The sequence below is a fragment of the Thermobia domestica genome, chromosome 4, assembly GCF_964235325.1.
Source record: "Thermobia domestica chromosome 4, izTheDome1.hap1.1, whole genome shotgun sequence".
NCBI classification, from domain to species: Eukaryota; Metazoa; Arthropoda; class Insecta; order Zygentoma; family Lepismatidae; genus Thermobia; species Thermobia domestica.
The window spans coordinates 118,701,810-119,278,525 of NC_137457.1; the positions used below are offsets into that span (position 1 = coordinate 118,701,810).

Consider the following 576,716-nt stretch of genomic DNA (forward strand, 5'->3'; position numbering starts at 1 on the left):
GTACGTTTTATTTTGTTTTCCTCCAAGTACTTTTGTATTGTTTTATTAGTAAACTCATTTCCTTTATCTGTTCAGGATGAAATTTAGTAATATGAAAATCTAACTTCTAGCGCACTTTTCCCCCTCCCAATACTTTGATTGGTACAGAAGTAATAGTATTTTGACAAATATTATTTAACACAGAAGGATAGTGCAAAGTTAAACCCACTGCAAACGATGGTATTGAAAAGTTAAACCCTGTACAAATAACAGTGCACATTTTATAATTATTTTTTATCAGCACGGAAGGAATAATACTTTGACCAAGATTATTTAACACAGAAAGATAGCGCAAAGTAATTACAGATGGAACTTTATAATCTCCCCCAATTACACATCAAAAGGAGCAGTGTTCTGCACATAAGCCTTTATGACATATAGAACCATAAAATACTTACATCAAAGAACTTATAACTAAATTTACATTTTAAAAATAAAAAGCAGCAAAACATGTGCACATTTGGACCTGAGAGTACTTATGCCCTTCTCTTATTTCTTTGTTTGGTCTTGCTTTTGGCTGCTCCTTTTTTCTCATTGGTTCTCTTTCAGTTGCTTCTGCTGCTATTGTCGCTCTGTTGTGCCTTTGTTTTTTTCCCCGACTAGGGCTAGTCTCCATTCACATCAACTCCCTCTGATTTGTTGGCTTGTAGAGAAGAGAGTGAAAATCCTTCTTCTAGCTTGCAGGCGATTCCAACCTGCGACGTTGACCACGCCGATAACTACTCACAGCTGGCCAGACCATGCGCGAGCACACTCGGCTAACACGTACTCAAAGAAATCGGGTGAAAACCAGTCCTTATACATGAACAAATACTTCTACAAGAAACATGTATTAGCAGTGTGATAAACTGAAATAATATGTAACACCATCTATTGAGTAAGTAACTGCTTGAATATGTTCAGCTAGCAGGCAAATTCAAAACAAAAAATATGAAAATTTCGGATATCTTGGTTCCTGTAAGACATAGATAACTGATATTTAATTTTTGACAATTAGTCTTTAGCTGACACGTAAGTGTAGCCAAACAATAAAATTAAAAAATCACTAAGTCTAATAAATATTCGATTCTAAGTTTGCAACATTGCAAAATCATAAAATTGAGATATTTGAAAAACAAAAATATTAGTATAAGCTACATAAAATTTACGGAGTTTTCTACAGAGTAACATTTTAAAGAAAACTCAAACGTAAACCCGTAAAAAATTCCAGAAATTGTTAATTTGTTATACCTTCGCTAAATATGCATTGCTTTAGAATATTTAAACAAAAAATAATAGAGAAATAAATTAACTATATTTTGTATGTTTTGTAAGCTGCATAACTCTAAGGATATTATTAGAAAAACTTAAATATCTCATATTTATATATGGGTTTATAAAATTCAAATGGCATTTTAAAATATAACCATTTTCACAATATCAGGAGCGTTTGGAAAACTTTTTCTTTTATCTCGTCTACATTTAACCATCTTAATCCCTTATACGGTAGATATAGATTCACAGTTCAGCCCTAAAGGTTATTGTAATCTAGATACATAACGTAAGACCCTTTTTTTATTTCGATCGTAATCTTCCATATACAGCGAAACCTGCCTATGTTGGCCACCATCAGTTCCATTGAAAAGTGGCCAAATTAGACAGGTGGCCAACTTACAGAAAATAAGTGTGGTTGTTGTATTTTTAGAATAGGATTCTAGTAATACTTGATTATAAAATTTTAATAAGCAATGGAACAACAGATACTTTTAAATAATGTATATAGAGTAATCATAACAATATACAGTACTAGAAAAAATAACTACAGTATGTTTACTATATGTACTAGTCTGGTAGACTGAAATATTCGTATTGAAAACATATTAAGACAAACAGCCATAAAATATAAACTGTACGCAGTTTACTAAAATTGATGTTGTAGCACACAAGTTAAGTAAAATTATAAATTGGATAATTTATATGCAGTTTATACGACTTCTTCCCCGACAGTGACAAATATTTTCTGTAAATACGTTTTGCAAAAATAGCAAATCATTCATTACACAAATTTATTCATGGTGGTTCCTTCTAAAAGTACCTCTTTTATTCTTTTCGGCATATGCACATTCTAATTTTGTAGTTAGCTACGGCTCGTTAATGAGCTACAAGTGTTTCCCTCGAAAAAATATGATTTGAGAAGGATGTAAGGGAATTCATATCTCAAAATCTCCGCTACCTTTCGACAAGACGCAGGTGTCAATACTTGACAATTGACATGGTTAGCTTAACCTTGAGACCTTTCCAGAATTACTAAAGCTTTCCACTGATAAAAGGGGCCGATATAGCTAATGGTTTCAACAAAACAGACAGGGTAAAGAAATACGTACAACCATTTCCTGAATTCCTGTACGTGCTTTTTCTTATTCACATCTTTCTTCACCACTCCTTTATCAGGGTAGCGTTCTGGTCATTGACCTCTATGGACAATTCATGGTAATCCATGCTTCTTGTCTCCAGTAACAAATACAGAACATCTGCCTCTCATAAGAGTATACGATAGAGTTAAGAAATATAACAAAACGGTATTTTGTGTTGCCAAGATACGGAGGTAAATTTATTATTATCATCATAGGGTAAACATTGCTTCAATGCGCCCAACTTCCAAGATAGACAGGTGGCCAACTTACAGAGTAAAAAGTAACGAATGTCTTATGGGGAAATGCAGGTTCAATACGAACCAGGCCAAGATAAGCAAGTGGCAAACTTAGAGAGGTGGCCAAGTTCACAGGTTTTACTGTACTTATTGTTGGCTTTTACATACCTTCCCGAGCATTGTGAGATTCCGCCTCTTCTACCTTTCTCTATTATCAAGGCCATATTGTAATCTGTTAGTAACTCTAGTTTTATATCTGTCACCTTTAACATTGCATCGCAAGCTAAACCTTGTGCTGTCGTAAACGAAGCTGGATCAAAACCATAAGCTTTAAGACGTGTTTCTGTAAAGTTCTCAAATATATCTGCTATCAACACATCAATTTTTAGCTATAGGTCATGATACTGTTCGAGATGATTAACTTGAAATGATTTCCATACTTTCTTTACATGAGCATAATCATAATCACTTATATGTTTGTCGTAAGCTTGTTGTAGAATGCTTCCTTTCGTAGTAATTGTCTTTGTTTAAACTTATTCCAGTCACTAACATAATCGTACGGGTAAAAACCTTTTGTGATTACAAGTTTGAATTCCTTTTTGTTAGGATAGAAGTGTTGTGTGCTAGTTATTTTTTCTCTCGTTAGGTTTGATGATAATTTGTTTAAACTACATGCCATAAATCTAAATGAATCTACGAATTTTAATTTGATAGTTCCAACCGTTTTTACTGAATGATATGTAACGTTTTTCGTTATTAGGTATTAACTTTAGTTTCTCTTTATTACATCCTAGTAATTTTATAAACAGGTTTGAATGATATCCTGATAAGTTATGTCTAATCACTAGTAGAAACTTAGGTACTCTAACATTTAGATTCAAATTATTACATAATACAGCTATAAAAACACCAGTTATTTGGTCTTGATGTTTAACTATATGTTTTTTGGAGTATGTTTTACTTTACAGTAAGAGCGACATTCAGATTTGTTGAACTCTTTTTATATCTTTATGTGTTAAAGGTAATTCACTTTTTTGTCTATATAAGTTCGATATTTGTGTGGCTTCTTTCCTTAACACTCTTATGAACTTCTTAGCTGCATCTTTACCTCTATACAGAACTCGATCTATTTTACTTGCATCACTTTTTACATTATAGAACAAAACCCAGATGGCTTATGCTGTTGATATTTATTGGTGTATGATTTATCTTCTGGATAACATTCTTCACATCCCATAACCTTGTGAAATTTAACGTATGTATTTTCTGGTGGCATTTCTATCTTAATAGCATCGTGAGAAGAACAATCTTTCTCATGTTTATCTAATACATTTTGTGAATAAAAGTATAACAAAAATCTATCACATAAGCATTTTACAGCATTCCATTTAGTTATTTGAGTACTAACTAATCTACTTAGGTCTTTAATCCAACAATAGTGTGTTTTGTTTTTTTCTTTTACATATAATATATTCACATGGGCAACGTTTTGGTTTCAGTATGATAAAAAACGTACACAATGTATTTTTCGTTGTATGTGTAAACGTTGAACGACATATCGAGTCGTCTTTCAATTTTCGGGATGCCACTAAACTTTACAGGATAATAGGAAACTTTTAATTTTTCTTCTAAGTCTTCAATAACAAGCTTGTACTTTGATTTCCATTGTGAATTTTTTGCAGGATGTAATGCAGAAGCAATTGAATACAACAAACATTTTTCGCCTTTCTTCTTTATATTGATAACAGCCTTTTTCCGGAGTTTATTTATTAAGAGCTAGCTCCATGTAGCTTATATTCGTGAAAGCCCATCCAGAGCCTCTAGATTTTAATTCATCCATACTTCTTCTTAATATTAATTCAGCATCGCTTGTGAACTGTATTAGATTGGTTAATTGGAATACATCTTTCTTGTTAGTGTTGAAGTAAAAGGTTTGAATTTATTTACCTTTCTCATATTGACAGTTTATCAAGAGATTAGCCTTTAAAGCACCATGTTTCTCTAACCTGGTGTTTAGTCTATTTATTAAAGCCTTTAATGTTGAAGAGATATATTGTTCTAGAGAATCATGTCTTTCGTAATATGTTTTGAATCTCCGTGTTTCTTATCATGATGTAAATGCTGAATCTTGGAACCTTACATCAATTGATAGTGATTTAGGATTTACTCTTGGTTCATCAAATATCTCTTCTTTAAATGGAAAGAGTTTTAACGCTGTCTTTCTACCTAATCTCTTAGGTTTTAGTTTTACAAATATTTCTTTTTTGAATGGAAATATTCGGCTAAAGTTTAATCTGTTTTTTTTTATCTTAATGTTCTTTCATACGAGGGCTATATAGAAAGTAGATTACGTTTTCATCTGTGTCCGCTAGGGGCGGGGCTAGCGCGGCCATCTTGGGGTCAGAGCGTTGCGCAGCTCAGTCGGCATCTAGCCGTGCTAGTGAGAGGTTCGTGCTGTGCTCCGTTAAGATACTGTGACGGTTAGAAATGTCTGCGTTAATTGAAAATCCCGCGAGCTGCGAGGTGCGTGCAGTAATAAGGTTTCTGACAGCAAAAAACTGTAAACCGATAGAAATCTATCGGCAGCTGTATGAAGTGTATGGGGACAACATTATCACTGAAGGTGGAGTGCGACAGTGGGTCATAAGATTTAAGAATGGCCGAACCAATGTTCACGACGAAGATCGAAGTGGGAGACCCAGCAAAGTGACTGCCGAACTTGTCGAAAAAGTCGATGTTAAAGTCCGTGAAAATCGAAAGTTCACAATAACGGAACTTTCTTTGAGTTTTCCACAAATTTCGCGAAGTTTGTTGCACGAAATCATCAGCGAAAAGCTTGGTTACCACAAGTTTTGTGCAAGATGGATTCCAAAAATCTTGACAGAGGACCACAAAAATCAGCGAATGGCTGCAGCGTTGCACTTTTTGGACGCCTACAATAAGGATGGTGACTCTTTACTCGATCGCATCGTTACTGGTGACGAAACATGGGTGAAACACGTGAACTGTGAAACGAAATTGCAATCAATGCAGTGGGGGCACACAGGTTCTCCCCAAAAACCCAAGAAATGCATGCAAACAATGTCGGCAAGGAAGATGATGGCGACTGTTTTTTGGGACAGAAAAGGTGTGATTTTGGTGGACTTCCTGGAAAGAGGCACTACAATAAACGCTCAAAGGTATTGCCAAACTCTGCAAAACCTCAGAAGAGCAATTCAAAACAAGCGCAGCGGAATGTTGAGCTCTAAGATCTTGTTGATTCACGACAACGCCCGGCCCCACACGGCAAATGTCACGCGTGAAGTTCTTGAATCTTTTCAGTGGGAGTTGTTTCCTCATCCGTCGTACAGTCCCGACCTGGCACCGAGCGACTTCCACCTATTCCCAGCAATGAAGAAGTGGCTGGCTATGCAGCGTTTTGATGACGACGAACAGCTGCAAGAAGAGGTAACGAAGTGGTTGAAGTCGCAGGCGGCCGAATTTTTCGACGAAGGAATTTCCAAGCTCGTACATCGCTACGATAAATGCCTTAATTTGAATGGTGACTATGTCGAAAAGTAGTATTTGTGTGTGGCTTTCATCTGTATATAATAAAATTTGTTTCCTATACTTTGTTGATTTTTTATTCCAAAACGTAATCTACTTTCTGGATAGTCCTCGTATGATCTATCAGTTCTGCTTTTCTTATTCGGGAATAACCTTTTATCCACTTTTCTTTACAAAAGACCCAGCTAATACTCATGTGAGGTAGGAAATCTTAATGTTTATTAGTCTACTGTATTAGGACAGGGCTTTAATGGGAATAACCTATCGAAGTCACAAATAATAAAGTACAAATAATTCGTTTTGCTATTTTTATTACAAAATTACCTCATAATGATCATTACTATCATTTGTAGACTCAAGCTCTTTATCACTATCCCATTTTGATTCTGATGTATGTCTTTCTATTGCTGATTTCTCTTTTTTTAAATAACATTTTTTTAATAATATTTGATTTTCTAGTAGTGCCGTTTGTTACACAGTTGTGCCTCGTAGTCCTAACCCGGACTCACATTATGGGCGAGACGCCCGCGCTTTTCAAATTGTATGTGTAGTAAGGAAAAGAGAGATAGGGAGAGCGGAGTCAGTTGAGGTTTAAATTGGTTTAGCAACCTGATGCCTCATTGACACCAATCCACACGCATGTATTAGTGGTATGACCCTAGCTTTGATTTTACTCAGATCACAGAGCTGGGTCCTAGAGGCAATAGTTAGGGAATACCACGAGAGCAATTAATATATGAAATCTATTATGTAGTTAGAACCAGGTATAAAACAAAAACTGTAAAAAGAAATGTAAAATATGAATTTCAATCCCGGCGTGATAGAGAAAAAGTCATAGAAATACTAGAAGCCTTAACCACTATTGAGCATGCGCGTGAAGAAGTCTCTCCCATGCTCGATGAGGCTCGTGACGTCGCCTTCGAGCTACGTCAGAAAAGGCAGAAATGCGTGGGACGAAGCGCCTTTATAAACGAGGCTTGTCTGCCGCACCGGTTGATTCTACGGACGGACGGCTAACAGTGAACTTCGCTCTGGTTAGGGACGCTCTTCAGAAAAATCAGGTATGTGCTAATTTTTTCTAAGTTCCCCCTCCACACGGGATGAGCACTTTGAGATTGTTTAGTGATTAATATGAGTTTTATTTTCAAGTCCCATCAATCTGAGACCACATTCCCTCTTCGAGACTTAACATTTTTTTCCTTTCGGGCCAATGCAAGTTGCGATGTACAAAGTTCATACTTTACTATTTTCAATAACTCGCGGTTTAGCATAAAAACCTTCTAGCACCCATTGAGTATTATAGGGTTGTGCTCCCACTTGAATAATGTAGAAAAACTTCCAAGTTGTAACTCCAAGTAACCGATTTTGTTAAATTCATCTGTATTCTTATTTTTATTTTTTTTTAATAAAAAGTAAAGTGAAATGGTCTCTTTGATTCAGTCAAGCTATCCCACCTAGTTAGATTCAACTCACAGTCTTCAAGTGTTACCTGGGTTTCGATTTCCAGTACCAAGCTCTACCACTGTTAGTGCACTTTCTCATCATCTTCGAACCAGTAGGCTAAAGACGTTTTTCAAAACCGAGGCTATTAGGGAGTTGGACTCCGAACCAACTTCGTCGTACTGGGTGAAGAGTGAAAAAGTGATCTCAATTACGATTTCACAAAGGAAAGTGTACACAATTGCTACGCCAATCTCTGAACAAAAACAAAAACATCATCATATATAACATTTTATGGTGTTCTGTGTTCGCCGGGTAACCAACTGTGTGTTCTTGAATCTCTAAACAACTCTCTGGTGCTCATTCACTTTATAGGGGAACCAAATATCTCAATTGCCTGAAACGCGATTTTTGCAAATCGGGAGTGATTTTTTTTTTATCGAAAGAGTTTCCAATAGATAAAAGTGAAACGTATACGCGAAGTTTTCTTTTGACTAGTCAAGTGGTGTATCAGTACTATGTAAAGTCAGTACAGTTCAGTGGCGTACTTGGACTAGGCGGTGTTCAGCCTATGACTCTGATATACAAGTATAATTTTTCGGCTCTAAATAGTGCGTTTCACAAGTAGTGAAGTGGCGACGAATTTTTTTTTATTCTCAACTTCTCTCGCTTTAAGTTGTTATAAGTCAGCAGAAAAGTTGCTAGGTTCCGCAGAACAAGACTCAGTTTACCTCACGACGTTTTCTTGTGTAGTAAGGGAAATGGAAAAATCGGGACGCGAGTGTTAAAAAAATGAATTCAGCTCTTGTCTCATGTACTTGCAAAACTTTAAGTTAGCTTATGCTTCTGCTCGCTTTGGTGGGGTCACAGTCAGTTTTATCTCTGGTCAACAGAACCTCCCGTTTTACGGGATGAAAGTTCGACTAGTTTGTCCGGCGATAAGTGGCTAATATCTTTACCACTTATTTGGGGAGGATCACAGGCAGTTTATCTCTAGACAGTAGAACCGCCCGTTTTACGGAATGAAAGTTCGACTAGTCTGTCCGGCGATAAGTGTCTAAAATCCATTCCCATGCAAAGCTTGGGGGTCACAGGTATCTTATTCTCTACGTCCAGCAGGGCCCCTCTGTAATAGGGGTGCAAGCCCGACGGCTGCCTGGGAATAACTGCCTAAAACTCACCTTTATGCAAATGCAATACCTAAAATTAAAATGCAGGTACATGAACCAATGGTTGGATGATCGAAGTCCCCCTAGTGAATTCAAAAGCAAAATAGTTAAAAAAAACAAATGAAGTTTAAAAAAAAGTTAAAGAATAGAAGTAAAAAGTAAAACTTCTCATAAGTGAACAAATAGGTATTATCTGTTATAAACAGCTGTCTAGTCACTTTCCGTTTCCCGTTCTAAAAAGTAAAGCAAAATTTATAAAGAAAGGGAAGTTGAGTATTCAAGTTCAAAGGAAGTTAAATGAAGATATTGAAATAATAATAAGTCTCATAATACGTAACAATTTGACGTAGTATTTCCGAGGGAAGTAGCTATCAGTGATTAAATTCTTACCATATCAGAGGAAATAGGTTGATTACCCACTGCCCTGGTTTGAGAGGCCACTGACTTGCGAAAAACAGATTTATTGTCAAAATGAGTTTCGCGCAGAAAATAAAAGAAAAGCTATTAGATTTAGGGCAATCTCATTGTCCTAAGACGCCCACGGGCAAGCACCGTTATATTTTAGATCGGTGGAATAATTACTATTGTATTGAGTGCAATAAAATAAAAGTACACGGGCATTCTCCTCCTGAATTTGGCCGTTGGAAAAAGAATCCATTACCGAGATACTTGGATACCTGGTGTCAGCCCAGATATCGTGAAGCAACGACCGCTAGTCCGCAAACTCCAGAAGCTCCGGCGAGTGGCTGCGATCTAACGCCGCTGGCCGCGTCTAGCCCTATCCCGACTAGAAATGATATAGAAATACAAAGTGCTAGTTCAAGTGAAAAACCAATGCCAGCTCCTAAGACGATATATGTAAATTCAGATACGGACGAGACCCCACCGGGGGTAGATCCGAAAACTCTAGTGAATGATGTAAATTTAAAAGATGAACTAGAGATAGCCGAACTAATAACTGCAGGTCAGGAATGGCCTCAGGCAACAATTGAGATAGAAACAACAGCAGGTGTAATACCTGATGTCCCCTCGAACCAAAGTCCCTTAGATAATAATAAGTTAGCTGATAAGGAAAATAGATTAAGTGACTTAGTGTTAAGTTCAGAAAATAAAGACATTGGTGTATCAAAAGGACCAGATAGCCCGGTAGCGCTATATTTTCCTATTAAATACGAACTGTCAGATCCTAGAACGCCGTTAGAAATGCAAAGACCCACCTTTCAATCTTTTTACGCTGGTAGTAGTGATGAAACTGTTTATGCTGAGATCGGTCCTAGAACTATGTATGCTAACTTAGATACTGAATCACAAACCTCAGTGAGTAAAGAGCCAATTTACGAAAATATTGGCCTCGAACCCAAGGCAATCACGAATAAAGAGCCAATTTATGCAAATATAGGAACCGAACCAAGGGAAACGAAAATTGAGACCCCTGACGAAAATAATGAAAATGAATTGCGCTCTCTGACACAACCTAACGAAGAAGAGTTAATAGACCAGATTAAGCATTCATTACAAACAGAGCTGTCCCCAGCAGTAGGAAACTTAATTCGACCTTTAACTAAACAACTACGAAACAAGAAAGTACAGGTCACAGTTGTTCGTCGCCAAGGTGACGAAGAAGAGAAATTAGGTATTTTATTTCAAGCGGACCCCTCAGCCCCCTTTGAAGATTTATTACCTGAGGAAAATGTAGTTGGCAATTTTGATATGGAAATACAGACCGACGTTTTTCAAAAGAAAGATGTTAGCGTTCAGACCGAATATAAGTTTCCTAAAATGATCCGAATTGATACAGATCGTGAACTTAAGGTTCTTCGGACAACAGCTACCCAAACCAACCCTGTCATGTTTGAAGATAACCTTACCCTCCAAGAGAAACTGCAATATTTGGACAGTATAGATAACATACTCAGTGTAGTTAGTAAGGTTAGGTGGTCAAACGGAGATATTAGTAGTGCAGATTCAGATGGGGGTGAATCGTTGAAAGACGATTGGTTAGGATACGAACTACAGAAATTACAAAACGAAGAAATAGCGAAATTACAAGACGACAACCCGGAGTCTCCTCCTGTGCCATCCCTGGAGGATGAGTCAAAACCTTCGTGGAACTTCGAGGAAGAACTCCGATATGACCATTGGGATCCTCCCACGGTCTCTACTCCCCGAGCAGCGAACCAAGACCCTCCCTCAGAGCACGCTGACCAGAGAAATGACCTCGTCGCCCCTGCTCCAGTTGAGAGGAGGTTAGGCGAAGAGAAGAAAAGTGATGATGATTTTCCCTCAGTTTGCTCTGACCACCAGAAGCAAATTGAGAAAGAAGAAAAAGAAAATAACGATTCCTGGTCTGAGAGTAGAATAAACGAAAACATTGGTAAAATCTTTGATTACGCGGAGTTTGGTGCGTCTGTAATTTGTTTAAACGAAGTAGAAAATAGAGACGATCCCTCAACCTCTCCAACCCAATGTGAGTCTAACAAACTAACTGATAGTGATAAGAATAGTGGTTTACAACCGTCAGCTAGTACTAGTTCTAAATTGAGTTCCTATAATGAACCTAGTGAATCACCTGCGACTAAAGAAATGAAAAAGTACCAACAAGAGGAAAAGTTAAATCCCTTACAGATAGTGTTTATTTCGCCACCTAGTAGCGTAGTTACACCCATGGCCCCCATGGAGAAATTAGAGTTTAGCGAAGGGGAAAAGACAGAAAAATCAGCATTCAGCGAACAAGATAGATCTTATACCTCAGAATTTAGCCCAGAACAAACCTCTGAGTTTGAAAATAGAAGCGTAACTGATACCGACTATAGGTCCGTTTCTGAAAATTTCAACACCTCGGTTTCGTTAGACAGGTCCTTAGATCTGAAAGATGAGCCCGTCTCACACTCATCCAGTGAAGATAAGACCTCTAATAAGCAAAAATCAAATTTTTCGTCCTTTTTAAAAGTAGATCCTGAGGATAAGCCTCGCATAAATTTAAAATCTGAGCAAGAAATTAAAACTAGTCCGGTTACCGAGCCATCTATACCATATAGTTTTGAGAAACCTAAATTTACGGATACAGTAGTAACAGGCAAAGTTAGCAACCCTCCTCCCGAGGGTGACAATCAAAATTCTACTATTGGTGCTAAACCACAAGCCTTTAAGATTTATCCAAATGTTGAAATTCCCTCCTTCTCTGGTAAAAGACATGAGTGTGTGGAACTTTTCCTGCAAGAATATGAATTAGTGGCTAACATATACGAATGGTCAACCTTAGAAATAGTAAATTATCTTCCTTACTGTCTAAAAGGGGAAGCTTTCTCCTTTTATTTAGTAGACCTAGCAAACCGTTTACCTTTAAACTATAGCGAGATGAAGGAAAAACTTAAAAAGGCTTTTCCTAGTATTGAGTATACTGCAAGATTAGAATATGACGTTGATACAAGAAAACAACAACCCAATGAAAGCACTTTAGCATTCATTTATAAGTTAATAAAAGATTTGAAATTCTTGCGAGGTTGGGTCAATGAAAGTGAATTGATGATTAAACTTAGAATGAGTTTGTTGCCAGACATCCTAAATAAGCTGATGCTTGAAGTGAACAGATTATTTACCTAATAAGGATATTTCTCCAAAATTGACACCCAAGTTTATGGGACCGTATTACCTAAGGAGTATTTCTCCCACAAATGCTTGTAAAATCGAATTAGTAGCAAACCCTAACCACACTCAGATTGTAACTATTGAAAGATTGAAGAAGTATTTCCCCCGAGACAACTGACGCGAGCTGGAAAATTCTAGCGATAGTGAGGACGATGAATGTTAAACGTGAAGTACACGTTGATCATGAGGCCTCGCCGCCTCAATTTAGACGAATTTATTAAAAAAAAAAGAGAAAACAAGAAAACTTGGCGTATATTCATTAGTGAGTGTGTCGATTCTCGCCTACATCACATAGACCACTCAAAAGTGGAGTACCTGTAGTTATGCAAGACCTCTGGCATACCGGAACACTTGCATACAGGGCTATAGATAGAGCCTGAAAAGAATACATTGTAAAATTAAAAACAAACAAAAAGTTATAATATCCTCTTCATCAATCTAAAAACAATAAATTACTTCCTGGAATCCATTCTCCTCTCCATTCGATGCTGTAGACGGCATTAAACACCCATGGCCTACTATGGAAATAGGCAGTCATCCTAGTGGGCGGCGCTAATACGTGGTCTGGGGAGCAAATAAGTCATTTTTAAAATTAGGGCCCTACCACATCTACCAAACCTTCCATAACTACAATACCAAGGAAAAGTTTGACGCGTCACAGAAAAGTTATGTCGGATTAATACCAAAATAAATGTTTTGCCAACATATTGGGATGAATAATTTTTTTTTTTGTTCTTTGTGTGAATGTGCCCGGGCACGAATGTGTTACCCTTCTTCTTCTCCTATAGGACTCCCAATATGCTTCCAAACACAGAGAACCTATAAGGAAAATAAGTGTTGACATAGCTGAAAAGTAAAATATTATTAGTAGCTACTAACGTTAATACGTACAGGTATAACGCCTTGAATATGTAACTCCGACTTTTAGCATACGTCGTTGCAGATGCAAACTCTTCAGTCACAGTATAGGATTCCATCCGTAGCCGCAGCCTGACTATTTCATTTCTCTCTTGCGAGACACTCGCCGCTCTCCCTCGTTGTGTCTCGGACTGCATTAACCTGGAAATTAAAGCAGAGTCAATATTGCCCGCTCTGGGTTGTTCCGCTACAAACTTATGCCTACTTATGATACACGCGTGTTTACGGGTTGCTTTCTTGTGAAAAAAAAAGGGAGAAAAAGGGAAGCTGGATTCCCCCCACCAGACATTTACATAGGTTACTCCACACCATGCTTACCCCATTTGCTTTTCCTTGGGCATTTATCATTTTTATTTTTTTTCGCGTAGTTCGGGCGGGAAGCATATTGGTTAAAGTAAAAAAAAAAATAAAATAAAATAAAAATACACTAAAATACAATAAAGTAGAACACGAAATATGGAGAAATACGCCTTAGTCGCTGACATGTTGTTCTCTGCTGCTGTTATTACTGCTGCTATTCATAGATAAGAGTGAAATTTTTCTGCGACCCCTTCTGGGTGAACACAAGTGACCTTATGCTGTAGTAAAAAATGGCCAATCTCTTAGCAAGGATGGCCAATCTATTGGCAAACTACGGCAATGTACGAGCATACTGCGCATATTGTACATAATGTAACATTATGTCTTCCATTTTCTTAAAAGAATGTAAATAGCTACTTGTGTACTATACTTGCTACATTTAGTCAGTAAGATTACATTACCTTTAAGTTATGCTCAGTTAATGTTGAATTATGATCAAGTATTAACAGTGATGCTCATTTTAGAATAATGTTTTCAGTTATGTTTATCAAAATACTAGATAGTATCATATTGTATCATTATTTCATTGTGGTAAGATAAGCTTAAGTTAGTGTTAAGGCTACCATATGTATTTCGTAAGAATATTGGGGGTAGATTGATCCCCCCCCCATTTTTTTTTCTGTCCCGCTCATTGTACCTAACTTGATTATATTACTATCGCCATGTATGTAAAGTCACGGTTACAAAATGGACACCATTGTGGTCTATAGTAACATTCAAGATGTTGTCCTACCACTACACCACTATACTCGTGTTTCTCAATCATCCGTGTGTAACTGCCTTCATTCAAGTTAAAATCTTGGCTTGAATTGAATTAAAAGGCACACCACGCTGATAGTACCATGCAGAGTGGTATTAAATCACGTTATCATTGGTACATTAAAATAATAATAATGATAATAATAATAATAATAATAATAATAATAATAATAATAATAACACCAATAATAATAATAAACATAATAAAACATTGGAAGCGAATCAGTACGTGTACATCATTTCGTAATTGGGTTCGATACTCGAATAATAGAGATTTCCATAAATTAAAGGACACATATTAAGGATATTCGAGCTCTGTCAACTTGTTTTTAATGAATCTAGTATAAAATAACTTAATTCTGTTTAGAATTACACTTATGATTATGCCCGCCAAAAGGTTTAAACCTACAATTCAGGAGACTTTCAAAATTCGGTGGCCCCCTTCATAAGCGGCCCTGTCTAATAGGTGGAAAAAGCACTGCTTCACAACAGCGCATGGCGCACACGAACTTTAGGATATAATATATGAACGTGACAGTAGTTAAAATTTTAAGTGAAATAAATTGTGAAAATAAACAAACATAAGGGTAATCTTTAAAAATTAAAAGTTAATCGAATAGCATTTTGTTTGGATGCAAATATTTATAATGTTCACGGATACTTTCTCAACACTTGTCTTTCATTCTGCCTTAAAACTAAAAGCAAATCACCTCTTATCGGGTGACGGAAGTGAGTCCAGCTGTTAACGAGGACTCAGGATGTTGTTGCGTGTAGCTTCTATACACACCAACATTTCTAACGGGAAAATAGATAAGTAAGAAAATAGGGAAATGACGTCACAACGAAATGAATAATAATAATAAGGTTGCCTCATAAATCATCACGATTGGGATATACCATAGACTCAGATAAGCAATTGATCCTTAACGACCTCTGGTTCGATCCCCCGATGGACCATTTCTGTTATCTCTACATTTTAATTAGCTCTCCTCACGAGCTCAAGTTATACTTAAATTGGATATGTGGAAGTAAGGGGAATCAAATACTTTCAATAGACACTTAGTTTCCCACATATCATCATTATCTACACTAGGGGTCCCGAGTTCGAGACCCGAAATAGTCCTGTCAAATTTAATATCGTTGCAACAATTGTAGCTAACGAAACAGATAAATCGAAAATCGAGTCCCGACTCACGCACTTTTTGTAAGAGTGACACACACTAAACAAAGTTTAATTTTTTTTTTCTTAGGGAAACACTTAATATATTCACAGGTAATGCAAACCGCACTTCGTATGATCACTGTTACATTGTAACTTTGGTCACTCTCTTTCATGGTGTTTATTTTTTTTCACTTAATTCAGTAATAATAAAAATCGGTATGGGATACTCCCGGGATATGAACTGCGAATTCGTTGCACTCGAGTTAGCACTCAACTATGTAACACTCACTAGTAAAACCAATTGGTAGCTTGACATGAAGAAATTGAAATGCATGCTTCAAAGATAACACACTAACAATTCAAGGAGTTAGTACTTACCCTGTACCAAGAAACCTCCCCTATTGTCTCTGGAGACGTGAGTCTTCCCTTCTCCTTCTTTTACGTTCACCGAGCAACAGATGATACGAATACTCCAACAAGCTGAAAAAATATGAACCACAAAGTTAAGATCTTATTTAAACTCGTTGATTATCATACTTAATAAATTAACACAGTGCAATAATTGGCATCATACTTAATAGTTAGAAATTAAACAAAGGAAACTACTAGGTAAATCTAGTCACGCCCTAACTGCCAAGTTCGTTAATTGTCGGCTCATAAGAAACCGGGACACTACACTCAACTTCAGGTCCCCGCGTCCAATCTATAATGCTATGTGTGGGTGTGAGAATTTTTTGTTTCAGGTTTTTCCTTTCAGAAGCCTAAAAGCAGAACCTGCCCAGGTAAAAGCAGTAACAGGACCTACGCCTCGGAAATAACTGAGTATTCATTTTCCTTTTTATATTTTTGTTAAAAGATAGTTATTTTTAATCACTTGATTGTCAATTCACTTTGACAAGGGAATTTGACATTTTTCTTTATTATTCTTACTAAGCTACCTACAAAGGGTTGCAAATATAATGAACAAATCACAATGTGCACAAGATAAGACTGCCTCCTCTGAGAGCCTCAATTGTCAATAATTAACGTTATAGAGCTCAAAACCCTACAATATTATTTCAAGAAATCTGTAACAATTGAGACAACACATTATCAAAGATTTAGCGAGACACTACAATTGTAAAAAAAAAAAAATATATATGCACGTTAACTGAGCATTTATCAAGTGCTAGATTGCCCTATGGTGAGATACGTCTTGTCTTGAACACTATGAGTACATAAGGTGTAATAAAGTGTAAACCTAGGAATGCAGTTCAATTATGAAATCTTGCATGTTTAAGTTATATCAGTTTTTCTTGAGTGTGTTTTAGTTCAATTAGTTGCCAGAAACCTCTATCAGTCTGCTTTAGATAAGTTACAATTTTTGTTTTTAGTTAAATTCATTAACAAATTTTGATGATACTTTGCAACTAATTTTCTTAACTAGCATATTTGCAATGGTATAATTAAATTTAATTAAATCTTGTTGAATCTAAACTCTGATCATTAGGTCTGTGGTTTACGAAGTAACCTAAATTCAAATCTCATAATTTTGTTAAAGTTTAATATTAACATTTCAAGGTATGAAAGATTGTCTACAACAGCTTTATTGTACTCATGCATAGAAATCCGAACGACTGACCACTTCCTCTCCTCTAAATTAGAGAAAACAATGCAAATATACTTATCTGACAAGGCTGAGATGTCGCTGGTCGGAAGCCGGCCTCTGTAACAGCATACTAGATGAATTCTCTCAGTGGCGATGTGCAAGCCCCCTTGTTCCCTCTCTCCAAACATTCGTCAGCTGAGCTGATAATTTGCAAGCCACTTATCATTATACCAGCTCATTTCCGCCACGCTGGCTAAATTCAAACTTCCTTTTAACACTCTAGTTCTCAACCTGACTACATCTGAAAACAAAATATACGGCAAATGTATGCCAATATGGCAATTACGCCCTGACGTTTTCATAACAAACCAGGTATTGCCCATCTTGTAAAGTACCTTGGATTTACTCACCCTATGATTCATCACCCATTAATCATTACAGTAAATGGAAAGGATAATTAATAATTCAGCCTCCTCCATCATTATCATTCCACTCACAAGGAAACACACCGAGTTAGGTACATCAATTAATTTGAGAAGAACTTGACTTACCGTGACGTTGCTTGAGCTTCATCCACAGTCACGACTTGAACACAAGAGGCATTCTAACAATAATGTGTGGTCAGCGCACATACACTATTTTCTAGGCTTTCGGTTTAGTTGTTCATGATACAAAATTGACTCTTGTGAAATTACTACAACCACATACCATATTTAAACAAGTTTCTATATCTAGACTTTGACGATGTGTGGACAGCACCCCCAAGACATCTGAATGAGCAACATTTGGTATGCAATTCTCATTTTCGAATAGCCTCACTTTTGGTAACCTTCGTAGGTTCCATCGATCACTAAACCTTTCTTCAAATTGATGTGTGGTCAGCTCCGTTTTAAAAATATATATATATATATATATATTGAACAATTACAAAAAGGAATCAGTGGACTTCTTATATAAACAAATACTCTGCATAAGCCAAGATTAATATGTAACACATTAATGATAATGTAAGCTAATAGTCTCTTTGATTCCAGATCTATACCCATTGCCTTCCCAGTGTGATGTCTAGAGTAAGGCCCCCCCCCCGACCTGGTTCTGGAGGCATCCAAGGATCCAGATCACCGCATGTCGGCCCCATCCAGGGCTGACCCAGAGGGATGATATGGTAATCGATTACTGTTATTGATCGATCCATCACTGTTTAGTAATGGGCAACAGTGATCTAAAATCTGAATTTCCATCCGGATCCAGAACTTTCTTTGTGCTACAAAATTTTATAAAATCCTGCAGTGACCAGGAAATCTCGTTTATCTACGGACAGACTTCCATTGACTTACCTCAGTTCTTTGCTTACAGGTGAAAAACTCTTCTCGTAGCAGTACAAACACAAAATTTGGACAAGTGATAAGACTCAAAATTAAAAGGAATAAAAACTCCTTCAAATCAGCGTTGTGAAAAATCATAGAAAGATTGTAAGCAATGTGAAGAGACTTTAAAACTTTCTCAATATATGAAACAACTCAATCTCATTGTACTAACCACGATCTACCATATATATAAAAAAAAACATGGAAAGTTATTGTCTAAATGTAAAAATTAAATTTCTATTGATTGGTCAAGTAAAAGCACAAGTTTGTTTTTCAGACATTTAAGAAGCCTATATGTAAGTATGGTAATCGAGTTTATACATTTTCATTCCACCATGTTAAGGACCGTAGGTGTTGGAACCCTCTGTATAGTTATCTCTTGGCAAATACCGAAGCGAAAAAGACAAGGAAGTAATTTATTAAATTATCCATTGCACATTGTAGTTAACTGTTGCTCAACAACAGGTCACCGTGTTGTCTCCATATAGAATTATTCTCCGCATAACTAAAATCACTTACACTAGGTATTTAAGATTAAAAAAAAAAAACAAAAAAAAAAGTTCACCACGACGGAAACCGAGGCTGGTTATCAGTCAAGGCTAGTAGATTTAAAGACGAACGGAACATACTTCCGGTGTGTTTTAAAAACATATCAACCATTGCTTAGGTTGTGGTTAACTTTTGCGTTTAAAATCTATTCTATAAATCAACATAATCCACTAACATTATGAAACATGATGTAACTTGACTTCGTAGATTTCCTTTGTAACCACAAAGAAATCCCTCTCGATTGCCTGATGTAGTTTAAAAAAAAAAAGAGACATGAAATACGGATGTTGATACCAATACTGGTGTTAATAATTATAGGAATAGGAATATTAACAATACTAACCTATAAACCCCCCCTAATAATCCCCCTAATTATAAAGAAACGTTATGCAAGAAAACATGTCCCCTGGTATAGCAAATGTATCTACATCCCTGGTTATTAGATTTTGTATCTGATATTACCATAGGCCATTAGGGCATAAGCTAACACACTAACCATAGGGTCAGTATTTTAACCATTCAGACTCCCTCTTTGCTAACAGAACCACTCATGGAAAAAGAAAGCTAAAGTAATGGCATATAAATATCTAGGTACGCTAAATCGCACAAATCATTTGTAATGTCTATATATTGTCAGTATACATAAAAGTAATCAATGTGTATAGTATATTGCATACCACACAGGATGAGAGACACCAAATCGAGGTCGAAATAGCAATCAAGCTGAGTAGAAGTTTAGAAAAACACATGTACATACTATGATTACCCTGTATAGAACAAACCTATACAGTAAGTTTGTAATATATTACATTTATTGCCTTATCAATGTAAAGAGCAATAACTAATAATGTGAGATTCGTTCTTCGATAACATTAAAATGAGTTTTAATATATTATGCGTAAAGACGCACTTAAAACCTTTATTAAGCATTAAGCCACTGTTTTAATCGCTACTTGTTAATTACTCAAGTTATTTTACCTATGCGATTTAATCATTTAATATGCAATCGCTTCTATGTTGCAAATAAATATATTACCAGATATGTAATGGAGTACTCAATTACTTTCAATATATTACAGGTTATAAAATCTTCACTTGATTCTGGAAAGTAGAGTATAGCCCATGATTTATGAAGTATCACTGGTATATTGACCCAACATAAGAAATGTTGTTCACAAACTGTAAGGCACAACCCCGCAATAATTTAAAATTGGTTTCAGGCAACACAATTGAGTGTCCTAGTCTTGATCATTGCATGTTTTTCCCATTTGGCTTATACTATAAATAATGAGAACTACTCTTGTAATTTTATCATTCATCACAGTCAAACTTTAAAGCGCTTCACGCTATTCTTGTTTAAGTGTATTTAATGTTAAATTTCTTTCATTTATAGTTGAATAAAATTATTAGCCTGAGACCATCACATTTGACACGTATATCTATAATTGTACTCAGTACGGCAAAGACAATTGTACTTAAAAAAAATCAGTAAACTCACAAAATATTAATTTTCTTTATAATACTAGAAGTTGTACTCATAATCGGTTCGAAGTCATGCTTAATAATATGGTTAGGAATTGGTTTAAAAAAAATCTTATTGTGAGTTCACACGAAACCTTTTGATAATTATACGCTAGAAGGCTTCCAAGATTGTAAGGTTTCATTTTACATATTTTAATCTACTATTTTGTTAATGGAATTGAGTAACATTTAACCGTAATATAGTTAGTTATGACACATGAAATCTTACAATCACGCTCTCTTGCAGTTTAGTCGTGCATAATCTCCAATCCCTCAAGAAAGTTTTGTTTTTAGTTTTCTAGCGCCTGACGTAAGGCCAGTTCTATATTAACCCCTTTAACTCCCAGCAACTTGCCTTGGACGACCGTTTCTGTAATTGAATATAAATGCCAGAAAGATAACTTTCGACATTTTTTTTGTTTATTTTTTTTACCGAGGTCGGCGGATAACTGTTACACAGTTGTGCCTCGTAGTCCTAAGCCGGACTCACATTATGGGCGAGACGCCCACGCTTTTCAAATTGTATGTGTAGTAAGGAAAAGAGAGATAGGGAGAGCGGAGTCAGTTGAGGTTTAAATTGGTTTAGCAACCTGATGCCTCATTGACACCAATCCACACGCATGTATTAGTGGTATGACCCTAGCTTTGATTTTACTCAGATCACAGAGCTGGGTCCTAGAGGCAATAGTTAGGGAATACCACGAGAGCAATAAATATATGAAATCTATTATGTAGTTAGAACCAGGTATAAAACAAAAACTGTAAAAAGAAATGTAAAATAGGAATTTCAATCCCGGCGTGATAGAGAAAAAATCATAGAAATACTAGAAGTCTTAACCACTATTGAGCATGCGCGTGAAGAAGTCTCTCCCATGCTCGATGAGGCTCGTGACGTCGCCTTCGAGCTACGTCAGAAAAGGCAGAAATGCGTGGGACGAAGCGCCTTTATAAACGAGGCTTGTCTGCCGCACCGGTTGATTCTACGGACGGACGGCTAACAGTGAACTTCGCTCTGGTTAGGGACGCTCTTCAGAAAAATCAGGTATGTGCTAATTTTTTCTAAGTTCCCCCTCCACACGGGATGAGCACTTTGAGATTGTTTAGTGATCAATATGAGTTGTATTTTCAAGTCCCATCAATCTGAGACCACATTCCCTCTTCGAGACAACATTTTTTTTCCTTTCGGGCCAATGCAAGTTGCGATGTACAAAGTTCACACTTTACTATTTTCAATAACTCGCGGTTTAGCATAAAAACCTTCTAGCACCCATTGAGTATTATAGGGTTGTGCTCCCACTTGAATAATGTAGAAAAACTTCCAAGTTGTAACTCCAAGTAACCGATTTTGTTAAATTCATCTGTATTCTTATTTTTATTTTTTTTAATAAAAAGTAAAGTGAAATGGTCTCTTTGATTCAGTCAAGCTATCCCACCTAGTTAGATTCAACTCACAGTCTTCAAGTGTTACCTGGGTTTCGATTTCCAGTACCAAGCTCTACCACTGTTAGTGCACTTTCTCATCATCTTCGAACCAGTAGGCTAAAGACGTTTTTCAAAACCGAGGCTATTAGGGAGTTGGACTCCGAACCAACTTCGTCGTACTGGGTGAAGAGTGAAAAAGTGATCTCAATTACGATTTCACAAAGGAAAGTGTACACAATTGCTACGCCAATCTCTGAACAAAAACAAAAACATCATCATATATAACACGTTATAGGTTTGATTTTCATTAAAAAGGTTAAGTTTATTATGTGTCAAGTCACATTGCTATCCATATTTAATATATATATATTAAATATATAATTTAAAAAAATAATATGTTTTTATCATTATAATAAACGATGTTGAGCAAAACTATTCCTCAATTTAAACAATACTGTAGTGTGATCGGAATATATGGTTATTCAAACCTTAGGAAAGGAGAAGTAATAACATTAATCAACGAACACAAAAATAAGTATAATTAACTACTACTGCAAAGAATTTACAACAATCAAGTTTGCAAGATAAACCAATGATGAATAAATATGAACTTGTGAAAGACATGATTCAATAATTAAATCCTTAACACATTGTAAACTACTTTCAAAAACCACTTTGTGGAAATATAGTTATAGATGCACTTAATTGTCGAAAATTCAAAAACGGAAAGATATTTCAGAAATGAAGAACTTATTTGATGACTTTCTACACACCTTCGAAAACAAGATACATTGGTGTTCAGTTACATCAAACCATAAAATATCATTTTGTTTTATTGAACGTTATGAACAACGTCGATTGGGTCAGATTATCAAAAAGAAAACTCTTACTTTAACACGAAAACTTAATTAATAACTATGCTAATAAACTTTCTGGTTTACGGTGTTATAATTATATAAAGCCAGAATTCGTACTAAACCATAAAGAACACACAAGACAACATACTCATTGGGAAGATTACCCGTATGAATACGCTCAACAAATGACTGAAGATTTTCTTAATGAGCTTAGAGAAGAAGTTGATTGCTCGTGTTCAGTGAAGAAAATAACTCGAGAAAGCATTCACAGAAAGAAGCTATTGAAGTTTGACACATTTCAAAGAATATTTACATTTCGACACACTCTCTTCTAAAACAGACTTACTCAAATTTACGTTCCTAAAAACCTTTAAAGACAAACTCTATTGGGATACAGTTTCTAATAGTTGCCGCATCTCAGGAAAAGAACTAACAGCCTTCTTGAGAGAATTTGATTCTGTTATCGATTGGCAAGCTATTAGACCACTGATAGATGAAACACACGTGAGAAAATATCAAAATTAACTTTATTGGCCAAAAGATAAAAGCAAAAACTCATTCTCGAGGTCGAAAGCAAGGGTTTAGAATTAAACAGGAAAATACACATTTGTTGCGATAGGAAGTTATCTGAAGAATTTCTAATAAAAATCACAAGGAAGATCAATATGGTTGAATTCCTAGGAGTAAATCACGATTCCCTCGAAAACAAACTAATGCTACTCTCAACAGGTCTACTACTGCTAATGCTACTTAAAAGAAAACTCTGAAGAATGCCTCAATATGTAAAGAAAAAAATGAATTTTGTAAAACGACGTGTTCTTTGTTGATTGTATGCTTACGTGGTTTAGAGATAACAACACTTGTCCTTTGTGTTGTTATTAGACTTAACAACAATAAGACTAGTAGTGAATATCCTGTAGAATATTTTGATTTTGATAAACTGGTTGTTTTTGATTACAGTGAAGAATAATAAGAAGAAGAACAAGAAGAAGAAGAACAGAATTAGTACACTACATTGGAACTAGTAACAGTGAAGATTTATGTTGAGTACCTTGTTTTAAGTTTAAATTTGTTAAAATACTTTTATGAAATCCATCGTGATATATCGAGAATTTATTCTTTTGTTACATAAGTTCCTCTAACGTCATTCCTTATTTCTCCTTTACCACCTATTACTTTTTCGATAATTTCATCGGTCGGAATTCCGGCTCTGGAAATATACGCTATGAGTTCTTTTGATTGATTATTTTCTAACCACTTTGACTCTTAAAAGTTAAACAACCGTAAAAAAGGATTAAGAACACGATTAACAAGATACAAAACTCATAATATTTTTCTCTAATATTTAAAAACAAATCGATAATAAACTCATCATGTCCCTCCTCATCAATATTCTTTAAGTCTATATGACAACCTTGCGAAATAACACAATATACTTTTCTTTTACTTTATTCAGAAGGTTAACCGAGTTTGGGTCTTTGGTTTTAGACAACATAGTCATATTGGGATATTTTTCTTGGAGGCATTGTAATCTTGTTTTTATACTACACTCTTGAATTCATCCAACCCAATATTTGTAAGTCTCGTAGATCTGTACTGCTTCGCTTTTATCTTTGTCGTAGTTTTCTAATATCTTTTGCAGTAGTATATAAGAGACAGACTTTCTAATAATAACAAGTTTATTTACTTTTCTTGCATCTTCTATATATTCTGCAGCTATTGATTTTAGCTTTGTGTTTTCAATCTTAAATCTTTCTTTTAATTCCTTCATTTCTTATATTTTTTAATTTCAACTGTTCGTGCTCTCCCCGGCATCGTCTATAGTCTTGAATAAAGAAGTCTTCTATAATTACAGAACATTTTTATAAAAGTAAAGCGATATCCAAAAAGCAATAGATAGAAATATCCTTTCATATACGCAAGTGCCAGAAATTAAATTTGCAACATCTGATCTTCCAGTTGGTTCTTCATAATACAATGGATTTTTGCAGCCTCCTGGAAAGCTGGGAAGCTAGTTTTATTTGATGATAATCTAATAATTCTTTTGAGTGTTTGTTTTCTAGCCAGGAATCAAATCTTTTCCCACATTCTTTACATAACTTAGTAGCGTTAAAGTATCCCGTTTCCTTATCCACAATCAGTTTAAAATCTCCAAAAATATTATACCAATAATTGTCTTTAATCTGTTCGTATCATATATCATTCAAACTTTTATCCATACTAGCCACATTTATTAATTTAAAAAAATAAATTACTTTTTCCTAACCTTTTATGGGTATTGTTCCATAAAAGACAACATTTACTACACATACACATACACTACAACATTACTTTTATCTATGCAATTATTATGGGAATCATAAAATCCTAACAATTTAACGTATACTTTATCACCTTTCTTTCTTAACACCTTCTTCACCAATTATTCATCTCTATGTTTCGTGTCTAATAATTCTGTATCGCAATATCTGCCTTGCATGTCTTCATCTTCTAATTCTTTAATTCCATACGTAGGTGGACTAGATGGAATAACTTAGCTAATGCCAGAAATATCTGTTGACCAATTAGGTGTGTATCCTTTCTCAAATAACTCTTTTGATTTACTTGTACGAACATAATCACCAATCTTATACTTAGGCTTAACATGCTTATATTCTTTCTCATACATTTTATGCAATATTGTTTGCTCATTCTTTCTATTAACTTCTATAGGATTTAAACCAATTGTTCTATGCACACGATTGTTCTACTCGTTAACCAGTGTTAGTAATGTATCTATCCATTTATAATTTCCATGTGTTCTAAATTTCTTCCACATATTTTCTTTCAGAGTACTATTTAATCTCTCAACAACAGACGTTATTATACAATTATAGGTTATTGTAAAACTCTTTGCCTTGATCAGTTTGTAAGTTACTGGGTTTTCTAAATTTTTATATTGATTCAAATGCTTGTATAACATTCTTACCGCTCTTATCTTAAACAGGAACAGCAAAAGCATACTTCGAAAACACATCAATAATGGTTAGCATATACTTATAGCCTTTGATTAACTTCAAGATGCCTTTTAATACACCACTAACCATTTCCACACGATGAGCTTGCCATAAAACATCTATAACTTTATCAATAACATTTAACCTGGGATAGTTCTTTCTGCAAGGTTTGTGAATTTTTTCTTTAATGTCTTCTCTAACACTTTTACCTTCATACAGTCAATCTTTCCCTTTAACGAATTGAGATTTAGTAACATTACATACAGTAGAAATACCTTTCTTAATATATCTTCCATTCTTTGTTCTATTCTAATTATATCTTTCTTGAAATACTACATTAGATTCAACTACTATTTGTGTATATTTTTAGATCATCTTATTTATAGTTTTTTTGGATTGTGTTTTGTTAGTAATTCCCATAAACCTTCTGTGCCTGAATAATGTCGATTATTAATTGCTAAATCATATTCTTGAATTGTAACTTCTGTATCCCCTATCATATGTATGATTTTCCCTTCTTCATCATATGGTTGTATCCAAAAACTTTTCTCATCTCAAGTTTCAAAATATCTTGAGTCTTTCTTTAGCATGTGAGTAGTTGCTAAAGATTCTATTCCTTCTACTTTATACTTAATTTGTTTTTTCATATGTTTTATTTCTTCCGTTATAGGCGTATTACTTTCACTTATTGAACTCTGATACATAGGAGGTGTCACTAATTAGCTTCAATTTACTTTCGTACTTTTATGTTCAACTGGGACTAACTTTTGAATTAGAGTTTCAATTCGTTCTGCTTCTTTTGATATATCTTGTCCGAAATTTTTAATTGCATCGATAACAGGCTGATCTTGTTCATAATCTTTCTCATATTTACCTTGATTAGCTTGTTTAATTTTCTTATATCTTTTAGTAAGTTATTCTTCTAAATTTATATATATCTTAGCTTTATTAAACTCCTTTTTTTATATAAAGAAAAAAACAAAAAACACAACACAACGTAAGACAAACATAACATAACACATCATACACGTTCATCTACGTTCACCTACGTATAGGTATTTTCCATTGAGGTCACGTACGTTCGTTTGCATTTGTTTACATTTAAGTTTTAACCCGTTTGATTTGACTTCATAATGAGATAGTACGCTCGAGGTTGGTTAATAAAAACTGTATGAGGATTGACGTTTGCCGAAGCAACGGGGCATTTCATCCCCCTTTGATTCATTACGCTTTTCAAAAGTAATTTATTTTATTTCTATATTTCCCATTATTCGCTTTTCTAGTCATATCTATCGTTAAGAAACCATGCTCTTCTACCCAACACTTGTTGCACAAAGATTGTAATTTTTCAAACGACATATTAGATCCAACAAATTCCTAATATATGAGCTTTAAATTTACATTGTCCTGTCTAAAGATACCAAGAAAGTTTATGTTATATCTAATTAATTGTTTTGGTACTTTAGAATTGGTTTGTCGTAGATAGAAACAGTTTAAACCCTTATGGTGACCTCGAGTAAGATATTCTCTAAAGTGATTTTGTTGAACTAAAATGAAATTGTCAAACACTACAACAGCATCGTCCTCACAGTTATCTAACGGAATAATCCCTTCGTTGTTTCCTTTTAATACTGCAATTGTATATTTAATATCTCGTTCTATGTCTTGGAAAAGTTGTATAGGCTGTTGGTATTTAGGTTTATGTAAGGTTTTAGAATAGATATAAACATTAGCATATTTTAACCATTCAGGTGCTAACAAGAAATTATCAATTAGTAACGTTGTTTCTCCGGACCCACTAGTTCCAACTAATTAACATCTTATATCATCAGATAACAACACACCGTTCCTCTTTTTCTTCGTGGCTTTTTCTCTTAACCTTATTTTAATATCCCAATTATCCATCTTTTATTTATTATATAATAAATGAAAGTATATAATTTAAATGGTTATTCACCTGTATTAAACATATCTTTGCATTACCCATTTGAAAACCACTTGCAAATAGCTTATGCAGGATTTTACGCAAGATATTTAACACGAAATATTACAGAAAGAAATAATAAATTAACATTTTGTAGTAATTTTTAAACTTTCGCAACAACTCATATTTCAACCTGGACAATATAATTTAAAAATTTTAGAAGAATGTATTAAATCAAATCTTCCATACCCCACCAATACTCTTAAAAGTATTAAATTTACTGAGTACAGAAGAAAAATAATTAAAATATTTAATGAGAATTGAGACAATCTTAGATAGTATTAATACTTTATTAGGTTATAGTGAGATGAACTTCGCTAGAAGCAGAACATTTCGGAGATAAGGTACCAAGGTCTCATCCATTTGACACTACAAATATTCACTGAAATAGCAGAAGGTATGGTTTTGAAACATAAAAATACAACACATAACTAAACAGATTTAATCGCAACATTTAGAACTAATGCAGAATTTAGAGAACCAATTGTATGTGAGCCTAGAGAAAAGATATTTTTCCCAATACATCACAAAAAATTTAATAATTTCAAAGTTTCAATACGAGATGGAAATAGCGACTTGTTTGATTTTGGTAAAGCTCGTATAAGTATTGTTCTCGCTGCCAAATAGTTAAAATTTTATATAATAAATGATGGATATATTTGGTAATGTTAAAAGTGGGTAAGTTGTATTAATATTAGTAAAGAGAAATTAAAACTATTAGAGAATTTAAATAATATGTTTAGCGTAAAACCACTTAAATCATTTTAGAAGCCCATATTAATAGTCAATTAGAGAACGATAGAAAGCGATTTCAAGATGTATTAGAAACGTTACAAGACACATCCATCACGAATGATGCGATTCACGCTAAAATGTTGCTAGAAATGAAGACTTTCAAATGGTGAAGAAAGTCACCAAAAAATTAACAATGCAAAAAGAAACTATACCCATACTAAGTCCATTGAGAGCTAAAAATGTTAAGGAGCCTACCTTTAGAATATTTGATCATTCTAATGGTTATAAATTCCTCTATAATGGGAAAATACTGAACTTGGTATTAAGCTTTGATACATATTATCTAGATATATATTTTGGCGATACTTTGGTTGAAGAGTTACATTTTGGCTTTAACAAGAACGATATAATTACGGTGAAACTAAATAAAAATTCTGCTTTGGAAGGCCAGTCATTATTTGTTGTAACGTATATAGAAAGAGAGCTTTCGTAAAAAAAAGTTTGGAAAAGAATAAATATGGGTATTTTTGTAACATTAAAAGTATGGGAAGTAGTAAATTGCTATTTCAAACGTTTGTTAAGAAAGAAGAGCTTTGAGAATATAAAATAAAAATAAAAGTTTTTACGTCAAATTATGCATCCTGGGTTGAATTTAAGATAAAAATATTGGTCAATGTAAATGCTATCGATAAACAAAAAGCTGTAAAATTAGAACAGGTTGAATCAGCAACAGAAAAGTTTAATTTACTTACACAAAAAGAAACTGTAGAATTACCATGCCGATTGGTAGAAGAAGATCTCCAGAAACCAGTATTTTGTGTATATAATTTAGCTGCCGACTACAAATTTATTTATAGAGGAATAAATATAGAATCAGGTAATGCATATAGATTCAAGTATCAATTTATATTTTATAGACATATGTTTAAATAACGCTCTAGTCGAAAGTTTTCCATTACACTTTAACATAAATGTTGAGTTAACAATTAGACTATCCAAAGACTCTGATCTAAAACAAGGCAAATTATTATTACTTACTATGTGTATAGAAAGAGAAGATGAAGATGGAAACAAATCAAGTGATGATGATAATATTAGCTGTGTAGTATTTGGTAGTTATGAATTTTAATTTTCTATATATAAAACAGAATATATTGTGTTAAGTGTAAAAAATCAACAGATATTAATAATGGAGGTTTTATATTTACTATTCCAAATATTTTAGCTATAATAGGTGCTCTAAGTTCTGCTGCTACTGGAGCTGCTGCTATAGTCAAAACGGTAGAAGATGCAGAGAAGAATAAAAAGGAATTAGAAGAAAAAAAAGACATTTCTTACCAATGGAAGAGAAACATTGCTAACATGAAATTCCTCTTCATAATGAATATTGTCTTTAGTTTTCATTTCTTTGTTTATTTTCTACACTTGTGGTATTGAAGGAGATAACTGCATTCCTCTGCCTTCTTTAATCTTCTTAGCTGTATCATTTAACTGTTTTTTTTTTGTTAAAATGTGATCGATACTTAATTTCTTAAGTTCCTCGTTAGATATCGCAAAAGTAAAACTAATTAACTTCATACTTATATTTATTATAAAACTTTTATGGAAAACCCCTAAAAAACACAATACTTATAAATCTAAACCAAACCTTACATTTGTACTCATAGCCAAAGCAGTTCCTAAAGCTGGTAATCGTTCTGCTATGAAGTCTCCATCTTCAGAAAAACTTCTTTCCCTTGGTTTATTTTCTAATTCTTTGCCTGTAATACGTCTAGAAGTTGTATCTTTTTTATCTCTGTAGTAAATAATTTTGTCTTTACAGGCTTCATCTAGCGGGTTAATACATTTATCTCCTCTTTCTAACCTTTCTTTTAGCTTTGTGTAAGGTCCGTAGTAACTATATCCTGGTATATGTAACTCTGGCATTCCCTCCATGTTTAAAATTCTATTCATTAGTCCCTTTTCATATTTTTGATTATTCTAAAATTTTGGTGGCAATGTATTTTATATCTTTATCAAATAATTTATACCCTTTGGATCATTAGGAATTAATTGTGAGAGATTAGAATTAATCATATCCATTTTGCCCACTTTCTCATTATAAAAGTTATCATTTCCAGATTTTTTCTCTGACAATAACTAATAATGGATATATTAACTGTCTCGCATCGTCAATCCATATATATTTTTGGTAATTCGTTATATATTTTGATTCCCTCACCTGTTTGCTTTCTTGTTTGGGTTGGACCCAAAGTTGGTTTTATATATCAATCCCAAATATGTTTCATAATTTCTTTATATCTTTCGCTTTTACTAGGTCGTTGTTTTCCTGTATTTGGATAATTGTTATGAAATTCTACACTACAATCAATGACTATTTGTTTATATTTTTATAGATCATCTTCATTATAGATTTTTGGATCTAGTATTGTTAGTAATTCTTATAAACCTTCAATTCCTGAATAATGTTGATTATTAATAACTAAATCATCAACATGAATTTTTATTTTCGTATCCCTTATCATATATCTGATATTCCCTTCCTCATCATATTGTTGAATCCAAAAACTTTTATCATCTATTGTTTCATAACATCTTGAGGCGTTCTTGCCAAAATGAATAATTGCTAAAGATTCTATTCCTTCAACTTTATACTTAATTTGCTTTTTCATATATTTGTTTCTTCTCTCATACATAGGATTTGTCACTAATTAGCTAAAATCTAATGTCGCACTTTTATGTTCAACTGGAACTAAATTTTGAATTAGAGTTTCAACTTGTTCTGCTTCTATTGATATATCTTGTCCGAAACTTTTAATTGCATCAATAACAACCTGATCTTGTTCATAATCATTCTCATATTTATCTTGATTGGCTTGTTTACTTTCCTTATATCTTTTAGCAAGTTATTCTTCTAACTTTATATATTTTTAGCTTTATAAAAACCCATTTATTATATAAAGGAAAAAAAAGAAAACACAAAACATCGCAACACAAACCTAACATAACACATCATACACGTTCATCTACGTTCACCTACGTATGGGTGTTTTCCATTGAGGTCACATACGTTCGTTTGCATTTGTTTACGTTTAAGGCTTACCCCGTTTCAGTTTGACTTCATAATGAGATAGTACGTTCGAAGTTCGTTAATAAAAACTGTGAGAGGGTGCAAGTTTCACAAGTTGGGGCATTTTACCCCCCTTTGATTCACTATATTTTTAAAAGTAATTAATTTTTTTCTTTATTTCCCTTATTCGCTTTTCTAGTCATATCTATTGTTAAGAAACCATGCTATTCTTCCCAACACTTATTGCATAAAGATTGTTATTTTTCAAATGACATATAAGATCCAACCAGTTCATAATATGTGTGCTTTAAATTCACATTGTTCTGTCTAAAGATACAATGAAAGTTTATGTTATCTCTAATTAATTGTTTTGGTACTTTAGAATTGGTTTGCCTAGATAGAAACAATTTAAACCCTTACGACGACCTCGAGTAAAGTGTTCTCTAACGTGGTTTTGTTGATCTAAACTGACATTATCAAACACAAAAACAGAATTGTTCTCACAGTCATTTAACGTAATAATCTCTAAAACCCTTATGGTGACCACGAGTAAAATATTCTCTAACGTGGTTTTGTTGAACTAAAATGAAATCATCAAACACTACAGCAGAATCGTCTTCACAGTTATCTAACGGAATAATCTCTTCGTTGTTTCCTTTTAATACTGCAATTGTATCTTTAATATCTCGTTCTATGTCTTGGAAAAGTTGTATAGGCTGTTGGTATTTAGGTTGATGTAGGGTTTTAGGATAGACATTAGCCGTCGCCAATTCAAAACCTGCTATGTGCATTTTTCAGGAGAAGCGAAAAACAGTATCCTGGTTAGATTTTTCGCTTTATAAAAGTGATGTTATAAGTAATATTTGATGCTGCAAGTAACTTGATACCTTCTCAAGTAATAATAAATTAGAGAGTCTAAAAGAATCTAAAAGCCTGCTCCAGATAGTACTATTATCTCTAAATGGTCGAAAATATCACATAGCAGGTTTTGAATTGCCTACGACGCCATTCAGGTGCTAACAAGAAATTATCAATCAGCAACGTTGTTTTTCCACACCCACTAGTTCCAACTATTAAACATCTTATATCATCAGGTAACAACACAGCGTACCTCTTTTTCTTCGAGGCTTTTTCTCTTAACCTTACTTTAATATCGCAGTTATCTATTTTTTATTTAATATATAATAAATGAAAGTATTTAATTTAAATGTTTATTCATCTGCATTAAACATGTTTTTCCTTTACCCATTTGAAAAATCTTGAAAATAGCTGTTGCAGGTTTTTACGCAAGATACTTAACTCGAAATATTACAGAAAGAAATAATAAATTAACATTTTTTGTAATTTTTTCAAATTTTCACAACAACTCATAGTTAAAACTGGACAATATAATTTAAAAGAATTAGAAGAATATATTAAATCAAATCTTCCATACACCACTGATACATTTAAAAATATTAAATTTAATGAGGACAGAAGAAAAATAGAATTAAAATATTTAATGAGAATTTTGACAATATTACATACCATTAATACTTTATTAGGGTATAGTGAGAAGAACTTGAATAGAAACATAGAACATTTCGGAGATAAGGTACCAAAGTTTCATCCACTCGATACTACAAATATTCACTGATTTAACAGAAGGTATGATTTTAAAACATAATGATACAACACATAACTAAACATATTTAATCGCAACATTTAGAACTAATGGAGAATTCAGAGAACCAATTATATATGAGCCTAGAGTAAAGATATTTTTCCCAATACATCACAAAAAATATAATAATTTCAGTTTCAATTCGAGATGAGAATGGCGACTTGATTTATTTTGGTAAAGCTCGTATAACTGTTCTTCTCGCTGTTAAATAGTTAAAATTTTTATATAATAAATAATAGATATATTTGGTAATGTTAAAAGTGGGTAAGTGTATTAATATTAGCTAACAATAGAAGGACCAAATTTTTTACCTCCCTAGAAGTACCGAGCCGTCATTTTGACGGCTATTTAATTGCAAGAAATATATATCATTTTTCTTTATATTTTTCTTATTTTAGCTTTAATTAATATGTTTAATGGACTAACTTATGTTTTATGCAAGTTTTTCTCGGGATATAATACAGGGTGATCCACTAAATTCCGTCAACACATTAAATATAATATTAATATCGGAAGTTTGTTCGCAGGACAGTGGCGTAAAAAATTAAAATAAAAGAATAATACGTACCTTCCTACGTATGAAATCCCTTTTACTAATTACGTGATCACACTACCTGCCCTGTAGACATTGACTGAGCTGTTTTTCTTTAGCACAAACCCAGTGTATAATACACAAAAATCATTATATTTATTTCAAACTTTTTTATTACATGAAGGTGAATTTACATTTTCAATACATTTTTATTTTAACTTGTATGAACTGAACTCAAGAGGGAAACACTTTTCTCGCATTTACACTTGTGTACTGTGAGTGGATTTTCTGATTGATATCCATAAACGTTTGTAGTGAACATATTCTTTTCTTTCTGATTCAAGCAGATTTTGGGAAGTTCTCTTCTATTTGGACGCATACTACTAATCAAGGCCAACTGTTTCTTTTTCAAAGATTCGGCTAATTTTTAATTTGTAAGAAAAGTTATCGCATGTAACATTCAGTCCTCTGTTGAGAAAAGAATCCATCGTCTTCAGAACAATATATTCTTCTAACTGTAAGTCCCGACGTCGTTCTTAGTCGTTTCCCAGGTAGGGAATGCCTTTTAGTTGATACTGTGACTTTACAACTGCAAGCAGCCACATTCGAATCCAAATTTGTCAGGCTTGTTTGTCACATATTATATGTATTTGCATGTCATCTTATCAGAGGGTAACTGTTCATCCACATAAACATTGTCGTGGGTTTTATAGTGCCTGATACAATTCTCAATGACTAAGTTCTACACAGATGATACCAAAGGAAGCTTGTTTGCTTTCAGCCTTGAAGAGTTAGAGCACTTTTCATCAAATCGAAGATACTTCATTATTTCAGGAAATAACTTTCTTTCCATAATCTTTCTGTAAAACATTAGTCCACAGCTTACGTTCTATAGTTCCTTTACTGGTATATCTGAAGCGACACGAAATATCAATATTGATAAAAATGAAAGTGTTCTGCAATTGACAGTGGCCAAAGAGAATCTTGACGATGTCTGAGCTTCAATAACGGTGCATTTCAGAATGTTTCTCAACATTGTCTCGTCTATGAACAAGCGAAAAGCACTACCAAAATCACCATCTTCAATATGATGTAACGCATAATATAACGAACAGGTTTTTCGCGAAGGATGTCGTGTGAGGTAGTACATCCAGCATTGTTCTGTCTGTCCATTTTACTCCAACGTGTCCCATGACCTGCTATAAAGACATTTGATTGATTACTTCCGGAAATTTCTGTATCTGTTTCCGTCCTCTTATCCGAAAAAGTAGCTTTAGGCACGGCATTCTAGCTACTACTGCTGGCTTCATCGAAATAATCTCCCTGTTGTTCTCCCAAGCGAAATTCATTTTCACTCAAATCTTAGAAAACACGTAACATTTTATCAGGTCTCATGTTGCTTTTGTAATTATTCATATGTACCTTCAAGAAAACATTTATTTCTAAAGAGGACATGTTACCAACAAGATACAAACATAATTCAAGAAGAAACCAATCAAAGAAAAACCAAATATTTTACCTTTACAGCAATGAAAAGCAGAAATAAAACATATATCAAATAGCAAACTCGTTGGAAAAATAATGTAAAATATTTCAAAATGTATTGTTTCTAACAGAAATATTAAATTTATTATTACCATATAGGGTACAACCTATAAAACAGTAAACATCAACAACAAAATATAGATTTTTAAATGAGGCAGTCAAATTGACGGTTTGTTCCTTCTAGGGGTATACAACAAAAATACGTATTTATTTAAAAGAGACACACAATGTTTATATGCTATATCAAACCTCTCCTGAAAATAATAAAAGTCCTAAAGTATGGTTGCATAACTCAAAGAAATGTATGAGATATAGAAAATTGTTTTAGGTGATGCCGTCAAAATGACGGCTTGGTCCTTCTAGTGTTAAATTAAAACTACTAGAAAATTTAAATAATGTTGTTAACGTAAAACAACTTAAATCATTAGAAGCCCATATTAATAGTCAATTAGAGAACAATAGAAATGATTTCTACATGTATTAGAAACGTTGCAACACACACCCATCACGAAAAATGCGATTGATTCTAAAATGTTGCTAGAAAAGGAGACTTTCAAATGTTGAAGAAAGGCACCGAAAAGTAATAATGCAGAAAGAAATTATAGACTTACTCTGTCGATTGAGAGCTAAAAAGGTTAGGGAGCCTATCTTTAGAATATTTGATCATTTTATATTAGTTATAAATTCCTCCATAGTGGTAAAATAGTGTACATGAAATTAAGCTTTGATACATATTATCTAAATATCTATTTTGACAATACTTTGAATGAAGATTTGCATTTTGGCTTTAACAAGAACGATATAATTGCGATGAAACTAAATACAAACTCTGTTATGGAAGAAGGACAGTTATTATTTGTTGTAATGTACATAGAAAGAGAGCTTTCGTAAAAAAATATTTGACATAGAATAAATATGGGCATTATTGGTAACATTAAAAGTATGGAAAACAGTAAGATGCTATTTCAAACGTTTGTTAAGAAAGAAGAGCTTTGAGAATATAAAATAAAAATAGAGGAAATTTTTACATCAAATCGTACATCTCGGGTTAATATTAAGATTAAAAGATTTGTTAATGTATCTAATGCTATCAATAAACAAAAAGCTGTAACATTAGAACAGGTTGAATCAGCAACATAAGAATTTAATTTACTTACACGAAAAGATACTAGAATTACCATGTCGATTGGTAGAGGAAGATCTCCAGAAACCAGTATTTTGTGTGTATAATTTAGCTGCCGCCTAGAAATTTATTTATAGAGGTATGACTATACTGTCTGAAACGAAAGACCCAAACTCGATTAACCTTCTGAATAAAGTAAAATAAAGTATGTGTTGTTTCGCAAAGTTGTCATGTATACTTAAAGAATATTGATGAGAAAGGGTATGATAAGTTTATTATCGATTTGTTATTAAGTATTAGAGAAAAAATTATGAGTTTTGTGTTTGTTAATCGTGTTCATAATATTTTTTAAGGTTGATTAATTTTAAAGAGTAAAAGTTGTTAGAAAATAATCAATCAAAAGAACTCATAGCATATATTTCCAGAGCCAGAATTCTGGCCGATGAAATTATCGAAAAAGTAATAGGTGGTAAAGGAGAAATATGGAATGAAGTTAGAGGAACTTATGTAACAAAAGAATCAATTCTCAACATATCACGATGGATTTCTCCTGAGTTTTATCTTAAGTGCAACGAAATTGTTACTAGCTACTTTTGCCAAGATTTTCAACAATATCACAACAACAACTAATTACTCCAAATACGGATACAAGATATAGAAAAACAGATGAAAAGTTACGTCTTAAAAAGGAGGGAATAAAGGAAATAGCAGCACCATATACAGATGATATTTGAAAAGATAATTTTCTAATCATATATAAGAAGAAGAAACTAAATGACCCTCTCCCTTATTACGATATCAGATGTCAAAAGAGAAGTTTATATGAACCTCTGAATGAAGCAGAAGAAAAATATCCAGATCATGAGATAATACACCAAGAGTTTAGAGATTCTAACAGTATTAAGTTTTTCAACTTGATGCAACAAGAACTAGATATTTGTAAAGTAAAGGTAATGAGATTTGGACATCCCTATCATAAGAAGATTTGGTTAAAGAAATTATTTTCTATATGATCGGTTGATATCTAATCCCATGTAGAAATTTTTAATATAACTTATATGATTATTATTTCATAAAAGTATTTTAAAAATTTTAAACCTAAAACACGTTACCCAATATCAATCTTTACTGTTGCTAGTTCCATGTACTGTTCTAACTCTATTCTTCTTCTTCTTCAGTGTAATTAAAAACAATCGTGTTATCAAAATCAATAAATTTTTCAGGATATTCATTACTATTCTTATTGTTGTTAAGTCTAATAACTGTTCTACACAAAGGACAAGCGTTGTTATCTCTTAACCAGGTAAGCATACAATCAACACAGAACACGTCGTTTTACAAAATTGAGTTTTTTCTTTACATATTGGGACATTCTTCTGAGTTTTCTTTTAAGCGTAAACCTGTTGAGAGTAGCATTAGTTTGCTTTTTGAGGGAATCGTTATTATGCTTATTTACTCTTAAGAATTCAACCATATTGATCTTGCTTGTGATTTTTATTAGAAAGTCTTTAGAGAACTTCCTATCGCAACAAGTGTGTATTTTCCTGTTCAATTCTAAACCTTTCCTTTCGAACTCGAGAATGAATTTTTTCTTTTATTGTGTAAAGTATCTTTTGGAAAATAAACTATATTTTGATATTTTCTCACGTGTGTTTTATTTAGCAGTGGTCTAATAGGTTGCCAATATATAACACAATCAAATTCTCTCAAGAAGGCTGTTAGTTCTTTTCCTGAGTTGCGACAACTAATAGAAACTATATCCCAATAGACTTTGTCTTTAAAGGTTTTTAGGAACGTAAATTTGAGAAAATCTGTTTTAGAAGAGAGTGTACCGAAATTTAAATATTCTTTGAATTGTGTACAAATTTCAATAGCTTGTTTCTGTGATTACTTTCTCGTGTTAGTTTCCTTATTGAACACAAGCAATCAACTTCTTCTTTAAACTCGTTAAGAAAATTTTCAGTCATTTTTTGTGCATATTCAAACGGGCAGTCTTCCCAATGAATATGCTGTCTTGATGTTCTTTGTGGTTTAGTACGAATTCTGGTTTTAATGATAATAATACCATGAACTATACCTTCGTTCGCACAATTTGTCCCAAGAAAGTTCATACTTATTAAGTATCACCATACTTATTAATTATGTCTTCGTGTTTAACTGTTTTCTGTTTGATAATCTGACCCTATGGATGTGTTGTTCATAATGTTCAATAAAAGAAAGTGTTAGTTTATTGTTTGATATAACAGAACACCAATGTGTCTTGTTTTCGGAGGTATGTAAAAAATCATCAAATAAGTTATTCCTTTCTGAAATATGTTTCCATTCTTTGAATTTTCGACAATTAAGTTCATCAATAATTATATTTCCACAAAGAGGATTTTGAAAGTAGTTTACAATATCTTCAGGATTTAATTATTGAATCATGTCTTTTATAAGTTCATCTTTATTCGTCATTGTTTTGTCTTGTTTACTTGGTTGTTGTGAATTTGCAGCTGCTGTGGCTAAAGAGTTATTTTTGTGCTTGTTGATTAAGATTATTATTTCTGCTTTCCTAAGGTTTCAATAATCATGTGTTTCGTTCTCTCTACAGTATTGTTTAAGTTGAGGAATAGTTTTCTTTTCCATAACATCGTTTAATTTAATAAAAAAATAATATTCATTCTTGGTAAATTTTATATATAATAATAATGAATAAGCTATGTGATTTGATACATGATAAACTTAACCTTATTCATGAACATCTTAAACTCATAACGGCACTACTAAAAATCTAATATTATTGAAAGAAAAATAAATGTTATTAAAAGAATAATAGAAATCAGCAATAGAAAGATATATATCAGAATCAAATGGGATAGTGACAAAGAGCTTGAGCCTACAAATGATAGTAATGATCACGATGAGGTAGTTTTGTAAAAAAATACCAAAAATTAATTATTTTCTATTTTATTATTAGTGACTTCGATGGGTTATTGCCATTAAAGCCCTGTCCTAATACAGTAGACTAATAAACATTAAGATTTTCTACGTCGCATGACCATTAGCTGGGACTTATGTAAAGAAAACGGGAGAGAAAATTATTCCGGAACAAGAAAAGCAGAGCTGATAGATGTTATTAAAGAACATGAAGATTAAGAATACAGATTGAATTTTAGCCGAATATTTCCATTCAAAAAAGAAATATTTGTAAAACTAAAACTTAAGAGATTAGGTAGAAAGACAGCGTTAAAACTCTTTCCATTAAAAGAAGAGATATTTGATGAACCAAGAGTAAATCCTAAATCACTATCAATTAATGTAAGGTTCCAAGATTCAGCATTTAAATAACGATTAGAAACATGGAGATTCAAAACAGATTACAAAGAACATGATCCTCTAGAACAATATATCACTTCAGCATCAAATAGACTAAACATCAGCTTAAAAAATGGTTCGATAAAGACTAATCTCTTGATAAGCTGTCAATATAAGAAAGGTAAAGAAATTCAAAACTTTTACTTCAACACTAACAAGAAAGAGGTATTCCAATCAACCAGTCTAATAGAGTTCATAAGCGATGCTAAAGAAGTATTAAGAAAAGGAATTGGATGAATTAAAATCTAGAAGTTCTGTATGGGCTCTCATGAATATAAACTACATAGAGTTAGCTCTTAATAAATATACTCCGGAAAAAGGCTGTTATCAATATAAAGAAGAAAGGCGAAAAATGTTGGTTGTATTCAATTTCTGCAGCATTAAATCCTGTTGAAAAAGATTCAGAATGAAAATCAAAGTACAAGATTGTTATTGAAGACTTAGAAGAAGAATTAAAAGTTACCTATTATCCTGTAAAGTTTAGTGACATCTCGAAAATTGAAAGACAAGTACAAGATTGTTATTGAAGACTTAGAAGAAGAATTAAAAGTTGCCTATTATCCTGTAAAGTTTAATGACATCTCGAAAATTGAAAGACGACTCGATATATCGTTCAACTTTTTTTTTACATACAACGAAAAATATATGGTGTACGTTTTATATCATACTAAAACCAAAAGGACACCCATGTGAATTTATTATATGTAAAATAAAAAAAAATAAAAAAACACCATTGTTGGATTAAATAATTAAGTAGATTAATTAGTACTCAGATAACTAAATGTAGAGCTCTAAACTACCTATGTGATAGATGTTTGTTATATTTTTATTCAAACATGCATTGGATAAGCATGAGAAAATGGTTCTTCTCACGAAACTATTAATATAACAATGCCACCAGAAGATACATACTTTAAATTTCAGAACTACCAATATACGATGAAGATGCCAATTGTGATTTGCGCTGATTTCGTATGTCTATTGCATAAGGTTATCGATGTGAAGAATGTTATCAGGATAAAAATCATATACCAATAAATATCAACAGCATAAGCCATCTGGGTTATCTATATATATAAAAGAGAACGCACAAATCCTTTGTTCCCTCATCACGGTAATACGGCTGAACCAATTTCTTTCATTTTTGGGGGGTTATTAGGATTTGGACCCTAGATGGTTTTTATCATATCACTTTAATTTTTAATTACCAGTGTCTTGAGATAATTGACCATTCAAGTGTCCATAACGTACAAATCCTTTGTTAGTTCATCATAGGTATAAAAATAAACGTATTTATATGCAACCCGCATGACCGTGTCACTCGGCGGGTTAACATAAATGACAGGCGATATAATGTTAACATTTACTGCAATCTACTATGGTTTTTATCATATCACTTGAAAGCGAAAAAGTAAAAATTATCTAAGTAACAAAGTTTATTGCGTTCCGGGGTGACCGCAGCGAAGCGGGGCGGGTTAACATAAATGACAGGCGATATAATGTTAACATTTACTGCAATCTTCTATGGTTTTTATCATATCACTTGAAAGCGAAAAAGTAAAAATTATCTAAGTAACAACGTTTATTGCGTTCCGGGGCGACCGCAGCGAAGCGGGGTGAACGCTGCTAGTGTTACTATATTGTAAAAGTGATGCAAGTAAAGTAGATCCTCTTCTGATTAAAGGTAAAAATGCAGCTAAGAAGTTCGTAAGAACATTAATGAAAGGAGCCAACAAATGTCGAACATATATAGACAAATAAAGAATTGCCTTTAACACATAACAGAAAGGAAGAGAAAAAGGAGTTCAACAAATCTGAATGCTGCACTTACTTTAAAATAAAATTTACTCCAAAAAAACATAAAGTTAAACATCAAGACCATGTAACTGGAGATTTTATAGCTGTGTTATGTAACAATTGGAATCTAAAAGTTAGAGTACCTAAGTTTTTACGAGAGATTATACATAAGTTATCAGGATATGATTCACACTTGTTTATAAAAGAACTAGGATGTAATAAAGAGCAACTAAAATTAATACCTAATAAGGAACAACGTTACCTATCATTTGGTAAAAATGCTAGAACTATCAAATTAAAATTCGTAGACTCATTTAGATTTATGGCATGTGGTTTAGAGAAATTATCATCAAACCTAGCGAGAGAAAAAGGACCACACAACACTTCTATCCTAACGAAAAGGAATTCAAGCTTGTAATCAGCAAAGGTGTTTACCCGTACGATTATGTTAGTGACTGGAATAAGTTTAGACAGTGACAGTGACAGCAACACTCATATACTTGATTAGGATAATGGGCAATCAAAGATAGTGGGAAAAACATTTGAAGCTAATAATCTCGGATAGTATCATGACCTATACCTAAACATTGATGTATTGATATTAGTAGATGCGATTGAGAACTTTAGAGAAGCATATCTTAAAGGTTAAGGTCTTGATCGAGCTTGGTATATGACAGCACCAGATTTAGCTTCTTATGCAATGTTAAAGATGACAGATATAAAACTAGAGTTACTAACAGATTACAATATGGTCTTGATGATAGAGAAAGGTAGAAGAGGCGGAATCTCACAGTGCTCGAGAAGATATGTACAAGCAAACAATAAGTAAATGCAAAATTACGATGAAAATAAAGGAGATTCTTACATTATGTACTTAGATGTCAATAACCTCTACGGCTGCGATATGTGTCAATATCTACCGTATAAGGGAGTTAGTTGGTTAAATTTAGACGAGATAAAAGAAACAGATTTTCCAAATGTTCCTGATATTTGTAAAAATGGTTACATTTTAGAAGTTGATCTTGAATATCCTAAAGAATACCATTACTATCACAAAGAGTACCCATTAGCATCTCAAAACATGTGCCCGCCTGGTTTTAACAACTTTATATGATAAAAAAAAATATGTAATTCACTATCGAAACTTTAAACAATGTTTATTACTTGGATTAGAACTTAAGAAAATTCATTGAGAAATAGAGTTTGAACAATCAGATTGGTTAAAGAATTACATAGATTTAGAACCACAGATGAGAACTACAGCAACAAATGTCTTTGAGAAAGACTTTTATAAGCTAATGAGCAATTCAGTTTGTGGAAAAACTATGGAAAATATTAGAAAGAGGTGCAAAAATATAAAAATAGAATGTGAATCAGCAAGAATATTAAAGCTAATTCCTAAACCAAACTTTAAAGATAGAATTATTTATAATGAGAATCTCTGCAATCATGATGAATACAACTAAATAACCTTTTAATAAAGCAATATATGTTGGAAGGAGCATCTTAGATCTAACAAAATATTTAATGTACGATTTCCATTACAATGTGATGAAGCCAAAGTACCAAGAAAAAATAGAAGTATGTTACACAGATATCGATAGCTATATATAAAATATTCAAACAGAAGTTGTGTACGAGGAAATGAAAAATTATATATCCTACTTCGACACGAGTGATTACTCCAAAATTAACAGGTATAAGATAAATCAGATCAATAAGAAAATACTTGGTAAGATGAAAGATGGACTTAAAAGGACAACCATAGAAGGATTTGTTGGTTTAGGATCAAAAATGTATTCAATCAAGTTCGAAAAAGATAAATGTTGTATAAAAGCAAAAGGAGTTCAAAATGCTACAAGAACTTTCATTTATCTATTATAAACACTGTTTATTTATTTAAAAAGAATATTGCAAAAAGACGAAATTAATCAGACGTTTTAAGCATGATTAGTACAGTATAGAAGTAAATAAGTTAGTTTTATGTTATGTAGATGATAACATATATTTTCTAAAAGATGGAATACAGTACCTGCCATGGGGCATTAAAGATAGAAGAGTTGTAGTTTTAGTTCTAAATTATTAGATGTCAGTATTTTATGGTTGTATATGTCATAAAAGCCTATGGGCAGAGCACTGCTTTTTTGTATTTGTAAAGGAGGAAATAATAAAGTTCTTTCTGTAAATACTTTGCTCTATCCTGCTGTGTTAAATAGTTTTGGTCAAAATACTGTTCCTTTTGTGCTGATCAAAAATATTTGCAAAATGATTACTGTCGTTTGTACAAAGTTTAACTTTTCAATATCCTCGTTTGTACTGGGTTTAACTTTGCGCTATCCTTCTGTGTTAAATAATATTGGTGAAAGTACTATTCCTTCTGTGTTGATCAATGTACTGGTAGGGGGAAAGGTGCGATAGAAGTTAGGTTTGATACTACTTAATTGGTTTGTGTTTTTGAAAAAAAATATGCTTCTAAGATATAATTTGTACTATTAGATTTTAATGGCAGCTCCCAGTCATATCGAGTGAACAAATCTATCACTGTAAGAACATAACGATATCCGTCATTAAATTTATGAAGTGCCTGAAGATCATAAATATCACCTTCCCAATGATCATCAACGTTACTCACACAATTTAAAACTCTTAAGAAAACGATGTACTTGTTTGTGTAACGTATATGTTGATTGCTTCAGTAACCAGCGTATAAGAATTTTCTTCCTTGTATGCACAATTTTTTTAGCAGTTGTAAACGAAGCAGGATGTGTAGCCAATTGGAACAAGTTACGGGCTCTAATAAATTATTTGTTTCGTAAATGGACCAAGGTGATTACTTAGGAATGACAATCAAGAATAAATGAAAAGAACATCACCCTTTTTAGTTATCATTCAGAGAAACAACAAATCTATCAGAGGAGGTTCTATGGACGAGTTATGAAAAAGTACTGCAACTAACGCGGCTTTTCTTATGAATGAAGACTGCATAGTGAACTTTCATCATGTACACATGCCAAGAGGACGAGGAAGACTTTGAGACATCATGTTATGAATACCAGTGAATATGTAAAGGCAAAGCGGGATATTATCACAATTACGAATAGAGGTGCAAGATGTTAAGTACATGCAATCGCTGATGCCATAGGATGAAAAATACAAGGGTAGGAATCAAACAAAGTACAGTAGATATAAGAAGCTAAGTAATAATTAAATAGAAAAGGAAGCAGAAGACCTGAGCTGTTTATGTAGATCTCAGTCATGGGGTTGGAATTCCTGAAGTTCGTGAATTTCAAAAACATTTAACGGATTATAAAGTTTCAGTGTATAGGGGCTTTTTAGGAGGTGATGTTATCTTTGAAGCACCACCAAGCGATAACGAGAAAATATCTTTAAATTTACTTTTCATAGATAATCATTACTACGTCATAGAAAGCCTGAATGCTTGTTCTAACTGTAGTTATTGTTGCGAAGGCTGTCGTAAGTAATATGAAAACAAACATTTTTATTTGAAACATTCTACAGCTGTAGTTATTATTGCGAAAGCTGTCATAAGTAATATTAAAACAAACATTTTTATTTGAAACATTCTACAGCTGTATGTTATCGCTGTCATCAGAAGCCACCATGTGATTTTAAAGAAGCCCATATTACTTACAATCATTGTAATCGAGAATTTTGTAGTTATTCATGCTATGAATATCGCAAGTCAGCTCCTTATCAAAATGGAAAGCTTTTATATTCAATTCTAAAATTTGTGCCCAATGTTTGAAATTTTATGTAGTGAAAGAAATAGGGTCTCACGTATGTGGAGAAACGTATTGCAATATTTTCTATACTATAGTACCACCTAATTACGAATCTCACATAAAAGTCAATGAAAGAAGATCAAAAAAGCCAAAGATTATTATGGAGAAGAAATCTAAGATTGTGTGGTATGATATTAAATGAATAGAAGATAAAAAAATGGAAGATGAGGACGCAAACATATATGAAGATATACCTAATGTCTTGGTAAGTTACCATGAAGATGAAAATAGGTTTCACGTTGAACCAGCAGTCATGGCGGATCTTCGGAAAGTGTCCAAGTTACATGAAACAAATTCGGGACCTGCCCGAAATCCCATTTATATAGTTACCATTGTAAATGATGCACGGGATTCAATCCCAGAACGTTTCGCTCTCACTGCCATCGAATTCCGCCGCTAATGCTAGTGTGCTAAAACCCCCATCCCTACTTAAGGAAGTTAACGACCAAAAGAACCAGAATATGCATAATACCACCAGCGACGGTCGCACCCACGACCTTCGTGATGGAAGCCTATACCCTACTTCTAATTTGCTTCCAGAACAGATGACCGTCGCGCTAACGGATGAGCATGATGTTAACACAGATCTGTCGTCTCTCTCCTCCCTCTCCTCTCCTCCTTCCTGTGACGTGGCTAGTGCCTTACATAGCGTTTCTCCAATAATATCCGCAAAACACGTTTAAACAGGAAAAGTAAAAGAACACAAGTCTCATGGTCACATTCAAAATTTTGATTGTGAGAATATGGTGAACACAAGTTGTGTCTAGAGCAGCTACCTACACAGCAAGAAAAGGAATCCAAGGTGTTTGTGATTATAACGTGCACCTGATTTTGGCCCACTTTAGCAAACAGTATTATTATTATTATTATTATTATTATTATTATTATTATTATTATTATTATTATTATTATTATTATTATTATTATTATTATTATTGGAGTTAGTGTTATGGTAGGTACATGGTCAGCGGCATGCACTCCCGAACAATATTTCTTTCCTTGTTCACACATATACACAGGTGAGTTACGATTGTGTTGTTTAGTATTAATCGTCTCCAGTTACTGCGGTTGTACGTTTTGCTGCTATGTCTATACAAGGGTCACGGACTTGGTTATGTGTTTTGTAACACTTTTTTGTTTATGTAATATGTGTTTATAAGATGATAGACAGTGTTAACGGACGTTCATATATGACTTTGAAAATAATTCTATTAGTAGCACGGCCAATAAACAAGTGTTGGTACAGTTTTTACTCGAGCAAGATTGTGACATATATTGCCTACACGAACTGACCTTCAGTGATCTCTCATTTATTTAAAATTATACAGTGATAACGAACGTAGTACCCAACGTGTTAGGTACAACTAGTAGCTTCACACATGTAACTCTCCTCGTCTTGTAGAGCGATTAGTTGTGCCATAGAAAACTTATGTATCCTCTGTGTTTACGGGCGTTCTAGAACAGCACAACGTGTGGCCAGCGAGCGCTTTTATGCAGAAGAGGTTGTTCTACTGTTACCCCCACGCATTACCCGCACATTCTTCTCCGGACACAACCCGTATTATGTCCCCCCAAAACACAATTGGTGTTTCTAATCCATGTTTAGCTTTTCAAAAGTTCGTAACCGAACTAGGTCTCACAGATATTTGGCTACATTCTCATCATAATCACCAATCCACTATAACTCTGCGCATGTTCAGTCTCGCTTAGATATGTGTTTTATATCAAACGAATATCTCCTTAGTGTCTTTGACATTCAAGATTTACCTTTGAGCTTTTCGGATCACTCACCATCATAGCTCATATTAAGATTTCCTCAGAACATTCCCAGCTTTTATGGCCGTACTTTTTGGAAATTAAATAGTCAGCTTTTAGCTGATGACAAATACAACAACTCTTTTCCGATAGATGGGAACAGTGGATACGTGCACGTTTATCCGAATATAAATGTGTGGTGGTGTTATTTTTTCAAACACCAAATTCGTTTGTTTTTCCAAGGAATGGGGAAACAAATACGTCAGAAAAATAGAGAAATTTTGAATTCCTCTATGCCACTTTATCTCTGGAAACAAAAAAGTAGTATTTCAAATATGGTCACCATCATGCGAGTGAAAAAGGTTTATTAAGTTGCGATTTTCACAAAGCTATTTAGGTAGGGTCTTTCAAGGATACAATTTTCCTGCCAAATTATATCTGTAATTCGTCACTTATAAGCTTCAGCGACCTCCCAGTTTCAAATAAATGGGCATTTTCTTCCACATTTTGATATCCTCTGAGAAGTTCTTCAAGGATGCAGGATTACAGGTCTTCTGTTTTGTCTTGCCCTCGAGCTTTTACTCCATTGAGTGTTGACGCTTAATGCGGGCGACACTCCTCCATTTCGAGAATTAACAGCCATTGCCTTCATGGATGATCTGACTCTTTCTTTCTCAATCCCTAGACAACTCGTGTGTGCGTCACATAAAGTGGAGCTGTTCTCTCGCGCAAGCCTTCATCTCAATATGAGGAAAACAACGATCCTTTCTGTAAACAGTTTTCCTGCTTTATTATCAGAACATTTGTCACAGGCATTTGTTCACACCACTAATAAGACTATTTTAGGTTTTTTTGGTGTTTCTTTCAGAGCTGACCCGACCCCTTCTTACTATCACATATGAAGCCCATCAATTCGAACTTTGCGTAATAATCTGGCAGATACTCGCCTGCCTCTCTCATGCTTGCTCAGAAAATTCAATATTTAAATGTGTATATCAGCCCTATGTTATTTTTCAGTGCCCGAAATTGATTCACTCTATGGATGGTTCATTTGAAAACTTACATGTTTCGTGTGAAAAGGCACGTGCTCTATCTTCAACGTAATCAAGGATTTGGTCTTTTTAGTGTCCGTCACAATTGTCTAGCATTATATATGGCTACAGCCTAGATGCATATGGACAATGAACTATTATTATTGTTGGCGCAGTAGTTTTATTGTTGGGTGCTCACCTTTGGCCTAACAATAATCCCACATATATTCGCTTTCCAAATGTGTGTCCTTTGTATATTATACAGTTAACGATCGCATGGTCCACAGTGCCTTTTGAGGATATGCCGGAACATTGGACACCAAAACTATCTATACTGTGTTACTTGCGCAGACTCTTAAAAGTGTCATACCCCTATGCCAGCAACAAACACCCGATCGTAATTGGACGATAATTTGGAAAAAAATTCATGCACTATACCTCATGAAACGAACCACGGAAGTTTGGTATATCGTTGTGAATTATCTAGTAGTTACCAACGTACGACTTGCTAAAAATAGGCCGGAGTACATCCGAACTTTGTGACTTATGTTCGCACATAGATACTCTCGAGCACCACTATACTTCCTGTGTTGACACTCAGCATGTATGGCAGAGTCTGTGCATCTTTCTCTGACTAATTTGCCGCTTTCCAGTGTCCGCCTTTACATCTACTATACTCTTCTTCCTTGACTTTCGGTATTATCCTCTTATGAAACGGCAGCAATAGTTTGGTTAATTGGTACTACGATTCTTTTCATAGACCAATACAGACCTTATTGTGATCCTCGCCTATATGTAGAGTATGTAAACGGGGTAAGAATAAAGGTTTTCACTCAACTTCAAAACCACAAATCTTCGCTCGCTTTTTACAGCTAATATTTGAAATTTCCAATTTTCTTTGTACTTCTACTGTTCCATTCCGTTTTCTTTGTTAATTGACATTGTTCAGTGACAACACCACGTCTACCAAACATCAGTGTGCTGTTAAAGTCGGAAGGGCACGAATCTAGTATTTCAAAGGTTGGTGGTTCGCGCCTGCTGTGAGGTACATTTTTTTTTGCTTGTTAAAGTGTTTTTAGACTCACCTTGATGTAAACTCATTACACATGTAGGGGATTCAAAATATTTAGGGGAAGTAATTTTGTATTTCATTGACGCTTACGAAATGGGGAATATACGTAGAACATATTAGGCACGTTCCCCAGGTACATGTCAGGCATGTGCCTAGGGGCAGACTAGACTGTAACTATCATTTGCCACGTATGTGATTTCTCTCTGAGAGGAACATAAGGCAGATATTGGACATTTCTGATGTACCTGAGGGAACATGATAGTCATGCGCCTGCTATGTAATTGTGCTGTTAAGGTATTTGGCGTTTCATATCTTTTCAAATTGGCTTAGAAAGAAATGCTTTATAAATTACAAATCTAAAATAAACTAGATGGAACCAGATATTACTATTAGTTCAAAAAGCACACGAGAAGCATGGTGTGGTCAAAAGAACTGTTGTTAGCGTTTGCCAAACGATCAAACGAAGGTATCAAAATGAAATGGAATATTTAAGTTTTACGACCCATGGTTATGTAGGGTAGGCTGAAAGAAATGATGATGATGAGAGAATAATGGAATAGTGATATGAAATTGCAGTAGTAGTCTTAGATCAGTTTTCAAAGCAGAAATTACTGGAAGAGCTACTGGGTTTTTTGGAGCTCTAATGGTCAGTGTCCCTAGAGAACTCCCCGGCTGTTTCTATCTAGTTATAACACTGCAGGGCCCTTCGCACACTATCACATTTAGTGTGTCGAAGACGGGCGATAATTCTTTTTGACAGGCTCGTTGCGGGGTAATGAATTCCTATTAGTTACCGTGGGTGTGGCCACGGCTCTCCACACACTACCATACAAACATTACAATGTCGCATGCTTCTCGCGGGAACCTGCTATCTGGTACAACATAAGACCTTCCAATAATACACAACTTCGTGGGTCGGAAATACATTTTATCTTTTCAGCATTCAGATACTCATTCTGAAAGATTAACGTAATGGAAGCTTTTCATACAGACGCATTCATTGCCGAAATTCAGGTACAACATAGTATATGGAACTCCTGCAGTGTTTCCTATAGAAAGAGAATTGAAGCGCGTTGCCATTGTGTTCTTTCTGAAATGTTCCAAATTTGGTACCAAGCCAATGAATTGTTTTGTGGAAATTGCAACAGAAATCTCCATTGTTTATTGCCTCACTTTACTGTTTCAAATTAGATTGTAAAAATATCACAAGTCATAAGATATTCTCAAATGTATCATATTCACAAAGTGCAATCCCTCAGACCAGTGGTTCTCAACTTAATTCCTATCACGATCTCCATTTTATCACATCCTCTTGTCAGCGACCTTTTTATTATTTCTGGTTTTTAATAAGGTTATGTGAGATTTCTAATATACCTATTGTGGAGACCTCACGATATCCATCGATTTCTATAACAGTAGAATCCATTTCTTGTATATGGTGGATACATTAAAAGTAATATATTCCCTACGATAAAAGTGCTGTTCAAGATAGATATCAAACCCCTTTATTAAATAGGTCATCAAAGTAGCTGCTCTAAGCCACAACTTCTTGACCAACTAATAGAATTATCGTGTGAAAAGTCCTTGCAACTGTTTTTTCTGTAACAAACACATGGACAGGTTCTGTCTAAAGAGAAGAGAAGAATAAATCAAGGATCTTTAACATGGGCTGTCTAACAATGGGAATAATAGTGAAATATAATATTTGGGTTGCTTTTTGGTCTGTTATCTACTGATTTGAGTGTAATAATTCGGTACACCGTACTTGTCCGAACGTGTTTTATTTCTTCCGTGGTAAACAATAAAACAAAAATAAGAAATTGCTTATCAGTTGATGACTTGATAATGTGCGTCAGAAAGTTTGAACCAGATATTGCCGCACTAGTGAAATCACACAATGCTCAAGCATCTCATTAGCTTTTATTTTTAATTGTATATCAATATTCAGTTTTGTTGCATTTGTATTCTTCTGGTACTTCAGTATTCAGTTTTTCTAGTTGCATACCGTACCTCTTCTATTTAAATTGAATTTTTAACAACCCATCATCTGGTGAAAATGGTTAGCAGAATTTTTGATGCTAACAGTGTGTGTAAAACTAAAAATATACCTATGAGAATAAAATTGAATTTCTGGTATTATTTTCTTCTTATGTTTCTTTCTTCCGCTTATTTTAAAGACCACCCAGGTTCAGAAATCCTGCCCCAGACTAACAGGCCCGTTTCCAAACTGTCCCAGTAACATTTCGTTACTTTTTATATGTTCTGTGCATTTAATACGTATACTGTACGAAAATATAAAAAATAATGTTTTATAAGCACTTGGGCATAACTCTGATGCCTCGTGGCACTCCATAATGAAATTTATAAAGAGAGGATGCGAGGTAAGAAGATAATATCTCTTGTAGTCAATTTGCAATTTAGCAATATACTGACTATGCCCCGGATACACTCCGCGGCTCAAGGGAAACATCCAACTCCAGGCTATATAGTGCTCCTTATCAGTGGCGTAAGTAGCTTTAGTGCTCCCTGGATCCATCGATATACTCATTCCCGCCCCCTTCCCCTAGCTTTTCAGCTGCTGCGTTCTATACAGGGGGTTTCAAAAGAACACCAATAATGTTCGGGAGGTGAATCCTGATACCTAGGTAAGACAAACAGAACAGAGCAATCTGGGTGCACAAATGTTTCCTTTCGGAGTGATAGACTGCCAAATACATGAAAAAGTAACTTTAAAGGTCCATAGATTCAATATTATGGGAACTACGATAGTCCAGTCAAGAGTTTACTTCTGAAATAGTATATGCCCTACCCAAATATGCGTGTTTCAGAATCCTGTTGTACTCCACCACAATTTCTATACAGGTGGATGGAGTGTACTTCAAATTATATGCCCGTTTCCAAACTGCCTCTCTAAAAATTATTGCTTTAATAGCTTACGATTCTGAAACAAGGGATTTTCGGTACCACACATTTTGGTTCCTAAGTGGTCTTAACCCAACTAGGTTAAGTCCCATAGTTTTTAGCTATGGACCTTCAAATTCATTTTTTTGAAGCTATCGGCAGCCTGTTGGTCCGAAAGGAAACATTTGTGCACCCAAGTTTGTCTACACTTTTCGCCTTATCTTGGTATCAGGGATCACCTCCCAAATGTTGTCGGTGTTGTTTCGAAACACTCTGTATATAAAATATGAATCAAATCTTTCTGAAGATAATTTTTCATTTGTTATTTAAGTTTCAACTAGGTTTAAAACACGTCCAACTTTACTTTGAATCCCCGGTGGGGGTGGCATCTTCGAGGGGACGCGGCGCGCTGATTGCAATGGCTTATTATGCTAAAGTTTCACTAGGCAGCTAGTTAGATAAACATTGCAGGGACGATTATCCTGGTATGCTTCAGTGGTTAACAAGAGAGGGGCGCGGGGATTCCGCTCCCAACCATGAGGAGTAAAATATATAAATTATTCCCTAATGAAGCGCATGTTCAAAGGCTGTTGCTTAGATGATACTGTCGCAAACGAAGAAAGGATTAGGAACAGGGAAATCGTAAAATACTGTAATGAAAACGCCGAAAAGATTAACCCGTCTCGTTACTTGATTGATGTCTCGACTGCAAAAGAAACCGAGCTTCCAAATTCTGATCGGGAATGAGGGTAATGTACGCCAAAGAATCGAGGCCAAATATCTCGGGTGGACATATCTGACCTCGAAGGTAATGAAAAGAATGGGGATCATATCGATCATTTTTCAACTAATTTGAATCGTGACCAGACAGAAAAGCCAAAGGAAGGAGTGCCATTTGGCGGGTTTAATATGTCTCTTCTATTACAGCAGATGACGCAAATTAATCAAAGTATAATACAACCGATTTTACAACGGATGTTTGACAATTTGAGAAAAGGAATGAAAGAATGGACCGTAATAATGAAAGGCTTAACAGCATGGAACAGAGTAATACTGAAACGAGTTGCGACATGAACGCAAATTCAGTAAAACGGATCGCGATAATGCAGAAATGAGGCAGGATATGAATAAAAATGTAGCAGTATGCAACAAAGGCTAGATACACCGAAGTGACAAACCGATGCTAGATTCGAGGTATTGAGCAACAACATTGACGACATGAGCTTGGACTTTGCTTACTCAATAAAGAAATTGAGGGAGCAAATGTCTGTAGACATTAATCGGGAGGGATACGAGGCCCAACAATCCATAGAAAACGTAGAACAAGAAACAAAAACTTAATTGACCACCATTGGTATAAAATTCGATAAAATAGATAATAAATTCCAGCAGGTAGAATTAGAATAATAGCACGCTGAAATTGATAAGTTAAATTTAACGTTGGCTGTTTTATCAATGGAAACAAAATTAGAAACGGTAAATAAAAAGTCAGTGAAATCCAGGAGGAAGTAACTCATCTTCAACATCAAGTAAGGAAATCTAGTCGTGATAAGTTAGAAATATCCTATCCCTTCCCTGGTAGCGGCTCACCAGAAATAACACCCAAGCAAGAAAAAAAAATTGATAAAGAGAATCAGTGTTGGCTGATGCACGGGATATGGCAACGCATTATCCCATGCAACAGTAAAGTTCGAAACCATAGTTGAGTTGCTTAAAAAAGCTTACCCAGTCAAATGTTGTGACTACAACGGTCACAAGTGTTAATACTGTATCCTTATTTTGTGGTATCCAATCACATGGTGTGTTGCCGGGCGAGGGGGGAGGATATCGTGCTGAACCATCGGTCGTAGGTGCGGTTGATCCAAGGGTGTAACATAACATTGCTGACATGACTTGCAGAGTCCCTCCTGTTTATCTGCTGACTTTAGGTACATATACTACGTCATACATGGCAAACCCTGTGACGACTCCTCTTATTCAGAATAAAGCTCCGGTCTCTTTGAGCTCCTTTCATGCTCCTATAAGCCCAGAGGCGGACTGTGCCACCCGGATACCCGGAATATTCCGAGTGCGCTTTGCCCTGTGCAAAATCAGTTAACATATTGCTCGATAAGTCATAACCAATTCAGAACTCTGTTCTCTTTCATAGCATCCGTGGTGTAACTAACGGCCCGCAGTGCTAGTGAGGGGGAAGGGGCACTAAGGGAAAGGAGCCCTTGCCTAACCCATCGTCTTGTTTGCTAAAAAGTCAATAAGACAATAAAAAGTCTCAAAACGCATGTAAGTTATTAACTAGGAAATGTAATCTCGTCCTAATTTATGTATTGAATAATGTGATGTGCAATCGATAACATATAACGAGCATGTAGGTGATTTTGCTGCGGTAAGGAAATCGTGTTAGACATGGAGTTAATAAACACGAGGTGTGTCGACAAATAATAGTCCGCTGAGAACAGCGGTAATGTCAAGAAACGGTCTCGGATGCCCAGAAATCTGGCCACGAAGTTTCAAGAATTGGTCCCTCCTATTAACCAATGATATATCTAATTCTTGGACGTGGAAGGTGGCAATGGGAAGGTTGTGGTACCCTGAGCACAGCGGTGATGTTACAAATCGAGCACGGGGCCTGATGTCCCCAGATATTGGGCCCCGTAAGTATAGGGTAGGGTTCCTTCTAGTCGGAATGAAGCATGGAGTTTCTGGACGTGGGTGGTTGATTTGGAAATGATCAGTTTCCTCTTAGCACATCAGTGATGTCGTAAATCTGACCAAAGAAATCGGGCTCAAAAAGATGTTCATGCCACATTCACCATGCTTTTCCTGGCTGAATGTTATTAAGCCGAACATTGAAAGACAATATTTTGATGCTGCATTCAGTAAGGGAGAGTGCAATATATTTGATATCGAAGAGCAGGAACCCGAGTCCAAAGATGTGGGGCCTGAATTCTTGGGTTTAGGGCTACTGGGCCGATATCTAACATTACTACTGTGCTCAGGGAACCTGGTTCTTTCCAACGCCAGAACTCGAGTTTCCAATTCCATGTTAAACACGGTTTCCATACTGTAGCAGGTTTTTCTTTCAATATTTCCCTTGTTCTTATCCAAGAGTAATATAGATATTACAAAGTTGTGGGAATTAACAGGTCATTAGATTGGTACAATTACTTTGTATCGTATATATAAAGTACACGAGAAATAGTGAGCTCGAGTGCAAATGTTCAGGGCTAGTTTAACCTTTCTGGATGTGGCCATAGGAAAAATATGTGGCCCCTGCTGATTTCAGCTAACACATTTCTGTGAAAATACATTAGGAAAGTTGGGTAAAATGTGTTTCATATTTTTGGTCATATTTTATTTTATGATTGTGATTGTGTGTTCATGATTCTTTTTAGATAGCCAGTTGATATTTTGATCAGAGTAGAGACCCCTGTCCACTTGGAGGCACGGGGAATAAGCCCCTATAAGATTTACTGATTTACTAAATGAGAGTATTCCAGAAGGTGTTTTGCAGGAAATAGCTGAAAAATGTTTAGTTATGTGTGAAAATTTGAAATCTAAATTATTAAATTTTAAATTGTTGTATGTTTGAAAAACTCCAGAAACCACCGCCAGACTACTGTGAAAAAGCAAATAATAAAGACAGTACTAACATACAATCCGACGTAGGTATTGCAGAAGGCGATAGTTCTACTGAGTGTAATGACCCGGAGGGCGAACGTGAATCTTAGGAATGCAGTGCCTCTTTTTCAGAAGGCCAGGCTTATAAGCTGTGTAACGAAAATCAATCGTGTAAGCGGTGTTACTGTTGATCGTGTAGGTGGCTACTAAGACATAACACGCATGTCTCCACTTTCCAAATACTGTTTACTGTAATGTTTCAGTTACTCAAGTATCGCGTGAGTGAGCATTCAATTATCTGAAATTATTAAAAAGTCCTACGCGTTCGTCTTTGTCAAAGCGTTTTCTCGAATCATTTATGTTTACGGAAATTGAACGGGATTTTGTGTAAAAAAAAAAAAAAATCTCTAGTGATGAAATTATCGGTGGAATTAGGAAATCTTCTCCTCCCATTAAAAAAATGTTGCTCTTAAAATTCATTTCATAAATGAACTTCATTACTCACGTATTTTATAAGAGTTGGAGAACGCATCAAGAATATGACTGAAAAATGCGTTATCACACCTCTTGTAGTCAATAAGTATGCAAACTTTTATGGTACATCAGAAGTTCGTGCTGTTCGTTCGTTAACCGGTCAAAACCCCCACAGCCAAAACCCCCACACTCAAGAAATGTCAAAACGCCCACACGATCGGTCATAACCCCCACACAAATGGACAAATCCCCCAAACGCACGAACGGTCAACCAAACGCACGAACGGTCAAAACCCCCACAGCCAAAACCCCCACACTCAAGAAATGTCAAAACGCCCACACGATCGGTCATAACCCCCACACAAATGGACAAATCCCCCAAACGCACGAATGGTCAAAACCCCCACAGCCAAAACCCCCACACTCAAGAAATGTCAAAACGCCCACACGATCGGTCAAAACCCCCACACAAATGGACAAAACAGCCACACATAGCAACGGTCACAATCCCCACATAAATGGACAAAACCCCCACACAAATGGACAAAACTCCCACACAATCGGTCAAATCTCCCACACTCTAAAATGATCCTGGTTGTATGTCTTGCCCTTGTACTTTTTAATAACATTTTTTATTCCACTTAAACCGATGTTGCAACTATTCTTCTTGCACTGTTTTGTAATGACAGAAACACTAAGGTGGGCTTAGTAAAGAGCCGCAACAAAGACGTGCAATCACGGTATTTTCAGTGTGTGGGGGATTTGTCCGATTGTGTCGGGGTTTTGTCCATTTGTGTGGGGGTTTTGTCCATTTATGTGGAGATTGTGACCGTTGCTATGTGTGGGAGTTTTGTCCATTTGTGTGGGGGTTTTGACCGATCGTGTGGGCGTTTTGACATTTCTTGAGTGTGGGGGTTTTGGCTGTGGGGGTTTTGACCGTTCGTGCGTTTGGGGGATTTGTCCATTTGTGTGGGGGTTATGACCGATCGTGTGGGCGTTTTTGACATTTCTTGAGTGTGGGGGTTTTGGCTGTGGGGGTTTTGACCGTTCGTGAGTTTGGGGGATTTGTCCATTTGTGTGGGGGTTATGACCGATCGTGTGGGCGTTTTGACATTTCTTGAGTGTGGGGGTTTTGGCTGTGGGGGTTTTGACCTAGACCCGTTCGTTCCGCCTTACTTTCTTGTTTGGAAGGGAGATTTCTAACTGTTGTTAGTAGAAAAAATAGGCTATAATGCTAATATATTGTAGTAATGTTCTAATTTAATTAATGTGTCAGAAGTCAACACGAAGTTTTTTTTCTTTTCAAATTCAGTGTACTTTATCACAAACGTTTTAAAACCGTTTCTCTAAAACTTGCTGTGTTTTGAAATTGTTAATTACACTTTCCTTTCCTCCGTAATCGACATGTTACTCAATGTTCTTCATTATATATCATGGTAAACAAACCTCCAAAGATAGGCTATTATTTTATGCAACAAAATTAAGTTTATTATAATGTATTCACTCATTTGCATGTATTATTCATAAACATATATTCCTCATAATTTTGAAGATGGAATCGTATCATATTCAGATCTCTTTCAATATGAACAGTCGCTGCTTTGAAGGCACATGTAGGATTCATTGTAAAGATTTTCAGACTATAGAAAAGAAAGTGAAATAATACTTGACTATAGATACGCATACACTACTTTAGAATTTGTAGGAGCGGAGATTTAGCCATCCAAGTCTCCCGCTAAGGATTCATTCCTGAAAGGGCAGTTCAGCCTCCAGACCAACTCGATATTGAAGGCCCTTAAGTATCATTCTCCGGGTGGGCTTTTGTACTCACAGTCAGACTCTGTATAAGCATGTGCTTTAAAATCACTGCGAGTCATTGAACGTTTCCCAACTTTTTATGGGAATATTACAAATGGATCACTCCGTGTCTTCCAACGAAGACTACGACAGTATTTGTATATGTACCAGCTGACTGACGGCGAAAGTCTTCAAATTGTAGAAAACTGTTTGGTTGCTGCCTCTGGCGCACGGCTTGCCTCAGTCAAATACAGGATTCAGATTTACAGCGCTTTTCTGATGCTATTCAAGGAGGAATATTCTAATGAACACATTTAAGGGCTCCACAAATGTAATCTTCAGTAGTAGACCTTTATGGACTAGGATTGGAAAATAATCGAATTGTATTACCAAATAGCAGAAAATCCTTCACAGGCAGAATTAGTAAACATCATGATGAATGCTCTTCCACCTGATGATTCACGAGCGATAGCATGCCATCTGTGTCAGACCGTGCGAGAAGTCATTTCGCGACTCTCTGCCCTATTTGGGAAGGGAGTGTGCGGTCCTGCAAAAAGGTATTTTACCCGGCAAGCCAAAATTATTAAACCTGCGAAAAATAAAGTAGTGGCAACTTGCGAAAGAAACTTTTTGAGCTATATCCAGGATGGATCAGGGTATCCTAGTGGGTACAGCTCAGAAAATAACAATAACAATGGCCGGCGATTATATTGGAATCGACCCATGTGTAATAATTGCCGGGGTTATTTTCACTATAATCGTACTAATGAGGAATCGATCCCAAATAAGGGTGATAACAGACGGAGAAGCTTTAATAGGTTGAAGGCCGGGAGAAGAGAGAACGGTAATGGCCAAGGCGGTAATAATATCAATATCACAAATAGCCCTAGAGTTCAATCCCGTCGCAAGTGAAAAATAATGGTGAAAATAGATTTATGAAGCCACGAATCCAAAAATCACTATAATACTTTCTCCTTTTAAGTTATGTAAGTGCGCAGCATCATAAGATTATTTGATTGAGGTTTGTCAACTCAAAATTAAATTATTTTAATAAATTAAAGATTATTTTTAAACTAAATTCATCTACTATTCACTTCCCTTATCAGGATGCCGTGGTCGGCAAGAGGGATTTCCGCCGTCGACGGTGGCAGGCCGCCGGTAGGCAGCCGGCACCCGTCCGCGGAGGCACGACGATCTACTTGTTCAAAATTGCCGGCCTTCTGCCGAGACGGTAAGCGGTCGAAAATCGTAAAAAAATGCCCTTCGCGGACTCTTTGCCGACTGTTGCCGACCGTAAGAGTCGGCAAAACAGTAAGAAAGACCTCTTTGTGACCCTCTGTCGACTCCTTATGCCGGCCTCTTTTACTGCACCTTTACGGCTGTTTCCGACTGCTCGGCAAGGCAACTTTCCGACGGCGGCGCTGGCGCATTTAATGCTCATTTCCGCCTGTTTGCCGACTGCTCGGTAAAGCAACTATTCGACGGCGGCGCCGGCGCATTTTATACACCTTCAAGCTGTTTGCCGACTGCTGGAAAGGACCTCTTTTTGACGTCGGCTTCCTGATTCTCCCACAGGCGACATCCGACTTCTTGCCGCCATCGAAAAGTTGCCTTTTGCCGACTGGAAATCAACGCTACCAGTTGTTATATACTATATACATATACATATCAAAGATAAAATTCTTTGCTTAAAGCTTTTCGTCTTCATTCAGGAAAATTGAGTGCTGCAGGAATATAGCAAATTGGTGCTAGAAGGAAATCTGACTCTATTAGATGCAACTATCAGAAAGTTCCCTAAGCGTTTCTAAGGGCAAACAGCACAGTTTCGTTAATTAAATAGTATGTATTATTCATGTAACAGAGAACTTAAAAGGGTTTTCAAATTTGAAACTGAAACGAATCAAAAATTGAATTAAAATAGTGTGGTGAGATTTAACAAAGATTACCACCAAGTACCTTTAATTGTTGACTAAATGTGATAATACCATAAGTTATCTGTGTAACCTTAGCATAGAAAGATAACACTTTATACTCAATTTTCTATTTTGATGAAAAAGGTATATTTCACAAGTATATATACAACCTGTTTCAAAAAGTATATACGTATTTCGAATGAATATATTTATTAAATTTAAGACATAAGATTATGAAATTTTACACACATAATTCTAAACATTTCAAGTTCAAATTATATTTCAAAGTTCAAATTAGAGAGACCAATATGCCCTCCATTAGATACACGAACAATATATCATCGATACTCAAATTCCTCTCATTCTCGGCAAGCATGTCCTGGGGCACTGATGTTATGGCAGTACGGATCCGGTTCTTCAAATCTTCCAGGTTATGTGAGAGTGCTGGTATATAAACGCTGTCTTTAACGAAATCCCACAGGAAGAAGTCACAGGATGACAAATCCGATGACCGTGGAGGCCAGCTGAGACATGCTAACTCGCCAGTTCCTTGACTACTAAACCAACGGTTCTGTAGAGTTTCATTCAGATATTCACGCACTTGGCGACTTCACAGAGGGGGTGCCCGTCTTGTTGAAAAATGAAGTTGTCTTCGTGCAGCCTCGGAAATATCCAGTTTTGTAACAGCGAGATACTGCTGACTGTTAACCGTGTTTCCATTAAAGAAGAATAGGCCCTAAACAGATGATCAGGATATCGCAAAACACATTGACTTTGAGCGAATCTCGTACATGTTCAATGACTGCATGTGGGTTCTGTAGGCCCCAAATTCGAACCTTTTGCTTGTTTACCTGACCACTAACGCGGAAAGTCGCTTCATCACTGAACACAATGCGTTGTGTAAAAGTTTTGTCATTGTCAATAACATTCAGAATCTCGTTACAAGATGCTACACGTTTGCGTTTGTTAACAGATCGCAGACCTTGTTGCAGCTGTAACTGGTATACATTTCCTCTAGCGTTAGTGTGATTTACTTCTTCTTTAGCGAAGACTAATCGAACTCCTTTGAATTTGCTGAAGGGGAACCAGAGGCTTCATAACCAACCAACGTCTGAAAAGTGGTTGTGCTTGTTGTAGGCACTTGTAACTCCCGACTGGCAAAACGAGTTTATTTTGAAGGACTACGTTGGAAAGCAGTTTGAATTCGAGCAACATGTTCTTTAGGAACACGAGGGCGCCCAGGACTCTTTTTTTTCAGATACACATTCTGTATCTACAAACTATTGATACCATCTGCGAATGTTCCACCCACTCTTATGATCAATTTAGTACCTCAACCTGAAACGTCTTTCCACTGTAACCACGGAATTACTCTTCTCAAACTCGAGACCACAAAATGATTTCTGCTGCGGAGAAGCAATTTTAATCATATGACGGTTACCAAGCAAAACAGAAGACAACTGACATCTAGCGGCTATTAATATAAACTGGACTATGTATTTGTTTCTCCAGTTGCCGAGCCGAGGCGCAGCGATAGATAGTTTGGACAAAATAATTATTCGTAATACGTATATTCTTTTTGAAACGGGGTATATATATATATATATATATATATATATATATATATATATATATATATATATGGAATATAACTTTTATTATAATAAAATGTATATACTACTTTCAACATTTTGCAATAATAATAATAATAATAATAATAATAATAATAATGCAGTATATCCCACTAATGAGAAATGACAGCCATCTTGTATCTAAGAGAAAAGTGGAAAATATTTTAGTTCAACTCGTGTTTTTTATGTAGCGTTTGCTTCATAAGAAAAACCTTTGATTCTCAGTTCAATAAACTCCGTAAATTCTTATATTAATTTCCGTATTATGAAGAAAATGCGATATAGATTGCAAATGGGAGGGATTCAGGTCTATGAAGATAATGGATTTAACAAGTCCATTTATGAATGGATAAACTAGTCTAATGTCAATGTTTGTCGAATATCATTCCTTTTAATACGCGAACACTTCATTGTTGTTTAACTGAGGGAAAAATATAACAAGATTTTTCCCTATTTTCTTAAACCAGAAAGGCATTCTTTATCAAATAACATCGCATTTAACATATGTTTTCACAGCTTCTAATATGAACTTTGATAAGTAGATTGTCGGAGTTCCAATAGATAGTTTCGGAATTTTATGTCAGGAAACTATGTATATGAGTTATTAGAAGAATATTATTTAATTTTCTTTTATGTATTTGCAATGTTGATAATTACAGTTTGTCCTGGATGTATTACATCCATTGGAAAAGTTATATGTAATTTTCAATGTTTCTTCTGTAAATCAATCGTGAATTATTAATTTTTTAAGGGATATGGACAAAATCTCGCGGCCGAAACATCGCCTCCCAAAATCTCGCGGGACAAAATCTCGCCGAGCCAAAACCTCGCGTGGTCAAAACCTCGCCACCCAAAACCTCGCGTGGCCAAAACCTCGCGTGGCCAAAACCTCGCCGCTCAAAACCTCGCGGGACAAAATCTCGCCGGGCCAAAACCACGCCGCCCAAAATCTCGCCGGTCCAAAACCTCGCCACCCAAAACCTCGCCGCGAATGAAACTTTTCTTTAAAATTTACCAAATTCTTAATATGCAATTCCACATTACAAATAATAATAATAATAATAATAATAATAATAATAATAATAATAATAATAATAATATACAAAACATCGTGTGCGTGGACTCTCTCGGGTTATTCCTGTTTCCTCCAACTTTCTTTATTTGATCATTTCCTTCATCCTAGTCATCTACGTCTCCTTTAACCTAACGGACATAATCAAGGGACGTCGTAAAAACTCATATATTACTTCATTTTTTAATAAATATTATTAGATTTTTGTTAAAATTTTAAGTTTTTGGATGTTCCAAAGTTCACGGAACTAACCCCGTTAGTTGTCATTATTTTCCTTATGCAGACTTTCTTTACATATGGACTTTCTTTACTTAAAACCATCCTGTCGCCCTGCTTTCACATTGAAATCCTCAAATACAGAAATAGAATTTTCATCTAGTATCGCGGAACTTGGTCAAATACCCGTGATACTTCTTCTGAAAAAGCCTTTTTTATACCGTCATTCTTATTATCTGTTGGAACATTTACATTTTGGACAGGCGAGATTTTGGGTATTGCGAGATTTTGTCCCACAAGGTTTTGGCCAGGCGAGATTTTGGGCGGCGAGGTTTTGTCCAGGCGAGGTTTCGGCCCGACGAGATTTTGTGCCGCGAGGTTTTGGGAGGCGAGGTTTTGGCCAGGCGACGTTTTGGTCCGCGAGGTTGTCGCCGCGAGGTTCTGGCCGCGAGGTTTTGTACCCAAACAATTTTTAAACCTATTTTTATGATTGGGTTTTAATGATATTTCAATAATTTAATACGTTTATACTCCTGTTAGCACTAAATATATTCTAGATAGCTTTCTTAATTTTTTGTTAATTCCAAGGGAGAAGGTGATTGAGTTTACTCACATAGATTGATGGCTATAAATATATGTTGCTTATTTAATAGTAAGGTTTTTGAGGGCATTCTTTTCGCTGGACTAATTAACATAAATTGTTTGCAAGGGGCTTATTTCATTACTACTTTATAGAAAATATCAAACAATATGAAGTTATTCAAAATAACTTGAATATTTACACTGCGTTAATAGGGAATCATATTTCCGTTAGAAATGTATATCATAAATAAATTAAACCTACAACCGGATGGTATGAATGTTATGGTTTGCTTGTAGTGTGCAACTCTTGGATTTCTTGGAAACGATTAGTTTATAGAACGTTATCATTATATAATCGAGCAAAATACTTGAATACATTTTGTATGGGGAAAAACGTCCATTAAAAATTTCAATTCCAATCTACAATCTGTAGTTACGGTGATGACGTTGAGTAAACGGTGTTCAAATCTGGATTTGGTTTGCGGAGATCTTTCATTCAATCCTTTTAATGATTCTAATATAAACGAAAGTAATAAAAATATGTGCAAATTTATCTTAAGATTAAATCAAAGACCTGTCTTAAATTGATTCCAATTTGTTTCTGGATATATATTGGGACAAATCATCTTTGGCCAGCTGGATTCATGTAGTATACTTTACGTGTTGAATAAGAAAAAGCTTTATGAATTTGTAAACGTAAGCTGTATATATGAACTGTATATATGAAATGATTAAGCTTTAGAGTAGTTATAGAGCAGAAGTTAGATAGTGATGTATTTGTACCCTTGAATTTTCGGAGTCCTTTTTTAAAATGTCCTTAATGTTCTGAAGTTTCATTAATGTAGCACCTGAAACAGATGTGTGTTATTGAGTGAATGAGTTAAAATCCACCAAAGCTAATATTTAATTAAATATAAATTTACTAAGAGTGGAATTCGAAACGCTTGTGGCGCATTCAACCTTTCAAAATTCTTCCCCTCTTTCTTCTAAGAGTGATACACAGCGTATATATAGTATCAAATGAAAACGATATCTCAAGTTTGTAAACTGTACAGCGATCATCAATGCTCATATAACTATGATACAAAATGTTCATTCATGTATACAGACTTCGAGTAAAGATGAAGCAGAATCTTGTACATTACTCGATCCAAGTTTTTCGTTACATAATTCCACCTCGCAAGGCCATGTAGAGAGATTATTGAAATGTTATCCAGATTTATTTTATAATAATGAAAGTGATTATAAAGGTGATCAAGAAAGTTCTGTCGTTTTGTGGGGGGTCTGTGTTCCATTTTCCCTTACACCTTGAGTTGAATGAGAATGGAGATACGATGCGATACACATTGAAGAGAATGCCATTGGACCTCCCAGAGCACCATAAAAGCGTTTACGAGTTCAAACTGCGGTCAAAGGACACTGCAGCAGGGCTTAAACTATGCCAATCTTTTGGTATGGGTGTCGTGATTACGCGGACAGTGCAGCTGCAGTTTCATAAATTTAAGGACGGTGACGAAGCACCCAAAGACGCACCACGTGTCGGAACGAACACATGTACAAAACGGAAATCTCCCTTCACCAATTGAGGTAAACAGTTTCTAGGCATGTGAGGAATGGAAATACAGTTCAGTGTGAGTAGAGAAACCATTCAGTAGCAGCTCCATCAACAAAGAAAGCATCACAATTTGTCTTGATGTTTCTCATATGATTTCAGTCCAGGCCAGCAGACAACTGTCATTCTTTGCTGTCACGTCTGAGGAAGGAAACATATCTGGGCAGAGGTTCGACCTAATATGGGAAGTGGGTCCTGTACGAACATCTACGATGCCGTCACCATTGGTTAGCGTCATTCTAACCGGTTGCAAAATAGACGAAATCAACACTGCACGAGACGAAGTTCCTCAGGTGTGTTTAGTGGAACACTCGCGCTACCATGCATCATGAACTGCTACTTGCTGTTCAGAAAATGATTACAACTGTGCACTGTCAACAGTTGAGCTGCGTGAAAGAAGAACTCTAAACTTTCAAACCAACACTTCTGTATCGCAAAGTGTTCTTACCCTTACAGGACAAAGCCGAGCCCCACGTACCTAGGATGAACTAGAACATCATTCTATAATGCCTTGGATGTGAATCAATATTGCATCCGCCATATTTTATGCATAATGCTGTGTCCAAGTATAAAATGTTACATTCTTTGAACAAACACTTTAGAGGACGCCAGTTCAAATCCTTAATAGTGGTGCAGCATGCACTTAACACTCTCTTGAATTCACTACGCACCAAGTTCTACCCCGATGGAATCCATGGCTTTCTGAAGCGTTGCTAATGGGATTTATTTTTGATCTTTGGTACGTCTTAGGTGACATATCAATGTTCGAATATTGTAAGCGAAAAAGGGACAAAACTTTCTTCATAACTTTTATATTATATCATCTCCCTACATCTCCACGTTTCCTCCTAGGGGGTGCGTCGTCTAAAGGTCCAAGGAGCTATGAGGGAGATAGCCTCGCAATCAGAGCACTTCAAATGAGGACAGGTCTTTACGGGTAGAAGCCATACGAAGAGAGATGTTATGGTGGAGGGCAGCAGCTCTATCAATACCACTGAATCTGAAGACAATTGACATCAGGAAGGCTCAGATATGGACAGAAAGAGGTAGGGGAAGGATGTCTGATATGGCTGTTTCAGTGGGAGGTGGAAGGACGTGGGTCAACACCATCTTTCTCAGTACTTAGAAAACCAAGTCTAAAGAAAAATAACAAAATGTAATATTAGTGAATACGACATTGCATTCTCACAGGGGATCCTGCCCGCAATGGAGGGAACAAGCATGACCTTCTTGGTCGTCATCAAACGAAGCAACTACAGGATAGGAACTTTCAATATGTGATCTCTGTAACAGTGTGTAATACTGGAAAACCTGGATAAATAAATGGAACACATAAAAATAGTTATATTGAGAATCAGCGAAGTTAGGTGGCCTGATGGAGGAGTGGAGTTGAGAGTTCAGAATGATTTAGTCGGGAGCAGTAAAAGGTACAACATAAGACTCTTTTGTCTTGAATAAGAAGATAGGATGGAAAGTGTAATGCAGCAGGAGGTACAACGAAATGAAAGTAGTGTTGAAGATAGCAACCGAACAAATGAGTATGACAATAACGCAAGAATATAAACTACATCAAGTTACATAGATGAAGAAGTACAAGAGACCGATCCACAAGTAAGAAAAAGGTATTGATGAATATCCAAGACCAAGGCAATTTTACTATCATGGGTAACTAAAAGCAGTCGACAGCGAAATCGAAGAACAGAATGTAACTGCGAAATTTGGCCTAGAAGATGTGAGAAGCTTATGAGTAGTTGACTTCAGCCAAAGCCATATTCTTACGGTAACAAACACTCTTTTAGAACAACCATTAAGAAGAAAATGGACGTGGTCATGTAATGGAACATTACAATTTAATGTAATGATATTTTTGATGGGAGGGTTCCAAAATTTGTTACAGCGACTGTACTTCCTATTTAGCACAAAATTCCTTTCAATCCATATAAGTTATTTAATTGTTCGTTATTTTATTCCAAATTAACATGGAAGACGGTAAAAAAATCTTTAGGAATCATATTTTTGGGGATTCATATCTTTATTTATATATTAATTAATTGTAAATCTCATATATGCATATTTTAAATGGACGATTACAAATCTTACGGTGTCAGTGCTATTCGGAAATATAGACCCACCATTGGATGGAAGTTTTGGTATAATTAACCAATCTAAAGTTTGGCACAATATTTTAGACTCTCCTGACCTCTCTTTTGGTACCAATGTTCATCTAAAGATCTGGTTCAATCCAGATTTTACCATTTTTTTATTCGTTTTAAATACTCCACCGCCAAAAAAGCTTTACTTTGATTAGTGCAGTTACCCACGCTACATACCAAGGCGCGATCGTCTTCACTCTACATCGACGACCGAAAAGAAAGCTGTGTGTTTGATCGGCTAGCAGATTTGAAGAAATTTTGACAGCATAGCCGAGTAAAACAGGTAAATTGTATATCCACGTCAAAACTACATTACCCGTAAGCACAGGAGCTAAAATTTAGAAAATATCAATATTGAAAACAGACTAAAATTTCAGTGAAATGTAGCCGGATACACAGGACGCCATGCTGGACGTAAACAATTAGTGTGGACAGGTTCGACATTAAGTGCATTTAATTTGGTGTGATAAACTCTTCATTTGCTTTGATTCAGAAATTTCAGTACAGTGATTATCCTTTTCACCCCTCCCAATATCATATACAGTCAAGACCTGTCCGTGTAGTAACTTATTAATATAGATAGTAAGTGATTTTTCTTACTGACTCACATGGCGGTATTTTGAGTTTCGCAATCTTTGTAACATTAGAATGATCGCTTAGGTTAACTTTAAGGGCTCCTGTTTTCATCCCGAATTGGGATAGCTTCCAGTAAGGATGGGTTAAATATTTAATTATCTATTTTTCCTTCCCTTTTAGAGAAGGGAACCTCTAAATTAATAGCTTTAGTATGTCCCCCTGGAAGACGTTTTGACCAGTAGCTTATAGAATATCATCAGTTAATCAGGACCAATTGGTTCAGTTTTCACTGTCCATTTCCTTCCTCTACATCAACTAGAGCCGATTTGAACAAAAATGGTAAACTCGAATGAGTTCTATGTGTGTTATATAGATAACAAAATTAATGTAGTGATGATTAGTATGTATTAGCAAGTAATATGTCTTGTAGTTTAAGTAGTATGTGTGTATTCGTAATGTAGTAAACATTTTCTTGTAGGAGTAATTGTGGTAGTGAGTGATTGGGAGCGTGAGATAATTAAATATGGACAGTGTGGTATTTACTATTCGATTTTCGTATTACGTTTTTAAGTGAACTTATAATCTATATCTGAAAGTGAACGTAATATGGTACAATAATTCCGTGTACAAGGTCACATTTCGTGGTTTACAGTTCGATCAAATAGTTACTAGCGCCCTTGTGTCGAAATTCAGTACTATCGGTCGTGCATATTTTACCATTGAACCCAGTTAGTGATTTAGATTTCACAAAATTGACCTTTGTTTTTGAATTAAAACCTAGTAAACATAATTTCCGGCCCATTGGATAACGTGATTTGACACTTTAATATTCTGAAAACTGCAACATTCTGTGTAATCCAGTAATGAAAATATTTAAGTAAATAAACTATGCATAGATTTTTAACCAAAGTCAGCCAATGTGATGCTATTTCCGTTCTGAAATTATGATATTGACTTCTAAATTTTTCTTGTAGTTGCAGAATAATTTTCATTGTTGCTGTCAGAATGCTATCACATTCAGCAATATTATCGCGCATATTTTATTTTTTGTGAATATTTCTATATAGAGATTTCTTTTAAAACAGCTGCGAAGTAAGATATAGGATGGTTTGTGTGGCAAAGAAGTCTTGGGTTCGAGTAATGTTCCTTGCGTGTTGGTCGGGACGCGATTTATAGATTTTTAAAATATATGATGAAATGAATGTATAGTTCGGGCATAGATAGAAGAAACAGGGTGTCTAAAAAGAATACTGCGTTGTCAGAAATTAATAAATATATGGATAAAATGTAATATAAGTGAGAAATAAATGTAGTGTAGTAAAAAAGAATAGATGATAGGACACCCGTATAGTGTATACATGGGCCCAGTGTATTTTAGCCATATGTTGATATATAGATGAAACGTAAATGTGTGGTGAGAATCGTTTCGAGTTCTGACCTCCACGCCGAGACATCACTCGACAAGGTAGGCGAGTTATATATCAGAATGTATTATTACTTCGTAGTTGAGTATGCCATAACAGTAGTATTTATTTATAACAATCTCGTCTGACAGAAGGGTAGGGATAGCATCATGTAATGGCTAACTAAATGTAATTGTTCATCGATCATGATACCAAATAGTTGGTGTTGGGCTGTTGTAAATTATGTTTACAGTCGGATATAAAGAGAAGATCCTATGACTCTGAGATTTGTTTTCTTCATATTACGCTACCATACAGTGTTTGTAGACTGAATAGGACAGACGGGGCAAATCAAATTAATATCTAGGTCATTCCCGTACCCGGGCATCGACCCCTCCCCCCTTGAATATTTTCGTTTTCTTTTCTTAGTTTTCAAACTAGATAGTGATGGAAATTAATCGATGCCTCAGAATTTAGCGCATTCTGCGAAGGGGAGCTATCGGTGAAGTTTGGCAATGGAAATCACCGATCCAAAAATAAGTTTATTTAATACTTTTTTTACTAATTACTAATTACTAGATTACTAATTAGGGACATCTTAGCTATTTTTTTCCCTCTAATTTCATTACTATTCTGGATTCTTTTACTTTCCAAGAGGTCAGATGATTTTTTTTCCTTTTTGAAATTCTAAATTAACGCCTTCTCTAACCTTCCGGTGGATTTCCGGGATCTCCAAGGACTCAACCGGATACAGCGAGGAGGGGAATTTCCTTAAAGCTTTCGTCTTTCTGAAAATTCCCTTGCAGGCACAGACTAGTTGTGTGTTTGGAGATAACTTTTGAGTTTACGTATTTAAGTAAACCACCCCCTTTTGGCATAAAAGAGAATATTTGGTTATAGTATGTTGTACACGTAAATTCGACCACTTATCTTTCGTAGTTGTAGTGTTCTGTCTCCACTCTTTTACCTATTCTTTCTACTCCTTCTCTAAAGTTTTTTTAATTTTCAACCTTCCCCCCGATTTTGAAAATATAATATATGAATGAATTAATGTATATATATATTTTTTTTAACCGAAATGACCAGCTGAGACATCTCGAGATACGATTCGTTTGATGAAATAGTTAGGAACTGGGTTTACATTATATTTGACCCATCGCCGAAGTGAGTAACGATTCGGTATACCGTAATTTTCCACTTTCATTCCTTCACCATTGTCCGTCTGGGATTCTTTTTTGATCCAGTGGTCACTTTCCATTTATTTTATTTCCGTGAATGTTCTTGTAATATTTGGCCCAAAGTTAAGATAAAAATTGTTTTGTTTATACATGTTCATGTATTTAAGAATGTTCTGTGTTACGTGCCTGCCTCACAATTTTTTCTTTCTTTGATCTACTCTCCAATTGAATATGTGAGAATTTAAAATTAATAGACGCGCGGTATAAAGGAAAATGATATTTTATGATGATATGCCGGAAGTTTTGTTTCTTGGTGTAATGTTGCAACCTTCTTGGACAAATTATTGTTGGGGTTATGTAATTAAATTTGTGCGCGTGTATTAAATATATATATATATATATATATATATATATATATATATATATATATATATATATATATATATAGAGAGAGAGAGAGAGAGAGAGAGAGAGAGAGAGAGACGTCGAAATGTAAATATGTATGAAATATAGAATATTAAAGTGAAATGTAAAATGTTAAATTTATAATATGGATATATGTAAGAGCACCGCATCTGCCCCATACGTTTATTGGTTGCCATGGGTTTTTAAGTAATGTTTTCCGACGAATGGAATGATGTAGCCTAATTTTCTTTTTAAGAATACCGCCGCGAACTTAAATAATTTTCTTGTTCTGAATAAATGTAATTAGTGATCAGTAATGTAAACAGTTTCAATGGCATGCATTTCAAAATAACGGCAGGTCTAAAACGTAATCCAATCCCTCAACAAATATTATCCTTTAGTGATCAACCAGAACTTTCTTTATTGGAAAGTGTACCTAGAATCCCCCCTGTTTTCCAGTGTGTATTCTATGACTTAACCTGTGTTTGCCTCGATATAAATCACCATAATCCTCCCAACTATTGAAGATCTTCTCAAATATGAATACTATGAGTAAAAGTTATAAGTAATTCACGAATAAAGTGTTATGATGTGCCCCAGTGATGAATGACTAACTAGTAACCTGGAGTTATTAAATAATGAATTCAAAAATGGACTGAACCGAGAGGAGAATTCTCCTCTGACCAAATGTCCCTAGATGGGTGGAATTTTCAGTATGCAAATACAGCTACAAACTGGTAGTTCGTGTATACTGGACAAATGGTTATTATAAAGCAATATATATGTGTATAAACATAAACTAAATTAAATCGAGCGAAATGTGTTGGACACTACCTTTAGTGCATTAACAGTGATCTCGAATGCTCGAGTTTGATATACGCTACAGGACGTATAAGAATACTTTTTTTTAAATGTCTCGACATGAGATAGAGACTCATAAAGATTTTCATTATATATAAAAGTTTTTTTTTTTTCTTTCCTCTTTGTTCATTTTTTTTTTAAATTTAAATATGAATGTCTTCTTCGTTTATGTTGTGAAGTATAAATTTGATTTAGCATGCCTAAAACGTGGTATATGTAATTATATTAACTTTTTTTTCCTTTCTTTCGTCAATGTAAATTAAATATATGAAGCTAAATTCCAAGAAATGACTTATGAAGGTATAACTTTATGTATTGCATTGACACATAATTAAGAAATTGTTTTAATTATGACACATAATTAAGATTTAGTTTAAGTTATACTGTCTTGTCGTATTAACATTTATAACATATGTGTCATGATTTAATGTGTGTGTTAAGGTAAATAACCGATGTCATGAAAGACCGCTACTAACAAATTTAAAGTCGGCTCTAGGAGTGAAACCAAAATAACAGAATGAGCCAGAAAACGACATTTTTCTTTCAGAGAAATTGAAACTTTTATTGATGCAATATATATACATATATTGAGTTGATATTTTTTTTTTTCGGCTAATTCATATGTGGGGTCGATCTCAGATCATGGAGTTCAGATACTGGATAGTTATCAATTATTGTTTGAGATTAAATGACAAAGAATTAAATTCCATTTTTCTCCACACCTGGACTGGGTTTGGGCAACCTATCGGAGCGGTTGCTTGGATCCAGGTCGGGGTTGTATGTATGAACATGTGTCTCTTCCAAATCACTTCAAAATTGATTCTCCACTAAAAGTATTTGGAATGATTTACCGGATAACAACCATTCGAGTTCATTACTATATCTCCTAAATCATCCAGTAATCCATTCTCCTTTAAAATCCTCAATCTTTCCTTTTCCTTTTCTTTTGTTTTCTTCTTCTTCCTATTTCCTTCCCCTCCTTTTCCTTCTCACTCTTTCTTTTCTTATTTCTAACAAAACTGAAAACGGGGTCGTGATTGGGAGTAGTCGCTATCAGCACGGTCAATAAATTTGTTTCGATAAGTTTCTTCGGAAGTCCGATTTAGGATAATTACCTCTAAAATGAATATATACAGAGAGACTAAGAAAAATAATATAATTTATTCAAAATTTACTTTACTAGAAAATATTTATAGTTTCAATTAGTAGTAGATATTCCATTATCACTCTTTTGTTAAGTTCAGGCGACTCCTCCTTCAACCACGATGTTAGTTATCATGCCCAAAAGCCCGTTTTTAGTCAAAATCAGTAGACTGAGAAAGTTAACAAATAGACTATATACTGGTCCGACAAGCATTTAAAAATCAAGTGAAAACTGTTAGAGTTTCCCAAGCGCAAACGTTGAGGCCGACCATAATTTAGTTACGACTGGAGAGCAAACTATTATTAAAGTTGAAAAGACTGGTTGCATCAAACAAAAGATGGAAGAAAATGAAGCTAAGAAGATATGAAAACACTAAAAAGGAATTTTGAAATAAATTTTACAATGGAAATTTGGCAATGCTTTGGAGAAAATACAGCGCGGTGAAGCCTCTGGAGTAGACCAGGAAACAACGGAAGAGATTAAGAATCTCGGAATAGTATCAATGAAGGAAATACTTAATGTTATTAAAGAAATAAAAATCTCGGGTAAAGTACCAAGATACTTCTAGAAAAGTATATTGGTCCCTATCCCGAAAAGAAAGGGCAAAACTAAAATGGAAAGCGAACAGAAAGTTAAGTTGGCTCTCCCATGCATCAAAAAATACTGTGCAAAATTATGGCACAAAGAATAGAAATGCAAATTGATGAACGACTATCGGAGGACCCGTTTGGACTCATGAGAAAAAGAGGAACAATCAAAGCAGCACTGAATCTCTAGTTGATCCTGGAATAGCACATCGTTAGAAACAAACCAATTGTGATAGCATTTGCAAATATAGAAAAAGTTTATGACAACGTAGTTTGGAATATCATATTCACAGCGTGGAAGAATTTGGAAGTGGATTACAGAGACAAAAGAATAATATACTAACTCTACAGAAACCGGGGAGCTGTTATAGGAAGAGATTAAAAGGAAGCGAGAGTAAGTAAAGGAGTAGGCAAGGAGGTGAACATTAACCTCACCTGTTCAACATCTATATAGAAGAGGCTATCAAAGAATTCTCTTCTAAAAACGAGAAAATCGTAAAAGTAAATGGTCAGTATTTCAGCACAAAAAGATTTACTTAGAAGAGCAGAGAACGAAAAGAACTTACAGGGACCACCTTTATACTTTAACGGCGAACGGGAAAGAAGTATTCGAAATGAAGACACATAAGAAGATAAATAAAGAAATAGAATGCACAAGAACAGGCAAGGAAAGACCAAACGTATAGCTAGATGGAGAGAAAATCGAAAACGTTAAAACGTTCCCCTATTTAAGAAGTCTAATAACCCCGGACGGAAAAATTGAGAAAGACCTAAGTTAAAGAATAACGCGTGCTAAACAAGTCTTAAACAGGAAATAGGACAGCTAACATCAAGACATATGCCGTTTTATTTGTTTCCATTTAAGTGGGTATTCATGCAGCAAGGTTTGTTGATGAATGTACGTAATGCCATGTAAATTTTTCGGTATAGCCCATCTTCTTAAATTAGATTTAATACTACACAGTAAAAACACAGTAACAAAGTGTAATGTATCTCAACTCAAATTCCGTTTATTGCCTTCCCGTACACTGGCAAACTTAAGAATGTTTTAATGTTCTGCTTACATTTGTATTCAGATTCAATATTGCGTATCATTCTGTAGTAGCTAAGTGATTAACGTACACGCCTTTGGCGTGGGTGAATCGGGCTAGATACTGGATGGGAGTTAATGTGATTCGGATTACACGTTAAGACAAGGTCTCTGTCTCATGTAGCCTCGCTGCTGGAACTGATGTTAGATTAAAATCATATAAATGGAAGCAATCTTGTTGGTCTTGTCAATTTCATGGAAGCTGGTTGATCTCATAAGGTCTAAGTTACAATCCCGTGTAAGTTTTTCAGTGCCTAGTCCTAAGGCAGTATTCACTATATATCATTTCGGTAATGTAGCTGAATGTACCAAGGTAGAGTGAAAATGCTTCACAACTATTTTTACATATCAGCAACCTAATATGAATTGGATAATCATATCTTGTTGTTCAGCTAACAATATTCCAGGATGAAATAAAGTTCAGTTTCAAATAAAATGAAGAGTACAATGTGTTCGTAACAATTGGCTAATTTGGAAATCATAAATAAATAAACCAACATAGGCAACAAAATGATCATTAAATAAATTTACTGTATACAATTTTATAATCATAATAATATTATGTTTACGAACATCCACATTCATGTACTTATCTTGCCTTTAATTACCTTTCAATATCTAACAACATACTATATTTTTGGAAATTACAATGAACTAGAAAATTAAATGCAATTCCGGTAAACAATTATAAATATGTAACTATCTTCTACATTACTAGAAAGTAATACAATGAAATATTTTTCTTCTAATTACACACTTTCCACGATATCGGATTTGCATTTGCAAAATCTTCCTAACAATTATTATCATCAATAGCTTCACGTAGTTACTCTTGGTTTTTAAAGACTGTTTATTAAATACTAAATTGTTTTTGTCCATCCACACTTACATGCTATAAAAGTTTATATTCAATCGCATAATAACAATAAAACTGAATGATGTTTATCTTTGGATTTTATGAACACAATAAGTGAAGCAAATTATGTTTGTAATCACCTCCTTGCTTTCAAATTCAGGAAAGGAAAATGATAAGATAAATAGATTGGTTAGTTGTTCGCCATATATATAGTTTTGGAATTCGTACGGCTGTTATCTGGAAAGTAGATATACTGTATTTTGTGAGTATGATAACGGATTACTTTATATTTCATGATATGATCTTTTAATTAATTCAAATAACAAGAGTCTAAAATGTGCAAGCATATTAATATGGATATTTCGGTACACCCATTACCAGTAACCTTACACATTTTGAAACATAAAATCATACTTTATGTTAATTCAAAAGAGAAAATCTTGTTAGCTAAACTGTATATTTAAAAAATCTATTAGAATAGGTTCCAATACACATCGTTTATTAATTCTGCATAACACATTCATTCCTTAATACATTTAAACAATCATGTCTTCACAACATTCTTTCACACAATTTGTCCCTCCGCCGATTCACTTGAAACATGTTAATCCTAAAATTATTCTTTTAACTACCCATGCGCATATTTGCGGATCCCAAACGTTTCAGCATATCCTCTGATCTGATTAGTCGATACAGATGCGATATCACAAGACATGATCTACATATAGAACAAAGTAAGCGAGAATTCTTGTCGGCTCTGGTAGCCGAGATGCTCATAACGAAAATGTGTTGGCGAGGGTTCGAATCCTGCCTACGGACAGTTTATTTTACTACTTTTAAAAATGTTTATAACACTTCTTTCGTTAAAATAAGATTAAAAATAATATTCAAAAAGTGATTTAACGATCATTTAAAAAAAAATCATTAAAATAAGTTTGCCCTTGTACTATATAGATCCACAGCAAATGTAGTAGTAGTAGTAGTACGTTTGCCCTTGTACTATATAGATCCACAGCTAATGTAGTAGTAGTTGTAGTAGTAGTAGTAGTAGTAGTAGTAGTAGGAACGAGTTAGAAGCCCGGCAGGGGTTGTTTGGATTATGTTCTCGACATCAAATTGGCAAGAATGCTGAAACGTTTGGGATCGGTAAAAATGCTACCCATGCGAGGTTTCTCTGTATACCGATCACCATATTTTCCTAACAACAAACTTTCATTTTCTTCTAGGGTACAAAATTACTTGGCATCACCAAACGTGCTTATACCATCCACCCTACACTTTATTTATCTTAGCGGTGAAATCGAAAATTTCCTGACACCAGTGTTATACTTCTATTAATATACAATTTTTATTGAATTTTCTGTTAGTCTGAATATGTCGCAAATGAGAAAGTATTATTATTATTATTATTATTATTATTATTATTATTATTATTATTATTATTATTATTATTATTATTATTATTATTATTATTATTATTATTATTATCCAAGTAAAATATATGTGATAAACTTTTAAATGGGTAATCAGTGTAAATCACAGATAGTAACTTGAAACACTTTTAATTCATTATGTAATGCATAGCATATCCATTATTGCTGAATAACAGACCAATGTAGAAATAAAAAAAATGATTATAAAATAATAATAAGAAAAATATGTTTGCGTTTTAAGCTTAAAACCATACTTCGACAGTAAAATACATCCAGAACTTAAACTTTATTTATGTACGATGAGAAATTAGAAAGGTTCTTTTAAGAAAATCAAAACAAAATTACTACAAAAGGGTAATAGTCCAACAAAGTTAGCTTCAAATTAGGTTAAAGGTGGACATTTGAACTAACGAGCTGAAAGTTTCACCATCAATTTTACTATGTGTTTATATGAACATTCTGAAAGTCCCAAGGAGTCCCATTTGAGGAAACAGAGATATGACGTCACCATATGGCTACCAGCTGAACTCGACTTCCAAATTTTAATTATTATAATTATAGGTAATTCTAATATAAGAACTTTGTTCATGCATCATTTATGAGCAAACACATTGGAAAATATTTTCTAGGATAGTTTTTATTTGTTGCGCCGGCCATGAAGTGAAGAAATGGAACATTCTAAATTCTGCTTTGATACTTAAGGTCAAATATCTTCGTAACCGCAACGAATTCCAAGAAACACCTGAAACAATCATTATTGGGTACTTCAAGGTTTTTGCAATGAGATATATATCATTGATGTATATTTCACCCTAGAACGCATATGTTGGGTCCGACAGAGCCCATAGGGGTAATTAAAGTGCATTGGGGTATAATGAATTTTTTATCAAATCTTCATATTTTGTGAAGTCTTATATCTAAATGTGTTTTTGTATCTTACGCAATTTTAGCCTTCTGCAAACAACAAGTTCCGAGATTTCTGGTATTTTGTATCGCTTTCCATACCTCGGGTCTCGCAGACCCCATCAAAATGCTACACATGGACATTGTTAGATAAGTGTCTTTTATTACCATATAAATACAGACTTAAGTTTTTACAGGTGTTTCATGAGTTTGATTGATGCATTGACTTCATTTTAGATCATTATACTCGTGTATCAAATTAAAACTCATCTATCTACTTGAAAATAAAAAAAGCTAATTGTATTTGTTTTGTCATTTTTTCTGTGTAGCCCTTTTGCTTTAACCCAGTTATGCCTGAAAATATTTTCTACTCTTAATTACCTTAATCTTTTTTATTTTGGCTCATAGTACGGCCTTATGATGAAAAAGGCAAAAAAGATGATCCCCCACCTCCCGTTTCACCGCGAGGGGGTGTCCTTTTAAAAGGACAGTGGACACATGCACGTATAAAAATAAAATATTTTTAAAAACTAAACTTTTGTCAACTATTTGGATACGTTATCTACAAAGAAAGGAAGAATGCTAATAAAGTAACGAAGAACCCAACTATATTTGCAGTTGCTATTAATATATTTATTCATTACAGATCTTTCTTTTCATACTCTAGAAACAAACTACATATTATTCTTCAAAATACACACTTTTAGTGTTATCAAAATGCACATTTTTCAGTCGTATCCCTTTCCTTGCACCTCTGTTTTCATTTTGGCGTGTGGTACTAATCAAAACATACACCAGATTGTAAGGTTACACCACACTTTTTTTTAACAATTTCTTGTGGCACACGCGGCACCTTGTCTGCTTTCCCTGAGACACCAGCTTATGATCGAATCAATCAAATCGCGAGTCTGCATTTTCAGGACTGGACGGGCGCGAGCGTTTATTTCTCCGTCTGGATTTGTTGGATTCCTAAAGTGCCAGTGCAATTCTTCTCCGAAGTATCAGTTGAAAAATGTTTTCCTCCTTGTTCTCTGTGCAAATGCCATGAGTTTTGAGTTGCAGCGTGTAGTAGAAAAATAATCAATGGGAAGCACCACTTTTCCCCTCGAATTGTAGTGCGAGACAAACTGGTATTTTGATCGAAACGATCAACACCCCCCATTCCTGTGTTGTAGACATATACGTTATGAGGCTGTTGGATTGTAATATTCGCCTTCTCCTTTTGATAAAATCTGGAAGCAATATGCATGGGAGTTGCTGGTATGGCATTTGAAGCCACAGCTACAATGCTCTTGTCATAGATAAATAGGCATATGATGTAAGGAATATGTTTAATAACATTTTGTGTTTTGTACACTATAAAATAAAATTTGATTATTCAACATCTAAATTAAAATTTCTTAGGGAATGTTAGGTTAGTTTGCGATAGAATAATACTGATAAAGAGTTAATTATGTTGTGAGGAGTATAATTGAATAATACTCCTTGAATGAATAATAATTTGGCCTTGTACTTCAAAGTATGATCCTGACTGCTGAAGAGAACACTAATCATCTTATTTAAAAAAAATATTTCATATTGCACATTATGCAGTTAAATGTTATGTAAATATAGTAGCAGAAATGAAAATTGTATAAAAACAACACGAAGTACAATACATTTGATTTTCGTAATTTTTTAACTCTTATGTTCCTACTGTCCTTTTGAAAGGACACTGAGAATTCAAATTGAATTACAAGAACGTTTAAAGCAAAATTAAATAAATATCATTACGGACATTATACCTCATCTCTATTCAAGAAACGCAAACACTCAACAATGAAATAGATTCAATAGTATTTATAAAATCTTTCCTTTCAAATCGACATCTGTTCTTCCCTGCCATTCCTTTAACCACAAGTGAAAATACGCGACCACCACGACACATATATTTAAAACAAAAGAAAGCGAAAGCGCCCAAGTGATTTCTTGAACATTCTCGTAAACAAAAAGGCCAGTAGAAAGCACATTGGATTGATAGATCGTAGACGAGGGCGCCTTAAAGTCAGTGTTGCAGAGTGTCCTTCTAAAAGGACGGTATGAATATCAGGGTTAAGATTCTAAAATGATGAACATATTTATGAACCCTCTTGCTAATAGTAAACTTCATTTATTCATAGTGCGTGGCAAGTTAGTATTACATTATTACTAACCATATTACTACGTAAGTGTAATTTGGTACTAGTTTCAAAATACGCCGGCTAACCAGTGAACATGAGTTCAAAAAAAGGAAGATGAAAGGTTCAGTAAGTCCAGAAGATATTAACTTTAGAGAAATTCTGTCTGAGTGGCTTAAAGGAAAAAGAGCTTTATCTTTGAAGTAAAGCCCTGAAGATAGTCATGAAGTGCGCGATGCAGGATCGGTGATGAAAAGTTTCCGGAAGATATTCCGATTCATAAAAACATACTCCACTTATTCCTACATCGTTGTTTAACCGTGATGTGAGGTGGAAAGTTTTCTTCTATATTTTTCCAGAAAATTTTCCATTCTTAACAAATATGTGATCATGTAACAATTCCTCAGTATTCATTAAAATTAATTGAATTCCTGTATAGAAATATTAAAAAAGTTAAGGATCTTTTAAAGAATCTGAAAACTTTCATTTCTCAGACTATTTTCCGTACTATGCAGGAACAAGTGAAACAATTTTTCATTTCTGTCCTGTACTGTGATGAAAATTTTCCGGAAAATTTTGCAACAGAAAATTTTCCGATTCATAAAAGCATACTCCACTTATTCCTACATGGTTGTTTAGAAGTGATGTGAGGTGGAAAATTTTATTCTATATTTTTTCGGAATATTTTCCGTTCTTAGCAAATATCAGTGATCAAGTAACATTCCTCGGTATTCTTAAAATTGATGGAATTCATGAATAGAAATGTTAAATAAATGAAAGATTATTTAAAGAATCTTAAAATTTTTATGGCAAAGACAATTTTCAGTACTATGTAGGAACAAGTGAAACAATTTTTCATAAATCTAAAAATTGTCTGTTTTGTACTGTGATTAAAATGTCCGGAAAATTTTGAAACGAAAAATTTTTCGATTCACAAAAATATACTTTACTTATTTTTACATCGTTTTTTAGTCGTGATGTCAGGTGGACAGTTTTTTTTCTATATTTTTCCGGAAAATTTTCCTTTCTTAACAAATATCAGTGATCAAGTAACAATTCCTCAGTATTCATAAAATTGATTGAAATCATGTATAGAAATGTTAGAAAGTGAAAGATCGTATAAATAATCTGAAAATTTTCATGGCTGAGACAATTTTCAGTACTATGTAAAAACATGTGAAACAATTTTTCATGAATCAAAATATTTTCTGTCTTATATGGAGAAATTTAAATCTTTTTATGAGTCGAAAATTTTCATCATTTTGAAGCAAAAAGTAAAACAACCTTTTGTGGATTGGAAAGTTTTATTGCTCTGTAGAAATAAGTGAAAGGAATTTTCATGAATCGGAAAGTTTTCATCACGATGTAGAAACAAGTGAAAAATCTTTCATAATCAGGACAATTTTTTATACGGGTGTTAGGTGGAAACATTTCCACTATATTTAGCTGCACTCAGAGCTATTTTTCTTTTATTATTTTATTGGAAGAATAACTACACAAATCAGCTTACTTATTAGCTATATTTCACTTTCTCTTCTGAATGAATATATGAGAAATAAATTTTTATTCCCAGAAAATAGTCAGCATTTGCTTTCATGAGTTACTTAAACTCAAATTTTGGGTAGTCAAAAATTTACAGTAGGCACTTTATATTATATCTACTTATTTATAAATGTTGCAGCATGTAAATCTATAAAAGTAGTAAAGCTATAAGAAAACCCTTTTTACGCGTATTAAACTGACGAAATCTAACATTGTAAGATTAAAGATGGAATATGAGGGAAGAACGCATTTAAGTTTTTGAAACATTCTTGAAATGAAGAAACGTTAGATTTTCACTTCATGAAAATTTTAAACACAATATTTATTACGAATAAATTTTACGACTAAACAACGATGTAGGAAGAGCGGAGTATGTTTTTATGAATCGTAAAATATTTATGACTTTTAATTAATTGAAATTTTAAATAATAGAATGGGATATTTGTAGTCTACTAACTCGGTGTATGTTCTCTGCACTTTGCATACATACACACACAAACTAAAACACACACACCGAGAGAGAGAGAGAGAGAGAGAGGAGTTGAATTGAGTTGATTTGAGTTTAACGTCCCTTTCAGCAGCGAGATTATATAAGACCGTACCAACTGATTAACGTGGAATTCGAACTACGTGTGCTCCCACTGGGAACCGAAGCCAGGTCTTCCATGCCAAAGTCGCGTATTCTAACTGCTTAGCAACGAATTAGCTCGCAGACGAAGAGAGAAAAAGAGAAACATTGTGAAAAATTTTACTTCCCAACTTGTAATATTAGAAAATTTTCCGGCTTCCGAAAGCTAATTGGAAAATTATAATTTGTTGCTGACTAACTTTCCTCTACAGAAATGCAATTTTGTAGCTCTATATGCAGTTAAATATAGTGTTTCCACCTAACATCACTATACCTAATATTCAAAATTGTCCGGCTTATGAAAAATTTCTTCCACATTTTTACATCGTGGTAAAAATTTTCCTGATCTATGAAAATTATTTACACTTTTTTCTACAGAGCAACAAATCTTTCCAATTCACAAAAAGTTGTTTTACTTTTTGCTTCAAAATTATGAAAATATTCCGACCCATAAAAAATTCTTCAATTTTTCCATATAAGACAGAAAATTTTCGATTTATGAAAAATTGTTTCACTTGTTTCTACATAGTACTAAAAATTGTCTGTGCCATGAACATTTTTAGATTCCTTAAACGACCTTTCACCTTTTAACATTTCTGTACATGAATTCAACCAATTTTATGATTGCTGAGGAATTGTTACTTGATTTATTGCTGAGGAATTGTTTCTAGAACAATTTTCCACCTCACATCACTATGCAGGATAATTCGGAAACGCACATAATACATAATCCATAACAAATAGTTCAAGTGAAATCGAATTTTCAAATGCCAAAGAAACTTGTTTTCGGATTGAGAAGCGGCGAATACGGCATTTTAACAGAAGGAAATTGTACAGTATAATTTTCTACTTCAAAACATATTACAGTCTAACTCGTCTACACAGTGAGCTTCACTCACACCAGGACCAGTACCCAGCCTCAAAATAACTGCTCCACAGATCGCATTGGAGTATTTTATTAAACAAGATATTTTTGATGAAATTGTGACATTTGACAAGGTATGTTTGATATTTCACAAACATTGAAGGGAAAAACATAACTTCATTCAAAGGAAAAAAATATGGTAAAATATTACTCTTATGGAGGTACATGTAAATAGGTAAGTGAATTTTATACTTTATACAATAAAATATCAAAATTTGGTTGCGGAAGTTAGTGTAGCTATGCGAAAATAACATCAGAACTAGTAGCACATAATGCAGTTCTGTTGTAATAATCGAAACATAAAATTATAATTACTTTCACTGAGATACCCGGATGGAGTCTATTATGCCCCACCTATGTAAAAGTGTAAAGATTTTTGAGTATGAGTTCTAGGGTTAAAACTAACTCAGCTAATTGATTTTATACAATGGAAGATTTATAATTTTCCGCGAAAAATTGTAGTGACATCATCAGGTTCAATAACTTTAAGAAATTCTTAAGAGATTTTATATATTTTAGCTATGAATATGTTTTCGGGGTACAGTTTGGGATATATAAGTGTTAAATGAGTAATGAAAGGATGCACCTTCCGGTAGATACGTACAATTTAACATGCACGAGCTATAGAAACCGTAATGGAAGAATGAAGACTAGTAGAGGAACTTTGGTGTTGAGTGTATGCAAATAATAGAGTTCTCATAAGAAAACAGGTTATGTCTTTCTTTTCTTGCTCATATTCTTAACTTAGACTGACATAACATATAATTCAATGATTTCAGATTTATATTGTGCTATGAAGGGTATCTCATCAAAGAGAGTGAATAACTCTTTAGTGAGTAATGAACCTGATATTTGAACTCCTGTGTGTAGGCTGAGGCGAACCATTTTTTTTTTAAGATTGTTTGGGACAAAGAAAAATGGATTCTTCTTAAAAACAAAAAAGAAAAAGAAAAAAGTAAAATGTTTGTAAAAGAGAGTTGGAAACCATGTATATAGTGTATGGAATGCTGGAATGTTAATTAACGTTTTCGACAAAAATATGTATTTAATAATAGTCTATCTATATTTGTTAGATTACTGATCTAGTTGTTTTCTAGAATGTTTATTTCTTGTGAAAAAAAGGAAAGAAAAAAGATTAGTTCTGTTACTGGACGCAAGGTAGGGGAGGTAATTCGTTTGCTATCGCCGGAGGGCGTTGCTATCGCCGATCAAGTGTACGAGGATAGTGAACTCGTTGTGAAGCTCACTGTACTTGTTTTTTTTTTTATCAGGGTACATTTGCTTCGACGTGTTCTCGTATCAGATTTATTTCAATGCGGGGCTTTATGTTGCTTTGCATAAGCCTTACTGTTCCAACGAGGAACTACTCTTGTTTTTCGTTAAGTGATCATACAAGTTTGGTTATATTTCCCGAAGTATATTAACCTTTTGTCACTCGCGCCAAATTTGTAACATAAATACTCGCGCGTTTGCTTTTTTCCAACATTGACATTTTGAGATACAAACAATACATTTAGTAGCATTTATTTGAAGTAATTCATGCAATTGTTGAGTAAATTATTTAGAACATTTCGAATTGGTGCAATAGTGCTGTCAAAATGTCTTGATCCGTGGCAAAAACGCGAACTAAAGCTCAAACCATCGACACACCCACGCGTTGAGCCAATAAGAGTTCAGCTGTTGCTATACGAGAGAGCCTTGGAGAAAGGGAGTGTATTCCTTCAGCCGATAGCAGCGCTTGGAACAGAAGACTAAGTGCTAAGTCAATGTAGTAAATCTATAGCTTGTCAATATCTCTTCTCTGAGGTCGGGTTTCGATATCATCGAATCTAATGGCTTTGAGTAGCAGTAAAAACATCGTGTAACGTATTACTGCTCTTACGATTGGAATTTCTGTTCCATCACATGCCCACAGAGATCTTACATCATCATGTGCTTTCTTCTTTGTGGCAATCAAATTAAGAAGTCAAAATGAAGCCATTAATTCCGCTCCTGAAATTGCTGTACAGTTGCGTTCTTCGTCAAACGTGTTCATAATTTGTCCAAATACTTGTTAGTACATTTTACAATTTCATCAATCACGGGTAGGTATATCGATAAATTTCAAAGAAAACATCAATTTACTCAGTGATACCCCTAGCAGTAAGTTTCGGTCACAATGTTTTTACAATGTTTTTACAGATTGTGTTTGCCGATGCTGCCAGGTACTTCTTCAATTTTGTTTTTCTGTCTTTCCCAATGAAACAATCTTCACTATTTTCACTGTAACTGTAACTCACGTCCATACCGTTTACATCTGTGTCTGCATCTACACTGTTCTTATCTGCTTCACTATCATGATCAATATTATCTTCATTCAGTTTTTCATTACCTAAATCCGCATCACTTTCAGCAGCCACTAATTTTCGATAGTTAAGGTGAATCACTACCCGGAAGTCTGTATAAGCATTAGTTCATTGCCTTAACCAATGCGTAACGAAGTGGCACATATTATAAGTATTGTAAGTATTATAAATATTATAAGTATATAAAATAGAGTTATGCGTTAGCTACAATGTAAGATAGTATTTCCTGTGCTTTTGCATTCTGTTACCTAAAAAAGTAACATATAAGAGGAAGACTTGATGAGTTTTAAGATGAGTACGCAAGATGGCGCTTCCTGGTAGATCTTGCTACTCCTGTGCTCAGTTTTATGAAATTTTTTACTTATAAGCATAAATTATTTTACAAGTACTTATCTCTTTACGGGATATGAATATTATATGAAAGTTTTTTGTGTTATGTTTTACATTTTATCCAAATGGTATTCTAAGTTTAAGGAAATAGTTTTAGCGGCTAAATCTCATGCTTGCGCAGCACGCCATAATGCTTCGTTGCCAAACTTGTGTGTGTGCTGTTGCAGTCACAGTAGTAAGGCAATTCCTTGTTAGCGTTTGAAGTCCAGAAGCGGAACCTGTGAATTGTGACAAAACTATTATAATTAACAGAAATTTAAAATGAAGAAACGGGAGGAATCATATATATATATATATATAAAAGAATCCAACTCAAAGTAGAAGATCGAAGAGCTAAAGGAAGCGAAGAGAAAGGGAGATTAATTTTAAGAAACAGATAAGCGCTTTTCAATTTTTAACTGTTTGTTGCCTCGTAAATATTATACACACTTATAATATATAGTTTATTTTCACTATAATTTTGAACGTTAAATATGTAATATGTGTACTTTCCTATTTTTTTTCTTTTCTTTCTTTCTTTATTTTTTATGAAATTTAATTTGCTTAGGGAAAATATTATATCTTCTTGAAAATAATTTATTTATGTTTTTGAGCTTTCGTGTGCACAAGAGTAGCTGCCTGAACCCGTTAGTGGATATAATTCATTTCGCTTACTAAGGAAGGTCGTGGAATGTTATTCTGACTTCATATTGATCCTATGCTCAGTCGACTCCTTTTTACATATGAAACAATTAGACAACCTGAGAAATTCTCAATAGCAAGCGTGTTCGAATTATAAGCGTTAAAAGTTCAAAATCGAACAGTTCTGAAAAAGATTGAAGTAATCATTTTTTGTGATACACGCTTTATTTTTAAAAACTGTTCGGCACACCGAGTCAGTAGGCTAATAAAAATTATTTGCCACTCCTATTCTACTCTATTGTCATTTGAATGACCACTTTCCTGTGTGGCCAACTTAACATTGAACAATGACATATGTCTTCGAAACGCTTTGCTGCGGAACTAACGTGAACGGGAACCATTGTGTATTATGGGAAAAATGAAATTTTTCAGTTTAGCATTCAATGAGTATGCCCTTTAGGCTAAGGAACATTCTATGATGATGAGACAGCGAACGCCGATTTGAATGTCGAGAAATAAGTAAATTAATTCCTCCCTCCTTCTGCTTAAAAGGAGAATTTCGTAAACTCTGAAATACGTATTCCATTCTTTTTAGTTGAGAGTTGGTATACGAAATTTCACATTTCGAATTTAAGCGAATTTCACATTTCATGACATTTTCTGAATAAATAGTGATAAATTTTAATAATATAGAAATCGTCTCTTTTCTCCATCTTTAAGAGGGGAATTTCCGGAAACATACGTTCAATTGTTTTTAGTTAAGAAATCAAAGCCAAATTTCACACCTCAAACGTAAGCAAATGCAGAAATTTTAATAGGTAGACACTATCCTCCATTCTCATCTTAGGACAGAATTTTCGGAAAAGCTAAACGTATATTGGTTTGTTTTTAATTGAGTTTAATTTTGAAATTTCACGTCTCCTATATACAGAATTCTTACATTTATCATTTTCTAAAAATAAATGAAATAAAATACAGTTGAAAAATTAATGTTATACGAATTACTCCTTTCTTTTTTAGGTGCGGAATTTTCAGAAACTGTGAGAAACATGTTTAGTTATTTTTAATGGTTAGTTTATATGCCTAGTTTCATCTTCCTTACCTCAGGGATTAGCAAGATACACAATTCTATTTACGCCACTAAGGATACATATTTCCAAAAATCCTTCTTTATCCATTGTTTTCGTCAAAAAGAGTATTTTTGCTAATTATAGCATTATGGCTTGATCGATAATGAGTAACTCACTTATATTGTCTTATATATAGTATAGATTATTAAAATTATTGTTATTATTTTTCTTGCTATTACTGATGATTTGAGAATACAATGCTACAACTAACATTGCAGAAACGGTCACACACATGCGCGAATGATGTAGGCGTGAAGTATGTAGGGTTTAAGAATGTGGGCGCTTGTTAAAAATGTTGGAGCAATTGCCCTAGAGGATCCCAAAACTTTAATTTAGAAAACACAGCGTCTTGTATCATTTCCTACTTTATAACACTACAACGAATAATTTATAAGAACATTGTACTTCTGTTAAATTACCTCGCTCAACAGTACTAAATGATCACCGAAGGCTAACATGAAATGGAGGTTTCATACAACTAGATCCGCTTTTTCTTTAGTTAGATAAACATTAAGTATAATACCGAAGTACCATTATAGATAGAGTGAGACTGTAGAAAAGATGAACCTTTCCTCTAACAGTTAAAAGAATAACAGAACATGGACGCATTATTATTATTATTATTATTATTATTATTATTATTATTATTATTATTATTATTATTATTATTATTATTATTAATAATAATAATAATAATAATTCAATTTCTTAAAAATAGTATTCAAAAAGAGAGAGAGGAAACTGCAGTCTGGTAATAATTATAACGAACCAGATTAAAACGTATTAGCCACTTCTCAACCCACTGAGGAAGGGAAAAGTTGAAAGTAAGACATGAAAGGCAAGAAAGGAATGGTAACAAGAAGAATGCAGTTGGTCGATGATTTGAAAAATGGAATCAAATATTGGGAATTAAAAGAGGAATCTGAAGATCGAGAAAGATGAAAGAAGAATTTCCAGACCAGAACCTAAGAAAACACACAATCACACTCACATCTCCCACTACTACCAGTACCTGCCAACAGGTAGAATACGTAATAATAATAATAATAATAATAATAATAATAATAATAATAATAATAATAATAATAATAATAATAATAATAGACCACGATAGCTGCTGCGACTAAGTTACTGCGCACGATAGCTCTTGAAAGAAAGCAAATTTTTTATTTTATTTTATTTTATTTTATTTCATTTATTTATTTATTTATTTATTTATTATTTTTTTGCAAACTATGGGTAGAGTAATTATTTCGGAGGAACTAGTTAATTGAAGTGATCCATAAACCGAAAGTGGTAGAAATAAGCCATTTCCGGTTTTACGTTGAACACTATAAAGCAAACTCGATAAATAGGGACGAGCGGCTTTCTGTAATGGCAAATCCTTTTGATTGCATCTGGCAAGAGATTACCGAGAAATAAATTACCACACGCAAATCAAGCCCAAAACTTTGCCAAGCTTGGCCAGCAAATGTAGAGATCTTAATTAGGTTGAGGGCTGCCCACCCCCGAATTTTGTTCCGATTCGGCCAATAGTTATAAAGAAAATGCTGCTGGCTAATTAAGTAGTTATCGAGAAATAAGGTATGCAGTGCAAGCCGCCTCCACCCTGTTCTTGGCCGAGTTTGACCACAGAATGTACCAGTACTTATTCCTTAGGGAATGGGCGAGTAGCTCAAAAAATTTAGTAAACATCCGGCTTGTGTTTAATTTAAAAATAAACTCTAGTAAAAACCGTAAAGAGCATGACGTAATATGTTCTCAATTAATACGGATACTGAAATTTGTATCATATTTCTTTCACTTCTGGTATTAATAGAGAGATTACTATCGAGATGGAATACACACTTGGGGTACTTAATGAATGATATAAAATCCCTTCTAGCTCTTCAATCTATAACACTCAATTTATAACCGGAAGTGATTGAATATGCCACTTCTGCTTTTAGTATAAAGGTTAGAGTCGAGATAGAACATATTCTTGGGACACTAAATGATTATAGAAAACCGCTTCTCCTTCTCCTTTTTCTTTTCTAATCTATTGCGATCAACACTAAAACCGAAAGTAGTTGGATTTTGCTACTTCCGGTTTGGAGTTTAAGAGAGATAAACACTTACCTGTTTCCACAACGTTAAATTGATTCCATAAAACTGCTTCTCCCTATATCTTATAGTTTATGCTCTATGTAAATTAAATTGAAACCGGAAGTTATAGGTGATTTCTACACTTCCTTTTTACTAGGGTGTTAAGCATGAAGATGAAAGTTACTCCTGGAACGCTTTATCGATTGCCGAAAGCTGCTTCTTACAATCTATTATCGTTTTCGCTCTATAGTTATCAACGTTGAAACAGGAAATTGCTCAATTCGGTTACTTTCAGAATTTACTATCTTGTTAAATGTGAAGAAGGTTATCCTTGAAAAATTTAATTGATCGCCAAAAACATCTCGTTATTTATTATCGTTTTTGCTCTATAGTAATGAATGTATAGCAATGAATGACTCATTTCTACCATTTCCAGTTCTACTAGAATGTTAAGAATAAGATGAGAGATTCCCTTGAAACGTATAATCGATTGCCGAGAAACGCTTTTAGCTATCCATTATCGTTTTTGTTTTATGCTGATCAACGTTAAAACCTGAAATAACTCATTTCTACCATTTTGCTTGTCGAATCACTTCTATTAACGAACTCTCTCGAGAAAATCACACTATCTACTTATTGCAAACAATAAATAAATAAATAAATAAATAAATAAATAAATAAATAAATAAAATAAAAATATATAAAAAGTAACCGAATTAGTGGAATTTGCATCCTTTCAAATGTTATCGTTCGAAGTAACGAACGTATGTAAATACGTACGTACTAACATTACGATATTATAAGTTCCACTACGTGATCCTAATAATAATAAAATCTTAAAGATGATCATGTTATATTTTCTGAAGTAGTTTGGGAACCAGAAGCTCTAGTATATTTATTTCACTTCGGATTTGAGTACAGGGATCACTGCCGAGATGGAATATAATCTTGGAGCACTTAATGAATTACCTAAAAAAAGCCTTCTCGCTATCCATTCTATAACGTTCAATGTTATAACGGTAGAAGCGATTGATTTCTACCACTTCGGGTTTTAGTAGAAACATTAGAGTCGAGATAGAACATAGTCTTGGGACACTTAACAGATTTCAGAAAACTTCTTCTCGCTATTTAGTATCGTTTTAATTTATTTTAATCAACACTAAAATGGAAAGTACTTGAGCTTTGCTACTTCCGACTTGATCAGAAGTTTAAGAGAGAGGAAGATATTTATTACCACAACGCTATATTAATTCCTAAAACAGCTTCTTCCTATCCCACTATGTAGATTAATTGGAAGCCAGAAGTCATAGTTATATTAATTTCTATCTTTTCCGGTTTTACGAGGATGTTAAGGATGAAGCTGAAAGTTATCCTTGATACCCTTTATAGATTGCTGAAAACTGCTTCTTAATATTTATTACCATTTCCACTCTATAGTGATCAACGTTAAAATCGGAAACGACCCATTTCTACCACTTCAAGTTGGCGAATCACCTCCATTAAGGAATTCCCTCGAGAGGAATCACTCTACTTATTTATTGCAAAAAGCAGAATTCAAAAATTCGCATTCGTCCAAAGTTATCGTGTGAAGTAACGGCCGCACGTATGTACGTACTAATATCGATAAGTTCCACTACGCGATCCCAATTAATACTTCATATACCCCCGCCACACACACACGGAAGTATACTTGGTAGTATCCACATGCTTACGCCGCAAACTAGAAACACACACACAGACAGAGAGAGAGAGAGAGAGAGATATATATATTGTTGTACCTTTATACTAAATGCACCATTACTCACAAAATCAATTAAAAAAGAAAAAAAGAAAAAAAGTTGTAAATGAAACTTTCAAAGATTCGTACCACTGCTGCGTGTAACACATGAAATTGTTCCATAATGATTGTTTCTTAATATGATGTATATGGGTTTCTTAATGGTAGTATAACAAAATGCCTTCAAATTGACCACTAAATAAAAAGTGAAATTTATTTCCCAAATTTGGTAAAATCGAAGTCGGTGGGCATTATGGGAACAGTCTACTTTAACAATATATTCAAATAAATATTAATATACTTCACGTTTTCCAGTGGGTGCAAGAAAGCTTCGAATAGTCTTTGGTGTCATAAACATTAGCGTATGTAAATATATATATATATAGATGTACATAGATATACATTTCAGATGTAAATATATAAACTATATCGAGAAAGTGTGCGACCAAGGCATTACCATGATATAAAGCATGCCTCTTCCACATTTCAAAAGCATATCAGAGTATTCAACTGAAACCTTATGTAAAGGCTCTAAGGAAATTTCAGTCTAATGGTGACCTTTGGCGATCGGGTCTTGTGAATGGTTTGGTGCTATTGATTAGTTTGTCGGGAAACAAAGTTCGAATTTGGATATTCTCTATTTACATTCTCTCTTTATGCTTCGGATATTTCAAGAACTAAAATGACATGGTGTAATGAGAATGTTGAGAAGTAGCCTCTATATGATAAATGACTGCAAATAAATAGGCCGGCTAACTTATGTATTGCCATTGTACGAGTTCCTTTGTTTCTATTTAATATCCTCATATATAATACCGACTTGATGAGAACACCTATCTCAGATGTTATATCATACATAATAATTACTTATCTTGTCCAATGATTATGTGAATATATATACAACTAATGTATGTTAATGTAATTATCTCGTACAGTTTTTCATAGAATTTTGTATTGTCGTAGATGGGAATCGATGCTATTGAATTAGCTATCACGACCACTTTAGACTACGCCGTTCCACCGAAACATTACTTGCTTTAAGGACAATACATTCATATCCATTGCAGAAGCTGTTTTTGATCTACTTTGTTCTTGTTTTAGTTAGATGCATTTTCTTTTACTTTTCTTTTATATACTGAGAGATTTCTTTATAATTTCAAGTAAATGTTCTTTTACTTGTGGAAACCTAAATTACAAACAAACATGTGCTACCATTAATACAAGATTTATAAATATTGTATCATTAACACGGAAGTACTCTCACTATTTTTATAACACCAGAACTTGCACCGGTCTTTTAAACCGATCCTGATAAAAATGTTGTACTGTAACAGATAGAAAATGCTTCAAAAGAGTACACATAAGATTTTGTATTTAAGGTATTGATATGAAAGTATTTAATACTTTTTTTCTTGCGGAGAATACCAACGGGAGTTAAATTGTGATATATTAGAAGCGCTTCTGCAATCGGTATGGACGTGTAACAATGTGGGTGGTTATGTTACATCCAGTACTAGAAATATGCTGGAACAGTCTTTCAAATATACTCTTGGTATTGATATGAAAACAGAAAGAGCCATTTGGCTACTTACCATTGTACAATTCCATATTGCATGAGTAAAACGCAAAAGAGTCTGGTAGCAGGAATAATTTCAATCTATAATTGGCGGACTTGTTTGTAATATATTGCCTAAAACTTCATTTCCCACGAAAGACTTCCAAGGATTCATCAATATTAGACATTCACTTGGTGCATATTTTACCTTGCACCTTTCTACAACTCCGTCACATGAACATCGTCAAACATCACTCCAAAATGGCCGTTAAATTGTGCAAACTCTTCGTTTAGTCAGGGTTTGTGACATCATCAAAGTGTAATGCTCGCAACAGAAATTGAAACCTGTTCAGGGACATGGTCAGTTTAACCTTTCTACTAGTTTCCCCTCATTTGCCCATAGGTCCCTTACATTTCAGAAGACCAGATAAATAAAGAAGACCAATGAGAGCATTAAGCTCTGACAAATCTGGATCTCTAGCATTTCGTTCTCTAGAAAATTCTTTTCTATGCCCATTAATCAAATTTTGGTATAGTGTACTATCTTCGCAATAACATCATCTGAAAAAAATATGTTCCATGATCCAATGGAGTCTCAATATTACGAGTTAGATTAATTTGTCTCAGTAAACATATTAAAATGTTTTACAGAAGCAGGAAAAGTCTGTACAATATTGTGACTTGAGAACTAGCACTGTGGCGGAACTACCAAAAACAAACAATACAGCTCTCTAATTGTCGTAGAGGCAGTGAACAATGTGTACTTGATAATGGGGTAGTTGGGGAGGGTGCCAACAACAAAGTCACGGCTGGACATGAACCTGTGTCGTATTTCCGAAAAGTGGTACCAAATTAAACATACCTTCGTTCTTTACCCCGCTACGCGAGTCAGCGCGGGTTAAATATTTCAATCTGTATTGATTTTTCTAAACTTGATAACAAGTCAAATTATATTTAAAAGAAGAAAAGCACATATGAACATTTTTCCCATTGCAAAGTTTGGTTTGGAGATTTGAACCTGGTTTATATTTTTTTCAATCAGGAGTAATAAAAAATGCGGTCACTCTTTATGAAGCAGTACACACATAATTTCCTTTACTACTAAACGGATTAATACAACGGCATTTTTCACCTTTAAATTATTGGTTTTATTTTTAGTTATACACTCTGAGTACAACGTAATCATTTAAAAGTATTCTTCGCGCGTGAACATTGATTTCTTTACAAAACTGGATGATTTCCTTCAGTGTAGATTTGCACCTTCAGAGCTGTACGGATTTTCTGCAAAACCAAGGATAGAACATAAAAATTACATTTCAGTACCACATACGTCAAAACATGGCGTAGTTTCGTTTTCAATTTCCTTTGCTGAAATCATTTTTCAGTCATTTCCGAGTGTTAATTTTCATGCATAGCAGAGAAATATACTCACTTACTTAAGTCATATATTATTCTTTAAAATCAAAACTAATAAATAAATAGAGGAAATCCTGGTTATATCTAAATCGAACCCTCAATGTGTTTGGGTGTATTGAATATATATTTCCAGATATACATCATTAGTTACTGATCTAGACTACAAATCGTATAATATGTTTTAGCCTACAGAATTACGTTAAGCCTGTATCTTAGTGTTTCCATGTGATTGTAAGATAAATTTAAAAAATCAAAAGTCCTTTTCAGCCAGTAGTAGTTACTAACTTCTCCGATCACCGATCTGTTACTCAGCTTTCCAATGCTCTCCAGATCAAATTATGTTACAAATTAACAGATTAGTTGACCATAACTTCCTCAGAGTTCAGCAGAAATGTTGCTTGCCATTTAAGGAATGAAGAAATGAAGTATCGGTGTGGGATTTGTGTACTGCATTTCGAATAAAAATCTTGTAAATATTATGCGATTAGATCTATTCTAACACTCAGAGGAAGACTATGGAGATCAGTGCTCAATTGGAATTCCTCTACCCGAATCACTGCAGCACATCATTGTACTTCAAAATAAGAGTAATGCATTTGCATAATATGCCATTGCCGACTGGAAGACGGACAACACTAATGCGTATGTGTATATAAAACAATGAGGTAAGGAATATTATATACTCTCCTGATGTTGGCCGTAAACAAACTCAGAATATGGATAACAATGAGAAGGTTTCTTAAACCACCATATAACCAGTACTGACCAATACACGTCCCCCTTTTCTTGTGTTTATCATGTATCATCCATATTCTCAACCGATTGTCGATGAGAGTTAAAAAAGTAATGTGATTCTTAATACCATGAAATTTCATTGCCCACCACGGGATTTCAATGGTTTTAACCTACTCAGTCATAAGTATCTACCGTACAGGTAACATTCATACAGTTGTTGAACATGAACTACGAAGAACTATTTGGAATATACTATGTGGAGACACTATATCATGCCTTGGAGACTATTATATGTTTTTGCCAGTTGAATCACAGCATGTGCCTTATTCCGTTCCACAAGACCCCAGAAGACATTCCATAACTTCACTCAAAATTTTTGTCTCAATACTAGTCATCTCTTGCCTGTTTCAATATTTTCTTTCCACCTTTGAAAGATTGTCAACATTATTAAAGCGAAACGTGATATACTCTTCGATATACTCTTACCTTTCAATATGTTAATTAATTTTTAAGCCCTATCCAGATCTCATATTCGTAGCATTGCTTATTCTATACAACAATGTCACACAAACTGAACAATTTAGATATCTGTTACCCTCTGCTGCTAATTCTCTAGTGTTCCTGAATGTGACGGCAATTCGAATACTTTCTTCAATCTTTTGCATTTTGTTAAAACACTTTGGCTGTTGAGTGAACATACTGATAGTGGTTGGCACTTATTTGACTGTAGCAGAAACTGAATTTATGTCAATTAGTTGTCTTTCATGATTGTGTTTGGTAGTGGACAGAGGAAATGAGAACTCGCTTTTAATTGCAACAGTATTTATTATACATTCACTCTTGCTCCAAATCTAAGCCACATAATATATATGAAAATTATTTATATTACATAAATTTTGTATATAAATACAATGAACACACTATTTTTTAATGAAGTGCACTTTTATAAAGTAGCCACTTATTAATTAGTTCTCGGCGTGCAATGCAATATTATATTATATTTAATCACAATTGTTTTCTATTATTTTGAAATTACATTTGAAATTACAATATAAAGTATATTCTAATATTATACACCTAATTACGTTTCATAAGAGACTTGGCGCTAGTTGCGATCCCAATTGCAGTTAATTTGTGGTTTGTATGAATATGTTTGGGATGCTTATTAGAAACATGTATAAACTAAGTGCCGCTAATTTGGTTGTCTATACAACTATACCTAATGAAGGGAGATAGGATAGGATAATGCTATTTCACATTAAACATAACAAGAAACTAACATATTAATAATTAATACATATAAATTAGAAATTAGAAACTAAATAGAAATTAGTATTAAATGAAACGTAATTATCCCCTTGTTTAGGATACAATTGTGTTTCCCCTTCAAACAAAATTCTATCCTATACAGGTATAATTACTATATCCTCACACATATGCTGTAAAAACTAGTACTTATTGGCTACGTTGAACATATTAATATTCCTCTAACTTTATCTCATTCTAATTAGGAAAAAATAATTGATTATTATTATTAAACATATAATTTCTAAACTTCTTTAGGTAAATGCAATCCTCAGTATAAAAAACTCAGCATAACACTATAAATAACATTTAAATAAGATGTCTGATTAAAGGATTGTCTTGCTAGGATAAATCAAGTTTTCAAAGTACTACTATTACATCTAACGAATTAAACTTTCACCTCTGAAATCAAAAATCAATGTGCGCCATACACCAAGATGTAGAAAGATAAGCTAAGATAAGCTAGTGGGCTCATACACAGCACATGAAGATTTTCTCTTCTTTTTCTAATACTCACTCATCCTAAAACCCTATTATTCTCTACAACACTGATTCTAGGAGCCCTCATCAAACGATACCTCCTTATCATGATTCGGCACTTGAATTAGTATTAAAGTTAATCTAATATCATTTATCCCCGTAATTTGAAAGACTAATAATAACCAACGTTGCATCGAATGTGCTTTAACATACTTCCTCTTTCAAGGCGTCGCAAGTTCATTACTCATAATGGCGATTATTTAACTCAACATGGGCCTACAAACTGCTTATTTTTAAACCATTTTCTATTCGCTAATCATCCGTAAGCTATGAAGAAGAGATATCCTCGTCACAATGTACCATACCGAACATTATATCTGACTGCTTTCACAGTAAAGAGTGTTCCTCTACCTAATGTACGTATGGTGTAAAGAGTGTTCACCTGTCGAAGCGTTCGAGGCAACATGTAGGAGAACCATACAGACATGAACGCATAAGAGCAATGAACCCAGTAGAATAGTGACCCCATCTGTGTTGCATCAAGGTCGGCAGTTAATCCTTCCGTGTATCGTGTTACCGGTTTCGTAGCGAGACACATTACTCCCATTGTTAAAGCAATCGTGTGATAATGAATCCTGTAATTATACTGAGCATTATTGTTAGCCTCTACAAACACAAGAGAAGACCCACAGAAATTACAGTAAAGGAGACAAATGCAGTTGAATTCATAATCAATGTGATAATTGAAAAGGTGGCAACCAATGGTAATAATACACATAATGAAAATACAATAAACGATAATGAAGAATATTAATACGCAAGAGATGACTTGCCTGATTGTGAAAAACTTCTAGATGACCCAGAACCTGAATGCAAAGGCAAAGAACATAACTACATTGCAGGGCTCTGGGAAAATTAACGATTAAGCTTCATGCAGTATAAAGCAATATTGTATGGTGAAGATATACATCATTTGCGATACTTACGTCACTTGGTAGAGAGAGAGGAGCCAGGCCAAAATTCAAAACAGCAGTTCAGGGCGATTATGTAGCTCAAATATTCAGGTTAGCGAGTACTTTTCTAGTCGCTAATTTTCACGACACCAATATTCTTGAGATGTCGCGTAATAATGAAAGAAACGTAGGCCAAAGTTTGGTTGTAGACCGGAACATTGTTCGCTATTACAGCAGGTCAATTCGTGATGGAAGCATAGTCAGTCAATACTGTACGTCAATGAATACCTAAACGAATCTCGTCTTACGTGCCTCAGTTGGTAATTCCAGTTCAAAATTGTATGATTATCGGTTGGAAACGTTTAAGACTTGGGGGAGGTTAAAATTTTTAAAAAAAATCTTGAAGATGAGAATAGAGAGATAGCGGAAGGAGAAAGACAGTTGCGCGCCAAAAGAAAATAAGTTAAGACACTAAAATTACGAAGGTAAGTTGTCGAATTTCCACATACATTTCAGAGCAAAATATATGCCCAAAAAAGTGGCCTACTCAAATGCGTGGGCCAAAAGGGTCTCTGAGTGCCTAAGTACGAGCTCGTGCCTTCTATGCAACAATATCACAACAAATAAGCCATGTGAAATGATTGACTATAAACTGTTTCCGGTACCAATTAACTCAAATTACGGCCGGGTCAGCCGGAAGTGTCAGTGTGCTCTCTAATTTGGGAGTTCTAAAGAAATTATTCGACACATCAGAAACTAAGAATTCCGAGGACAGTATGCAAAACTAGAGTAAAGTCGATAAAGTATATAAATCCTAACTGGGGATTTGCTAAAGTAAAAAAAAATAATTAATTAAAATTTTATACTGTTGATTTGTTTGCCAGTGGCTCCCACATTCACAAGAACGCCACGTCTTTAGGTGTCAATTAATTTCAAAAGCTACCTAATTTGAACCTAAGGAAGGAAATTAAAAATATTTGAAGTGGAGAGAGGGTCGAAGCCTTGGTACGAAAGTACGAGAGTTTATCAATTTTTCAGATGGATACTATATTCCATGATCAATTGAAATATATCTCAGATTGTTTGCTATATGAAGCTATCCACTTTTTCAGAGTAGATTCTCAACATGTAGAGTGAGTGCGAATTATTACTATTGAAGTGCGAATATAGTCCGTTAATTACACACACACACACACACACAAATCCTTGTGCGAAGTTTTAGTGTAAAGGTCAGCACTCGAAATACTTATTATTATTATACATAAACACCCAATACTTTCACTTGTGGCGCCAATATATTAAGTATAAACATCTAGGGATGTCGTATTATTTATTCACATTTTAATATATATATATATATATATATATATATATATATATATATATCTTTTATTTATCTTTGTAACACTCTATGACGTAAATTTACTATTGGACACCCTATACTTTAAATATATCGAAGACTGTTCGAAGCTGTCATATCCCATACTCACAACCTATACGACACTACAGTAAATAATCACATACTGAACCATATACGAAACCTTACATGAACCCAGTACTTCTTACTACAGAACAACTATATTCCACTTCACAGTTTAAGATTTTCATATATATTCAACAAAAAACAAAATTATCAACGATAATTTATTTAAACACGTTTATTCTGATTAAAACAATGAGGTTTATTATCGTCAGCAATGGATAGGAAGGAAATTGACATTGCAGTCTGGCAGCGGAAAAAAGCATTATATAGGCCAACTTCTTCATAAGCAACTACGCAAAGTTTATTTTTGTTCAGATTTCAATTACTAAACTATGTAGAACATTGTGATTTTCAGGAACGCTAGATCTAGAATCAATGTAACTAGATATTTGTTTATATGGATCAGAAATAATATTTACGCATAGTTAATCGTAAAAGAAGGATCAATTTCGTATAAACTACACCACTAAGTATTTGCATAATGTTACATCAGCAACGAATGATTCCAAAGTTGGTGTGTGATGGCGCTGGTAGTCTAAAACAGCCTGTGCACAACAGAATAAACTTTGCGCTTTTAAAATAACGATACGGAATAACTGTGAAATTTTGTTATGAATTAAAGTATTTTTTAATACGGATTTGAGATGAAGAATTAAAAAGAAATGCACAGTCCATACATAAATATATCCTACTTTTCACTCGCACACTACTTCTACCGTTAGAGTACTACATTACTCACATATACTGTTACATTCCACATAACCTAAGTACACAAAGGTCAATACATGTAACTATACACATTAATCAACATTAAATTAAACAATACCCAAATGGCCCTTCTACCAATTAACTCATGGTTCTTTAAGTTATTTTCAAAGCGAAGCACATACTAAATTATCAAATAAAGAGGTACATTTCCTGAAGGGAAATTAACTCCTATGAATATTTGTTCATCCCATTGTTGGAACCCGTGGATTTTACGATTAAATGAGAGTCCCTTGTCCAAACTTCCACTGACATTCTGATAATAAATTTAAGTACACGAAACTAAACTACTGCCGCAATGTAAAAAAAATCACATGAACTACACACAAAAAAACTATACATGACATCCCTATCGTAACATAATAGGAACTTCAAAGTTAAAGGGGAGATTTTTAGTGTCAAACTTATTTCAACAGTTCTCTTCAAATAAAAAAAAAAATGGATGCACTGCAGTATGATTCCTGTCCTAGGCTATCTGTATTCCCCAAGTTGCGATCCTGATACTTAAACTGAATATCCATATTTTGCCGATTTCCGTCTATTTTCCACTGAGATTTCAGTGCTTTCGCAACGCTGAACATTTACTGGATGGTTTTTGTTTTAATAGAAACTACTATTACCATGATAATGAGGCTTTTAGTCCAAATTGCGATATATATATATATTTATGCAGCAAACCAGCAGGATGTTGCTCGGTGTGTTTAGTAGCACGCTGTAATACCATAGCGTCGGAAAAGACTTCAATCAGAACTAAGGGTTTTGGCGGTGGGAAGTATTTCAAAAGAATAGAAAATGGTAAAAACTGGATAAAATCGGATCCTGGGAGGATATTGGTATCTCAGAAGGAGGAAGGAAATTATTTTGCCGAAAATCATGTTGGTGGTTAATTCCGAGAATTTCTGCCTAATAGCAGGCTTATGATTTTGTGTAGCATTAAGATGATGGTTTCAATATTTGACCATTTCAAATACCCATATACAAGATATTGTCATGTAGTAATGTACAGATAAAGATACTATTCCCCAAAAATTTACTAAATTATTCCAAGCTTCCACATTAATTTTGAGTATAATAATAATCATCAAATGGTTAAAATATATGATCCGAAACATATTTTGGAAGAATTGCCATTGTATAGTACGTGAGAAGATTAGTGGACCCCTCCCTAAGAGATTTCATTACATACATTCTAATGGTACATTACACATTTCAATTTCGTCAATGATTTTTCTCACTAAGGTTAAGATCAGATTGGTATAGTGGCTATTGCACATCAAGTGACTAGTACTGCATTAGGGAAACCCCTGCAACTGATCGCATTTCCTTGTTTCATAAGAAAAATGTAACTCGCACAAGTTTTATACTTTCCTCTGGTTGAAAGAGGTCGTAACTCTGAAAACAGACATGTAAACTTCCGTTACAGATAAGTATTTAGAAGTATATTCCAGTGCTATTTGATACCCCACATGATCCCATTGCTATTTGTCACATTTGGCTCCGGTTCAATATTGCGCCTTTTAAGACAGCGATCATGCACTGGAAGTACTCCCGCATATAGATATTTCATGTCAGTTTACAATGGTGAAGTTAGATCTACAAAGAGCTTTTCATTTGTGTGACAACGTGTATTCTTGAACATTGCCTACTGGATTTCAAGATTGCGTCTGTGTAGCAGCTCAACGTAGCATTTGCGCATCAAGTGACTATTGCTACGTTACTTAGTAGCTCAAACTGAATCTTGTCGCTAAATTTTCATCAAAATACAATTCTCACTATTTGTGGAACTTCCTACTGAGCCCACATATCAAGTTTGTTTTTATTTGAATTGATCTTTTGCCACGTAAAAGGTAGTGATTGCTGTTTAACTTATACCAAGTACTATATTATAATGTTATCGAGTTGACATTATAATTATTGTTATTATTATCATTATTATTTCTTTATTATTATTACTGTCTGTTTGTAAAAGTAGACTCGATTCCACAAAAATAATCATGATTGTTACAGCATTCTCAATTACATAATGGACACTCAATTGAATTGATGGGTTCGAAACCTAGCCATCTCCACATTTTTACCAAATTAAGATTGTTGCTCTTTCCAACTCAACTGGTATGAACTCACATTTAAGCTGAAAACAAAACATTTACCCGGTCTGGCTATAGGTAATATTGTACGTTCAATATCTATTTAGCATGAAAACATGCAATGTCCTAACGATGACTTGTTTTCGAAATAAACTTGAAACTTTTTGAAGGAATTTATTTGTGGTCCACCATAGATTATCATGATCCAGAAGAGGATTTCTAAATCTACACTCTTAGTGCATTACCCGGTATATTTCATGATTCGAGAGGTTGTCTGTACTTATAGACTTGGTTTAGCTTTCCGTTAATTGTTCACAGGTATACTATTGCAGTGACACACATAACCATATCCATTCAATCTGTGGCATATATAATACATTTCGTTCAAGCTGTAAATGAAAGATAAATAATATTTTTATTTTTCTAACATAATGTAAAGTATATCTTTATTTATTTAACATAATATAAAGTATATTTTCCTGTTTTGTACGAAAGCAAGTCATATCCATTTCTTAAATGAAATACAACGGTTACTATCACATGAAAGTGATGAAATCGTGTGTAAACAGTCATATTCTAGGGTCAAAAAATGAAAACAGTCCTATATGTCAGACACATATTGACTAATTTATTTTTAACTCTCCTGTAAAATTAGATTCGATGGTGATGGCTGGCTTTCGAACTCAATAGTTCAATTAAATGTTGTTCCCAACCCATCATACAAAATGGACTTGTCAATATGCATGACCAAGAAAGAGAAGGAGAAAAACGATCTGATATTGGATGCCTCAACTAGAAGGATATCACTTCAGGTCTAATGCTATTGTAAGAATTTGAGTTTCAGATATCTAAAAGGTCAGACGTGCTTGGTTTCTGAACTTCGGTGCGCTATACCTTCAATAATACTGAACTAGAAAATGTTGATGTCTTGCAGAATCAAAACATTTGGTGTGCTATAGATATTATGGACATTTTGTATGAGAACTTGCAACATCCTCTGAGGAAGCCTTGAAGATAGAAATGTGTGGCGGATCATGCGGAAAATATTGACAAGGTAGATTCCCAAGTCGAAATGCTGAATGCAGTCAGCAGCGAGTTCAATGTTTGTTGTAGGTGTACTTTTCTTCTCGAAGTTCAAACTTCATCCTTCTGAGGACCTAACAAAAACCGAATAATGTCCCAGTATAGAATTATCTCATTTTGATATCTCTGCAGAAAACATATTTTATGGCAAAATGTGAAATGGTGCTCACTTTCAACACATAATTTGTATTTATGCAGAGCAAAAAATTAAATTTTAGTAAAGAATCGTAATTCAATTTATGGTTTATATACACTACTTTCTAATGATATCCACCAGCTGTGTTCTAGTCCTTAGCCACCAGCTCAGCTGGAGCTCCGGCTTGGCTCCGCTCGGCTCTTTTCAACTGAGCCAACAGCTCTAGCCGGTTCGATTGGAATGAGCTATTGGCTCGTTTCGTTTCATTTCCGCTTAGGTGAGGCATCGGCACGAGCAGACTTGGTTGTGATGAGCTACCAGCTACGTAGGGCTAATGTGGATTCATTAAAGCAAAATTATAAAATTGTTCCTTAATGTAAAAATATAATTTCACAAAAAACTGAAGTATCTTGTTTAGAGTTCAAACTGTTGGTGAAGTTACTTTTAAAATTAACGCGTTACTTTGTCACCAACGTTTTCTTATATACGGTATATGACACAAGTTACACTTGGAGATCGTTATTATTGATATAACTCATACTCGGTTGGGAAGTAGCGCGCTGTTTGTAGCGAAGCTACAATAACTAGAGACGAATGTTGTAGCTTTACCTGTAGCGACGCTATAAATCTAAACCTGTAGCTTGTAGCTGTAGCTGAGATACATATATATTAGTGTTTGTAGCAAACATTGCCCTGCGGCTACAAATAAATCTTTTCCAGGATGCATAAATATTTTGTAACTCCAACTTTTCCTCACAATTTTTAGTACATTTTTATATAACGATACGGAGAACATACGATTGTTTGCATGTTATAATATTACAAGAACATTTTCTGAAATAAATTGCGTGTTGAGGAAGACTACGTAGAATAAGATTGATTATAGGTCAAAATTATAGTAATTATCTGAAAATTGACATACAGGTCATTTTAGCAGCGAAAGCATATATAATTTTTTGGAGGAGGGAATATATATATACTTTACAAAGAACAGACAAAAACGCATAAATTACTGTGAAATGCATATTGACAGACAAAGCTTTTATGTATGTCTATGTGGTAGCCCCCCCACCATGTCCAAGTGAATCACAAATTGTCGCAACTGTTTGTACTTCGTTTGTATAGAAATGTGCAGGCGAAATGTATGTTCGCACGCAATTAGGGGCGAAGCCAGACCGAAAACAATTGGGGCTGTCTAAATGGTAGCCTCAACCAACATGACGTATTCAATCACAAATTGTCGCAATCGTTTATACTTCGTTTGTACAAAAATGTGCATGCGAAATTTTTTTGTACACAATTAAGGGCGCTGCCAGAACAGAAAAAAAATGGGTCTATCTAAGTGGTAGCTCCCCACCATGTCCCATTGAATCACAAATTATCGCAATCGTTTGTACATTGTTTGTACAGAAATGTGCAGGCCCAATTTTTGTTTGTACACTATTACGGGCGCCGCCAGAACGAAAACAATTTGGGGGCTGTCTAACTGGTAGACCCAACCAACATGTCCTATTCAAATCGCAATCGTTTGTACTTCGTTTGAACAGAAATGTGCAGGCGAAATTTTCCTTTGTACACAATTAGGGGAGTCGCCAGAACAGAAAAAATGGGAGTTGTCTAACTGGTAGCCCCACACCATGTCCAATTGAAGCACAAAATATCGGAATTGTTTGTCCATCGTTTGTACAGAAATATGCAGGCGAAATCTATGTTCGCACGCAATTACGGGCGCCGCCAGAACGAAAAAAATATTGTGGTCTGTCTAACTGGTAGCCCCCCACCAACATGTCCTATTCAATCAAATTGTCGCAATCGTTTATACTTCGTTTTTACAAAAAGGTGCAGGCAAAATTTTCATTTGCACACAATTAAGGGCGCCGCCAGAACACAAAAAAATGAAGGCTGTCTAAGTGGTAGCACCCCACCACACTGAGAAAAATCTATTATCCGGACAGCGGTATATTGTACAAATACAAGGATTCGTTATGTTTACTAAGGAAATCTGTACGGAGCGTACTTTATCCATATACTACAGAGGTATTCCCTTTTACCCGCTTAGATGTTACATCATGTCGCTGCAGGATGTCTGACATCTAACAATCTTCCGTATTTTACATACGTATACGTATGTTAAATACTTCAGCTATACGTTATATACGTCCATCTGTGTGTAAGATCCAGACCGCCTATAGACACTCTTTCTTTCGAAATGGCTGACGTCATTGAACTACCGTCTTTTGCTTGCGAAACGAGGTTGTTTACAAACGGAAAAGAAGAGAGGAAGGAAACAAAAGCCTGGGTAAGTACAATAGTTAACTATTACTTTAGTTAAATATTCCATTAATTATATATTCTTTTAGTGTAACTTGCTTTAATATAGTACTAAGTAAGTAATGTAGTTTATGACTACAATTCTTACTATTGTAACTCGTAAATGATTGAGGAGAATGGAATGGGTGAATCTGAATTTTGAAAAAACTTTGAATATTAATGTTTTGAAACATTTTATGTTTCAAGGTAGCAAAATGAATGTTGTGTGTTTATTCATTCCATTTTATATGTGACGATTTATTACTTGGTGCAGATTTACTACAGAAAACTGCTAAACATAATTGCTAAGAAACCGTTTTTAGCGCGAAAATTTCCTTGTGTAGTGAAGATTTAGGATTTAGATTTCTGGGCTTTCGTCATCAATGGCCTTGTTATCCCGTCACATATGAGGGATGACGTCCCTCGGTGAGCACACTATCCGGGGAAAGGAAGAGAAGAAAGGATTGGGAAAGGAAGAAAACGGCTTGGGATCTTTATGTTAGGTACCACTCAGGCAATTGCCTGCTGTGAATGAGGAAAACACAAGGAAACCTCATTCAGGATTGCTGGACTTAAAATCTTTTTATAATTTTTCGACCGAGTTCCTAACCGGGATCGAACCTGGGACCGTTCGCACCGAAGGCGAGAGCATTAGCGACTTCGCTACGCGGGCCCACTTGTGTAGTCTAGAAAACTCATTTTACTAGGATATTTACAAGATTTTTTTTTTTTGCTTTTAGTTTAACGCCCCATGATTGTACATCAATGTAAGTGAGAAGGTGACGATGAGATACATGATAATGGTGGAATCAAGAAAATGTAAGGAAACTGGAAAGTCTTAAGAATAACCACACCTACAGTGTTTACCAAAAGCCTATTTGTCGGAAGCAGGAATCGAACCAGGGACCTAACGGGTCAGAGGGAAGCGCTCTACTACAGAGCTTTCCTTTGTTTAAAGAACTTGTTTACATAGAAACATATATATATTACGAAGATATTGACATATTTAACAGCCTCACTGAAATTTAAAAAAAAAGCAGTCATGGAGAGCTTACTTGTCAGCTTTTTATTTTTTTAATTTAATTTAATCTTATTTTTATTTATTTATTTATTTTTGCTTGTTATGTTCCCTAGTTAATTAATGTTTGGGTTACTGAGAATTAAAACATTTTTAGTATTATTGTTATGTCATCACTTTGGAACCAAAAAAGGTAGAATTTTTTTCTTGTGTTTTCATATAGGAAGTTGGTGAGTTTGTGCCTTAGCATTGGTTTGGTTTCTAGAACGTAATTGAAGGTCATGTTCAGTTGAGTGTTGGCGTGTTTGAGTTTGTGAAGTGTCAGGCACTGCTTGTGCCCCTAGCTTCTGTCTGTGATGCTTCCTGGCTTTGGGCTGTGACGTATTTATGTTGAGGAGTACCAACGCAGGCCGTACCTACAACAAACCTTCAACAGGTACGAGTGCCAGGTGTTTGAATTTCTGCTTTCGTTACGGCGTGACTAATGCAGTATAGTACTAGGTTCAAATTCTATGGCTAGTAAAAACGGTATATTACTTTCGTGGTGTGGTAAGAAATACAACGTAATAGTTATTAGTTTAATTAGTGTTTCTTCATAGTATTGTTTCACTATTTCTAGAAGGAATTAAGTATTAACAAAGTAATGAATAAGCAAAAGCACATTGACGTTTACTATTTCTCATACTCCATTGAGGGGGGCGCGGTGGCTCAGTGGTAGAGCCTTCACCTCTGGTGCTTGGGGTCCCGGGTTCGATCCCAGCCCCCGCCAAGTGAACTTTGTGGTGGACAAACACCGTGCTCGTGGGTTTTATCGGGGTTCTCCCGTTTCCTCCTACTTTCTTCATTCCACTCATCTATCATCATCACCGTCTCCTTTAGCCTAACCGGCATATCCGTGGGACGTAAAACTTAAAGATTTCATTTCATTTCATTTCATACTCCATTGAGAATGTTTTGATCCTCAGTTCCGCAAACATCCAGTGTGCTTTTTTTTTTGCTTACACTGCCTTACAGATGAGCTCCCTTGTGGGGCGTGGGACGCCCGTGTTCGATTCCCGGCCGGACCGTATGTTGTTCGGATTCCACGTTAATCTGTAGGTCCCATGTCTCATACAGCCTTGCTGCTGAAAGGGACGTTAAAAGCAACTCAGCACTGCTTTACAGATGCAATTGTTAGATTCCGAGTTCGAATGAAGCTTTCTACGGGCAGGGGGCGACTTTTATATATACAATCCAAGCATTTTATTTATCAGTCAGTGATGCAATATATATATATATTACAAAATTGAAAGTGACTATGTTTGTGACTCTTCATCTCTTAAGGGCCGCGGTGGCTCAGTGGTAGAGCGTTCACCTCTGCTGCTTGGGGTCCCGGGTTCGATCCCAGCCCACGCCAAGTGAACTTTGTGGTGGACAAACACCGTGTGTGTGGGTTTCCTCGGAGTTCTCCCGTTTACTCCCACTTTCTTCATTCCACCATTTCATTCATTGCTCATCATCACCGTCCCCTTTAGCCTAACCGGCATAACCGTGGGACGTAGTAAAATTCAAAGGTTTCATTTCATTTTTAATTAATCACTTGAATCGCCAGACCGATCTCGATCAAATTTCCAACGTAGATGCGGTTCTGGCCTGGGAGTGTTTTTAGCTATTTACTTTGACAGTAGAACTTAGGGGAGGGGGAGTAGGGGGACAGAAAAATAAATAAGACTTAATTTACTTTGAAGTGTAAAAGTGCGGGCGTTTTCTTCTTTCTTTCTCTCTCTCTCTCTCTCTCTCTCTCTCTCTCTCTCTCTCTCTCTCTCTCTCTTCACTCCTCCAGTCTCCTCTCACTTTGATTTCATGATTTCGCACTCTGATGAAAAGTATTAAATACCGCCAGGAAAAGTACTAATATATAACCTCTCTTTTAGGCGCCCCTCCAATCACGTGCCCGGGGCACGTGCTTTGCTTGCTCGCCCATAGCTGCGGCTCTGTGAGCTACATAAGTAACATACAATGCTTACGTAATACTTTGAGTTATAAATACTATTAAGAAAGGAAGAATTGCATTTTTTTAACTTTTCAAAAGAAGCTACTATGGGATTAAAGATAACGTAGGAAAGGCACCACATTTACATGCAAATGAAGTGAAACACATTCCGGTCTATGCTTTCATCCAGCAGACATATTGTTTGGAACCAAAAAAAAATGTGACTTTTGGAATCTTGTACTTAGGTTCACAGAAATAACGAAGCGACGAAATAACTTGACTCATCCATTGTAGATCTCCCCGCAACCAGTGTTGCCAAAATGTTGATAATAAGTTTGCGAAACGAGAGGTGACAACTCAAATTTTGGGTGAAAAGTTGCTATAAAAAATAACCGAGAAATTCATTGCCTATAAGCATTGTTTTAAAGTTGTAGATGTAAACTAAACAATATGTTCTACTCACTGGCGCAAATCTCGGGGGGGATGACGGATACCTTTCCCCTCCAATCTTGGAACTGAGGGGGACTTCTCCCCAGTAATCCGATTTGAAATGTGTTTTTTGGGATAAATTTGATTTTTGTCCGATTGCTACAAAGGAACGTGAGATAAAACAGACGTCCCCCAGAATAAGCCTCAAATCTGCAGCCTCCCAACGCTGAAGACAACTCTGATCCTCCAGAACATTGTTTTTCAACTTCATAAGTATTTTTGAAATCGCAAAATAAATAAATAAATAAATAAGTATGGTAACGGTCTTACCCGTCCCCCCAATGTTGAAGACAAATTTGCGCCGCTGGTTCTACTCACATCTTTGTAAACAGGGCGCAAACAATCCTTTAATTCAGGGATCATTTCAGATTGTTTCGGGTATTTTTGTTCATATTGTGGAGTCAAAATAGTTCCGAAATAATTAACACTACAGTACTTACATTTAGCAATTTTTTGTAAAAGAAAAAGTGCAGAATAATTAAAAGACACCAAAGGACAAATATAACAAACACCCACTTCGCCTTTATTCACGCATATATAGCTAATCTTGTTGCTATCGGTAATGATGTATTACGTGTATCTCTCAACGAAAACTCTGCGAACTAAATAAAGAACATCAAGTTTGTAATTGTTCTTCGTTAGAGGGCAAGGGTAACATAATGCAGGAATGTGGGGCAGTGAGTACGCTGCATTTCCAAACTCTTCATCACTTGCGCTGACGAAAAAAAAAGACTGTAAAAACTATTTTGAACTAATAATGCTTCTCTACAGATGAACGTTTTGTTTGCAGCAAAAAGTCGCTAAATTTGTAAGGAGCTAAATCGTCATTTAAAAATCACCCAAAAAAGTCTCCAACCGGAAAAAATATTTTTTGTCGCTATCGTAGGGTGACCATACGTCCCGTTTTGACTGGGACAGTCCCGTTTTAGGGGCGTGTCCCGGCCGTCCCGTCAGTAGATGGAAAAAAGTAGTATTCGTCCCGTTTAATGTAAATGAAGGAAGTAAATAACAAACCCAGTACCTTTACTCCTTTTAAAAGTATTAATAATAACAAAGAGGCAAAAATTGAACTGAAATTCCATATATTAAACATACTCTATAGTTCGCAGTACTGCTCGAAAGGCAGCAGAGGTTTCAGCAGGTGGTTTTATGTTGAACAAACTTCAACGTGTCTTTCCTTTTTCATAAGTACCCGCTCTGTAACAAAGAGAGAGAGGGGGAATACTGATATCAAGGCACTGATAAGAACAAAGGTAGATCTAAAAGTCTAGGGTTGCCAGAACCTGTCCCGTAATTAACTGAAAATTTTATGGTCACCCTATGCTATCGTTGAGGTCGAATTCCCCTGATTTAGTGACTTTTCCCAAAATTGACAACATTGACCCCCACCGAACAACACCCCATCATCTTTAGCCTAGCCAGCATAATAGTGGGACGTAAAACAAAAATTTCATTTCATTTCGATCAACACCCCCAGAAACCTACTGATATGCCATTCCCAAAACACCCTTTTGTACAGTTCTCCCTATTCGAAAAAAATTGTAAATAGCAGGGTTCATACATAAATATGGAACTCAATTTCCCTGAATTTTCCAGGTTTTCCACGTATTAATTTTGCAATTTCCAGGTCTAGTGGAAGAAACTAATAATACGAGAACACACAAATTTTAAGAGTACTATATTTTTATATTTGAGAATGGCCACCCTTCTCCCCAATGCAATTAAATATTGAGTCACAAGAAAATAAATAATTAAAATAAATAAAATTTAAGTTGAAAAGTATTAAGTTGTGAAGCCTACTAAGGGAATTAATTAAATACTTTTGTTCCATACTTGAATACATTCAAAATATACAAAAATATTGGGTTGGGGAAGAAAAAAAGGGCCCGCGAGATTTTAACTGATTCTTGTAGTATTCGTCGAGAGAAATTAATTAGTGAAGGAATTTTCAAAATCAGCGCAGGCAAACATGGAGAAAATCTCATTTTCATGTTCCGGTTCAAAGTGGGAAAGAAAAAAGGCCCGCGAGATTTTCACTGATTCTTGTAGTACTCGTCGAGAGAAATCGATTAGTGAAGGAATTTTCAAAATCGGCGCAGGTAAACATGGAGAAAATCTCATTTTCATGTTCCGGTTCAAAATGGGGAAGAAAAACGGGCCCGCGAGATTTTAACTGATTCTTGTAGTACTCGTCGAGAGAAATCGGTTAGTGAAGGAATTTTCAAAATCGGCGGAGGCTAGCATGCAGAAAATCCCATTTTCATGTACCGGTTCAAAATGGGGAAGAAAAAAGGACCGCAAGATTTTAACTGATTCTTTTAGTACTCGTCGAGAGAAATCGATTAGTGAAGGAATTTTCAAAATTGGCGCAGGCAAACATGGAGAAAATCTCATTTTCATGTTCCGGTTCAAATTGGCGAAGAAAAAAGAACCGCGAGATTTTAACTGATTCTTGTAGTACTCCTCGAGAGAAATCGATTAGTGAAGCAATTTTCAAAATCGGCGGAGGCAAACATGGAGAAAATCTCATTTTCATGTTCCGGTTCAAAATGGGGAAGGAAAAAGGGCCAGCGAGATTTTAAATGATTCTTGTAGTACTCGTCGAGAGAAATCGATTAGTGAAGGAATTTTCAAAATCGGCGCAGGCAATCATGAAGAAAATCGCATTTTCATGTACCGGTTCAAAGTGGGGAAGAAAAAAGGGCCCGCGAGATTTTAACTGATTCTTGTAGTACTCGTCGAGGGAAATCGATTAGTGAAGGAATTTTCAAAATCGGCGCAGGCAAACATGGAGAAAATGACATTTTCATGTACCGGTTCAAAATGGGGAAGGAAAAAGATCCCGCGAGTTTGAACCGCTACGATGTATGTTCACGAATGTGCCCGTCTTTTCAAATTTAGTTAATTACTGTGACACCGAAACATGTGACACAGAGTCACATTGTGGATTACTTTGCAATCGGCAACCACTGCACATATACTCCTCCCGCGCCACAGTTTCATTATTTCGATCCATTCCTCACGTGCTAACGGCATGGTTCAACATCTGCAAAAAACAGGTAAATGTAACGTTCAATTGGCAATAGCTTTTCACCAAATTATGCTGCATGAAATCTGATTGCATATTTGACATACTGAGAAAATTCTAGCCCGTGGCCATATGTATCACATATCCCACCAGTTCATAATAAAAATTTTGAACACAAAATTACGGTCGTCCGTATGACGTACTCCCAAAAGGCCTCATGTGTATCATCCACCTCACATTCAATGAAACCACATCCGTGTAGAATTTAGAAAGGAACTTCTTATGATGTATACAGGATGTCTCAAAAATTCCCTGACATAGGGTAACTCTGTTATTATCAGAGTTACAACAAAATGTAAGAGGAAAAACATCTCGAAATATGACGTTTTCAATCTAAAGTGAACACTTTTTAAAAAATCGGACGAAATGTTTGTGCTGTATACTCTTTATGCACCCAATTTTAAATGAAAATGCAACGTTGTCATTTACCTGGACCCACAATATAAGTGAATGAAGTTACTGTTTGAAACGGGGGCTGGCCATCGACATGTTAGCGTAAAAGACAGCAACTTCACTCACTTATGTTGTGGGTCCAGGTAAATGGCAACGTTGCATTTTCATTTCACATTGGGCGCATAAAGAGTGTACAGCGCAAACGAGTCACCCGATTTTAAAAATTCCTTCACTTTAGATTGAAAACATCATATTTGGATATGCTTTCCCGTCCTACATTTTGTTGTAACTCTGATAATAACAGAGTTACCCCATGTCAGGAGACTTTTGAGACACCCTGTATATCTTATTTAATGTATGTTTGATGTCACTATAACTGTAGTATAATTTAGTTTGTTTAAATTTACAATTTAATACAAGTAGATTCGGATTTACATGCGTAGGATTTTGTATGCATCTAACTAATGAATTCTTTTATTTTCATGCTTAACTTAGTGACTTGGCTTTGGACTGCAACTGATTATTGTAACATATTATTGCTTGAGAAGAAACGAGATATCCGAATCTTCATTTGGAGAAATCAAAGGTCTATTGGAAAGCTGGGGATTACAACCATTAATTTCTACATTTCAAGGTGCGTAAATTATATATTCTGTGTTTATTGTTAAATTACTATTACTATTATTGGGTTTAGAATCAATCGAGCACTTCATGATATTTTATGGGGATCAAGATGGGTGCCGGATAGATAAGTATTTGCGCGTCAGGCTCTTATTTCTTTTCAATTTAATATTTAATCCATGATTATTTTTCTCCCTCATTATTCCACCAAATCGTATCCCAAGATCATCAATTTTCATTACTCATTTGTAACCGTCAGCCTACATAGCATATTCGTAGGACGTAAAACAAAGATTTCCTGTTATTTTTTGTTTCTATCTCTTTTCTCCATAGCTGTGAAAAATAACGCCTTCAGCATCATAAATTTGTATGTTACTAGCCTGCTTTCACCTTCAGTCGTCTACTCTTCGGACATCACGAAGCAAAGCAGGTACTTTGCAGTTGGCATAGTTTTGAAACGATGGACATAACATAATGATATTGGTGTTGCGATGTGCAGTACCATAGATAATTAAACAATGTTCGTAAACAAATCGAGTAGCAATTGTATTTTTTTTAGCATACATGCCTTTCAGACCGGACATTTTTTACGACATATTGTTATTTCTACTCTATATGAAATATATTCTGAGGTTGTGTTTTGGGGGACGTGGTAGCTCAGTTGTGGAGTGTTCACCTCTCCTGCTTGAAGTTCCTGGATCGATCCCAGCACTTGCTAAATGGGCTTTGTGTTGGAGAAACGCTGTGTGGTTTTTATAGAGGTTTTCCCGTTTTCGCACACATTTTTCATTCTACTATTCCATTCATTCTCATCATCGTCTCCTTTAGCATACCCGGCATAATCGTGGGACGTAAAACTCAAAGATTTCATTTCATATAAACTTTGTTGCAAAGTAACCTAATAGCTGAAGATACTTTGCAACACATACAAAAAAAAAGTATTTTCAACATACGAACATAATGTGAAATGAAATCTTTGAGTTTTACGTCCCACGGCTAAAGGAGACGGTTAGGCTAAAGGAGACGGTGATGATGAGTAATGAATGAAATGGTGGAATGAAGAAAGTGGGAGGAAACGGGAGAACCCACGCACACGGTGTTTGTCCACCACAAAGTTCACTTGGCGGGGCTCGGATCGAACCCGGGACCCCAAGCACCAGAGGTGAACGCTCTACCACTGAGCCACCGCGGCCCCCACGAACATAATGTTTCTGTGCAATGTTTTCTCTCCTCTATTTATACATTTCACTTCCTACACAATACTGCATGCAGTCTACAAATATTGAGGTTGGACTTACGGTACCGGTGTCAGTGCTTAGTACGAATTATCGATATTTGTAAAGAAAATTATGTATTTTCTAGTACCGACATAGGAACCACATTCTGATAGTTTAGTGTGTCCCACAAAAATGGCAACTCAAGAACAGCAAAAATCTCCGAGATCTGATTTGCCTTGGTTGCTCTTTATATCCAAGAATATCATCCCAAATGTAATCAGTGGAAGATTTACGGGATTTGGAGCTTTCAGGCAGAAACCCACCCAAATTGCAGAATTTCTTTTTAAAAAATCTAATGTTAGTCATTCCTGTGTGTCTACGCTTCAAACCCTTCAAATAGTCTAGTCATTTCTAAATAAAGGAAATCTTTCTGTGTGAAGTCCCTCTCAAACTATTTTCCTGAATCCGCCGCTGTTCGTAATTTATTTTCCAACAATAAATCCATTCCGACATCTACCTGAATAGGAAATTTTTCTAAAGTTAGACGGCAGGAGGTACCAGTAATAATAATTTCCTATCTGAGGGGTTACGTTTGATCGGTGCAAAGTAGCCCCGATTGGAGGCTAAAACAGCCTTCTCCCAGTTTTATTTTTCTATGACTTTCAAACGTTTCACACTTCAATTTCAACTATTGTTTCAAAGTCCCATTATACACAGAGTATTCTACGAAACTGACTTGACTTTGACAAAAATTCTTGTAGGTGATATCTTTCAAATTTTGTCGACCTTTACAGTTACTGCTTTCCATACCTCTACAACAACAAACCCTTCACTTAATTAGAACTGACGTTAACCGCCAACATTATAGTCAAAATCCAGTTAGACATTCTATCTTACGGTGGCAGTTGAAACTTTCTCTTTTGTCCATCATTTTACCGACAGAGGACTGTGAAACTTTTGTCGTATTTTGTGCAAAGTTAATCCGGAAGTGCAAAATAATCCCGTCTTACGGTACTTACAGAAGATGAGTCAGCAATTTACACATTAATGTTGAAGGTGGCAACAGTTGGAGCCTAGGGCTGTGTGATATTTAGATCGAATGATTTATATTTTCAAATATCAAAACATCGATATCGAAATTTTTGATCGATATATCCATATTTTTGATCTCTTTCATATTTCTATATTTTCGATATTTGATATTGTTTATATTTCGATATTGCTGTATTTTTCGACATTTCGAACAAGTTTCGATAGTTTGTCGATATCGATTATCTATATCTAAATTCGGATATCGCAAAGCCCTATCGAACCCCTTCGGAAATGAAGTTTTTGACTATGGACCTGATTAGGGATGCACACGAGACAAGACGAGACAGAATTTTTGTTACGAAATTCGAGACGACATAGAGCTCTTCCAATAGAAACGGATCCAGTTTTCGAGACGATACCTAACTTTCGCGGCACCTTTTCGAGAGGAGACAATCTCAAATCTTTTCTCTTGCGCATCCCTAGACTTGAATTTAGTTAACTTATTTTGTTTCTCAGATTGTTTTTAAAATGTATGTACAAACGTTTATTTTCACTCTTGAGTGTTTAAAGTGACGTATAGTTATTAAACATAGTATTTAATATTGTACTCTTAACGTGAAAGTGATATACAGTTAACTTTTGAATTCAGTTAACATTTTTCTTTCTGAAATTGCTTTAAAAAGTATGTAAAAACGTTTTTATTTTCTTTCTTGAGTACTAAAAGTGATGCAAAGTTATTAAGCTTACTACTTTATATTGTATTCTTAACCCTAAACCGATACACAGTGCGTTTTGGAATCAATTATGTCAAGTTATTTATGACCAACACTGGTAGAAAATCCTGAATGGAACATTTTGATTTTAAGGTGACGACTACTGGTGCAAGGATTTTAAAATATTGTTTTTCCTTGAACGACTACTCCTTTTTGAATTCTGGCTACATGGTAATCATAGGAAGGATCAGTGAGTCTTTCCAACTATTGTACAGCTCCGATAGATTCACAATGCTCAGAGAAGAGACAAAATAGTATGTTTTCAACCTTAACGTGAGAACCACTGGCGTTTTTACCCTGCTATGCAAAAGTAAGTGAGTGCTCCAATGGGGTTCCAATGGGGTCCCTAATTTCTGCATTTTAGATATATGGAAATACATGTCTCTAAAATGTAAAGAACTGATTTTTTTTAACTGAAAACTGCAATTCGGTAAGCCTTATGGATACCGAGATATGGGAAAATAAAGAGAGATACTATAGGTATGTGGGTCTTGCATACTTGACGCTACAATTCGGAAAATGAATTAAAATATGACTAACGGCCATCAAGATGATGTCAAATAAAGGGGGACCAACACAGTTAAGAGGTTTTCGTGTTAGATTTCGCTAAAATTTCCGAAATCGGTCATGGAAAGTTAAACACCAGTAGCAATTTCATCTTAAAGTAATTAGATATCTTCATGGGGTGTTAGAACATCATGGAGTCTACCAAAATTAAATTTTAAAAACTTTTGAAAATATAATGTGACATTTGTAAACAGTATTTGAAATATGTGTTTACCCAAAACTTCCAGCTAGTACATCTAACATCTGGAGAAACACTGTGAAATAAAAGTGTATGAGATCCTGAAATTTCAGAAACAATTTTTGGTCGGAACAAAATTAAATAAGATGGTACTTCTATGGGTTAAATGAGTACCTCAGTACAATTTCGATCGAAAGATTAGTTCAGTCCTAGGTATTCTTCAGGCAATTCCAAGGGTTCACCGAGCTGTACAAAAGAATGAAAATTCGCTGTCAATATCTAAGATAGTAACCAAGATATAAGGAATTATATATTTTATGACGTAAAAATAGAGATCTTTATATATTTGTACTTTTGGGTCTTTCCTAAAAGAAAAAACATTCAGAAAACTACTGTATATACCTTAATAGACAATTCAATGGGCGGGGACACAGTAGCTTAGTGGTAGGGTGTTTAACTAACCTTTTTTTTGCAGAAACTATTAGAGTATTCACTTAACCCATAGAGATACGATCGTACTTAACTCCCTGTTTAGTTTTAAATTAAATAAAAGGAAATATTTCAGTGTAGCGACCCACGATTATGCATTTCAGTCTCAGAGAGATTTTGATTAAAGCAAGTGAATGTTGTTGACAGAATTGATGGACTGCAAAGGTGGGAGGAAAGAGAGAACCCCGAGAAAACCCACGAATCCGATGTCCACTACAAACTGACTTGGCCGCGGATCGAACCAAGAACCCAACACACCAGGGGTAGGCACTCTACCAGTAAGCCACTGTGCCCCCGCCAATTTAATTGTCTATTAAGGTATATACGGTTGTTTTCTGAAATTTCTTCTTCTTACAGCAAAGACTCAAAAGTACAAATCCATGTGGGTCTCTATTATTACGACGTCATAAAATACACAATTCCTTATATCTCGCTTGCTATATTAGATATTGACAAAAAATGTTCACTTTATTTCAGAGCCCGATGAACGCTTGGAATTGTCCAAAGAAAATTTAGACCTGAATTAACCTTTCGATCGAAATTGTACTGACGAGTCTGAGGTACTCACTTAACCCATAGAAGTACCATCTTATTTAACTTTTGTTAGGATCAATAATTGTTTTCTGAAATTTCAAGATCTAATACGCTTTTATTGTATGGTGTCTCTAGCTGCTAGATGTACTAGCTGGAAGTTTTAGGTAAATACATATTTCTAATACTCGTTATAAATGTCAAAATATATTTTCCAAAGCTTTTAAAATGTAATCTTGGTAGATCTCATGATGTTCTTAAACTCCATGGAAATACCTAATTACTTTAAGATGAAATTGCTACTGATGCTTATTAATTTTCCATGGCCGGTTTCGGAAATTTTACCACCTAACACGAACACCCCATAACTGTATGGATCCTCCCTTTATTTGACAATATCTTGATAGTCATATTTTAATTAATTTTCTAAATTGTACTGTCTAATATGCAAGCTCCACGTACCTATGGTGTCACTTTTTATTTCATCATATTTCGGTAACTGTTAGGCGTACCGACTTGCGGTTTCGGTAAACACACACCTCTAAGGTTCTTTAAAGCGTTATTAAGACATATTTTAGAATGTTTAGAAATGAGAGTTCTGCGAATATCATGGTACCCGAAAACCCCCATCAGGGCGTGTGTGTATTGTATTTAATTGAAACTACTTTTGAGGTGGTTTTAAGCTCTCGTAATTACGTTTCCGAAACTGCCCATCTAGTACGCAAACCCCACATTTCTATGCTGTCGTTCTTTATTTTCCCGTATCTCGATATCCATAAGGCTTACCGAGTTGAGGTTTTCGGTAAACAGATGTCAGTTCCTTACATTTTAGAGACATACATTTCCATATATCTCAAAAATACAGACATTAGGTACCCCATGGTACCCGAACACCATTGGGGTACCCACTTTCTTTTGAATGGTAATACATTTTGAGTTGTTGTTCAGCATCAATAAACACCTCATAGTTTTTATAGGTGCAACCCAAAAGTCCATACCTGACCGAACAGATTTTTTCCATTTAATCTCAAAAAGGTTAAGATATTTTGTATTGTTAAGTACAACCAAATTAAGCACACTGAATGTAACATTTTAAATATTTTCTGATTTTTGTTGCAGGTATTTCGTGCTTCAAACCAGGATTCTGCTTGAAAGACAGTCAAAAGAAGCAGTGTAGGTTGTGGCTAAAAGTACGTCCTTTCTGAAGACAGACCCAATTGTACTTACATTCTTTTGTACGAATATATAACCCTAATAAAGATACTGTACTACAAATTATTTCTTTCTTCCATAAATTATAATAAAATATTATCTCTGCTTAAAGAAAATGATTGTTAATGTTAAGTCATTTCAACTCTTTTTCTCTGTAATAAGAACATTATCCCTCGCAATATTTTTTATCTTTGTGCTATTGCGATTGGATGAAGTAAAATTCTATACGAAGCACTATTATTTCAGACATGCATTAATAACTAATGTATTGTTCTGTATGTAAGACAATGTGTATACTGAACATGTCTAGCGAAGGTGTTGTTTTAATACAGAATCTATAACTAAGCTTTTCAGTAGTCAACTTTATGGGGAATCCGAAGAAAGGAGTAAAAAAAATAAAAATAAAAATAAATAAATAAATAAATAAAAATAAAATAAAATAATGTTGGACTTACCAGCGTGTGTGTGTTCGAATTCTGGACTAATCCAAATTATCCAGAGAAATCATTATATATTTCTTTGTTGCTTTTTCAGATGTATCTTTTATCCCAGTCGTATGAAACGGAGACTTCATACATCGCTATACTTTGTATGAACTATGTTCCGTATTTACTTAATCACTTTGTAACTTTCTCTAGTGTTGACAAGGCTGCAGGTGTCAATCGAATAGTTTAGTGTTTCACTCGTGTCACCTTGTGACTAAGGTACGTCCTGTCGGTATATATATGGTACTGGGTTCAATTAGCGATAAAATACAGCGTTAAACAAATGCAAAAATCTACACGAAATGAGATACCGTGATCTCTGACTTACGGATAACACCAAGCAACTAATGGTACTGAGTGTGATTGAGTTTACTAATTACTATTTGGCTAAAATCAGTGTTCCTTTATCTATAGTTCTTTTCGTGCTTTGAATTGCAAAGTTTGAAATAACCGTTTTAAATTATTGTGTATATATATCTTCCGAGTAATTCTGAGAATCATTGCTCTTTCTTTAAGCAATGTATGAGACTGTTAAATTGCTCGTTGCTTAAAATGTTGCACTAAGAAGGATGCATCCAGGAAAGTCCAAATTTGCAGAATGTCTAGAGCAGGGAAGAATAAATATGTTTAGTCGATGGCTGCACAACGCCTCCGCTGTCACCACGTTGTCACACAGCGAATACAGCGAACGTTTAAGAGTATTCTGCACTTACTATTAGGTATCGGCCTGGGAACTTTGGCGCATCTAGCCAGTCTCCTTCTTGGTGTTGCATTTTTAATGGCGAGTACTGAGTAGGAATCATCTTGTGAGCGAATACGTTTTCGGCTGACACCACACTTTTAATTATTGCGACATTAAAAAAAAGACATAACTTACCTGATAATTAAAATGTACAGAGAAGTTATTTCTGGAAAATTCTATTCAGGTCTCTTGTGGTAACAACTGCACTTTAGAAGAAGATACTATTAAGGAAAATAATGAGGTAAACTAATCTTTATATCGTACAAGCAATGGATGATAACAGCTTAATAAATGATTGTAGAAATACGTAAATCTTGTTTGAGTTTGAATATAGGATTGTATAAGGCTGTGCATTTTGCATTATTATTGAAGTGCTGCAACTAACTAACTGCAAACCATATGATAAATTCTTACAGTAATATATCACATATTGATTTACTCTGTATGGAAACGAAAATAGTTTAATATATGGTTAACCTCCTTTGTGCCCATAATTTTAAAATTAACACTTGTGTCACTTTCCAACACTTGGCTTTGCAGTAGCTTTCCAACGAATTAGCAGGAAGCCCAAACTTATAGGACACCCTGCAGGTAAATACATTTCTTTGGACAGTTTCACGGCTCCAAACTAAGATTTGAAAAGTGTAGTATTGTTAATTTTATTATTATTGGCACAAAGAAGATCAACCATATTTTAAGCTATTTTTGTTTTCATACAGAGTAAAAGAATATTTGACAACATTACAGTAAGAATGTATCATGCACTTTGCAGTATTTTGCAGCACTTTAATAATGGTGCACTATACGTACACTCTAGATCCTGCATATGTCCGATCCATACATTACAAGAAGGCAATACGTATTCGATACAGGTAAAATCTGTATATTTCATATGGACAACCTATTAGCTATATACATCCAATCTATAAATTACATATGGCCAACCTGTACGCGACATACGTATAATCTATATGCTGCATGCAGACAGTCTGTAAGCTACATATATGCACTCTGTATGGTGCATACGGATATTCTGTATGCTGTATCTGGACAAGCTGTGTGCGACATAAGGACAATCTGTATAATACATACGTACAATACGTATACTGTATCTAGTCGTACGTATGGGGCACAAGTACAATATAGATGCTGTCGCGGGGTTGAACGCAAGAAACATACGTACAGAACGTATATTGCATAGTTCTTGAAATCATGCTCCGTCCTGATAGTCAGTGTATGTTGTCATTATTAACCCACATGCTACATACGACCCTGACGTCACAAAGCTAGATATTACCTCCGTATATACTTGTTACTGCAGATGACGTCACACGAATGACGTCATTGCACTTATGCAGAGAGTACGTATAATACATACTTTTTCAGCTATACGTTCGCTGCAGGATGTTATATACGGTTGTACGTTAGGTCCAGAAACTACAGGAATTACGAATGTAACCTACGTTTTTAAGTATGCCACCTACATTTTTTTTCTCAGTGCATGTCCAATTCAATCACAAGTTATTGCATTCGTTTGTGCAAAGTTTGTATTGAAATGTGCAGGCGAAACGTATGTTTGAACAAACTTAGCGGCGCTGCCAGAACGAAAAGAATGTGGGTGGCTGTCTAAATGGTAGCCCCCCATGTCCAATTGAATCAAAAATTGTCGCAATTGTTTGTGCATCATTTGTACAGAAATGTGCAGGCGAAATGTATGTTTGCACGCAATTTGGGGCGCCGCCAAAACGAAAATAATATTGGGGTCTCTTTAACTTGTAGCCAGCCACCAACATGTCCTATTCAATCACAAATTGACGCAATCGTTTATACTTCGTTTGTACAAAAATATGCAGGCGAAATTTTCGTTTGTACACAATTAAGCCCGCCGACAAAACAGAAAAAGGGGGGCTGTCTATGTGGTAGCCCCCTACATGTCCAATTCAATCACATGTTGTCGCATTCGTTTGTGCATCGTTTGTACAGAAATATGCAGGTAAAATGTTTGTTTGAACCAACTTAGCGGCGCCGCCAGGACGAAAACAAAGTGGGGGATGTCTAAGTGGTAGCCCCTACCATGTCCAATTGAATCACAAATTATCGCAATCGTTTGTACATTGTTTGTACAGAAACGTGCAGGCCAAATTTTCGTTTGAACACAATTAGGGGCGTCGCCAGAAAAGAAAGAATGGGTGCTGTCTAAGTGGTAGCCCCCAAATGTCCAATTAAACCTCAAATTGTAGCAATCGTTTGTGCAACGTTTGTAAAGAAATCTGCAGGCCACATTTTCGTTTGTGCACTACTAGGGGCGTAGTCAGAAGGAAAACAAATTGGGGGCTAGCTATTTGGTAGCCCCCACCAACATTTCCTATTCAAACACAAAATAACACAATCGATTGTGCTTCGTTTGTACAAAAATGTGCAGGCGAAATTTTCGTTTGTACACAAGTAGGGGCGTCGCCAGAACAGAAAACATTGGGGGCTGTGTAAGTGTTAGCCCCCACAATTTCCAATTGAATGACAAATTGTTGCAATTGTATGTATTTCGTTTGTACAGAAATGTGCAGGCGAAATGCATATACGCACGCAATTAGGGGTGCCGCCAGGACGAAAAAAATTGGAGGATCTCTAAGCGGTTGCCCCCACCAACATGTTTTATTCAATCACAAATTGTCGCAATCGTTTGTACTTCGTTTGTACAGAAATATGCAGGCGAAATTTTCGTTTGTACACAATTAGGGGCGCCGCCAGAACAGAAAAAAATGGGGCTGTCTAAGTTGTAGCCTCCCACCATGTCCAATTCAATCACAAGTTGTGTCACTCGTTTGTGCATCGTTTGTACAGAAATGTGCAGCGAAAATGTTTGTCTGAACAAACTCAGGAACGCCGGCAGAACGAAAAGAATATGGGGGGCTGTCTAATTGTTAGTCCCCCCAGCATGTTCAATTGAATCACAAATTGTCGCAATCGATTGTACTTTGTTTGTACAAAAATGTGCAGGCAAAAGTTTTTTGTTTACAATTAACGGCGCCGCCAGAACGAAAAAAAGTATATCGGTCTGTCTAACCAGTAGCCCTCCACCAACATGTCCTATTGAATCACAAATTGTGTCAATTGTTTATACTTCGTTTGTACAAAAATGTGCAGGCGAAATTTTCGCTTGTACACAATTAAGGGCGCCGCCAGAGCAGAAAAAAATTGGGGGCTGTCTAAATGGTAGCCCCCCCACCATGTACAATTCAATCACAAGTTGTAGCATTCGTTTGTGCATCGGTTGTATAGAAATGTGCAGGCGAAATGTATGTTTGAACAAACATAGCGGCGATGCCAGAAGGAAAACAAGGTGGGGGGCTTTGTAAGTTGTAGCCTCCCACCATGACCATTGAATCAGAAATTGTCGCAATTGTTTTTGCATCGTTTGTACAAAAATGTGTAGTCGAAATATATGTTCGCACGCAAATACGGGCGCCGCCAGAACGTAAAAAAATATTGGAGTTTGTCTAAATTTTAGCCCTCCAACAACATGTCCTATCGAATCACAAATTGTCGGAACGTTTTTACTTTTTTTCTACAAAAATGTGCAGGCTAAATTTTCGTTTGTACACAATTAAGGACGCCGCTAGAACAGAAAATACGGAGGCTGTCTAAGTGGTAGCCCCCCACGTCCAATTCAATCACAAGTTGTCGCATTTCTTTGCGCATCGTTTGTACAAAAATGTGCTGGCAAACTATTTGTTTGAACAAACTTAGCGGCGAAACGAAAAAGAAACCGACAGAACGAAAAGAAAGTGGGTGGCTGTCTAAGTGGTAGCCCCCCATGTCCAATTGAATCACAAATTGTCGCAATTTTTTATGGATCGTTTGTACAGAAATGTGCATGCGAAATGTATGTTTGCACGCAATTAGGGGCGTCGCCAGAACGAAAATGATATTGGGGGTCTCTCTAACTGGTAGCCCCCCCACCAACATGTCCTATTCAATCACAAATTGACGCAATCGTTTATACTTCGTTTGTACAAAAATGTGCAAGCGAAATTTTCGTTTGTACACAATTAAGGCCGCCGCCAGAACAGAAAAAAATGAGGACTGTCTATGTGGTAGCCACCCACATGTCCAATTCAATCATAAGTTGTCGCATTCGTTTGTGCATCGTTTGTACAGTAATATGCAGGCAAAATGTTTGTTTGAACCAACTTAGCGGCGCCGCCAGGACGAAAACAAAGTGGGAGGATGTCTAAGTGGTAGCCTTCCCACCATGTCCAATTGAATCACAAATGTTCCCAATCGTTTGTACATTGTTTGTACAGAAATGTGCAGGCGAAATTTTCGTTTGTACATTTATTAGGGGCGTAGCCAGAAGGAAAACAATTTGGGGCTGTCTAACTGGTAGCCCCCACCAACATGTCTTATTCAAACACAAAATAACGCACTCTTTTGTGCTTCGTTTGTACAAAAATGTGCAGGCGAAATTTTCGTTTGAACACAATTAGGGGCGTCGCCAGAACAGAAAAAATTGGGGCTGTATAAGCTTTAGCCCACCCCAATTTCCAATTGAATGTCAAATTGTTGCAAATGTATGTACTTCGTTTGTACAGAAACGTGCAGGCGAAATGCATATACGCACGCAAATAGGGGTGCCGCCAGAACAGAAAAAGTGGGGGCTCTCTAATTGGTAGGCCCCCCCACCATGTCCAATTCAATCCATAGTTGTCGCATTCGTTTGTGCATGGTTTGTATAGAAATATGCAGGCGAAATCTATGTTTGAACAAAATTAGCGGCGCCGCCAGAACGAAAACAAAGTGGGGGATGTCTAAGTGGTAGCCTCCCACCATGCAAAATTGAATTCCAATTTATCGCAATAATTTATATTTCGTTTGTACAAAAATGTGCAGGCGAAATTTTCGTTTGTACACAATTAATGGCGCCGCCAGAACAAAAAATGGAAGCTGTCTGAGCGGTAGCCCCCACCATGACCAATTCAAGCATATTTGTTCGCATTCGTTTGTGCATCGTTTGTACAGAAATGTGCAGGCGAAATGTTCGTTTGAACAATCATAGCGGCGCCAAGGAACGAAAACAAAGTATGGGGCTTTTTAAGTGGTAGCCCGCCACCATGTCCAATTGAATCACAAATTGTCGCAATTGTCTGTGCATCGTTTGTACAGTAATGAGCAGGCGAAATGTATGTTCGCACGCAATTACGGGCTCCGCCATAACGAAAAAAATATTGGGGTCTGTCTAACTGTTAATCCCCCAACAACATGTCCTATTCAATCACAAATTGTCGCAATCGTTTATACTTCGTTTGTGCAAAAATGAGCAGGCGAAATTTTCGTTTGTACACAATTAAGGGAGCTTCTAGAACAGAAAAAATGAAAGCTGTCTAAGTGATAACCCCCCACCAATACCACCATGTCCAATTCAATCACAAATGTCGCAATCGTTTTTACTTCCTTTGTACAAAAATGTGCAGGCGAAATTTTCGTTTGAAGACAATTAAGGGCGCGCAAAGAAAAAGTGGGGCTGTCTAAGTGGTAGCCCTCCACCATATCCAATTCAATCACAAGTTGTCGCATTCATTTGTGCATCGCTTGTACAGAAATATTCAGGCAAAATGTTTGTTTGAACTAACTTAGCGGCACTGTGATAACGAAAGCAAAGTGGGGGATGTTTAAATGATAGCCCCCACCCCCATGTCCAATTGAATCACGAATTATCGCAATAATTCGTACCTCGTTTGTACAGAAATGTGCAGGCGAAATTTTCGTTTGTACACAATTAGGGGCGTCGCCAGAACAGAAAGAATGGGTGCTGTCTAAGTGGTAGCCCCTCCCTCCATGTCCAATTGAATCACAAATTGTCGCAATTGTTTGTGGATCGTTCGTACAGAAATGAGCAGGCGAAATGTATGTTCGCACGCAATTAGGGGCGCCGCCAGAACGAAAAAAATTGGGCTTTCTAAATGGTAGCCCCCACCAACATGTCCTATTCAGTCATAAATTGTCGCAAACGTTTGTACTTCGTTTGTACAGAAATGTGCAGGTGAAATTTTCGTTTGTACACAATTAGGGGCGTCGCCAGAACAGAAAAAATGGGGCTGTCTAGGTTGTAGCCTTCCCACCATGTCCAATTGAATCACAAATTGTCCCAATTGTTTGTACTTCGTTTGCATAGAAATGTGCATGCGAGATGTATGTTCGCACGGAACTAGCGGCGCCGCCAGAACGAAAAAAAGGGGGTAGATTTTTAATTGGTAGCCCCCCACCATGTCCAATTGAATCACAAGTGGTCGCAATTTTTTGTGCATCGTTTGTACAGAAATGTGCAGGCGAAATGTATCTTCGCACGCAATTACGGGTACCGCCAGGATTAAAAGAAATTGTGGGCTGTCTTATTGGCAGCCTCCGCCATGTCTAAATCAATCACAAATTACATCCATCGTTTGTTCACAGTTTGTACAGAAATTTGCATGCCAAATTTTCGTTTGTACACTATTAGGGGCGCCGCCAAAACGAAAATAAATTGTGGGCTGTCTAAGTAATAACACCCCACCATGTCCAATTTAAACACAATTTTTCGCAATCATTTCTACAATGTTTGTCCAAAAATGTTAAAGCGAAATATTTCTTCGGGCAAAATTAAGGACGACGCTAGAACGAAAACAAAGTGGGTGACTGTCGACGATTGCGCACCACCATGTCGCAATGGTTTGTACTTCGTTTGTACAGAAATGTGCAGGCGAAATTTTCGTGTGTACACAATTAGGGGCGCCGCCAGAACAGAAAAAAAGGACTGTCTAAGTGGTACCCTCCAAATGTCCAATTCAATCACAAGTAGTAGCATTCGTTTGTCCATCGTTTGTACAGAAATGTGCAGGCAAAATGTTAGTTTGAACAAACTTAGGAGCGCCGCTAGAACGAAAAGAATGTGGGGGGCTTTCTAAGTGTTAGTCCCCCCATAATGTTCAATTGAATCAAAAATTGTCTCAATCGATTGTACTTCGTTTGTACAAAATGTGCAGGCAAAATTTTTTGTACACAATTAGGAGCGCTGCCAAAACGAAAAGATTGTGCATTCTGTCTAACCGGTAGCCCTCAACAAACATGTCCTATTGAATCACAAATTGTCGCAATATTTTATACTTCGTTTGTACAAAAATGTAGAGGCGAAATTTTCGTTCTACACAATTAAGGGCGCCGCCAGAACAGAAAAAAAATGGAGGCTGTCTAAGTGGTAGCCCTCCCACCATGTCCAATTCAAACATAAGTGTTCGCATTCGTTTGTTCATCGTTTGTACAAAAATGTGGAGGCGAAATGTTTGTCTGAAAAAACATAGCGGCGCCACCAGAACGAAAACAAAGTGGGGGGCTTTCTAAGTGGTAGCCCCCCACCATGTCCAATTGAATCACAAATGGTCGAAATTGTTTGTGTATCGTTTGTAAAGAAATGTGCATGCGAAATGTTTGTTTGAACAAAATTAGCGGCGCCGCGAGAACGAAAACAAAGTGGAGGGGGATGTCTAAGTGACAGCCCCACCACCACCATGTCCAATTCAATCAGAAATTATCGCAATCGTTTGTACATTGTTTGTACAGAAATATGCAGGCGAAAGTTTCGTTTGTGCACAATTTAGTTCGTCGCCATAACAGACCAAATGGGGTCAGTCTAAGTATTAGTTCCCACCATGTCCAATTGAAACACAAATTGTCGCAATTGTTTGTACTTCGTTTGTATAGAAATTTGCAGGCGAGATGTACGTTCGCACGCAACTAGGGGTGCCGCCTGAACGAAAAAAATTTGTGCTGTCTAAGTGGTAGCCCCCATCAACATCTCCTATTCAATCACAAATTTTCGCAATCGTTTATACTTCGTTTGAACAGAAATGTGCAGGCGAAATTTTGGTTTGTACTCAATTAGGGGCACCGCCCTAACAGAAAAAAATGGAGGCTGTCTAAGTGGTAGCTCTCACAATGTCAATTCAAGGACAGATTTTTGCAATCGTTTGTACTTCGTTTGTACAGAAATGTGCAGGCGAATGTTAATTTGTACACAATTATGGGCGCCGGGAGAACGAAAACAATGTGGTATGCTCTCTAAATGGAACCCCCTACCATGCCTAATTCAATCACAAATTGTCGCAATCCTATGTACGTCTTTCGTACAGAAATGTGCAGTAAATTTTTCGTTTGTAGACAATTAGGGGCACCGCCAGAACGAAAACAAAGTGGGGGCTGTCTAAGTGGTAGCCCACCACCATGTCCAATTTAAGCACACATTATCGCAATCTATTCTACATCGTTTGTACAGAAATGTGCAGGCAAAATTATCGTTTGCCCACAATTAGGGGCGCTGCCAGAACAAAAAGAAATTGTGGGCTGTCTTATTGGTAGCTTCCACCATGTCCAAATCAATCACAAATTACTTCAATCGTTTGTTCAAAGTTTGTACAGAAATTTGCATGCCAAATTTTCTTTTGTGCGCTATTAGGGGCGCCGCCAAAATGAAAACAAGTTGGGGGCTGTCTAAGTGGTAACACCCCACCATATCCAATTAAACACAATTTTTCGCAATCGTTTCTACACTGTTTGTCCAGGAATGTTAAAGCGAAATGTTTGTTTGGGCAAAATTAAGGACGACGCCAGACGAAAACAAAGTGGGTGGCTGTCTAAGTGTTATTCCCCCTCATAATGTTCAATTGAATCACAAATTGTCGCAATCGATTGTACTTAGTTTGTACAAAATGTGCTGGCAATTTTTTTTGTACACAATTAGTAGCGCCGCCAGAACGAAAACAATGTGCAGTCTGTCTAACCGGTAGCCCTCCACAAACATGTCCTATTGAATCACAAATTGTCGCAATCTTTTATACTTCATTTGTACAAAAATGTGCAGGCGAAATTTTCCTTTCTACACAATTAAGGGCGCCGCCAGAACAGAAAAAATGGAGATTGTCTAAGTGGTAGCCCCCCACCATGTCCAATTCAATCATAAGTGTTCGCATTCGTTTCTTCATCGTTTGTACAAAACTGTGCAGGCGAAATGTTTGTATGAACAAACATAGCGGCGCCGCCAGAACGAAAAAAAGTGGGGGCTTTCTAATTGGTAGCCCCCACCATGCCCAATTGAATCACAAATGGCCGCAATTTTTTGTGCATCGTTTGTACAGAAATGTGCAGGCGAAATGTTTGTTTGAACAAACATAGCGGCTCCGCGAGAACGAAAACAAAGTAGGGGATGTCTAAGTGGTAGCTCCCACCATGTCCAATTGAATCACAAATTGTCGCATTCGTTTGTACATCGTTTGTACAGAGATGTGCAGGCGAAATGTTTGTTTGAACAAACATAGCGGCTCCGCGAGAACGAAAACAAAGTAGGGGATGTCTAAGTGGTAGCTCCCACCATGTCCAATTGAATCACAAATTGTCGCATTCGTTTGTACATTGTTTGTACAGAAATGTGCAGAAGAAATTTTCCTTTGTACACAATTTCGAGCGTCGCCATAACAGAACAAATGGGGGCTGTCTAAGTGGTAGCCCCCACCATGTCCAATTGAATCACAAATTGTCGCAATTGTTTGTACTTCGTTTGTATAGAAATGTGCCGGCGAGATGTATGTTCGCACGCAACTAGGGGCGACGCCAGAACGAAAAAAAATTGGGCTGTCTAAGTGGTAGCTCCCACCAACATGTCCTATTCAATCACCAATTTTCGCAATCGTTTATACTTCGTTTGTAAAGAAATATGCATGCTAAATTTTCGTTTGTACACAATTAGGGGCGCCGCCAGAAAAGAGAAAAGTAAAATTTGTCTATCTGGTAGCCCCCACCATATCCAATTCAAGGACAGATTTTCGCAATTGCCTGAACTTCGTTTGCACAGAAATGTGCAGGCGAAATGTTTATTTGTACACAATAATGGGTGATGCCAGAATGAAAACAAAGTGGGAGGGCTGTCTACATGGAAGCCCCATACCATGCCTTATTCAGTCACAAATTGCTGCAATCCCATGTACGTCGTTCGTACAGAAATCTGCAGGTAAAATTTTCGTTTATAGACAATTAGGGACGCCGCCAGAACGAAAACAAAGTGGGGGCTGTCTAAGTGGTAGCCCGCCACCATGTCCAAGTTAAACAATTTTTCGCAATCGTTCCTACATCGTTTGTCCAGAAATGTGAAAGCGAAAGGTTTTTTGGACAAATATAAGGGCCACGCCAGAACGAAAACAAAGCGGTGGGCTGTCTAGGAGTGGGCACCACCATGTCTAATAGAATCACAAATTGTCGCAATCGTTTGTACATCGTTTGTACAAACGTGTGCAGGCGAAATTTTCGTTTGTACAAAACTAAGGGCGCCGCCAGAACAGCAAAAATGCGGGCTGTCTAAGTGGTAGCCCCCCAACATGTCCAATTCAATCACAAGTTGTTGCATTCGTTTGTGCATCGTTTGTGTAGAAATGTGTAGGCGAGATATATGCTTGAACAAACTTAGCGTCGCCGCCAGAACGAAAACTATGTGGGGGAATGTGTAAGTTTTTGCGCCCCCACCTTGTAAAATTGAATTACAAATTATCACAATCGTTTATACTTCGTTTGTACAAAAATGTGCATGCGAAATTTTTGTACCCAATTAGGGGCGCCGCCAGAACGAAAAAATATTGAGGTCTAACTAACTGGTAGCCCCACCAAATGTCCTATTCAATCACAAATTGTCGCAATAGATTATACTTCGTTTGCACAAAAATGTGTAGGCGAATTTTTCCTTTGTACGCAATTAATGCCGCCGCCAGAACAGAAAAAATGGAGGCTGTCTAAGTGGTAGCCCCTCACCATGTCCAATTGAATCACAAATTGTCGCAATTGTTTGTGCATCGTTTTTACAGAAATGTGCAGGAGAAATTTTCGTTTGAACACAATTAAGGGCGAAGCCAAAACAAAAAATTTAGGCTGTCTAAGTGGTAGCTCCCCACGGTGTCCAATTCAATCACAACTTTTAGCATTCGTTTGTGCATTGTTTGTACAGAAATGTGCAAGCCAAATTTTTGTTTGTACACTATAAGCGGCGTAACCAGAACGAAAACAAATTGGGTGCTGTCTAATTTGTAGCCCCCACCAACATGTCCTATTCAATCACAAAATAACGCAATCATTTGTACTTCGATTGTACAGAAATGTGCGGGCGAAATTTTCGTCTGTACACAATTAGGGGCGCCTCCAGAACAGAAAAAATTAGGATCTGTCCAAGTGGTACCTCCCCGCCATGTCCAATTGAATCACAAATAGTCGCAATTGTTTGAACTTCGTTTGTATGGAAATGTGCCAGAATGAAAACAAACTGGGAGGGCTGTCTACATGGAAGCCCCCTACCATGCCTAATTCAATCACAAATTGTCGCAATCCTATATACGTCGTTCTTACATAAATGTGCAAGTAAAATTTTCGTTTGTAGAGAATTAGAGGCGCCGCCAGAATAAAAACAACATGGGGGCTGTCTAAGTGACAGACCGCCACCATGTCCAATTTAAGCACAAATTTTCGCAATCTTTTCTACATCGTTTGTAAAGAAATGTGCAGGCAAAATTATCGTTTACCCACAATTAGGGACGCTGCCAGAACGAAAACAAATTTTGGGCTGTTTTATTGATAGCCTCCACCATGTCCAAATCAATCACAAATTACTTCAATCGTTTGTGCACCGTTTGTGCAGAAATTTGCAGGCCAAATTTTCGTTTGTACACTATTAGGAGCGCCGCCAAAACGATAATAAATTGGGGGCCGACTAGTGGTAACCCTCCACCATGTCCAATTTAAACAATTTTCCCAATCTTTTCTACATTGTTTGTCTAGAAATGTGAAAGCGAAGTGTTTCTTTGGACAAAATTAGGGGCGTCGCCAAAAAGAAAACAAAGTGGGGGGCTGTCTAAGACTGCGCACCACCATGTCCCATTTGAATCACAAATTGTCGCAATTGTTTGTACTTCGTTCGTATAAAAGTGTACAGGCGAGATGTATGTTCGCACGCAATTAGGGGCGCCGCCAGAACGAAAAACTTGGGGACACTCTAACTGGTAGCCCCCCACCAACATGTCCTATTCAATAACAAATTGTCGCAATCGTTTGTACTTCATTTGTACAGAAATGTGCAGGCGAAATTTTCGTTTGTACACAATTAGGGGCGCCTCCAGAACAGAAAAAATTAGGGGCTGTCCAAGTGGTACCTCCCCACCATGTCCAATTGAATCAGAAATTGTCGCAATTGTTTGTACTTCGTTTGTATGGAAATGTGCTGGCGAGATGTATGTTCGTACGCAAATAGGGGTGCCGCCAGGACGAAGAAAAGTGGGGTACTCTCTAACTGGTAGCCTCCCACCAACATATTTTATTCAATTACAAATTGTCGCAATCTTTTGTACTTCATTTGTACAGAAATGTGCAGACAAAATTTTCGTTTGTACACAATTAGGGACGCCGCTAGAACAGAAAAAAATGGGATCTTTCTAAGTGGTACCCCCACCATGTCCAGTTGAATCACAAGTTGTCGCATTCGTTTCTGCAATGTTTTTACAGAAATGTGCAGGCGAAATGTTTGTTTGAACAAACTTAGGAGCGCCGACAGAACGAAAACAAGGTGGGAGGATGTGTAAATGTAGTCCCCCGATCATGCCCAATTGAACTACAAATTGTCGCAATCGTTTGTACTTCCCTTTAACAGAAATGTGCAGGCAAAATGTATGTTTGTACACAATTAGGGGCGCCGCCAGAACGAAAAAAATGTCAGGGACATTCTAACTGGTAGCCCCCCTCATACATGTTATATTCGATTACAAATTATCGCAATCGTTAGTACTTCGTTTGTACTGGAATGTGCAGGCAAAATTTTTGTTTGTACACAATTAGGGGCGCCGCGAGAACAGAAGAAAGTGGAGACTCTGTAAGTGGTAGCCCACACCATGTCCAATTCAAGGACAGATTTTCGCAATCGTTTGTACTTCGTTTGTACAGAAATGTGTAGGCAAAATATTTATTTGTACACAATTAGGGGCGCCGCCAGAACGAAAAAAATGTGAGGCTGGCAGTCTAACTGGTAGCCCCCCTCAAACATGTTTTATTCAATTACAAATTATCGCAATCCTATGTACGTCGTTCCTACAGAAATGTGCAGGTACAATTTTCGTTTGTAGACAATTAGGGACTCCGTCAGAACGAAAGCAGCGTGGGGGCTGTCTAAGTGGTAACTCGCCACCATGTCCAATTTAAGCACAAATTTTCGCAATCTTTTCTACATCGTTTGTACAGAAATGTGCAGGCAAAATTATCGTTTGCCCACAATAATTGGTGCTGCCAGAACGAAAACAAAGTGGGAGATGTCTTATTGGTAGCCTCCACCATGTCCAAATCAATCTCAAATTACTTCAATCGTTTGTACACCGTTTGTACAGAAATTTGGAGCCCAAATTTTCGTTTATACACTATTAGGAACGAAGCCAAAACGAAAACAAATTCTGGGCCGACTATTGATAACCCTTCACAATGTCCAATTTAAACACATTTATTCGCAATCGTTTCTACATCGTTTATCAAGAAATGTGAAAGCGAAATGTTTAATTGGACAAAATTAGGGGCGACGCCAGAAAGAAAACAAACTGGGGGCTGTCTAAGATCTATGTGCAGACGAAGTGTATGTTCGCACGCAATTAGGGGGCTGTTTAAGTGGTAGCCCCCACCAAAACGTTTTATTCAATCACAAATGTCGCAATTTTCTGTACTTCGTTTGTACAGAAATGTGCAAGCAAAATTTTCGTTTGTACACAATTATGGACGCCGCCAGAACACAAAAAAATGGGACTTGTCTAAGTGGTACCACCCCACCATGTCCAATTCAATAACAAGTTGTCGCATTCATTTGTGCAACGTTTGTACAAAAATGTGCAGGTGAAATGTTTGTTTGAACAAACTTAGGAGCGCCGACGGAACGAAAAAAAATTGGGGGGATGTGTAAGTGTTAGTCCCCCATCATGTCCAATTGAATTACGAATTGTCGCAATCGTTTGTACTTCGCTTTTACAGAAATGTGCAGACGAAATGCAAGTTTGTACACATTTAGGGGCGCCGCCAGAACGAAAAATATGTATGGGTAATTCTAACTTGTAGCCCACCTCAAACATGTTTTATTAAATCACAAATTATCGCAATCGTCTGTACTTCGTTTGTACGGAATTGTGAAGGCGAAATTTTCGTTTGTACACAATTAGGGGCACCGCCAGAACAGAAAAAATGAAGCTGTCTAAGTGGTAGCCCCCACTATGTCCAATTCAATTACAGATTTTCGCAATCGTTTGTACTTCGTTTGTACAGAAATGTGCAGGGGAAATGTTTATTTGTACACAATTAGGGGCGCCGCCAGAACGAAAACAAAGTGGGAGGGCTGTCTACATGGAAGCCCCCTACCATGCCTAATTCAATCACAAATTGTCGCAATCCTATGTACGTCGTTCGTACAGAAATGTGCAGGTAAAATTTTCGTTTGTAGATATTCAGGGGCGCCTCCAGAACGAAAACAACGTGGGGGCCGTCTAAGTGGTAACTCGCCACCAAATCTAATTTAAGAACAAATATTCGCAATCTTTTCTACATCGTTTGTACAGAAATATGCAGGCATAATTATCCTTTGCTCACAATTAGGGGCGCTGCCAGAACGAAAACAAATTGGGGGCTGTCCTATTGGTAGCCTCCAAAATGTCCAAATCAATCACAAATTACTTCAATTGCCTGTACACCGTTTCTACAGAAATTTGCAGGCCAAGTTTTCGTTTGTACACTATTAGGAGCGTCGCCAAAACGAAAACAAATTGGAGGCTGTCTAGTGGTAACCCTCCACCATGTCCAATTTAAACACAATTTTTCGCAATCGTTTCTACACCGTTTGTCTAGAAATGTGAAAGCGAAATCTTTGTTTGGACAAAATTAGGGGCTACGCCAGAAAGAAAACAAAGCGGGGTGGTGTCTAAGAGTGCGCACCAGCATGTCCAATTGAATCACAAATTGTCGCAGTCGTTTGTACTTCGATAGTACAGAAATGTGCAGGCGAAATTTTCGTTTGTACACAATTAGGAACGCCGCCAGAACAGAAAAAATGGGGGATGTCAAAGTGTCTAAGTGTTAGTCCCTCCCCATCATGTTCAATTGAATCACAAATTGTCGCAATCGTTTCTACTTCGTTTGTACAGAAATGTGCCTGCAAAATGTATGCTTGTACTCAATTAGGGGCGCCGCCAGAACGAAAAAATAGTGGGGGACTCTCTAACTTGTAGCCCCCACCAACATGTCCTATTCAATCACAAATTATCGCAATCGTTTGTACTTCCTTTGTACAGAAATGTGCAGGCGAAATTTTCGATTGTACACAATTAGGGGCGCCACCAGAACAGAATAAAATGGAGGCTAAGCGGTAGCCTCCCGCCATGTCCAATTGAAGCACAAATTGTCGCATTCTTTTGTTCATCTTTTGTACTGAAATGTGCAGGCGAAATGTTCGTTTGAACAAAATTAGGGGCGCCGCGAGAACGAAAAAAACTTGGGGCTCTCTAAGTTGTAGCTTCCCGCCAACACGTCCAATTGAATCACAAATTGTCGCAATCGTTTTTACTTCGTTTGTTCAGAAATGTGCAGGGGAAATGTTCGTTTGTTCACAAGTCAAGGTGCCGCCAGAAGAAAAACAAGGTGGGGGCAGTCTGAGTGGTAGACCCGAACCGTGTCCAATTCAATCACAAATTATCGGAATCGTTTGGACGTCGTTTGTACAGAAATGTGCAGGCGAAATTTTCTTTTGTACACAATTAGTGGCAACGCCAGAAAGAAATTAATATTTGGTCTGTCTAAATGGTACGCCGTCCATCATGTCCAATTCAATCACAAATTGTCGTAATCGTTTGTACATTGTTTGTACAGAAATATGCTGGCGTAATTTTCCTTTGTACACAGTTAATGGGGCCGCCAGAACGAAAACAATGTGGGCTGTCTAAATTGTAGCCCCCAACATATCCAATTCAATCACAAATTATATCAATCGCTTGTACATCATTTGCACAGAAATGTGCAGGCGAAAGTTTCGTTTGTACTCTTTTAGGTGTGCATCCAGAACGAAAACAATGTTGGGGGACTGTATAAATGGTAGAAACATTAAACAAAATGTGTCACATTTAGCAGTATTTTTCTACAGGACTTTGTTCACACTATTGTGTGGTTTGGTATGTTCACACTATCGTGTGATTCACGATATTGATCTTATTCTAACGATGATGGAATTAAATGTTTTTTTTTTGTTTTTATATTTACAATCATTATTGCTGAGTTAGTTTATCACTCTTCTGCTCTTATTATTAAACTTATTCATTATTTATTACGTTAGCTGAATCCTTATGAGAAAAAAATATTTTTTTCTTCTTATCTTGCGCAGAAACAGTTATTCTCATCTCGTACAGGAAATTGATAAGTGGAAGATATAACAAATTCACAAAGTAGACTGTTAAAGGGAAAACTATAACACAGTATTTTGTTTTATTTAGCCATCTTCATTAAACTCATTTTGCAGAAACTTTAGAATGCACGGTGAAGTAATTTGGTGCACTCAGCGTTCTGATTTACGTGTATAGTTGCTAACTGGCCGGTATTTGCTTTGATTTTGATTAAAGCCGGTGACCGGTACAAACTTCTTATTATCCCCTTTCTGACCGGTACTTTGGAATCTGCAATCCAGAATATAACATTGAACATCGAAATTTTTCAATAGTGCCTTTACAAACACAAATTTCCGTTGTATTATACATTATCGATTTTTTTAATGTATGGCAGTTTTTTTATTTATTTAACATAAGAAATTTGATAACACTTATATTTAATTGTAATAGAATTTTATACATTTATTGAGAGTAGAAAATGACTTTTTAAAGCAATTTCCTTTGTTTAAAGTGTAAGTTTATAGAGTAAAATTCATTTTATGAATAAACTATTGTTACATAAAGATTAATATAAAGTATTATTCATCTGTTTCGATAATTATAAACAAGTGACAATTGCTGTTAAATACAATAACGATCAACACAATCTTGAGTTTCTCATTCGTACAGAGAATTTTGAGGGTGTGCCGGTAATTTTGTTTTCCTGAGTTGGCAACCTCTTTACGAGGTTTTGTTTCAACTCTGCTACGTAGTGGCTCCGTACTGACACTCCGCATGCAAATAAGTATGTAAGGCTACCATACGCCCCGGTCTCTTAAAATTTGTTCCGGTATGCAGAAATTTTCCTTCTTGTCCTGTTTTTTTCTTTATTATTATTATTAATTATTTATCAAAATTTATGAAAAGATAATAAAATCGACTTATTCGTTTTGCTTTCAATTCCGACAATACTATAGGAACAATTTCATTCTAATCTTTATTATTATTCCAATCGCTGCTTCCTCGGATATAACATACAATGTTTAAATTCTCCTAAGTAGCACTCTTATCACTAAAAGTAACAATGTATACCCCGAGGTGGCAACAAATTCTTGTGACGTTGCAGACCAGCCCCGAAAACACATTTTTTTTCTGCTTCAGAAAAACAATTATGCAAATTACTTTCTTTTATTTCGCATTTTAGGTCAACAAAAATAAATCAGTCTAATAATAAGTAAATTTCGAAACAACTTCATAAATCTGGATTTTTTCTTTATAGACATGTAGAGCATGTAAAGGTGGTATGTGTAATAATATTGAAAATATAATTTTTGCCTAAATATTGTATGTTCACTGATTGCGTTTATATTGTATAACAGCTTCTATAATAATTTTTAGCACTGTTTATTAAGCACTGTTGACTATATTAATACATTATTATAAGTTGTATAACTAATGCGATACTGTAGTAAAATTCGAAAGATAAAATTAATACAAAATGAAATATTTACTACTAATTTGTAAGATGTCCAGTTTTTTCTGTTTTCAAAAAGTATGGTAGCCTTATAGTATGCTAAAGCATACAAAATAAATTGTACTGTAAATTGTACCCCTCTGACAGTGCTCTCAAACGGGTCGGGTTACGGGTCGGGTCAGTCGTGTTAGCTCCTGTCGGGTCACTTGAAGTGGTAGCCCCTCCACCATGTCCAATTGAATCACAAATTGTCGCAATTGTTTGTGCATCGTTTGTACAGAAATGTGCAGGCGAAATGTATGTTCGCACGCAATTATGGGCGCCGCCAGAACGAAAAAATATTGAGGTCTGTCTAACTGGTAGCCCCCCACCAACATGTCCTATTCAATCACATATTATAGCAATCGTTCGTTATACTTCGTTTGTAGAGAAATGTGCAGGCGAAATTTTCGTTTGTACACAATTAAGGGCGCCGACAGAACAGAAGAAATGGAGGCTGTCTAAGTGGTAGCCCCCCCCCACCATGTCCGATTCAATCACAACTTGTAGCATTCGTTTGTGCATCGTTTGTACAGAAATGTGCAGGCCAAATTTTCGTTTCTACACTATTAGGGGCGTAGCCAGAACGAAAACAAATTGTTTCTAGGCCACAGTCTGTCTAGTTCGCAGCTGTCCATGTTAAGTATTACCATAAATGATTAGATAAACACTTAATTTCGTTCCAAGCAATCATGTAATAAAGTTTCTGCATATTAATTGGTAAGTAAGAAACAATCAACATCCAAGTAAAAGAAATACGGTTTCATACATATAGATCACCAATTGAACGTGTTCTTTGTTACACACTAAAATTTTATCACGGCAGAACAACGTTTCACATATATGTATTGGCGAACGATTAAAGACTATATGTGTTCTAGTTCGTGTTAAAGGAATCGGTTACTAGCAGTTCCCATCAAGGGAATTATTTGCACCGGAAAAGTACATTATAAATTAAATAATTATATCTGTCTTCCCAAAATATACATAGCATCCAAAATAATTACTTATATAAGCTGGTGGCGGTTATATAATTTGGCTTCCGACAACACCAACCTTTCAAGTTCACACGAAATACATTTTAACAACTCATGACTGATTAAATAAATTGGAATAAAATTAGGTTTTTCACCAAAAATTGCAATCTATTAGCTGGCCACTCTTATATCATGTGAGAATAGCTTACGTGCATAAAAGTTTACTGATTTTTACGTAAGAGCTTTTTAAATTACTTAGATAAATAACTTGTTAATCACTCACTACAAAAACAGGCTGAAGTTCCTGCTTTAACAATATTCAATCCAATTGTTCCATAAAGTGAGAGGTCCTTTTATATGATTCCTGTAGCTGCATTTCGATATCTCCCGTCTCTTCCTATGACGAAATCCTTCTTGTCTTCCCATGTTGAAGGTCCAAGGTTGTTCAACGTTGAGTTGAATCGAAGGGAGGTGAGTTTCACACTATACATGATTGTGAGAAAAACGAGATATCATTTAAACACTTATGCTATAACTTTTGTTTTCTTCCTTTTCATTGAAACTGAGCAAAAACTGTTCATATGGACAATTTAAATTCTTACTTACTGTTTAAAAACATGTTCGTAAAATATTTTAAGTGTTTTAAGTCGATCACTTTATATTCTATAATGTGAAGTAGATATATACACACAATAATTATTCATAAAAATATTGACTACAAGAATGATTGAAAAACATTTCAATAAAAGGTAGAAAAAATTTCCTTTCAGAATATAGATTTGTACGTATTTGGAACATAAAAACATAAAGGAATATCCAAATAGGAAAAATGTAAAATGTATTAAGGTATTGAAATTAATTTACTGGTTTCAATTTTACTGTTACATATTGGAATAATATAAGAATTATAGAAAATGTAAAACAAACGAAAATATAAACAAATTAACGATTCACGATATATATTCACGATAAAAGTTTTCCAACTGCATGTTTCGTTTCTCTCTCTAGAACAAAGATAGTGCTTTGTATTGATTCTGTACTTCAAGAAATTATGCTTTCATTAACATGTATCAATAAATTCTTATGTGCCTCCAGGTCAAAGCAATGTATGTTCGCCACGTGAAAATCTAAACTTAATTCAATAATGTTCGGGACAAAAGTAATTTCATTTTGAAAGCAAGTTATTAGTGTTAGCGTAAGGCTAGAATAATATTTGTTATTTACATTCTAAAAGCGTAAACATTTTAGGGGTATCAGAATGTGTAGATGTTGTCTGCAAAAGATTCATTTATAAGAGGTTGAAAAGTATATAACGTTGATCCAATTTTTACAAAGTCTCTAATTTAGTCGAGGAAGTTGCAAGGAAGTTGATTCGTTTAGTCGAAACGTTCCTGAAAACGATTTTAACCCCATGTACTAACCAAAATCACAGTTGGGGAACTGTACAATGAACGTACGTGATATGTGATTAAATACTACGGTAGCACTTTCACGTCTGGTGCATGACAACTGAACTAAAAATTTGGTTCGTATTCAACTATAATTAATGGGTCCACGTCTCCCTTAGCCTACATACCATATACATGGCACGTTATACAAACAAATAATTATTTTCAGTTTTTATATTACATGATTATATATCTGACTCGTGTCCCACCGTTTTCATAAAAGAACACAATCAATTTACAATAGGAATGTATCAAAGTATTAGTATATTAGAATATACTTACTTGTAAGTGGCAGATTTAGTAATATCATTATTGCTTCTTTTAAGCATATTCACATCTTCAGAACTTAGATATGAAACTGCATCATATTCGATTATACAATTATAGTCCAAAACTTAATCTGTTTCGTCCAAAACTTCACCATCGTCACTATATAAACCATCATTAATTACAAATTCTCCATACGAAATTCATAATCAAAGTTTCTTCATACAAAATGTTAGCTACATTCACAAGATAGCTTTCTTGATGCAATGGTGCTTCTCAAACATTCGATAAAACAATTGAAGAATGACTTGTGTCAAAACTCACTCTGAGAAATTAACGTAATCTATCGGAAAAATACAAACATTTTCAGCACTGCTGGTTTCCTTAATGGTACTCAGTACAGGAAGTAGAAAAACTTGCGACCACAATCACACAAACAATATCACACTGTACCAAAAGCAACATGAAAATCCATTTCTTTCCATTTTTTATGTAATACGGTACGCGAGGTATACACTGCTAAACTTAGCTTGGGTTATATAGGACCCCATCGTAGTAGGAAGGTTAAGGGATGCTGTTATTTAAACTTTTATATAAAAATAATGTTGTCAATTTGTACAGTGACTAATATGTAACCTCTTACTTTTATTTGGGTTGACCCACTCAAGTCCATTAGCGGTAGGTCATTAGCTGGAATAAGTTTAGGTGACGCCAAATGATGCACTAATACGTTTAAAAAGCGCTAAATACATTAGACACATATTAGAGCTTATGTCAACCAACTATTTCCACGAAAATATAATTGCACTTCACGCTTTACAACTTTATAAACTTTGTAAATTGTATAACTTATATTACAACTGAGGGTTCACCTATAACATATTACAACTGAGGGTTTACCACAAACACTTTTCTTATACCATTTAAAAAGAAACATTCATTTAGCAATATGGAGTTACACTGAAGGTAATCCTACGACGTAACTTAAAGGCTGCTGCGAGAAGAATCCATAAAAAGTTGATTGCAATATTCAGCAGAATTAACGTAGGTAGTCGCACTGTATAATTAAAATATTTTTAGGCCGTGTTTACTAATTTCACTTGGTCAGCTGACTCGAGACTTCTTTCGATGACGGCTAGCCGCTGTACCAGTCCTTTTGTAGCCACTAGACGTATGTCCCTTTATATAATTCTATAGCGAATTCAACAAACGTATTGCTATATTAATAAGCCGACAAAACTCCTAGAGTTGAGGTGCTCCAGATTAAAGCCTAGGTTGAACGACTGGTCAATGTTGGCTGTTCATTTTAAAATGTAATCGGGTTAAGCCACCTGTATGCATATGCAAATTAAATGCTTAAAGAAACTGCGTTAATTTACAGTTCACTGATCGCAATGTAGAAAAACACTATAATTTGGACGTGAGAACGTCTAGATAAAAAGTAGTTGAACAATATTACTAGGCGAGGTCTGGAGAGGTCCCAGCTGTCCGTGATAAGTATTACCATAAGTAATTGAGGAAACAGTCAATTTAGTTCCAAGCATTCATATAATGTAGTTTTTGCATATTAATGTGTAAGTAAGAAACACAGAATGGCCAAGTGATAGAAAGGGCAGTTTTATTCTACAGTTCCCCTAAAGAACGAGGTCTTTGTTACTCACTGAAATCTTCTCGCCGTAAAAGAAAGAAAATGTTTCATATGTACGTGTTGATAAACAATGAAGGACTGTATTGTAGTAATTCGTGCGAAAAATCGGTTACTAGAACTTCCCATCGAATATTTTTTTGATTATCCCAAAAAATAAAGTATAAATTGAAGAATGATTTCTGTCTTTCCAAACTATAAAGGACGACAACAATTATTGCCTATATAAGTAGGTGATGATTATACGCCCATATCATATAACCATAATACAAATCTGTTCTAAAAGATACATGATCATCTGTAAAATTTTAAAAATATATCATGAATATTTGCCTAATAAATCCCGTATTCCAGCAAAACCTTTTTAAAAAAATTACCGTAAAAATTAATAAAACAATACTTTTCTATTTTTCATTTATGATTATTAAAAGACTATCTTCGCTCTTTAATTTTACAATTTATTAGAAAGTTACACAAGTATAACTGAATCAAGGTCTTTCATACTATGAAATATATTCATTTGTTTCTAAGCCTATGCTTCACATTATTTCTTGCACGAAAGTAGCATGGTTGACAAAACGAATCTAAGCAGACATTTCTTAACTTGAAATAAGCTAACATTTTCTTCAGAATAATTCTTCCAATTTTTGAAATTGTATTATTTTATGTCTATGTGTAAATTACACCCTAAAATTGTAAGTGTCATTACAACAGAAGGAAGAATTGTTTGTTTAAAGAGAAATTATCAAGATAACACTTATTAGTTTGAGTAATATTATTATGGCGTTTGACGTTTACGTTTTTGTTGTATAATGTGGGTGTAACTATTTATTTAAATGCATCTAAAATGCGTAAAATCATCTTTAAATTACAGTTATTTAAATTTGTTGATTGCAGATGATAGAATCGTTTTATATAGTGTTCTACTTAATATAACGAAGTTATTCTCATGACTAAAGACTGATTCCTTCCATTTTCCACAAATATCTTTGCGACGATCTCGATTTCTTTACACTTATCACCACTTGCTTGTAGCCTTGTCTCTTCCGCATGCATACTAACGTTCTTTGAAACCGCATGCCTTCTCAACATTGACTATTCCCTCTTCCTTAGTACCAAATAATAGTATTCCAATCTTCCTTATTTTAACTTAAGTTGGGTAATAAAACATCGGCGTTGTACGTGTTGTTCAGTCATTTCCGAGGATATTTAAAAGAAAACCTAAGTCGCAATTTTGGTGAACTAATATTGATTTTCATATTGCAAAGTGTAGTAATTGCTATACATTTAGAAGATAAAAATAATTACATTTTCCACTACGGTCTTAGCGACAACATTGTTTTGACATAGCTAAACATCAAGATCGACTCCAATTTCTTGCGATTATGAAATGTGGTACATTCAGGTTAAAGTTCATCACTACTATCTTCATCAATTCTCTCAACATGATGCATGATTGGTATAACGACTACAGTATTAGCTTCCCTTGGCGAAATATAGTACATTTGTTACTCAAAGTAAACATTCTGTTCTTATTGTTGGACATATGTTTTGGATTCCCTTTTTTTGTTTCTTCGTCTTCCCCATGTATGTAAGTTTATTTTACCCCAACAGTATGTGATTCAGCTTCATACTACTGAACTATCAGTTGCCATCTCTTACTTTACTATTTGCCCCAGAAACATGTTTCAACAATTTCAATATCATATCGCTAACAGCGTTACTAAGGTGAAACATTATTTCAGGTTGTCGTCCGACATATAGTTCCAAATTATTTCTCTTGCCCGTCTTAGTGTTAACAAGAAAAAAGTATTTTAGTCCATAGATTGCAGGTCTATTGAGTATATATTGTCCGAAGAAACACTTCCCCATGAAACACGAAAGGTTGAAGGATATTCCCCATGAACCTGTTGGTTACATATTGGAAGATGGTTACTTGGAGACAAAAGATCGCTGAATTAACTAAAAACAAATCCAAATATTTCTCTGACTGCTGCTAGTTTGTCTACCACCTGCCGAATATTACGAAGATGTAAATAATAGGTTCAGATGAATAATTCTGTTTTCACCGCCAGTAAGAAAATACCGATCCAATTCATTGCCTTTAGAGTTATCCTGAAAGTACTTCAAACTCCTTCCTAAACAAAGCTTCGCAACAATGATATAAAGAATGCAGACGAAAGATTTTGTTTCTATGTTTTCTGTCATTTTGCATTTCTTTCTCTGGTAGATCTGGTAGAACGCTTTCAACGTATATGTTAGATCCGGAATAATAATTTTGAAGAAGTAAAGGGGAAGGGAAAAGGACGTGAAACCAAAAGAAGGGATTGAACAAAAAAAACATAAAAAACGAACAAAAGAAACAAAAAAGCTGCATAATATTTGATTAACTCTACTCTCATTTCTAGTCTTGTGAGATTTTGTGTGTGTGTTTTTTTTTGTTTTGTTTTATTGAGCTTGTTGCGTGTGTGTTGTTTTGTATGTCGTATGTTTTGTGTTTTGGTATTTACCTTTTGGTCATCTTCTTCTTTCTTCTTTGCATCATGTTTTCACTCTGTATGTTTGGTTTCTCTGGTTTCTGCCTGTATTTCTCTCCTGTGTGTTTTATTTGACATTTGCATTCTTTACACTGGCTTTTCACTTGTATGTTTTACCTCTTTTCACTATCCTGCATCAACACTACAGTACCATCACTACAGATATTGACACTGACTGCTTCTAATGAAAACACTAACCTTCATCAACTAGTACTTATACTACAAAACACACACACCACACTTCCTTTTATCTAAATTTTCACATTTTCAAACTTTTAATTTTCTTATGCTTCTATATAAGCGTTTCCTATTACTTTTGCTTTCATGCTTTAGTGTTCTCAGTTGCGTATCAATGCCAGTTTCCACTCATTTGTGCAGGCTTAAGGTCCAGGGGCCCACTCAGAACACTTAGTGCAGGCCCTGGTCCGTTTTATCCTTCGACCGGCACTCCCGGGATGGGCCGTCCTACTGTCGAGAGTTGCTCTATGTTTTCTCTCTGGGACACTATCGTCGCTTCACCTCTACTCATGCACTCATGCAACATTCACTCTTGCACCGGAGTTCCTTTCCAAACCAAGAGGCTGGAGCTGCAGCACGCATTCTGGTCCTTGGCGTAAGGACGGTAATCCAGTGCTTGGGTTCCAGGGGTCTTTTCTCCGGTCCGAGGTCTTCTTCAGACGTTTTTCAATTTGCACTCATCCTTCTATTCTTCTTCTGTTAGTTTTTCGTCTTAATTCGGAGTATTCATTTGTCAAACTTTTCAATTTTTCGCAGTCTTCCTCTACTTCTATTATTTCTTTCAGCATTTTTCTCTTATTTGAGTTCTTAGTTCTAAAATTTCTTCTAATAATGGACACCACATTTCATGGAGCTCAGGAATTCCTTCTTCTCCGCTTTCCCACATTGGGCTGGGTCTTAACTTGATTCTGTGGTGGTGTTGTTCGTATGGTAAATGGCCTGATACGTAATGAACAAATCAATATATTGGATTTAAGTGGTTTATTTTTAGTCTGTCGACGATGCTAGGAAAGATTCTATGTAATCGTTGCGCTCCACTGTATTCCTGCCATTCCTTATCCTGTAGTTGTATTATGTTGTCATTAATTTCTTTCTCATCTTTTAGATCCATGTTGAAAATTTCTTTAATTTTCCTTTTCTCTTCTTTTCTTAACTATGTATTGCCCTTTGCAATAATGGTTTGATACCAAGGATTATACAGAGTGCACTATGCGAAGTAGTGCTAAAAGCTCCAGACATTCTGATTAGTAGGTTTCTTTGAGGTCTATTGATTTGGTTTTTGTAGGTGTTATTTCTTAATAGTCTATCAATCCAAACGCTGGATGCGTACGCCATGGTAGGTGACAAAATAGTTTCTTGGTATAGTCTTAGTGTTTTTAATGGTAGCCTGTATCTGTTTCTTGCAATAGTGGTCAATTTATACGCTACACCGTTTCCCATTATTACTATATATTTCAATTGTTCATCAAATTTTAGTCTATCGTCTAGCATTATGCCAAGGTATTTTATGCTTTCCACTCGTTCTACTCCTACTCCATTTAATTTTATAGTCGGATTTTTTGTAGTTTTGTGACGGAAATGAGATATTTGAGTTTCTTTGAAGATATCCTTAATTTACTCTCTATACTCCATTCTTCAAGTGTTTCTGTTACCTTTTTAACTTTTTCTTCTAATTCTCTTTGGGTGTTTCCTTATGTTGTTATTACGACGTCATGGGCGAATGTCACTATTTTATCAACTTCTTGCTATTTGTTTACTTTTTCCAAACATGGTTGTAATTCTATGTCCCATAGTACGGGTCCCAATAGTGATCCTTGCGGACATCCTTTCTCTGTTTTGATTACTATATCGCCCTCTTCATTGGGTATTATTATTTTTCTGTTTTCTAGATAGTTTCTTATGAAATTCAGTAAGTATTCTGGAATTTCCAATTTTGTTTAGATTTTTAATCAAGGGTGGAAACCATTAATTATCAAATGCTCCTTCGATGTCAATGAAGAGTGCTAATACATATTTCTTTTCGTATATCTTTTCTTTGATATCATCTATAAGAGTATTTCTGGCTTCTTCTGTTGATTTTCCTACTCTGACTCCAAATTGTCTTCAGTTACTTTTCTGTATTTTTGAATTCTGTTTAATATTACTCTCTCAAAAGATTTTATATATTTTTAATAAGCATATAGGTATATATGAGTTTACTTCCGATGGATCCCTTTCTGGTCCTTTTCAGAGAATAATTAATCTTGATGCCTTCCACGGCTCTGGGATTTCGTGTTACTTTATCAGTAGGTTGAAATCTTCGTTAGGTAGGGGACCCATAAATCTTTAGTCTTCTTGTACATTTCCTTTTTGATGCCATCTACACCCGGAGATTTCTTCTTTTTAAGTTTTGTAAAGATCTTTTCTATTTCTTCGTTAGTGGCTTTGTCTTATTCTGGTACAGTTCCTGTATGTTGTTAACCCATTATGTTCCTTAGTACTATGTTTTTTCTGTGTTGTTATTGTTTTCATTTCTGGGAAAACATTTGTTCGCTAAAACGTTTATAGTTTCTTCTCTGTTTGAGCTGTATGATCCATCTAATTTCTTGACTGTATTTAATACTAATGTGTTTATCTTTTGTGTTATGAGTTTGTATGGTACACCCCATGGATCTATTTCAATATTTTTCTTGAGGTGAAGATCCCAACTTCTTTTATTAGCCTCTAATATTACTTTCTTATATTAATTGTTTGCTTCTAGATATCTGCTTCGACACCCGATTCTAGATATCTGCTTCGACTCGAAGAATCCCTGCCACTAGTGGCACATTAGCGACAATCCTTCGATGCGTCGCTATATTGACGGTCGGCATTTACCGGCAAGTGGGCTACTACGTGTTGGCGACGTTTACGGCATGGGGAGCTAATAAACAAACAAATCAATAAATAAATCTAAAGTCTTATAAAAAATTCCCAAAATTTACATCTTGCAAAATCTTTTGTTGGTATTCCAGAACTGTAAATTCACCTTTATTCATACTTTACTTCTATCGTAGCTTTGACATGAGAATGATGTCTGAAACTGTAACACAGGTCATTAATATATATTTTTGCTTTAGTCAGATTTAGCAGTTTTACTTAACAGACAGTCTATTTGGATCTGTGATTTCAGAGTTTTAGAGATTTCCTTAAATTTTTCATTTCTACAACAATTTGCAACTAACAACGTTAACGTATCTCTTTCGATATTTCCATAGTTAATGGCTTGGTAACTACCAGTATATTCCAAACAATAAACTACGGTGTCGTACTCAATTAATCTGAATTACACTTAATATCCAACAACTCTCTGCATTTTCCCATAAATCTGCAAACTTTCAAATAGGTTAAAACTGAGCAGTTTCTATTTTCTTCCTCTCTTGCTAAAACAAAAAGTGTTCTTTAGACAACCTAGAAATGATGACTCTTTACTACACTATGTTACATATATCATTTTATGTAGAATATCATTTGACAGTTAGACACTATCTTCGTATATTGAAAACAACAGTTATTAAGTCCTACATATACATGAGAAGTAAACAAATAATTTTTAATTTGTGGAATTGTGCCAATGCACTAGGTCCAGAGAATTTTTAATTTAAGATTATTATTATTATTATTATTATTATTATTATTATTATTATTATTATTATTATTATTATTATTATTATTATTATTATTATTATTATTATTATTATTATTTTACTATTATTATTAACTTAAGTTTTCCTGAATATTAAGCAATATTTCACAAAATCTGGTATTTTTAAACAAATGTGTTCGATATCAAATTTTCATAAAGTAATCAATCCCTCCTACAAAAATTGCTCGTGGGTTTTTCCGGGTTTCTCCCGTTTCCTCCCACTATCTTCATTCCACCTTTTCATTCATTTTTCATCACCGTCTCCTTTAGCCTAGCCGGTTTAACCGTTGGTCGTAAAACTTAAAGATTTGTTTTCAAATAAATCCGACTCAAATAATTGCAGGAAGTATGTCATTTCGAATAAAAAAAACTCTATAAAATTCTGAGTATTATTATTTTTTATATATACAATTCTTGAGGGCCTTATTTCTAAATCGAAGGGTAAGGAGACTAAATTTACTCTCTTATTATTGTAGATTCATTTCAATTGAATCAGTTAAAATAATTGGGAAAAATTAGCAAGCCATACCCTATATTCCAATGTAACACAACCGCATAACACGGCACACTGGCGTGCCCAGCAAAATGAATAGTGTGACGCAAACTTTTACCTATTCTTTACTAGAATATTTGTCGAGTATATTTTATTTATAATTATCAACGATTCGATAAGCTGTCTGTATACAGTTGAACAAACAAGTACCACATTGAGGAATGAGTGTAATTATTTACTTTAATAATAAAATATTTTCTTGTATTTTCTACCGGAATTAACTGCATGCGGTCTAGAAAGCTGGAACTAACAACAAAAGAACCTGATGTGCCAACCACACACCACCCTATAACCGTGAGTGCCAAAACTAAGGCACTCTACGTCATGACACCCTAAGGGTTGTTGTTTTCAAAGAGAGAGAGAGAGAGAGAGAGAGAAAGAGAGAGAGAGAGAGAGATAACTTAAGTCCATTGCACGTCCATGCTTAAATAAATAAATTATGTAAATAACAGTTAGAGACCACTGATTAACCTGGTATTGGATGTTTCACTTCCTTACCTTTTCTAGTTGTCAGTCATGGGTTGGATATTTTACACGCAAATATCTAATATTAACAACGTTCCTTCTATAACTTCGTAATATTGTATTATTTCTTCCTGTTATTCATTAGCTTGTTAGGCTTGTTTAAACACCTTTCTCTTTGCACCTACTTATTACCTATACCTTAACGTTGGATAAAAATAAACTAGCTCTCACCGGGAATCAAATCCAGAACCAATGCATTTGAACCATTTGGACACAACGAGGCACATTTAAAAAAGTTTCGATTTTGTTAGGAAAATTGTGATTTAAAAATATATTTAAGAATGGGTACGGATGAAACGCACTGAATTTTCTGGCTCGAATTTCTTAAATGACTCGTGTTGGGCTGCAGCTATTACTGAAATATTTATTTCGGAAATGCGAATAAAATAATGTTGTTTTGGAAAACTTTGTTAGAAGCAATTTACTTCCAAAAGTAAAGTACCCATTGGTCATATTTCTACTAGAAATAACTTATGTCATATATTAGAATTATTAAGGAAATAATTGTATGTGAACTATGAGCAAAAGCGTCTGAGTACTTTCTGAGATCGTCAAAAAAGTCATCCCCAAGAATAAAATATCACTTGTATATCTTCTCAGGACAAACGAGTTGTGATATTTATGAAATATGAACAAAATTGCGTCAGGCGTTAATAAGAAAATCGTCAGAGAAGAGTAAACTAAGAGTACACGACCCCTTGTGAATGTTTACAGGAGGAACGAATTTTGTCATATTGTTTGGTTATTAATGCTACATTTATTTATGAAATGTGATTGAGAAAATTATTCGAAAATAACGCACCCCATACAGTAAATTACACCTTACGCATTTCTTTCCAGAGCAATGATTCATACTACGGTGAAATGTTATTAATAAAATATATATTTGAAAAAATAAGCAAAATTTTTACAGCTGTTTTTGAGACAATTTAATTAATTTGAATTTTCATCCTTCAGTAAACTACCCTTATTTTTAGGTGTTGGTGGATATAGAATTCGAAACGATAAAGTTTTATAAAAACTTCATGTCTAGAATTCGGTCCAGATACAACGAACTATATGACCTCTATTTGAATGCATGTAAAAGCGTGACGAACCGACAGACGAACAGATGGACAGACATCAAAATCACTTTTTCGATATGTGGGGGCGTGAAACTTGAATTCCTTAAAGTTTCGAAATCGATTTTTATCACTATCACTACAATTTCTTCTTTCGTCGCTCGAAAGTGAAAACGAATAGGAATACAACGACACGTAAGGTGATAATTTGTAATCCTCAACATTTAATGATTTATGTTTAATTTGTTGCCATGCTTGAAATAAAAGCTTATACGTGTTTGTTATATCATTTTAGTATCATTTTTTCACGCTACTATATAATGTAGAAATATGGCATGATTATCGTTCCTGTTCATGCTATCTTTTGGAAATATTCGTGTTCCGCATACATAGATCTGTATAATTTAGTTACGTTCAACGAAAACATTCCTGCACTTGTGAATATGAAAAAAAGAGAAAGTCAATACTCTAGAAAGCAAAAAAAAAAAAAAAAAAACAAGCACACACACATAAACGATAGTTTAACATCAGGTCGATGTAACAAGGGGTAAGACTGGAAAGACTGTCAAATCTGAAGTGGGTTGTCTTCTGCAGAAGAGCGGGCAGTTGCGGAGTAACATACAATACCATAAACTGCAAGCAATCGCTGTTTCCAATAGTACTGTTTCTAATACTGATTAAATAAGTCGATTAAAGGATACTGTCAATAAGTTATTTCCTTATTATATTGTTTCGCTTCTCATTAACATCAAAATTATACACTTCCTATTAGGTAATAAAAGCACATCATAGGGAATAAAGTAGGTCAATAATTTCCAAAATTAGAATTTTTAACAATTTGTATCCAAAATAGAAACGAAATGGACCACGAAATGGACGAAATGGAATTGAAATTTATACTAATACATATTAGGGTCCTATAGTAATATAATAAACGTTTAAATTTGACAATTTTCAAACTTTATGGGGGGGCAATGTACTCCTTCAAATTTTGCAAATTATGCACCAAAGTACCTATTTTAAGAAATAGAATAGATATTTATACATGCCCATATAATCATATAAGGTAATAAGACCTCATCAAATGGAAAAAATGGGTCAACAACCTCCGAAATTTGATTTACCCATGAAAGGGAACGTGAAGGATCACCCAAATTTAAAGTTATACATATTGGGGTCCTATACTATGGTACCAAATTTTTAAATTAAACAAATTCCAAAATTTAAGGGGTGGGTCAAGGAACCCCTCCAAAGTTTTAACAAGGATGCAGCATTGTACCTATACCTTATGAAAAATAATGGACCCCTTACACGCCCATATAACCATATAAGGTAATAGAACCTCATCAAAGGGGATAAATAGGGTCAATAACCGAACACGTGGTACAATGTATTCCTTATGTTTACATTTTGGCATTTTTGACCCATGAAAGGGAACGAGGTATATCACCCAAATTTATAGTGATATATATTAGGGTTATTTACTCTTTACAATTTAATGAGTGGGCCAAGGTACCCCTCCTAAAACTTTAAAGGTGTGCATCATTGTACCTATGTCTTATGAAAGAGAATAGACCCCTGTATACGCAAATTAAAATATATATGGTAATGAGACCTCATCAAAGGAGATAAATTAGGTAAAAAACGAAATCTGACTATATGTCAATTTTTTACGAATAAAAGGCAACGAGAGGGAACCCTTATTCTAATAGAGGTACATACTATGGTCCTAGGCTATTATACCAAATTTTTAGATTTTGCAATTTCCAAAATTTAAGGATAGTGGTCATAGTTTCCCCTGCCAAAATTAAAGGGGTGGGCCAAGGTATCCGTGTCTTATGAAAGAGAACGGACAACTGTACAAACCCATATAATCATATAATATAATAATACAGCATCAAAGGCGATAAAGTAGGTCAAAAACCTCCGAAATTTGAATTTTTGATGGGAAAGAGATGGACCCCCAATACTCTAGATGGGAAAGAGATGGACCCCAATACTAATAGTGGTACATATTATGGTCCTAAGGTAGCATATAAAATTTTTAAATTTAGCAATTTCCAAAATTTAAGGAGGGTGGTCCTGTGTACAAATTCTAAAATTTAGGGGCGGGCCAAGACCAAATTGAAAGAGGATACCCATCCACACCTTATAACCCTATATGCTCTCATCCAAGGTGATAAATTGGGCCAAAAACCAAACAGGTGATATAACGTATTGTTTACGTTTATATTTTGGCAATTGTTTAAAAATAAAAGTTAATGAGGTGGACCACCAAAATTTATCATTATACATATTGAGGTCCTGTACTATTATACTAAATGTTTAAATTTGGCCATTTCCAAAACTGAAGGGGTCTACCAAGGTACTCTTATCAAAATTTTAAAGGCGTGCGTTAATGTATCCATGTCATATAAAAGAAAATGGACCACCTATACACTCCCATATAACCATATGAAGTAATAGGACCTCATCAAAAGGGGATAAATTGGGCCAAAAACATAACACGTGGTACAATGTGTTACTTACGCTTATGATTCGGAAATTTTCTTCCCAAGGGATCGAGGAACGAGAGAACGAGGTGAACCCCCAAATTTCTAGTGATCTATATTACTGTCCTATACTATTATACCAAATGCTTAAATTAGGCAATTTCCGAAATTTAAAGGGTGGGTCAAGGTACCCCTCCCAAATTTTTAAAGGGTTACATCAATACACCCATGTGTTATGAAAGGGAATGAACCCTATATACGCCCATATAACTACATATTGTAATTAAATCTCATCAAAGGGGATAAATTAGGTCAAAATCCCCTAAAATTTGACTTTCTCGCAATTGTTTACTCATGAAAGGGAACGAGATAGACCCGTAATACTGATCGAGGTACATACCATGTTCCTAGGCTACCATACCAAATTTTTAGATTTGGCAATTTCAAAAATTTAAGAGGTGTGCTAGGTGCCCCTGCCAAAATTTAGGGGTGGGACAAGGTACCCCTGCCAAATCTAGAGAGAGAGTTCTAGGTACCCTTATTTCATTGACCCTGGGCCAAGGTCATTGCCCTTTGAACTATGACGTCATATATCTTTTGCTGACTCGGCGCGCCATAAAAGGACCCCTACTACTACTTACAAATAGAACTAGAATACATCCTTGAATCTCGGATGAAAGCAGGAAATTTGTTTTTAAGTTAAAAATCTCTTGTCATCGCGAATTCTGACGAAGAATTTATAGCTTAAAATATATAAAACGATAATCATGCCTTTTGTTCTGTGTGGTTGCGAAACTTGGTCGCTTACTCTGAGGGAAGAACAAGGACTAAAAGTATTTGATAACAAGATCCTGTGACGAATATTGAAACCAAGAGGAACGGGAATAGGGAATGTAGGAAACTTTATAACGAGAAAGTACATAATTTATACAATTTATCAAACTTTATTAAGGGTCATCAAGTTGAGGAGGCTCAGGGGAGCAGGTCATATAGCCAGAATGGAAGAATGTAGGAATGCTTTGAAAATGTTAATTCGAAGAACAGTCGGAAAACGACTATTAGTAAGACCTGGGAAGACAATATTAAGATGCATCTCGCAGAAATAGGAATATAAAATAGAAACTGTTTGCTAAGGATACGACTCAGTGGAGAAATTTATAAACTCGGCATTCAATCTCCGGTTTACACAGCCACAGATTTAGTTTAGTTAGTTCGTTATACATACTTACTGTTCGTTCGTTATACAACTCTTCTCACAACTTTCTGAATATTTCGGGAAGTCTTACTGTCTGTTTCGTGTTATACATAAATGTTTGTTCTGATACATACTGTACGAACAAAATTGTATTGTAGAATAAATTTCTGAAGAATGTCTTCCAGAATATTGTGTATTATTATGCTGAACGAGACGTAAAGGTAGTGCCTAACACTGTTTCCAACACATATTGTAATGCCGGAAGTTGTACCCTCTCCTTAGAAGAGGCATCTGACTGCATTGACTACTCTGTGTTGAAGTTTGAATAAACACTGTATTATATTATATATTGTACGCGAAAGACTGATGCAACTGGTTACGAATTTCGTGACCTGGAAATAGTAAGACCTCTAATCCTTTATAAACAGGGAAGGAAAACAGAGACTACAAAACGTTTTCAGGCATATATAGTATTTGCATGACATTGTTAATAGAATTGTGGAACTTTGCGCAAGTCTAGCAGCTAGCACGTTAATCTATGGCGTATATAGTCTACGATTTGACTCCCTTTGGGAAATCATACAAAGTAACTTTCACTGGAAAAAAAACTTTCATTATCATCTGTCTCTCTAGAATAAGGTTCATAACTTTAAAAAGTTATAATATGTTTTCCTCAACGTTCTATTAAAAACTTTTAACAAACATGTTTGTGACATGTTTTCTGACAATATTGTAATTTTCTTTCTTTCAATATGAAATAATCACTTAGATAACTACAATGTAAAACGAGTTTACTGTAAATGCATGAATAATAATGGAAATATAAGATTTGAAGTTTTTATTAAATGATCTTGAAAAATAAACCCATCGAGTTAGTAATACTTTGCAGAAGATACGAGAGACTACAGCACCATAAATGTACTTAGTAAATTATGTTGCGTAGTCAGTGTTCAAACTGCTGAAATAAGAATTATCAAGAAATAGTAAAGTAAATTATGTCATAGGAGGAGTTAAACAAGTGGATGTTATAGCTCAATTAGTGGATATAAATAATAACATAAAATGTTGAACATGTGATGCTTTGGTTATCAATTAGGATCATCGGATCTGTTTCGAAAAGGTACGTTTCCCGTGTAACCAACTGATATCGATTGTATAAACCAATGAACGATTCGCGTGACGTGATTAAAATGACAAAAGTTATACTATAATAAAAAAAATACTTAAAAGTACGGGTGTAAGCGATCAATAGAACTTCTTGAATAATGTTGAATTTAAACAAAATATTGTTTGTATTAACTTTATTTTGCTTTTTATCAATAGTATTTATCTATTAAAATTCTACAATAGCTATTAAAAGCACTTTTTTTGTAAGTGACTAGCCCGTCCGGCTAGAACCCTGTTAGAGGGTTATGCCCTCTCTTAGGTAACTGAAGTATGGAAATAGTAGCTGTGTGTGACTTTGTGAGGGTCTCAGAGTTCTGTATTAAAGCTTATTATAACTATCAAAGACTTAATGACCTTTGCGGGCTTTAACATCAGGTAGGGAAAGGGTGGCAGTTGTGGATGGATTTATTGTGCAACATAGGATGGAAAGATGAGCGGAAGATGGTCATGAATTTGATAGTCAGCAAGTAACTCCAGGTCTAATGCATCAGGAGGTAGTGTGTAGCAGTACAGAGTATACAGGAGTGAGAGCGGTGGATGGAAATATCGAAATGCTGCTGGGTTAAAAGCATATTTTTTTATTTTTTACAGGCTAGCCTGATGGGATAGCTGCCTTTCAGAGGGTTACGCCCTCTTTTAGGAAAGAAACTTGATGGTTAACTACGGAATAAGTATGTTAGATGGGCTAAGTGATTTTAAACTTTATTAGCAACAACATTTACATAAATAAGTAATTTTGGAGAAGGAGATTGAAGGAACATTAATCCTTAACATTTGGTGCTGGTATATACACAAGGAAAATAAACATACAGTATATTTTAAACAAATAAAGGATAACAAATGAGAATAATCATCAGGTATAGAGTTCATGATATGTACAAGTATAGCAATGGGAGTGAATGATGTGGTGAGGTGCATACACAAGACAACACGTTTATGATATTAATTAGACAAATGAGATTATCTTCAGGCTAGGGGCTACTCTAGGCAATGATGAAGACGAATGAGGCCCATGTTAGTAAAAAAAATGGTAATCACTGTGCTGCAAATGATGGGTGAATGAGAGGAAGATGTTCATGAATGACGTAATCTGTGATTATAAGTAAAGCAGGGTCTAACGGTGGTAGAGTATAATGATATAATGTGAAGAGGAGCGAAAGTGGAGGATGATAATAACGGTGAGGTGTTGGATGAAGTGCTAAATAACGCATTGTGTCCTGTAATAAAGGATGTCGCGTTTCGAAGCGTTTGGTGATAAATGTTAGCCGCGGCTTTTCTAGGTAGTATTGTAAAGTCGGAAAAGTAATTTTGCTATATAGATCCTGTGTAGGACTAGGCAGCTTAATGCGAAACGCTGTACGGAAAGCATGGCGTTCGAGAATTAAAAGTTTATTGTAGAACTTAGTTGGGGCAGCTATCCAAGCAGTAAACCCGTATGTAAGGACAGGTCGTAAGAATACCTTGTAGGTATTTAGGATGATGTGTGCTTTAAGGCCCCAGGTGGTGCCAGTCAATCGTTTCAAGAGATTGAGTCCATTATAGGCTTTTGTAGTAATGACTTTCAGGCGTTGGGACCAAGTAAGGTGGCGATCATAGGTAATTCCCAGATACGTGACAGTATTACTGATTTGAATAGGCACCCCATCAACATTCAGAGAGAGATTGCGTGGATTTCTGCGGACTTTGGAAGTTCTTCTGTTTGGTAGGAATATGATGGCTTGGGTTTTAGCTGCATTGATAGTAAGCCGAAAAAGAGTGCACCAAGTGTGAGAGCGATTAATAGCAGTCTGTAACTTAATGTTGAGCTGCTGGATAGTTGCTCCAAGTGCGAGAAGGGCAGTGTCAACCGAATATTGGAAGATATCGACCTGATCTGGCAGGCGGGGCATATCAGCTACATACAGAAGGTATAGTAAAGGAGACAAGTCTGACCCTTGTGGTACTCCAGAGAACAGAAAGATGGGATGGGACAAAGTGCCTCGTACTGAGATATAGGTGATACGATTTGTAATGAAATGGTAAATGAGGCGAATGTAGGAGAGAGGGAGCTGAAATTGCAGAAGTTTGTATATGAGCCCATGGTGCCAGACTTTATCGAATGCTTTCTCCAAGTCAAATAAAACTAAACAGGAAGGATTAGCTGAATTATAGTGTTGAGTAATGAGCGTTGTGAGTCGAAGTAGTTGATCATTTATGGAGAAAGCTGGTCGAAAACCTGCTTGTGTGACTGGAAGTAGGCCGTGATCTGAGATGAAAATATGCAATCTTTTAACTGCGATACGTTCCAGGATCTTACTGAATGTGGATGTAAGTTGTATAGGCCTATAAGACGCAACATCCTGAGGAGGTTTATGTGGTTTGGGAAACATTAGCGTCTTAGATGTTTTCCAAGCTAAAGGAAACAAGCCAGTTCCCAATATGAATGTATAGATATTCGCAAGAAGTAGTAATAGTAAAATAAGGCATTCCTTGATATGAGGGTACGTCACGTTATCTAAGCCAGGTGCAGTATTTCGTTTATTATGGAGAACTTGAGAGATTTCGTGAGTGGTGATTGGGGCGGAAACAGCAGTAGTAGAAGGTAAAACATGAGTAGTAATGGGTTGTAGTTCTGGTGATGAAGTATTGAGTCTGTCTGCAGGGTGAGGGGTTTTCTCAAATGGCGGTGTGAAGATACCTTGTAGGTGACCTGCAAAGGCATTTGCTTTATCGCTATCGGTATTAACAGGTGTGTCACCCAATAAAATGGGGTAGGGTGTATTAGAGAATTTTCCACAAAGCGCATTGAAGCGGGACCAGAATTTAGTAGGATGCGATGTTTCAGACAGGGTGTTGCATGTCTTTACCCAGCACATATGCTTTTATGCTTTGATGTAATTGTGCACTGTACATTGAAGTTGTTTGTGATGTCGGAGTGCTTCTGGGTTGCGAGTGTGGAGATATTCTCGATAGAGCTGACGTGAACGTTTGATCATGGAGGGATAGTGCGGCGGATGTTTAGGCTGATATGGAACAGATTTCGTTGTTGGAATATACAAGTTGCTGGCTTCCTGGATTGCGGAGGTAATGCGATCTACAGTCTGGTATAAACCGTCAGATGTGGCCGGTTCTGTTATATCACTGGTAAGGTCTGAAATATGTGAACGATATTGATCCCATTTGGCTTTATCGTAGCGCAAGCTCACTCATACTGGTAAAGAGGAATTAGTTGTAGCTGAGTTTGGTTTGTAAACAAGCTTGATTGGTGCATGATCACTACCAAGATGATCAAGGATTTCTACAGTGCAATGTGAGATAAGATTTGTGGAGACAATGACTATGTCAGGCTTGGTGTTTGAGATTGGGCGTGTAGCTTGTGGAAGATCAACAATAAGCCCAGTAGTGTGGGTTGTTATGAAGTTAATGAAATTTGTCCGGTCCCCATCGCTGCGGCTATGCATATTGAAATCGGCCATAATGATGTATCTATTGAAAGTATTGGAGATATATTGTACGAACTGCTGAGGTAATTGATGATTTGGTCTGATGTATATAGTTGCTAGGGTGATGCTGGCATTTTTGAAATAAACTGTGGCAAGGAGATATTCAGGAAGAGCTGTTGCAGTATACTGATGCTGGCGATAAGGGATGTGAGGTGAAATCCCTATGGCTACTCCCCCATTTGCTCGAAGTGCAGGTACGGGATTTGCAGAATGTAACATGGTATATAGTGGTAAACGGCAAGTACGAGAATTTGTTAGAAATGTTTCATTGAGTAAGAATACTGTAAAATGTTCCTCCAGAAGTAGCTGTTCAAATAAAACTTGTGTTTTGGTAGTGATCGGATATTCAAAAAGAGAAAAGTTAAAGCCATGATGTTAAACGAGTGAACTAGCATGTGATTTATGAAAATGAACAGTATTTCCGGAATAAGTAGCAGTAAAATTAACATGAAAAGTGGTTTTTGCTGCCAGAATGATTTGCTGTAGAATATGCGCCCTAATAAAGGGGTGGATGTTTTGCAAAGCTAGCGTTAGAAACGTCAATAGCTGATCTAATGAAACAGGAGCGTCAATTGGATAAGGATGGGTTTGAACCGGTGCCGGCAGTCGCAAGGGAACAACGAGTTCAGGATGATCCTGAATAGGGTCTGGCTTTGCCTTACACTTGTAACTGTAGGCCGGATGCTGTTCATTACAAGTGGCACATTTTGGTGGCAATTCCAAGTTATCACAAGTCCGAGTGTTATGAGGACCAGCACAATAGCCACATTTACTGGAACTTTTACAATCGGATGTGTGATGGGAATTGTAGACCTGGCAAAGTTCACAGCGGACCGGCATTGGAACTGGTGTTCGTGATGGTTCGACTCTGTGCTTGTGATTATAAATGTATGCACCTGACGCTAGTAACTCATCAATGGTGTCTTGATGGTTTGTAAGCACACGAACCATATAGGTAGGACCTTTATCGTTTCGAATGCGCATTACATTCGTAATAGTGTGGCCCTCTAGCTTGAGCTCCTCTTGGACCTCTTCATCTGTATAGGAGGGGTCAACCCCCCGAATAACGACAGATAACAATGGTGGTCGCTTTGGTGGTGGAGGCTGCTTACGTGTGGAGGAGTTCAGAGATTGAATCTTTGCATTTGGACCAAATGTGTCAATAGCCACTTTGTTTTTTATTGTGGTAAGGAGAGTTGGGTCCGGTGTTTTTAAAATGATACCATTTCTCCTATGAACAATTTCTGAAATAGCTGCTCGAGGGAGGTATTTGCGCAGTTGTATGGCAACAAACTTTGCACTGCTGAATTTTGCATCGAAATTAGTGAGCAACATGGAATGAACTGATGGTGAAGTAGATCCGTCAGAATGATTTGAAGTTGTAGTTATGTCCATGGGAACTTGGTTGAGATCTGAATTAGACGAGAGATGTTGCTTTTTCGAAGGTGGAGATTGTTGAAGACGTTCGGCATAACTGTCTGTATGTTCTGATGGATGTGGCGACCTGCTGCGGACAGAACCAGAAGAGATGACTGAAGTTGCAGAGGCAACTGAGGCTTGAGATCCTCGCCGCTAGGTTAAAAGCACCTGAGCTCCAACCTATAACTTTAGCTTAAAAATCTTTCATTTACGGTTATGTGCGATTTCACGTCTATCAGAGACAAACATTTTATGTATTGTACTTTAAATAGTCTAAATTAGTTAACTATATCTCTTTCATAGAGTTTATGATATAAAATTATTGTTCAAAGCCTTTGTATTTTAATAAGCCTTCTCTAAAATCGATGCATGTAAATTGTGCTTCCATCTTTCGAGTTCTTTTAAATTAAATGTTGAGGACGTTTATATGTTTGTGGCCAATCCTTTCGACAATGAGATTTCGGAAACTACAGATTCTAGCAAGATGACGTTTTCACTGATCCATTGGAAATTTTGCGTAGATTGTCCAGTTCTAATTTAATATTTAAGAAAACATGGCCATTGTTTCTTTATTACATTTTTATGGTACGCTAGAATCGTTGAAATTAAAAAAAAACTGATATAATGTATTTGCTTATTACATACTGCATGCCAGAAGAAAATACTGTTCATACATGAATTAGAAACGCCAACCGGAAGTAGGCTCAAATCTGGCAAACGATGCGAGATATTGAGAAAAAATAACAGAAAAATCTCCCTTTTATGATACCCCTTGCCGATTCTTTTTATCAAGACGTCTTTCACTTGTGCGTGTAAAGTGACATGTTACATATGTTGTGCAGAATGAGAAGGAAATTTATGCTCATATACGAATGATATGCTGTGTAGAGAGCGCAGGTTCAGGTACTTTTTTAATCAGGTGTTAATGGTAATTATTATATTTACATTTCCTTTAAATTAAAAAGCTTATGTGGAAAATATTCACCAAATTTTATAAAGTTCAGGATAAAGGAACAAAAAAGAAAGTATTAAATCTTTCAGTCCAAAAATCTGGTGCCAGTAATTTATAAAATAACCAAGAAAGTTATGCCCGTTTTTCATCCACCACAATTTACATCACCTAAGACCTACCTGGAAAATCATAAATAGTTCGCATCAGTATCGACGACCTCCTGCGAACGTTATGCAAGGCTTTAGATTCCTTCGCGGTAGAACTTGGTGTACCCTGAAGTGTAGAAAATCGGTGTGCCATGAAGTGCGTTTCGACCTCTCCTAGGGATAGCACTGGCGTCCTCTAAGCTGATTGTCCAAGTAACGGAACATGTGATAATGATATGGTATATTGTCAGGTGACTATGACAGATGCAATAGTGTTTCTAATCCATGAAATAAATGATGTACCGGGTCATCCTAGCACTGTGGGGCTTAGCGTTGTCCTGTAGCATAAGGATCCGTTTGCGATTCAGTAGTGCTGGCTTCACAGTTTTGTGTTTTTCTTGAAACTGGCTCAACTGCTGCCAGTACACTGTTTCATTGAGGCACTGACCAGCTAGTAAGAGTTCCCGATGCACAATGCTGCGAGCTGTCCACCAAACACATACGAGGGCCTTCTTCTGGTGCAAGGATATTTTCGGCTGTTTTAGAATCAGTTTATGGGGTGCTAAGCAACGAAGACCGCGACGCTTATCTTCGTACAGGACCCTCTTCTCATCACACGTCATAACCCTGTCCAGAAATGACTCTGTTCTCAGATAAGACTGTAAAGAAATACTAGTGGCTGTTCGCGTTTCGTTCCTGACCTTGAGTCAAATCCTGTTTCATCCATCGACCCAACTTGTAGTACTTCTCAAGTTGCTGGAGATGCTGCCGAATGGTTTCTCCGCTCACGCTGAATTGTAGTTCCAGTTCCACACACGTCTGGCTTCTTTTCGCCTCAATTGATACCTGAAGGCTTCTCTTTTACATGTGTAGATCTTTCGGCACATTGTATGTCTCCGAGTGTCACGTTACCGTTATTATACTTGTTAACCCACCTCTGCACTGTCGTGGTAGTCACGACACCCTCAACAAAGGTGTGGCATATATTCAGCAGCGGTGATTGAAGTCAGTTTGATCCCTTACACCACGAACGACCTTTTGGCGCTTTGTGGAGGTCCCATGTTCAGCCTGTCCTTACGCAAGTTTACGGTATAACTGACCTGCCACAACCAGGCAGTGTTGGCAACTATACTAACACCAGCAACTGATACTCGCCTTACCTACATACGCATTCAACTCATGGTGTGATGGCAAATTGAACATAGACCTGTAGACATTCTCAAAAATCGACAAGACATTCTTGGTTACCTTTATAATTATAGTTGGAAAGGATATAACATAGATGGACAAGTTAGAATGAACAAAGTTTCAAATTTATATTTGAAATAGAGTGACTAATTATATTAATATATATATGTTAGAGCACAATTCATAGCTTGACTGTAGCAAACATTTAAAATGATGTTTTATATTTTTCAACTAAGTACATATAACAATTTATTTCTTGTTTGAATATCTACTGTACGAATGTAACCTGTTGTGAATTCGAACAAGATACTACTATTTTGAACACGTATTACTCGTGACACACACATCCAATTAGACAGCTGTTTACACTGGCTGATACATTACGCCCTCTATTATGTTATTACATGCAGTGTCAGATGAAGATACTGCCAGTGGGAACCAAACAGGCGTCGAAATTTGAAGTCAATCGGACTCTTGTTCGAGTTTCGTACTACGGAATGCTGGACTTTCTGATGCTTAAGGCCTGAAGCACTTTTTAAAAGGAGGATTCAATGGTGCTAGTGCGTACAGAACATTTGAAAAAATCAAAGAAGAGATTTCAAGGGAAAAAAGAAGGGGAAGAAAAGAAAAAATGATTATGAAGAAAAATTCAAAAATTCAAAGAGAAGATTGTGTCACTGGTGGACGCTAGCGGCGAATGTCCCATTTCAAGGGTTGAATTTTCATTAACAGTGAGTCTAGATGTTATGAGGATGAGGCTACTGGAAATTGGGATAAAAAATAAAACAAAAAGGTACTCCTTATGTAGCTGAGAAACAAGAAATGAAACAAAAATCATTCTGAACAAAATTGCTCGTGTCTAGTTTCGTGCCTCTACGATGATAGAGACGTTATAATGGATGTTGAAACATAAATTCATATGAATGGGTATGATTTTAGTGTAAACGTGACGTATGTTGAATCTGACGATATTCCTTTCACTTAATCCTTAAAATTTCAGACAAAATCAATCTCTATAGAAACATCATCTGGATGGCAATAAGCAGAAAAAAATTATTGGCCATATTTTCATAAATAATTAATCAACAATATATATCAAAATTAATGTATTCGAAAGAAACTTATCCAATTTATCAAACAAAATGTTTTGATAAAGGAAATACCAGAAAATGCCTCTTGACAAAATGTTACTGCTTTTAGAGAAGACCATTCTCATCACTGGCAAGAATAAGGTTTTCCATTCTGATTTGTTTTAGAAGGTTCGATCGTAAAGATAGGTTTTTTTTATATTGTGATTAGCATATCTATTTTACGTTAAATACTTTGTCAATAATCATGTTTCTGAAACCTTTTGTGGCCAGTAAATAACACATATTTATATATTTATACAACCTCTTCATGATCTCGTGTATCTGTCACTAGTTTTGTCGTTAGATTTTGTCCTCTAGTTCAATTTTCTGTTGAAGTGTTTTAAGATGTTAATCTGCTCAGTTTGAATTGAAACATGCTTCTACTGACTAGATTTTGTGGCTTGAATTTATTCTTTCAACTTTATGGTTTATATATTAAAGTAACCCAAGTATATTTTGTCAGACGGCATTTTAAACTTTACGCAAAATTATATACTTGAACTTAAGATGTTCAGCATGCGGTTTCAGTTTCAGTTTCATAACTAGTTGTAACAAAAGCTGCATATTCTTAGTAATTGCTTTGATACGAAATACCATGTTGGTTGACCATTTGTGAATAAGTTGGTAGTTCTCGATTTTGTTCCTACTATTTAAGGAGTGAAATGTAATGAAGCTTCATTCTTGTCGTTGTCGTGATAATTTATATGTAATTCCCGAGTAACACAAGCTTAAAACTTAGATTTAAATCTAAAGTAGTGACGGATTAACATCATGAATGGAAATATTAGTGGAGAAGAACCACGTATATTTTTCATTAATATTTCCAATAAATGCAGATAGCATAGATAAAAATAATCAGATAACCATATACTTTCATTATGTAATAATCTACTACAAATATTTTGACGCACAAATACCACTGAAGAGCTGAAGACATATCTAGTGACATCTAACGAGCCAAAGACACTTTAATCTTCACCTTCCAGAGCTTTGAAACATGTGGTGTAAGAAGAATAAAACCCGTGCTGTACTACTCTGAAAACTGATGATACATATAGTTTAACATGTATTAATTTATTTGTTCATTCTTTTGCTAGTTCGCATTAGATACACGTATTCACCCCACATTGGGTACTAATAAAATAATTATGAAACAAGTGTTCTTCTTTATGGATCATAATCATTTATTCTAGGTTGATTAGCAATAAAAGTAGAAAATGAAGCAAATAAAGGAGTTAGTACATTATATGTATTATTTGTTTATTTTTTTAAAGCGTTTTAAGCAGAAATAACTAATATGCATTTATTATTTCCAGATATTTCGAAGTAACCGCCAACTTTAGTGTAGATCATACATTGAATTGATAACTTGTAAACTATTCATTTCAGCTTTCGAAAACTCAAGATTGCTAACAAAACTTCAACTGATCAGAGCAGTATATATATCCGTTATGATTATGAAACCAAACATCATTCGAAGTTTTGTTGCAAGCCCCGCAAAGCATGAAGTATATTAATATTTATTTTCATATATTGTTATTGTAGACTGTTCCCATAATGCCGACTGTTCCCGACTTCTATTTTACAACAATTGAGAGATAAATTTAACATTTTATTTTTTGGTTCACTTGAAGGCATTTTATTACACTTTCTTTAAGAAATCCACACACATCATATTGTGAATCAAGCATTATGGAATAATTTCATGTGTTACAGCAGCAGTGGTACCAATCTTTGAAAGTTTCATTCACAACTTTTTTTTTTTTACTGATCTTGAGAATAATGTTGCATTCAGTATAAAGGAACAAGATTATATATATATATATATATATATATATATATATATATATATATATATATATATATATATATATATATATATATATATGTTTCTAGATCCTGGCGTAAGCGTGTAGGGACCACTAGGTATACTTCGTGTATATATATGTTAGTGTGTGTGTGTGTGCGGCTGTGGTATATCAAGTATTTATTGGGATAGCGTAGTGAAACTTATCGTGTATTATTAAGTACGTACAACTTCCGTTACTCCACACGATAACTTTGGACGAATGCGATTTTTAAGTCTGCTTTTACAATAAATAAGTAGAGTGATTATCTCAAGAATTCGTTAATGGAGGTGAATCGCCAACTGAAAATGGTAGAAATGAAACACTTCCGGTTTTAACGTTGATCACTGTAGAGCGGAAACACTAAAAGATAGTATGAAGTAGTTTTCGGCAATCGATAGAGGGTGTTAAGGATAACATTCATCTTCATCCTAATAAAACCGGAAGTCATAAAAATTAACTGTGACTTCCGGCTTCAAATTAATCTACATAGCGAGATACGAAGAAGCTGATTTTTCTTATCAATTTAGCGTTATGACAATAAATATTTCCTTGTCTCTTAAACTCGTAATCAAACCAGAAGTAGCAAAACCCAGCTACTTCCTATTTTAGTGTTGATCACAACAGATTAAAACGATACTAAATAGCGAGAAGATGTTTTCTGTAATGAATTAAATATCCGAATAATATGTTCTAACTCGACTCTAACCTTCAGATAAATCTGGAAGTGGCAGAAATCAATCACTACCGGCATGGGCGGCGATTAGGGGGGGCAAAGGGGGGCAGTTGCCCCCGCACTTTTTTTAAGTAACCAATTAATGTATATAGTTTCATCGATTTTGTATGTGTTACTGTTTAATAGGAAAAAATGCTGCCATATAATATTTGCTGTTGCGTGAATACGTATTGGTTGTTTTCCCGTGGAGTAAAGAAAGCTACAGTAATTGCGTTTTAATCGCCACAGAAAATAACCCCAAAAAATAACCTATTGGAGCACAATTTCAGCATACTTTCATTTCTTCTTACAAGGGCTCGATATGTTAGTGAGCCGCTTTGAAGCTAATCGAAAGAACATTATGCAAAAAAGTAGGGCCTATTTCACAAGTTATTCTTTAATTGCACAAAAATTGACAGTTCCTAAAATGTCTTTTCTTCTTTCTAAAGTAAGGAATATCGATTAAAAAGAGCGTGATAAGAAACAACTTCTACCTTTTCCATTGTTTTGTAGTGTAATATACGAGTGAAGTGTTGTGTTTAAGGATGTACGAGTGTATATACAATAAAATTTAGTAAATTGAACATAATTCTAGGTTTTAAGTTTATTTTGTATAACTGAAGTGTGGATTGTAAGTATTGTTGTGTTTTGATGTGTTCCAAGAAAGTGAAATCTGCACCTAATGGCAACGAACATATTTCAAGAAGTTGCAAAAGCAAATATTTCTTTAAATGTCGTAGCATATGCTTGTAGTATTTACTGTCTTTCATTTTCTAAGTGTAATAACATACATTTAATATCATGTTTGGAATTAAATATTAAGTTTTTCATTAATCCTCAGTTTCAATATAACTTTTGCAAAACAAGCATGATTATTCATTACTATGATTAATATTATCCTTTCTATTTATTTGTTTTGCAAATTTATTAAATAATCTGATCACACAATTTTCCAGACAGAATTTTAAGATGTTCATGAGCAAGGAATCAAATCTCTTCTTACACTTTCGTTGTTTAAGAGTACAAAGGGCTAGTATCTACTTGCGTTGTTATTCTCAATTTACTTAATAAACTATTATATACGATATACGGTATTTTAACTGAAAATATAGTATCCTATTAGTTATACAACCTTTCGTCAAACAAAATGTTAGAAACAACCAGGAAAACTAACATTTATATACAAACATTCAGATCATGTCTTGCCCCCTCACTTTTAACTTCCAACCGCCGCCACTGACTACCGGTTAGAATGGATAGCATTAGGAGGAAAAGGCGTTCTATGTAATTTATTACATGCTCCAAGAGTATATTCAATATGAAAGTAATCGCTATACTCAAATCGGAGGTGGCGGCAGCAGTGGTTCAGTGGTAGAGCGTTCACCTCTGGTACATGGGGTCCCGGGTTCAAACCCTGCTCCCGCCAAGTGAACTTTGTGGTGTACAAACAACGTGTGCGTGGGTTTTCTCGGGGTTCTCCCGTTTCTCCCACTTTCTTCATTCCACCATTTAATTCATTTCTCATAATCACCGTCTCCTTTAGCCTAACCGGCATAAGCATGGGACGTAAAACTCAAAGATTTCATTTCATTTTGTTCAAATCGGAGCTGAAACAAGTATACCAGAACTTCTGGTTCAGAAACAAATTCAGAAAATATAACCTGATCCCCTTTAAGGATTTTTTTTATTAGGATCACATAGTTGAACATTGTGAACCGGATAATACTAGTTGAACTTGTATTATCGTAATTTTAGTGCGTACGTACATACAGACGTCCATTACTTCGAACGATAACATTTGAATGGATGCGAATTTTGTATTTATTTATTTATTTATTTATTTTGTACAAATGAGCAATTTCCAGTTTACTACGGAACAGAAATGATCAAAGATAACGAAAATATGTTTTCCGAAATCGATTAAACTTTTCAAGGACATCCTTCACCTTAACATTTAACAAGCTAGTAAAACTGAAAGTAATAGAATTGAGCCATTTCCGGTTTCAACGTTGATCAATATACAAACAAAATGGTAATATACAGTAGGCAGCAGTTTTCGGGCACCCATATAGCGTTCAAAGACACCACTGTCACTTAACACTCTTCAAAAATCAGAAGTGGTAAAATAATGAAACACTTCCGGTTTTAATGGTGATCACTATAGAGTGAAAACGGTAATACATAGTAAGAAGCCGTTTTCGGCAATCGATAAAGCATTTTAGGAATAAGTTTTATCTTCATCTTTAACACCCTAGTGAAAAGGAAGTGGTAAAAAATGCCTATATTTTCTGCTTTCAATTTAGTTCACCTAGAGCAAAAAATATAAGATATAAGAAGAAGTTGTATTTTTTGGGGGGGGAATCAATTTAACGTATTATCTCTTAAACCCCTAATCAAATCGGAGGTAGCAAATCCCATCTACTTCCGGTTTTAGTGTTGATCACAATAGATTAGAAACGATAATAGATAGCGAGAAGCGGTTTTCTATAATCGTTTACTGTAACAAGAATATGTTCTATCTCGACTCTAGTCTTTATACTAAAAGCAGAAGTGGCATATTCAATCACTTCCGGTTATAAATTGAGTGTTATAGATTGGAGAGCTAGAAAGGATTTTACGTAATTCATTAAGTACCCCAAGAGGGCATTCCATCTCGACAGTAATCTCACTATTCAACCAAGAGTGAAAGAAATATCCTCCAAATTAAGGTTTCCACATTAATTGAGAACACATTACATGATCACTTTTACGGTTCTTACTAGAGTTTATTTTTGAATAAATACTGGCCCGATCTTTACAAAATTTTGTAAGCTAATAGCTCATTACCTAAGGAATAAATGCTAATATATTTTGTGGTCAACCTCTGCCAAGAACAGGCTGGACTTGTGTTGCATTTGATACCTTACTTCCCGATAACTATTTAATTAGTCCGTAGTATAAAGAAAAAGATTGCTGTATTAGGTGGGCGACCACGGAGAGTTACCAGCTCAGCGTGGCTGAGGTCGGCTTGTATGTGGTACTTTATTTGTAGGTTACTACCTGTCTTATCTAAACCAAATTTAGTGATTGAGTAGCGAATAACGATTGTTATCATAGGTGGCCGAGCTCGGCTTGTATTTGAATTCTTTCTTAATAACTACTGGCCGAATCGGAACTAAATTCGGTGGTTGGCCACAGTAATCTTAATTAACATCGCTAAATTTGTTGGACGACCACGGCCAAGTTCTTTACTAGGCGAGGTTGTGGGCTCTGGTATTTTATTTCTTGGTAATCTCTCGCCAGATCAAATCTAAAGGAATTACCACTACAGTAAACCGCTCGTCGCTATAATCGATTTTGCTGTGTAGTGATCAACTTAAAACCTATGGTTTATTTCTACTATTGTCGGTTGGTAACGAAAGGAGATGAAAGGCATTCTTGGAATGCTTAATCAATTGCGAAAAACAGTTTTTGTTTTATAGTGGTCAATATTTGAACTTGGAAATGGTTCATTTCTACCACTTTCGGTTTATGGATCACCTCAATTAATTAGCTCCTACGAAGTAATTAGTCTACTCATAATTTGCAATAATAATAATTATTATTATTATAACAATACTACTACTACTACTACTACTACTACCACTACTACTACTAATAATAATAATAATAATAATAATAATAAAATAAAATGCTTGCTTTCGTGCTATCGTGCGCAGTAACGGAAGGATGGTCTCACTGTTATTATTATTATTATTATTATTATTATTACTATTATTATTATTATTATTATTATTATTATTATTATTATTATTATTGAGTAGTATTTTGCCTGTTTGCAGGTCCTGGAACTAATAGGAGTTTTGAGTGTGTTTGTGTATTCTTATGTTCTAATCTGGAAATGCTTCTTTCAGCATTCTCGATCTTTAGCTTTTAATTCCCGAAATTTTCTTCCATTTTTCAAATCATTGGCTAACAGCATTATTATTATTAATATTCCTCTCTTACCTTTTATCTCCTACTTTCAACTTTTTTCCTTCCTCAGGGTTGAGAAGTGGCTAATACATTTTAATCTGGTTCCTTATAACTATTACCAGACTGTTTCCTCTATCTATTTTTATAAACTATTTTTAAGAAATTGAAATATTATTATTATTATTATTATTATTATTATTATTATTATTATTATTATTAATATTATTATTATTATTATTATTATTGCGTCCATGTACTGTTACTCTTTTAACTGTTAGAGGATAGTCTCACTTTATGCATAATGGTACTTGGGAGTTATATTTAATGTTTTGTTAACTAAAGAAGAAACGCATCTAGTCGTGTGGAGCCTCCATTTCATCGGTGATTATTTAATACTGTTCAGAGAGTTAATTAGGCAAAAGTACCATTATTATAAATTATTCGTTGCATTGTTATGAAGTATTGAATGATGCAGTAGTTACATTTTTTAGGAAGCGCCCAAATTCTGAAAAACCTTCACACAGTATTCCCACATCATCCGCGCATGTCCTTGTCTGAAACTCTCTGCAATTTTAGGTGCAGCATTGTATTGTCAGATCACCAGTAATAGTAATAAAATAATAACAATAATATTAATAACACTGGTCTACATATGAAAACCTTTTCTCTGCTGACTGAGATATTTGATTTGTTTTTTGTTTTTTTAATACAGTTCGCTGATTCCAGTGGTGTAGTTAGTTTTTGCCTATAGCGTCAGAATTTTACCAAACGGATCATACTTACACTGATAGAAGTTTCTTATTTGTCCCATATTTCTTAGTAACAAACTTGCAATAAATATTGTACTATTCCTTAATATTAATATAAATATGGAGCAAGTTACGATGAAATTACTGACACCCACCCACACATATTATACACATATATATAGTATACGATTTGATGTGGAATATGATGTTTATGATTCCAGAATACTACGTAAAGAGTAGTTTTACGAACCTATTTGTCGTAATGAATTTAGAGTTGATAGAAAGTTAAGCAAATCCAATATATATTTTTTTATTTCATTTAGGACCTCAAACTGATAAATGCACACAACAAAATAGCACAACGTGCTTACGTACTCAGGTAAAAAATCTTTGTTTCTTAGATTTTCTGGGTAAGGTGGCCTTCGGAAGTCACGCTGCAAGCACCAGCAGTAGTCCGCCATCATATTTTCGTTCCACGTTCCCTGGTACCGGTTCTCCATGGCTTTGATGTCCTGGTGAAATCGTTCACCCTGTTCATTACTAAGGGCACAAATATTGGAAGGAAAATAGTCTAGATGACTGTGTAGGAAGTGAAGCTTCAAACTCATATTTACTCCTAACTTCTGAAATGTGGCCAACAAATTGTCAATAAATTCCTCGTAGTCGTTCGCTTTAAAATTTCCAAGAAAGTTTGTAACAACCGCACAAAAGCAGCTTGAGTAGTGAAATTTGGCATTTGATTTCTTAACTAAAAATAATTAAATGTATGTTTTGGGAAATTCATCACTTTAATGTAATGTGAAATTCGGTATGAACAGTGGACTAAAAGGAATGTTAAAAGTGTATCAGAGTTTTCAAAATTGACCGTTTAAACAGGAAGAGAGAAATTTAATTTTTTATTACTCTATTTTCAAATCGAAGTTGCCTGTCTCACCATCATGGAATGTTCAGGGAGAATTACTGAACATATTTAGAACTATTCTAGAACAGGGATTCATCGTGCCATTGTCACTGAAATGCGCGTTATTAAAGAGAGGGGACCAAGGTATAAAATATTTGCTAACAACGAAGAATCTTACGCATCTCTCATGTCATGACACGCAACCCAGCATTACTGGGAGTTCCACTTCTGTCTCATCATCATGGAAAATGACTGATTATATGAAATGAAATTTCGAACACGGCACTTGGCTGAAGCTGGGATTCAATCATGTCAGTTTAACTAATGTATGTATCCTACGAGGGAGGGGAAGTTAATATGACGTCGAAATTAACAATCGTCCTAGGCAGGGAGATGAATCTAGGTATAAAAACTTTTACTTAACGAAGCCGCCATGTCGACATGCCCCAGCTTTTTCGAAAATACTGCTCCCAAAAGAGGTTACATGGCAATTTCTAAAATTTGTAACTTGCCGTTTTGTATTCATAAAATGATCGACATGACAAAATGTGTGAAAAGTCTAAAATGAATTTTTAAACATATTTAGCACGTGGGACAACCAACCTATTTTATCAACTCATTTTAAAAAAAAAGGATCGTGAAAGCAGAAGAGAATTCAGATTTCTCGCAAAGAATAAATGCTATATAGTATGAAACAGATTTTTAAACATGGGTGGAGCCAAGTGTTGTATTTCTTTTCTTCAAATAAATTGCGTAACATGGGAATGGTGATGAAATATAACTTTGAAATATATCCCATAAAATTCCGTTTAAACAACGGAACAAACTTGCATAAAATAGTAGTAAATCATAATATCCATATTCTCACAAGTTTATATTATTTCTAATAAGACTCCTGCATAGCATTGTAGTGAAGAAATATTACAGTTTACCAGTTTTGTCCTTAATAAAACTATAGCTCCTACTTAATACTTATTTCGTGCGTAAATGATTTTTAATTTAATGTTTGTTAAACGTTCCGAATATTTGGAATTTGAAGTTTAGTTCTGATAGAAGCTTGTGCCCCGAATTGGAATACCACAGCTCTAGGGACAAGCTAGAAACTTGAAATTTAGGCCTACATAGGTTTGTAATGTTGGGAACCACTAAGAAACAATTTTGAAAATTCACGTAAACAGGGGAAAATGGGATGGGAGTTATTTTAATAAGATACATTTATTTCCGAAAAAATTATAATTTTAACTTGAAATTTGGTATCTCGATTTCTAATTTAAAATAATTTAACACGTGTTTTTGAAATATTTTTATATCTTAGTACTAAAGAAGAGGTAAAAGATGAGAACGGCAATTATCACTCATATAATAACATGTCGGTATCTCGGAATCTCTTAAAGTTAGAAACATGAAATTTTAGTTTAATACTTCTTAGTTGATAGAAACTCTCTTAAAGTCAGTAAAAAGGATTAACCAAAAAGTTTTTAATGAAAAATGAAACAAGAACTGATAGTAGATATTTACCACTTAGTGTCATGGTATAGCGATTAGAGTGGAGATGGATTATATTTTAAGGACAATCGTGTCACGCTACCGTATGACATATACAGTCTTCTTCAGTAAAAGTTTGGCACCCACCTCTTTTTGAAAAGCCTACAGTTAGAATTAATTCAAACGAATGTGAATTGTCTTGATTAAGACAGTTATTTAGTGAAACAGTTTTATAATTTCCTACTGCGATTGCAAGAATATGGTCTTTCAAAGCAAGGTGGTTGGTCAGGATTTCATGAACAAGACTGTACAACGATGAACGTTAATACCGGAAGTACTGGATTTTTAATAATTACTTTTGATTACAGTGTTAGAAGAAGAGTTGGTACATATTCTCATTTTTTGAAATCTTCTCGCCCTCTCTTATAAGTCTTGTTCTGTATATTAAATTAAAGCCGGAAGTCATAGTGGATTGTTGTCATTTCTGATTTTATTAGAATATTAAGGATACATTAAATGTATTTTTGAGATGCTCAGTCGATAGTCGAAAACAGCTTCTCGCTATATATTACAGTTTTTGCATGTTGAATGTTAAAGCGCAAAATAGTTTTTTTTCTACCACGTTCGGTTTCAATACAGTATTAAGGATGGTGTTGAAAGGTTCTTGGAATGCTAATTCGACTACTGGATACAGTTTCTTGCTACCTATTACGCTTGTTGCTTTACAGTGATCAACATTAAAAACAAAAATGATTGATTTCCAACTCCTTTGAAATAATTATTCTAGCTAGCAATTGCAAAAAAAAAAAAGAAAGAAAGAAATCAAATTCGGTTTTGTTCAAGAGCTTTCGTGCGGAATAACGGACGGACGGACGAACATACTAACTGTACAATATTATTATAAATCTTACTGCGTAATCCTAACAATTAGATACATATGTCAGCGTTTTTGATTGCGATCTAGAAGGGAAGAAAATGTTCTGAAAGAGAAAAGAGGTGCAGATTACAATTAATATTATACTAAGGTGTTTATATCTCGAAATCCCGCGAAGCTAAAGATATGAGACGTTGAATTTCAACTGAAATTGGTATGCTTGCATATGTACAAAGTGCAAGGCCATAGGCCGAGCAAACACAATGTACTGAGAGCAAAGCCCTCATGTATTGAACTAAAATTCAGTATCCTTTCAGATATTTAAGATGTAAGACTGTAGGCCGAGCGAAGATGGTTGTAGGTTTGAGATGCAAAGCCTCAGAACAAACAAATTTGCGGGTCTAATACCAAAGCCCCCAACTAGCGGAAGGCTAGTATTGAATAAACTCTGGTGAAAACACGAAGGTTTCTCATGCAATAATTTCTCACTTAATAATGAAATCGGAATTGGTATTAGATTTATACATTCTGGAGTTAATGTAGTAGAGAGATTGGAATGGTAACCTAATTATGTTTCTGGAATGATCAAGTAATTGAAGAAAACATCTCTTCCTATTATATTGAGGTTTTTGCTCTATAGTAAACAACGTAAAACCGGTAGTGATTGATATCTACCAGTTCTGGTTTCAGCAGAGAGTAATGGATAGACATGAAGTGCATTCTTAAGATACTTAATCGATTGTAGAAAACCGTGTTAAGGTTTTGCTTCTTCAGTGATAACGTTAAAACTGAAAATGATTGATATCTGTCACTTCCGGTTTTAGTATAAGATTAAGGATGCAGATGAAATATATTCTTAGGACTGTTAGTCAGTGGCAGAAAACAACGTATTGTTGTCTATTATAGTTTTTCTTTTATACCGACAGATGTTTAAAAAAACATGAAACCACTAAAAATATAATTCCTACCATTTCCTGCTTTAGTTAAAAGTTAAGGATAAAGATGATATGCAATCTTATTACGCTTAATCGATTCGGAATAACGCTTTTGGCTCTATAGTATCATTTTTGTTCTATAGTGATCAATCTCAAAATCGGCGAGGTTGATTTCTGCCATTTTCGGGTCAAAAGTCACATCCCTTAATCTTAAAATGAATTTTCCCAACATAACTATTTAGCCTTTGGTTTAATTGCAACTAAACGTGATACATATAACTTACAATCTGGAAAGAAATACTCGGGAAGTTAAGGAACCTCTAGTATCTTAAGGAGTGGAGTTAGAACAGGTGACATTTTAACAATAATTGGCAAGGTCTTGTCGAATTTATAATTTCGTGCTGAGATGGATAACGACAGTTTCAATGCCGTTCCAATTCATTCCTAAAGAGTTTAGGAAGGGTTAATTTTAAAAGTGATCGAATATAACATTAAAGTCGAATCAATAGTTTTCAGGAGTGCTAATGTGAATAATGACACTTTAGATATCGTTTAAGAAGAAGAAGTTCGAATGCCCCTTTTGAGTTTAATTAATGTAAACTCATGCTTAAAAACAAAACTAGGCTATTTGCTATCCAACGTTATACGTGCGTATATATAATTTATTTAGTGTTTTTAATTTTTTTCAATAGCGCTATGATATAGGATGACGAGAGACAGACAGAGAAAGAGATTTCGTGTATAGGAAGTTCACACTACTTACACAACTTATGACCTCGCTGCTGAAAGGGGCTACTACATTTAAGTAATTAACCAACTCAAAACGATAAGAGCACAAAACTTAGGATTTCTGCTGATAACTAGCACAGAACTTCTGCATAGAAAAAAATGTATTTCTGCTAGTTGGCTGTAGGGGAAGGATGGAAACAATGACAAAAAATCATGAACACACAATTGAAATGGCAGTCAGTGGTTGCCCGTGAGTTCACAGCTTTGAAAGTCTCTCCAGGGCATTTTTCGGAGCGTCCTTAATCTGGGTTAACAGGATTTAGGCAGTACTATATTCACCAATCGTTTATTTAATCCCCCCTCCCGGGAAAATTATGGAAAGATGATTACCTCCTACCGTATTGAATGTTAATTACCAGTAATTTCGCAGTACTGATTTTCACCTCTAGTGTAATTAAATTTCTACGTGAGGAAATCTTTAATCAACACCGTCAGCAGTTACATCTGATACTAATATGCATTTAGAAGAAAAATTTTCTTATTTTTTCAATAGTTTGCCAATATAATAGTGTATTATAATTAAAAGTACTTGCGTTTCTATCATAAATAACTATATATAGCCAAGTTCTTAAGCACTTTACTCCACAGGAATCCCTTCTCTGCGTGTAACAAGCAAAAGAACAGGTTTGATAAAGGAAGGAAAAGAATGACAGAGGAGAAGAAGAAAAGAGACAAGAGCAGCAGAGCATTGTCTTATCGCAGTTAGTGCTGATAACATAGTTTCGGTCATCACTTACACCGAAAGACCTAAAAGATTTCTACAGTTACAGTAGTGCTACAGGCGGAATGTCCACGAACAACAAATGAATATGTTTCTTACCATGTCATACATTGTTGGACCTGTTTTATATTATACAGATGCTTTTTTCTCCCACTTGTTAAAATTGACAACCAGAAGTACCAGGCTTTGCGAGCTCAAAACTAAAACCTATTTATGTACTTTATATAGTATACGCTTTTAGTATTTCGAATGACTCTGAGCACGAAGAACAAGATGATGATCTGATGACCGCATACAGCAGCCACCAGCACCTTGTTGTCAGAATAAATGTAAATTACAAATATAGAGCCTTTGGAAAGTAATCAAGATGTATATAATATATATATGTATACAACTTGAAGTACGTGTTAGAGTTTCGGGTATGTAAGGGTTTTCCTGAGACACTTTACCTGAACATAGACACTGACAAATACAGACAAATAGTGTGTCTGAAGAACCTATAACACACAAACACACACACACACTCGCACGCACACACACATATATGCATTGTCATGACATTGTATTGGTATTTTACATTTAAAATTGCAACCTTGTGTTTCTGACTGCCGTATACGGTTGTCCGATCACCGTCCTTGTTCTTCGCACAGTCATTCGAAGAACTGAAAACGTACTCTGTACACAAACAGTTTATAGTTGTGAACTCGGAAAGCCTGGTCCTTCTGCTTGTCAAGATCAAAAATTGGAAAAAGGGGATGTGTAGAATGTAAAGAGGGGGCAAATGTGACTGATACTTGTAAGAAACATATTCATTTGTAGTTCTTGCACATTCCGCCTGTAGCGCTACTGTGGCACAACGTATATTGAAACTACACTTGTACACCACTCTTGTAAACCACAACTGTTGTACACCACTTGTAGGTCTATTGGCGTAAGTGACGACCGAAACTATGTTGTCAGTTCTGACTGCGATAAGGCACTGCTATGCTGGTTTTCCATTTCTTTTCTTCTCCTTTGTCATTTGAGACGCGAAACATGTTCTTCTTGCTTGTTGCACGCGCTGAACTTGTTCCTCCGTTGCGAAGTATTTAAGAAGTTGACTACATATTCTTGTTTACGATAGAAATATGATAAGTACTTTCAATTATAATACGGTTTTAAATTGGTCAACTGTTGAAAAAAATACGAAAATAAAGCTGTACTTGTAAATGTATATAAGTCGAGGACGTAGCTACTGACAGTGTTCATTACAGATTTTCTCGTGGAAGAATTTCATTACACTAGAGATGAAAAGCAGCCTCCATTTAGACAGTCCAACCAACCACCTTTCCATACTCAATCGGAAATGGTCTCAATCGTTTGTACAGAAATGTGCAGGCAAAATTTTCGTTTCTACAAAATTAGGGGCGCTGCCAGAACGAAAACAAATGGTGGACCGTCTAAATGGTCCAATTCAATCACAAATGGTCGCCATCGTTTGTACATCGTCTGTACAGTAATGTGCAGGCGAAATTTTCGTTTGTACGTAATTAGTTGCGTCGGCAGAACGAAAACAAAGTAGGGACTCTCTAAGTGGTAGCCCCAACTATGTCCTATTCAGTCACAAATTGTTGCAATTGTTTGTACCTCATTTGTACAGAAATGTGCAGGAGAAATTTTGTTTGTACACAATTAGGGGCGCCATCAGAACGAAAACACAGTAGGGGCTCTCTAAGTGGTTGCCCCCAACCATGTCCAATTCAATCACAAATAGTCGTTTATACATCGTTTGTGCAGAAATGTGCAGGGAAAATTTTCGCTTGTACTAAATAATATACGGATGTGAGTATTTTTAATATTTGACATAGAATTGAAGAAAAGGGTTGGAGATTGTGATTATTATAACTATGTATATATCTCGGGATTGCTCAAAGTTAGAGGTATGAAACTTGTTAGAGATATTTCGAATTCTCATTTCAAATGTTAAACCAGTGTATCGCATTTTAACGTTTTTTGATAGTTAACCTAGAAAGTAAAAAAGCGGCTGGGGGTACAGCTATATATTATCAATTTGCTGTTTAGCCATCGACGTTAACTGGATTGAATAACGGCTATTGAGATTGAAAATGGTACCTATTACACTAGTCAACAAAATAATTCTTTTTCTCTGGCACACGGAAGAAAATACCTGATTCTAATAGAACTTTCAACGTAGCATTCGAAACTGCAATCCCTTTTTCTTAATCATTTTCAGTTTTCCCGTCACAGATGGATTTTCGGGAAATTTCCCCTCAAACTCTCTTCTTTTTTCTACTATTTTCATACCTGTAGCTCAGGTACCTTACGTATATAAACGCACAAATTATATTGTTTGTTAGTTTGAGTTATACTTACTAAGCCCTCTAAGTTTCATAAGAATAGCATTATTCTTTCTAGAGAAATAAACATATTTATATAAACAATATCCTATGTGTACTGTTCATTTTATCATATTCATTAGTGCAGATAAAATCACATATAACTTCTACGAAAATTACAATATAACCACGGTTTACATCTCGTTGGATTTGAAATAAAACATATTTTCAATTATGTATACACTGTGCAACCATTTTATATCTACTTAATAAATAATAGAAAAGAAGTGAGTGGTATCTTTTTAATAAATGAACACTTACTTACCTCAACTAATATGTTTTACTTGTCGACTTTCTTCTGTGTTTGGCTTCTGGAACATCTCTTTTAAGTGTCCAACAGTAATCAGCTAACATTTTTAAACTCCACTTTCACTGCTATCTCTTCTCCATGGAATAAATGTCCCGATGAAAATGTTCCCCATACTCATCACTAACAGCACCAAGATTTTCAGGAAAGAAATGTAGGTGGGAGTCTAGAAAGTGAACTTTAAGGGACATGCTGAGACCCATTTCTTTGAATGATTGCCGGAAATCACTCACAATTTCACGGTAATTTGGGGCTTTCTTGTTTCCTAAAAAATATCTGTTAAATATTTAAATGTACACCAAGCTGCTTTCTCAATCAGTTTTAAGACATCCTCATATTTTTGGACACGAATTAAACATCTTATTTGGGGATCTACAAAAATCTCTAGCGTCACCAACCCGAGGAAATTTTTCCTTGAGGTAACACAATCATGCATTACTTTGTCCATTGCCTTAACAAAGTTTTTGAAGAGCCTCAACTTTATGTGAAGAGGAGGTAGAATTATCTTATCAGGGCCCTAATAAACAGCATTGTTCTGTCCAGAAGTTAATACATGCGTTGGCCATTCCTTCTTGATGTAATATTCCGCTTTGTTAATGCTGTCCCATTCGCAGATAAAACAACAATATTTCGTATAACTAAGATGCAAACCCATTAATAAAGAAATGATTTTTAAATCGCAGCAAACGGTCCACTTGTATTTCACATGGAGAATTCTTTCTAACACTTTTTCGATGTTTTCATACGTTTCCTTCATATTAATTGCATAAGCCAAAGGCATTGAAGGAAATTTGTAGCCATTGTGCAAAAGGACATCCTTAAAAATAGTTTTCGAAGAGCCAATAAACAATCTCCACTGTGTACTTATATGTGCACGTCCAAGTGTATCCACCACAGCAGAGACATTATTACAATACACTAAATCATTTTCTTGAGAAAAATAGTTTTGAAACTCTGTATGAAGGTTTTTAAAAATACACACTTTAGTGCCATGATGAATCAGATTCCAGCCTTTAAGTCTAAAAGCAAGAAGTTCCGTCTGTATCTTGGAAAGTTTTAAATCCCGTACGAGGTCACTTAATTCACCCTGAGTTATCAGATGGCGATCCAATGTAGATGTGCATCCTAGATAAGTAGGATCATCTTCTTCATTTGGAACTTCAGTAGTTGCCATTTGGTACGTAATCCTCATTTACCGTAAGATGAGAAGGAGATACTGGTACAGGTAATTCTGCACTGTGTGGAAGTGGTCTAATAGCTGATGGCAAATTAGGGTACTGTACTGTGTGGTTAGATTAACTGCTTATTTCTTTTATCTGTGTCATACAAAAGTAGCAATCTGAAAAATGATCTTTTGTTTCCCTCCAGATCATCGGTACTGCGAAGTTCATGATTCGTTCACCATTTGCCCACCCAGTTAGACGTTTCACGCGGTACAACAAATATCATGAGGAGCAAAATTCCTATCTTGGTCTCCTACACAGCCACCAAAATATAACTGGTAACACTTCCTCACAAGTGGAGTAAAACATCGACGTTGCAATTTAAATGTCAGCTCCCCACATACATAACAGAAATTGTCCGGTTGGTTTAACATTCCTCTGCATCTTGTATCCTGTAAGGTATCACACACATATACACACAGGAATCTACACTCCACCAAATTCCCACAAAATCCCTCTAGAAATTCACTCATACAAAAATGGCGACATGGTGTACACATCATTGAAAATATGTTTTATTGGGAGTCTAATGATGTATAAACCATGATATATTGTAATTTTCATCGAAATTTTGTGTTGAAGACCGACCCGACCCGACCCGATTTGAACCGACCCTAGTTGACCCGAAGTGACCTGACGCGAAGTGACCGGAGTTACCCGACCCGAGGTGACCTAACCCTACAACCAACCCGAGTGACCTGATCTTACAATCTAACCAGTTTGAGAGAAATAGAACCTTACAGAGCAGCTACCAGAAAAAAATGCAGGCCAATTCGTATGCGTAAACCATTGTTTCGGCTTTTTTATTTTTTAGTATAATTATTTTCCTCCTCCTCCTCAGTGTTAGTGACAGACCAGTTTCCTTGAACTAGGTAAGAAGCCTCCATTTTTTTGCGATTTCCCGATAATATCTTCGTCTCAACCCAACATAATGTACCACCCTCCTTATTACAATCTATCAATTGCAACCTTCTTACACACTCTCGCTCTCCTGATATCACCCCCTTTAATACATCATTCAGAATGCAATTCCTTAGCAAGATCGAAACTTGTGATCCCTCAATTTTTTCGCTTCCTTATATCGTTCAATATTGCTTTCGTCTCTTGCATTTTCTCAGCATTTCCTAATTCGTTTTCCTCTGTACCGTTCTAACCTTTTCTACTTTCCTCCACATCCAAATTTGCAAGGTTAACATTTAGGCAATCAAGTTCGAAAGTCAAAATAAAATTTGAAGTTCCGAAGACAACATGATTTTTTAATAAGGAATGTATATATAATTTCTTTTAATATTTTTTGCTGTGTAATAAACAAAAATTTCATTACGTTAACATCCGATTTTTCTATTTAAAAATAGCGTTGATGTCTGATACAATCTTAGGGAACTAATTGCACTGAAATATCATTCTGTAAGGAATTACCTTTTAATTTTTTCTTGATTAATTTATCTAGAAGATATTTCCAACGTTATAAAAATCAGTGCCGAGTGCGTGAGTAATTTAGTGCCGAGAAAGTCAAATCACTACCGCAGCCATATTATTATTATTATTATTATTATTATTATTATTATTATTATTATTATTATTATTATTATTATTATTATTATTATTATTAATCTGAAGATGACCAAGAAAGTTCTGTCTCTTTTTGTAGAGATCTGTGTTCAATTGGCTCTCACACCGTGAGTTGAGTACGAGACGAGACGAGACAGAATTTTCATGAAGGGGTGCGAGAAGAAACAGATCTGTTTCGATAGAAACATATGTACTTTTCGAGACGAGACTACCTTCACCATTTTCGAGACGAGAATGCCCCGAACCTGGTCTCATAAGCAATACTAGTAAGTATATCCAACATACTACCTGGTTGTGGCTGATCAGGTACACCGTGAACGTGCGTAAGGACAGAGTGAACATGGGGCCTTCACAGAGCGTCAGAAGGGCTTGTTTCCTCTACGAGTTCAAATTGGGGTAAAACGTTGATCCGCGGGGCGGAAGACACCTGTGTTTCTTTCGTGTCTCCTCTGAAGAAGGAGCATTTTCTGGACAGGGTGTTGACATGTGATGGGAAGTGGGTCCTGTACGAAGCTCCATGGCGCCGTCATCGTTGGTTAGCATCCCATGAACCGGTTCAAAAACAGCCCAAGCTAGCAATACACCACAATAAGGTTATCCTGTGTATTTTGTGGACCGATCGCGGTATCATCCATCGTGAACTACTACCAGTTGGCCAGAGCATCAATGCAACTGTGTACTGTCACTCTCTGGATCCAACACTTCTGAATCGCAAAGAGGTCCTCCTGTTACAAGGCAACACTAAGCCTCACGTGACTAAGATGACCCAGGACACCATTCTACGCCTTGGATGGGAAAAACTATTGGATCCGACATACTCCACGGACATTGTACCGTCCGATTATCACCTGTTCCATTCCTTGGATAATCACCTTAAAGAACGCCAGTTCAAGTAGCTAGTAGAGGTTCAATATGCACTTGATAACCTCTTCGCTTCACGTCCCACCAAGTGCGACTGCAATGGAATCCATAGCCTTCCAGAACGTTGGCAGAAGGTCGTCGATGCTGATGGAGACTATTTTTGATATTCGAGGTACGTCTTAGGTTACATATCAATGTTCGTAGGTGTTTGTGAAAATTATTATTATTATTATTATTATTATTATTAATAATAATAATAATAATAATAATAATAATAATAATAATAATAATAATAATAATAATAATAATAATAATAATAATAATAATAATGTATTGTAGTACCTTTTCGACGTTCAGTCTTTCCTGAAGGATGTTTGAGTTACAAGTCTTCTGATGAAAATAATGAAAATACTTAAATATACCATCGATGATATTTTCGACATCGAAGCTCTGCTTTTATCAACCCAAATAAAACAACATAACAGCTGAGCAATGCAAATACCATTCATTAAAATTTAAGCTTTTGGTTTTTAATAAAACTTATTTTCTTTGCTCAGCTGTTACTTTCTTTTACTTGGGGCAAAATGCCGCATATTCTTCAAGCTGTGGATTAGGAAAGAAGAAAGAATACTTCAGTTTGCGCGTGCGGACTCACACCAATTAAAGCATCCCAAATTCAATAAAGCAGATCCGTAGCTATGCAAAAAATTTCAACACTAACCAAAGACCAGACTGCTTTGTTGGACTGGGGGGCGCTGATAATGCAAATTTGATGTTTTAACATTATTGTTCACAATTTTTGCATGCTACATTATATAAACTTATTTAATAATAAATAAATATTATTATTTTAATTAAACATTATTATTAGCTAAAAATACTTGATATACAGGAACATAATTCAAGTGATTCAGAAACAAGTTTTTTGCTATTGTTTAATTGTTATTCTTACAGTTGTTTTCGTTATAATTTTTAGTGTTTTATATGGTTCCTTCAGTACGCTAGGTTCAATACTTCTTTGTCACGTGTCAACGTCCCAGAAACTGTCCAAACCAAGTTGGGTATAATAAATTCTTAACGTAATAAATGCATAAGAGCAGCAGGGTGGCCTCTTCTATATCTCAGCAGTTTCTCCATTTCCTTTCCACAGCATTTTGGACTCGGTAGTATAGAACAGGGTTGGTCCTTGAGGTTTCAAGGTTTCTGGAAACGATGCCTGTAATATATATATCCAAAAGGAATGAGTTTAGATATGTTTAATAAAATATAAAGAATACAGTACATATTTACATAAAGAAATAAAATCACGAAATAACAATGCTGTCAGGCACGTAGCCAGGATTTCGTGAAGGGGGGGTCCGTTACTGTGGTCATCACACCAGGGGCTCGATCATTCTAAACTATTTTACTGGAATATATATTGGTTCGTTTAGCCAGGATTTCGTAACGGGAATTGGGGCGTGACATTAAATTCTGAATGCCCAGGAGCTTGATCAATCTAAACTACTTTACTATCAACATATATTGGTTTGTTAGGACAATCAAATGAGGATATGTTGGTTAGTATTTTAATAAGAAACTATGAAGAAATCTCGAGTAAAACAATAAAAAAAGAAAACAATATTTACGTCCTTTCTCTGTTCATTCAAATATAACAATTTCCTAATCATTATGACCTCAACTGTTATAAAAAGTATACGTATATTCACTATTATAAAAAAGTACATACTCAATAATGTCTTGTAAAATGTTTTACAATATCTGCGTTCCTTTCTCTGTTGAATCAGATGTTAACAGAACTTTATTTCCACATAAATTTTTGTTTGTATTATTCCGTCAAATTCTGTCTGTTTCAAATGACAGATTAAAGAAGCAGTAGAAAATTGTTTTTAAATAACATGTTAGATACTGCAAGGATGCGATGTCAAAAAATGATTTTAAAAAATGTCCACGCTGTTACGCAATGGTACTGTACTTTTGGAAGCTTGAAATCTCCCTCACTAGTAGCAGAAATTCTGAGAATTCCGTAACTTTTCTAAACATTTCAAATTTCCTAACTCTTCCAGGATATCTCGCCTACCTCGCCACCATGTATTGCAATACAAATCTCCTCATAAGAAAAAGTAACCAAAAGCATCCTGATTTTTAAATTTTTTTAACGCGATCCTTCTTTTTTCTAATTTCATTTTGTTTCATCCTTCCTTATTTTTTAAATTCTGGTCTCGAAGGGGGGGGGGTCCAGACCTCCACCCTTGGGTACGGGCCTGATGCTGTGTAAAATATGCAATAATTATCTTATCCAGTGTAACTACATTTAAATTGAAAAGTTGTTCACATACTATCGTTATGTAGACGACACGTTAATTCTCTATAAAGACGACAAACAAATAGAAGTACTCCTTAGAATGTTTAACAATATTAATTTTAAAAACGAAATATGTTATACTTTGGCACGTTTTTTAGGGGTCACATACTACAAAAACTTATACCTTTACCTTAGAATTCGCTTGTTCTTGGTAAAACTCTGTATTTTTGTCAGTTTTTGTCCATGTGGGCCCAGCTCAGCCAAAAAAGAGAGTTTTTTCGGGTTGGAAACAACTGAAAAAAACCACCTGATAATTGAGCTTTTGATGAGTATATTAGTCATACAACTAAGCGGATCACATTGAAAGTGATTTTTACAAAATTTGGACTTTTAGGCACACTACATCATTCAATATATACTAATTAAATCTTTTCAAGGACCTTTGTAAAGTACTGAATAATTTTTTAAAAACTCAACTTGAGATAATTATGGGATTAATTGAGATAATTGTACAAATTCATGTATAGATTATGCTTATATTTGAAATAAATAAAGTCTTTGAGTTTTACATCTGATGTGAGCTAAAGGAGTCTGTGGGCTAAAGGAGTCTGTGATGATGAGAAATGAATGAAATGGTGGAATGAAGAAAGTGGGAGAGAACGGGAAATCCCGGAGAAAACCCACGAGCTCGGTGATTGTCCTTCACAAACTCCACATGGCGAGAGCTGGAATCTAACCAGTTACCCAAAGCACCAGAGGTGAACGCTCTGCCACTGAGCCACCGCGTCCCTCTTGTTGCAAATTGTGACAATAAGAATCTTGAAATATAAATCACATTTTAACACTTTTACCCTCAGACATTTAGATATTTTGAAAAATAAATTAAATCCGAGAAAACCGATATGGGCGCAGGTGTTTTTTTTTTAAATCCCTGATTTTAGTAGCTCTCGACTTTGGCTGTGAACGATGCTATTAGCTGTTAAGTTTCTAAAATCCACAAACAACCATGGTCCAGTGAGAATTGAACCTGGAACATTGAAGTCGGCAGCCTGAGACTTCAAAGCGCACGGTTACTGCGGTCAACTCTCGTTCTCATTTACGAAATCAAGTAAAAGGTGATACAAGACTTCTTTCTGAACTGCAAAATTGGTCTCAAAGTAGTTTTAAGTTCATATGTGCAACAGATGTAATCTGTTGGTGGTAGAAGGATTGGTGGTAGAAGGATGTCAGAAGGAAAAGAAAAATGTATACAATAAAAATATATTAAAAAATCAGGAGCAATTCAGTGGAAAAAGAGCGGCAGATCGCGAAAAGAACAATGCAACTTTAGATAAGTATAGTTAAATTTAGAATTTTGCAATCAAATATACAATGAATTTTATGTTGAGCATTCACTGATATAGTAACTCCAGCAATTTCTTCAAAAGTGATGTGTGATTGGAAAACAAAACTAGTACACGTTATTAAAGGTATTGGTACAAGGTACCTATAATTATTACTGCTATTTAAAGATAGCAACACTTTACCATTTTAATGGTAAGAGAACATTTACTTGATCTTTAAAAAATCCAAGCGAGTATTTGTTAAAACAAACTTTTATTTTGCTGCTATCTGTGGCTCATAAAATAACGCATCATAACGCAAAGGCGAAGAAACGAAATTAATCAAATTGCGTGGTCCCAATTTCAAGCACTTCTAACAAAAAACAAAAAAATATCCTTCTGTATCCTACTGCCATATTACCAGATTTTACTACAATACACGAATATTGCATAAACAGGCTATTCAAAATTCCTTCCCCAATTTACTGTAATTACTGAAGACGATCTTAGGGACATCCGAAATATTGATGCTGCGATTTCTAATAAATTTATTTTCTAAATAATAGCAATTCGCAAAAGATCAAAATAAATGGTTAAAATTTCGTACAATACTATTACCTATGTTAAATGGATAAAAACTAGACATTGGCCTTATTTAAGGCACCGTTATAGCATTTGCCTAGTACGACTGAGAGAAACCAGTGATAAGCGGTTTCTGAGCGCGAACCCAGGATCTTCCTAATACGAAGCCAACACTCTACTCAACTGCCCTACGGTCACACGCTAATATAAAGCAATACTTTAATATAATTACCTCTAACTCCAGTAAGTAGTCAGATACAGTTTCTGTTGAATTTGCTGAATGTGATTTCTCATTAGATGAACCGGCCAAGTTTTCATTTGGAACGACACGGGTTTGTTGTTTCTCTTTTGATATCAGTTTTTGCGTCTCTCTTCCTCTGTCAATCTTCTTATGAAAATACCTTACGAAGAAGAAAAGGAGAGAATTGTCAATTTTATTTTACCAATAATAAGATAATTCATAATTATAAATCAAAATAAAAGTTCCTGTGGTTTAAAGGTGAAGCAACACATTTGTCTTATAATCCCGCTATTTATTCCTATTGCATCAGACAGCTAAAGATTTTCCTTGTAATCGATGTCTACTTTCGGAAAAAGACCTACTTTCATATCACTGTGTTGCATAAGGACGTTAAAGCCAAATAATATTATTTATACCCATGTGTAATCTAAATAAATTAAGAATTTTTTTAAACCAAAACACCGGTTCAAAAGAAACGTCTTTTTTGCTAACTCTGTGTAGCAGACACTGGCACCCAACGAAATATTTCCCACCAGCTGTATCGAGTAATATTAAATGTTAGTAGCGTAAGTTATTTTGGGGATCTTATAAATTACACACGATTAGAATCACAGTATTTACAGACAACTTGTTGAGTGGATCAGGAAAGTTTAACGAAATTATATTTGTCTGTTTGTTTGTTTAGTTTGAGATATTGCATTTCATATTTGAGTTTACGATACTGAGCAAGAAACTCTGAAATTTCGAAGGAACAGTATATTTTATTTTTTTTTTATTTTTGGCCCGGTTCAAGCTAGCACCGTTCATAAAGAAGGAAACAAGGGAGAGAGAAAGATTGGTAAGCTGTAGGCCCAGTTGCTAAATATTTCCTTCGATCGCTTTCGCTTTTTTTCTACGAACTCTTGTGGAATATTAGCTAGGGCCAGGTTAATTTATGTCCTTTCAGTTTTCGTTGCTACTTTCGTGATGTAGGCCTATGAGGTGAGGCGCATTTTGATAAAAGTAGGCCTTCTCTGTGGTGTGCATATTGGGTATGTTTTCTTTGTCATGTACAAGGACTTTGAGGTATCCGTAGAAGGTAGAGGGGTGCAACGTTGTGACTGGTGTCCGAGGGAGAAGGGGGCATTTGTGTTATATTGAGGGCCACATGAAAATAGAAAAAGTACCAAAGTGAAATACGCTTGGTTAGATTACATTACGTTACGTGAGGCTAGCTTAGGTTGAGTTAACTTCAAAATAGAGGCATGTAGATTTTTACAATTTGGCAAAAAAATCACTATTGCGTATAAACACGGAGTACGAATGTATACTAAGTTCTGGGTGCGTCCGAAGGAAACAGGAGGCTAGCTTAGGTTGAGTTAATTTCAAAATAGAGGCATGTAGATTTTTACAATTTGGCATAAAAAATCACTATTGCGTATAAACACGGAGTTCGAATGTATACTAAGTGCTGGGTGCGTCCGAAGGAAATAGGCGTGTCATCGATGGTGGGTATGCGAGTTGGTAGTGAAACAGATGTTTTTTGCAATGATACTAGCTTCAATAGCACTTCATATTAGTAACGTTCCACTTGTAAACAGTATACTGTGTCTTTTACACAATTTCAACAACTGACATTCGTTATTTTTGTATAATTCTATAAAACGCAAACACGATATGTCACAATCTTGACATATACGCGCTATTACCACACTGTCTTTCCCGCCACTAAATCATAACAAGTGTACTTCTCCGCCAAACAGTCACTTCCGCCTCCACATAAAGTATTCCTTTACAACATCAAACACAGCCTACAGAAATCACTTTCTTAACTTCAACTATTCCCCTCACCTGACTTTCACTCACTCTTCCTCTCAAAGCAAAGCGAAAGCAAAAGCAAACGATGTACAGAAGATTGCAATGATTTGTGATTGAGTTTTACATGATGGGGGCTTCCATTTGGACAGCCCCCATTTTTTCGTTCTGGCAGCGCCCCTAATTGTTTACAAACGGAAATTTGGTCTGAACATTACTGTGCAAGCGATTGCGACAATTTGTGATTGAATTTGACATGGTGGGGGCCTACCACTTAGCAGACCACATTTTTTTTCTTGTTGTTGTGGCGGTGCTTCTAATTACCTACAAACGAAAAATTCTCCTGCGCATTTCTGTCCGGACGATTTTCAAACGTTTTAGACCATTTTCGATAGAGTCTTGAATGGTTGGGGGGCTGTCTAAATGGACGTGAAGGCAGTACTCCAAAAATACATGTAATTTGTATTGAGTACCATGGGAGGCAATGTTCATTTCAGATTTTGAAGGGCGCGGGAATTAAATAAACGATTGCTGAATGTAGTAATGTGGAAATTATAGTAACTCAGATTGTGCACGCTCAGGATATTCCATAGAGGGAATTTCGAAGCTGTAGGATCAAGAACCACCTCTATAATAATCACTGACTGCCATTTCAATAATGTGTTTTATGTGCTTATGACCGTGTTGCCATCCTTTCCCTCCCCCTCTAACTGGATACTTGATTATGATGAAATGGAAACACGGTAATCGTCCAAATTTTGTAAACTCTATAGTTATCAACATTAAAATCGGAAATGACCCATTTCTACCACTTCCAGTTGGCGAATCACCTCCATTAAGGAACTCCCTCAAGAGGAATCACTCTAATTATTTATTGCAAAAAGCAGAATTAAAAAAATCAAAGTTATCGTGTGAAGTAACGGCCGCTCGTATGTACGTACTAATATCGGTAATTTCCACTACGCGATCCCAATTAATACTTCATACACCCCCGCCACACACACAGACTAGCATATGTACACACCAAAGTAATAGCTTGTAGTATCCCCACGCTTACGCCGGAAACTAGAAACACACACACAGAGGCAGAGACAGAGAGAGAGATAGATAGAGAGATAGAGAGAGAGAGAGAGAATCTTGTTGTGCCTTTATACTGAATTCATCATTACTCACAAAATCGATTACAAAAGAAAAAGAAAAAAGTTGTAAATGAAACTTTCAAAGATTGGTACCAAAGCTGCGTGTAACACATGAAATTGTTCTATAATGATTGATTCGTAATATGGTGTATGTGAGTTTCTTAATGGTAATATAACAAAAAGCCTTCAAATTGACCACAAAATAAAAAGTGAAATTTGTTCCTGAAATGTTGTAAAATCGAAGTCGGTGACCATTATGGGAACAGTCTACAATAACAATATATGCAAATAAATATTAATATACTTCACGTTTTCCAGTGGGTGCAAGAAAGCTTCGAATAGTGTTTGGTGCCATGGTCATTAACAGATGCATATATATATATTAGAGTGTCCTTTATTTTGGGCAACTTCGTGTTGCCATACGCATCCCCCAAACTGTATTCTATATGATCGCAAAGACTAATTAGTGAAATAGCAGCTCTCTATGTGAACGTTAACACGTGCTGGCTTCACGAGAAAATCATGAAATGAAGTTTACACATTATAATATAATTTAGAATTTCCAATGGTGATAACAAAGAAACTAAAAGAGACAGATAAACGGAACTTCGCAGAAAGCAACTAGAGAGGGTACTACATCTGCTTGTGTATTGAGGAATATCAACAGGTTACGAGTGTTGCCAACCCAGGAGAAGGCATGTTTTGTTAATGGAATGACCTAAATTGGATATATCACTGGCAGCTGCAATGAAAATTGAGACAAAAAAAATGGTAAACGCAGATCAGTGTTGCAAACGTTTCCAGAAATAACGTGAAACATGTTAAATACAAACACTGTTGGCGTACACACGGGGTGAGCTACTAACATTTTGTAGTTTAAATCAGATATTGACAAGAACTGTTTACGCTTACTCTAAGTGTAGAAGGATTAGCTGAACAGTGATGCCATCAATAGAAGAAAACTTTGAATTTCTGAAAGGTACATTAACTCGGAAAATGTCACTACTGCTGTATCGTCTAAATCCTATAATGCAAGGCGGTAGTGCATGAGGAGTAGTTCCGTGGTTGTGTGAGATCGATAAGTCACGTATGGTATCTTGTAAAAGCTACAAGGAAGTTTTGTACAAGGCGACAATGCTGCGCGGCGGATTGGAATGCCAAAAACCAGGTTAAAATATGAAAACAGCGTGCAATATGCATGGGTTTATGAACTCGTGGGCTTTTGGGGTCGCTAATGACGTCAAGAGTAAAAAACAGCCGCTGTCTAGCATTGCTATCTTTTACAAACCTTATTTCCCTGCTTTAACAAAAATACCGATTACCTCGTTCAGTACATGACTTGCCGATTTCACAAGCCACGAAACTACTCCTCATGCTCTACTGCCTTGTATTATATGTTTTAAACTATATAGCACTAGTTGCCTTTCCAAATTATTGTACCTCTTCTAATCTCAGCCTTTTTATTCGATTGGTGGCAACACTATTCAGCGGATTCTTCTAGACTTAGAGTCAGCGTAATCAGTTGTTGTCATTTTCTGATTTAAACTGTACAACACTTTAGTAACTCATTGACTGTATGCACCAACGTTGTTTGCATTTAACACATGTTTCAAGTTATTTCTCGAAAAGTTTGAAACACTGAGCTCCATTTGTCATCTCTTTTGCCTCTACTTTCGTTGTTGCTTCCAATCATGATATCCAACTCAGGTCATTCCTTAACAAAACATAACTTTCTTCGGTGATGTTCATCAATATACGGGCAGATGTCTTCTAAGCTCTAGTTGCTTCGTGCAAAGTTTCGTTTCTCTGTCTCTTTTAGTTTCTTTCATATCACGATTGGAAATTCTAAATTATATTATACGTCAGTTTATGACTTTGTCGTCAAGTCGGCAGAGGTTAACGTTCTCGTAGAGTATTGCTATTTCACTGATAAGTCTTAACGTTCACATAGAATACATTTAGGGAGTTACGGTTCGCAACAAAATTACCCAAAATAAAGGACACCCTAATATAAATATATGTATGTGCTATGGTCAGTTGGAGTTTTATTACCAATCTAGAATTGGTAAAAGTGTAAAATCTTATTTTGTAATATGAACAACATGTACTCTATGTCCTAAACGTATATTTGAAACACTTATTATTTTTAATATTTGATAAGGATAACTAATTATTTGTGTGGATTGTATTTGTAATTACTATAATTTATTTTTAGGTGATGCAACCAATGGCTATTGTTAAAACCATCATCCTCCTTCTTATTATCTACCACTTGACCAAACCAGCCTTCCTTCGCAAACATAGTAAGTAAAAACTGATATTTTAGTTTATTTTATATTAAGATTTAAGGTAAGAAAACATTTCTAAACAGTACTACTCTTAACCGAAGTAAGATGTTATCTGAGACAAGAGTGATAATATTCTGTTCTGAGGCTCTTAACGGCGATTTGAGAAAATATTAGCCCTGTTAGTGAGAACAAACGAGGGTAATAATGAATTAAGAAGAGCAAGAAAGTTGTGATGGTAAATGTGACCATCTGGGTTGGGGACAGGAAGTGACCTAATCAAGTTTGAAATAAAAAGAGGCCAGTCGTGATTGGGAACAGAAAGGGGTGTCACTACCTTTTGTTAAATTAAAAATATAATTTGTAATCTACGATAATTTAGTCAAAAATATAAAATTGAAATAAATGAACTTTTAGATTATTCTAACTTCAAAATGCTCATTTTACCAGTTATTAATTCATATCAGACTTCCGAAAATAAATCAAAACAATTTAATGACCGTTTCAATAGCGACCACTCCCAGTCACGACCCGTCTTTCAGTTTTACTAGAAATATGAAAAGAAAGAGTGAGAAAGAGAAAAAGGAGGTATGAGAGAAAAAAGAGGAAAGGAGGGAAAGAAGAAAGGTAGAGGAAGCTAGAGGGAAAGGAATCACTGGATAAATATGGAAATAGGCTGAAGGAACTTGAACAGTTACTGAAAGGTAATTTATTTCCGAAAGCTACTACTGGAGGATCGATTCTGAAGTGATCCGAAAGAGACACATCGTCCCCCACATGACTCTGAACTTTATTTAGGCAACTACGCAACTGGGAGTTGCCCCAACCCTGCCCGGGTGATGAAAAAGTTTAGTTTAATTGTTTGTCTTTTATTTTAAAACAAAAATTAACCAGTACCCAGTATATGAACTCCAAAATCAGAGGTCAACCATACCTTTGAATCAGCTAAAAAAATGAAAGTGATGCATATATTCATCACAAAGAATTTTTGAGATTTCTAAAATATTGTCGTTTATTCAGGCTCATTCTGTTTTCTCCCAGAGCCGATTTAGATTAATTTTGAATTTATCTTTCATGACCTATGTCATACATTAACATAAAATATATTATATTATTACACATATATTACGAACACTATCACAGTAAATTGATATTAATACTACCTTTTAATAATAAATTCGTCATTCATACATGCACACACACACACATAATGGACAGCGTATCTACATGGATGAAACTAGTGTACGAGAAACCAACTATCTACGATTTCGTAAACATTTATTACATCTATTGATAAAGAAAAACAAAGATAACAAAGATAATAAGAAGAACACGAATTTGTTAAAAAAACATGGTATCAATATATATATATATATATATATCAATATATCAATCCACATATTAAGTTAAATAATAGCTTTGCAATGATATATGTAGACATATATTAATGATGTATGAATAAAAATATATATATTAATGAAAAGGACAAGAAGGAAATAATTTACAAATATATTAGATGTTTTCGCTTAATTTTGGAACGTGAGTAACAATTCACGAAATTTATTTATATTATACAATATAGGAATAATCAAAGAGAAGAGAACAACGAGGAAGAAAGCTATAGTTATTGATTATAATGAGTCTTTATCTCATATGTGAAAACTTTTATAAAGTTTACGAGTCCTATCTCTTAAGTTGAGATGAGCGTTAATATGACACAACTATTAGGAACTCTTTATAGTGTCCATTTATTTCGCTCTATTTTAAATTCATATATGTATGGGATTAAGTCACTAAATGTATTTGACACAAATTTCGTCTGTAGACGCAATCACAAATTAAATCTTTCCCCACTTTTGGATTCCACAGGAACGAAGTTTTGTCTCTATAATCACGAAGCATATCTTTCTTCTTTGGTTATTCCAATTATTAATTAGTTTCTTGATCAGCTTTAGGTCACTCGTTTATTAACTGAACACACCATTTAGTAATTTATTTATAAGACGTATAAATATATGAGAATTATTCAGGTTCAACATAAAGTTTCGTTGGTATCAAAATCACGATCACTGAGGCAGAAAAACACTTGTCAAATTCTACGATCTGTATACGAAGGGAGGATTTGAAGTAAACTTTCACAAAAGATTCTTAGGTTTATCACTTGAAAGGAAATTTGTTAATGAGTTAGGGTTACGATTCCAACCTCCCTTAGTTCCATATCACATAAAGTCTATTATGACAACGAAGTTTAAAATTACATATATTATTTAGTAAGATTACAGAACGCAAAGAAAAATTATCTAGTATGCGGCGGTATTTCAAAATCTACTTCTTACACTCGTGGGATGTTTCGAACTATGAAAACCAATGATCATTCGGAGTAGGTATTGATATTTACCTTTACTCATATTCATTTTTCTCAACTCAATATTCTACATTTGGCTTCAATATCATACTTATGTTTCACACATATCTTACGTTCCACTTATATTTATATATTACCATATACATATATTCAATAAATATTTACACATTCAACTTAACGACCCTACCAATAGTTTACTATTTGATTGCAATATTTTAAAGAATTAAAACGTCTGACATTTCATATAATCAACTGGTTATCCACACATAACCATAAAAATTCATGTTCTCAATTATGCTACTTAAAAGTAGACCTTTAATAAGCGATGCAGGCGAGTAAACCCAGAATACATACATACATACATACATATATATATATATATATGTATGAATGTAAAATGTTCATCCTACTTTTGGGCTTAAATTACTACTACATTTATGAGACTCAAATGGAAATATAAAATAGAAATAGCCCATAGTTCAAAGCAGACTCTACACGGATAATAATAGAAAGGGAAGAAAACGTCGTAGTGTACCAAACCATCACTCACTTATGCAGTGGGTCCAAGACGATGAAAAACCAGTGTCTTGATACTCCACGTCGATGAATGACTACACGTATTATGTCTCACGACGTCTCAGTTGATAATGTAGGTTCTAAAGCTATATACTGAATGATACATATTTGTAAAGCTCAAAACTTGTCGGGGAGGGTAAAATTTTAAAAAAATATTGATGAATAAAATAGAGGAATAGATGACGAAGAGAGAGGGAGAGAGAGAGAGAGGCGGCACCAAAGGAATGAGCTAGAATACTACAACTACAAAGATAAGTGGTCGAATTTTCATATCACAACCTTCCATAGCCAAATATTCTTTCATGTGCAGAACATTGGTTAGACTACTAAATACGTAGTCTAAAATAAAGTATCTCAAACGCAACAGTAAGTCTGTGCCCTCAAAGGGATTTTCCCAAAAGCTTTTGCTTTTGGGAATCTCTCTTCTAGCTGAGATCTTGGAGACTCCGGCACTACCGGGAATCAGTGTGGTTTCCTAATTTAGGATTTCCAAAATTGAAAAAAAAAACAATTATTCGACCGCTCAGAAACCGAGAAGAATTTCGAGAAAAGTATGAAAACTGGACTAAAATCAATGAAGAAGAAGCAATCCTAATTGATATTTGCTAAAATAAAAAAAATAATTAATTAAATTTTGTACTGGTGAGTCAATACAAGCCAAAATATCGCAATCGCTACAAGTACACAAGGGAGCGAACTTTGAGGCGTCAACTAATTTCAAGACACTAAATCTACTACAAGTAGAAGAAATGAAAAGTACTACATTTATTAGGTTATTTACTCCTATCTGCTCCATCATCTCTACGAACAATGGTAACTTATTCAGAATGGGTGACGTGGAAAAAATTCAAAGATGCAGGGTATTATCTTTAACGCAATTCAAACGCATATATTTACACTGTGTAAAAACCCATATGTTCTGTAATTAGTTATAAAATATCAAAAATCGCTTGCCACCTAAATACCATTCACGCTATCAGACTACATGGTCAACAGGTATTAACTATTACAACGAAAAATTGATAGGCTACGAAATTTAAATATACTCTGTCGATTACCCAAAATACACTTCCTCATATGACATTCTGATATAAGGGTTAGTACTCGAAACATTTATTATTATACATAAAAATTCAATACAATAACACGTGGCTAAGAAATACACTGGGCGGATATACGCATGTGTGTCCTATTATCTATTTAACCTTACTACACTATACATATCATTACCATTATGATTTCTCATTTATTTATTTTCTGCGACGTCAATTTATTTTTAGACACTATATATCATACATTTATGCCCAAGACTATACAGAAGTCTCATTGATAATTTACAGGCCAATTTAAAAATATCGCGTACTAACAAGTACATAAGAAAGCGAGCGAACCGAGACTCTATTTGCACAAAAGACATAGTACATTTCACTTCGCAGTTTAAGAATTGCATATGTGTGCAGAGGAAAGCAATATTATCAACGATATTATTTAAATGTATTTATATTCTGGTAACAACAATGAGGTTTATTCTCTTCAGCAAAGAATAGGAAAGAAATTGACATGGCAATCTATCAGCGGAAAATTAGCATTAAGAAAAGACGCAAAGTTTAATTTTGTTAAAATTTCGGTAACTGGACTATGTAGAACGTTGTGGTTTCCAGGAATGTTCATTACTGAATCGACTGGTGATTATCTCTATCGTCGTACGGCTGGAATCTGATTTATTTGTTCATGAAGGACCTGATGATCGTCGTGTAAACGGAGACACTGGAGAGTTTCTAGATTCTGCAAACGAGTAGGAATAGCTATCATACGCTACAATTCTTGTGTTGTAGTTCTTGCAGGTAATGGGTATTCAAGACACAAGACCTGACGTTAGAGTACCTGTAACCTATCATAGAACTCTGGTAGAGCGGAAAACCAGGCGAATAGTCCATCAGTAAGACAACAAAAGACTTTGTACGTATAAGAAGAGATTCATAATGAAGTTCCGGTTGATTTTTAGGTAACCGCGAAATAAATTGATTCTTCCGCATCTATTAGCTTCATAATTGAAGAGATGAGCTTTCCAATGGAGGTATTTATCGAAAACGAATAAATTTTTAATACTATTTTGCAAACATAATTGCTAACCTAGCAGTGATAAATATAGTATATCAGGATTTCGTGTTCAGCAAACCTTGTTGCTTTGGGGAACAGAAAAAGTCATTTGAGTTTTAGATATATTCAGTTTCAGTTTCCATCTGAGGTTACAACTGACAAGCTTATCAATTGCAGCAAGTTAAAGTACTACTGGTCCCTCTATGTCTTAATGGTCGCTGACTCAGGGCCCTTGGTCCCTGGTCGGAGGTTACCTAGGAGTAGCGAGGATTATATTCTACATATTTTAAAAGGATCTGAAATTGATGATGAAATTTCATTTGTATTTCTTACGCCAGTTTCGTCTTTGGGATATAGTTTTAATTCTAATTGAAGTTTTCTTATGTTTATTACAATGTCTATACGTCCATTCTATCAGATATGAACTTTTTATCAATGCAAGCATATAGCCGCAAGCGATTTTGACAAGCTTCACGCAATGTATATACATGTATAATATGCGTATGTTGTTGCAGTACTTCAAAAATAGTCGTTCCTAAGGAATTCATTTGTTTGGTAGTACACTTAAATTGAATGTTTTTCACACTGGAATACATTTAGGATTTTTGTCCGTTCCGTTTGTGCTATACTTTACCAGTCTCATGCAAGTAACAGCACCATTTTCTCCCCAAAGACTGCACGTAATACCACTTTTTAAATTCAGCCTACTGATCTGAATATTATCATATTTACGCTCACTGTGAATGTAATAATTGCATTTTTGGAATCGTGTAAGTAATATATCCCATTCTTTAAAGTAAAGCCCTATGCCAAATTGTATTGCTTTGCTCAATCTAGGAAGAGGTTTTAATTGTGTAGCACTGATCTGAATCATATATTTTGTTTTAAATATATTTATGTGTAATAACTGGCAAATACAAATTCTTTGTCCTTAGTAGTTGCACACATTCTTTCAAATATAATTCTCTTGTTCGAAATATTTCACCACAAATTTTATGTTTATTAAATACATGCTAACACGTCATTGCAACGAAATTTGTTAACACAGGAACACCAAACAAATCCACTTAAATGAAACTTTTTGTATTAAATTCGAATTGATGATCAGGACCCGTGAATCCTTTGCAGCATATGGATGCAGATAAAGTATTTAAGAAGCATAATAATTCTTCTTGTTTTCACTTTTACATGGATTACTATCTCTTTGCTAAAATAGTATTATTATCGTTTTCAAGCTTCACAACGATACTTCATAGGAATAAATTGGCTAGATAAGATTCTATAAGGTGCAATCTACTGTAAATCGATAATCTTAGTAAATGGTTTTATAATATAACGTGTGTTTACAAACTATAGACAAGTAACCATAATGACGTTATTATGAATACTATCTCCAAAGATACGTATACATGACTACGTAGTAAAAGGAGAGGTTGCAGTTCTGATGACCTTACATGAACATCTTCTAATATCTACTATTACATCACGATAAAACAGTGTTGTCAGATTCTTTGTTCTAGACAGTTCCAGTTCTTCCTTCACTTAGTTTTTAAAATAAAATTTTAATCCAAAATTTTAAAACCTAAAAATCTCGAAATAAATTTTAAAACCAAAATATATATTTTTTATTGCAAACTAAAAATTTGTAAAGGAAATTTTAAGACAATCTTTTCTACCAAAAATTATAAAACTAAAAGCTTTAAAAACAATATTTTGAAAGTAAAAGAATTGAAACAAAATTTTAAAACTAATTACATTCTAACGAAATAAAATCAAAATTAAAATGTTCAAAGAAAGAGTATTAAGCAAAAAAAATAATAATAATTCAGCAATTTTTTTCAACCAAAGAAATTTTAAAAAATAAAATTTCAAACCGAAGACTGTGAAACGAAAATTTTGAACCTAAAAAGCATGTTAATCTTACCCAAATAAAAGAGTAACCCGGTGACCAAGCGTCGTGGGCTTTGCAGGTGAGGTTCTCTCGGTGACCAAGGGTCGTGAGAGGGGTTTAGGTAGTCCGATCAACCTGATGCTCGTTGATGCATGCAGCTTCCTTTTATCTTGGAGTGTCTGCTGCCATCGGTGATCTCCGTCTGCCGACAGCTGGCGATGTTGGGCGACTCCTCTTCGCCGTCTGATTCCTTTTGTTTATTATGAACACGTGTAGTACACATGGCTATCGCATAGTATGGCGACGTGGGATCCTTACAATATAAAAACAGCCTAGGAGGTGGTGGTAGGTTGTGGGTGTGATGTTAGGTGAGAACATATGTTACTCTAACCTAAATAAAAATGACACATTATTGAGTATCAGAACTTAAATATACTCCGTTATATACAGTTAGAAAAGAGTAAGGGGTAAAAATACAAACCAATTCTAAAGCAACTGCTATGAAACACTGAACGTAATAAGAAATAATTAAAATAAGAGTAATTAAAATTAGTAACTTGTTTCTTTTATTTTTTTATTTTAGTAGTTCAATAGTCATTTATTATTATTATTATTATTACTAATAATAATAATAATAATAATAATAATAATAATAATAATAATAATAATAATAATAATAATAATATGTGTTATGAACCCTTCTATACAAAAGAAAGGTAGAAAGGTAGATTCTATCATTGGTCATTAGCAAAGAAGTTATGTTTTCCAGGGAGAAGTTCACAAAGTGTTAATGTTATGTCAGACGTTGTGCATGCTTCCATGCGCATTTTCCGTTCTCGTATAAAACAATGTTCTAAACTTGAAGTATGACTACTTTTGTGTAATATGATAAGAAAACGGTCATCGCTAAACTTCCTTTGTGGAAGAAGCAAAAAAATGTGATGTATTAGTACCAGTTGAAACGGTTTCTTTTATTTCGTGATCGTACAAATAGGAATTGTACTGGACTTACCTGGGTAATGGAATGCTTAAAATTAAGCGAGTATCCATTGATGCAGAGGAATTTCCCCACTTTGTCTATTATTTGGTGTTTACAGGTTCATTGGTACGGAGGAGTTTGCTACAAAGAAATTATGTAGATAGTAAAGATGTTTTCTATATTTCCGTTTGGAAATTTACATGCAAACATTTTACTGACGTTATACTAAAATTTTACAGCGTAAAAGTATAAGTCATCACGCGTTAATAAAATTAAATTCTCTGTTGTATACAATTCTGACATACTTCCTGATACACAAAACTGATTTTCTTTCTCATTTCAAGAAATAAGCAAAATCTTATGGTGCGGATTGTTCAACTGATTATACAGTATATTGACACGTATAGTTTGGTACTAAAATCACTGGCCCACCTTTAGTGATTTTCACGATGGTTGCCAATGGATGTCGTTAGACTTTTCCCATGGAGTGGTATTTAATTACGGGAACATGTCTACGTTTTAGGCATGAGGGTGCTTCTTGGTTGAAAGTTTATTTTTTCAATTGAAATCAGTACCAAGTTCATCAGGATTATTGCGTGCACTTGAGGTGTAAAATTTCGAATCCATCTCTTCACAAAAAGTTGTAGATGACTAATAAGATTTCTTCCTGACGCTCTTGATAACACAGCTGTCGTACGGGTCTGTTTTAGGGAAACTTGTTTGCGGTAATTGTTTGGAAAGTCTGTAAGCTTAGAAGGATTTGATTGAATATCATTTCGGTTACATGGCATCTAAGTAATTTTATGAAACTCACTGAATTTTTTTCTTCTTCCAGGTGTTAATTTTTCATGAAGTTAAGTGAGTTTTGACTTGTAGTAGAATTTTTGTTAGTTACATAGTCTCAATAATTGCGCTTTATATAGACTAGGGAAACTACTTCAGCGTAATCATAATTGTTTCGAGATATTATGGTTTGGAGAATAGTTAGCTCAATATAAGTGATAAGAGCTGTAGGTGGCATGTTTATAATTTATGCACCATGAATGATATTGCGGTCATTCAAGTACGTACAATGAAAGAAGTCCTTTTCTTAAACAGAGACCTTGGATTCGACTCTATTAGATCGATGTGTCTTCGATAATTTTTCTGTTCGTTTTTAAACATAGGAGTATATGGATTAGAATACCTTAGGTAAGCTCCGGGGTCGATCTGACTTCTTGTAAGTTTTGATCTCTTTCGAGTTGCCTCTTATAACGACTTTAGGCGGAGTTATCCCTGAGCTATGTACTATTAAAGAAATTAAGGTTTGGTGTGATTTAATTCTAAGCCATTGAATACTAATTGGATAAGTGGTAATTAAAAGTAATAATATAGAGAAAACATTTTGTATTTTACTGTACATTTAAAGCAACTAACAAGCAGGTTTTCTAATTACCACACTCCAACTTCCTATAAACTGCTGGGGTGAATAAAGGAATTGAAAGTAGGACATACGTGTTTTTGCAACGGCGAACTTGAAGGATGAATGGCGTAAAAATCCAAGTAAGGTGTGAAACTTGTAGCAAGGCCATGAATAGTAACGCACAATGGGGATTTGCCAGAAACTCCTGCAGTGAATAAAGGACTCAAATATTCAGCATCCAATTTTTATATCGGCTAATGTGAGGGACGAAAGGGGTAAAATTCCCTCCAAAAATGCGAACATAGGACAATATGGGCCCTTCTAATAAGGCAATAAATAGTAAAGCACAATTATTATTTACTTAAAACTCTTTGAGCGAATAAAGGAATCAAAGTAGGACACAGTCTTTCGTTTAATATCGGCCAACGTGAGGGACGAAGAGAGTAAACACCCACTTAACCGAGCGTTCGGCAATATGACACGGAGTAGGAATGCCAAAAAGAGCAACGCACTCTGTTGTTTCCCTAGACGATTTTAAAATTCGTAGAGGAAGAAACAATGAGAAGAAACATTGTAATAATAGTCCAGTCTTCTGCAAAATGGCGAATCAATTACGAATATTGTGTCATCATCTGCATGAAATGTGAGCAATGCTATGCATTCCTGAAAGATAAATACACATTTTTGATTATTGGTTAACTGTTGCTGTTGAGAGATTTAAAAGAAAAAGCAGTAAATTGGTCTACTGTAAATTTTGGCCTACGTGAGAGATAAAGTTGGAATTCTTTACTACATCACGATGGCTGACATAAAAACACATAAGTCGTAATTTTGTTTTTTACTTACAGCAAAAGTTTCAAGCAAACCCGCGTTGTGTGTTGTTAGCTCTGGCCTTCACGAAAGGTGTCTTGCATTATGTTCGCAACTTAAGAGACCGTCTACCCTTTTTATCCCACCTTGACAGATCAAATATGTTTTGAAATCACTTTTTTTGCCTTGCGAGTGTCAAGCAAATTCACATTATGTTATTTAGTTGTAACGTTGCTAAAATGTATCACATTGCCCTATGTTCGAATTTTATTGGGTGTTACCCCATTTTCCCCCCGTTGGCCGAAATAGAAAGGTCACGTGTATCCTACTTTTGAATCCTTTATTCACTCCAGGAATTTCAAATGAATCGGAGTTATTTGTAAATTCATATGAGGAGATCGTATAACTGATGATGTTGATAACGTATTGAATTGCCAAACATTAATGAAAATTAAGGAGATTCAATTCGTTTTTATGTTTTATGATTCCCCATATGCTGATTTGGTTCTCTGTTTAAAATTACGTATGTTCTGATAACATACCAATTCAGGAGAAAAATATATAAAAAGGGTGTAGCGTTCTAAATGAAGAATTATTAATATTTATGTGTTGTGTTTGTCCGTAATCAGTTTCGAAACTTAGTTTGCTGTCGACACATTACTGGAATGATTGTAAATTGGAACATGTAGGAAAATATTGCAACTATTATGACATGTAGGTAGCATATTATCCAAACTATGACCAAACTTTTCTTGCCCTACACCTAACCAAAGTTTTCCCAAAAACAGTGCTTTGACTTACACTATTTAGCACAGAAGGATTACATAATTACAATTCTAATGTGCGACTGCTCTACGCATTGAACTTCCATAAAGTTGTAATGAGAAGAAAATACATTTACAATTTAAATAATCATTATTGCCACACTTTAAACTTAGAGTTAATAAATATAATTCTATAACAATTTAATTGATATTCGTCCTGGAATATATCTAGTTTTCCGTTTCTAATATTATGTTTAAGATGTTTATAATGCTTTTCGTAACTAGGTGGTAGTTTTAATAAGTTTTCTTCTTCTTTCGGTGATAAAAAGATATAAATTTCTCCAATAATTACTACATAATCAAAAATATTTTGTAACAGTTGTAAAAGAGTGCAATTAATTATGGTATATTTAACCCTTTAAAACCACATTGTATTATCAGAAACTATATCCCTTTAGTCAAAACGTAATTTTGATTTTTCAAGTTTATTTGGATCTATTCTGCATATTTCAATCTTCGAAAGCAAAAAAGTGTAGGCATCCATAACTGTCACAGGCACAAATTTATAAAAACATTGACGCATAGCGTTGGTGAATCATGGTGGTTATAGGTTTAAAGTCTGGTTTATTTTCTGAACGTGTTATACATCTTTTAGTATTTGGTGGTTTGTAACAATATGGTTTGGCTTGAATTTTTAAATCAACCCTCGTATTATTCCAACATCAATTCTGGGAAATGAAACGCAACCAGTTAGTAGTTGGAGAAGAATAATACTCAGGAGTTTGTCACCCAAAAGGTGCCTCACTTTTCCAGACAGCTCTGCTTCCTCCCGTCAGCCCATATAAGGTAGAGGAATTTAGCTACTCTCGTGCTGAACTCCCACGCAGTGAACTCTCATGACGATGACAGATTTTTACGTGACAATGTAAAATCTATCAATAATCGTCAATCCTACGATTTATTGGAACAATCAGTGTTTCTAATGTGATTTCTATTAACCTATGAACCATTTATTATATATAATTAGCAATATTATGAAGTAAAAACTTAATGTTGTCTATGAACTATATTTTAATTTGTTAGTGTATTCTTTCGCTGTTAACTGGCAACGATGTGACGCGCGAAGAAACTGGGAGAGCGTCGACACCTGTCAAACAACTTGGACATATTGTACACAAGCTCTCATATATGAAAACCGCATTAGTAAATATAAAATATAAAACGTCGATAGATATTTTAAAACTTTTGTGATTTCAAGCTAACGAAACATTTTCAACAGTCGTAGTTGACATTTTTGAATGAAGAAACTCATGGAAGAGATTTAATGTGATCTAGAATTGAAGACGACGCAAAAAGTCATCTTTATCCAACAGTGCACTAGTGAATTTTATTCCGTATATTCGCCGGAATCGTCGTGCGCGTTCACATGTCCATCCCGAAATCTTTTACAAGGGCCAGTTTATTTTCGAGTGAAATGCTAATCATAATGTGGAAATGTTAGCATTGTTTTAAATCATATGTATTTCATCTAACAAAAGTGAATATTAATACAGTGTTAACCCACAATTCTTGTTGTCTTTCCTAAAAGTGAAAATAATGATGACAAAACGTGTTTAATAAGGTATGCTTTCCTTTTAGCGGTTGAAATGTGTATAAGTTGAAGCATACGTCACAAGGTAAGGTATTTCTAAGCAGTGGAGGGCATTACTTTCGTCTCCCACTACTCGTCTGGCGTAAATCATGCATTGCTGTCCCACCTTGTATTCTTTTACAGGTATTGACCAGTGTATCTTGGAGCTGACGCAACAGCGACGGTGGGTATACGGCATATGCCTCTGATATGTATAACGCCCGAATCCCAGGACCGTGGAAGTGAAACTATTTGTTTACTTGCCAGTTCCTTATTGGATCTATTATTCTTTTACAAATGAATGATGTTTTAAGGGAGACTCCAAAAGAGATCCAAGGTTCGAATCCCAATATTATTAATTGGTCTTCCCTCACGGGAACAAACTCCTTCATAGGTTTCGGTTCTATTTGAAATCCTTTACGACATATTAAACTTATTTTGAATGGTGATACTTTGTAGAGACATTCACGACAAACAGAATCTTTTTCTATATTCCTAAAATAAGTTTTATATTTTTTCTTTCTTACACTTGATACAAATTTTAGTTTTACAGTTTTGCTTGTGTGTCTACGAATTATTGTTTTTCAGATACTGTATATATTTGTTTCATGGTTCACAAAGTGTCTTGCTCATATTTATAAAAAATACTATTTTCATGATGTACCTTAGGTGCGAAAACAATTCCATTCACAGTATTAGCTCACACTGATTTCTTGTTTAATTAAAATGGGTTAACAAATGGCTGATAAATGAGAAGTTTTGGACTGTATATGAACATTGATAGATACACACACAAATGCAGCTCACACAGACAATTGTATACATATAAATTATCTCCCATCTCACCTATATATATGTATGTTAGTTTAATTTGCTTATTGAATGTGTACCTGACTTGCAATACATGCATGTATATATACACTCTTCCATCCTCAAGGAAAAGATAAAAATAGTATGCACCATCTCACACTCGTATATGTATGTTTTCTGAATTGCTTCTTGTTTGCGTACGTAACTTGCATAATCTAATTCAATATATCTTTTTTTCTTTCTTTCATAGCAGCAGACAAAATAGCATTTGTGTTTGAGGGAAATCTATATCAAACTAGTCTCTTCCTATCTCAGTTTTGTAACTTCGTCATCATTAACTCAGACAGCATTAACCCTGAGAAAATCTCCAGCGGAGCACCTGACTATTGATCCTTGTTAGTTAATCGTTGCTTAACCCAATTTCTGAACGAACAAGTTTAGTTATGCAAATGAACTTTCCGCACTTGTATCATCGAAAAATTCGTTATAGAATCTTCCTCCAGATGTCAGCCAAAGTCAATCTGTTATAGTTGAAAGAAAGTATGCACGCAGAATTTGGAATCCATATGATTACAATTATCGTTCTTCACTACTATTCCGCATCAGTCTGAAGGATAAAAATATATATATTGTTTCGAACTAGTTTTGAAGCGTGAATTTATTTTAAGTATATACGAGGTTAGCTTAAAATATAAATATTTGATATAATTCTTAAAAAATGGAAAACTATCAGGAACATTATATATATATATATATATATATATATATATATATATATATATATATATATGAGGAATATTTAAGGACACTTATCTAGATATGTATATAAGAGTAATGGCTACTATAATTTACCGCAAATCGATATAGTTACACCCATAAATTCTTCCTTTTACATACCCTCCTCATACAGAACTACGCCCTTGGCTAGGTTCTGCTCGGTGTAACGTACATACCTCCGCATAAACCTCTCCTAGACTCGGCAAAAATATGTCTCGCTGCATAAATAGTGTACCGCTAATAGACCCAACAGAAAAAGAATTAATCGGTCACAACTCTGGTGAAACCATCCGTATGTTGCACGAGATAACCAAATATCTGGTCTCGCTCTTGGAGCGTCTGTTACACTTCCGCAAGACATTCAGCCTAGACTTTGGACAAAGATGCCTGCTTCATACAACAGCCATTGGCCAATTAAGAAACAGAAAAACATACACAATGTATGGGAAAAACAAAAAAGCTAGAGAACAAGTAAAGAACTTGATAAATATTAGAAAATTCATTAAAAGAACTTGAAAAGTTAGAAAAGGGCACCATGAGAAGGGTATGCAAAAGGAAGGAAAAATTATCAAAGACTCCTTTTACACACAAGCCGCTATAAGATATAAGTGGGGAATCTAGCTCTAGATGACAGGTACTACAGTAGGATCGAACGGCTGCCCTCTGGAGTAAAAGCATGGTTATACAGTAAGGAATTAAGTAAATAATTTTCCTGGAAAGAGAAAATAGGTTCGGGGAGGAGATAAAGATTGTGATGGGAATACCTTCATTACGACGTCTGGGCGCAAAGCTGTAAAAATAAAAAACGATGATAAAAATCGGTGTCCAAAGGACCGTCTCCTTACTCTCTTGAAGGTTCTAATCGACCTCGGGGTACCGGATGTTGTGGAGGTTCGCACCTGTGGATCAGAATCTCGTGAACAGGCCAGATGCGACAGCCATCCGCCAACTCGCAGTCCAAACCCAAAAGCAACTTCCACCTTCAGGATCGACTTAACAAAGCGTAAGTCTCTGGTCCTATTTAAGATCGAGCCCAGGGCTCAGCGACTGTTATAGTTGAGCCAAGAAGCGAGTCACAGACGTCACGGGAGTTGTGGTAGGACATAGTGGGACGAGTCAGATAAGAGCCTCTCACGCTAATTTAACAAAACTTAACAGTCGGTGGCTAGTTCTTCAGAGAATCAGTCGTCATGTTGCTTGTTTCTTATGATCGATCTGGAACAGACCTGGAACATACTTGCTCAACTCAGGAGCCTCTGCGAAATCGAGCATATTGAACCGTTGACCCACGGTCTTTTATGACCTCCACATTAGGGGTGAATTTGTTTCCTTTTATGAGTTCTTTTAGGGGGTGTACTCGTTCTCTTTTATGAGTACATTTTAAGGGGTGTATTCGTTCTCTTTTATGATCACTTTTTCAACCCCTATTTGAACATAGCAGAGGATACATGGACACACAGCAGAACATAAGACTACGTAACATAGTAGAACAATCTATTAAGGGGTGGACTCGCTCCATTTTATGATCACTTTTTCAACACCTATCAAGCATATCGATAACACATCTTCCAACGGCCTATTTAACACAGCACATATTACATAAGACTATGTAAGAGAGCAGAGCTAATACAAGAGTATGGCTTATTTTCCAACCCCTAGTTTAACGTAGCAGAGACTACGAAGACATAACTATTTTTTAGCATAGTAGGGGTGTACTCGTTCTCTTTTATGAGTTTATTTTCCAACCTCTGTTTGAACATAGCAGAACATAAGACTACGAAACATAGCAGAGATGTACTCGCTTCAAGCCCAGACAATGAATACATATGTAACATAGCAAAGGGGGTGCGAACACACAACTATTTAAACATGGCAGAGCAGAAGACTACGAATCAAAGAGGGGGTGTATTCAACCTCTATTTTAACATAACGAACAAAGAAAACTAGTAACAGAGTATGGCTTATTTTCCAACCCCCATTTTAACATAACATAGCAGTGGTGTACTCGTTGCCTTCTCCAACCCTTATTTTAACATAGCATCATTTTCAACACCTATTCGAACTTAGCTGAGAATACATAAAACTACTTCAACCCTTATTTTAACATGGCAAAAATTACACTGAGACTACGAGCATACCCCTATTTAAACATAGCAAAGACTACGAAACTTTTTAGGTGTGTGTTTGTTCTCAATTTTAACAAAACAGAAATAGCAAAGACTACCAACATAGTTCGTTTTCAACATAGCAGAAATTACATAACAAGGGTGTACTCGTTCCAACCCCTATAGCAAAAATTCTTCTATGGGGTGTACTTGTTCTAACCCCTATTTGAACATAACAGAGATTATTTTCTATTACGGGGAGACAATATTTATTATCTTTTTATCAACTGTTTAAAGATTGCAAAGTAATTCAGACTTCCGTGGTTGTTATCAGTTACATAATAACTTCAATCATATGTGGATAATTCTCATTACGTCATTCATCCGGATGTTTTACTGAGTACAGCCTCGTGTATTTTTTTGACGAAAAAGTGCTGACATAATTTGATCGCTCGCGGTAGACGCAAGACTGCTAGTCGTTTTCTATTTTCATCAAAAGGGAAACCCCCGACGGTGACATCATCCCAATTGCGCAAAATTACGCAATGCAATCACAAAGGTTTGTGTTGATCGCTCGCGATCTGTCTTGTCATTCAAACCCCGACCGTGACTCGGTGACATCATCCCTATTGCGCAATATTGCGCAATTCAATTACAAGGGTATAAAAAACTGACCGAGAAGTTCTTTTTTAATAAGTTGCTTGTTGGTGTTTAAAGAATAAACGTCTCATCGGTCAAGCCCTGAATTGTTTTTTTCTGTTTATCACTGTGTTTTTCTTAGTTGTCTATAGGTAAGACATCTTATAGCGATAATATTATATTATAAAAATTCACTTCCGAACATATTATAGTAACGTTTTGTTACTTTATAAAAATTCACTTCTGAACATATTATAGTCCTGGCAACGACAAAGGTTAAACCGAATACTATCAATTTACATACTGATACTCTATTTAATAATAATTTGAAAAACCTAACCATCTCAATAATAATTTGAAAAACCTAATCATCTCTATGCTCTCAACCTAACCATCTCTTAGAAATCAAAATCAATACATATGATCCATTGGCGGCATCTTCTTCCATAAAATTGCCTCAATGGATTTTATCTAAAAATGTGTTTTAAATATTCAAAATAACGATAATAGATGTTTTATGTATTGCATTCTAGCTGCATTGCATCCTGCAAAAGATAATCCACTGCGTGTAAATAATTACATGCAATATATTAATGCTTCATTACCGTTATTTGAAAAAACGAATATAAAATTCCCCGTTGAAGTAGCAAACATAAACTATTTTGAAAATATGTGTAATTCAGTATTTACTAAGGAACGAATTTCTATTAATATATTGTTACATTTATTGTTAGTAAGTTGGTGTGTGAGTTTGGTTTGGGGGCACCACCACCTCTGCAACATACGCACAGGACAGGTTCGATGGAATGAACCTATAGTTCTCTCTCTCGTATTCTTCCTCCTAGCTGACGGATCTTGTATTAATCCGCGATTAACCTCGAACTGAGTGTTTTCTTCGGTCGCTAGTCTGGAATCAAGTAACTGGTACCTTAATGGAAGAGAAGTAGCATCGAAGTTCGTAGCTCAGAGGCTTAATTTTTAAGACTGTACCTGAATCGCCCAGTAGAAATGTGAGGATTCTTGGCTTGCACCTAAATCATTAAATGAGTCCAATAAATAAATAAATAAGAATTCCATAATAAAGTATTTATTACGAAAGAAATCAAAACGAAGAGAAGTACAATCGAGTTACATAAAGCGTGACCAGACTATTTATAGTTTAACTGACATTACTCCATCTTACATATATGTTACTAGCCTACAGACTGCTCCTCAGTTCGCGAAACTTCCACATGTTGTAAAAATGTGAAGAGAAGAAAAAAAAGAAAAGAGATTTAAGAAATACCAGGACTCGAGCAGCAAGTAAGGTGTTAATACTCGTGTAACCCTTTAGCTTTTTCTTGGCATGTTATCGCTTCTTTAAGAAATTTCAAGTTAAATCATATTGATGGCGAACTTAGAAATAATTTCTAGGTTCGGCAGCATACCTGAGTCTGAAGTAGTAGCGCAACTGCTGCAAATTGGAGACGAGACCAGCGCAGGTTGAGTGCCGGCCCAAAACAGGATATATGCAAGGTGGAACTCACCTCTTTTATACTCTCGGGGCGGTGGCTATTCCATCATATTGCACCATATTGCACCACACGTGGGCTGATAGTCAAGGCCAATCTAGTTTCTTTCTATTGTCTTTACGACCTCTATCTCACCTTGAAGGAGTGTGTGGGCAGATAGCCAAGGTCAATCCAGCACCTTTCAAGGAGCGCGTGGGCAGGAGTCGACACGTGGCAGGAAGCAGAGTACAACTAACATTGCCGTTGCCCTAGCGGCCAACTATGGTACTAACCCATGCTAGGCTATACACCTCGCGGCGGAACTATATTTCTGTTGAGATTTATTATTTTACTATCTATATATTTAGGGATTCCTTGTTCTTTCTTTACAACTGGATTTCGTTCTGCCATCATGAATGGCACAAGACCTTCTTTGCTTTGTCTTTTAAATTTCTGTACGCTGCTCTGCGGTCTTACAGCCAACAGGGGCCAGGAACACAGCTTAGCCAGGCAGAGTTTTAAATAAATCATTCCCGAAAACTTTCTCCCCTGTCTCCTGTCACTATGTCCGCGCCCCTAGCTCCCACTCCAAACCACAGAATGGAAACCCGGCCATCAGGGTTATCGGCGACTTTAGATGGTAACATCTGCCCCAGCTATCCAAAAAAAAAAGAAAAAAAGTCTAAGGTTGTATGTTTAAAAGATTTTGGTGTTGTTTTTTTTTAAACATGCCCATCCGGCGTCAAAGGGTTAAATGAGTTGGCAAGCTTCAAACAAAATAAAAATTCCTAAAACAACTGAGGGAAAAGTAATGAATGAGTGAAAATGAACGAGATTTCTAATTAGCGACGTGCCAAACCTTTTACAAAAAGAATGATTGTTGTTAATAATGAACAATTGGTGTTACTTCAGGAAATTACATAATTCTTTGATGTAGTATATCATTACTTGGTAAGGAATTATACTTGACACCAGACTAGAACATATCAACTTCAGTTTGTCTTATGAGGTTTGTACACGTTTGTTTCCTACCTCGGAGCAGTCGTGGCGATGAAAGATCAAACACAATATGTACTTTGAAACGAGACACACAAACTTATTACCTGTAGGACATGTATTGAAACTCTTACATTATTGCATCATAATTTTCTTTGACTCAAATTGTGGTCACTATTATTTGATCCAGCCTATAAAACCTTGGAAACATAACCAAGTGCATCATCGTTAGTTACCATTAAAGGCTTTAGAATGACAATTAAAAAAGGTTAATTACCTTTGGGATACCATAATTTAGGCTGAGATAATACAAGAATTGAACATGAGAGGATAGCTTGAAACTAACTACATAGATATGTATTTCCTTGCTTATGATTCTATCTTATAATTACCTTTAGTTGACCTTTCATCACCCATTAGAACCAGTCAAGCCGTTGACATGTCAATACCCTTATGTCCATTTGGTTGTTTTTTTTTAAATAAAACATAAGTACTCAATTGAAGGTATGATCAAATTCCACATCAAGGATACCTAATGATCAGTATCGTTATAATAGACCTTGTATTTATGTATTTTCTTTTGGTTTTGTACTTACAAAATTTTACATGCTAATAATTATGTTGTAATACATAAGAACCAAACCTTAAGGATTGAAATGCCACTGCTGGATTATGGATGGGTATTTAAGTTATACAGTTAATTAAGCATTTTAAGATAATTACAATACACCATACTGGTAAAGGGCGGTATAATCTTACTTCACAATACTACCTTGGGGAACTGCGTTATATATGAATCATGGCTTGGTAGGAATGATACTGTTAGGCTGGTGATCCGCTTTACAGTTAACTTTGAAGTATTACATAGGTTGAAGTATTACATAGTATTACATAAGTACCATATTATGATACGCCCCTCGAAAGCAAGGCTATGTGAGTCATGCGATCAGTGGACGCACAGGAAATTTCCATGCTTTGAATCACTAGTCGCATAGATAGTCATATAACCTTACTTATCTTATTGTTCGACTTCGAACCTCGTTAGTACCCTGAACGACACTGAGTTCAAGTTGCTGTACAAGAGTTCGATATTTGAGAGAAATGGTTAAAGATTACATTGATCTATTAGTTATTTTCATGTGGAAATAATTTCTGTATCAACACTTTATAGGTGTAGTGAGATGGAATCGATTAACGAATTAATGGATTCCTCCTCTGAACCCAATAAGATGAGGATGATTAGGATTTATTTAGCAACCTGCATGATTATTTTCTCACTGTATTGTTATTTTGATGAAGGCCGAGTAATACTAAATGGTGCATACGAATGAATCAGCTTCGAACCCGTGCCCGAGACTGTTGATAACTAGGCGGCCACAGTCTATGATTAGTGTCTATTATTACTGATATACTATGTTTTTCATCAGTCAGCACTGTGGGAAGGGGTTCGTCTGTAAGTCCGGGGTTCGGTTCCAAGGTGATTCTCTCGTATATCAAAAGAAAAAAAAGGTAAACAATCTAAAACAAGATTAGATTTCTTTTTTTGTGGCTTAAGCAAGCTAGCAGGAAAGTTGCTTTATTAAAGAAACACATATCTTTGTTGTGCGGAAACAGTTCTTAGCACACCAGTTATTGTGGTTACAAACAGGATGTAGTGTTTCCGCTTCATTGTCTGACTGCTACACAACAAGTGGACAAAATAGCCCTTTTTAAGATACTTATTTTTTAACATTGTAATATTAAAAATTACAATATACATCATAATTTAAAAATTACTTCTTTTATCTTTTAGAATACTAGCTTGAAAAAAAAAACGGATACCTACAATCATCGGTTATCATCCCTGATTTCTATGCATAGTGATATAGTGGTTAGTGATGCATATATAGGAAGTTTCGGGTTCAATCCCGACGAACATAGCATGAGGCCCTCAGTGATGTAAGCAAAAGACAAATACATTATAATATTTCTAAAACGTTAGCCTCATAGTGTAACATGGTTTTATGGTTATAAAGAAATAAGATAATATCAGTAGATAACGAGTCAATATAAACGTAATGACACATATACAATTCACTTAGTTACATGATTAATGAAGCGCGGACAATATATTGATGTATATTCGGTTTAGTTCATTGTCCTTCTGCTTCAGCATCGAGGCTATACAAGATGCGGAAAGGTAGTTATAAGTTTCAGTCCAACCATTTCGAATTCCACTGATGGGTTTCTCTCCTGGGTTTGACAGTCCGTAGAAGTAAAGACAACTGTGATATTTTGTTAAACAACTTGGGCATTGGACGTTTTTATTGAAAGTTCCTAAATATCAGTTCCTTTACGTATGGCAGAACACTGATGAAGAGAAATAGTCCGTGTCTAGTTCTTTTAGAGAGATGATATGATTGAAGATAATGAAAATGTTCATTTCCAGAGATTGGTTACTATGGGTCCTATTATGTTATTCACTTTTCACGGGGATGAGTTGACACTGCTACTTGTTGCCTTTATTATGAGTTCCTTAGTTATTCACCGCAGATACACAGTGATTAGAGTCACGGGCCATTAGTTGTGTAAACTTTATGAAAGTTCATCGCCGCTGATTCAGCTAACACCTGGTAAACTTCTTAACATTTCATGCCGTTTAACGTTTGATTGTGGGAGCGTCATGTTGAATGGTCATAGTCTCTTATGAATAAGGATCTGTATCCATGGTTAGGCATTTGGCGTGCACCAATCAGGTATATGACTAGGCTGGACGGTGATAAACCTTTCTACTCTGCTACACTGGAACAGTTGTAGAAACTCACTTGGCTTCTTAGACTTTGACTCTAGGCTCAACGGGTCATCTCGGGTCCTGGTACCTTTGGGGTCACACGGAAGTAATCAGGACAGCTCAATGAAATGGTCTCCTGGAACGAGGCAACTTGTAACATGCGTACTGTCATTGGTCTTTAATATGACATCAACAATGAGTACAGTAGAGAAGTATGAAAAAACCCGTGGGGTGGTCACAATTTTTTTTACTAGGTTGATTTTTTTAAATTCCTCTTTTTTTTTAAAAAAATGACTGTGGTTATTACCACCAATATTATATCGGATGATTCTTGGGTTTCTTTGTGTGAAAACTTATAGGGTTATTAGGGTAGAAGTATACCCAGTGTAAAAGTTTTGGTTTATTTAATCATCATCGGTGCGAATAGTATCACCGCAGGCCTGTGTTTTTCGAGTATTGAAGTATTATGTGTAATCAAAGGTGCAGTATGTTTGGTCAATGGAAATATAATCGAGGACTGCTTCCGAGACTTAAATATTGTACGAGAGAGAGGTGTGCATACCACACATTAATGCGAGGTTCTTAATAAAGTCGTTTATGTTGAATCGTAACGATGTTAGCAAGAGGCGGGAATGACAGATGGAAGGTGTTCTAACCACACATCGTCTTACGGATGTCAATTTTACCTATCTTGAACAGTAAGGCCTACTAGGCAAAATTTCCGCTTTCGGTTGGTTAGATTTCAAAGAAGTGTGCTGTCTGCACCGAATTTATGAAATTTTGAGTTTCTTTAGTTCTCTCTCTCTTCTTTTTTTTAATGTGAAGGAAAGGAGTGCATCACTTTCTATATTCCTACCGGTAAAAGATAAGCTGACCACTCACCGTTTAGTGAGGACCTGATTATTGTGTTATTTCTTTTCGGACTTCATCTTAGGAAGAGAAGAAGAGGAAGAACGGTAAGTTCTCAGTCATCTATAAATAGCTATGGGAATTCTCGATCAATGAAATGGGTATGTGGGAGGAAACCGTTTTGTCTTCACTTGATGTTCATGGCAGTCAAGGAAATGGTTTCAATTAAGTTAGTCGGCCTAGTTTCCATGTAGGCTGGCTGTTCCCATAAAGAAACGGATAGGGTAAGTATTTGTTTATTTATTCTTTAAATCGAGTCGGACAACGCAAAGAGGGAGAGGGGCGAAATGTGCAACCCATTTATTAAGTGACGAAGATGGAATAATGATTGCATTAGTTGTTAATGTAGCCTATTTCACTTAGGTGAGCCAGTATTACTCTCCACGGCTAATTTAACTGAGATCGCGAGGCCCAGTTTGAGAGACAATCCCAAACTCGAGTTGAGAAGTATTACTTCCGTAAGGATGGCAAAATAGTGATTTACGCAGCTAGCAGCGAGCTTATCTGGTCTATTTGTGTAACAACACGTTTACTCATTAACATTTCCTGTGGTGGAAAGATTAGTTTGGGTTTCACAGAGGGGTACGGGGTAATGTCTAGGAACTTCCTGGGGCGGTTCCTTCTGCTTGTTAAAACAAAGGTTCGCAAGGAAGCGTTCTCATTTGGATGTCAACGCGGGGCTACAGTGACATTAATATCAGTTAAGTACCACTATTTTTTTGTAATTATTGCTTAGATCTTAGACTAATTACTTTTAGGTTATTGAAGTTTCTAATCATTCTTAATCATTGAAAACAAGCTTTTTTTTTAATTAATGAAAGACAATACTGAACATATACTTCTGCATGAAACCAATCGTACTTATGAAGGAACATTTACTATTACAGAAATGAACTAGCAGTAATTTAAGATAATCTTATGAGCATACTATACGTCAAATACAAAAAATTACTTTTCTTAATAGTTGTAGAGCAAAAGTTGCCCGGAGAGGCAAAACAAACTACATTAAGTTGTACCTTATTCATGGCATTCTATCATTTATCAATCTATCATTTATCAATCTAGCAATCCTGATCTCTACCACAAAATAATATTTAACTTTTCTAATCCATGTACGTTTCTCTTCTTAATTTATATAGAAAAAAGAAAATAAATAGGTTATACTTATTACATAATTCCGGTAATTAGTTAGGTGAGCTTCCTTATCTGAGATCTATAGAACCTATTCCGGTATGGATCACCTCGCTGTCCTTGCTGTGAAGTAGGTAATCTGCAAAGACACTTACTCCTAGGCAATTGCATATAACGTCTAGTACAAAAGTATCGATGAATACTTACCATCGCAACCAGTTTTTGTTTTCTTTACTTCTCAGTTTTATATCTGTCTCGTTACGAAATCTGTTAGGGGTGGTCAATTTATTTCAATTCCTAAAGTACTATGATTACCATTGAAAATAGTATGAATCTAAGGTTCCGAATACTTTGGTACCGAGGCGCTATTATTATTATTATTATTATTAGGTACAATTAGCATTATAAATTGTCCCCCCCTTTTTTGTTTTTAAAAGGAGTTGTAGAATTCTACTACAGTTTGTTATTGGATTCTTGATTTGCTCTGCATACTCTTGTTCCTAAGTTTCATGACTGTAAATTGCCAATTTTGTTAGAGCAAACGAAAAGGTACTTTATTACCAATGTAGTTAGGAACTAGTGAAAAATAACTGAGTGTCTTCTAGCTTAACCAGATTAGAAAATTAAGACATAATGATTGCATGATGTGTTGATATTCAGCATACATCTGAAGCACTTATTTAGCATAGATTATGTTGTGTATTGGAAATTTATCAATATTAGACGTTGATTCTCTGTGGTTATATTTTTCAGATTCCCCAGCGGGAGCTGGGTTCAATTCTCGGCGGAGTTCGACTAGCTGGAGACGGTTGATTTATCCAGATTGTCTCTTTGAGTTCTTTATGAAATTATTACTATTACATTACTGCGCGGGGAGACATGAAGAAGCGTTGAGGTGAGTATTACTATTTTTCTTTATCGTGGCCATGATTCTTTTGTGTCGTGCAGAGCCGTGGCATGGCAAAGTTTTCTAGTGACGTGTGAATTGAATTTCAATTTCACCAGTGAATCGTGATACTGTGGTGTGTTTTGTGTGTGCCCTATGATGTGGCAAAGGAAAGAAATAAAGTGAGGAATGATTACTATTTCTAAAATTTATCTAGGCCTATGGCCGGAGTCGAAGAAGGGACACGTAGTACTGGCGGGAAGTGATTGGTGTTGTTCACCTCTTCTTTATTTCAAAGTAGTTGAACTATTTGTATTTATTGTAATGTTCATTGTGTGGTGGTTTACACCAATTATTTCGAATAAATTCGACCGGAAGATGCCCTTATAAGTCTGTATGCAGTTGAAAACTAACAAGGCTCAGTAGGAGTGCTAAAAAGTCCACTCAAGGCTTGCATTCTAATGAGTACCCAGAAAAGAAGAGAATGCACGGTTTGTAGATGCAGTGGATGTAGTTTCGGTTTGCCTTCTGTAATAAGGGAAGAGGGTGATTATTATCAATCATAACTAATGATACCAAGGTTCGAACAACAGTGGCTTCCTTCTTCCCATACTGCAGGACGGACTTCACGGCACCTTGGCGTCATAATTAAGAACCTTCATGAAGTGAAATGAAACAGTGTTTATAAAGATACCATACTTCAACTATCAGAGTGTACGGTCGACCGTATTGTAGTCTGTTCAGGCCTCGAATGAGGCACCTCCGAAAACAACATTCACCGATTCCTAGTAATGGATGTTTGTGATCAGTGCGCATGATTTCGTAAAATAATAATACTTTACGTGAACAGAAAGAATTAACAATTATCTTGCTTGATGCTTGAAAGTTAAACTTGGACTTTAGGCATAAGAGAAGGACCCAGTCGGGGGTCGAACCCAAGACTACCGGTGTACTAGTACCGGTAGGGTAGTGCATACTTAACATCTAAATTCAATACCAAGTTTAATACCTTTTGTAGTAATGACTATTGACCTCGGTAATATAGACTACGTCCTTGATTAGTTGTAATTAGTTCTTGTTACTTTGAGTTACTCCACGTCGTGAAAATATGTTAAACCTTACGTTTGTTATTCTACTACTTAGGTTGCCAAATTCATATTTCATATTGGACTCTGGATATATTCCAGGGTGACTGCGCAACTCCAAAGGGACAGAAGTGGGCGGATGCCCCTTTTTGGTTTTAATTCCAAAAAGTTAAACAACACATTAGTGTATTTCGTGTCCCCCACATATACAAATTATTCAAAGCTTAAGTATCACTTATTATACCAAATTTCTCATTCAGTATCCACCCTTCTTTCATATTTGTACTCATAATCGTGACATATGGTCTAGTCTAATCTATATGCAATTATTGGATATGCATTACCGCTATACAACACACCTGGCATGTGGAACTGATGTCTATTAGGTAGTATGTGACATAATTAATACAACAATAATAATTGTAACATGAATTTCCTGTGTTCGGTATTATTTGCATTATTATTATTATTATTATTTTTATTTATTTATTTATTTATTAGTTACAAGGCAATTACTAAGTGCGCATTCGCCTGCTTCACCTCGTGGAAAATAAAAATAATAATAAGAAGAAAAAAATTGAAGGAAAAATAAAAACATCTGGTCACTGTGGTTTGATTATAGCCAGACAAAATAGGAGAGAATATAAATATATATGGATACTAATATATTGGTCTAGTGTATAGATAAGATAATAATAACACAAAACGTCAAATGAACATGTATAAATATATCACGAATATATGAAATAGACTAAGAACTAATACAATATAGTAAACTTATCTTACGAACTAATATAATATAGTAAATGCTAACTAATAGATCGGTAAATTCAATATAGAGCAAAAGAATAATACAAAACGTCATATGAATTAGTATGAATATTAATATATGAATATTATATAAATTAGACTAAGAACTAATACAATACAGTAAACTTTATCGTATGTACTAAGATAATATAATAAATGCATGAAAAATAAGATACTGAGTACGTATGAAGTTACAAGTTCTATTGATTCAAAGAAGATATGAAATATTCAATGACATTTTAATTTACGTATACAGGAAGTCTCAGAAGCTTGATTTCTGGCTCCTTAGCTTATCCTAAATTAACAATAAAATAATAATTAGAGAAGTAACACTTTAGAAGCTTATTTACATGAGCTAGGAGTGGAATACAAGGAGGCCAGATAACTTGGACATATCTCTTCTGAATAAAATAAATGTAACTTTTTTTAAACTACGACAACATATAATGTTGGATATTCAGTATATATTAGGAATAAGAAAATAATATAAAATGTGGCCAGGCAAGCACTAAGCAGCATAAAGAAAGTTTAGAAGTTAAGGAATGTAGATCCGCATGATAGATCCAATCGGAGTACGACAAGCAACACATGTTTGTACAGCTAAGGCACAGGAGGTACATGTAGTGGCGTGATTACATGGACGAAATATAACCTGTATTTCTTGAGTGAAGCAAATTTTACACAGTGGGTGGAAGTTGCATTCAGGCAAACGGTCTGGGTGGTCCTGAATTGAAGAGATAGTTTCATGACATGTGACAGGAATGTCCTCAAATAGATCGTGCGTCGATGGAAAGGGCGTGTTTGTGCTTGGGTCGACATCCATGATCTGCAAAGATAGAGACAACGAAATTTGTCGTGCTTGCTAGCTTATTTCATACGCAATTGATACTGATATATAACTATCCCGTAACACTTAAATAGTGCGGAGGGGTAGGAGATGAGGTCCTGTGGCAATAGGGATGTCCTCGGCAACGACGTCGAAGTAGTATATGTCTGCGCAATATAATTACTGTCATAATACTAGCTGATACACCAATAATAAGGGAAATGAATACCAGGATGATAATAATAAGAAAGATAGTATAATAATCATTAGGAATGAGTGATTGATATGAGGTATGTGATTTCAAAGTACAAGGATGACAAAAGAACGGTACTAACGAATGAGTAATATGCTTCAACCATTGTACCGGAATTAGATTCACTACGCGGGATTTTTGTAGTTTATCTGTTATACAAGGATATATTGGTTTTTGAGTTATGCCTTGTAGCTTTACTGAACATCTGCACCCAAGATTGGTTAAGAAACTGCCATAGTTGTCTGGTGAAAACATGTTTGGAATATCGGCTTCTGGACATAGTATATGAATTGATAATTCACGACGTGCCAAGATAGTTACGGTAGTGAAGTCTAACCTATGAAATAACCCTATTTCTGATAAGTATTTGCAAGTCATAGGACAATTTTCATGAATTGCAGAAGAATTCGAATGAATAAGAGCCGTGAGGCATGGTAGTGTGCCGAATTCGTGTGGTTGGAATTCGCGAGCAAGAGAGATGGATTCTTGTGACAAATGACAATCCGCTGTTAAAAGTTTCTTCTCCGGTGAACGTAAAACCACTTGCCGTATCGGTAAGTTGACATGACAGACTTGTTCTTCCCTTTGGAAGGGAATAAGTCGGAGATGTAGGAGCTGTAATGTAGATCCACGTTTCCGCAAGGGTAACTTAATAGCCATGACAACTTTTGTTGGGGCTATTATGCATTCACTGAACTTATACGAGTATACAATTGAAATATCAGAGGCGGGAATAACTAGTTCATAAGTTGTTGATTGGAGCTGCTTTTCGAGTTCCAATGTTAGGTTATATAATAAACTCGGGGTAAGCATTAATGGAGTGATGATGTTGGTCACACAGGCTGATAGTAGCTGATTCCAGGTAGAAATATCATGAACTCTTCGCAAAGTTTTCCAAGGGATCATAGATGAGTGTTGTGCTTGCCGCAAGTGACTAAGAAAAGTTGTTAGTTGCGCATCAGTAATCCAACTTTGTTTGACATGAACTTTGGTGACAAAAACAAAAGGTTAACCTTTTTGACTATGATCTTTCATCAAAATTTCCAGGTCATTTTGCGGTAATTCATTCCAAATGTTAGTAGAGGGTGGAATGAAAGATTCATATTGGAATTCCAGGACTAAAGGCAATGATGAATCATATAGTAAGACATGTGGATCATGTTCAGTAATGATACCGGAATGAGCAAGTGTTGAGAGTTCAAAGGTGTGTGCGCTAGTAAAATGGGCCATCATAAGAAATGAAATCATAGGTAGTCATAAAGGGGTGTGACGAACTGAGGGAGTTGGATGACTTCTTGAATTCTGAAGCTGTCCAGAAGTTGAGTGAGGCGTATTAACGCTATTACCTATAAGTGACATTAACCTCACCCATACTACCTTGTAACAACAAACTAATATTAGGCCCAACAATGTGATTCCTATCACGACATACACTATAAGCTCGGTCCATTCATGGATGATGCCTTGAGCTTTAACCGGTGTTGGGATTGTGAATATAAAAGGCCATAGATTCGTTCGTAGCTGGAAGGCTACGTATATCAGGCAAAGAGTTAGAACAGTATTCCAAACAAACAAAATATTTAGATACGGCCTTCCTGTAATATTTGATACATGGAGGTCGTAAGAGAATGTTACTGGGATTTCATTTTCTGATTTTATTGGGGGACTGTAATAGTTTACCTTCACCGTCCAATTCTGATTCAACGTTGTGTTTAAGTCCGTAAATTCCAATTCATCAAACAGGTTCTTGGGTAGTTTAAGAGTTTCGAAGGGTAACCACGTCAAGGGTAATAGTCGTTTCACTGAGGGGTTGGATATTGAATCTTGAGAGCAGGGAAGCCTTTCAGGGATACGTAACTGTTGTGATATTTCTAATGCACATTTACAGTTAAGATTGATCTTGAGCGATCCGGGGTTTAGTGGATTCTGCCTGATAACTTCAGTTTTTTCGGGACATCTTAGAGTCATCTGTGGTGGCGGATTAGTAATGAGAAAGTTGTCTTGATGTAATGGTGTCACAATTGTATGCTTGTGCGGAAGACATTCGAATGCACAGAATTGGTTTATTTCTGCAACAGAAGACGTTCGCCAAAATTGATAGATACAGTTTGGAGCTTGAAAGGAAGTAATGATGATTTCAGGAATCTTGCAAAGTCCATCAGGACGGTTTAAACAAGACGTTACGTCATAGTTGGTTAAGATAGTATCCGTATCAGAATTTGTAACTATGATAGCCTGCTCATGTGTTATTTTCCATGTTTGATTCTGGTAATGAAACGGAAGAGGAATCAAACGAAATAACTTGAAGGGTTTTCCCCTCTAATGATGGGAACTTTAACAATTAGTGTGACTCGATTATCCACGAAATGGCAAGTTGTTGTTCGCAAATTATAATAGCGGAACAATTCTGTACGAGGTATGGCCAGAAAGTATCCCTGTTTTTGTAGTCGATCCTCAAGTGTTCGTAGATCCTGCGTAAGTTGTTTTGGATTCACTGCATTTATGGACATAGTACCCTCAATGCTGGAGGAGTGAATATCCTTATTTGGTCGTTCATATTGCATGGTAGCTAAGAGTTTACTCAGAACAAGAACTTGCACTGACAGTGCAGTATTATGATTTCTGAATTCTTGTTCAATTACACGATTAACTGCTTTCTGGAGTGACTTTACTTTGGATTGGACAGCCTGTAAAGCGTTATTAATTTGAACTGACAAGTTCTTCGTCGAATCTCGTGTTAGAAGAACGTCTCGATGATCAAAATGTACCTGGTTAATCAAACGATTCAGTATCTCTTCCATTTTTCTTTGTTTAACTACGTAGTTCTGAAATGTACTTTTGGAGACGGTGTTACAGCACCATGACAGAAAATTACCGACAAAGTGTAAGCCTCGTTTGGATTTTTCAGTTCGAAACGCGGATAAATCTAGGGCTTCTTGTTGCAATTGTACTTCTGTGACCTTCTGGATATCGATGATAGACCGCAATATCTGACATGAGTGTTCAAGTGCGTCATGAGATTGATCACAATAGCCAGAAGTGAAGGCTTGTTGAAGAGTATTAAATTCATCGTGGAGCTGAGGTAAGCTATAGATAGGTAAAGTGTATGCTAGTATTGCTAGCTTATGATAAGCTACCTGTGACGTCAGCTGTTCCCAATATACTCCGGCATTCGCCAGCAGGGGAACGGTGGAGTCTTGGATAGAGTGTGGTATAATAACACTAACTATACCCAACATAACCACGAAATGATGTTGGAACATTTTTGTATCCTGAAAAATAAAACGGACGTTATATACTTGCAAGAAAACAATGATTTTAGTATGGTCTATTCGTGGGTTTATGGCAGCACAACTGCGGAAGTAAACTTCCTCGAAACAAAAATATATTCTTGTTGTACTGTTTTTGTTAAATAACTATAACGTCGCCACTGTGAATTTTAAAACTAACTGTTATAACTATACCGGATCTTGTGGTGCAGATGCCGTATCGCAACTACAGCAACAGGGTGCATATATATATATAGGGGATATAACTCTACCCTTTGCTATTGTAGATATTTATTTCACTTCCGTTTTACATCCGTATTGTCTCATTAAGGTCTTGTTACTAGGAAAATGTTGATTTTGGTAAGGAACTCGTACCATGTATATCATAATAAAAATCTTATCCTTTTAGTAACATTTATGCGAATAAGTCATGCGATATATATATCTTGTACTTCTTAATGTGCCTTGAAATTTACCGCTTAGCATGCTCTGTAGAATATATTTCTTTTTTTTTAATTTAAGACTGTGTTGTATATTTCATGATCAGATAAACTTATGTTGGGATTTTTATTTCCTAGCTAGTCATATGGTTTCCTGGTAAATTTGCCGTACTGGAAAAAGAACGTCTCTGATGAAGAAATGAAGAAATTGTTCTGTATAAGGGACCGTTATATTACTTGGGTTACTGATTTGTTTTCTTCGCCTTTACTCCGGATGTCAAAGGATTGATAATCTTAAAGGTGAGGAGAGGTTACATGACTAGAAGACAGTCACTAATTCTAGTCTTGCTACCGGTTGATAAGCAAAATTTAGGTTATTTGTTCCGTTTGTCAAAGTTTTGCGTTTTAAAAAAAAAACAAAATGAGAGCGGATATCCTAAATTCCTTCTTCAAGTAATATCAAATATTCTGTCTTTATTAGATAGTAGTAATGCCGGACTTCGGTAGTGAGGAGGATTTACATTTTCTTGAAATTGTCAGATTTCATAATGCGCTATGGTGGTGGATCATAAGTGAGGAACTGCCCATTATTCTTTCTCTTGACGGTACCGAAGTGTTATCAAATGCACTGCCCTCTTACGTACCCATAGGACTGAACTCAGTTCCGCTCAAAATCATGTTAGAACAATGGACTATTCGCCTTCGTGAGTGGCTTATCGTATGGGTCGAAAGGTGGCCTGGCCACAATTTGTTTCTTTCCTTCCACCACTCAGACGGAAAGATCAGTGCAAAATTGGAACTAATAGATTAGGTAAGATTTCCTATGGATATTTCGGTTTTAATACTCAAAAAAAAAAAATAGTGGAAGGTTAGACGCAAGTGTCATTCGGATTTACAATGAAATGTGTTCTTCTTCTAACACTTCGTTCCAAGTTACCGGTCTAGATGCTACTCGCAATTGAAGTGATGTATCGTTTGTATCCATGACAAGATACAAACGGAAACCAAAGCCGTAGGTGGCATACACATCTTTCATCCATCGTCTGGTTCTAGATCCGAATCCCCGTAACCATGCTTTGAAAGAAGAAAGCTTCTCATTTTATAGTACTTTAATGCAAGGTAACGTCGCAAATAGTAGCGGAAAAAGGGTGGTACCATCCTGGAAGCTTGCCGGGGAGGTATGAAGGCAAAAAGCTTCTCTCAGAGATTCCGCTCCCAAAGAGTGATATATTCCCATACTCTTAGTGGGATGATACTAATCTTATTATTTGTAATATGGCACTCCTGATCTCCAAAACTGGAACTCGTAGGAGTAGCCATTTCCTGATAGAGACAACAGGAACAGTGATTCCGTAGCCACTGACAGAGACTGGACATACTGGATACTGGTTATAATTCCTTCGGTCAGGCTACTAATAGCTTCCGTTAATTCGTCTACAGACAGTTCTCTACCTGCAAGGCCTGTACAAATTACTTCTAAAGAATCAAGGAAATCGTGCGTTAAATGGATATACACTAGGTCTGGTGAAAACCTTTATGATGGTAAGAATTTGAGCAGCAAAAGATTTGGCAAAATATTTTGAAGTTGTCATACGCGTTACAAGCACTTACAATCCTGACTTCGTGGTGTCGTGAGAACCGGTAACTTTCTCGGTATCTTAAAGAAAAGGAAAATAAAGCTGGAATATAATTTGTTCATTACCGATCTGTGAATTTTAAGATCTAGGTTAAGGTTAACTTAAGATTACTTAATTTCTTGTAGTTCTTCATTTTACTAATAATACATAGGACATTTGATAGATTTTTTTAAAACTATAACTAATATAAATAACTAACTAGGTATCTCTGTGTTTTGTTTCTTTCCAGATCCATGGATTTATTTCGTCATCTACGCAAGAAGGGTCAAGCGTTTAATTCATAAGCCGGGGACTCAACGAGAATTAAGGTACGCCGTAATTGATAACTTGTGCAATTGGAATAACTTTTAATTTCTATATTTTGTTTGATTTGCAGATATACTTTTGCTCGTTCCTCGCTGCTGGTCACCTTTTTTTTAATGGTCGATTCCATGTAGGCCGGCAGGATTTACCCACCAGGGTAATCCTATCTTTTGCATATACCAACTATACATTCGCATAACCTTGTCAATTCCACAGCCATATTGTGCAAATTGGTTTGGTGAATGGGGACAAGGAATCTCTGGATCGGGTAATAGCTCCAGAGGGGTGGTAATGAACGGCTTCAGGTCCATAAAGAATAGTTGTGGAAATAATTCCCTTAAGGTGGCAGCTGTTATCTCACCGTAAGTGAATATAATTGACCCAACGGGGATACGAGGTCGTATTTCCTCGACAGCTTCATCGAGATAGTCCCCTTGTTCATATTCTAACGTATGAATCTGTTCATACAACCAGATGGTAATTTGTTGTGCTTGTGTAAGCTGATCGAAGTCTATATAGGGTTTTAAGGTATAATTAAGCGGATTCAGTTCAAGTTCCTGGTCGCTAAACCGATGAGGTACTAGGAGTACCGATAGTTCCTTGCATATATGGACCCCAGGTGATAATTGCAAGCTTTCAAGAGCGAAGAAATAAGCGGGTGCTATATAGTATATCTCGTTCTCGCTTACGTCCTCTTCCCATGTCGCGTGAACATCGTCCACGTGGAAATTCACAGGTTCTTCCATCGCCTGCGCCATTTTAACTAATTTCTTTCTTAAATCTATAAGTAATAAAAGAATCACACAATAGTCCTATGTTGATGCTTGCCTTATACTTTACTTAATTTAAGTAGAGATTTATGCTAGTCTAGATATAAATCTCTAAATTTCCATAAAAATTTCTAAATTTCTTACTTCGGTGATTATAACATAGTCTACTTCTTACGATAACAAAAAACTATTAAATTACTGGCCCTACCCCCTATGATTCTCCCTAGCTCATTAGAATTCTTCTCTTTCTTTTAATCTTCCTTATTTTGCGTCGCTGGAGAAGTAACTTGCATCTCCACAGGTTGGGGTCTATTAGAGTATTTTGGTCGCTGCTGGTCTTGGAAAGATCGGCTAGAGAAAGGTTGCTTGTTTATACTAGAAGCAACTCGCCAGTTATTGATGCCATTACTCTTAGAACCGTTTATTTGCGGACGCTTCGCTGGTGCTTTATCTGTCAAGGATACACCTGAAATATGGGTGTTAGCCCAGCATTGAGCTCGCAAATGCCTAGCTCGTCCACATCTGAAGCACAGTAAGGGTCTCTTAGTTTTAGATTTTTCAGAGTTTTCGACCGCAATTGATTGTAATTTCTGGGGGGTCGCTTTAGGAGATGGTTTTCGAGGATACGGAGATATCGAAATCCTGACTACCGATTTAACAGCAGGTGAGGGAGAAGTTTGTGCCCGACGTATCTGTGAGTGGGCACGAGCCTTTTCGTAACGTTCCAGAGCGAGTTTTACCTCTTCTGGTGCATCACATCCTTTTTCAATTACATAACTAAGGGCGTCAGCTGGTAGCCCCCGTAACAGGTGTTGGAATTTATCCTCATCACTGATATTAGGAGATATACGCTGACAAAGTTTCATCATTGCAAAATAATACTGTGAGTACGTTTCTTCAGGTTTCTTCATCCTACTATGCAAACTCGCGTAACTGTCAGAAACTTTATCTGTATTACCAAATGCTGTACGTAGCTTACTTTCGGCGTCCTCAAATTTTGCCAGAGATTGTAGCTCATCGCAGTGTAGTTCATAGAAATCGCGAGCAGGCCCGTATAAATAAGCTACCAGGTATTTGATACAATCTATGTCACTCCATTTGTACAGCTTTGCGGCTAATTTGAACGTCTGGAGAAAATCTTCCAGAGATTCTCCAAGTGTCCCACCGTAACTGTCAATTTTGATCGTAGGGACTTTTGGTGACATAGTTACTGTACTATTTGTAGCCATGCCAATTGTCAAACAAGCAATTCAAGCAAACACAAGCTGAATCTTGTACTAAGTTTTAAATTAAGTTACGTGACTGAGATGAGTAACCAATATTTTCAGCTTTTCAACCAGATGAAGGCGTTCTGTGAACGAAAATACATTTTCCTTAGCGAATATAAACGTAACCTGTAAGGCTAGATTAGGTATTGAAATTAGGATAACCGCGGAACAATTTGCTTACTTATTATTATCTGAGCTTGTAGCCTAAGAGATCTAGATCCATAGTTTTTATAAGGTAAGGTTTTAAGGTAAGGTTGTAAGGTTTTAGCAGGTATACCTGTTCAATTACTTAGAGGAGCTCCTTGAGATTATAGTCTTGTTAGCCAGCTAACACTGGTGTTTAACCTTTTTCAGTGACTTAGATTTTGGGCAAAAGTCTAAACATAACCAATTGTGTCTATCTATTCCATTCCATCTTTGGTGCCTTGTCACACACACTGATCAGCTGCCAAAATGTTTTCCAACATCAAAAATAGAAAGGAATACTTAAATTTAATTTGATAGTTTGAATTGGGACGTCCCTTTTTAGATTACTTTTAGTTCCTGCATAGCGACTTCGAGTATGGTGAGAAATGGGCCCGTTCACCGCACTCAAGGCAACTACACGGTAGCTTCGAATGATCTATGCTCTTGTCATTAAATCCTCGTCACTATCACTGGTAGTGTCACCAGTGGTTGGCGAATTTCGAGTATAATATTTCTTTAACCTTTCGATAGTAACTATCTGGGTTTTATTTGGATTGGCTACAAGTTCTATTTTACAGGCGTTCGTGGGAGAGATATTATGTAAGTAATAAGGCTCCACAAATGTATGTGCTAGCTTAGGGCTAATGCCCTTCTTTGGGAGATAGTCTCTACACAAGACTAAATCTCCAACCTTTAGTTTAATCGGCTGTCGATTCTGAACTATACGTAATTTTGTGCGTTGCTGTGCTTGCGTCATAGCCTGTTGAGCTAATCGGCGTATTAGACGTAACTGTCTTTGATGTTCTTGTATCTTAGTAAATTGATACTGAACATCGAGCTGGTTCGGAAACCTGGCTTTCTGTCCGAACACAATCTCGTAAGGAGAGTACTTCCGGATAGGTGACGTGGATATATTGTAAGCGTATGCACATAGTCGTACATACTCTGCCCACCGTGTCGGTTGTTTCGCAGTATACTTAGCAAGAAAACTCGTAATGACAGAGTTAAATTGCTCGCACATTCCGTTCGTAGATGGTTTGAACGCTGCCGTTCGAACATGTTTTATGTCAAACAGGTCGTTAAACTCAGCCATCACTGCTCCACAGAAGTTCGTCCCCTGGACGGCAAAATGGTTTTTGGTGGACCATTCCGCGTGATTAACTCATCAAGAATTGCCTTAGCTACCGTAGACGCTTTCATGTTACGTAATGGTACTAACACGGTCAAATGACTAAGATACTCGACCATAATTAGTATGTATATGTAACCGGCACTAGGATGAATCGGTCCAAACAAATATAAACTCCATCAATGAAATAACTCATCTTTCACTGGTAAAGGATGAAGAATTCCTTGTTTCCTTTCTCTCGGAATATTCACTCGTTGACATTCATCGCAAGAGCAGATATAATCCTTGATAATTCTTCCCATATTCAGGAAGTAATAGCGTTCATTAACTTTTGAGTACGTACGAGAAAACCCCGTATGACCTCCGCACAGAGGTGAAGTATGTGCCTCTTGCAAGACGTCGGAAATGGCTTTCTCTGGTACTACTATTTTATTAGCTTTATTCATAACTCGGTGTAAGATTCCGTCTATTAAAACATAAGGTTTTAAGACGTGATCTGTGGGGTTATGCTTCTTCTTCTGGATAAGTTCTTGAATCTACGAATCTTAGTGTTGCAATTTCTTCCAATCAATCTTAGGAGTTAGCGTGAGTTGACATATATCTACAGAGTCTTCTTCTTGCCCGTATTTAGATCGTAATTCTTGTTTTAACGGACATCTTGATAGAAAATCGGCTGTAACATTATTTCTACCGCTTACATGTTCGATAGTAAATTCATACGGTTGAAGACGAATTGCCCAACGCATCATTCCATAAGTAAGTCCAGTAGTTGGTCTCTTTCATGGGGTTCTAAGTTCGTTAGTATGTTCAGAGCCTTACCCAATTCCTCCTTAGTTTGAGGTACCTTCCGCGGTGTCTCAGGTATTTCCTCGTCGTCCTTTTCTTCCTTGTTAGTAAGCTGTATAATTTGGTTAATTACATGATTTTCTTCACACGGATATTCCTGCAAGGACTCCGCATGAGGGATAAGTTTTCATAAGTATAGATCTTTTGGCAAAGTTTTGGTCCGATCACAACCAGTAAAAATGGTCAAGTAAATCTTGCCATTTTCATTAAAAACCGGACCCCGAGGGATTATTCAGGAGTACCAGTATTGGATCCCTTTAGAAGGTATAAATTCCCATAATTTAATGTCTAAGGTTGGCGCTGCAATTTCAATGTCTTAGCACGTTGTAGCCGATACACGCAAGTTGGATGGAAGGTGTACTTTAAAAACGTTTTCAGGGTAAAGTAAGGAAACATCTTCACCTAAACCAAGAGGGTCTCATCGTAGATTCTGTCTAGAAACGTCCTCGGATGGAAGTTCTACCGATGTGAGTTTTGTATTGGTTGCACCAAACACTGAAGGTAACTTCCCTACTTCAGACTGCGTCTCGCACGAACTATCCTTTTCAGGTTCGTGTTGCACCTGATGATTACCAGGAAAAGCTCCTACTGTCGAATTCATAACAGTTATGACGGGGGGTGTATAAGATCATTTTCTGTTCCGTTCTTTTTAAGCAGAGATTTTGACATAGCTTCCGTCTTAATTTTAAGCTCCGTTTTATTAGAAACTGTGGAGTTAACTGCTGGTGAAAGATATCTTCCCTTAAGAGAGACGGACTACTACTTTCCGGTTCATGAGCACTGGAAGTATCGAGCTGCTGGTTATTGCTATGTCCATGAAACTTCTTCTGTTTAGATAGGTATTTGGATGCATTACTTGTAAGTTCTTGAGGAGGCCCTTTACGCGCTCCCCGTGAGCGTAAAGCGTCCTGTGACTTGTTCGTTGTCTGAGAAGTGTTACGTTTCCTTTCTCTTCGAAATTTGTCAATTTGTTGTTCGTTGGGCGACTAGCTGCTAATTTAGGAGGTGATTTGATATCCCTACCGTTAAATTTCTTTATCCCTAAGCATGCTCTTCTCAGGGTGTCTCCAGGGGTAATTCTATGGTCGCGGTTAATTATTCCAACATCGTAAGACTTTGACAGACTCTTGTCCTTGTTATCATTATCTGTCCTACGCTTGGTATGGGTATATTTCTCAACATGAGTCAAATCTATGTTTCTAATTACTTTCCTCTTTAAGTCTTTACAGTCTCTCGGAATCTCGAGACACAAATCCTCGACATGATTACCATTCTTGTCTGCTAGAGAAAGGTACCTGGGGTGAATAGCCATTACGTATTTATGAAGGAAATCAACCACCAAGATTACATTGTATGAACAACTCTCGGCATCGATAATGACTGCATCAATGTACCTTCTACGAGTGGTTTTTAAATGATCCTTAAAGTAACAAGATGTCCTAATTACGGGGAGGTAATCCGTTGGTGCAGAGCCAACTCCTTTTATCTTTACGTAGCCCTTTAGCCTATCCGCGATAGGGAATTTGTGAGAAATATATTTACTAAATACGCACGTTATTTGGGCCCCACTGTCTATGAGTCCTGACGTCCAGCGGTCTCCTATCTTGATTCTAACAGTACAAAGCTGACCCTTACCTTTGCCTATTCCGTAGTCATTAACGTGGGCATTCTGATAGCATTTTCTGTCCTCTGTCAAAATGCAGTGGGAAGAATAAGAGCACATTTGCACGAGATCGGGCCTTGTTTCCATCTTACTTTGCTGCCAGTCCCAACGGTCATTTCTCCATAATACATCTTCTGTATCCTCGATATTTAACATTAGATAGTACAACAAATTCGGCAACAGACTGGCCCTAAGTTTGCCCAACAATTACATTCGGTCCAAGTATCCACGAACGTATTTGAGGTCCCTCGTTAACCTGTACAAGAACGATACACTATTTTCGCATGGTTTCTGTTGTCTAGTTGCTATACTATATTCTAAGTCAGCCCGATACGCAATGTCCGGATAAGCTAATCTCAACCTATCCTTCATTACCAGGTAACTCATTTCAGGTTGTGAACTCATCTCCAGTAGTACCCAATCGTATGCACTACCTGTAAGGCAGATAGGTAGGTAATCTCTCATTTGTACACTATCCCAATCGTATATATTAGATACCCTTTCGTAAGATTGCAAGAAAATATCTACTGACTCGTATCTACCTGCCGAAAAACGAGGTATCTTAACATTTGGATAGATATGAAATTCCCTAATTTGCGTCGTAGTAGTACTAGTACTTTTATCCTCACCCTCGGGCGGAGAAGAACGTGTATGAGCTGTCAATAGTAAGTTTGAAAAATGAGGTTTTTCTAAACTAGGTGGAGAGGGCGGCCTACTGGCCGGACTAGCTTTAAAGTCCTTCTCGAATTTTACACTAAAATTTTCCTTCTCTTCCGAATTAGCTTCTGAAGAAGGCATGACCAATTTCTCATCACTGAGACTGTCATCTGTATATGATGTATGTAAGGAGGTTTCGTTTTTCACTTCTCCATGGTACTTCGGAGAAGACCAAGGTTCGACGTAAGCCGAACCGGAAGAAGTTTCTAATTCACTTGAATGTTTACCATTCAAATCTGTACCGTAGTATGAACTAGATGCGAAGTTTTGTACCTTATCAGTTTCACTTTCAGTAGACGGGAAGACTCTACTAACTGGGGAAATGAAGACCATTCGCGAAGGACCCTGTCCTTCTGTCTCTTTGGTATTTTCTCATTTCTTTAGTCGCTGGAGATTCCTTATCACTACCCTTAGAACCAGTACTACATGTAGATGGGAATTATTTCCTAAAGAGACCAAGTTCGTACCTGTAGTATTTTTATCAGTTTTAGTTATACTCCGGCGAGGAGGGGGGAGTGCGGAAGATTTTTCTTCCCCATTTTCCCCTAAACAGACAACCGACTCGTCATACTCAGCATAATCGAATATCCTTTGTATATTGTCAAACAATCAAACCAGGAATCTCTATTTTATTCTTTTTCTTCGTTCACGATTCCCGTCTGACTGTTACTACCAAGATGACTGGGGGTAGTGTCATTCTCCTTTCTTTTCTCTGAGGAAGGAATATTTCTTGCCGAAACGGTGTTCACATCGATATCTTCTTCCTTGTCCCCAGGTATGAAATCTTGCATCATTCGTTGATGTGTTGAGGCGATCGCTGGATCCCAATGATGATAGGAGAGATCTTCTTCAGGGCTCCCTAGAGAGAGCGGAGTCTCGTCGCTATGAGGTAGTCTCGGCGCCAAGATCGGACTGCTTTCAGGAAGATGTTCTGTTTCTTCTTCGGAGAGCGAATTTTCTCTTTCTAGCTGCTGTAATTCGTAACCTAACCACTCGTCTTGGAAGGACTGGTCGTCGTCTGAATCGTCACTACTAACGTCGCCATTTGACCATCTAACGCTCTTAACGGAACTAAGTAAATTATCAATTTCACCTAGCTGCTCTAATTTCTTTTCCAACGGGATGTTTTTGTCAAACATAATAGGATCGTAGAACCTTAAGATCCGGATCCGTTTCAATGCGGATCATCTTAGGAAACCTATAGTCTGTCTGTATACTAACATTTCTTTTTGGCAAGGCTTCAGTTTGTATATCTACGTCAAATTTTCCTAACACTAAGTCTGTAGGGCGTAAGCCCTCTATAACAGTTGAAGGATCGGTTTGAAAAACAAGACCTATTTTCTCATCACCCACGTCTGGACGACGCAATACTGTAACTTGTATTTTCTTATTTCTCATTTGCTTAACCCAGGGTCGAACTAAGGTCCCTACCACTGGTGAAAATCCTGTCTCTAATGATTTTCTAACTTGGTCTACAATTTCATCATCGCTACTCTGACTCAAAGAAATCGAGTCACTTATCTTACTCTCTTTTTCATTTTCCACGTCAATACTCGCATAAATAGGTTCTTCATTCATATCCGCGTCTAAAGGTTCACAACTAGTATTAGCATATACGGGTTCCAGCCCAGACTGTTCGGGAACAGACTGGTCAGGAATCTCTGACGGTTCATACTTAATTGGGAAATGAATTACTTCTATACCCTCAGGCCCGTGTGAAGAAATTTGTTCCTTGTCGCTATTAGTGCTCGACTCAACTGCGATTGACTTATTTTCTAGAGCCTCTATTTCTGTTTCACTTCCCTGAACTAAGTTCGATTCGGTATTGGGAACGACACCTGAAATAGATTCTAATTCAATAGTCCCGCTAGGGTCTATTTGACCTGCAACGATTAATTCTGCTCTTTTTAATTCTTCTGCTAAGTTTAATTCGTTTGCTAAAGTCTTCGGATCGACTCCCGGTGGGGTCTCATTCATTTCCGTCTCAGTAAACAAAGTTCTAGGAAAGGGTTGCGGTTTCTCACATGTTCCTGCCTTGACCGTCGCAGGGATTGGTTCAGTCCCTACTGGACTGGATGTTGCCAGTGGCGTCATTACGCAGCCAGAAGAAGGCGGTTACTCTATCTTAATACTAGGACGGTCAAGATATATAGTTCTATCGGCAATAACATTCAGATCTCCTGAAGTATTTATTTGCCCCGGATTAAATGGAGGGGTAGAATATCCAGGATTACAATAACCTGGCGATTTCATTTTGTGGCAATTTGTACAAAAGAAATTTAGCCATCTATCTATAATATAATTATGCTTTCCATCATAAGCTGGTGAATTAGGACAATGTGATTTGCCTATGTCCCGCAATTTTGTTTTTAGTTTCTGCGGAAAATTCATGTTTGTTTACAATTTTCAGTTCAGCGAGTACTCGTCCGTGACAATGCCCTTGTTAAAATACTTCTTAATTTAGCAATGACAGGAAGAAGACAAAAATGTTGTGGTTCATTGCGTTATTTCCTTCAATCGTACAGAAATAAAAAATAATAATTCTAGATTGAATTTATCATAATAGACATACTTTTTTCTTCCTGTATATTTTTATTCCTTTAAAAAATGTAGGATTTACGCAGTATATTGATATTCCTGTTATTTTTAAAACCAAATTTAATGCTCTGTTTGATTTTGTCTTCTTTTGCTTTTTATCAAATTTTAATTTCTGATAAGTATCTCAAATTACGCTGATATTAATTCGCTATAAGGCTAGTAGGCTGAAGGGATTACATGCTACTAAGTACGTTCACTATTCCTTTTTTTTAACTAGCGCAACAACACTGTCTATTTCTATAGTTTCCGGATCACAACTTATAATATTAGCACTAAGTAATTTACGAAAACAAAGATAAACTACATTTCCTGCTATAACATAACGAAGCAAGGTAAATGTAAGGACAATACAAACCAAAAATATTGTACCCAAGGCACCTCCACCAAAATCTGTTACATTTATTGTTAGTAAGTTGGTGTGTGAGTTTGGTTTGGGGGCTCCACCACCTGTGCAACATACGCACAGGACAGGTTCGATGGAATGAACCTATACTTCTCTCTCTCGTATTCTTCCTCCTAGCTGACGGATTCTGTATTAATCCGCGAGTAACCTCGAACTGAGCGTTTTCTTCGGTCGCTAGTCTGGAATCAAGTAACTGGTACCTTAATGGAAGAGAAGTAGCATCAAAGTTCGTAGCTCAGAGTCTTAATTTTTAAGACTGTACCTGAATCGCCCAGTAGAAATGTGAGGATTCTTGGCTTGCACCTAAATCATTAAATGAGTCCAATAAATAAATAAATAAGAATTCCATAATAAAGTATTTATTACGAAAGAAATCAAAACGAAGAGAAGTACAATCGAGTTACATAAAGCGTGACCAGACTATTTATAGTTTAACTGACATTACTCCATCTTACATATATGTTACTAGCCTACAGACTGCTCCTCAGTTCTCGAAACTTCCACATGTTGTAAAAATGTGAAGAGAAGAAAAAAAAAGAAAAGAGATTTAAGAAATACCAGGACTCGAGCAGCAAGTAAGGTGTTAATACTCGTGTAACCCTTTAGCTTTTTCTTGGCATGTTATCGCTTCTTTAAGAAATTTCAAGTTAAATCATATTGATGGCGAACTTAGAAATAATTTCTAGGTTCGGCAGCATACCTGAGTCTGAAGTAGTAGCGCAACTGCTGCAAATTGGAGACGAGACCAGCGCAGGTTGAGTGCCGGCCCAAAACAGGATATAAGCAAGGTCGAACTCACCTCTTTTATACTCTCGGGGCGGTGGCTATTCCATCATATTGCACCATATTGCATCACACGTGGGCGGATAGTCAAGGCAAATCTAGCTTCTTTCTATTGTCTTTACGACCTCTATCTCACCTTGAAGGAGTGTGTGGGCAGATAGCCAAGGTCAATCCAGCACCTTTCAAGGAGCGCGTGGGCAGGAGTCGACACGTGGCAGGAAGCAGAGTACAACTAACATTGCCGTTGCCCTAGCGGCCAACTATGGTACTAACCCATGCTAGGCTATACACCTCGCGGCGGAACTATATTTCTGTTGAGATTTATTATTTAACTATCTATATATTTAGGGTTTCCCTGTTCTTTCTTTACAACTGAATTTCCTTCTGCCATCATGAATGGCACAAGACCTTCTTTGCTTTGTCTTTTAAATTTCTATTCGCTGCTCTGCGGTCTTACAGCCAACAGGGGCCAGGAACACAGCTTAGCCAGGCAGAGTTTTAAATAAATCATTCCCGAAAGAATATTTTTCTCCCCTGTCTCCTGTAACTATGTCCCCGCCCCTAGCTCCCACTCCAAACCACAGAATCGAAACCCGGCCATCAGGGTTATCGGCGACTTTAGTTGGTAACAATATATGGCATTGATTATGGTAATGAAACAATTTTTCCGTTACGTATAAGCGAAATCACATCCGCAGATAAACATATTGATTTATTGTATTGTGAAGAAAATTCCAATAGTCATTATTGTCTTATAAAAAATCTGAATGTCTTATTGAAAAGTCGTAAAGAAAAAAACCTATATATAAAACTGCCTCAATGGATTTTATCTAAAAAATGTGTTATAAATGTTCAAAATATCGATAATAGATGTTTTGTGTTTTGCATTCTAGCTGCATTGCATCCTGTAAACAATAATCCACATCGTGTAAATAATTACATACAATATATTAATAGTTTCTTACAGTTATTTGAAAAAAAACGAATATAAAATTCCCCGTTGATATAGCACACATAAACAAATTTGAAAATATGTTTAATCCCGTATTTACTAACGAACAAATTTCTATTATTATGTATGGCATTGATTATGATAATGAAAAAAAATCCGTTACGTATAAGCGAAAACACATCTGCAGGTAAACAATTAGATTTATTGTATTGAGAAGAAAATTTCAATAGACATTATTGTCTTATAAAAATCTCAATGTCTTGTTGAAAAGTCACATAAAATTGCCTGAATGGATTTTATCTAAAAAATGTGTTATAAATATTCAAAATGTCGATAATAGATGTTTTGTGTATTGCATTCTAGCTGCACTGCATCCTGCAAACAATAATCTACATCTTATAAATAATTCCATACAATATATTAATACTTTATTACCGTTATTTGCAAAAACGTATATAAAATTCCCCGTTGAAATAGCACAAATAAGCAAATTTGAACTTATGTATAATTCCGTATTTACTAAGGAACAAATTTCTAATATATATGGTATTAATTATGATAATAACACATTTTTCCGTTACGCATAAGCAAAAACATATCGATTTACTGTATTTAAACTCTCATTATTGTTTAAGTATAAATTTAAATGCTTTAATTAGACATTAATTAGGTACTCACCAAACAGTTATTTGTAGACGATGTTTAATATCTTTTTATAACAAATCAAAATTAGATGAACATGAGAAATTATGTAAAGAACACACTCCAACCAAAATTAACATGCCCAAACAAGAAAATGTTTTAAAATTTGTTAAACTAAAATTAGTATTAGAAAATGATGTCATAATTGTTGCAGATTTCGAAAGTTTCTTAAAACCTATAAATAAACAAATTGGATCCAATACAAAACAAATTTAGGAACATATATCATGCAGTTTTAGTTATATTGTGTGTTGGAGTAAGAAATATATAAAATCAGACCTAGTTATTTATCTTGGTAAAAATGTATCGATTAATTTTATGTCTGCTATGGAGAATGAGTTAAAAATAATAAATATATTGGATCAACAAAAACAATAATATCTAGCTATAACCAATAATATGTAGCTAGAATGGGAAAAAGTAGAAACGCTTTCAAAGTATTGACTGGTAGACCGATAGGAAAACGACCATTAGGAAGACCTAGGCGCAGATGGGAGGTTAATATTAAAATGGATTTCGTAGAGATAGGAATACAAAGTAGAAACTGGATGATATTAGCTAAGGATAGATGTAAGTGGAGAGCTTTTGTGAACGCGGCACTGAACCTCCGGGTTCCATAGGATATAGAGTTAGTTAGTTAGTTAAAACCAATATTATCATTAAATAGTTCTCAGTTACAGGAGTATAATCTATCCGCTGAATGCTCTGTTTGTGATAGCAAATATATGAGTAAAAATAGAAAAGTTAAACATCATAACCATTTAACTGGGAAACATATTGCCACGGTGTGCAATAATTGTAATTTCCAAATTAAACATCAGAGTAATTTTCTCTCTCTATTCTTTCACAACTTATCTGCTTATGATGCACATTTATTCGTGACAGAACTAGGTTGCACACCTGGCAATATATCTGTAATTGCTGAAAGCACCGAGAAGTACATCACATTCTCCAAACATTTTAATTTTAATGGTAAACCTATTGAGTTACGTTTTGTAGACTTATATAAATTTCTTCCGTACAATCTCGAAAATTTGATTTCAAAATTAAAACCTGAGTAATTCGTATATACAAAGCAAAATTTTTCACACGATAAGTTTCCTTTAATTCTCCGTAAGGGAATTTATCCTTATGAACACATAACAAATTTGGATACATTTAAAGAAACTGAATTACCTGGAAAAGAGGCGTTTAATAGTAAATTGAACGTAACACAAATTTCCGAGACAGACTATGAATATGCACAACAGATTTGGCATACGTTTAATTGTCAAAATTTAGGGGACTACCATGATTTATATTTGAAATGTGATGTACTTCTCACAGCAGATATATTGGAAAATTTTCGAAAGACGTGCTTAAATGCTTTTAGTATTGATCCAATTAATTGTTTTACTGCACCTGGTTTGGCATGGCAAGCCATGTTATATAAAACAAAAGTTGAACTTGACCTCTTATCAGATATTAATATATATATGTTTGTAGAAAAATCGATTCGTGGAGGCATCACACAAGCTGTATTAAGGTATGCCAAAGCTAATAATTCTTACGTACATGATTTTGATGCGGAAAAGAGAAAAATCCTATTTACTCTATTATGACATGAACAATCTGTACAGACTATCAATGATTGATTACACTGCTCATCCAATTTTGATCGAAAGTATGTAAATTCTTTGAAATTCGATTTTTACATTCATTTAAGCATAATATGAAATTAAATGATAATAGAAGAAATTTTTAGCCCAGGTAGTGAAAAAAACGCCCTTGTACAACAGTAGCTGTATATATACAATTGTATTAATATTTATAGAACATTTAAGCAAAATCCTTGTAAAAACCTACATTTCACTTTTTTATCTATTTCACTGTGATGTGATAAGCTGGGGAGTTAAAAAGTACTCTAACCTATAGCTTTCTAAACCCTTGTACTTTCTTTTTCATAATTGCGCAAATACAAGTTTCACAGCAATACAGAAATAAAAGTAACCGTGGTCAAGTTAAACATTAACAATTCCGTAACAAAAATCAATATTAACATCAAAACATGAAAAATATGTAGAAATACCTTTTTGTGCAAGAACTACACCGCAACGTAGACAAAAGTTTCAAGTGATCCCTTGTACAGGATTGTGTTTATTTTATTTTGAGCGTCTTCGCTTGGCTTGCCTTTTGTAGGTTACATCTGGAGCGTCCCTTGCAATAGTCCAACAGTAGTCTGCCAATATGTTAGAAATCTACTTTGCCTCATATCTCTTCTCCATGGCTACAATATCTTGATGGAAACGCTCACCATGTTTGTCACTTACTGCTCCACAATCTTCGGGAAAGAAGTCTTGATGCGAATGAAGAAAGTGGAGTTTCAGTGACATATTGCAACCAAGATTTTTGTAGCACAATAACAACTTTGCTACCAGTTGTTTGTAATTTGTTGCTCGGTGTCTTCCCAAGAACTGTGAACAAACCATCTTTAAGCTTTCCCATTCAGCTTTCTCCTCACCTTGGAGAATTTCGTCGAACTTGTGATCTTTGAATGGTTGCCTAATCTGTGGCCATATAAAAACATCCTCTGTAACTTTGTTATGACTTAATCGAGGGAATTTTCCTCTTAGGTACTTCTAGGCCTCACCCTCTTGGTTCATGTTCTTAACAAAACTTTTCATTAGACCTAATTTAATATGTAGAGGGGGAAGCAAAATTCGGTTACGATCTACCAGTGGTTCACGCTGCACATTTTTCACTCCCGGCTGAAGAGTTTCTCTGGTTCTCCAATCACTTTTGCGGTAATGAGACCCACGATCTCTACTGTCAAATTCACATATAAAGCAACAATACTTTGTATACCTTAACTGCCTACCTAGCAACAGTGCTATTACTTTAAGGTCACCACAAATGAGCCACTGAAAATCGTAATATTTAATGGCTTGAAGTAAACGTTTGAAGTTTTCATAAGATTCCTTCATATGAACTGCGTAACCTACAGGAATTGAAGGAGGTTCATTTCCAATATTAAAAGCACTCGCTTTAAACTCAAATTGGACGAATCTATAAAGAGCCTCCTGTCCCTAGGTTCGTAATTACTTTTAAGTGCTTTCATGAGACCATTTACATCTGTACATGCCACAACTGTGTCTTCCATGGTAAAAAATGAGATGAACATCTCTCTATTCCGATACACTGAAATATTTACTTTTCCCTGCAATAAATACCATTGTTTTAAGCGTGACGCTAAAATTTCGGCTTTGCTTTTCGAGAGGTCCAAGTCTCTCATTAATCACTTAGTACCTCCTGAGTAAGTCTATGTGGTTCGCATGGATAGTAGGGTATGTATGTATGTTTTAGGACACTTTTCCCCCTTCCACCCCCTAAATACCAAAAAGTTACGAAGCCACCACTGACTATTGTGCTTTAACACAGAAGGATAACACAAAGTGAGATTGCATAGGCTTTTATGACATTTAAAATCAAACAAAAATGAGCTAACTATTTCGGATATTTTATATATAATAAATCATGAAAAAGTGTGTAATTTGTGGAGAATAAAAACTATTCCATGAGTTAGCTAGAAATGGAAACGTAAAAGATGTTATAGAGCAGAGAATCTCAATAAAGAAATTGAACAGGGTTTAAAATATTCTGGACCGTTGATAGATTATTCTCTCTCATCAATAGAACGAGTGATGGAAATACATAATAAAATGTTAGAGCATGACTTTATAAAAATAATGTATCGTTTGTTTAAGGACATAGACACACGATTTAAGATTTTAAGACCAGCTTCATTATCAGAATGTAAGTTTGTAGATCCAACATATAACACCGTAAGTTTTACATTACCGGCACCACAAGTTATTTTATTTAAAGATATAATACGTATTGGTTTCGCACCATATCTTATTAGAAGGAGCGAAACTACATTTTGTAATGACTTAACTAATGAAAGAAATATAATAATAAGTGTGTTGTATGTGGAATTCCTGCATATTATAATGAGAACTTTTGTTCCATATTCCATATAAAACTACATGATTGGATACAAAAAAGATTGTCAGAATTTAAAGAAAAGAGATATATCATCACTAACCACAAATCACCACTAGATGACTAACGTAATTACTAAGCACTTTCTTTGAATATTTTTTTTGTTTTAACGTTAGTTGACTAACAATTTTTTACCATATTTTTTGGGACTAGACTTTTGGTATATGAAAATTGGTTAAAGAGTTTTTTGTGTATAGAACTTTATAGCATTTAACTATAAAGAACTTATATCTAAAAAAAAACTTACATCTAAAATTACACTACACTACACTACATATAATCACACTTTTTACTTGTATAATTACACATCTTACAATGACCCCAAGCTAATGTATTTACACCATCTCTTAATATATATATTTCATCGTCCGAAGAATCTAATGCAAGCTTATTAACTGTTATAGTATATAAGTCATGTTCATAATATCTAATGAGGCTTATGCCTTTATACGATTTAACATTTTTAATAAGCTTTTTTATAATCATTAAACTGCAACTAATTTGATATTACAGCTTTAGTTACTTCTTTAGCTTTTTTCTCTTCTTTGTTTTCTACTCTATAAGCATACATCTTACATCTCAATCCAATAAACTCAGTCATTATTTTACCCTTATTTTCATCTTTCATCTTACCTATTACTTTTTTGTTTATTAGTGGTAGTCCATTTATGTTATTTTCCTCGTATTCGCTCGTGTCAAATTGATCAATTATATCTTCTATATCTTTGTAAAAGTCATCAGTTTCAATCTCATATATAAAGATATCAGTAGCCATATAACATAAATCTATATTGTTTCCATATTTCGGCTTCATCGTGTTATAGTGAAAATCATACATTAATAGTTTTGATAGTTCTAATACACTCATTCCAACATATATTGGTTTATTAAATGTCAATCGCTCTTTCTTTATATGTATAACACACAATTCCTCTGTAAATATTGTTCTATAATCAAAATTTGGTTTTGCAATTAATTTTTCTACTCTTTCAGGATCACATTCTAATTGTATGGGCTGCCTCTTTCTAATATTTTCCATTGTTTTTCCGAATACCGAGTTATTCATGAGCTTATAAAAATTTTCTTCAAACTTGTTTTTAGCTTGCGTTCTCATATTTGTATTTAAATCAATGTATTTCTTTAACCAGTCTGATTGTTTAAATTCTAATACTGTATGCTCTTTCTTCAATCTCATTCCAAGGGACATATATAGTTTTAAGTTTCTATAGTGAATAACATATCTTTCCTTATTATAAAGTGTTGTTAACAGTTTTGATTGTTTAGATTCTGGCGGACACATGTTTTCTGGAGCTAATGGCAAATCAGAATGTTTGTTGTGTAAATACTTCGTATATTCTAAATCTACTTCTAATATGTAGCCAGTTTCTGAGTCATCTGGAATCCATTTAGTCTTATAAGGCATGTATAGACTCATAGCTCATCCATATAAGTTGTTTAGTCTAGATATGCTAGATATGTTGAACACTCATCTTTATTATAATCTTGCATATATTTGTTGCTACCTTTTACATATCTTTTACTGCATTGTGAGATTCCTCCTTGTATACCCTTTTCTAACATTAGTATTTTATCATAATCAGTTAACATTTCTAAGTTAATTTTAGTCATCTTTAACATTGCACCCCACGATAGGCCCGATGCTGTATAATACTAAGCAGAATCTAATCCATATGCCTTTAAAGACACGTCTCTAAAGTTTATAAATATATCTGTTAATTGAAGGACATCTGTTTTGTTATAATGTTCACTTAAGTATTCCCCTAACTTCAGATCGATTTTTTTATAAATTCGTACATGAAGCTTATGGCGTTCAGGACTCATTTTTTCTCCTGTTAATCTGTTTGTAAATTTGTCTGGAGATAATGGAACAGGTTCTTTCAATTTTTCAAATGAACCAAAAATGTCATGGATAATAACCTTTAGTATTAACTAGATCAAGTTTATCAATCAGGAAAATCTTTGACGTTTCTCGAAATTATTCTGGTTTTAAATCACTAGTTAACTCTGCTAAACTCTTTTGCATAAATCTAAATGAATCAACAAATCTTAAATTTATTCCATTTTTTTTGGTCCTGCTTTTATATATTTTTCATGTTATGTACCTTCCCTCATTATTAGCGATCAGTTTAATTTTCCGTGCATCAGAAGCTAACTCCTTAATAAACAAATGCGTATCATAGCCAGTTAAATTGTGAAGAAATACAGGAACAAAGTTGGGATTTTTATAGCTTAAATTGCAATAACTGTGAGCTGCACCTCTAAACTTTCCAGTTAAATGATCATGATCTCTTACTTTTGCTTTATTTCAATTTATCTTATACAAACATTTTCTTAATTCGTATTTCCATTCTTTTTTTTTCACTCATATCATCTTTATCCTTGTAGAACTGTATTTTCTTTAATATATTTATTTTTTTCTCAACGGCTGGTGGTAAGTCATTGAAGATTTTCCCACATATATGACAAGTATCTGAACTGTTATAAGCTTCTATTTCTTTCTCGGTAAGCGGCTTCATATTTACTATCCTTTTATATATTTCCATAATTTCTATTGCTTCTTTTTGTAACATTGCAATAAACACTTTTGCTGCATTTAGACCTATATAGCTAACAGGAGCTTTATAATTTCCATTTGAATATTTGACATAGTAACAAAAACTCATTGGCTCATGCTTTTGATATTTTACTGTTTTATTACAATTATGCTCTATTTTTAACTTACATAAGATACATTCAAAGTCAGCAAATATGACAAATGGAACACTTAATGATCGATTATAGTTTTGAAACTCTATTTGATTATCGTATGGTTTTGGAAGTTGTATTCTAACAGCCTCATGCTCTTTACAATAGAGCTCATGGTTCTGGAATTGCTTCACATTTCGAAAGTGTCTTGTTAAACATCTATCACAAAAGTATAATTTTTCTGTGTTTTGTCACTTGACTTCTTATTAATCGTGATAGGTCTTTTATCCAACAAAAATGTTTATTATTTTGATCATATTTTATATATCATAAATTAACATGTTTTCTTGCTTTGTTGTCGTGATTTGAAGTGGAGTCCATTGGCAGAAGCTGTGGCTGTTAATACTATATGTTATGCGATTTTAATTGGACAAAAGAACTTTACATATGATTCCAAGAATGATAAAGTAGTAGAAGAGTTTTAGATAGTTAAATGTATGTTTGTATTGTTTTATGGAAGTTTTTGCATAAACGAAATTGCTAAAAATGATTAAAATATTTGTGGTGAAGATAAAAAAATTGATGACCGATTATTGATTTTCTATATGACAAATATGGCGAGTCATATTGAGGTTTTAAATAAACTTGGAAGTCTTGAACAAAAACAAGTTATTGGATTAAGAGAATTAGAATTAGGTACAGAATATAAGATTGTAAAAATGGCAAAAATTAAAACTAAGTTTGGAAAGAGCAATTTAGTTGAGTGTGAGGAGTTTAAGTTCTTTGTTCCGCGTAGATTTACAACACACTTAACAGATAAAATGATTGATGAGATGGTTAAAGATGGAATAAAAATCAAATACACTAGTTTAAAGATAATTATACAATTGTTGAGTTCTGTATGTAAATTTCAAATGAGAAGTAGCTTTATGAATTTTAAATAAGAAGTGGTTTTATGAATTTCTCATAAAACGAACATTTTCCTTATAACAAATAAGCCATGGCTACTTATTTGAATAAGAAAAATGATTTTAAAGCATTGAGATTCCTTCGCATAGATGAGTTAGAAAAAGGTAAATCGTACGAGATAACATTATGGAAATTGATTCAAACACAACGTTATGGTCAAAGAGTTTTAGTACATTTAGATGATAAATATAAGACGTTAATACCACAAAGATATAATGACGAAACTGAGCAAGTATTAAAAGATTTGAAAAAATATAAGCTGTTTGTTAAGTATGAGGGTTTGAAAGATTTAGATAACGGTTATAAAATACAACAGTTTTACTTTAGAAACGATTCAAAAAATAACAAAAATGATTAGAATGTGTTTTCAAAAGTAAAAAAATGGAGTGTTTAGAATGGATCCCACAAAAAAGTTCATTCTTACTAATAATTTCAATGTAATTGTGAAAAATGTGCAAACCGAATTTCAAATACTTTTTGATATTAAGGGCTGTCTATTCAGCTTGAATTGTGATCAGTGGACAGAGTTTAAGAAGTCATTATTTCGTATAGAGAACGAGGTTTGCAGAAGATTCCATTATCAATATCCGAACTTGTAATTTTAAGTATTTTCTAAGTGTATGTGTTTTTATGGTTTCATTATCAATATCCGAACATGTAATTTTAAGTATATTTTAAGTGTATAGGTATTTTTATAGTACCAAGACTATAAAAAGTAATATGTTTGGATATACAAAACATAATGCCATTTAAATTTTAAAGATTCATGTATAAATAAGGGATTTATTTGAGTTTTTTGTAACTATATCCTTAGAGGTATACACCCTGCAAGATATTCGATAGATAGTAAATTTATTTCTCTATTGACTGTCGTTTGAATTTTGAAAATCGGTTAATATTTGACAAAGTTATTAAAAATTCAAAATTTCGGGAATTTTTTACGGGTTTATTTTTGAGTTTTCCGGAAAAAGTTACTCTTTAAAAAAGTCTTAGAATTTTGTGTGAATTATGGTAGTATTTTTTTATTTTTCAAATATCTGAATTTTTATTTTTTTCCAGTGTGCCAACTCATTTTTTTTCTGAAATTTGCCAAATTTTTGTTTGATGAGTTAGCACATTATAATTATAATTAAAATTAAAATATTTTAATCTATCCTCTTAAAATATTTTAGGTAAACACTATAATATTTGGTAAGTGGGTTGGCAACACTGACTTTTTTTCTTTTTTGAACATTGATGTTTTAGCTAAATTTGCTAGCTAGGGGACATATTCAAACAGTTACTCACTTACTCAATAGTTGGTGTTGCGGATTCAGTGACGTCTAACAGCTATTATAGTGCGTCATCGGTACAGCGCCCTCTGTTAGAAACAAAAAGAGTGCTTGAATATGTACATATGACGTTGTCTAACAGGCATTATACGTCGTCATCGGTATACGGCTCCATCTCGCGACTGCTAGTTAAAAGTTCTGTTGGCGTGAGGAGAAGGAAAGAGAATCAGATTGTATGTCACGCTCTAAGAAGGAAAGAGAGAGGCTATGAATCTAATGCATATATGTATACTCTTTGCTTCTCTCAACTGAAACTGGCTTGTAAACTGAATATATGTATCTGCATCTGGCGTAAGTGTATATATGTATATATGTAACAGCGAATCAACATACTCAACTTTAACTTTTCATCATTCAGCCACATATGGACCGATTTGGATCAAACAAAAACTATTTTTTCAATCAAAGACACCACTATAAATTATGTTATAAATTTAGATGTGAGAGTTTTTATGGTTTTAAATGTCATAAAAACCTATGTGCACTGCAATTACTCAATCTCACTTTGGGTTATCCTTCTGTGTTAAACTACAATAGTCAGTTGTGGCTTTATAATTTTTTGGTAGTTAGTGTTGGAAGGGGGAAAGTGTCCTAGAACATACATACATACCCTAATATGGAGGTTCTACAACAAACGTATGGTCCTTCGAAGTACTTGATTCAGGAGCTTCAACTTCTTGATAATCATCAGAAAAAAGATCGCATTTTTTAAGTGAGTCAGGAACAGGTAGTCTTTCTCCATGTGGAACAGGGCGCATTGCAGAGGAAATGTTAGGATAGATGAAGGCCCGCTTCTTCTTCGTGGAAATTCCCTTCTTGACGGAAGGAACCATACAAAAATAACAGTCTCTGATGTGGTCGCTTGGCTCCCTCCAAATCATTGGCACTGCAAAGGCATTGAGCGCCCCTTCCCATTATTCCAATTTCTTAGATTGCTGGCACAAGTGTTACACACTATGTGGGGTGCCCAAGATTTATCTTGGTCTCCAATTTTACAACCACAGTAATATTGATAGGCTTTCCTGATTAGTAATGCTATAGTCTGCTTTTGTGAGGAAAATGTCACTTCCTCACGCAAGTAGCAGAAGCTATCCGCAATGTTTACACAGTTCCGCGGCATTTTTTATGAATTCCTCAAAATGTCACTTGAAATAGTTCCGACAACTATTTAAAAATATACATTCGAAATACCAGTATTTTTGCGTACTTGTAGTTGTATTTTTGACCTGCACTACAAAAACGTCACACCCAAAACGCTGATAACTGCACTAAACCTGTCTTTTCTAACAATAGCAGAAACAAGAACAACTACTGAGATAAGGAACAATAATGAAGCGTTCATATAGTTTCTCCAATGTTGCAGGATCACTGTAACATTTTACCCCAAACAGAGCGAATATATTTATTTTTAAAGCGTTTAATATTAGACACGCACGTAAAACGAAAAGTAGAGCTAATATTCTAATATAACTTCCAAATTGTTGATCAGCACCACAAAGTCAATAAGAATTAGCTGATTTTGTTCAATTTACATTTTCGTTGTTGTTTACCATATGGTGGTTTTCGGCGGGAGCATAAAATTGACGATTAGCAAGACAAGAATAAAATTATTAATTGGATAGTGGATGTTTTTTTTTTCTAGAAGTGGACTTAGAGTATCCAAATTATTTACGCGAATACTATTCTGACTATTCGTGTGCTCCCACCAATGAAATTCCACCGAATGGTAAATACTCCAAATTACTATTAACACTTAAATCAAAATCGAATTATATCTTGCATTATAGAGTATTACAATTTTATCTAAAACAAAGTTTAATATTGGTAAAAGTACATAAAATATTATGGTTTCGTCAATCAAAATGGATTGCATCTTATATAGAAGAAAATATTAAATGTGCAAATTCTAAAATTGAATTTGAAAAAGATTTCTATAAGTTATTAAATAATTCTGTATACGGAAAGACAATGGAGAATGTACGAAAACACATTGATATAAAACTACTTAATAATGAAAAAAGTGTAAAAAATAAATAGCGCAAAATCAGTTTCAAAATTGGGTAATATAAGAAGACAATCTTGCATTATTCCACATGTTAAAAAAATCTGGAACTCTAAATAAACCGATCTATGTAGGAGCTACAGTTTTAGATTATCAAAATAAGCAACGTATGAATTCCATTATAATGTAATGAAACCTAGATATGAAGATAAAATTAGTATTACTTACATGGATATTGACTCTTTCATTTACTACATTAAAACCAATGATATTTATAAAGATATAAAGACATAAATGAATATTTTGATACTTCTAATTATGCGGAAAATCATGCTTTATATAGCACAAAAAATAAACAACTTTTAGGTAAAATGAAATATGAATTAGGTGGACTTCCCATCATTGAATATGTTGGTTTACGAGCAAAAAATTATGCAATAAAAACTGTTGAAAATAAAGAACTGAAAAATGTAAAGTGATCAAGAAAAATGTACTTAAAGAACAAATTACGTTTGGCGATTATAAATCATGTCTATTTCAAAACGAAACGATTCATAAAACTCAATTTGAATTTAAAAGTAGATATAACAATTTAACAAAAATCAGATAACAAAATTAGCGTTAGATTCGTATGATGATTAAAGAAAAATTCTAAATTGTAACATACACACTGTTCCTTGGGGGTATCATAATAAATATTTAACATGTGGGATTTGTATATTGTAAATATAATATTTTAGTTTTTGTATATATTAGTGTAATAGTATTGGTAGACAAAAATATGTCACAATCAGTTCGAGAACAAATAGTTGCAGAATTACATAAAGGTGCTAGACGAAACTATCCTCGAATACCCGTTATAACGAAAGGAATTCATGATCTATGGCAAGCTGATTTAGTTGAAATGAATAGTGGAAAATTGAAAGGTCTAGCAAACATTAATCGAAATTTCAAATATTTATTAACTGTGATAGACACATTCTCTAAATATGCTTGGGCTATTCCTGTGAAAAATAAAACTGGGAAAGAAATTACACAAGCATTTATAACAGTGCTGAGAAAAGCAAACAAACGCCCCAAATTTTTACAAACTGACTGGGTGGAGAATTTTATAATTCAGAGTTTCAAAAGGCGTTGAACCAAAATAACATTAAACATTATTCCACGTACAGTGATGTGAAAGCATGTATTATTGAAAGATATATTAGAACATTACGTAATTTAATGTGGATACAATTTACACTGAAAGGAAATTGTAAATGGATTGGCATTCTGCCGGAATTAATAAATAAATATAATAATACTATTCATTCCACTATTAAAATGAAACCTATCAACGCTATTAAAAAAGAAACTGAAAAACATATATTGCAAACATTTTTCTGTGATAAAAAAAAGTAAATTTAAGATAGGTGAATATGTAAGAATTAGTAAATTTAAGCGTCCTGGTTTTGATAGAGGTTTTACACACAATTGGAGTACAGAAATTTCTCGAATTGCTAATGTTTTCTTCACTAATCTTCCAACATATCAGCTAGTAGACTCAAATAATAAACCTATTGAAGGAAGATTTTACGGACACGAATTACAATTAACGAAATTTCCGAAAACATATTCCATTGAAAAAGTCTTGCGAAAGAAAAATAATAAAGCCTATGTGAAATGGTTATGTTTGCCAAAAAGTGAAAATTCTTCGATTGATTTAAAGCATACTCTATTGTAAAAAAAAAGAAAAGTGAAGAATTTATAGCTGAAGCACGTCGAAACGAGTTTTTGTTGTAGATTTTATAATTTCAAAAGGTGAATTTTCTATTTTAAATTCTAGCAACACTGTTAATTTTTTGCTTAGTTAAATTATCATCATCATCACGAGGTCCATCAGTATCACAAGTAAAATTATATTACATCAAATTTGTTCTTCAACAAACGCTGAGTTCTTATGTAAAGGAGAAAATAAAGCAAAATTGTTAAAAACGTTATTTAAAATAAATGTGATATATCTGTAATATGGAGTGGAAAATTCCTATTACATGTATGATAGCAGGTCCTACAGGCTGGTCAAAATCATATTTTGTTAAAACATTTCTTGAACATTATAGTAAATTATTTTAAAATGTTGTATGGTATTATGGTGGATGCCAGCCGTTGGGTGATAGTGTTTCAGGCTGCGCGTTTAAAGAAGGTCCACATCTTGTAATTATTGATGATTTAATGCGCGAGTGTGACCATCGGATTGTATATATTTTTACTAAGGGTAGTCATCATAGAAATATAAGTGTAATATTTATCACCAGAATATTTTTCAACAAAAAGGAATGCGGGATATTTCGTTAAGTTGTCATTTTATTGTTTGTTTTTAAAAACATAGAGACCAAGCTCAAATTAATTATCTGGCACGACAATTGTATCCAGGTAATACAAAATTTATTCAAGAAGCATATCAAGATGCAACTCGAATTGCACATGGTTATTTACTTTTTGATTTAGAACAAAATATTCCTAATGAGCAGCGAGTTCGAACAAATATCTTTCGAACAGATTCTTTTAATTATGTTTATGTGCCTGTAAAAAAATAATTGCAATATGGTTATATTCTAACAACTATTTGTGCCATAATAGCCGTAAAAATGATTAGTAAGGAAAATGCACATTTGTTAAAACTTTTAGCAAAGTCAAAACCGAAAGCACGTAAGGCAATTTTACAAAATGCAGATTCAGATTTAATTCGCTCTATTTGCGAATGTTCCTATAACGTACTACACGAAAATGTTCCATTAAATAAAACAGAGATAAATAAATTTAAATAAGTATAAAAAAGAACTAAGATATTTGATGAAAAAATCCCTCATTAAAACAAAAGAAAAACGAATAAATATCCAAAAAGGTGGTTTTCTTACTGCATTGCTTGCACCTATTTTAGAAGGTATGTTATTAAGTTTAATTAAGAAATTATGCAAAACGCACAAAAACTCATTTTAATCTCACCAGAAAATTTACATATCATTATCATTACATTATCAAACGATATCTAGTCTTGATGATAAAATGAAAACAATTTTAAATAATAAAAGTTTTAATGCAGAAGAAAAATGGGTACGATATAGAGAGGTCTTACAAAAATATTTGAATATAATTCAAAGAACCGGCAGCAGTTACAACAACGACAACAACAGCTACTACTACTATGGATAAAGAGGAGGAGGAGGAGGAGGATGAAATAATATCTACTCTCCTTGAAATTTGTAAACGTAAAGCAAGACCTTTATTACGTAAATTGAAACAAAATCCTAATATTCAATGGGATGATAATGGTAATGTGAATATTAATAATAAATTAATTCCAGGTGCTAATATAGTGGATTTGGTATGGAATTTTGTTAGATGTCGTAAAAAAAATACTTCAGTTACCGGTTGGAAACCTTTTGCTACCGTACTAGCAAAAGCCAATATACTCTTAGAGTACATCGGTAATCCTCAACGAATAGAATATCTTAGAAAACTCACAGAGGAGGATGATGATGATGAGAACGAAGAGGATTGTCCTCCACCACGTAAACGTAAATGGTGTACTTATAAGCAATAATACTGATATAATATTGTAATCTATTGATATTTTTGAGTATATAGAAAGAAAGATGAATCATCCGTACTTCCATTATTACAACAATCAAGCAGGAGGTGGTTACAATGAATATAAAGGTACAGCATATAAAGACGGTTATGGCTTTGGTAGTTTTCTAGGAGGTTTATTCCGCACTGTATTTCCTTTATTAAAAGAAGGTGCAGAAACTGTTGGTTAAGAGTTGATACGTACAGGAATTAATGTAGCAGGAGATGTACTAGATTGTAATGGACCTATTGAAGAGTCTTTACAAGATCGGTGGCAAGAAGCTAAAACAAATTTAAAAAACAAATCTCAAAATAAATTAAATCAGGTGTTGGTAGGATCTGGAAGAAAAAGAAAGAAAGTTCATTTTAGTGGTGTGAAACGGAAAAAAAGATCCAAAGATATTTTTGATTATGGAGCAAGTTTTTATCTCACACTTCCTAGCAATAGTTCTATGGAATATTTTCCTCAAAATACTCTTGCTTGTTATACGACTAAATTACATCATCCTATTGTACTGAAGAAGGGAGTGTGAGAAACAGCTGTTTTTGAAGTACACTATACAAGTTCATTTCAGAATGTTTCCAAATATACTAATAATATTTATTACCGTATCATGAATACAAAAAGCTGGAACATAACTAAAATCTTACAAGGCCACTATTATCATGTTGACGATATTCTATCTCAAATTAATCATAAAAGTGATATATTAAACTTACTATTAAAAGTTAAATCATCAGTAAAACGAATTGAGGTTAATAGAGTAATAAAAGATCAAGAGAAGCTTATAGAAGTACGCCTATCTCCTGAACTATCCAGAATACTAGGTTTTGATCATATACAACAAGATATTGCAGTTGTGCATCATGCTCGTTATCCGCCTGATTTACAGAAGGATACCTACGCTTATGTATATTTACAGTGATATTTTAGTACCACAAATGGTAGGCGATACTACAGTTCCATTATTACGTATTATAAATACAAATATTAGAGAGTATGGTACTAATAATGTACATATTTTTGACAATCCTCATTATGTCCCCGTGCAACGTAAACAATTTGATCAAATTATTATTGATTTAAGAGATAGTACAGGTAATCCACTTCCTTTCCAATATGGCAGCGTATGTGTAAAATTACATTTTCGTGAACTTAATACGGTATTGTAAATTTTACCATGTGTGAATATTAATAGTAAGAAACGAAAATGCAGTGTGAGTGTATGAAATCAGAATTAGATTTATTTGCTGGTTTACCCACTCAAACCAGTATTATAGGTAAAAAAATAGTTCCATATAAGCTTCAATATCTGATAATGCACCAATAGAATTTCTTGTCGCCGGTCATGGGGATGACTATACGGACTTACCGCACACAATGTTATATATTAAAGGTAAAATTACTAAATCAGATGGTTCTAATTTAACTTCTGCCGATAAGAAAATTGGTGCTGTATATTATTTTCTCAATGCAATGTTCAGTGAAGTGCAATTATATTTGAATAATCAACTTATTCTTTACTCTTCACATACATATCCATATCGATCATATATTGAAACACTACTAAATTATAATGCTAATGCTAAAACATCAATGTGGTTTTAAGATACTGTAGGACATATGGACAGTGTGGCCGAACGTAATTTAGGATTTAGACAACGTTTTCTTCTCATTACTTTAAGTCAGTCATTTGAATTATTGGGTTATATTCATGCTAATATATTTAATCAGGAGAAATTTTTAATGAATGATGTACAACTCCTTATTAAACTAATTCCAGCTAAACCTACATTTTGTCTAATGGGTGACGCAGATGCTGATGGAAAAGTTTTAATTACAGATGCAACATTTCTTGTGAAAAATGTTTATGTATCATCAGCAGTTAAAATAGCACAAAATACGGTATTACAACATCCTAAATTTAGAATAAAATATCCTCTAACAGAAGCGCAGGTGAAGACAGAAACTCTGCCATAAGGAATTATGGATAGTACACTTCCAGATCTGTTTTCAGGCATAATGCCTAAAATTATTATTATTGGGTTTGTTACTAATGCTGCTTCAATGGTACTTATCAAACAAATCAGTTCAGTTTTCAACATTTTAGTATGTCGTTTTTTATACTGTATGTTGATGGATCGCCTGTGCCATCCAAATCATTACAACCTGATTTTGATAATAAGCTATATGAACAAGGATATTCTACGTAATTTACAGGTTCAGGTATTTATTATTCTAATCAAGGTAATAATATTTCACTTGCTGAATATCAAAATGGTTATACTTTACTAGTGTTTGACTTAACTCCCGATTCTAGTGCAAGTGCTGCATTTCATACTAGTCCCCAACGGCAAGGAAGTGTACGTTTAGAGGTTCATTTTAAAGAAGTACTGCCATCTCTTATAACAGCAATTATTTATGCTGAATTTTCTTCAGAATTAGAAATTTATTTCCAGAGAAAATTATATATTAATTAAGAATGTTAAATACAATTGAACTTTATGAAGATTACAACAAAATTTACCTAAAAATCATTTTATTGGTGTATATGCTGCAGATGAATTATCTTTGTTTATTCACACCTTTCCAGCCGCCACAATTATAAATACTGATTCTAGTGATAAGCTTGGTGAACATTGGGTTACTGTTTATATATCTAATATGTGTGTGGGAGAGTATTTCGGTAGCTATGGTATACCTCCCTATATAAAACATCATATAAGGTTTTTAAAACGAAACTGTCTGTATTATACATGGAATAATAGACGTATTCAAGGTGATTTATCTCAATTTTCTGTACATTACTGTTACTATATCTAGCATGTCGTGCATCTGGTTATTCACTACGCGATTTCTTATACAAATTCTGACTTACCAGTATTGATGCTAATGATATTATGCTTTATTCATTTATGGGAGTATGATGATGGTGTTGTTATTTTTTTAAACTGTGCCATTGCCGGTCCCAAGCCCTGGATGAGAAAGGGGGAGGGTTGGGGTTGCTACCCCCGTAAATGTAAATAATCTCTGTGATGTTCAAATATGGGTTGAAAAAGTTGCTCATGAAAGAGAAGGAATACTCCCCTGCTATGTTCAAATAGGGGTTAGAACGAGTTCACCCCTAAAATGAAGGTCGTAAAAACCATGGCTGGACGGTTCAGGGTGTTCGAGTACATTCCTGCTATGTTTAGTAGTCTTAAGTATTATCTTCTATGTGTTTGTAGTCTTATGTAATTTCTGCTATGTTAAAATAGGAGTTGGGAAATATGCTCATAAAAGGAAACGAGTCCACCCCCTTAAAATGTACTCATAAAAGAGAACGAGTACACCCCTAAAAATGATCATAAAAGGAAGTGAATACATCCCTGCTATGTTATGTAGTCTTATGTATTTTCTGCTATGTTAAAATAGGGGTTGGAAAATAAGCCATGCTCTTGTATTAGCTCTGCTCTGTTACATAGTCTTATGTAATATGTACTATTAAATAGGCCGTTGGAAGATGTGTTATCGATCTGCTATGTTCAATTAGGGGTTGAAAAAGTGATCATAAAAGAGAACGAATACACCCCTTAAAATGAACTCATAAAAGGGAACGAGTACACCCCCTAAAAAGTGCTCATAAAAGGGAACAAATACACCCCTAAAGTGGAGGTCATAAAAGACCGTGGGTCGACGGTTCAAGGTGCTCGATTTCCCAGGGTCTCCTGAGTTGAGCAAGTATGTTCCAGGTCTATTCCAGATCGATCCATTTTCCACTACTAGTGTTGTTAATGACAGTAAAGTATAGTTTGCTCTTGTAAAGCAGAAATGATTGTATTTTATTTATATTTGTGATCATTTTAAGGGTAGAGGAAAATTGGTCTTACATAGTGGATCACTTAATGTATTTGCTAATATTATGGAATAAGTAAACAAGCTACCAAATAAATATTGTCATTATTCCTTTGGACATTGTTCTTACCAAAACAGGATATATTAATATTATTGAGGGTACGGATACAGCTTCGTAACATGAAATTCAAATCTTTTGTGTTTTATTATTTTCCAAAACCACCCCGCAAAATAAATAATGCTTTATGATAAACTGAAACGTAAAGAAGACAAAGAAAATGTAACCTAAAATATATTCTATCATAACAAACTTCGTTTTAATATAATACAATTTGCAAATTAATGTAGCACAAGCACAATGTATTGATTTTCACCAGATGATTTCTGTCCATGCCTTCGATTATTCGTATCGTGTAACAACCGGGTACTTTTGTAATATACCATTACAGTCTAATGTGATGATGTTTTTAATAGGAGGGTGCCCGAAATTTTTTGCACCGACTGTACTTGACGTTTAACAAAAATTTTCTGACTGTTCATATAATTCGTAATTTTTGTCTGTTATTTTATTTCAAATTAACATGGAAAACTGTAAAACTTCATTAGGAATTATAGTTTTGGGAATGGATATCTTTATTTATATATTAAATTAGTTATAAGTCCTGTATATGTAAATGGATGATTACAAGTCTTACGGTGTCAGTGCTATCTGAAAATATAGGTCCCTCATTGGACGGAAATTTTGGAATAAATAACCAATCTAAAATTCGGCAGAATTTTCTGGACCACCCTTCACCTCTCTTTTAGATACCTATGTCCTTCTGAAATCTAGTTTAATCCAGATTTTACCAAATTTTATTTGTTTCAAAGCCACACCGCCAAAAATGCTTTGTTTTGATTGGAGGATTCACCCACGCTATGATGTTAGAGCTCGATTTTTTCCATTCCCTTCCTAGAATTTTTGTCAACGACATCGGTTTGTTTGCTTCGAAAAGAGTTGGTTTCCTGCAGTGGTAAACATCAAAATTCAGGTAACATTTGGATTTTATTAACGTGTAAAATCGCTGGAAGTCTGAAGGAGACATGAACTATTAAATTTCAGAACAAAACTGGACTGAAAAGGTTGAAATAGGAAGTGCAAGTTAGTGACGCCATGATTTCATCTACCAATCGCTATGGACAGGATTCAGAAGTAGTGTGATTTCCATTTTTTCCCTAAAACCGGTTCTGAAGATTAGTGTTTCCCCTGATAATTTCACCTTCCAATTTTTCCTGCTAATTTAGGGTTATAAGACCTGTCCATATGTAAATTTGCTTATGTAGGTAGCGAGTGATTCTTTTTTTTTCTTTAAACATATGTGGCGGTATTCAATTTTGGCGTTTTAAGATAGGTAGAATAATGCACGTGTAAATTTACAGTAAGGGCTCCTATTTTCACTCCTGACTTGGGAGTACAGCTTCCAGCGGGATGAGATGAACATATAGTTTTCTCCGGGTTCCTGGCCCTTCAGGGCAGGGGTCCTATTGTTAGTCAATACTTTGATATGTCCCCTCGGGGGAATTGATTAAACAGTTTAGAGAATGTGTATTGGTGAATACAAGGGCCAACTGGGTCTGTTTCCGTTCCTTTCGTTATCTTTCATAGAGCCGATTTAAAAAAATGGAAAAATCTGAATGTTGTTGGTGTATATTTATTAGTACAACACGTATTAATGTAGTTTGTAGTTATAGAGGTGGCATGTGTGTGTTTGTAATGTAGTATCATTAGTAGCAATTGTAGTTAAGTGATGCAAGAGTGTGTGAAATAATGAAATATGGACAGTGTATCATTTACTATTCACATTTTCGTATTCGATCAATGGCTAAACGCAACATATCGATCTATAGTAATATTAGAAAATGAGAGTGTCATAGCATCAAAATTCTGTGTACAAAGTCACATTCAGTGGTTCAAGGGTTGATCATATCGTCGCTAGCCTCCTAGTGTCAAAGTTCAGTATTAACCATCATTCTTATGTCGATGTTTTTAGTGATTTCGTTTCCATGGAATTGACCTTTCTTTTCGAAATAAAACCTAGAAAATATAATTCCCAGCCCATATGCATATACAGTTAGGTTAAGTAATCCAAAACTAATATTTTCCGAAAATTACAACATTCTACTTAGTCTAGAAATCGAAATATTTAAGTAAATAAACAATACGTAAATTCTTAACAGAAGTCGGGCGATATGATGCTAGTTTTCGCTTTGAAATTATATTAAATGTTCATCTTTTTTTTTCTCCGTGGCTGCAGAATAATTTCATTGTTGTCAGAATTTCATAAACATTAAATAATATCGTGGAGAACTCTACTTTCTGTGAACATACATATTTTTCTTTACATGAAGCTGCGAAGTATAGCATAGTACTGTTTGCGTGGTAAGGGAGTCTTGAGTTCGACGGATGTTTTGTGTGGTGGCCGGAACATGGAATGTTTTCAATGATTTATGGATTTAGAAGTATATGACGAAGTGTGCATATAGTCTGGGTGTAGTTAAAGAAATAGGGTGTTTATGAAATACGACGTCGTAATGAATGAATAAAATGATAGTATGAATATATTGTGAAACGAAATGAATGAGAGGATACCCATATACATACATATATATATATATATATATATATATATATATATATATATATATATATATATATATATATATATATATATATATATATATATATATATATATATATATATATATATATAGCCCAGTTTATGATTAGTCACGTTTCGGTAAAAGAATATATATATATATTTAAGGATTATGTGTAGCTATCAACATCTCGGGTTCTGGCCCCTACACCGGAGATTCCTGCGAACATGTGGGTGAGATATTGCCGGACTATGTCAGTGCTTAATATCTTAATTTGTTATTACAGTCGTATTCATTCATAATAATCTTGTTTAATAATATTTGTAGCACCATATAATTGCTGACTGGACATATTTAATAATCAATTATGGAAAGACAATAGTTGTTGCACAACGGGGCTGTAGTGAATTATATTTTCTGGTCGGTTTTAAAATCGAATACCCTGCTCCGTGAGATTTTTTTTCTTCACGTTACCTACTTGGGCTAGCTTACAGTATTCATGGAGGCGACAGCTCTGACAGGAATACAGAATCAAAACAATTAGTTATTGAAACTTATTTCCCGTACCCGGCCATCGACCCCTCCCCCTTGAATATTTTCGTTTTCTTTTCCCAGTTTTCAAATTAGATACTGATGGAAATTAATCGATGCCTCAGAATTTAGCGCATTCTGCGAAGGGGAGCTATCGGTGAAGTTTGGAAATAGAAGTCACGGATCCAAAATTCAGTTTATTTATTTTTTTTTTATTTCTGGCAAATCCATAATTAGAGTCTCTCTTATTCCATTGCCTTCGGTCTAAGTTTCGTACTTTCCTCTAGATCCTTTCTCAGTTTTCGGAGAGGTCGGATAATTTTTTTTTTATTTTTTTAGAAATTTCAAAATTTAGGGCAATGACATCTTGCCCTCCCACTTTCTCCCTTTCTCCTGTTGGTTTGGGCCGGATACCTTTACTAAATAATAATTTTACAAGCAATAACTTGTGAAGTTGTTATTTACAAGACACGGACTTGCTTCTTGGCACCAGTTGTCTCTCTCGAGTCTACGTTTTTAAGTAGACTACCTTTTTGGCATATTAAGAATATTTTGGCTATGGATTGGTTGAGAGTGAAATTCGACTTCTATCTTTGTAGTGTTAGTTATTTCTCACTTAAGTCTTTGGCGCCCCTATTCTTCGTCTTCCTTCTTCTCTATCTTTCTCTCTGTCTTCATTCTTCAAGTTTTTTTATTTTCAACCTTCCCCCCCGATTTTAAACTTGTCGCTTACAATTTATTTAACGTACAACTCTGATCTAAAATTACCAGCTGAGACGTTGCAAGACACGATTCATGGATAAAGTAGATAGTGATTGGGTCCTCCATCACATTTTGACCTATTGCCAAAGTGAATAACGATTTCCTATCTGACGACACTTCACTTACGTTCCTTAATCGTCGTTCCTCTAAGATTTTTTTTAATCCATTGGTCACTTTCCTTCCGTTTTGGTTTTCGTTTATCTCATAGTTAACCTGGGCCCATATATCTTTAGGAATGTTCTGTGTTACGTGCCTGCCTCACAAAGTTTTTTTTTACTATTTACGTACGAATTCACTATATGAAAGTTAAAATTTATAGACGCGCGGTATCAGGTATGAAATCAAATTTCTTTTTCATATGTAATGTCGGTTTCTTTTCTGTACAATGTTTGCAACCTTTTCAGAAATTATTGTTGGGGTTATTAATTTAAACGTGTGCGCATTTATTATATATATAAATGAATACGTCGAAATGTACATGTGCTTAGTATGTGAATATGATGTTAAAGTAAAAGTATATTATTAAATGGATTATATGGATATATGTAAGAGCGTTCGTGTCTGCCCCCACCCAAACGTGTATTGGTTGCTATGGTTTATAAGTAAGTTTCCTACGAATGTAATAATATAGGTTTTTTTGTCAAGAATACCGCCGTGCACTCAAATAATTTTCCTTTCTTCTGAATAGATGTAAATAATAACCTATGTGATCATTATTTAATGGCATGTATTAAGAAGTAATGGCAGGTCTAAATGTAACCCACATCATAATGGATATTATCCCTTAGCGACCAACCTAAAACTATTGTGGAAATTGTACCTTAAGTCCCTCTCACCTGCATATGTATCCTATGACTTGACCAGTGTTTTCCTTAATTTGAATCATTACAATCCTTACCCCTGTGGAAGATCATCTTAAATCCTAACAATATATATGTATATATATATATATATATATATATATATATATATATATATATATATATATATATATCCAAAAGTGATCCTGAATAAATGAAAGATCTCATGACGTGTCCCAGTGATGAACAAGTAACTCGAAATTATCCGATTAATAAAGTTGTAAATGGACTGATTAAGAGGAGAAACTTTCTCTGGCGGAATGTGATTTTCAAAATCCCTAGATGGGTATAAAAATTGCAGTATGCGATTGCAGTAATAAACTGCTAATAGAGTCACAAACTAAATGTAGTTGATAAATGGTTTTTATAAACCAATAGTCATATATATATAAACACAAACTTAGTTACATGGAGCGAAATATTTTGGACACTACGAGTAGTGTGTGATTTGTGATTTGAAAGCTCAGAATTATTAATATTTTATTTCTCAATGTGAGGTAGAGACTCATAAGTTCTATTACACCCAAAAGTTTTCGTTTTTTTCTTTTCTTTCTTCTTTGTCCATTTTTTTGTTTTAAAAAGTAAAATAAGTTTCTTCCTTGCGTATGTCGCAAATCCTAATTTCGCTTTAGCATGCCTAAGATATAATATATGTAATTATTTTTTTTCTTTCCATTTGTCAATATGATCAAATATATAAAGACTTACTAAAGTATAACTTTATGTATTCTATTGATATATAACCAAGAACTTGTGCTTTTAATATTTTCTTTAAAATTATTTTTTTTCGTCTTTTCCTTTTCACTATGAATGTAATAAATTATTTATACCTTTGTAGCTAGTTGGTTTCCTTTAGACATATATACACTGTTCTGAGTGAGTGAGCGAGTGAATGCATGATAGATTTAATTTAAGTAATTTTAGTAATATCAGTTGTCATATTAACGTTTATACTATATGTGTCATGTTTTAATATATGTGTTAAGGTAAATAACCTAGGTCATGAAGGACCGCTACTAACGGTTTATATCGGCTCTAGGAGTGAGACGAAAATAGTAGGATGAGCGTAAATAAGACATCTTTCTTCCAGGAAGTTGAAACTCTTATTGATACGATACATAAATTTATATTGATTTTATAACTTTTTTTCTTGGCTAATTCATATGTGGGATCGATCTCAGAGCATAGAGTTCAGATACTGGATAGTTATCAATTATTGTTTGAGATTAAATTACAAAGAATTAAATTCCATTTTTCTCCACACCTGGACTGGGCTTGGGGAACCGATCGGAGCGGTTGCTTTTATCCAGGTCGGGATTGTATGTATGAACATGTGTCTCTTCCAAATCACTTCAAAATCGATTCTCCACTAATAGTATTTGGAACGATTTACCTGTTAATAGCTATTCGAGTTCATCACTATATCTCCTAAATCATCCAGTAATCCATTCTCCTTTAAAATCCTCAATCTTTCCTTTTCCTTTTCTTTTCTTTTCTTCTTCTTCCTACTTCCTTCCCCTCCTTTTCCTTCTCACTCTTTCTTTTCTTATTTCTAGCAAAACTGAAAACGGGGTCGGGATTGGGAGTAGTCGCATTCAGCACGGTCAATAAATTTGTTTCGATAAGTTTTTTTTTCGGAAGTCCGATGTGGGATAATTACCTCTAAAATGAATATATACAGGAAGACTAAGAATAATAATATAATTTATTCAAAATTTACTTTATTAGAAAATATTATACCTTCAATTAGTAGTAGATATTTCATTATCACTCTTTCGCTAAATTTAGGCCACTCCTCCTTCATCCACGATGTTAGTTATCACGCCCAAGCCGTTTTCAGAATTGGCGACAGTTACCATGGAAACAATTGTTTTCCCTGGTAATAAACTTTTAAAGACAGAAAAAGTGAGAAAAATATTGCTAGGAATCGAAGCCAGGTCTCCTGTCCAGTAGGCTCACGTCAATCCCTTACACTACCGATTTCCTTTGATTTTCGACTTTTTTTTATTTGTCATTCTTTATTCAATAAAAGTGCAATTACATACTTAAGCACAGACTTAAGCTAAAAGAAAACAGAAAACAAATTTTGAACGTTAATATGTGGCGTTTACATAATTAGCAAAATATTTCCGTTGTTGTGGAGATGTAAAAAATGACAGACGAGAAATTAAATGTTTTAGATACAGATCAGTATTTCCTTTGATATCGTTCTCAAGTATTAAAGCTGCAGTCGTTATCGTTAACCAGATAATAAGATTGTGCTTTGGTTGCGGAAAATGTTTATATTCAGGACGCAGCAACATGCTCGTAACAGTGATATATTTTGGGTGCAAACGGAGAATGCGGCTTACAATAGAACAATATTTGGACCAGATCACTTTGCTTTCATGACACCCTGAAAGACGATGTTCAATTGTATCCTCAGTAGGGCAACGGGCACAATACATAGTACTACTTAGTCTAATGTTATATCTACGTACAGTTGTAACAATTAAATTGTGTACAAGAAGAAACCAAAGCGATTTAAGACTAAAAGAAAGACATTTCGCCGTAATATTGGTCCAAATTTGCGACCATTAAACAGTCGGAAATTGCTGCTGTATTTTAGGAACATATCGAATATTACTATGATAATAACAACATAATTGTTTAACAGTATACGTTTCAATATTCTCATGACTGATTAGAGCATAACTTATATCAAGAATAGCATTAGTAAGGTGTTGGTACATATGAGACCAAGGCAGAACACTGACTGGCGAATCTAAAGATACATAAAAAAGACATTGTTTTAGTAATACAGCTGCGATTGAAGAATCATACACACAAAGTAAAACACATGTACGGTGTAATAATAAGCTGCGGCATTGTTGGCGAATATTTAAAATATGTAAACCTCCATGAGCAAGAGGCTCATAGATAATTGGACGAGCAACTCTGAAGATTTGTTTATACCACAGAAAGTATAATGCGTGGCTGGTGATTTTACTTTCATATTTGACCGGTAATGGGTAACTTTGAGCAAGAAACCAGAGTTGAGAAAATGCAAATGCATTAAGAAAATAAGCATGACCATATACTCGCAACTTATTAGCATATAAAGTAGAAATTATTTTAGCCGTGGCTTGCAAATAATTATAATCTATGGTTTCTTTTATTATGCTTCGCCAGTGAACTCCTAAAAGTTTAAAACCATCAACAAGAGTAAAAGGTGTGTGATAAAATTGCTCAGCCTCAGAGTGAAAACAAAAAAGTTTACTTTTGTGGTAATTAACAACAGCACCCGAAATACTAGCAAATTGATTAAGCTCAGTCTGAACCACCTGTAAATCTGCAGGGGAATTAAGTATGACATGGATATCATCAATGTATGCTTGAATGCAAATGGCCCTTGTTTCAATACGGACACCAGGCAAAAGATTATTAAGTTTGTATACTAAGGGTGCAATAGCTAAACTGTATAAAATGGAACTTAAGAGGGATCCCTGGGGGAGACCTCTGTTCACAACCAAATGCCTTAAAATACCATTACAATGTATTTGAAGTAAGCGATCGGAAGAAAGCGCTTTTATCATAGAAATAAAATGAAATCCGATACCATAAGACGGCAGTAATTGATATAAATAATCGAGATGGAGATGATCAAAAGCTTGTGTCATATCGACTGAGAGTAATGCAGTGGTAGAACCTTGAACATTAGTAAAATAAGAAACAGTGTCCCTGTTATTACTTAAGGCGATATACAAGGGAGGGCAAGAGCCATGACCAAACTGAAATGGAGACAATAAACGGTGTAAGACGTGCCTCAGTCTATTTGCAAGAAGATGTGCAAGAATCTTGTAGTCAGAATTAAGTAATGTAATAGGACGGTAATCTTGCATGCGAGTAGAATGGGCGTGTTTAGGAACTAATACCAAAAATCCGTTTTTCATGTCAAGTGAGGCCGACTCCAAAATTCATTAAACATTTGAGTGAGGAATGGTAACATCAAATCAGTAAACATTAAGTACATTTCATTGGGTATCATATCAGGACCTGCTGACTTTTGTCGTTTAGCCATAAGAATGGCATTTTTAACTTCCTGTTCTGTAAATGGCGCATCCAGAGTTTCACGATCGGCTGCCTCCAAGCTAGGAATCATATCAAAAAGGGGGGAAGAGGAAGTATTTATGGGAGATACATTTGTATATAAACTGGTATAATACTTATGAAAGCATGGCACCACCTGATTACCCTGATGCACTGTGTTAGTCTGATCTACTAATTTACTTATCAGTTTACGTTGACCGCGTTTGCGCTCTTTACAAATTTGCTGAAGTGCTGCATCCTAAGTTGCATTACAACTTTCCGTTTTACTTCTGACGAAAAAACCTTTTGTGCTCTTCCGATACAATGATATCAGTAACGCTTTAATTTCTTTGACCTTGACAAACACAGAAGGAAGTATAAATCCAGGATATGCAGAGTAATAGTCATGTAGTAAACGAGTATAAAAATTAAACTGGGTATGATAAGCATGCCAACGCTCCTTACTATAATGTCTACATACAGATCTTAAAGCTGGTTTAATATAAAGTTCCCAACGAGTAAGCAAGGATGACCGTCCACTAGAATTGGAAAATTGGCGCCACTTAGTGAGAAGGCGTTGTTGCAACTCAAGGTCCGTTAACAGAGATGTATTCATATGCCATACCGGAGAACACTGATAAAATTTTTGAACAGGTAACTTCAATGTTAACAATACAGCACAGTGATCGGTGTACGAAGCAGGATAAAGTTGTATATCCAGCACACAAGGAATTAAGGATTTAGATATGTAAAATCTGTCCAACCGACTAGAACTGTGGCTAGTAAAGAATGTATGTCCTAGTTCCGTAGGCTTGTAATAATTCCAAACATCGATAAGGTTAAACGAAGTTACTACCTGTTGTAGGGTAGACGAAAAGTTGCGTCCTGGATGATGATCTTGCGCAAGAAGAGAACAATTGAAATACCCTGCGCAGATAATAGGAGCGGTACTATCATGTAAAGCGACTGCAAGATCCGTAGCAAAAAATGCTCTCTGTCAGCTTTGTGATTACTTCCAGAATGAGCATAAACGTCAGCAAGGTGACAGTGTTCTAATTTTGCTGTTAACAGTCTACCTTCCGGATGTAAAAATAAATTATCAATTGCCAAATCTTCCCTATAAATGAGACCAGTTCCGGTACCAGAAGGAGTATCATTAGCAACATAGGTATATTGATGCGGTAAATGAAGAGTAGAAAAGTTTACTTCTTGTAAAAACACTACGTCAAGAGAATGGACCAAAATAAAATCCACTAAAGCAGCTTTTCTAACCACGGAAGACAAACCATTCACATTAATTGTAGCAAAATTCACTGAAAACATGGAGAAATAATCATATGGAAACGGTAACAAACACAATGAAAACCCAAAAAAAAGGACCATAAAAGTAAAAAACGGATCGGGAGGAGATTCATTATAAAAACAAAACAATATCCAATATACACTAGGCACTGTAGTTTTCAATTTACACAAGATATTCGAGTTCACTGAGAAGCACTCACATCCTCGGGAGCACTGATATCATCTTGTAATTGAACGGTTTGAGAAAAGAGTAACTTACCAATTTCATGTCGCTTCTTACGTTTTCGACGTCCTCGTTCTGGAGATGCATAAGACGAACGGTTCACTTCCGTGGTAGTAGGTGCGGTTGAAACGCTGTCCAGCACCATAGGGTCAGAACAAGTCGTAGTGGTAGAAACAGGATGAACGTAATGAGTAGTCGTACTCTTGGTAGATTAAGCATTCAAACATGTCACAGGGTATCCACAGGGGTCTCAACAGTGGGAGGCAGTGAAACTGGTACCGGAGAGCCGGGCAATTCTTCTACTACGGTAGTGGGACTGTTGCTGCGACTGCAAAATACAGGATCCGCTGGGGAACATTTGTAACTAGAAGGTTCAGCTTCAAACAACGACTCAGCACTAGGTAGAAGTTTAGAACTGTTAGGAACTACTGTTGAAAAAAGCACTTCCCCAGTTACAGCGTGGGTGGGGGCTGGCACAGAAGAAACACATTCAACACTGGTATTAGCGGGAGGGTCTGAAGAAGGTTTCGGTTGCAATACAGGAAAAATACTGTAATTTGTAAGGTCGGGCGCACTGTCAAGTTGTAAGGGGGGAGGGGGTCCCCTCAGTATGGTACAAACAATTGGAGCCACTCACGTTGACGTATGTCCATGAGGCTGAACTGGCTTGGCCTGGCGATGAGGGCAGGAGGAAACAAGGTCATTTTCACTATCACACCAAGCACACGTTTTAGATTGCCCAAAATAGGTAACCCAAAGCCGTAAATTACAGATGGTCACATAGGAAGGAATGTTACGTTTTAAAATCATTTTTAGGAGTTTCCGACCAGTCCGTACAATATAATAATGACCTTTGGTGTCTTTCTGTTCATCCATAGAAATAATTTCGCCATACTCTCCCAGCACTTACTTTATTTGAGCATCCGAAATTTCCATAGGAACTGTATGAATTTTCACCAATTTGAACATGTGAGAAGCCGATTCTAAAGGCAGTTCATAAGTACCTTCAGCGTCAGTATATGACACAACACCATTACGATCCATGAGGATCCGATCACACAAGTCCGCATTAGAAAGTTTAATAAAAAGAAACTTACGAGCAAAATCAAGTTCTATGCTCAATACATCACTTAAGGCAAACTTAAATTCATTATGTATCCATTCATGCAAGTAAATAGCACTAGGAACATTCACTACACTCTGGAAGTTAATGCGAATCGTATTAAGACCTAAGGAAGCTATTAGTCACTGAATAAACACAATTAATAAACTTAGCGTTCCAAGAAAAAAAGAAAAAAATACAATGCAATTCAATTCAATTGCACAGTCAGCAAACACAACACCAAACGAGGGCAAAAACTGCTAAGCAAACAGACACCACCCTCCACCAAACTCCAAGCACTCAACTCGTACAGACACAACACAGTACACAATGTGAACTGCACGAAGGTCACGGACGAACTGACTTCGTTCTTACTGCTCACATAATACTGGTACGTTGCGGCCGGCATCTGTGGCGAATTATATACCTCTATAATCGGAAACACACTTAATTGTTTGCATACTTCCACAAAACATACAACACCAAACTTTGCATACTTGTTCGTCATGGGATGTGAGTAATGGGAAAATTCCGATATCACGAAAAAGACGACATTTTCCATGTAAATGAAGTGTCGAAATTTTTCGTCGTTTCGAAATGCTGGTTTTTAGAGTAGTTCCGCACACCATAGAAACGTCATATTTTGTCAGGCAGTGAAGCTAGGAACATAGTTTATGATAGAAAAAGAGCATTAAAATTCGTTTTCGTTTCGCGGCGCAAATCGAAAAAATGTGAAATTTGTAATGGCTGTTTATAGGACGTTGAAATTTCGAGGTGATGTTTATTCTGATGCGTAGTTTGCGAATCCGCCCTTAAACTTGAAAAAATAGTCATGTTCGGTGTAAGAAAGTGCTAGGAATGTTATAATGGGGCGTCTAATTCTACACAACTTGTAGATACGGTGGAATCACGAAATTGCGTTCAAGTGTGTAGATTACAGTGCATGTGAGGGGAAAAATCCGACATGTTGGAAAATTCGTCATCTTCGATTCAAAACGGCGGCTCAAAAATTTGTAACCTTGAAAATTGTAAGTTGTGCTCTTGGTAGGTAAGCCAGGTTTCGCTATGTTATTAAGGACGTACTTCAGTTTAACTGAAGAAACAAATCATTAGAGAAGTCGCCCCTTGAATGCAAAATTGCCATATTTTTTAATTGCCTTCATTTGGACTCTTATGTGGTATATTGAGGAGAATAAAACAAACAGAATTCAACTTAGTAAGTTAGCTCCGCGGTAAAGTGTGTGGTCTCTGAGTAGCAGGTCTGGGATCGTTTCCCCCCGAACCTTGTTTTATCTTACGTTTTTTTTCTTATCACGTTGCTTCGTTTTATCAAAATAGTTTCTCTTGGCATTGCGTGAACAACATATTTTCGTTATTACAGACATAGACGAAAAGAATATAATTATACACTAACTGTTGATATCGTCTCGAAACTAGGCAGTATGTTCGAGTGAAGCTTCGAGACGATACTCAACTATTTAGAAAGAAACATATCGAGCTTTAGAAATGGGGCAACACCAGTGTTTCTTTCAGAAACAATTTTCCTGAGGATCACAGTTAGTATTCCCAGGGGCACTGCTCATTGTATTCTATTTATTATTTTATTATACACGTATTATTTGGTCTCCTGCGGGGGCACTCTAAGAGCCCCAAGGAAGGAATGTACCCCCAAAAACTTTTTGGAAAAAACATTGAGCATCATTTCCACGATATAGTATACAGACGAGACAAAAATACATTTTGTCTCGCGAGGATAGTGTGTGCTTCGAACCGGAAATAATTGCAAACAATCTCCCTTTTTATACTGGTCGTTTAGATAGATGCGTATACCAAGTTTGAAGTCTATACCACAACTGAAAATTATAAGATTATAACTTTTAAGGAAATACACAGACACACACAAACCCACACACACACACACACACACATATATATATATATATATATATATATATATATATATATATATATATATACGCACCTTTTGACAATTTTCTCGTTGGCAGCGTATATAGTTATAATATACGGGATACGTGGAAAATTGCCTATTTCGGTTCAGTAGTTTGTTTACTGGACCGGTTGGAGTGAAATGCGTTTTATAATAGACTCTACCTTATAGGCAAACAATATATGCTATAAAAATAAACTTTCAAAGAAAGAAAAAGCGAGAAAAAGATTGTCAGGTATCGAACCCATGTCTCCTGTCCAGTAGGCTCATGTCAATACCCTACACTACCGATTTCCTTAGATTTTCGACTTCGTTCTTACTGCTCACATAATACTGGTACGTTGCGGCAGGCATCTGTGGGGAATTACACCTCTAAAATCGGAATAGTAATCGTGTTATATATGTGTTTTTAGTATCATTAAGGAAATGATGTCTTGTTATTTAATTGTAATAAGAAATGAGAAAGACACCATTCTAATACACTGTTATACTACTATGCAAAAAGTGGTTTCTTTAAAATGCTATAAACAAATTTTCAAAAGCCTCCAATAATATTCATATTCTAAATTACTTAGTTAATAATCGTCTTCATTGAAAATATGAGAGTAAAGATACACGAAGACTCTATGTAATTGCCCAGTGTATATAAACATTTCAAGAAGTCTTGCTGCCCAGTAAGTACATTTTTTACCAAAGGACACCATTATAATAAGATGTACTACGTTACACTGCAAAAACTAGTGTTGAATCAAATGTTATGAACTAATGTTTAAAAAGCCTTAACAAAATTCATTTTTATAAATTACCTACAAATTGTAGTCTTTATTGAAAATACAAGACGAGAGATACAGGTTGACGGCAAGAAATTGTCCAGTAAATATGAAATATTTGGAAAAGTCTTGCTGCAGGTAATATGTACAACTATGCCCAAGGTTTCCATTATAATCCACTGTACTACATTACAGTACAAAAGTAGTGTTCACTCAAATGCTATGAAAAAAATTTAAGTAATTTCCAACAATATCCATATTTGTAAATTACTTAGTAAATTGTAGTCTTCATTGTAAATACAAGAATAAATATGCAGGATGCCTGAAATATTTTCGCACTCTTATATCACAGATGTGAATTACTTTTACTGCAGGTAATATGTACACCTTGTCTCAAAAAGGTTGAGCGCATTCTTTATTGCTGTTTCGAGGCAAAAATTTTCTAAGTCCAACTTCGGGTATCTTCGGGAAAAAGTAAACAGGTTCGAACCTCGAAGCCAACGTTTGCAATCGGGAAAAATCTTGCAGATGTGTTTTTCTTCTTTTAAAGATAATAAGACTTGTTAATAATTATATATAAAAAAGCAACATTGGTTGAAATACTTAATGATACAATATTTCGAAACTGTATTAATGCCAGCACATGCTTGTTTGTCATTTTGCTCTCCATACTTAATGGAATATTTAGATACGTAAACGAATCTTTCCATATGTAAAAGAATGGTGAAAGTTAAGACATAGAGCATTATTCTATCCTGAGTACTAAAATAAAAGTCAAAGTAGAACAAAAACAGCGTTTGAAGTGGATATGAATGTAATTATTATTTTAAATACAGCTATATATCGCTAGAAGTATTATTCGAAGAGTGCTTGTGTTAGCTCAGTGGTACGCCGTTGGATTTCAAATCGTAAGGTCGAGGGTTCGATTCCCATCTGAGTCTATATTTTTTTATGAAATTCTATTTTCAACAATGCATGAAAAATTATATAAAATAATTACATTAAAATACGTCAGTTGTATATATATAACATATAATCATTGCAGAACATAGTGATTATTATGTTTAAAATATAACAGGTGTTCACAGTACGTTGGTATTCTATGATATATGTGAATGTTAAATACAAATTAAGAAAATAATATCATCGCAATAAATAAATTATGTAGTGTATTTATATGCAGCTATTTGTCATATAGGGGTTACTTCTGAACATTCGTATTACAGCATGTCATTGATATTCTTGAAAAATTATCCGAGGCATAAAAAGAGGGTATAAACAGAGAATCCAAAGTCGGAACGCTCGCAAGAAATTCATGAACCCCAAAGGTCACGTTGCAGACTTGAATTGTCCTAATGAAGCATGCCACAGCAGAAGGTCTTTACATAGATTTTCAATTCAATACCTGATATATGCTTTTGCAATGTGGAAGTGGTGATGCCTTTGGTCGCTCTCTCTCACTTTCTCGCTCGCTCACTCTGTATTTATATATATGAAAGTGGATGCATGTGTGTGTGTTTCGACATAATTCTGATATGTCTAGTGTTATATATGATGATGTTTTTGTTTTTGTTCAGAGATTGGCGTAGCAATTGTGTACACTTTCCTTTGTGAAATCGTAATTGAGATCACTTTTTCACTCTTCACCCAGTACGACGAAGTTGGTTCGGAGTCCAACTCCCTAATAGCCTCGGTTTTGAAAAACGTCTTTAGCCTACTGGTTCGAAGATGATGAGAAAGTGCACTAACAGTGGTAGAGCTTGGTACTGGAAATCGAAACCCAGGTAACACTTGAAGACTGTGAGTTGAATCTAACTAGGTGGGATAGCTTGACTGAATCAAAGAGACCATTTCACTTTACTTTTTATTAAAAAAAAATAAAAATAAGAATACAGATGAATTTAACAAAATCGGTTACTTGGAGTTACAACTTGGAAGTTTTTCTACATTATTCAAGTGGGAGCACAACCCTATAATACTCAATGGGTGCTAGAAGGTTTTTATGCTAAACCGCGAGTTATTGAAAATAGTAAAGTATGAACTTCGTACATCGCAACTTGCATTGGCCCGAAGGGAAAAGTGTTAATTCTCGAAGAGGGAATTTGATCTCAGATTGAAGGGACTTGAACATGAAACTCATATTGATCACTAAACAATCTCAAAGTGCTCATCCCGTGTGGAGGGGGAACTTAGAAAAAATTAGTACATACCTGATTTTTATGAAGAGCGTCCCTACTCAGAGCGAAGTTTACTGTTAGTCGTCCGTCCGTAGAATCAACCGGTGCGGCAGACAAGCCTCGTTTATAAAGGCGCTTCGTCCCACGCATTTCTGCCTTTTCTGACGTAGCTCGAAGGCGACGTCACGAGCCTCATCGAGCATGGGAGAGACTTCTTCACGCGCATGCTCAATAGTGGTTAAGACTTCTAGTATTTCTATGATTTTTTCTCTATCACGCCGGGATTGAAATTCCTATTTCACATTTCTTTTTACAGTTTTTGTTTTATACCTAGTTCTAACTACATAATAGATTTTATATATTTATTGCTCTCGTGGTATTCCCTAACTATTGCCTCTAGGACCCAGCTCTGTGATCTGAGTAAAATCAAAGCTAGGGTCATACCACTAATACATGCGTGTGGATTGGTGTCAATGAGGCATCAGGTTGCTAAACCAATTTAAACCTCAACTGACTCCGCTCTCCCTATCTCTCTTTTCCTTACTACACATACAATTTGAAAAGCGCGGGCGTCTTGCCCATAATGTGAGTCCGGCTTAGGACTACGAGGCACAACTGTGTAATAGTTATCCGCCGACCTCGGTAAAAAAAAAATAAACAAAAAAAATGTCGAAAGTTATCTTTCTGGCATTTATTTCCAAGTACAGAATCGGTTGCCCAAGGCAAGTTGCTGGGAGTTAAAGGGTTAATATCGAACTGGCCTTACGTCAGGCGCTAGAAAACTAAAAACAAAACTTTCTTGAGGGATTTGGAGGTTATGCACGACCAAACTGCAAGAGAGCGTGATTGTAAGATTTCATGTGTCATAACCAACTATATTACGGTTAAATGTTACTCAATTCCATTAACAAAAATAGTAGATTAAAATATGTAAAATGAAACCTTACAATCTTGGAAGCCTTCTAGCGTATAATTATCAAAAGGTTTCGTGTGAACTCACATTAAGATTTTTTTTTTTAAACCAATTCTTAACCATATTATTAAGCATGACTTCGAACCGATTATGAGTACAACTTCTAATATTATAAAGAAAAGTAAGATTTTGTGAATCCAATGATTTGCTAATTACAATTGTATCTGCGGTACTGAGTTCAAGTATAGTTATACGTGTTAACTGTGCTTGTCGCAGGCTACTAAGTTTATTCAATAATACATGAAAGAAATTTTAACATTACATACACTCAAACAAAAAGAAATAGCGTGAAGCGCTTTAAAGTTTGACTGAGATGGACGAAAAATTACAACAGAAGTTTTCATTGTTTATAGTATAAGTCAAATGGGAAAACATGCAATGATCTAGAATTTTTTTTTTTAAACTTACTGCGGGGTTGTGCTTTACAGTTTGTGAACAACATTTCTTATGTTGTTTCAATATACCAGTTATACTTCATAAATCATAGGCTATACTCTACTTTCCAGAATCAAGTGAATATTTTATAACCTGTAATGTAATTGAAAGTATTTGAGTACTCCCTTGAGTAAACCTTTGAAAATAATTGAGTACTCCATTACATATCTGGTAATATATTTATTTCTAACATAGAAACGATTGCATACTAAATGATTAAACCGCATATGTAAAATAACTTGAGTAATTAACCACTAGCGATTAAAACAGTTGCTGAATGCTTAATAAATGTTATAAGTGCGTCCATACGCATTTTATATTAAACTCATCCTATTGTTATCAAAAATGCATCTCACATTATTAGTTATTGCTCTTTATATTGATAATGCAATAAAAATATAATATATGACAAACTTACTGTATAGCTCTGTTCTATACAGGGTAATCATAGTATGTACATGTGTTTTTCTAAACTTCTACTCAGCTTGATTGCTATTTCGACCTCGATTTGGTTTCTCACATCCTGTGTGGTATGCATTACGCTAGACCCATTGGTATTCACGTATACTGATAACGAACAGACATTACAATCGTTTAGCGCATATTATCACACCTAGGACATATATACAATTACTCTATATTTCTTTTTCCATGAGAGGTTGTGTTAGAAAAAGGGGAAGTCTGAATGGTTAAAATACTGACCCTATGGTTAGTGTGTTAGCTTATGCCCTAATGGCCTATGGTAATAACAGATACAAAGTCTAATAATCAGGGGTGCAGTTACATTTGCTATACCAGAGTACATGTTTCTTACAGGGGACTACATAACATTTCTTTATAATAATGGGGGAATGTTAGGGGGGGGTTTATAGGTTAGTATTGTTAGTATTCCTATTATTATTATTTTTAATAATATTAACATATTTTATGTCTCCTTTTTTTTAATATACACACCGAAATCGAGAGGGATTTCTTTGCGGTTACAAAGGAAAGTTTACGAAGTAAAATTACATCATGTTTCATCATGTTAGTGAATCTTGTTGATTTATAGGATAGATTTTAAACGCAAAAGTTAACCACAACATAAGCCATGGTTGATATGTTTTTAAAGCACACCGGAAGTATGTTCCGTTCTTTCTTTTACGTCAACTATTCTTGACTGATAACAACCATAGATTTCCGTTGTGATGAACTTTTCTGTTTTTTTTTTAATCTTAAATACATAGTGTAAGGTGATTTAGTTATGCGGAGAATAATTCTATATGGTGACGTCACGGTGAAGTATTGTTGAGCACAGTTAAAGACAATGTGCAATGGAGAATTTAATAAATTACTTCCTTGTCTTTTTCGCTTCAGTGTTTTCCAAAGGATAGCTATACAGAGGGTTCCAAAACTTACGGTCTTTAACATGGTGGAATGAAAATGTGTAACCTTGATTACCATACTCACATATAGACTTCTTTAAATGTCTAAAAACAAACTTGTGCTTTTACTCGTCCAAACCATAGGAATTTAATTTTTAAATTTAGAGAATAAGATCGTGAGTATTACAATGAAATTGAGTTCTTTTATATATTGTGAAAGTTTTAAAGTCTCTTGACATTGCTTACAATCTTCTTATGATTTGTCACAACGCTGATTTGAAGGAGTTTTTTTTTTATTCCTTTTAGTTTGAGTCTTATCACTTGTCCAGCTTTTTGTGTTTGTACTGATACGAGAAGAGTTTTTCACCTGTAAGCAATGAACTGAGGTAAGTCAATGGGAGTCTGTCCGTAGGTAAAAGAGATTGTCTTGTCACAGTGGAAGTTTATAATTCTTACGGCACAGAGAAAGTTCTGTATCCGGATGGAAGTTTTAGGTTTTTGGTCACTGTTGTCCACTAATAAACAGTGATGGATTGAACATGAATAACCATAATCAATTTCCATATCGTCCCTCTGGATCAGCCCTGGATGGGGCCGACATGCGGGGATCTGGATCCTTTGGATACCTCCAGATACGAGACCGGTGGGGGGGGGGTCCTTACTCTAGACATCACACTGGGTAGGCAATGGATATATATATCTGCAATCAAAGAGACTATTAGACTATGTAATCACTAATGCGTTATATAATAACCTTGTCTTATGCAGAGTACTTGTTTATCCACTGAATCCTTCTTGTACTTGTTCATTATATATATTTCTTTTTAACGAGGCTGACCACACATCAATTTTAAGAGAGTTATAGTGATCAATGAAACCCACGAAGGTTACCCCAAAATGAGGCTATTCGAAAATGAGAGTCGACTACAGAATGTTTTTCCTTCAGATGTCCTGAATGTGCTGACCACACATCGTCAGAATCTAGGTATAGAAACCGGTATAAATATTGTATGTGATTGTAGTAATATCCTAAGAATCAATTTTGTATCATTGAACCACTACACAGGAATCCTAAAATTAAGTGTATGTGCGCTGACCACACATTATTGTTGGGATGCCTCTTGTGTTCAAGCCGTGATTGTGGATGAAGATCAAAACAACGTAAGACAAGTTCTTCCCAAATTGATTGATGTATCTAACTAGTTTTGTTTCTTTGTGAGTGGAATGATAATGATGGAGGAAACTGATTTTTTTTTAAATTCTTTTCATTTACTGTAATGATTAATGGGTGATGAATCATATGGTAAGTAAATCCGAGGTACTTTACAAGAGAGTCAATACCTAGTGTGTTATGACACGTCAGGACGTAATGGCCATATAGACATACATTTGCCGTATCTTTTGTTTCAGCTGTAGTCAGGTTGAGAACTAGAGTATTAAAAGGAAGTTTGAATTTAGCCAGCGTGGCGGAAGTGAGCTGGTATAATGATAAGTGTCTTGCAAATTATCAGCTCAGCTGACGAATGTTTGGAGAGAGAGAGGGGAAAAAGGGGGTTTTGCATCGCAACTGAGAGAATTCATCTAGTATACCGTTACAGAAGCCAGCTTCAGACCAGTGACATCTCAGCATTGTCAGATAAGTATATTTGCATTGTTTTTTTCTTTTCTAATTTAGAGGACAGGAAGTGGTCAGTCGTTCAGATTTTCATGCATGAGTACAAGAAGTCTATTGTATATAATCTTTTATACCTTGGAATGTTAATATTATCTGCCTTTTCTTTATTGTGAGAGTTTAATCTAGGTTATTTCGTAAACCACAGAACTAATGAACAGAGTTTAGATTCAACAAGATTTAAGTAAATTTAATTATACCATTGCAAATATGCTAGTTAAGAAAATTAGTTCCAGAGTATCATCAAAATTTGTTAATGAATTTAACTAAAAACAATAATTGTAACTTATCTAAAGCAGACTGATAAAAGTTTCTGGCAACTAATTGAACTAAACCCCAATCAAGAAAAACTGATATAACTTTAAACATGCAAGATTTCATAATGGAACTGCATTTCTAGTTTTACACTTTATTACACCTTATGTACCCATAGTGTTCAAGACAAGACGTATCTCACAATAGGGCAATCCAGCACTTGAGAAATGCTCAGTTAACGTGCATATTATTTTTTCACAATTGTAGTCTCTCGCTAAATCTTTGATAATATGTTGTCTCAATCGTTATAGGTTTCGTTATAGGTACCTTAAGTTAGTTAAGATAAATGAGGCCCTCAGAGGAGGTAGTCTTATCTTGGGCACATTGTGATTTATTCATTATATTGCATCCTTTTTTGTAGGTAGCTTAGGAAGAATAACAAAGAAAAATGTCAAATTCCTTTTTTTTAAGTAAATTGATATTCAAGTGATTAAAAACTTTAATCAGAAGTATAAAATAAAGGAAAACGAATACTCAGTTATTTCCAAGGCGTAGGTCCTTTTACTGCTTTCACCTGGGCCGGTTCCGCTTTTGGGCTTCTGAAAGGAGACCTGAAACAAAAAATTCTCACACCCACACATAGCATTATAGATTGGACGCGGGGACCTGAAGTTGAGTGTAGTGTCCCGGCTTCTTAATAGTCGAAATTTACGAACTTGGTAGTTAAGACGTGACTAGATTTACCTAGTAGTTTCCTTTGTTTAATTTCTAACTATGAAGTATGATGCTAATTATTGCACTGTGTTAATTTATTAAGTATGATAATCAACGAGTTTAAATAAGATCTTAACTTTGTGGTTCATATTTTTTTTTCAGCTTGTTGGAGTATACGTATCATCTGTTGCTCGGAGAACGCAAAGGAAGGAGAAGGGGAGACTTACGTCTCGAAAGACACTAAGGGGTGGTTTCTAGTTACGGGGTAAGTACTATCTCCCTGAATTGTTAGTGTATTATTTTTGAAACATGCGTTTTCAATTTCTTCACGTCATGCTACCAATTGATTTTACTAGTGAGTGTTAACTTAGTTGAGTGCTAACTCGAGTGCAATGAAATCTCAGTTCATATCCTGGGTGTATCCCACACTGATTGTTATTATTACTGAATTAAATGAAAAACCGCAATGAAAGAGAGTGACCTAAGTTACAATGTAACAGTGATTATACTAAATGCGGTTTGCATAACCTGTGATTTTAGTAAGTGGGTCCCTAATGGAAAAAAACAAACGTGGTTAAGTGGTTGTCACTCATACAAAAAGTGCTTGAGTCGGGACTCGATCTCCGACTTATCTGTTTCCTTTCGACGTGAGATACAATTGCGTAACTGCTAATAATCACCGGCAATTGAGACCATTTTTACAACAATATTAATTTTGGACTGGAATATTTCGGGGCTCGAACTCAGGACCTCTAGTGTAGGTAGTGATGACATGTGATCCACTAAATGTCTATTGAAAGTATTTGATTCTAGCCTACTTTTACATAATCAATTCAAGTACAAACTTGCGCTCGTGAGGAGCGATAATTTAGATATAGGATAAAAGAAATGATCCCTTAGGGGCTCGAACCAGGAATCGCTAAGAGTCAATTGTTTATCTGAGACTATGGTTTATCCCAATCGTGATGATTTATGAGGCAACCTTATTATTGTTATTCATTTCGTTGTGACGTCATTTCCCTATTTTCTTATTAATCTATTTTCCCGTTATAAATGTTGGTGTGTATAGAAGCTACACGCAACAACATCCTGAGTCCTTGTTAGCAGCTGGACTCACTTCCGTCACCCGATAAGAGGTGATTTGCTTTTAGTTTTAACGCTGAAGGAAAGACGAGTGTTGAGGAAGTATCTGCAAACAATTTAAGTATTTGCATCAAAACAAAATGCTATTCGATTAATGTTAAGTTTGATAGAGTACTACTTTTGTTTGTCTATTTGGACAATTTAGTTCACTTAACCTGATAATTACTGTCACGTTCTTATATTTATATCCTGAGAGTCGTGTGCGCCATACGCTGTTGTGAAGCAATGTTTTTCACCTAGTAAACAGGTCCGCTTATGAAGGGGGCCACAAAATTTTGAAAAGTCTCATGACTTGTAGTTTTAACATCTTTTGACGGGTATAATCTTAAGTTTTATTCTGACTAGAATTCAGTTAGTTTACACCAAATTTAGTTAACACAAATTGACAGAGCTCGTGTATCCTTAATATGTGTCCCTTGATTTATGGGAATCTTTATTATTCGAGCATCGAACCTAATTATGAAATGATGTATACGTACTGATTCGCTTCCAATGTTTTATTGTTTTTATTATTATTATTATTATTATTATTATTATTATTATTATTATTATTATTATTATTATTATTATTATTATTATTATTATTATTCCTTGAATGCACAAGTGATAGCGTGACTTAATACCACTCTGCGTTGTATTCTCAGCGTTGTGTGCCTTTTAATTCAAATCGAGGTAAGATTTTAACTTGTATGAAGGCAGTTACACAGGGATGATTGAAAACCACGAGTATAGTGGTGTAGTGGTAGGACAACATCTAGGATGTTACTATAGCCCATAATGATGTCATTTTTGGAACAGTTACTGTACATAACTGTAATATCAGCAAGTTAGGTACAATGAGCGGGTTCTAGCCCATTACCCAATGATGGGAGGACCGAAAAAAAATGGGGGGGGATCAATCTACCCCCAAATGTTCTTACGAAATACATATGGTAGCTTTAACACTAACCTAAGCTTCTCTTGCCACAATGAAATAATAATATAATATGATACTATCTAGCATTTTGATAAACATCACTGAAAACATTATTCTAAAATGAGCATCACTGTTAATACTTGATCTTAATCCAACATGAATATAACTAAAGGTAATGTAATCTTACTAACTAAATGCCGTGAAGTATAGTACACAGGTAGCTATTTACATTCTTTTAGTACAGGAATAGCCGATACTTATATAATTGTAAATGTATTATGTACAATATACACAGTAGGCTAGTACATTGCCGTAATTTGCCAATAGATTGGCCATCGCTTAGAGATTGGTCAGTTTTACAGCAGCATAAGGTCAATTGTGGTCACCCAGAAGGGGTCGCAGAAAAATGTTCACATATATAAATGAGTATGGAGTCCACAGCAGCAGCAGAAAACAACATGTCAAAGACTAAGACGTATTTCTCCTTATTTCGTTTCTATTTTATTTTTTTATTTTTTTTTTTTAACTTTAATCACTATGCTTCCCGCCCGAACTACGCGGAAAAAAAAATAAAATAAAAATTGTAATTTCGCAAGGAAAACCAAATGGGGTAAGCATTGTGTGGAGTAGCCTATATAAATATCTAGTGGGGGGGGAATCTAGCTTTCCCCTTTTCCTTTTTGTTTCCTTTTTTTTTTAAACAGGTATATAACTTGGGTCCTAAGAAAGGGACACGTACGCACGCGTGTATCATAAGTAGGCATAAGTTTGTAGCGGAGCGACCCAGAACAGGCAAGATTGACTTTGCTTTATTTTCTAGGTTAATGCAGCCCTAGCCACAAAGAGGGAGAGCGGCGAGTTTCTCGAAAGAGAGGAATGAAAAACATGCGGCGGCGACGGATGGAATCCTATAATGTGAGTGAGGAGTCCACAGCGGTAACGAAGTATACTTAAAGTCGGCGTTAAGTATACAACAACTCACACACGTACGTATTAATTGTTAGTAGCTACTAATAATATTTTACTTTTCAGCTATGTCAACACTTATTTTCCTTATAGGTTCTCTACGTTTGGCAGCATATTGGGAGTCGTATAGGAGAGGAGGAAGAGTAGCTCATTCGTTGCCGGCAACATTCACACAAAGAAGAAAAAAAATGATATTTGTCCCAATATGTTGGCAAAATATTCCTTTTGGTATCAACTCGACATAACTTTTTTCTGTGACGCGTCTAACTTTCCCTTGATTCCAAAAATGACTCATTTGCTCCTCAGATCACTTTTTAGCGCCACCCACTAATGCTTTTTACAGCATCGAGGGGAGAAGAGAATGGATTCCAGGAAATAACCCTTTTTTTTTATTGATAAAGAGTGTATTATAACTTTTTGTTTGTTTTCAATTTCTTTTCAGGCTCTATCTATAGCCTGTATGCCCATGTTCCGGTATGCCAGAGGTCTTGCGTAACTACGTGTACTCCACTTTTTAGTAGTCTATGTGATGTATGAGAGATTCGACACACTCACTAAGGAATATACGCCAAGTTTTGTTTTCTCTTTTTTTTTTTTTTTTTTTAAATTCGTCTAAAGTCAGGCGACTAGGTCTCATGGGCAACCTCTATGATACGCTTAACATTCCTCGTCCTCACTATCGCTAGATACTTCCAGCTCGCGTGAGGTATCTCGGTGGGTAGTCTGCTGCTGTGCATGCGTCATAGTTTGCTGGGCAAACTTACGGATTAACCTGAGTTGTTTATGATGTTCCTGTATAATCTGATTAACGGCCTGTTCGTCATTGTCCGTTCCGTCAGTTAAGGACTCGGCCTGGGGTACAAGTTTCCCTAAATAAAGATTTTTAGACAAAGATCTGGTTCGATCTGAACTATTAAAAATAGTCAGAGTAATATGTCCATTGTCAGTAAAAACGGGACCTCTCGGGATCAAACAGGAGTGCCAATATCGAATTCCCTTGGACGGTAAGAATTCCCAAATATGCACGTTCCCGGTCGGTGCGGTAATTTCTATGTCATATGAAGCCTTGGACGGCACGCGGACATTTGTTGGAAGGTGTACTTTGTAGGTAGTGTACGGATAGATATCAAAAAGTTCGTCGCCTAACCCCAAGGGGTTTGGCACGACCTTTTTCGGACTATGATCCTGGGCAGAACTCTCTAGGTCAGGGAGAGTTGCTGGATCATTTTCACTTCCTTGCGTTATCAATTGTTTTTCTAATGGCTCTAACTGACCACTGTCTGATTTTTCCTCTACAGGCTCATGAGGCGCCTGGGAGGCCAGGGGTGGCCTTACAGAGTGTTGGTTCTTTTTGTTATATCTTGTCTCATAAGGCGCATTCTTTTTCTTTCTAGGAATCATCTCTGTATCCGAACTTTCTGTAGGACTAGCTGCAGAAGTTCCACTATGGCCTGGCTGAGGGTCAAAGTTGGATGGGTTCCTTTCCTCTTTCTCTACGTCAGGCGAGTGGGTAAATTCCAGCTCAGGAGCACTGGAAGATATCTTGCTTTTCTTAGTTCGTTTACGTCTTGCATTCCTACGTCTATTGACTTTCCCATTCGTTTTATTCGTAGGCTCCGAGGGAAATTTTGTAGTTTCCCTGGAACACACGAATACGCGGGACGTAATCTCTTCAGTATGAAGTTTTTGTTTCTTATCAGGTACACTAACGACGGGATTTATGTGATTTCCGGTGACAAATTCTGGAGACTGATCCTTCCTCTTATATGAGTGGTTCCATTTCCTATAAATTGGTTTGTTTCTATGAGGGGGGACAGAGTAAGCCGTTTGTCCAGCATTACCGTTCTGTCTTGATTGGAAATCATTGAACGATCTTTTTCCTACTGATGGTGGGTATCGTTTAACATGTTTTAAATCTAAGGTATGAATCACACCATGACGATACCCATATGTACTTTTTGGGACTGTGAACCATAGGTCTTCAACATGATTCCCGTCTTTATCTGCTAATTCCATGTATTTGGAATGAATGGTGGTGACATACTTGTGCAGGAAATCTATCCCTAAAATAACGTCATAGGCGCAAAACTGTGGGTCAACTATAGCTACGTCTAGGAATCTTCGTTTGGTTGTTTTCAAGTGATCCTTGAAGCAACACGCTATTCTCACCACAGGAATGTAATCTGTGGGCTGTGCACCGACGCCGCGAAGCTTCACATAACCCTTCAGTCTTTCAGTTAGTGGGAATCTTGGGGGTAAGAGGGTTTTTGAAGCTATCGAAATTTCAGAGCCAGAATCTATAAGAGCTTGCGCCCAGCGGTTTCCTATTTTTATCTTGACTGTACAAAGCTGCGCCTGCCCATGGCCAAGGCCATAGGTATTTTGGTGATTGTTCCTATACGTTTTGTAACCCGGTTCTGCTACTACTTCGTCTGTGTAACAAGAACTAATCTGTACAAATCCTGGTTGGTGTTGTTCTTTAATGCATGACCAGTCCAAGCGGTCATTTTCCCATATTACGTCATGGTCAATTCTCTGACTAACTAATCTTTGTGCTGTGTGAAATTTTCTAAGATATTGTAGGCACTGTTCGAGATTATCGCAATCATCTACTTCAAGCATCAGCTTAAGTAGGATGTCTGGCAACAAACTCATTCTAAGTTTACTCATCAATTCACTTTCATTGACCCAACCTCGCAAGAATTTCAAATCCTTTATTAACTTATAAATGAATGCTAAAGTGCTTTCATTGGGTTGTTGTTTTCTTGTATCAACGTCATATTCTAATCTTGCAGTATACTCAATACTAGGAAAAGCCTTTTTAAGTTTTTCCTTCATCTCGCTATAGTTTAAAGGTAAAATGTTTGCTAGGTCTACTAAATAGAAGGAGAAAGCTTCCCCTTTCAGACAATAAGGAAGGTAATTTACTATCTCTAGGGTTGACCATTCGTATATGCTAGCCACTAATTCATATTCTTGCAGGAAAAGTTCCACACACTCGTGTCTATTACCAGAAAAGGAGGGAATTTCAACATTTGGATAGATCTTAAATGCTTGTGGTCTAGCTCCAATAGTAGAATTTTGATTGTCACCCTCGGGAGGAGGGTTGCTAACTTTGCCTGTTATAAGAGTATCTGTAAATTTAGGTTTCTCGAAGCTATATGGTATAGATGGCTCGGTAACCGGACTAGTTTTAATTTCTTGCTCAGATTTTAAATTTATATGAGGCTTATTCTCAGGATCTACTTTTAAAAAGGACGAAAAATTTGATTTTTGCTTGTCAGAGGTCTTATCGTCACTTGAAGAATGTGAAACGGGCTCATCTTTCAGATCTAAGGACCTGTCTAAAGAAGCCGAGGTGTTGAAATTTTCAGAGACGAACCTATAGTCGGTATCAGTTACGCTTCTATTTTCTAGCTCGGAGGTTTGTTCTGAACTAAATTCTGATGTATAAGATCTATCATGTTCGCTAAGTACTGATTTTTCTGTCTTTTCCCCTTCGCTAAACTCTAATTTCTCCACTGGGGTCGTGGGTGTAACTACGCTACTTGGTGGCGAAACAAACACTATCTGCAAGGGATCTAACTTTTTCTCTTGTTGGTACTTTTTCATTTCTTTAGTCGCAGGTGATTCACCAGTTTCATTATAGGAACTAATTTTAGAACTAGTACTAGCTGAAGGTTGTAAACCACTATTCTGAAAACTATCAGTTTGTTTGTTAGATTCACTTTGGGTGGGAGAGGTTGAGGGATCGTTTCTATTTTCTACTTCATCTAAACAAATTACAGACGCACCAAATTCCGCGTATTCAAAGATTTTACCAATGTTTTCGTTTATTCTACTTTCAGACCAGGAATCGTTATTTTCTTTTTCTTCCTCTTCAATTTGCTTCTGGTGGTCAGAGCAAACTGAGGGAAAAGCATCATCACTTTTCTTCTCTTCGCCTAACCTCCTCTCAATTGGAGCAGGGGCGACGAGGTCATTTCTCTGGTCAGCGTGCTCGGTGGGAGGGTCTTGGTTCACTGCTCGGGGAGTAGAAACCGTGGGAGGATCCCAATGGTCATATCGGAGTTCTTCTTCGGAGTTCCATGAAGGTTTTGACTCATCCTCCAGGGATGACTCAGGAGAAGACTCCGGGCTGTCGTCTTGTGATTTCGCTATTTCTTCGTTTTGTAGTTTCTGTAGTTCGTAACCTAACCAATCGTCTTTCAACGACTCACCCCCATCTGAATCTGCACTACTAATATCTCCGTTTGACCACCTAACTTTACTAACTACACTGAGTATGTTATCTATACTGTCTAAATATTGCAGTTTCTCTTGGAGGGTAAGGCTGTCTTCAAACATGACCGGGTTGGTTTGAGTAGCAGTTGTCCGAATAACCTTAAGTTCACGGTCTGTATCAATGCGGATCATTTTAGGAAACTTATATTCGGTCTGGACGCTAACATCTTTCTTTTGAAAATCGTTGGTCTGTATTTCCATATCAAAATTTCCAACTACATTTTCCTCAGGTAATAAATCTTCAAAGGGGGCTGAGGGGTCAGCTTGAAATAAAATACCTAATTTCTCTTCATCGTCACCTTGGCGACGAACAACTGTAACCTGTATTTTCTTATTCCGTAGTTGTTTAGTTAACGGTCGAATTAAGTTTCCTACTGCCGGGGACAGTTCCGTTTGTAATGAATGCCTAATCTGGTCTATTAACGCTTCATCGTTAGTTTGTGACAGAGAGCGCAATTCATTTTCATTATTCTCGTCAGGGTTCTCGATTTTCGTTTCCTTTGGTTCGTTTCCTTTATTTGCATAAATTGACTCTTTATTCGTGAAAGCCTTGGGTTCGAGACCAATATTTTCATAAATTGGCTCTTTACTCGCTGAAATTCGTGATTCAGTATCTAGATTAGCATACATGATTCTAGGACCGATCTCGGCATAAACCGTTTCATCACTACTACCAGCATAAAAAGATTGAAAGGTGGGTCTTTGCATTTCTAATGGCGTTCTAGGATCTGACAGTTCGTATTTTATGGGAAAATATAGCGCTACTGGGCTATCTGGTCATTTAGCTACACCAATATCTTTATTTTCTGAACTTAACACTAAGTCACTTATTCTATTTTCCTTAACAACTAACTTATTATTATCTAGGGGACTTTGGTTCGAGGGGATATCAGGTATTACACCTGCTGTTGTTTCTATCTCAATTGTTGCCTGAGGCCATTCCTGACCTGCAGTTATTAGTTCGGCTATCTCTAGTTCATCTTTTAAATTTACATCATTCACTAGAGTTTTCGGATCTACCCCCGGTGGGGTCTCGTCCGTATCTGAATTTACATATATCGTCCTAGGAGCTGGCATTGGTTTTTCACTTGAACCAGCACTTTGTATTTCTATATCATTTCTAGTCGGGATAGGGCTAGACGCGGCCAGCGGCGTTAGATCGCAGCCACTCGCCGGGGCGTCTGGAGTATGACGACTAGCGGTCGTTGGTTCACGATATCTGGGCTGACTCCAAGTATCCAAGTATCTCGGTAATGGATTCTTTTTCCAACGGCCAAATTCAGGAGGAGAATGCCCGTGGACTTTTATTTTATTGCACTCAATACAATAATAATTATTCCACCGATCTAAAATATAACGGTGTTTGCCCGTGGGCGTCTTAGGACAGTGAGATTGCCCTAAATCTAATAGCTTCTCTTTTATTTTCTGCGCGAAACTCATTTTTGATAATAAATCTGTTTTTCTTTCAAGTCAGTGGCCTCTTAAACCAGGGCAGTGGGTAATCAACCTGTTTCCTCTGATATGGTAAAAATTTAATCACTGATAGCTACTTCCCTCGGAAATGATACGTCAAATTGTTTTACGTATTAGGCGACTTATTATTATTTCAGTATCTTTATTTAGCTTCCTTTGAACTTGAATGCTCAACTTCCCTTTCTTTATAAATTTTGCCTTACTTTTTAGAACGGGAAACGGAAAGTGACTAGACAGCTGTTTATAACAGATAATGCTTATTTGCTCACTTATAATGAGTTTACTTTTTATTTCTATTCTTTAACTTGTTTTCTTTTTCTTTTCTTTTCTTAAAAGAACTTCAATTTTTTTAAATTTACAAGGGGAATTGCGATCATCCAACCATTGGATCCTGTACCTGCATTTTCATTTCCAATATTGCATTTGCATAAAGGTGAGTTTTAGGCAGTTATTCCCAGGCAGCCGTCGGGCTTGCACCCCTATTACAGAGGGGCCCTGCTGGACCTAGAGAATAAGATACCTGTGACCCCCAAGCGTTGCATGGGAAAGGATTTTAGACACTTATCGCCGGACAGACTAGTCGAACTTTCATCCCGTAAAACGGGCGGTTCTACTGTCTAGAGATAAACTGCCTGTGATCCTCCCCAAATAAGTGGTAAAGGTATTAGCCACTTATCGCCGGACAAACTAGTCGAACTTTCATCCCGTAACACGGAAGGTTCTGTTGACCAGAGATAAAACTGACTGTGACCTTACCGAAGCGAGCAGAAGCATAAGCAGACTTAAAGTTTTGCAAGTACATGAGACAAGAGCTGAATTCATTTTTTAACACTCGCGTCCCGATTTTTTCATTTCCCTTACTACACAAGAAAACGTCGTGAGGTAAACCGAGTCTTGTTCTGCTGAACCTAGCAACTTTTTCTGCTGACTTATGACAACTTAAAGCGAGAGAAGTTGAGAATAAAAAATTTTTCGTCGCCACTTCACTACTTGTGAAACGCATTATTTAGAGCAGAAAAATTATACTTGTATATCAGAGTCATAGGCTGAACACCGCCTAGTCCAAGTACGCCACTGAACTGTACTGACTTTACATAGTACCGATACACCACTTGACTAGTCAAAAGAAAACTTCGCGTATACGTTTCACTTTTATCTATTGAAAACTCTTTCGGTAAAAAAAAAATCACTCCCGATTTGCAAAAATCGCGTTTCAGGCAATTGAGATATTTGGTTCCCCTATATAGTGAATGAGCACCAGAGACTTGTTTAGATATTTAAGAACACACAGTTGGTTACCCGGCGAACACCGAACACCATAAAATGTTATATATGATGATGTTTTTGTTTTTGTTCAGAGATTGGCGTAGCAATTGTGTACACTTTCCTTTGTGAAATCGTAATTGAGATCACTTTTTCACTCTTCACCCAGTACGACGAAGTTGGTTCGGAGTCCAACTCCCTAATAGCCTCGGTTTTGAAAAACGTCTTTAGCCTACTGGTTCGAAGATGATGAGAAAGTGCACTAACAGTGGTAGAGCTTGGTACTGGAAATCGAAACCCAGGTAACACTTGAAGACTGTGAGTTGAATCTAACTAGGTGGGATAGCTTGACTGAATCAAAGAGACCATTTCACTTTACTTTTTATTAAAAAAAAAATAAAAATAAGAATACAGATGAATTTAACAAAATCGGTTACTTGGAGTTACAACTTGGAAGTTTTTCTACATTATTCAAGTGGGAGCACAACCCTATAATACTCAATGGGTGCTAGAAGGTTTTTATGCTAAACCGCGAGTTATTGAAAATAGTAAAGTATGAACTTCGTACATCGCAACTTGCATTGGCCCGAAGGGAAAAGTGTTAATTCTCGAAGAGGGAATTTGATCTCAGATTGAAGGGACTTGAACATGAAACTCATATTGATCACTAAACAATCTCAAAGTGCTCATCCCGTGTGGAGGGGGAACTTAGAAAAAATTAGTACATACCTGATTTTTATGAAGAGCGTCCCTACCCAGAGCGAAGTTTACTGTTAGTCGTCCGTCCGTAGAATCAACCGGTGCGGCAGACAAGCCTCGTTTATAAAGGCGCTTCGTCCCACGCATTTCTGCCTTTTCTGACGTAGCTCGAAGGCGACGTCACGAGCCTCATCGAGCATGGGAGAGACTTCTTCACGCGCATGCTCAATAGTGGTTAAGACTTCCAGTATTTCTATGATTTTTTCTCTATCACGCCGGGATTGAAATTCCTATTTCACATTTCTTTTTACAGTTTTTGTTTTATACCTAGTTCTAACTACATAATAGATTTTATATATTTATTGCTCTAGTGGTATTCCCTAACTATTGCCTCTAGGACCCAGCTCTGTGATCTGAGTAAAATCAAAGCTAGGGTCATACCACTAATACATGCGTGTGGATTGGTGTCAATGAGGCATCAGGTTGCTAAACCAATTTAAACCTCAACTGACTCCGCTCTCCCTATCTCTCTTTTCCTTACTACACATACAATTTGAAAAGCGCGGGCGTCTTGCCCATAATGTGAGTCCGGCTTAGGACTACGAGGCACAACTGTGTAACACTAGAGCAATTTTAACCATATTTCTTACAATCTGGAAAAGAGTACTGTCGGGATATATATAGAAAATGCTAGAAAAGGATCGATATTAGTATCGAATCCATAGTTTCGTGGTCGCTTAGGTAAACAGTTCTACTTTCAGTTCAAGTCCAATTAAGCTCCCATTAGCACCCAGGGTAGTTACGTAGCGACAAAAAATATCGAAATCAACCAATATTAGAGTCGAAGCGTAAGTTTTCAGTGCCGCATTTCCCATTAGTCCAACTAGGCCCGTGCCTAGAGGGCAACATATTTGAAGAGCGCAAAGTTTAAAATTTTATTTTTTTTCGTATGAAAAAGTTTAAAAAATCGAGAGCAAATATACTATTTCATGAGCAGTCCTCTTTTACTATTCTAATATATTTAATGATAGCGTAAGAAATCTGAAAATAATTAAGAACATGTTTCCCATTTATTTTTTGTTAGGTAATTGTAGCTGTAGCATCTAGTGAGTGGTATTTAACTGCAATAAATTCAATAATTAAGCATATTCGAATTAAGTTTTATTTGTAAGTTAGGGATCAAGGGACGGAGAAATGTGTAGTTATTGGGGGCGCCGAGAGGAAAAATTCGTAGGGACGCCGAGCTTCTAAATGCAGCACTGTTCGCTAAATTAATTGGTAGAAATATTAATGCCATTTAAGACCAAATTTAGTCCTAGCAGTGGCAGTATTCGTTTGCTGTCCTAGGAGGAATGAAAGGGGCTGACATCAAAATTATAAAAAAAAGACCTACATTAGTGTCGAATCTATAATTTAGGGGGTCTCTTAGGTAAAGATTGGAACTTCAGATGCCATGTAAGTTAAGCCCTCATTAACTCAATGAAGGAGTTTGTGAAATTTGTGACATGTAGAAGTAATTGAAAATAACCAATGTTAGTATACAACCCATATCTTTGGTGGTCGCCAAATTCATTGGGATCAGTTCTGGTGACCTTTAAGTTTAAGTTCAACTTCCAGTAAGAGTAAGATCCCCCAGCACATCTAATAAGGAGAGCGTAGTTTTGGAATGTCTGGGACAACCTTTACCAAACTTGGGGGACATATTACTTTCAATCTAAGAAGAAAATATTGTAGTAGTATGAAGTTATGGAAATTGGGAGGTGTGACATGTAAAAATAATGTAAAACGACTGATCTTAGTGTTTTATCCATAATTTTCTCGGTCGTTGAGATGGATAGTGATGCTCCCAATGGAGGTTACATCCAAATTCATCCCCATCGTCACAGGATGATGGCCTGGGAGAGCTAAAAATAAAATTTAAAAAAATACTTAAATATTTGTCGAATTCATAGTTTTCGGGGTGAGAAAACGTTTCTAATATCTTTGGAAGGTAATTTGTACCCACGTCAAGATGGGCTTTTTAATCATATCAATTTATCACCTTAAGAAGAAATTACCATTACAATTATGATATCAAGCCAACCTTCGCAATCGATGAAAAAATTATGTGGATGTATGTTTCGTCTCTTAAATGAAACAAGACATGTTAAAATCAAAGATGGAGTGGGTCAGTTTGTTGGTTGGTAAGTGGGTGAAATGGGTCAAGATTTGAGAGTGGATCAGTGGATCGTGGGTCAAAAGGACGTGACCTACTGCGAAACACCACTCACCGTGACTCACACTGGCCCACCCGGTGGCCACCCTTTTAGTCCAAAGATATTTCGTCCAAAGGACATTTCGTCCAAAACACAATTGGTGCAAAAGACATTTGGTCCAAAGGACATTTCGTCCAAAACACATTTGGTCCAAAAGATATTTGGTCCAAAGGGCATTTCGTCCAAAAGACAATTTTTCCAAGGGACATTTCGTCCAGGGATGTTTAGTTCAAAGCCATCCAAATTCATCCCCATCGTCACAGGATGATGGCCTGGGAGAGCTAAAAATAAAATTTAAAAAATACTTAAATATTTGTCGAATTCATAGTTTTCGGGGTGAGAAAACGTTTCTAATATCTTTGGAAGGTAATTTGTACCCACGTCAAGATGGGCTTTTTAATCATATCAATTTATCACCTTAAGAAGAAATTACCATTACAATTATGATATCAAGCCAACCTTCGCAATCGATGAAAAAATTATGTGGATGTATGTTTCGTCTTTTAAATGAAACAAGACATGTTAAAATCAAAGATGGAGTGGGTCAGTTTGATGGTTGGTAAGTGGGTGAAATGGGTCAAGATTTGAGAGTGGATCAGTGGATCGTGGGTCAAAAGGACGTGACCTACTGCGAAACACCACTCACCGTGACTCACACTGGCCCACCCGGTGGCCACCCTTTTAGTCCAAAGATATTTCGTCCAAAGGACATTTCGTCCAAAACACAATTGGTGCAAAAGACATTTGGTCCAAAGGACATTTCGTCCAAAACACATTTGGTCCAAAAGATATTTGGTCCAAAGGGCATTTCGTCCAAAAGACAATTTTTCCAAGGGACATTTCGTCCAGGGATGTTTAGTTCAAAGCACATTTCGTCCAAAGAACATTTGGTCCGGTAACGCTTGGGGGTCAAGGGTTTGTTTCTATTAGAAGAGTAAAAGTGATTCATATAACATAATGACTCAGTAGCTTCTTATTTCTAAAGGAAATTTGAAATAGAGATTTATTCCGCAATTTTTATTTTGATAGAACAAATAATGCTGAGATATTCAGAGAAACGTAAACGCCTGAAAACAACATGACCGAACAACAGGAGTGAGGGAAAGGTTGTAGTGTGAATATGTTGCTGTAATAACTGCTAACATGACATCTAAAATTTTCATGTTGTGAATGAAATAGTTCTAAAATAAGTACCGGTAACTAAAATTAATGGAGTTTAAATTTGAGTAAGTTAAATATTAGGTATTCAAACCCTTGTGTTAGAAAAGTGAAAAATTATGTGTCAAGTATCTTTGAAGAAATACTGAGAATAGAAAAATACACATGTGTGAAATATATTCTTAGTGTCCAAAGATAATACTCTTAAACAGTCACATTCTTGGCTGCAACATTGTGAAAAGTGATTGACAAATATAAGATGAAAGTTGGAACATTTCGTGTAGAATATACCTATCTTTTCAGGTTAACCACAAGTCTGGTTTCTATTTGTAGACTATTGATAGTGTGTAACTTCGGCAGACGTTTCTACATAATTACTGAGTTGTATGACAAACCAGAATTGTTAACTTGTCTTGTATTTTTATTTCAGTGTTACTCCTTATGCAAATATAGTATATAGTTTTGCTTTCATATTAATTTTCTCGATACAGCACAGTACATTTAAGATATCCATTGCAAAGTCTCAAACCAAATACAAGATTCACATGACCATGCGGAGGCAATGTTGTCCGCAAATGAAGAGGGAGTATGCTCTTCAAAGGGTTCTTTATCATTTTGGAAGGTGAATTCCTTAACCAACGAAGCTACAACTGTATTTCTACGAAGCTAAAACTGTATTTTGTAAAATTATTAATGAAAGCAAAGAAAGGTGGCCATTTAGTTTTCAGGCGTTTACGTTTTTTTCTGAATATCTCAACATATATTTGTTTTATCGAAAAGAAAATTGCGGAATAAATCTCTATTTCAAAATTTCCTTTAGAAATAAGAAGCTACACAAGTAACACTTCCCAAGTGTAACACTCCAATTTTGATAAAAATTTGGCAGGCAGATACTACACATAAAATAAGTAAATACGTGTTTTTTTTATTTTCTGCGGAAAAACGGTTTTAATGGGCAAAAGCCCCCACCCAAAATTTTGAAAGATGTCGCCCGAAAGGCAAGAAGAAGTAGACCGAAATGAATGAAATCGTGTACAAATATTGTAGACGAAAAATGAGGGAATACGGGTTTCGTGTTTTTCTAGAAACAATGGTTGGGTGGGGCACGGACCCCTCCAAACCTTTGCTCATGAAATATCAAAAGTGCTAGTAACAGTATGTCAGAAGTGCCTAAATTTACATGAAGAATTGCAACGAAACTTTGTGTATGGACAATATGCAAAAAATAAATGAACACGGGTTTTTTATTTTCTGCGAAAAAAAGATTATAGGGTGCAAAAACTCCCACCCAAAGTTTTGAAAGTTGAAGCCCGAAAGCTAAGAAGAAGTGGACCGAAGTGACTGAAATTGTATGTAGATATTGGATACGTAAAATAAGGCCTTCCGTGTTTCACAAGTGTCTCCATCTGATTTCTTCAAATTTGGCAGATCAACAACAAGCACAAACCGTATAGTGTATTTCATAGCATTTCAGGAGGCACCTTTAACCCTTACAACGTTTTTCCGCATAAACAAAAACACGTGTCAATTAACTTCCTGTTTGCTGTTGAAGTGCCAAATTTGAAGCAAAACGGATAGGGATACTTCAGAAACACGAAAGACCTTATTTTACATAGGGTCTCTAAAACGTCTACCCACAGTTTCATTTGCTTTGGTCCACTATTTCCTGCGCTATTACGGTAATATTTACTTATGTAATATTTAGAAGGCCTAGGCCCCAACACTGTTTTCCGCACAAATTAAAACACGTTTCGTTTATTGTTTTGTGAATTGTCCCTATACGAGGTTTCGTTGCAATTCTCCATACTCTTTAAGAACCTCTGACGTATAATTATTTGCACTTTTGACATTTCGTAATCAATAGTTTAAAAGGTACGTGATATACGCAACCGTTTTTTTTTAAAAGGAAAATACGAAACCCAATTACTTCAATTTACGTCTACAATATCTGTGCACAGTTTCATTCAATTCTGTACAATTCTTCTTGCCTTTTAGGCCTCAAATTTCAAAATTTTTGGTGGGGGATTTTGTCCCTTAAAATCGTTTTTCCTCAGAAAATAAACTCGCATTCGTTTATTTTTTGCGTATTGTCCCTACACAATATGTCGTTCCAATTCTTCATGTCCTTTAAGCACTTCTGACGTACTGTTATTCGCACTTTTGATGTTTCACGATCAAAGTTTGGTAGGGGTCTGTGTCCCACCCAAACCTTTTTCTTTTTTTCAGGAAAATACGAAACCAGTATTCCCTCATTTTATGTCTAGAATATCTCTGCACTTTGGTTCATTTCTTGTGACCTTTCGGGCCTCAAGTTTCAAACTTTAGGATGCGGGCTTTTGCCCCCTAAAACCGTTCTTTCGCAGAAAATAAAAAAAACTCTATTTATTTATTTTTCGCGTATTGTCCCTACTCAAAGTTTCGTTGCAATTCTTCATGTTCTTTACACACACCTGACATACTGTTATTAGTACTTTTGTTATTTCGTGATCAAAGGTTTGGAGGGGTCTGTGCCCCACGTAACAATTTTTTCCAGGAAAATACGAAACACGTATTCCCTCATTTTACGTCTGCAATATCTGAGCACAATTTCGTTCACTTCGGTCCACCTCTTCTTGCCTTTCGGGCGTCAACTTTCAAAATTTTGAGTAGCGGCTTTTGCCCCCCTAAAACAACTTTTCCGCAGAAAATCACGTATTCGTTTATTTTGTGTGTAGTATCTACCTGCCTATTTTTTTTCAAAATCGGAGTGTTACACTTGGGAGGTATTACTTGTGAGTCATATTGTTATATGCATCACTTTTACTCTTCTAATAGAAGCAAACCCTTGACCCCCAAGCGTTACCGTACCAAATGTTCTTTGGACGAAATGTGCTTTGAACTAAACATCTCTGGACGAAATGTCCCTTGGACCAATTGTCTTTTGGACGAAATGCCCTTTGGACCAACTATCTTTTGGACAAATTGTGTTTTGGACGAAATGTCCTTTGGACCAATTGTATTTTGCACCAATTGTGTTTTGGACGAAATGTCCTTTGGACGAAATGTCCCTGGAACAAATGTGTTTTGACTAAATGTCTCTGGACGAAAATCCTTTGGACGAAATGTTCTTTGGATCAATTGGCTTTTGGACGAAATGTTCTTTGGACCAATTGGCATTTGGACGAAATGTTCTTTAAACCAATTGTGTTTTGGACGAAATGTCCTTTGGACCGAATGTCTTTTGGACGAAATGTCCTTTGGACCAATTGTCTCTTGGACAAAATGTTCTTTGGAGAAATTGCCCTTTGGACCAAATGTCCCTGGACCAAATGTGTTTTTGCTAAATGTCTGTGGACGAAATATCTGTGGACGAAACGACCCCCAACTACCCACCGTCCCATTCTGTTCTGCGCATTGTAGACAGCATCTTCTGAACACTGGTGAGCATGTCTACGTTTTACTTTCAATATCTCCATTTTTCTTCTTCTGAATCTCCATTTTTAATGAAAAAAGCTCAGGCATTTTTGGATTTTGATATTTGCAATTGTAAGAGTGGCAATAGGAATAGGAGTTAAATTTTGAGGTACAGCTTGTGAGCTTTTAGAGGAACTAACTGCTGGAAAAAAATTTTGAATCACCTGTAATATATAAATTATTATTACTAGTATAAAAAACTGAAAGTAACTATGTCTGCGTGATTATCACGGTCAAATTGCAAAGTCAAATGAAATAACATTTGGTATATAATCAGTCCCCAATCCGAACTGGGAAGTTATCATACGCATATCACTTTCATTATAACACATATCCTTAGTGGGGAGTAGGTGTCCGAATTTTTGCGAAAAACTGAGTATCTTACAAGCCGTTCAACTTAGAGAGCTTAAATTCAGTATATAACTCTTTACTAAAAATAAACAGAACGTGTCTTGGCATTTTTAAAAATATGTTTTATGAGCGGGGGGGGGGGATTTTCTATATATTGGAAATTGGTAGTGGGTTGATTTGTAAAAATTATCGAAAACGATTGATATTAGTTGAGAAACTAATTGAGAAATGAAAACTACAGTCCTTTGCATTTTATACCCACTGCTCTCTAATATAATAATTGCTGAAGCTGGTGTTTAATATATGGATCGTTCAGAGCATAAACCATAAAGTTGTGAGAAAAATAGACATAACATTTGTATTCCTAGCTTAATTTCATGAGCATTTTAAATTAGTACGGCATGCTTATTTATATGGAAAACTAGTTTTTCTTTCTTTTCTTCTTACGTTGGTCTACTTTATCTTGATTTGATACTTTCAAATTTCATCCTGTTTTCTACTGAAATGCATATGTAAGCCAAGAAAGAAATAATTATATATGATAAATTTAAATTAATCTTAATTTGGAAGATGAGAAACACTTTACCATTGTATATCGTAAAGGTCAAATCCACCGGTATTGTAACAGAGCGGTGCTTGAGCGATTGACGTAGGAATTCAAACTCCGATAAGTGAAAATTTCACAGTCTTGTTTTATTTCAAGTGTAACCTCTTTAGTCAATGGAGAGAAGGACGTGGATCATGGGTTGATTACGTTGGTGGGTCGGAGTTGGTCACAATGGTTCAGAGTGGTTCATAGTTGGTTGTGGATCAATTCTGTATTCTACCATTAATTTCATAATTCGCAATCACCCTGTCCTTTAGCTTAAAGACACAATCGTGGAACGTAGAATTTAATATTAGTGATGTAATAAACCCATAATGGGTCGCTTCTTGTTTTAACTTGGTGCATTATACTTTTGCAATGGTAAGACAAGTGTTTGCCTCTTCTGGGTAGTTTCACAGTTTCACATTTGTGGAGGTGGTCAAGGAGTTTTCAATGAAGGATTTATTACCATCTTGTACGCTCGCTATTTTGCACAAGTTAGCATAAAGACTCGGGACTCTTACCATTTTTTAAAATTTTAGTAATACTTTTAAATGACATACTACTTGATTCCCCTTAACATTTTCAAATTTTGAGTTGCACCCCTCCTGAGACCCACCGGGGAACCTTGGGGCAAATCTTTTTCCTCGACACGGGGTACCTTTGAAATTATAAAGTACATGTTTTCCGGTGTTGACATCAGTTTCATCGTTTCAGATTTTATTAGTGTCAACGGGCTTCATAGATACCATGCTTCTTTATTCTCTTAGTTTTCAGATACAAGCCCCCATGTCGTAAGCGTCAGTGGACCACCGATGCGCAACTGGCGACATTTCGCCAAAAGTTGGTGATCCCGCAGCTACGATCCGTGGTGGCCCCACTTCGGTTTTGAAAATTATACCACCAACGGCAGAGACTCAACGAAACGCCAACGATTAACAAAATTTCTCCCCCAAAATATGTTAAATCGCCCATATGCTTGATTTGTTTATATTCAGGTGAGTGTAAAAAACACTAGGGGAAAAGAGCAAGTATCCCAAGGTTGGGGCGAACCTTCAACCTTAAGTTTACTTGCCGCATATTCTTCTGACTTCGCCACGGAAACGATGAATAAAGTCTCGCTTGTAGAAGGATAAATTATAGAGGTCTTAATTTAGCCAATCAAACAAATCCCTCTATCTCGAGTTCTGTGAGATGGTACTGTGAACCGTTTCGAGATTTATTGCTTTCTGGTGGGGTACTATCTATGTGCAAAATTTGAGAAAATCGCCGACGCGCACATTCGGAAACTCTCCTCTTTAGTGCAATGTTGACAAGAGATGGTGTGGGTCAATGAAACCTTGATCCACAAAATACTGACCCACTACACATCGTGACCCACCATGACTCAACACCCAACGTGACCCATTCACCCACTATGGCCCACTCTGACCCACCACCAATTATAAACAACTCTGAACCATTGTGAGCAACTCCGACCCACTAAAATACATCGTCATTAAGTTTGATCCATTATCCACGCCATCCTCTCTACTGACTTAAGAGGTTATATTTGTAATAAACCAATTTTTCCAGTAGTTAGCTCCTCTAAAAACTCATAGCCTGCATCTCAAAAGCCAAGCAGTAAGTCCTATTGCCATTGTTACAACTGGAAATATCAAAATCCAAAAGAGCCTGAACTTCTTTCTTCATTACAACCAAATGAGAAAAAGAAGAAAAAAGGAGGTCTTGAAAGTAAAACGTAGACAAAGTTGCCACTGTTCAGAAAATGCTATCTAGAAGGCACTGAGCAGAATGGGTTGGTGGGTCAATGGGTCAGTGTGAGTCACAGTGATGGTGTTTCGCAGTGGGTCACGCCTTGCTGACCTACTATCCACTGACCCACTCATAAATCTTGACCCATTTGACCCACCGACCAACTCAATCTCTGATTTTACATTTAGTATATCATTTAAAAGACGAAACATACATCTACACAATTTTTTCTCGATTGCGAAGGCTAGCTTGATACATATACTAGTTGAGATGGTAATTTCTTCTTAAGGTGAGAAATTGATATGATTAAAGAGCCCATCTTGAAGTGGTTACAAACTACATTCCGAAGTTATTAGAAACGCTTTCGCGACCCCAGAAAACTATTACTTCGAAAAATATTTAAGTAAGTTTTTACATTTTATTAATCATATCTCCAAGCCCCTTATCTTGTAAAGATGGGGATGAATTTGGATATAACGCCATTGAGTGCCTCACTACTCATCTCAACGACCGAGAAAACAGTGGATAACACTCTATAATCAGTCATTTTACACTATTTTTACATGCCACTCTTCCCAACTTCAATCCCTTGAGGTATCTGAATTCCACAATTTTTTTTCCTTAGATTGAAAAGTAATATGTCTCCCATGTTAGGTAAAAGTTGCTCAGACATTCCGGAGTTTCGCTGGAATATACACGTATACATACATCAAAACATTTATAGCTGTGTGAGCAATACTTTTGATGTTGCTCCTGTAAATTCAAAACCCAGGAGGCATAGTCGCTCATACCAAAACGTGGCATTAAATGGCATTGTGTTTGTAACAGTGTCACGAACTCAAACTATGGATTTGACACTAATCTCAGTCACTTGAGGCATTTCATTTTTCATCCTTTATCGCCCGCCAGTGAGGCTATATGAGACGTAGACCTACTAATTAACGCGAACTACATGAGCTTTCGCTGGGGGCCGAATCTGGGTCTCCCACAACGAAAGCGTGTACGCTATACGCTTAACCACAAAGGAGCTTTACGATGAGAGTTAAATTTGGACTTTAACGCTTTCGGAGTTGTAATTATTAATTTCTTCAACAACGAGACTATGGATTCAACACTAATATCGATCGGTTTTACTTTATATTTATTGGCGGAAAGAAAGGGACCACATCCATATACAAAAGCCTTGCAGATTATTGAACTGAAATCCTTTGGAAAGAAATCCTATTCTGCCTTCTTTCTCGAGTATAAATAAGTCTCTTAGACATGACTTCGTGTTCGTAAATTTCCTGTTTACATAGTTTTGGGGATCGGGAGTTTTCTGTCTGTAACGAAGATTGGAGTTTTTATAATAATTTCTGTTTATACCCGAATAGTCTCTTTACCTTTCAGAAAGCGTAAATTACTTGCTGCAAAGAGAAACTTCAGAAGTAACTTCCGATGACAAATAGCTCCAAATAAATACACTACATAATTTATTCATTGCGATGATATTATTTTCTTAATTTGTATTTAACATTCACATACATCATAGAATACCAACGTACTGTGAACACCTGTTGTATTTTAAACATAATAATCACTTTGTTCTGCAATGATTGTATGTTATATATATAGAACTGACGTATTTTAATGTAATTATTTTATATAATTTTTCATGCATTGCGGAAAATAGAATTTCATAAAAAACATAGACTCAGATGGGAATCGAACCCTTGACCTCGAAATCCAACGGCGCACCACTGAGCTAACACAAGCACTCCTCGAATAATACTTCTAGCGATATATAGCTGTATTTAAGATAATAATTACATTCATATCCACTTCAAACGCTGTTTTTGTTCTACTTTGACTTTTATTTTAGTACTCAGGATAGAATAATGTTCTATGTCTTAACTTTCACCATTCTTTTACATATGGAAAGATTCGTTTACGTATCTAAATATTCCATTAAGTATGGAGAGCAAAATGACAAACAAATGTGCTGGCATTAATACAGTTTCGAAATATTGTATCATTAAGTATTTCAATCAATGTTACTTTTTATATATAATTGGTAACAAGTCTTATTATATTTAAAAGAAGAAAAACACATCTGCATGATTATTCCCGATTGCAAAGGTTGGCTTCGAGGTTCGAACCTGGTTTACTTTTTCCCGAAGATACCCGAAGTTGGACTTAGAAAATTTTTGCCTCGAAACAGCAATAAAGAATGCGCTCAACCTTTTTGAGACAAGGTGTACAATTAACAACAGGGACACTATTATAATACATTGTACGTACTAAATTACACTGCAAAACATAATATTTAAAAGGGTGGAAAAATTCACATTTGTAAAAAGTGAATGTTTTCGGAAAATGAAAGGTTTAATTGGTAGGCTATTGCAAGACCGTTTCCGCTGTTTATGTTCCAGAAAATAAATTCTGTTATTGTCTCTAACATGTATAGATGTGCGCAAAGTGTATATAATTAGCCATGTACATGATTGCCAGAATAGAAGTAGTAATAGAGTTCTTTCTTATAAATTGTGTGTTTGCTGTCCAAAGTTAAATGGAAGAAATAATACCGGATCAATTGAAGTATGTGTTGGTAACAGGTGTGTGCTGTAAAGGGAAGTGAATTCCTCAAGGAATAGTTTTCTATAACTTGGCACCTTATGCGGAGCCCCCACCGAGCTTTAGCGAGTATATATATATATATATATATATATATATATATATATATATATATATATATATCCAAAAGTGATCCTGAATAAATGAAAGATCTCATGACGTGTCCCAGTGATGAACAAGTAACTCGAAATTATCCGATTAATAAAGTTGTAAATGGACTGATTAAGAGGAGAAACATTCTCTGGCGGAATGTGATTTTCAAAATCCCTAGATGGGTATAAAAATTGTAGTATGCGATTGCAGTAATAAACTGCTAATAGAGTCACAAACTAAATGTAGTTGATAAATGGTTTTTATAAACCAATAGTCATATATATATACATAGATATATCTATATAAACACAAACTAAGTTAAATGGAGCGAAATGTTTTGGACACTACGAGTAGTGTGTGATTTGTGATTTGAACGCTCAGAATTATTAATATTTTATTTCTCAATTTGAGGTAGAGACCCATAAGTTCTATTACACCCAAAAGTTTTCGTTTTTTATTTTCTTTCTTCTTTGTCCATTTTTTTTGTTTTAAAAAGTAAAATGTGTCTTCTTTGCGTATTTCGCAAATCCTAATTTCGCTTTAGCATGCCTAAGATATAATATATGTAATTCTTTTTTTTCTTTCCATTTGTCAATATGATCAAATATATAAAGACTTACTAAAGTATAACTCTATGTATTCTATTGATATATAACCAAGAACTTGTGCTTTTAATATTTTCTTTAAAATTATTTTTTTTTCGTCTTTTCCTTTTCACTATGAATGTAATAAATTATTTATACCTTTGTAGCTAGTTGGTTTCCTTTAGACATATATACACTGTCCTGAGTGAGTGAGCGAGTGAATGCATGATAGATTTAATTTAAGTAATTTTAGTAATATCAGTTGTCATATTAACGTTTATACTATATGTGTCATGTTTTAATATATGTGTTAAGGTAAATAACCTAGGTCATGAAGGACCGCTACTAACGGTTTATATCGGCTCTAGGAGTGAGACGAAAATAGTAGGATGAGCGTAAATACGACATCTTTCTTCCAGGAAGTTGAAACTCTTATTGATACGATACATAAATTTATATTGATTTTATAACTTTTTTTCTTGGCTAATTCATATGTGGGATCGATCTCAGAGCATAGAGTTCAGATACTGGATAGTTATCAATTATTGTTTGAGATTAAATTACAAAGAATTAAATTCCATTTTTCTCCACACCTGGACTGGGTTTGGGCAACCGATCGGAGCGGTTGCTTGGATCCAGGTCGGGACTGTATGTATGAACATGTGTCTCTTCCAAATCACTTCAAAATCGATTCCCCACTAATAGTATTTGGAATGATTTACCTGTTAATAACCATTCTCCTTTAAAATCCTCAATCTTTCCTTTTCCTTTTCTTTTCTTTTCTTCTTCTTCCTACTTCCTTCCCCTCCTTTTCCTTCTCACTCTTTCTTTTCTTATTTCTAGCAAAACTGAAAACGGGGTCGTGATTGGGAGTAGTCGCATTCAGCACGGTCAATAAATTTGTTTCGATAAGTTTTTTTCGGAAGTCCGATGTGGGATAATTACCTCTAAAATGAATATATACAGGAAGACTAAGAATAATAATATAATTTATTCAAAATTTATTTTATTAGAAAATATTATAGCTTCAATTAGTAGTAGATATTTCATTATCACTCTTTTGCTAAGTTCAGGAGACTCCTCCTTCAACCACGATGTTAGTTATCACGCCCAAGCCGTTTTCACTTTGGTATAGAGATACAGATTACAACGAACTAGTTTACACTTATATTTTAATTTAGTATTCGTGACATAGATTACAAAAGAAATACCAAAAGCTACTGTAGAATCTGCATCCTTCATGTGCCCATGGTTCAAATTCTCGCATTTTATCGAATCTTCAAGTGGAGGGTCACCAAATTTTCCTGCTCAAACAAAATAGTAGTACTCTTTCCTCATTTTTTCAGTCACTTTCTTATTTTGCTCGATCAGAGTCTTGAAACAATGATTTTCTCTTAATATTGTTGAGTCTTCTCTTGAAATGTTTTACTTTCTGAGTTGCTCAGATATGAGTGGAAGTAACGAGCTCTGACTGTTGGCATCTTCTGCACTTTTGAGTACCTGGTTCTGGTTTTGAAAAAGGTATGATGTCCATAGGTGAAGCTGTTCACGTATGCCATTTGAATCATCAGGAATGCAACGGGAGGAAACTGGAATGCCTATCCTCTTTGCTCTGTTCACATTGCCGGGCTAAGACCATTTTTCTTGAAAGATCTACACGTTTCTTATTAACATCATAGTAGTATTCGTGACCACGGAGATTACAAGTTCATACATTAGTTGAACTTACAAGACAAACACCGAATTTATTCAAAAGCAAATTACTAGTAGTTTGTTATATAATACCTTACCTTAATTTTTACCGAACACGCTTTCTTCATTTTTCCCACATCATGTATCCCATACCACGACCAGAACAACTTTTGCACTGGCAAATGAAAGACACCTTCGTTGCTTCTCACATACTTCTCGTTTGACGCCCTAGTGTATGTAACTGAATAATTATTAACATTATTCTCTTTGCCCGGGATATCCGTTTCGCCCAACCTTACTCCACTCTTATACTTTAATTGAACAGCTCTTGAAATCCGATACTAATGATCATTATGTTCAGCATAATTGATTCTGAGTACCTACTTAAGTATACAATTTGACGAAACTTGTGAGGATCAAAGACTTTTAAAGTTGAAATTTGAAGAGCTAATATCGAATTAGGCTATCCGCCATAATATCTCCTCTCTTTAAACTGAACAGTGCCATCATTGTTTGTAGATTTAATTAATGATTGACTCGAACAATTTTTACGCATTTTTTGTCGTAAGAGATAAGATTGAATGCCAAATACTGAATAAAACGCTGCAAATAGTGATCTACTCCTGTAGCTTGGCAACCATGCCTGCCAATGCCACCCACCAAGAATTTCAGCCCGGCTCAACTTCTTAAATTGTCGACTAGAGCCCAAAGAATACCTGTGTGAAGTCTGACCTTTTAGTCATAAAATGCAGAGTTGAACCCGTTAACCGCAGCACTATAAATCCTGGGAAAACAAGGTTCGTTCTCATAGATGCACTCTTGGGATTGTTCCCATTACGTACTTCAAATATAATTCACGTCATTATGTATACATTGTTAGTGTTAGTTTGATTTTTATTCCTAGTGTTGCTTTTTACATATATATATATATATATATATATATATATATATATATATATATATATATATATATATATATATAATTAAAATGTCGCTTCTATATCTTGACAAAACTTCTTTAGTTCGAGGGCCAGTCCTACAATATCCTAATATTCTTTCTTATTACTATAAGTCAGAATTAGATATCAGTAAGTTGTCAGTTACTTTAACCCGTGGTTCGTTCTACGATGTACTGTGTCTGATACATACTCTGTGAGATAGTTAACCCGAAGCAAGGTTATAACGGACCATTTGATTGGTTGATTTTCCGTTGCTCATACTCAAAACAATTGAAACGTCAAGTGCGTTTTCAGTGTGCTTGCTTAAATTATCCTATTGAAAACATGGGAAACAGAAATGAGTACCGGTATTTATTGCTATGTACGTTATAGTCTAGAGGTACACTATGGTAAAGGCAAACACAAAGTTCAGTAATAAGCATTTTTAGGCTACACTTACATATGCATTGCTACTATATACATAGAAATATTGCTGTTCCTCCTTACAACCTAAGAAGCAATACTAAAATTTATAACGTTAATTTCGTTATATATATATATATATATATATATATATATATATATATATATATATATCACATTCCAGGTCCACTATTTTAAAATATTACACATGATAACACAATCTGAGCTTTTAATTTATTCATTTATTTGATATTCCACGTCTAAACATATGTAAATTAGAATAATAATATAGGTATGTTTTTACACATCATTCAATTTCAATATTGAAACTCTATATTGTGTATAGAATATATTTCTTCATCTTCTAACTACACAAATTACATGGCGCTTATATGCGGATACTTGAAGTCAACGGGTAGTACTTATCGTTATAAATTGGCATATAGTGGAACTAAAACCTACCTACCAGTTTGAGTTCATATCTTGTCAGCAATTTCTTCTTGCAGCTGACGACAACTGTCTTTTGTCAATCGAAATCGATCAAAAAACTCTTCTTCAGCCCATTTATTAAAGTGGTCGAATCGTTGTTTGATGATTTTTGCTCTTCTACACCTCGCTATATATTGAACAATCTTCTCATCGTGCTCTGACTGCATCAACAATTCTTCGATTTCGTCCATGATTCACTACACGACAACTAACAAGTATAAGACGCGACAAAACATAACCATTTTTTTCCCCGAAGGTCAAGATCTAAGCGCTTACTTGTCCCTACCATAAATCCTTCATTGTAACTAGATTCCGGCGTTGCCGCTCCAACTCAGGTAGAACTGTATAAAGCTCTCAGTATGGCTAACCCCATTACGGTTATCATAGTAGCCCGAGCCCGTGCAGATCTCTAAACATATTATCCCACAGAAATGAGTGTCATAAGTCCAGGCTTTCTAAAGACTGTTGCGCCAGGAATTTAGTTATCATTATTATTATTGCATATAATAATATGTAACATTAGTAATAGGCTTAATAAAGATTCAGCCCGTTTGTCTGCTCTGCTTGTAAGTATATTATTCCTAACTTTGAAATATAGTTATACCGGTTCAATATATATAATTGATCAGTTTCTTTCTAATGTAATTCGTCACGTGTATAACTGGACAAACTACAAATTAGGATACTATACACAAGTAATTAATAATAATAGCTTTATTACTCAGATATTAACCTGCATACATTAATTGATATGAAGATTTAGGTACTTAATAGAATGCTTTCTAATCATTTCTATTTTTTTAAAAAAAAGTTTTAAATTGTCATTATAGACAGATGGCCTGTAGAATCATAATAATAATAATAATAATAATAATAATAATAATAATAATAATAATAATAATAATAATAATAATAATAATAATAATATTTTCCCAGGACATTGAACAAAGTTATCGTGTCTTGCAAAATATTTTTGATGGAGACAAAGGTCATGTTGTCATCGAAACAGATCAATTGTCATCAGACACTGAGGAAAACGAAAACGAGGACATGTTTTGAACTCTTGAAGTGTTAAGTTCCAATTGTTTACTTATCTATAATGTTCAAAATAATGTTCAATCAGGTCTGGTATAGTGCTTTATGTGAGATTGATGCTAAGTTGCATGAAGGGCATAAACAAATAATAATAATAATAATAATAATAATAATAATAATAATAATAATAATAATAATAACATTAGTGCATCAGATTAACTCCTAATAGTAAATCACGTTGATTCTCATTGCAATAATAAATGCAATAATTTAGATTTGAGCATTTATATTTATGTATCCGCAAGTTCGTTGGTCGGCTAACTAAAGAAAGAAAGAAAAAAGAAAAAATAATGCAAACAATTAGAGCTCTTAAGTATTGACTTTAACCTATAGTTAGTGCTTGAACTTTTCGGGTAAATTGTACCCGCCCGATACGAATTGTGTTTGCTTTATTCGATCATTAGACCTGTTAAACCCGTTTGACCCGTGTTTGGCCTGTTTGGACCGTTTGACCCGATAGACTCGTTATGAGTTCGTATATGATAATTAGAACAATTTGTGTTATGATAATAAAGTACAACAACACATCATTTACAATAATGACAGACTAAGCTTGTTTTCATAAAAACGGGATTATCAGGTCATCCCTATTCATACGGTTCAATCGCGCAAACCCGATTCATACGGGTAAAAAAACAATATCGGTCCAACGTGCGGTCCAGGATGTATTCTATTTTCCGAGCATCGAAAATGCACAATAGCCCGAAATGGCTCGGACGTAAAAACTTGGTTTAGCTTTGAAAACCACTATAGCTGATAGCTCTTAACAGTCAATTGAACTTCGTGTAAGGGTAACAACCAGCTGATAGGGTTTATCAGCCACCTGATTGTTGTCAGGAAATTGTAGAACACTTATCGCAAAGATGTCAGGAGGATATTTATATCAGACAGATATCAGAAGATGTTGGGATTGGCCCTTAATACGGCAGTATTAACCTTGCCAAAACAGGACAAAACAAGTATACGTATAAATTATTTTTTCTTACTCAACAGTTTATGGATTTGATGTGCACAATTACTTTGTATGTATGTCAGTATATGGACCAGTGATGAGCAAACCAAGACCTAGACCAATTGGAAACCCTCCTTCAACACTCCACTACCTTGGAAATTAGAACTTCTTTATACTAGGATATTATTATTATTATTATTATTATTATTATTATTATTATTATTATTATTATTATTATTATTATTATTATTATTATTATTATTATTATTATTATTGACTTGAGAAATAACTATTGAGTACTACAATCTCACACGATAAGCGCGCATGTTGTCAAAACAAAGAGAGGGCAGGGGCAAGATTCTAAGGAGAGATATATGAAAATAAGATTTAAAAGATTGGGAACCTCTGGAATATCTAAATGAGAACTCGCAGTGGATTAAATCCCCTCGGTAATAGTAAAACTAGTGTTCTCAACGGGTCGGATAAGGTCAAGGTCCAACCAGAACTGACCCGTAACCTGAGCAGCTTTGACCCGAAGTAATAGAGGCCATACTTTGAATAGACTGCATTATTTTAATAACATAACAAAAATTAGCACCTTTTGGCGTACTTTCTTACAGCTTAAAACCTACAAACCTAATCCACCTAACCTTAATTTTATCTTTAGTAGTAGGCTCAATTGGAGGTTTAAATCAAAGATCACTACGTAAAATCATAGCATTCTCATCTATTAATCACACTGGCTGAATACTTATAGCCCTACTATTAAGTGATATAGCATGATCCCTCTACTTTCTATTTTATGCCCTACTTTCAGCAATAGCAGTCACTCTTTTCGAAATAAACAAAATATTTCATATTAATCAAACTTTTTCTAATAGAATTGTTGTAACAACAAAATTAGCTATTTTTACTGGTCTTTTATCTCTAGGGGGCCTCCCACCATTCTTAGAATTTTTACCTAAATGAATCACCATTATAAAAACTGCCGAACAAATGTATTATTCTCACCTTAATAGTAATAACAGTACTAATTACCCTTTTCTATTATATACGAATTGCTTATGCTACATTCATTATTAATCATCATAACCAAACATGAACATCCTTAATGAAAAGAATCAAGAAACGTCAATTAGATCAATATTTATTATTATTTCATTAAGAGGCATAATTTTTTACCTTCAACTGTCAACATTCTTTAAACAAAGACTTTAATTTAAAAAAACTAATGGCCTTCAAAGCTATAAATAAAAGGCAATCTTTTAGGTCTTAGTATATTAACTACTACTCCGGAATTGCAGTCCGATATCATAAATATTGACTATAAAACCTAATAGGACGTTTATTAACCATAACTAGATTTACAATCTATCGCCTAATACTTCGGCGACCATATTTAATTTCACTTGCAACAATGATTATTTTCTACAAACCATAAAGACATTGGTACAATATATTTAATCTTTGGAGCTTGAGCAGGGATAGGAGGAACATCACTAAGTCTGCTCATTCGAGCAGTACTTGGTCGACCGGATAGCTTAATTGGTGATGACCAAATTTATAACGTAATTGTTACTGCTCATGCTTTCATTATAATATTCTTCATAGTTATACCAATTATAATTGGAGGTTTTGGTAATTGATTAGTACCTTTAATACTAGGAGCACCTGATATAGCATTCCCTCGTCTAAACAACGTAAGATTCTGATTACTTCCACCTTCATTAACTCTACTATTAACAGGAAGAATTGTAGAAAGTGGTGCAGGAACCGGATGAACTTTATATCCTCCTCTCTCCAGAGCCATTGCACACGCTGGGGCCTCTGTTGATCTTTCCATTTTCTCCCTTCACCTAGCTGGTGTACCTCAATTCTTGGAGCAGTAAATTTCATTACAACTGTAATTAACATACGAACTCCTGTAATAACCTTAGAACGAATACCATTATTTGTTTGATCTGTAGTAATCACTGCTGTATTACTTATTTTATCTCTCTCTGTATTAGCAGGTGCTATTACAATACTTTTAACTGATCGAAATTTCAATACCTCCTTCTTTGACCCTTCAGGAGGAGGAGATCCAATTTTATATTAACATCTGTACTGATTCTTTGGTCATCCCGAAGTTTACATTTTAATTCTTCCGGGATTCGGCATAATTTCACATATTGTAACTCAAGAAAGTGGCAAAAATGAAACTTTTGGTGTTTTAGGAATAATCTATGCAATACTAGCATTGGATTCCTAGGGTTTATTGTCTGAGCTCATCACATATTCACTGTTGGTATGGACGTTGATACTCGCTCCTATTTTACCGCAGCCACAATAATTATTGCTGTTCCCACAGGAATTAAGGTATTCAGATTAATCGCCACACTTCACGGAACACAAATAACTTATTCACCTTCAATCTTATGAACTTTAGGTTTCATTTTCCTGTTTACCGTAGGGGATTCACAGGAGTCGTATTAGCAAATTCATCTTTAGATATTGTTCTCCACGACACTTATTACGTAGTAGCACATTTTCATTATGTACTATCCATAGGTGTTGTATTCGCTATCATAGCAGTACTTATTCATTGATTCCCCTTATTTAGAGGAACAACAATAAATCCTACATGACTAAAAATTCAATTCTTAATAATATTCATAGGAGTAAATATCACATTCTTCCCTCAACATTTCTTAAGTCTAAGAGGAATACCTCGTCGGTACTCAGATTACCCTGACGCCTACACTACATGAAATATAATATCAAGAATTGGTTCATTTCTCTCCTTCATTGCCGTCTTAGTGCTTGTAATTATTATATGAGAAGCCTTTGCAAGAGCTCGGCCAGTAATCTTTTCAGATCAACAAACAACATCTCTAGAATGATTTCAAAACCTACCACCCGCAGAACATAGTTATGCAGAACTTCCCTTATTAACAAACTTCTAAGGTGGCAGATAAGTGCATTGGGCCTAAGCCTCAAATATAAGAATGATCATCTTCCTTAGAAATGGCCATTTGAAATCAGCTAGGTCTTCAAGATGCAGCATCCCCCGTAATACGTAGAACAAATAGTATTTTTTCATGATCATACAATACTCATTGTAACCATAATTACAGTTCTTGTAGGTTATCTACTAACCTCTCTTCTACCAAACACATATATTAACCGCAACTTATTAGAAGGGCAAACCTTAGAAACTATTTGAACAATCCTGCCTGCTATTACACTAATCTTCATTGCTCTCCCATCCTTACGACTCCTATACTTACTAGACGAAATTCATCAACCAGCAATCACCCTCAAAACAATTGGGCATCAATGATACTGAAGTTGTGAATACTCTGATATCTCTTTAACAGAATTTGATTCTTATATAATCCCTATTAATGAAATAAATCCTAATTCATTTCGTCTACTAGATGTAGATAATCGTATTGTATTACCTATTAATATTGACATCCGTATCCTAATTACTGCTGTTGATGTTCTTCACTCATGAGCTATGCCCGCCTTTGGTATTAAAGCAGATGCTACTCCAGGACGTTTAAATCAAGTAGCAGCCAATATTACAGGTACAGGCTTATTCTTCGGCCAATGTTCAGAAATCTGTGGTGCAAATCACAGTTTTATGCCAATTGTTGTTGAGGCCTGTCCTCATTCAGTATTTATTAAGTGAATAACAAAAATAATACAAGAACTTTCATTGGATGGCTGAAAGTAAGCAATGGTCTCTTAAACCAAAAGATAGTAAAATAACAATTACTTCCAATGGCAAAAATTAGTTAATTTATAACATAAGCATGTCAAGCTTAAATTACTACTCAATAGTATTTTTCTATCCCACAAATATCCCCTCTAAAATGACTCATACTATTTATTATATTCACTCTATGCTACCTTCTATTTGCATCTATTATATATTTTAATTCAAATACACGCGATCCTTCTTTGGGTAGCACTAATATTAAGAAAACAACCATAAATTGAAAGTGATAACAAACCTTTTTTCAACCTTTGATCCCTCTACTTCAATTATAAATATATCATTTAACTGACTTAGAACGGTAATTGGACTTCTAATTATTCCGATTCCATTCTGATTCTTACCGGGACGACCAAACATTTTATGAAATAAAATTACCTTAACTCTTCATAAGGAATTCAAAACTATTCTTGGCCCCACTAGTCATCAAGGAAGAACCTTTCTATTTATTTCCTTATTCTCCTTCATCTTGTTTAATAATTTTATAGCCCTATTCCCTTATGTATTTACCAGCTCTAGTCTCCTAACCTTCACACTAACTCTCGCCCTCCCCCTTTGAATAAGTTCCATAATCTACGGCTGAATTAATCACACTCAACATATACTTGCCCATCTCGTTCCTTCTGGAACTCCAGCCCCCCTAGTACCATTCATAGTGTGTATTGAAATAATTAGTAACATCATTCGACCTGGAACCCTAGCCGTTCGACTAATAGCAAACATAATTGCAGGTCATCTCCTCTTAACCTTACTAGGTAATACAGGCCCTACCTTATCTCTCTCCATACTCTCATTACTAATAATTGGACAAATTACCCTCCTAATACTAGAATCTGCTGTCGCAGTAATTCAATCATACGTATTTGCAGTCCTAGTTACACTATACTCAAGAGAAGTTACTTATGTCAGCACCACAAAATCATCCCTACCACCTAGTTGATCAAAGCCCCTGACCACTTACTGGGGCCTTAGGAGCCTTAATTACAACTACAGGACTCACTAAATGATTCCACCAATATGACCCTTCTCTATTCCTCCTAGGTATACTAATCACATTACTAACTATAATTCAATGATGACGAGATGTGACTCGAGAAGGAACATATCAAGGATTACACACTATACAAGTTGCATTAGGTCTTCGGTGAGGTATAATTCTATTTATTATCTCTGAAGTATTCTTTTTTGTTTCATTTTTCTGGGCCTTCTTCCATAGCAGACTTGGCCAACAGTAGAAATTGGATCTTTCTGACCTCCCGCGGGTATTGTACCATTCAACCCAATACACATTCCTCTTCTTAATACTGCAATTCTACTAGCTTCAGGAGTTACTGTAACATGAGCTCATCATAGACTAATAGAAGGTAATCACACTCAAGCTATACAAGGCCTACTACTCACTACCCTCCTAGGCCTATGCTTTACTGCCCTACAAGCATACGAATATTATGAGGCCCCATTCACCATCGCAGATGCTGTCTATGGCTCATCATTCTTGATAGCGACAGGCTTCCATGGTCTTCACGTTATTATTGATTCCATATTCCTAGCCATTTGTTTATTACGCCACCTTTTATCACATTTTTTCCCACCCACCATTTTGGGTTTGAGGCCGCTGCTTGATATTGACATTTTGTAGATGTGGTATGATTATTCCTTTATATTTCTATTTATTGATGAGGAGGATAGCCTATTTAATATAAACAGTATATTTGACTTCCAATCAAAAAAGATCACTTAAATGAAATAGGCAATTAATACAGTTTTAACAACCGGTCTATTAACTATTATTATTTGTTTAACCGTCATTGCCATCTCAACCCTTCTTTCTAAGAAAGTTATTAATGATCGAGAAAAAAATTCCCCTTTGAATGTGGATTTGATCCTAAATCATCAGCCCGAATTCCCTTCTCTTTACGATTCTTCCTTATTGCCGTAATTTTCCTCATCTTCGACGTAGAAATTGCCCTTCTACTCCCAATAACAATCACTATTAACAACACTAATTCATTATCCTGATCTCTTGTCAGACTAACATTCTTAGTAATTCTCCTAATAGGTCTTTATCATGAATGAAATCAAGGATCCCTAACATGAGCTGACTCATGAACGGGATAATAGTTAAGTATAATATTTGGTTTGCATCCAAAAGGTGTTGCTGTCAACTTATCTCATACGTAGGAAGCAAACAATTGCACTCAGTTTCGACCTGAGCCTTTGGACTCCTGGCCCCTACTTGTTAGTTGAAGCCAAAACGAGGCATTTCACTGTTAATGATACTATTTGGATTCATGCCCCAACTAAGAAGATGTGAATAATCAATAAAAAGCTGCTAACTTTTATCTTTAGCGGATTAGAACGTTAACATCTCTTAATATAAAATGAATATAACTCCCTTAGTATATATATATATTACATTACCTTTTCGAGGTGAAAAAGAGAGTACTCTCAGGGAGTATATTTAGGGAATATAATTTCTTCTTAGTGTCTTCAATACTATGCTTTCAGATAAGCTACCTAAATACACAAACATAAAGAAACAAAGGAAAATTGTAAAGATTAAAAAAATTAATAAATACATTTTAAATAAGTTGTCCTGTGATTGTTGAATTAATATTGAAGCGTCCTTAAAACTACTATACATCCCTTGAGCACCAAGACCTTCTCTCCATCCTTGATCAATATTATTATAGTATGTACCCCCTACATATAAGGGCAATTTAATAATATAATTTGTTGATAGGTAAGGTAAAAACCATATGCTTCCTATCATCGTAGAACTAAAATAAAACTTCACACACATTAAAGACTGGCCAATAGAATAACTTGATAATAAAATTCCAAACCAGAAGCCTACTACACTTACAAGTAATGCGCCCGTTTTTAAGTGTAAAGGTAAAACAACACAATTAACAGTAGGAAAAATCAATCAACTCAATGTTGCACCTCCTAAAATTGCCATTACTACTAATCCTAGTATTCCCTTACACATAGTTCAACCTTCATTATCACTAATAGAATGGATATTAATACCTCCAAAGCCCTTACCTCTTAAATAAAATATTAAACGTACTGAATAACATACAGTTAGACCTGTAGAAAAAAATAATAAGAAAAAGCTGACTATATTAATTAAAGACAAAGAAGAAATTTCCAAAATTAAGTCCTTAGAATAAAACCCAGCTAAAAATGGTATTCCACATAAAGCCAAGTTAGCTACATTTAAGCAAGACAAAGTAAGGGGTATCTGAGTTACAAGTGCTCCCATTCTACGAATATCCTGTGTATCTCCCACACCATGAATAATCGCTCCCGCACATAAAAAAGTAATGTCTTAAATAAAGCATGTGTCAATAAATGGAAAAAATGCTAATACAGGAAATCCCATAGACAAAATTATTATTATAAGACCAAGTTGACTTAAAGTAGATAAAGCAATAATCTTCTTTAAATCATATTCATAATTAGCCCCAATAACAGCTATAAATATTGTTAATCCTGACAATAAAAGTAACACATCACCCGCATAGACACTCAATAAAACATCTCTAAAACGAATTAGCAAATAAACCCCAGCAGTCACAAGCGTAGAAGAATGAACTAATGCTGATACTGGCGTAGGAGCAGCTATTGCCGCCGGCAACCATGCAGAAAAAGGAATCTGTGCACTTTTTGTTACTGCCGCAAAATAATCAAACTAGAAATAACTACTATCTCATTATTGTTTAAAACTCTATGCAAATAAAAGACATAATTTCAACTTCCATAATTCAATATTCAAGCAATAGCTAATAAAATTGCTACGTCCCCAATACGATTAGAAAAAGCAGTTAACATGCCAGCATTATAAGACCGCACATTTTCATAATAAATAACTAAACAATATGATACTAATCCTAGCCCATCTCACGCAAGGAGAATTCTAATTAAGTTAGGAGAAACAACCAATAAGACTATTGAAAGAACAAATATTAATACAAGTATAATAAACCGATTAAGATATCGTTTAGATCTTATATACGGTCCACTGTAATAAATCACCATTCTAGAAATATAAAGTACAAATCTTATAAATATAAACGATGTCCAATCAAATAAAAGAGTTATAATAATTTTATTTATATTAAAAGAAATAACTTCTCACTCAATAAATATTCTATATCTATTGACTAAAAAACTCAAGCCTATTATAAATTAAAAAACGCTTGTTCTATTTAAAAAAAAACAAATCTAGTCACACAAATTGAAAAAGGTCAAACCATGGCTTAAGGGTAAGTAAACCTTCTTTAGTTCCACAAACTAAAATTTTATTCTAATCTACTCAAGCAACTACAATCATAAGAATCTTGGCCCTGCAAAAAAGATCAATAAATTTAAAGGCAATCAGTGTAATATCAATAATAAATATTCTAGCACACTTCCCCCTCAACAGGAATACAAATTTGAATAAGGCATTCCATGTTGAGTATATGAATATAAATACAATCTATAAGCAGCTCTAAAAAAAGAAAGTAAAGCTAATCCTAATATACTCAACCAAGATCAACCAACAATTCTATTTAACAGACTAATTACTCCTAATAAATTTAATGTTGGTGGCGCGGCTATATTAGCAATTCTTAGTAAAAATCATCACAGCCCTAAACTCGGTATAAAAGATAATATTCCTCGATTAATTAACAGTCTTCGACTTCCTAAACGTTCAAAAGAAATATTTGCAAGACAAAATAATCCTGAAGAACATAGACCGTGGGCAATTATTAACGTAAGGGCACCTCTAAATCCACATAACCCCATTGTTAGTAGGCCCATCAACGCTAAGCCTATATGAGCAACAGAAGAATAAGCAATTAAGGACTTTACATCAACTTGTCGTAAACATACTAATCTGACTGATCAAATACCTACAACTCTAATACCAAATCAAATTAAATTTATATTTACAGCCACATTTTCTATGAAATATAGAATACGTAATAGTCCATAGCCTTCTAACTTTAATAAAACTCCTGCCAAAATTATTGAACCACTTACGGGTGCTTCAACATGCGCCTCAGGTAATCAAAGATGAACTAGAAATATTGGCATTTTAATTAAAAAAGCAACAACTAAAGCAAAATACCACATATAATGCGTAATTCCTAAATCTATTATACTTCTCATATTAACCATGAATAAGCTACCCTTAACATATTCCAAATAAAAAAAATACCAATCAAAAGAGGCAGTGAAGCAAATAAGGTATAAAACAACAAATATATGCCTGCCTGCACCCGTTCGGGTTGATAACCTCAAACCCAAATTAAAAATAATGTAGGAATTAATGAGCCCTCAAGAAAATAAAATATAAACCATCTAGAAGAAGAAAATCTCAAGTAGAGTAGCACAAGTAATAACAAAACTAAACTAATAAAACTCGTACTATAAAATGAACTTCTCAATACACCTTCTCTAGCCATAATTATAAGAATAACAATTCAAATACTTAATAAAATCAACGAATAACTCAAACTATCTCTCCACAAATAATAGCCTACCTCCCAAGGAACCAACCCTATACTATTTCTTAATATAAATAAAAAACAAACTCTAATAAGACAAAACCGAACAACTCATCATAATTTAAAATTAAAGCCCAAAGGTATTAAAAACAACATAAACATTAAATATTTTAGCATTGCAATACAACTAAAGAATTCAAGTAATCACCTCCATGGGTTCGAACAATAGACACTAAAATTAACAAGCCTAAGCTACCCTCGCAAACACTAAAAGTTAGAAATAATAAACAAAAATAGTTTTCAACATACAAACTACCTAAATAATAAGATAGAAGTAAAAACATTATCAACACAATGAATTCAAGTCTTAATAAAACCATCAATAAGTGCTTACGCTGAATAACAAAACAAGCTATTCCCAAAATAACTAGAAAACAAGAAAACAAAATAAATAATATTTTCATAAGCTTTTATATTTTAATTAAAACATTGGTCTTGTAAACCATTAGTGAATAAAATTCTAAAAGCATGAAGAGAAAGTACAAACTTATCTTTAGTCCCCAAAACTAATATTTTAATAAACTACCTCTTGAAATTAAAATAACCTGAATATTACTTATAATCTTAGTAGTTTTAAGATTTATTCTAATTCAAATATCTCACCCCCTATCAATAGGGCTAATGCTTATTGTCAATACTATTACTACCTGCTTAACTATTTCAACCATAAGAGAATATCCTTGAATTTCTTATATTCTCTTCTTAGTTTTTCTAGGAGGTATGTTAGTTTTATTTATTTATGTTACAAGACTAGCATGAAATGAAATATTTACTTGAACACCTAACCTTTTCCTACTAATTTTCATAGTTCCATTCCTCTTAATTCTTATAATAATTATCGACCCTCTTCTACTTCCGAACATAATTTCACTACCAGACCCCCAACTCTACACAACTAATTATCAAGAAATCCCCGGCATAAAAATTTTATATAACATCAGTCTTAATAAATACTATTATATTAGCAACATATCTATTTATTACATTAATTGCAGTAGTAAAGATCACTTCATTATATCAAGGCCCTCTTTGACCCTCTAAGTCATATGTCAACACCAATTCGCTTACATCACCCCCTCTTTCAAATTGCTAATAACGCCTTAGTAGATCTTCCGGCGCCTATTAACATCTCATATTGATGAAATTTTGGCTCTCTTCTCGGCCTATGTTTGATTATTCAAATTTCTACAGGTCTATTTCTAGCAATACATTACGTATCAAGTATTGAATTAGCCTCCAACAGAGTAATTCACATCTGCCGAGATGTAAACTTTGGATGGCTTTTACGCACTTTACATGCTAATGGAGCATCATTTTTCTTCATTTGCCTTTACTTACACGTCGGCCGAGGTATATACTATGGCTCTTATCTCTATCTTCATACCTGAAGAGTAGGAGTTGCTATTCTACTTCTAGTAATAGCAACTGCCTTTGTGGGTTACGTCCTGCCCTGAGGTCAAATATCTTTTTGAGGTCCTACAGTCATTACAAACCTATTATCAGCTATCCCCTATCTAGGAACAATATTAGTTCAATGAATTTGAGGAGGATTTGCCGTAGATAATGCCACTTTAAACCGATTCTTTGCCTTATATTTTCCTCTTACCTTTTATTGTAGCTGCTAGATCAATAGTGCACCTCCTATTTCTTCACCAAACAGGATCTAACAACCCCCTTGGTCTTAACAGAAACCAAGATAAAATTCCCTTTCACCCTTATTTCTCAACTAAGGATACTATTGGATTTCTAACAATAATAATAGCCTTAATATTACTTACCCTCTGAAATCCCTACATACTAGATCCTGAAAACTTCACTCCAGCTAATCCTCTTGTTACCCTAGTACACATTCAACCAGAATGGTACTTCTTATTTGCTTACGCCATTCTTCGTTCTATTCCTAATAAGCTTGGAGGAGTTATTGCTTTAGTAATATCAATCCTCATTTTAATAACTATATCATTTTTTCATACTAGAAAAATACGAGGTTTACAGTTCTACCCTATTAACCAAATTATATTCTGAATTATAGTTAGCACAGTAATCCTTTTAACTTGAATTGGAGCTCGGCCAGTCGAAGATCCTTACATCCTAACAGGTCAAATTCTCAGTTATCTATTTCGCTTATTTCCTATTTGTGCCTTATCTCTCCTCCTTATGAGATTTCCTATTAAATAAAATCTAGTTCTTTGGCTGAGAATAAGCATATGTTTTGAAAACATACAACAGAGCAAAGCTCTAAGAACTTATTCTCAATTTAATACACTTAAATTAAAAGAGAAATAAAAAGAAGCTTTATGCCTCCTAAAAATAAAAGATAATTAAGAGATAGAGGGAAAAACACTTTCAAGCAAGATATATTAATTTATCATACCGAAACCGCGGTAACGTTCCCCGTACTCAAATAAACCCAAAAGAAATAGATACTGCCTTACAAAAAATACAAAACAAAAAAAATATCATGACCTCAAAACAAAATACTAAATAAAGCTCTCATAAACAAAATACTAGCATATTCAGCCATAAAAATAAGGGCAAACCCCCCTGCTCTATACTCAATATTAAATCCAGAAACAAGTTCTGATTCCCCTTCCGCAAAGTCAAAAGGAGTGTGATTAGTCTCGGCTAAGCAAGAAGCAAATCAAAGAAATGCCAAAGGAAATGTGATTCACAAGAATCATAACTCTTCCTGATAGTGACCAAAATTCAACAATCCATAACTTTCAGCTAAAAATACAAAAGGCAACAAAATTAACGCCAAACTAACTTCATAAGAATTAGTCTGTGCTACTGCTCGAAGACCTCCCAACAAAGAATATGAAGAATTAGAAGATCAACCAGCAATTATTACAGTATATACACCCCTGCTCGTACAACATAAAAAATTATAAACCTAAAGAAAAGATCAGTATAACACTTAAATAAGGAATTCTTAATCAGACTAACAAAGTTAAAAATAAACTAAAAAGAGGAGCCAGATAGTAAGGATAATAATTAGACATAGTAGGAAAAACTTGCTCCTTAGTAAATAACTTAATTGCATCTGCAAAAGGTTGAGGTAAACCACAAATACCTACCTTATTGGGCCCTCCACGAATCTGAATATATCCCAAAACCTTCCGTTCTAATAAAGTTAAAAACGCAACTCCAATTAAAACACAAATAATCAAAATCAAATAAGAGAGCACACCCATAACATAATCATAATACATTATTACCTGGACTCAACTATCCATTATTAGATCCTAAATCTAATTCACTTATCTGCCAAAGTAATTACCCATTATTTTTATTCTCTAGCAATAAATGTTATTAGTACTTGGTCCTTTCGTACTAAAGTACTATTTTCTAAATAAAGGATAGAAACCGATCTGGCTCACGCCGATCTGAACTCAGATCATGTAAGATTTTAAAGGTCGAACAGACCTATACACTAAGCTTCTGCACCTAGATAAAATCTTAATCCAACATCGAGGTAGCAATCTCTCTTGTCGATATGAACTCTCAAAAAAATTACGCTTTTATCCCTGAGGTAACTTAGTCTATTAGTCATTAACAAAGGATCATAAAAATACCTAAAAGTAATTATGTTAAGAAGAGTTTATTTTATCTTCTCGTCGCCCCAACGCAATAATTAAATAGCAAATTTATTCATTACCAACCATAAAAATTACTACTTAAATATAAAGATCTACAGGGTCTTATCGTCCTCTTAAATCATTTAAGCCTTTTCACTCAAAAGTAAAATTCAACGTTACGAATAAAGACAGTCTTCCACTCGTCCAACCTTTCATACAAGTCATGGTTGAAACCCAAGTAATAACAATATTTTTGATGAAAGTTTATGTAGTTATGTAAAGGACATGAAAACGAATTTTCAGATGTTATCACAGACAAATTATGTACTATCTACAATTTTAAATAGGAAATTTTGTTAAAAGATGATAAACCTACTATACAACAGCCTTATGCTTTACTGAAAAATAAAATGAAAGAATTGAATACTTACGTAGATGAATTAATAAAACAGGGAGTTGTAGAAGAAATTAGGAGTTCACCCTATATTTCGCCATGTTTCATAGTTACGAACAGAGACAATAGTAAGTGGTTAGTAGTTAACTATTATTCTGTGAATGAAAAGGTAATTATGCAGGCTTTTCCAGCTCCTAATTGTGAAAGCATAATAGGGAACATAGATAGACATAACATTTTTAGCGTTTTAGATGGAAAATCGGCCTTCTACCAGTGTTTATTAGATGAAAAATCGAAAGTATATACATCTTTTGCTATTCCCAATACACTTCTAGCCTTCAGAAGACACCCAATGGGTTTAGGTGTTTCACCCTTTGTACTAGCTAATCTCTTTAATAACATATTTAAAGACCTATTAGGCGACCAGTTAGATACTTTGTGGGACGATTTCATTATACACAGTCTAGATATAGAATTTCATATTAGGACTTTAGAATTTTTTTAGAAAGATGTAGAGAATGGGGAATAACAGTTTCTTCTAAGAAAAGCAAATTATGTAAGAAAAAGGTAAAATTTATGGGAAATGAATTTAGTGAAGGAAACATGTGTATTGAAGAAAATGGAGTAAGAGTGTTAAGAAATTTACCTGCACCGAGGAACAGACGTGGTCTATATAAACTCATAAGCTTTTTAGGATACTATCTGATATATTTACCGATTTATTCAGAATTACTTGGACCTTTGCATAAATTGAAGTCAGAGAAAACACCATTTAAGTTTGCCGAAACGAGAGCATTAATTCCGAAACGAGAAGTTTTCTGGTTTTGACACGCTGTTCTCTTCCACTTTAAATTTGACAGAAATACCATTTTTACCCAAACACATTTCCTTTTCCTTGTACCGAATACATGCATAGTGGTTTTGTAAAAATTGTCCACTAATTAATAATGAATTATCCAGAGAGTCTATCACAACAAACCAGTCTGTAAATTTCCAATTGCTAATGAAGAAATTATTTTGTACTGCTTCTATAATGGAAATGGGTTTTTGACTCATGGAAGTAACTACATGATTTACTTTCTTTCTTTTGGGGGTACACTTTGACTTGATCTGTTCCAATAATTTTCTACTGATATAGTTTGTACTACTGCCAGTGTCTATGTATAGCAACATACAGGAATATGACACACGGAAACCATAATTTGCACCATATAATCTTGCGTTTTATCCGAAATATTGTAACATTTCTTATTTTCTACCAAATTTTCCTTTCTTTTTTCTTTTCTTAAACCACACTGACCCCAAAAATGATTTTTCATAGCACATGAAATAACACTGTCTATTTTGACTATGATTTATTCAAACATTAGGTAAAATTGAACCAGTAGGTACTTGTGACTGCACGGTTGCGTTAGCGTAATCTATATTATACTTCGGATTAGAACCGTAAGTTTCAGCAAAGGGCAATAATACATGTTTTTGATTAGGTGTTGAAGTTAGTAGAAATATATAAATATTACGAATCTCAGGAGTGATTAGGTTAACTATCTTGTTACAAAATTCTATATCACCCATGTACATATTATATATTTCTAAAATATTTTCTTTTTCTAGTATAAATTCCTTAAATGTTTCCTCTGGACGCATCACTCTATACAGCCGTTCTCTAATAATTTTAGTTTTCCTAATACTGCTTACATACTTTTCTACGATTCTGTTACTTACTATAACCCAATTAGCGTTTTCATTTATGAATCGTTGGAAATCTAAAAATAATGCACCTGTGATTCTACCTAATAACAGCACTAATATTATATATGTAGGTGATACATTCTGTTTTATTAAACAGTTAACCTGCATTAAGAAATGATATATCTGGTAGCCATCTACGGAATTTAATATGGGAATATTGTTAACCAAACTTTCTACTGCTTTAAATGCACTTAGATTTTTAAATTTACTGAAACCACATCGGATACCCGTATTCTGTCCTATATATGGATTATGACTTACGGTGTCGTGAGGGATCGTTGCCCCCTCAAAATCAATCAGATCCTCAACAGTTCGCATCTGACTACTTCTGCCCGGTTCTATATGCTCAGACGAATAGATATTTCCCACATTAGAATTATAACCAGTGCTATTGAAATGAGCATTTTCTTGATATAACTTAAGAATATATTTCCCCTACTAAATTGGTTATAATAATCATATGCCTCTGCAGCGTACATGAAATGCATAATGAGTTATTTCTAATTTAACGTGCCTCTCTTTCAAAATCCTAAACTTTATTTTACAGATTTTAATTTTGCAGATTTAATTCTTTCTTAATAGGGTTACAATCCAAACATGTACAAATTTTATCCTAAGCTTAAAGCTCTTACAGTTAATGAGAAACACCGAGTTATCAAGCAAAGGTAATTTTATTCTTGTTGCAGGTTCTTATTTAAATTAATAGGGAACCCCTCGGATAGTAGGTTTGTGGTTTATTCTCAGGTTTAATTGTAAAAGCAAAGATGGAATTTTCAACTAAACGAATATAACAAATTTTATTAGAATAATTAAAAAATAGAAAATAAACTTAAAAACAATTTCCCTTGAAAATGATAAGAACACATAGTAACGTTCCAAGTTCAGTGTCAAACAACATTGCCTATCCGCAAAATCAATCAAATAACAAGTGGTATAATTAATATATGATAGCATGTTATCAAATGAAATAATTTATACTAAAATAAATTGTCCATTTTCGTCTGCATGTCAAAAGTAATAAAAAAACAATACATACCAAAGGTCCAGGTATCTTAAAATTTATACTTTCCTGTTCGAACTTGTTTCAAGTATGTGAAACAGGTTAACAATTTTCATTTTTAATTTCGTTTGTAGCACCATTTAACTTTCTTTGAACTTTCATTTCATCATTTAAATGCACTATTGACTTTCGAAATGTTTCGTAGCACTAAATTATAACGAAAATATAATAATAACATGCTTAAATGTAGAAATTGACTACAAATATATATAAAGTAGTTGTTTCTTCTCTTACCTTTGCTTGATAACTGAAGAGGGGAGGTTAGCTGTGTAACCACGAAAGCTCGTAGATGGCAGCACCTTCCACAGAATAGTCAGAAAACAAGGTAGCCAGCTCGTAAACACTTTGGACAGTTACCTATCCAAGAGGCTTACTTTTGCTAAGACTATCCTTTTTTCTCTGAGAACAAATAAATTTAGTCACACAACATCATACATGTTTTCATAATGTGGTATGGTTCGCGTCTTTCAATCTTGAATACAATCATGTTCGGCGATTAAGTGGAGGAAGAGGGGGCAGTTTTATAAGTGACCCATTAATTCTTATAGTTTCATTTGGAAGTTCCGCTGTGAGCTGGAGATACTATTTTTTCGCGTTCTCAGCCACTTGTCCAGATAACCTCTTGGCACCATAAAATTCTTCTAGGACAGCGTCTGCTCGTTTGAGCAGATATGTCAGGATGCAGTTAGATGTGTTTCTTGCAGAAAGTCAGTTTCAAAAACTATAATAGAAAACACTGATTCCCTGAATATCATAATTAGGAATACCACATTAAGCATCCAGTAATCCAGTAACACTAAAGAAATCAAACCCTATTTTGTAAATTCAATAATTGAACAATGGACCGAAATCGATTTTTCCCTGACTTTCCCTGACCTCTCCTTATACATGTTGACTTCCCTGACATTTCCCTGACTTATTTTCCACAATAGGAACACCCTTGTAAAGGTTTTGTATGTATTACTGTTTCATAGAAAAAATCTTGCCATATGATATTTGCCGTTGCGTGAGTATGTATTGGTTCTTTGTCTTCCCATGGAGCTAAGAATGCTACAGGAATTGTGTTCTAATTGCAATTCAAAGCAATTAAGATTGCAATTGCATATTTCTTTAAATGTAATAACGTTTGCTTGCGGTAGGTACTGTATTTCATTTTCTAACGGAATTAATATACATGTAATGGTGTGTGTATAATTAAAAGTCTACATTTTATTGTTTCAATATAACTGTCAATCAAGCATCATTATTCATTACAATGATTAATATTATCCCCTCTATTTATTTGTTTCGAAGATTTATTAAATAATCTGATCATACAGTTTTCCGGACAGAATTTTAAGATGTAAATATGCAAGAACTCAAATCTATTTTTACAATTTCGTTGTTTAAACACATTATTACGTTTTATTCTTTTTCACTTAACTTTATTTTCTTCGGTTGTCATAGCAACATTTTTTTAAAAAAAACGACAATCCGCTATTATGATAACTTTAATCCAGATTACCCTAATAAAACCAACATATCTTTCAAATGTTGAAATTAAATATGAATTCTTTGTATAAAGAGTCAATAACATATACATTCTTTTCTTTCTATTCTTCGACACGACATATTGTCCAATTTTAATCACCGTTGCCCAAAAGCAAGGTTAAAGATAGAAGAAATTACAAAATAATTATACAATATCGTTCTACAGTTAACAGTTAGGCTAATAATAACCTAAATTTTACGATACTTTTCCTTTCCTCTCGATTCTCATCTCGAAAGCGAGACGATGATTTGAGTTACCTTTGTTCCTCCTCGAATGTAAAATATCCATTCTCGTCTCGATTGTGTTTGTTATGTTTTCGTAAAGAGAAGAGAAATTCTTCTTGTCACGGGGGCAAATCAAAACAAAACCGTAATATTCTTGGGAAATGTCACGTTTCCGCTTGTAATTGTATGACTTGAACGATAAGTTCCCAACTTTTAATCTTCCATGAGATAATTATTAATATTACTTAAGATTTGGTAGTTGAAGTACTGAAACATCCAAGTATTAAAAAAATATCTGAAGATAATAAAATGTGTCACAACCATCAATTGCCAGGAAAATTTTAAATTAAAACAAACTTATCAGCTTGGTATCCAACCCGAATACATACCGATTAGTAGCCGAACGTCTTGATCACTAAGCCGCGATCACTACGTAATGAGTGGTTCGTCTTTAAAGTATTTACGTTAGGTTTCTTTCCGTAAAGTTACAAAGTTATACGTTATTTTTCTTCGCTTCCGGTCGCCTTTCGTATTGCTTTTATTATATGCCAACAATTTTGTCAACTTTATATTAATACCTTGAGTTGTTCTGAGAACTTTGGTTCATAAATTGGTTTCTAATCCACAAAAAAACTGGAGATATGACATATGTAATAGTATGTATTAGTATTTGTTTCTTTTTAGTTTATGCGAGATGTACCGTGTGTGTATATTTTGGTATTTTGACCTTAGAAATAAGTGAGTGAAAGTATGATTTATTTATTTACGGACAGTGTATTGACGCTTATTCATTATTCATCTCGTTTGGTCCCTCGTAGTAAGATCATTGATCCATAATTATCATTTTTTAGTTAATTCAGTACCGTAACTAAGTAATATTTTGCTTATATTTAACGATGACAGTGCAAAATGTGATTAGTAGTGCAAAGGTTGTTTTCATTCTATAGTAGGGTATGTATGTATGTTCTGCAGACACATTTCCTTCCACCCCCTCACTGCCAAAAATTATAAATCCACCACTAGCCATAGTACTTTAACAAAGAAGGATAAAGTGAGATTGAACATGCTTTTATGACATTTTAAATCATAAAAACTTACATCTAAAAACCTACATCTAAACTTACACTACACTACACTACTTATAATTACACTTTTACTCTATCCAATAATGACCCCAAGCTAATGTATTTACACCATCTTGCATAATATATCTTTTATCGTCCGAGGAATCTAGTGCCAGCTTATGAACGGTTATGCTATATATATCGTGCTTATAACTCCTAATGAGGTTTATGTCTTTATACGTTTTAACATTTTTAAATAAGCTTTTTTATAATCATTAAACTGCAACTCCTTTGATATTACAACTTTAGTTACTCCTTTAGCTTTTTTCTCTTCTTTATTTTTACTTTATAAGCATACATCTTTGATCTCAATCCAATAAACTCCGTCATTATCTCACTTTATTCTCAGCTTTCATCTTACCTATTACTTTTTTGTTTATTAGTGGTAGTCCATATATATTATTTTCACCGTATTCACTCGTATCAAACTGGTCAACTATTTGTACTATATCTTTATAAAAGTCATCAGTTTCAATTTCATATATAAAGCTATCGGTATCCATATAACATAAATCTATATGGTTTCCATATTTCGGCTTCATCGTATTATAGTGAAAATCATACATTAATAGCTTCGATAGTTATAAAACACTCATACCAACATATATTGGCTTATTAAATGTTAAACGCTCTTTTTTCGTATGTATACCACATAAATTCTCTGTAAATATTGTTCTGTAATCAAAATTTATTTTTGCAATTAATTTTTCTACTCTTTCAGGATCACATTCTAATTGTATGGGCTGCCTCTTTCTAATATGTTCCATAGTCTTTCCAAATACCGAGTTATTCATGAGCTTATCAAAATCTTCTTCAAACTTGTTTTTAGCTAGCGTTCTCATATTTGTATTTAAATTGTATTTCTTTAACCAGTCTGATTGTTTGAATTCTAATACTCTATGCACTTTCTTTAATTTCATTCCAAGCGACATATATAGTTTTAAGTTCCTATAGTGAATTACATATCTCTCCTTATTATAAAGTGTTGTTAGTAGTTTTGATTGTTTAGATTCTGGTGGACACATGTTTTCTGGAGCTAATGGTAAATCAGAATGTTTGTTGTGTAAATGCTTTGGATATTCTAAATCTACTACTAATATGTAGCCAGTTTCTGAATCATCTGGAATGTTCATTATATCTATGTAAGGTTTAATCCACTTAAAGTCTTTATAAGGCAGGTATTGACTCATAGCCCATCCATATAAGTTGTTTGCGTCTAGATATGCTAGGTATGTTGAACACTCATCTTTATTATAATCTTGCATATATTTGTTGTTAGCTTTTACATATCTTTTACTACATTGTGAGATTCCTCCTCGTATACCCTTTTCTAACATTAGTATTTTATCATAATCAGTTAACATTTCTAAGTTAATTTTAGTCATCTTTAACATTGCATCCCACGATAGGCCTGGTGCTGTATAATACCAAGCAGGATCTAATCCATATGCCTTTAAACACACATCTCTAAAATTTTCAAATATATCTGCTAAATGGAGGACAGCTGTTTTGTTATAATGTTCAGTTAAGTCCCTCACTAACTTCAGATCGAATTCTTTACAAACTCATACATGAAGCTTATGACGTTTAGGACTCATTTTTTCTCCTGTTAATCTTTTTGTAAATTTGTCTATAGATAGTGGAACAGATTCATCTAATTTTTCAAATGAATCAACATAATCAAATGGATAATCACCTTTAGTATTAACTATATCAAGTTTATCAATTGGGAAAAACTTTAATGTTTCTCGAAATTGTTCTGGCTTTAAATTACTAGTTAACTTTGCTAAACTCTTTGACATAAATCTAAATGAATCAACAAATCTTAAATTTATACCATCTTTTTCGGATCCTGCTTTTACATATTTTTCATATGTTATGTACCTTTCCTCATTACACTAGTTAACAAAGGTTTTGTTACATAAAAGGAAATACCTGTACTTAAAGGAATTTTTTGCGCTGAATTCGAATATGCACTCGGTTTTTCTCCATCACGTTCTATTTTCCGGTAACAGAGGGATTTTCGGGAAATTCCCTCAAAAATTTCCCTTTTCGTTTATTTTACACCCCAAGATCTTGTCCCCTTGCATATAGTAACATAGAAACTATACCTAAGTATACTTTGATTCATATTTAACAAACCCTCCAAGTTTCGTAATAATCGCTTTATTCTTTCTAGAGATATAAATACGTTTGTATGTATACTGTGTGTACTGTTTATTGCACCTTATAGTAATGCTTTCAGATCTCTTAAGTTGAGGTAAAACGTTTTGCTTTATAATACAACATATATAAAATATAATACAATATAATTTACAAGTGTGACAATTTACAATAAACAATAATACAAATGTACCAAAAGGTCATGAAAAGACAATCAAAACTATCACAATATATAAAACTTCCATTGGGTTACAAAAACGTACACTACTTCCTTCTTTTGTAAGAAATGTTGCATTCTCTAACAAGACCTTAACAATAGTCCCCCATCATTGAAGGATCCCATCGTCTCTGGTACCTTTTCTCCATTGCCATTATATCTTGGTGGAATCTTTCCCCCTGTCCGTCGCTGAGAGCACCTATATTAGCAGGAAAGAAGCTGAGGTGGGAGTGCAAAAAGTGGATTTTTAAAGACATCCTACAACCCAACTCTTTGTATTTCTGTATCATGTCCTGTACGATTTCTGTGTAACTCTCAGGTTTGTTATTGCCCAGAAAGTTGCGCACAACACACTTAAATGCTGTCCAGCCACCTAGCTCAGCACAGTTTAACTTGCTGTCAAAGCTATCATCAAGCATTAATTTCCTAATTTGGGGACCAATAAACACTCCCGCTGAAATCTTAGCATCACTCAGGTTAGGGAACTTATCTCGCAAATACTCGAAACGTTCACCAGATGTGTCCATGGCTTTGACAAAGTTTTTCATAAGTCCTAAATTGATATGAAGTGGCGGTAGTAATATCTTATTAGGATCTACCAAAGGAGCGTATTTGACGTTGCATTCTCCAGGTACGTAATTCACTCTAGGTTCCCATTCCTTCACTTCATAATGTTTGCAATCAGCTCGGCTATCCCATAAACATAAAAAAACATTGGTACTTCGTGTAACCGCACTGCAGTCCTAATAAAATACCAACTACCTTGAAATCACAACATATTTGCCAACAATGGTCCTTGTAATTTATATTTAACAAAGTTGACATGGTGTCATAGGATTCCTTAATCTTCACTGAGTGCGCAAGTGGTATAGAAGGTTTTTTATTTCCATTATGTAAAAGGACAGCTTTAAGGCTGACCTTTGACGCGTCGATAAATAACCTCCATTCTTCTGGAACGTAAGGAATTCCTAGCTCCGCCATCAACCCATTTATATCCGTACATAGGCACACATTATCTTGCATTGAGAAATAGCTTTAAAATTAAACATGCCTTTTTCTGTACACTGATATGTTCGTTTCTGCATCCAATAAGTTCCACTGCTGGAGCCTTGATCCCAGAAGTTCCGCCTCTTGTTTTCTCAGGTGCAAATCACGGACTAGGTCATTAAGTTCACATTGCCGGATGAAATGTGGCTCGCGAACACAGTCAGGGATGAACGTTGGATCCTTGGATGTACATGTTGATGTCGATGGTTCATCAAGGTCATGATCATCATCAGTCTTTTTGCCATATCTCTTCCCAGCTGGTAGGGGGCTCGGGAAGTGGAAGTTCATCCCCGTGCGGAATAGGTCTAATTGCGGATTTAACGTTGGGATAACTTATTGTGTATTTGCTTTCTTTAGAATGTCCCTTAACTACTGTGAGACAAAAATAACAAACCTCCAGATGGTTGGTGGGTTCTCTCCACACCATTGGTACAGCAAATTTCATGAACCTCCGTTTCCCTTTGGCCCATGCAAGTAAAATGACGTAGCACGACTCACAAATTATGTTGGGTGCCCAGGTTTTGTCCTGATCTCCCACACGACATCCGAAATATATATAATATGCTAGTTTCACCGATGGCGTTATGGATCAACACTGTCCTTTAACTACAAACTGGCCACACACATAACAAAAACTATTTGGTGAGTTAACACACGAACGCCGTCCTCTTGACGCCATTGTACTGATCACAAACTAAACTTCTGTTCTTAGTTTTGTATAATGCCGTTAAGATCAAAGATGAAAGCACTCTTAGCAGCAAAGACAACTTTGAAAGTGAAGTAGTGTTAAACCACACGTCAATATAAAAATGTACAAAACTCCCTCACCAGGTGTCAAGAACACAAGAAAGAAAGAAATGCGCGGGGGAGGTGGGAAACGATACCGTAGTGGAAAATGCAGACTGCATTAGTTCATTGTTTTCAACAATGAGTCTGTATTCCATTCTTTCTTTCTTTTGCATTCTGTTACATTTGATAACAAATATTGATAACCATTTCATGAACAAAACGAAAAAACTTGGAGAATTGTATATATATGTATTAAGATATACATATACTGTACGTTAAAATAATATACGTTGGAAGTACATTCTATTTTTATACACATTTCTAATTTACACAGAGCAATACAAGTGTGTTGTTGACTATTGTAAATATTCATTTTTATGTCTGCGTTTGTAGTAATAAAGCAAATCGTTTTTACCCCAACTCAGGAGATCTGAAAGCATTACTATCAGGTGCAATAAACAGTGCACACAGTATACATACAAATATATTTATTTCTCTAGAAAGAGCAAAGCATTTTTTACGAAACTTTTCGGGTTTATTAAATATAAATCAAGGTATACTTAGGTATAATTTCTATGTTACTATATGTAAGGGGACAAGAGGTAGGGGAATAAAATATCTGAAAAAGGGAAATTTTTGAGGGAATTTCCAGAAAATCCCTCTGTTACGGGAAAACTGTACGTGATGGAGAGAAACCGAGTGCATATTCGAATTCAGCGCAAAAAGTTTCTTTAAGATCAGGTGATTTTTCTCATGTAACAAACAAAAAGTTTAAATGTGTTAACTAGTGTTTAATTTTCTGTGTATCATAAGCTAATTCCTTAATAAACAAATGCGTATCATAGCCAGTTAAATTGTGAAGAAATACAGGAACAAGGTTAGGATTTTTATAGTTTAAATTGCAATAACTGTGAGCTGCACCTCTAAACTTTCCAGTTAAATGATCATGATCTCTTACTTTTGCTTTATTTTTATTTATCTTATACAAACACTTTTTTTAAGTCATGCTTCCATTCTTCTTTCTTTTCACTCATATCATCTCTATCCTTGTAGAACTGTATTTTCCCCTTTAATATATTTATTTTTTTCTCAACAGCTGGTGGTAAGTCATTCAAGTTTTTCTCACATATATGACAAGTATCCGAACTGTTATAAGCTTCTATTTCCTCCTCACTAAGCGGGGTCATATCAACTACCCTGTTATATATTTTCTTAATTTCTATTGCTTCCTTTTGTAACATTTCAATAAATACTTTCGCAGCATCTGGACCTATATAACTAACAGGAGCTTTATAGTCCCCATTTGAATATTTGACATAGTAACAAAAACTCATTGGTTCATGCTTTTGATACTTTACTGTTTTACTACAATTATGCTCTATTTTTAACTTACATAAGATACATTCAAGGTCGGCAATTATCACAAATGGAACTCTTAATGATCGATTATAGTTTTGAAACTCTATTTGATTGTCGTATGGTTTTGGAAGTTCTATTCTAACAGTCTCATGCTCTTTACAATATAGCTCATGGTTTTGCAACAGCTTCTAATTTCGAAAGTGCCTCGTTAAACATCTGTCGCAGAAGTATAACTTCTCAGTATGTTTTGTCACTTGACTTCTTATTAATCGTGATAAGTCTTTTATCCAAAAAAAATGATTGTTTTTTCATCTTTTACATATAATAAATTGATATGAGTTTCCTGCTTATTTTTTGTGATTTGAATTGGATATACATTATAGTTCTTGTCATAGCTGTAAACATTGATGGAGATATTACTTCTTCTTTCAAATTTTGGAATATGTTTTAATTGTACAGGAAATTCAATGTTATCACAATACTTCTTTTGCAACTCATTAACAAGCTGTTTATAATGTGAAGGTCTTTGATACTGAGAACATCTGTCTAAAGGTTTTAAATAGCTCGCAATAGAAAACAAGGAACATTTGTTGTCTTTATTTTCAATATTAATCACTGCTTTCTTATCTTAAATTGGTTTAGGAAGTTCAATATAGGAAGAAGCTCTTAATGGTACATACTTGTTTAATCTGATTTGTAAATATTTAATTTGATGCAGTGTCCATCCTGATCCTCTATCTTCAAACTCTTCCATTTCTCTACGAAGTTTTTGTTTTGCATGATGTATATATTCACTTATGTCAGTTGATTCTAATATTCTCTCGTTTAATGTTTTAAAATTGCGCTCTTGTATTTCTTTATCTTTAATATAGTCGCAAATGAAAACAAGGTTAACTTTAACAGGATGAAATTTTAATTCCTCTTTGATTTTGTTAATAGCAACTCTTCCACTTTTATCTAAAAATTTTATTGGGTCTTTATATCCTTCTGTGTTTTCAACTTTAATGGTTTGTAAACGCTTCTTTAATACTGTTTCTTCTAATTCTACTTTTATAGGTATACGTGCTGGTTTCGGTTCTTCAATTACTTCTTGTTTAAATGGGAATATATCCCTAATCTGTCTTCTGCTTTGTTCATCGTCATATTGTTTAAGAAGGTCTATCAGTTCTGCTTTTCTTAATCGGGAATATCTTCTGATCCCCCTCTCTTTACATTGTCGTCTTAACTCCACTACAGTAAATCTATTATAATTACTCATCTTATTTATTATATAGAATATCTTACTATAACTCAATTTTTATCTTCGCTGGATTATTTCAGTTCATTTTCATACTATTTTTACTCTCATATATCCTAATACAACGCTTAACATTGTACACTCCTGCCATTGTCTACATATTACACGTTGTATTAGAACACGACTTTCATGGGAATAACCCATCAAAGTCACATATACACATATTAAAATTAAATCATTTTTGTAAACTTACTCATCATCATCGTCATAATCATCACTACCATATTTATATTTATCATCACTACTCTAATCAGATGTTTGAAGAAGACAAAGTTAAATACAAACAAATACGGGTCCTTGAAACGGGGACCCACGTTAATCCGCAACAGTATTCGGCTTTAAGTGGTATCAAAAAAATACCACTTCAGCCACGTACAATTTTCATCAACGAGTCTGGTCTGTATTCTTAGTGTTATCATCAAAGAATCCCAAAGCTAAAGAGTTTAAGAGATGGATAACAACCGAAGTTTGTATGTTTGAAAGGGGGCCGCTCGCGCTGGCCCCCACCTCTAGATCCTTAAATTGTTTTTGATATTTTTCTTTGACGTTGTTTTGAATTGCGTCTCTTGATTTTCATACTCTAAAATTTTTCCAACGTCCTTACCTTTGAACCATATTGCTCCGCTAACATCGGTCACAGTTAGAAGCTCTTGGTCTTGAAATTCAAAAAATTAAATCATTTTTGTAAACTTACTCATCATCATTATCATAATCATCACTACCATATTTATATTCATCATCACTACTGAAATCAGATGCTTTTTGTTGCATTATTAATAATTATTTTTCCTTTAACAGTATTTGCTTCTCTAGTAGTGCTGCTAAGAGTTTAAGATCATGATGAATTAGTTTAAGTCTATCATGTAATAAATCAAATTCTTTATCCATATTTGGTATATAGAAAACCAACAAAAATGAGATAAATTTAAAACATCTAAGAATAAAAACGAACAGGTGAATATGACTAGTGCTAAGGAAATATTATCTTACATACCTATATTTGATTGTGTATGTAAACATTCAGATATTGGTGGTTATAATGATGAAGACAAAATAAATTTTAGCGTGTCCATAGGTATTTTAGATCATTTGCTCAAGAAGGCCACTAAAGAAAACAACTCATTTCTCATACAAAAAATTCTCTATGCAAACGTTATGAATTTGTCTGATGAAATATTAGATTCACTGACTGATGAACAATGGTTATCTATAGGCTATGATGATTATGAGGGGGAATATAACTATGATCACATTACAGAAGACTTTATACGCAAATATCAGGAGAAAGTAAATTTGAGTGAAATATGTTTATGGAAAAAGTTATCGGAAGAGTTTATAAGAGAATTTGCTGATAAAGTTGACTGGGAGATTATTTCAGGAAGCCAAGACTTATCAGAAGACTTTATAAGAGAATTTGCAGATAGAGTTGATTGGGAAGAAGTATCGTATAATCAAAACCTATCTGAAGAATTTATTAGCGAGTTTATAGATAAAGTTGATTTTGATGCTATATCTTATGGAAACAAACTCTCTGAAGTCTTTATACGAGAACATGCAGATAAAGTTTCTTGGAGGTGCTTATCTGGAACTCAACAATTATCAGAAAACCTTATAAGACATTACGCTGACAAAGTAGATTGGGAAGCAATTTCATTGTTTGAAAATTTAACAGAAGGATTTATTGCAGAGTTCAAAGACAGAGTTCATTGGCAAAACATCTCAATTTATCAACACCACTCTGTAGAGTTAATATATATTTATTTAGACATTACATAGATTGGAGAGTTATAATAAGAAAATATCATAATATTCCCGATTTAGGTAGTATATTGAATTTAGCATTCGATGTTATAACAGATGATTTGTTTAATGTTTAACTAATTAACTTTTATGACTATTATATCATAAAAGTTGTATTAAGAATGAGTAGAGACCAGACTCGTTGATGAAAATTGTATGAGGTTGTATGTTTGAAAGGGGTCCAGTGCTGGTGGACCCAAGTTGTAACTTTAATTATCTAATATTAACCTATCATACAAGCAATCAATTTCTTTAACCAAATCTTCTTCTTATAAGGACGTTCGAAACTCATTATCCTTAACTTTACGAATCTCTTATACTTAAAAACAAATCAATAACAAACTCATCATTTTCTTCTCCATCAATATTCTTTAGATCTACATGACAACCATGCGAAATAACACAATCATACTTTTCTTTTACTTTATTTAGAAGGTTAATCGAGTTTGGGTCTTTGGTTTTAGACAATATAGTCATGTCTGGATATTTTTCTTGTAAGCATTGTAATCTTGTCTTTATGTTACACTGTTGAATTCTACCAACCCAATACCTGTAACTCTCAGAGCTCTTTACTTGTTCTCTTTTGTCTGTTTCGTACTTTTCTAATATCTTTTGTAGTTGAATAGGGGAGAGATTCTTTTTCAATAATAACTAGTTTGTGTACTTTCCCTGGATCTTCTGTATGTTCAGCTGCGATTGATTTAAGGTGTTGATTTTCAGTTTCTAATTTCTCATTGTTTATACGTAATTGATTCATTTGTTGTTCTATCTCTTGTATCTTTGTTTCGAGTCGTTCTTTATCATCCTTATATCGTTTAAAGTCTTTAGAGAAATAGTCTTCAATAATATCATAACACCTGTCATAAAAATCCTTAGATATCCAAAAAGCAACAGCAAGAAATATTTTCCTATAGACGTATGTTCCGGAAAATTAACATTTGTTTCTTTATCTCCTCCGTCTTTTACTAGATACTTATAGCGACTCCTCGTATATGAGGAGTCGCTTATTTTTTGATCGTAGTATCTTATCAATTCCTTTGATTCTTTGTTCCTTAACCAATTATCAAATCTTTTCCCACCATCTTGACACAGTTTAGTAGCATTGAAGTATCCTGCACTCTTATCTATAATCAACTTGAAATCACCAAAAACACCATACCAGTAATCATCTTTAATCTGTTCATAGCAAATATCATTTAAACTAAGAAAATTATCCATAGTATTCATATTTAATATATAGAAATGTTGATTAAATCATTTTCGGAGTTTTTACCACACAAATGAGCGGTTGGTAGAATCGCTCCCCATCGCCTGTTCTATGTAATCTTAAACCAGCCTTTTATGTAATAATAACTATAAAAGACAAATATTTATATTTTCACTACAACATTACTTTTATCTACCCAACTATTATGCGAATCATCAAAACCTAGCCATTTAACATATACTTTATCACCTATCTTTCTCAACACCTTTTCTACCAAGTAATCATCTTTGTGTTTCGTCTTTAATAGTTCTGGTTCGTAAAATCTACCTTGCACATCCTCTTCTTCTAAATCTTTAATTCTATATGTAGGCGGATTAGATCGAATAACCTCACTAATAACAAATACTTCTGTTGACCAATTAGGTGTATATCCTTTTTCAAATAACCCTTCCGATTTACTTATACGAACATGATCACCTAATTTGTATTTGGCTTTAACACGCTTATATTCTTTCTTATACACTTTCTTCAATATTGTTCGCTCATTCTTCTTATTAACTTCTATAGGCTTTAAACCAATGGTTCTATGCACTTTATTATTATACTCACTAACCAATGTTGGTAATATCTCTATCCATTTATAATTTCCTTGTGTTGTGAACCTTTCCCACATGTTTTGTTTAAGTGTTCTATTAAATCTCTCATCAAGAGAGGCTTTCTTACCACTATCGGTTGAGTAATGATTAATCTTATTTTCATCCATTAATTTCTTAAACTCTTTATTGTAAATCTCTCTACCTTGATCGGTTTGTATGTTACTAGGTTTTCTCGTTCTTAATATGGATTCGAATGCTTCTCTAACATCTTTACCACTCTTATCTTTAACAGGAAGAGCAAACGCATATTTGGAGAACACATCTATAATCGTTAGCAGATTCTTATAACCTTTATTTAATTTGGAAGCACCTTTTAATACTCCACTATCCATTTCTACAAGATCAGTTGCCAAAGATCATCGATACCTTTTATAACCACACTTAATCTGTCAAAGTTTTTTCTAGATGGTTTGTGAATTTCTTCTATAATGCCTTCTCTAACACCTTTACCTTCTTCTAGTCAATCAGGCTTTTTAACGAATTAAGTTTTAGTAGCACCACATACAGAACAAATACCTTTCTTTAGATATCTTCCATTGTTTGTTTGTTCAATTCTAATAGTATTTTCTTCGTATCTGTCGATTTCTTACACTTAACACAATACATCCTGTTTATTATATAGAAAATCAATAACTATCGCTGTTTAATATTAGGCTATCAACATTCTCATCATCATCATCACTATCTTCATATTCTCTTTCTACATACATAATAAGCAATAATAATTTACCATGTTTCAGATCAGAATCTTTAGATGGTCTAACTGCTAATTGATAATTTATATTAAAGTGTAATGGAAAAGTTTCAATTAGAGAACCATTTAAATATATATCTATAAAATACGTATTATAAGATGATTCTATATACATTATCCTACCTTTATAAAGAAATTTGTATGCGGTATATAGATTATGTATTAAAAAGAACGGATTTTCAACATTTTCTGATATCAATCGACCTGGAAACTCTATAACTCCGTTTGATGAAGTTAAGCTCTTCTTTTAACATGCCAATATCTTTTCTCACAACTGTATTATCTAACTCTGATATCATTTTAACATTACCAAAGATATCCATATTTATTGTATAGCAAATGTTTTTATGAAAGATCTGTTTCTATGTATATTACAACAAACAATAATTGTCCTTCTTCCATAGCAGAATTTTTATTTCGTTTAATCGTAATTATATCGTTCTTCTTAAAGTCAAAAGGTATCTCTTTAATCAAAGTAGCACCCAAATATATATCTAGAAAGCATTTATCCAAACTTAATTCCATGTGCATTATTTTCCCATTATAGAGAAATTTGTAACCATTAGAGAGATTAAATATTCTAAAGATTGAATCTTTAACATTCTTAGTTCTCAATCGATATAATAGAGGTATGGTTTCTTTCTGCATAACCAATTTAGTAGTATCCATCCTAATCTTTTGAAAATCTTCTTTCTTTATGTATGTGTCTTGTAACGTTTCTAATGCATCTTCAAATCGTTTTCTATCGTTCTCTAATTAAGATTCTATCGATCTAACTTGACTTACGCTAACAACATCATTTAAAATCTCCAACAATTTTAATTTTTCTTCACTAATATCAACATTATCTTTTCTATCTTTAAGATTACGAAATATATCCATACTCATTTATTATACAGAAAATGTCCATCCTAATTTTTCAAAACATTTCTTTAACATCTCTATTTGTTTAGATGAGTGTTTAAAATCAATATCAACATGAACATCGTGCTTTTTCAACAGATGGTGCAATACACATTTTAAGTTAATAAACAATACTCTTTTCGGACACAGTTCTTTAAAGGTCTTGTATAAGTTTTCGAACTCATTTATAAGTGTTTCCTCCATATGTCGTAAGTTTAATGGTTTTTGATCGGTAACGTGATAGTGTATTAAATAGATATCATCATAATATTTTGTGTATTTGTTTTTCTGTAGTACTTCTAGAACATCTTTTGTTGATATTAAATCTTTTGATATATCTCTAAATTTATCATTTAACACCTTGAACACATCTTCAGGAATAATTCTATCCTGTAAAGCTTGCAAACGAGATAACTGTAACTTAAATCTTTTTGTAGTATCATACCATGGATTTCTTACGCAAGCAGCTTTCATTTCTTCATTAGTACTGTGAACCCAACCACTCTCTACAGAACAATCATCACAAATGTGTCTACTCATACCTTTTGTTAATGACTTACTAGCACAATTACTGCATTCTAATGGTCTAGAACTAGAATTTGACAACAACTCCTCTAAGGTAATTATTGGGCTTAACTTTTCCAACTCTGTTTCCGTATACAAAAATTTAGGTATTAACATTTTCCATAAATCAATAACATTATATACGTTTTTTTTATCTTTTAAGTCTATCTCACAAACTTGTTCAAAATACTGATAAAAATTATAACTAACTAGTAGAACTAGTTCATCCTCATGCTTCTAAAAATAATCTAAAAATCTATTGTGTATAGCTTCCATATTTATCTTAAAACAAAACTTTTATATGATATAAGCCATAAAAGCACTTAAACTTAATCATTTTTAATCATATACATAACATCAATAAAAGAATACCCCTGATTTAGAAGATTTAAAACCGTAACACAAAGATGTCCACATATAACTGAATTAAAGTCTTGTATTCGTTCATCATTGTAAAATAAGTTTTTGGTACCAAGATATTGTACTAGCTGCTTAGGAGGAATACCACCATAAGAATCGAACACGTACTTTATGTTGTTATCTTTCCAATAGCATATCCAATGAGTACCAATGTTTTCTGATTTTTCGAGGTTAACTACACCACACTTATTTTATAGGGTTTTTGTGGAAGTTCATCACTCATAAACACACCTCTAAATCGTTTTATCTTTAATTCTTTAACCAACCTCTCTATATCGAAGTTGGTCAATGGTTTTAGTTTTTGACTTCTTTCATTTACCTGCCCCCTGTTTTCTTCCACAGCCATATTGTGTCTTTTTTGTTCTTCAAGTTCTTGTTTATTCTTCTTAGCATCCAGTACAGTTTTAGTAATCGCTGCTGCACCACCTGCTAATGAACCGACTGCTCCTAAAGCTGCTAGAATGGCTGGAATTGTAAAAATAAAACCACCCATATGCTCTTTCTTAATCTTTTTCATTTGTGCAGTAGTTAAAGTTAAATCCATTCCTTTACCCTCTTTAATTTTCTTAGATTTATCACTAAGTTGTTTCTTTGTTAATACATGATTGATATTTAAATCCTTTAGTTCGTTGTAAGGAACGCTAAACATACAACCTTTAATAGAACACATTTTCTTATTTATTTAAGAGAAAATCTTAGTTTGTAAAAGTACAGTTGTTGTAGTTCCACGAAAATCAATTAAGGAATCATTCTCATCTGTTATCCTTATCTCAAAATTGTCAACCTTGTCTTTAGATATAGGGAAAAATAATGGATAAGTAGGCTCATAAATAATACTATGTTTAACTCAGCATCTGTTTTAAATGATGCTATAATTCCTGTTTCTCTATGTGTGTATTCTGTATCTTTAACAAACATACCATCTGCTATATTACAGTGAACATTTATAGTATCAAACGGATGAAAATTTGGCAACTTACTTCCAATATGTGTTTTGTTTTTTTTAAAACTTCAAGAACATTAAACCAGAGGACAGTACCTATACCTCCAATTGTAACATCATTACTATCAGTTTCTATTTTAACTCTATTTCTTAAATGATCTTATGATAATGTTATGTTGATGGATTGAGATTTTAAATACTCATTAAGTGATTTTAAATTATATTGTCCTTTTGGTATAAAAACTTGTCTATCACCATATGAGAAACTGTTTTTTTTCTGTTGTTATGTTTGGAGTTTGATATGTACTGTAAAACCCAACTAGTCCTATACTTAAATAGTTGCTACTGTTGTCTAATTCGTAATGGAGTTTCTTCTTTAAAACACAAGTATCACTCGTTAACTTAAATACCTTAAATAAATGATATATAATAATAATATAATTAATATTATTATATAATAAATGAATGAGTTTGATTTACCTAGAGATACTCCAAGAGAGAAAGTAATCAAGTTAATAGAAGATATCGTTCAAAAGTTAGAATACAGTTTAAAGAAGAAAAAGAGAAAACTACGAATTGTTAAATATGCATACTACACTTTGATCACGTTATCAGTTATACTTTCTGCAACAACTGGATTTATTAATATTTTTATACCTGTAACAATTTACTCAATATTAACAACGTCTCTTGTAACTGGAAGTGCTATAATAACAGGTTTGTCTTCTAAGTTAAACATAAGCAAAAGAAAAGACGAATATAAAACCATTGTCACTTGTATTAACTCATTTAAAGAAAAGTTAGAAATGATAATAACATTAAATGGTGAAATGGATAACGAATATATAAAAGATACGTTGCTTAAGATCAGAGAACAACTTAAAGATATAAGATCATAAAAGAGAACTTCTTGGCCTGGGGCTTCTTAGATGAAAACACAAGTGAGTATTCTCCAGACTCGTTTATAAAAACAGTTTGAGGATGAACGCTCTGTAAGGGGGAGTAAAACTCCCCCTTGCCCATATTAGTAAAGTTTTGTTTGTCTTCATCGTCTATAATAGCAAGTGCCTTCTTGGTGTCTTTGTACTCTAAAATTGTTGCAACGACCTTTCCCTTAAACCACGCGTTACCATCCTTATCTAGAATAATTGTAAGTTGTTGGTTGTTGAAAATAAATTCTGAAGAACCGACATATTTGAAGGAATGATTTTCTCTATAATAAATGAGTAAGAAAACTATTAATTGGGATGTAAAAGAGATGATAAAAGAAACAACAGCTAAAAAAAGAAATGGAGAACTTATACCTGATGATATTCGATGCCTTAAAGTGGGTCCATCTGGGTGTGGTAAGACGTTTTAGCTGTTTAACTTCTTATTACAGCACGGTTGGTTAAACAATAATTACTTCTACATATATTGTAAAAGCATGAATCAGCCAAAGTATGAACAATTTAAAGATCGATTTGAAAAAGCAGAACTAAAGTTTACTCTGTCGTTGTGTTTGATGATTACATTTTAGAGAATGAAGATACTTTTAGAAATTACTTTACAAGAGGTAGACATAGACATTTAGACTGTTTCTATCTTGCACAAACATATTCAAAAGTACCTAAACAGCTTATAACAGATAACGTTAACTTCCTATGCATATTCAGACAAGATGATACTAATCTTAAACATGTATATAATGAGTTTGTTGGAGGAGATATGTCTTATGATAAATTTAAAGAGATATGTTCAAAATGTTGGCAAGAAGATTATGGTTTTATAGTAATTGATATGACAAGGAAGGTAAACAATTGTAAGTATAGGAACAAGATAAAACACTTTATAAACGTTTGATGTTTTTTCACGTTTGTTCGTTTTAATGTTTGAAGTTTATTGACGTTTATTGACGTTTTTTCGCGTTTCTTGACGTTTATTGATGCTTATTGACGTTTATTGACGTTTGTTCGTTTTCTATATAATAAATGGATGAGAAAGAAATTAATAAGAATATCAAGCTAAAGGAGTTCTTGATAAAGGGCTTCAAATCTTGGAAGAAAGAAAGAGCAGGTATATATGATAAATTTAAAACACTAGAACAACCTGTAATTGATGCTATTCAAAACTTGGGAAGTGAGGTCAAAGAAGTAGCAGAACAAAATAAAAATCTAATGACGAACTTGTTCCAGTTGTACATAAGACGCCTTCAATAGATCCTAGTCTACTAGAAACACCTAAAAAGGTAACTTCTGATAGTTCTCCAAGTAGTAGTAATACACCTATAACGAGGTAAATAAAACAAATGAGAAAACAAATTAAAGACAACGTGGAAGGAGTAAAGCCTTTAACAACAGCCCATTCATTTGGTAAGATTGCAACGAAATATTATAGTAAAAGAAATGATAGTGTGTTTGGAATAAGAACTGTTGAAGAAGATGGAAAAATAATAAATAAGGTAGGAAATTCTGAAGTTAAAGTGAATGGTGATGATTTGATAATTAATGGTAAAGCTTATAAAGGAACAAAAGGTCTATGGGAATTGCTAACGATGAATACTAATAAAACCATTGAAGATTATGATGATGACGATTTTGAACAGTACAAGGAAATAATAATAGAATCAGATGCTGCCTTCCAAAATTTAATCGAGATAAAAAAGTAGCATCTAGTAGAGGTTCTAAGTACGTTAATATTATCAAGCCTATTTGGGATAATTATATTAAACCATCTTTACCTCCAACTCCTAAAAAGAACACGACACCTAAAAGGACTGGTGAAGGAATTAAACAATATACGGAGATACCTAAAGAATATATATGGATGGATGATGTGAGAAAGTTAATTGATCGGTTAATAGTTATAGAGGGAGAAGAAAAAGCTGGTAATAATAACTTTTATAATGAGAAAGTAGGTATAGTGAGTATGATTAATAATAAGCTTTCACAATTTATTCCTAATGATCCAAAAGGTATAGGTTATTTGATTAAGATCTTAAATACATTACCACCACGATTCTGAAATGATGAGAAACTTGGGAAAGGACTAATGAATAAGATTATAAACATCAAGGGGATACCGGAGTTACATATACCAGGCTTCAGATTTTGCGGGCCTTTTACAAAGCTTCAAGAAAGGTTAGAGAGATGATAAAGGTATTAAACCATTAGATGAGGCTTGTAAAGAACACGATATATACTACAGAGACAATAAAGATACAGAGTCAAGACATATTGCAGATAAGGAACTGGAAACTAAAGCATGGAAAGGAGCATTTAGTGGTGATGCGTCAATTGGTGAACGATCAGCTGCTTTTGGAGTAGGTACTGCTATGAATGCTAAGGTTAAGTTAGGATGGGGATTATAAGTTTTTAATTGTTATTATATATAATTCTTTTATGGGTATATCCCATAAAAGCGTTGTTTCAAGATTTTCTTTATAATAAATGGATAGTGTTGAGATTTACGAGTTACAGAGCTTTAAAGCTAACACAAGAACATTTAATAATTTGAATGAAGCTAACAAAGATATTGAGTTTGATTTCGATGTGGGGGATGGCTTCATACATCCACACAAAGCAGATTGTCATATGACTTTTGAAGTTGTTGATGCATCAGTTGGAGGAACATTTGGTGCAAATGATACTATAAAACTTGTAGATAACTTCTTACCATTCTTCTTTTCTCAAATTGAGGTACGAAAGCATGGAGTTGTTATAGATAAGATTGAACTACCTGGAATAACATCTACAGCTATTGGAACATTAAAGATTTCCAAACCAGAAGTTGAATATCTAAAACAAGCAGGATTTGAAACAGATGATAAACTTGGTCTAAGAAAGGACTTTAGTGTTTTGTACCCATTAAGATTAATTCCACGCTTTTTAAGTGATTATAAAGAGGTTATGTGGAAAGGTGGATTGAGAATAACATTTAAAAAAGCTAACAAAAATAACGATGTCTTGTACAAATGGGTTGGAACAGGAGCAGGTGCAGCAGCTCTTCATGATTGAAAAATAACAATAAAAAGTATGGAGATAAGAATGCCTATTGTTGAATACGAATCTAATTATGAAAACAAGTTAAAGTTGAATATTCTTAAAGAACCTAAAATCATGTTTTCTTTCCATACTTATCAATGTTGTAGGTTCTTTCTTGAAGTTTGTTGTTACTACTCAATTTATTTCTAGACAATTTGATATGCCTGATTTCGTAGTTGTAATGTTCCAAAGTGATAGAAGTAGTAAACAAACAGCAGATGCAAGTAAGTTTGATCATTGTAAGGTAAAGAATATCTATCTTAAGAATGGAAGGGATGAGGTATTTCCAAAAGAATCAAGAAACTTAGATATTGCTAACAGGGATTATTTTAAGATGTATGAAGATTATACTGCATTTAAGAGAATAACATGTGCCAATACCGAAATGTACTATGGTCCTAAAGAGTTTATAGGTAACAGACGAATGTATGTGATTAATTGTAGTAAGAGGAAAAATGTATCGGCAAATGAGAGAACGAACATGAAGATTGTAGTAGACTTTGCAGAAGCTGTGGCTGCTAATACTATATGTTATGCGATTTTAATTGGACAAAAGAACTTTACATATGATCCTAAGAATGAGAAAGTAGTAGAAGAGTTTTAGTTAGTTAAATGTATGTTTGTATTGTTTTATTGAAGTTTTTCCATAAAACGAAATTGATAAAAATGATTAAATATTTTTTGTTGAAGATAAAAATTGAAGAGTGTTAAATACGATGTCGCGTCATATTGAGCTTTTAAATAAACTTGGAAGTCTTGAACAAAAACAGGTTATTGGATTAAGAGAATTAGAATTAAATACAGAATATAAGATTATGAAAATGGAAAAGATTAGAAATAAGTTTGGAAAGAGCATTTTAGTTGAATGTGAAGAGTTTAAGTTGTTTCTTCCACCTAGATTTACAAAACACTTAACAGAAAAAATGATTGATGAGGTCGTTAAAGATTGAATAAAAATTAAATACACTGGTTTAAAAGATAATTATCCAACTGTTGAGTTCTGTATGTAAATTTCAAAATGATGATCGGTTTTGTGAATCCAAAGAATAAAAAAATGAACAAAAATATGTCGTCAGAAGTAAAAATGGAGTGGATAGAATGGATCCTCAAAAGAAATTTATACTTACCAATAATTTCAATGTAATTGTGAAAAATGTGCAGACTGAAGTTCAAGTTGTTTTTGATATTGACGGCTGTCTATTCAGCTTGAATTATGATCAGTGCACAGAGTTTAAGAAGTCATTGTTTCCTATTGAGAACGAGGTTAGCAGAAGATTCCATTATCAGTATCCGAACTTGTAATTTTAAGTATGTTTTAAGTGTATAAGTGTTTTTATAGTATCAAGTCTAGAAAAACTAAGACCTTTGGATATACAGAACACAATGCCGTTTGAATTTTAAAGATACATGTATAAATGAGATTTATTTGATTTTTTTGTAATTATATCGTTAGAGTTGTGCAATTTATAAAACATTTAAATGATAGCCAATTTATTTCTCTATCGATTGTCGTTTGAATTTTTGAAAATCGGTTGATATTTGATGTTATAGCAAATTCGAAATTTCGGGAATATTTTACGGGTTTATTTTTGAGTTTTCGGGAAAATCTTATTCTTTAAAAAAGTCTTAGAATTTTAGTGTGATTATGGTAGTATTTTTTAGTTTTTCGATTTGATGAAATTTTGTAGAAATATTGAAAAAGGGGAAAATATCCTGTGGGTTATGCAACCATTTATGCATTTTATAAAATTGGTTATGTTATTAGTATTCATTTGCCGTTTAAATTTTTGAAATCGGTTAATTAGGGACCGAGCTATTGAATGTTAACGTTATTTGGGGGTGAGACTGTCAGTGTTACCAACTCATTTTTAACAATTATCATATTTATTAGTAATGGGGTGAATTCATCCCGATATGTTTTAAAGCGATATCTTGAAAAATTAAAATCCTGGAACGTTCCGAAAAAATATTGAGTTGGATACACTGACATTTTTCTTTTGTCTTGCATCTTAGGATTTAGTTCTGATATTCTGGTATCGCTGAGTGTTGATGGGAAGGAAAGAGAGAAAGAGACTCGAGAGATATTTCGTCACTTATTAATGACGTCTTGTATGATGTATTCTCCCCGAAGGAGTCTACGTCACGGATTCGATGACGTCATGTATGATGTATTCTCCTTCGAGGAGACTACGTCACATAGAGCGCCCTCTTACAGTTGCTAGCTAAAAGTTCTGTTGAAGGAAGAGAGGCTAATGTGTATATATGTATGTTGGTGTGAGCAGAAGGAAAGAGAATCGGATTGGAAGGTCCTGTGCTGGTACTGGAATCGTTCAATTGAATCAGTGACAGATCACCTATTCCGGAGTTGTATGTATTCCTTCTCATTGAGTTTTTAAAGCTAATTATTAATTGATTTTCACGATTCAAATGTCAAATGAAAGCTTATAGACTGGAGCTTCAGATGCAATAAATATATTTTGTGTAGGATTCCATTGTAATATTTTAGATGTAAGTTTTTATGATTTTAAATGTCATAAAAGAATATTTAATCTCATTTTTGGTGTACCTCTGTGTTAAAGTGCAATGGTCAGTGGTGGCTTCATAATTTTTTTTGACAGTTAGGGGGTGGAGGGGGAAAAGTGTCTGCAGAACATACATGTGTCCCCTACTTTCTATCAATGCCGTCTTCCGCTAGGTTATGAATTCTTCGCCGATAGTTTTGTCTTACTCCAATAATTGGTGACCTGATTAACTCGAAAGTGATCCTTCTTTTGCTATAAATGATGAGTAAATATTTGTTCTGGCCGTAAGAATAGGTACTTAGATAATTTACATTGTAAATAAATTTTCCTGAAAACCATAGTCATTTTAGAAGAAAAAACAAGAAAATTATACTTAGCATATTATTCTCTTTGGCTGAAATTATTTTGAACTGTTTTTAAAGTTTTAATGTGGACTTACGTATTATGCATGTAAATGGTGCTTAAAACATAGATACTAACACAAAAAGCGAAAATAATTACAAAATACTAGGACAAAGAGTGCACTTGAAATGTTTTGCAATTCAGGTCTTCAATTAAGATTTATTTTCGTTTTCATCGCTATTCTGTTTTACGAGTAGTAGCACAAATATCAGGCACAAGTGTATGATTATATTTAAAATAATATTTCTTTAAAATAGTAAATTTAAGGCAACATTTTTTCAGCGTGAAATTCTGAGATTTTAAAACACAGTGATTTTTAAACTTTTCCATTGTAGATTTTTTTACAGAATAATGTAAAATCTTAATCATGGTATATTTTTTGGAGTAGAGTTTAATATTTTAGTAGTGGAAGTTCTTCGATGTAGAATTTAAAAATGCAAGTAGTGGTAATTACTTCAAGTAAAGTTATTTTTCTCTGCAAATCTGTTCGAAATAAGGAAATCGAATTCGAATTCTCTGTTATCTTCGGAATCGTGAAAACTGTCATTCACGTTGTGTTAAATAGTCTTGCTAATTTTATTCCTTAATTTTATTTATTCTGTTTTACTTAGTATGACGATAAAAATATGTAAGCCTTTTAACTTTGAGAATGAATTGCTTGTTTAAAGAGATTTCTCAAGTGGGCTGTAATCGGCTATAAAACTTCACTTGTTTCAGCTACCGTTGCAGATGAGGAATTCCAAGGTGTAAGTTTAGTGGGTGAGTACATAGAATGATTTTTAACAATGCCATTTTCTTTTACCGTGGGAAGTGCAGTGTTCCTGTTTCAATGTTCGCGCAACTTCAGAATATGGAATCCAATGGCGTATTTTGTTATATTATTTTGTTTTATAGCTGGATGATACTGAAGTGAAAATCAGATACTGTTTATTAAAGAGAACGACATACTGGAAACTGCACCGCGCAAATCAGTATGTATTTTTATGGTTTCAGTTTAAGAGTAACTGTTAAGAATTAGAAGACAAAATGTGATGTTATTTATGCTCTATTGGTGATTGTAATAAACCAAATATGTGTAATATTTTGGTACTCACAAGCAACGTACACAACGAGGCAGTATCAGATCCGACTCAAACTTCGCCCAGATGGCACATAATAAAAAAGAAGAAAAATGCCAAATTTTAGCTGCCCATACCCACAAACACCGGAGATATGCTCCGCAACATAACGCACCACGCGACAATATGATATAAGGTAAACGTCGTAAGATACACATTTAGGTCGAAAACCGAAAGGTTGGGCAGCACCAAAATGAAATCAATATATTTGATATGCTATAATACATATATTTGATATGCTATAACTTGACAGCCGTCTTGAATACCACAATCTTGGATATAGCGTAAGGTATTGAAATGAGAAGCTGGATGCGTGATATATCAATGTAAGGTAAAATGCAAAAGGAAAACCAATGATGTAACCGCGAAAAACATATCTGTAATCGTGTGGACGGGACGAAGTGTGGAAGACTCGGGTAAAACAAACGTGTTGTCGAAGTACAGAATAATAGGACAAGACTCACGCTACATTGACACGTGACCACTTACTGCAAGTGCGTGTGCATGAAAGTGCATCCGCCTTGACAGATTATGCCTTTCGAGGATATTGGGATTCTTTTTGGGACAGTGAGAACCACAGTTACAACCCGCGATACGAGAACTCGTTTGGAGACAACATAAACTACAAAGGACTATCTCTTATGAAACAGTAATTTGGCAACGTTTTGCTCAATTTTCGCTTTGTTTCGTGTAAACAAAGGTCATTTCGGCCCACATATTTTTAAACAACACTACTTGAAGCAAAGTGTGTATGAATGAGAAAGCCCAGCAATGTCCTAGCTTACATTTCTTTACGAATATTTCTTTTTTCTTTGCGCGGTGTGCTACACTGTTTCTCGACAGCCCCAAATTGTCACAATATTAGGGAAAGCCATCATTCTGCATTGACGTGATGAATTCCATCAGTTGGTGCAGTCTCCCACTAAAAGGCTAGTTAACCACACAATGAGACGACTCGAATTGTGTCTACTGGTTTCATTAACACATATGAAACGATGTGAACGTGACAGCAGGGGCCAGCCAGTGAAAAGTGGTAGTGTGTTTGTGGCATACGCGAGCCAAAATGCGCAATATTCTAATACTGAATGTGTCCGCAGTATCGTTCATCTACAAACACCGATGCAGAGCTGCAATGGCGCAACCTCTCAATCTGGTGTTACTGATGCGAAGTGTACATCCAAAACAAGTATACGTACAATCGACAGAACCTACAGTGGACGAACGACAAGCAACTGAACACATGCTTGAGATTTTGAACAACCACGTTGTAACAAATGTGAATGTGGATGAGACTCTCGAAACCAGTAGACACAATTCGAGTCGTTTTATTTTGTGGTAAACTAACCTTCTAGTGGGGAACTGCAACAACTCATGGAACAAATCGAGTCAATGCAGAACGCTGCCTTTCTCTGATATTGTGACTGTTTGGGACAATCCTGAAATAGTGTAGAAAACCGCGCAAACGAAAAGAGGCATTCGTAAAGAAATGTAAGGTAGGAAATGTAAGCTAGGCTTTCTCACCCGTGCACACTTTGCTTCAGATATTATTGCTTAAACAAACGTGGCCCAAAATGTCCTTTGAGTTACACGAAACACCAAGAAACTTGAACAAAAAACATATAAAACGTTGTCCAGGAGTGGGCTTCAATCCCAGGTAGCTCGTAATCTCGATCACTCATCCAAGATGATATTTCCTACACTCCGAAGCGAGCTGCCGAATTTGCTGTTCCAGAAGAAATAATCCTCTGTAGTTTAGGTAGCCGCCAAACGAGCGCTCGTATCACGGGTTGCAACTGTGGTTTCCACCGTTCCAAACCGAATCCCAATATACTAGAAAAGAATAATCTGTCAAGGCGGATGCACTTTCATGCACGGACACTGTTGCAGTTACTTGTAGTGTACTCTTGTCGTGAGGTGTTTCCCTATTATTCTATCCTTCGACAACACGTTTGTTTTACCCAAGTTTTCCACACTTCGTCCCGTCCACACCTTTATAGATATGTTTTTCGCGCTTACATAATTGGTTTTCCTTTTGCATTTTAACATACATTGATATATCACACATCCCGCTTCTCATTTCAATACCTTACGCTATATCCAAGATCGAGGTATTCAAGATAACTGCCAAGTCAGTGTTATAGCGTATCAAATATCTTAATATCATTTTGTTAGCAGAAAAGAGTTATCACTGCGTGTGTAAGTTTACTTAGCAATTGTAGTGGAAAGAAATAAACAATTCTTACCTTCTGTACTTGGTATGTGGTGCATAGGTGGACCGAATTCTGGAATACTTCCTGTAATTTAGTTGACCAACTTCACCCTAAACTTACCAAAACCCTAACCTTACTTTTACTGGGGATTTTATCTTAAATATTTCCGTCTGTGGACATAAGATATGAATCAATAATACGCGGCTAGCAAGAATTGTGACTGCAGTAAAGATTAGCCTATAAAATAGTTTCACACTACATAAACACTGACACTTTAAAGGACAACTGTCGCGAATTGACGTCGAGTTAGACTAAATAATAGAAATGAGTCAAGGTATTCCTGCAAATAAGTGTGACTGAAACTCACGAGCTACACAAATGGTTTCTCCAGATAAGTTGCAATCAACTGTCAGCAGTTTATTACGTCGACATCGCAATACGGCATGACGTAAAATGGGTTTAAATGACAGACTTCATCATCCTTTTGGAAGGGGATGAGTCGTAGATTTTAAAATTGTAACGTAGTTCCACTTTGCGGTAGTAGCTTAATAGCCATAATGATTTGTGTAGGCGAAATAATGCATTTACTGATTTTATAAAAATACATAATCAAAATGTCTGTAAATGGGACAATTAATTCAAAATAATTAGATTTAAGTTTTTATTCCAATTCCCCGGTTAGGTTATAGAAAAAAATCATGGATGATGACTGTGAGAGTAGTAGTACTAGCCTTTCATGTAGAAATCAGTTGATCCCAAGTTTCAATTTTTTATCATCTTAAGGTTTTCCAACGATCATTGAGGCATGTTGCAGCGATTGAAAGTTATTACTGAAGGTTTATAATTGAGAATCAGTAATCAAACAGTGCTTAACGTAGATGTCTTTAACGAAAACTAAACCATAGCCTTCTTGACTTTGATTGTGCATGGGAACATCTAGATTCTTCTCCGGTAGATTGTTTATTTATTTTGGTCTTATTTTACATGGTGAAGTTAAGGATAATCATCCCTTGCTCCCACCTGATAATGCAAACATCAGAATTAATATGATAATTAAACCAAGTATTTATAGAACAATAGTTGAAAAACTACACATGGAATTGCAATTACTGTCCAATTACACACTCAGCCACACAAACAAAAAAAATACTCTCTCTCTCTCTCTCACACACACACACACACATATATATATATATATATATATATATATTGGCCTATATAAACACTAACTATAAAAGCACTAAAACTAAAACGCAACAAGCAAATTACATACAAAACACTAATCTCTCTCTCTCCTTAGCTGGCGTCGACTTAGTTCTGTCCTACTTAATTCTAAACTTAATTGCTAAATTCAAACCTCTGCCCTTAATCTCCTTTTGCAACCAATAATTAAAAACAAACAAATCCTGGATGTTCTCGAATTTTGGAATGTATGTTTCCGTATTTCTATATTGTACAATCTTTAAAGCGGTCACAAGCGGTTCTGTGCTAGAAACCAACTCTTCAAATTCTTTACAGATCCTGGAATATCCTCCTTTTTAACTGCATCAGCTTGGTCCGAAATCTCTTGTGTGTAATGAATGTATTTTTCCTTATAGTTTGTCAACTCGTAAACTAATAACTTTTGGAAAAGTATGGCCCATATAGCTTTCTACGTCACTCGTTTTAAGAACTGCAAAAGGTTTCTCGCTTGGAAAGTCACAATTTCCATCTCGTTATAAGGTAACAAACAAAAACCATCGCCCCGCAATTCGTTCTTATTGTACTTGTAAAGATTCACCAGATGCATTTCAAATAATCCCTTAATGTATCAAACAGACTTAAAACCATCCAACTCCACAATAACACCAACAAAAGTAAATTTACTCCTATCGTTAACTAGAAATGCATGTAGGTTGTAAGTAGCTTCTAAATGCAAATCTTGCCAACGTCGACTAAACAAAGACATTAGTTCTTGTTCCCTTTCCTCCCGTAATGCGTTCTTCTCCAATGTACTAGAGTATTCTTCTCTTAAATGTTGTAACTTGGTGGCATAATCCAGAGAATTTCTTCCATCCTGTAATTCTAATAACACTGCTTCCCTCTTTAAGTAAACCGTACTTTAAGTAAACATTACTAATCGGTTCAATTTGACGAAGATGATATGGTTTAAGAGCGTGGGAAATGTTGATTCTTATTCCGCTTACTTCTAGAATTAGATTCCCTGTTGTTACTAAGCCAGCTTCTTCGATATCGATGTCGGCAGGAATAACAGAGAAAGGAGTGTTAGTGTTGGAAAAGTATGTCTTCCCTTGCTTCAAGTAACATTTTTGTATTATAGAAACTTCTGCTGTATTTTCTGGCTCTGGAATTACTTCCATATATTTAACGAGTAAGGGATTAAAAGGGAGTGCAGAAAGAGCGTAAGAAGTCAATTTGTCCTGCTTCTGTTGGTATTCTGGTAATTTTACAGGTATTCCTGTTAGCTTAGTTGTATGCATATTCCCCCAAAACGCATAATGCAAAAGTCTTTCTTCTCTATTAACAAAGAAACAACTATTTAGCAAAGAATTGCATAGTCTAGTCCACATATTTTGAATTGGTACCTAATAGAAGGGAGCCTCTTGGAAATATCTTTTACTTCTTCTTGTTAACTTTAAACAGTCGGTTACATGGTCAAAGGTCTTGTCGCAAGAATACTGTTCGTCGTAATAATTAAAAATTGTAGCTTCTAGTTATGTCATATTCTTTTGCCAATGTAGAAGAAAATGTTTCTCTAAGTCTTTTATCGGGACATAACTAGTAGTCTATTACTTGATTACCGAGCAGCTTAGTAACTCCAGGACATGTAATTTGGCATATGGACTTGTTGTAGATCTTTACGGAGGAGTTCTTAGAATTGTAATGAAGATAATCCTTGCCAACCGTCTTATCGTTTTCACATCCTACCTTTAAGTTGGACAAATATTTGTTTCTGTCTTCTTCTTCTAAATCCCTTAAATATTCTCTCACGTTGTCTTCCATACAAAAATGATAATTGTCGAATAAGTATTGGATTACTTCTTGTTTATTAAAAACGCCTGCAAAGTTTTGTGTAATATCAAAATCCAACAAAGTAATGTTCCTTCTCTAGCTCTGTTAAAATGTCTGGTAAGTGTTCCAAAAGTGTAGATAACGAGAGATCAACGATCTCAATTTTGTAACGGACAGCTACTGGTCTTTTATATTTCCTGTCTCTTTCTTTCCTGTCTTTCTGTATTATTTGGTTTACTCCCTTTTCTCGTTTTGTTTTGGAATCTAAAAGAAAAGGTAATTCGGCCTTAACACCATGCTTTGCTACAACCCAATTCGAAAATATAGAACGGAGAAAGTAATTAAAGGAACCACATGCCTCTTTTTTTAATAAGAATTGGCCACTTGACCTACCCTCACAATGTTGGAAATCCGTAATGTTAACAACCATTATATTGTCGCAAAATGGTTCTGTAATCTCTCTTAAGCGATCTAATCTATCCTGTCCTTCTGTATAGTCTAAATCTCCAATGTTTGTTAGTAGATTGTTCTGGTGTAAGTTCTCTGTTAAAAGCCACAAACTAAAAGGCTCGTCAGTTCGTTTACATACATTCCCTAGTAATTGCGTAATTGTATAATTGGTAGTTGAAATTACATTATTCTCTCCCATGTATTATATAACAAAAATAAAAAATGGAAAAGAATTAGAGGAATGAAAAGGCTGCAAACAATTGGGAAGAAAATGTTGTAACTATAGTTTAGTTATTGGAAGAATGTTGCAACTGCTTTAACCAAGGAAGAATGTTGTATACTGGAAAAATTGTTTAACTAGCCTGTGCTTTAGATATTGGAAGTATAGTAATCATCTGTTTGGTCTATGGATTCGAATAACGTTATATCTCTAACCGACGCTTTATATATGGGATAAGTTTGTAAATCAAGGAATTACTTCCTTAGACTATTGGTTGTTCGAAAAATATTGTAACTGTAAATTGTGCTTTAGATATTGAAAATATGTTGTAGCTGTAACTTGCGTTTTAGATATGGAAAACCTAAATTGTGCTTTAGATATGGAAAAGATATTGTAACTGTAACTTGTGCTGCTTTAGATATAGAAAATATGTTGTACCTGAACTTTTGCTTTAGATATGGAAAAGATGTTGCAACTGTAACCTGTGCTTTAGATATGGAAAAGATATTGTAACCATAAGTTGTACTTTTGCATATTGGAAAAAGACTGAAAGTTTCCTAGACGTTAGAATGTGTAGTAATTATCTCTTTGGACCATGGAGAGTTCGAGAAATGTAACTGTTACCTTTGCATTAGATTTTGGAAAAATGTTATAACTGTAGCCTGTGCTTTAGATATTGGGGAAAACAGTTTGTAATTACTTATTTGGTTGCAAACAGGTTCACGACAAAGTTATTAGTAATTCTATGTAAAGGGCTGCGGTATTGTTATGTAGAAAATTTTGTAAAAAGTAGTTGAAACTGGGGTAGTTGAAGCAACGCAACCTAAGTTTCGTACCTATTTGATTTTAAATGTCATAAAAGCCTATGTGCAAAGCACCCTACTTAAATCTTACTTTAGAATTGTATCTTCGCTAACCTTCTGTGTTAAATAATAATTGCCAAAAGTACTGGGGGTGCTTAAAATGGTGCCAATGACACTATATATATATATATATATATATATATATATATATATATATATATATATATATATATAGCGCGGATCCAGGATGTGGTAAAGGGGAGGCTAAAGGCTATCTAGTTTTCATATTGTCCAGTGACCTTCTGTAACCAAGTGGCATTCTATCCACTGTAAATTCGGGATTCAAGGGGGGGCTATAGCACCCTTGGATCCGCCTCTCATTCTCTCTCTCTCTTTATATATATATATATATATATATATATATATATATATATATATATATATATATACATATTCATCCTCACGGCATTGAAAGGCTCTATATTTGTATTTTACATTTATTATTGCAACCGGGTGTTACTGACTTCCGTATACGGTAGCCCGATAATCACCCTTGTTCTTCGCGCGCACAGTCTTTCGAAGAACTGAAAACGTACTCTGTACACCAACAGTTTATGGTTGTGAACTCGGAAAGCCTGGTACTTCTGCTTGTCAAGGTCAAAAAGTGGGAGAAAAAAGGATGTGTAGAATGTAAAGAGGGTGCAACAGTGACTGATGCTTGTAAGGGAACATATTCATTTGTAGTTCGTGCACATTCCGCCTGTAGCGCTACTGTTGCACGACGTATATTGTAACTGTATAACTCTTGTACACCGCTAGTAGGTCTATTCGCGTTAGTGACGACCGAAACTATGTTGTCAGCTCTGACTGCGATAAGGCACTGCCGTGCTGCTTTTCATTCTCCTTTTTCCCCCTTTTCCATTTGTGAGACGCCAAACATGTTGTTTTTGCTTGTTGCACGCGCTGAACGGGTTTCGGCGAGCGAAGTATTTAAGAAGTTGACTACATATTCTTGTTTGCGATAGTTTTAATTTGGTTAACTGTTGAAAAATATACGAAAATAAAGCTGTTCTTGTTAAGGTATATTAGTCGAGGACGTAGCTACTGACAGTGTTGATTACAGATTTTCTCGAGGAAGAATTTAATTACAGTAGAGGTGAAAAGGAGACGTCCATTTAGACAGCCCCCCCCCTTATCAGACTCAATCGGAAATGGTCTCAATCGTTTGTACACAAATGTGCAGGCGAAATTTTCGTTTGTACACAATTAAGGGCGGCGTCAGAACGAAAACAAAGTGGGGGCTGTCTAAATGGTAGCCCCCCAACAACATGTCCTATTCAAGCACAAATTGTGGCAATCATTTGTACATCGTTTCTACAGAAATGTGAAGGTGAAATTTTCGTTTGTACACAATGAGGGGCGCCGTCAGAACGAAAACAAAGTGGGGGCTGTCTAAATGGTAGCCTCCCACCAACAAGTCCTATTCAAGCACAAATTGTCGCAATCATTTGTACATCGTTTCTACAGAAATGTGAAGGCGAAACTTTCGTTTGTACACAATTAGGGGCGCCGTCAGAACGAAACCAAAGTGGGGGCTGTCCAAATGGTAGCCCCCACCCCCCTTTTCCACTTCAATCACAAATTGTCGCAATCGTTTTGTACATCGTTTGTACAGAAATGTGCAGGCGAAATTTTTGTTTTACACAATTAGGGGCGCCGCCAGAACGAAAACAAAGTGGGGCTGTCTAAGTGATACCCCCACCATGTCCAATTCAATGACAAATTGTCGCAATCGTTCCTACATCGTTTCTACAGAAATGTGAAGGCTAAAGTTTCGTTTGTACACAATTAAGGGCGCCGCCAGAACGAAAACAAAGTCGGGGATGCCTAAGTGGTAGCCCCTCCCACCATGTGCAATTGAATCACAAATTGTCGCAATCGTTTGAATATAGTTATAAAGAAATGCGCAGGCGAAATTTTCGTTTGTACACAATTAGGGGCGCCGCCAGAACAGAAAAAATGGGGGCTGTCTAAGTGGTAGCCCCCCACCATGTCCAATTGAATCACAAATTGTCGCAATTGTTTGTACTTCGTTTGTACAGAAATGTGCAGGCAAAATGTATGTTCGCACGCAATTAGGGGCGCCGCCAGAACGAAAAAAATTGGGGGCTGTCTAAGTGATAGCCCCCGACCATGTCCTATTCAATCACAAATTGTCGCAATCGTTTGTACTTCGTTTGTACAGAAATGTGCACGCGAAATTTTCGTTTGTACATAATTAAGGGCGCAGCCAGAACAGAAAAAAATGGGGGCTGTCTAAGTGGTAGCCCCCCACCATGTCCAATTCAATCACAAGTTGTCGCATTCGTTTGTGCATCGTTTGTACAGAAATGTGCAGGCGAAATGTTTGTTTGAACAAACTTAGGGGCGCCGCCAGAACGAAAACAAAGTGGGGAGCTGTCTGAGTGGTAGCTCCCCCCACGATGTCCAATTGCATCACAAAGTATCGCAATCGTTTGTACATTGTTTGTACAGAAATGTGCAGGCCAAATTTTCGTTCCTACACTATTAGGGGCGCCGCCAGGGCGAAAACAAAGTGGGGGGCTTTCTAAGTGATAGCCCAATCACTATGTTCAATTCAATCACAAATTGTCGCAATCGTTTGTACATCGTTTGTACAGAAATATGCAGGCAAAATTTTCGTTTGTACACAATTACGGGCGAGCTCAGAACGAAAACAAAGGGGGGCTGTCTAAGTGGTAGCCCCCCACCATGTCCAATTCAATCACAAATTGTCACAATCGTTTCTATATCGTTTGTACAGAAATGTGCAGGCTAAATTATTGTTTGTACATAATTAAGGGCGCCGCCAGAACGAAAACAAAGGGGGGGCTGTCTAAATGGTAGCCCTCCCACCATGTGCAATTGAATCACAAATTGTCGCAATCGTTTGAATATAGTTATAAAGAAATGCGCAGGCGAGATTTTCGTTTGTACAAAATTAGGGGCGCCGCCAGAACGAAAACAAAGTGGGGGCTGTCTAAATGTTAGCCCTCCCACCATGTTCAATTCAACCACAAACTGTCGCACTTGTTTCTACGCCTTTGTACATAAATGTGCAGCTGAAATTTTCGTTTGCACATAAATGTGGCCCCGCCAAAGCGATAACAAACTATGGGCTCTCTAATTGATAGGCCTCCCACCATGTCGAATTCAACCACAAACTGTCGCACTTGTTTGTTACGGTTTTGTACAGAAATTTGCAGGCGAAATTTTCATTTGTACACAATTGCGGGCGCGCCAAAACGATAACAAACTATAGGCTACCTAATTGGTAGCACCCCCTACGTCCGATTCAATAGAAAATCATCTCAATTGTCTGCACATCGTTTGAGCAGTAATGCGCAGGCGAAATTTTTTTTCTAAGCTATCAGATGCGTGGACAGAACGAAAAAAAAGGGGAGTTGTCTAAGTGCTAGCCCCACCATGTTCGATTGAACCACAAATTGTCGCGATCGTTTATACATCGTTTGTGCAGAAATGTGCAGGTAAAATTTTCGTTTGTATTAAATAATATACGGATGTGAGTATTTTTAATATCTGCGATCAACATTAACTGGTTTGAATAACGGTTGATGAGTTTGAAAATGGTTCCTATTGCACTAGTTGAAAAAATAAATTCTTTTTCTCTGGCACACGGAAGGAAATCCCTGATTCTAATAGAACTTTTCACGTAGAATTCGAATCTGCAATCAGGTTTTCTCCATCACCCTTAGTTTTCCCGTGACAGAGGTGTTTTCGGAAAATTTCCCCTCAAATTTCTGTTCTTTTTCTTTTTTTCTTTTTTTAAAACCATTTTCATACTTGTAGCTTTGGTACCTTAGGTATATAAACGCACAAATTATATTGTATGTTAGCCTGATTTATACTTAGTAAGCCCTCTAAGTTTCATAAGAATAGCATTATTCTATCTAGAGAAATAAACATATTTATATAAAAAATATGCTATGTGTACTGTTCATTTTACAATATTCATTAGTGCAGATAAAATTACATATAACTTCCACGAAAATTACAATATAAGCACGGTTTATATCTTATTGGATTTGAAATAAAACATATTTTCAATGATGTATACACCGTGTCACCATTTTATATCTACTTAATAAATAATACAAAAGAAGTGAGTGGTATCTTCTTAATAAATGGACACTTACTTACCTCAACTAATATGTTTTAGTTGTCGACTTTCTTCTGTGTTTGGTTTCTGGAACATCTCTTTTAAGTGTCCAACAGTAATCAGCTAGCATTTTTGAACTACACTGTCACTGGTACCTCTTCTCCATGGAGGAAATGTCCTGATGAATATGTTCCCCATACTCATCACTAACAGCACCAAGCTTTTCAGGAAAGAAATGCATTTGGGAGTCTAGAAAGTGAACTTTAAGGGACATGTTGCAACCCATTTCATTGAATGATTGCCGGAAATCACTCACAATTTCACGGTAATTTGGGGCTTTCTTGTTTCCTAAAAAAATTTCTGTTAAACATTTAAATGGACACCAAGTTGCTTTCTCAACCAGAGTTAAGAGATCCTCAAATTTTTGGTCACGAATCAAACATCTTATTTGGGGGTCTACAAAAATCCCTAGCGTCACTAACCCGAGGAATTTTTTCCTTGAGGTAACAAGATCCTGCATTACTTTTGTCCATTGTCCTAACAAAGTTTTTGAAGAGCCCCAACTTTATGTGAAGAGGAGGTAGAATTATCTAATCAGGGCTCACCAGTGAGGAATAAACAGCATTCTTCTGTCCAGGAGTTAATACATGCGTTGGCCATTCCTTCTTGATGTAATGTTCCGCTTTGTTCCTGCTGTCCCATTCGCAGAGGAAACAACAATATTTCGTATAACCAAGCTGCAAACCCATTAACAAAGAAATGACTTGTAAATCACAGCAAACGGTCCACTTGTATTTCTCATACTGAATTTTTTCTAACACTATTTCGATGTTTTCATAGGTTTTCTTCATATTAGTTGCATAAGCCAAAGGCACTGAAGGAAATTTGTTGCTATTGTGCAAAAGGACAGCCTTAAAACTAGTTTTCAAAGAGTCAATAAGCAATCTCCACTCTGTACTTATATGTGCATGTCCAAGTCTATCCATCACAGCACAGACATTATTACAATACACTAAATCATTTTCTTGAGAATAGTAGTTTTGAAACTCTGTATGAAGGTTTCGAAAAATACACACTTTAGTGTCATGATGGAGCAGATTCCAGCCTTAAGTTTAGAATCAAGAAGTTCTGTCTGTGTATTGGAGAGTTTTAAATCCCGTATGAGGTCATTTAGTTCACCCGGAGTTATCAGATGGGAATCCAATGTAGATGTGCTTCATACATAAGTAGGATCATCATCTTCATTTGGAACTTCAATAGTTGCCTCAAGTACGTAATCCTCATTTACCGTAAGATGAGGAGGAGGTACCGGTACAGGTAATTCTGCACTGTGTGGAACTGGCCTAATTGCTGATGCAAATTAGGGTACTGTACTGTGTGGTTAGATTTACTGCTTATTTCTTTTATCTGTGTCATACAAAAGTAGCAGTCTGAAGAATTATCTTTTGGTTCCCTCCAGATCATCGGTACTGCGAAGTTCATGTTTCGTCCACCATTTGCCCACCCAGTCAGACGTTTCACGCAAGTACAACAAATGTAGTGAGGAACCCAGTTCTTATCCTGGTCTCCTACACAGCAACCAAAATATAACTGATAACACTTCCTCACAAGTGGAGTAAAACATCGACGTTGTGATTTAAATATCAGCTCCCCACATACATAACAGAAATTGTCCGGTTTATTTACACACTTCCTCGACATCTTGTATCCTGTAAGGTATCACACACATACATACATACATACATACACACACACACACACACACACACACAAACACACACACACACACACACACAGGAATCTACACTCCATCAAATTCCCACAAAATCCCTCTAGACATTCCCTCATACAAAAATGGTGACATGGTGTACACATCATTGAAAACGTTTTATTGGAAGTCCAATGAGGTATAAACCGTGGTATATTGTAATTTTCGTGGAAATTATATGTGTTGAAGACCGACCCGACCCCACCTGTGACCCAAATTGACTGACCCGACCCGACAACCCGACCCGAGCTGACCCGATTGGCCCGACCCAAAGTGACCCGAGTGAACCAACCCGAGGTGACTTAACCCGACAACCGACCCGAGTGACTTGACCTTACAATCTAACCAGTTTGAGAGAGCTAGAACTTTACAAAACTGCCACCAGAAAAAAAATGCTGATCAATTCTTATGCATAAACCATTGTTTCGGCTTTTTTTACTTGTAGTATAATTATCCTCCTCCTCCTCCTCAGTGTTCTCCCAATAATAAACAGGCCAGTTTCCGTGAATTAGGTAAGAAGCTTCCATTTTTGCGATTTCCCGCTAATATCTGCCTCGCAACCCAACATAAAGTACCACCCTCCTTATTACAATCTATCAATTCCAACCTTCTTACACACTCTCGCTCTCCTGATATCACCCCCTTTACTACATCCCTCAGAATGCAATCCCTTAGCAAGATCAAAACTTGTGATCCGTCCATTTTTCGCTTCCTTATATCGTCTAATATTGCTCTCGTCTCTTGCATTTTTTCAGCATTTCCTAATTCGTTTTCCTCTCTACCCTGCTAACCTTCTTTATTTTACTCCACATCCAAATTTCCAAGGTTAAAATTTAGGCAATCAAGTTCAAAAGTCAAAATAAAATTTGACTGAGTTCTGAAGACAAGTTCTGAAGGCTAAAAGAATAAAAGTTCTGAAGACAACATTATTTTCTAGTAAGGAATGTATATAGAACTTCTTTTAATATTTTTTGCTGTGTAACAAACAACAATTTCATCACGTTAACATTCCGATTTTTCTATTTAAAAACAGCGTTGCTGTCTGATAGAATCATAAGGAACTAATTGCACTGAAATATCATTCTGTAGGGAATTACCTTTTATTTTTTCTTGGTTAATTTATCTAGAAGATATTTGCAACGTTATATAAAATTAGCAAGTATTTTATTGCGGAGAAAGCCAAATCACTACGCCAGAAATAATAATAATAATAATAATAATAATAATAATAATAATAATAATAATAATAATAATAATAATAATAATAATAATCTGAAGGTGACCAAGAAAGTTCTATCTCTTTGTGGAGGTCTGTGTTCAATTGGCCCTCACACCGTGAGTTGAATGCGAATGGATATAAGGTGAAGGTCAGTTGTTGGACGAGACGAGACGAGACAGAATTTTCATGAAAGGGTACGAGATGAGACAGAGCTCTTTCAATAGAAACATATGCACTTTTCCAGACGAGACTACCTTCACGACACATTTTCGAAACGAGAATGCCCCAAACCAGGTCTCGTGAGCAACACTAGTAAGTATATCCAACATACTACTTGGTTGTGACTGTTCAGATACACCGTGAACGTGCGTAAGGACTGAGTGAACATGGGTCCTTCACAGAGCGTCATAAGGGCTTGTTTGCTGTACGAGTTCAAATTGCTGCTCCGCGGAGCGGAAGATATGACAGGCCTTTGGTGAGGGTGTCGTGACTACGCGGAGAGTGCAGTGGTATGACGGTTTAAGGACGGTGACGAAACACTCGAAGACGCACCACGTGCCGGAAGACAAACAGATGTTCAAAATAAAGATCTTCGGGCAGCAATTGAGGCGAAGACAGACATGTGAGGAACTGGTACTACCTTTCAGTGTAAGTGGAGAAACCATTCGGCACCACCACCATCAACTTGGGAAGAACTGCAAGTTGGGTTGATAGGTCCTACATGATTTGACTTGGAGCCAGAAAGCAACGCGAGCAGACACCTGTGTTTCTTTGGTGTCTCGTCTGAGGAAGGAGCAATTTCTGAACAGGGTGTTGACATGTGATGGGAAGTGAGTCCTGTACGAAGCTCCACGGCGCCGTCATTGTTGGTTAGCATCCCATGAACCGGTTCAAAAACAGCCCAAGCCAGCACTATGCCAGAATAAGATTCTCCTGTGCATTTTGTGGACTGCTCGAGGCATCGTCCATCGGGAACTGCTACCAGCTGGTCAGATCATCAATGCAACTGTGTACTGTCACTGTGTACTGTCTGGATCCAGCAGTTCTGAATCGCAAAGGGGTCCTCTTGTTACAAGGCAACGCTAAGCCCCACGTGGCTAAAATGACCCAGTACATCATTCTACGCCTTGGATGGAAAACACTATTGGATCCGCCATACTCCACGGACATTGTACCGTCCGATTATCACCTATTCCATTCCTTGGACAATCACCTTAGAGAACGCCAATTCAAACAGCTAGTAGAGATTCAATATGCACTTGATACCTTCTTCACTTCACGTCCCACCAAGTTCGACTGCGATGGAATCCATGGCCTTCCAGAACGTTTTCAGAAGGTCGTCGAGGCTGATGGAGACGATTTTTGATATTCCAGGTACGTCTTAGGTTACATACCAATGTTCGAAGGTGTTGGTGAAAAGGCGGCGGAACTTTCTTGGGCACTCTTAAAGTTATAATAATAATAATAATAATAATAATAATAATAATAATAATAATAATAATAATAATAATAATAATAATAATGTGTCCTGCCCAAAGGCAGATGTTTGACCCGAAGGTTCATGGGTATTGATTCCAGCTCGTACCAAGTAAGTTTTCTGGTGGACAAACCCCATGTGCATGGGTTTTCTCGGTGTTCTCCCATTTCCTCCCACTTTCTTCATTCAACCACTTCAATTATTTCTCATCATCACTGTCTCTCTTAGCGTTGGTGCATAACGTGGGACGTTAACTAGATATTTCCTTTCAATTTCACTTAATGTGACATTTAACTTGACATAGAAACGCAGAAAGGAAAAAAGTCAGTAGTAATATTAATTACAATTACAATACCAATTAGTTAATATAGGGTAAAATTAAAATTTTATTACTATTTCACCTTCAATTAGTCACATTTATCATTCATTCACCAACTTCGAATTGAATTCCACAACAAAGCTCTTTATAGTATTCCGTATAGAAAATAAGTGAAGAATGTGACGACCCGACCCGAGTGACCCGACACGAGCTAACCCGACTGACCCGACCCGACAACCCGACCCGTAACCCGACCCGTTTGAAAGCACTATCAGAGGGGTACTATTTACAGTACAATTTATTTTGTATGGTTTAGCATACTTTAAGGCTACCATACTTTTTGAAAACAGAAAAAACGGGACATCTTACAAATTAGTAGTAAATATTGCATTTTGTATTAATTTTATCTTTCGAATTTTACTACAGTATCGCACTAGTTATACAACTTAAAATAATGTATTAATATAGTCCATACTCAGTGGCGTATTTAGGGGGAGGGCTTCCGGTCTCAAGCCCCCACCGAAATCTTACTTACTATAGTAAAATATATGAAATATCTTGCAGAATTTTCATATTTTCAGGCAAAGCACCCCCGGAAGTTAGCAAAGCCCCTCCCGAAACAAAATCGTAAATACGCCACTGTCCATACTTAATCAACAGTGCTAAAAATTATTATAGAAGCTAGAAGCTCAATCAGTGAACATACAATATTTAGGCAAAAATTATATTTTCAATATTATTACACATACCACCTTTACATGCTCTACATGTCTATAAAGAAAAATATCCAGATTTATGAAGTTGTTTCAAAATTTCAATAGGCTGATTTATTTTTGTTAACCTAAAATGCGAACTAAAAGAAAGCAATTTACATAATTGTTTTTCTGAAGCACAAAAAAAATGTGTTTTCGGGGCTGGTCTGCAACGTCACAAGAATTTGTTGCCACCTCGGGGTATACATTCTTACTTTTAGTGATAAGAGTGCTACTTAGGAGGATTTAAACATTGCATGTTATATCCGGGGAAGCAGCGATCGCAATAATAATAAAGATTAGAATGAAATTGTTCCTATAGTATTGTCGGAATTGAAAGCAAAAGGAATAAGTCGATTTTATTATCTTTTCAGAAATTTTGATATGTAATTAATAATAATAATAAAGAAAAAAACAGGACAAGAAGGAAAATTTCTGCACACCGGGACAAATTTTAAGAAACCGGGGCGTATGGTAGCCTTACATACTTATTTGCATGCGGAGTGTCAGTACGGAGCCACTACGTAGCAGAGTAGAAAAAAAACCTCGTAAATAGGTTGCCAACTCAGCAAAACAAAATTACCGGCATACCCTCAAAATTCTCTGTACAAATGAGAAACAGAAGACTGTATTGGTCGTTATTGTATTTACCAGCAATTGCCACTTGTTTAAAATTATCGAAACAGATGAATAATACTGGATATTAATCTTTATGTAACAATAGTTGATTCATAAAATGAAATTTATTCTATAAACTTCACTTCAAACAAAGGAAATTGCTTTAAAAAGTCATTTTCTACTCTCAATAAATGAATAAAATTCTTTTACAATAAAATATAAGTGTTATCAAATTTGTTATGTTAAATAAATAAAAAAAAAACTGCCATACGTTAAAAAAATATCGATAATGTATAATGCAACGGAAATTTGTGTTTGTAAAGGCACTGTTGAAAAATTTCGATGTTCAATGTTATATTCTGGATTGCAGATTCCAAAATGCCGGTCAGAAGGGGTCTAATAAGAAGTTTGTACCGGTCACCGGCCTTAATCAAAATTACAGCAAATACCGGCCAGTTAGCAACTCTACTCGTAAATCAGAATGCTGAATGCACCAAAATACTTCACCATGCATTCTATAGTTTCTGCAAAATGAGTTTAATGAAGATGATCAAATAAAACAAAATACTGTGTTATAATTTTCCCTTTAACAGTCTACTTTGTGAATTTGTTATATCTTCCGCTTATCAATTTCCTGTACGAGATGAGAATAACGGTTTCTGCGCAAGATAGAAAGAAAAAAATACATTTTTCTCATAAGGATTCAGTTCGCGTAAGAAATAATGAATAAGTTTAATAATAAGAGCCGAGGAGTGAAAAACTAACTCAGCAATAATGATTGTAAGTATAAATATAAATATAAAAAACAAAAAAAAACATTTAATTCCATCATCGTTAGGACAAGATCAATATAGTGAATCACACGATAGTGTGAACAAACCAAACCACACAATAGTGTGAACAAAGTCCTGTTAGAAAAATACCTCATAAATGTGACAAATTTTTTTAATGCTTCTACCATTTATACAAACCCTCACATTGTTTTCGTTCTGGCGGCGCCCCTAATAGAGTACAAACGAAAATTTCGCCTGCACATTTCTGTGCAAATGATGTACAAGCGATTGATATAATTTGTGATTGAATTGGATATGGTGAGGGCTACCATTTAGACAGCCCCACTTTGTTTTCGTTCTGGCGGCGCCATTAATTGTGTTCAAACGAAAATTACGCATGCATATTTCTGTACAAACGATGTACAAACGATTACGAAAATTTGTGATTCAATTGGACATGTTGGTGGGAAGCTACCACTTAGAGAGCCCCAAGGTTGTTTTCGTTCTGGCGGCGCCCCTAATTGTGTACAAACGAAAATTTTGCCTGAACATTTCTGTAAAAACGACGTACAAACGATTGCGACAATTTGTGATTGAATTGGACATGGTCGGGGGCTACCACTTAGACAGCCCCACTTAGTTTTCGTTCTGGCGGCGCCCCTAATTGTGTACAAACAAACATTTCGCCTGCTCGTTTCTGTACAAACGAAGTACAAACGATTCCGACAATTTGTGATTCAATTGGACATGGTGGGGAGGTATTACTTAGAAAGCACCCTACTTTGTTTTCGTTCTGGCGGCGTCCCTAATTGTGTACAAACAAACATTTCGCCTGCACATTTATGTACAAACGACGTACAAACGATTGCGATAATTTGTGATTGAATTGGACATGGTGGGGGGGCTACCACTTAGACAGCCCCCTTTTTTCTGTTCTGGCGGCGCACCTAATTGTGTACAAACGAAACTTTTGCCTGCACATTACTGTACACACGAAGTAGAAACGGTTGCGATAATTTGTGATAGAATAGAACATGTTGGTGGGGGGCTACTAGTTAGACAGTCCCCCACTTTGTTTTCGTTCTAGCGGCGCCCCTAATAGTGTACGAACATACATTTTGCCTGCACATTTCTGTACAAACGATGTACAAACGATTGTGATAATTTGTGATTCAATTGGACATGATGGGGGGGGGCTACCACTTAGACAGCCCCCACTTTGTTTTCGTTCTGGCGGCGCCCCTAAGTTTGATCAAACAAACATTTCGCCTGCACATTTCTGTACAAACGATGCACAAACGACTGCGACAACTTGTGATTGAATTGGGCATGGTGGGGGGGCTACCACTTAGACAGCCCCCATTTTTTTCTGTTCTGGCGGCGCCCCTAATTGTGTACAAACAAAAATTTCGCCTTCACGTTTCTGTACAAACGAAGTACAAACGATTGCTATAATTTGTGATTGAATAGGAGATGTTGGTGGGGGGCTACCAGCTAGACAGCCCCCAATTTGTTTCCGTTCTGGCGTCGCCCCTAATAGTGTACAAACGAAAATTTGGCATGCATATTTCTGTACAAACAATGTACAAACGATTGCGATACTTTGTGATTCAATTGGACATCGTGGGGGGGCTACCACTCAGACAGCTCCCCACTTTGTTTTCGTTCTGGCGGCACCCCTAAGTTTGTTCAAACAAACATTTCGCCTGCACATTTCTGTACAAACGATGCACAAACGAATGCGACAACTTGTGATTGAATTGGACATGGTGTGGGGGGGCTACAACTTAGGCAGCCCCCATTTTTTCTGTTCTGGCGGCGCCCTTAATTATGTACAAACGAAAATTTCGGGTGCACATTTCTGTACAAACGAAGTACAAACGATTGCGACAATTTGTGATTGAATAGGACATGTTCGGGGGCTACCACTTAGACAGCCCCCAATTTTTTTCGTTCTGGCGGCGCCCCTAATTGCGTGCGAACATACATTTCGCCTGCACATTTCTGTACAAACGAAGTACAAACAATTGCGGCATTTTGTGATTCAATTGGACATGGTGGGGGGCTACCACTTAGACAGCCCCATTTTTTTCTGTTCTGGCGGCGCCCCTAATTGTGTACAAACAAAAATTTGGCCTGTACATTTCTGTACAAACAATGTACAAACGATTGCGGCAATTTGTGATTTAATTGGACATGGTAGGGGCTACCATTTAGGGGAGCTCCCTCGAGAGGAATCACTCTACTTATTTATTGCAAAAAGCAGAATTTAAAAATTCGCATTCGTCCAAAGTTATCGTGTGAAGTAACAGCCGTTTGTATGTACGTACTAATATTGATAAGTTCCACTACGCGATCCCAATTAATAGTTCATATACCCGCGCCACACACACACACACTAGCATTTGTACACACGAAAGTATACCTGGTAGTATCCACATGCTTACGCCGGAAACTAGAAACAAACAAAAAAAAAAAAAAAAAAAAACACACACACAGAGAGAGAGAGAGAAAGAGAATATCTTGTTGTACCTTTATACTGAATGCACCATTACTCACAAAATCAGTTAAAAAAGAAAAAAGAAAAAAGTTGTAAATGAAACTTTCAAAGATTGGTACCATTGCTGCGTGTCACACATGAGATTGTTCCATAATGATTGATTCGTAATATGATGTATATGGTTTTCTTAATGGTAGTATAACAAAATGCCTTCAAATTGACCACTAAATAAAAAGTGAAATTTATTTCTCAAATTTTGTAAAATCGAAGTCGGTGGGCATTATGGGAACAGTCTACAATAACAATATATGCAAATAAATATTAATATACTTCACGTTTTCCAGTGGGTGCAAGAAAGCTTCGAATAGTATTTGTTGCCAGAAGCATTAGCTGATGTAAATATATATATATATATATATATATATATATATATATATATATATATATATATATATGGGGGCTCCGTAGTCTAGTTGTTAGAGAGCTGGATTCGTGTCATGGTTCCGGGTTCAATCCCCTGCTGGAGCAACCCTCGGCGTCCACCCAGCGTCGTGAGGCAAATTAGACACTGGTGCGAATAAAAGACACGACGACTACTCGGTCTAGAAAACACCCGATACCGCCTGTTGGCAATAAAGTGACGCAATGGGCTGTCACCTGTTCGTCACTCACGTGGACGTAGATCCACCAGTCGCTAACAGAAGGCGTTGGGCAGGACCGGATTAACATCATTGGGGGCCGTGGAGCTGAAAAATATATGAGTAGTATTAGTATTTTTTAAAACGTGCATGGGGCCCTTTGATTGCGGGCCCTAGGGCGAAAGCTCCAGTAGCTCCACCCTTATTACGGGCCTCGCGTTGGGGCCGGTAAAAGGGCTATAAGACCTGCAAAGCCAGTGTTGTTCTATTTATATAGTATTCATAAATTTTAGGTAGCTTTAAACGTGTACGGAAATAAAATTCTCAAGAACAATAGACAATTTACGGTAGTATAAATAATGGTTCAAACCTCCAAAAGCAAGACAAACATGGTATCATGATTAATTGCTAATTAAAATATAACATTTTAATAGCTTCTGTGTTGTGTAATATAAGGATATAGATACTTAAAACTTAACAGATGTATTAAATTATACTATTAACTATTCCCAATTTTTTCCCAGAGCAAGAAACTTCTACAGGAAGGCAAGGACTCGAACTCTTCCACGAGATTTTTCCATTTTTTCCCACTTACCTGTCCCCTTTGCAGCTGTTTAAACGTGCTCTCCAACTGGAATCAATAATTAACTTACATATAGATATATGTTTTCGTAATAATGACAACGAATAGTGTATCATGTGTTTATTATTCTTTATCTAAAACCTGTTTAACTGAAAAGCGCAAAACGAAAAATACAAAAAAGTAATCATGCAATAAAGAACAGTCGTATAATAGTCAACGTAACACCAACGCCACCTGACAATAGCAAGAAGAATGAAATTCGGATTTTGACATTTCATTATTCGAAATTCTAATTCGGTTTTCAGTTAAAATCCGAAACTCGGATTTTGAAATATACGGATTTCGGATATCCCAAAATTTTTGACAGCACTACTTGAGCTCCGAAGGGGCGATATAATCCACCCGAGCGAACCGAGTGAGAATCACTACCACGGTTATAATAAAAGCGTAATCTATATATATAAATGAGTGATGTATGATACATTTACTCCCTCCTCTCCCAAAGAAATTCTAAGTGGCGAATCCAATGTGGCGGAGTAACTTTCTTTAAGATTATTCAAATACTTTTAAAACTAATTTTCTTTACATTTTTCGGGTTTCTAAAAACAATTATGATGACAAAAATTAAATTTCAAAATTATGGATCGAATATGGCGTAGTAAAGTTCTTTACAATTTTCGAGTTGAGCTGATTTTTTCTTTATAGTTTTGCGATTATTCATAACGGTTGTGGAGTCAAAAGACCTAAACTGAAAATGGAGGATGGATGCAATATGGCGGACAAATTTGTTAAACACCTGGAGGATCTAATATGGCGTACAAAAATCAACAGTCAACGCCGCGCCGGGTGATTCAGCTAGTAGGAAATAAATAAATAAAACAATAAATAAATATTGTCACAAAGAATTTCATCATTTGTGATCATGTTATTTTTAGCTGTGAGATAGATGAGTACTTTATGACGTCATAATAAAAGGATCTTATGTAATTCGTCGCTGAACATCTCATATATAACTTACTATTCTGTGACATGATATATTTATTTTCTATGATCTAGTCTCCTACGTTCTCGAAATCATCTTTAGTTTTGCTGGATACTTATTTTGAAAAATATAAAATGACGGGAAATTAAGATAGGCAGACTTCTAACACAGTTCCTACCAATGCAATACGCACTATAGTAAAACACACGAATTTCGCTGAAGTTTAACAAAGTTCCCATAAAAGAGTAACACATGGTTCCTTCTAATGTTTAACACACGGTTACCGCTAAAGTATGTTTTGTGCTTGTATGTGTGTATTTCTTTTTTGACATTTTTGTCGTTTTTGTGTGTATATCGAGGTTCCCCATTGTGAGGGCCTTGTACCGGCAGTTGCCCACTTCGTCGGATTATACCCATTCTTTATTTTAAAGATAGAACAAATTGAAATATATATTTGTAATCAGCGTGATGAGAACAACACGAAAATAGGCGAATTTTTCTGTTAGGACCATTATTTATATGGGCACCCAAAACGTTGTGTTTTGAACGATGTCCCCACAAATCACAAAATACAAACATGTATGTATGTGTGTGTGTGCGAATAACCAGAATTGTTAAATGGTATTGTTATTTTTTAATCCATGCTCTACTCTGTTGCCATTGATATAAAAGTGCTCGTAAAAGAGAACGAGTACATCAATGATGTTACATAATGGTTGAAAAGATACTACCGGCAGTGTGATGATTTTGTTGTTGTGTACATTGTTTCTGTACATGCGTGGTCCCGTGTGTGGTATAAGGCTACTGGTTGCGCTTAGTCTGGTCCGGGGGAACCGAAATAGGTACTGGAACATGAGTCGAAGCATGAGTTTAAGAGATCCTCAAAGTAATTAACAGCGTAGCCCTGTCTTGAGCACTAGAGAGCAGGTTACCCCATTCTTCTTTTAGTGTTTTGAGAGGTCTTTCAAAATAATAATAATAATAATAATAATAATAATAATAATAATAATAATAATAATAATAATAATAATAAAAATAATAATAATAATAATAAAACCAACAATACTCACTTATAGGCTCCTTTTAGAATTAATGTATATAAATACCAACTCATAGTTTCATCAAAGCATTAATCCTCTTCCAGAGTGCATTAAACTTCTGTTTTTGTAAGTCTCTTTAAAAAAAAAAGTGTACCCTATCATTGAATGTCGACTTCTAAGGTCGACATCAGTTGATCCTAAACTTAAATTGCAATCCTGCCCCTTAAATATAGTTCCCCTTGCCCTTTAAATTGCACGCAATCCCTTGTCATTATGAGCCATTACGACATCGACTAACCATAATGAGTTAACCAATACTAGTAAACTTGTAGCATGGACCGGAATGGTCAATATACTAAGCATTCAGTCTATAAGCTCTCAAGGATAATCAATTTTTAATGATTTTAACTTATGCATAAGTAAAGCACGTTGCACCTATCTTGTTGCATACCACACAGGATGAGAGAACCAATATAAGATTAGTTCAGCATGCTTCACGTGAGTGAAATCTTAAATAAAAACTATGTCATTGTTATAGGAAATAGTTATGCATTGAGATTGTAATATATTGCCAGCAAATATAAATAGTACCAGTTGTAATGCAGAGGTTTAATTTTAAATTCAGTCATTCATATTCTGTTTCTGCAGCAAACTGTAATCAATTCTCTTACTAAACTTTAGGTGTTCATGATTCAAGTTAGTTTGTTTAACTTTCAATGTGTACAAGAACATAGCCAATATCTGTACTTACAACGGACATCACCTAATTGTCCGGCTCATATTTCAATGAAATTTTTATTGCTGAGAGAGGACATGTATTCATTACTTGTGATGACAGAAACTTTTGCCATGGTTCATGTTTTCTATTTTTTAATAATTTTTAAATGTGATGTGGTTAATAGAGATTATTGCAGAAGTCCCTTACTACCCTTTGTAAACGGAGTGTTAATGAAAGAACAACCATGTAGATACGTATAGGGCATAGGGGGAAGTCGTATGGTACATATGACTTTGACGACAGTTATCTTGAAATCCGCCATTTTGAAATAAGGTAAAGTTTTTTAAATCGGATTAGAGTAATATGATACATAATTTAGGGCTAGAATTTAAGCAGGAAGACAATGGTGTAGTTAGTTTTAAGATTTCCCCATTAGGGGAAAAGTTACAGGTATATTAATTGTTTATACTTACAATGTGCTTAAGTCCCTTACCTCCGCTTCTAACCCGCGTATTAATGATAATAAGTGGATAAAGGTTTCGGTAATACATGCTATGGTTAGAGGGAAGTGTACGATAAGGGTATCATTGACGGCAGCCATCTTGAAATCCGCCATTTTGAATTAAAGTAAAGTTTTGAAAAATGAAAACCATATCATGTGGCACATAATTTCAATAGTAAATTTTCCCCAAAAGCCACTGGTATGTTTATTTTTGTTCAATAGTTAACTAGTATGAATTTATGACTCTTCTAATGTACACGAAACGTCAATTATTCAATCCTTCAAATTAGCAACACTAATAATTTTCACCATATGTTTTAAGATTCCAACTGGCACTTTGCAATTGTTGCCATGGCTCATGTTTTCTAAATTTATTACATTTTTTAAGAGATGCGATTTGTCAGTTCATGAATAGTGTTGGGATAAACATCCCGCAATCTTTCTAAATTTTTAAGACTTGCATGTAATTATTAATTTCTTAGGCAGTGTAATCATTTATTTTAACTCAGAGTACATGAGGAACTTATGGACCTATATGACGTAAAGAAATACAAATAAAATTATAACAAATTGGTGTTGCACGAACTCAAAATTATCATGAAATGTAGCCTACATGTTGCGCAAACGATAAACAGTATTTTTTAAATAAATACCACTTTACAACTTTAAAGGAACAGCAGCAATGATAGAAAATATCAAAGAGACATAATATGACTGTTCCCAACACACTGTTTGTACCATGAACAAAATATGAAAACAGGTAATTTGTTTATAAAGAGGTGCAACTTCATCGAGTTCCCGATCAAAACTGATTATAAATCTTACAAAAATGAACCATGAACAACTATCGCTAGAAAACGAATGACGTATTTGTCTGACTAGCTAAAATATTGCCATAGAAAGTAAATGAATATACAATAAACAAATAAATATAAAACAAAACAAAAGACCATTGATTTACGCAACAATCATATTTCGTTTTCTTTTTTGAAGTTTAATTTTAATTTGATTTCTCGTATCATCTATTATACATTATAAGCTACGTCTTCGGTATTACCTGAATGCAAAGTTGGAGTTCTTTCGTTGTGTGATGATTCATGTCAGTAAACGAGTTTTTGAAGGGCAGGTATAGGAAGTTAATAATTACATTGACTAGGAAATTAATAATTACATGCCAAGCCTTCAAAATTCAGAAAGATTGCTGGATGCTTATCCCAACACTATTCATGAACTGACAAATCGCAACTCTTAAAAAATGTAATAAATTTAGAAAACATGAGCCATGGCAAAAATTGCAAAGAGCCAGTTGGAATCTTAAAACATGCGGTGAAAATTAGGAGAGTTGCCAATTTGAAGGATCGAATAATGGACGTTTCGTGCACATTAGAAGAGTCATAAATTCATACTAGTTAACTATAGAACAAAAATAAACATACCGTTGGCTTTTGAGAAAATTTACTATTGAAATTAGGTGCCACATGCTATGGTTTTCATTTTTCAAAACTTCACTTTAATTCAAAATGGCGGATTTCAAGATGGCTGCCGTGAATGACACTCTTATCTTATCACTTCTCTCTAGCCATAATATGTATTACCGAAACCGGTGTTACAAAGGGTACTATGGGACTTCTGCAGTAATCTCTATTAATCACATCACAACCTTTGAAAATTATTAAGAAATAGAAAAGAAGCACCATGGCAAAAATTTCTGTCATCACAAGTAACGAATACATGTCCTCTATCAGCAATAAAAATTTCATTGAAATCGGAGCAGGACAATTGGATGATGTGCCTTGTTAGGTTACCTTGCAAATGTTGCAATGTTCATTTAACATTACATAATGTTATAGTCAGTTTATATTATTTATATCACATAGACCATCAACATTTCTTTTTAGGATAAATATTATGTTAAACAAGTTCTCTCAGTTCTAACTGGTATACAGAGGTGAATAGTATAATCTTTGTATAATAATTATAAGGCATAACCCCACAAGCTTCAAAAGAAAAAAGGAGTTGTGTATAAAAATCCCTGTGTTCTAGTCTTGTGTGTTTTACGTATGATTTATGTCATGCAAATTTTAATTATCACTTAGAAAGTTCCTGAAAATTCTTAGTAGTACATTTATAATGCACTTGTACTTGCACTTTTACTGTTTAATTAAAACAAACTTTAAGGCACTTCACGCTCTGAGAGTGTTGTTTGAAAACTTTCTTCCGTGTCATGTTACTAACCGAGTCCTGTTATTAAAATCAACCGAGTTGCTAATTACAATTAAGCAATCTGATTGACATTCCAGAGTCAACAAAAATAAGGAGTGATTAGTGATATATGTTTGATTTAAGGATACGTGTAATAATTTTCTCTATTTAGTTGATAGCGTATATTAGATATTGTTAACTAAACTTACCTTCTAAGCGTGGAAAACCTTCTACTTCTCATTCAAGCTAGCTGACATCAGCTCTAGATCTGCGTCAGAAAGTAGGAGAAATGCGTGGGACGAACTTGGTATGTAAGCGACGAACCTCCCTGAGCTCGGATAGTGAAATCTCTCACATCTGTGGTTACAAGCTTAAGGTATGTAACTTAAATTCTTCATTTCTATTGGCGAGCATGAACGGAGAGTTTCATGCTCGCCAATCGAAATGAAAAATTTAAGTTACATACCCTGGGAGTTTGATCACAGGCGGAATTCAGCTTTAACATAGATATGGAAGTAGGCACACTAATCAGGATAGCCTCCCCTTCTCTCCCAATACAAGTTATTGGTCCAAAGAATCAAATCTATTGCATTTTCTTAAGTATGAGATCGCATTCTTTTAGCAGCACGTGGGCTAAATAGGTGTTATATCTACACAAGCCTAAAGCTAACTTGTAAGATACTGAGTTCGTACGTTTTGTAATTTATCAACGTATATTTCCCGTTTTATTATTTTTTACTTCATTGTTAAGAAACTAAAGTTGAAAATGTCTTCTTTAATTTAGCAATACAATCCCTCTGTATTTAACTTAGAACGTATATAATACCTAGTATTCAATCGTTGGTACATACTCTTTCCCTGAGATACAACATCCACCCTATTGTTGAGACTATTTGCGAAATTTCTCATCTTTGAACTAGTAAACGTAAAGACGTACTCAGTACCGAGGCTTAGATGAAGTTGGATCATTAGTACCAGTTTTGACATACTGGTTGAAGGAGAAAAGCAATAGTCACATAAACACGAAAACATTTACAAAAAACACGAATTTCCATGTATCAATATATATATATATATAAAACTAATAAGCACATAATATATTCAGTTACATTTATTTATGTATTTATTTATTTATTTCGACTTATTTTACATGTCGAGGTTAAGGCTATATGTAGCCTTATCTACCACCTAAACATGACACAAAATTGAAAAATGAAAGAATATAGCTAACAATAGCAAAAGAAAAAAGTTAGAAAGTAAAAAAGAACACAAGAAATAGACGGTCACATGAACACTCACACGCACACACACACACACATAACACACACAAATATAATATAGTGCTACACGAAAGTACATATATGTTACAATATGTAATAAATGTTGAGTTTCATATCTTTCATATACATTCAGTGGAATGCGAGAAACAAATGAGTATTAAGAAGTATAAAAAGTAGCACTTTTTTCCGATATCAGTAAGTCTTGAGAGATTCATTGGTGGTCTGCCCAACGAAATTCTGGAATTTATTGATTGAAAGTGATTGTAGGCTGTTTTTAGGACGATCATTTGATGGATTGATAGTGGATGTCAAGACCGATTTCGAGTATATTTCGACGAGTATGCGGGTGAGAAATGTGTTTATTTGCACTTGATCTGTTACTAGGGTAAAACTACTATCGGTAAAATGTAATTAGGAGAAGTGGGCAATTTCGAAGTCGCATATATAATGAATATTCAATTTAGGTAATCCGAGTATTTAACCATTTTGCTAACGATTTCAGTTTTTATTTTGTACTAGACATGGTCATTTTGTTGGAAGGTAGTAAGGAAAGTATCATCTTGTAAACAGGATTAAAGGGGTATCATGGGAAAGCAAGTAAAAACGTAGAATTGATTTATCTCTAGCCCTGGAGCTTGAAATGTTGTGATTGAAACTTAATGCATTTCAGGAAGACCGTAAGACCAATTCAAACAAGAAAGAATGCCATAGTGCATTAAAATTGATTCGGATTCTGCATCTGTAATCAGAATGGCATGTTCATGAATTAGATTACAATCTGTTTCCGTAATGGAAAGGAAAAAGAACCAGATGGAACAATATCAATTGTTTAAACCCACGAATAATTGGAACTTTCACAATTAAGTTCAAGATGTTGTCTATGAAGTGGTATGTGGTATTACCGCTGTAAATTGTAAAAGCGAACTACTTCACTTTTAAAGAACGGCTAATGCACATCCCATTTTTGTAGTCTTATTACTAGTACTTGTAGAACGCGTGGGAGTTCCCTCGGATTAACAGTTGTTAGGGATATGCTGCCTGCTATGCAAGTACTATGTACATCCTTGTTTGGTAGTTCGTTTTGGAATTTAGCAGGAAGTAAGCTTAGGATAAGAACTTGTCTGGAAGCACTTTATTGCCGTTACGAAATACTTGCTTGGCTACTGCTCTGAATCAACTTTACTTTATTGTGAATGGCTTATAAAGCATTATTCAACTGAGTGGGAAAATCTAGCTGAGTCTGTAGAGACAAGAATGTTGCACTGATCGAGATGTAACTGTTCTACCAATTGATTCTGTAATTCTTTTTCCTTTGCCCCTAACGTAATTTTGGAATGCCCCCTTTTAGCACAGTTTTGTAACACGAGGATTTGAAATTGGCAATGAAATCTATGCGATGTTTTATTTAGTCAGATTTTAAAGCAAAATGGTCAAGCTATTCCTGCTGCAATTGCAACTCGGTCAGTTTGTGGAATTTAGTGATAGTTTTTACCATTTTCCTGGAACGTTTAAAACATTTCAGTTTGGTCAAAGTAACTTGACGTAAATACTTGCTGAAGAGTCTAAAATTCATGACGAGTCTGAGGAAAACACCAATAACTATAGTCCAAGCAAGTAGTAGTAACTTAGCGTATTGTAGTGCGGTGAGTTCTTCCAGTATACTTTTGCAGTAGCTTGTACTAAAATACCATTGTTATGAGATGATAGTAGTATAAATAAACTTCCGGCACACAATATAGCAATAATATAACGTCGAATCAATTTTGCTTCTGCAAGAAATAAAACAAAATGCAGTTTAACCTTATAAGCAACAATCATTGGTATTGCTTAATAAGCAATTTAGTTATTCTTTGTAGTTATCCTAAAACAGAGGAATACCATAAATATGTCGTAATTTGATATTAAAACACAATATCAAAATACATTTTCTAAATTCATTGTGATATCAGCAATTCTGTGTAATTAGACTAACACTAAAGCATGCGCCAGCTTGTTTAGAGTACTCAACATATAAATAGAATTGTGATAGTAGATCCTAATAATCAATCGCAAGTTTTAAAAAGAATAACAGAAAAGTTTAATGCGTACTCTGGCTAATATACATTTAGTATCATCTTCATGTGTCTAATTGACTAAGTACATCATGTACTTGTATTTAATCTCTATTTAGAATGTCTTTTTTTGTTTTAACAGGTATTGAACAACATTAACATAGTATTGGAAAAATGGCCACATAAGATCTATTCTTGTCACAAAAGACAATTATATGAGCTCCTCCGTGGCTAAGCGGTTAGCGTACGCGCCTTTGGCGTGGGAGGTCCGGGTTCGATTCCCGGCGGGAGCTCATGTGGTTCGGATTCCACGTTAATCAGTAGGTCCACGTCTCATATAGCCTCGCTGCTGAATGGAACGTTAAACTCAAAATCAACTCAACAAAAGACAATTACAAAGAACGCCTTATTGCGTAGATTCAAACAAAAAGTGATAATTTGTTACGTTGTTGAATATTTTTAAATTCATAGTTTCTTAAGACGTTCGATGATTCCTTGTTTTTCACTATTAGTCAGTGTTATCTATAACAAATAAGTTTTAGTTTTTTTGAACTGTTAGTTACTTTTCTAGTTTTTCGGGCATTTTTGGCTCTGAGAAATTGTTCAAAGGCACAGCTATTAAATGTTTCAAATCTAGAACTTCCTTTCCCGGGAAACATTTTCTTAAAATCGCAGAGGCTAGTTCATCATAAGTGAACACAATGGGGCAGACCTTACCAAGGTTTCGCAATTATTCAAAGCCTCATCCAAGTAACAATCTAAACATTCATATTTTATGGACTTAGTTGAACGTATGACCAAGTCGTGATCTGCTGAGAATCAGTTAAGTGTTCATATTTAATATATGGTTCCAGGATATAATTCATAGGTTGTAGAACCAATAACAGCTGACCATAACGTGGGGGTGCTACTAAAACACACAGTTTTTTTAAATATGGATTATTTGCTGTAGTTTCAGGCCTTCCATTACGAAGAAATAAGCGGGAGCAATATAGTAAATTTCAGTTTCGCTTACATCTTCATCTGAGGTGATATCAAAATAAAACAAAATGCAAAATTTCCTTCGCATTATGGGTCTGAACCATTTATAATTAGGTATTCTGAAGTGAATATGAAACAAACAATGGACCTCGGATCTGCAAAGATTTCTTTAACCTAATGTCAATCTAATGATAAAATCGTAATATCATCACCTTGTGATCATTTAATATATTCCGTTGCATATACCTGTACATATAAAGTAACTGTGAGAACCTTAATGTGTAGGTGTTCCCAGAGTACTTTGTCATTATACTTGCTTGTTACTTTGCATTATAATTTTTCCCCTATACTGAACTATATTAGCCAATTTTGGTCCCAGAGGTCTTGAGTTGGGCGACCAAAAGTACTTTCTTCCGTCATGTCATTCTAAGGGTTAAATTTATTCTGCTCATTATGTGAGATTTTTCTTTGCTGGCGGCTCCGTGGGAAGCTGTCCGTTACTTGAATCATACCTTTAAGGTCAAAATTAACCTCGTAAATAATTGCGTTTTCAACCGTAATTGTCTATAATTCTTTAAGGGTTTGCTGGGTTATCATACCGTATGAGATTCTTGATAATTACTACTTTTGCTGTTTGTTTTATATTAGATCAAGTAGAAGTCTTTACCCGTATTAACTGGGAATAAACTGGTGTTTCACGTAATTACAATTTGTTGTTACAAATTATTTAATTATAAACTTTTATCCATTGTTAACATTCGGATTATGTTTACCCAAAACTGCGTCAAGTATTATATCTCTAGTGGTTATGCTAAAGTAAACGAAATGGTAAGAAGTGGTAAGTAAGAAATAAAAACATATTGCCTATGTATTATGAGATTCAAAACTATACTACTTCCGGAATTCATTTGTATATACGGGGAAAGAGGAAAGGAGCAATCCAGATGCAACACAATTTTTTTCTCGATTAACTCCATCATTGAATGCACCAACAGAAACATTACTGTAGACAATTATTTGTGTTCTACCGAACTTGCCAGCAAACTAACCAAGAGAGGCCTTACAATGATTGGGACGTTGAAGCTAAGCAAACCACAAATTCCAAATGAATTCAGCTCAGAAAAAGCTTCTTGTGAACTCGTCTTAAGGGTCACACAGAAACTCTAACCCTATGGTCATCTTTCCAAGAAGGGGAAGTCTTTGGTTTTATTTTCCATCATCCATCAAGTTTGAAGGATGGACAGCGAGAGTCACAAGATTGACATTATACTGGATTACAATCGCTGAAAGGGGGACGTGGATACACTTGATGAACTGTTTATGATATGTTCAACTTCTAGAAGAAAACGACACAGCCCTACGGTAATCACTCATTTAATGATGAATATAGCAGGAGTAAACAATTATGTAATCATGAAATCAAATAATCTGCTCCACTTATTATATGCTGCGACGCCATTAGCATGAAGAGAATTTTTGAGACAGTTAAGTTAAAGATTTATAGAACACCTGCAAAGAAGAGAAATCCCATACATACCTAGAGATCTACATGAAGTTTTTAAAAAAGGTTCGTGGAAACATTGATAAATGTTTAACCTAGGACTCAAGCTAACTTTTCAAAGTAGTTGCAGCTTGCCGTTTTTGTCCACGATCAGAAAAAAGCAACGAAAAAGATTTGTTCAATGCTAAGAAGAAGACATGAAAAGTGAAGCAGGAAGATCTTTCCCCAGACTCAAATATAAGTTAGTCTATCTTCAATGTAATAATTCGAAAGAAATAAACTCACTTTTTCACAGTAATAATTGATGTTCTCATTTGGGGAATTTCATTAACCCCACCAAATAAATCAGAAAACTCAAAAGTTCATACCTTGATGTGTTAAGATTACTTTGGGAAGTTCATAACGAGTAATTAACTGGATCTAGCTACTGTAAGTGGTCTGATATTTTGCAGCGGTTATACCACTGCGAAAAGGAATTAGAAGCTCCTTCCATGAGTAAGATATAAGTGTAACCTCTAGTACTATCTAATGTTAACAGGATATAGAAACTCCAAGGGTTTAATAAATATTCTTTTACAGGTAGGAGTGGAAAAACATTGCTTCTTCTCCTTTAGAATATCCAATTTTTGACATTTGTCAAAAGAAAGTATATATTAATTGATTCTTCTCACCATGCTCCTTACGTAATACCGTTGCTTTAAATTGAACTCTAAACACGAAGATCCTGTGCGACCTCTACAAAGTGGTGATGTCTTTATTGAATTTTCTGTATAATTTCGCAGATTTTAGAATCTTCGTGCTGAAAAGCTTTCATACATACATACATATATATATATATATATTTGGTCTAAGAATTAATTCGTGCGGTTGGTACGCACACATTGAAGCTGTAGTACAAACACAAAATACATAAATACCTTAAGAAAAATATTGTCCATCGCTAGCCACCACTTTCGCCCAACTGTCAGGCAATGTACGGATTCCGTGGCGAAAGAAGTCCTCATCCTTGGAAGCGATCCAGTCAGAGACCCATGTTTCGATATCTTCTGAAGAAGTAAACCGCTGTCCAATCAAATCGTTGTTCATGCAATCGAACAAGTAGTAGTCCGAAGGAGCAACGTCTGGTGAATACGGCGGGTGGGGTAAAACTTCCCATCCGACATTTTCTAAATAGGTTTTGACCGGTTTTGCGACATATGGGCGAGCGTTATCATGTTGAACAATAAGTTTATCATGTCTGTTCTCCCATTCTGGTCGTGTTCTGGTCAGAGCTTGCTTCGAATGCATTAATTGTTGTCGATAACGTTCTCCATTCATAGTTTCAACAGGTTGCAGAAGCTCATAGTACACCACACCTTTCATATCCCACCATATGCACAGCATAACCTTTGCACAGTGAATATCTCGTTTTGGTTGTGATGGACCTGGTTCACCTGCTTTCACCCAGGCCTTTTGTCGTTTAGGGTTCTCGTAATGGATCCACTTCTCATCTCCCGTAATAATTCGATGCAGAAACCCCTTTCTGCTCTGTCGTTGAAGCAGCAATTCGCAAATGGTTTTTCGTTATTCATCGTCTCTGTCTTTCAATTCATGTGGAACCCAATGTGACATCCTTTGAAACCTTCCCACGGCTTTCAAGCGTTTGGAGACTGTTGTTTGATCAACGCCTAATGCTGTTCCAAGTTGTTCCTGCGTTTGACACGAATCCTGCTCGAGCAATGCTGTCAATTCTTCGTCTTGAAATTTTTTTGGCTGTCCAGCTCGCTCTTGGTCTGCCAAGCCGAAATCACCACTTCTAAGCCGTGCAAACCACCTCTGACACGTTCCTTCAGCTAGAGCATGGTCACCATACACTTCCACCAAAATACGATGACTGTCAGTCGCACTTTTCTGCATGTTAAAGTAATGCAGCAGAACACCCCGCAAAAACACTTTATCAGGCATGTTCACTTAACTACAAACTGGTGTTGTTGACGCTTTAATCCACTGCCCTATACTCCGAACGATACGCGATGACAGGGGTTTGCAACACATGTGTGGATACACGGAACTGTGGGACGCTCCATTCGTTGCGCCATCTCTTGTCCACCCGCACGAATTAATTCCTAGACCATATATATATATATATATATATATATATATATATATATATACATCTGATCTGGAACATATGAGCACAGCATTGGCCAACTCACAAGCCCCGGAGAAATTGAGCACCGTACACCGTGAGCCCACGGTCTTTTTCGACCTCCATTTTAGGGGTGAATTTATTCCCTTTTATGAGCACTTTTTAGGAGGTGTATTCGTTCTCTTTTATGTCCACTTTTTAGGGAGTGAACTCGTTCCCTTTTATGAGCATATTTTCCAACCCCTACGAACACATAGCAGAATTTAAGAGAAGATCAGATAACAGATAAGAATATGAAACACACAGCAGAACAGATAACACATAAGAGTACGTAACATAACAAGGGTGTACTCGTTCTCTTTTATGAGCATATTTTTCAACCCCTATTTTAACATAGCAGATAACACATAAAATTACGAACAAATAGCAAAGCATATAACACACAAGATTACGTAACATACAGCAGAGCAGATAACACATAAGAGTACGTAACATAACAAGGGTGTACTCGTTCTCTTTTATGAGCATATTTTTCACCCCCTATTTTAACATAGCAGAAATTACGAACACATAGAAGAGCAGATAACACATAAGAGTACCTAACATAACAAGGGTATATCCATTCCATTTTATGAGCATATTTTTCAACCCTTATTTTAACATAGCAGAAATTACACTGAGACTATGAACACACAGCAGAACAGATAATACATAGCACAGCTAATAAAAGAGCATGGCTTATTTTCCAACACTTATTTTAACACAGCATAAGACTACAAACACATAGCAGAGGTGTATTCGTTTTCAATCCCTTAGCATAAGAGTATGTAACATAGCAGTTACGAACACATAGCAGAGCAGATAAAAAAACACAACAACCTCCATTTTAAGGGTGTATTCATTCCCTTTTATGAGCATATTCTCAAACCCCTTATTATAACATAGCACAGATTACATAGCAGATCTAATACGGCTTATTTTCCAACCCTTATTTTACCATAACAGAGACTACGAAACATAGGGGACATAGCACACGGGGTGTATTCATTTTCTCCACCCCTAATTGAACATAGCAGAAATTACACTGAGACTACGAACACAGAGCGGACCAGGGAATACATAAAATTCATTCCCTTTTATGAGTACATTTTAAGAGGTGTACTCGTTCTTTTTTATAATTACTTTTGGAACCCCTATTTTACCATAGCAGGAATTACATAAGATTATTTTTTCAACACCTATTTTAAGACAATGAATACCTATGTAACATAGTGATTCGATACGCTCTTTAAACCGATTTGGATGAAACTCGAAATATGGGGGTTTTCGACCATGGTGAGTACGAATATCATACCTATTTTTACCTGGGTCCTACAGTTTATGTGGCATACGCCCTTTCTATAACAATTTTAACCAATTTGGGTGAAACTCGGTATATGGGGGTTTCGGACATGCTGATTACGAATATCATACCTATTTTTACCTGGGTCTTATAGTTTTTTTGATAGCCCTTTGTATGACACTTAAAACCCAATCAGTCGTAAACGAAGCAACATATTGAGGTGCTGTTTCCACATTTAGTAATTGGTCATCAACTACTACAAGTTCCAAAAATAATGACCATCGAGGTCGAAGGTCAACATACTTAAAACCTAATAACTCGAAAATGGATCCATATATTGAGGTGCTTTTCCCACATTTAGCAAGAGGTCATGAACTAGAACAAGTTCCAAAATAATGACCATCGAGGTCAAAGGTCAAAATACTTAAACCTAATAACTCCAAAACGAAGCAACGTATTGAGGTGCTGTTTCCACATTTAGTAATAGTTCATCAACTATTTCAAGTTCCAAAATAAAGACCATCGAGGTCAAAGGTCAATATATTTAAAACCTAATAACTGGAAAACGGAGCCAAATATTGAAGTAGTGTTTCCACATTTAGCAAGAGGTCATCAACCACTGCAAGTTCCAAAATAATGACCATCGAGGTCAAAGGTCAAAGTACATAAAACCTAATAACTCGAAAACGGAGCCAAATATTGAGGTGCTGTTTCCACATTTAGCAAGAGGTCATCAACATCACAAGTTCCAAAATATTGACCATCGAGGTCAAAGGTCAAAAACTCGAAAACGGAGCCGAATATTGAGGTGCTGTTTCCCCAATTAGCAAGAGGTCATCAACTAGTACAAGTTCCAAAAATAATGGTCATCGAGGTCAAAGGTCAATCTCATAAATGAAACCACATATTGAGATAACGTTTCCTCATTTAGTAAATTTGTGTGATGTATTCAATTTTGTACAAAGCAGAAAAAAAGTGAACAAGGAATAAATTTGAGTGGCTTATTTACTTTTGTATTAACAAGAAAGAAAGCAAAGATATGCCATTTTAACTAGCTGGGAATTATAGGTCTTCTTGTACTAATTAAATAAACGAAGGAATATTGTACCAATGAGAAATGTCATTTTTCTAGACCATGTTCTAATATTTAAACAAACGAAGGGGTGAATTTGAGTGACCTATTCAATTTTGCACCAACGAGAAATAACTGCGTATTTTAATCATTTTGTACTATTTAAAGAAACAAACAATCGGATAAATTTAACCGGCTCAGAAGTTCAATATTATTTTGTACTCTTGAGTAAGCTTTCCAATTTTGTAGCAAGAAGGACCATTTTTTAAACTAACTCAGAATTTCATTTCATTTTTGTAATACTCAAATTTGGATGGAGTGTTTAGTTTTGTACGAACCAGAAAAATTTGATTGGATTATTTCCTTATGTACCAACTGGAAAAAGTGAAGGGAAATTATTCAAATAAACGAAGGAATAGAGTATTTAGTTTTGTACCAACTAGAAAAAAAGAAGTGAATTATAAATAAAATTTAGGTTGACTATTTTCTTTTGTACCAACTGGAAAAGAGAAGAAGAGCTACTTTAACTAGCTCATTATGTACTGTTTAAAGAAACGAAAATTGACCATTATGTAACTTTTGAACTACTGAAATGTTCTATTATTGTATCAATCAGAAAAAAACGAAGAAGGACCATTTTAACAAGTTCATAATTTCTGTAACGAAAGAATAATTTCGATGCTCTACTTTTTATACCAACGAAAAAAATGAACTACCTGAATGTTTAAATATACGAAAAAATAAATTTAAGTGACCTATTCAATTTTGTACCAATGAGAATTGGCTCAGCAAAAGGCGAAGAAGGACTATTTTATATAATTTTACTACTCGAATAAACAATGGAGTATTTAGTTTTGTACCAGTAAGAAAAAAAGAAATTGCACCATTTTGGAGTATTCAAATAAACAAAGGACTTATAATTTGTGTCAACTCTAAAATCAGTTGAACGAAGTAATGCATTTGAGTGAGCTATTTAATTTGAAAAACCGAAGTTGAGTATTTTATACCGTTTTGTATTATTTCAACAAATAAAGGAATAAGCAAAAAAAGGATCATTTTATATCATTTTAAACTAGTCTAATAAACGAAGGCGTAAATATGAGTGAGCTATTTAATTTTGTAGCTGAGTATTTTAACGAAAGAACAAAATTGTACTAATCAGAAAAAGCTAAGAAGACCCATTTTAACTAACTGAGAATTTCTGTACCTTTTTGTACTATTTAAACAAACGATGGGATAAATTTGAGTGACCTGTTTGTTGTACTAACCAGAAAAATCGAAGAAGGTACCTTTGTACTAGCCTAATGAACGAAAGAACAAATTTGGGCGTTCTACTTTTTTATACCAAACTAGGAAGAATCATTTTAACTTGCTGAGTATATTATACCATTTTGTTCTATTCAAATAAACGAAAGACAAAGCGAAGAAAGACCTTTTTAACTAGCGCAGAATTTCTGTAACGCAAAAATTAATTTGGATAGAGTAACAAGAAAGAAACCAAAGATATGTCATATTAAATATTTAAAAAAACGAGGGGATAAATTTAAGTGATCTATTCCATTTGTACCAAAGAGAAATGCCATTTTTATCTAGCTTAGAATTTCTAGTGCATTTTGTATTAGTTAAACAACGCAGAATTTCTGTAACGCAAAATTAATTTGTATGGACTAACAAGAAAGAAAGCAAAGATATGTCATATTAACTATTTAAACAAACGAAGGGGTAAATTTAAGTGATCTATTCCATTTTGTACCATGGAAAAATGCCCTTTTAACTAGCTCAGAAATTATAAAAAAAGCGAAGAAGGTCCATTTTAACTATTTAAATAAAGGAAGGAATATATTTGAGTGGTTTATTCAATTTCATACCAATGAGAAATGCCATTTTTATCTATTTCAGAATTTCTGATGCATGTTGTATTATTTAAACAAAACGAAGGAATAAATTTGAGAAAGCGAACATAGACTCAGAATTTTATATCATTTTGTAATACTCAAATTTGGATGGATTATTTAGTTTTGTACCAAGCAGAAAAAAATAAACGAAGGTATAAATAAACAAAAAATAAACAAAGGAATCAATTTGTGTGACCTATTCACTTTAGTTACAAGCAGAGAAAGGAAAGTATAAATTTGAGTGGCTTAAGCAAAGAAGGTCAATTTATACCTTTTTGTGTTATTAAAATTGAGTGACCTACTCAATTGTATACCAGGTAGAAAAAATTGAAGAATGAATAAATTGTGTCTGCAATTTAAAAAGCGGAGAAGGTCTATTTTTAAATAGTTCAGTATTTATGTACTTTCTGTACCAACCATAGAAAAACCAATTAGTTTGACCTATTCACTTTTATAGCAAGCAGAAAAAGAACGAAAAAAGGGAAGAAGGTCCATTATAACAAGCTCGGTATTTTTATACCATTTTGTATCACTCTAATAAATTTGGGTGGTCTATTTCATTTGTGTAACAATCAGAAGAAAAGCTCAGAATTTTATACCTTTGTGGTGCTACATTTTGTATTATTTTGGTGTCATCCAGAGAACAATTTAAATTGACTCTCCCGTCACTAGGAAAGGGTCATAAAATATTTGAACGTGAGATTTAACAAACCAGAGTTGTGTCAAATTTTGTAGAACAGACTACATAGCAATTAGCGTTCTAAAGAAAACTGATGAATGACGAAACAGCATACTTGGCCATTTTGAATCACAGCAGAAGAAGAAATTATATCAAAGTAAGAAAAGTTTTCAAAGTTCCATGTTCCATACCATCTATAAAGAGTGCTGCAGATATTTAAGCAACGTTACGAAGGCGTTACCTAACATTTGTATTGCTAAGGTACTGCCTATTGCTCAACGATTCAAATATTTTTTTAATTAACTTTCCTCGTCTAAGTCCAAAAAGACAAATATATATTTTTGCATTTATGTATTTTATTATAATGGAATATAAGTTTATGGAGTATATTTGGAAAATAATAGAACATACATCATGATGTTATATTGCCTTGAAACATATTATTAAACACGGAGAATGCATAGAATGCTTTCTATTGATGAATATAGCATAGTATATAAATAGATGTATCACACTTGATTTGTTTTTGCTGAAGAGCATGGAAATTGTTTATGTTTCACCTAGAGAAAAAGAAATTCAGCGTGAAAACGAAAAAAACTATACTGTTAATTCACCCGTCTGACCACGATTTGCCAGATGAATTAGTGATAAAGTGAGAATCATATATCCAACACAGGAAATAGAAGAAGTGTATTATTTTAGACGGTATAATAGATATAATGATGAAATACTCCCAGAAAGTGATGATGACAGTATTTCAAATATTACCTGTTTTGAAGTGGAAGCTAATGAGTGCGGGTGTACTAGTGAAAGTATTAGTAATACATGTGTTATACAATTATTTAATGAGTATACACCAAATTCAGTATTATTAGGTGAAGCATGTTCTAAACATAATGAAAATGAAAAAGATCACAATTGTTTGCTGTAGTATGATTACGAATTATTACAAAAGGTGTGGACGATCTTCATTAAACGTGGAATGAGAGAGAAAATCTATAAACTATTTAAAGAAGGATTTTAAAGATTGCAATATTAAGAACACTTGTACTGTGGAGAAAAATTTTAATCTGGTATATGAATACATTACACAGTGTGATTATTATTTCAAAGAAATAGTAGAAATGTTTTTAGAGAAAGATAAACAATTATTTAGTTCTGTAAATGAACACAAACCCACTGTAGCATATGCTTTTGATTGTGTAAGAATAGAAGAACTTGAACTGTTAAATGGATGAATTTGTAGTATTGTAATATTACAAACATTGGACTAGCACATGTAAATACTGAATTACCGGCTACTGAATTGTCAGGGAGAGTCAATTTAAATTGTTCTCTGGATGACACAAAAAGAATACAAAATGTAGCACCACAAAGATAACAATACCGAGCTTGTTATAATGGACCTTCGTGGTTGGTATAAAACTAAAAGGGGCTTTTTCTGCTTGTTATAAAAGAGAATATGTCACACAAATTTATTCCTTTGTTTGTTTAAATAGTACAACATGGTCAAGAAATTGGGTAGACCAAAAACACAAAAATCTATAACATGCTGAAGTATTTAAAATGGTATTTCCTTGCTTTTTTGATTTGATACAAATTTTTCAAAAAGGTATAAAATTCTAAGCCAGTTAAAAATGGTTCTCGTTGGTAAAAAAGGAGTTAATTTTGCGTTACAGAAATTCTGCGTTGTTTAAATAATACAACATGCACTAGAAATTCTAAGCTAGATAAAAATGGCATTTCTCCTTGGTAAAAAATGGAATAGATCATTTAAATTTATCCCCTCGTTTTTTTTAAATATTTAATATGACATATCTTTGCTTTCTTTCTTGTTACTCTATCCAAATTAATTTTTGCGTTACCGAAAGTCTGCGCTAGTTAAAAAGGTCTTTTTTCGCTTTTTCTTTCGTTTGTTTGAGTAGTACAAAATGGTATAAAATACTCAGCAAGTTAAAATGGTTCTTCCTTGTTTGGTATAAAAAAGTAGAACACCCAAATTTGTTCTTTCGTTCATTGGGCTAGTACAAAGGTACCTTCTTCGATTTTTCTGGTTAGTACAACAAACAGGTCACTCAAATTTATCCCATCGTTTGTTTAAATAGTACAAAAAGGTACAGAAATTCTCAGTTAGTTAAAATGGGTCTTCTTAGCTTTTTCTGATTAGTACAATTTTGTTCTTTCGTTAAAATACTCAGCTACAAAATTAAATAGCTCACTCATATTTACGCCTTCGTTTATTAGACTAGTTTAAAATGATATAAAATGATCCTTTTTTTGCTTATTCCTTTGTTTGTTGAAATAATACAAATAATCCACTTCGGTTTTTCAAACTAAATAGCTCACTCAAATGCATTACTTCGTTTAATTGATTTTAGATACAAATTATAAGTAATTTGTTTATTTGAATACTCGAAAATGGTGCAATTTCTTTTTTTTCTTACTGGTACAAAACTAAATACTCCATTGTTTATTCGAGTAGTAAAATTATATAAAATAGTCCTTCTTCGCCTTTTGCTGAGCCAATTCTCATTGGTACAAAATCGAATAGGTCACTTAAATTTATTTTTTCGTATATTTAAACATTCAGCTAGTTCATTTTTCTCGTTGGTATAAAAAGTAGAGCATCGAAATTATTCTTTCGTTACAGAAATTATGAACTTGTTAAAATGGTCCTTCTTCGTTTTTTTCTGATTGATACAAAATAGAACATTTCAGTAGTTCAAAAGTTACATAATGGTCAATTTTCGTTTCTTTAAACAGTACATAATGAGCTAGTTAAAGTAGCTCTTCTTCTCTTTTCCAGTTGGTACAAAAGAAAATAGTCAACCTAAATTTTATTTATAATTCACTTCTTTTTTTCTAGTTGGTACAAAACTAAATACTCTATTCCTTCGTTTATTTGAATAATGGCCCTTCACTTTTTCCAGTTGGTACATAAGGAAATAATCCAATCAAATTTTTCTGGTTCGTACAAAACTAAACACTCCATCCAAATTTGAGTATTACAAAAATGAAATGAAATTCTGAGTTAGTTTAAAAAATGGTCCTTCTTGCTACAAAATTGGAAAGCTTACTCAAGAGTACAAAATAGTATTGAACTTCTGAGCCGGTTAAATTTATCCGATTGTTTGTTTCTTTAAATAGTACAAAATGATTTAAAATACGCAGTTATTTCTCGTTGGTGCAAAATTGAATAGGTCACTCAAATTCACCCCTTCGTTTGTTTAAATATTAGAACATGGTCTAGAAAAATGACATTTCTCATTGGTACAATATTCCTTCGTTTATTTAATTAGTACAAGAAGACTATAATTCTCAGCTAGTTAAAATGGCATATCTTTGCTTTCTTTCTTGTTAATACAAAAGTAAATAAGTCACTCAAATTTATTCCTTCTTCACTTTTTTTCTGCTTTGTATAAAATTGAATACATCACACAAATTTACTAAATGAGGAAACGTTATCTCAATATGTGGTTTCATTTATGAGATTGACCTTTGACGTCGATGACCATTATTTCTGGAACTTGTACTAGTTGATGACCTCTTGCTAATTGGGGAAACAGCACCTCAATATTTGGCTCCGTTTTCGAGTTTTTGACCTTTGACCTCGATGGTCAATATTTTGGAACTTGTGATGTTGATGACCTCTTGCTAAATGTGGAAACAGCACCTCAATATTTGGCTTCGTTTTCGAGTTATTAGGTTTTATGTACTTTGACCTTTGACCTCGATGGTCATTATTTTGGAACTTGCAGTGGTTGATGACCTCTTGCTAAATGTGGAAACACTACTTCAATATTTGGCTCCGTTTTCGAGGTATTAGGTTTTAAATATATTGACCTTTGACCTCGAAGGTCATTATTTTGGAACTTGTAGTAGTTGATGAACTATTACTAAATGTGGAAACAGCACCTCAATACGTTGCTTCGTTTTCGAGTTATTAGGTTTAAGTATTTTGACCTTTGACCTCGATGGTCATTATTTTGGAACTTGTTCTAGTTGATGACCTTTTGCTAAATGTGGAAGCAGCAACTCAATATGTGGATTAATTTTCGAGTTATTAGGTTTTAAGTATGTTGACCTTCGACCTTGATGGTCGTTATTTTTAGAACTTGTAGTAGTTGATGACCAATTACTAAATGTGGAAACAGCACCTCAATATGTTGCTTCGTTTACGAGTGATTGGGTTTTAAGTGTCATAGAAAGGGCGTATGCCACATAAACTATAGGACCCAGGTAAAAATAGGTATGATATTCGTACTCAGCATGGTCGAAAACCCCCATATGCCGAGTTTCATCCAAATCGGTTCAAAGAGCGTATCGAATCACTATGTTACATAGGTATTCATTGTCTTAAAATATTGGTTGAAAAAATAATCTTATGTAATTCCTGCTTTGGTAAAATAGGGGTGCAAAAGTAATTATAAAAGAGAACGAGTACACCTCTTAAAATGTACTCATAAAAGGGAATGAATTTTATGTATTCTCTGGTCTGCTGTGTGTTCGTAGTCTCAGTGTAATTTCTGCTATGTTCAATTAGGGGTGGAGAAAATGAATACACCCCGTGTGCTATGTCCCCTATGTTTCGTAGTCTCTGTTATGGTAAAATAAGGGTTGGAAAATAAGCCGTATTAGATCTGCTATGTAATCTGTGCTATGTTATAATAAGGGGTTGGAAAATATGCTCATGAAAGGAAATGAATACACCCCTAAAATGGAGATTGTTGTGTTTATTATCTGCTCTGCTATGTGTTCGTAACTGCTATGTTACATACTCTTATGCTAAGGGGTTAAAAACTAATACACCTCTGCTATGTGTTCGTAGTCTTATGCTATGTTAAAATAGGGGTTGGAAAATAAGCTCATAAAAGAGAACGAGTCCACCACTAGCTGTGCTATGTATTATCTGTTCTGCTGTGTGTTCATAGTCTCAGTGTAATTTCTGCTATTTTAAAATAAGGGTTGAAAAATATGCTCATAAAAGGGAATGAATACACCCTTGTTATGTTAGGTACTCTTATGTGTTATCTGCTCTTCTATGTGTTCGTAATTTCTGCTATGTTAAAATAGGGGTTGAAAAATATGCTCATAAAGGAGAACGAGTACACCCTTGTTATTTTACGTACTCTGATGTGTTATCTGCTCTGCTGTGTGTTACGTAGTCTTGTGTGTTGTATGCTTTGCTATGTGTTCGTAATTTTATGTGTTATCTGCTATGTTAAAATATGGGTTGAAAAATATGCTCATAAAAGAGAACGAGTACACCCTTGTTATGTTACGTACTCTTATGTGTTACCTGTTCTGCTGTGTGTTTCATATTCTTATCTGTTATCTGATCTTCTGTTATGTTCTGCTATGTGTTCGTAGGGGTTGGAAAATATGCTCATAAAAGGGAACGAGTTCACCCCCTAAAAAGTGGTCATAAAAGAGAACGAATACACCCCCTAAAAAGTGCTCATAAAAGGGAATAAATTCACCCCTAAAATGGAGGTCATAAAAGACCGTGGGCTCACGGTGTACGGTGCTCAATTTCTCAGGGGCTTGTGAGTTGGCCAATGCTGTCCTCATATGTTCCAGATCGATCCATTTTCTACTACTATATATTTAGGAGATCACACAAAATTACATGTATGTACGCAATTTTCCCATTGACCGTATGGACACGTAGAAAAATTCCACGTTAACTTTATTCCTTCAATGTACATCGCCTATATTAAATTGATAGAGTTGTAAAAGTATCGCTCAACGTAAGAGACTAGAATATAACATCCTATTGTTTTAGCTTAGAAAATTTCACAACAGTCTGTTCAACAATCAAAGGAAGGCCTGCTGAAATATGGGATTGTGTTAGTAATTGAGAGGTTTTAAAGTTTCCGTGTCATCCGTCGAATACAAAGTTCGAAAAATACTCTATAGCCTGTTCCTTATTATCCTCTTTAACTTGAGCCACATAACCATGAATATCGTTCCTGCTAGTTACAAATAAACAATGACGTATTGCTTGGGATCAAAGTAAGCTATAATTGGGCGAATAACCAACATCCCATAAGGATTTGCTTGCAAGCCTTTCCTTTAGTTATGAGAGTATTTAAGTATACCAACTCACATTCGCAAAGGACTCTTGGTCATTATTTCCATCCCTACCTAAGACGTGATACATTTTCCCTTTTGTGTAATTATCAAAAAATGTAATTCTCGATATTTCCATGTACTACAAACGACTGACGACCTAATTATTCGCATTATACTATATCAATATATAGTATAAATATAATAATTTTTCGCGATTGTTATAGCCTAGCTTTTCTTGTATTACCTCTTTTTGTTTTTCTATAAGTACGTTATTATAAGTATCAGAAATAAATCAAGCATAATGTTAGTAAAATTGAGAATATACTGTGATTTCTAGTCATCGTTGGTGTAACATTATGCTACATTTGAATCGTTGAGTTCCAAAACCGGTCATCTCCATCGAAGCTAATTTGAGAGGGAGACATGGAAAAATAAATTATTCGATATATATCTGACATTTGGTGTTGTTTTCACTTTTATATCGTAGAAAAAGTTCAGTTCTACGGTAAAAAAATGAGAACAGCACAATATGTCAGATGCATATTGAATAATTTATTTTAGCATTTCTATCCTCTCAAATTAGTTTTGATGGAGTTGACCGGTTTTCAAACTCAACGATTCATTTGTTTAATATGCTGGCTTCGAAATTGTTGAAGAAAGAATATTGTAAACATCACCTGAAGAATCAAATACGCTTGGGATAATCATTCTTCTTCACGCAGTATCCTTCTGTAGAATGCAATCCATGTTATGATGTCGATATTGATTAGATACGTACATAAATGCATTATTCCAACTAGTACACCTCTGGAGTTATATATAGTTGAGGGGAATACATTGAATTTAGGAATTTTACCCATATTTTAAAACTTAGGTATTATAGAATATATGAAATTTACAGATCTTGTTACGTACTTTGAATTTCACTTATTTAAAAAATTGGAAAACATTTGTGTTTCGTCTGCCTTGCCAAAATGTATATTCGGCAGTGTTCCTGCTCTACTGTGTACAATGATGAATGCTCCTAATATAATAGGAGGCTTTATACAGATTTCTATAAGAACATACGCTTGCGGTTACGGTTTTGGAAGAAAATAATAGAAATAACTTTTGTTTTTTATTCATTTATAAAGATGATATCAAAGACCGGTTGTTGATGATTTCTTGTTGGTTGTCCACCTGAGACAAATTTTACTAATGCTGAAATGACTACATCACTGTTATTAGATATTCACTCGTTCATTTATAATTGTTCGTTTAGAACAAATCACTCGCAAAAGCTACTTATCTATAAATTTGAATGTTATTGCAAAAATTGGTCCTTATCAGTCAGAAAAAGCAAATAAGATATCGTTATGCCTAACTAATAATCGTCTCTCATGAACCAGTTCCCAGGGTGTAATGCGTGTTTTATCTCTTTTTAGAGGGTACCACAGGTAAGTAAAATTTGGTTGTGTTTTTTGTAGTATGTGATTTAACAAATATCAAAATGTTAATACTCGTAATACAAAGAAATCACTAATATATACAGTGTTATCAAGTATGTTGCGGGTGTACCGTCAATACAAAACAAGAAAACTGAGCTAAAAATTATTAAAATCTAACTAGTTTATTATGACTACTTCATTCGCTCTCACAACTAAATTATTACAATCTGCAATGAAAAAATGAAATGTTTTATATATAGGGAGGTATAGCGCATAATATGGCCTTGCAATATTCACATTATTACTACAAATCCCACGGAGATAAGCAAAAACATGGGATCTAATGTTTAATGACATCCTAACTGTGTTCGATTAGATTAAGATTGATAAGTAAAATCGGTTCATCCCATCACATTTTTTTAAACTCTGCACTGTGTTCCTCGAATGACTGAAGCACAACTCTGAACTTGTGACACAGTGTGTTGTCCAGCTGATTGACGTCATCCCCACTTGGAATTGTTACTGTCTAGCAACACAGAACAGAGTCATCAGAAAGTGTAATTTCCACAATTAAATGTAGAGTTCCTTATATTTATCGTAGTCCTACCTTTTATTCTTGAGAAATGGTTTCCTTGAAATGCGATAAATCGCAAATCTATCTGCTATGCAATGGAAACAGTATTAAGATCTTTGAAACATACAACTTGTGTCATTATTCATTTCTCTAATGATAACTAGTACATACCTGGTACAGTTATAGCCGACGATATTCTGCTATTATCATATCGTGTTGTACAGACGTCACAAACTTCAAAAAAAACTTACATTCTTATTGAGAACTGCTGTTCCATGTCTCATTGTTCAATTATAACTAAGTTCTTTTCATTTTTATTGGTTTCACGGCATTTCTTTCGGCCTTTTACTAATAAGTAGCAATTAGTCATTTTAATTTAAATGGTCAATTTATATATCCATAGTCTGGGTATATTTATTTTTTTATGTTCGGAAATCAATTTAACATTCTTAGATTGTGAGAAACATTAGCAACGTGACAAAAATTACACCCAATCGTAAATTAAAATGTTTGCGCTAGCATGTCGTATAAATAATACAAAAGTAAAGAATGCGTTAACAATGAAGATAAGCGTTAACAACTTATCATCCTTTATCATCAATTAACTTAACAATTTTTAGGTTCTAAAATCTGGTTTTATCACCGTTTCAAAGGGGGAAGTCTCATTGTATCCAAAAAAATAATATTAAACCTTGTTCATCAGTTTAACAACTCTTCTAATGAGTGAGAATCACAAATTCTGCATAGCGTGAATTAACTCACATTCGTTAATAGGAACCCCCAAACAAATTTAATCCTCATCTTAGCTCACGTAACACATTACTATAATGACAAAAAGGTTCTTTTTTGGACTAGCGTTGTTTTTACCTTGTGCTTATTTTAATAAATTTCGTTATAGTGGCAATGAGCATCTCTTAATTATGGTTCTCTCTAAAGTAATTAATCATAAGATATTCTTTATTTGCTTACCAGTTAATTATATTTTACTACGCTCATCATACGGACTTTCGAATTATCATTCAATATCTCTTAAAAGTGACAGTTCTAATGTAACACTGTTCTACATTTTGTTATAGTTTCACTCTTTGTTCCTTCCCTCAGCGTACGAAGTGTAAATTCATTCTTTTGGAGATCACTATACTGATTGCTTCCTGAAAATTGAAAGTGATTTGATGATGAGTCCCTTAAAGCAATTTAAAAGTCAGGATTTGTATTATGTAACACTAAAAATTTAGAAGGCAAGTACGTCTAAAATATATTCCTCTTGTATTGGGAATTTAATATATCGTAATACAATGTATAAGAGTTCAGTTCGTGTTGATCCAATTCTATAGCACCAGCGTATAACTAATTGTTTCATGTAAATTTGTATTATATATATGGAATTTAGCTACAGCAACTTAATTATAGATTATTTGTGTAATCAAGCTTTTTTCTTTGACAATCCTTTCTAACTATCTTTTTAATGTGAAGCTATTATTACATATTTGTACAAACACACACTCTGTATTGTTGGGTGTATATACCACATTAATCAAAATTTTGTATGTGTAAGTTTGAAAATTGCTATTACTTAAATTTTTAGACGAATCTCATCAATACTTAATCTTTAAGGAAATCGCACTTTCAGAAATTGCTCCAAGATACATCATCTTTAGTACAAGCCCGTACATTCAATCCAACATCAGTAATTATTAACGAAATTCAACTTTAAAATAATTGAGCGAATTGAAATGTAGGATGAAACAGGACTGTCACGATAAAGAAAGATACACAGACATGAAGGTATAAAGAAAAAAGTATCTTTTAAGCGAATTGAACAAGGAATCAAAATGAGCAGAGAAAACACTCAACCACTGTGATCATGGGCGGCGATTAGGGGGTTATAAGGGGGTAGTTGCCCCCCTCCCACTTTTCTGAAAAGGCATTTAATGTATACAGTTTGAACCAAGGAAAAATGTATATTAAAATTTGATATACAAATATTCTGATCATGTCTTGCTCCCCACTTTTAACCTTCAATCGCCGCCACTGACTGTGATAACATATAACTTTCAGCGTGGTATGTGCTAGAATTCTTTTAATGCAGTTTTAACACTATTTACGTCCTGGAGCGGGAGGAAAATGACCTTTTTGTCTTGGTTCTGAAAATTAGTTTACCACGCCAGGTGAACCTTTCAAAAAACTCATGAAAATTATTTCTCGCCCAATCTAATATGCGGCGTTTCTTATATTTTCAACATTTCCGTGTTCAAATTTTGTACGTAGTGCTAATGATTGATGAAATAAGTAATTACATTATAAAACTCAAAATATACCATAAAAATCATTACTATTTTTCTATTGTGGTAGCCTATATATTATTCCTTAAAGCCATATCTCGAACCATAACTTGTCATATATTCCCAATTTTGCCTTGCTCTACCAATACATTCTTATAAATATCACTTAATCTAAAACGCTTAATTTTAATAACGTCTAGCATATAATGCGATATTTATCAGTGGATTGTGTAGAAAAGTGTCTTCGCTTTGTGTAATATTCTAACACACATTCACTTCGAAGATGTTGAAGAAAGTATATTTTAAACATCAAGCTATGAGTCAAATAAGAGCCGAAATAATCACTGTTAATAACTCAATTGGCTTATCTTGAATACACCCCATGACACATGAGTGTATGGAATTAATTACATGGATTTACATACATACCCAACCGCCATGTTGGAGTTTTATACAGTGGTAGCAACTACCCGAATTTTATTTTTTATTTGTTGTACTACTTATGAAAACTACAAAACTTGTTATGTGAATACATGCGTAATTTTTACATTCACTTCTTACATTTTATTTGCTTTCCGGCGGGCTCGTTTATTTTCGGATACATTATACTGGTTTTCATAAGCACGTATGATGATGTATATCTATGGCATCACTACATGCTACTATATCGCATTAAGCGTATTATAATTTCGAAAGATATTTTAAAATAACAACTCTTTATTATAGGAAGAGAATGCATCGTTTTTCAGAGTTGTGAGTTATTTTAGTAGGCACGAAATGGAAGTGAATATGTGTATTTCTCAGCGATATTTCTGAAGCTTAAAGTAATTGAAAATTTAGGGTTTAGGGCATAGATTTCTGGGCCTGCAGCATCTATGGCCATTTAACATATTGCAAATGAGGGGGAACGAAACACACTACAGGGGGAAGGAAACGAAGAGAGGATTGGAGAAGGAAAGACGCGGTATGTAAACGAGCTATATATTAGGTACTGTCCTGGCATTTAAACGGTGTGAATGAAGAAAACCCCGGAAAATTTCATTTAGGATGGCTGGATTTTAAAAGCTTTATAGACATTCCGGCCGAGGCTTTCAATCGAAGCCGGAACAACTCGTATCGAAGCCGAGAAGGTTAGCGACTAGGCTGCGCGAAGCAACTAATTTAAAAAATGTAGTCAATTTGAGGTATGGTCTATCATGTTTCCACATAAATTGTATTTGTAAGTTAAGGTTTTTAATTATTTTCCCATTATTAGAAATAATATATTTTTTGAAAACATTAATCTTCTACTCCAAACATAGATTCTTACTTAGCTTGATACTTTATTAGATTTCACTGACGTACTTCATATTTGTTCCTTTTATGTGCGGTATAATATGCATTGATCAAAATTGTATACCGTACGCAAACCAGAAATAATATATTTCAGTAACTTTTAATTTTATGAATGTATAAACGAGGTAAGTTAGAGTAATGATTTTAAAAAATAAGGTCTTGGAAGCAGAGTAACTTATTTAATGACTACGCTATTAAAACAATGCAAGCAGCACCCAACCAGATATCCAAATTTTTAATAAATTTTGGGATTTTTTATTTGTTTGCTTAAAATAATGTATAATGTAAGGTTTTCCATGTATATCCGACAATTTTCGATTCGGTGCTGCTCCTGATAGATCATTGGTTTTCTGGCGATAGCAATCTTATGTGTGTCCTCCTAGAAGCGTAAGAATTTTTAGTAGATATTCTCAAATGGAGACTCAAATCAAGTGGTATTGGAAGTTTAGCAAATATATTTTTGCATGATACGTTTTCATACGTACATTTTGAAAAATCGTCACGAGAAATGGCTAAAGTTCTGGGAAACTATTCTGGACCGTCACATACAACATTCTCTACTTCGGAAATATTTATCCATGGAAGCAATCAGATAAAATGCTTGAAGCAGACTGACGTTTTGAGTGCTAAGAAGATCTATCAATTGATATGCAAAAAAATCAACGGACACAACATTATATGTGCCACATCTTCAACCTTGGTTCATCACCTATAAACAAAATAATTCGCAAGTGACTCAAGTTGCAGTATGTATGGAATTCTGTGCACGTCACAGCCACATGCTAATATGTTACATTGACGAATGTAATACGAACTGTACGATAACATAAGAGAAGTACCTTTTGTTTTTTTCACATCGAGGAACCTTATCACAATTTATGAATGATATGTCCACCTCACTTACGGTGGTCAAATTCGGGCGATTGCACACCCCACATATAAGACAAAATTCGCAGCGACATTGTTCGACAATGCTGGGAAAGTTTGATAAGTTGCTCTGTTTTTAGTCATTCTGAAATGAGATAGGGTGGACAAAAACTTGAAAGCGAGATACCTCCAAAACTCATTCTGATGCCTATCTATTGGGGAGATATCCCACAGTTGTATGAAATTGACGTGAAACAAGTAACGATCCATATAGAGAAGTCGTCCTGTTCCACCTCCTGAACATTGCTGCCTTTTTATCAGAAAATTGCATTCCTTTGATCAACCCAAAGGCCAGTTCAATCTTATTTTCTTATTTGGACTGTTCAAACCACGTCTCCAACATACTCGTCCGCTCACTCTGGATAATCTCTGACAAGGTTGAATCGAGGAGTGTGAAAAATGTCCATGTCTATCTTGTTCCAGAGCTTGATGAAATGGAAACTACGATACCGTGTGATAGTCCACAGTTGTGCATTTCAATAGAGGATGAACCATGGTGGCAGAATGGTATCTTCTTGCGGAGTACTGTTAACACTGGTGTTAAGAGTAACACATTCAGTATTTATATTTTATATATGAGAGACTTTCTTACATTGAATGTTACATTTCGACTTATTCTGAAATCCCTGCACTGGTATTACAGGTATAGTGTTTTTACATAAAGTACGTTATGATAGCACACTTTCAATAGCACGTTACGTATTAAAACATTGAATATCACCTATTATTTCACGAATTATATTATTAATGTAGATAACAACTTAGGTCAGAACCGGCACGTCATTTTCACAGCACGCCAACAAATCAAGTTCCGAATAAAATGTTACAACTGATTTTACACTTTCTACATACCACGTTGGAAAGCGCTGTGTCTCATAATTAAATTTTCTGAAAAGGGTAAAGTCTGTCAGGTTAGATAGCTTAACCGCTAAGTATATATTTATACCAACGCAAAATTTTATAACTTCTATACATATTATGAACATAATCTGAAATTGAAATAAAATATTAGGAAAAATATCCTGGGTTTCCATTCGATCTCTTAAACGTAAATGCTGTGCAATTTTCCAACATTACGTACAAGCACTACCATTTCTTGAAGCACGCAGTATTCAACTAAAACATGGTTCAAGAAATCGCTGACCTTGTTAAATGAAAGTAGATATTTTCGTTTTAATCAAAAATGTATCGCAAGTACCATTCTCATTTAAGTCTTTAAAACACAGATAATGAGTCGGAACTTGTATCATTTTATTTACTTTCTTTTTCTCCGTTTCTTTTCATTGTGAGCATAGTCTACATGCTACACAATGTAAAATATTGCTAAATGGACAACAAATTTTTATTGTGTTTTATTGTTCTTATTTACTGTTCTTTTCACATGAAATTTGCCACACACATGTCTTTGCCACATACATACATGGTTTTACACATACTAATGTTATTAGACATACCGGGCGAATTCTTGCATAGAAAGCATTTGCATAGAAACGCGACAATCATTTTGGTCTTGAGTGTACAGGGTATCCGGAATGTAACTGACGATTTTCTTTTAAAAAAATATAGTTTTAGTATGGTCAGAGATAAGGAAGAAAACACTCATATTGAAGAAAAACTCAAAAAGAATTGTTCAGCAAATTTTCATACTTGAATAAGTACAAGTGACGGAGCTAGTATCGCAGATAAATAGTAATGACGTCGGCTGTGGAAAAGGCACAAAACTGGTTTGCTCTACTGATGTTAGACCCCTGGACTTCTTTCTGTGGAAGCATGTGAAATGGTGTATTCTGGTGAAAAGTGCACAGAAATGATGTACTGAGAATCCTGTTACGAATTCCACTGCTTCAGTAACACCTCACATGTTACAGAATACGTGGAGAGAGATTGAGTTCGTACTAGATATTGTAAAAGTTACAAATGGATTTTACGAGAAGTGACACTGAGATAGAATGACTTGTAAATAAGACAAATACACTTTTTGAGTTCTTCTTTAAAATGCATATTTTTTCTTCTGCATCTCTGCCAGTGTTAAAACTATGCACTTATAAAAAACTTCAGTCCCATTTAGTATACCCTCTATATCAATGGAATCTTTAAAATATGAAATTAATAATAACGTACAAATAAATATATATCTTGAGGTAATGTATCAATTTAAACATGTAGTAAATATCAACCAAAAAGTTATCTATCTCATATACTAATTTTAATTTAAAAGCATCTGTCTTCATTCCTTTTTTGCATGTTTGCAAGTGTATGTGAGAGGCAGATTAGATACAAATTTCACCGAACTCCTTATATGATGAAAGAAAGATAGAAAATTGCTTCACGGTGCATTCTAACTGGCAATCTCGTTGTTAAGTTTAGCCATTGCATCAGTCAGTGCGTTGCCAGTTAAAACTGGAATTTTCCCTTTTGGTTAGAAGTACAAGAGGCTAGGGAAAAACGAAAGTCAGTCTAGTTGCGATATTCGACCAAATAGAAGTCCGTTCCGCACCCTACGTGCTGTTGCATGTATAAAGGCATTAGTTATTTTACGTGAGTTCGTGCTTAGTTCCCCGACCTAACTTTAATTTCGGGAGCGTTGTGCCCGTTGATTTTCTTAACATATTGGGGTAAAAGGTACCAAGTATCGGTGTTCTGTTATGACAGAACGAATCTTGAATCTGAATCCATTTTATACGTTGTTACAAGAAGTCCAGTCAGTAAAGACAGAAATAGGCTTATAACGATATTGTTATAACGACTTTTTAACCAACCCTCATATTTCCAATGCTACTTCTTGGAATCATCGTGTAGCCAGCCGGAATTCGAAGAAAAGGGAAACACTTTAATTTTCTACCCAGAAGGTGCCTCATTCTCCAAGACTTTTCAGCACATCCCGTCGGCCCTTATTTAGTAAGGAATTTGTTCTTTCCCTCACCGACACCTACGCAGAAAGGAATCCCAAGCAACTGCTTTGAATATATGCGTTGTAATGTGAATTTTGTGAGTAATTGCTAACATTTCACATAATTAGGTACGGAAATATTCTCAATGTATTTTCAATTAGAAGATAATCAATCCATTATTTAATATTATTGGACCATGTTATAAACATTAGATATTTTAGTTGCACTATATTTGTTTTTGCAGTGTATTCCTACGCTTTGAAGTAAGCAAGAGAAGTGACGCTAAAAAGAAGCGCGAGAGTGCTCCTTCAGATTTTAAGGTAACAATATGTAAAGTTAAAGCGTAAAAGGGTTTTATCAACTTACCCAAATGAAGCCTAAAATGAAGAGAAACTATAACTAAAAATTATATTAACGAGAACTCTGATGCTGGAAAATCTAAGGAAAAATTTTATTAGTTATGCGAAAAAAGAATGAAGTGCTTCTGAAATGAACTTCAAAATCTTTATGGAATTTATTGTGATCTTACGATCGTGAAATTCGTATATTTTTATCGGTATTGTTCCACGCCCGTTCGAATTCGTTTCTTTGGGCCATCATCGTCATTTTTGTACGTTGATTATAATACATGTGTGCTAGTGATGTTCAGTTTATTCTTGTTTTCATAAAAGTTGAAATATAACATATCAAAATATTTATTGCATAACATATTTTATTAATCATGAAATAACATACAAAAGTCCCATTGTGTGTGATATTTAGTGCTGTCTTCTCTTTAGTTGGTGAAATAAAAGTATCTTTTCATAATATGTGCATAATTTAGTTCAGCCCTAGGTTGTAGGTAAAGTATCTTGAAAGAAGCGATGCACAAATACATATTTTTGTCTCTCTGCAATCATCTGGCGTTACCTATGCTAGTTGTTCCCACCTCAAGCTTTCTTTTGCAGGTGTCAATAATTTTGTATTATGTGCGACTCTACAGTGACTGTGGGCACACGGCGTATTGAAAACGCCCTAACCTCAAGACCATAAGTGTGGATTTATTTCGTAGTTGCTGTTCTTGTTCATTAACACTTAGATATCGATTATTGAAAGCGAGGTTCCAACCCAGCACTGTCATGAATTATTTTCCAAAATAGAAACAGGTAAGATTCGAACCGGGACATGTGGCAATTGAACCACAATACTCTCATAAATTGGCTTTTCCCGAACAGGGACCCACGGTCTTCGAACCCAGTCCTCTAATAAATTGGTTTTTCGCGAACAGGTACATACGGTCTTCGAACCCAGGACTCGTATGCTTTTGTCGGGACTAATTAGTAACAAGATGAGACTTTGCCAGTCATTACAACATCATAAGGGGAGATTTTGCTCAATAGTCCCCAATCGTCCCCCTCTTGGTTTCCCCGCCGGCCTTAAACATGCAAATTTGCATGCCTATATTAAACTGTTCATAACTCGATAAAGCCAGCTAGTATCAATATGCTATTTTAAAGTTATGTTCCTCACATTATATTCATTAAATTATGTCCATATATGTTTTTAGGTAAAATAAGTATATATGGCGCTATTGAAATAAATTGCCGTGAAACTAGATTTTTCAAAATAATTTTCAATATTTTGTTATTATTACTTAAAACCTGACACCCCTATAACAAAATGTTTCCAATAAAACTTTTAGCTTGTTTTATTAGCTTTAAAATGGAATACGTATTAATAGGTTTATAGAAATGGGAACGATGTCCAGAGTGTTCTTTCCAAATGACTGCACGCGCGGGAAAGTCACTCTGAGAGGCCGCGTAGGCCCGCGATACAACCCAGCTCTGACAGTCTACTTTCATGCATCAGTTTCAGTGGAAGATATATAAAGCTCGTATGTGCTAAGTGACTTTGTACAGTCAAAGTGAGATGTAAATGAGTATTTAGTAGTTCTTTTTTCTGTAAAGATTTTTGGTTTATAATTTGAAATGTATGCATATATTACTTTGGCTCTGATTTATTAGCTTCAAATACAACGAAACACTTTATATACATGCTCATAACTTAGATTTTTATGTTTTAAAAAGTCTACAGACAAATTTACGTTAGGTTTAATTACAAAATAACAGTTTCAAGTGCAAGGCAAGCAATGAAAAGTAAAATCAGTACATGATTACTCACTGAAAGTAAAAGCAATATAAAATATATAATATGCGTGAGTAAAAACCAAATGGGTTTCATTTCAACTTAAAATGCATAACTCTTTACAACGTTTTGTGATCACACAATATTTAATCATTTTCAAGCTGTCAAATTTAGAATTTCTTTTTTCTGAATATCTCTTATCGTAATTAATAACAAAAAGTTGAAAGCAATGTTCCTAATTTTAACATTGAATTTCCATATCTTTTTGATTAATTAAATTTAACTCAGTAGAAAATATTACATTGACAGGAGTCTAGTCATTTCATATTGTTTCAGGCTACCTGAGCAACATTAATAATGTAAAAAAAATTAAAAAATATTTAATTTGTTTAATTTGTGGAAATGAACATAACGCAGATGTGTAGTTGTAAAAAATAGTGTACTTTCTATTCCTGAATCTGGTGTACAAAGAAAAGTCGTTGTACGGGGAACGTTACAGAGAAAGTGTATTAAGAAAGTGCAAATTTTTAGAATATGATTAATTCAAGGATCAAATTCTTATTCCTGAAACTCTTGATATTTATACATTACAAGTTAGAAAAAAAAAACAACTTCAAGTGGATCCTAGAAAGCTGAAAATAAATGCGTCCAGTTTTGCTCAGAGGACGGCCTGAACGCGGCGTGGCCTGGTTTCTGGCAGTTGCTGATATGTTTCCAAATGGATCTGATCGTATCCAACAACGACACCCACATATAATGGTACTGGAGTCATGGTGCGAATAGCTCGTTCCGTAACATCCCATAAATGTCCTATAGGATTAAGATGTAGTAAGTTAAGGGGTGATTCATATATTACAGCTCCGTGAAATCATTCTTAGGCGAAGCAAGTCTTGTTCTGGCTTGGTGGCACCGTGCATTGTCGTCCTGAAAAATGAAATCTTCGAGTGTAAGAGTAGAAATCTTGCATTATAAGGTGGACGTGATTATGTAACACCTGCATGTACACAACGGATGTTTCGTTGTGGTTCATACACACCAACGGTCCCAGTATATTCCAACATATGTATCCCTAAAGCATAGAGTCGCCTGTACAGTACACACTATGTACGAGAGATCCATAGTTTTGTGCTGTTGGCGCCACACCAGCCCACGCCCGTGCGACAGGAGTAGTAAAACACGAACTAACACACCAATCATCTATGGTACAATGAGCGTGTTTGTGTGCCCGAGCGCGACGAAGTGTGTTGTAACGAGTCGTGAAGAGTGGGCGACAAGTGTGTGCTGTGGAACTACACGCGTGTTAGTACACGCCGTATAGTTGCGTGGGATATGGGTGTTGTGCTTCCACCATTGTACTGATCGCGTAATTCCCAGACACTGATTTTTCGTTTGGCTGTCACGAGCTGTTTGACACGACGCTGGCCGCACGTTTTAATCTTAAGTACATCTCCGTAGTTCCATCTCTTGGGGACCGTTGTAAAATTTTGTTCCCATTCCTTGAACACCTTCATTACACAGGAACGGTCGCATCTGACAAGTATTGCTGTCTGGATACTGAGGTACCTATTTCTCTGGTACCCATAATCATGCCCTATTAAAAGGCTGATAAATCCTTCAAAGCTCCCATTATAACATTGTGCTATCTGCCAATATGTAGTCCCGAGCGTGTTCATTCTCTGCTATAATACCTGTAGGGATGGTCATAATTATATCATTAGGAAGAGGAAGAAGAACTGGTTGGACATTGCCTAAGAAGAAATTGTATCATGAGGGACGTCCTAAAGGGTATGGTGGCGGGAAAGAGAGGGAGGGAGCGAAGGAGACTACAATTAATGGATGATATAAAAACAGAAAGATCATACGTGCAGACGAAGAGGTTAGCGGAGGACCGTGGAGCATGGAAGATTCTCAGCTGCGGCATGTGACCTGCCAATAAAGGCAGAATACCTATGATGATGATGATGATGATGTCCTGATACTTTTCTCTACTACACACAGATCTGAGGCATAGGTCACTTACCTCGTAACAGAATAAGAATTGGTAAAATAATGAGTCATATTATTGTTTGTGAGAAAATTCAAGTCTAAATTTATGTGAAAAACCTATCCCCTTTCCATTCAAAAATATTGCATAATATCAAATATCATTGATTCCAAAATATTTGGAATGATATCCATGCCCCATTCAATGTAGGTTTCGCATCAATACCTATCTGCAATATTTACTTTTCCTCCATCTGGGTGTATTGTTATTTCTGGCCTGTCCCAATATTTTTTTTACTAATACTATATTTTGCCACACGCATTTCTTTCCACACAAACAAATCAGGTACTGTCCACAGAATATTTTTAATCTAATAACTATTTGTATACTTCTGAGACTTTTCACGCTATATCTCAGGCTTTTTTGACCGGGACCCTTTTCACTTGTGACCCTTTTGCCTCGGGTCCTTTTGTAGCCGAGCTTTCTTCACCGGGTCCTTTTGTAGCCGAGCTTTCTTGACTGGGTCCTTTTACCCTGGGCAATTACGACTGGGTCTCTTTTGAAGAATGGCCCTTTTGCCTGGGGCCGTTTAGACTCTGGGAATTCGATTTTCTCAGTTTCGTCTTGATAATTCTGACGTGACACAGTTAAATATATAATATGCTTATAGTTTGTTTACTGTATATTGCTCGCATAACCACAGTATATAGGCCTAGTACTAGTAATGCTAAATCTCATGTTTAATTCTAATCCGTAATAGCTTATAGTGTTAAAAAAAGTGTGATACAAGGGTTCATACATTAATTGGTTTAATTTGTATTAGTCATTAATCTTTGCGGCAAGCACTCTTCTCCTCCCCGATAAGTTTCTGGTAGTCGGAGAAGATGAAGACTGCTTGCATTGTTAATGATGACATTTTGTTGGCGCTCGAAGCCATTAAACCGGAGTTTGGAGTAAGAGAAATAGGATATACATTATATATATAGGATATATAGTATATATATATATATATATATATATATATATATATATATATATATATATATATATATACAGAGAGAGAGAGAGAGAGAGAGAGAGAGAGAGAAATAAGTTATCTGTTACAATGCAAAATCACAATAATAAGTTCATTCGAGATAAACCCACAAAAGCCACTTAACACTGGTTTAAGAACACAAATGTCGTATCTTAATCAATTGGAAGTGTGTGGAGAGTATTTTGTACAAAGTTTTGACAACATTTTCTAAATAGTTCTTTTAGGTCAAATGTCTTTTAAAATTTGTACATTGTTGGGTTTATGCGTTTACATTACACAATAGCCCAGAATCAACTGCTGCTGACCCATTATAATTCTCAGACTTGCTACCTATCTCTTTCCTAAAACAAAACTTAGGGACAAATAAGAAAAGAAGAAGAAGAAAGAAAAAGAAAAATAAACGACGAAATACAAAATTGAGGAGAAACTTGCGTTCCTCGCAGGTGGCCACGTCTCGGGAAATTGCCGATACCGTAACGCAAGGGTCTAATTGCTTGCCGTGTCTTCAACAATTGTTCGTGCTGTACGTTGTAGTTTAATAGTGTAATTATAGTGTAGTTTAATAGTGTTAACTGAACATCTTACTTAAATCTACGGAAGAATGGTGAAATCTCGACATATAAGTGTATATTTTTTCTATCTATCTTTATTTAGAATATTTACTAATGTGTTTCTTGTTAATACTCTTGAGTAAATATTCGGCTCTTGGGCTAGGCTACAATTGAGACGATTAGAAAGGAAATTGTAGAATTTATAGCCTTTCGGCCTACAATTACGAATCGAAAAAATCTATTTACATATATAAAAGGTGACAGAGGCATACATCTAAATTATCCAAATGAGGTAAAACTTGCAAACGTTAATCTCCTTGACGTCTTGAGAACGAAAATCATTTTATACTATTTTTCTTAGATTACTTGGCGGGAGTGGAGGGGCACATTCCCCGATAAAATCCTAGAAGTCGGGGCTTAGAGCTAGCCTAGAAGAGCTGGGACGATTGTAACGAAACTTGCAGGATCCATAGTTCTTCAGCCTAGATTTTAAATACTTGTTTATTTATATAAGTGGTGATTTTAAAACACCTGTTTACATACGACTTATACAGTGTGTAACAAGAAAGTCCGGACAGTGGGCTAACTCGAGAAATATACTTGAGATTCAAAAACCGCGAAACACGTATTCAATGTTTTAAAAAGATCTTTTTAAGTAACATAAAATTAAGTCCCCTCCCCATTTCTAACGCGGGGAGGGGGCAACTTGAAAATTTCAAAAAGAAACACCCTATTTTAATTGCAGATTTGGATTTTGCGACCAAAAATAATCAACTTTTGCTGGAAGTACTTTTTCGTTATCTTTTTATATGACGCTGTAATCGCAAGAAAATGAATATCATGGTACCTACGTCCCCTCACTTTGCGATCTGAAACATTTCAGAAATGACAACAAATGTCACAAATCTGGTTATTCAAGAACGTATCATTGTCACGGGCCTATAAAATTCTGTGAACAACAAGTACCCTCAGGGGTCTCATCATAAAGTTTCAGGGTCCAACTTGAAAAATTCAAATAGAAACCCCAATTTTTTTCCAGATTCAGATTTTACGTTCAAAAATAATCAACTTTTGTTGGAAGTACTTTTTCTTTGTCTTAGTATATGGCGCAGTAATTGTAAAAAAATGAATATCATCACACCGGCGGCCCCTAACTTTGTGATCTGAAATATTTCCAAAATGATAAAAAATGTGACAAATGTGGTTACTCAACAAGGTACCCATGTCACGGCCCTATAAAATTCTGTGAACAACAAGTGCCCTGGGGGTCCTATCATAGGGCCCATGGGCCAATATAATAATTTCAAATGGAAAACCACTATTTTTATTGCAGAATTTGATCTGGTTCTAAAACTAAGCAACATTTACTTGAAGCACATTTTCGTTATTCTACTAGATGGCAATGTAATCACAAAAATGAGTATCATCGTACTGACGCGACGTCCCTACTTTGAGACCTAAAACATTTCAGAAATAACAAAAAAATGTAACAAATATACTGACGCAAGAATGTACCCATGTCAGAAGCCTATAAAATTGTGTCAACAATTATTGCCAGGGGTCCCATCATAGGGTCCAGGGACCAACTTGAGAATTAAAGATGGATCCCGCTATTTGTATTGAAGGTTTTGATTTGAATATGCAAATTTTATTCAAAGTACTTTTAATTATATACCTAACTGGAACTGTAATCACAAAAAAAGAAATATTATGTACTTTACCTGGGATTGATGATAACCTAAATATTTCTAGAAATACACATGCAATTAAAAAGCACGGAATACGTTATCAATATTTTAAAAAGGCTTATCATAAAAAGAAAATTGCTTTTATGCGCATTTCATTGCGGCCGTTGTAAACCATTACGATATGAATACGAGTTAGAAAGGAAACTGTTTATGCTTCAGAACAAGACACATTTTCTCTTGAATTGTAAAAATCAAGTAGACCAATATGTTCGTTAAATATGATGTGACGGACAGATTAAACAAAATCATTTTTCACACTAGTACGAAAAAGCACAAATATTACGGAGATTTCACATGAGAACAAATTTACAAAACTCGGATAAAGCACAAAGAAACTTAATTGATATACAGGGGTATATCAGAGTCAGCAGATCCACCTGCTTTTTAAATGCATTCTCAAAGTTAAGTTAAATTCTTAGGGAGGTGTGGCTCATACACTTGGATTTAACATAACCCTAACTTCGTTGAACGCTAACTACATTACTTTTCACATGAAATTCGAGAGTAGAGAACGTTGTCCTGTCTTCGTTTCTTATCTTTTTTCTGTTAGGCTAGCTGCGGAATGCGTAACTACACACCAGCTTTATCAGCCACGTACTGTCTTCCCGTTTGTCTCCAAGAACTTGATTATCGTGAGTCCCCTTGCCTCTCTCGACTTGGTTTATAGAATTTGCAGATGAACAAAATGTAACTGATATTTCACAGTAGTGCTCAAACGGCGCACCTCTCTTGATCTGACAGTGAGCAATTCGATGGTAAAGGATAAATATTGCATTCCTGATGTCGTCCAGTTCAATAAGTGCAACTTCATGAATAACCCTTAACAAAGATTATCCAAACTGGTTGGCATTGTTTGATATACTCGGACTTTTAGAAAACCACAGAAAAAGGGTTCTAGTGACGATAACCACTCGACCTCGCCTCTTCTGCCTGTTCGTTATTTAGGAAATTCCGTGGTAACAAATTGCCGCATATTTATAATGTAGTTAGGTCTTGCACCATTTTGCTGGAACCCTCTGTGGACAAAATTGACTTCTAGAGTGTCTCTCACTGACGTAACTACTTGATTTCGAAGCATCTAATCACATAGTTCAAAAATCAAGTTGTCATTGCTAAAAAGGGGGACAGTTATTATATTATTTAGCACTGCTTCTCAGATATTCAAATTTTCAGGATTTAGAGTGTTTGCGAAGGACCAATGAGATTACTGTCAAATCTAGACCTGCAATTATATCTGTACTGTAACCAGTTAAGTGGAACCAGTCGTCAGAAAATACAATTGTGGTTGTTGGATCTTCATTGATTTGTTTCATCATATTTTCAGAAAATTCTACATGATGATCAAAGACATCTTCATTTAGCTGATATATCAGATTAATTTTGTATATGCGGAACTTTATTTTCTTCATCATTCTTTTCGCAGACATGTAACTAATCTCATATTGTTCAGCATCTATATGAATGATAAGGTGAGTATTGTCAATGAATGACTGCAACATCAAGCTGCTTGTCGCCGATTTCGGTCGATTAGGAATGTTACACTTTTTTTATAGTTATCGTTACCGTTTTTATAGTTACCGTTTTCCCTACGCGTCTTACGATGCACTCGACAGTAGATCTCAAAATGGGATTGTTTGGAACGGTATTTTTTTCCTTAAATATTACCCTTACTGCTGAACATGATCTTTAGCGATTGCCCCTTCTCGTATCATCGAGATTGTTACAACTTCTCTTTGAGACTTCTAATACAAACCAGTTGAAATAGTTGAAATACATCTTGAGTGTACAGAGATTTTCTCTAACTATGATTACTGCTACCATTATCTAATAGTTTTTGTGTTACTAGACCGACTGTTAATTTACGACCAGCGATAAGTATTAACAGAACATGCCATAGGGATGACACATACGTATGTCTTGTGATCAAATGTTATTTGTTCCACTAATTTTATAAAAGCACATTTGTTCTCTTAACTAATAACTAATTGATCTATAGATCCACTTTACACGTTCACATTTACTTTCACTTCTCAGATGGAATTACATGTAGTTTCAAATCAATCCGTAAATATGCACATCTACATAACCATAACAATAAACCGACAGTTTCATTTTAAACTTGTTCACATTTACTTCGATGTTCACATTTACTTTCACTTCTCAAATGGGATTACATGCAATTTGAAATCAAATCGAAGGTATGCATATCTACTAACCATAACAACAAACTGATAACTTCATTATAAAGTTTAATAGGTTCACCGATCAACATTACGTGTTCATTTTCTCTTTTAACTCTCAGGTAAAATGACATGGTATATATTCAAATCAAATTATTATAATATCTCAAAAACAGTAGCGAAAATGAATAACTTAATTGTTTTTGACAGTATGTCCGATTATTAATTGAAACTTCATATCCTAACGGAGAGCTGGAGTTAATCAACTTTCATAGTGTTCACAATCTTAAAGAAAAATCTCAGTTCTTGAAGAACATTATTACAAACATGTTCATTGCTTTATTTGTTTGCAAGTCTTAGCAACATCACACTGCATGTTCACATCTTGAACCAGCTTTTCATTTATCAACCTCAGGTGACGTACAATTATATTTTAAATTATTATTATTATTATTATTATTATTATTATTATTATTATTATTATTATTATTATTATTATTATTGTGATTTATGTAGAGATTTATGTATTTGTTATCTAGGAGAACAGTGAAAAAATACTTAAAGTAAAAGTTGCAATTTTTGGTCGCAGAATCCGAATCAGCCTTAAGGTAGACGGTTTATATTTGAAATTTTGGGGAGATAAAGGCAACTTTATTTTATGATTGTTGAATAGATATTTAAAAATTATTGAACAAGACATAAAATTACAAAGTGTTTCTCGAGGTATCACAAGCCTCAAGTGACGTATGTGCGTAAGATAATAATCATTTTTTGCGATTGGAGAGCCATCTAGCAGAATAATGAAAAAGTGCTTCAAGTAAAAGTTGCTTACTTTCTATCGCAGAATTACACTGTAAAAAACCTTGTGTTATTTCAATGACATGCCTATGTGTTTACTCAATTTTCATGAAATATAACACAAACAGGTCGCTAGAACAACTCACTCTTCATTTGGAGTTGTGTGTCAAATGCCGGTAGTTGAAATGACAACAGCTGGTGTGTTAAATTAACGCAAGTGTAGTATCTTCGTTGTTGTTTTCTGCGAGATTGCCAAATTTGTTGGGCAGGTAAATATCAAATCTTATGAATTAAAACAACAGACAAACACAGAAACACAGTAGAAATACTTAAAGAAGTCCAGGTATTCACAAAATTACAACATGCAAACCGCGCGATGCGTTTTCAATTGTTTTTTATTTTTTATTTTTTTATTTTATTTCTAAAGATAATATTTATTTTATTTTTTTATGCAAGTAACAATACAGAACATAGTGGACACACACACTGCACACGCAAATAGTATATCTATTTTTAGGCCGGAAATTCTCCGGTACTCCAAAGACTTGTTATCAGGCCTATACAAAAAACTTAATTTACATAACACCCTATATGGCCGAATGGCCTCCGGTATTCCACGAGGACAAAAAAAAAAACATTAAAACACATACCATGAAATACATAAAGACAGACAGACACATACATATATATATTGGTGGCAACACTTCTAATACACACACCACAACTATAAAATTATTTTTTTTCTTTTACATTTATTAGCACTACGACTGGTAAACTCCGGACCTCCTTGAGGTTCCAGTCCTTGGCAGGATTTCTTTAATATTAATCAGTATTATATTATAAATCATTTTTATAGCTGTTACTTTTTTACTACAATTTTAATTAACTATCATTTAATTTATTATTAATTTTACATTATCTTTCAACAAGAAGACTCATACATAATACAACCTAATGACATAATATGATTATGATAGATGGCTCTTCACAGAAGGTTTCGCTTGTGACTGAGAAACTATCTTCATAAAGTATATATAAGTGAAATTTTATCATTTTCTCCTCTTTTTTCTCTTTTTCTTCCTTCTCTCCTCTATTATTTTTTCTTTTCCCTTCCCCTTATCTATGTTTTTCCTTTCTTTTAAAAAATGATAAAAACAATAAACCCCCCAGTAGTTGTAGATAAGCATATTTCAAGTGACTTTAGTCGATTATTTACTAATTTAATACGTTAATTTAATACATTAACGCTCATAAGTCATCATTCTTTATTTCCTTTAACCAATTAGTTATTATTATTTTTAACCTATGCATTTTTCCTTCTTCCCTAATTTCTTTTGGAGTATTATTATAAAGTTTCGCAGCCAAATAATGTTTGATTTTGTGATATGCCCTTATTTATTTTTATTGTTTCAAGATCTTTTTGAGTTACTTTTCTTGTTCGATACCCATGAGAAATTTTATTTCATTCATTTTCATGTTTTTTACATAGAGTAGGACTGCTTTTATATATCATTTTTCAACAGTTAAGACTGAAAATTCTCTATACAGGTTTTCTAGACTGTCTTCTTTGTTTTTATTTAAACATATTCTTATAATGTTATTTTGCTGAACTTTTAAAGGTCTTATATGCGTCTCATACGCAGGTCCCCAACTGAAGATACCATACTGTAATATATTTTGTGTTAGTGCATAATATACCATACGTAAAACTTTTAATTCTAAACATCCTCTTAATTGTACAAATTTATACAGCAATTTTCTTGATGTCTTGGCTACATGTTGAATATGCGATGTCCACTTTAAATGTTTATCAATTTTCACTCCTAAATAATTTTGTTCGGTTACTTTGGTTCGGTTATTATATTGCAGTTACAGTCTAAAGTATTAATACAGTTATGATATTTTAAGACAAAATTTTGTGGCTGTCCGCTTATTGTTGGTGAGAAAGCAATATAATTAGTTTTCGTTAAGTTTGGTACCAAGGAATTTTGTTCAAGCCATTGTTTTACTTTCTTTACTGTTATTTCCGCTTTCTTATAAGTTTCTTCCCACTTTTTCCCTGTTATTGTTATAGTGGTGTCATCTGCAAAAGATTGAATGTAGCCATCAATGCGTATATTGTACTAATCATTTATATAAATTATAAATAAGATTGGACCTAATACTGAACCTTGTGGCACTCGATAGCTAAGCTGTGTTGTCACTTATAACATTTCCAATTTTAACACCTTGCAATCTATTACTTAAATAACTAGTAAACCACGAGAGTACTACACCTCTTACTCCATAATGTTCTAACTTAGTTAACAATATATTATGAGATATTGTATCGAATGCTTTGGTTAAATCCAAAAATATTGTTATTACTTTTTCATTATGACCCATGTAATTTGTTATTATTTCCGTTAGTTTATAAATTGCATCAAATGTACTTCTCTCTTTTCTGAAACCAATCTGATTTAATGCAAGTATGTTATTAGTTTCAAGAAAGGAAACTTATCTCTTTTAAATACATTTTTCTAATATTTTAGCACAATTATTAAGTAGCGATATTTGTCCAAGTAGTATTTTTTTAAGTTATGTTTCATTTTGTCGTTGAATTTTGTTTTGATTTAGGTATATTATCGTTTTTGGTTCCTTCTGTCTATTTGCTGGGACTAGAGATGGTCGTGTGGATAGGGATCATGGTTGAGAGTTGTGTGCAAATGCCAGTAAGACAGTGAGATATGATATTCTCAAAAGGGGATGGACGCCTTATAAAGGCACCGAACGGAAGCCAAACTACACGACAATATAATAAAATGTATGATACAGGCCAATTTGCAATCTCTTTTGATAGCACAGGATGCACAGACATTCTTTTTTCCCTCTATCTTCTATCCGTTTCTTCTTTTTGAGCAGCAAAATAAGAAGTGCTTGCTTACTGTTAACAGCCATTTCTCAAAGTGCAATAACTTGAGACAATGGAAATGCTTCTACGAACTATATGAATCGGATAGTCGCCGATTGGATACTAAAAATCTCGAACCATGAATGGCTATATGTGTGCTTCGGCGTTCCATGTATTGCTATGCGTCCTTGTAACACCATTCAGAACATGGGCAATAAAAGGGGTAAGGAAACAGAAAAGGAAAATAAGCCTCGGTACCTGCTGTCGGTTGGCTGTCTTTTCACAAGCAGTGACGCAACTAAGTCATGCCACTCAGTGACTGAATGAGAAGGGGAAGTTACTGACGAAAATGAGCACAAAAACCTGTTTCATTTAGTACTGGAGACATCAAAAAGGGTGGAGGGAAAGTGCGTTACATCCCGGACTAATGTGAAACTGCTCGTTGTGACTGCTTTGTTTGGGTCTGTGCTTTCTTGTATTTTCTTTCCATATTATGAAGCATCATTTTATGTCTTTAAAATTATAATGTCCTATCCTAATTAAGTATCTCCGGTGGATGAGTGGTTACCGGACTTGATTCCCAATAGGTATACAAGTTGTTCAGAACCTTAAGACATCATCATAATGATCATCACATGGAGGGCAATGTCAGACCACCATGGGTTCATCTTACCGAGGGGCATTTAGGTCAAAGGCCTGCCTTCAGACAGAACACCACATCATCATCATCACTGAATGATATATTTTTATATCAAATTTCGTTTTTCTAGTACTAGCGATTTGCGAAATGTGTTTTGGCTACTACATTGGATTCAAGACGATGAATTTTCGAGACTCAAAAACTTTGTGACTCACTTTTGATGATCCACCTTTATACCAAATTTCGTTTTCTAGCTCCAGCGATTTGCCCTCTGTCTTCGTTAGGTAATATATGCTTTAAGGCATTTTGATTGAAGACGATGGCTAAATCGAAAGTTCGGTTGTAAATTTTCGACTTGCTAGCAAAAATATTTGAGCTCATTCAACGGCATAGCAATTAGTTTTTCAGAATTAAGAATTCCGTCTAAACAGGATCGGCGTATCAATTCTATAAACTCTCGGTTCCCAACGAGGCTAAAAATATTTTTAGTTACGATCTGTGTCGTATATATAGCTTTTAGGTATTTTATGTCTATATACAAATATATACCGATATCATGTTTTTATATACACGGTGCTTAGGGAAATTTTTGGCAAATTGTCGGCGGGCTCACAAAGGAGCGTAACTGTATACTACCAACTTTTAAGGAGAGCCAAAAACGTCATTTTATTTCCATAACTAATACAACTAACTAACTATTTTAATTATAAAGCTCTGGATTTTATACTGGTGTGATAAAAGAGAAGAACTGTCCTATAGTCCATTCAGAAGAGCATCAATGTTCTAATCGAGCAACCTAGGTTCAATTCCCGGTGGATGTAGAGAAAGATCTTTTGACCTCAGGTCTTAAGTCCCGGAGGTCGATTGAGCCCCTGAAAATGAGTAGCAGGGGCAACCCGAGGGACAAACCCGGTCCAGAATATCACGCTGATCATGTACGCTCCGCAAAAAGCCGTATGGTATTCCCTGGCCCTATAGGACTGTGGCGCCAGATGGTTTGATTTGATTTGGGTTTTAAGATTAAATATGAAAGGTAAAGTTTTATTTTATGTATTATTGAACCTTTCCGCCTTTATGTGTAACTGTAGAGGGTTAAAAAAAGGAGTGACGAAAAACAAAAAATCTTCAGTAACTTTTGTCTATTAGAGATACAGATACGTCACTCTTTGTGGATGTTACCTCGAACATGACCAGCTACTGGCAGTGATAACTCAAAATGTCAATTTTGTCAGTTGTAAACCTTCGTGAGCTCGCCGAAGAAATTTGCTGGTGATTACTTGTAATGATGCTAGAAAAAGAATGTGTTCGGTAAAGCGTTTAAGGCACATATGGGTTTGAGTACCCCAAATGCCCCGTTCCAATGATAGATAAAATCAGCGTTCCGAAACGCATATTAATGCCTCGCTGGAGGATTTTGAGAGCACAAATTTGCCATATTTCTTTTGCCCTTTTCTCATAAACGAAAGAAGATAATGAAATATAACTTACCATTAATGAAATGTTATTCTACACGTAAAAAGTTACTGAAGAATAATCTTCAGTGTTGGCATCCGTAAACCTTTCAGTGTTATCAGAATAACGTTCTTCAAAGATAGCATGGATTAAGGTATCGAGTTCCTTCACACAGTGGTCCGAATTGCGAAGAAGATAGACAAAATAAGAACAGTAGTGAAGGTCGTAAGAGGCCCTGAAGCCAGGACTACCCATTTACTTTCAGAAATTATAATTTATAATTAATTCATTTTCTTAGCACTGAATATATGATAGTTTTCTTAATTAAAAAATATTGTTTCATAAAGAATCGTGGATAGCACCACTACTAGGAGGCTCACCGAACAGTGTCTCAGAGCCAAACTACTTAGAAAATCCCGCGAGAGAACATATTGGTAATAACCTGCGAAAGAGATCGACCTCAGCTTATCGACTTTCGTTTCTACATAAAGCGTGTCTTTCGAGACCTCCGATTACGATTCGATTTGTCAAACAAATAAAGAGCAAAAGAACGTAGGGCCCCATTCCATACCAACTTTGCTTAAATTTGCGGACTCTAACGTAACGCAAAACCTGGAACAAGCAATTCTAAAGGTGCTACGCATATTATCGCAAACTAATGCCGCTTTATTCCGTTACGTTGCCGCAAACCTGTACGAAATCAGATTCGTTGTGTTCACTAGAATTGCGTAGAGAGTGTATGTTTGAGATATTGTGACTGACATTTTTTCTTACATTTCCAAAAGTGAATGACAGAAAATATTAGTAAGTGGAAAAAATGAACATAGGATAATTTGTATGAAAGAATCTTCTATACCAGTGGTCTTTTGAAAATTAATGTGTTATTAAGGAGCGAAGACCAACGCCTGTATTCAAAATAATAAAAAAATAGGGCAAGAGAGTTTTGTTTGCATTGGTACAAAAAATTATTTTGGTCGTTGACATAACCCTTTGGGGATCCCATGGTGCAATTTGTACCATACGGGGTGTTTCATGGTACATTGCGTTATAACTCTCCTATTTGAGCTTTATCGCCCATTTTTTGTTGTTGTTGTTTTTCAAGTCCAGAGGCATTGTAGAAAACCCTGCGTATGGTTTCATACCTTCCTGCGTCGAGACATAGGAGGTGATGATGTCGTAATTCTAAAATATATACTTTTTTTTAATATTGCGGGGCCGGTCTATGTTCATTATTTTTGGCGGGCTTATTTTTGCACGTAGAAGATTGAAATTTTGCACAAACATTCAGTCCACCGACTAGTATTTGCCAGATTTTTTCAGATTTCTGCTTTAAAACAGGGCGGATCCAGAGGGACAAAAAGTTGAAAAAGAGATATTTTAATAAAAAAATCCCTTTCTTCGCGATTTTCCTGCCTTAAATACATGATAGAGACAAGTGAATAGTACCTTCTGAAAGGCAGTTCTATCCTGAAGAGAATGATGTGCGACACTGACCCTAGGGTAATTAGGGAAGTGTCAGTGAATTTTTATCAAAATATACTTCTGTATAGAGAAGGTTTGGACATTTTCGGTATTATTTTTTTGCGGGCTTATGTTTGCACCTAAAAGATTGAAATTGTGCACAAACATTCCGCCCACCAAGGAGTATTTACCAGTTTTTTTCTTACTTCTGTGTTAAAACAGGAGGTACAGAGGGGCAAAACAATGATAAAAAGGAATTTTACCAAAGAAATCTTTCACAGGATTTTCTCGCCTTAGATACATGATGGAGACAAGAGAATGGTACCGCCTGAAAGGCAGTTCTATTCTAAAGAGAATGATGTGCGACACATGACCCTGGGGTAATCAGAGAAGTGTCAGGGAATTTTTATCAAAATATACTTCTGTATAGGGGAATTTTGGACATTTTCGGTATTATTTTTTGCGGGCTTATTTTTGCACCTAGAAGATTGAAATGGTGCACAAACATTCAGTCCACCGAGGAGTTTTTACCAGATTTTTTTCGTACTTCTGTGTTAAAACAGGGGGTACAGAGGGGCCAAACGTTGAAAAAGTTAAATTTTTACCAAAAAAAACTTTCACGGAATTCTCTCGCCTTGGATACATGATCGAGACAAATGAATGGTACCGCCTGAAAGGCAGTTCTATTCTAAAGAGAATGATGTGCAAACCATGATCCTAGGGTAATTAGGGATGTCTCAGGGAATGATTAAAAATTTCCCTCTGTATACAAGAATATGAGACATTGTCGGTATATATTGTTTTGGCGGGCTTACTTTAGCACCTGGAAAATTGGAATTGTGCATAAACATTCAGCCCACATAGTAGTATTTACCAGATTTTTTCAGATCTCTGCGTTAAAACAGGGGGATCCAGAGGGGCTAAAAGTTGAAAAAAAAAGGATATTTAGACCCCAAAAAATCTCTTTTTCGGGATTTTCCCGCCTTAGATACATGATGGAGACTTGCGAGTCATACCGCCTGAAAGGTAGTTCTATTCGAAAGAGAATGACGGGCGAAACATGACCCTAGGGTAATTGGGAATGTCTCAGCAAATTTTTAACCTGAGATCATGGTGTTCTACGGTAATTTGAGGCATGGTGGGAATTCCTGATAAAATTTCTCCCGCTCTTAGTATTCAAGATAGAAACTTGAAATTTGGCACACACATTTAGCATACCAAGTACTATTTATCAGATTTTTTTAGGTGGCTACGTTTACACAGGGCCGCTCCAGAGGGGCCCAAAGTGCGAGAAGAAAATTTCCCTCCGAAATTTTCTTTGACTTCATTTTTCCCGCTCCTAACGCCATCTCTATTCTGAAGAGAATGAGGTATGAACCATGATCCTAGGATAAATAGTGGCGATGCAGTAGCTGCTTGACTGAAAGTCTAAAAAATAGCCCAAAAAGCCAGGTACCGGAAAGGGATAAAGAGCACTGTATGAAAAAATGTTTAAGTATGAGTCCGGTTTTAAAAAAATATTTAAATGACACAAAATGACTTGATTGAATCCTTGTCATGTGTTTTGAACAATATTATTAAAGACGAAATTTTAGAAGCAGAGTTTGCCTCAGTGCAACTAAACTAAACAACATATGGTTCTTGTAATGTGATAATCCATCTTCCCCACCCAATCACGCCCAATTAAAACAATGAAATTGCATTACGGCGAATTGAGGTCAGCTATGTGTCACATACGTGAATTTTGATTAAGAAAATTGAGACCCCGATTGAATAATTGCTGTCGATGGACTAAGGTTACGTTAAATCTTGTGAATTTGCTTTCTTGTGTTTCTGTAGTAAAATATTTATGACTAATCTGTTCATTATTATTATTATTATTATTATTATTATTATTATTAGTAGTAGTAGTAGTAGTAGTAGTAGTAGTAGTACTAGTAGTAGTAGTAGTAGTAGTAGTAGTAGTAGTAGTAGTAGTAGTAGTAGTAGTAGTAGTAGCAGTGGTAGTACTATAACATTGGGCTTACCCTCCTGAAACTATCACCCTTCACCACTGAATAGGAAGGAGTTTTATGATGTTTTGAAATTCTGTATTTAAGGATTTTCGATAATATTCAAACTGGTAGACATAAGAGTGAAAAATGTTTGTTATGTATTTGAAATTGAGTATACAAATGTGTTTGGAGTCGTAGATAAGAATTTGACATGAAAATTGAGAAATTCAAAACGGCGAATCCAATATGTAGAAGAAATTAGTACAAACAGATGTTTTGGATCAGAAATTAGATATTCTGAGGTTTTCAAGGTCTGAGATAATGAATTTATTGTTACAATTCCCAAAATTCAAAATGGCGGTTCCGATATTACTAAACAGATTGAAGAAAGTCGTGTTACGGATTCGAAACTCGGTAAAAAGAGAGATTTTTCCCAGCACAGATTCGTTAAAGGCATACTTTCCATTTCATATTTCCTAAAACGTACGAAACTAGACAGTTAAACCTACGTGACCTTATTGTCAAATATATACTGTTATAAATATGTAAGTTTCGTTATATCCTTTTGTGTTCATTTTTCAAAACTAAAAATTTTATCTTTTACTCAAATTCTCGTAAACATGGATATTAATATATTTATTTATTATAACTACTAAGATGCAATTAACTTTGTTCATTGTAACAGTGACATTCACGATAATGTACCCTATTGATAATACTTTTAATATGGCCCTCAGCTCTCATTGTTACTTGGGAAAGGATTTCTCAAAAGAAGTCAGAGATTGGCTAGTTTTGTGCAAAGACACTTGCTCCATTTTGGTACGTCTGTAATTACCGTAACCAAGAAATATTTCAGTCAATATCATTTCATCCTAATAGAATAAATATAGAAGGTGACTCCTACAACTGTTTTGCGTTTGTAATTTGCTTTTTGAAAAATGAATTTTGTACGTCTTTCTCACTATTCCGACCACCGTGCATCGTTTTTGCGAAATGATTTTGGACGGTAATGTTGTCTCCTCGCGATCCTTTAAATCTAAACGATTGCGTGTATGCAATTGAAACGCCATTATGCACACTTGAACGTCTGTGAATTTTGCACCAGTAGTAAGCTGTGTTGAAGCAGCTTACATTTAATTTTAGCTAATAACTGGCTTAAATATTTAAGTCCATTTTTTTCTTACAAGCAACGTACAGAACAAGGCAGGATCAAACCCGACTCAAACTTCGTCCAGAGGACACATAATAGAAAAGAAGAAAAATGCCAAATTGGAGCTGCCCCCATCCAGAAACACCACAGATATGCTCCGCATCATAACGCACCACGCGACAATATGGCAAAAATTAAACGTCGCAAGATACCCATTTACGTCGAAAACGGAAAGGATGCTCAGCACCATAATGATATCAAGATATTTGATATGCTATAACACTGACTTAGCGGCCATCACACTGTTGCAGTTACTTGTCGCGTATCATGGTCGGGGGTCTTGCCCTATTATTCTGTCCGAACACTCGTTTGTCTTGCCCGAGTCTTCAACATCTCGTTTGGTAAACACATTACACATATGTTTTTTTCGCGGTTACATAATCGGTTTTCCTTTTGCATTTTACCTTAGGTTGATATAACACACACCCCGCTTCTCATTTCAATACCTTACGCTATATCCAAGATCGTGGCTTTCAAGATGGCCGCTAGGTCAGTATAGCATATCAAATATCTGGATATCATTATGATGCTGCCCATTCTTTCCGTTTTCGACGTAAATGGGTATCTTGCGACGTTTAATTTTTGCCATATTGTCGCGTGGTGCGCTATGTTGCGGAGCATATCTGTGGTGTTTCTGGATGGGGGCAGCTCCAATTTGGCATTTTCCTTCTTTTCTATTATGTGACCTCTGGGCGAAGTTTGAGTCGGATCAAATCCTGCCTCGTTCTGTACGCTGCTTGTTAGATTCCAGTGAAAAAAAGCCTTTGTGGAGAGCCCAATTATTATTATATATTTTTCTTTTCTTTTACATAATAACTCTTAGCCTTTTATGCGTCGTCTATCCTTTTAAACTTGTTTTTTCTTGTTTGTTCTCAGGTTATAAAATATTTACGTCGTATCCACTTTTATCAACGCCGGAACATCATTCAAGTTATGGGATTGTGGAAATAGACCCACATATTTTAACAGGTAGAAATGCAGGAGAGCAAGTTGGGAACACGAATGGTACAACATATCATCTTGAATCATCCATAGATACTTCATTGAACCAGACCACAAATTAGAATATGACCAAATAATTTCTCCTTCATCTTGTACGAACACATGCAACGATTCCGAAAACAAATGTTGTTTTTCTTGTCCAAGAAACCCACAACTTGAAGACGATCAGGATTAGAACGCAGAAAGCTTGGTAATAGAGCAAGCGAGTAGCAGATGCAACAATAATGACGCAAATCGAATTAACCAAGTTCATAACTCTATGCCAACAAACATAGAATAGGATGTTGAAATGCAAATAGAAGACCGTCCTCTTATTCCTAACAAGGACCCATTTGAAGATGATGAATCTCTAATAACACCATCATGCTTGATGTCTGACGATGATAATGATCCGGATTATAAACCCGACAAGCGTCATAATGATTCACTGTCTTCAATGCAAACAGAAAAGAAGAAGATGCCAAATGAAACTTTTACAGTTCAGGTTCAAAACAAGGTAAATAGTAATGTATGTCCTCAAGTTTAAACTGAACATTTGCCAACATATGATGAAGAAACCGTGCGTTCAATGAATAAAAGGACTGCCGAGAAAGTTATTCGAGAAAGGGATAGAGATTTTACTTTTTACTGCGGGGCGTTATTTACACAGTTTGCGAGACAAATTGCAAGGAATCACAAAATGGAAATAGAGATGAAAAATATTATCTAAACCATTAAAAAGGAAAGAGAGAAACGACCTAATTGAAAGGAACGAAAGAAAGGAAATTATCTTTATGGTAATTGCGGTGGTAAAGTGAAGCCTGTAAGAAAATCAACACTGGTAGGTTCACCGAGTAAAGTTTTGCCATGCCCGCATTGTCTTGGTTACTACGCAAAGAAGAAGACTGTAGAAGCATAGAAATCGGTGTTCCCAAAAGCATGAAAATGCCAGAAAGAGTTTACCTCTAGCAGAAGCACAGAATGTTTTGTTTAGATCCTTGCCTATTGACTCGAATCTCAAAGAACAGTATCTCCAAGAATGCGCCCGGATGATATTTCACTTCCAGCTAAATTGAATATTTTAATATGCTCGTTTGGTGCACGGTACCTAAAGACACATAGGCAAAGGGACCAAATAAATGTTACGTCAAGAATGATGAGGGAGCTGGGAGCGCTGTTGTTAGAAATAAAGAAAAGGGACTCGAGTGTAAAAGAATTATCTCGCCCTTTGAAACCAGAAAAGTTTGATCTAATTGTTGAATCCGTCAAGGCAGCAGCAGAATATGACATTAAGGAGGACAAATTCAACTCCCCAACACATGCTATGAATATTAGTACTTCACTTAAAGAATGTTGTGAAATAGCGATATCCCATTTATACAGAAGGGGATGCCATTTTAGTGAAAAAGATAAAACTAACATTGAAGTCAATCTTCGAGCAATTATGTTACTTTTCAATTCGAACTGGAAGAACGAGATATCTCATCAAGCTGGAAATGATTTACAAAGAAAAAATGAATAAATTCGCAATGGTTCCCTTAGCAAGAGACTTAAACAGATTCAGAATATTTTCATAGAGCAGGGGAAGCAAGCGGCCTCAAACCTGGAGAAGAATAATTTTGATGATGCAGCATACAAAGAATTATTGAAGATTTTCTTCTGCAGAGTTATGCTTTTGTGCCGAAAAAGAATTGGTGAACTTACGAGACTAACTGTTGACTTATATCTAGGCATATACAATAGCCAGAGTTACGAGAGTTCGCCGATGTTGTCATACCTACTGAACGAATCTTAATTAAAAGTTAAGAGGGTTGTTATACAGAGGAAACCAAAAGCAACTCCAGTTTTATTTAGTGTTGATGTACAAGAACACATTGATCTACTTAAATTGAGAAGCAACTTCGTCCCACAATATAACTTATATCTATTTTGCAATTTGATAACGAATGATCCTTTAGTGGGATATAAGGTTTTAGCCAAGTGTGGCAAAAGGGCCGACTTAGAAAACCAAGATGCAGTAACAAGCAGACAATTTAGAAAACATCTAGCAACCATAAGCCAGATATTTGCGATGTCAGAACAGGATATCGAACGATTGGAGAAGTATATTGCACATACAGGACAAATCCATAGCAGTGAGTACAGGCTGCTTGATCATGTCTTTCAGACAGCAAAAATTAGCAAGCTTTTGTTGATGATGGAAAGTAGCCTAGCTTAAAAATTCAAGGGGAAAAGCCTCGACAATATAGACGTTAATTTAGAAGATGATATGCTTTCAATAAATGACAGAGAAGACGACAATGTGGATAATTGTTCAGATGAAGAGACATAATGGGTAATGAAGACTATGCTATGGATGACACGATAAGAGACCTAAAAAAATGTACAATTCAGAAATAATTTATCATTTCAGGAAGAGCGAGTGGATAGATCTATTTTTCCAAAAAGAGAGAAGAGAACATGTTCCCTGAACTAAAAAGCAGAACAAGATCATATTTCAAAGATCATATTTCGCAGACTTCATCAAAGATCATATTTCGCAAAAGAAACCACCAAAAAGACATGAATGTGAAAAATTAATTGCAGAGAATAGTGAATTATTACGAAATAAAAACTTATTTCGTTCTTAAAGTGTTCGTACAAAATTGTTATACAAACAAAACATTTCTCAGGGGTTTGAAGAACTAAAAAATTCAAAGCAATGTGGCAGTTCATTTAAAAAAGAACATTTAGCAAAAGCATCAGAAGGAGCAAACTTTTGAATGTTACAAAATGCTCCTTATTTAGTATTTTATTCTAAAGGTATACAAGATAAAACATAAAAGGAATAAAGTTGTGTATGTTACTCAAAAGCTCCTCATTTTGTTTTCTTGTGTAAAAGGCAGTGGCGGCCGGTGGATTTTGGTTTCGGGTGTTGCAGTACGAACGATCGGAGACAGAATATATAAAGTGGACTCATTGACTAATCAGCATAACTTTAGATGGAAATGCTATGTGACATGTTAAATTAAATAAAATTCTGTTTTTAAAAATAAAAGATGCAGAAACTTTTATCCGATTAATCACCTTATTTAATTAGTAAGTTCATTATTTTCTCTTTGATTGGAAAAATCTGCTTAATACGTGCTGGTTGAACTCTAGTATTCTTATTGTCAGGTCTTTTTCGATAGAAAGCATAACCAATGGTGATAACCTTTCTTGCGAAATTCAATTTCTTGAAAGTGTCAATTCTTTTTGATCTGAAGAAAAACTTTTCTTCTTTTACTGAAGCCATAGATACAGTTAATATTAATTTCAAAAGCTTTGTAGATTCACTAAATATTTTTTCTAGATTATTGTGAACAATTCATTCTAGCAAACTCAGTCCCTGACAGTGAACTGAATTCCTCTTCAGTGTAGACTGAAGAGAGTTCGTAGAAGAGCTTAATCTTATAAAAAAAAGTACATTGAACACGCTTTATTCACAATTTATCTAGGAAAATTTAAAATAAATGGTGGAAATGTATCTAGTGCAGACAACATTACTACCATAAGATGTCCTGTAAATTTAAACCTTTTTTTAACACTCTCCTAATTGCACTTTGCTTGTTTTGTCTAAGCCTTAATTCTAAGTTTTCCCTCAGTTGAAAGCTGGGCAATTTTTTGTAAGTTTTTACAGAAGTCATGATATGCAATTCATTCAGAATTTGTAGGTTATGTAGAGAATTAAAGCACACACAATTAAATTAGTTCTAATAACTAATAACTAAAACAGCTGATACAAAAGAGATACTGGAATATGAATTGCGAATGTCACATATTCATACATAGGGCTGTCAACTGGCCGGCTTTTCATTGGCCTGGGCGGAAAATTGCTCTTATTTTGATTAAAGCCGGTGACGGGTACAAACTTCTCACCAGCCCCTTTATAACCTTTTTTTTCAAATTTGTATCTAGTTCGAAGTATAGATATTGAAAAGTAGCTGTCATTCTATAAACTCTAAACTTTTACCTTTCACCATCTATCAACGATTAATATATTTTGTTGACCTGTTTAGAAAATTTTAGAGAGATGACAGGGACTGTATCAGGGAAAATTTGAAATTTAGTTTCAAGGAATTTTATACATTTACTAAGAGTGGAAAAGGACTTCTTAAAGCAATTTCCTATAGTTGAAGTAGAGACTATATGTTTAAAGAGTGAATTTCATTTTCCAAATCCAAAATTGTTACGTAAAGATTATTATACTCTTGTTCAGCTGTTTCGATAATTTAAAAGAAATGGTAGTTACTGGTAAATACAATAAACTGATCAATGCCGATTGATCAATTTCAGTTTCTCATTTATAGCACAATGAATCTATTAGTGAATGTTCTATGGATATACAAAATATATGTGTTAATGCACTTTTGTTCACGATAGTACATTTCCTTTCTATGGGTAAGTCCGAACAGAGATACTTCACTCCGAGAAATATATCATAGGGAATTTTGAGGAAGTGCTGTTTTTCATTTTACAGAGTTGGCAACCCTATTCATATATCAACACACACACACACATGTGCGTAAAAGAAAAAAAATACTACATTCCAAATCATCCGTTTTGGTTGCTACGCAATGCACGATGAACACAATATACTTCCACATGAGGCTAAACAATGTTAATGAATGTAATACGTTCTGGAAGGCAACCTTGAAATCCGCCAGATATAGGAACATGTTAGCTGGGAGGGGTCCAAAGTATTTGAGGAAGGTCCAATACGTCTACCTAATAACGAATCTGTCTTATACTGTACCCGAAAAGATACGTAATTCTTAATTACTGTCACCTATATTTTTAGAAAAAATGATAGAACGATTATTTCTATAAGAAAAGAAAGAGTACATGGTGAGGCTTAAAATAAAATATTTTGTGTACATCAATCGTTTCTTTGTTTAACAAGTATAGTTCGTTAAGAAAGTCTACAAATATTAATCAAGTTTCGAAGTTTTTGGGAGGTCCGGACCCGTTCTTGTTACAAGGGATCATATTCGAAACACGTGACGAATGTTTTACATCATAATTTCTTAAAAGTAACCTATTGCTTCTTATATGGATGATAGAAGTAATAATAATAATAATAATAATAATAATAATAATAATAATAATAATAATAATAATAATAATAATAATAATAATAATAATAATAATAATATGAAGTTAAGGAGGAGGAGAAGGAGTAGCAGCAAATCTCAGATGTGGCTTGGGAAGAGTGTTGGAGGTTTGAGTCTCGCGGTAGTCTATCCAGATTGTTTTTTTTTTTTTTTTTTTTGAGTCTTACCAAGTGAATATCGGACTGATACTTAAATTAATTATAGGGGCTCGCAGCCGATTGCTACAAATAATATCTCAAGTATTCAGCAACAATCACGGACGGATTAAAAGAGGGTTTAAGGGGGACGTAGCCATGGGCCTTCAAGTGAACAGGGGCCTGTACTCTGATCAAAATCACAACTGGCTATATCAAAACAATCACAAAGATACAATCATCATAAAATAAAATATTACCAAAATGCGAAATATATATTCTTCACTTTGATACTGTACTTGAACAGAAAGGTATATGGCGAAGTTAGCTGGGACCACATATTTTTTCCAGTCTTGGGCCTCCAAATGGGTTAGTCGGGTCATGGTAACAATGTGTTTTATTCAATAGTTGCTTCTGCAATCCAATGAACGAATCATACTCCAGCCGTTCCCGCATTACTGGGTCACTGAACCAAATGGCTCCTGTTTGATGCGTGCTTTAAGCTGATCTAAAAAGCGACGTCATCTCTTTTTTTTTTCCTGTGTTCAGCAACTGACTCAACGCGTGTGCTAAGACAAATCAGATGTCACTCACTCTTCTCTGTTTACACCCACGCAATATTCTCTGCCTGACCTAAGATGATAGGAAAAAGAAGAAGTTGTTTTTCCCCCATCACGCTCAAGTTCAGGCGAATGTTGGTGTTCCGTCTTCCACCATCAGCCAACGCATACGGAAGTATAGAGTGTATCTAAATATGTCTGGGCCTAAATAATAAACTACATCTTTCATAATAACACTGCGTATTTTAAAACACTTAATTACATTTACCTGCATTAGTGAGTAAACAGCACATGTGTGATTATAAAGGAAACTATATTGAACAGTTGTATTGTTTATTTTCCTTCTCTTGGCAGTCGGGGTTCTGACATAATGTTTGAATGGCAAAAGATGTCAGGGTTGGTAATTGAATGGGTATTTACTGCTTTGTTACAATAATTATATACCTCTATAATCGGAAACACACTTAATTGTTTCCATACTTCCACAAAACATACAAACACCAAATTTTGCATACTTGTTCGTCATGGGATGTGAGTAATGGGAAAATTCCGATATCACGAAAAAGGCGACATTTTCCATGTAAATGAAGTGTCGAAATTTTTCGTCGTTTCAATTTGCTGGTTTTTAGAGTAGTTCCGCACACCATAGAATCGTCATATTTTGTCGGGCAGTGAAGCTAGGAACATAGTTTATGATAGAAAAAAGAGCATTAAAATTCGTTTTCGTTTCGCGGCGCAAATCGAAAAAATGTGAAATTTGTAATGGCTGTATGTAGGACGTTGAAATTTCAAGGTGATGTTTATTCTGATGCGTAGTTTGCGAATCCGCCCTTAAACTTGAAAAAATAGTCATGTTCGTTGTAAGAAAGTGCTAGGAATGTTATAAGGGGCGTCTAATTCTACACAACTTGTAGATATGGTGGAATCACGAAATTGCGTTCAAGTGTGTAGATTACAGGGCATGTGAGGGGAAAAATGCGACATGTTGGAAAAGTCGCCATCTTCGATTCAAAATGGCGGCTCAAAAATTTGTAACCATAAAAATTGTAAGTTGTGCTCTTGGTAGGTAAGCCAGGTTTCGCTATGTTATTAAGGACGTAGTTCAGTTTAAGTGAAGAAACAAATCATTGGAGAAGTCGCCATCTTGAATGAAAATTGCCATATTTTTGAATTGCGTTCATTTGGACTCTTATGTGGTATATTGAGGAGAATAAAACAAACAAAACTCAACATAGTAAGTTAGCTCCGCGGTAAAGTGCCTGCTTTCTGAGAAGCAGGTCTGGGTTCAATTCCCCGCCGAACCTTCTTTCTTCTTACGTTTTTTTCTTATCACGTTGCTTCGTTTTATCAAAATAGTTTCTGTTTGCATTGCGTGAACAAAATATTTTCGTTATTACAGACACAGACGAAAAGAATATATTTATACACTAACTGTTGATATCGTCTCGAAACTAGGCAGTATGTTCGTGTGAAGCTTCGAGACGATACTCAACTATTTAGAAAGAAACATATGTAGCCTTAGAGATGGGGCAACACCAGTGTTTCTTTCAGAAACAATGTTCCTGAGGATCACAGTTAGTATTCCCAGGGGCACTGCTCATAGTATTCTATTTATTATTCTATTATACACGTATTATTTGGTCTCCTGCGTGGGCACTCTAAGAGCCCCAAGGAGGCAGTGTACCCCCCAAAAACATTTTGGAAAAAAACATTGAGCATCATTTCCACCATATAGTATACAGACGAGACAAAAATACATTTTGTCTCGCGACGATAGTGTGTGCTTCGAACCGGAAATAATTGCAAACAATCTCCCTTTTTATACTGGTCGTTTAGATAGATGCGTATACCAAGTTTGAAGTCTATACCACAACTGAAAAACTATAAGATTATAACTTTTAAGGAAATACACAGACACACACACACACACACACACACATATATATATATATATATATATATATATATATATATATATATATATATATATATATATATGTATATATTTATATATATATATATGTATATGTATATATATATATATATATATATATATATATATATATATATATATATATATATATATATATATATATATATATATATATTTACATCAGCTAATGCTTCTGGCAACAAATACTATTCGAAGCTTTCTTGCACCCACTGGAAAACGTGAAGTATATTAATATTTATTTGCATATATTGTTATTGTAGACTGTTCCCATAATGCCCACCGACTTCGATTTTACAAAATTTGAGAAATAAATTTCACTTTTTATTTAGTGGTCAATTTGAAGGCATTTTGTTATACTACCATTAAGAAACCCATATACATCATATTACGAATCAATCATTATGGAACAATCTCATGTGTGACACGCAGCAGTGGTACCAATCTTTGAAAGTTTCATTTACAACTTTTTTCTTTTTTCTTTTTTAACTGATTTTGTGAGTAATGGTGCATTCAGTATAAAGGTACAACAAGATATTCTCTTTCTCTCTCTCTGTCCCTGTGTGTGTGTGTGTGTGTGTGTGTTTGTTTCTAGTTTCCGGCGTAAGCATGTGGATACTACCAGGTATACTTTCGTGTGTACAAATGCTAGTGTGTGTGTGTGTGGTGCGGGTATATGAACTATTAATTGGGATCGCGTAGTGGAACTTATCAATATTAGTACGTACATACAAACGGCTGTTACTTCACACGATAACTTTGGACGAATGCGAATTTTTAAATTCTGCTTTTTGCAATAAATAAGTAGATTCCTCTCGAGGGAGTTCCCCTAAATGGTAGCCCCTACCATGTCCAATTAAATCACAAATTGCCGCAATCGTTTGCACATTGTTTGTACAGAAATGTACAGGCCAAATTTTCGTTTGTACACTATTAGGGGCGCCGCCAGAACGAAAACAAATTGGGGCTGTTTAACTGGTACCCCCCCACCAACATGTTCTATTCAATCACTAATTATCGCAATCGTTTGTACTTCGTTTGTACAGAAATGTGCACCCGAAATTTTCGTTTGTACATAAATAAGGGCGCCTCCAGAACAGAAAAAATGGGGGCTGTCTAAGTTGTAGCCCCCCCCAAAACCAATTCAATCACAAGTTGTCGCATTCGTTTGTGCATCGTTTGTACAGAAATGTGCAGGCGAAATGTTTGTTTGAACAAACTTAGGGGCGTCGCCAGAACGAAAACAAAGTGGGGAGCTGTCTGAGTCGTAGCTCCCCCCACGATGTCCAATTGAATCACAAAGTATCGCAATCGTTTGTACATTGTTTGTACAGAAATGTGCAGGCCAAATTTTCGTTTGTACACTATTAGGGGCGACGCCAGAACGAAAACAAATTGGGGGCTGTCTAGCTGGTAGCCCCCCACCAACATGTCCTATTCAATCACAAATTGTCGCAATCGTTTGTACTTCGTTTGTACAGAAATGTGCACGCGAAATTTTCGTTTGTACATAATTAAGGGCGCCGCCAGAACAGAAAAAAATGGGGGCTGTCTAAGTGGTAGCCCCCCCACCATGTCCAATTCAATCACAAGTTGTCGCATTCGTTTGTGCATCGTTTGTACAGAAATGTGCAGGCGAAATGTTTGTTTGAACAAACTTAGGGGCGCCGCCAGAACGAAAACAAAGTGGGGGCTGTCTAAGTGGTAGCCCCCCCCACATCATGTCCAATTGAATCACAAATTGTCACAATCGTTTGTATTTCGTTTGTACAGAAATGTGCAGACAAAATGTATGTTCGTACACAATTAGGGGCGCCGCTAGAACGAAAACAAAGTGGGGGACTGTCTAAATGGTAGCCCCCCACCAACATGTTCTATTCTATCACAAATTATCGCAATCGTTTCTACTTCGTGTGTACAGAAATGTGCAGGCAAAAGTATCGTTTGTACACAATTAGGGGCGCCGCCAGAACGAAAAAAAATGGAGGCTGTCTAAGTGGTAGCCCCCGACCATGTCCTATTCAATCACAAATTGTCGCAATCGTTTGTACTTCGTTTGTACAGAAATGTGCACGCGAAATTTTCGTTTGTACATAATTAAGGGCGCCGCCAGAACAGAAAAAAATGGGGGCTGTCTAAGTGGTAGCCCCCCCACCATGTCCAATTGAATCACAAATTGTCACAATCGTTTGTACTTCGTTTGTACGGAAATGTGCAGACAAAATGTATGTTCGTACACAATTAGGGGCGCCGCTAGAACGAAAACAAAGTGGGGGACTGTCTAACTGGTAGCCCCCCACCAACATGTTCTATTCTATCACAAATTATCGCAATCGTTTCTACTTCGTGTGTACAGAAATGTGCAGGCAAAAGTTTCGTTTGTACACAATTAGGGGCGCCGACAGAACAGAAAAAAGGGGGCTGTCTAAGTGGTAGCACCCCCAACATGTCCAATTCAATCACAAATTGTCGCAATCGTTTGTACGTCGTTTTTACAGAAATGTTCAGGCAAAATTTTCGTTTGTACGCAATTAGGGGCGCCGCCAGAACGAAAACAAACTGGGGGCTCTCTAAGTGGTAGCTTCCCACCAACATGTCCAATTGAATCACAAATTTTCGTAATCGTTTGTACATCGTTTGTACAGAAATATGCATGCGTAATTTTCGTTTGTACACAATTAATGGCGCCGCCAGAACGAAAACAAAGTGGGGCTGTCTAAATGGTAGCCCCCACCATATCCAATTCAATCACAAATTATATCAATCGCTTGTACATCATTTGCACAGAAATGTGCAGGCGAAATTTTCGTTTGTACTCTATTAGGGGCGCCGCCAGAACGAAAACAATGTGAGGGTTTGTATAAATGGTAGAAGCATTAAAAAAATGTGTCACATTTATGGAGTATTTTTCTAACAGGACTTTGTTCACACTATTGTGTGGTTTGGTTTGTTCACACTATCGTTTGATTCACTATATTGATCTTATCCTAACGATGATGGAATTAAATGGTTTTTTTTTGTTTTTTTATATTTATATTTATACTTACAATCATTATTGCTGAGTTAGTTTTTCACTCCTCGGCTCTTATTATTAAACTTATTCATTATTTCTTACGTGAACTGAATCCTTATGAGAAAAATGTATTTTTTTCTTTCTATCTTGCGCAGAAACCGTTATTCTCATCTCGTACAGGAAATTGATAAGTGGAAGATATAACAAATCCACAAAGTAGACTGTTAAAGGGAAAATTATAACACAGTATTTTGTTTTATATGATCATCTTCATTAAACTCATTTTGCAGAAACTATAGAATGCATGGTGAAGTATTTTGGTGCATTCAGCATTCTGATTTACGAGTAGAGTTGCTAACTGGCCGGTATTTGCTGTAATTTTGATTAAGGCCGGTGACCGGTACAAACTTCTTATTAGACCCCTTCTGACCGGTATTTTGGAATCTGCAATCCAGAATATAACATTGAACATCGAAATTTTTCAACAGTGCCTTTACAAACACAAATATCCGTTGTATTATACATTATCGATATTTTTTTAACGTATGGCAGTTTTTTTTTATTTATTTAACATAACAAATTTGATAACACTTATATTTTATTGTAAAAGAATTTTATTCATTTTTTGAGAGTAGAAAATGACTTTTTAAAGCAATTTCCTTTGTTTGAAGTGAAGTTTATAGAATAAATTTCATTTTATGAATCAACTATTGTTACATAAAAATTAATATCCAGTATTATTCATCTGTTTCGATAATTTTAAACAAGTGGCAATTGCTGGTAAATACAATAACGATCAATACAGTCTTCAGTTTCTCATTTGTACAGAGAATTTTGAGGGTGTGCCGGTAATTTTGTTTTCCTGAGTTGGCAACCTATTTACGAGGTTTTGTTTCAACTCTGCTACGTAGTGGCTCCGTACTGACACTCCGCATGCAAATAAGTATGTAAGGCTACCATACGCCCCGGTTTCTTAAAATTTGTCCCGGTGTGCAGAAATTTTCCTTCTTGTCCTGTTTTTTTCTTTATTATTATTATTAATTACATATCAAAATTTCTGAAAAGATAATAAAATCGACTTATTCCTTTTGCTTTCAATTCCGACAATACTATAGGAACAATTTCATTCTAATCTTTATTATTATTGCAATCGCTGCTTCCCCGGATATAACATGCAATGTTTAAATCCTCCTAAGTAGCACTCTTATCACTAAAAGTAAGAATGTATACCCCGAGGTGGCAACAAATTCTTGTGACGTTGCAGACCAGCCCCGAAAACACATTTTTTTTTCTGCTTCAGAAAAACAATTATGCAAATTGCTTTCTTTTAGTTCGCATTTTAGGTTAACAACAATAAATTAGCCTATTGAAATTTTGAAACAACTTCGTAAATCTGGATATTTTTCTTTATAGACATGTAGAGCATGTAAAGGTGGTATGCGTAATAATATTGAAAATATAATTTTTGCCTAAATATTGTATGTTCACTGATTGCGTTTATATTGTATAACAGCTTCTAGCTTCTATAATAATTTTTAGCACTGTTGATTAAGTATGGAGAGTGGCGTATTTACGATTTTGTTTCGGGAGGGGCTTTGCTAACTTCCGGGGGTGCTTTGCCTGAAAATATGAAAATTCTGCAAGATATTTCATATACTTTACTATAGTAAGTAAGATTTTGGTGGGGGGCTTGAGCCAGGAAGCCCTCCCCCTAAATACGCCACTGAGTATGGACTATATTAATACATTATTTTAAGTTGTATAACTAGTGCGATACTGTAGTAAAATACGAAAGATAAAATTAATACAAAATGCAATATTTATTACTAATTTGTAAGATGTCCCGTTTTTTCTGTTTTCAAAAAGTATGGTAGCCTTAAAGTATGCTAAACCATACAAAATAAATTGTACTGTAAATAGTACCCCTCTGATAGTGATCTCAAACGGGTCGGGTTACGGGTCGGGTTACGGGTCGGGTTGTCGGGTCGGGTCAGTCGGGTTAGCTCGTGTCGGGTCACTCGGGTCGGGTCGTCACATTCTTCACTTATTTTCTATACGGAATACTATAAAGAGCTTTGTTGTGGAATTCAATTCGAAGTTGGTGAATGAATGATAAATGTGACTAATTGAAGGTGAAATAGTAATAAAATTTTAATTTTACCCTATATTAACTAATTGGTATTGTAATTGTAATTAATATTACTACTGACTTTTTTCCTTTCTGCGTTTCTATGTCAAGTTAAATGTCACATTAAGTGAAATTGAAAGGAAATATCTAGTTAACGTCCCACGTTATGCACCAACGCTAAGAGAGACAGCGATGATGAGAAATAATTGAAGTGGTTGAATGAAGAAAGTGGGAGGAAATGGGAGAACACCGAGAAAACCCATGCACATGGGGTTTGTCCACCAGAAAACTTACTTGGTACGAGCTGGAATCAATACCCATGGACCTTCGGATCAAACATCTGCCTTTGGGCAGGATACATTATTATTATTATTATTATTATTATTATTATTATTATTATTATTATTATTATTATTATTATTATAATTATTATTATTATTATAACTTTAAGAGTGCCCAAGAAAGTTCCGCCGCCTTTTCACCAACACCTTCGAACATTGGTATGTAACCTAAGACGTACCTGGAATATCAAAAATCGTCTCCATCAGCCTCGACGACCTTCTGAAAACGTTCTGGAAGGCCATGGATTCCATCGCAGTCGAACTTGGTGGGACGTGAAGTGAAGAAGATATCAAGTGCATATTGAACCTCTACTAGCTGTTTGAATTGGCGTTCTCTAAGGTGATTGTCCAAGGAATGGAACAGGTGGTAATCGGACGGTACAATGTCCGTGGAGTATGGCGGATCCAATAGTGTTTTCCATCCAAGGCGTAGAATGATGTACTGGGTCATTTTAGCCACGTGGGGCTTAGCGTTGCCTTGTAACAAGAGGACCCCTTTGCGATTCAGAACTGCTGGATCCAGACAGTACACAGTGACAGTACACAGTTGCATTGATGATCTGACCAGCTGGTAGCAGTTCCCGATGGACGATACCTCGAGCAGTCCACAAAATGCACAGGAGAACCTTATTCTGGCGTGGTGCTGGCTTGGGCTGTTTTTGAACTGGTTCATGGGATGCTAACCAACAATGACGGCGCCGTGGAGCTTCGTACAGGACCCACTTCCCATCACATGTCAACACCCTGTTCAGATATTGCTCCTTCCTCAGACGAGACACCAAAGAAACACAGGTGTCTGCTCGCGTTGCTTTCTGGCTCCAAGTCAAATCATGTAGGACCTATCAACCCAACTTGCAGTGCTTCCCAAGTTGATGGTGGTGGTGCAGAATGGTTTCTCCACTTACACTGAAAGGTAGTACCAGTTCCTCACATGTCTGTCTTCGCCTCAATTGCTGCCCGAAGATCTTTATTTTGAACATCTGTTTGTCTTCCGGCACGTGGTGCGTCTTCGAGAGTTTCGTCACCGTCCTTAAACCGTCATACCACTGCACTCTCCGCGTAGTCACGACACCCTCACCAAAGGCCTGTCATATCTTCCGCTCCGCGGAGCAGCAATTTGAACTCGTACAGCAAACAAGCCCTTATGACGCTCTGTGAAGGCCCCATGTTCACTCAGTCCTTACGCACGTTCACGGTGCATCTGAACAGCCACAACCAAGTAGTATGTTGGATATACTCACTAGTGTTGCTCACGAGACCTGGTTTGGGGCATTCTCGTTTCGAAAATGTGTCGTGAAGGTAGTCTCGTCTGGAAAAGTGCATATGTTTCTATTGAAAGAGCTCTGTCTAATCTCGTACCCTTTCATGAAAATTCTGTCTCGTCTCGTCTCGTCCAACAACTGACCTTCACCTTATATCCATTCGGATTCAACTCACGGTGTGAGGGCCAATTGAACACAGACCTCCACAAAGAGACAGAACTTTCTTGGTCACCTTCAGATTATTATTATTATTATTGCTGGAGTAGTGATTTGACTTTCTCCGCAATAAAATACTTGCTAATTTTATATAACGTTGCAAATATCTTCTAGATAAATTAATCAAGAAAAAATAAAAGGTAATTCCCTACAGAATGATATTTCAGTGCAATTAGTTCCTTATGATTCTATCAGACAGCAACGCTGTTTTTAAATAGAAAAATCGGAATGTTAACGTGATGAAATTGTTGTTTGTTACACAGCAAAAAATATTAAAAGAAGTTCTATATACATTCCTTACTAGAAAATAATGTTGTCTTCAGAACTTTTATTCTTTTAGCCTTCAGAACTTGTCTTCAGAACTCAGTCAAATTTTATTTTGACTTTTGAACTTGATTGCCTAAATTTTAACCTTGGAAATTTGGATGTGGAGTAAAATAAAGAAGGTTAGCAGGGTAGAGAGGAAAACGAATAAGGAAATGCTGAAAAAATGCAAGAGACGAGAGCAATATTAGACGATATAAGGAAGCGAAAAATGGACGGATCACAAGTTTTGATCTTGCTAAGGGATTGCATTCTGAGGGATGTAGTAAAGGGGGTGATATCAGGAGAGCGAGAGTGTGTAAGAAGGTTGGAATTGATAGATTGTAATAAGGAGGGTGGTACTTTATGTTGGGTTGCGAGGCAGATATAAGCGGGAAATCGCAAAAATGGAAGCTTCTTACCTAATTCACGGAAACTGGCCTGTTTATTAATGGGAGAACACTGAGGAGGAGGAGGAGGATAATTATACTACAAGTAAAAAAAGCCGAAACAATGGTTTATGCATAAGAATTGGTCAGCATTTTTTTTCTGGTGGCAGTTTTGTAAAGTTCTAGCTCTCTCAAACTGGTTAGATTGTAAGGTCAAGTCACTCGGGTCGGTTGTCGGGTTAAGTCACCTCGGGTTGGTTCACTCGGGTCACTTTGGGTCGGGCCAATCGGGTCAGCTCGGGTCGGGTTGTCGGGTCGGGTCAGTCAATTTGGGTCACGGGTGGGGTCGGGTCGGTCTTCAACACATATAATTTCCACGAAAATTACAATATACCACGGTTTATACCTCATTGGACTTCCAATAAAACGTTTTCAATGATGTGTACACCATGTCACCATTTTTGTATGAGGGAATGTCTAGAGGGATTTTGTGGGAATTTGATGGAGTGTAGATTCCTGTGTGTGTGTGTGTGTGTGTGTGTGTGTGTGTGTGTGTGTGTGTGTGTGTATGTATGTATGTAAGTATGTGTGTGATACCTTACAGGATACAAGATGTCGAGGAAGTGTGTAAATAAACCGGACAATTTCTGTTATGTATGTGGGGAGCTGATATTTAAATCACAACGTCGATGTTTTACTCCACTTGTGAGGAAGTGTTATCAGTTATATTTTGGTTGCTGTGTAGGAGACCAGGATAAGAACTGGGTTCCTCACTACATTTGTTGTACTTGCGTGAAACGTCTGACTGGGTGGGCAAATGGTGGACGAAACATGTACTTCGCAGTACCGATGATCTGGAGGGAACCAAAAGATCATTCTTCAGACTGCTACTTTTGTATGACACAGATAAAAGAAATAAGCAGTAAATCTAACCACACAGTACAGTACCCTAATTTGCATCAGCAATTAGGCCAGTTCCACACAGTGCAGAATTACCTGTACCGGTACCTCCTCCTCATCTTACGGTAAATGAGGATTACGTACTTGAGGCAACTATTGAAGTTCCAAATGAAGATGATGATCCTACTTATGTAGGAAGCACATCTACATTGGATTCCCATCTGAAAACTCCGGGTGAACTAAATGACCTCATACGGGATTTAAAACTCTCCAATACACAGACAGAACTTCTTGTTTCTAAACTTAAGGCTGGAATCTGCTCCATCGTGACACTAAAGTGTGTATTTTTCGAAACCTTCATACAGAGTTTCAAAACTACTATTCTCAAGAAAATGATTTAGTGTATTGTAATAATGTCTGTGCTGTGATGGATAGACTTGGACATGCACATATAAGTACAGAGTGGAGATTGCTTATTGACTCTTTGAAAACTAGTTTTAAGGCTGTCCTTTTGCACAATAGCAACAAATTTCCTTCAGTGCCTTTGGCTTATGCAACTAATATGAAGAAAACCTATGAAAACATCGAAATAGTGTTAGAAAAAATTCAGTATGAGAAATACAAGTGGACCGTTTGCTGTGATTTACAAGTCATTTCTTTGTTAATGGGTTTGCAGCTTGGTTATACGAAATATTGTTGTTTCCTCTGCGAATGGGACAGCAGGAACAAAGCGGAACATTACATCAAGAAGGAATGGCCAACGCATGTATTAACTCCTGGACAGAAGAATGCTGTTTATTCCTCACTGGTGAGCCCTGATTAGATAATTCTACCTCCTCTTCACATAAAGTTGGGGCTCTTCAAAAACTTTGTTAGGACAATGGACAAAAGTAATGCAGGATCTTGTTACCTCAAGGAAAAAATTCCTCGGGTTAGTGACGCTAGGGATTTTTGTAGACCCCCAAATAAGATGTTTGATTCGTGACCAAAAATTTGAGGATCTCTTAACTCTGGTTGAGAAAGCAGCTTGGTGTCCATTTAAATGTTTAACAGAGATTTTTTTAGGAAACAAGAAAGCCCCAAATTACCGTGAAATTGTGAGTGATTTCCGGCAATCATTCAATGAAATGGGTTGCAACATGTCCCTTAAAGTTCACTTTCTAGACTCCCACCTGCATTTCTTTCCTGAAAAGCTTGGTGCTGTTAGTGATGAGCATGGGGGACGTTTTTAACAGGACATTTCCTCCATGGAGAAGAGGTACCAGTGACAGTGTAGTTCAAAAATGCTAGCTGATTACTGTTGGACACTTAAGAGATGTTCCAGAAACCAAACACAGAAGAAAGTCGACAACTAAAACATATTAGTTGAGGTAAGTAAGTGTCCATTTATTAAGAAGATACCACTCACTTCTTTTGTACTATTTTTTAAGTAGATATAAAATGGTGACACGGTGTATACATCATTGAAAATATGTTTTATTTCAAATCCAATAAGATATAAACCGTGCTTATATTGTAATTTTCGTGGAAGTTATATGTGATTTTATCTGCACTAATGAATATTGTAAAATGAACAGTACACATAGCATTTTTTTTATATAAATATGTTTATTTCTCTAGATAGAATAATGCTATTCTTATGAAACTTAGAGGGCTTACTAAGTATAAATCAGGCTAACATACAATATAATTTGTGCGTTTATATACCTAAGGTACCCAAGCTACAAGTATGAAAATGGTTTTAAAAAAAGAAAAAAAGAAAAAGAACAGAAATTTGAGGGGAAATTTTCCGAAAACACCTCTGTCACGGGAAAACTGAGGGTGATGGAGAAAAACTGATTGCAGATTCGAATTCTACGTGAAAAGTTCTATTAGAATCAGGCATTTTCTTCCGTGTGCCAGAGAAAAAGAATTTTTTTTCAACTAGTGCAATAGGAACCATTTTCAAACTCATCAACCGTTATTCAAACCGGTTAATGTTGATCTCAGATATTAAAAATACTCACATCCGTATATTATTTAATACAAACGAAAATTTTACCTGCACATTTCTGCACAAACGATGTATAAACGATCGCGACAATTTGTGGTTCAATCGAACACAACTGGTGGGGCTAGCATTAGACAACTCCCCTTTTTTTTCGTTCTGTCCACGCATCTGATAGCTTAGAAAAAAATTTCGCCTGCGCATTACTGCTCAAACGATGTGCAAACAATTGAGATGATTTTCTTTTGAATGGGACGTAGGGGGTGCTACCAATTACGTAGCCTATACTTTGTTATCGTTTTGGCGCGCCCGTAATTGTGTACAAACGAAAATTTCGCCTGCAAATTTCTGTACAAAACCGTAACAAACAAGTGCGACAGTTTGTGGTTGAATTCGACATGGTGGGAGGCCTATCAATTAGAGAGCCCATAGTTTGTTATCGTTTTGGCGGGGCCACATTTATGTGCAAACGAAAATTTCAGCTGCACATTTATGTACAAAGGCGTACAAACAAGTGCGACAGTTTGTGGTTGAATTGAACACGGTGGGAGGGCTAACATTTAGACAGCCCCCCACTTTGTTTTCGTTCTGGCGGCGCCCCTAATTGTGTACAAACGAAAATCTCGCCTGCACATTTCTTTATAACTATATTCAAACGATTGCGACAATTTGTGATTCAATTGCACATGGTGGGAGGGCTAAAATTTAGACAGACCCCCCCCCTTTGTTTTCGTTCTGAGGTCGCCCCTAATTGTGTACAAACGAAAATTTTGCCTGCATATTTCTGTACAAACGATGTACAAACGATTGCGACAATTTGTAATTGAATTGAACATGGTGTTTGGGCTATCACTTAGAAAGCCCCCCACTTTGTTTTTGCCCTGGCGGCGCCCCTAATTATGTACAAACGAAAATTTTGCATGCACATTTCTGTACAAACGATGTAGAAACGATTGCGACAATTTGTGACTGAATTGGACATGGTGGGGGGCTATCACTTAAACAGCCCCCACTTTGTTTTCGTTCTGGCGGCGCCCTTAATTATGTACAAACAATAATTTAGCCTGCACATTTCTGTACAAACGATATAGAAACGATTGTGACAATTTGTGATTGAATTGGACATGGTGGGGGGCTACCACTTAGACAGCCCCCCCCTTTGTTTTCGTTCTGAGCTCGCCCCTAATTGTATACAAACGAAAATTTTGCCTGCATATTTCTGTACAAACGATGTACAAACGAATGCGACAACTTGTGATTGAATTGGACATGGTGGGGGGCTACCACTTAGACAGCCCCCATTTTTTTCTGTTCTGGCGGCGCCCTTAATTATGTACAAACGAAAATTTTGCATGCACATTTCTGTACAAACGATGTAGAAACGATTGCGACAATTTGTGATTGAATTGAACATGGTGATTGGGCTATCACTTAGAAAGCCCCCACTTTGTTTTCGCCCTGGCGGCGCCCCTAATAGTGTACAAACGAAAATGTGGCCTGCACATTTCTGTACAATCAATGTACAAATGATTGCGATACTTTGTGATTCAATTGGACATCGTGTGGGGAGCTACCACTCAGACAGCTCCCCACTTTGTTTTCGTTCTGGCGGCGCCCCTAAGTTTGTTCAAACAAACATTTCGCCTGCACATTTCTGTACAAACGATGCACAAACGAATGCGACAACTTGTGATTGAATTGGACATGGTGGGGGGCTACCACTTAGACAGCCCCCATTTTTTTCTGTTCTGGCGGCGCCCTTAATTATGTACAAACGAAAATTTCGCGTGCACATTTTTGTACAAACGAAGTACAAACTATTGCGACAATTTGTGATTGAATAGGACATGGCCGGGGGCTACCACTTAGACAGCCCCCAATTTTTTTCGTTCTGGCGGCGCCCCTAATTGCGTGCGAACATACATTTCGCCTGCACATTTCTGTACAAACGAAGTACAAACTATTGCGACAATTTGTGATTTTATAGGACATGGTCGGGGGCTACCACTTGGACAGCCCCCATTTTTTCTGTTCTGGCGGCGCCCCTAATTGTGTACAAACGAAAATTTCGCCTGCACATTTCTGTACAAACGAAGTACACACGATTGCGACAATTTGTGATTCAACTGGACATGGTGGGAGGGGCTACCATTTGGACAGCTCCCACTTTGGTTTCGTTGTGACGGCGCCCCTGATTGTGTACAAACGAAAATTTCGCCTTCATATTTCTGTAGAAACGATGTACAAATGATTGCGACGATTTGTGCTTGAATAGGACTTGTTGGTGGGGGGCTACCATTTAGACAGCCCCCACTTTGTTTTCGTTCTGACGGCGCCCCTAATTGTGTACAAACGAAAATTTCGCCTTCACATTTCTGTAGAAACGATGTACAAATGATTGCGACAATTTGTGCTTGAATAGGGCATGTTGTTGGGGGGCTACCATTTAGACAGCCCCCATTTTGTTTTCGTTCTGACGGCGCCCTTAATTGTGTACAAACGAAAATTTCGCCTGCACATTTGTGTGCAAACGATTGAGACCATTTCCGATTGAGTCTGATAGGGGGGGGGGGGCTGTCTAAATAGACGTCTTCTTTTCACCTCTACTGTAATTAAATTCTTCCTCGAGAAAATCTGTAATCAACACTGTCAGTAGCTACGTCCTCGACTAATATACCTTAACAAGTACAGCTTTATTTTCGTATATTTTTCAACAGTTAACCAATTTAAAACTATCGCAAACAAGAATATGTAGTCAACTTATTAAATACTTCGCTCGCCGAAACCCGTTCAGCGCGTGCAACAAGCAAAAACAACATGTTTGGCGTCTCACAAATGGAAAAGGGGGAAAAAAGAGAAGGAAAAGCAGCACGGCAGTGCCTTATCGCAGTCAGAGCTGACAACATAGTTTCGGTCGTCACTAACGCGAATAGACCTACTAGCGGTGTACAAGAGTTATACAGTTACAATATACGTCGTGCCACAGTAGCGCTACAGGCGGAATGTGCACGAACTACAAATGAATATGTTCCCTTACAAGCATCAGTCACTGTTGCACCCTCTTTACATTCTACACATCCTTTTTTCTCCCACTTTTTGACCTTGACAAGCAGAAGTACCAGGCTTTCCGAGTTCACAACCATAAACTGTTTGTGTACAGAGTACGTTTTCAGTTCTTCGAATGACTGTGCGCGCGAAGAACAAGGGTGATGATCGGGCTACCGTATACGGAAGTCAGTAACACCCGGTTGCAATAATAAATGTAAAATACAAATATAGAGCCTTGACAATGCCGTGAGGATGAATATATATATATATATATATATATATATATATATGTATATGTATATATTTATATATATACGCACCTTTTGACAATTTTCTCGTTGGGAGCGTATATAGTTATAATATACGGGATACGTGGAAAAGTGCCTCTTTCGGTTCAGTAGTTTGTTTACAGGACCGGTTGGATTGAAATGCGTTTTATAATAGACTCAACCTTATAGGCAAACAATATATGCTATGAAAATAAACTTTCAAAGAAAGAAAAAGTGAGAAAAAGATTGTTAGGAATCGAACCTAGGTCTCCTGTCCAGTAGGCTCACGTCAATCCCCTACACTACCGATTTCCTTAGATTTTCGACTTCGTTCTTAGTGCTCACATGATACTGGTACGTTGCGGCCGGCATCTGTGCGGAATTATATACCTCTATAATCGGAAACACACTTAATTGTTTGCATACTTCCACAAAACATACAAACACCAAATTTTGCATACTTGTTCGTCATGGGATGTGAGTAATGGGAAAATTCCGATATCACGAAAAAGGCGACATTTTCCGTGTAAATGGAGTGTCGAAATTTTTCGTCGTTTCAACATGCTGGTTTTTAGAGTAGTTCCGCACACCATAGAATCGTCATATTTTGTCGGGCAGTGAAGCTAGGAACATAGTTTATGATAGAAAAAAGAGCATTAAAATTCGTTTTCGTTTCGCGGCGCAAATCGAAAAAATGTGAAATTTGTAATGGCTGTATGTAGGACGTTGAAATTTCAAGGTGATGTTTATTCTGATGCGTAGTTTGCGAATCCGCCCTTAAACTTAAAAAAATAGTCATGTTCGTTGTAAGAAAGTGCTAGGAATGTTATAAGGGGCGTCTAATTCTACACAACTTGTAGATATGGTGGAATCACGAAATTGCGTTCAAGTGTGTAGATTACAGGGCATGTGAGGGGAAAAATGCGACATGTTGGAAAAGTGGCCATCTTCGATTCAAAATGGCGGCTCAAAAATTTGTAACCATAAAAATTGTAAGTTGTGCTCTTGGTAGGTAAGCCAGGTTTCGCTATGTTATTAAGGACGTAGTTCAGTTTAAGTGAAGAAACAAATCATTGGAGAAGTCGCCATCTTGAATGCAAAATTGCCATATTTTTGAATTGCCTTCATTTGGACTCTTATGTGGTATATTGAGGAGAATAAAACAAACAAAACTCAACGTAGTAAGTTAGCTCCGCGGTAAAGTGTCTGCTTTCTGAGTAGCAGGTCTGCGTTCGATACCCCGCCGAACCTTCTTTCTTCTTACGTTTTTTTTTCTTATCACGTTGCTTCGTTTTATCAAAATAGTTTCTGTTGGCATTGCGTGAACAAAATATTTTCGTTATTACAGACACAGACGAAAAGAATATATTTATACACTAACTGTTGATATCGTCTCGAAACTAGGCAGTATGTTCGTGTGAAGCTTCGAGACGATACTCAACTATTTAGAAAGAAACATATGTAGCTTTAGAGATGGGGCAACACCAGTGTTTCTTTCAGAAACAATGTTCCTGAGGATCACAGTTAGTATTCCCAGGGGCACTGCTCATAGTATTCTATTTATTATTCTATTATACACGTATTATTTGGTCTCCTGCGTGGGCACTCTAAGAGCCCCAAGGAGGCAGTGTACCCCCCAAAAACATTTTGGAAAAAACATTGAGCATCATTTCCACGATATAGTATACAGACGAGACAAAAATACATTTTGTCTCGCGAGGATAGTGTGTGCTTCGAACCGGAAATAATTGCAAACAATCTCCCTTTTTATACTGGTCGTTTAGGTAGATGCGTATACCAAATTTGAAGTCTATACCACAACTGAAAAACTATAAGATTATAACTTTTAAGGAAATACACACACACACACACACACACACATATATATATATATATATATATATATATATATATATATATATATATATATATATATATATATATATATATATATATATATATATGTATATATTTATATTCATCCTCACGGCATTGTCAAGGCTCTATATTTGTATTTTACATTTATTATTGCAACCGGGTGTCTCTGACTGCCGTATTCGGTAGCCCGATCATCACCCCTGTTCTTCGCGCGCAGAGTCATTCGAAGAACTGAAAACGTACTCTGTACACAAACAGTTTATGGTTGTGAACTCGGAAAGCCTAGTACTTCTGCTTGTGAAGGTCAAAAAGTGGGAGAAAAAAGGATGTGTAGAATGTAAAGAGGGTTCAACAATGACTGATACTTGTAAGAACCATATTCATTTGTAGTTCGTGCACATTCCGCCTGTAGCGCTACTGTGGCACAACGTATATTGTAACTATATAACTCTTGTACACCGCATGTAGGTCTATTGGCGTATGTGGCGACCGAAACTATGTTGTCAGCTCTGACTGCGATAAGGCACTGCCGTGCTGCTTTTGCTTTTCTTTTTTTTTCTTTGTCATTTGTGAGACGCCAAACATGTTGTTTTTGCTTGTTGCACGCGCTGAACGGGTTCCTGCGGAGCGAAGTATTTAACAAGTTGACTACATATTCTTGTTTGCGATAATTTTAAATTGGTTAACTGTTGAAAAACATACGAAAATAAAGCTGTACTTGTAAAGGTATATTAGTCGAGGACGTAACTACTGACAGTGTTGATTACAGATTTTTTCGAGGAAGAATTTAATTACAGTTGAGGTGAAAAAAAGACGTCCATTTAGACAGCCCCCCCCCCATTATCAGACTCAATCGGAAATGGTCTCAATCGTTTGTACACAAATGTGCAGGTGAAATTTTCGTTTGTACACAATTAGGGGCGCCGTCAGAACGAAAACAAAGTGGGGGCTGTCTACGTGGAAGCCCCCCACCATGTCCAATTCAATCACAAATTGTCGCAAACGTTTCCACATCGCTTGAACAGAAACGTGCAGGCCAAATTTTCGTTTGTACACAATTAGGGGCGCCGCCAGAACGAAAACAAGTGGGGGCTGTCTAAGTGGTAGTCCCCCACTATGTCCAATTGAATCAGAAATTGTCACAATCGTTTGTACAGAAATCTGCAAGCAAAATTTTCGTTTTTAGACAATTAGGGGCGTCGCCAGAAAGAAAACAATGTGGGGGACTGTCTAAATGTTAGCCCCTGACACCATGTAAAATTCAATCACAAATTATCGCAATCGTTTCTACACCTTTTGTACAGAAATGTGCAGGTGAAATTTTCGTTTGTACACAATTAGGGGCGCCTCCAGAACGAAAACAAGTGGGGGCTGTCTAAGTGGTAGTCCCCCACTGTGTCCAATTGAATCAGAAATTGTCACAATCGTTTGTACAGAAATCTACAATCAAAATTTTCGTTTTTAGACAATTAGGGGCGTCGCCAGAACGAAAACAAAGTGGGGGACTGTCTAAATGTTAGCCCCCGACACCATGTCCAATTCAATCACAAATTATCGCAATCGTTTCTACACCTTTTGCACAGAAATGTGCGGGCCAAATTTTCGTTTGTACACAATTAGGGGCGCCGCCAGAACGAAAACAATGTGCGGGCTGTCTAAATATTAGCCCGTCCACCATGTCCAATTCAATCACAAATTGTCGCAATCGTTTCTACATCGTTTGTACAGAAAAGTGCAGGCGAAATTTTTGTTTGTACACAATTAGGGGCGCCGCCAGAACGAAATCAGAGTGGGGCCTGTCCAAATGATATCCCCTCTACCATGTCCAATTCAATCACAAATTGTCGCAGTCGTTTCTACATCGTTTGTACAGAAATGTGCAGGCGAGATTTTCGTTTGTACACAATTAATAGCGCCGCCAGAATGAAAACAAAGTGGGGGCTGTCTAAATGGTACCCCCTCCACCATGTCAAATTAAATCACAAATTGTCGCAGTCGTTCCTACATCGTTTGTACAGAACTGTGCTGGCAAGATTTTAGATTGTACACAATTAATGGCGCCGCCAGAACGAAAACAATGTGGGGGCTGTCTAAGTGGTAGCCTCCAACCATGTCCAATTCAAGCAAAAATTTTCGCAATCGTTTCTACATCGTTTGTACAAAAATGCGCAGGCGAAATTTTTGTTTGTACATAATTACGGGCGCCGCCAGAACGAAATCAATGTGGGGGCTGTCTAAGTGATACCCCCCACCATGTCCAATTCAGTCACAAATTGTCGCAATCGTTTGTACATCGTTTCTACAGAAATGTGAAGCTAAATTTTTGTTTGTACACAATTATGGGCGCTGCCGCAACGAAAACAAAGTGGGGGCTGTCTAAGTGATAGCCTCTACCATGTCCAATTCAAGCCCAAATCGTCGCAGTCGTTTGTACATCATTTGTACAGAAATATGCAGGCGAAATTTTCGTTTGTACACAATTAAGAGCGCCGCCAGAATTAAAACAAAGTGGGGTCTGTCTAAATGGTAGCCCCTCCATTTCCAATTTAATCACAAATTGTCGCAATTGTTTCTACATCGTTTGTTCGGAAATGCGCAAGCCAAATTTTCGTTTGTACAATATTAGCTTCACCGTCAGAACAAACACAAAGTGGGGGCTGTCTAAATGGTAGCACCCCACCATGTCCAATTTAAGCAAAAATTGTCGCAATCGTTTCTACATCGTTTGTACAAAAATGTGAAGGCTAAATTTTCCTTTGTACATAATTAAGGGCGCCGCCAGAACGAAAAAAGTGGGGGCTGTCTAAGAGATAGCCCCCCACCATGTCCAATTCAAGCACAAATTGTCGCAATCCTTTGTACTTCGTTTGTACAGAAATGTGCAGGCGAGATTTTCGTTTTGTACACAATTAGGGGCGCCGCCAGAACGAAAACAATGTGAGGGATGTCTAAATGTTAGCTTCCCATTTCCAATTCAATCACAAATTGTGACAATCGTTTCTACATCGTTTGTACAAAAATGTGCAGGCTAAATTTTTGTTTGTACATAATTAAGGGCACCGCTAGAACGAAAACAAAGTGGGGGGCTGTTAAAGTGATAGCCCCACCACCACGTCCAATTCAATCACAAATTGTCGCAATCGTTTCTCCATCGTTTGTACAGAAATGTGCATGCGAAATTTTCGTTTGTACATATTTAGGGGCGCCGCCAAGGCGAAAACAAAGTGGGGGTTTTCTAAGTGATAGCCTAATCACCACGTTCAATTCAATCACAAATTGTCGCAATCATTTGTACATCGTTTGTACAGAAATATGCAGGCGAAATTTTCGTTTGTAGACAATTAGGGGCGACGCCAGAACGAATACAAAGTGGGGGGCTGTGTAAATGGTAGCCCCCCACCATGTCCAATTTAAGCACAAATTGTCGCAATCGTTTGAATATAGTTATACAGAAATGTGCAGGGGAGAGTTTCGTTTGTACACAATTAGGGGCGCCGCCAGAACGAAAACAAAGGGGGGGCTGTCTAAATGATAGCCTTCACACCATGTTCAATTCAACCAGAAACTGTCGCACTTGTTTGTACGGTTTTGTAAAGAAATTTGCAGGCGAAATTTTCGTTTGTACACAATTGCGGGCGCGGCAAAACGATAACAAAGTATAGGCTGCCTAATTGGTAGCACCTCCCTACGTCCGATTCAAAAGAAAATTATCTCAATTGTTTGTACATCGTTTGAGCAGTAATGCACAGGCGAAAGTTTTTTTCTACGCTATCAGGTGCGTGGACAGAACGAAAAAAGGGGGAATTGTCTAAGTGTTAGCCCCACCATGTTCGATTGAACCACAAATTGTCGCGATCGTTTATACATCGTTTGTGCAGAAATCTGCAGGTAAAATTTTCGTTTGTAATAACTAATATACGGATGTGAGTATTTTTAATATCTGCGATCAAAGTTAACCGGTTTGAATAATGGTTGCTGAGTTTGAAAATGGTACCTGTTACACTAGTCGAAAAAAAAATTCTTTTTCTCTGGCATACGGAAGAAAATGCCTGATTCTAATAGAACGTTTCACGTAGAAATCGAATCTGCAATCAGTCTTTCTCCATCACGCACAGTATTCCCGTGACAGAGGTGTTTTCGGAAAATTTCCCCTCAAATTTCTTTTCTTTTTCTTTTTTTTTAAACCATTTTCATACTTGTAGCTTTGGTACCTTAGGTATATAAACGCACAAATTATATTGTATGTTAGCTTGATTTATACTTAGTAAGCCCTCTAAGTTTCATAAGAATAGCATTATTCTATCTAGAGAAATAAACATATTTATATAAAATACGCTATGTGTACTGTTCATTTTACAATATTCATTAGTGCAGATAAAATCACATATAACTTCCACGAAAATTACAATATAAGCACGGTTTATATCTTATTGGATTTGTAATAAAACATATTTTCAATGATGTATACACCGTGTCACAATTTTATATCTACTTAATAAATAATACAATAGAAGTGAGTGGTATCTTCTTAATAAATGGACACTTACTTACCTCAACTAATATGTTTTAGTTGTCGACTTTCTTCTGTGTTTGGTTCGGGGGCGCGGTGGCTCAGTGGTAGAGCGTTCACCTCTGGTGCTTGGGGTCCCAGGTTCGATCCCAGCCCCCGCCAAGTGAACTTTGTGGTGGACAAACACCATGCTCGTGGGTTTTCTCGGGGTTCTCCCGTTTCCTCCCACTTTCTTCATTCCACCATTTTCATTCATCTCTCATTATCACCGTCTCCTTTAGCCTCACCGGCATAACCGTTGGACGTAAAACTTAAAGATTTCATTTTATTTTTTTTTCTGTGTTTAGTTACTGGAACATCTCTTTTAAGTGTCTAACAGTAATCAGCTAGCATTTTTGAACTCCACTGTCACTGGTATCTCTTTTCCATGGAGGAAATGTCCTGATGAAAATGTTCCCCCTACTCATTACTAACAGCACCAAGGTTTTCAGGAAAGAAATGCAGGTGGGAGTCTAGAAAGTGAACTTTAAGGGACATGTTGCAACCCATTTCATTGAATGATTGCCGGAAATCACTCACAATTTCACGGTAATTTGGGGCTTTCTTGTTTCCTAAAAAATTCTCTGTTAAACATTTAAATAGACACCAAGTTGCTTTCTCAACCAGAGTTAAGAGATCCGCAAATTTTTGGTCACGAATCAAACATCTTATTTGGGGGTCTACAAAAATCTTTAGCGTCACTAACCCGAGGAATTTTTTCCTTGAGGTAACAAGATCCTTCATTACTTTTGTCCATTGCCCTAACAAAGTTTTTTGAGCCCCAACTTTATGTGAAGAGGAGGTAGAATTATCAAATCAGGGCTCACCAGTGAGGAATAAACAGCATTCTTCTGTCCAGGAGTTAATACATGCTTTGGCCATTCCTTCTTGATGTAATGTTCCGCTTTGTTCCTCTTATATGTGCATGCACTCTGTACTTATATGTGCATGTCCAAGTGTATCCATCACAGCACAGACATTATTACAATACACTAAGTTATTTTCTTGAGAATAATAGTTTTGAAACTCTGTATGAAGGTTTCGAAAAATACACACTTTAGTGTCACGATGGAGCAGATTCCAGCCTTAAGTTTAGAATCAAGAAGTTCTGTCTGTATCTTGGAGAGTTTTAAATCCCGTACGAGGTCATTTAGTTCACCCGGAGTTATCAGATGGGGATCGAATGTAGATGTGCTTCCTACATAAGTAGGATCATCTTCTTCATTTGGAACTTCAATAGTTGCCTCAAGTACGTAATCCTCATTTACCGTAAGATGAGAAGGAGGTACTGGTACAGGTAATTCTGCACTGTTTGGAACTGGTCTAATTGCTGATGGCAAATTAGGGTACTGTACTGTGTGGTTAGATTTACTGCTTATTTCTTTTATCTGTGTCAAACAAAAGTAGCAGTCTGAAGAATGATCTTTTGGTTCCCTCCAGATCATCGGTACTGCGAAGTTCATGTTTCGTCCACCATTTGCCCACCCAGTCAGACGTTTCACGCAAGTACAACAAATGTAGTGAGGAACCCAGTTCTTATCCTGGTCTCCTACACAGCAACCAAAACATAACTGATAACACTTCCTCACAAGTGGAGTAAAACATCGACGTTGTGATTTAAGTATCAGCTCCCCACACACATAACAGAAATTGTCCGGTTTATTTACACACTTCCTCGACATCTTGTATCCTGTAAGGTATCACACACACACACACACACACAGGAATCTACACTCCATCAAATTCCCACAAAATCCCTCTAGAAATTCCCTCATACAAAAATGGTGACATGGTGTACACATCATTGAAAATGTTTTATTGGAAGTCCAATGAGGTATAAACCGTGGTATATTGTAATTTTCGTGGAAATTATATGTGTTGAAGACCGACCCGACCCCACCCGTGACACGAATTGACTGACCCGACCCGACAATCCGACCCAAGCTGACCCGATTGGCCCGACCAAAAGTGACCAGAGTGAATCGACCCGAGGAGACCTAACCCGACAACCGACCCGAGTGACCTGACCTTACAATCTAACCAGTTTGAGAGAGCTAGAACCTTACAAAACTGCCACCAGAAAAAAATGCTGACCAATTCTTATGCATAAACCAATGTTTCGGCTTTTTTTATTTGTAGTATAATTATCCTCCTCCTCAGTGTTCTGCCATTAATGACAGGCCAGTTTCCGTGAACTAGGTAAGAAGCTTCCATTTTTGCGATTTCCCACTAATATCTGCCTCGCAACCCAACATAAAGTACCACCCTCCTTATTACAATCTATCAATTGCAACCTTCTTACACACTCTCGCTCTCCATATTATACTCCCTTTACTACATCTCTCAGAATGCAATCCCTTAGCAAGATCGAAACTTTTGATCCGTCCATTTTTTCGCTTCCTTATATCGTCTAATATTGCTCTCGTCTCTTGCATTTTTCAACATTTCCTAATTCGTTTTCCTCTCTACCCTGCTAACCTTCTTTATTTTACTCCAAATCCAAATTTCCAAGGTTAAAATTTAGGCAATCAACTTCGAAAGTCAAAATAAAATTTGACTGAGTTCTGAAGACAAGTTCTGAAGACTAAAAGAATAAAAGTTCTGAAGACAACATTATTTTCTAGTAAGGAATGTATATAGAACTTCTTTTAATATTTTTCGCTGTGAAACAAACAAAAGTTCATCACGTTAACATTCCGATTTTTCTATTTAAAATCATCGTTGCTGTCTGATAGAATCATAAGGAACTAATTGCACTGAAATATCATTCTGTAGGGAAATACCTTTTATTTTTTTCTTGATTAATTTATCTAGAAGATATTAGCAACGTTATATAAAATTAGCAAGTATTTTATTGCGGAGAAAGTCAAATCACTACCGCAATAATAATAATAATAATAATAATAATAATAATAATAATAATAATAATAATAATAATAATAATAATAATAATAATAATAATAATAATCTGAAGGTGACCAGAAAGTTCTGTCTCTTTGTGGAAGTCTGTGTTCAATTGGCCCTCACACCGTGAGTTGAATACGAATGGATATAAGGCGAAGGTCAGTTGTTGGACGAGACGAGACGAGACAGAATTTTCATGAATTTTCATCAACATATGCACTTTTCGAGACGAGACTACCTTCACGACACATTTTCGAGACGAGAATGCCCCAAACCTGGTCTCGTGAGCAACACTAGTAAGTATATAAAACATACTACTTGGTTGTGGCTATTCAGATACACCATGAACGTGCGTAAGGACTGAGTGAACATGGGGCCTTCACAGAGCGTCATAAGGGCTTGTTTGCTGTACGAGTTCAAATTGTTGCTCCGCGGGGCGGAAGATATGACAGGCCTTTGGTGAGGGTGTCGTGACTACGCGGAGAGTGCAGTGGTATGACGGTTTAAGGACGGTGACGAAACACTCGAAGACGCACCACGTGCCGGAAGACAAACAGATGTGTTCTTCAGGCAGCAATTGAGGCAAAGACAGACATTTGAGGAACTGGTACTACATTTCAGTGTGAGTGGAGAAACCATTCGTCACCACCTCCATCAACTTGGGAAGCACTCCAAGTTGGGTTGATGGGTCCTACATGATTTGACTTGGAGCCAGAAAGCAACGCGAGCAGACACCTGTGTTTCTTTGGTATCTCGTCTGAGGAAGGAGCAATTTCTGGACAGGGTGTTGACATGTGATGGAAAGTGGGTCCTGTACGAAGCTCCACGGCGCCGTGATTGTTGGTTAGCATCCCATGAACCGGTTCAAAAACAGCCCAAGCCAGCACTACACCAGAATAGGGTTCTCCTGCGCATTTTGTGGACTGCTCGAGGCATCGTCCATCGGGAACTGCTACCAGCTGGTCAGATCATCAATGCCACTGTGTACTGTCATTATGTACTGTCTGAATCCAGCAGTTCTGAATCGCAAAGGGGTCCTCCTGTTACAAGGCAACGCTAAGCCCCACGTGGCTAAAATGACCCTGTGCACCATTCTACGCCTTGGATGGAAAACACTATTGAATCCGCCATACTCCACTGACATTGTACCGTCCGATTACCACCTGTTCCATTCCTTGGACAATCACCTTGGAGAACGCCAATTCAAATCGCTAGTAGAGGTTCAATATGCACTTGATACCTTCTTCACTTCACGACCCACCAAGTTCGACTGCGATGGAATCCATGGCCTTCCAGAAGGTCGGCAGAAGGTCGTAGAGGCTGATGGAGACGATTTTCTATATTCCAGGTACGTCTTAGGTTACATATCAATGTTCGAAGGTGTTGGTGAAAAGGCGGCGGAACTTTCTTGGGCACTCTTAAAGTTATAATAATAATAATAATAATAATAATAATAATAATAATAATAATAATAATAATAATAATAATAATAATAATAATAATAATAATAATAATAATAATGTATCCTGCCCAAAGGCAGATGTTTGACCCGAAGGTCCATGGGTATTGATTCCAGCTCGTACCAAGTAAGTTTTCTGGTGGACAAACATCGTGTACATGGGTTTTCTCGTTGTTCTCCCATTTCCTCCCACTTTCTTCATTCAACCACTTCAATTATTTCTCATCATTACTGTCTCTCTTAGCGTTGGTGCATAACGTGGGGCGTTAACTAGATATTTCCTTTCAATTTCACTTAATGTGACATTTAACTTGATATAAAAACGCAGAAAAAAAAGTCAGTAGTAATATTAATTACAATTACAATTACAATGCCAATTAGTTAATATAGGGTTAAATTAAAATTTTATTAGTATTTCACCTTCAATTAGTCACAATTATCATTCATTCACCAACTTCGAATTGAATTCTACAACAAAGCTCCTTATAGTATTCCGTATAGAAAATAAGTGAAGAATGTGACGACCCGACCCGAGTGACCCGACACGAGCTAACCCGACTGACCAGACCCGACAACCCGACCCGACCCGTTTGAGAGCACTATCAGAGGGGTACAATTTACAGTGCAATTTAGTTTGTATGGTTTAGCATACTTTAAGACTACCATACTTTTTGAAAACAAAAAAAAAAAAAAAAAAACGGGACATCTTACAAATTAGTAGTAAATATTGCATTTTGTATTAGTTTTATCTTTCGAATTCTACTACAGTATCGCACTAGTTATACAACTTAAAATAATGTATTAATATAGTCCATACTTAATCAACAGTGTTTAAAATTATTATAGAAGCTAGAAGCTGTTGTACAATATAAACGCAATCAGTGAACATACAATATTTAGGCAAAAATTATATTTTCAATATTATTACACATACCACCTTTACATGCTCTACATGTCTATAAAGAAAAAAATCCAGATTTATGGAGTTGTTTCCAAATTTCAATAGACTGATTTATTTTTGTTAACCTAAAATGCGAACTAAAAGAAAGCAATTCGCATAATTGTTTTTCTGAAGCAGAAAAAAAATGTGTTTTTCGGGGCTGGTCTGCAACGTCACAAGAATTTGTTGCCACCTCGGTTTATATATTCTAACCTTTAGTGATAAGAGTGCTACTTAGGAGGATTTAAACATTGCATGTTATATCCGGGGAAGCAGCGATTGCAATAATAATAAAGATTAGAATGAAATTGTTCCTATAGTATTGTCGGAATTGAAAGCAAAAGGAATAAGTCGATTTTATTAACTTTTCAGAAATTTTGATATGTAATTAATAATAATAATAAAGAAAAAAACAGGACAAGAATTAAAATTTCTGCACACCGGGACAAATTTTAAGAAACCGGGACGTATGGTAGCCTTACATATTTATTTACATGCGGAGTGTCAGTACCGAGCCATTACGTAGCAGAGTTGAAACAAAACCTCGTAAATAGGTTGCCAACTCAGGAAAACAAAATTACCGGCACACCCTCAAAATTCTCTGTACAAATGAGAAACTGAAGACTGTATTGATCGTTATTGAATTTACCAGCAATTGCCACTTGTTTAAAATTATCGAAACAGATGAATAATACTGGATATTTATCTTTATGTAACAATAGTTGATTCATAAAATGAAATTTACTCTATAAACTTACACTGCAAACAAAGGAAATTGTTTTAAAAAGTCATTTTCTACTCTCAATAAATGTAAAATTCTTTTACAATAAAATATAAGTGTTATCAAATTTCTTATGTTAAATAAATAAAAAAAACTGCCATACATTAAAAAAAATATCGATAATGTATAATACAACGGAAATTTGTGTTTGTAAAGGCCCTGTTTAAAAATTTTCGATGTTCAATGTTATATTCTGGATTGCAGATTGCAAAATACCGGTCAGAAGGGGGCTAATAAGAAGTTTGTACTGGTTACCGGCCTTATTAAAAATCACTGCAAATACCGGCCAGTTAGCAACTCTACTCGTAAATCAGAATGCTGAATGCACCAAAATACTTCACCATGCATTCTATAGTTTCTGCAAAATGAGCTTAATGAAGATGATCAAATAAAACAAAACACTGTGTTATAATTTTCCCTTTAACAGTCTACTTTCTGAATTTGTTATATCTTCCACTTATCAATTTCCTGTACGAGATGAGAATAACGGTTTCTGCGCAAGATACAAAGAAAAAAAATAATTTTTTCTCATAAGGATTCAGCTCACGTAAGAAATAATGAATAAGTTTAATAATAAGAGCCAAGGTGTGATAAACTAACTCAGCAATAATGATTGTAAGTATAAATATAAATATAAGAAAACAAAAAAACATTTAATTCCATCATCGTTAGAATAAGATGAATATAGTGAATCACACCACAGTGTGAACATACCAAACCACACAATAGTGTGAACAAAGTCCTGTTAGAAAAATACTCCATAAATGTGACACTTTTTTTTTAATGATTCTACTATTTATACAGTCCCCCCGCATTGTTTTCGTTCAGGCGCCGCCCCTAATAGTGTACAAACGAAAATTTCGCCTGCACATTTCTGTGCAAATGATGTACAGGCGATTGATAAAATTTGGGATTGGATTGGATATGGTGGGGGCTACCATTTGGACAGCCCCACTTTGTTTTCGTTCTGGCAACGCCATTAATTATGCACAAAAGAAAATTTCGAATGCACATTTCTATAAAAACAATGCACAAACGATTGCGACAATTTGTGATTGAATTGGACATGGTCGGGGGCTACCACTTAGACAGCCCCCACTTTGTTTTAGTTCTGGCGGCGCCTTTAATTGTGTACAAACAAACATTTTGCCTGCACATTTCTGTACAAACGACGTACAAACGATTTCGACAATTTGTGATTGAATTGGACATGGTCGGTGCTACCACTTAGATACACCCCACTTTGTTTTCGTTGTGGCGGCGCCTTTAATTGTGTACAAACAAACATTTCTCCTGCACATTCCGTACAAACGAAGTACAAACGATTTCGACAATTTGTGATTGAATTGGACATTTTGGTGGGAAGCTACCACTTAGAAAGCTCCCACTTTTTTTTTCGTTCTGGCGACACCCCTAATTGTGTACAAACGAAAATTTTGCCTGCACATTTCTGTACAAACGACGTACAAACGATTGCGAGAATTTGTGATTGAATTGGACATGTTGATGGGAAGCTACCACTTAGACAGCCCCCACTTTGTTTCCGTTCTGGCGGCGCCCCTAATTGTGTACAAAAAAAACATTTCGCCTGCCCGTTTCTGTACAAACGAAGTAAAAACGATTGCGACAATTTGTGGTTGAATTGGACATGGTGGAAGGGGCTACCACTTAGACAGCCCCCCACTTTGTTTTCGTTCTGGCGGCGTCCCTAACTGTGTACAAACAAACAATTCGTCTGCACACTTCTGCACAAACGACGTACAAACGATTGCAAAAATTTGTGCTTGAATTGGACATGGTGGAGGGCTACCACTTAGACAGCCCCCATTTTTTTCTATTCTGGCGGCGCCCCTAATTGTGTACAAACGAGAATTTCGCTTGCGCATTTCTGTACAAACAAAGTACAAACGATTGCGACACTTTGTGATTGAATAGGACATGTTGGTGGGGGGCTACCAGTTAGACAGTCCCCCATTTTATTTTCGTTCTGGCGGCGCCCTTAATTATGTACAAAGAAAAATTTAGCCTGCACTTTTCTGTACAAACGAAGTACAAACGATTACGACAATTTCTGATTCAATTGGACATGGTGGAGGGCTACCACTTAGACAGCCCCCACTGGGTTTTCGTTCTGGCGGCGCCCATAATTTTGTTCAAACAAACATTTCGCCAGCACATTTCTGTACAAACAATGCACAAATGAAAGCGACAACTTCTGATTGAATTGGGCATGGTGGGGAGCTACCACTTAGACAGCGCCCATTTTTTCTGTTCTGGCGGCGCCCCTAATTGTGTACCAAGGAAAAATTAACCTGCACAATTCTGTACAAACGAAGTACAAACAATTGCGATAATTTGTGATTGAATAGGACATGTTGGTGGGGGGCTACCAGTTAGACATCCCCCAATTTGTTTTCGTTCTGGCGGCGCCCCTAATACTGTAGAAACGAAAATTTGGCCTCCATATTTCTGTACAAACAATGTACAAACGATTACGTCAATTTGTGATTCAATTGGACATGGTGGGGGCTACCATTTAGGGGAACTCCCTCGAGAGGTATCACTCTACTTAGTTATTGCAAAAAAGCAGAATTTAAAAATTCGCATTCGTCCAAAGTTATCGTGTGAAGTAACAGCCGTTCGTATGTACGTACTAATATCGTTAAGTTCCACTACGCGATCCCAATTAACACTTCATATGCCCGCGCCACACACACACACACACACACACACTAGCATATGTACACACGAAAGTATACGTGGTAGTATCCACACGCTTACGCCGGAAACTAGAAACAAAAACACACCCACAGAGAGAGAGAGAGAGTGAGAGAGTGAGAGAGAGAATATCTTGTTGTACCTTTATACTGAATGCACCATTACTCACAAAATCAGTTAAAAAAGAAAAAGAAAAAAAGTTGAAAATGAAACTTTCAAAGATTGGTACCACTGCTGCGTGTCACACATGAGATTGTTCCATAATGATTGATTCGTAATATGATGTATATGGGTTTCCTAATGGTAGTATAACAAAATGCCTTCAAATTGATCACTAAATAAAAAGTGAAATTTATTTCTCAAATTTTGTAAAATCGAAGTCGGTGGGCATTATGGGAACAGTCTACAATAACAATATATGCAAATAAATATTAATATACTTCACGTTTTCCAGTGGGTGCGAGAAAGCTTCGAATAGTACTTGTTGTCATAAGCATTAGGTGATGTAAATATATATATATATATATATATATATATATATATATATATATATATATATGTATATATTTATATATATACGCACCTTTTGACAATTTTCTCGTTGGGAGCGTATATAGTTATAATATACGGGATACGTGGAAAAGTGCCTCTTTCGGTTCAGTAGTTTGTTTACAGGACCGGTTGGATTGAAATGCGTTTTATAATAGACTCAACCTTATAGGGAAACAATATATGCTATGAAAATAAACTTTCAAAGAAAGAAAAAGTGAGAAAAAGATTGTTAGGAATCGAACCTAGGTCTCCTGTCCAGTAGGCTCACGTCAATCCCCTACACTACCGATTTCCTTAGATTTTCGACTTCGTTCTTAGTGCTCACATGATACTGGTACGTTGCGGCCGGCATCTGTGCGGAATTATATACCTCTATAATCGGAAACACACTTAATTGTTTGCATACTTCCACAAAATATACAAACACCAAATTTTGCATACTTGTTCGTCATGGGATGTGAGTAATGGGAAAATTCCGATATCACGAAAAAGGCGACATTTTCCGTGTAAATGGAGTGTCGAAATTTTTCGTCGTTTCAACATGCTGGTTTTTAGAGTAGTTCCGCACACCATAGAATCGTCATATTTTGTCGGGCAGTGAAGCTAGGAACATAGTTTATGATAGAAAAAAGAGCATTAAAATTCGTTTTCGTTTCGCGGCGCAAATCGAAAAAATGTGAAATTTGTAATGGCTGTATGTAGGACGTTGAAATTTCAAGGTGATGTTTATTCTGATGCGTAGTTTGCGAATCCGCCCTTAAACTTGAAAAAATAGTCATGTTCGTTGTAAGAAAGTGCTAGGAATGTTATAAGGGGCGTCTAATTCTACACAACTTGTAGATATGGTGGAATCACGAAATTGCGTTCAAGTGTGTAGATTACAGGGCATGTGAGGGGAAAAATGCGACATGTTGGAAAAGTCGCCATCTTCGATTCAAAATGGCGGCTCAAAAATTTGTAACCATAAAAATTGTAAGTTGTGCTCTTGGTAGGTAAGCCAGGTTTCGCTATGTTATTAAGGACGTAGTTCAGTTTAAGTGAAGAAACAAATCATTGGAGAAGTCGCCATCTTGAATGCAAAATTGCCATATTTTTGAATTGCCTTCATTTGGACTCTTATGTGGTATATTGAGGAGAATAAAACAAACAAAACTCAACGTAGTAAGTTAGCTCCGCGGTAAAGTGTCTGCTTTCTGAGTAGCAGGTCTGCGTTCGATACCCCGCCGAACCTTCTTTCTTCTTACGTTTTTTTTCTTATCACGTTGCTTCGTTTTATCAAAATAGTTTCTGTTGGCATTGCGTGAACAAAATATTTTCGTTATTACAGACACAGACGAAAAGAATATATTTATACACTAACTGTTGATATCGTCTCGAAACTAGGCAGTATGTTCGTGTGAAGCTTCGAGACGATACTCAACTATTTAGAAAGAAACATATGTAGCTTTAGAGATGGGGCAACACCAGTGTTTCTTTCAGAAACAATGTTCCTGAGGATCACAGTTAGTATTCCCAGGGGCACTGCTCATAGTATTCTATTTATTATTCTATTATACACGTATTATTTGGTCTCCTGCGTGGGCACTCTAAGAGCCCCAAGGAGGCAGTGTACCCCCCAAAAACATTTTGGAAAAAAACATTGAGCATCATTTCCACGAAATAGTATACAGACGAGACAAAAATACATTTTGTCTCGCGATGATAATGTGTGCTTCGAACCGCAAAAAATTGCAAACAATCTCCCTTTTTATACTGGTCGTTTAGATAGATGCGTATACCAAGTTTGAAGTCTATACCACAACTGAAAAAGTATAAGATTATAACTTTTAAGGAAATACACAGACACACACTCACACACATATATATATATGTATATATTTATATATATATATATATGTATATATTTATATATATATATATATATATATATATATATATATATATATATATATATATATATATATATATATATATATATATATATATATATATATATATATACGCACCTTTTGACAATTTTCTCGTTGGGAGCGTATATAGTTATAATATACGGGATACGTGGAAAAGTGCCTCTTTCGGTTCAGTAGTTTGTTTACAGGACCGGTTGGATTGAAATGCGTTTTATAATAGACTCAACCTTATAGGGAAACAATATATGCTATGAAAATAAACTTTCAAAGAAAGAAAAAGTGAGAAAAAGATTGTTAGGAATCGAACCTAGGTCTCCTGTCCAGTAGGCTCACGTCAATCCCCTACACTACCGATTTCCTTAGATTTTCGACTTTGTTCTTACTGCTCACATGATACTGGTACGTTGCGGCCGGCATCTGTGCGGAATTATATACCTCTATAATCGGAAACACACTTAATTGTTTGCATACTTCCACAAAACATACAAACACCAAATTTTGCATACTTGTTCGTCATGGGATGTGAGTAATGGGAAAATTCCGATATCACGAAAAAGGCGACATTTTCCGTGTAAATGGAGTGTCGAAATTTTTCGTCGTTTCAACATGCTGGTTTTTAGAGTAGTTCCGCACACCATAGAATCGTCATATTTTGTCGGGCAGTGAAGCTAGGAACATAGTTTATGATAGAAAAAAGAGCATTAAAATTCGTTTTCGTTTCGCGGCGCAAATCGAAAAAATGTGAAATTTGTAATGGCTGTATGTAGGACGTTGAAATATCAAGGTGATGTTTATTCTGATGCGTAGTTTGCGAATCCGCCCTTAAACTTGAAAAAATAGTCATGTTCGTTGTAAGAAAGTGCTAGGAATGTTATAAGGGGCGTCTAATTCTACACAACTTGTAGATATGGTGGAATCACGAAATTGCGTTCAAGTGTGTAGATTACAGGGCATGTGAGGGGAAAAATGCGACATTTTGGAAAAGTCGCTATTTTCGATTCAAAATGGCGGCTCAAAAATTTGTAACCATAAAAATTGTAAGTTGTGCTCTTGGTAGGTAAGCCAGGTTTCGCTATGTTATTAAGGACGTAGTTCAGTTTAAGTGAAGAAACAAATCATTGGAGAAGTCGCCATCTTGAATGCAAAATTGCCATATTTTTGAATTGCCTTCATTTGGACTCTTATGTGCTATATTGAGGAGAATAAAACAAACAAAACTCAACGTAGTAAGTTAGCTCCGCGGTAAAGTGTCTGTTTTCTGAGTAGCAGGTCTGGGTTCGATTCCACGCCGAACCTTCTTTCTTCTTACGTTTTTTTTTCTTATCACGTTGCTTCGTTTTATCAAAATAGTTTCTGTTGGCATTGCGTGAACAAAATATTTTCGTTATTACAGACACAGACGAAAAGAATATATTTATACACTAACTGTTGATATCGTCTCGAAACTAGGCAGTATGTTCGTGTGAAGCTTCGAGACGATACTCAAATATTGAGAAAGAAACATATGTAGCTTTAGAGATGGGGCAACACCAGTGTTTCTTTCAGAAACAATGTTCCTGAGGATCACAGTTAGTATTCCCAGGGGCACTGCTCATAGTATTCTATTTATTATTCTATTATACATGTATTATTTGGTCTCCTGCGGGGGCACTCTAAGAGCCCCAAGGAGGCAGTGTACCCCCCAAAAACATTTTGGAAAAAAACATTGAGCATCATTTCCACGATATAGTATACAGACGAGACAAAAATACATTTTGTCTCGCGACGATAGTGTGTGCTTCGAACCGGAAATAATTGCAAACAATCTCCCTTTTTATACTGGTCGTTCAGATAGATGCGTATACCAAGTTTGAAGTCTATACCACAACTGAAGAAGTATAAGATTATAACTTTTAAGGAAATACACAGACACACACACACACACACACACATATATATATATATATATATATATATATATATATATATATATATATGTATATATTTATATATATATATATATATATATATATATATATATATATATATATATATGTGTGTGTATATTTATATATATATACGCACCTTTTGACAATTTTCTCGTTGGGAGCGTATATAGTTATAATATACGGGATACGTGGAAAAGTGCCTCTTTCGGTTCAGTAGTTTCTTTACAGGACGGGTTGAAGTGAAATGCGTTTTATAATAGACTCAACCTTATAGGCAAACAATATATGCTATGAAAATAAACTTTCAAAGAAAGAAAAAGTGAGAAAAAGATTGTTAGGAATCGAACCCAGGTCTCCTGTCCAGTAGGCTCACGTCAATCCCCTACACTACCGATTTCCTTAGATTTTCAACTTCGTTCTTACTGCTCACATGATACTGGTACGTTGCGGCCGGCATCTGTGCGGAATTATATACCTCTATAATCGGAAACACACTTAATTGTTTGCATACATCCACAGAACATACAAACACCAAATTTTGCATACTTGTTCGTCATGGGATGTGAGTAATGGGAAAATTTCGATATCACGAAAAAGGCGACATTTTCCGTGTAAATAAAGTGTCGAAATTTTTCGTCGTTTCAACATGCTGGTTTTTAGAGTAGTTCCGCACACCATAGAATCGTCATATTTTGTCGGGCAGTGAAGCTAGGAACATAGTTTATGATAGAAAAAAGAGCATTAAAATTCGTTTTCGTTTCGCGGCGCAAATCGAAAAAATGTGAAATTGGTAATGGCTGTATGTAGGACGTTGAAATTTCGAGGTGATGTTTATTCTGACGCGTAGTTTGCGAATCCGCCCTTAAACTTGAAAAAATAGTCATGTTCGTTGTAATAAAGTGCTAGGAATGTTATAAGGGGGCGTCTAATTCTACACAACTTGTAAATATGGTGGAATCACGAAATTGCGTTCAAGTGTGTAGATTACAGGGCATGTGAGAGGAAAAATGCGACATGTTGGAAAAGTCGCCATCTTCGATTCAAAATGGCGGCTCAAAAATTTGTAACCATAAAAATTGTAAGTTGTGCTCTTGGTAGGTAAGCCAGGTTTCGCTATGTTATTAAGGACGTAGTTCAGTTTAAGTGAAGAAACAAATCGTTGGAGAAGTCGCCATCTTGAATGAAAATTGCCATATTTTTGAATTGCTTTCATTTGGACTCTTATGTGGTATATTGAGGAGAATAAAACAAACAAAACTCAACATAGTAAGTTAGCTCCGCGGTAAAGTGTCTGCTTTCTGAGTAGCAGGTCTGGGTTCGATTCCCCGCCGAACCTTCTTTCTTCTTACGTTTTTTTCTTATCACGTTGCTTCGTTTTATCAAAATAGTTTCTGTTTGCATTGCGTGAACAAAATATTTTCGTTATTACAGACACAGACGAAAAGAATATATTTATACACTAACTGTTGATATCGTCTCGAAACTAGGCAGTATGTTCGTGTGAAGCTTCGAGACGATACTCAACTATTTAGAAAGAAACATATGTAGCTTTAGAGATGGGGCAACACCAGTGTTTCTTTCAGAAACAATGTTCCTGAGGATCACAGTTAGTATTCCCAGGGGCACTGCTCATAGTATTCTATTTATTATTCTATTATACACGTATTATTTGGTCTCCTGCGTGGGCACGCTAAGAGCCCCAAGGAGGCAGTGTACCCCCCAAAAACATTTTGGAAAAAAACATTGAGCATCATTTCCACGATATAGTATACAGACGAGACAAAAATTCATTTTGTCTCGCGACGATAGTGTGTGCTTCGAACCGGAAATAATTGCAAACAATCTCCCTTTTTATAATGGTCGTTTAGATAGATGCGTATACCAAGTTTGAAGTCTATACCACAACTGAAGAAGTATAAGATTATAACTCTTAAGGAAATACACAGACACACACACACACACACACATATATATATAAATATATATATATTTATATATATATATACGCACCTTTTGACAATTTTCTCGTTGGGAGCGTATATAGTTATAATATACGGGATACGTGGAAAGGTGCCTCTTTCGGTTCAGTAGTTTATTTACAGGACCGGTTGGAGTGAAATGCGTTTTATAATAGACTCAACCTTATAGGCAAACAATATATGCTATGAAAATAAACTTTCAAAGAAAGAAAAATTGAGAAAAAGATTTTTAGGAATCGAACCCAGGTCTCCTGTCAAGTAGGCTCACGTCAATCCCTTACACTACCGATTTCCTTAGATTTTCGACTTCGTTCTTACTGCTCACATGATACTGGTACGTTGCGGCCGGCATCTGTGCGGAATTATATACCTCTATAATCGGAAACACACTTAATTGTTTGCATACCTCCACAAAACATACAAACACCAAATTTTGCATACTTGTTCGTCATGGGATGTGAGTAATGGGAAAATTCCGATATCACGAAAAAGGCGACATTTTCCGTGTAAATGAAGTGTCGAAATTTTCCGTCGTTTCAACATGCTGGTTTTTAGAGTAGTTCCGCACACCATAGAATTGTCATATTTTGTCGGGCAGTGAAGCTAGCAACATAGTTTCTGATAGAAAGAAGAGCATTAAAATTCGTTTTCGTTTCGCGGCGCAAATCGAAAAAATGTGAAATTTGTAATGGCTGTATGTAGGACGTTGAAATTTTGAGGTGATGTTTATTCTGATGCGTAGTTTGCGAATCCGCCCTTAAACTTGAAAAAATAGTCATGTTCGTTGCAAGAAAGTGCTAGGAATGTTATAAGAGGGCGTCTAATTCTACACAACTTGTAGATATGGTGGAATCACGAAATTGCGTTCAAGTGTGTAGATTACAGGGCATGTGAGGGGAAAAATGCGACATGTTGGAAAAGTCGCCATCTTCGATTCAAAATGGCGGCTCAAAAATTTGTAACCATAAAAATTGTAAGTTGTGCTCTTGGTAGGTAAGCCAGGTTTCGCTATGTTATTAAGGACGTAGTTCAGTTTAAGTGAAGAAACAAATCATTGGAGAAGTCGCCATCTTGAATGCAAAATTGCCATATTTTTGAATTGCCTTCATTTGGACTCTTATGTGCTATATTGAGGAGAATAAAACAAACAAAACTCAACGTAGTAAGTTAGCTCCGCGGTAAAGTGTCTGTTTTCTGAGTAGCAGGTCTGGGTTCGATTCCACGCCGAACCTTCTTTCTTCTTACGTTTTTTTTTCTTATCACGTTGCTTCGTTTTATCAAAATAGTTTGTGTTGGCATTGCGTGAACAAAATATTTTCGTTATTACAGACACAGACGAAAAGAATATATTTATACATTAACTGTTGATATCGTCTCGAAACTAGGCAGTATGTTTGTGTGAAGCTTCGAGACGATACTCAACTATTTAGAAAGAAACATATGTAGCTTTAGAGATGGGGCAACACCAGTGTTTCTTTCAGAAACAATGTTCCTGAGGATCACAGTTAGTATTCCCAGGGGCACTGCTCATAGTATTCTATTTATTATTCTATTATACACGTATTATTTGGTCTCCTGCTTGGGCACTCTAAGAGCCCCAAGGAGGCAGTGTACCCCCCAAAAACATTTTGGAAAAAAACATTGAGCATCATTTCCACGAAATAGTATACAGACGAGACAAAAATACATTTTGTCTCGCGATGATAGTGTGTGCTTCGAACCGGAAATAATTGCAAACAATCTCCCTTTTTATACTGGTCGTTTAGATAGATGCGTATACCAAGTTTGAAGTCTATACCACAACTGAAAAAGTATAAGATTATAACTTTTAAGGAAATACACAGACACACACACTCACACACATATATATATATATGTATATATTTATATATATATATATATATGTATATATTATATATATATATATATATATATATATATATATATATATATATATATATATATATATATATATTTATATATATATATACGCACCTTTTGACAATTTTCTCGTTGGGAGCGTATATAGTTATAATATACGGGATACGTGGAAAAGTGCCTCTTTCGGTTCAGTAGTTTGTTTACAGGACGGGTTGGAGTGAAATGCGTTTTATAATAGACTCAACCTTATAGGCAAACAATATATGCTATGAAAATAAACTTTCAAAGAAAGAAAAAGTGAGAAAAAGATTGTTAGGAATCGAAGCCAGGTCTCCTGTCCAGTAGGCTCACGTCAATCCCCTACACTACCGATTTCCTTAGATTTTCGACTTCGTTCTTACTGCTCACATGATACTAGTACGTTGCGGCCGGCATCTGTGCGGAAATATATACCTCTATAATCGGAAACACACTTAATTGTTTGCATACTTCCACAAACATACAAACACCAAATTTTGCATACTTGTTCGTCATGGGATGTGAGTAATGGGAAAATTCCGATATCACGAAAAAGGCGAAATTTTCCGTGTAAATGGAGTGTCGAAATTTTTCGTCGTTTCAACATGCTGGTTTTTAGAGTAGTTCCGCACACCATAGAATCGTCATATTTTGTCGGGCAGTGAAGCTAGGAACATAGTTTATGATAGAAAAAAGAGCATTAAAATTCGTTTTCGTTTCGCGGCGCAAATCGAAAAAATGTGAAATTTGTAATGGCTGTATGTAGGACGTTGAAATTTTGAGGTGATGTTTAATCTGATGCGTAGTTTGCGAATCCGCCCTTAAACTTAAAAAAATAGTCATGTTCGTTGTAAGAAAGTGCTAGGAATGTTATAAGGGGCGTCTAATTCTACACAACTTGTAGATATGGTGGAATCACGAAATTGCGTTAAAGTGTGTAGATTACAGGGCATGTGAGGGGAAAAATGCGACATGTTGGAAAAGTGGCCATCTTCGATTCAAAATGGCGGCTCAAAAATTTGTAACCATAAAAATTGTAAGTTGTGCTCTTGGTAGGTAAGCCAGGTTTCGCTATGTTATTAAGGACGTAGTTCAGTTTAAGTGAAGAAACAAATCATTGGAGAAGTCGCCATCTTGAATGCAAAATTGCCATATTTTTGAATTGCCTTCATTTGGACTCTTATGTGGTATATTGAGGAGAATAAAACAAACAAAACTCAACGTAGTAAGTTAGCTCCGCGGTAAAGTGTCTGCTTTCTGAGTAGCAGGTCTGCGTTCGATTCCCCGCCGAACCTTCTTTCTTCTTACTTTTTTTTCTTATCACGTTGCTTCGTTTTATCAAAATAGTTTCTGTTGGCATTGCGTGAACAAAATATTTTCGTTATTACAGACACAGACGAAAAGAATATATTTATACACCAACTGTTGATATCGTCTCGAAACTAGGCAGTATGTTCGTGTGAAGCTTCGAGACGATACTCAACTATTTAGAAAGAAACATATGTAGCTTTAGAGATGGGGCAACACCAGTGTTTCTTTCAGAAACAATGTTCCTGAGGATCACAGTTAGTATTCCCAGGGGCACTGCTGATAGTATTCTATTTATTATTCTATTATACACGTATTATTTGGTCTCCTGTGTGGGCACAAGGAATCAGTGTACCCCCCAAAAACATTTTGGAAAAAAACATTGAGCATCATTTCCACGATATAGTATACAGACGAGACAAAAATACATTTTGTCTCGCGACGATAGTGTGTGCTTCGAACCGGAAATAATTGCAAACAATCTCTTTTTTTATACTGGTCGTTTGGATAGATGCGTATACCAAGTTTGAAGTCTATACCACAACTGAAAAAGTATAAGATTATAACTTTAATGGAAATACACAGACACACACACACACACACACACACATATATATATATATATGTATATATTTTTATATATATATATATATATATATATATATATATATATATATATATATATATATATATATATATATATATATATATATGTGTGTGTGTGTGTGTGTGTATATTTATATATATATACGCACCTTTTGAAATTTTCTCGTTGGGAGCGTATATAGTTATAATATAAGGGATACGTGGAAAAGTGCCTCTTTCGGTTCAGTAGTTTGTTTACAGGACCGGTTGGAGTGAAATGCGTTTTATAATAGACTCAACCTTATAGGCAAACAATATATGCTATGAAAATGAACTTTCAAAGAAAGAAAAAGTGAGAAAAGATTGTTAGGAATCGAACCCAGGTCTCCTGTCCAGTAGGCTCACGTCAATCCCCTACACTACCGATTTCCTTAGATTTTCGACTTCGTTCTTACTGCTCACGTGATACTGGTACGTTGCGGCCGGCATCTGTGCGGAATTATATACCTCTATAATCGGAAACACACTTAATTGTTTGCGTACTTCCACAAAACATACAAACACCAAACTTTGCATACTTGTTCGTCATGGGATGTGAGTAATGGGAAAATTCCGATACCACGAAAAAGGCGACATTTTCCATGTAAATGAAGTGTCGAAATTTTTCGTCGGTTTGAATTGCTGGTTTTTAGAGTAGTTCCGCACACCATAGAAACGTCATATTTTGTCAGGCAGTGAAGCTAGGAACATAGTTTATGATAGAAAAAAGAGCATTAAAATTCGTTTTCGTTTCGCGGCGCAAATCGAAAAAATGTGAAATTTGTAATGGCTGTATCTAGGAGGTAGAAATTTCGAGGTGATGTTTATTCTGATGCGTAGTTTGCGAATCCGCCCTTAAACTTGAACAAAATAGTCATGTTCGGTGTAAGAAAGTGCTAGGAATATTATAAGGGGGCGTCTAATTCTACACAATTTGTAGATATGGTGGAATCACGAAATTGCGTTCAAGTGTGTAGAGTACAGCGCATGTGAGGGGAAAATTCCGACATGTTGGAAAAGTCGTCATCTTCGATTCAAAATGGCGGCTCCAAAATTTGTAACCATGAAAATTGTAAGTTGTGCTCTTGGTAGGTAAGCCAGGTTTCGCTATGTTATTAAGGACGTAGTTCAGTTTAAGTGAAGAAACAAATCATTGGAGAAGTCGCCATCTTGAATTCAAAATTGCCATATTTTTGAATTGCCTTCATTTGGCCTCTTATGTGGTATATTGAGGAGAATAGAACAAGCAGAATCCAACGTAGTAAGTTAGCTCCGCGGTAAAGTGTCTGGTTTCTGAGTAGCAGGTCTGGGTTCGAATCCCCGCCGACCTTGTTTTATCTTGCGTTTTTTTTCTTATCACGTTGCTTTGTTTTATCAAAATAATTTCTGTTGGCATTGCGTGAACAAAATATTTTCGTTATTACAGACATAGACGGAAAGGATATATTTATACGCTAACTGTTGAGATGGTCTCGAAACTAGGCAGTATGTTCGTGTAAAGTTTCGAGACGATACTGAAGTATTTAAAATCAAACATATGTAGCATTGGAAATGGAGCATCACCAGTGTCTCTATCGGAAGCAATGTTCGGGGGGGGGGAGTATTACCCCGGGGGCACTGCTGATAACATTCTATTTGTTATTGTATTATATACGTATTATTTTGATCTCGCCAGGGGCGCTCTGAGGAGGCGGTGTTCCCCAAAAAGAGTCTGAAAGAAACAATGGGCATCTTTTTCACGATATAGTGTCCATACAAGACAACAATACATTTTGTCTCGCTACAACAGTGTCTACTTCAAACCGGAAACGATTGCAAAGTATCTCTCTCCCCTTTTATGTCCCTCGTTAAGATACCTGCGTATACCAAATTTGGAGATAATACCACAAATAGAAAGTATAAAATATTAATTTTAAGGAAATACACACACATACAGGGACGTACGCAGGGGGTGGTTCCTGGGGGTCCGGACCACCCCCGAAATTCCAACTTTTGTGTAAATGTAGCCTAATTTTTGGGACAAGTTTAGGAATTTCAATATAAAATACACAGATATTGAGTTTGGACCCCTCCCGAAATAAATTCCTGCGTACGCCACTACACACATACGCTCATACACACACACACAAATGGGCCCCTCTTGAAAATTGTCTCGTCGGCAGCGTACATATTTATAATATATAAGATACGTGGGAAAGTGCCCCTTTCGATTTAATAGTTTTAGTTGCGGGTCCGGTTGGAATGAAATGCCGTATATGATAGAGTCAAGCTTATTTTCAATCACCTATGCTATAAAAATAAACTTTCAAAGAAAGAAAAAGTGAGAGGAAAACTTGTTGGGAATCGAACCCAGGTCTTTTGCACAGTAAGCTTACGTCGTTCCCCTACACTACTCAATTCGTTAGATTTTGGATTTCCTACTTACTGCTGACATAGTACTGGTACGTAGCTGGCCCGCGTCCGTGGAATTATATACCTCTATAATCGGAAACACACTTAATTGTTTGCGTACTTCCACAAAACATACAAACACCAAATTTTGCATACTTGTTCGTCATGGGATGTGAGTAATGGGAAAATTCCGATACCACGAAAAAGGCGACATTTTCCATGTAAATGAAGTGTCGAAATTTTTCGTCGGTTTGAAATGCTGGTTTTTAGAGTAGTTCCGCACACCATAGAAACGTCATATTTTGTCAGGCAGTGAAGCTAGGAACATAGTTTATGATAGAAAAAAGAGCATTAAAATTCGTTTTCGTTTCGCGGCGCAAATCGAAAAAATGTGAAATTTGTAATGGCTGTATCTAGGAGGTAGAAATTTCGAGGTGATGTTTATTCTGATGCGTAGTTTGCGAATCCGCCCTTAAACTTGAAAAAAATAGTCATGTTCGGTGTAAGAAAGTGCTAGGAATATTATAAGGGGGCGTCTAATTCTACACAATTTGTAGATATGGTGGAATCACGAAATTGCGTTCAAGTGTGTAGAGTACAGCGCATGTGAGGGGAAAATTCCGACATGTTGGAAAAGTCGTCATCTTCGATTCAAAATGGCGGCTCAAAAATTTGTAACCATGAAAATTGTAAGTTGTGCTCTTGGTAGGTAAGCCAGGTTTCGCTATGTTATTAAGGACGTAGTTCAGTTTAAGTGAAGAAACAAATCATTGGAGAAGTCGCCATCTTGAATTCAAAATTGCCATATTTTTGAATTGCCTTCATTTGGCCTCTTATGTGGTATATTGAGGAGAATAGAACAAGCAGAATCCAACGTAGTAAGTTAGCTCCGCGGTAAAGTGTCTGGTTTCTGAGTAGCAGGTCTGGGTTCGAATCCCCGCCGACGTTGTTTTATCTTGCGTTTTTTTTCTTATCACGTTGCTTTGTTTTATCAAAATAATTTCTGTTGGCATTGCGTGAACAAAATATTTTCGTTATTACAGACATAGACGGAAAGGATATATTTATACGCTAACTGTTGAGATGGTCTCGAAACTAGGCAGTATGTTCGTGTAAAGTTTCGAGACGATACTGAAGTATTTAAAATCAAACATATGTAGCATTGGAAATGGAGCATCACCAGTGTCTCTATCGGAAGCAATGTTCGGGGGGGGGAGTATTACCCCGGGGGCACTGCTGATAACATTCTATTTGTTATTGTATTATATACGTATTATTTTGATCTCGCCAGGGGCGCTCTGAGTAGGCGGTGTTCCCCAAAAAGAGTCTGAAAGAAACAATGGGCATCTTTTTCACGATATAGTGTCCATACAAGACAACAATACATTTTGTCTCGCGACAACAGTGTCTACTTCAAACCGGAAACGATTGCAAAGTATCTCTCTCCCCTTTTATGTCCCTCGTTAAGATACCTGCGTATACCAAATTTGGAGAGAATACCACAAATAGAAAGTATAAAATATTAATTTTAAGGAAATACACACACATACAGGGACGTACGCAGGGGGTGGTTCCTGGGGGTCCGGACCACCCCCGAAATTCCAACTTTTGTGTAAATGTAGCCTAATTTTTGGGACAAGTTTAGGAATTTCAATACAAAATACACAGATATTGAGTTTGGACCCCTCCCGAAATAAATTCCTGCGTACGCCACTGCACACATACGCTCATACACACACACACAAATGGGCTCCTCTTGAAAATTGTCTCGTCGGCAGCGTACATATTTATAATATATAAGATACGTGGGAAAGTGCCCCTTTCGATTTAATAGCTTTAGTTGCGGGTCCGGTTGGAATGAAATGCCGTATATGATAGAGTCAAGCTTATTTTCAATCACCTATTCTATAAAAATAAACTTTCAAAGAAAGAAAAAGTGAGAGAAAAACTTGTTGGGAATCGAACCCAGGTCTTTTGCACAGTAGGCTTACGTCGTTCCCCTACACTACTCAATTCGTTAGATTTTGTATTTCCTACTTACTGCTCACATAGTACTGGTACGTAGCTGGCCCGCGTCCGTGGAATTATATACCTCTATAATCGGAAACACACTTAATTGTTTGCGTACTTCCACAAAACATACAAACACCAAATTTTGCATACTTGTTCGTCATGGGATGTGAGTAATGGGAAAATTCCGATATCACGAAAAAGGCGACATTTTCCATGTAAATGAAGTGTCGAAATTTTTCGTCGGTTTGAATTGCTGGTTTTTAGAGTAGTTCCGCACACCATAGAAACGTCATATTTTGTCAGGCAGTGAAGCTGGGAACATAGTTTATGATAGAAAAAAGAGCATTAAAATTCGTTTTCGTTTCGCGGCGCAAATCGAAAAAATGTGAAATTTGTAATGGCTGTATCTAGGAGGTAGAAATTTCGAGGTGATGTTTATTCTGATGCGTAGTTTGCGAATCCGCCCTTAAACTTGAAAAAAATAGTCATGTTCGGTGTAAGAAAGTGCTAGGAATATTATAAGGGGGCGTCTAATTCTACACAATTTGTAGATATGGTGGAATCACGAAATTGCGTTCAAGTGTGTAGAGTACAGCGCATGTGAGGGGAAAATTCCGACATGTTGGAAAAGTCGTCATCTTCGATTCAAAATGGCGGCTCAAAAATTTGTAACCATGAAAATTGTAAGTTGTGCTCTTGGTAGGTAAGCCAGGTTTCGCTATGTTATTAAGGACGTAGTTCAGTTTAAGTGAAGAAACAAATCATTGGAGAAGTCGCCATCTTGAATTCAAAATTGCCATATTTTTGAATTGCCTTCATTTGGCCTCTTATGTGGTATATTGAGGAGAATAGAACAAGCAGAATCCAACGTAGTAAGTTAGCTCCGCGGTAAAGTGTCTGGTTTCTGAGTAGCAGGTCTGGGTTCGAATCCCCGCCGACGTTGTTTTATCTTGCGTTTTGTTTCTTATCACGTTGCTTTGTTTTATCAAAATAATTTCTGTTGGCATTGCTTGAACAAAATATTTTCGTTATTACAGACATAGACGGAAAGGATATATTTATACGCTAACTGTTGAGATGGTCTCGAAACTAGGCAGTATGTTCGTGTAAAGTTTCGAGACGATACTGAAGTATTTAAAATCAAACATATGTAGCATTGGAAATGGAGCATCACCAGTGTCTCTATCGGAAGCAATGTTCGGGGGGGGGGTATTACCCCGGGGGCACTGCTGATAACATTCTATTTGTTATTGTATTATATACGTATTATTTTGATCTCGCCAGGGGCGCTCTGAGGAGGCGGTGTTCCCCAAAAAGAGTCTGAAAGAAACAATGGGCATCTTTTTCACGATATAGTGTCCATACAAGACAACAATACATTTTGTCTCGCGACAACAGTGTCTACTTCAAACCGGAAACGATTGCAAAGTATCTCTCTCCCCTTTTATGTCCCTCGTTAAGATACCTGCGTATACCAAATTTGGAGATAATACCACAAATAGAAAGTATAAAATATTAATTTTAAGGAAATACACACACATACAGGGACGTACGCAGGGGGTGGTTCCTGGGGGTCCGGACCACCCCCGAAATTCCAACTTTTGTGTAAATGTAGCCTAATTTTTGGGACAAGTTTAGGAATTTCAATATAAAATACACAGATATTGAGTTTGGACCCCTCCCGAAATAAATTCCTGCGTACGCCACTGCACACATACGCTCATACACACACACACAAATGGGCCCCTCTTGAAAATTGTCTCTTCGGCAGCGTACATATTTATAATATATAAGATACGTGGGAAAGTGCCCCTTTCGATTTAATAGTTTTAGTTGCGGGTCCGGTTCGAATGAAATGCCGTATATGATAGAGTCAAGCTTATTTTCAATCACCTATGCTATAAAAATAAACTTTCAAAGAAAGAAAAAGTGAGAGAAAAACTTGTCGGGAATCGAACCCAGGTCTTTTGCACAGTAGGCTTACGTCGTTCCCCTACACTACTCAATTCGTTAGATTTTGGATTTCCTACTTACTGCTCACATAGTACTGGTACGTAGCTGGCCCGCGTCCGTGGAATTATTATATACCTCTATAATCGGAAACACACTTAATTGTTTGCGTACTTCCACAAAACATACAAACACCAAATTTTGCATACTTGTTCGTCATGGGATGTGAGTAATGGGAAAATTCCGATATCACGAAAAAGGCGACATTTTCCATGTAAATGAAGTGTCGAAATTTTTCGTCGGTTTGAAATGCTGGTTTTTAGAGTAGTTCCGCACACCATAGAAACGTCATATTTTGTCAGGCAGTGAAGCTAGGAACATAGTTTATGATAGAAAAAAGAGCATTAAAATTCGTTTTCGTTTCGCGGCGCAAATCGAAAAAATGTGAAATTTGTAATGGCTGTATCTAGGAGGTAGAAATTTCGAGGTGATGTTTATTCTGATGCGTAGTTTGCGAATCCGCCCTTAAACTTGAAAAAAATAGTCATGTTCGGTGTAAGAAAGTGCTAGGAATATTATAAGGGTGCGTCTAATTCTACACAATTTGTAGATATGGTGGAATCACGAAGTTGCGTTCAAGTGTGTAGAGTACAGCGCATGTGAGGGGAAAATTCCGACATGTTGGAAAAGTCGTCATCTTCGATTCAAAATGGCGGCTCAAAAATTTGTAACCATGAAAATTGTAAGTTGTGCTCTTGGTAGGTAAGCCAGGTTTCGCTATGTTATTAAGGACGTAGTTCAGTTTAAGTGAAGAAACAAATCATTGGAGAAGTCGCCATCTTGAATTCAAAATTGCCATATTTTTGAATTGCCTTCATTTGGCCTCTTATGTGGTATATTGAGGAGAATAGAACAAGCAGAATTCAACGTAGTAAGTTAGCTCCGCGGTAAAGTGTCTGGTTTCTGAGTAGCAGGTCTGGGTTCGAATCCCCGCCGACCTTGTTTTATCTTGCGTTTTTTTCTTATCACGTTGCTTTGTTTTATCAAAATAATTTCTGTTGGCATTGCGTGAACAAAATATTTTCGTTATTACAGACATAGACGGAAAGGATATATTTATACGCTAACTGTTGAGATGGTCTCGAAACTAGGCAGTATGTTCGTGTAAAGTTTCGAGACGATACTGAAGTATTTAAAATCAAACATATGTAGCATTGGAAATGGAGCATCACCAGTGTCTCTATCGGAAGCAATGTTCGGGGGGGGAGTATTACCCCGGGGGCACTGCTGATAACATTTTATTTGTTATTGCATTATATACGTATTATTTTGATCTCGCCAGGGGCGCTCTGAGGAGGCGGTGTTCCCCAAAAAGAGTCTGAAAGAAACAATGGGCATCTTTTTCACGATATAGTGTCCATACAAGACAACAATACATTTTGTCTCGCGACAACAGTGTCTACTTCAAACCGGAAACGATTGCAAAGTATCTCTCTCCCCTTTTATGTCCCTCGTTAAGATACCTGCGTATACCAAATTTGGAGATAATACCACAAATAGAAAGTATAAAATATTAATTTTAAAGAAATACACACACATACAGGGACGTACGCAGGGGGTGGTTCCTGGGGGTCCGGACCACCCCCGAAATTCCAACTTTTGTGTAAATGTAGCCTAATTTTTGGGACAAGTTTAGGAATTTCAATATAAAATACACAGATATTGAGTTTGGACCCCTCCCGAAATAAATTCCTGCGTACGCCACTGCACACATACGCTCATACACACACACACACAAATGGGCCCCTCTTGAAAATTGTCTCGTCGGCAGCGTACATATTTATAATATATAAGATACGTGGGAAAGTGCCCCTTTCGATTTAATAGTTTTAGTTGCGGGTCCGGTTGGAATGAAATGCCGTATATGATAGAGTCAAGCTTATTTTCAATCACCTATGCTATAAAAATAAACTTTCAAAGAAAGAAAAAGTGAGAGAAAAACATGTTGGGAATCGAACCCAGGTCTTTTGCACAGTAGGCTTACGTCGTTCCCCTACACTACTCAATTCGTTAGATTTTGGATTTCCTACTTACTGCTCACATAGTACTGGTACGTAGCTGGCCCGCGTCCGTGGAATTATATACCTCTATAATCGGAAACACACTTAATTGTTTGCGTACTTCCACAAAACATACAAACACCAAACTTTCCATACTTGTTCGTCATGGGATGTGAGTAATGGGAAAATTCCGATACCACGAAAAAGGCGACATTTTCCATGTAAATGAAGTGTCGAAATTTTTCGTCGGTTTGAATTGCTGGTTTTTAGAGTAGTTCCGCACACCATAGAAACGTCATATTTTGTCAGGCAGTGAAGCTAGGAACATAGTTTATGATAGAAAAAAGAGCATTAAAATTCGTTTTCGTTTCGCGGCGCAAATCGAAAAAATGTGAAATTTGTAATGGCTGTATCTAGGAGGTAGAAATTTCGAGGTGATGTTTATTATGATGCGTAGTTTGCGAATCCGCCCTTAAACTTGAACAAAATAGTCATGTTCGGTGTAAGAAAGTGCAAGGAATATTATAAGGGTGCGTCTAATTCTACACAATTTGTAGATATGGTGGAATCACGAAATTGCGTTCAAGTGTGTAGAGTACAGCGCATGTGAGGGGAAAATTCCGACATGTTGGAAAAGTCGTCATCTTCGATTCAAAATGGCGGCTCAAAAATTTGTAACCATGAAAATTGTAAGTTGTGCTCTTGGTAGGTAAGCCAGGTTTCGCTATGTTATTAAGGACGTAGTTCAGTTTAAGTGAAGAAACAAATCATTGGAGAAGTCGCCATCTTGAATTCAAAATTGCCATATTTTTGAATTGCCTTCATTTGGTCTCTTATGTGCTATATTGAGGAGAATAGAACAAGCAGAATCCAACGTAGTAAGTGAGCTCCGCGGTAAAGTGTCTGGTTTCTGAGTAGCAGGTCTGGGTTCGAATCCCCGCCGACCTTGTTTTATCTTGCGTTTTGTTTCTTATCACGTTGCTTTGTTTTATCAAAATAATTTCTGTTGGCATTGCGTGAACAAAATATTTTCGTTATTACAGACATAGACGGAAAGGATATATTTATACGCTAACTGTTGAGATGGTCTCGAAACTAGGCAGTATGTTCGTGTAAAGTTTCGAGACGATACTGAAGTATTTAAAATCAAACATCTGTAGCATTGGAAATGGAGCATCACCAGTGTCTCTATCGGAAGCAATGTTCGGGGGGGGGAGTATTACCCCGGGGGCACTGCTGATAACATTTTATTTGTTATTGTATTATATACGTATTATTTTGATCTCGCCAGGGGCGCTCTGAGGAGGCGGTGTTCCCCAAAAAGAGTCTGAAAGAAACAATGGGCATCTTTTTCACGATATAGTGTCCATACAAGACAACAATACATTTTGTCTCGCGACAACAGTGTCTACTTCAAACCGGAAACGATTGCAAAGTATCTCTCTCCCCTTTTATGTCCCTCGTTAAGATACCTGCGTATACCAAATTTGGAGAGAATACCACAAATAGAAAGTATAAAATATTAATTTTAAGGAAATACACACACATACAGGGACGTACGCAGGGGGTGGTTCCTGGGGGTCCGGACCACCCCCGAAATTCCAACTTTTGTGTAAATGTAGCCTAATTTTTGGGACAAGTTTAGGAACTTCAATATAAAATACACAGATATTGAGTTTGGACCCCTCCCGAAATAAATTCCTGCGTACGCCACTGCACACATACGCTCATACACACACACACAAATGGGCCCCTCTTGAAAATTGTCTCGTCGGCAGCGTACATATTTATAATATATAAGATACGTGGGAAAGTGCCCCTTTCGATTTAATAGTTTTAGTTGCGGGTCCGGTTGGAATGAAATGCCGTATATGATAGAGTCAAGCTTATTTTCAATCACCTATGCTATAAAAATAAACTTTCAAAGAAAGAAAAAGTGAGAGAAAAACTTGTTGGGAATCGAACCCAGGTCTTTTGAACAGTAGGCTTACGTCGTTCCCCTACACTACTCAATTCGTTAGATTTTGGATTTCCTACTTACTGCTCACATAGTACTGGTACGTAGCTGGCCCGCGTCCGTGGAATTATATACCTCTATAATCGGAAACACACTTAATTGTTTGCGTACTTCCACAAAACATACAAACACCAAACTTTGCATACTTGTTCGTCATGGGATGTGAGTAATGGGAAAATTCCGATACCACGAAAAAGGCGACATTTTCCATGTAAATGAAGTGTCGAAATTTTTCGTCGGTTTGAAATGCTGGTTTTTAGAGTAGTTCCGCACACCATAGAAACGTCATATTTTGTCAGGCAGTGAAGCTAGGAACATAGTTTATGATAGAAAAAAGAGCATTAAAATTCGTTTTCGTTTCGCGGCGCAAATCGAAAAAATGTGAAATTTGTAATGGCTGTATCTAGGAGGTAGAAATTTCGAGGTGATGTTTATTCTGATGCGTACTTTGCGAATCCGCCCTTAAACTTGAACAAAATAGTCATGTTCGGTGTAAGAAAGTGCTAGGAATATTATAAGGGGGCGTCTAATTCTACACAATTTGTAGATATGGTGGAATCACGAAATTGCGTTCAAGTGTGTAGAGTACAGCGCATGTGAGGGGAAAATTCCGACATGTTGGAAAAGTCGTCATCTTCGATTCAAAATGGCGGCTCAAAAATTTGTAACCATGAAAATTGTAAGTTGTGCTCTTGGTAGGTAAGCCAGGTTTCGCTATGTTATTAAGGACGTAGTTCAGTTTAAGTGAAGAAACAAATCATTGGAGAAGTCGCCATCTTGAATTCAAAATTGCCATATTTTTGAATTGCCTTCATTTGGCCTCTTATGTGGTATATTGAGGAGAATAGAACAAGCAGAATCCAACGTAGTAAGTTAGCTCCGCGGTAAAGTGTCTGGTTTCTGAGTAGCAGGTCTGGGTTCGAATCCCCGCCGACCTTGTTTTATCTTGCGTTTTTTTTCTTATCACGTTGCTTTGTTTTATCAAAATAATTTCTGTTGGCATTGCGTGAACAAAATATTTTCGTTATTACAGACATAGACGGAAAGGATATATTTATACGCTAACTGTTGAGATGGTCTCGAAACTAGGCAGTATGTTCGTGTAAAGTTTCGAGACGATACTGAAGTATTTAAAATCAAACATATGTAGCATTGGAAATGGAGCATCACCAGTGTCTCTATCGGAAGCAATGTTCGGGGGGGGGGAGTATTACCCCGGGGGCACTGCTGATAACATTCTATTTGTTATTGTATTATATACGTATTATTTTGATCTCGCCAGGGGCGCTCTGAGGAGGCGGTGTTCCCCAAAAAGAGTCTGAAAGAAACAATGGGCATCTTTTTCACGATATAGTGTCCATACAAGACAACAATACATTTTGTCCCGCGACAACAGTGTCTACTTCAAACCGGAAACGATTGCAAAGTATCTCTCTCCCCTTTTATGTCCCTCGTTAAGATACCTGCGTATACCAAATTTGGAGATAATACCACAAATAGAAAGTATAAAATATTAATTTTAAGGAAATACACACACATACAGGGACGTACGCAGGGGGTGGTTCCTGGGGGTCCGGACCACCCCCGAAATTCCAACTTTTGTGTAAATGTAGCCTAATTTTTGGGACAAGTTTAGGAATTTCAATATAAAATACACAGATATTGAGTTTGGACCCCTCCCGAAATAAATTCCTGCGTACGCCACTGCACACATACGCTCATACACACACACACAAATGGGCCCCTCTTGAAAATTGTCTCGTCGGCAGCGTACATATTTATAATATATAAGAGACGTGGGAAAGTGCCCCTTTCGATTTAATAGCTTTAGTTGCGGGTCCGGTTGGAATGAAATGCCGTATATGATAGAGTCAAGCTTATTTTCAATCACCTATGCTATAAAAATAAACTTTCAAAGAAAGAAAAAGTGAGAGAAAAACATGTTGGGAATAGAACCCAGGTCTTTTGCACAGTAGGCTTACGTCGTTCCCCTACACTACTCAATTCGTTAGATTTTGGATTTCCTACTTACTGCTCACATAGTACTGGTACGTAGCTGGCCCGCGTCCGTGGAATTATATACCTCTATAATCGGAAACACACTTAATTGTTTGCGTACTTCCACAAAACATACAAACACCAAATTTTGCATACTTGTTCGTCATGGGATGTGAGTAATGGGAAAATTCCGATATCACGAAAAAGGCGACATTTTCCATGTAAATGAAGTGTCGAAATTTTTCGTCGGTTTGAAATGCTGGTTTTTAGAGTAGTTCCGCACACCATAGAAACGTCATATTTTGTCAGGCAGTGAAGCTAGGAACATAGTTTATGATAGAAAAAAGAGCATTAAAATTCGTTTTCGTTTCGCGGCGCAAATCGAAAAAATGTGAAATTTGTAATGGCTGTACCTAGGAGGTAGAAATTTCGAGGTGATGTTTATTCTGATGCGTAGTTTGCGAATCCGCCCTTAAACTTGAAAAAAATAGTCATGTTCGGTGTAAGAAAGTGCTAGGAATATTATAAGGGCGCGTCTAATTCTACACAATTTGTAGATATGGTGGAATCACGAAATTGCGTTCAAGTGTGTAGAGTACAGCGCATGTGAGGGGAAAATTCCGACATGTTGGAAAAGTCGTCATCTTCGATTCAAAATGGCGGCTCAAAAATTTGTAACCATGAAAATTGTAAGTTGTGCTCTTGGTAGGTAAGCCAGGTTTCGCTATGTTATTAAGGACGTAGTTCAGTTTAAGTGAAGAAACAAATCATTGGAGAAGTCGCCATCTTGAATTCAAAATTGCCATATTTTTGAATTGCCTTCATTTGGCCTCTTGTGTGGTATATTGAGGAGAATAGAACAAGCAGAATTCAACGTAGTAAGTTAGCTCCGCGGTAAAGTGTCTGGTTTCTGAGTAGCAGGTCTGGGTTCGAATCCCCGCCGACCTTGTTTTATCTTGCGTTTTTTTCTTATCACGTTGCTTTGTTTTATCAAAATAATTTCTGTTGGCATTGCGTGAACAAAATATTTTCGTTATTACAGACATAGACGGAAAGGATATATTTATACGCTAACTGTTGAGATGGTCTCGAAACTAGGCAGTATGTTCGTGTAAAGTTTCGAGACGATACTGAAGTATTTAAAATCAAACATATGTAGCATTGGAAATGGAGCATCACCAGTGTCTCTATCGGAAGCAATGTTCGGGGGGGGGGAGTATTACCCCGGGGGCACTGCTGATAACATTCTATTTGTTATTGTATTATATACGTATTATTTTGATCTCGCCAGGGGCGCTCTGAGGAGGCGGTGTTCCCCAAAAAGAGTCTGAAAGAACCAATGGGCATCTTATTCACGATATAGTGTCCATACAAGACAACAATACATTTTGTCTCGCGACAACAGTGTCTACTTCAAACCGGAAACGATTGCAAAGTATCTCTCTCCCCTTTTATGTCCCTCGTTAAGATACCTGCGTATACCAAATTTGGAGATAATACCACAAATAGAAAGTATAAAATATTAATTTTAAGGAAATACACACACATACAGGGACGTACGCAGGGGGTGGTTCCTGGGGGTCCGGACCACCCCCGAAATTCCTACTTTTGTGTAAATGTAGCCTAATTTTTGGGACAAGTTTAGGAATTTCAATATAAAATACACAGATATTGAGTTTGGACCCCTCCCGAAATAAATTCCTGCGTACGCCACTGCACACATACGCTCATACACACACACACAAATGGGCCCCTCTTGAAAATTGTCTCGTCGGCAGCGTACATATTTATAATATATAAGATACGTGGGAAAGTGCCCCTTTCGATTTAATAGTTTTAGTTGCGGGTCCGGTTGGAATGAAATGCCGTATATGATAGAGTCAAGCTTATTTTCAATCACCTATGCTATAAAAATAAACTTTCAAAGAAAGAAAAAGTGAGAGAAAAACTTGTTGGGAATCGAACCCAGGTCTTTTGCACAGTAGGCTTACGTCGTTCCCCTACACTACTCAATTCGTTAGATTTTGGATTTCCTACTTACTGCTCACATAGTACTGGTACGTAGCTGGCCCGCGTCCGTGGAATTATATACCTCTATAATCGGAAACACACTTAATTGTTTGCGTACTTCCACAAAACATACAAACACCAAATTTTGCATACTTGTTCGTCATGGGATGTGAGTAATGGGAAAATTCCGATATCACGAAAAAGGCGACATTTTCCATGTAAATGAAGTGTCGAAATTTTTCGTCGGTTTGAAATGCTGGTTTTTAGAGTAGTTCCGCACACCATAGAAACGTCATATTTTGTCAGGCAGTGAAGCTAGGAACATAGTTTATGATAGAAAAAAGAGCATTAAAATTCGTTTTCGTTTCGCGGCGCAAATCGAAAAAATGTGAAATTTGTAATGGCTGTATCTAGGAGGTAGAAATTTCGAGGTGATGTTTATTCTCATGCGTAGTTTGCGAATCCGCCCTTAAACTTGAAAAAAATAGTCATGTTCGGTGTAAGAAAGTGCTAGGAATATTATAAGGGGGCGTCTAATTCTACACAATTTGTAGATATGGTGGAATCACGAAATTGCGTTCAAGTGTGTAGAGTACAGCGCATGTGAGGGGAAAATTCCGACATGTTGGAAAAGTCGTCATCTTCGATTCAAAATGGCGGCTCAAAAATTTGTAACCATGAAAATTGTAAGTTGTGCTCTTGGTAGGTAAGCCAGGTTTCGCTATGTTATTAAGGACGTAGTTCAGTTTAAGTGAAGAAACAAATCATTGGAGAAGTCGCCATCTTGAATTCAAAATTGCCATATTTTTGAATTGCCTTCATTTGGCCTCTTATGTGGTATATTGAGGAGAATAGAACAAGCAGAATCCAACGTAGTAAGTTAGCTCCGCGGTAAAGTGTCTGGTTTCTGAGTAGCAGGTCTGGGTTCGAATCCCCGCCGACCTTGTTTTATCTTGCGTTTTTTTCTTATCACGTTGCTTTGTTTTATCAAAATAATTTCTGTTGGCATTGCGTGAACAAAATATTTTCGTTATTACAGACATAGACGGAAAGGATATATTTATACGCTAACTGTTCAGATGGTCTCGAAACTAGGCAGTATGTTCGTGTAAAGTTTCGAGACGATACTGAAGTATTTAAAATCAAACATATGTAGCATTGGAAATGGAGCATCACCAGTGTCTCTATCGGAAGCAATGTTCGGGGGGGGGGAGTATTACCCCGGGGGCACTGCTGATAACATTTTATTTGTTATTGTATTATATACGTATTATTTTGATCTCGCCAGGGGCGCTCTGAGTAGGCGGTGTTCCCCAAAAAGAGTCTGAAAGAAACAATGGGCATCTTTTTCACGATATAGTGTCCATACAAGACAACAATACATTTTGTCTCGCGACAACAGTGTCTACTTCAAACCGGAAACGATTTCAAAGTATCTCTCTCCCCTTTTATGTCCCTCGTTAAGATACCTGCGTATACCAAATTTGGAGATAATACCACAAATAGAAAGTATAAAATATTAATTTTAAAGAAATACACACACATACAGGGACGTACGCAGGGGGTGGTTCCTGGGGGTCCGGACCACCCCCGAAATTCCAACTTTTGTGTAAATGTAGCCTAATTTTTGGGACAAGTTTAGGAATTTCAATATAAAATACACAGATATTGAGTTTGGACCCCTCCCGAAATAAATTCCTGCGTACGCCACTGCACACATACGCTCATACACACACACACAAATGGGCCCCTCTTGAAAATTGTCTCGTCGGCAGCGTACATATTTATAATATATAAGATACGTGGGAAAGTGCCCCTTTCGATTTAATAGTTTTAGTTGCGGGTCCGGTTGGAATGAAATGCCGTATATGATAGAGTCAAGCTTATTTTCAATCACCTATGCTATAAAAATAAACTTTCAAAGAAAGAAAAAGTGAGAGAAAAACTTGTTGGGAATCGAACCCAGGTCTTTTGCACAGTAGGCTTACGTCGTTCCCCTACACTACTCAATTCGTTAGATTTTGGATTTCCTACTTACTGCTCACATAGTACTGGTACGTAGCTGGCCCGCGTCCGTGGAATTATATACCTCTATAATCGGAAACACACTTAATTGTTTGCGTACTTCCACAAAACATACAAACACCAAACTTTACATACTTGTTCGTCATGGGATGTGAGTAATGGGAAAATTCCGATACCACGAAAAAGGCGACATTTTCCATGTAAATGAAGTGTCGAAATTTTTCGTCGGTTTGAAATGCTGGTTTTTAGAGTAGTTCCGCACACCATAGAAACGTCATATTTTGTCAGGCAGTGAAGCTAGGAACATAGTTTATGATAGAAAAAAGAGCATTAAAATTCGTTTTCGTTTCGCGGCGCAAATCGAAAAAATGTGAAATTTGTAATGGCTGTATCTAGGAGGTAGAAATTTCGAGGTGATGTTTATTCTGATGCGTAGTTTGCGAATCCGCCCTTAAACTTGAAAAAAATAGTCATGTTCGGTGTAAGAAAGTGCTAGGAATATTATAAGGGCGCGTCTAATTCTACACAATTTGTAGATATGGTGGAATCACGAAATTGCGTTCAAGTGTGTAGAGTACAGCGCATGTGAGGGGAAAATTCCGACATGTTGGAAAAGTCGTCATCTTCGATTCAAAATGGCGGCTCAAAAATTTGTAACCACGAAAATTGTAAGTTGTGCTCTTGGTAGGTAAGCCAGGTTTCGCTATGTTATTAAGGACGTAGTTCAGTTTAAGTGAAGAAACAAATCATTGGAGAAGTCGCCATCTTGAATTCAAAATTGCCATATTTTTGAATTGCCTTCATTTGGCCTCTTATGTGGTATATTGAGGAGAATAGAACAAGCAGAATTCAACGTAGTAAGTTAGCTCCGCGGTAAAGTGTCTGGTTTCTGAGTAGCAGGTCTGGGTTCGAATCCCCGCCGACCTTGTTTTATCTTGCGTTTTTTTCTTATCACGTTGCTTTGTTTTATCAAAATAATTTCTGTTGGCATTGCGTGAACAAAATATTTTCGTTATTACAGACATAGACGGAAAGGATATATTTATACGCTAACTGTTGAGATGGTCTCGAAACTAGGCAGTATGTTCGTGTAAAGTTTCGAGACGATACTGAAGTATTTAAAATCAAACATATGTAGCATTGGAAATGGAGCATCACCAGTGTCTCTATCGGAAGCAATGTTCGGGGGGGAGTATTACCCCGGGGGCACTGCTGATAACATTTTATTTGTTATTGTATTATATACGTATTATTTTGATCTCGCCAGGGGCGCTCTGAGGAGGCGGTGTTCCCCAAAAAGAGTCTGAAAGAAACAATGGGCATCTTTTTCACGATATAGTGTCCATACAAGACAACAATACATTTTGTCTCGCGACAACAGTGTCTACTTCAAACCGGAAACGATTGCAAAGTATCTCTCTCCCCTTTTATGTCCCTCGTTAAGATACCTGCGTATACCAAATTTGGAGATAATACCACAAATAGAAAGTATAAAATATTAATTTTAAAGAAATACACACACATACAGGGACGTACGCAGGGGGTGGTTCCTGGGGGTCCGGACCACCCCCGAAATTCCAACTTTTGTGTAAATGTAGCCTAATTTTTGGGACAAGTTTAGGAATTTCAATATAAAATACACAGATATTGAGTTTGGACCCCTCCCGAAATAAATTCCTGCGTACGCCACTGCACACATACGCTCATACACACACACACAAATGGGCCCCTCTTGAAAATTGTCTCGTCGGCAGCGTACATATTTATAATATATAAGATACGTGGGAAAGTGCCCCTTTCGATTCAATAGTTTTAGTTGCGGGTCCGGTTGGAATGAAATGCCGTATATGATAGAGTCAAGCTTATTTTCAATCACCTATGCTATAAAAATAAACTTTCAAAGAAAGAAAAAGTGAGAGAAAAACTTGTTGGGAATAGAACCCAGGTCTTTTGCACAGTAGGTTTACGTCGTTCCCCTACACTACTCAATTCGTTAGATTTTGGATTTCCTACTTACTGCTCACATAGTACTGGTACGTAGCTGGCCCGCGTCCGTGGAATTATATACCTCTATAATCGGAAACACACTTAATTGTTTGCGTACTTCCACAAAACATACAAACACCAAACTTTGCATACTTGTTCGTCATGGGATGTGAGTAATGGGAAAATTCCGATACCACGAAAAAGGCGACATTTTCCATGTAAATGAAGTGTCGAAATTTTTCGTCGGTTTGAATTGCTGGTTTTTAGAGTAGTTCCGCACACCATAGAAACGTCATATTTTGTCAGGCAGTGAAGCTAGGAACATAGTTTATGATAGAAAAAAGAGCATTAAAATTCGTTTTCGTTTCGCGGCGCAAATCGAAAAAATGTGAAATTTGTAATGGCTGTATCTAGGAGGTAGAAATTTCGAGGTGATGTTTATTCTGATGCGTAGTTTGCGAATCCGCCCTTAAACTTGAACAAAATAGTCATGTTCGGTGTAAGAAAGTGCTAGGAATATTATAAGGGGGCGTCTAATTCTACACAATTTGTAGATATGGTGGAATCACGAAATTGCGTTCAAGTGTGTAGAGTACAGCGCATGTAAGGGGAAAATTCCGACATGTTGGAAAAGTCGTCATCTTCGATTCAAAATGGCGGCTCCAAAATTTGTAACCATGAAAATTGTAAGTTGTGCTCTTGGTAGGTAAGCCAGGTTTCGCTATGTTATTAAGGACGTAGTTCAGTTTAAGTGAAGAAACAAATCATTGGAGAAGTCGCCATCTTGAATTCAAAATTGCCATATTTTTGAATTGCCTTCATTTGGCCTCTTATGTGGTATATTGAGGAGAATAGAACAAGCAGAATCCAACGTTGTAAGTTAGCTCCGCGGTAAAGTGTCTGGTTTCTGAGTAGCAGGTCTGGGTTCGAATCCCCGCCGACCTTGTTTTATCTTGCGTTTTTTTTCTTATCACGTTGCTTTGTTTTATCAAAATAATTTCTGTTGGCATTGCGTGAACAAAATATTTTCGTTATTACAGACATAGACGGAAAGGATATATTTATACGCTAACTGTTGAGATGGTCTCGAAACTAGGCAGTATGTTCGTGTAAAGTTTCGAGACGATACTGAAGTATTTAAAATCAAACATATGTAGCATTGGAAATGGAGCATCACCAGTGTCTCTATCGGAAGCAATGTTCGGGGGGGGGGGAGTATTACCCCGGGGGCACTGCTGATAACATTCTATTTGTTATTGTATTATATACGTATTATTTTGATCTCGCCAGGGGCGCTCTGAGGAGGCGGTGTTCCCCAAAAAGAGTCTGAAAGAAACAATGGGCATCTTTTTCACGATATAGTGTCCATACAAGACAACAATACATTTTGTCTCGCGACAACAGTGTCTACTTCAAACCGGAAACGATTGCAAAGTATCTCTCTCCCCTTTTATGTCCCTCGTTAAGATACCTGCGTATACCAAATTTGGAGATAATACCACAAATAGAAAGTATAAAATATTAATTTTAAAGAAATACACACACATACAGGGACATACGCAGGGGGTGGTTCCTGGGGGTCCGGACCACCCCCGAAATTCCAACTTTTGTGTAAATGTAGCCTAATTTTTGGGACAAGTTTAGGAATTTCAATATAAAATACACAGATATTGAGTTTGGACCCCTCCCGAAATAAATTCCTGCGTACGCCACTGCACACATACGCTCATACACACACACACAAATGGGCCCCTCTTGAAAATTGTCTCGTCGGCAGCGTACATATTTATAATATATAAGATACGTGGGAAAGTGCCCCTTTCGATTCAATAGTTTTAGTTGCGGGTCCGGTTGGAATGAAATGCCGTATATGATAGAGTCAAGCTTATTTTCAATCACCTATGCTATAAAAATAAACTTTCAAAGAAAGAAAAAGTGAGAGAAAAACTTGTTGGGAATAGAACCCAGGTCTTTTGCACAGAAGGTTTACGTCGTTCCCCTACACTACTCAATTCGTTAGATTTTGGATTTCCTACTTACTGCTCACATAGTACTGGTACGTAGCTGGCCCGCGTCCGTGGAATTATATACCTCTATAATCGGAAACACACTTAATTGTTTGCGTACTTCCACAAAACATACAAACACCAAACTTTGCATACTTGTTCGTCATGGGATGTGAGTAATGGGAAAATTCCGATACCACTTAAAAGGCGACATTTTCCATGTAAATGAAGTGTCGAAATTTTTCGTCGGTTTGAATTGCTGGTTTTTAGAGTAGTTCCGCACACCATAGAAACGTCATATTTTGTCAGGCAGTGAAGCTAGGAACATAGTTTATGATAGAAAAAAGAGCATTAAAATTCGTTTTCGTTTCGCGGCGCAAATCGAAAAAATGTGAAATTTGTAATGGCTGTATCTAGGAGGTAGAAATTTCGAGGTGATGTTTATTCTGATGCGTAGTTTGCGAATCCGCCCTTAAACTTGAAAAAAATAGTCATGTTCGGTGTAAGAAAGTGCTAGGAATATTATAAGGGGGCGTCTAATTCTACACAATTTGTAGATATGGTGGAATCACGAAATTGCGTTCAAGTGTGTAGAGTACAGCGCATGTGAGGGGAAAATTCCGACATGTTGGAAAAGTCGTCATCTTCGATTCAAAATGGCGGCTCCAAAATTTGTAACCATGAAAATTGTAAGTTGTGCTCTTGGTAGGTAAGCCAGGTTTCGCTATGTTATTAAGGACGTAGTTCAGTTTAAGTGAAGAAACAAATCATTGGAGAAGTCGCCATCTTGAATTCAAAATTGCCATATTTTTGAATTGCCTTCATTTGGCCTCTTATGTGGTATATTGAGGAGAATAGAACAAGCAGAATCCAACGTAGTAAGTTAGCTCCGCGGTAAAGTGTCTGGTTTCTGAGTAGCAGGTCTGGGTTCGAATCCCCGCCGACCTTGTTTTATCTTGCGTTTTTTTCTTATCACGTTGCTTTGTTTTATCAAAATAATTTCTGTTGGCATTGCGTGAACAAAATATTTTCGTTATTACAGACATAGACGGAAAGGATATATTTATACGCTAACTGTTCAGATGGTCTCGAAACTAGGCAGTATGTTCGTGTAAAGTTTCGAGACGATACTGAAGTATTTAAAATCAAACATATGTAGCATTGGAAATGGAGCATCACCAGTGTCTCTATCGGAAGCAATGTTCGGGGGGGGGAGTATTACCCCGGGGGCACTGCTGATAACATTTTATTTGTTATTGTATTATATACGTATTATTTTGATCTCGCCAGGGGCGCTCTGAGGAGGCGGTGTTCCCCAAAAAGAGTCTGAAAGAAACAATGGGCATCTTTTTCACGATATAGTGTCCATACAAGACAACAATACATTTTGTCTCGCGACAACAGTGTCTACTTCAAACCGGAAACGATTGCAAAGTATCTCTCTCCCCTTTTATGTCCCTCGTTAAGATACCTGCGTATACCAAATTTGGAGATAATACCACAAATAGAAAGTATAAAATATTAATTTTAAAGAAATACACACACATACAGGGACGTACGCAGGGGGTGGTTCCTGGGGGTCCGGACCACCCCCGAAATTCCAACTTTTGTGTAAATGTAGCCTAATTTTTGGGACAAGTTTAGGAATTTCAATATAAAATACACAGATATTGAGTTTGGACCCCTCCCGAAATAAATTCCTGCGTACGCCACTGCACACATACGCTCATACACACACACACAAATGGGCCCCTCTTGAAAATTGTCTCGTCGGCAGCGTACATATTTATAATATATAAGATACGTGGGAAAGTGCCCCTTTCGATTTAATAGTTTTAGTTGCGGGTCCGGTTGGAATGAAATGCCGTATATGATAGAGTCAAGCTTATTTTCAATCACCTATGCTATAAAAATAAACTTTCAAAGAAAGAAAAAGTGAGAGAAAAACTTGTTGGGAATCGAACCCAGGTCTTTTGCACAGTAGGCTTACGTCGTTCCCCTACACTACTCAATTCGTTAGATTTTGGATTTCCTACTTACTGCTCACATAGTACTGGTACGTAGCTGGCCCGCGTCCGTGGAATTATATACCTCTATAATCGGAAACACACTTAATTGTTTGCGTACTTCCACAAAACATACAAACACCAAACTTTGCATACTTGTTCGTCATGGGATGTGAGTAATGGGAAAATTCCGATACCACGAAAAAGGCGACATTTTCCATGTAAATGAAGTGTCGAAATTTTTCGTCGGTTTGAAATGCTGGTTTTTAGAGTAGTTCCGCACACCATAGAAACGTCATATTTTGTCAGGCAGTGAAGCTAGGAACATAGTTTATGATAGAAAAAAGAGCATTAAAATTCGTTTTCGTTTCGCGGCGCAAATCGAAAAAATGTGAAATTTGTAATGGCTGTATCTAGGAGGTAGAAATTTCGAGGTGATGTTTATTCTGATGCGTAGTTAGCGAATCCGCCCTTAAACTTGAAAAAAATAGTCATGTTCGGTGTAAGAAAGTGCTAGGAATATTATAAGGGGGCGTCTAATTCTACACAATTTGTAGATATGGTGGAATCACGAAATTGCGTTCAAGTGTGTAGAGTACAGCGCATGTGAGGGAAAAATTCCGACATGTTGGAAAAGTCGTCATCTTCGATTCAAAATGGCGGCTCAAAAATTTGTAACCATGAAATTTGTAAGTTGTGCTCTTGGTAGGTAAGCCAGGTTTCGCTATGTTATTAAGGACGTAGTTCAGTTTAAGTGAAGAAACAAATCATTGGAGAAGTCGCCATCTTGAATTCAAAATTGCCATATTTTTGAATTGCCTTCATTTGGCCTCTTATGTGGTATATTGAGGAGAATAGAACAAGCTGAATTCAACGTAGTAAGTTAGCTCCGCGGTAAAGTGTCTGGTTTCTGAGTAGCAGGTCTGGGTTCGAATCCCCGCCGACCTTGTTTTATCTTGCGTTTTTTTCTTATCACGTTGCTTTGTTTTATCAAAATAATTTCTGTTGGCATTGCGTGAACAAAATATTTTCGTTATTACAGACATAGACGGAAAGGATATATTTATACGCTAACTGTTGAGATGGTCTCGAAACTAGGCAGTATGTTCGTGTAAAGTTTCGAGACGATACTGAAGTATTTAAAATCAAACATATGTAGCATTGGAAATGGAGCATCACCAGTGTCTCTATCGGAACCAATGTTCGGGGGGGGAGTATTACCCCGGGGGCACTGCTGATAACATTTTATTTGTTATTGTATTATATACGTATTATTTTGATCTCGCCAGGGGCGCTCTGAGGAGGCGGTGTTCCCCAAAAAGAGTCTGAAAGAAACAATGGGCATCTTTTTCACGATATAGTGTCCATACAAGACAACAATACATTTTGTCTCGCGACAACAGTGTCTACTTCAAACCGGAAACGATTGCAAAGTATCTCTCTCCCCTTTTATGTCCCTCGTTAAGATACCTGCGTATACCAAATTTGGAGATAATACCACAAATAGAAAGTATAAAATATTAATTTTAAAGAAATACACACACATACAGGGACGTACGCAGGGGGTGGTTCCTGGGGGTCCGGACCACCCCCGAAATTCCAACTTTTGTGTAAATGTAGCCTAATTTTTGGGACAAGTTTAGGAATTTCAATATAAAATACACAGATATTGAGTTTGGACCCCTCCCGAAATAAATTCCTGCGTACGCCACTGCACACATACGCTCATACACACACACACAAATGGGCCCCTCTTGAAAATTGTCTCGTCGGCAGCGTACATATTTATAATATATAAGATACGTGGGAAAGTGCCCCTTTCGATTCAATAGTTTTAGTTGCGGGTCCGGTTGGAATGAAATGCCGTATATGATAGAGTCAAGCTTATTTTCAATCACCTATGCTATAAAAATAAACTTTCAAAGAAAGAAAAAGTGAGAGAAAAACTTGTTGGGAATAGAACCCAGGTCTTTTGCACAGTAGGTTTACGTCGTTCCCCTACACTACTCAATTCGTTAGATTTTGGATTTCCTACTTACTGCTCACATAGTACTGGTACGTAGCTGGCCCGCGTCCGTGGAATTATATACCTCTATAATCGGAAACACACTTAATTGTTTGCGTACTTCCACAAAACATACAAACACCAAACTTTGCATACTTGTTCGTCATGGGATGTGAGTAATGGGAAAATTCCGATACCACGAAAAAGGCGACATTTTCCATGTAAATGAAGTGTCGAAATTTTTCGTCGGTTTGAATTGCTGGTTTTTAGAGTAGTTCCGCACACCATAGAAACGTCATATTTTGTCAGGCAGTGAAGCTAGGAACATAGTTTATGATAGAAAAAAGAGCATTAAAATTCGTTTTCGTTTCGCGGCGCAAATCGAAAAAATGTGAAATTTGTAATGGCTGTATCTAGGAGGTAGAAATTTCGAGGTGATGTTTATTCTGATGCGTAGTTTGCGAATCCGCCCTTAAACTTGAAAAATATAGTCATGTTCGGTGTAAGAAAGTGCTAGGAATATTATAAGGGGGCGTCTAATTCTACACAATTTGTAGATATGGTGGAATCACGAAATTGCGTTCAAGTGTGTAGAGTACAGCGCATGTGAGGGGAAAATTCCGACATGTTGGAAAAGTCGTCATCTTCGATTCAAAATGGCGGCTCCAAAATTTGTAACCATGAAAATTGTAAGTTGTGCTCTTGGTAGGTAAGCCAGGTTTCGCTATGTTATTAAGGACGTAGTTCAGTTTAAGTGAAGAAACAAATCATTGGAGAAGTCGCCATCTTGAATTCAAAATTGCCATATTTTTGAATTGCCTTCATTTGGCCTCTTATGTGGTATATTGAGGAGAATAGAACAAGCAGAATCCAACGTAGTAAGTTAGCTCCGCGGTAAAGTGTCTGGTTTCTGAGTAGCAGGTCTGGGTTCGAATCCCCGCCGACCTTGTTTTATATTGCGTTTTTTTCTTATCACGTTGCTTTGTTTTATCAAAATAATTTCTGTTGGCATTGCGTGAACAAAATATTTTCGTTATTACAGACATAGACGGAAAGGATATATTTATACGCTAACTGTTGAGATGGTCTCGAAACTAGGCAGTATGTTCGTGTAAAGTTTCGAGACGATACTGAAGTATTTAAAATCAAACATATGTAGCATTGGAAATGGAGCATCACCAGTGTCTCTATCGGAAGCAATGTTCGGGGGGGGGAGTATTACCCCGGGGGCACTGCTGATAACATTCTATTTGTTATTGTATTATATACGTATTATTTTGATCTCGCCAGGGGCGCTCTGAGGAGGCGGTGTTCCCCAAAAAGAGTCTGAAAGAAACAATGGGCATCTTTTTCACGATATAGTGTCCATACAAGACAACAATACATTTTGTCTCGCGACAACAGTGTCTACTTCAAACCGGAAACGATTGCAAAGTATCTCTCTCCCCTTTTATGTCCCTCGTTAAGATACCTGCGTATACCAAATTTGGAGATAATACCACAAATAGAAAGTATAAAATATTAATTTTAAAGAAATACACACACATACAGGGACATACGCAGGGGGTGGTTCCTGGGGGTCCGGACCACCCCCGAAATTCCAACTTTTGTGTAAATGTAGCCTAATTTTTGGGACAAGTTTAGGAATTTCAATATAAAATACACAGATATTGAATTTGGACCCCTCCCGAAATAAATTCCTTCGTACGCCACTACACACATACGCTCATACACACACACACAAATGGGCCCCTCTTGAAAATTGTCTCGTCGGCAGCGTACATATTTATAATATATAAGATACGTGGGAAAGTGCCCCTTTCGATTTAATAGTTTTAGTTGCGGGTCCGGTTGGAATGAAATGCCGTATATGATAGAGTCAAGCTTATTTTCAATCACCTATGCTATAAAAATAAACTTTCAAAGAAAGAAAAAGTGAGAGGAAAACTTGTTGGGAATCCAACCCAGGTCTTTTGCACAGTAGGCTTACGTCGTTCCCCTACACTACTCAATTCGTTAGATTTTGGATTTCCTACTTACTGCTGACATAGTACTGGTACGTAGCTGGCCCGCGTCCGTGGAATTATATACCTCTATAATCGGAAACACACTTAATTGTTTGCGTACTTCCACAAAACATACAAACACCAAATTTTGCATACTTGTTCGTCATGGGATGTGAGTAATGGCAAAATTCCGATATCACGAAAAAGGCGACATTTTCCATGTAAATGAAGTGTCGAAATTTTTCGTCGGTTTGAAATGCTGGTTTTTAGAGTAGTTCCGCACACCATAGAAACGTCATATTTTGTCAGGCAGTGAAGCTAGGAACATAGTTTATGATAGAAAAAAGAGCATTAAAATTCGTTTTCGTTTCGCGGCGCAAATCGAAAAAATGTGAAATTTGTAATGGCTGTATCTAGGAGGTAGAAATTTCGAGGTGATGTTTATTCTGATGCGTAGTTTGCGAATCCGCCCTTAAACTTGAAAAAAATAGTCATGTTCGGTGTAAGAAAGTGCTAGGAATATTATAAGGGGGCGTCTAATTCTACACAATTTGTAGATATGGTGGAATCACGAAATTGCGTTCAAGTGTGTAGAGTACAGCGCATGTGAGGGGAATATTCCGACATGTTGGAAAAGTCGTCATCTTCGATTCAAAATGGCGGCTCCAAAATTTGTAACCATGAAAATTGTAAGTTGTGCTCTTGGTAGGTAAGCCAGGTTTCGCTATGTTATTAAGGACGTAGTTCAGTTTAAGTGAAGAAACAAATCATTGGAGAAGTCGCCATCTTGAATTCAAAATTGCCATATTTTTGAATTGCCTTCATTTGGCCTCTTATGTGCTATATTGAGGAGAATAGAACAAGCAGAATCCAACGTAGTAAGTTAGCTCCGCGGTAAAGTGTCTGGTTTCTGAGTAGCAGGTCTGGGTTCGAATCCCCGCCGACCTTGCTTAATCTTGCTTTTTTTTCTTATCACGTTGCTTTGTTTTATCAAAATAATTTCTGTTGGCATTGCGTGAACAAAATATTTTCGTTATTACAGACATAGACGGAAAGGATATATTTATACGCTAACTGTTGAGATGGTCTCGAAACTAGGCAGTATGTTCGTGTAAAGTTTCGAGACGATACTGAAGTATTTAAAATCAAACATATGTAGCATTGGAAATGGAGCATCACCAGTGTCTCTATCGGAAGCAATGTTCGGGGGGGGGAGTATTACCCCGGGGGCACTGCTGATAACATTCTATTTGTTATTGTATTATATACGTATTATTTTGATATCGCCAGGGGCGCTCTGAGGAGGCGGTGTTCCCCAAAAAGAGTCTGAAAGAAACAATGGGCATCTTTTTCACGATATAGTGTCCATACAAGACAACAATACATTTTGTCTCGCGACAACAGTGTCTACTTCAAACCGGAAACGATTGCAAAGTATCTCTCTCCCCTTTTATGTCCCTCGTTAAGATACCTGCGTATACCAAATTTGGAGATAATACCACAAATAGAAAGTATAAAATATTAATTTTAAGGAAATACACACACATACAGGGACGTACGCAGGGGGTGGTTCCTGGGGGTCCGGACCACCCCCGAAATTCCAACTTTTGTGTAAATGTAGCCTAATTTTTGGGACAAGTTTAGGAATTTCAATATAAAATACACAGATATTGAGTTTGGACCCCTCCCGAAATAAATTCCTGCGTACGCCACTGCACACATACGCTCATACACACACACACAAATGGGCCCCTCTTGAAAATTGTCTCGTCGGCAGCGTACATATTTATAATATATAAGAGACGTGGGAAAGTGCCCCTTTCGATTTAATAGCTTTAGTTGCGGGTCCGGTTGGAATGAAATGCCGTATATGATAGAGTCAAGCTTATTTTCAATCACCTATGCTATAAAAATAAACTTTCAAAGAAAGAAAAAGTGAGAGAAAAACTTGTTGGGAATCGAACCCAGGTCTTTTGCACAGTAGGCTTACGTCGTTCCCCTACACTACTCAATTCGTTAGATTTTGGATTTCCTACTTACTGCTCACATAGTACTGGTACGTAGCTGGCCCGCGTCCGTGGAATTATATACCTCTATAATCGGAAACACACTTAATTGTTTGCGTACTTCCACAAAACATACAAACACCAAACTTTGCATACTTGTTCGTCATGGGATGTGAGTAATGGGAAAATTCCGATATCACGAAAAAGGCGACATTTTCCATGTAAATGAAGTGTCGAAATTTTTCGTCGGTTTGAAATGCTGGTTTTTAGAGTAGTTCCGCACACCATAGAAACGTCATATTTTGTCAGGCAGTGAAGCTAGGAACATAGTTTATGATAGAAAAAAGAGCATTAAAATTCGTTTTCGTTTCGCGGCGCAAATCGAAAAAATGTGAAATTTGTAATGGCTGTATCTAGGAGGTAGAAATTTCGAGGTGATGTTTATTCTCATGCGTAGTTTGCGAATCCGCCCTTAAACTTGAAAAAAATAGTCATGTTCGGTGTAAGAAAGTGCTAGGAATATTATAAGGGGGCGTCTAATTCTACACAATTTGTAGATATGGTGGAATCACGAAATTGCGTTCAAGTGTGTAGAGTACAGCGCATGTGAGGGGAAAATTCCGACATGTTGGAAAAGTCGTCATCTTCGATTCAAAATGGCGGCTCCAAAATTTGTAACCATGAAAATTGTAAGTTGTGCTCTTGGTAGGTAAGCCAGGTTTCGCTATGTTATTAAGGACGTAGTTCAGTTTAAGTGAAGAAACAAATCATTGGAGAAGTCGCCATCTTGAATTCAAAATTGCCATATTTTTGAATTGCCTTCATTTGGCCTCTTATGTGGTATATTGAGGAGAATAGAACAAGCAGAATCCAACGTAGTAAGTTAGCTCCGCGGTAAAGTGTCTGGTTTCTGAGTAGCAGGTCTGGGTTCGAATCCCCGCCGACCTTGTTTTATCTTGCGTTTTTTTTCTTATCACGTTGCTTTGTTTTATCAAAATAATTTCTGTTGGCATTGCGTGAACAAAATATTTTCGTTATTACAGACATAGACGGAAAGGATATATTTATACGCTAACTGTTGAGATGGTCTCGAAACTAGGCAGTATGTTCGTGTAAAGTTTCGAGACGATACTGAAGTATTTAAAATCAAACATATGTAGCATTGGAAATGGAGCATCACCAGTGTCTCTATCGGAAGCAATGTTCGGGGGGGGGGGGGAGTATTACCCCGGGGGCACTGCTGATAACATTCTATTTGTTATTGTATTATATACGTATTATTTTGATCTCGCCAGGGGCGCTCTCAGGAGGCGGTGTTCCCCAAAAAGAGTCTGAAAGAAACAATGGGCATCTTTTTCACGATATAGTGTCCATACAAGACAACAATACATTTTGTCTCGCGACAACAGTGTCTACTTCAAACCGGAAACGATTTCAAAGTATCTCTCTCCCCTTTTATGTCCCTCGTTAAGATACCTGCGTATACCAAATTTGGAGATAATACCACAAACAGAAAGTATAAAATATTAATTTTAAAGAAATACACACACATACAGGGACATACGCAGGGGGTGGTTCCTGGGGGTCCGGACCACCCCCGAAATTCCAACTTTTGTGTAAATGTAGCCTAATTTTTGGGACAAGTTTAGGAATTTCAATATAAAATACACAGATATTGAATTTGGACCCCTCCCGAAATAAATTCCTTCGTACGCCACTACACACATACGCTCATACACACACACACAAATGGGCCCCTCTTGAAAATTGTCTCGTCGGCAGCGTACATATTTATAATATATAAGATACGTGGGAAAGTGCCCCTTTCGATTCAATAGTTTTAGTTGCGGGTCCGGTTGGAATGAAATGCCGTATATGATAGAGTCAAGCTTATTTTCAATCACCTATGCTATAAAAATAAACTTTCAAAGAAAGAAAAAGTGAGAGGAAAACTTGTTGGGAATCCAACCCAGGTCTTTTGCACAGTAGGCTTACGTCGTTCCCCTACACTACTCAATTCGTTAGATTTTGGATTTCCTACTTACTGCTCACATAGTACTGGTACGTAGCTGGCCCGCGTCCGTGGAATTATATACCTCTATAATCGGAAACACACTTAATTGTTTGCGTACTTCCACAAAACATACAAACACCAAATTTTGCATACTTGTTCGTCATGGGATGTGAGTAATGGGAAAATTCCGATATCACGAAAAAGGCGACATTTTCCATGTAAATGAAGTGTCGAAATTTTTCGTCGGTTTGAAATGCTGGTTTTTAGAGTAGTTCCGCACACCATAGAAACGTCATATTTTGTCAGGCAGTGAAGCTAGGAACATAGTTTATGATAGAAAAAAGAGCATTAAAATTCGTTTTCGTTTCGCGGCGCAAATCGAAAAAATGTGAAATTTGTAATGGCTGTATCTAGGAGGTAGAAATTTCGAGGTGATGTTTATTCTGATGCGTAGTTTGCGAATCCGCCCTTAAACTTGAAAAAAAAGTCATATTCGGTGTAAGAAAGTGCTAGGAATATTATAAGGGGGCGTCTAATTCTACACAATTTGTAGATATGGTGGAATCACGAAATTGCGTTCAAGTGTGTAGAGTACAGCGCATGTGAGGGGAAAATTCCGACATGTTGGAAAAGTCGTCATCTTCGATTCAAAATGGCGGCTCAAAAATTTGTAACCATGAAAATTGTAAGTTGTGCTCTTGGTAGGTAAGCCAGGTTTCGCTATGTTATTAAGGACGTAGTTCAGTTTAAGTGAAGAAACAAATCATTGGAGAAGTCGCCATCTTGAATTCAAAATTGCCATATTTTTGAATTGCCTTCATTTGGCCTCTTATGTGCTATATTGAGGAGAATAGAACAAGCAGAATTCAACGTAGTAAGTTAGCTCCGCGGTAAAGTGTCTGGTTTCTGAGTAGCAGGTCTGGGTTCGAATCCCCGCCGACCTTGTTTTATATTGCGTTTTTTTCTTATCACGTTGCTTTGTTTTATCAAAATAATTTCTGTTGGCATTGCGTGAACAAAATATTTTCGTTATTACAGACATAGACGGAAAGGATATATTTATACGCTAACTGTTGAGATGGTCTCGAAACTAGGCAGTATGTTCGTGTAAAGTTTCGAGACGATACTGAAGTATTTAAAATCAAACATATGTAGCATTGGAAATGGAGCATCACCAGTGTCTCTATCGGAAGCAATGTTCGGGGGGGGGAGTATTACCCCGGGGGCACTGCTGATAACATTTTATTTGTTATTGTATTATATACGTATTATTTTGATCTCGCCAGGGGCGCTCTGAGGAGGCGGTGTTCCCCAAAAAGAGTCTGAAAGAAACAATGGGCATCTTTTTCACGATATAGTGTCCATACAAGACAACAATACATTTTGTCTCGCGACAACAGTGTCTACTTCAAACCGGAAACGATTGCAAAGTATCTCTCTCCCCTTTTATGTCCCTCGTTAAGATACCTGCGTATACCAAATTTGGAGATAATACCACAAATAGAAAGTATAAAATATTAATTTTAAAGAAATACACACACATACAGGGACGTACGCAGGGGGTGGTTCCTGGGGGTCCGGACCACCCCCGAAATTCCAACTTTTGTGTAAATGTAGCCTAATTTTTGGGACAAGTTTAGGAATTTCAATATAAAATACACAGATATTGAGTTTGGACCCCTCCCGAAATAAATTCCTGCGTACGCCACTGCACACATACGCTCATACACACACACACAAATGGGCCCCTCTTGAAAATTGTCTCGTCGGCAGCGTACATATTTATAATATATAAGATACGTGGGAAAGTGCCCCTTTCGATTCAATAGTTTTAGTTGCGGGTCCGGTTGGAATGAAATGCCGTATATGATAGAGTCAAGCTTATTTTCAATCACCTATGCTATAAAAATAAACTTTCAAAGAAAGAAAAAGTGAGAGAAAAACTTGTTGGGAATAGAACCCAGGTCTTTTGCACAGTAGGTTTACGTCGTTCCCCTACACTACTCAATTCGTTAGATTTTGGATTTCCTACTTACTGCTCACATAGTACTGGTACGTAGCTGGCCCGCGTCCGTGGAATTATATACCTCTATAATCGGAAACACACTTAATTGTTTGCGTACTTCCACAAAACATACAAACACCAAACTTTGCATACTTGTTCGTCATGGGATGTGAGTAATGGGAAAATTCCGATACCACGAAAAAGGCGACATTTTCCATGTAAATGAAGTGTCGAAATTTTTCGTCGGTTTGAATTGCTGGTTTTTAGAGTAGTTCCGCACACCATAGAAACGTCATATTTTGTCAGGCAGTGAAGCTAGGAACATAGTTTATGATAGAAAAAAGAGCATTAAAATTCGTTTTCGTTTCGCGGCGCAAATCGAAAAAATGTGAAATTTGTAATGGCTGTATCTAGGAGGTAGAAATTTCGAGGTGATGTTTATTCTGATGCGTAGTTTGCGAATCCGCCCTTAAACTTGAACAAAATAGTCATGTTCGGTGTAAGAAAGTGCTAGGAATATTATAAGGGGGCGTCTAATTCTACACAATTTGTAGATATGGTGGAATCACGAAATTGCGTTCAAGTGTGTAGAGTACAGCGCATGTGAGGGGAAAATTCCGACATGTTGGAAAAGTCGTCATCTTCGATTCAAAATGGCGGCTCCAAAATTTGTAACCATGAAAATTGTAAGTTGTGCTCTTGGTAGGTAAGCCAGGTTTCGCTATGTTATTAAGGACGTAGTTCAGTTTAAGTGAAGAAACAAATCATTGGAGAAGTCGCCATCTTGAATTCAAAATTGCCATATTTTTGAATTGCCTTCATTTGGCCTCTTATGTGGTATATTGAGGAGAATAGAACAAGCAGAATTCAACGTAGTAAGTTAGCTCCGCGGTAAAGTGTCTGGTTTCTGAGTAGCAGGTCTGGGTTCGAATCCCCGCCGACCTTGTTTTATATTGCGTTTTTTTCTTATCACGTTGCTTTGTTTTATCAAAATAATTTCTGTTGGCATTGCGTGAACAAAATATTTTCGTTATTACAGACATAGACGGAAAGGATATATTTATACGCTAACTGTTGAGATGGTCTCGAAACTAGGCAGTATGTTCGTGTAAAGTTTCGAGACGATACTGAAGTATTTAAAATCAAACATATGTAGCATTGGAAATGGAGCATCACCAGTGTCTCTATCGGAAGCAATGTTCGGGGGGGGGGGAGTATTACCCCGGGGGCACTGCTGATAACATTCTATTTGTTATTGTATTATATACGTATTATTTTGATCTCGCCAGGGGCGCTCTCAGGAGGCGGTGTTCCCCAAAAAGAGTCTGAAAGAAACAATGGGCATCTTTTTCACGATATAGTGTCCATACAAGACAACAATACATTTTGTCTCGCGACAACAGTGTCTACTTCAAACCGGAAACGATTTCAAAGTATCTCTCTCCCCTTTTATGTCCCTCGTTAAGATACCTGCGTATACCAAATTTGGAGATAATACCACAAATAGAAAGTATAAAATATTAATTTTAAAGAAATACACACACATACAGGGACATACGCAGGGGGTGGTTCCTGGGGGTCCGGACCACCCCCGAAATTCCAACTTTTGTGTAAATGTAGCCTAATTTTTGGGACAAGTTTAGGAATTTCAATATAAAATACACAGATATTGAATTTGGACCCCTCCCGAAATAAATTCCTTCGTACGCCACTACACACATACGCTCATACACACACACACAAATGGGCCCCTCTTGAAAATTGTCTCGTCGGCAGCGTACATATTTATAATATATAAGATACGTGGGAAAGTGCCCCTTTCGATTCAATAGTTTTAGTTGCGGGTCCGGTTGGAATGAAATGCCGTATATGATAGAGTCAAGCTTATTTTCAATCACCTATGCTATAAAAATAAACTTTCAAAGAAAGAAAAAGTGAGAGGAAAACTTGTTGGGAATCCAACCCAGGTCTTTTGCACAGTAGGCTTACGTCGTTCCCCTACACTACTCAATTCGTTAGATTTTGGATTTCCTACTTACTGCTCACATAGTACTGGTACGTAGCTGGCCCGCGTCCGTGGAATTATATACCTCTATAATCGGAAACACACTTAATTGTTTGCGTACTTCCACAAAACATACAAACACCAAATTTTGCATACTTGTTCGTCATGGGATGTGAGTAATGGGAAAATTCCGATATCACGAAAAAGGCGACATTTTCCATGTAAATGAAGTGTCGAAATTTTTCGTCGGTTTGAAATGCTGGTTTTTAGAGTAGTTCCGCACACCATAGAAACGTCATATTTTGTCAGGCAGTGAAGCTAGGAACATAGTTTATGATAGAAAAAAGAGCATTAAAATTCGTTTTCGTTTCGCGGCGCAAATCGAAAAAATGTGAAATTTGTAATGGCTGTATCTAGGAGGTAGAAATTTCGAGGTGATGTTTATTCTGATGCGTAGTTTGCGAATCCGCCCTTAAACTTGAAAAAAAAGTCATATTCGGTGTAAGAAAGTGCTAGGAATATTATAAGGGGGCGTCTAATTCTACACAATTTGTAGATATGGTGGAATCACGAAATTGCGTTCAAGTGTGTAGAGTACAGCGCATGTGAGGGGAAAATTCCGACATGTTGGAAAAGTCGTCATCTTCGATTCAAAATGGCGGCTCAAAAATTTGTAACCATGAAAATTGTAAGTTGTGCTCTTGGTAGGTAAGCCAGGTTTCGCTATGTTATTAAGGACGTAGTTCAGTTTAAGTGAAGAAACAAATCATTGGAGAAGTCGCCATCTTGAATTCAAAATTGCCATATTTTTGAATTGCCTTCATTTGGCCTCTTATGTGGTATATTGAGGAGAATAGAACAAGCAGAATCCAACGTAGTAAGTTAGCTCCGCGGTAAAGTGTCTGGTTTCTGAGTAGCAGGTCTGGGTTCGAATCCCCGCCGACCTTGTTTTATCTTGCGTTTTTTTTCTTATCACGTTGCTTTGTTTTATCAAAATAATTTCTGTTGGCATTGCGTGAACAAAATATTTTCGTTATTACAGACATAGACGGAAAGGATATATTTATACGCTAACTGTTGAGATGGTCTCGAAACTAGGCAGTATGTTCGTGTAAAGTTTCGAGACGATACTGAAGTATTTAAAATCAAACATATGTAGCATTGGAAATGGAGCATCACCAGTGTCTCTATCGGAAGCAATGTTCGGGGGGGGGGAGTATTACCCCGGGGGCACTGCTGATAACATTCTATTTGTTATTGTATTATATACGTATTATTTTGATCTCGCCAGGGGCGCTCTCAGGAGGCGGTGTTCCCCAAAAAGAGTCTGAAAGAAACAATGGGCATCTTTTTCACGATATAGTGTCCATACAAGACAACAATACATTTTGTCTCGCGACAACAGTGTCTACTTCAAACCGGAAACGATTTCAAAGTATCTCTCTCCCCTTTTATGTCCCTCGTTAAGATACCTGCGTATACCAAATTTGGAGATAATACCACAAATAGAAAGTATAAAATATTAATTTTAAAGAAATACACACACATACAGGGACATACGCAGGGGGTGGTTCCTGGGGGTCCGGACCACCCCCGAAATTCCAACTTTTGTGTAAATGTAGCCTAATTTTTGGGACAAGTTTAGGAATTTCAATATAAAATACACAGATATTGAATTTGGACCCCTCCCGAAATAAATTCCTTCGTACGCCACTACACACATACGCTCATACACACACACACAAATGGGCCCCTCTTGAAAATTGTCTCGTCGGCAGCGTACATATTTATAATATATAAGATACGTGGGAAAGTGCCCCTTTCGATTCAATAGTTTTAGTTGCGGGTCCGGTTGGAATGAAATGCCGTATATGATAGAGTCAAGCTTATTTTCAATCACCTATGCTATAAAAATAAACTTTCAAAGAAAGAAAAAGTGAGAGGAAAACTTGTTGGGAATCCAACCCAGGTCTTTTGCACAGTAGGCTTACGTCGTTCCCCTACACTACTCAATTCGTTAGATTTTGGATTTCCTACTTACTGCTCACATAGTACTGGTACGTAGCTGGCCCGCGTCCGTGGAATTATATACCTCTATAATCGGAAACACACTTAATTGTTTGCGTACTTCCACAAAACATACAAACACCAAATTTTGCATACTTGTTCGTCATGGGATGTGAGTAATGGGAAAATTCCGATATCACGAAAAAGGCGACATTTTCCATGTAAATGAAGTGTCGAAATTTTTCGTCGGTTTGAAATGCTGGTTTTTAGAGTAGTTCCGCACACCATAGAAACGTCATATTTTGTCAGGCAGTGAAGCTAGGAACATAGTTTATGATAGAAAAAAGAGCATTAAAATTCGTTTTCGTTTCGCGGCGCAAATCGAAAAAATGTGAAATTTGTAATGGCTGTATCTAGGAGGTAGAAATTTCGAGGTGATGTTTATTCTGATGCGTAGTTTGCGAATCCGCCCTTAAACTTGAAAAAAAAAGTCATATTCGGTGTAAGAAAGTGCTAGGAATATTATAAGGGGGCGTCTAATTCTACACAATTTGTAGATATGGTGGAATCACGAAATTGCGTTCAAGTGTGTAGAGTACAGCGCATGTGAGGGGAAAATTCCGACATGTTGGAAAAGTCGTCATCTTCGATTCAAAATGGCGGCTCAAAAATTTGTAACCATGAAAATTGTAAGTTGTGCTCTTGGTAGGTAAGCCAGGTTTCGCTATGTTATTAAGGACGTAGTTCAGTTTAAGTGAAGAAACAAATCATTGGAGAAGTCGCCATCTTGAATTCAAAATTGCCATATTTTTGAATTGCCTTCATTTGGCCTCTTATGTGCTATATTGAGGAGAATAGAACAAGCAGAATTCAACGTAGTAAGTTAGCTCCGCGGTAAAGTGTCTGGTTTCTGAGTAGCAGGTCTGGGTTCGAATCCCCGCCGACCTTGTTTTATATTGCGTTTTTTTCTTATCACGTTGCTTTGTTTTATCAAAATAATTTCTGTTGGCATTGCGTGAACAAAATATTTTCGTTATTACAGACATAGACGGAAAGGATATATTTATACGCTAACTGTTGAGATGGTCTCGAAACTAGGCAGTATGTTCGTGTAAAGTTTCGAGACGATACTGAAGTATTTAAAATCAAACATATGTAGCATTGGAAATGGAGCATCACCAGTGTCTCTATCGGAAGCAATGTTCGGGGGGGGAGTATTACCCCGGGGGCACTGCTGATAACATTTTATTTGTTATTGTATTATATACGTATTATTTTGATCTCGCCAGGGGCGCTCTGAGGAGGCGGTGTTCCCCAAAAAGAGTCTGAAAGAAACAATGGGCATCTTTTTCACGATATAGTGTCCATACAAGACAACAATACATTTTGTCTCGCGACAACAGTGTCTACTTCAAACCGGAAACGATTGCAAAGTATCTCTCTCCCCTTTTATGTCCCTCGTTAAGATACCTGCGTATACCAAATTTGGAGATAATACCACAAATAGAAAGTATAAAATATTAATTTTAAAGAAATACACACACATACAGGGACGTACGCAGGGGGTGGTTCCTGGGGGTCCGGACCACCCCCGAAATTCCAACTTTTGTGTAAATGTAGCCTAATTTTTGGGACAAGTTTAGGAATTTCAATATAAAATACACAGATATTGAGTTTGGACCCCTCCCGAAATAAATTCCTGCGTACGCCACTGCACACATACGCTCATACACACACACACAAATGGGCCCCTCTTGAAAATTGTCTCGTCGGCAGCGTACATATTTATAATATATAAGATACGTGGGAAAGTGCCCCTTTCGATTCAATAGTTTTAGTTGCGGGTCCGGTTGGAATGAAATGCCGTATATGATAGAGTCAAGCTTATTTTCAATCACCTATGCTATAAAAATAAACTTTCAAAGAAAGAAAAAGTGAGAGAAAAACTTGTTGGGAATAGAACCCAGGTCTTTTGCACAGTAGGTTTACGTCGTTCCCCTACACTACTCAATTCGTTAGATTTTGGATTTCCTACTTACTGCTCACATAGTACTGGTACGTAGCTGGCCCGCGTCCGTGGAATTATATACCTCTATAATCGGAAACACACTTAATTGTTTGCGTACTTCCACAAAACATACAAACACCAAACTTTGCATACTTGTTCGTCATGGGATGTGAGTAATGGGAAAATTCCGATACCACGAAAAAGGCGACATTTTCCATGTAAATGAAGTGTCGAAATTTTTCGTCGGTTTGAATTGCTGGTTTTTAGAGTAGTTCCGCACACCATAGAAACGTCATATTTTGTCAGGCAGTGAAGCTAGGAACATAGTTTATGATAGAAAAAAGAGCATTAAAATTCGTTTTCGTTTCGCGGCGCAAATCGAAAAAATGTGAAATTTGTAATGGCTGTATCTAGGAGGTAGAAATTTCGAGGTGATGTTTATTCTGATGCGTAGTTTGCGAATCCGCCCTTAAACTTGAACAAAATAGTCATGTTCGGTGTAAGAAAGTGCTAGGAATATTATAAGGGGGCGTCTAATTCTACACAATTTGTAGATATGGTGGAATCACGAAATTGCGTTCAAGTGTGTAGAGTACAGCGCATGTGAGGGGAAAATTCCGACATGTTGGAAAAGTCGTCATCTTCGATTCAAAATGGCGGCTCCAAAATTTGTAACCATGAAAATTGTAAGTTGTGCTCTTGGTAGGTAAGCCAGGTTTCGCTATGTTATTAAGGACGTAGTTCAGTTTAAGTGAAGAAACAAATCATTGGAGAAGTCGCCATCTTGAATTCAAAATTGCCATATTTTTGAATTGCCTTCATTTGGCCTCTTATGTGGTATATTGAGGAGAATAGAACAAGCAGAATTCAACGTAGTAAGTTAGCTCCGCGGTAAAGTGTCTGGTTTCTGAGTAGCAGGTCTGGGTTCGAATCCCCGCCGACCTTGTTTTATATTGCGTTTTTTTCTTATCACGTTGCTTTGTTTTATCAAAATAATTTCTGTTGGCATTGCGTGAACAAAATATTTTCGTTATTACAGACATAGACGGAAAGGATATATTTATACGCTAACTGTTGAGATGGTCTCGAAACTAGGCAGTATGTTCGTGTAAAGTTTCGAGACGATACTGAAGTATTTAAAATCAAACATATGTAGCATTGGAAATGGAGCATCACCAGTGTCTCTATCGGAAGCAATGTTCGGGGGGGGAGTATTACCCCGGGGGCACTGCTGATAACATTTTATTTGTTATTGTATTATATACGTATTATTTTGATCTCGCCAGGGGCGCTCTGAGGAGGCGGTGTTCCCCAAAAAGAGTCTGAAAGAAACAATGGGCATCTTTTTCACGATATAGTGTCCATACAAGACAACAATACATTTTGTCTCGCGACAACAGTGTCTACTTCAAACCGGAAACGATTGCAAAGTATCTCTCTCCCCTTTTATGTCCCTCGTTAAGATACCTGCGTATACCAAATTTGGAGATAATACCACAAATAGAAAGTATAAAATATTAATTTTAAAGAAATACACACACATACAGGGACATACGCAGGGGGTGGTTCCTGGGGGTCCGGACCACCCCCGAAATTCCAACTTTTGTGTAAATGTAGCCTAATTTTTGGGACAAGTTTAGGAATTTCAATATAAAATACACAGATATTGAATTTGGACTCCTCCCGAAATAAATTCCTTCGTACGCCACTACACACATACGCTCATACACACACACACAAATGGGCCCCTCTTGAAAATTGTCTCGTCGGCAGCGTACATATTTATAATATATAAGATACGTGGGAAAGTGCCCCTTTCGATTCAATAGTTTTAGTTGCGGGTCCGGTTGGAATGAAATGCCGTATATGATAGAGTCAAGCTTATTTTCAATCACCTATGCTATAAAAATAAACTTTCAAAGAAAGAAAAAGTGAGAGGAAAACTTGTTGGGAATCCAACCCAGGTCTTTTGCACAGTAGGCTTACGTCGTTCCCCTACACTACTCAATTCGTTAGATTTTGGATTTCCTACTTACTGCTCACATAGTACTGGTACGTAGCTGGCCCGCGTCCGTGGAATTATATACCTCTATAATCGGAAACACACTTAATTGTTTGCGTACTTCCACAAAACATACAAACACCAAATTTTGCATACTTGTTCGTCATGGGATGTGAGTAATGGGAAAATTCCGATATCACGAAAAAGGCGACATTTTCCATGTAAATGAAGTGTCGAAATTTTTCGTCGGTTTGAAATGCTGGTTTTTAGAGTAGTTCCGCACACCATAGAAACGTCATATTTTGTCAGGCAGTGAAGCTAGGAACATAGTTTATGATAGAAAAAAGAGCATTAAAATTCGTTTTCGTTTCGCGGCGCAAATCGAAAAAATGTGAAATTTGTAATGGCTGTATCTAGGAGGTAGAAATTTCGAGGTGATGTTTATTCTGATGCGTAGTTTGCGAATCCGCCCTTAAACTTGAAAAAAAAGTCATATTCGGTGTAAGAAAGTGCTAGGAATATTATAAGGGGGCGTCTAATTCTACACAATTTGTAGATATGGTGGAATCACGAAATTGCGTTCAAGTGTGTAGAGTACAGCGCATGTGAGGGGAAAATTCCGACATGTTGGAAAAGTCGTCATCTTCGATTCAAAATGGCGGCTCAAAAATTTGTAACCATGAAAATTGTAAGTTGTGCTCTTGGTAGGTAAGCCAGGTTTCGCTATGTTATTAAGGACGTAGTTCAGTTTAAGTGAAGAAACAAATCATTGGAGAAGTCGCCATCTTGAATTCAAAATTGCCATATTTTTGAATTGCCTTCATTTGGCCTCTTATGTGGTATATTGAGGAGAATAGAACAAGCAGAATCCAACGTAGTAAGTTAGCTCCGCGGTAAAGTGTCTGGTTTCTGAGTAGCAGGTCTGGGTTCGAATCCCCGCCGACCTTGTTTTATCTTGAGTTTTTTTTCTTATCACGTTGCTTTGTTTTATCAAAATAATTTCTGTTGGCATTGCGTGAACAAAATATTTTCGTTATTACAGACATAGACGGAAAGGATATATTTATACGCTAACTGTTGAGATGGTCTCGAAACTAGGCAGTATGTTCGTGTAAAGTTTCGAGACGATACTGAAGTATTTAAAATCAAACATATGTAGCATTGGAAATGGAGCATCACCAGTGTCTCTATCGGAAGCAATGTTCGGGGGGGGGGAGTATTACCCCGGGGGCACTGCTGATAACATTCTATTTGTTATTGTATTATATACGTATTATTTTGATCTCGCCAGGGGCGCTCTCAGGAGGCGGTGTTCCCCAAAAAGAGTCTGAAAGAAACAATGGGCATCTTTTTCACGATATAGTGTCCATACAAGACAACAATACATTTTGTCTCGCGACAACAGTGTCTACTTCAAACCGGAAACGATTTCAAAGTATCTCTCTCCCCTTTTATGTCCCTCGTTAAGATACCTGCGTATACCAAATTTGGAGATAATACCACAAATAGAAAGTATAAAATATTAATTTTAAAGAAATACACACACATACAGGGACATACGCAGGGGGTGGTTCCTGGGGGTCCGGACCACCCCCGAAATTCCAACTTTTGTGTAAATGTAGCCTAATTTTTGGGACAAGTTTAGGAATTTCAATATAAAATACACAGATATTGAATTTGGACCCCTCCCGAAATAAATTCCTTCGTACGCCACTACACACATACGCTCATACACACACACACAAATGGGCCCCTCTTGAAAATTGTCTCGTCGGCAGCGTACATATTTATAATATATAAGATACGTGGGAAAGTGCCCCTTTCGATTCAATAGTTTTAGTTGCGGGTCCGGTTGGAATGAAATGCCGTATATGATAGAGTCAAGCTTATTTTCAATCACCTATGCTATAAAAATAAACTTTCAAAGAAAGAAAAAGTGAGAGGAAAACTTGTTGGGAATCCAACCCAGGTCTTTTGCACAGTAGGCTTACGTCGTTCCCCTACACTACTCAATTCGTTAGATTTTGGATTTCCTACTTACTGCTCACATAGTACTGGTACGTAGCTGGCCCGCGTCCGTGGAATTATATACCTCTATAATCGGAAACACACTTAATTGTTTGCGTACTTCCACAAAACATACAAACACCAAATTTTGCATACTTGTTCGTCATGGGATGTGAGTAATGGGAAAATTCCGATATCACGAAAAAGGCGACATTTTCCATGTAAATGAAGTGTCGAAATTTTTCGTCGGTTTGAAATGCTGGTTTTTAGAGTAGTTCCGCACACCATAGAAACGTCATATTTTGTCAGGCAGTGAAGCTAGGAACATAGTTTATGATAGAAAAAAGAGCATTAAAATTCGTTTTCGTTTCGCGGCGCAAATCGAAAAAATGTGAAATTTGTAATGGCTGTATCTAGGAGGTAGAAATTTCGAGGTGATGTTTATTCTGATGCGTAGTTTGCGAATCCGCCCTTAAACTTGAAAAAAAAGTCATATTCGGTGTAAGAAAGTGCTAGGAATATTATAAGGGGGCGTCTAATTCTACACAATTTGTAGATATGGTGGAATCACGAAATTGCGTTCAAGTGTGTAGAGTACAGCGCATGTGAGGGGAAAATTCCGACATGTTGGAAAAGTCGTCATCTTCGATTCAAAATGGCGGCTCCAAAATTTGTAACCATGAAAATTGTAAGTTGTGCTCTTGGTAGGTAAGCCAGGTTTCGCTATGTTATTAAGGACGTAGTTCAGTTTAAGTGAAGAAACAAATCATTGGAGAAGTCGCCATCTTGAATTCAAAATTGCCATATTTTTGAATTGCCTTCATTTGGCCTCTTATGTGCTATATTGAGGAGAATAGAACAAGCAGAATTCAACGTAGTAAGTTAGCTCCGCGGTAAAGTGTCTGGTTTCTGAGTAGCAGGTCTGGGTTCGAATCCCCGCCGACCTTGTTTTATATTGCGTTTTTTTCTTATCACGTTGCTTTGTTTTATCAAAATAATTTCTGTTGGCATTGCGTGAACAAAATATTTTCGTTATTACAGACATAGACGGAAAGGATATATTTATACGCTAACTGTTGAGATGGTCTCGAAACTAGGCAGTATGTTCGTGTAAAGTTTCGAGACGATACTGAAGTATTTAAAATCAAACATATGTAGCATTGGAAATGGAGCATCACCAGTGTCTCTATCGGAAGCAATGTTCGGGGGGGGAGTATTACCCCGGGGGCACTGCTGATAACATTTTATTTGTTATTGTATTATATACGTATTATTTTGATCTCGCCAGGGGCGCTCTGAGGAGGCGGTGTTCCCCAAAAAGAGTCTGAAAGAAACAATGGGCATCTTTTTCACGATATAGTGTCCATACAAGACAACAATACATTTTGTCTCGCGACAACAGTGTCTACTTCAAACCGGAAACGATTGCAAAGTATCTCTCTCCCCTTTTATGTCCCTCGTTAAGATACCTGCGTATACCAAATTTGGAGATAATACCACAAATAGAAAGTATAAAATATTAATTTTAAAGAAATACACACACATACAGGGACGTACGCAGGGGGTGGTTCCTGGGGGTCCGGACCACCCCCGAAATTCCAACTTTTGTGTAAATGTAGCCTAATTTTTGGGACAAGTTTAGGAATTTCAATATAAAATACACAGATATTGAGTTTGGACCCCTCCCGAAATAAATTCCTGCGTACGCCACTGCACACATACGCTCATACACACACACACAAATGGGCCCCTCTTGAAAATTGTCTCGTCGGCAGCGTACATATTTATAATATATAAGATACGTGGGAAAGTGCCCCTTTCGATTCAATAGTTTTAGTTGCGGGTCCGGTTGGAATGAAATGCCGTATATGATAGAGTCAAGCTTATTTTCAATCACCTATGCTATAAAAATAAACTTTCAAAGAAAGAAAAAGTGAGAGAAAAACTTGTTGGGAATAGAACCCAGGTCTTTTGCACAGTAGGTTTACGTCGTTCCCCTACACTACTCAATTCGTTAGATTTTGGATTTCCTACTTACTGCTCACATAGTACTGGTACGTAGCTGGCCCGCGTCCGTGGAATTATATACCTCTATAATCGGAAACACACTTAATTGTTTGCGTACTTCCACAAAACATACAAACACCAAACTTTGCATACTTGTTCGTCATGGGATGTGAGTAATGGGAAAATTCCGATACCACGAAAAAGGCGACATTTTCCATGTAAATGAAGTGTCGAAATTTTTCGTCGGTTTGAATTGCTGGTTTTTAGAGTAGTTCCGCACACCATAGAAACGTCATATTTTGTCAGGCAGTGAAGCTAGGAACATAGTTTATGATAGAAAAAAGAGCATTAAAATTCGTTTTCGTTTCGCGGCGCAAATCGAAAAAATGTGAAATTTGTAATGGCTGTATCTAGGAGGTAGAAATTTCGAGGTGATGTTTATTCTGATGCGTAGTTTGCGAATCCGCCCTTAAACTTGAACAAAATAGTCATGTTCGGTGTAAGAAAGTGCTAGGAATATTATAAGGGGGCGTCTAATTCTACACAATTTGTAGATATGGTGGAATCACGAAATTGCGTTCAAGTGTGTAGAGTACAGCGCATGTGAGGGGAAAATTCCGACATGTTGGAAAAGTCGTCATCTTCGATTCAAAATGGCGGCTCCAAAATTTGTAACCATGAAAATTGTAAGTTGTGCTCTTGGTAGGTAAGCCAGGTTTCGCTATGTTATTAAGGACGTAGTTCAGTTTAAGTGAAGAAACAAATCATTGGAGAAGTCGCCATCTTGAATTCAAAATTGCCATATTTTTGAATTGCCTTCATTTGGCCTCTTATGTGGTATATTGAGGAGAATAGAACAAGCAGAATTCAACGTAGTAAGTTAGCTCCGCGGTAAAGTGTCTGGTTTCTGAGTAGCAGGTCTGGGTTCGAATCCCCGCCGACCTTGTTTTATCTTGCGTTTTTTTTCTTATCACGTTGCTTTGTTTTATCAAAATAATTTCTGTTGGCATTGCGTGAACAAAATATTTTCGTTATTACAGACATAGACGGAAAGGATATATTTATACGCTAACTGTTGAGATGGTCTCGAAACTAGGCAGTATGTTCGTGTAAAGTTTCGAGACGATACTGAAGTATTTAAAATCAAACATATGTAGCATTGGAAATGGAGCATCACCAGTGTCTCTATCGGAAGCAATGTTCGGGGGGGGGAGTATTACCCCGGGGGCACTGCTGATAACATTTTATTTGTTATTGTATTATATACGTATTATTTTGATCTCGCCAGGGGCGCTCTGAGGAGGCGGTGTTCCCCAAAAAGAGTCTGAAAGAAACAATGGGCATCTTTTTCACGATATAGTGTCCATACAAGACAACAATACATTTTGTCTCGCGACAACAGTGTCTACTTCAAACCGGAAACGATTGCAAAGTATCTCTCTCCCCTTTTATGTCCCTCGTTAAGATACCTGCGTATACCAAATTTGGAGATAATACCACAAATAGAAAGTATAAAATATTAATTTTAAAGAAATACACACACATACAGGGACATACGCAGGGGGTGGTTCCTGGGGGTCCGGACCACCCCCGAAATTCCAACTTTTGTGTAAATGTAGCCTAATTTTTGGGACAAGTTTAGGAATTTCAATATAAAATACACAGATATTGAATTTGGACTCCTCCCGAAATAAATTCCTTCGTACGCCACTACACACATACGCTCATACACACACACACAAATGGGCCCCTCTTGAAAATTGTCTCGTCGGCAGCGTACATATTTATAATATATAAGATACGTGGGAAAGTGCCCCTTTCGATTTAATAGTTTTAGTTGCGGGTCCGGTTGGAATGAAATGCCGTATATGATAGAGTCAAGCTTATTTTCAATCACCTATGCTATAAAAATAAACTTTCAAAGAAAGAAAAAGTGAGAGGAAAACTTGTTGGGAATCCAACCCAGGTCTTTTGCACAGTAGGCTTACGTCGTTCCCCTACACTACTCAATTCGTTAGATTTTGGATTTCCTACTTACTGCTCACATAGTACTGGTACGTAGCTGGCCCGCGTCCGTGGAATTATATACCTCTATAATCGGAAACACACTTAATTGTTTGCGTACTTCCACAAAACATACAAACACCAAATTTTGCATACTTGTTCGTCATGGGATGTGAGTAATGGGAAAATTCCGATATCACGAAAAAGGCGACATTTTCCATGTAAATGAAGTGTCGAAATTTTTCGTCGGTTTGAAATGCTGGTTTTTAGAGTAGTTCCGCACACCATAGAAACGTCATATTTTGTCAGGCAGTGAAGCTAGGAACATAGTTTATGATAGAAAAAAGAGCATTAAAATTCGTTTTCGTTTCGCGGCGCAAATCGAAAAAATGTGAAATTTGTAATGGCTGTATCTAGGAGGTAGAAATTTCGAGGTGATGTTTATTCTGATGCGTAGTTTGCGAATCCGCCCTTAAACTTGAAAAAAAAAGTCATATTCGGTGTAAGAAAGTGCTAGGAATATTATAAGGGGGCGTCTAATTCTACACAATTTGTAGATATGGTGGAATCACGAAATTGCGTTCAAGTGTGTAGAGTACAGCGCATGTGAGGGGAAAATTCCGACATGTTGGAAAAGTCGTCATCTTCGATTCAAAATGGCGGCTCAAAAATTTGTAACCATGAAAATTGTAAGTTGTGCTCTTGGTAGGTAAGCCAGGTTTCGCTATGTTATTAAGGACGTAGTTCAGTTTAAGTGAAGAAACAAATCATTGGAGAAGTCGCCATCTTGAATTCAAAATTGCCATATTTTTGAATTGCCTTCATTTGGCCTCTTATGTGCTATATTGAGGAGAATAGAACAAGCAGAATTCAACGTTGTAAGTTAGCTCCGCGGTAAAGTGTCTGGTTTCTGAGTAGCAGGTCTGGGTTCGAATCCCCGCCGACCTTGTTTTATATTGCGTTTTTTTCTTATCACGTTGCTTTGTTTTATCAAAATAATTTCTGTTGGCATTGCGTGAACAAAATATTTTCGTTATTACAGACATAGACGGAAAGGATATATTTATACGCTAACTGTTGAGATGGTCTCGAAACTAGGCAGTATGTTCGTGTAAAGTTTCGAGACGATACTGAAGTATTTAAAATCAAACATATGTAGCATTGGAAATGGAGCATCACCAGTGTCTCTATCGGAAGCAATGTTCGGGGGGGGAGTATTACCCCGGGGGCACTGCTGATAACATTTTATTTGTTATTGTATTATATACGTATTATTTTGATCTCGCCAGGGGCGCTCTGAGGAGGCGGTGTTCCCCAAAAAGAGTCTGAAAGAAACAATGGGCATCTTTTTCACGATATAGTGTCCATACAAGACAACAATACATTTTGTCTCGCGACAACAGTGTCTACTTCAAACCGGAAACGATTGCAAAGTATCTCTCTCCCCTTTTATGTCCCTCGTTAAGATACCTGCGTATACCAAATTTGGAGATAATACCACAAATAGAAAGTATAAAATATTAATTTTAAAGAAATACACACACATACAGGGACGTACGCAGGGGGTGGTTCCTGGGGGTCCGGACCACCCCCGAAATTCCAACTTTTGTGTAAATGTAGCCTAATTTTTGGGACAAGTTTAGGAATTTCAATATAAAATACACAGATATTGAGTTTGGACCCCTCCCGAAATAAATTCCTGCGTACGCCACTGCACACATACGCTCATACACACACACACAAATGGGCCCCTCTTGAAAATTGTCTCGTCGGCAGCGTACATATTTATAATATATAAGATACGTGGGAAAGTGCCCCTTTCGATTCAATAGTTTTAGTTGCGGGTCCGGTTGGAATGAAATGCCGTATATGATAGAGTCAAGCTTATTTTCAATCACCTATGCTATAAAAATAAACTTTCAAAGAAAGAAAAAGTGAGAGAAAAACTTGTTGGGAATAGAACCCAGGTCTTTTGCACAGTAGGTTTACGTCGTTCCCCTACACTACTCAATTCGTTAGATTTTGGATTTCCTACTTACTGCTCACATAGTACTGGTACGTAGCTGGCCCGCGTCCGTGGAATTATATACCTCTATAATCGGAAACACACTTAATTGTTTGCGTACTTCCACAAAACATACAAACACCAAACTTTGCATACTTGTTCGTCATGGGATGTGAGTAATGGGAAAATTCCGATACCACGAAAAAGGCGACATTTTCCATGTAAATGAAGTGTCGAAATTTTTCGTCGGTTTGAATTGCTGGTTTTTAGAGTAGTTCCGCACACCATAGAAACGTCATATTTTGTCAGGCAGTGAAGCTAGGAACATAGTTTATGATAGAAAAAAGAGCATTAAAATTCGTTTTCGTTTCGCGGCGCAAATCGAAAAAATGTGAAATTTGTAATGGCTGTATCTAGGAGGTAGAAATTTCGAGGTGATGTTTATTCTGATGCGTAGTTTGCGAATCCGCCCTTAAACTTGAACAAAATAGTCATGTTCGGTGTAAGAAAGTGCTAGGAATATTATAAGGGGGAGTCTAATTCTACACAATTTGTAGATATGGAGGAATCACGAAATTGCGTTCAAGTGTGTAGAGTACAGCGCATGTGAGGGGAAAATTCCGACATGTTGGAAAAGTCGTCATCTTCGATTCAAAATGGCGGCTCAAAAATTTGTAACCATGAAAATTGTAAGTTGTGCTCTTGGTAGGTAAGCCAGGTTTCGCTATGTTATTAAGGACGTAGTTCAGTTTAAGTGAAGAAACAAATCATTGGAGAAGTCGCCATCTTGAATTCAAAATTGCCATATTTTTGAATTGCCTTCATTTGGCCTCTTATGTGGTATATTGAGGAGAATAGAACAAGCAGAATCCAACGTAGTAAGTTAGCTCCGCGGTAAAGTGTCTGGTTTCTGAGTAGCAGGTCTGGGTTCGAATCCCCGCCGACCTTGTTTTATATTGCGTTTTTTTTCTTATCACGTTGCTTTGTTTTATCAAAATAATTTCTGTTGGCATTGCGTGAACAAAATATTTTCGTTATTACAGACATAGACGGAAAGGATATATTTATACGCTAACTGTTGAGATGGTCTCGAAACTAGGCAGTATGTTCGTGTAAAGTTTCGAGACGATACTGAAGTATTTAAAATCAAACATATGTAGCATTGGAAATGGAGCATCACCAGTGTCTCTATCGGAAGCAATGTTCGGGGGGGGGAGTATTACCCCGGGGGCACTGCTGATAACATTCTATTTGCTATTGTATTATATACGTATTATTTTGAACTCGCCAGGGGCGCTCTGAGGAGGCGGTGTTCCCCAAAAAGAGTCTGAAAGAAACAATGGGCATCTTTTTCACGATATAGTGTCCATACAAGACAACAATACATTTTGTCTCGCGACAACAGTGTCTACTTCAAACCGGAAACGATTGCAAAGTATCTCTCTCCCCTTTTATGTCCCTCGTTAAGATACCTGCGTATACCAAATTTGGAGATAATACCACAAATAGAAAGTATAAAATATTAATTTTAAAGAAATACACACACATACAGGGACATACGCAGGGGGTGGTTCCTGGGGGTCCGGACCACCCCCGAAATTCCAACTTTTGTGTAAATGTAGCCTAATTTTTGGGACAAGTTTAGGAATTTCAATATAAAATACACAGATATTGAATTTGGACCCCTCCCGAAATAAATTCCTTCGTACGCCACTACACACATACGCTCATACACACACACACAAATGGGCCCCTCTTGAAAATTGTCTCGTCGGCAGCGTACATATTTATAATATATAAGATACGTGGGAAAGTGCCCCTTTCGATTTAATAGTTTTAGTTGCGGGTCCGGTTGGAATGAAATGCCGTATATGATAGAGTCAAGCTTATTTTCAATCACCTATGCTATAAAAATAAACTTTCAAAGAAAGAAAAAGTGAGAGAAAAACTTGTTGGGAATCCAACCCAGGTCTTTTGCACAGTAGGCTTACGTCGTTCCCCTACACTACTCAATTCGTTAGATTTTGGATTTCCTACTTACTGCTCACATAGTACTGGTACGTAGCTGGCCCGCGTCCGTGGAATTATATACCTCTATAATCGGAAACACACTTAATTGTTTGCGTACTTCCACAAAACATACAAACACCAAATTTTGCATACTTGTTCGTCATGAGATGTGAGTAATGGGAAAATTCCGATATCACGAAAAAGGCGACATTTTCCATGTAAATGAAGTGTCGAAATTTTTCGTCGGTTTGAAATGCTGGTTTTTAGAGTAGTTCCGCACACCATAGAAACGTCATATTTTGTCAGGCAGTGAAGCTAGGAACATAGTTTATGATAGAAAAAAGAGCATTAAAATTCGTTTTCGTTTCGCGGCGCAAATCGAAAAAATGTGAAATTTGTAATGGCTGTATCTAGGAGGTAGAAATTTCGAGGTGATGTTTATTCTGATGCGTAGTTTGCGAATCCGCCCTTAAACTTGAAAAAATAGTCATGTTCGGTGTAAGAAAGTGCTAGGAATATTATAAGGGGGTGTCTAATTCTACACAATTTGTAGATATGGTGGAATCAAGAAATTGCGTTCAAGTGTGTAGAGTACAGCGCATGTGAGGGGAAAATTCCGACATGTTGGAAAAGTCGTCATCTTCGATTCAAAATGGCGGCTCAAAAATTTGTAACCACGAAAATTGTAAGTTGTGCTCTTGGTAGGTAAGCCAGGTTTCGCTATGTTATTAAGGACGTAGTTCAGTTTAAGCGAAGAAACAAATCATTGGAGAAGTCGCCATCTTGAATTCAAAATTGCCATATTTTTGAATTGCCTTCATTTGGCCTCTTATGTGGTATATTGAGGAGAATAGAACAAGCAGAATCCAACGTAGTAAGTTAGCTCCGCGGTAAAGTGTCTGGTTTCTGAGTAGCAGGTCTGGGTTCGAATCCCCGCCGACCTTGTTTTATCTTGCGTTTTTTTCTTATCACGTTGCTTTGTTTTATCAAAATAATTTCTGTTGGCATTGCGTGAACAAAATATTTTCGTTATTACAGACATAGACGGAAAGGATATATTTATACGCTAACTGTTGAGATGGTCTCGAAACTAGGCAGTATGTTCGTGTAAAGTTTCGAGACGATACTGAAGTATTTAAAATCAAACATATGTAGCATTGGAAATGGAGCATCACCAGTGTCTCTATCGGAACCAATGTTCGGGGGGGGGAGAGTATTACCCCGGGGGCACTGCTGATAACATTTTATTTGTTATTGTATTATATACGTATTATTTTGATCTCGCCAGGGGCGCTCTGAGTAGGCGGTGTTCCCCAAAAAGAGTCTGAAAGAAACAATGGGCATCTTTTTCACGATATAGTGTCCATACAAGACAACAATACATTTTGTCTCGCGACAACAGTGTCTACTTCAAACCGGAAACGATTGCAAAGTATCTCTCTCCCCTTTTATGTCCCTCGTTAAGATACCTGCGTATACCAAATTTGGAGATAATACCACAAATAGAAAGTATAAAATATTAATTTTAAAGAAATACACACACATACAGGGACGTACGCAGGGGGTGGTTCCTGGGGGTCCGGACCACCCCCGAAATTCCAACTTTTGTGTAAATGTAGCCTAATTTTTGGGACAAGTTTAGGAATTTCAATATAAAATACACAGATATTGAGTTTGGACCCCTCCCGAAATAAATTCCTGCGTACGCCACTGCACACATACGCTCATACACACACACACAAATGGGCCCCTCTTGAAAATTGTCTCGTCGGCAGCGTACATATTTATAATATATAAGATACGTGGGAAAGTGCCCCTTTCGATTCAATAGTTTTAGTTGCGGGTCCGGTTGGAATGAAATGCCGTATATGATAGAGTCAAGCTTATTTTCAATCACCTATGCTATAAAAATAAACTTTCAAAGAAAGAAAAAGTGAGAGAAAAACTTGTTGGGAATCGAACCCAGGTCTTTTGCACAGTAGGTTTTCGTCGTTCCCCTACACTACTCAATTCGTTAGATTTTGGATTTCCTACTTACTGCTCACATAGTACTGGTACGTAGCTGGCCCACGTCCGTGGAATTACACCTCTAAAATCGGAATAGTTATTACACCTCTAAAATCGGAATAGTTATCGTGTTATATATGTGTTTTTTACGATGATTAAGGAAATGATCTCTTGTTATTTGATTGTAATAAGAAATTTGAAAGACACGATTCTAGTACAATGTTTTACTACAGTGTAGAAAGTGGTGTTGTTTTAGTTGCTATAAACATTTTTTTTAAAAGCCTCCAATAATATTAATATTTAAATTACCTAGTAAATAAACGTCTTCATTGAAAATATAAGAGTAAAATACAGAAAGACTGTATGTAATTGTCCAGTATAAATAATCATTTCAACAAGTCCTGCTGCCCAATAATTACTTTTGTACCAAAGGACAGCATTGTAATACAGTGTACTACGTTACTGTGCAAAAACTGGTGTTCAATCAAATGTTATGAACTAATGTTTAAAAAGCCTTAACAAAATTCATATTTGTAAATTACGAACAAATTTAGTCTTCATAAAAATGCAAGACGAGAGATACAGGTAGACTGCAAGAAATTGTCCAGTAAATATGAAATATTTCAAAAAGTCTTGCTGCAGGTAATATGTACTACTATGCCGAAGGGTTCTTTTATAAGGGACTTTTCTATATTACAGTGCAAAATAGTGTTTTCTCAAATGATACAAACAAATGTTTAAAAAGCCTCCAACAATAATCATATTTGTAAATCACCTACAAATTGTAGTCTTCATTCAAAATACATGAATAAATATACAGGGAGACTGCAAGAATTTGTGCAGTATATATGAAACTTTTCAAGAAATCTTGCTGAGGTAATATGTACAACTATGCCCAAGGTTTCCATTATAATCCACTGTACTACATTATAGTACAAAAGTAGTGTTCACTCAAATGCTATGAAATAATTTAAACAATCTCCAACAATATTCATATTTGTAAATTATCTAGTAAACTGTAGTCTTCATTGTAAATACAAGAATAAATGTGCAGGAAGACTGAAATATTTTCCCACCCTTATATCACAGATATGAATGACTTTTCCTGCTGGTAATATGTACAATTAACTACAAGGACACTATTATATTACATTGTACTAAATTACACTGCAAAACATAATATTAAAAAATGCTACGAATAAATATTTGATAGGTTGCAAAAATCACATTTGTAAACAGTGAGTGTTTTCGCAAAATGCAAGGTTTAATAGGTAGGCTATTGGAAGACAGTGTCCGTTGTATATGTTTCAGAAAATAAATTCTGTTATTGTCTCTAACATGTATAGGTGTGCGCAAAGTGCACATAATAAGCCATGCACATGATAGCCAGAGTAGAAGTAGTAATAGAGTTCTTTCTAATAAATTGTGTTTGGTTTTCAAAGTTACATGGAAGGAATAATACCGGTTGAATTGAAGTATGTGTTGGTAACAGGTGTCTGCTGTAAAGGGAAGTGAATTCCTGAAGGAATAGTTTTCTAGAACATGACACCTCATGGCAAAGGCCTGACCGGGGGCCTGGGGGCGGAGCCCCCAGCGAGCTTTAGCGAGTTACACCTCTAAAATCGGAATAGTTATCGTGTTATATATGTGTTTTTTACGATGATTAAGGAAATGATCTCTTGTTATTTGATTGTAATAAGAAATTTGAAAGACACGATTCTAGTACAATGTTTTACTACAGTGTAGAAAGTGGTGTTGTTTTAGTTGCTATAAACATTTTTTTTAAAAGCCTCCAATAATATTAATATTTAAATTACCTAGTAAATAAACGTCTTCATTGAAAATATAAGAGTAAAATACAGGAAGACTGTATGTAATTGTCCAGTATAAATAATCATTTCAACAAGTCCTGCTGCCCAATAATTACTTTTGTACCAAAGGACAGCATTGTAATACAGTGTACTACGTTACTGTGCAAAAACTGGTGTTCAATCAAATGTTATGAACTAATGTTTAAAAAGCCTTAACAAAATTCATATTTGTAAATTACGAACAAATTTAGTCTTCATAAAAATGCAAGACGAGAGATACAGGTAGACTGCAAGAAATTGTCCAGTAAATATGAAATATTTCAAAAAGTCTTGCTGCAGGTAATATGTACTACTATGCCGAAGGGTTCTTTTATAAGGGACTTTTCTATATTACAGTGCAAAATAGTGTTTTCTCAAATGATACCAACAAATGTTTAAAAAGCCTCCAACAATAATCATATTTGTAAATCACCTACAAATTGTAGTCTTCATTCAAAATACATGAATAAATATACAGGGAGACTGCAAGAATTTGTGCAGTATATATGAAACTTTTCAAGAAATCTTGCTGAGGTAATATGTACAACTATGCCCAAGGTTTCCATTATAATCCACTGTACTACATTATAGTACAAAAGTAGTGTTCACTCAAATGCTATGAAATAATTTAAACAATCTCCAACAATATTCATATTTGTAAATTATCTAGTAAACTGTAGTCTTCATTGTAAATACAAGAATAAATGTGCAGGAAGACTGAAATATTTTCCCACCCTTATATCACAGATATGAATGACTTTTCCTGCTGGTAATATGTACAATTAACTACAAGGACACTATTATATTACATTGTACTAAATTACACTGCAAAACATAATATTAAAAAATGCTACGAATAAATATTTGATAGGTTGCAAAAATCACATTTGTAAACAGTGAGTGTTTTCGCAAAATGCAAGGTTTAATAGGTAGGCTATTGGAAGACAGTGTCCGTTGTATATGTTTCAGAAAATAAATTCTGTTATTGTCTCTAACATGTATAGGTGTGCGCAAAGTGCACATAATAAGCCATGCACATGATAGCCAGAGTAGAAGTAGTAATAGAGTTCTTTCTAATAAATTGTGTTTGGTTTTCAAAGTTACATGGAAGGAATAACACCGGTTGAATTGAAGTATGTGTTGGTAACAGGTGTCTGCTGTAAAGGGAAGTGAATTCCTGAAGGAATAGTTTTCTAGAACATGACACCTCATGGCAAAGGCCTGACCGGGGGCCTGGGGGCGGAGCCCCCAGCGAGCTTTAGCGAGTTATATACCTCTATAATCGGAAACACACTTAATTGTTTGCGTACTTCCACAAAACATACAAACACCAAATTTTGCATACTTGTTCGTCATGGGATGTGAGTAATGGGAAAATTCCGATATCACGAAAAAGGCGACATTTTCCATGTAAATGAAGTGTCGAAATTTTTCGTCGGTTTGAAATGCTGGTTTTTAGAGTAGTTCCGCACACCATAGAAACGTCATATTTTGTCAGGCAGTGAAGCTAGGAACATAGTTTATGATAAAAAAAAGAGCATTAAAATTCGTTTTCGTTTCGCGGCGCAAATCGAAAAAATGTGAAATTTGTAATGGCTGTATCTAGGAGGTAGAAATTTCGAGGTGATGTTTATTCTGATGCGTAGTTTGCGAATCCGCCCTTAAACTTGAAAAAAATAGTCATGTTCGGTGTAAGAAAGTGCTAGGAATATTATAAGGGAGCGTCTAATTCTACACAATTTGTAGATATGGTGGAATCACGAAATTGCGTTCAAGTGTGTAGAGTACAGCGCGTGTGAGGGGAAAATTCCGACATGTTGGAAAAGTCGTCATCTTCGATTCAAAATGGCGGCTCAAAAATTTGTAACCATGAAAATTGTAAGTTGTGCTCTTGGTAGGTAAGCCAGGTTTCGCTATGTTATTAAGGACGTAGTTCAGTTTAAGTGAAGAAACAAATCATTGGAGAAGTCGCCATCTTGAATTCAAAATTGCCATATTTTTGAATTGCCTTCATTTGGCCTCTTATGTGGTATATTGAGGAGAATAGAACAAGCAGAATCCAACGTAGTAAGTTAGCTCCGCGGTAAAGTGTCTGGTTTCTGAGTAGCAGGTCTGGGTTCGAATCCCCGCCGACCTTGTTTTATCTTGCGTTTTGTTTCTTATCACGTTGCTTTGTTTTATCAAAATAATTTCTGTTGGCATTGCGTGAACAAAATATTTTCGTTATTACAGACATAGACGGAAAGGATATATTTATACGCTAACTGTTGAGATGGTCTCGAAACTAGGCAGTATGTTCGTGTAAAGTTTCGAGACGATACTGAAGTATTTAAAATCAAACATATGTAGCATTGGAAATGGAGCATCACCAGTGTCTCTATCGGAACCAATGTTCGGGGGGGGGAGTATTACCCCGGGGGCACTGCTGATAACATTTTATTTGTTATTGTATTATATACGTATTATTTTGATCTCGCCAGGGGCGCTCTGAGTAGGCGGTGTTCCCCAAAAAGAGTCTGAAAGAAACAATGGGCATCTTTTTCACGATATAGTGTCCATACAAGACAACAATACATTTTGTCTCGCGACAACAGTGTCTACTTCAAACCGGAAACGATTGCAAAGTATCTCTCTCCCCTTTTATGTCCCTCGTTAAGATACCTGCGTATACCAAATTTGGAGATAATACCACAAATAGAAAGTATAAAATATTAATTTTAAAGAAATACACACACATACAGGGACGTACGCAGGGGGTGGTTCCTGGGGGTCCGGACCACCCCCGAAATTCCAACTTTTGTGTAAATGTAGCCTAATTTTTGGGACAAGTTTAGGAATTTCAATATAAAATACACAGATATTGAGTTTGGACCCCTCCCGAAATAAATTCCTGCGTACGCCACTGCACACATACGCTCATACACACACACACAAATGGGCCCCTCTTGAAAATTGTCTCGTCGGCAGCGTACACCTTGTCTCAAAAAGGTTGAGCGCATTCTTTACTGGTGTTTTGAGGCAATAATTTTCTAAGTCCAGCTTCGGGTATCTTCGGGAAAAAGTAAGCCAGGTTCGAACCTCCAAGCCAGCCTTTGCAATCGGGAAAAAGTTTGCAGATGTGTTTTTCTTCTTTTAAATATAATAAGACTTGTTACCAAGTGTTTAAAAAAGCAACATTGATTGAAATACTTAATGATACAATATTTCGAAACCTTTTTTTTTTTTTTTTTTTTAAATGTCAGCACATGCTTGTTTGCCATTTAGCTCTCCATACGTAATGGAACATTTAAATACATTAAAGAATCTTTCCATATGTAAAAGAATGCTCAAAGTTAAGAAATAGAACATAATTATCGCCTGAGTACTAAAATAAAAGTCAAAGTAGAACAGAAACAGCGTTTGTAATGGATATGAATGTCATAATTATCTTGAGATCCGTTATACATCGCTAGAAGCATAATTCTAGAAGTCCTTGTGCTAGCTCATTGGTAAGCTGTCGGATTTCAAATCATAAGGTTGAGAGTTCGAATCCCGTTTAGGTTAATCCTTTTTTTTAAATTATATTTTCCGCAATGCATGAAAAATTATATAAAATAATTACATTAGAATACATAAGTTGTGTATATATAACATAATCATTGCAGAACATAGTAATTATTATGTTTAAAATATAACATCTGAGATAATTTTCACAGTAGGTCGGTATTATATATGAGGATGTAAATACAACTTAAGAAACTCGTTCAATAGCAATAAATAAATCATGTAGTGTATTTATTTGCAGCTATTTGTCATATAGAGGGTAATTCTCAACATTCATAATACAGAATGTCATTTATGTTCTTGAAAAGTTATTCGATGCATAAACAGAAGGTATAAACAGAGAATCCAAAGTCGGAACGCTCACAAAAAAATTCATGAACCCCAAAGGTCACGTGAGCAGACTGGAATTGTCCTTATGAAGCATGCCACAGCAGAAAGTCTTTACATAGATTTTCAATTCAATTCCTGATATATGCTTTTGCAATGTGGAAATGGTGATGCCTTCAGTCGCTCTCTCTCGCTCGCTCGCTCGCTCACTCTCTATTTATACAGAATATAAAAGTGGATTTATGTGTGTATTTCAACATAATTCTAATATATCTAGAGCAATTTTAACTATATTTCTTACAGTCTGGAAAAAGAGTACTGTCGGGATACATATAAAAAATGCTAGAAACGGGTCGATATTAGTATCGAATCCATAGTTTCGTGGTCGCTTAGGTGAATGTTTCTACTTTCAATTCAAGTCCAACTAAGCTCCCATTAGCACCCAGGGTGGTTACGTAGCGACATAAAGATATCGAAATCATTCGATATTAGAATCGAATCGTAAGTTTTCAGCGCCGCTAACAGTGCAGCATTTCCCATTAGTCCACAATAGTCCACATTTCACATTAGTCCCATTGCCTAGAGGGCAACATATTTGCAGAGTGCAAAGTTTAAAACTTGAATAATATTTTATTTTTTCCGTATGAAAAAGTTATAAATCAAGAGAAAATATACTATTTCACGAACAATCCTCTTTTACTATTCTAATATGTTTAATAATAGCGTAAGAAATCTAATAGTAATTCAGAACATGTTTCACAGTTGTTATTTTTTGTTACATAGTTGTAGCTGTAGCATGTAGTGAGTGGAATTTAACTGTAATAAATTCACTAATTAACCATATTCGAATTAAGTTTTATTTTTAAGTTCGGGATGAAGGGGCGGAGAAATATGTAGTTATTGGGGGCACCGAGCTTTTCTACATTTTACTTTCAAGATCTCCATTTTTCTTTTGTCATTTGCTCCTAATAAAAACAGTTCAGTCACTTTTGGATTGTCATAGGATAGTAGGAGTTGGATTTTGGGATGCAGCCTGTGAGATTCTAGAGGAGCTAACTGCTTGAAAAAGTATTTTTGAATCATCTGTAACATATGAAATAAGGATATGTATCATAAAAAATTGAAAGTAACTATGTCTGCGTAATCATCACGGTCAAACTGCAAAGTCAAATAAATTGACGTTTGGTATATAATCAGGCTCCAATCCCAACTGGGAAGTTATCATACGCGTGTCACTTTCATTATAATACATATCCTTAGGGGGAGTAGAAGTCCGAATTTTTGCGAAAAATTGAGTTGAGTTGAGTTTAGCGTCCCTTTCAGCAGCGAGGCTATATGAGACGTGGACCTACTGATTAACGTGGAATCCGAACCACATGAGCGAAAAATTGAGTATCTCACAAGCCGTTCAACTGAGAGCTGAAATTCAGCATATAACTCTTTATTAAAAATAAAGAGAATATGTCCTGGCATTTTTTAAAATTATCTTTTATGAGCGGGGGGACGGGGGTGCATTTTCTATATATTGGAAATTGGTAGTGGGTTGATTTGTAAAAATAATCGAAAACGATTGATATTAGTTGAGAAACAGATTGAGTAATGCAAATTAAAGTTCTTTTTGAATTTTATACCCACTGCTTTCTATTTATAATTGCTGAAGCTGGTGTTTAATATATGGAGCGTTCCGAGCATAAGGCAATCAAGCCATAAAGTTAGAGAAAAATGCCCATAAAATTTGTATTCTAAACTTAATTACATGGGCATTTTCAATTAGTACGGCATGCTTAATTATATAGAAAATTAGTTTCTCTCTCTCTCTCTCTCTCTCTCTCTCTCTCTCTGTTTTTTTTTTTTTTTTTACGTTGGTCTACTTTTCCTTGATTTGAAACTTTCAAATTTCACCCTATTTTCTACTGAAATGTGTCTGTAAGGCAACAAAGAAATAATTATATATGATAAATTTAAATTCATTTTAATTTGGAAGATGAGAAACACTTTGCCATTATATATCGTAAAGGTCAGACCCACCAGTATTGTAACAGAGAGGTGCTTGAGCCATTAACGGTAGAAATTCAAACTCCGATAAGTGATAATTTCACAGTCTTGTTTTATTACAAGTGTAACCTCTTTAGCCAATGGAGAGGAGGACGTGGGCCATCGGTCAGAGTTGATGTCGATGGGTTTTGGTGGGTCGGAGTTGGTCACAATGGTTCAGAGTGGTTCATAGTTGGTGGTGGGCCAGAGTGGATCACGATGGTTGATAGATCAGAGTGGGCCAATGGGGCATTTGGGTGGTGGGTGATAGTGGGTCATGGTGGGTCGTGGATCAAATTTTCATTGACCCACACCATCTCTGGTTAAAATTGTACTAAAGATAAGAGGCACCGAAGATGCATGTCGGCTATTATGCTCAAATTTTGCTCATGGATAGTACTCCACCAGGAAGCAATAAATCTGAAACGGTTCACGGTATCACCTTCTAGAACTCGAGATGTAGGGGTTTGTCTGATTGGCTAAATTAAGACGTCAATGATTTATCCTTCAACAACCAAGCTTTTTATGATCGTTTCCGTGGGGAAGTCAGAAGAACACGTGCCTAGTAATCGTAATATTGATAGTTTGCGTCCACCCCGGGTATTTGTTTTGTGTTTTTTGATTCACCTAAATATAAACAAATCACACATATAGGCATTTTGACATATTTTGGGAGAGTAATTTTGTGGTTCGTTGGCGTTTCATCGCGTCTCTGCTGCTGGTAGTAAAGTTTTCAAAATGAAACTTGGGCCACCACGGATCGTCGCTGCGGGGCCACCAATTTCTGGCGAGAGGTCAATAGTTGACCATCTGTAGTCCACCGACGCTTACAGCTTAGAGTGATGAACGATGTCTTTGCCTTGTAGAGTTCATGACTACCGACGTCGGCAGTCAACTAGCTTTTAGTATTCCTTTACTAACCATCTATTGTTCATGTTTGTACACGGTGTTGTCATAATAATAATAATAATAATAATAATAATAATAATAATAATAATAATAATAATAATAATAATAATAATAATAATTATTATTATTATTATTATTATTATTATTATTATTATTATTATTATTATTATTTGTAGTAATAGTAGTATAATTGATGATAGAATGATAGAATAATTATTGTCTACGTATTGTCCAGGTAGGACTACACACAGGATTTTGCTCGTTTTGGTTCGACTTGACTCTAATCCGAGTCGAGTTGGAAGATATTTTTCGCGCCGAGTCCAAGAGTAGACCTCAAAGATGTCTGTTTCGAGTCGAGTCGAGTTTCAAAGAAAAGTCGTTCGTGCCCATCCCTACTAATGAGAGCTTAATCGGAGTTAAGCGAAATTGAAAGTCTCACTATTTATCTAAGCGACCCCGAAAACTATGAATCTAATATCGATCATTTTCTACCAATCTTTTATATGTATCCCCCTCCCATTCACCATAGGTAACCCGACAGCACTCTTTTCGAAACTATAAGAAATGTGGTTAAAATTACTCTAGGCCAGTGGTTCTCAATCTAATTCCTATCACGATCCCCTTTTATCACACGCTCTTGCCAGCGACCCTTTTATAATTTGTTTTATAATAAGCTTGTGTGGGATTTTTAACATGCCTATTTCTATAATAGTAGAATCCATTTTTTTGTTTATAGTGAACAGTGCCATGGAAAATCAGCGCCCGGGGCGAGAGTATAGTACGATGTCACCGTATATATGAGTGGCGTCGACAGACTAGCTACGAAGCGCCACCATGGTTGGCACGAAGCTCAATAACATTTTCAAAATAAACCCTACCTTTCCTTAATTTTGAGCACATTTTATTAGTTTTTTCCTTCTATTTTACCCATGTGCACATGCACTTTCCTAACATGAGTAACACACTTCCTCCGAAATGTGTGGCCCCTTTTTTCGGCGCCCGGCACTGACAGTGGATACAGTAACTGTAATATCAATATTCCCAACGACGAAGATGCTGGTTCAAGATGGATGTTAAACTCCTTCATTGAAGAGGCCATTAACGTATCCGATCTAAGCCCACAACTTCTTGACCAAATAATAGAATGATCATGCGACAAGTCTTTGCAACTGGTTTTTTGTAACGAAGACTTGGACAAGTTCTGCCTGATGAGGAGAGAAGAATATCCTGGTCTGGGGATTGCTGCTTTAAAAGTAATAATTCCATTTGCTATATCGTACTTGTGCGAAAGTGTGTTTTTTATGGTAAAAATTAAAACAAAGATAAGAAATCGCTTATCAGTTGAAAGTGGCTTGATAATGTTCGTCATGAAGATTGAACCGGACATTGCTGAACTAGTGAAATTACACCATGCTTAGGTGTCTCATTAGGTTTTAATTTTAATTGTATTTCAATGTGCAGGTTTTGTTGCATGTGTATTTTTCTAGTATTTCTATATACAGTTCTCATTAGTTTTATATCATACCTCTTTGATTTAAATTCATTTTTAAACAACTCTACTAACTAACTAACTCTATGGCCTATGGAACCCGGAGGTTCAATGCCGCGTTCACAAAAGCTCTACACTGACTTCTATCCTTAGCCAATTGGATCCAGTTTCTACTTTGTATTCGTATCTCAGCGAAGTCCATCTTAATATTGTCCTCCCATCTGCGCCTAGGTCTTCCTAATGGTCGTTTTCCGATTGGTCTTCCAGTCAAGATTTTGAAAGCGTTTCTACTTTCTTCCATTCTAGCTACATGACCTGTCCACCTAAGCCTTCTAGACTTGACGACCCTAACAATGTTGGGTAAACCGTATAAATTATGTAGTTCCTCGTTATGAAGTTTCCGCCATTCCCCATTCCCGTTCCTCTTGGGTCCGAATATTCGTCTAAGGATCTTGTTCTCAAATACTTTCAGTCTATGTTCTTCCCTCAAAGTAAGCGACCATGTTTCGCAACCATACAGAACAACAGGCATGATTATCGTTTTGTATATTTTAAGCTTCAAATTTCTCGACAGAATTCGCGACGACAAGACTTTGAACCGAATAGTAACACGAATTCTACACCCTTTGAAAATGTTCAGTAGACTTATTTTTTATTGTTCTTTACAGTGTGTATAAAAAACAAAAGTATGCCTATCAGAACAAAATTAAAAATAATATTTAAAAATAATTTCTGGTATTAGATTCTAACTATATTTATCTCTTCCGCCTATCTTCGCGATCCCCTAGGGGCCGCGACTCCCAGGTTGAGAAACCCTGCCCTAGGCATACATGAGTTATGTTGGAACATACATACATACACTTTTATGTGTATAAATGCAGATAAGAGAGAGTTGAGAGAGAGCGATTAAGGAATTACCGCTCTCAATCTCTTCACTTTACTTTTGCGATTCGCGAATTTCTTACGTGACAGTTTGGGGCTAGCTAGTTTTTTGTCTTGGACCACGATCCGATTTTCGATATGCTCTACCTAAATGCTGTAATGCGAATATTGAGAAGTTATCTGTGATGAAAGTAGCTGCAAATAAATACATTACATAACTTATTTATTGCTATTACACGATTTTTTAAATTTGTATTCAATATTCACACATAACACACCGACGTTCTGTCAATACCTCAGATGTTATTTTAAAGATAAGAATTACTTATGTCGTGAAATGATATGAATATATATATTCAATTGATATATACAACTGATGATATGAATATATATATTCAACTGATATATACAACTGATGAATTGTAATGTAACTATTTTACATAATTTTCATGCATTGAGGAAGTAGAATATCATAAAAGAATTTCACCTGAACGGGTATCGAACTCACGATTTAAACGCTCGGTGGTGTACCACTGAGCTAACATGACCGCTTTTCGGAAGCTGCTTCTGAAATATAACTGAGCTCATACGTAAATGCTCTTTTCCGTATGGAAATCACAATGACGAAACGAGAGTGTGAATACATAGTCTCGAAATATTGTATCATTAAGTATTTCAATGTTACTTTTTTCTACACTTAATACCACTTCAACATGTCTTATTATATTTAACAGAAGGAAAAACATATCTGTACATCGTTTCCCGATTACTAAGGTTGGCTTTGGAGGTTCGAACCAGCAGCTTTAGTTTACTGTTTTCCGAAGATACCCGAAGTTGGACTTCGAAAGAGTTTGTCTCAAAACAGCTATCATCATATCGCTCAATCTGTTTGGTATATGTTTTTATACGTGTAAAGTCAGTATAACAATTCATTCTTTAAACAGCTTTTCGTATGTATTAATATTCCTTTATAAAAACTGTTTTTGATATTATTATTACGGCACACCATTTTCAGATTTCTTTCGCGAGTCGTTGACCAAGTCGTTCCCCACCAGCGTTGCCAGACTCACAGCTCGGAATTATTCCAAAACCTGATCGAACTTATGCTAGATTCGGTCAAATTATGCTAGATCCTCATAATTACTAATTCAGGAGTTTAAAAAAACGAAGTTGAGATACGATAACGTAACTTAAAATACACAGAGAGCAAGAATGCAATACTTCACGCACCAAAATTTTAACTCAGCTAAATTAATGCAGTCGTTGCCAGACTCAATGGCGTATATATCGTATAAATGAATGCAAAGTTTTTGTTTACATATTTTGAAAGAAAATTACTTCGCAGCATAAGGGGAGTTGGGAATCGTCTTCTAGGGGGGGGCGGCATATTTTTGGTCGGTCTCGGAGCTGTCATTTCAGGAATAAATATGATCATGAAGTCAGAAATAAAGATGGCGAAGTTGTCAAAAAGTTGGGGGGAGAATGGCCCCCATGGCTCCGCCCATGCCTCGGAGTTAAAGGATTAGAAAACCCTGGGTGGAGCCACTCCCAAAGACGTTTCGAACTTACTTCGGAAAATAAGACTGCCTGTATGGTTTACCGACTGTATGAATCAATGGAAGAGGATACATTTCTGCCGTTCTTTTTCTTCCCACGACCAACTTCTTTCTCATCTCCAGGTTTTACGGCTTTCTGATAAACTTGCTGAAATTGTGCTAGATTTGGGCAGGATGCTAAAAGCAAGATGCTAGACATGCAAATTATGCTAGATCTAGCATCATTATGCTAGATCTGGCAACGCTGTTCCCCACAATAGGCGTGTCGTGCAAGTAACCAATCACACGTCAGGTACTAGCTTTTACCTATTGCTTCCTTCTCACAGCTCAGAACATTGGTAACTATGGATAGACGTACAGCAGTAATTACTTTATGGGAGTTGGAAGGTTATTCTGCAACTGCAGCTAGCAGGCGAGTAGGTGACCCGGCCTCTACAGGAAGGCGATGGATTCGGAAATATGGTGCTACAGGTCAGACTGATAATTTACGATCTCCTGGTCGTCCGCATGTGTCAACCGAAGCCCAAGATGCGAGATTAGTAAACGAAGCCCGGTTAGACCCACTAAGGACGTCTAGACAGCTAAGGGAAGTTTCTCTCTTTCCTGGTAGAAAGCATACAGCTCTGCGAAGGCTTCGTCATGCTAGGTTACGTGGCCGTGTTGCTGCCGTGAAGGAAAAACTCTCAGACGACCACAAAATTTACCGTCTCGCGTTTGCACAGGCGAATGTGGGTCTCAATTGGGAAAACGTAGTTTTCTCAGATGAATCCATATTCACAACATCAAAGGAGGGACGCCGTTTTGTGTATCGTCCGAGAGTCACCCGATATGACCATGGATATGTGGCTGCTTGCAATCGCAGTGGCCATGTATCTATTTTATGTTGGGGTTGGATTTCCAGTCGCGGAGCAGGACAGCTTCATAGAATTGAAGGACATCTGGACAATGCTCAGTACTTAGACATTATCAGTAATATCATGGTGCTATCTGTACGAGTATTTCAGCCTGATGGTGTAATTCAGTTCCAGCAATACCAGTCGCCAATACATACTTCCCGTGTGATTCAGGAATGGTTCGCAGGGCATCCTGAGATTGATTTAATCGACTGGCCGCTCGTGGAGCAGACCTCAATCTCATGGAAAATATGTGGGCAGAAGTGAAGCGTACTCTAAGGGAAAGTTGGCCTGAGGCAGATCCACCAAGAACTCAGGATGACCTGTGGCATCTTGTTTCCGAAGCATGGCTGGAGGTAGGGGAAGGAGATAGATTTGTCACCCATGTAATAGATTCCATGCCCAGAAGAATGGAGCGTGTAATAAATTCAGAAGGGTCTTGGACACAATATTAATGTCCCCGCCTTAACTCCCGAAAACAGCCCTTTTCAGGGCTACCTAAACGCTTCTGAAAATATTTCTAGAAATAAACCACTCCTTGTATCCGATTTCTGTGCAATCCTACTAACAAAAGAATGATTATTAGCTGTAGGCTTTGAACTCAAGACCTCTTTATTGTCAAGTCCGTACTCTACCAGTGAGCTAACATGAACACGCAAACCCAACCTGAAGAAACACGACTTTCAATTTCTGGTATTCGATGACAATGATGCTCATATACTTGGCAAATGTTGTATTCAACTTGGGATATTCCGCAACACACACACACACACACACATACATAAACAAAGCGAAAGAGAGAGAGAGAGAGAGATGAATACACAAAAGCATATTCAACGTATTCGAATGAGACTCTAAGTAACGACATTCCGTTCTAAAGAGAGTTTGTGTTTCTTCCCGTGACGTTAAGGGGATCGGGAAAAGTTATGTGTCTTGAAGCAGGATACGACTTTGGATACTCTGTTTATACACTTTCTATATCCGTAGGAATATATTGTATTTCACGAATGTAAATGACATGCTGTAATGAGAATATTGAGAAGTTACATCTGTATGACAAATAGATGCAAATAAATACACTACATAACTTATTTATTGCTATTGAACGAGTTTCTTAAGTTGTATTTACATCCTCATATATAATACCGACCTACTGTGAAAATTATCTCAGATGTTATATTTTAAACATAATAATTACTATGTTCTGCAATGATTATGTTATATATACACAACTTATGTATTCTAATGTAATTATTTTATATAATTTTTCATGCATTGCGGAAAATATAATTTAAGAAAAAGGACTAACCTAGACGGGATTCGAACTCTCAACCTTAAGATTAGAAATCCGACAGCTTACCAATGAGCTAACGCAAGGACTTCTAGAACTATGCTTCTAGCGATGTATAACGGATCTCAAGATAATTATGACATTCATATCCATTACAAACGCTGTTTCTGTTCTACTTTGACTTTTATTTTAGTACTCAGGCGATAATTATGTTCTATTTCTTAACTTTGAGCATTCTTTTACATATGGAAAGATTCTTTAACGTATTTAAATGTTCCATTACGTATGGAGAGCTAAATGACAAACAAGCATGTGCTGACATTAAAAAAAAAAGTTTCGAAATATTGTATCATTAAGTATTTCAATCAATGTTGCTTTTTTAAACACTTGGTAACAAGTCTTATTATATTTAAAAGAAGAAAAACACATCTGCAAACTTTTTCCCGATTGCAAAGGCTGGCTTGGAGGTTCGAACCTGGCTTACTTTTTCCCGAAGATACCCGAAGCTGGACTTAGAAAATTTTTGCCTCAAAACACCAATAAAGAATGCGCTCAACCTTTTTGAGACAAGGTGTACATATTTATAATATATAAGATACGTGGGAAAGTGCCCCTTTCGATTCAATAGTTTTAGTTGCGGGTCCGGTTGGAATGAAATGCCGTATATGATAGAGTCAAGCTTATTTTCAATCACCTATGCTATAAAAATAAACTTTCAAAGAAAGAAAAAGTGAGAGAAAAACTTGTTGGGAATCGAACCCAGGTCTTTTGCACAGTAGGTTTTTGTCGTTCCCCTACACTACTCAATTCGTTAGATTTTGGATTTCCTACTTACTGCTCACATAGTACTGGTACGTAGCTGGCCCACGTCCGTGGAATTATATACCTCTATAATCGGAAACACACTTAATTGTTTGCGTACTTCCACAAAACATACAAACACCAAATTTTGCATACTTGTTCGTCATGGGATGTGAGTAATGGGAAAATTCCGATATCACGAAAAAGGCGACATTTTCCATGTAAATGAAGTGTCGAAATTTTTCGTCGGTTTGAAATGCTGGTTTTTAGAGTAGTTCCGCACACCATAGAAACGTCATATTTTGTCAGGCAGTGAAGCTAGGAACATAGTTTATGATAGAAAAAAGAGCATTAAAATTCGTTTTCGTTTCGCGGCGCAAATCGAAAAAATGTGAAATTTGTAATGGCTGTATCTAGGAGGTAGAAATTTCGAGGTGATGTTTATTCTGATGCGTAGTTTGCGAATCCGCCCTTAAACTTGAAAAAAATAGTCATGTTCGGTGTAAGAAAGTGCTAGGAATATTATAAGGGGGCGTCTAATTCTACACAATTTGTAGATATGGTGGAATCACGAAATTGCGTTCAAGTGTGTAGAGTACAGCGCATGTGAGGGGAAAATTCCGACATGTTGGAAAAGTCGTCATCTTCGATTCAAAATGGCGGCTCAAAAATTTGTAACCATGAAAATTGTAAGTTGTGCTCTTGGTAGGTAAACCAGGTTTCGCTATGTTATTAAGGACGTAGTTCAGTTTAAGTGAAGAAACAAATCATTGGAGAAGTCGCCATCTTGAATTCAAAATTGCCATATTTTTGAATTGCCTTCATTTGGCCTCTTATGTGGTATATTGAGGAGAATAGAACAAGCAGAATCCAACGTAGTAAGTTAGCTCCGCGGTAAAGTGTCTGGTTTCTGAGTAGCAGGTCTGGGTTCGAATCCCCGCCGACCTTGTTTTATCTTGCGTTTTTTTCTTATCACGTTGCTTTGTTTTATCAAAATAATTTCTGTTGGCATTGCGTGAACAAAATATTTTCGTTATTACAGACATAGACGGAAAGGATATATTTATACGCTAACTGTTGAGATGGTCTCGAAACTAGGCAGTATGTTCGTGTAAAGTTTCGAGACGATACTGAAGTATTTAAAATCAAACATATGTAGCATTGGAAATGGAGCATCACAAGTGTCTCTATCGGAACCAATGTTCGGGGGGGGGGGCGGGTATTACCCCGGGGGCACTGCTGATAACATTTTATTTGTTATTGTATTATATACGTATTATTTTGATCTCGCCAGGGGCGCTCTGAGTAGGCGGTGTTCCCCAAAAAGAGTCTGAAAGAAACAATGGGCATCTTTTTCACGATATAGTGTCCATACAAGACAACAATACATTTTGTCTCGCGACAACAGTGTCTACTTCAAACCGGAAACGATTGCAAAGTATCTCTCTCCCCTTTTATGTCCCTCGTTAAGATACCTGCGTATACCAAATTTGGAGATAATACCACAAATAGAAAGTATAAAATATTAATTTTAAAGAAATACACACACATACAGGGACGTACGCAGGGGGTGGTTCCTGGGGGTCCGGACCACCCCCGAAATTCCAACTTTTGTGTAAATGTAGCCTAATTTTTGGGACAAGTTTAGGAATTTCAATATAAAATACACAGATATTGAGTTTGGACCCCTCCCGAAATAAATTCCTGCGTACGCCACTGCACACATACGCTCATACACACACACACAAATGGGCCCCTCTTGAAAATTGTCTCGTCGGCAGCGTACATATTTATAATATATAAGATACGTGGGAAAGTGCCCCTTTCGATTCAATAGTTTTAGTTGCGGGTCCGGTTGGAATGAAATGCCGTATATGATAGAGTCAAGCTTATTTTCAATCACCTATGCTATAAAAATAAACTTTCAAAGAAAGAAAAAGTGAGAGAAAAACTTGTTGGGAATCGAACCCAGGTCTTTTGCACAGTAGGTTTTCGTCGTTCCCCTACACTACTCAATTCGTTAGATTTTGGATTTCCTACTTACTGCTCACATAGTACTGGTACGTAGCTGGCCCACGTCCGTGGAATTACACCTCTAAAATCGGAATAGTTATTACACCTCTAAAATCGGAATAGTTATCGTGTTATATATGTGTTTTTTACGATGATTAAGGAAATGATCTCTTGTTATTTGATTGTAATAAGAAATTTGAAAGACACGATTCTAGTACAATGTTTTACTACAGTGTAGAAAGTGGTGTTGTTTTAGTTGCTATAAACATTTTTTTTAAAAGCCTCCAATAATATTAATATTTAAATTACCTAGTAAATAAACGTCTTCATTGAAAATATAAGAGTAAAATACAGGAAGACTGTATGTAATTGTCCAGTATAAATAATCATTTCAACAAGTCCTGCTGCCCAATAATTACTTTTGTACCAAAGGACAGCATTGTAATACAGTGTACTACGTTACTGTGCAAAAACTGGTGTTCAATCAAATGTTATGAACTAATGTTTAAAAAGCCTTAACAAAATTCATATTTGTAAATTACGAACAAATTTAGTCTTCATAAAAATGCAAGACGAGAGATACAGGTAGACTGCAAGAAATTGTCCAGTAAATATGAAATATTTCAAAAAGTCTTGCTGCAGGTAATATGTACTACTATGCCGAAGGGTTCTTTTATAAGGGACTTTTCTATATTACAGTGCAAAATAGTGTTTTCTCAAATGATACCAACAAATGTTTAAAAAGCCTCCAACAATAATCATATTTGTAAATCACCTACAAATTGTAGTCTTCATTCAAAATACATGAATAAATATACAGGGAGACTGCAAGAATTTGTGCAGTATATATGAAACTTTTCAAGAAATCTTGCTGAGGTAATATGTACAACTATGCCCAAGGTTTCCATTATAATCCACTGTACTACATTATAGTACAAAAGTAGTGTTCACTCAAATGCTATGAAATAATTTAAACAATCTCCAACAATATTCATATTTGTAAATTATCTAGTAAACTGTAGTCTTCATTGTAAATACAAGAATAAATGTGCAGGAAGACTGAAATATTTTCCCACCCTTATATCACAGATATGAATTACTTTTCCTGCTGGTAATATGTACAATTAACTACAAGGACACTATTATATTACATTGTACTAAATTACACTGCAAAACATAATATTAAAAAATGCTACGAATAAATATTTGATAGGTTGCAAAAATCACATTTGTAAACAGTGAGTGTTTTCGCAAAATGCAAGGTTTAATAGGTAGGCTATTGGAAGACAGTGTCCGTTGTATATGTTTCAGAAAATGAATTCTGTTATTGTCTCTAACATGTATAGGTGTGCGCAAAGTGCACATAATAAGCCATGCACATGATAGCCAGAGTAGAAGTAGTAATAGAGTTCTTTCTAATAAATTGTGTTTGGTTTTCAAAGTTACATGGAAGGAATAATACCGGTTGAATTGAAGTATGTGTTGGTAACAGGTGTCTGCTGTAAAGGGAAGTGAATTCCTGAAGGAATAGTTTTCTAGAACATGACACCTCATGGCAAAGGCCTGACCGGGGGCCTGGGGGCGGAGCCCCCAGCGAGCTTTAGCGAGTTACACCTCTAAAATCGGAATAGTTATTACACCTCTAAAATCGGAATAGTTATCGTGTTATATATGTGTTTTTTACGATGATTAAGGAAATGATCTCTTGTTATTTGATTGTAATAAGAAATTTGAAAGACACGATTCTAGTACAATGTTTTACTACAGTGTAGAAAGTGGTGTTGTTTTAGTTGCTATAAACATTTTTTTTAAAAGCCTCCAATAATATTAATATTTAAATTACCTAGTAAATAAACGTCTTCATTGAAAATATAAGAGTAAAATACAGGAAGACTGTATGTAATTGTCCAGTATAAATAATCATTTCAACAAGTCCTGCTGCCCAATAATTACTTTTGTACCAAAGGACAGCATTGTAATACAGTGTACTACGTTACTGTGCAAAAACTGGTGTTCAATCAAATGTTATGAACTAATGTTTAAAAAGCCTTAACAAAATTCATATTTGTAAATTACGAACAAATTTAGTCTTCATAAAAATGCAAGACGAGAGATACAGGTAGACTGCAAGAAATTGTCCAGTAAATATGAAATATTTCAAAAAGTCTTGCTGCAGGTAATATGTACTACTATGCCGAAGGATTCTTTTATAAGGGACTTTTCTATATTACAGTGCAAAATAGTGTTTTCTCAAATGATACCAACAAATGTTTAAAAAGCCTCCAACAATAATCATATTTGTAAATCACCTACAAATTGTAGTCTTCATTCAAAATACATGAATAAATATACAGGGAGACTGCAAGAATTTGTGCAGTATATATGAAACTTTTCAAGAAATCTTGCTGAGGTAATATGTACAACTATGCCCAAGGTTTCCATTATAATCCACTGTACTACATTATAGTACAAAAGTAGTGTTCACTCAAATGCTATGAAATAATTTAAACAATCTCCAACAATATTCATATTTGTAAATTATCTAGTAAACTGTAGTCTTCATTGTAAATACAAGAATAAATGTGCAGGAAGACTGAAATATTTTCCCACCCTTATATCACAGATATGAATTACTTTTCCTGCTGGTAATATGTACAATTAACTACAAGGACACTATTATATTACATTGTACTAAATTACACTGCAAAACATAATATTAAAAAATGCTACGAATAAATATTTGATAGGTTGCAAAAATCACATTTGTAAACAGTGAGTGTTTTCGCAAAATGCAAGGTTTAATAGGTAGGCTATTGGAAGACAGTGTCCGTTGTATATGTTTCAGAAAATGAATTCTGTTATTGTCTCTAACATGTATAGGTGTGCGCAAAGTGCACATAATAAGCCATGCACATGATAGCCAGAGTAGAAGTAGTAATAGAGTTCTTTCTAATAAATTGTGTTTGGTTTTCAAAGTTACATGGAAGGAATAATACCGGTTGAATTGAAGTATGTGTTGGTAACAGGTGTCTGCTGTAAAGGGAAGTGAATTCCTGAAGGAATAGTTTTCTAGAACATGACACCTCATGGCAAAGGCCTGACCGGGGGCCTGGGGGCGGAGCCCCCAGCGAGCTTTAGCGAGTTACACCTCTAAAATCGGAATAGTAATCGGGTTATATATGCGTTTTTTAGTATCATTAAGGAAATGATGTCTTGTTATTTAATTGTATTAAGAAATGAGAAAGACACCATTCTAATACACTGTTATACTACTATGCAAAAAGTGGTTTGTTTAAAATGCTATAAACAATTTTTCAAAAGCCTTCAATAATATTCATATTCTAAATTACTTAGTTAATAATCGTCTTCATTGGAAATATGAGAGTAAAGATACACGAAGACTCTATGTAATTGCCCAGTGTATATAAACATTTCAAGAAGTCTTGCTGCCCAGTAACTACATTTTTTACCAAAGGACACCATTATAATAAGATGTACTACGTTACACTGCAAAAACTAGTGTTGAATCAAATGTTATGTACTAATGTTTAAAAAGCCTTAACAAAATTCATTTGTATAAATTACCTACAAATTGTAGTCTTTATTGAAAATACAAGACGAGAGATACAGGTTGACTGCAAGAAATTGTCCAGTAAATATGAAATATTTGAAAAAGTCTTTCTGCAGGTAATATGTACAACTACGCCCAAGGTTTCCATTATAATCCACTGTACTACATTACAGTACAAAAGTAGTGTTCACTGAAATGCTATGAAAAAAAATTAAATAATTTCCAACAATATTCATATTTGTAAATTACCTAGTAAATTGTAGCATTCATTGTAAATAAAAGAATAAATATGCAGGGAGCCTGAAATATTTTCGCACTCTATCACAGATGTGAATTACTTTTAGTGCAGGTAATATGTACAATTAACAACAGGGACACTATTATAATACATTGTACGTACTAAATTACACTGCAAAACATAATATTTAAAAGGGTGGAAAAATTCACATTTGTAAACAGTGAGTGTTTTCGGAAAATGAAAGGTTTAATTGGTAGGCTTTTGCAAGACAGTTTACGCTGTTTATGTTTCAGAAAATAAATTCTGTTATTGTCTCTAACATGTATAGATGTGCGCAAAGTGTATATAATTAGCAATCTACATGATTGCCAGAATAGAAGTAGTAATAGAGTTCTTCTTATAAATTGTGTGTTTGCTGTCCAAAGTTAAATGGAAGAAATAATACCGGTTCAATTGAAGTATGTGTTGGTAACAGGTGTGTGCTGTAAAGGGAAGTGAATTCCTCAAGGAAGTTTTCTAGAACTTGACACCTTATGGCAAAGACATGAGCGGGGGTCTGGGGGCGGAGCCCCCAGCGAGCTTTAGCGAGTTTCATAATAGAAAATCGTAAACCAAGTACAATATATATGGGTAAACTATCAGAGCATAAAGAACTTGAAATACTACTACTACTACTACTACTACTACTACTATTACTACTACTAATACTACTACTACTACTACTACTACTAATAATAATAATAATAATAATAATAATAATACACTTCTTGTTTCCTCTCTTATAAACATATGTTCTCCTGTTTGATATACAGGTGTTCTTAAAAAAAAAAGAAGAAAAATTACCATATGTATACCCACATATAATAGTGAATCCATGCCTATCGTCCCGGGCGCCTCAACTCAGGCGAATGTCCTGGTTTCTATTGATTATTTTTCAATGAAATCTTTTACCTATGTTTTTCTCTTCGTGCATGCATCTGATCTAATGGTATCAAAGTATCTTTTTCGTTTGTTTCTTGTGTATTAACACAAGGCGATATATTTACGGTAAAGTATCACACATACAAAATTCACCAAGGTTAAAGTCTTCTGAGTTTATTAAGAAAGGAAAATTCGTTATTGTGGACTTAGAAAAACAATCCCAGATTGATTTAAGCCTGACACGAAGTAGTAACTACAGATGCCACGTAATTTGAATAGACCCATGTTTGCGGAGACTGTGATGACTAGAATGAATGACACAGTGCAAACAAAAAATAGGAGGAAACGGGAGAACTCCGAGAAAATCTGCAAAACGTTCTTGTGCGCCACAAAGCCCTCTTAGCAAGAGCTGGAATCGAACCAGAGCCTCATGCACAAGAGGTGAACGCTTTACCACGGAGCCATCACAGCCCCAACAAAAGTTTGGAATTCTCACAGAACTCTTGTCTGGACGTCAATTCAATTAATGGGTGACTTCAAATCCTCTATAAAATCAAAATATAGAAATACACACAAAAGGACAAATAATACTGAATAGTATCAGTTGCTGCTCTCCAAAGGTTCTGTATTCATACTTAAGTCACTCTCGTCAGAGTCTTCACTGTTGTCTCCAAGGTTAATAACTATTTTTTTCTGTAACTTCGTCAGATATTCTGTCAATTTCACGGTATTTCGTTCCTTCCATCTCCACTACATGTTGAAGACAATCTTTCCACTTTTCACCTGTTACCATTTTTAACCCTTCCCCCAAAATGGTATTAACTTCACTAAATGTAAAACGTTTATTGTTTCGTGCCACATGTCCCTTTACTTAACTGCAAATCAGTTCAATTGGATTAAGTATACAGTAGTAGGGGGATATTATGAGAACTTTCCTCCCTGAAGAGGCCACAATTTTGTTCACTTTACACTTGCGGAATTCACTTATGACTGCAGGAGGTATAAGACTAATTAATTAACACTAGTTTTAACGATCTAGTCGTCATAAGAAATGCTTTTATTTTGAAGCCATACCTTTATTTTATTTTTTGTTCAAGACATGGTGGCAAGCCGATCAACCTTTACACTGTGATAAGATGCGTTATCCATGACAATCACGCAGTTCGGTTTTAGAAGTGGAAATATGTTCTGAAACCAAGGTAACATTTTACCTTTACCGGTAGGGTTCTTAAGTCCAGTGGAGAGTCCAGAAAGAAAGGCTTGTTTACTAGAATTCACAGTTTTATATACCATTACACTTGACATGGTATAAGAAGCATTTACACATGTCTCATCAAGATAGTAGATTTTCCTATCCTCTGGTCCGTACTTCTTAATTAAACGGAGATATTTTCTCCTTCACAATATTATGACATCCATATCAACTGCTACAGACTTTTTATTGTGCGGTACATATCTCCATTTCATTACTTTCAATAGCGTATGGTAAGTTGTGCGATAAAAGAAAGACAGATCATCATCTGTGTTTACAGCTGCCAAAATTTAATTTAGCGTTGGCAATTCATTACGGAAAAAGAATTGATGTGCCTTTGATCGAATTGCCGATTTCGTGAAGTCGACATAGTTTTGCGCGAGGGAAATACTTTTAAATTTATTTAAGTGTATTTTTGGAACTTTTAAATTTATTTTCATTACATTTAGCCTCCAGCCTAATTCTATAAACAGTTGCCTTTCCTACCGTTGTCTGTTTCCCAGTCATGTCGGCTAATTTTCCAACAGTTAAATTAGGGTGATGTTCTCTTAAAGCATGGATGACATTCAAAATCCAACGCTTCTCACCACTTCGTAATGCTTTCGCGGGCTCATGTTTTATCACTGAACTACTGCAAGCATCATGAATTGTCGATTCACAAAGCACTAAATACGCAATTATTTACAATTTAATATGAACTCAAATTTGTTTCAAATAATATAATCTATACAAAATATAATGGATACAAAATTGAATTTAAAATAGACTAATTTCACACGACGCTATGGAACTTATGCAGAGTCGTTCTGACGGGCATACTAAATAGTCCGACTAACATATGTTTCCTACAGTAGTTAAGCCTTTAATATGACGTTAATCATACGTCAAAACGACTCTGCATAAGGCGGTATATATAATTTAGTTACCACACGCTAAATTCATACACTATTTGCACAGGTCGGTAGTCTGCATACTCGATACCCTGACAGACAGAAGATTAACTTCCTTGAAATTGTAAACAAATACAGAATGTCGACACGATTGGTTTTCTTCCTCTCCCGATTCTTTAGTGAAACAATGATGGAAATTAACTTTATAACGAATTAGTTCTTATTTCTGTAAATGCAATTTAATAAATAGGACTAAAGCCAAAACATTAGTACATAAATAGTAAGAAATACTTTCTTTACACACAAAAATCTAAAAGAAAACAGTAATTGTTTGTTCTTCGGGGTTGACAGGTTAAACAAACAGCAGTGCTTTCTCAACATCCGGTGCGAGCGAATTGAAGTACGAATTTAGAGTGTACACGATTTTGTTTATTAGAAAAGGTCAACGGTTTGCTTTCCCCTCTGTACTGCAGAGTGGTGGGAGGGAGAGGAGTTTCCTCAGGTTGCCTAGAATAGATAATAGTAATCGCATATTCGAGGAGAACCAGGTAGGTAAGGCGATCTTAACACTAGCAGTCCACTGGGCGCATTTCTGACCCTATCGAAACATATTTTATGATATTTCTAATTTCTTAGAAATGAAATGAAATGATATATCTAATTTTTACGTCCCACGTTCTGCCGGCTAGGCTAAAGGAGATGGTGATGATGAGAAATGAAGGAAGTGATGGAATGAAGAAGGTGGGGGAAACGGAAGAACCCCGATAAAACCTACGCACGTACACCGTGTTTGTCCAGCACAAAATTCACTTGGCGCCAATCGGGATCGAACCAAGGGCCCCATGCACCAGAGATGAATGCTCTGTCACTGAGACAACGCTGTCCTGTTATTTCTTTGAGTTTTACTTCTGTTGTGATTGTAGTTTCAGACTTTCATTTCGACAGTTTATTGTGTATAATGTTTTTTCTTCAAAAGAAACTGTAAACTTAGCAACGGAGAAACAATATTAATCAGAAAATCGTGGGTGGGATTCGTATTTCCAACAGGCCGGGTTGCGGTCCAACTCGATTTGTGATCCGAGCTGGTCTGACTCCGCCTTATTCGTGACATGAGTTAGTCTGACTCAATCCAACCCATTATCCGAGTTCCTTGAGTCGGGTCGAATAAACCAGAGCCTTTTGCGAATACTAGTTGAAGCCGATCATTGAACTACCTGTACAGCTTGAACTACTTCATGTAAAGAGCTAAAGGAAGTCTTTAAGCTAATCGTATTACATCGTTGTTACATAAAGTAATTCGGGTTGACTTACGGTTGCAAGGCGTCCCGGTTTTCCGGGAGAGTCCCGGTTTTCAACGAAAGAATTAACTGTTAAGAAAAAAGATTTCGGAATGCCTGTTTGTCCCAGTTTTAATTCTTCAAATTGTAAAAGAATAACCTGCAAGAACTAGTTGTTTTTTTACCTAAAAGCGGAAGGCTTTCAAAAGATTTGTGTAGCCAATTACATTTCGTAAACCTGGGATGCAAATAAGCAACAAAATTTTACTAGCCCATGGAAAAAGCTACTAGGACATATCCCATAATAGAAACCATTTACTGTATGATATTAAATAGTCGCCCGCACCGATGAACCACTCGCTCCGGCCGAGTGAACGAGTGGTTATTTCCAAAGTTTGAAATCATATTCATTCTTTCGCCTATGTGGTTTTAAATTTCAGAGGGGAAAAAGGATTTTAAATGTATCCAAGAGGGGATATATGCTATGTAAATAAATTTCTTGAATATGACTTTCAATAGGAAGGAACGTATTTTTCCTTGTGACAGTCTTTTAACTTTTAGTTATTTTATAAATCGGAAGCGCAGAATGCTTTATTGTTAAAACTAATCAATAACGGCGATACTGCTCTCCGTTGCAGCATTTTAACCGTATTTAAACTATTTCGCCCTGTGTGCTGCCCTCTTAGGCAAAAACTTTTTGATAAGTGAGAACTGAGTTCTCGGTAATATATCTCTCATGTGTGAATAAATATTTCTAAACATGAGCCCGCAATCAATTTTTTTATTTATATTTTTTTCCAATTATCTGATAAAATTTCATTTATGTTCAGGCTAAAATTCCGCAACAACTTACAATTGCACAAGAAGTTAAACACATAACTATGTGAATTGTTACATTTTGATATTTGATTTTGTTTTCTGCCAAACGTTTGGAGAGTCTTTGTAAGTCTTTCAAATTTTACAATTCTCAATTTAGCATAAATGTATTTTTACTTGCTAAATGCTAAACGTGTGCCGTATGGGTCATTCCATATGAAATCAACACAAAAGGCACATTTTCCCCCTCACAGTTTCGGATTTTGATGGTTTTTACTCACATGAAAATAACATAACAAGATTGAAAAATACTAAATTTCAAAATAGGCAGATTAGTTTTCGAAATTCTACAGTTCGAAATTTTCAATTTTGGTCCAAAGATGGCATATATTAATTTGTTTAATGTGATATATCTCGGCTCCTAATTAACGTAACGACCTAACATTTATGTCATTGCAAGCCATTTTTTAATTTTTTTTAGATTTATAAATCAAAAGGGGTGTTCTAAAAAATTTGAAGATTCGAATGCGAATTTTCAAATTCGAATTTCTCGAAAAAGGGCCATTTTAAATTTGGGGAAACACCTTATATATAAGTTTGGTTTTTATAAAGATACGGTTAAAATGTAATTTTGCGGTCCTAATGGGATCACGATATACAAATAATAAAAACGAACCGAGTGAAGTTCTTCCACGAGACGCCCAGGACGTCGAGAATTTTAACAAATTGCTGACATTTCCAGGCTTGTGCCAGGCATAAAAGCCTGTGTTTCAGTAAGAGACAATAGTGGGAGGAATGTTAAATTTCTAAACGTCTTTTTTAAAACTTGCGGAAGGTATATCAGTTGTTTAAACAGCGGTTTAGTTATATAAGCATAGAGTTTTCCAAATTTGCAGAGTTTAGCCCAAAAATGTTGTTTAACTTAAAGCTAGAAACACATACTGTTTGCGTTTATACGATACATCAACACTGAAGTTAATGATTGAAAACACCACGTTACCAATGGTTCCATAATGGGTTCGATTGCCGCCGGAAGCTCATGTGATCCAGATTCCACGTTAATCAATAAGTCCATCTCTCATATAGCCTCGCTGCTGAACGGGACGTTAAAAGCAACTCAATGGTTCCATAATAACTTACAAGGACTGCCTACACCTCATAGTGTGTGAACCTGTGTCTGAGGACTGTTCTATAAAAACTTGCTCTTCTTGCGCTGGAACTGACGTCATCAAAACTGTGCAGGAAGACACCCTACAGGAAAACTGCGACTTTCCGTCAATGGTTGTCTATTAATAGGTGCACACTCATTTCCAAAATGATTGTCGCATATCTATAATTGTCTTCTTGTAAGAATATAATTTGATAATGATTTTGCAAGGTACTTTTATTTATGATACTATGTGTATAATAGGGAAATGTATATTTGTAGTAAATTTTATAGGGAAAGAATGATAAATACAAAAATTAGAGTGAGTAAAACAAAATGTTACTAAATGGACAAAAAGATTTATTTTTGTTTTATTGTTCTTATTGACAACCTCCTCAGTTCGTGCCTTTGAAATGGGGAAGTAATTATTGAACTGAGAAGATTGCTTTTTATTTACTATTTAGAATGAGTGGGTATGTTACTGATTTTTATGTGAGAGGTAAACACGTTTTTATAGAAATTAATATTAAAATGACAATTTAGAAATTAAATGGCTATTTGACAGTTATATTTTTTATTATTTTGTATTGTGGTGTAAATGTTGTGTTTTAATATGGATATTTAGAAAGTTTGCCAGAAGAGTTACGCATCCCAAGCATTGAGCAATTGATTATTGATTTTAAGGTTACACGTACTTTGAATGTTGATGGTTTTTGGCGGTCCTCTCCTGGGCTGGTTTCTGAGTGTTGATATTGTTAAGTTGATATTTATTTTGGATTAGTGTTTCTTTGCGTTAAGACACTGTTAACATTGGTAACGGTGTTTTGTTGATTAATGTTTTTTGTAACTAACTCCCAAAGTTAGTTTGTTTAAGATAAGCGCTTTAAGACTCTAGTCTCAACTTCGTAATTGGATCTGTACTACCAAGTTATATACGAACGTTTTCATTGTATAGGAACTTCTTCCCTCTAGAGATATTTTGTTTTTTGGTTTTGTTTGAAATTCGTCCTCAGGAATTTGATGGTGTTGACTGATGTCGAGCACGGGTGGCCTCCTTTTTTTTGGAAAATAAGCTTGTTTTTTTGTTTTGCGAACAACAACTGCAATATTTGGAATGCTTTAATCTCACGATTTTAGACAAATTTTACATACCCGTGAATGTTTTTTGTGTTCATAATCATTATATAATAGCAACTTAATGGATTTTACAAATTGTTTTTGCTAATACATTTTTTAAATCTAGTTTTAGCATTCGCAGACAACAAATAATGCGTTTTACTTGTGTTTAATAGCTGACAAAGGAATTATATAAATTTTATGAGAATTGCATTATTGAGAATTTTAAGCTTGACATAAATTATATTTTTTATTTTTTTATTAAACAAAAATTTAAAATGTTTTATAAATCCAATATTTGAAATTAAACATAAAATTAGTCATTAAATTGTGAGCTCTGCTATCTGAAAATAACGGCTCTGCCACATGCCCCTTCTTGAAAAATTGTTAGCTATGCTAACAAACTAGATGCGTAGTTTGTTTAAAATAAGCGATTTGAGACTCCAGTGTCAACTTCGTAATTGGATCTGTACTACCAAGTTATATACGAACGTTTTCGTTGTATAGGAACTTTTTCCGTCTAGAGACCTTTTGTTTTTCGTTTTGTTTGAAATTCGTCCTCAAAAATTTAATTGTGTTAACAGATGTCAAGCACGTGTGGCCTCCTTTTTTGAAAAACAAGCTTGTTTTTTGTTTTGCGAACAACAACTGCAATATTTGGAATGCTTTGATCTCATGATTTTAAACAATTTTTACATACCCGTGAATGTGTTTTGTGTTCACAATCATTATATGATAGCAACTTAATGAATTTTACAAATTGTTTTTGCTAATACATTTTTTAAATTTAGTTTTTGCATTCGCAGACAACAAATAATGTGCTTTACTTGTGTTTAATAGCTGACAAAAAAATTGTATAAATTTTATGAGAATTGCATTAATAAAAATTTTAAGCTTGACATAAATTATATTTATTATTTTTTTATTAAACAAAAATTTAAATTTTTTTATAAATTAAATATTTTAAATAAACATAAAATTAATCATTAAATTGTGAGCTCTGCTATCTGAAAATACAGGCTCTGCCACATTATTTACTGGTCGTTTGACATGTAATTTGCCACATACGTGTCTTGGCCGATTATACACAGGGTAACATTATAAAAGATACCGGGTAAAATCCTTATCAAATTTTATTTCTTGAACAACATGTTTATAGACATGCGAGTAGTAGAAAATGGATCGATCTGGCTCAACCTAGGACAACTCACAAGCCCCTGGGAAAATGACCACCGTACACCGTGAGCCCACGGACTTTTACGACCTCCATTTTAGGGGTGAATTTATTCCCTTTTATGAGCACTTTTTAGGGGGTGTATTTGTTCTCTTTTACGAGCATATTTTTGGGGGATGTACTCGTTTCCAACCCCTATTTTAACAAAGCAGAAATTACATAAGGCTACGGGGGGTGTATTCCACCCCTATTTGAACATAGCAGAGAATAGAAGTGTACTCGTTTCCAACCCCTATTTTAATGTAACATAGCAGGGCTAGTAAAAAGTATGGATTATTTTCTTTTACGGGGGTAGGAACACCCCCAACCCGCCTCCTTTCTCATCCAGGGCTTGGGACCGGCAATGGCGGAGTTTAAAAAAATAACATCATCATACTTTCATAAAAGAAAAAAATCATAATATCATTAGCATCAATAGTGGTAAGTGAGAATTTGTTTAAAAAAACGTGCAGTGAATACCCAGATGCACGACATGCTAAATATATAAAACAGTAATGTCCACAAAATTGAGATAAATCATCTTGAATACGTCTATTATTCCATGTATAATACAAAAAGTTTCGTTTTAAAAACCTTATATGATGTTGTATATAGGGAGGTATACCATAGCTATCGAAATACTCTCCCGCACAAATATTAGATATATAAACAGCAACCCAATGTTCACCAGGCTTATCACTAGAATCAGTATTTATAATTATAGCGGCTGGAAATGTATGAATAAACAAAGGTAACTCATCAGCAGCATATACACCAATAAAATGATCTTTAGACAAATTTTGTTGTAATGCTTCATAAAACTCAATTGTATTTAACATTTTTAATTAATATATATTTTTCTCTGGAAATCAATTTCTAATTCTGAAGAGAATTCACCATAAATAATTGTTGTTACAGGAGATGGCAGTGCTTCTTTAAAATGAACCTCTAAACGTACACTTCCTTGCCGTTGTGGACTAGTATGAAATGCAGCATTTGCTCTTGAATCAGGACTTAAATCAAACGCCAGTAGAGTATAACCATTAGGATATTCAGCGAGTGAAATATCATTACCTTGATTAGAATAATAAATACCTGAACCTGTAAATAACGTAGAATACGCTTGTACCTATAGCTTATTATCAAAATCTGGTTGTAAAGGTTTGAAGGGCATTGGAGTTCCATCAACATACAGTGTAAAAAATGACATACTAAAATTTTGAAAATTGAATGGATTTGTTTGATAAGTACCATTGAGAGCAGCATTAGTAACAAACCCAATAATAATACGTTTAGACCTTATGCCTGAAAACAGATCTGGAAGTGTACTATCCATAATTCCTTGTGGCTGTCATCACCTGCACTTTTGTTATAGGATATTTTATTGTAAATTTAGGATTTTGTAATACTTTATTTTGTGCTATTTTAACTGCTGGTGATACATCGACCTTTTTCACAAGCAATGTTGCATCTGTAATTACAACTTTTCCATCAGCATCTGCGTCACCCATTAGACAAAATGTAGGTTTAGCTGGAATTAGTTTAATACGCAATTGTACACCATTCAGTAAAAATTTCTCCTGATTGAAAATATCAGCATGAATATAACCCAATAATTCAAATGACTGACTTAAAGCAGTGAGAAGAAAACGTTGTTTAAATCGTACATTAGCATCGGCCACACTGTCCATATGCCCTGCAGTATCTTTAAACCACATTGATGTTTGAAGATGCGTTGTTTTAGCTTCAGCATTATAATTTAGTAGTTTTTCAATATACGATCGATATGGATATGTATGTGAAGAGTAGGAAATAATTTGATTATTTAAATATAATGCACTTCACTGAACATTGCATTGAGAAAATCATTTACAGGGCCGATTTCCTTATCGGCAGAAGTTAAATTAGAACTATCTGATTTAGTAATTTTACCTTTAACATATAACATTGTGTGCGGTAAGTCAATATAGTCATCCCCATGACCGGGGACTACAAATTATATTGGTGCATTATCAGTTATCGAAGCCACAGGCTTATATGGAACTATTTTATTACCTATAATACTGGTTTGAGTGGGTAAACCAGCAAATAAATCTAATTCTGATTTCATACACTCATGCATTTTCTCTTTTCTTACTATTAATATTCACACATGGTAAAATTTACAATACCATATTACGTCTACGAAAATGTAATTTTACACATACACTGTCATATTGAAAAGGAAGTGGATTACCTGTACTATCTCTTGAATCAATAATAATTTGATCAAATTGTTTACGTTGCACGGTGACATAATGAGGATTATCAAAAATATGTACATTATTAATGCCATGCTCTGTAATATTTGTATTTATAATACGTAACAATGGAGCTACGGTGTCACCCACCATTTGTGGTTCTACAACATCACTGTAAATATACATAAGTGTAGGTAGCGCTTTTTGTAAATCAGGTGGATAAGGAGCATGATGCACAACTGCAATATCTTCTTGTTGAATATGATCAAAGCCTAGTATTCTGGCTAGTTCAGGAGATAGGCGTACTTGTATATGCTTCTCTTGATCTTTTATTACTCTATTAAACTCAATTCGTTTCACTGATGCTTGGACTTTTAATTGTAAATTTAATATATCACTTTTATGATTAATTTGAGATAGAATATCATCAACATTATAATAGTGTCCTGAAGATTTGAGTTATGTTCCAGTTTTTTGTATTCATGAGACGATAATAAATATTATTTGTATATTTGGAAACATTCTGAAATGAACTTGTATGATGTACTTCAACAACAGCTGTTTCCCACACTCCCTTCTCCAGTACAATAGGTTGATATAATTTAGTAGTATAACAAGCAAGAGTATTTTGAGGAAAATATTTCATAGAACTATTGCTAGGAAGTGTGAGATAAAAACTATCACTTTGCTCCATAATCAATCAAAAATATCTTTGGATCTTTTTATCCGTTTCACACCACCACCACCACCACCATCACTAAAATGAACTTTCTTCCTTTTTCTTCTTCCTGATCCATCCAACACCTGATTTAATTTATTTTGAGCTTTATTTTTTAAATTTGTTTTAGCTTCTTGCCATCGATCATGCAAAGACTCTTCAATAGGTCTATTATTATCTAGTACATCTCCTGCTACATTAATTCCTGTGCGTATCAATTCTTTACCAACAGTTTTTGCACCTTGTTTTAATAAAGGAAATACAGTACGAAATAAACCTCCTAGAAAACTACCAATGCTATAACCTTCTTGATATGCTGTACCTCCATACACGTTATAATCACCTCCTGCTTGATGTATGTAATAATTAAGGTAGGGCTCATTCATCTTTCTTTCTTTCTATATACTTAAAATATCAATAGATTACAATAGAATATTAGTATTATTGCTTATAAGTACACCATTTGCGTTTACGGGGTGGAGGACCATCTTCTTCGTCTTCTTCGTCTTCTGTTAGTTTTCTAATATAATCTATTCGTTCAGGATTACCAATGTACTCTAAAGGTATATTGGCTTTTGCTAATAATGCTAATATTGGCTTTTGCAAAAGGTTTCCAGCCGGCAACTGAAATATTTTTCTTACGACATCTAACAAAATCGGATATCAAATCCACTATATTTGCACCTGGAATAATATTCACATTTCCATTATCGTCCCATTGAATATTTGGATTTTGTTTCAATTTACGTAATAAAGGTCTTGCTTTACGTTTACAAATTCCAGGAAGAGTAGATATTATTTCATCATCATCATCATCATCATCCTCATCCTCTTCTTCTTCTTCCTCCGTAGTAGTAGTAGTAGTTGCTGATGTTGTAACTGCTGCCGGTTTTTGAATAATATTTAAATATTTTTGTAAGACTTCTCTATATTTTGTCCATTTTTCTTCTGCATTTAAACTTTTATTATTTAAAATTTCTTTTGTTTCATCATCAAGACTAGATATCGTTTGATAATGATGTAATTTTTCTGGTGAGATTAAAATAAGTTTTTGTGCGTTTTGCATAAATATTTAATTAAACTAGATAGTATACCTCCAATAATAGGTGCAAGCAAAGCAGTAAGAAAACCACCTTTTTGTATAATTATTCGTTTTTTCTTTTGTTTTAATGACGGACCTTTTCTCACCAAATATCCCAGTTTCTTTTTATATTTTTTTTAGCTTATTTATCTCTGTTTTATTTAATGGAACATTTCCCTGTAATACGTTATAGGAACATTCACAAATAGAGCGAATTAAATCAGGATCTGCATTTTGTAAAATTGCCTTACGTGCTTTCGGTTTTGACTTTGCTAAAAGTTTTAACAAATGTGCATTTTCCTTACTAATATTTTTTACGGCTATTAAAGCACAAATAGTTGTTAGAATATAAACCATATTACAATTATTTTTACAGATACATAAACATAATTAAAAGAATCTGTTGGAAAGATATTTGTTCGAACTCACTGCTCATCAGGAGTATTTTGTTTCAAATCAAAAAGTAAATAACCATGTGCAATTCGAGTTGCATCTTGATATGCTTCTTGAATAAATTTTGTATTACCTGGATACAATTGTCGTGCGAGATAATTAATTTGAGCTTGGTCTCTAGGATTTTTAAAACAAACAATATAATGACAATTTAACGAAATATCCCGCATTCCTTTTTGTTGATGGAAAATATTCTGTGTTATAAATATTACACTTATATTTCTATGATGGCTACCCTTAGTAAAAATATCTACAATCCGATGGTCACACTCAAGCCTTAAATCATCAATAACGACAAGATGTGGACCCTCATGTGCTTGAAATTCATTATTTTGAGGTAAACCTTCTTTAAACGTGCAGTCTGAAAGAGTATCATACAACGGCTGCCATTCACCATAATACCATTCAATATTTTTAAATAACTTACTATAATGATCAAAAAATGTTTTAACAAAATATGATTTTCTACAACCGGCAGGACCTGCTACCATACATGTAAAAGGAACTTTCCATTCCATCTCTATTACAGATATATTGAATTTATTTTAAATTGCCTTTTTAAATATTTTGCTTTCTTTTCTCCTTTACATAAAAAACAGCGTTTGTGGAAGAACAAATTTGATTTAATATACTTGTTACTTGTGATACTGGCAGACCTCGTGATGATGATGATGATGACAATTTAACTAAGCAACGAAAATTTACAGTGTTGCTAGAATATAAAATATAAAATTCACCTTTGGAATTATAAAATCTACAAAAAATACTTGTGACGACATGCTTCACCTATAAATTCTTGACTTTTCTTTTTTTACAATATAGTATGTTTTAAATCAATCCAAGAATTTTCACTTTTTGGCAGACCTAACCATTTCACATAGGCCTTATTATTTTTCTTTCGCAACACTTTTTCAATTAAATATGTTTTTGGGAATTTCGTTAATTGTAATTCGTGTCCGTAAAATCTTCATTAGACAGGTTTATTATTTGAGTCTACTAAGTGATATGTCGGAGGATTAGTGAAGAAAACTTTAGCAATTCGAAAAATTGCTGTACTCCAATTGCGTGTAAAACCTCTATCAAACCCAGGACGCTTAAGTTTATTAATTCTTACATATTCACCTATCTTAAATTTACTTTTTCTTTTTATCACAGAAAACTGTTTGCAATAGATGTTTGTCAATAGATGTTTTTCATTTCCTTTTTTAATAGCGTCGATAGGTTTCATTTTAATAGTGGAATGAATAGTATTATTATATTTATGTAGTAATTCCAGCAGAATGCCAATCCATTTATAATTTCCCTGCAGTGTAAATTGTCTCCACATTAAATTACGTAATGATCTATTAAATCTTTCAATAATACTTTCTTTCACATCACTGTACGTGGAATAATGTTTAATGTTATTTTGGTTCATCGCCTTCTGAAACTCTGAATTATAAAATTCTCGACCCCTATCAGTTTGTAAAAATTTAGGGCTTTTGTTTGCTTTTCTCAGCACTGTTATAAATGCTTGTGTAATTTCTTTCCCAGTTTTATTTTTCACAGGAATAGCCCAAGCATATTTAGAGAATGTATCTATCACAGTTAATACATATTTGTAATTTCGATTAATTTTTGCTAGACCTTTTAATTTTCCACTATTCATTTCAACTAAATCAGCTTGCCATAAATCATGAATCCCTTTCATTATAACGGGTATTCGAGGATAGTTTCAATTATAGAATTCACATCTGTACTCGGTAAAATAATTTCGTTACCACTATTTACAAAGAATCTACATGTTTCTAAATCTACTGGTTTTACAAAAGTTGTAGCCAAAGAAAAATTTACTTTAAACGATGTCTTAGTTTGTTCTTGTTTTAATATATCTAAACAGTCTTTTCTTTTATTATTTAAAAAACATCCACTATCCTCATTTAAAAAAGTATCACATTTTAAAATAATTTTTAAAAAAATATTATTAAATAGAGTATCAGTTTGTGAATTGATAGTATTTGATTTAACCTTTTTTTGCCATTTTTTTTAAAAACTAGTTCAGTGTTACTATAATAATTCTGAACTGCGTTTTTATAATATAATATTATTATTATAAAATGTCTTACTTACAAAAGAAAACAAAACCACACTAATAATAAACCACACACAAAAAATATCTGAACTTTACGCTTCAAACAGCAAACAGGAAGTGATTACAAAAAAACATGTCGGTCAGTCTTTTATACCTGTCTGATCGCATTACGTCATATTGCGCAATAGGTATGAGTCATGCTTTTTTTTATACCTTTGTGATTGATTACATTACGTTCAGGGATTCCTATCATTGAATGACAAGTTATTGTCTGTTCAAGAGAAAACTAGCTCAATGTTTTTAAAATCCGGATGAATGACGTAATGAGAATTATCTACATATGTCGGAAGTTATTATGTAACTGATAACAAAACACGGAAGTTTACATTCCTCTACAATCTTTAAATAATCTCTGCTATGTTCAAATATAGGTTAGAACAAGTTCACTCCTTAAAAGAATCTTTGCTATAGGGTTCGAATGTATTATCTGTTATGTTCAAATAAGGGTTGAAAAATGAGAACGAGTACACCCCCCCGTAGTCTTATGTCTGCTATGTGTTGTTTTAAAATAAGCCATGTTCTTTTATTAGCTGTGCTATGTATTATCTGTTCTGCTGTATGTTCTTAGTCTCAGTGTATTCTATGCTATGTTAAAATAGGGGTTGGAGAACGAGATCACCCTTTAAAATGGACTATGTTTAATCTTCCATGGAACGAATACAACCTCATTATTGTCTTAGTTTTATGTAATTTCTACTATGTTCAAATAGGGGTCGGAAAAGGGAACGAGTTCACCCCCTAAAAACCATGGGTTCAAATAGGGGTTGGAACGAGTCTTATGTATCTGCTGTGTGTTCGTAAAAACGAGTTCATCCCTGTTATGTTTCGTAGTCTCTGTCTGATGCGCTATGTTCAAATAGGGGTTGGAAAACGAGTATACCCTTAAAATGGAGGTGGTTGTGTGTTACGTAGTGTTGATAGTCTCATGTTCAAAAAGGGGTTGGAAATCGAGTTCACCCCTTAAAAAGTGGTCATAAATAGAATGAATACACTCTTGTTATGTTACGTATTCTAATGTATTATCTGTTCTGTTGTGTGTTCGTAATTTCTGCTATGTTCAAATAGGGTTGGAAAATATGCTCATAAAAGGAAACGGGTTCATCCTTGTTATGTTAGGTAGTCTCATGTTCTGCTATGTGTTACGTAGTGCTATGTGTTATCTGCTCTTCTATGTGTTCGTAATCTCAGTGTAATTTCTGCTATGTTAAAATAGGAGTTGGAAAAGGGAACGAGCTCACCCTTAAAAAGTGGTCATAAAAGAGAATGAATACACCCCTAAAATGGAGGATGTTGTGTTTATTATCTGCTCTGCTATGTGTTCGTAACTGCTATCTTACATAGTCTTATGCTAAGGGGTTGCAAACGAATACACCCCTTAAAATGTACTCATAAAAGAGAATGAATACACCCTTGTGTGTTACGTATTCTTATGTATTATCTGTTCTGTTGTGTGTTCATAGTCTCAGTGTAATTTCTGCTATGTTCAAATAGGGGTTGAAAAATATGCTCATAAAAGGGAACGAGTTCACCCCCTAAAATGGAGGTCGTAAAAGAGAACGAGTACACCCCCTAAAAAGTGCTAATAAAAGGGAATAAATTCACCCCTAAAATGGAGGTCGTAAAAGACCGTGGGCTCACGGTGTACGGTGGTCATTTTCCCAGGGGCTTGTGAGTTGTCCTAGTATGAGCTAGGTTGGCCCAGATCGATCCATTTTCTACTACTCATGCGGCAATAATTTTGGACATGAGTGTACAATATAAACTCTACAGAAAACATCATCAGAATTCAATGAACTATTAAAAAATGATCTTTATCATGACTTCATAGGGAAGCAACCTTTACTTTTCAACTACGTTAAAGGAAACATTTCTGAAAGTGAATTTGTTGTTGTTTGTGACCGTGGAAAAATATGCCTTTGTTGTACAAGGTGAGGAACTATCATTTTACTGGAACACCAACCAAGCTACAGTCCACTCGTTCATAATTTATTACCAAAAATGTAAGAAAAGCGACTACTATAACGTGATTATATCTGACTGTCGTTAGCACAATACCGTGGGATTATATTATTTACAGAAGAAGCTTGTGGAATTCCTTAAAAGCAAACATAATACTGCCCTTAAAATTTTTTATACTTTTTATATAGTTCAGTAGCACAGTATATAAACCGTTAGTACTTTCTAAACCTATGCGTATACCAACAAGGCTTAGCAATACAGGCTGATTGACATTTTCTTGCCATGCCCATGCGATGGTATAGGAGGCACTGTGAAGAGACTGGCAAAAATTTAAGCCTCCAAGTCCCATTCTCAGATCAAATTTTGGAACCATTACAACTTGATGATTGAGCAAAGAAGAGTATCTCAGGCATTGAGTTCATATTTGTTACTGGCTCGGAATATGCTGCGACTGGTGAATTTCTTAAAAAAACGTCTTTAAATATTCAGAAATGTCAGGGACACGAAGATTCCATGCCCTTGTTTCCCGTGATAAAACGTATGCATTGACTAAACCCTTCTCCTTTTCATCAACATCCAACTTTCACCAGCTGGATATCCAGGAGGCTTCCATGTGACTACAGTTTACGAAGGAAATTGATGGCACGGACATGTCGCCCTTCTAATTGAGAAGGTGGCCAGTTGAAGGTAATAGTTTTGCATCCTGCTAGACCATAACCTTCATTTTATCATCCAAATAAGATGGACGTATTGTGGGTTATATCACGAGATGTTCTATGCAAAGAGAGCCTAGTGCCACCTATTGTTGGTGTTTACCGAATTCCTGAAAATGACGGCATAATGACTGCTAGAGCTTTCCAGAAATACATCTCTTCAAAAGACTAAAGGTTGGTCTCTGCAGATAGATGGGCTATGGTTGAGTAGTTTGAATAATTGCCAAATGTTCCAGCGCAAGGAAAGTTTAGTGGACACAATGCAAATCATGTAACACATATTTTCTTTATTCACACAATTTCCTTCGAAGTTTGTATCTTTCGGTCACATTATGATCCCAAAATTATACTTGGCTGTGTCTTTATAAAGCCCTAAACTATATACAATATTTTTCACAAATTGAAAATTGTCACTTATCGAGAAATTCGAATTTGAAAACCTCCATTGATTTATATATCTAAAAAAGCTTAAAATAATGACTTTAAAATGGCGTAAGTCTTAGTTCAGTACGTTTATGATTAGCGGGGATATATCAAATTAAAGAAGCTAATATATGCAATTTTTGGACCAAAATTGGAATTTTGAACAGTAAAATTTCGAAAACTAATCAGCGTAGAAGGCTGAATTAAAACTCAAAATTATTAAGACGATATTTACCACGCGATGTCTCATGCCTCAATGCAGACTAAGACCAGTCGTGACGCATGATATGTATGGTTGGGCAAGGGCGAGGTTCTAGACCACTGATCGTTTTTCCCACTGAGCTGTAATAAAGAGAGAAATCAACGTGGCCTGCGGAGCTCTAACTCAGCTTCAGTTGCTAACATTCGCTCAGCGATACTATTTGAATTAAATATTGAATTTTGGTACAGAAACGAAGCAACTTAGCCACATTTTTCTCAATTGGTAATTTCGTTGAAAGATGAGAATTTTCCAAAATTAAATTTTAATTAGCATATTTTCCCCAAACGTCTGATATTATCAAATAATATTGCCAGTCGGTATGTTAAAGGAAATATAGTTCGTGTGTAGTAATGAACGGAAACAACACTCTGATTTTACGTTTCTGATATTTCGTTCATTTTATTGCATGCTTTGCTAATAGTTCAGCGGATTTCATTTCCTTTTAATTCTTTATGCATTACTAGCAGCGTTCACCCCGCTTCGCTGGGGTCACCCCGGAACGCAATAAACTTAGTTACTTAGATAATTTTTACTTTTTCGCTTTCAAGTGATATGATAAAAACCATAGAAGATTGGAGTAAATGTTAACATTATATCGCCTGTCATTTATGTTAACCCGCCGAGTGACACGGTCATGTGGGTTGCATATAAATACGGTTAGATTTAGCTATGATGAGCTAACAAAGGATTTGTACGTTATGGACACTTGAATGGTCAATTATCTCAAGACACTGGTAATTGAAAATTAAAGTGATATGATAAAAACCATCTAGGGTCCAAATCTTAATAACCCCCCAAAAATGAAAGAAATTGGTTCAGCCGTATTAGCGTGATGAGCTAACAAAGGATTTGTACGTTCTCTTTTATATATATAGATAATGGCTTACGTTTGATACTAAATAATTTTAGTTCATGTACAATATTTGTATTGAGTTTGTGTAACAGAAAGTATAGTATTGATATTTTTGTTATTACATTATTTGCTGTATTTTATTGAATAAATTGTGCATTTACCTTCACAGTGACTAGTGATTTATATGGATAAGGACTATTGCAATATATTATATTCATACAGGATTTATATTCACAATTAATTTGTTCCCAAGTAGCAAGAAAGCTTTCGCCCAGTTGGCCCGTGATTGGCTTTTGACTTTCTATGTTTGCACTTCCAACGCATGCTTTCGTACAATCTGTCTTTCCTTGTACTTCCAAGGAATACTTTAGACACTTCGCAGAGCGTCATATCATCACACCAGCGTAAAATGTTTGCGTCAAGGTTAAATGGAAAACTGAATGCAAGGTTGCGCCCATTTAACTTCGTTACTGGAATCCAGCTCGCAGCATGCTTGCACGCTTTCCAATCTAACTCGATGCAATCTTGGTTGACTTGCAATGCAAGCTTACAGCAAATGGCTTTCAAGCTATCTCTGCTGCTAGGGATTATACGTTACTATTGAAGGTTATCTTCGAACCGCTTGGTGCTCCGGGTTCCTCCTAGTAGTACAGTAAAAGGTATAAATGCAGTGATGATTCCTATTATGCATTAGAAGGTGTATTCATTTCACTCTTCTGTACAAGGTTTATGCCCTTGAGTGAGGAGGCTAGCTTTTTTTTAAGGGGAAAAATCATAGCATTCTTATTTCGGGAGAAAGTTACGAAATTCATGTTCGTGTAATTACTACTACAAGGAATAATCACGGAGTCACTAAACATCCTTGTAGTTCAGTTTGAATATTATACTTTTTTCTCATTTTCAATTTGCTGAATTATGTCCTGATATAATTGACCCATTTGGAACACTGTGTGCCGTACATTATTAAACATCATTTATAATTACAATTTATTATATTATTTTTAAGCTACCAATAAATGTACATAGAAATGTCATAATGTATTTTGTTATTTCTTGACGTTGGGTATTATTCTTTATGCATGTATACTTTTGTTAGTTTTTGCGTAGACCGAGCATGTCTTGTGTTTTCAACTGTTTTCCTGCAATTGTTATTCAAAACATAAATGATTAGAGAAAATTGTACATTAAAATGATCGTCATCGTCAACATAGTATTTTCTTTTGTGCAAGTACTGCGCAAGACAGCGCGTCTGATATATCGCGGTGACTATTTCTGAAGTCAATCATGACCGCTACACCTCCGAAACAGAATTGCGTATTTAGTTTAAATCTACAGAAAATATATAATTTCATTTAAAAAACACACAGACGCAATTTCGGGTCCCAAAATGGAAACTGGGAATTAGGTTTACACCTCACTCCAGCCACGGATTCAAAAGCGTCCCATTCTTAAAAATTAAAATTCTGATCACATTGAGGTTACCCTCATCCTCCAGGAAGCTAATCACTTCCTTCCGCCAAACGACCATTCTGGATCCGCTAATGCATGAAGATCTTTGCAATATTTAGCTTTTAAAAACAATCTACGATACCTTAATAAAATGCATTATATTCACTACCACCATCTGCGACTTCTTTCGAATCCACGTGATTGACTGCTCTGCTTAGCCAGCTGAGCAGAAGACGTTGAATTGTGTGTATTAGTTCCGTGCGTGATGGCATGTCAGTTAAAATAACACACAGTTATGGACTTCGGCTCGACAACTGCTCTCCCACCTTCCTTCTCGATCGACGACTTAGTTCAAGAGACGTGCTACACTCGCAGCAATATATATATATATATATATATATATATATATATATATATATATATATATATATATATATATATGTGTGTGTGTGTGTGTGTGTGTGTAAGTAATTTGAATTGAATTATATAGTACGTATAGACCTATTGTTTGGTGTTGTTTTCGAACACATTCCTTCTGTTAGAAAATCGTGAGAACTAAAACAGTTACTTTTAGAATAATTCCACATAAAAGAAAAAAATGGGATTTGTGGTTCATTGCAAGAGAGAGATATAGAATAGAGGTTATAGTTAATATATAAAACGTTAGGATATTTTTATTTTATCGCTCACTGAAATAAAGAATTCTATTTAATTATGGATAAGTTATATCTTACTACCCGTCTTATCTTGATTTTATCTCGTATTGCAAGTCATAGGCCTCTCTGGGGTGGAGGACTCGTTCCCCCAATTGTTTGAGTACAAAATATTCAATATTTTATTCTAATATTATTTGTTCACTATCGACAGAATAACATAGAAATAATAATAATTATATTCAATTGAAACATAATATTCCGGCTGTGAAACAAATAGGCTTATAGTTCTTAGGGGTCAGGTGGTCAGTGAAGGTAAGAAGGAAGGAAAAAAAAATGAATCGAAGATAATAAACAAGATGTGTTAGGTACTAGCATTTACTTCACTTTCTTTGATGTGGCCCGCCTCAAACAAATACATTCCAGAGACGCTAGTGGTGCAAGTAGGCCCTTCAAACAAAAATTGAATTTGCAAATCGTTTCTGAAGCATCAAAATACTGCCAAAACCAATAGTGTCACATATGGAATACATCTCGAGAGATCAACCACAGAGTTTCAGATATAAAATAATACATAAATTTGTAATTCATAAATGCCAAAACATAAATTTGTATTGACATTTATAAACCTGAATCTCAGTTTATCCATCTTACAAAACATATGTATGTTCCTCCATAACTCATCGAGCAATTTCAACTAAATTTAGTTAGTAGACGTATAAATTACAACCTTAAAAAAAGCCTATTTTGGAGGCATCCGTACCAATACTTTCGTGTGAGGAACATTTAAAATAAACAAAAACCGATATTGATGTCGAATTGATAGTTAATGGAAGTATTGAGATCAATAATAAGAATCCCGGTGCCACTTCATTCCAAACACAGCCTCATGGGCATACGTTTAAAGGCGGAGTGGAAGTGGATAACATGTAACAATGAAAACGACAAACATTACCGCCAAATCGTGGCTTAAAGGTCGCTAAAATAAATAGAGACACTCCGATGCTATAACTTAGGTCGTATCAGCATTGTCAGTAAGAGTCAAAATAAAGAAGCTCATAAAAATGATCGAAATCGACCAACATTACTGTTAAATTCATAGTTTTCGAACTCACTGACAAGTAAACCTTATGTTTGGGTGAATGGAGTTGCTAACTGAGACACATATGAGAAAGTAGTACTAAATGTGGTTAGTACTTCAGTGAAGATGTAGATGCGAAGCTCGAGGGGTTTAGAAGATACAGCTACCAGAACATCATATGGAAGTACAGAATACTCTTCATACAGTTGGAGATAAAAGCTCTGTAAGACCTCTTGTAACGACAAAAGGTGAATAACAAATATATGGGTATATATTAGGACTAGGGGGAAGTCATACAGTAAGGGTATACCATTTTGAAATCCATCTTGAAATCCGCCATTTTGAATTAAGGTTAAGTTTTTAAAATAGGAATAAGGTCATGTGATACACGATTTAAAGCGCAAATTTAATCAGAAGAACAATGGTCACGTTATGTTTTGAGTTACGCACAATTGGTAAAAAGTTACAGGGAAATTAAATATTGTTGCAGCATATGTATTAGTCCTTTACTCCACCTTGTAAATTTTGTTTTAATGATAATAATAAAATAAAAAGCAGGTGGATAAATATTAGGTCTATGGTAAGAGTTGCCTTGATGGCGGCCATGTTCAAATCCGACATTTTGAAGCAGACAATTTTTTTTAGACAAAACGCATAACAGTGATACCTTATTAACCCTGAAACAGGCGCGCGAATTTTTGTGACACGGATAGTCGCGCGGGCTACCACTGTAGCCCATTCGTTTTTATTTTATTATATTGATTAATTTGTTAATATGTTTATCTTTCTTGTAGAAAAATGTATTTATATACTGTTTCATGGGTCTTATACCCAATTTGAGAAAAATGTTTATTTAAAAGCTATGTATATACAAAGAAGATCAACGCCATTCATTTCTCAAAAGTAATACACGAATTTGATTGTAATAGTTATTTGTGTTTAGCAGTAAATGCACCAATCTGGCACATTTCCAACTCTGCTTCATCGTAAACATATATGTCGAAATTGTTTAAAAATACGCATTATTTTACAAAAATTTTACAAACAAAGCCTATAGATAAACGTATTATAGACAAAACATATATCTTTTCAGCGAAATATTTTTTAAGATTTCTTGCTCTCAAAAGTTTGATTACGATTTTGAATTATTTTACATATGCTATTTATTTTCACATATTTGTCTATTTCTGTTTTCCTATTCAAGTTCGTCGAAGCATGTTCTGCACACAAGTGATTGAGTGGTCGATGCGCACTTTCCTTCAAGCATTGACCACTCATCGAAATCATCAAAATGCCAAGAAGGGCATGTATTTCAGTCTCGTCTGTAAGCTTTGCATCATGGTCATGTACAAATCTCTTTCTGACACTGTCAATGTAAATATTGCTACAATCAACTATAAGTCTGAAAATGTTTGCATCTAAAAACAATTCGAGACATTCATGTTACGAGAACGCAGACCAGGCCTCACCTTTAGATCCAGGAAAACGAAGCGAAATATTATGAGCACGAGTACAAATATTATGAGTAGGAGTTTTTATTTTTCATCAGAAATTGTCTTTTACTACATAATAATTTACTTTACAACTGTCTTTACTAGCACTATTATCAACAGGTATCAGTGATTTCTGCCAGCCGGAATTCTCAGTAACATCTTCTGAATTTTCACTGTTTCTGTGTCCGAAAAACGCAGTTGTTCCGTCTCAAAATATTCTTCACCATCACTATCGCAATCTGAAAAACATTGCTAATCAGAACTGGCATATTGCAAACTCATTGACCATCTGATCAACACTCAAACTATGATGAAACAACTTTCGATGTTTTGGAATACGTATGGCACCAATAGTCGCGCGGGCTACAGAGGCAATCCATGAAACATTCAAGCAGAATAACATCGAGCTCGTTTCGATTTTACGCTTGACCAAACATTAAACACGCAGAATGATACTTGATAGAAAGGTACACAGACACTCTTCGTGTTAGCATCTGAAACTACTTTGCGGCAAAAACGCTGGGCTACAATAGTTGTGTTACAGGGTTAATAGCAAACTTTACCATAACTCCAACGGTATAACAATTTTTGCTTTATCATTAACCAGCACAAAATTAAATAAATCGCTCCTGACGACTACTGCTTTGACGGAATTGTTCACGACAGATGTGTCAAGTATAACTCTATTGCCTTTGTCAGGTGTGCTCACTGTGAGCAGAGCATTTGTGCAAGTCATGTATTCTTTTCTGAACTACATATTGATTGTACTAATTGAGGACTTTTCTGGAAGAAAGACCCAAGTTCAATTATGAATCAATTCCTCTTTGGTCATTTTGCCTTAAATTAGCTACTTGTTTATGCGATAACAAATGCTGGTTCATGATAAAGCAAAAATGGTCATACCGCTGGATTTATGGTAAAATTTGCTATTATTAAGGTGTCAATGTTATGAGTTTTGTTTAAAACTTTTGTCTGCTTGAAAATGGCGGATTTGAACATGGCCTATGAACTCTTACCATAGACCTAATATTAATCCACCTGCTTTTTATTTAATTATTATCATTGAAACAAAATTTACAAGGTGTTGTAAAGGACTAATACATATGCTGCAACAATATTTAATTTCCTTGTAACTTTTTACCAATTGTGCGTAACTCAAAATTAAAGTGACCATTGTTCTTCTGATTACATTTGCGCCTCAAATCATGTATCACATGACCCTATTCCTATTTCAACAACTTAACCTTAATTCAAAATGGCGGATTTCAAGATGGCCGCCGTCAAGTATACCCTTACTATGTGACTTCCCCCTAGTCCTAATATATATCCATATATTTGTTATTCACCTTTTGTCGTTACAAGAGGTCTTACAGAGCTTTTACCTTCAACTGTATGAAGACTATTCTGCACTTCCGTGTGAGGTTCTGGTAGCTGTATCTCCTAAACCAATGGAGCTTCGCAACTACAACTTCACTGAAATACTGACCACATTTAGTACTACTTTCTCATATGTGTCCCAGTCAGCAACTCGATTCACCCAAACGTAAGGTTTAATTGTGAGATGAATAGTGATCTTCTTACTTCCACTCAAATCTAAGTTCGACGTGTCCAAAAGAGTCGAATTAGGGTCGAATTCCATATTTTTCAACGTAGTTAATCTTATCAGTAGCATTTCCACTGACGTAAATGTTCGGATAACAAATGGCAATAAGCTAGTATAAGCTTAAAACTAATTATCTCCAACGCAAAGGGACCCACATAAAATTCTTTTTACCATCAAAAGACTGTAAGCAAATCGGATGTTCACTTGTTAGATTATGGTTACCTTTTTTTTCACAGGCAGAACATATTCGGAGAATGTATTATACAGTACTGCAACCTGGCCGATTGGCTCATTTACTCTTACCAATGTGTCAAAATGCAACGATAGCGAACTGCGTCTTTTGTATTTTAAATGAACATGGAACTAGAAAGAACATGCTTGAAAATTTCTGGTCATTGTTCCTTGAGGGTTAATTATTATTATTATTATTATTATTATTATCTGGAAATCGGGGACTAACTGGGACATAAGCAACCCACAACGAAAGTGTTCTTTCGGACACAATGCTCGAAAATCTGGACATGGTCAACATACTATTACTACTACTTCATTCTATTAAAATATTCCAAAAAAAAATCCGAGACTGTACTCACTGGGGCCGCAAAGTAACTCTTTCCTCAAAAACATGAAAACCGTAATTATAAGTCGAACATCAATGTGAGCCGAAGTGTGTTTTAGTTTAGTTAAAACATTCCAAGAAATACCCGATATATAGTGGAATATTCATTGTTCAAGATAGCAACCGGAAGTATCCAGGATTCCTGGAAAGTATTTATTTACATTGATTTAAGTTAAATTCACTTTATTTGGTTAAAGTTTAAAAATTCATGTATGGAAAATACTGAACCCTATATCTCAGGAACGGTGACATTTAAAAAATGTATTTCAATTGCTATGGCTTACTGGATATCTTTGTCCCAATTTCATCTCTCTAAGTATTATAGCTTCTGAGTCTAAATGTCTCCACGTACAGCAGCGCTCTATAGCTATAACGCAGGTTAAACTAATTTCACGACATATAACTCAACTCAACCAGCCTATAGTTGCTATAAAAAGCGTCAATATTTACTTTGGTCATTGATTTATATCAGACCCTGGTGTGTCAGAGTGGATCACGGTGGGTCGTGCATCAGAGTTTGCCACTCTCAATGAAAGTGGGTTCACAGAGTTCAAAGCGGGTTGGTGGGTTAGAACGGATCAAGATGGGTTGTGGGTAGGAATAGATTATGGTAGGTTGTAGGTCAGAGCGGGTCAAGATGGGACGTTTGTCTTGGGTCGGAGCCGTCGGTGGATCACGTTTTCCTTGGCTCACGTCATTTCTTGAACGTCATTATGTTACGGTAAGGGTTCATTACAAAACAATTATACCGAAAATTGCAGTAGACTTTACTGGCGCAAATCCCGGTTGATGATGGCGGCATGTCCCCCAATCTTGAAACTGGGATACTGTCACCCCCAATAATACGATTTGAAATACGTGTTTTATTTTGGGAGAAGTGTGATGACTTGTGTCCGACTGCCACAAGGGACAATGAGATGAAATTGATATGCCCCCAGAATAAGCCTCAAATCTGCTCGCCTCCCAATGTTGAAGACAACTTGTTCTCCTGATCTTCCACAGTATTGTTTCTCAATTTCATAAATATTTTGAACATCGCTTAGAAAAATATTATGGATGCAACAGTCTTACCCGTACCCCGCCCCACCTCCCCCAAAGCTGAAGACAGATTTGCGCCGCATTTACTTAGCCGCAATGACAAAACTGTAGGCAGTTCACACTCGCTAATTACCATACTGTGGAGGAAACAACACTTGAAATTCCTGTAACCATAAAAATTAATGCAGATAACATCGACACTTCTTTATGCAGAACACTATGTACACACTATAAATGTTTATTTCCATCCGCAATTCTTGTTTCATCTTTCACAATAAATGTTCATTGTCAAATGGAGTATTCCTTCTAGATCACCCCTTGGTTGTAAATCCTCAGTGTTCGTAAAACGCAGCTCTTGAAGAACAGTGGGGAATTGGAGAAGCCATCCTCAATTCAGTCGATAATTCCCCCTTTAATATATAACTTTTCATATTATTTGAATTCGGGCAACCCAATATCACAAATTAAACCCCAAGCAACTTTGTGTTTTACTAGAGGGTGGTACCGTGATCTGTCCTAATCCCAGGGACCGGCTCGAATCCTCTTCTTGAGTATAGCTCTTTCTTTTAATCGTATCCTGAGTCTTGGCTTCATATTCGTATTCTTATTTACTTCGATTGTATCTTCTTATGTTCCGTAACATCTTTGGTACGTGTGGAACCCGAGATAGAGCTAGTTCAAGTGGGAACTAGATCATGTTTGTGAAGCGGGCAACGACAGCTACGATTCGATGAGACGTCCATCTGGTGGATCGGCAGCGGGTTTCGAACCCGAAACCTTCTCTGTATGAGACTGCTACCAAGCCGGTGAAAACTTTCCTCCTATGTGAGACCGTAGTACTCATACGGTCTGGATGAGAATAATGGGTTTACTTTGGACCCGGTCTGGGTGAGACCATAAGAGCCCTTATGGTCGGGAGGAGACTAAGAAGTCTAGACCCAGTTCGTACGGTCTGCGAGAGAATAACTAGTGTGATGTTACTTCATATAGTCTGAAGGAGACCAGGTCAACTGAAAAGACCAAGAGCTTTGCATGTTCTCCCTTTTCATATCATCCTTTTCCAACTATTTTGTTTTGAACTTGTGAAAAGGGAAATGAGAGAGAGAACTTGAAGTCCGGTCATATTCCAAAATTTCCTTTATTGCCTCCATCCCTTCTCTTTTGCTTGTCTTCATTTTGCGCAATTGTTGCTAACTATATTTATACTTCACCAACATAGACGCAAACAAACAAAAATAAAAAATAGAAAATCGATAGTACGGTAATGATTTTCAAATTATTATAGCTTATTATAAGTCTAGGTACAAACGAGGGTTGATACCGATCTGGGGTCTGTTCAAGAATTCCACACATGACTTCAGCTTTATTCCCAGATTTCGTTTCTTCTCTTCCCTTATTCATTTTTCAACTCGATGTCAGTTCATTGTTTCGCAATAAATCAGAAACTCCAACTATCTGTACTCCAAAACTGTTTAAAACGACTGGCTCAATATCTTCCCCGATTCAGCTGATTTAGAAAATATATTTTTGCAGACAGACGTATGAACAGAACCAACGTTTTTAACCGTACATTTGGAAAATACTTAATTTCTCATTTTTTTCATTGTTTCTCTTAAGGATATAGTCACATTAGGCAAAAATAAATATTAGATTCGTAATTAGCGCTTCCAATCTATAAAATAAGCTTAATTGCCGTCTCTTAAAGAATGTTCTCTAGAAAGGAAGTTTTAGAACAACGAGAATTAAAGTAATTTCTCATTTTGCTTCTCCTTTCCCCCAAAAAGTGAATTTATATTCACACTACCACAATTTCAGAACTATATTAAGCGCTTTTTAATCTATAAGATCAACTTGGTTTCAATTTCAACATAACCCCCCAAAAATTGTTCTCAAGTCACGTTACTGGAAACTATAGATAGGTCAGATTCGTGATCATCGCCTTTGAAACTATAAGACGTATTCGATTTCATCCTTTCAACGAATGGTTTGTAGACAGGGGTGGTCTAAACCAAAGCAAATTACCTTAATTAATCACTTTGCCCCCTTAAAAAGTGACATTCTAATCACACCACTGAAAAACCAAGGTTAAATTCGTAATGAGCGCCTTTGTATCTATGAGATCAGCATTGTTTCAACCTCTCCAAATTTTTAATAGAGATAGAGCTCTAAAACAAT

At 35.6% G+C, this 576,716-nt stretch overlaps 1 long non-coding RNA gene across 1 annotated transcript; it reads left to right on the forward strand.

Moving 5' to 3' along the window:
* Positions 1 to 75,657: 75,657 nt before the first annotated feature.
* LOC145683351 (uncharacterized) lies at positions 75,658 to 397,073 on the forward strand. Its single transcript, XR_014131058.1, has 4 exons — positions 75,658 to 75,765; positions 193,290 to 193,377; positions 349,266 to 349,307; positions 397,061 to 397,073. It is a non-coding gene; the product is annotated as an uncharacterized LOC145683351 (long non-coding RNA).
* Positions 397,074 to 576,716: the final 179,643 nt, after the last annotated feature.